This window comes from Podarcis tiliguerta (genome assembly GCF_965153285.1).
Source record: "Podarcis tiliguerta genome assembly, chromosome: 12".
In the NCBI taxonomy this organism is placed as follows: domain Eukaryota; kingdom Metazoa; phylum Chordata; class Lepidosauria; order Squamata; family Lacertidae; genus Podarcis; species Podarcis tiliguerta.
Genome location: NC_139545.1, coordinates 40,327,569 through 40,904,284, shown reverse-complemented (window position 1 = coordinate 40,904,284; position 576,716 = coordinate 40,327,569). Strand labels below are relative to the sequence as shown.

The 576,716-nt window shown below is 44.0% G+C and overlaps 6 protein-coding genes and 4 long non-coding RNA genes across 75 annotated transcripts; 3 read left to right on the top strand and 7 right to left on the bottom strand.

Moving 5' to 3' along the window:
• Positions 1–24,944: 24,944 nt before the first annotated feature.
• LOC310661154 lies at positions 24,945–34,178 on the bottom strand. Of its 2 annotated transcripts, XR_014503787.1 has the most exons (4): positions 33,559–34,178; positions 27,066–27,147; positions 25,995–26,134; positions 24,945–25,176 (listed from the first exon to the last, which is right to left on the bottom strand). It is a non-coding gene; the product is annotated as an uncharacterized lncRNA (long non-coding RNA). The 2 variants fall into 2 exon arrangements; XR_014503788.1 differs by lacking the exon at positions 33,559–34,178 and having other exon boundaries at positions 27,066–27,176.
• Positions 34,179–91,237: 57,059 nt separating this feature from the next.
• Positions 91,238–186,023, top strand: LOC310661061 (uncharacterized protein). Of its 4 annotated transcripts, XM_083406823.1 has the most exons (10): positions 91,238–91,343; positions 147,547–147,706; positions 165,475–165,576; positions 167,591–167,870; positions 170,227–170,338; positions 175,167–175,220; positions 176,465–176,565; positions 180,463–181,040; positions 181,238–181,967; positions 182,994–185,277. In XM_083406823.1, the coding sequence occupies exons 1-4, from the start codon at positions 91,300–91,302 to the stop codon at positions 167,810–167,812; spliced, it is 528 nt and encodes a 175-aa protein (XP_083262949.1). In that variant the 5' UTR covers positions 91,238–91,299; the 3' UTR covers positions 167,813–167,870; positions 170,227–170,338; positions 175,167–175,220; positions 176,465–176,565; positions 180,463–181,040; positions 181,238–181,967; positions 182,994–185,277. The 4 variants fall into 4 exon arrangements, 2 of the variants coding, with proteins under 2 accessions (XP_083262949.1, XP_083262948.1); XR_014503685.1 differs by lacking the exons at positions 170,227–170,338; positions 181,238–181,967; positions 182,994–185,277 and adding exons at positions 122,826–122,903; positions 185,354–185,743 and having other exon boundaries at positions 91,265–91,343; positions 180,991–181,040; XR_014503686.1 differs by lacking the exons at positions 170,227–170,338; positions 181,238–181,967; positions 182,994–185,277 and adding an exon at positions 122,826–122,903 and having other exon boundaries at positions 91,266–91,343; positions 180,880–181,113.
• LOC310661133 lies at positions 165,033–167,632 on the bottom strand. Of its 2 annotated transcripts, none has more exons than XR_014503758.1 (3): positions 166,677–167,632; positions 165,519–165,697; positions 165,033–165,353 (listed from the first exon to the last, which is right to left on the bottom strand). It is a non-coding gene; the product is annotated as an uncharacterized lncRNA (long non-coding RNA). The 2 variants fall into 2 exon arrangements; XR_014503759.1 differs by having other exon boundaries at positions 165,041–165,353; positions 167,091–167,597.
• Positions 176,972–323,196, bottom strand: SVIL (supervillin). 50 transcript variants are annotated; one of them, XM_083405930.1, is made up of 40 exons: positions 322,828–323,196; positions 287,269–287,354; positions 249,200–249,266; positions 245,487–245,578; positions 241,252–241,309; positions 241,004–241,155; positions 238,955–239,612; positions 231,335–232,195; positions 230,741–230,911; positions 230,177–230,211; positions 229,464–229,525; positions 228,669–228,808; positions 227,850–227,945; positions 225,360–225,612; positions 221,902–222,475; positions 219,727–219,922; positions 215,882–216,014; positions 209,710–209,787; positions 207,937–208,002; positions 203,853–204,000; positions 203,168–203,257; positions 202,985–203,071; positions 201,467–201,644; positions 199,444–199,616; positions 198,139–198,294; positions 196,841–196,977; positions 195,925–196,072; positions 195,656–195,801; positions 194,732–194,907; positions 193,903–194,044; positions 192,980–193,256; positions 191,918–192,069; positions 190,923–191,028; positions 189,294–189,501; positions 187,554–187,687; positions 186,818–186,973; positions 185,757–185,900; positions 180,951–181,072; positions 178,863–179,018; positions 176,972–178,013 (listed from the first exon to the last, which is right to left on the bottom strand). In XM_083405930.1, the coding sequence occupies exons 5-40, from the start codon at positions 241,257–241,259 to the stop codon at positions 177,927–177,929; spliced, it is 6,606 nt and encodes a 2,201-aa protein (XP_083262056.1). In that variant the 5' UTR covers positions 241,260–241,309; positions 245,487–245,578; positions 249,200–249,266; positions 287,269–287,354; positions 322,828–323,196; the 3' UTR covers positions 176,972–177,926. The 50 variants fall into 50 exon arrangements, with proteins under 50 accessions (XP_083262056.1, XP_083262070.1, XP_083262059.1 ...); XM_083405944.1 differs by lacking the exons at positions 287,269–287,354; positions 322,828–323,196 and adding exons at positions 234,006–234,089; positions 281,891–282,028; XM_083405933.1 differs by lacking the exons at positions 287,269–287,354; positions 322,828–323,196 and adding exons at positions 234,006–234,086; positions 281,891–282,005.
• Positions 320,020–324,298, bottom strand: LOC310661356 (uncharacterized protein; the record flags this gene model as incomplete). The annotated part of the gene is made up of 3 exons (XM_083407205.1): positions 320,020–320,426; positions 320,776–323,427; positions 324,295–324,298. The coding sequence occupies 2 exons, from the start codon at positions 324,296–324,298 to the stop codon at positions 322,454–322,456; spliced, it is 978 nt and encodes a 325-aa protein (XP_083263331.1). The 3' UTR covers positions 320,020–320,426; positions 320,776–322,453.
• A 67,413-nt stretch (positions 324,299–391,711) lies between these two features.
• On the bottom strand, positions 391,712–407,192 carry LOC310661167. Its single transcript, XR_014503803.1, has 3 exons — positions 407,105–407,192; positions 396,875–396,923; positions 391,712–391,804 (listed from the first exon to the last, which is right to left on the bottom strand). It is a non-coding gene; the product is annotated as an uncharacterized lncRNA (long non-coding RNA).
• Positions 407,193–410,175: 2,983 nt separating this feature from the next.
• On the bottom strand, positions 410,176–477,707 carry JCAD (junctional cadherin 5 associated). Of its 6 annotated transcripts, none has more exons than XM_083406078.1 (6): positions 477,210–477,707; positions 476,952–477,089; positions 468,147–468,301; positions 423,494–423,851; positions 415,959–419,656; positions 410,176–412,290 (listed from the first exon to the last, which is right to left on the bottom strand). In XM_083406078.1, the coding sequence occupies exons 4-6, from the start codon at positions 423,790–423,792 to the stop codon at positions 412,256–412,258; spliced, it is 4,032 nt and encodes a 1,343-aa protein (XP_083262204.1). In that variant the 5' UTR covers positions 423,793–423,851; positions 468,147–468,301; positions 476,952–477,089; positions 477,210–477,707; the 3' UTR covers positions 410,176–412,255. The 6 variants fall into 6 exon arrangements, with proteins under 6 accessions (XP_083262204.1, XP_083262205.1, XP_083262206.1 ...); XM_083406079.1 differs by having other exon boundaries at positions 477,598–477,661; XM_083406080.1 differs by lacking the exons at positions 476,952–477,089; positions 477,210–477,707 and adding an exon at positions 476,609–476,663.
• Positions 477,708–502,444: 24,737 nt separating this feature from the next.
• Positions 502,445–516,869, bottom strand: MTPAP (mitochondrial poly(A) polymerase). Its single transcript, XM_083406494.1, has 9 exons — positions 516,648–516,869; positions 514,882–515,054; positions 514,092–514,325; positions 512,110–512,334; positions 508,139–508,350; positions 505,701–505,927; positions 504,728–504,820; positions 504,563–504,636; positions 502,445–503,410 (listed from the first exon to the last, which is right to left on the bottom strand). Exons 1-9 carry the CDS (start codon positions 516,817–516,819, stop codon positions 503,072–503,074), a joined length of 1,749 nt encoding a protein of 582 aa, XP_083262620.1. The 5' UTR covers positions 516,820–516,869; the 3' UTR covers positions 502,445–503,071.
• An 87-nt stretch (positions 516,870–516,956) lies between these two features.
• LOC310661153 lies at positions 516,957–520,337 on the top strand. The gene is made up of 2 exons (XR_014503786.1): positions 516,957–517,257; positions 519,521–520,337. It is a non-coding gene; the product is annotated as an uncharacterized lncRNA (long non-coding RNA).
• Positions 520,338–524,865: 4,528 nt separating this feature from the next.
• On the top strand, positions 524,866–552,311 carry MAP3K8 (mitogen-activated protein kinase kinase kinase 8). 7 transcript variants are annotated; one of them, XM_083406621.1, is made up of 9 exons: positions 524,866–525,076; positions 535,955–536,043; positions 538,154–538,518; positions 541,262–541,426; positions 542,856–543,117; positions 544,990–545,096; positions 545,940–546,092; positions 548,183–548,429; positions 550,001–552,311. In XM_083406621.1, the coding sequence occupies exons 2-9, from the start codon at positions 536,025–536,027 to the stop codon at positions 550,129–550,131; spliced, it is 1,449 nt and encodes a 482-aa protein (XP_083262747.1). In that variant the 5' UTR covers positions 524,866–525,076; positions 535,955–536,024; the 3' UTR covers positions 550,132–552,311. The 7 variants fall into 7 exon arrangements, with proteins under 7 accessions (XP_083262747.1, XP_083262751.1, XP_083262750.1 ...); XM_083406623.1 differs by lacking the exon at positions 524,866–525,076 and adding an exon at positions 527,882–528,081; XM_083406622.1 differs by lacking the exon at positions 524,866–525,076 and adding an exon at positions 532,310–534,653.
• Positions 552,312–576,716: the final 24,405 nt, after the last annotated feature.

The window sequence follows — 576,716 nt, the reverse complement described above, 5'->3', positions numbered from 1 at the left end:
TACACAACTTAGCAGCCAAATATCCAAAGGAGCGCCTTTCTTTGTACCAACCTGTCAATGACCTTAGATTTTGGGGAGGGCCTTCTCATTGTTCCACCTCTGGGAGTGGTGCATTATGTGATGATGTAGGATAGGGCCTTCTCCGTACCCCGCAGTAGTCAAATGAGCTTATTTGATTCTGTTTTCCAAATCGTGTCCTCTTACATTTCTCAACAGTAATTTTATACATTCTGTGCTCTATTCCTGGCCAATCCTTCAACATTTTGGCACACTGAGTAACAATTAAAATGCCACCCCGGTTTCCTCCTTGGCACATGACTGGCATTGCTGTCACCCACCCTTGTCAAGCTCGACAAGGGTCGTATCCTCTGGGGCACACGCCACCTGCTTCTGCTATGCTGCTTCCCAACTGTTTGTCAGGCAGCCAGCCCTGTGCTGGGGAGCTTCCAGGGTTGCCTCTCCGCACTTGTGACTGTGGCTCAAGTCATGCCTCAGGACAGTGCCGGCCATCGCCAAATAGCTGTGAGGCAGATAATGAATTGCACTGTGGAAAGAGAATGTGCCCAGTCAACTTGAAAGGGGTGTGTATGACAGTGTATGCTTAGCAGTGGGGGGGGGGGGGAGCATAGCTGTCAAGTGTCCCTTATTTGGTGGGACAGTTCCTTATCCCAGCGCCATGTCCCGCTGCTGTCCCTTATTGATGATGTCCCTTAAATAAGCTGCTGAAGGTAATGGGGCCCTTTCTATGTCCAGCTGTCCTTTGTCAATAACAAATTGTTGCTGTTTTTTGTTGTTGAATATATGCTACATGGTAATTTATGGACCTAATAGGTATCTAAAGCCATTTGCACGCAGCAAAATATGTATTTTATCAAAGTAATTGTTGATCCCTTATTTTGGCTGCTGGTCCCTTATTTTCAAATCTGTAAGTTGACAGCTATGGGGGGGGCGGAGAAAGGAAGTGTCCCTACTATAGGCAATTGCCTTGTGTCACCTGTGGAAAAACTGGCTGTACCATGACCTTCCTTAGCTAATTTATTTCCTACAAAACCAGAGCAGCTCCTTTCCTATCAATTAGGAGTGTGTAGCAGCCAGAAGGTTTGGTTCAGATCAGATCCCATTTGGGGGTTTCAGAGAACAGTCAGATTTAATGTAAAGTATTTTGGATGGTGCCCAGTCCAGTTTGGGTCCAAATCACAATCCTAAAAATTTAGCTTTTTACTTGTCCTTCTGCCCCAACAGCTTTCTACTATTAATGTTGTGATTGCACTAATTAAACACCTAGGGATTATTACTGGAATGCCCAGTAATATTATTGTTAGGATGTAGTTAGGATCGAAGCCACTGTTATTCCTGTGCCACCCAGAGTTTTCCTTGGGCAGATAGTGCTTGTATTAGGGTTTTGTTTCCCTAGGCACAGGTGGTTAAAAAAAAGCTGAGGGGGAATGACAATTTTCAGGAATGGAAAGGGTGGGTTGTGTTTTTTTTAAGCTGACGTGATAAAGATCTTGTCAGTTCTATTTCAATTTTCCATCGCCGCACTGAAAATTGCATTGTGTCATCATCATATAGATTATTCCAAGGGGAATTATAGAGAGTCAGAGTGGGCACCATGATGGGAAATTAAAATGGCATTTCTGACAGGAATGAAGAAAAAGGAAGTGAGGACATCCCTTCGGCCTCTGACTGGGCCAAATTCAGAAAGTTTACATTGGTAAACCTGTGGCTCATTCTTAGTTTCTGTCATTTGTCCAATGAGGAAACCTGAATTCTGTGTTTGTGTGTGAGAGTGTGCAGAGTTCATGTGAAAAGAATTGTTCCTTGCAAAAAAAAATAAAAATCCAAAATGTGTTTGGCATTTATAACTACAGTACAAGAGAGAGAGAGAGTTGAGAACTCTTCCCTTTTTTGTTTTCTTCTGCTAGTTTAGGACCTTTTCTCTGTCAATTATAAAAATGACCATATCAGAAGACATGGTTCTTATTCACTACCTGTCTCCAAGTACAAAATCTCTATAAAAGAGAACCAAAGAGGAGGAATGTCTCAATGGGAAGATAGGTGTAAACTCTCCCAGTAAAAATCTGCTGGCCACATTAGGTTTTAGTTAAAAACCTAATGTAACTTGCAGAATCCGCTGCTGAAAGTTCTCAGTATCTTTTCTGAAATAGATTTCTCCTTAAGAAATGGTATGATGGTAGTCCCACCAAATCTTGCAGCCTTGTGGAAGTCGCTGCTTGTTGAGCATAACAAAAACCTAAGGGAAGGATGGAGACCCTTCACAAAAACGGAAACCAAAACGAGGAAGTTGGTGCTAATCAGTGACTGCTGAGAGGCAGGATGCCCAGAGCTAGTGGGCCAGGAAACCTCCGTCCAGAAAAAATACTTTCAGTGGCGGGTCATGAACTCTTTGTAGACTTGATTGCATGAGCAGGATGGTATTTTGTGACCGAACAATTTGCAAAGGTCCTGTTTGTACAGAGAGAACATTTTTAGATGTTCAGTTGCTCCTTAATATATTTATATCCTGCCTCAAAGCTTTTTCACTGTAGCTTTATTTATTTTAAACGTTTATATCCCACTTTAACAAGAAATGTCAATGTAGCTTACAGCAGCACATAGCCATAAAAACATCATAAAAAGTCAAGAATAAAATTATACAAAAGCAGCAGCCTGCAAACCCCAGTATTGGCAGTAGTTTTAAAAAAATCCCAGAGTAGTCAGCCAGCACAAAAACATCCCCCCAAAGTCATGTGCTCACTCAGTGGTGAAATGCAAATAGTGATGGGGCTAGCTGGGCCTTCCTGTGAACATTATTCGAGGGTGTTGGCATCATCAGTGAAAACGCCATGCTCTTTGCGCTCAGTTGTTCATTGGATCAGTACAAGTTCTTCCACTTAAAGCAATGAAAGCAAGTGTAGTATAAAAACTCTGTTCTTTTAATTCCCTTAGGGGAGGAAAATGTTGAAGGGATTTGTGAAATCCTACATACGAACAGTGAACTCAGTTCTCAGCGTGGTTTCTTACATAGCCCAAAGAGTTCAGGAGGTGGGTACTCCAATGTTTACAGAAGTAGAAAACTACTTTTTTGGCCAGGGACGACGACCCCTTAGTGAGGGATGGGGAGAAGCTCTGAAATTGCTCAGTGGGAGCTGAGCATTGCCAGTGAACATGGAATACCAACTAACTATAGTGGGGAATGGAATGTAGTACCCTAGGAAAAGGTTATGGCTGATTGGCTGGAATCCAACCACTTAAAAGTCTCCATTATCCAGAAGGAAATACATACAGCGATATGGAAAGATGACATCTACTCTTACAGATCATGATGCCTTACAAAGGAAGAGTACTATGTTCAGTACATTGACTCTCCCTGCTTTAGAGTCTGTCTGTAAATCCTAAGGGATACTGTGTCTTATTAATGCTGTGTTGAGATTCAATCAACATTGTTAAATAAATGCTACATTACATCTAGCTTTTATTTCCCCCAACATGTGTTGACTCCTACAGTCACCGTGTGCAGGGAATCAAGTTGAGGTAGTTCGTCTCGAGGGATGCAAAGCACTAGGGACCAGTTGCCAACAGATGTTGAATGGATGAAACCAGGATGCAACAAACAAATATATGCTGCTGCTTAGATAACAATAAAAGACAACTGGCTTGATCCAGGATAAGGATCCTTACACCTGGAAATATGCCCCATTAAATTCCACAGGGTTTACTTCTGAGTTGTTGTTTTTTTTTTTTTTTAAAAAAAAAACTTTAAAGCCCTATAAGGACCCTTGTACCTACGGGACCGCCTCTCCTGGTATGCCCCATGGAGGACCTTACGGTCTGCAAATAATAACATCTTGGAGGTCCCGGGCCTCAAGGAGATTAGACTGGCCTTGACCAGAATGCTCTGTCACAAGAGACCAGGGCCCTGTCGGATCTGACATCTTTCTGCAGGGCCTGCAAGACGGAACTGTTCTGCCAGGCCTTTGACCAGAGTCCAGTCTGACTCCCCCTCTCTCCTTATAAGAACTTGCATGAAAGTGGCCCCCCAACTTTTTTCACAGGCTCATATAAGATCAGTATAAAGCATTTAAGGTCTCCATCCCTAATTTGTGGGTTGCCATCTGATTAGATTTCACTTTGATTCTGATTTGATTTAGGATGTATTTTAATTGATTGCTTGATTTTATAGTAGTATGTTGTATATTTGATGTTAGCCACTATGAGCCTGGTTTTGGCCGGGGAGGGCGGGGTATAAATAAAATTTATTATTATTATTAGTAGTAGTAGTAGTAGTAGACATGGCTGGGATTCTGCTGTAAGTTGCACTGAGGTCCCATTTAATCAGTGGGATAATGACTTAAGTGTCATTGATTTCAATGGAAACTAAGAGGGTTGAAAAAAATAGCTTGGGAGAATTAAAAATGGTTTCTATTGATGCAAGGAAGAGAGCAATGTAGGTGCTAATCGAACCTCCTTAGGGAAGGCATTCCAGAGGCAGGGAATGATGAACTTGAAGATTTTCTCTGTTGCCGCTTCCTGTCTGTCTCAGCTCATGGTGGGGCCAAACGGAGGAGAGCCGATTATCTCAGCACACAGGAAAAAGAGTTTCATTAGAGGTTATGCGGCTTCCCGGCCTACTGCAGTATGTGAACACATCTCCTTTAACCCATTCTGCTGTGCTCTGCGGTCAACTGTATCTAAGCACTGCTTTTCACATTACTTTTGAAGGTCAACTCTTGGGAGTTGTGTGCGTCTCTAAAGTTCTGTGGGAAATGAAGGATCAGACTAAAATAATGCATCTAATCTCTGAGAGAAGCAGCATGTAGGGCAAAACTCCAGAATCCAGAGGCAATGCTTTATGTAGATGCAAATATTATAGTCTTAATGTTGCATGGATCTTCCAACACTGAACAGTCTTCTAAAGTAATGGGCAAGTAGCCCTAAACCCTATTAAAATCTAAAAGGACTTATGTCCATTTAATATTTGCAGCATTTCAGGCCATGACATTACTCTAGCGTGGGTTTTTACTGATTCAAAGCTGCAGTGCAATGCAGTGAAAGGAATGGAGTTGTGACTAACTTCCTGGATCATGCCCTAGATCCCTCTTCTTTTTCTTGTTTAAACTATCCCAAGTGTCTAATTCTGACTTGCTCTTCTAGATCCCCACCATGTCTTGGAACAATTTGTCTTTGTGCTACGGCCTGCAACAGAACAATTCATTAAAGCTTTATTTTCTGTGGGGAAAATGTTGGCAGTAGTTACTCATCCACCTGTCTGCCTTAATAAAACGCTAATACATAAACTGAAATATGTTTCTTTTGGAGCTAACTTTTAGATGAGCGAGCACAATGCCTCGCTGAAGAGCCAAGGCCCTGATCTAAAGCCAACTGAAACCAATTATTATTCCCATTAGTTTCAGTGATCTATGGTTTGGGCCTCAAGTACATCTGCTCTCTCCTTTTAAACACACACAAAGGGTAAACCAGTATGTGGTATGGCTATAGTCAAATGGAGAAACAGTTCAAGGCAAGGAAACGCTCAACTACATGGATTTTATTATAACAAATGAATGGGTGGCATATGGAAATATACAGTTTCAGATATTTGCAAAGAACACAGTATGTAGGCATATTGTGAGCTGTTGCCGTGTTCCTTAGGTTTCATTGCAAAGAAAAATGGTGTCTGACGTTTTCTGTGTGGACACACACACAGAAGTAGAGTGCCAAATATCTCCGACATGTGGTTGGCCTGAGATTTTCTCTGTGCAATTGATCCACCACACTTCTCGTGGTATACCAATAAAATTCCCCCCATTTCAAAATCTTAGTGTGGTGGAGGGGCTGAGGTGAACTAGCCAATTTGGGCTCACAGAATTGTGATCAGTTCCATTTGGCTTGGCTGACTTCTTTCTAACTGGGACATAAAACCTGAATCAAGCCATTTTTATTTTACTAGTAAAATTTGCTGTTGCTTTCAAAAAGGCTTTTGATAAAAGCCCCTCACCAAGGACTCCTGCATAAATTTAGAAGGCACGGGTGCTTTTGTGAATCAGTAAATGCCCAGGAAACTGGAGGCAGAGTGTAGGGATAAATTGACAGTTTTCCCAATGGAGGAATGTAGAGAGTGGAAGATTAAGGGCAGGCACAAGAAAATAATTCTTTACACAGCGCATAGTTAAACTATGGAATTCTGTCCCAGAAGTGGCAGTGATAGCCTTCCCCTCTATGAATTTGTCTAATCCTCTTTTTAAAGAAAAAGAAAAAGCTTAGGCCCAAAGGGGAGAGTGGCAATGTTTAATAGAGGCCTCTCAAAGGAGAGACTCAGTTACCTTTTGGAAAATAGTGAACTGGTTTCAGGGCAAACCAGTCAACTTTAGACCAAGGCCTAGAACTCCAACAACTTGCGGAAAAATACACCTCAAGAAAAGGAGAATCTCTCTACATAGCTTTCATAGACTTTAAATCTGCCTTCGATTTAATATCACAAGACGCTTCGGGAAAAACTAAGGGCCTCAAACATAGACGTCTACTGCGTCTCATCTGCAGTTTATATGAAAACACTCGGGTCCAGGTTAGGTGTGACCAACAGAGCCATTTATCCAAGGAAATCCTACCATGGTGTTAAACAAGGCTGCATCCTTGCGCCTACTTTATTCAACTTCTAGATTAACTCCTTAATAGAAAACATGGAGAAAGAAACTGCCCAACCCCCGAAATTGGCTGGTACACCTCTCCCGGTTCTCTTACATGCGGATCGCGCAGTTCTAATTTCCTTCTCCTGTGTAGGCCTAAGGAAACTTCTAAGATCTCTCACAGTCTATTGTAATGCCTAACAATTAACTATAGCAAATCCAAAGTTATGGTGTTCTCTAAAAAAATAATGAGACACAAATGGAGAATTGACAGTTGACCTATTGAACAGGTATTGTCTTTTAAATACCTGGGTATAACTTTCCAGGAAAAGGGCTTGTGGCATTATCAGGTTAAAAATACTATTGCAAATGCCCAAAGATCTACCAAAGCTATTGTAAGGGTTTTCTATGGAAAAGGGGGGCAATATATTCCGGCAGCCTCCCAGGTCTTTGCTGCAAAAATATTAACACAACTGACATATGGCTCTCGGATCTGCAGCTTCTCAAACCTCGCTCCCTTAGAATCATTCCAAACTAAGTTCTATCACTGCCTGCTAGGGATCCCTTCTTGTGTGTCTAACATAGCTGTCTGCCTGGAGATCAGGCAAATTCCTGTTAGTACTCAGATATGGCTTCTGAAGATCCATTATTGGTTAAAACCTATCCTTTTCCCTGTTGGGTTGGCACCCTTAACCCTACTGGATTCCTACCAATCCAAATGGAAAGCTACACTGCATGAAAAGCTAAGATGCTTGGGGTTTTCCCCACAGGCCCTGATAGCTGTAGGTTATGAGAAAGCTAGAGCAATAATCCGCCCACGAATTTGGGATGTGGAACTGCAATGCGACATGAGCGAGATGAATAAATACCCAGCAATGAAAGATAATGGGAGAGGATTTACCCCAGCAAATTATTTGTCAAAATTACAAATACTTAAATACAGATGGTCATTTACCCTTGCTGGATTCAACATGCTGCCATCCGCCTTATTGCAGGGCAGATTCGAGGGTAAACCATATGTGGAACGAGTCTGCCCCTGCGGCTTGATGGAGGTAGAAGCTGTCTCTCATGCCTTGTTACGCTGCTGTCTCTACGGGGATATACGCTTGGTATTTATTACCCCTGCTATGCAAAAATCTGAACTTCACTGTCTAAAATCCCTGGTAGAGGACAAGGATCCAAATTCTGTGCGATTGCCATAAAACCTAGGGAACAAGCTGTGCTATCATAATGATTAAGGCCTTAAATGATAATTTTAGGTTATCTGTTAGTGACTAAGTTTTAATTTATATATTTTTTGTTGCTATATCTGTATTGTCCCTGTTATACCTAATTGCAAATTCAAACGTATCCCTATCATGTTTTATGACTTCCTTGATATTGTATGTGGGCTGGAACTGGTCTGTGACGGAAATAATAAATTCTTATTCTTATTCTTATTCTTATTCTTCTCTTTTAAAGCCATCCAAGTTGGTGGCTATCAGTGGCTGCTGGCCACAATGGCTATTTTCTCCATCCATTGCTGGAGGCAGCAAGCCTTCGAATATCCGTTGCTGGGAATCACAAGAGGGGAGAGTGCTGCTTACTTGGGTCCTATTTATGGCCTGCCCACAAGTACACCGGGGAAAACAGGATGCTGGACAACGATAGGCCTTTGTCCTGATCTTGCAAGACTCTTTAAGTTTACAGGTCTCCTACCAACTCTCAGCACCTTTAACAAACCACAGTTCCCAGGATTCTTTGGGGGGAAACCATGACCATTTAAAGTGCTGTGATACTGTATTGTGCAGGTGGGGCCCTCATCACCTGGGTGATTCCACCAATCCGGGCTCACGCAGTGCAAGGGAAGATACAACCATGTGACTGTTCCCTATGAAAAGTGAAAATAGGAACAGCCTATTGCGAAATGTCCAAGCAGCTTGGCCAGAAATGTTGAAAAGGGAGATGATTTTTGACACTTATGAAAAGGATTGTGAAAAGCTGTGCCGAGTTTTCTTTTCAGCCTTATGTAAGAATACAATAAGCAGGTTTGCCGTGACTTTCCAAAATACAATAGGCACCTAAGCTTTCCAAATATATAACCAGCCAGTGAACGCTGTAAAATATTTGTATAGCTGATTAGCACTAAGTAGAAGAGACACCTACTTTAAAGTATCGCCCTGTAAGTGAACAAAGGAGATTGGGGGCGGACAGAGAGAGAGAGAGAGAGAGTCCTTTTGTATTTTTCCTCCTGCTCTCCAACCCTTGATAGTAAACTTCCAAGGCATTAAAGGTAGACTAAACAAGAGGCAGTAGCAATAGGTTTGCTTCTCCTGGTTTTTAACATGCGAATGCTTAAATTGCAAATCCCTGAACACCATTCTAATTAATAAACAAACTCAATGTGGAATCTATCTTCTTTCATCTGAATCAATAAACAGAGAAGTCATGAGAAAGGGACCTTTTCCCTTCAGGGAGCCTTTTCTTGTTAATGTTGACTCAGATTGTTAGTGCTTACACTTGTCCTTGTCCTTGTGTCATTCTACTTCCTTTTTAACCACCCAACTTCATCTCTGAAGATCTTTGCAAAGTGGCTCTTCATGCATGACTTTCATATTTATTTATACCAGTAATGAATATTAGCTGCCAAAGTAAGCTTTCTAAATTGAAGTAACATTTAATTGCTACACTAGACATTGAAAGATGGATGTCAAATGTCACCTTAATTCATGTCAAAGCATTTGTTGCAATGTGTATTTGAAAGATACGCTTTGAAGAGAAAGCTGAATCTCATCATTTCTGAAAATGTGAGTACAGTACTACCTGCTGTCATGAGCAACGACCAAACTTGGCCATAGATGAGTTTGGCCTTTGGTTCTCAAACAGCAACCCCTTATGCTATGTAGCAAAGCATGAGGGGTGGGGGATTTCAAAAGATGTTTACGATTTAAAAATAAAATAATGTATTTTCTCATTTTTACCTTGCTTTTTACAAAAACAAAAAATCACCAGGCTGCTTATAAGTGCCATATTTTTCTGTCTATAAGATGCCCCCTATTTTTGAGGACTCCAGTTTAAGAAAATGGGGGGAGATCTATCCATGTATAAGACGCTCCCAAATTTTGGACATTATTTTTTAGGAAAAAGCCTAGTCTTATACATGGAAAAATACAGTAATTGCCATAATAAATCTAACGTCAAGAATAAAATAGAAGCAATAAAAAAGCAATAAAACAGTTCAGCTTTAAAGACAACAGACACAGAAATCAATTCTTAAAAGGCTTTTGGGGTAAAATAAACAACATTTTCAAAACACCTTTAAAAGCAGACCAAGGAGGCTTGGCAGGTTTTCCCTGGAAGGGAATTCTACAATCCTGGTTACGTTTAAAAAGGGGGCTTAATTTTGATGCTTACCCAATGAGTCTAGAGTTTAAAAAGAAACCAGAGGCTGAGATGATGAACTTACAACCTGGGTAGATTTTAGGCAACAGGTTCACATAGAATCATAGAATTGTAGAGGTGGAAGGGACAATGAGGGCCATCAAGTCCAATTCCTTGTAATCCAGGAATCAACTAAATCATGTGGTGTGCAAGTATGAGATACAGAGAGAGTAGATAGATAAACACACACACACACACACACACACACACTCAATACCACTGCACATCACAACTAGGCCGTTTAAATCCCTGCACATTGCTAAAATTTTAAAGCAATCAGCCGGCTGTATGTTTGTGTATTTTTGAAAGGAATCTCATGTCTTCTATTTCCCATGCTAATTTTGATTCAACTTGTCTACCAAAACCAAGTATATTCAGTTTCCCCCCAGTTGACAAGGGGGAGAGCCATATAAACATCAATGCAAAACAATTCCAGTTTTAAATGAGATTTGAGTTCATTATACCATGGACAGTAGCTCAGGCAGTAATGGAAACCTGTGGTTTGTTTAAAATAAAAAAGGTAGCTTGACATTTTTGCTTTTAATGAGAGGTCATGCAGATTCTTTTTTCACCTATTTGTGTGTCCCCTAAAACCATTTCCAGTGACAGCATGAATCTAGAAACTCTGGAATTTTGCAGAGGGCCAGAATTATTTTTGCTAAGGAAGTACAATTCCCTTCACACAGTTGATTTTGTAAAAACCCCCTGACATGCCTGCGTTTGCATTGGTGCAAGCAATCCGGGGATCTGCTCTGAATGTTGTAGACAGAGCTGCAGCCTGTATTAAAACACCAATGAGCTAGGTCACCGTTAACTTTCTTCTGCATCTCACCTATGTAGCTATTTGCCCTTAGATTATGTAGAATAATGTGGAGGGAAAGGTTGAGGATTGCACAGCTCTTCCATATTTGTCTTCCAGAAGCTCCCCCTAAATGAAAAAGCGAGACACTATGGTTGGATATTGTGTTTACATATAGCAGAACTCATCAATATCCACAAAATTGTCATCTGGCGCTGTATTCGGCTTAAGGTATCCATTGATATACTGAGGAGAGAATCCACTAGAGGACTGAAAGAAAGCCACAACATACAATGTTCTTCTACAGCGCCAATGCTGTTCTTCTATGCTCCTCAGGAAGGCAGATTCAACATGTCCAAAGAAGGGTTTGCAGGGACAAGGTAATGGGACGGCTAAAGAGAAACATGGTTGAAAGTGCGAATGAAGGTTCATAAACTAGGAAAGCAGCACATGCATGCTGCACATAGGGAGCAGAGATCAAATGTGGAAATGAGCTAAAGGGTGCAGAATATATTGCCTTTTTTGGCACTTGAAAGCTTAGGACTCCAAAGGTCTTCTATATTCCGTGTGTGCCTGCCCAAACCTGATGATATCACCAGATACATTCCTTCAAGTCGTTCCGCTTTGTGAAGTCAGATGGGCAATAACTAGAGGGAGAGGCACAGTGTAGGTGGAACGCCTTCCCCAGGGGAGGTGTGGCTGATGCCAAACCTGATGTCTTCTCAGCACCAGGCAAAGAGCTTTTTATTTGACTGGGCTTTCCATGACGCACCCTGACGCATACTTAAAATGGTGCTTTTTTCTGATTCTATGGAATTTATTTCTCTGCTATGTTTCTGTTATTCAACTGGTTTCTCTTATAGTTGACAGTGTTTTTATTACTTTCATGCCAAGCTCTTATGCTGAGAGTTCTGTAAACTGAAGAGCGGCATGTAAATGTTTAAAATGAATTTAATAAATACTTATTATCGGTGTCCTTACTCTTAAGAAGGGCTGTTTTGCAGCTTACTGGAAAGTCCTGAGCAGTAAAGGCACAAATGAGTCACACATCTCTTGCTTGTGCTTCCAGGTTAATACGGGAAGAAATCGTGCATCGTATTTGCAGGCAGATTCACTGGAGAGTGATCCCGGGCGCCATTTCAGATTTCATTGAGTGACAGGTAAAAGGCTTATTAAAGATTAAAGACCTGCTGTTAGATCTATTCAAATAAAAAATGGGCAGAGCACTCTTACCGGATCGGGGAAGCTGCTGGGGCAGATGAACTACTAAATCCAAAGCCCTTCTAGACTCAAAACTGGAGGGAGCAGTTCCCACCCCCCATTTCCCTGTTTTGGGACATAATATTCCCCTTCCACTTTGGTCACAACAGGATGGAAAATCAACATGCCAGCGCTAGTACTACCCCTGCCCCCAAGTGTGTGGTTGTGTCAGGATCCTGATCTGTACCACCCTGGCATGGCACCCACTTTTTTCATTGGCAGGGGTAACCCAGAAGTGTGTCCCCGCCACCCCGTGCTGGCTGGGAAAGGGATTCCAAGGGCAGATTTCCCTTTTTGAGGCCAGACATTTTCTCCTGCAGCCTCTGAGACAATAGGCTTGTGCCCTAAATTGCAAAAGGAAGAGAATGCCAGTGTGAGGGATCAAATGCTGTGGCTGGTGCCATCATGCCTTACGAGCAACAGTGTACATTTCAATGAAACACAACGAGAAAAAATAAAATAGAATAGAATACAATTTAAGAGAATGGTGGCAGGGGTGTTTTAAAATACCTCCGTAAGAATGATCGCAAACAACCTGTGCCTTTGATAGGAATATCTGGCATGAGGACTACATAACCCAGTGGTTGCCAGTGTGGTGCCTTCTGAACGTTGTTGCCCCAACTCCCATCTTCCCTGACTGGCTGGGGCAGATGGGAGTCAGAGTCCAGTATGTTGCAGAACCAGTGAAATGGCTCGAAACAGAGGAGCTTCCGAAGAATGGAAGGCAGAACATAGGAAGGTGCCTTACACCTAGTGCCTCTCCAGCATTTCAGACAGGGGCCTCTCCCATCCCTACCTGGAGATACTGGCGATTGAACTTAGAAATTTCTGCATGCATTTCAAGGGGACATGAAGGGTTTCAGACAGGGAACATCACCAGTCCTACCCAAAGAGGCTGGATATTGAACCTCGGACTCCCTGCATATATATCAGGAGTTCTGCTCCTACACTTTGGTCCTTCTCCTCTCCTCCAGAGGAGTCCGACAACAGCAGCAGGGACGTGCTGAGGAGGGCAGTGGGAAGCCCCCTTCGCCAGCCTCCCTGGTTAGTGCTGTTCCTAGTGGTCTGGACGACACTGCAGAAATCTGTATGTGCTGACACACAGAGAAGCAAACGTTGGTACTTTCTGTGGTAAATTCCTTCTCTGTGTAACTAGAAATATACAGCAAATTAATTGTCACAAAGAGCATCAGAGAATATTCAAAATCACACCACATAGTTTATCAGCACCCAAATAGCTACCATTAGAGTGTTTTTTCAGGGCATTGATCTGCATGTGATCGAATGTTATATGAAAGCAAAAAACGGGAACACACAGAGCGCATTGTAAAAAAGCAAGCTTTGCTGAAGAAAGGAAGGAGGGGGAAGGAAATGTTATGTAATTCAGGCCTCAAGCTACAAACCATAGCAAAAATCAGGCAAGGAATTGACTTGCGTGCATAATAATACTCTAGCAGCGTACCGACCGGAGAAATTATGATCATTCGTGAAGGAAATGTAGAGCACTGCATCAAGGCATTATATGTGAATACAAAGGATCCATCACTTTTAAAAGCTTATTCCTTTAGGCATGGTGTGCTTCTTATTTAAATGCTGCTGTATAAAGCATTTCTACATATGTGCTTCAAAACTCTATTAGATAAAACCCACCCATCCAGCTGCTGATGGTCTAGCTTTCCAGTAGGTGCACCTAAGGGCTTCCTGGAAAAAGTCCCCTTCTCCCCCACCCCCACCTCAATGGAACACATCTTTTCCTCACTATTGATTGCACTGTTGTTTTGTTTTTAAAGAACGTTGCTCAATTTAATCTCATTTCAGATAACCACATTCAGATTCCTTGACTTGGGAAGCTGTTCTTAGGGATAGCTAGTTCACACTCTAGAAGGTATCTGACATCTTTAGCATTTAGTGGCAGAAACTAAATGCTGGGAAGTCTGAAACAGGGACGTGTTCTTGCAAACATGCAATGGACACACAGCAGAGAACTGTAGCCAAACTGAACTCCCCAGCACATGTGCACCTCATGTCCCTATGAGTTTACCAAAACATACCATATTCACACAATATGATGCTCACAGCTGCAACCACCCCTATGTACAGGGCAAACGCGCCTGCAATATAAAACATGAATTTAAGAGGCAGCATCTATGATTCTGTGATCTGCATTAAGACATAAACTGCTTCAGGAACCCCTGTTAGGATTTCTGCTCAGAGCTTTATCTCTCAGCCTACAAGGCTGTTTTAAGGATGAAAAAGATGGCTATAGACGTTTACTGAAGCTTTATCCTCAGTCCATGCATTTAATTGATAGTTGTGTTTTTACCGTTGAAATTATTAGCAGGGCTGTAAAAATCTGGGCACCCAGTCACTACTGGCACCCCAAAATGAGTCCTGCTGACTGAGCTGCTGAAGAGGGCAGGACATGAGTTGTTCTACCTTCTGTGTGACCTGGTCACTTTTTTCTTTTACTTCCTTAGCTCTTCCCCCAAATTAGCTGCCATTTGCTGGAGGGAGGGCCATGGTTCTAGGTAGGCTTTAACCTCTGGAAGAAAGGAAAGGGAGGGGATGGAGACCAGAACAGGATTTGTCCTCTCGCTGGTGACCTCACTTCTGTTCCTCCATTCTCCCTTCCAAATTCTATTATTATTATTATTATTATTATTATTATTATTATTATTAATCAGTTCCTAGGTTTTGCAGTTGCTATTGTTTCACTCCAACTCCCATCAGCCCCCGTGAGCTTTGTCAATGGGCAGGGACGATGGGCGTTGAAGTGCAGCAACATCTGGAGGGCCACGAGTTCCCTGTCCCTGTTTCAGAGATTTCGGCCAAATATTTTTAGTCACTCAAGAAACATCCCAACCCTCCTAGCAGTCAGTCTGATCGTGTAATGGGAAACTTTGTATAATAAATGCTTTGTGACCTGGCTTATTTTCCCAAGTTCACCGTGATCCCAATGCTAATGCTCCTCTGAGCTCGTTCTAAGGACATTGTACTGTAAATATTTTGAAGCGCGGTGTATTAATTTGATGCTGGCTGTGAGATCTTGGGACTAGCAGGACAGGAATGAATGCTCTTGCTGAAGGAGGGCAGGAATGGCGACTGTTTTGCAGACAGAAATCTCACTGGGTGATTGATCAATTCGTCTTCGCTCAGTCAGGCCGTAATCCTTGCACTGTGCTTGCCTTTCCCAGTATAGTTGAAGTGGCATGGGATGCTGGTTTACAGGAAAAACCTGAGCATTTTGCAAATGTTCCAAGTGACTATTTGCAAAGTCCCTGCTACCTCCTTCCCTTGCCCCAAGCCCTCTCCTAGAAGGCAGCATTCCCCAGCCTGCTGGGGGCTAGAGTGGGACTAGTATTCCCAGCAACCTGAACAGGAAAAATTATGCACTATGTGCAATTTCTGCTGAGCTGGCCCTTGGGGTCCTTCCGTGAGAATCACACAGAGCATCATTTTCCCACCTGAGGTACTAGGATTTGTTAGTCCAGTTCAGTGTTCAGCAAGAAAAATGATCATCTGCTACAGTGGAACACTTGAGTTACCACCACAACCTCCTCTGCCTTCCTTCTGGCACATGGCAAACCTCTGGGATGCCTTGGATTAGGAGGAGGTTGGAACCACAGTGACTTGCAGGGTTGGAGTGAGCACACCCTGATCCTGTTCATAAGTATGGCATTGCTCATAACATCCCTAGTTTTTGTGTGTGTTGGAGGTGTATGTGTTGAAAATTGCATCCCCAACCTGTAATCTGCACAGTTCATATTGCCATTCCAGGATTCTGCCCCTTCATTCCACTGTGTGTGTAGACCAGGCCTATATGGGAATGTAAGCATCTTGCTAGATTAGATCAAAGGCCTTTCTAGTTCAACATCTAGTATAAAATCATGCATGGCGTGCAGATGGGTTCCTTCATCTCTCATAATACTAGAACTCAGGGCCCTCTCCCCATGAAGGTGTATGTTAGAAGATTCAGGACAAAGGAAAGTATTTCACCCAAAATTCTCTGCTACAAGAGACATTGGTGGTCACCAATGTGGACAGCTTTAGAAGACAAATAGACAAATTCACGGAGGATATGCTGGGTGGAGCTAATGGGACTTGTAGTCCAACGTCTGGAGCGCATAATGTTGACTTTCCCTGCAGCGCACAAATATTATGGAAATTCATGTCCTTTTGTGGGGGGCGGGGAATGTGTGTGGGGGGGTTTGGTAATGTGTAAGCAGCCCCCCTACCTGAGGCCCTGTCTTTCTGCGTGCTGATGAAATCAAACACTCAGGAGATTGGCTCGGAACATTTACCTTTGTGCAAAAAAAGACCACCAACCATCTCACTTTACAAATTTCTTTTCAACAAGTGACGTTTTCCAACACAAATGGAGAGGGAGGCATCTGAGAAGAACGAATGCTGTTCCTAGCAAAGTTGACTCAAGTCCAGAAGAAAACAAACATTTCTGCTCCAATATCAGGACTTGGTTTGTGTGTATTTTTAAAAGGATTTAGGATTCGGTCTGCTTCTCACTGAAGGTATTGGGAAAATGCCCAATTGATCTCAATGGAGATGGATTACATCCCTGGACCCCAATCCAACTGCACACATGCAACCAGTGCCAGCTTAGGGCATTTTTCTGCATGAGGCGGAGCCCAAATGGTGCCGCCCTGCTATGATAATAAAGTCTTGCTGCACCATTCAAACACTTAATTCCTGCCTTCATTCATCTCCCCTTCATGGTGCTGTCTAAAGCTGGTCACTTCAGCCTCCTGCATAGCAGTGCCAACCCTGGCTCCTCAACTTTTAAGAGCCCATGGGCACATTCAAAAGCCTATAGAAAAAACTGTTGAGGGCATTTCACAGAAGTAAAACTGGCAATGCTTAGACACCCACCCCCAACAGGCAAAACACATGCACACACCCCAACAACTAAGCGCAAAGATAAGAATAGGAGGCAACCCCACTTATAAAAAAAAGGCAACCCCCCCCCCGGCAAACTCTGCCTTTCAAAACATTAAAAACGGGAACGGGTGCTTTGGATGCCATGGTGTCCTTGAGCACCACATTGGGGATCACAGGCATACACAGTCCCCATGGCTGGATTGGACCTGGCAGTTGTGTGTACAGCATCTGTCTTAATCCAGTTAGGTATACATGCATAGAAGCAAGCAAGAAGCACTCCCTTTCTGGTGCGAGGAAGTATCTTCTAAGGTTGTTCCACTATTTTCAGAATAAATGCAGAAGAATGGGTGACCTCACAGAGTAAATATTCTTTAGTATAAGTTAAGAATGCTGAAGTCCTGGCTGAGCAGCTGGCAGTGACCTCCATCAGCAAGTTCCCCCTTTTTTGGCAGCAGTTCCTTCCTTTTGCTGCAGAAGAGCTTAAATGTTTCCTTGGATTCCTCAGTGACATGCAGGCAAATCCAGCAGCGGAGAACAGCTGCAAAACAGGCAGCAAATTCAGAAGAAGCTGAAAATTGATTTAAGGGGGAGCATTAAGGACAAAGCAAGAGCTTATCATGACTCCCCCCCCCTCCCCAATTCTTTGTTAACACATTGCTTTCTCAAAAGATAAAGCATAAAGCTGTTTTCTTCCTTTGGAGTGACCAAAAATGCAGTTAATTTTAGGACTGCGTGGGGTTTTCATTGCTGATTCTGGACATAACAGAATGGGCAGATAAGTACAATTGGTAAAGAAGTGGATCATTATAATGCTTTCTGTTTTGCATCTCAACTGAAAATGAAGACCGGTTTTCCTATTTGGAGCATCTTGCAAGGTGTTCTGAAGGTGTTCTCCATTTCTTCTTGAGGACAATAGACACTTTTACACAACCGTTTTAATTGTTTAGTACTTTTTCATAGTACCTACAGGTGTGTTTGGTGCTTTTGACAAATGATGCAATATGCCCGTTCCTGTCCACAGTAGCTTGCAAAAAGAGACGGAACAGGGATGTGGGGATAGGACAGGTGGGAGGGAAGGAACAGAGCAAATAATTATAGTTCCAAATTTAAATTTGAAATGGAAGCACAATAGTAAGTTGCAGGATATATTATTGAGTTATATGTTAAACTATAAGAAATCTCTGAGGAGTGGACGAAGAGAGAGAAGATTTAGGTGGAAAAGGGAAGCAAAAAGATGCACGTTTTTTTCTACACTTCTTAAGAGAGGAAGAATGACAAATGTGTCCAGGAAGACCATTCCAGACGTAGGGAAAAGGAAGAGATAACGGACAGCAAATCAAAGGAGAATGGTCAGGAGGAGCCAAACTGTTGAACGCCTCAAAAACTAAAACTAAAACTAAAAGCAGAATATGAAGGGGGAAATTAAAGATCCAGTTAATAAGACAAAAGAGAAAAGTAATATGATCATAATGAATTCCAGAGGGGTAGCTGTGTTAAGCTGTTGGTAGCAAATAAATAAATAAAAGCCTCACAACACTGTTTTTTATAATGTGGCATAAGCTTTTGTGGACTGAAGAGTGGGGCCATGAAATGCACAGGAAATCAGCAAGTCTGTCAGAACCCAAAGTGTGACAGAAGTTTTTCTTGCAAGGCTAATTTAGCACCTAAGGCGAGAAAAAATAGTTTCAAAGTGCTTATGTAGTGTTCTAGTCTTGACTGGAAACAAATTTGTTGATTAAATTTTAGTCCAGTGTGAAATTGCAGCACCACTGTTTGCAATACATTTCCTCTGCCCCCATGCCCCCCCCCAGTGTGTGTATAATATACCTGCCAACAGAGATGTCCACAAAAGCTTATTCCAAAATAAATATGATACAGCATAGTCCTGTGGGTGTTTGCTCAAAAGTAAGTCCCACTGAGTTAAGAGTCCGTAGGATTGTTCCCTTCATGTGTAAGGTAGAGTGTTAGTTTGATCAGAACCATTGGTGAGCTGGACCAAGGTGGCAGAATTCTGGGATGAGAACAAAGGTTTAAGGCAAGCCAACAGCTTGCCTCAAACATTGCAATATGATAAAAATGATTAAAGACTGAGCCAATATCTTTGGACTAGAAGCAGAAAGAAAAAGGTAAATAGTAGGCTTTCTGAAAGCTACGACAACCTTGTGCTGGAAAAGGTAAGAAGAAAGGAGGACGCAGAGTTTGAGAAATACATTATCTATGTTTCCCAGACACCAGGTTGTCCAGTTTCTGCATCTGCAAGTTGCTGCAAATTTGTTAAAGCGATAACGCTGAATGCGGACACACCTCCTGCCTCAACTGACACAGTTACACAGAGCTGTATGTTATCTGCTGTCCATTAAGTACCTTAGATTGCCCCACCCACTGTTGCCGTTGGTGTATTTTGAGCAATAAGGAAAGTCTACAACACCACTTGGTTTTTGGTTTTAGCAATGCAGTTTACAAAGCAGGAGTGGGAAGCTATGGCCCTCCAGATCTTGTTGGAATCCGATTCCTATCATGCCCAAGCCATTGGCCCCACTGCCTGGTGCTGATGGCAATTGCAGTTCAACACCTGGAGAGCCACAGGTTTCTCCCCACCACTGTCAACCTGCTATAAAGTGTCCCGCTGTTTTCAGTTCTTGGCTGCATGGACCAATGGCCCTGGCAGTATTAGCATTATATACTGTCAGACCATGGGTCCATCTTCTGATCTTCTGGGTTGCTGCTTCTGTCCAGCAGCAGCTCTTCCAACATAGACAGGGATCCTTCCAGCCTCTACTACCTTAGAAGGAGATGTGAGGAACTAAACCTGGAACTTGGTGCACGTAAAGCATGTCCTCTAGTGCTAAGCTGCAGGTCCTTCCCCAATAAAACAATCCCGGCCTCTCTGCTCTTCACATCCCGAATTTGCAAGGCTGGTTTCGTGTTTACAGAGCTATATGGACAAGACAAGGGAAAGAACATGAAGCTTATACACATCTCTCTTTGCAGGCTGCCTTTTATCTGCATTTGCCTACCTTAAATATCAACATTGTGACTTTGGAATTTTGTTATGAAGTTAAAAGCTTAAACGAAAAACTTGCTTCCCAGAGCAGCCAGAAATATTTGAACACTTAAAGGCTTTCTGTCTGTGATTCAGAGATTTATTTATAAGACTGCTGATTTTGGGACATCAAACGTATACATTCAAACTGCAGGAATGAGTCACATTTGTAGGAGGTAATTACTACCAGAAAGTACATTCTAACTTTTGTCGGTTCCTCTTTAAAATGTCCACTTAAGAGTGCCATGTTCTAAAAATAGCATTCTTTGTTATGTGCTCAGTAAAATCCAGCCTTACTGTATGGTGTGGTAATCTATGGAGGTTTAGCCCTGTGGTTAAGGGCATGTGGAGGCTTTACGGGAGGGCAAGTCCTGGATCATTTCTGGAGTGGTGGCCTGGTTAAAAATCACAAAAGCTAGTGCACTGATGCTGGTCTTTGTGGGCGCAGCTAACATTTGCAAACATGATACTTCTGCAGCACAAACCCTGGAAATGTTTTGCAATGCTCTTTGGCAGTTAGGGAATCCAAAAATTGTACGTGAGAAGGATTTCACAGTTGAAGGACATTCCAGGCATGCATGGTAACTTATCCTATAGCAAGGGTGGGGAACCTGTGGCCCTCCAGATTTATTATTGGACTCCATCTCTCAGGGAGCATGGCCATCTGCCAGGAACGATGGGAGGTGTGGGCCAGCAACATCTGGTGGGACACAAGTTTCCCATCCCTGACTTATGGTGCATGGCTTTGGGATCACCCTCTATTGAAGGGCTGTGGCCTTCCAGATGCTGTTGGACTCCCATCAGATGTAGCCAGCATTGCCAGTGGTCAGGGATGATGGGGGTTGTGGCCCAGCAACATCTGCTGCAGTTCTTGACACAGTACTTGGAGGATGCATTGGTTCCAGTCCCTGGCTTGAAGCTATTTTTGGCTCTTTTGTCCAGTCGTTTTCCTGCTCCAGAACTTCAGCTGTCTCAAATCCCCACCCTCCCAAGATTTATTCTTCAGCTCCCATGTGTTCAGTTGCCCTTGCAAACGCTGTCCCAAATGCCCAGTAGGACATTGCACTCCCAATGCGCTACTTTGCCCTTATCCTTTCTTAGTTCACTGGTGGCAAACCTGCCCTTCCAGCCTAGTTCTGCAGCATGAAGCCTCTTTGTTCAGTTTGTTGAAGCCCTGGCCAAGGCCCCATCCTCTGTCTGAAGTCTGTCCTGCCCAGACTGGAAAGGGGGCGATCTGTCAGCAATGCAGGATCACAATCTTCCACTGCCTTGGAGTCTTCTGAGTTACTGATGACTTCATTGGATCTTTGAAGTCTTCTTCTGGCAGATCAGGACTACCCTTCTCTCCTAGCAGCAGGAAAGGTGAGAATCGAGGAAGGTGGCTCTGTGCCGTGTCCAAAAGCACAGATCCCTGAAACCTATCATTTCCAGGGGAGAAATGATTGCAGAGAGCTGGTAGGAGAGGCGAACCGGACAGCTAGTTGTGCTAAAAGAAGACACTGGCTGGAAAGGTCCAATGAGTGTGTGCATGTGTTGTGCTCCTGCAGTTATCTGTGTGCATGCCACCTCTCTCTACAATTTCCCAATTAGCTGAGCAGCAGGAAAGAGAACTACCCTCCAAAAACACAACACGTGATGTGTAATAATGCTGATGCAAACTCCTCTTCCTTTAGAGGAGTTTGTATCAGCATTAATACACATGTGTTGTGTTTTGGTCATGTGTGGTCTGCATGTGTGCAAGGGGGAATGTGGGGTGGCCATGCCCATTTTTGCTTAGGCCACACTTGTAAGCACACCTCTGAGGGTTGGCTAACAGGGAATGCAACCCTCTGGCCAAAAAAGAAGAAAAGAAAAAAGAGGTTAGTCCCCAGACACCTGCTTTAGTTGTGCTATTGTTGCAAGAATTTCATTTACAGCACAAGCCTTGGCATCTATACTCAGAAGAATAGGCCTTACTCACTGATAAGTGGATATTGGATTGCAGCCTTAGGTAAAGGTAAAGGTCCAGTCGTTGCTGACTCTGGGGTTGCGGCACTCATCTCGCTTTACTGGCCGAGGGAGCCGGCGTACAGCTTCCGGGTCATGTAGCCAGCATGACTAAGCCGCTTCTGGCGAACCAGAGCAGCGCACGGAAACACCGTTTACCTTCCTGTCGGAGCGGTACCTATTTATCTACTTGCACTTTGATGTGCTTTCGACCTGCTAGGTGGGCAGGAGCAGGGACTGAGCAACGGGAGCTCACCCCGTCGCAAGGATTCGAACTGCTGACCTTCTGATCGGCAAGTCCTAGGCTCTGTAGTTTAACCCACAGTGCCACCCACATCCCTATGGATTGCAGCTTTAGTTTAGCACATATCATTGCTGCCTTACTAGTCAGGAGAATTCTTCCATTTGCTTCTGCGGTTGTTTGTTACAGTTATTTTGCATTTGCAAGAATGATAGCATGGTGCAGTTCTGCATAAATGAATACAGGTTATGAATCAGTGTGCAATTGAGCCCAGTGCTGTCCTCTGCCTGTCACAACCTTATAAATTAATCTCCCCATGCAGGGGATTATGCCTATTCCAAAATGCTGCCATCGTCCTTCCCACAGTAATCTCTTTCAGTATCTTCTGAGGGTGGTTGTTCCTATCGTTTGGTCCACAAACAAACTCACACGCTTCATGGCATTAGGGGCATGTAGTGTGCTGTCATACCACAACGCTATGGTTCAAAACCCCAAAACAAATAGATGCAACTGTGATCAGCAAGACAGACCAGACACGTTTTGAGTGGTTACTGCACTGTGGTTACAAATGGAATGCAGAGACTCTCCATTCAGTTCTGTGGGCTATGGAGCTATTCCAATAAGAAGTCTGATCATGCATCAGAAGATGTGTGTCCACCACATATTTTGAGCCAGTCATTTTTAGGTCACCATCCCTCCTTCAAAGAAGGTTTGATAGAACAATGGCCCATGTAGACAGTTTTCACGGAGGTCCATCAAGCTAGCTAGTAACCATACTATGTGGTATAACTGAGTCCAGGGCCTCCTCGACTGCCTTCCATGCTGCTAATCAGGATTATCATTGCTTGCAGTTTTGCTGGCAGCAGCCCCCCCCCCCCCCCATTGAGAAAGATCAGGAATGGGAAGATCTAATAAAAACCGAGCAAGTCAAACAACAAGCTGGACCCTTGAAACTGGTTCCTTTCCAGGTTTGCTATGTAACAAGCTGCAGGTTCTCATTTCTGCTTTCCCCAATAGAGATCAAAGCCAATATTCCTTCTAGTTCTGTTGCTCCAGTTCCTTCATTTCTCGACTCCCACATTATATCCAGTCAAGTGATCATGCAATATGCATAGCTATATAATGAATGCCAAGAGTTCATCACTGCTTTCACCCAGTTGTTTATAACAATGGGAATGCTGTTTGTTTAGAGATCTAACCTCTTGTCCGTGGAGTGAGAAAACCGTTTTCCATTTCCATTTATTATATTTTTATGCCGCTTTTGACTCACACGAATCACAAAGCGGCTCACAAATAATAAATAAGAAAACAGAACGGAACGTCACAAATATAACACAAATCATATAGAATAGTTAACAAATCACTAAAGCCACCACGTTCTAGAAAACACTATGACTAAAACAACTTAAAAAAAAAATAAGCTAAACAGCACAAACGCAAGCAGCATCATATAACCATTTTCCTCTGTCTGAAATGTCTTACTATATCACCTCTACCGTGGTTCATATATGGTTCCTTTCAACTAAAACTTCTGCTCCTCACATGGTATATTCCCTTGGCTCTTACAGTTTGGACTCTTGAGAATGCCTCTTTCCATGTCGTCTTATTGGAATGTGTTTAGGTGAGAGGTGGGGTTACTGTGGCCCTATTGTTGGACATACCAACTCCCCTCATCCCCAGCCAGCATGACCAACTGTGAAGCATGATGGGAGTTGTGGTCCAGCAACATCTGGAGGACCACAGGCTCCCACCACTCATTTAGATCCTGTGCAATTTTGTTACAGGATCCGAACCTGTCCTATTTCTCACCATACTCTTCTAACCACCCCCCACAGCACAGTTTTGTTGTTTCGTCTTACAAACATCACAGCTATGACTGGTTTATGAGAGTTCTACTTTTGTTCTGGTTCTTAAACCCTGATTCTTCAAAGCCATTTTTGCACAGCAGGCATGAGGTGCCTGCTTGTGGTGCCTGGGCTTGAGGTGCAAGACATCCTTCTCTCTTCCATTCTCTCCATCATCCATTCTTTCCCTCTCTGACACACACGTATGTACTTTTTCTCCCCTTCATCCATCATTCATTCATCCTCTGGTTAGTGTGTGTCAGCATCAGTCATGCACATTTCAGGAAGAATAAAACCTTCATCACACCAGGCCAGCAATGAAATGAAAGATTTAGAGAGTCAGAGGCTCAGACCACTTCCAGGTTTGGGGACACACAGCCATAATAAGAGGAAGAGTAAGAATCTTCAAAATATTGAGGAACATACTGATGGGAAGGACAAGGGTGGGGAAATCTTACTGTTGCACAACCGTGCGTTTTAATTATTGTATTGTTTATGCATGTTATGCCTTAGAATTAGCTGTGTTTGTTGTTAAATAAAATAGCTTTGCGTGTTCTCCCATATGGTTTGGATTTGCTTAGGAGGGTTCAAACCTATTTACAAGCTTAACACTCTTGGAAGTAAGAAGTGAGGTCCTCTTGTGAGAGAAGGGTTACTGGTTTGCTCTGCTTTTGTTTTTGTTCATTATGTCTTTTGTGTCTTCTTTTTGTGTTTTTATGTTGTGAACCGTCCTGTGATCTTCAGATGAAGGGCAATATACAAATCAAATAAAATAAAATGAGTCAAAACTGTGATGTGTTGACTCATTTTATATTTTAGAATAGCTAATGCTCTTCTAGGCTTCATCAACAGAAGTATAGTTTCCTGATCAAGGGAAGTAATCCTACTGCTCTATTCTGCCTTGGTCAGGCCACACCTGGAGTGCTGTGTCCAGTTCTGGGCGCCACAATTTAATAAGGGTATTGAGAAACTGAAAGGTGTGCAAAGGAAAGTGACCAAGTTGATCAGGGGTCTGGAAACCAAGCCTTATGAAGAACAGTTGACAGAAGTGGGGAATGTTTAGCCTGGAAAAGAGGCGAGTGAGAAGAGATATGATAGCCATCTTCAAATATCTAAAAGGCTGTCACATGAAAGATGGCGCAAGCTTGTTTTGTCGTAGCCCTGAATAACTTGTGCTCAGGATACCTTAAGGACTGCCTTACCTTGTCCTTCCCAAGTCAATAACTCAGATAATCTGGCAGGCACTAGTAGGGAGGCCTAAACACTGGAGGCTCAACTTCTCATTGATGTGACTCATGCTTCAGGTCCATGGAGGGCCACTAATCGTGCTCCTCCATGGAGCAGAAGCATGAGTCACGTGAATGAGATGTCAAGCCTTCAGTGTTGTGGGCCCAACTCCCTCCTACTAGATATCAGACAGGCACCATCCCTGCTGCGTTTCAGGTGCCTGGATAAAGCAGTATTATTTCAGGAGGTCTTTGCATCATGAATGCTTCTCCCGTTTTCTTTTCTTTTCTTAAAAAAACCCAATGTTCTTCCATGTCTTTAAATTTCTGCAGTTGAATTTATGTTTTAAATTTTGCATACTGTGTATTTTTATTTGTAAGCCACTTTGAGACTTTGGTGGTGAAAAGTGGGATACAATTTTTAAAAAAAAAAAAACAACCCAAATAAAATTAGATGTGAAATGGGACATATTCAAGAGAGCCACTGTATGCTCTAGCCACACACTTCAGTAAGGTCAAATAAATAAATGAGTAAATAAATAAATAAATAAATAAATAAATATTGAGAGTTTCTCCTACCTAATAAATCCTGTTGAGGCTACAGCTTGGATAGTTAAAACATCTTTTAACACATTATTTGTAGCTCTAGCACTTACATGATGTGTTTGTTGTCAGAAGTGGTCCTCTTCCTCCTCCCAAGCTTGTTCCTTTTCGAGTGAATCACCTTCGCTGTAGGGGTTCTCCCGGGAATTGGGATTGAAAGGGGATTACCAGGAGAAAACTCATCATGGCTTGCCTGTAAAAAGAAACCCTTTATTGAAACAACTTTCAGCCCAACCTTACAGTTTCCTTGCCAGGCTTTAACTCACTGAAGCTCTAAAAAATGCCCAGATATTTAAACATCAGTAATTAGTTTTAATGGAAAATATTTGGGTGTTTTTTTAAAAAACAAAACCAAATCTTGGAGGGAAAACAAACCAAGAACCCAAAGGAATAAATGAAAACTAATGTGGGAAATTCCAGTTGGATCAAAGTAATTGAGCAAACCACAGTTCTGGATGGCTAGACATGAATGTAGGATGCATGAAAGGGATTCTCTCACATCCAGTGTATTACGTGGGGATGTTGGCTGTGGAAGGAGACAATGATAAAGAAGCTTATAAATGCGGACAATTTGTTCAGAACCACTGCTCTATTTAATCATGTCTTGGTGCCAGAACTGGACTGTGCAGCAGGTCTTGCACCACCACCTATCTATGCCCAATGGAGACCAGCCTTACCAGCCAAGGATGGCTTTTGCACCAATAGGCCAGGCCATGACAGCTAAAAGACCCTGCCTGCTAGAAGAAACTCTGGATTGGGCTTGCTCATTGGCCGGAGCAGCAAGGGGAGGGGCCAGAACTCAGTGATAGACAGAGGTGGGGGAGAAAATTTGATTCAGTTCACATTTAAAGGTAAACGTCTCTAATTCACAATTTCTGAAACAATATGTGAGCTGAAAATCATCCACCCGTGGTCCTCCAGCCAAGTAGCATGTACAGAAATGCATGTGCTAGGATAAATTGTGCATAAGAATGCATGTGTTAGTGAGAAAATATACAAGAATGCGTTATAGACTTCTCTGTGCCACAGGCTCGCTGCCCCCGCTCACAAAGCCTGTTACCTATTCAGCTTCCAACATCTCCTCCTCCCAGTCTTCTACCTTTGACCACTCATTGTCATCTCACCACCAATCGCTGGCTCTGAGCCTTCTTCCCCTGGGAGTTCTCCAGCTGGTTCCTCTGATCCTTCCGACTGCATCCAACCTGTCTCTGACATTTTATATAGGTGCTCTAAAATTATATGTAAGGACAATGACATTATTAATACATGGCAATGCGTTGGAGGTTGAGAGATGAAGAGGGCAAGGGGCATTTGGGAATCTCCAGATCTACCACTTTGCAAGAGCAGTTGTAGAAATCTGCTTCCTGGTGCCCACTTTTTAAGAAGTAGCCGCATCCAGTCTTCGTTTGAAATGCTGTGTGAAGTCAGCACTGTGTCTGACTGGTTTGGTTTTCTGCAAGAACTGGTGGAAACCATGAGGGGAATACCAACTGCCAGGCCATGATCAAATTGCAGCACCAGGATAAAAAAAAAATTCCGCACAGCATCATACAAGTGATAAAACACATTTCATAGGAGGCAATGGGTAAAACATATTACTTGAAAAACTCTGGTAGCCTTTGACAATCTGCAGTTTGAATCTGATATCCGAATCGATGCCTGCTCTGTTATGGAGTTATTTGTTTGCCGTTATGGAGACAAGATGTTTTTCTCCGTAGAGACATCCCTAAACCAGCTGGCAGAAGTCAAGGAATGAGAATATAAGTCTCAGCTGACAAAGTGCAAAAAGAATGTTCACAAGCATTCTTGGAAATCTTGCTCTTAAATAAATAAATGGAGTAAAATACCACGACGAAGACAGTGGGATAGGATTAATATTTCATGACCTAGTAAATTTCAGTAGTGAATATTGCACTCGTGCCAAGTTTCTTAGACGCTTTTAGAAACTGAGCATTTTCTATCGGCTCACCCAGCAGCAAAAATGAGGGTGCTCAGACACGATGCCTTGGGATGGATCAGTCTGTCAATTTTGGTTTCTCTCAGTTTCTCATTTTTCCAGCCGTAAATTCTTTTCACCCCTCCCCTCATCAGTTTGTGAAATTTTCTTGTTAAATCTTCATATTAAAAACTGAATACATTTTCATATGCATTTCTCATACTATCCACACGTTGAATGTGATTTTGCCCAGTGCATGCATTTGCCCAAGAAAATTCCCAAAATATAATGTTATTTTGCACATTATTTTCACTAATATATGCACTTTCGTTCTTTCTTTTTGGGTTGGAGACCTGTGTCAGAGGAGGGCTTAGTCTGAAGGATACTGAACTGAACTGTTTCAGTTCGCTTATTGATTTGGGCAGGGAGAATTAAGCAGGTTTGCATGAAAATACTCCCCCATCTGTAACAGTGCCCCTATCTTTGAGGAGCTTTGGGCTTATTGAATGTGGCATAAAAAGAATGTCCAGGTGTCTCACCTCTCCATATAACTGAATATAGAACTAACAATTCCAAGTTTGCGGCAGGGGTGACGAACCTTTTTGAATCCAAGGGCTGTAGCCCCTTTTGAGTGACCTTCCAGAGGTTACATACAAGTGGTGGTGTAATTTAATGAATGTAATTTTTTACCTTTGCACAGTGGGCTAGTCTAGACACACACACTCCCACACCCCTCTCTATCCTCCATTCAGGCCAGCAAGAGCCATTATTAGACTCCAAAGACACATTCCAGGCAGGCAAAAACACTCAAGGAAGGGTGTGAAGCAAGTGAGGTCAGCATGCTGCCACATTCCTGCTCCACACATGGCCACTAGGGATGCTTAGGGAATATGATATTTGTGAATCCGATGCAAATCAACCATCAATATCTCCTGAGCTAATGCTCTGATCAGAATGTCTATTTCCTTCAGATTTCACACATCTGCACCTTTTGCAATGTGCTTTTCATTTCCAAAAATGCATCACCAGGCACTTAGGAATGCATATTTTCAGATATAGTACACTTAGAAATTGTACAGTACTTTCATAAATTCAAATATACATTTTTGTGCATTTAAAAAATGAACAAACAGTTAAATGCAGAGACAGGATGGAATGGATTTATGAAAGGCTACGTGGATTCTTAATAACCACCTATCCAGATTGTAAATGTTGCTGGACATTTTTAAAGGGGTGTTGGAAGTTCTCAGGAGCATCTCTGTTTTTGTCTTTGAAAATGCTAGGAGGATATAAAGGTGCACGAGAAGTCTGGTGAATTAGACACCATCTCCTTGCACCAACTGCACCTTCTGATCTGATGAGAGCAATGCAGGCAATTGTAGCTGGATCACTCTTAGCATTTCACAGGTGATGCCAGACAGCCAAACTGGTACTGCTGGCTCCCAGGTTGGCTGGTGCCTTCTCACAGTCTAGATAACATATCACTTTGGGCCTGACCTAGGCTGGTCACTTACACCTCATGAAAAAAAGAGGAAACACATCACCAAAAAGGATGGCCAAAAAGACACGGATTCACATTACATTTGCATAAGCATGTAGACATGCAAACTTTAAAATAATTACTGTAATTTAAACAGGAACACATCTCAGCAAGGTGAGGAAGGTGGTGGCCAAGTGCCCTGTGTGTCTGCTCAACCTGCTGTCCAGGTACTGACTGAGCCCCTATTCTTCCTTCCTAGAGTTTGCTCACTACCACCTATCTAATTATCTAGCTATCTATCTATCATCTATCTATCTATCTATCTATCTATCTATCTATCTATCATCTATCTAATCTATCTATCATCTATCTATCATCTATCTATCATCTATCTATCTATCTATCTATCATCTATCTATCTATCATCTATCTATATCTATCTATCTATCTATCTATCTATCTATCTATCTATCATCTATCTATCTATCTATCTATCTATCATCTATCTATATCATCTATCTATCTATCATCTATCTATCTATCTATCTATCTATCTATCTATCATCTATCTATCATCTATCATCTTTAAACCACACTTTCATATGGAATATTGCATGGCGGTATATGCAATACTGTATTAAGAACATAAAGAATAAGATATTTACACTGGACATGAGCTGGACCACCATTCATACAGTGGACAGCTTCAAATAGAGGATTGTCTTCTGTAAAGGAAGCCATCCTCAATCTGATAGGTTCCCAAACTGTCTTCTGTGGTCCTCCAGTGGCCCACGAACTTCATCCAAGGGGTCCATGGCATCTGTGGATCTGTGGCTGTGAAATATTCATGTTAACTCTCAATTGTGCTTTTAGTGGTTATGTCTGCAATTTGAATGGTAAGACCATGAAATGTAGTCGACAAGAAATAAAACCCGCAAGAAGAATGCAATTAAAAATAATACAGCACCTAGCACAGCACATTACAATTGCTACAGGTTGTACAATGACAATAAAGGTATTATTGTTATTACAAGAGGGAGGAAAATCAACAAGTGGTTGCAGCAATTTTCAAGCGGTCCATGGGGGGGGGGAGGCTATTTGGGAGCCACTGCTCTGGCTTCTAGGGCTAAATTGAATACATTCTGCCTCACGCAGCATTACTCATTCTGTTTGCCCTCTAACTGGTTGCTCATTTCATCCCCCCGCCTGCCATCTGCCATGGGAGGCCTCGCTCAAAATTCACTAAGATGTCCGGAGTTAATTTCGCCCAGCGTGTCTAGGGCTGATTGAAGAAATCTGCTATTGGCACAAATACAAAGCTTTTCACTATTTCCATATTTAAGTTGGATCAAGCTTGCTGGGAAGGTTGCTCTTCCAAATTAATATAACACAGCTTTATTGAAAATGTGCCGTTGCCAGAAGTGGCTCCCGATGATGAGATAGGTAAGGCACGCAGAAGGGCAGCAGCCTACCCATGTTTGAAGTCATGTAACTTTTGAGACCTCAAAACGCCAAAAGTTCCTCCCGCTTTTGTTCCTGACCTCCAGCAGTAACTCTCCCATTTGCTGAGCGGGGGAAACAGCATTTGAGTCTGTGGTAATTCGAGCCTGTAAAAACATTTTTTCCCTTTTTGAGTACTGTAGATTGCAACTATCCACAAGCTTTGGGGGGAAACAGTAGACTTTACCCTCATGATCCAATCATCCATTACTTGCAAAACCTTCAAAAACCGGGACGAGGAGAGAGAACATAATATAAATATTGCTTCAAGCCTCCTTGTCTGTGTTCTCAGGGTGGTTGTTTTTTTAGTGTCACAAAGACCCTTAATACACATTTAAAACTTTGTCTGTCAAGAGGAACCTTTTTGACGCTGCCCTCATTGTTATTTCAGGGTCTTGCAGATGAAATATAATGTTTATGGGACTCTGAGATTTGCACTTGTTCGTGTGCTATATATACATTGGGTTTATAAGAGGGAATGACCTAAACCACCTTGTTTTCAGGCAGTGATTCCCAAGGGTGGCAAAACAGTCTTAAAAACCAAGCTGGGGGAAAGGAGGCTTATAAATGTGTTAAATTGCTGGGGGTGAAGGGGTGGTTGATTCCCTATGTGAATTTCTTCGACATTTCTCATTTTGGAAAATATGTTTAGGATTAGAAATAAATTTAAAAACCAGCAGACACCTCAACCTTCAGTCACAAGTGTGTTCATATTTCATGCGCAGCTTATTCGTTTCAAGGTTTTTCTCTGTAATAACGTGCCTGTAGAACACACAAGTTCTGCAAATCATCAGCTTCAATGTGCAAATTTCTTCAGTCAAAATAGAGGGGGGATGCTTTTAAATGCCAAGGTTTCAACAAGAACTGGACTTATTTAACCTTGTTCTGTTTATTGGCCATACTAGTAGTGCTGCATCAAAAAATTTCCTTCTGTTTTTGACTACCATCCTCTGCCAAATAATGCCGAAAGAAATTGCATTTGAAAATTACCAAATAAGAGAAAACTTTCAGTTAAATCCTCATGGGCGAGATGTGGGATTTACTTTACTTTCATGGTAGCCAATGTCTGTATTCTTCAGCCATCCTGACTTCCTGCATTTCCTGGAAATCCCACAACATCATTGGCTGGGATTTCGTGGGCCCACTGCATTGGCTCTGCTGAGAGGGGCTCTGTTTCCATACAAGTGGGTCATTAGATGAACTTTGTAAATTTTAAGAACAGGTTCCTGAATTTGCTTTTTCTCCTCCCCCCTTCCCATTCCCCTTTCCTTTTGTGTCATGCCTTTTAGATTGTAAGCTTGCAGGCGCAGAATGGTGTGTACCACCCTGAGATCTACGGATGAAGGGCAGTATACAAATTTAATAAATAATAATAATCATCATTATTATTAGTTACTGGTGATTTTCTGTAAGCCACTCTGAGAACTCTTTTTGGTTCAAGAGCATGGTAAAAGTGCTATAAGTAAACAGACACGAGCCCCTGTGACAGGCAGGCAATAAAAGACCTCTGAATTGGTGAGGCTGATCCTGCCATGGCTTTTTCAACCTGCCTTGCCCCACCCTCCAGCCATAGCTGGCAGCTTTTCCCTTTTCTTGCGAGGAATCCTATTCAGAATAAGGGAATTTTCCTTTAAAAAAGGGGAAAGTTGACAGCTATGCCTCCAGCCCTAGGAACCTTCGTGAGGGAACTGTTAACCAGAGGAAGGGCTGTGAGGGGAGAGAGACTCTTGTTTGCCATCAGGGGGTGCTTGGTTTGACCTTTGCTGCTCCAGCTCAAGTCCAAGGAACCTTTAGAAGGGAGTTGCTGCCACAGGCAATATGTACAGTGGTACCTCGGGTTACATACCCTTCAGGTTACACACTCCGCTAACCCAGAAATAGTGCTTCAGGTTAAGAACTTTGCTTCAGGATGAGAACAGAAATCGTGCTCCGGCGGCAGGGCGGCAGTGGGAGGCCCCATTATCTAAAGTGGTGCTTCAGGTTAAGAACAGTTTCAGGTTAAGAACGGACCTCCGGAACGAATTAAGTACTTAACCCGAGGTACCACTGTATATGTGTATTTGAATGAGCCGACTAGAGTGAAAGATTACGACTCATGGGTTGGTGGAGTGTGTGAACTTAACAGTTCTTCGTTGATCTTTCAGTTGCTGTTTTGTTAAAGTTGTTACTACAGCTTTATAGATGAATGCCGTATTGATTTGTTAATCATATAATATGACTTTTGCTTTAATTGTGATACTTCAGCTGATTTTTTTAGTTGCTGCTTGTTAACAGCGTTTCATAGATGGCAATTGTTTCCCTGATGGCTTGTTAATCATTCTATAAGATTTATGCAGTATTTGTGATGTTCTGCTACGTTCTATCACTGTATTTATTTTTGTAAACTGCTTTGGGATTCATTTGAATGAAAAGCGGCATAGAATCATAGAATCGTGGAGTTGGAAGGGACCACGAGGGTCATCTAGTCCAACCCACCCCCTGTGACACAGGAATCTTTTTGCCCAATGTGGGCTCAAACCCACAACCCTGAGATCCTGAGATAACTAAGCTCTCCCTCTCCACAGAAATGCAATAAATCAAAATCAAGGAGACCTTTTCATTCCTACCCAACAGTTCAGTTATTCTGTGACCCTCAATTTCATGGATGGCTTTCTTCATATTCATCTTTACCACCCCAGTCAGATATTTTTAAAAAAACAACAACAACACAAACCTTTTTCCTAAAGTTGCCAGACTTGTGTGCGAAATTCGGATTAGAAAGCAGCCACTCCCAACGTTCCAAAGGCTTCATAACTTTTACTGATGTAGCAGAAGTGTTTCCTTCTGTCATGCAGTATCCGTGTTCACAACAAAAACGAGCAGGAAGTCGCCTAGGGGCACAGGAGCCAACTCCTAGGGGCCGAGGGGTCTTCACCCCACACATAAAATATTTGTGGGGCCCGCGAGTAAGGGGGTCAAGGTATGAGGTATACAAGATTAAGCACAGAGTGGGGAAAGAGAAGTTCATCTGCCTCTCTCATAATACCAGAATACTTATGAAATTCAGGAAAGACAAAAAGAAGTATTTCTTCACACATGGATTTTTATTTTTTTTTACTACCAGATGTAGGGATGGCTGCCAACCTGTTTTGAAGGGGGATTAGGCAAATGCCTGCTTAACGGACAAGACTATCAGTGGCTAGTAGTCCTAAGGACTGTATTTTACCTCCAGTATCTGTGGAAGTCTGCCTCTGAATGCCGTTTCCTGGGTACCACAAGTAGAAGAGAGCTGTTGCGTTCATGGGCTGCATGAACTTGGGGCTTCCCTCAGGCGCCTGGGCTGGATCTAGACACATCAAAAAAAATTTCAGGAAAACGTGTTGTAAAACTCATAATAGGAAATCATGTTGCTGAAAGACAGGACTCCACAGCACCATCTGTTGTCACAGGTTATAATGCACTTTTTCTTTACTAATGTAGCTGAGTCCCTGGTTGGCCACTGTGAGAACAGAGTGCTAGGCTAAAACGGGCCTTTGATCTGACCCAGTAGGGGTCTCCTTATGGCTGATGATTGGTTTCTGTAATATTTCTCAAAAAATAGGTGTTTCTTTTCCAAACAAGTTCCTTTGCAGCAGAACAGTCTGAGGGGGCAGAGCTTGTTTTCTATACCATAGTCTTACTTTGCTTGGAGGAGCTGCAAAAATGACTTATGTGTTTGTTAAAGGTTTAGTCAGAAGAGGAAAGAGTAACAAGGCACTGGCAGGGCTCGTAGATATTTTCTCCCTCTTTCCTTAAAATGACTTTTCCAGGGAAATCTAGAGCGAAAGAACAACTGTGAGCCATCCCTGATCTCTGGAAATTGATCGGTGTTCTGTTTTTATTAAACGCAGTGCCACCTTCCACCTGCCTTGTAACCAGAGAGCACCACTCCGGCACTTCTTGTTCCCGTAGATTCCTCTCTCCTCCTGGACGTGCCAGGAATTTGGCTTTCGATGGGAGCCAGCATGGGTTAGATGTGGGAAATGGAAGAACTTTTGCAGCTGCTCCTCCTGAGTCAGGGAACAAAGTTTGAAGTGAGTTGAGTCAGTTAGCTGAATTTCATTTCTGAAGAATGAAAACAGAACAAAAAGAAAAGAGGGGAAAGAAGCGGGGGGGGGGGGGATCACAAAGCAGATTTCCAGAGGCTGGTTTGTGGACAAAATTTCAGATCACAAATTGTCACTGAGTTAGATTCTTACAAAGGCCACTATATACTACAGTAAGCGAGAACTAAGCATCCCCCCTGCATTTTTGAGCCTTATTTTGTCTCACAGACAGACAAAATCCAAGGGGGCTGTACTGGAATATATGAGATCAGGCCAGAGCCAGCTTCTAACAATTGCTTGCTTTTAAATCTGAAATAATTTTACAATACTTTCACATGCCATTAGCTTAAATTGATTCCATATCTGATGAACCTGTTTCTGTGTGAGTGTGCCCACTGGGGGGCAAAATAATGATTTGTGGATACAGCATATGTCAGGAAAAACTTACTGGGTGTTTAGCAAGGGACTAAATTAAAGCAAAGTCATTTAATTTGCAGCAAGGGCTGTAATTAAGTGTGTGCCTGCTTGGAAGTTTCAAAGGGGATAGAGGTTTATCCCATGCCACACTGCATCAGGGGTCTGCATCCTTGAACATCTATTGAGATCTGAGCATCCTGGGAGAGTCCGTCAGCAAAACCTGGCATGCAGATGCAGCCATTGCTGCCTGCTCCCTCTCTCCAGGCAATGAGTGTTGTCTCTCCACACAGAAAAACACCGAATCCCTTGGGAAGATTCCTCCCTCTCATGAGACCTTCCCTGGTACCACAGATTTCAGAGGCGGTCTGGTGGGCATTTGGGACCAAATGGGCCTCTGGCCTGATCTTGCAGGGCTCTTCTGACCTCTTACCTCTTCTAATCTCAAGAGTGCTGACATGCAGAGTTCACCCTTTACATCTTCACAACAACCCTGTGAGGTAGGTTAGGCCGGCCCAAGGTTACTCAGTGAGCTTCATGGAAGAAAGGGGGACTTTAACCCAATTCAAGCCCACTTAAAATAAATAAATATTTCGCACGTATACCAATTATGCAAAGTCATATTCATTCATATAAAATAAACAGAGCAGCAACTTACAAGCACTACACTTCAAGCAGATATCCTTATACTTCCCAGTTACTTAGATAACCAGCAATACTAGTCCTTTCTCAGTCTCTCTCCTGCACTACACTGACTCTGAAAGATTGCCAAACAAAATTGTAATGACTTTTTGAGGAAGTGACTTGAGGGTTGCATCCGAAACAGACAATGACAACACAATAATTCTTCCAGGGTACAGGTACTAGGCCAGCAGCTAGATGACAGAGCACAAGAGTGTAACACCCTCCAGATATTGTCTGTATCAGAAGAAAACTATGAGCCCTGGTCTCCTCCCAGTTCCTCATTATGACTCAGCAACTACTCCACTGAGTCATCATAGTTATACTGAACCCCAAGCCAATATCTGAGGAGAAGCAGAACTCTAGGATCCGTTCCAGAATTTCATTATTTTATTATAAAATTTATTATTATCAGTCTCTGTCTCTCTTTCGCTCAGGTGTCTTCATAAGTAATGTGGATTTTCTTGATCTGAAACAAGTCTGAGATTCCCAGTTTAGAACACACACACACACTTTAACTCTTCAACAGTTTTATTCAAGCAAACATGTGAAACACTTTCAAGGCTTTGGGAAACTGGCCCTCACCAATACATTTCAGAACAATGTATTAACTCTTGACTAGTTGTAATTATACCCTTCCTGTCTGTTTACAACATTAGCAGCATACTATTATCCAGGGCAACAAAGCACATAACTAGCTTACAAAGAAATATCTATAGTAGAACTTTATGCTATACTCTAAGAGTCTCACTCTCTTCCAATAAATGCTGAGATTGAAAGACTCAGCAGTGGAGAACCTATTCTACTCTGCATACAGAAGGTCCAAGGTTCTATACACTGGAATCTCTTGGCAGGGTTGGGAAAGACTCAGAGAGAGCCATGGCCAGTCAGTATAGACCAGTGGTGGCCAAACTTGGCCCTCAAGCTGTTTTTGGACTACAACTCCCATCATCCCTAGCTAACAGGACCAGTGGTCAGGGATGATGGGAATTGTAGTCTCAAAACAGCTTGAGGGCCAAGTTTGGCCACCACTGGTATAGACAGTACAGAGATAGGTAGACCAATGGTCTGACTCCTTGTAAGGCAGCTTCCAATGTCCCTAACCTGTGAGTGACACCAGAATTATACCTGAAGTTCATTGTGGACAAGCATCTACTGGGACTATTTTGAGTATCTGCTTTCCAGGCAGAGCATTGGAGTACATAGTTTCAAAGGGCACTTCTGACCCTTAAGAAGTCACTGGGTTGGACCTGGTGGTACTTAGGTCCCCCTGAAATCACTGTGAAAAGATTGTCTAAGTCACATTGATTCAATGGGAACCAAGTGTGACTAACATAAACTAGGTTTGGCAATTACAACTGCCTGATAGCTCAGTTGGTAAAGAATGAGACTCTTCATCACGGGGTAGTGGGTTTGAGCCCCATGTTGGCCAAAGGATTCCTGCAATGCAGGAGGATGGCCCTGGTGGTCCCTTCCAACTCTTTTATTCTACGTGTATAGGATTGAGCTGTCAGAGCCTAGTGCAACAACAAATGGGCTTGACTCTGTGTTGGATTGCAATCTATGACTTCAGGCCTACCATCTTTTTAGAGAGCATTTTGCAAGAAGGTGAAATTAACGTGCATACTATCAGCCTGCGTTCCCAGGAGACTGCCAATGTCTTATTATCAAGAAATGTTTTTGTATAGTTCCTTCCAGCTAGCTCCAGCCTAGACAAAGTACCCCTGTCTTGCCATCGCTTGTGCTGAGTAGTGGCAAAATGTTTCTCCCACAGAGTACTGCAGCATTGTCAATAAAAGTGAATGGTGCTCACTCTTCATAATTTAAGAACCTACAAGCAATTTATCTCTTTTAGGCAGCCAGAGAGGGAGGGGGAATCTTTCTCTTACTCGTATTCTTACATAGAAACACAGGAAGCTGCCTTACACGGAGTCCATCTATCTCAGTATTGTCTCTACTGACTGAAGTAGCTCTCCAGAGCTTCAGGCAAGGAATCTTCCCTAGTCCTCCCTGAAGATGTTGGGAAATGAACCTGGGTCCTTCTGAATGCAAAGCAGGTGCTCTACCACTGAGTTACATTCATTCCATTAAAGAACATCTAATGGAATGAATGCTATCCAAGCGCTTTGCTAATATCTGGGTACCTTTGTGCAGATATTAGCAGTCTAAGAAACAAGTCCTCTTTTTCCACCTTGCTGGAATTTAGAGAATATGCTTCCTGGCCTTTCATCCTGTGCTACAGGAGCAGGCACAGAGAATCATATAATTATAGATTTGGAAGGGGTCCTGAGGATCATTTAGTCCAACCCCCTGCCATGCAGAAATATGCAACTGACCAAACAGGGATCGTACCTGAATCCTTGGTGCTATCAGCACAGTGTTCTAACCAACTGAGCTACCCTGCTCCATCTCACTGCAGCTACCGTGACCTCAAAGTTCCAGCTGACGTGGAACTTTTAGGGGGCCTGGCCCCTTCACTGAATTTTTTGGGGGGACCTACCCCCATTCCCCCTACCTGGCGCCCCTGTGCAGGTGGGGTAGCATGAGGAGAGGAGAGAAAGGGGGTGGAATTGCACAGCATTGGAAACAACCTTTAGTTTCATGTTGGTGTGAAAGGAGAAGTGGACATTACCAAGTCAAACTGGTGTGAATGGAGATCCAATCCCAGTCTCTCAGGCCCATGAAATATTGCTCTGTGCAGCATATTTTAGAGAGCCAACATCATTTCACCCTGTCATAGAATGAGTGGCTATTAATATGCATCGATTGATCACTTAGCAGTAATTGCATCTGCTTCATTACGTGGGGAGGTAAATGTTCCTGTTCGAAACTTTTACTTAGAACTGGCTGTTGGAGGTAAAACCTGCAAGCCAGTAGCTCAGGCAATAAAAATTTGGGTAGCTGCAGAGTCTGTAGTGGCTTTCTCAGTAGGATTCGGGAAACCATTTCTCCCCGTTGATATGGAAGAAAGATGGAAGCCAATTTGCCTCAATAGCTGAATAATAAAATCTACAGTGGTGCCTCGCAAGACGAAAAGAATCCGTTCCGCGAGCCTTTTCGTCTTGCGGTTTTTTCGTCTTGCAAAGCAAGCGCATTGACGGATTAGCGCTATTAGCGCTATTGACAATTTAAGGGCTAAAAACGGCTTTTTAAGGCTTAAGGGATTAGCGGTTTTGCTGCTAAAATGCTTTTAGCAGCTTAGCACTTCAGAAAAAGGGGTTTTGGAGTGGGAAAAAAAATTCAAAATTTTTCGTCAATTTTCGCCTTGCGAAGCAACCCCATAGGGAAATTCGTCTTGCGAAGTGCCTCTGCAAATGGAAAACCCTTTCAACTTGCGGGTTTTCCATCTTGCGAGGCATTCGTCTTGCGGGGCACCACTGTATTTCGCACAGACATTTCACCACACTGCAGTTTGTGTGGGGTGTGAATACCAGAAGCATGGTGGGTGAGGCCAGTTGCCTGGCTGTTTTCCACCTGGGTGCTGACTTCTTTCCCAGCCCAGTGAGGACCAGATGGGTAAAATCCAACCAAATGGCCCCACCACCATTGTCCTGGCACTTGAACACACACCACAGTGTTGTTGGATTTCACAACAGGGAAGAGCTTAGAAACAGGTGTGAACAAGGCTGAACTCATTCCTGCTTTACTTGATGTTCACCTGTGGTTTATTCTGCACCCCAGGGGGGTTCAGAAATGCCTCAGTTTGGTCTAATAGCTTTGGCTGTTTGAGTCAAAGCTATTCAGACCATCGGGGGGGGGGGGGTGTGGATTATGAAATTGCTCACCACGACAGGCAAATTTTTCTCCCCCTAAAGAGAAATAGATCTTGAGCTTTCCCAGAAGAATGGAACAAGGCAGTAATTTTGAAAGTAATACCAGCTTTCTCCACCCCCACCCTGCCCTACTTCCACCCATGCTCATGCCCTGCACAATATAGACTTCTTTGCATTCGTTTTTCTTCTTTCAGACACTGTTATGCTTCAACAGTCTTTGTGCACCTTTTTTTGCATGAATACCAAAAATACCGTTTCTGAAACAGGATGCTGTCTCGTACAAACCTGGACCACTGTCTGCACTGACTGGGATTTCCAGGTTTTCAGACATGTGTCTTTCCCAACACTACCTGGGGAAGCCAGCGATGGGACATGAGTTTGGGTTTGGGGGTTTTGTTTGTTTGCATGCGGTGCATGTGCTCTTCCACTGAGTCCTGATGACCCATCAGCACTTGAAGCTGATAGGGTGCAAAGTGCAAGCCATAGATGTGCAAGTCAGGTGGCTTTTAAGTTTTCACTTCTAGAGATGAACTCAAACGTTGAGCAGAGTTTGCATGAAGAGTACAAATCAGGTGTTATTACTAGAGTAATTCACCACCTCCACTGCACCCTCTCTTTGCTGCCCAGCAGAACTCTTCTGGGTGATATCTTCAGATATCTATTGAGCTAGATATCTAAAGGACTAGCCGCCTGAGAAACAGTTTCTATTCAAATGCGATTTTGGTTTTAAACGCAGTGTAAGGTAGTCTCTATGGGAGTTTATTGTATTACTTATGGGATATCAGAGTTTTTAGGGGGCTAACCAGGCTGGGATAGCTGGGATAGCAGGCTTGTTGGTTTCTGAATGTCTGGTGTAGATTTTCAGTTTCGTTGTTCTGTATGGGACAATGACAGTAAAGATTATCGCATCGTGTCGTAAAGAGCTGTCACATGCAGGATGGAGCAAGCTTGTTTTCTCCTGCTCTGGAGGTTAGGACCTATATCAATAGATTCACGTTACAAGAAAGGAGATTCCGACTAAACATCAGGAAGAACTTACTGAGAGTAAGAGCTGTTCAACAGTGGAACAGACTCTCATAAGAAGTGGTGGACTCTCCTTCCGTGGAGGTTTTTAATCAGAGGTTGGATGGTCCTCTGTTGTGTATGATCGCGTTGAGATTCCTGCAATGCAAAGGGTTGGACTAGATGATTCTAGGGCCCCTTCGAAAGCTCTACGATACTGTGATTCTATGACATAAAGCAGCTTCTGGTTCATGGAAGGCTGGCAAACTAGTTCAGAAAATAAACCCAGTTATTTCTGACTTTTCCAGAAACAGCCTGGTTTATTTCAACTCGAGGCAAGTGGGGGCAAGCTCATCCATCTCTAGCCTGAGTTCCACTGCTGTGGTGCTAATGCCTTTTTCTAAAAGGTTCAACAAGAATCTATAACATTTCTCTGCTTGTGAAATTTAATAAAGAAGGCAATTATATTGTTTGCCATCAGTAGTTGGCCCATTTATGGCCGAACTCAGCAGAAATATATCCAGCTCCCAGTGAGAGCCAAGCACCTTGCAAAGCACATAGGATACTTTTTTTACTTTAAAAGCTGAGTGTAGCTTTATGGAAATTTCTAATTAGGAAAGAGCCATTTATTGGACACACGCTGAAAAATATACTTACTTCTTTTTTTCTTTTTTTTTGAAGGGCTGAAGTGCATGATAAGTTCCCGACCCTGTCCTATACATTTCGTATTTTATCTATAACTTTCAACAAAGGCATATTTCTGTACTTTTGCTTGAGTGTGTAAATGAACACATTGGGATCAGTTTACCTGTGGGATCACCTCAACCCACTCAACCACTTTGGTGTGTGAAACCGGTGCTTTTATAGGCCACAGATAATATTCATTCCACACTTCGGGGGGGGGGGACTGATTTTTTTGGTGTGACAGACCTAAACTTTGGAACTCCCCGCCTCTTGACACCAAGCAGGTGGCCTAACTTTACTCCTTTCACTTGCTTGAAACATTTGTGTTAAGACAAGCTCTCCGGACAAATACCGTATTTTTCGCTCTATAGGACACACTTTTTCCCCTCCAGAAATTAAGGGGAAATGTGTGTGCGTCCTATAGAGTGAATGCAGGCTGCACGGCTAAGCCCAAAGCCAGAACAGGGAGACGGAGCGCTGCCCCTCTTGCCACTGCGCTGCTCCTTGACCTGGTCTTTGAGGCTGGTGGTGGAAGAAAGCAGTGCTTCCCCCCACTGCCAGCCCCACAAGCTCAGGGGGCAGCGGATCTTTGAGGCTGGCTTCCCCCCACTGCCAGCCCCAAAGAGCAGGTCAAAAGGAACCTGAAGCCTCCAGAGCCCAGAGGGAACTACCGCCGAGCTCCAGAAGCTTCGGGCTGCCTTCACTGAAGCCTGGAGAGCGAGAGGGGTCAGTGCGCACCGACCCCTCTCACTCTCCAAGCTTCCAAGGTAGCCGCTTGAAGCCTCCAGAGCACAGCGCTAACTCCTGCTGCACTCCGGAGGCTTTAGGTGAACGCACCTTGAACGCACCTTGTTTTAGAGGGGGAGAACAAGAAAATTTTTTTTTCCTGTTCTCCCCCTCCTATGGTCCGGTGCGTCCTATAGAGTGAAAAATACGGTAGATGTTGATGTGTTTTAATCTCTTTTTAGTTCGCTGTTATTTTTATTACCTTTTAAATGCTTCTAATTACTTGTTTTTAGTGATAATTTTAATATTTCTTATGAGCCATTTAGAAGTTTTAATGCAATATGGATAAATGTTGCAAGTCTATTTTGCCGAGGCTATTCTAGAATAGCACCAAGAGCATGTTTTTCAACAATGTGACGTCTGACAACTTCTTCTTCTAGTCAACTTTTTCTTGGCATTTTTCAGGGACAACAGCTGGCGTCTTAGTCCTCCTGCCTCCTGCAAAGGGATCTGTGGCTGTAATTTCAAAAGCTTCGAAATGTGGAGGTTGGATGGCACCGTCATGACCTTTACCTTCAAAGCAGAAGACTATCCATTCTGTTTATTCTTCCTGATCCCAGAGATTTCCCTGTTCCATATGCTTATCCCTTAATAGGCCATTCATGTATAGAACTGGTCCTTGCCACATTTGTTCTTGGCCTTGATATTTTCGGCATTTTCCTTTTCTAATCCCTCACAAATCTTCTATCCTCTAATCAGTAGGCAAATGGGCATCAACAAAGTTGTACAGTAAATACATCCTTAGGCAATCATAAGCCGTTGGTTATGTAGGATGCAAAAAGAAGATGCTGGCTTGTCGTCCCCCCTTCCCCCCTGTTTTTCCTTTAATGTCTACAAATTCCTTTGAAAAGTCCTGGGCCTGCAGGAATCACAGCAGATTGCACTGTTCCAAAGCAGCCTTGATAATCAGAAGTCTTTCCAATTCTTAGAACAGTTTAGAGTTGTTGGAAGAATTAGCAAAATGTGAAAGAATCTCCGGCCTTAGAATATGTTGAATAAATACCTGCCAGGACTGTTTGAACTATAGTAGACCCGCACAATTTGTGATCTGCAAAGCCTATGAAGGATACGGTAAGTTGATACCTTCCTCATTCGCCTGTATCTTTTCTCAAAAAGTGGGGGAAAGCCCAGGGCTCAGTGGTTATGGTTTTTTTAACCGCCTTTTAACCGCCTTTTTTTTAACCGCCTTTTTCCAATTTGGATATAGATGAGTTTATACTCTTGGCAGTACTGATCCAGAGTTTTCAACTCAGCTTACCAATGGCTGTTATTTAGTGATCCAAATCAAAGTTGATAAAACCCTCACATATATTTCTTTTGAACAGCAGATTTTCTTCAAAGACAGTATTTTAAAGAGATAAGCAGCTACTACATTCCTTTGTCTCTTACAAAGGGGGCTCTTAAAAATACTTCCATACATTTCGTGTCCTTGGGATTCTCCAGATGAATACCTGGATTAACCTGATGATTTTATTATTTTTTAAAAAACTAAAGTGGAATGCTTTGATTACAGATGTTCATGTTGTGGTTTAAAAGGAAATGATTCCTAAAAAAGGAAAGCATTGTATCAGTCTTTGGTTTGCTTTTGATTATGGCATATTTTTGTGACTTCTAGGTAATTTTATTGCCCTGTTTAAGCAACTTCTGCCATTGTCAGGGTTGACCATATATATTGCACTTTCTATTGCCTACAATCATGAACAGTTTATAATTTACCATTATCCCTGAAGATGTTCTTGAAATGAGATGTTTCATCTCAGTGGTCGTACTTGAACTGCATTTTCCAAACAAATAAATTAGCAGGCCTGTGGTATTGTTTTCAGGGTTTGCAGGCCATTTGCATAGAAAGCTTTGTTTCTGGAAGAACCGCTTAAAACTTAATATTCCTGCGAGCTACAGAAATATTGTTTTGGGGTTGATGCTTGGTGGAATGTATTTTGCATTATGGTAGGAAAGAAGCCTGAATAGGTTTCAGCCTATAGCAAAATATTAATGACACCATTGCGTAGAATGACTGCAGTGTAAAATTAATCCCATTTTTACGATAAGTGACATTGTTTAAAAATCATAGGGAAGTCTTTTCTAGGAGAAGAGAGGGAAACTGTCAGGTAAAAAAGGTAAAGGTAAAGGACCTCTGACAGCAGTGGCGAAGCTGCATGCTCTGCTACCAGGGGCGGAGAGCAGGTGGGGGTGTGACAGGTCTCTGTGGGGGCGTCCGGCGTGCGTGGGGGTGTACAGCGCGCGTCGGGGGGGGGCTGCTACGATGGCACCCTACCAGAATGATGGTGCTGGGGATGGTCCGCTCCCTCCACACTCCCGTTCCTCTGCCAGTGCCTGACAGCCGCGAACGACTCTGGGGTTGCGGCGCTCATCTCGCTTTACTGGCCAAGGGAGCCAATGTTTGTCCACAGACAGTTTTTCCGGGTCATGTGGCCAGCATGACTAAGCCGCTTCTGGCGAAATCAGGGCAGCGTACGGAAATGCCATTTACCTTCCCGCCGGAGTGGTACCTATTTATCTACTTGCACTTTGACGTGCTTTCTAACTGCTAGGTTGGCAGGAGCAGGGACTGAACAACAGGAGCTCACCCCGTCATGGGGATTCGAACCACCGACCTTCTGATCAGCAAACCCAAGAGATTCAGTGGTTTACACAACAGCACCACCCAAATAATTTGCAGAAAAGGCAGAAGATCCAAAAGTATGAGGTTCTACCAATGACATTCAATTTCTCTTTAATCCAAAAAGACTCTGATTTTAATCCATACTTTCAAATGGCTTTAACTTTTTTGGGGGCAGAGGACCTTTCACGTGAACGATAACCATGATGATGAGTCAACCAGGAACAATTCTGGGCCTTTTATATATGTTGGTCTCAGTTCTGCATCTGAACTCTTCACTGAAATGTGAGCTTCATGGGAAAGCTCAAGTCAGCCATGAGGCCTTAAGTATTTCTATGCAAATTACCTGAAAACCTTGAAAAACTTGACCTGAAAAGCCAGCCTAGGAATATCCAAGGGGAAAATATGAAAAATGAAAGAACAAGCTAAAGAACCAAATGTTACTGATTAACTTTAACTTACCAACCCTCATGATGGATGCTGAATGTGGATAGCCACCACAGTGATCAGATAACCGTTGATCTGGCTATACATTGAGGAGAACTGCACAATTATTTACTTCCTAGGATTTCTGACTGGATGTAGTTGTGGGGTAGAAATTCAACTGACAACATGGGAACCCTACAAATGACCGCCGGGGTGGGTTGGGGAGCATCTAATGAGGTGGAATGTTGAAGGTTTTAGGATAGAAGAAAGGAAGTACTTTTTACACACACCATTTTGTTAAAATATGGAGTTTATTACTGTGATATGTGGTGATGGCCACCAGCTCTGATGGCCTTAAGAGGGATTGGATAAATTTGTGGAGAATAAGGCTCTCAGCTGTTACCAGTTGCAATGACTAATGCCCACTACCTGCTGTAGTAAATTGGAAACATATTATGATACAGCCATCAGAACATGAGAATAAGCTGTAGCTTTGACCCAAATTACGTGTTACAGGGAAACACATAGGGGCCAATGATCCACATTCTCCTCCATATCTCCCTGGTGACGTATCATTGAAAGAATGTCCCGTGTGATGTCACTTTGCTAGCGTTTTCCTGGCAGGAAGTGAAGAAACATAAGTGTAAATTATTATCCCTAGCTTTTTATGATATCTGCTCTTGTCGTTGGTTTACTGCCAACCAATTCTGTTCCAGTGATTTATTGTTTCACTTGTTTTCTGATTTCAACGTGTTTGTTGCTTTAAAAATCCCGTGAGCTGCCCCTGACAGCCTTTGACTGAAGGACAGGATGGAAAGAGTTTAATTAATTAATTACATTATGCCACAATGTGCCAGGGAGACGCAGAGAGAAACACAGGTTGGTGGTGGCCATACATGTCCCCAGAACGTGGAGTGTTGGCAACAGTGCCAAGTAAAGACTCAGTTGCAAACCCAAGTTTTCTGCTACATCATATAGAGCAGGGGCCCTTTTTCATATTTGGGGTCACATTTGCAAACCAGAGAAGCTGTCTTGGCCACCACACACTCCCAGCAACCAAGCACACATTACAACCTTTTCTATTGGCTATGGCAGAATCGTTCTTTCAACAGAATCTTTCAACTTCAGCAAGGGGAGGGTGTGTTTTGGGTGCTGGAGGAGATCTCTTAGTGTCTCTGAAGGTTTCTAATAATAATTCTGGCTGGGTTTTCCCACTCTAGTAGAGCAGAAGGCTCCTGGTTCAATCTCTGGCATCTCCAGGTAACCCTGTCTGAAATCCTGCAGAACCACTGCCATTCAATGTCACCAGCAATAATAACGATATGTATAATAATAACGATAATGGTGATAATTTTGCATCTCTGCAGCACGGAGCACCTCATAGAAGTTATAATAAAGAAAGAGGAATGTTTCCACCTTTGTTTAGTGCCAAGCACTCTCCAGCTCCCAGCCAGCATGACCAATGGTCAGGGATGACATGACACTAAGGAGGTTAGAGTGTTGTATTAGGGTCTGGGAGACCAGAGTTAGCCATGAAGCTCACTGGGTGACCTTGGGCTGGTTTCTCTCCCCCCCCCATCTCACTGAATTTTTGTTGAGTATAAATGATAAGGGGGAGAACCCATGTACCTTAAGCTCCTGGGATAAAAGGGCAGAGCATAAAAGCAACAAATAAATTGTAGTTCAGCAACAGTTGATATATGAAGTTCTCTCTCTCTCTCTCTCTCTCTGTGTGTGTGTGTGTGTGTGTGTGTGTTTCCCTTGCTGACTCCTTCTTTCCCCTGTCTCTCCACCTTCACGCGCCCTGTCCTTTTGAAGATGCTACATTTGGTGCTCAGCAACCAAATGCTCCATGGTGGGATTTTTGTCCTTTGTACTCTGATGCGTACTCTGGAAAGAGTTACATCTATGGATCTGCCCAGTTTTGCCTCTGGCCCCACCCACCACTGACACACGACCCCCAGAAGGCAGAAAACTGCTCTATGGAGTAGGAGATAACACACACCTGGAACAGATTCATGTCAGAGGCTGGTTTAATTGATGCAGTCCTTCATAAAAAACAGTCGGGAACAGAGATTAGCCTTCTAATCCCATTCTGAATTCTGACTCTCTGGCTCTCTTCTTTCAGAGTCCTGAAATCCCAGGATCTTGGACCATTTATTGTAGATGTCTGCTGGCTTCTGCCCGAGAATGAAAACAATTTGTTCTGACGGAGGATAATCCCTTCGGAGGGTGCACCACCAGCTGGCCGTGTCAAGGGCCAAGGTGCATCGTTCCTAGAAGCAGGATGTGGTCATGTGCCAAAGTCAGCAGAAACAAACAAATAGCCATGTCATACCCTCCATCCAAAGTCTAGTCTTCCCACCATGCCCAAACAGAAATAAAAACAGGATGCGGGAGCCACATCTAAATCAAGCGTTTAGTGCAAACATTTGCACACCTTGGAATGATCTTTGAGTTTTTCAAGGGAAGAACACCCTGGGAAGCATCTCATGGACATCTGGGGACATTTTGTGGCATCTGTTTTGCAAGCCGGGAAGAATAAATCCTACACTTAAAAGCATTGGGATTGTTTGCGCCATACGGCTGAATTTCTCTCTCACTCACTCTCTTTGATATGGTGAATCCACAGTCAAATATCTAGCAGGGTTTGTTTCAGTCGTCTTTAAGATGACCTCCCCACAGTGAGACAATATTCTCTTTCAGTGGAGGTCAGCAGGGCATGGCTTCTTGATCGTCGTACTCCTTCAGCCATTTACAAAAAAAGGAGGCCAAAAAAACAATAATAATAAGGACTTTCTGAACCAGCCTGTTTTACCCCGGTGTAGGCAAGTTAATACAGTCTGAAGGTAATTTTTAGACACCTTTGGCAGGTGTCGGCTTTGAGGAAGTTGATAGCACACTCTCAAGATCAGACGTAAGGGATTGTGTGATTACTGGTGCTTCCAGACCGCTGCTATTTTTTGGTGGGATTCAGTCACCTCACAACATAATCAGGTTGTGCAACGATAGCTGACTGGGAGGTCTTGCACAACAAACCCACTTCCCCCAAAGATTAGACGTTTTTCAATAAAGAAAGTGACAGGAAAATGCAGTGGAAAGTGTAGGATGATGCTTGCTTTGAGGTAATGTCTAAATTCCCCACAAACAAAGTAGAATACGTGCTCATTTAATAGTCGATGTTGTCTAATCTCCCTGAAAACAAATCTGAGTGAATGGTCAAGAATCAGGTCTTGGGCAACTATGTCAATTTTGGTTTCTCTCAGTTTTTCATTTTTAAATCTTAAATTCAGTTCTCCATATTTTACACATCAGTTTTAGCATTTTATTTTTTTTAAAGTCCTCATGAAAATTTATTTATTGCATTTATACCCCACCTTTTCCTCAAGATGTTCAAGGTGTCGTACATCGTTCTCCTCCTCATTTTATCCTCACAATAAGCCTGTTTACACCAACCCCCTCCCTCCAAAGATGGCCGACAGCAATGGATCATTTGGGCAAGAACATTTTTGAATCCTCAAGGTTGCTTGCAAACTTAACACCATTGCAACACATTCTTTTGTCCTTTCCAAGTAGTTGATTAGCTAAAATCAAAGTGGGGGAACCACTGTTTTGCGGCAACTAAAACTGCTTGTTTGATGTATATCTACTGTCTTCAGAAAGGGCTGTGCACAGTGACTCCCCATCCACACGCATTGCAGCATCTTTTAAAGCCTCTTAGCAGCACGGAAGAATTCACCCCTCCCAAGTTGGGAGTGTTTACCTTGAAGCTGACTGAATTCACCTTTAGCCGATCCCAGCAGATGGTTTTGCATTAAACATCTTGCTTGCTTGAGAAACTTCCCTCCCTTGCGTACTGATCCAGCAACACACCACACCTTTTCTGCAATGTGCACAACTCCAGATAAGACTTGTGAGTGGCGATTCATGAATTGCGTAAGTTCAGAGTTCAGCTTGGCCCAGCTCCCTGAGTCAGGCCAGATTTGGGGTTATTAAAGAAAACATGCCAAACCACAGCATTACCTTATTCCCACCTGCAATCATAAATATATCCCATGTTTCTTTAAAGTTTTGAGTTCACCAAAAGGTTTAGGCGGCTCAGTGAACATTTTCACTGGAGAAGTCCCATTAAAACAAATGGAATTGCAGTAAATGTCAGCTAGTCAATGGAATCATTTCTTTGTAAAATTTGGCCAGAGTTCAAAGTCAAATTCTAGTCAACTGGGTTCACGCAGTTCAGAGGTGCAATAAAGCTAAACTTGCAGTGTAGAAGTAGGACCACCCTGAATTCATTTCTGTCCAAAAGGCAGAAGAGCTCCCCAAATCTGTGTGGCTGCCCTGTGTGGTGAATGTGTGAACTGCAGTTTGCGGTCTTCTCCGTGAAGAACCTTCTGGACTGACTCCACCCACCCAACCTGAACCATTGTATCTGGGTAGGAAGGAGGAAAAAGGGCTTCTTTTCCCAGCTGAATGTTGCTTGAGCAACAAGGCCAATGTGAGTGTTGTTGGTTTCTCTCACTTGTGTCTGGGGCCCCTCCCTACTGGTTTGCTCTCTAATCTGGGCTGGTCTTCAGTTCTGACTCCCACTTCCAGTCTCCCAACTCACTCCAGACCAGTCTTTGGAATGAACCAGGCCTTTTTTTCAGTTGGAACATTCCAGAATACATTCCGGCACCTGTCAGGTGGGCGTCATTGCCATTATAAGACGACAAGGGTGGCATTCATGGTGAGTTCTGGCACCTTTTTTAATGTAGAAAAATAGCACTGGAATGAACTGATTCAGTTCAACTAATTCACCAAATTGATTAAAAAATCTCTGAATTACACCTGAAAGTAGTTCTTATAATTTCTGGGAGAACCAAACCTTTTGTGATGGAACTTTGGGAAATTTTAAATTGAATTCCGTTTTAATTTTAATTCAATAATTTATATTTATATTTATACAATAATTAATACTTCTGTGATTGTGGCCTTTGCATCTGCCATTTTCACCTTATTGAAGAACGATGTTTAAGGTTACAGATCATGATTGTTGAGAAAAATAGATTAAAAATGTGAGTGTTGTTGGTTTCTCTCACTTGTGTCTGGGGCCCCTCCCTACTGGTTTGCTCTCTAATCTGGGCTGGTCTTCAGTTCTGACTCCCACTTCCAGTCTCCCAACTCACTCCAGACCAGTCTTTGGAATGAACCAGGCCTTTTTTTCAGTTGGAACATTCCAGAATACATTCCGGCACCTGTCAGGTGGGCGTCATTGCCATTATAAGACGACAAGGGTGGCATTCATGGTGAGTTCTGGCACCTTTTTTAATGTAGAAAAATAGCACTGGAATGAACTGATTCAGTTCAACTAATTCACCAAATTGATTAAAAAATCTCTGAATTACACCTGAAAGTAGTTCTTATAATTTCTGGGAGAACCAAACCTTTTGTGATGGAACTTTGGGAAATTTTAAATTGAATTCCGTTTTAATTTTAATTCAATAATTTATATTTATATTTATACAATAATTAATACTTCTGTGATTGTGGCCTTTGCATCTGCCATTTTCACCTTATTGAAGAACGATGTTTAAGGTTACAGATCATGATTGTTGAGAAAAATAGATTAAAAAATTGTTCACATTACACTGAAGCTTTGATGCTTCCTTAGTCTTCTTAAATATATTTTATACTTTAGCAGAGCAGCTTGTAAACTTAGGAAGGTGGGTGTGTTTGTGTGAAATACCATGTAAATGAGTTGTGAATTGAGCTGGAATGGAATTAGTTCCAATTTGGAAGGGATGAACTGGAATGGATTGCTTTTTAAAATGTACTTTCCCAGCACTGCTCCATAGCCTGCCCTGATCATGCTTTTCTTTGGAAAACCTTGTGCTTGGGGTTATGTGAAGGGCTGGCCTGCAGGTTAAGACCTGTGATGCCTCAGTCCCATGTAACAGCTATCACTTGATGCTGCAGCGATCACTTGGCAAGACTGTGTGTGGGAGCCATCTCAAAGCAGTCCATAGAGATCTTGTGATCAGTTCACACATCAAAAACGAGGTGATATGCAAGGCAAGCCATTGGTATAGAGCTGCTTGTCCTATGGGTTCTGCAGTTTTTAACACACTGACCAAACAGTTCCATTTTGTGGTTTATGGATGTGAGGCAAATATGGTTTTGCCAGATCTGGGCAGCAAGTTGCTATACAGGAAAATCTGCCTTAAATAGCCAGCTCACTGCAATTGCTTTTAAGGCGGCTGCCATATGGCTATGTTTGTTTGTTTGCTTTGGAAGATTAGGCTTAGTAATTTCTTTCAGTAATTTTCTTTATATAAGTGAATTGTTTGTGATCTTATACATCTGCTGAAAATATTTGGCATGTGGCATCCCTTCCGACTCGACTTCCAACAAAAATAGAAATGGGAGCAGAAATTGCCAATGTTTGCTTATTCATCCCATGTCCAGAACAGGAATCAATCCAGTGACTATGATCAGTATTTACTGTTGTTGTTGCTGCTGCTGCTGCTGCTTTCAGTCCACAATTGATATGCAATTGTTTACACACACACACACACACATCTTTGGCATTGTGTTTCCTTTAAGTTGAAATGAATGGGGTGGAATAAAATAATGACAACATAATTTATGTGCGTAAGTGCATTACGTAAGTTACATCATTTCACCACAGTGGACAGCAAGCAGAATAATGTGAGTTTGGGCAGAAGATGAATTGCAGCGGAATGGAAACCACGCTGCATACAATGGAGTGGAAATGATGCCTTCCTACATCCCTACACTCAGGTAGAGCGGACACTTATGGATTGTCAAAGAAACGGGTGATAGATTTGCATAAAACTCATATGTGCCAATTTATATGTATAGTTGCATACTTAGATATAATTACTGCAATTTAAATAGACATATATTTCATCTCAGCATAGTGGGGAACACTGTGGTCTTGCAGACAAATGTGTGAACAGCTGTTTAACCAGGTCCTGTTGATGGGCAACTTCAAAGCCCCTGCTCTCTCTCCTTATGGTTTGCCATCTTTAAATCAGACCTGGACATTTCAAAAAGAAGGCTGCTTCACATACTTGCACTCAGGTGCTGCTTGTGGGCTTCCCACAGGCATCTGGCTGGCCACTGTGAGAACAGGATGCTGGACGAGATGTGCCTAGATGTTTTTCTGTAGAACATGTGGCTATCCTACACTCAAGAGACAATGGATTCAGACACCTGAGGTTTAGTAAATCCCATTCTAAATCTGGACATTCTTCCAAATCATACATGTACATATGGCTGGAGGAAAAATATTTGAATTACAAAATATTGCAAAGAGATGGATAGACATTATTTGAAATGGCACGAGATATAATGTATCCAATGGAGTAAATGGATAAATCTCTCACTTCATATATATATATATATATATATATATATATATATATAATTTGTCTTGGTTTGTATGCGCAATATTTATTGAAGTTAGTTGGGGCGAGAGGGCAAGTTTTACTCACAATAGAAACACTGAAGTAAGGTCCACTAATTTCAATGGGTCTGTTCTGAGTAAAGCTTATTTGAAGACTGCCAATGATTGGAGAAACCCAACAATCACAGCTTTTCCTTCAGCCCTGCTCAAAGGGATGGAACCTGCAAGAAGGAAACTATTAACTAACATGGCAGGGGACCTTGGCTGAATGAGACTGAGCACCGAGTAGATAATTACAGAAGGATCTTGGCCATCAGAAGGGCATTGCTGGATGCAAACTACTATATAAAGTGGTATGGACCACCATTCTTTGAGAGGATGGTGGAAAAGGTATGGCCCTGTAGTTCTGAAGGACCCCTGTATGGAAGCAACCTTGGTCATTAGAGAAATGCAAGAACCCTTCTAGCTGGGTGGCACACTATTATGTGCAGGTGGACAAAGATAGGAGTTATGATTTCCTTTACATTATTCCTCGGCGTTGAGTTGTTGTTGTTGTTTATTAACCACCACCTGAGTGGGACCCAGGTGGCCAGGGCCTCCCCTGCTGTCCCACAGTGTCTGGCGTTGGGGAAATGCACCAATCCTTTTCCTGGTGTGCCATCTGTTCTCCTCACCTCGCCATCCCTGCATGCAAGACATCTGCTTTGTAACCTGATACAGCTCAATAGAAACGGCATTGCTTCTGTTTCATCTTTTCCTTGAGTGCTAACCTAACAAAGGAAAGGCCACATATTTTTTTTATTTTCTGTTGCTTTTTTAAGACGGGAGAATTAAACCTTAAGGTTCATAAAACAGGAGCCCGGGTAACAAAGAAATCTCCGGGCTTCTCTTTCAGTTTTACAATTCAAGCTTAAAGTCATCCTCAGTGTGGACTTTGTGGGTCGTGAAAAGATTTTTGATGGGAGTCTCTGCGTCATGACAATAGCGATGCACTTGTTAGGATTTCACCAGCACAAATCAGGTTATTTATGCTCTGTCGATGTATGTGCTAGATATGCACGTCTACTCAGAGGTAAGCCTCAGAGAGTTCATCTGTTTCTGTATAAAACTGCTTATAGACCACCTTACGAGGGCACAGCTCACCCGAGGGGGCTTGCATCTCATAAAAACACACTGATGTTCAGAAGGCTGCCAATTTAAAAGCAGCAGTTTAACAAGCATTTTTAAAAACATAGGCTGGTTTTAAATAAATAAGCAGCAAAAAAGAAATGCAGCCCATTCAGGAACAGGCCTCTTGAGAAAAGCCAACCCTGCTTAAATATTTGAAAAGTTGGGGCTTCCTTCACCTCTACAGTGGTACCTTGGGTTAAGAACTTAGTTCGTTCCGGAGGTCCCTTCTTAACCTGAAACTGTTCTTAACCTGAAGCACCACTTTAGCTAATGGGGCCTCCCACTGCCGCTGCGTGATTTCTGTTCTCATCCTGAAGCAAAGTTCTTAGCTCAAGGTACTATTTCTGGGTTAGCGAAGTCTGTAACCTGAAGCATCTGTAACCTGAAGCATCTGTAACCAGAGGTTCCACTGTATTTCCATCATTTATATCCTGCAGCTTCAAAATAAACTTATATTTCCAGGGCAGCTAACAAAGGAGTAAGAAACAATAGAAGCGCAATTTTTTAAAATGTAGAAAATAGTGTGTATAACAGGTGTGGGGAACCTTTGGCCCTTCAGATGTTGCTGAATTACAAGTGCTGTCAGCCCCAGCAAGCATAGGCATCCTTGAACATTGTTCAGCAAAATCTGGAGGGCCAAAAAATCCCCATACCTGGTGCATGGGACTGTAGCCTTTTTTACACTTCATCTTTGCTTAGGACTAATTTACCTAAGAGGATGCTTCAGCTTGAATATTCCTGTCCAGCAACTGCACAGCTTTTCAGATAGGGCACTACTGAGAGTACCACTTGTCCCAGAGGTTCACGTTGTTGCTGGTGGTAGTGGTGATGGTGGTGGTTTGAATTCATACCCAACCCTTCTACAAGAAACTGGACTTTTAGTGTTGCAGCTCGAGCCCTCTGGAATCAATTACCAGCTGAAATTAGACATGGAGCCCCTGCAGATTGGTGTTTTATTGCAGCTGTATGAAGCAACATGTTCTAGACACGACAATAGGGCGTCAGTGGTAGGTTCCTTCTACTTCAATTTGATGTGCTATGCTTCCCCAGTACTGTCTAGAGGGGCTATAGAGCAACAAAATTGGGACAAAAATGAACCAGAACATTTGTGCTATAGAAAGTTACGGCATGCTACCAGATACGCACTGATTGGAAACAAAGCAGCGTTTTGCAGCTGCAAACAGTATTGAAATTGTAAACCTGTAAGAATGTATTGTTGTAGAGAAGGTTTTAATCGTTTTTAGAATTTACATCATTTGCATTTTAATTTTATCCTGCTGTACACCGTTTTGATGGCCTCAGGCTGCAACGTGGTTTATACATTGTGAATCATCCCTATTATCCTGGGGTCTCCGCAAGAGCGGATAAAAAGTTTGCTGTATTAATGGGCCGTATACAAAAAGCACCGTTATTCTTTTCTGATCGGCAGCTGCTAAAATAAATTCAGTTCGAGGCTGTCTGCGGTCAAAGTGACATAATTTGTGATATAATTAAATACACACAACTGTGTTTAAATAACATTAAGGGTCCAGCTCAAAGCAAACCCAAGGCCGGAAATCAAAAGTAATATTGAACTTCCACTTTTAGGTCCAGCTGATGTGAATAAAAAGTGTGTTGTGGGTGGTGTGTTGGCTACAGCTCTACAACTGCTAGATTTAAGTAGGCCTGCCAGTCCCGTTCCCCCCTTTGCGGGATTCCTGCGATTTCAGCAGGTAGATGATATTCAACAGGTGAAGCATTCTGCTACACACATCCCTGGGGAATCCTAATAATAAGCTCTTTTAGTTTTATCCTTTGCAATACGTTCATGAGTATATAGTACACAGCGGTGGGGAGCAAAATTGGCAAGAAATGCAGCATTTCTCAGTTGTCTAAGCAGAGTTCTCTCATTCTGGCCAACTAGGGCACACCATTCCATCTCTTGTTCCAGTCTCCAATCCACCATCACCATCCTCAAAAAGTCAGTATTCTGGACTGAGGGAGTAGGCTCAGTCCTTGCTGGGTTATTCTGGGTTTTTGTTTCTAAATATATTTTTGTACTTCTGTAAGCTTTCTGCAAACCCCCCCCCCCCACAAAAAAGTGCTGATGTCCCCTCCTCCCCTTCAGCTTGCATAGTGTCATTTCCACTATAAAAATATCTACATGCAGAAAATGAGCTTGGTATTAGTGTATAGGATCCTTGGTCATAGATTTAATCACCAAACTAAAGAAATTTGGGGTAAACGGTTAAAACCAAGTGTCAGGGAACTGCCATCAGTACTGGAGCGAGAGCGCAAAAGCCAGAGGGATTCCAGAGGGTGTCCAGGGATCGGGAGAAACAGCCCATCTTCTGGAAAAGAGAATCAGCGTAGCACCAGTGGAGAAGGGGGGCAGGTGGGGGAAGTGGTGAGGCGGTCCCATGACTCCTTGCCTGGGACCAGCGGGGAGACTAGGGGTCCTCCGTTGCCCATGCCCTCCCTGCGCAGAAGGCTTCCGCGCAGAGAGGGTAGGCGGAGACTAGGCGTCAAAGAACTTCTTTGCTGGAAGAAGTTTAAGAAACGCCCACTCACGGATTCTGCCAGCGATTGAGACAGCCACGAGTGAGTGGCTGTCCGGACAGAGGAGGTTCACTTTGGCAACCCAGCCAGGTGTTTGCACCCAGCCAGCAAGATAGGCACCTGCTTACGCACAAGCCACCCCCTTAGGAACCATTACACCAAGTAAATCAACTTTTTTGCTCCTAGCAGAGGAGCAATTTTAATTTCTCCAAACTAGGAAGAAGGAAATTCATCAGGTAAACCTCTTCATTCAATTGTTGCACCTAATATTTGTTAGGGAAAGCTTCATCTGCTGAATTTCTGCTTGTCATGTGGTTGTAAAAGGTACAGTAGCCCTTTAACGAAGCAGTCAATCCTGTCTCCGAGACTTAATACTGTATCCAATACCTGCCCTGCCCAGAGTCCTACTGAATCTTGAAATTCCCCAGTATAGTGGTACCTCGGGTTACAGACGCTTCAGGTTACTGACTCCGCTAACCCAGAAATAGTACCTCGGGTTAAGAACCTTGCTTCAGGATGAGAACAGAAATCGTGCGGCGGCAGCACAGCTTCAAGTTAAGAACAGTTTCAGGTTAAGAACGAATTAAGTTCTTAACCCGAGGTACCACTGTACACTAGGAGACAAGGCAGCACCAGCCTGTCCTTTTCATTAATCTCCAGTTATTATCGTTAACATGCTGCTTCTTATTTCAGTGATCTGAACTAAAAAATATGACAAATAACAAAATCAAATACAATAAAAAAAATAATCCACATTTTAGAGCAGCGCAGAACAATTAGATGAAATCTCTTCTTGAACAAGAGCAGGGAAACCATTTCCAGCCTGAGGGCCAAATTCCATCACAAGTGAGTTCCCAGGGGCCGCATGACAACAGTGGGTGGGACAGTGGATGTGACTCCCAGAGGCTGCAGTCCAAACACAAAAGCCAGAGGTTTCTACACTTACATCCAAGCAAGCAAGCAAGAGGCCCTGTTAAGAGTCCAAGGTCATATTCTAGTTAGGCAAAAGTTGTGGAGAGAGGCGTGGAGCAGGGCCAGTGAGGAGGTGGGGCCCGGGAAGGGTCTAGAGGGCTGAATGACTTGCTCTAAGTGCTCTGAGAGCCAGCGTGGTGTAGTGGTTAAGAGCGGTGGACTCGTAATCTGGTGAACTGGGTTGGCTTCCCCGCTCCTCCACATGCAGCTGCTGGGTGACCTTGGGCTAGCCACACTTCTTTGAAGTCTCTCAGCCCCACTCACCTCACAGAGTGTTTGTTGTGGGGGAGGAAGGGAAAGGAGATTGTTAGCCGCTTTCAGACTCCTTCTGGTAGTGATAAAGCGGGATATCAAATCCAAACTCTTCTTCTCTTCTTCTACATTTGGCCCTTGAATCTGAGTTTCCCCACCCTTGCTCTTGAACATTTGGCTCTTTGGTTTGCTACAAACCAAAGCAAATAGCATATGGGAACCCTCCTAAGTACTAGCAGAGCATAGAAATATGGGGGACACCCAGCCCCAAGCACCAACTACTGCAACTATGCGTGTATAGCATGCCCTATATTTCTCTAATGAAAATAGGGACATCCTGATCCATAACAAAAACAACAACAACAACATTATTTATACCCTGCCCATCTGACTGGGTCACCCAAGCCACTCTGGGCAGCTTCCAACATATATAAAAACACAAAAAAACATTAAACATTAAAAAAAAACTTCCCTATACAGGGCTGCCTTCAGAAGCGTTCTAAGGGCTGTACAGTTACTTATCTCCTTGTCTCGGGGATCGCATAACCATACCCTGCTACGTTTCTCCGATGAAGATAGGGACGTCCCAAGGAAAAGCGGGACATTCTGGGATCAAATCAGAAACCGGGATGGCTTCTGTAAATCCAGGACTGACCTTGGAAAATAAGGACAATACTCTCACTTTTGCTGGTGCCTCCCCAGCTTAATCTCACCAACACTGAATGCTCTACTTAAGTTCCTCACTTTCTTCTACCAGGTGTAGGGAAACTTTTCTCAGGCCAGGGGAGACATTCCCTTCTGAGCAACCTTCCAAATGTAAATGTAAATGTTGCCTTTGCACAGTAGGTCAGTCCAAAGCCAACGCCCCTCTCATCCTCCATCCAGGCAAGGAAGAGGCATTTTTGGAGCTCAAGGGCACATTCCAGCCAGGCAAAAACTCAAGGGGTGTGTGAAGCTGGCCTGGTGGCCTGGGGAGAGTTCTGTGGGTGGGACAGAGAGGCATGGGGGACTGCATTCAGCCCCTGGGTCGGAGGATCCTCTCCCCTGCCTCCCCCAATAGCCAGATAGCATCCTTGGGGTTCAGACAGAGAAGAAGGGCAGCGGACCAGACCAGGGAAGGAAAGGCTGAACCGTGACTTTCTTCTACAGGGAGTGCCCTGTATCACCCTCCTTTTGGTTGAAGGTGAACCTGAGTCTTCTGGGGCCTGAGAAGTATGCTGATCCAGGTGGCTAAGGTGGGAGAGGCCATAGAACAGGCTGTACCACTTCCAGTTTCAAGGGAGTGGAGCCACAGCCAAATGGTTCCCCACCTTAAAATGAGCACCACTCAAATAGGGCTGGGCTCAAGCTTTGCTCTCTGGTGTGCTAGTTTTGCACTTACATAACATTTCAGAAATTTTTTATTGCTGCACAGCAAGCTCTGGAAGAGCACTGTATACCAAATCCTTCCGATCCCTTGGAGATCATTACATAACAACCCAGTATTTTATTAGCGTATAATGGCTGCATGGTAAGCCAGCCCACGCCATCTCAAATTCCAGCTCCTTTTGACTCAGATCCTTTTCTAGTGAATCCAGAGACGGCTCGTTGGGGATACTCTGTGTGGCAATACCTCTGATTCCCAGGCCAGATGTTGGTTCTGAAGCAGAAGCAAATACAGGCAAATGAGATGCTCATCCATAGCCCAAGTCTGAATGCATAATAGTTAGGGTGGAGGGCACTCGTGATCTGGTCCCCTCTCCCCCATAGAGGAGGTAAGATTGTCAGGAACAAGCGGGAGATGTTGGCATTCAAGTCAAATTCTTTGAATACATCGCCTGGACTGTTGCCTTCTTTTTCCAGAGTTAGCTGTACTGCTAGGGATTGGGGGCGGGGCAGAGAAAAATGTTTGATTTGCATTTTTATATGAACCTCCCTAATTTGCACTTTATGGACCAATAAATGAGCAAACTCAGCTATCCTTCAGAATTCACGCTTCTCTGAATTTTGCGGCACCTGGTCTCCGGCCGCAAGAAGTCCCCGGAAATTAGTGGAAACATAGTGTGCAAAATGACATTCCATTAGGAAAATGGCTTGCAAAATTGCATATGTTTGGCAACATTTGGCATCCCTAAAATCACAGAATTGTAGAGTTGGAAGGGACCCTGAGGACCATCTAGTCCAACCCCTGCAATGCCGGAATACGCAGCTGTCCCATATGGGGATCAAACCTGTGACCTTGGTGTCGTCAGCATCTTGCTCGAACCAACTGAGCTACCTCGTATACCGATCTCCATGCAAACTTTTAGAATTAAAAATCACATACTGATTATGAAACAGGGCAAGCTGAACTTAAGGTTGGAACAACGTGAAAGGGAGAGAATCTGAAATCCACAGCTTTGTCCATTCTCACAAGCTACCTTTTGCCAGCCTGCCTATGCAGCACAGCTATTTATCAGAATCCCACCCGGACTAGCACTTCCTTCCCCACTTTGATGGACAGATCTAGAGGGCAAAACAGGCACAAAACACCCCCTCCCTGTTTTTAGATTTTGGCAAAAAAAGACAAAGAAGCTAAGAGAGGGAGAGAAACATGTTGATCATTATTCTCTTTCTTCTTTGCCCTCCTCCCTCCCCGTTTTTCACCAAAGAGAAATGTGTGGAGAGAGACCAGGCGTCTTCACTGCTCTCTGCTCACCTGCAATCTCTGTTTGCGTTGTTCTGTGGCAACATTGGTCCCCTGGTTTTCAGCAGCAACAGCATAAAAGCACTAGGAGAGCATAAACAGGAAACTTGTGTTTAGGTGGGAGTTCCCAGGAATTTTGTTCTGCTGACCACAAAGGCCATGGGAGAAAGGAAGTAGGAAAAACACTGTAAATACCTGGGTGACTAATAACTTTGTGCTGCTCAGCTGCCCTTTTTGGGACATGCATCTTTCTGTTCTTTCCATGCAGGACGAGAGGGGAGGGCACCGTCCAAGGACGAGGCACAGAGACTTCACAGGTTTCTTGTCTTGGTGGTACTTACATTCTGCCTCTCTGCAGTGCTTTGTGACTCTCCTACCAGATGCGGTGTTACAAAGTCATTTTACAGTGCCATCCCATCTACTCAAAGCCAAACAAGTCACACTGAGATGAGTGCGACACACTCCCAGTGTGTGTCTAGGATTGCAGCCTCAATCTTGCATAACACTAGCCTTATAAACTCCTGGGAGTTTCTGCACCAACAAATGTTTTAATGTAGGGTCCTTTGTAAGGAATGCTGAACTGGCCCAGCGGGAGCTGACCTAGGATATTGCCAGAGCAATGTAGTGGAAAACCTCAGCCCACTTTAAACATTTGCTAACCCATGCTGCCGATACAGGAAAACTCTTACAGCTGCTGCATGTGGGAGAATGTGATGTTTTTAAAAACCCTAACCTGCTGTGTGCAGGTAACCAGTGCATGCTGTCAGCTGCAGTGCATGTGTTGGCAGCTGTAGCCTGAGCGCATGGGCTGTGCACATGACGGTGCAGTGAATGCGGCAGGGACCGTTGGGGCATCTCTCTCCGAGGACACGTCGCTGGCGCAAGGACTGTGCCTGGGGTAAAGCAGCACTGCTTAAATCTCGGAGAACAGAAATGCATTGAGATCAAGGTAACTCCCACTGCATCTTAAGAGCCTTTCAGCCACCGACAGGCTAAAACTTACTCCTTTATGAAGCTGCTACGGTGGAATCGCTTACGAAAGATCAGTGGAAGAGCAAGATGGGCTTTGAGTTTCGCTCGACATGTGTAGGATGCTTCTGTATTGCCTGCTACAGCAGGGATGGGGGACATTTTTCCAGGGCTGCACTTCCTCATAGATAACCTTCTGGGATTGGTATTCCAGAGGTGGGTGGAGCCAGAGGGGAAAGTGGGCGGAGCAATGGATGTAGGCTACATTTCAGCCACACAAAAGCTGTAGGGTTCTGTGCTGACATCTCTCTTCATGCTGCAAGCAAGGGCCATTATCACAATTTGAGACTTTCCAGCCAAGCCAAAGTCCCCAAGGGGGCTGTGGGTGAGGGATGTTGTCTGGGAGAGTAGAGAGGCCTGGAGGTCCACATTCAGCCCTGCAGGGCCAGCTATCCCCTCCTTCCTGAGCTACAGCATCAGCATGGTCAGCACAGGATTCATTGCCATCTGTGCAAAATGACCATCCCTTTCATCCAGCAGAGGCTGTTGGCTGAGCCATGCTGACGGGGAAAGGGGGGGAAGGAGAACAGGATGTGTGGCAGAGTGGTGCTTAAGCTCTGTAAAGAGAGTTGCCAGCACTCGAGGCTACTTTGAAAGCAAGTTTATAGACCTTAAAACCTAATTGCATCATTGGAGGTGGGGAGCTTTCAAGCTAGAATATATTTAGATCCTGGATGAAATCCTTGCTCCCCTAGTAATGGTCTCTTGCCATCCCTTTGTTTCCCAAAAGGCACTTTGCCTTGGGAGCAACTGGCTGGCTGGCACATGAGACAGGATTCTGGACTAATGGGCCCTTGGCTTGCTTCAACAGGCCTCTCCTTGTCCTCCTGGAACAAGGAGGGCAGGGGAAAATATTCCGACTGCACACACAAGTACTACCTGGAATTCAAGCTACAGTCTTTCCCAGTCAGCATCCCTTTGCAATGCAATCCCCAAAGTGCCCCAAGTTTAAAAAGCACCTTGGCAGCTCGATACAAACTCTGCCAACAAGCAAACTTGCATATGCCCCCGAGAGACTTTTTCTCTCCTATTGGCAGATCTTTGACTGAGTCATCCTATTGTGCTTTACTGTTAGGGATGCTTTCAGAGCAGTTTAAGGATTCAAGGTAGATGGCTGACGATTGCAAAACCCGACACACACAGAGAGAGCATTTTAAGATGACTTAAGGCTGCATAAGAGAAGCATCAGCCTCTCTCACACTCATGGCCCAAACAGATTTCTTTCGTCCTGCTGATCAAACAGTGTCCACAGGTTTTTGGAGCGTTTACCAAAAACCTGCATAATCTTTGAACGACAAGGAGAGTAGGGTGACTGCACATGCCATGGGCAGCGGTGCTGTTGTAACCGTACCATCAAATCTCTGGGAAAAGCTTTCTCTCACCTCACTGGTACTCTGTGTGCTGTTAGACAATAAGAAGACCCTTTGGTAATTTGTTGCCTACAAGCTGCGCTCTGTCTCCCTCGCCCAAGGATGTTACACTGATTCTGAAGCAGAGCATGTTGAACAAAAGGGCGAAAACACCCCGTTGCACTCGCATTGTCTAAGAGGATTTGGATGAAAGTAGCCAAATCTTCACTCCCCTTGTTTTATACTGAAGCAGCAGCTGGAGGTGGGAGTCATGTATCTCTTTGTACGAGGTTTGCCCATTAGATCCCCAAAGGGATTTCCATTGTTACCCAGAGGGGCCCTCTGAAAGGAGAGCTTTTCTTCCTTTCTTCCCCGGCTACGAGCACAGCTTGGAAGATGTTTTGTCTTTTAAACTGACCGGCAGCAGCTTTCGCTGATCTGCATCTTGCATGTGGCAGAGATGGGGAAGGAATGGATTTCGAAGTGGGGCCATCTGTACAGAGCAAAACTGGCAAATCGGGGGTGGTTCGCGGGTCTCAGTGGTTTCCCTGCAAACACCGAGGACTGTCTGGCTAAACTGAAGACATCTGGCCAACTTAATTTAGAATGCAGGGTCTAATTTCACTGGAAGGCTCAGGCCCATTTGCCACCGAGATAAACTCCAGATTGGCAACACTGGGGCAGAAACTGTTACAGGCCTACATTTCAGTAATGAAGAAATTCACCTCCCTTGGGGGAGCAGATTAGTGCTGGAGTCACAGTACAGATCACCTTCAAGGCAGGAAGAAAAAAAAGCCAGTGGAGTCCAACCATTTTAGATACAGAGTGCAGGGGAAATGCTGTATTCCAGCTAACCAGGAAAGGGGGGATATAGGGGAGTGGGAATCCTATGGACTGGTGCTCATAACAGCTTTGACAATGGGTACTTGGTATTGGCAAATGAGTCATCTGTCTGGTTCAGTGTGGGCACAATCGGAAAACTTGCATATTGTATATATCCACACGTTTGCACAGAGATTTGGCTGGGGCTTGCTCTTTGGAGCATGTGGTGCCAATATTCTTCAGACCTTATTGGGTTCTGGTCTGTTTCCAAGCATGATTCAGAAGTGCTGGTGATCACCTGCAAAGCCCTAAGTAGTTTTGGAATAGGATATGGAAAGGGTTGTCTTCTCCTGTAAATTCCTGCCCATCCACTTAGGTCATCTATGGAGGTGCTGGTTTGTAGACGGAAAGATCTGTGTTGTGGAGATTTTGGGTGGTGTGCCAGATACAGATCCCTGCTCATGGCAATGAAAGCAGCTAACAGATCTGCCATGAGCACCAGGTAGTTGCTAGGAATACAGTTGTACCTTGGAAGTCAAACGGAATCCGTTCCGAAAGTCCGTTTGACTTCCAAAACGTTCGGAAACCAAAGCAAGGCTTCTGATTGGCTGCAGGAAGCTCCTGCAGCCAGTTGGAAGCTGCAGAAGCCCTGTCGGACATTTGACTTCCAAAAATAGTTTGCAAACTGGAACAGTCACTTACGGGTTTGCGGCTTTCAGGAGACAAAACGTTCGGGAACTAAGCTGTTCCAAAACCAAGGTATGACTGTACATACACCAAGCAGACCCCAAGATGGCCATATGAAATTGACTAGATCAGATCAGCAGCTTTTGGTTTGGCAAATTTCCCCCTTAGGAGGCACTCCTACGAGGACGGGTTCCAGAGCACTGCTATGAAGTAGACATAGCCTTGTACTGCTTTTTAAAAGGAGCACGTGTTTAGATATGCAAATCTGGGGAAGTCACCATCCTTTTCTATGCTTTTAAAATGCATTAGAAGAAGTTCCAAAGCTGTTTGGGGCTTGAAGAAGGGCACATGATGCGCACGACATTGAAACTGAATGGTACACCACTTCTTGCACTATTGCTGTAAACCACCATTGGCTCATTCATGGTGCTGCTTTGGGGGCTTCAGAATTCATCACAACCGCTTTGACAGGGTAAGATATATGCCACAAATGCAATGCCACAATGACTATTAAATGCTATTATCTGTACAGTGGTACCTCGGGTTACAAACACCTTGGGTTACAGACTCTGCTAACTCAGAAGTAGTACCTCGGCTTAAGAACTTTACCTCAGGATGAGAACAGAAATTGTGTGCCAGCAGCAGCAGGAGGCCCCATTAGCTAAAGTGGTAGCTCAGGTTAAGAATGTTTTCAGGTTAAGAACGGACCTCCGGAACGAATTAAGTACGTAACCAGAGGTATCACTGTACATAGCTTTGGTCTGGTGCCTGATTTGGAGGCCCATGATGATGCAGCAGCCGTGCTGGGTCAGTACTTAAGACACAAGACAGCCTGGGAACCTGAGGTACGATGCTTGAAGTTCCATCATGGATGAAAAGCAGAATGTACACATAATGAAATAAAATAATAGCAGCTGGGTCATTTGATTGCTCTCAGATTTCATTCCTGATATGCCTTGTCCTTTTTACTATGTGCTCTGAACTTTAGCCAAATAAAATAAATATTTAATCAACTGTTTATCCCAGTTAATTTGAACCTTCTGTTCTTAATCTGTAAACACTAATAACCGACCAACTGGGTTAAACCCAATTCCAAAGCCTTTCAGTAAGATGCGAATGGCAAATCGACTATTAATGTTCTCTGCATACTGTGGGGGGGGGGGACTATTTAGCAGCGGCGCAGCTCTGGAAAATGCCTTTGAGCTTAAACCTGAGCAGGTTTGTAAAGCTATTGCGCTGAACAGAACTTACTTCTGAGTAAACATGCACTGATTGGCTCAGGCTGCATGTATATATCTTAGCCTGTATGGGTCAACCGAAAGCATAAGCAAAAATCTCCACTTGAAAAGATAGGCGACTTGACTGCAATGGGATTTGGAACCTTATGTGTATTGAAGGACTGAGGCGTATTCATACCATATGTTTAAAGCACAGTGATACCACTTCAAGCAGTCATGGCTTCCCCCAAAGGATTATGGGAGCTGTAGTTTGTTAAGAGCACTGAGAGTTCTTAGGAGACCTTCTCTGCTCACAGAGCTACAATTCTGTGCCAACGTGGTGTCATGCTTAGAGTTTCAAACCAGGACCTGGGAGACCAGGGTTCGAATTTTCCCACTTAGCCATGAAGTTCACTAGATTACCTTGGTTCAGTCACTGCCTCCCAGCCCAACTTACCTCACAGGGTTCTTGTGGGGATTAAATGAGGAGGGGGGGAACCTTAAGAAAAAAGGTGGATTATAAATGAAGTAAAAATAAATGGATACTTCAGAGGGAACTCTGGGATGGTGTGACCATATCTAGAGGAGATTGCAGACCCCTCTGGAGAACCACCCACTAGCAAGATCTCAGTCACCTCTGGATTAAGCTTCAGTTGATTGACCGTCATTCAGTCTGCTATTGTGACCGGACATGGGGGCAGCAAACCCACGGCATCACCTGTAGAAGAAGAAGAAGAAGAAGAAGAAGAAGAAGAAGAAGAAGAAGAAGAAGAAAGGAAACAGCTGCTTGCCATCAGGCTGCTGATGGCAGCACACTCTAAAACTCTGTACGATCCCTTTCAGCAGATTCATGCAGGTATTAGATAACACAGGGGCTAAATTTACCCTCTTTGAGTGGGGTCTGGGGCTGTTTGTCCAAGTAGGAGTTGAACCATGGCAATGTCAGTTGCCCAAGAAGTAAACCATGGTAAACAGTACTAGAAGCCACTGAGAGATAAAGGAGAATCAACAGGTTCACACTCTTCCTGACTTTCTCCCAACCCAGAGCACCCTATAGGGCAACCAAAGCGGTATCTGTGACCGAACCCCAATTAAAATAGATCTAGAAGATCGGTCCCCAACAAGAGCACCTAGATCTGTCTGGCAAGTTGCTTGTTGCCATGCCTCCCTATCAACCCAGGATATTTTATTTTTCCAGTGAGCCTGTAGTCAAAGGAGGGGTGTGTTGCCTTTTGGGGGCGGGAGAAGTCAAATTCAGGCCGCCCCCTGAGCAGGCAGCCTCCTTCTCTCTGGGCTCCACAGCCTCTGTTTGCTCCCTGCCTCTTTCCCCTTTATTCACTTGCTCATTCATTCACCATCCATCCATCCTCCCTCTAAGTCTCACACATATCCATTCATTCACACACACACACACACACACAGGCACACTACAAACAAATCTCAGTATACATCAAATATAAAGATGCATTTGAACTTCCTGGCCTGCCTATTTACATGACACCCATTATGAATGGCTTTCCAGGGCCATCGCAGTTGTGTGTGTGACACAGCTAACTGTCCCCAGCTGTACAATTTCTAGCTCAGAATTCAATTTATGAGCATGTTTGATGTTAAAACGTACCCATGAGCTTGTAGTTTATATACATTTCTGACAACTGTTGTTAGGCTGTGCTATTGGTATGGCGATAGCCTGTCTGTGGTGGGAGGGGGCAGGGGGAGGGGAGCAGTCCCAACTAGGAGGCTCCATCCAATTATCTCGCTTAACAAAAGCGCTGCTGCAGACATTGAGCTGTGGAGCAGCTGAAGCAGGCCTGACAGGGGAAAGGCTTGCATATGGAAGAGGGTGGATTCCTCAGCTGCACAAACAATCCCAGGAAGACTTTACTGGGGTTACTTTATCCTTAGAGGACAACTTTAAACCTCCATCGCAGTTCAAGGGATGTGCAGAATGAGTTCCATTTCATCGTTACTTTTGTACCCATTCTTCCTTCCTAGAACCTAAATGGTCTCTCATCTAGGTGGCTATGTTCTTTAGAGCCTGGGCTGAATCAAGATTTATTTGTTTAGCTCAGTGGTTCCCAAACTTTTTCGACCACCTCTCCCTTTTTCACCATAAACTCATCCACGGTGTCTCCTACTCTATGAAACATATTGTTCAGAATAGCAATTTGCGTGAACCACGAAGGAAAATAACAACATGCTCAAATTCAAAACAGTAACTTTGCCTGAATTCGTATGTCGCATGACTCTACGACCTAGAATCATAGAATTTGTTGAGTTGGAAGGAACCACGAGGGTCCTGTAGTCCAGCCCCCTGCAATGCAGGCATCTTTTGCCCAACGTGGGGCATGAACCCACAACCCTGAGATTCCGAGTCTCAGGCTCAACTGACTGAGCTATCCAAAGGAAGGAAGAGGAAGCAGGAGGCATTTGAGTTTCCTCTCTTCTTTCCATGTTCCATAATGCTTGAAACCTCTCTCAGGTAAGGACTTTAACAGCATAATAAGAGCTCATCTACCCCAATATGCTGCCCCCTCTCTCAGAGGCCAGTTGACGGAAGCCTGCAAGCTGGATGTGCCAGTGATGCTGCCACCAAACTCAGGGAGGAGGATGAGCCGAGGCTTCTCCCAAGCCTTGATGGCTCTCCATGGCTTCCACTGCTGGCCTCTTCCCTTGGGCAGCTCATAGCGGCTGCTGGAGAGCAGGCGAGGAGGAAGAGAGGCCACCAAAGCCCAACCCTGTGTGATCCACCAGCTATGAGGGTGAGGGCAGGGCCTGCCTGCGTGGAAAGAAAGCAGGAGCAGAGTGGAGCGCAAGGAGACTTGATGGTTTTTTAAAAAATTATTTGTGCATCTACACCTCATCTTGCCCCTTTCTAAAATTTATTCATTGGTGTGTGTTTTTCTTTTTGTAAAGCTTATTGTAAATCTACTGAGGAATGGAGGTGGAGGGTATGTGTGCTGTGCCCCATTGGTGTTGTGGTGGCAACACTCTCCCTTCTTCTGATAGGAATTGTTCTGCGAGGGTGGGGGACAAAAAATGGAGGGTCATCTTTTGGGGGGGAGTGAAAAATGTCCCTATTTTCACCTGAAGAATGTTGGAGGGTATGCACCTGTGTTGTCTTTTAGGTGTCTGTTGCAGACTTTCCTCTTTCATCCATCCTTCTAAGTGGAGATCCATGCCCCTAAGCCATTATCTGCACTGGGTTTCAAATTGTTTTTATATATGTAATTGTTTTATATATGCTCAATTGTATTGTGGAATTGCTTTGAGATGCATCACAGGAAGCTTTGCATAAATAAAACTAAATAATAATAATAATAGATATGTATGGGAAATGTGCAAAAATATAAGCACCAGAAGGTAAGGAATTAAATGCAACAATGTACAACACATTTTTACCCCCTTTTCCGCTGCTTTCTTGTTTGTTTGTTTTTAGACTGCTGTTTTATTGTTGTTGTTTATTAATTAAGGCCATTGGATTGTTTCCCCATCATCTTGTTAGCCACCATAGAGATTTTTATGCAGAAAAGTGGAGTAACAAAGGGTTGGGTGTATCTTTAGAGCTGCCGTGTCACTGTTGAACTGCTGTATAACCACTTTCGTTTGGCGAAGAAGATCATCTGCCTTAAATAATATTGAGAATGCCAGCTGTACCAACCCAGCTCCCCAGAAAACACTCCACCCAGGGAGACCGAAAGAGAGAGAGAGAGTGGAAAAATTGCACATTGGGCAGAATGGTGAAATGAATCACTCACACCAAGATTTCTCAGACATTTTAGCTGACATAGCCCAAGAATTGTAAAAGGGAAAACATTCGTCTTCAGTGACACAAACACTCTGGGATACTATTAATCTTTCCTGTAGCTCTTTCCAGCCGATGCTTTGCTCTACAATCCACACTTGTTTTCACAACAACTCTGTGAGGTAGCTGAGACTGATGCCAGAGATACTTTACTTCCAGGTCCAGGTTGTGACTATTATGACTGACATGCAGGAATTTGAAGCTGGGTCTCCAAAGTTCAGAGCTGATATCTGTAACACCATACCAGCTCTTCAGCATCATGACACCACTGCTGGCTTCCATTAGGCTTTGGTCGAACTCATCAGGACTGGTGTTCCATCTGTGGCAAGAGTCACCACCTGCACATTTGGTGACCCTCTTGGCTGGTCTTTGAAATAAGAGCCCATCATTTGAACAATGAGCCTCAAGATAAACTGGCTCTCCCACCGCCCTGTCATTTTGTGCCTGCTAAGCCTGAGCCCCACTAGTATATATTCCAACAATGTTAGCAATAAGAGAGAACTTCTGGGAGTACATGCTAGGCACATTGACACTCCATGACCTCAACCTAGAAGATAGTGCTGACATCTCTTAGCTTCACTGAATGAAGGCCTTCTCAGCAGCCCATCCTCAGAGCGCTCTCTCTCTCTCTCTCTCTCTCTCTCTCTCTCTGTGTGTGTGTTTATCAGAGCAACTGCTGAGGGTGGAAGTTGTCAGATTGCAGGGGGTTGGTCCTTTCCAACTCTACAATTCTGATTCTAAGAATTTAAAATTTCTGTTTTGTTAATCACTGATATATATATACATGTATGTATACATATATGAAGAAGAAGAAGAAGAGTTTGGATTTGATATCCCATCTTTCACTCCCTTTAAGGAGTCTCAAAGCAGCTAACATTCTCCTTTCCCTTCCTCCCCCACAACAAACACTCTGTGAGGTGAGTGGGGCTGAGAGACTTCAGAGAAGTGTGACTGGCCCAAGGTCACCCAGCAGCTGCATGTGGAGGAGCGGAGACGCGAACCCAGTTCCCCAGATTACGAGTCTACTGCTCTTAACCACTACACCACACTGGCTCACCATGAATATGAATATACAGTGGTACCTCGGGTTACATACGCTTCAGGTTACATACGCTTCAGGTTACAGACTCCGCTAACCCAGAAATAGTGCTTCAGGTTAAGAACTTTGCTTCAGGATGAGAACAGAAATCATGCTCCGGCGGCGCGGCAGCAGCAGGAGACCCCATTAGCTAAAGTGGTGCTTCAGGTTAAGAACAGTTTCAGGTTAAGTACGGACCTCTGGAACAAATTAAGTACTTAACCTGAGGTCCCACTGCACAACTTTCTGACAGTAATAGCTGTTCAGCACTGGAACAGTCTCCCTTGGGAGGTTGTGGACTCTCCTTCCTTGGATGTTTTTAAGCAGAGGTTGGATGGTCATCTGTCATGGATGCTTCAGCTGAGATTCCTGCATTGCAGGGGGTTGGACTAGATGTTCCTTGGAGTCCCTTCCAACTCTACATTTCTATGTTTCGATATGTATATTCATGCCACTATCTCTTTGCCACATTCCGGTGTAACAAAAAAACCAAGAGTGTGACTATGTACAGAAGACACTGGCGTGGTCCTTGCTTGATCACTTGCCCACTAACCTTCCATTATGGAGATGGCAACTTGGATAGAGGATCCTAGGGTGGGGAAAGGAAGGGAAGCCAGCAAACTTCCATGACCCACTCTGCCCCCACCCACCAATTGCTTATCAAGGAACGTTATTCAGTTCCCAGTGGAGGAAGGGGAAAGCCAAGAATGATCACATGAAGAGAGATGGCGTGGGCCTTTGTGCCCTGCTGTAATTGTATTACACTGTATATAATACATACATGAGTGTTGGAGAGCAAGGTGGACCCATAATGGCAGACCAGTGAGGATTTTAATGCAGTGATTCCAAAAGGTACAGATGGACGTCCCAATTAAAAACTGTCAAGATGGTTATATGACCGCTCTTTTTAAACAACCAACCAACTAGATCATAGCAACCACTGAAGCTGCTGCTTTGATCATCACCTGTCAACATTTCCACTATTACTATTTTTTGGTTTATTAAAGGTTTAAAAGTTGGCTGCAGAAATTCCCCATATACTTAGAGCTTTGTGCGAAGCCCTTCCAGCTTCCAGCTGAAAGACCCAGGGCAGTGAAATTAATCACTAAGCTTTGCTGAATAATTTTGGAACGCTTCTGGCGGAGGTTGAAAGTACAAAGCGTGTGGATAGGTGTATGTGCGTGACTTTTGTTCAGCGAAAACTATGAGCTTTTCTCATGCAAGTCAATCCCCTTTTAGTATAATGGCAGAAAACCATGGATTCCTTTTTAAAAAGGAAAAAGTACTGGTGCTGGCACATAGCAGTGTTTGCTGCTCTGAACCGCCAATAAATAGTGTACGTTGATGACTTCTGCTCTTTTGCCAGTGAGGAAAAAAGCACTCTCAACATGCACAGAGGCTCTTATTGCTGTTTTGCTCCTTACAGATATGAGCCCAGCAGTTCTAGAACTGAGCTATAGCTCAGACTGGAGATTGGCAAAGGGTTGAAGCTTTGTGTGGGCATCATTTTTTGGAGGGACAAGACCAGTAGGTCGCCATACAACCTTACAGTCAAACGCTTAGTTTCTCTCTCTTCATATGACGTTATTCTTCACTTTTCTTCTCTCCTAATGGTGGCTATATTTCTATTTGTCTGTAGGAATTGTGCCTGCAGGAAAGTCTAACACTGAAGCATGAAAGCGGACACGGAGCAATGGATCCAAACTACAAGAAAGAAGATTCCACGCAAACATTAGGAAGAACTTCCTGACAGTAAGAGCTCTTCGACAGTGGAATTTGCTGCCAAGGAGTGTGGTGGAGTCTCCTTCTTTGGAGGTCTTTAAGCAGAGGCTTGACAACCATATGTCAGGAGTGCTCTGATGGTGTTTCCTGCTTGGCAGGGGGTTGGACTCGATGGCCCTTGTGGTCTCTTCCAACTATATGATTCTATGAGTTACCATGTAGCTCAGGGGTGGTGAACCATTTTTAGTCTGAGGGCTGTACTTTTCTTCTGGCCAAGGGCCACAAGTCAGAGGTGGGCAAAGGCAAAAGCAGGCAGAGCAATGAATGCCAAATTTGCCTTTTGACAGTCAGCTAGTGTCTACACACACACACACACACAGAACCCTCCAAAGTCAATATATTAAATCTGCTTTTAATGGATAGGGAACCTGTGGTCCTCCTGGTGTTATTTAACCACAACTCCCATCATCCCTGACCATTGGGCACAATGGCCGGGACTGACAGGAGTTAAGAGCCCAGCAACATCTGGATAGCCTAAGTTTCCCATCCCTCTCTGGTGTTTGCTACTTGAGCTTAGAGGGAGAATTTGGATGGGAGGCTTAACTTTTGCCCCTCGATGCTCAAAGGGCTAGTTGCCAACAGAGCCAAGCTGGACCAGCCTACCCCAGCGTATTAAGCTTTATCATACGTGGAAAGCTTTCTGAGGCTATTATAAGCAAAAGAGCATCTGATTTAACAGAACAACTTTCATGTTCAGCCGATACCTAAGGACAAGTTGTTTCCCCTTTCCCCCCTACGCAATCCAGAGAGCCCAGGCTTCTTGTTCCTGCGACCGATGTGATCAGTACCATATGTGAAGTCGGGAGGAACCGGAGCCCACGATCTTTCCAGTCCAATTGGGAGGAGGAGGCAGGCAGGATGCTTTTGATCAAGGGTCTGGCGCTGGCTCAGTTGGCTGAGAGCATCTCTCGCTTTGCAGGCCTGCGTTCCAGCAGGCCTGCCTGTTCTCACACTTTTGAGAAAGGGGATAAGCTGGGAACTAAGTCCCAACATTCATTCCTGCTTGGCAGATAAGCATATATAGCTTAAGCATAAGATTTATTTTTTAAAAACTTTTTTGCTCTTTTGCAAACAGTAACTTGTAGACACGCAGACTGAAGGATGCACCAAAAAATAACAGGAAAAGTAGTCGTACCAGTGAGCGTGCACATGCATCTCAACTTTGGGGTCTCATCATTGGGCAGAGGGTCGTTCTGTGCATAGAATCATAGAACCGTAGAGCTGGAAGGGACCCCAAAGGTCACTTAGTCCAACCCCCTACAATGCAGGGATCTTAACTAAAGCATCCATGACAAATGGCCATGCATTGCTTAAATTATTTTGGCAATGAGAAGCATAGATGTAAGGAGGTTCATATGAGGTTCATATGTAAGGAGGTTCATATGAGGTTCATACGTAAGGAGGTTCATATGAGGTTCATATGTAAGGAGGTTCATATGAGGTTCATATGTAAGGAGGTTCATTTGAACACTCCTGAAGGAGCGTCTCCACCCCAATCGTTCTGCCCAGACACTGAGGTCCAGCTCCGAGGGCCTTCTGGTGATTCCCTCATTGTGAGAAGCGAGATTACAGGAAACCAGGCAGAGGGCCTTCTCAGTAGTGGCACCCATCCTGTGGAACGCTCTCTTGTCAGATGTCAAGGAAATCAACAACTACTTGACGTGTAGAAGACATCTGAAGGCAGCCCTCTTTAGGGAAGTTTTTAATGACTGATGTTTTAATGTATTTTTAATCTTTTGTTGGAAGCCACCCAGAGTGGCTGGGGAAACCTAGCCAGATGGGTGGGGTATAAATAATATATTATTATTATTATTATTATTATTATTATTATTATTATTATTAATTGGTCTTTGGACCTAAAAGTGGCATGTAAATAACACAGTCCCTGTCACTGTATAGCAGGAGTGGGGAATCTCCTGCCCACAGGCCAAATTTGGCCCAGCATGGGTCCCAGTTTGGTCTGCAAGGCCATTTCTTGCAAGCCATGCCTATGTGGCCTACACCTGATACAATATATGACACCAGGTGTAGAGCAGCTAAAAACATGGCTGGGTTGGATCCATGACTGAGTTGCCCCTGGGATGCTCAATCATGCAGCCCCTCGTTGGATGGGCAGTGAGTTCACCCCTGCTGGATCGTCTGTTGTGAAGATTTGGGGACTTTTCTTCTCTTAGATAGCAGGAAGACTCCAAATCTGTACAAATTAGGCTTTTATTTCCTAACATAATAGCACAAGAGCACGCTGGGGCTTCCAAAATTACCTGTCTCCCCTCTGCAGCTCTGTGTGATCGGATGCCACACTGCAGGACTGCCTAAACGTTAAAGGCTGCTTTCCAGGCCTTACAGAGGCCTCCGTGTGGAAAGGGCGGGGGTGGGTGGTTTCAGAACCACCAGTGCATTGACTTAAGTCATTGCCTTTAAAACAGGCACTGTTGATGTCATTGGAACGCATTTCCAAACGAGCGGCTTGGGATTGCAACCGAGCAGCCCGTAGCAGAGGCTGCCATAGCACAAATGGTGATGAATGCAGTCCCAGCCAGCGCCGAGCAGGAAGAGATTAACTACCCCAGGGCTGTTCCGCCTGCTAAGCCAGCTTCTCGCTACTGTAAAAAGGAAGCACGTTCGTACTGATGTGAGGAACGCCAGAGTGCCCTTTCTAGCTCCCTCGCTTTCTAGGCACTGCTAGTGTTGGGCCTGGGACCGTTATCTAAGCATCGAAATGCCTGGGCCATGGGCAGCAGCTGCTTCTGTGCTTGTTCTTTTGGGGCGAACCTTTTGATGTTGGTTTCTCACGCTTGGCAATTCTTTGAAGTTTAAGTCCTCGTGAACATCCCTTAGTGAATTTCTCCTAATATTCACATTTGCATAGAAACGTGGAGTCATAGAATTGTAGCGTTGGAAGTGACCCCATCTAATCCAGCCCCCTGCGATGCAAGAACTGATGTCGTTTTGCCTTATTTTACTTCTTCAAAGCAGCGCATAGTTAAACTATGGGACTCACTCCCACAGGGGATGGCTTTAAAAGAGGATTAGACAACAGAGGGCTATTGAAAGCTGCTAGCCATATGGAAGCAAGAAGAAATACCAACGGAAGAAGAATGGCAGACAAAATTAATGGACTACACAGAATTGGATAAAATGACAGGAAGAATTCGAAACCTGCGGGACCAGAGATTTACAGAAGATTGGAAGAAATATACGAACTATTTGAAGAGCAACTGTACTCCACAAATTACGCTAGTAGGTCTACAAGAAGTTTTGTAAGGAGAAATATATGAAATATTGCAAAGAAGAGAAAGAAGAGAGATATTAGTTATGAGATTTAAATGTAATAGTGAAAGTAAGAAATGTAAATTAAGTGAAAAGATTGGAAAATTTTCAGATGTGATTGATGGAAGTCAAAAAAATTGTATAAGTTATAAAAGTATGTTCAATAATTGTTGAAAATGGTATGTTAAAAAATCTAATAAAATTATACACACACACACACACACACATATATATATATGAAAGCTGCTAGCCATGACGGGAGCTATGCTCTGCCTCCACGGTGGAGGGCAGCAGTGCTTCTGAATACGAGTCTTTGGAAACCGCAGGAGGGGAAAGTGCTCTTGCGCTCAAATCCTGGCATCTGGTTGGCCACTGTGAGAACAAGATGCTGGGCTCGATGGGCTGTTGGCCTGATCCAGCAGGCTTTCCTTAGGTTCTTAGCTTGCTTGCTTTCATCCTCTTTCGCAGGTTATCTTCCTTTTGGGCAGAGCAATCCAAATCCACAGCTAGGAGCAGCAAAGTGATGGGTCCACTGCTGCACCTGAAACCTTGCTGTTGCGCCAGCCAATGATGGAGGGAGCAGTTAGTCAAACATTTGTTTACTTCAGCATGGCTGAAGAGTCTGTGTGAAACCTGAAAGCAGGACTGAGCCCAAGAGCACTCTCCCTTCTGGTGGTTTCCAGCAGTTGGGATTCAGAAGTATCACTGTCTTGGACCTCTGAGAGCATAACCCAAATGGTTAGTAGCCACTGATAGATTTATACTCCAAGTTGGTGGCCATCAATGCCTCCTCTGGGAACATGTTCCATAGTTATGCGTTCTTTCTTTTAGCTAGGCCACATTCCTTGAGCAGGGTGTTCCAGAGGTACAGGAACTGCTACCAACAATGCTCTAGATTGGCGAGAGTGTATCTCCGATTGTGGTGTCACTCACAACGCAGCTGCTCCAATGATTTTGGCAATGAGCAGGGTAGATGTAAGGAGGTTCATATGAACCCAGCTGAAGTTGAATTCCAACCACAGCCTGATGTTACAAAGCATGGATGGTTTAATCATGTCAAAGGACTAATCCTTTTACAACTTGTGTAAGGCACACTTGGGAATGATGCAAGTGGAGTCATAGAAATCTGCTTGTTTCAGTGATACCCACTGGGCAGTAGTTAGGAACAGATGAGCATGCGTTTCATTTTTAATTGTGAAAAAGCTAAATTAGATGCTCTCACTTCACAGCGCCAAGTTCCTGCGCATAGCACATTTTTACAGTCTGGTTATAAAGCCTAGACAAACAACGTTTTATAGGAAATGTTGACACAACCTTCACTGAAGCGGTGCTAGCTGACACTTCTCTATTTCCAATTTGGGGAATTCTACTGGGAAAATATAAACGCCAAGGCAGCAATGGGAGCCAAGAATAATAACAAACCTTTAATCGTCCTGTACACCCCACAAAGATCTATTTCCAAAAGCAACCAGTTCACATGAGCCGAAGTTACTCATGTTCCCATGAGGGGCACTAAAAATTTGCTTCTTAGACGTTGCTTTCGATCATCACGACTTCCTCCAAATTTCTGCTTAATTCCTACTGACTAAGTACCTGTGCGGCTCAAATGAAGGTTCTAGATCATTTAGGTACCTCTGCCTTTAGACTATAATGCAGAAAGAGTGATCTTGAGTTTTCCATTTGAAGTCTAAGAGCACGCCTGGAGGTGATGAAGCTCTAATTGTGGTGAGTGTGACCTTTGGCATACTTATCCTAACCCATTTTGGGCCATGGGGGTATTTACAAACTGTGGGCACCATTGTTGCCGCACCCACTCAAGCACATCCCACACAGAGGCGTAAGAAGGGGGTGCGGTGGGGGCGGACCGCCTCAAGTGTCATCACTGAGGGGGGTGACATTTGGTGCGCCGCCCACCCGCAACTCCCAAGCCTACCCTGAGACGTTAGGGGAAGGAGCGAGCTGTGCCGCTTTGCCAGCAGCCTTCCCCCCTGCCCCCTTCGTTTTGGCAGCTTGGGGGAGGCTTGGGAGTCGTGGGTGCACAGCGTGCCATTGCCCCACACTCCCGGGAGGGGGGAGGGAAGAAGAGAAGCAAAAGCTCTCTCAACTCAGGACCCAAACTCTGGAACACACAGGAGGAGAGATGGGGTATGAGAACAAAATTGGGGGGGGGGGAGTTTTATGCTCACAATGTTAAGTAAATAAACCAGAAAATAACACCTGCAACTGTAAGTATCTTATTTTTCCTTCTTTTAATAATTTCAATGGGGGAGGTGCCTGACAAAAAAAATCCACACTGGGTACCACCTGGCCTTGCTACACCTCTGACCCCACAACCTTTTTTCTTGGCTATAACCGAAAGCTTTTTTTCAAGTCTTAATTTCATCAGAGGGAGGGGCAGATGAAGGGGACGTTGTGGGTGTCAGGGAAGGCCTCTGCGGGCAGATAGAATCAGAGATTTATAGAGTTTGGAAGGGACCACGAGGGTCGCCTAGTCTAGCCCCTTCAATGAAGGAACCATTTGCCCAAAGTGGGGCTCAAGCCCCCAAAACCCTGATATAAAGAGTCTCATGTTCTCCTGACTGAGCCATGTATGAAGGGTGCATAAGAAGTCTAATAGGTAAATAAATATAAATATCCATGGGTGGCTACCATGTAGATGCCCCCTAACCTAACCTGTGAACCTTCCCTTCTCTTTTTGCTAACTTTCACATCACCAATTTCCTATTTTTTTCCAGCAAAGAAGCTTTAGATTACCTTAGGTGCATGTGTGCTTGTACACACACACACACACACACACACACACACAACTCTAGATATATTTATACAACAGATTTAAACTGGCTTAACATTTACACCCCCACCCTAGTGAATGTCCAAGGAATATAGTTTTAAAAGGGGTGGAGGTGGAGGGATCTGTATCAGATAGCACTCATCCTTCATCAAACTAAAGTTGTCAGGACTCTTTGAGGGATGCCAAGACAATTATACTGATAAAAGTTTAATAAAACTTTAATACCATTTTTCTGTATGTATAAGCCCCCCCCCCCGTATAAGACAACCCCTTTTTTTTGAACCCAAAATGATTAAGAAATGAATATTTTTGGAGTTGCCAAAGTTGTTGACCGCCCCACTTAAAAATGTGTATAAGACAACCCCCATGTATAAAACGAACCCCCCATTGTTTACTCAAAAAAGTAAGGAAAAAAACCATTGCATTGAACATGGAAAAATGAGGTAAGTTTCAGTTGCAGATGCTACTTCCGTCAGGTTTTTGTCCTTTGAAGTCAAACCACAGGTCCAGTGTAACTTTTATCTTCCTTTTACAGCTATCATATTTGAAGACTCCCTTGTTTGTGTCAAATATCCAAACTCTTGCTGTATCTTTTTCACTCTTTCTAACATGACAGATACATTTTCACTTAGCAGATGTTCCCCTCCCTAGCAGTAGAAATCACAGCAGTGAATTATTCCATACACCGGGAGCAAATAACTTGTGACCCTCTGGATGTTGCTAGACTATGGCAGCCATCACCCTTGATCATTGGCTATACTGACTGGACTCAATGACAGTGTCTGAAGGGTCACAGGTTAGTTGCCCCCTCCCATACATCTTTGCAAGTAAAGATGCCCAAAATTGGGCCTTCTCTGGATGCTGGAACGTGGAACCAGGGCATATAAAGCAACAGGGGAAGCTAAGCAGGTCTAGGTCTGGTCTGTGCCTGGATGGGAGACCACCTGTGAAGGATCACCATGGGAGAAAGGCTTAACTGCTCTTGAATGATGCCAGCTCAAATGAACTTTCTGCAGCACAGCAGGAGTAAGTGGGTGGGATGGCTATGATGTTAATTGTGTGAATGCAATTAATGTGCCCTTTTTTGTTATGTATTTGGCAGGGGCCATGGGGGGTTGAGAGGGATGGTTTAACTCTTACTCTCCCTGTCATGGTCCCCACAAACGTCACCTCCATTTGCATTTCAAGGACTTCCTCAGCTTAATGGTTGTTAATCTGGGAGCCCAGCAGAGCCCTGACACTCACTCATCCAACCTTTATCTGAGCGTGCAAACCTCAGCACTGTGTAGTAGCATGCTAAACAGCAGAATATTAGAGATGATAACAATAAGCAAAATAAATAAATAAAGAGAGCATGAAGTGAAGGGGAGGGAGGAAAGCTGGGAAGGGAGAGGAGGAATGAAGGGCTGTACAGTGGCACCTCCGGTTGCGCATGGGATCCGTTCTGGAGCTCCGGTCGGATCCTGAGGTGTCCGTATCGGGAGGTGTCGTTTCTGCGAATGCCTGTGGTAAGTAGAAGTACCACTGTACTGTTCGCTTGCAATAATGTAAAACCCCATATAAACTATAGATCAAAGAGAGAGAGAAAGAAATGGAAGTTTCCATTGACCCCTTTGTAAATCGCATCTTTGGCCATTTTAATAATAAATTATTTAATAAATTATTATTATTATTATTATTATTACATCTGAAGGCAGCCCTGTTTAGGGAAGTTTTTAATATTTAATGTTGTATCGTTTTTAACACTCGATTGGGAGCTACCCAGAGTGGCTGGGGAAACTCAGCCAGATGGGCGGGGTATAAATAATAAATTATTATTATATTATTATTTTTGTGTGAAGTGGAGCAGCTGAGGGGTTTGGATCTGGCCCCTCTCAAGAGAGTAGAGCGGCTTAGATTCATGGCTAGCTCCACTCCTGCCTGCCCCCATAATGCCCTGCTTGGTGGGGTGGCATACAGGCTTTCACCAGCAGGTTCCAACTACAGCTGTTTTCATGTCTGCCCTGGGCGGTGTCTCTGTGGTGGTGGCCCCCACTCTGCATTGGTGGAGACCAGCAGGTGGCCAGCCCTGCTGCATCCAACAACATAGATTGGGAGTTTAGATTTGCTGTTAGTGTCATGTCTGAAAATGCCCCAAGGTTTTAGTTGGCTGTCTAGTCTGATGTAAGGCCATAAAGTCCACTTCGTACATTTCCTTCTTCAGCAGAGAAAATGCATTAGCAGTGAAGGAAATTGAAATGTATGAAGAGGTCCTAATGTTCCATTAATTTTGGTTAGATGCCAATTAAGAGAAAAACAGGCCTTCCCTGCTCAGACCTACAACGAATCTTTTAAGTAATTGTATTAAGACCAACGTGTTTTGAATTATTATTTTTTCTAGTTAGGTTCTTTTGGCCTTGCTGCCATCGTTTTCAGGTTGGGCTGAAAAGCATTCACAAGACATTGTAACTTCGGCCAAAAAAGAAGGAAGGGGGGGAAAAGTGGTGTGTTTTGAGGTTAATGCTAAACTTCTGCAAGACATTATTTTAAGGTTTCAAAGAAAGATAGTGAGTTTCAGCATGTACCTGTCAGTGCTAAATGATTGTTCATTTCCTGTGAATTGGCAATAAAGTAATAAAATACATCTGGGAAAGCCAGGGCATGCTGCTTATTTATTTTTTTTAACTATCCATGAGCTGTATCCTTGACCAGCTGTGACACATTACCATGTGAACTCTTGGAATAACTTTTAAGAAAAATTCAATCACAGAAGATCTCAGCAACGGATCTGGTGGTCTGATGGAGGCAAGCAACTTGTCATAGCCAGTGTGTTGTGCTGGGAAGAATAGCGGACTTGGGGTCCTGGGTTCAAATTCCCCTCACCTTGTCAATGTCTCTCAGCTTAGCTTGCCTCAAAAGTCCATTGTGGGAATAAAATGGACCAAATCCATGCAGACTATCATGGTCTCCTTAGATGGAATGGTGGTGTATAAATGTGGAAGATATTTGTGGAGACAAATAGGACAGTGAGAATTTTAACACTATAGATAAGCATTTAACTAGTCTGAACAATTAATGCATAGAACAATCCAATTGTTTAATGCTTTTACTATATCTGCAGTTAAACTTTACAACACCTTTCATGAAGGAAACACAATTATAAAAAGAAGGGGGTTACAGCTATTACCTGCTTTAACAATATCAAACAAGAAATATTTCACCTGGACTGAAACCTTTCTGCCGATGCTTCAGCTGGCATCATGAGGATCAATGACCATTATCATATACCTGACACTACAATAAGCCTTCATATCTCAAAACACTGAAAAGCCAGAATGAGGAACCAGAAGGTTTCTTTAACAATGCTTAATAAAAAGGATTGCCTGTTGTTGCCTTTTTTCTATAATTTTTAAATAATGTATCAGTCTCACCATTAGGACAATTTCCCAAACTTTTCCCATTTATTGATATATTCTTCACAGAAAGCCATGACTGATCATCCACCTTAAACATACTGATCTCCCTGCTAGCATGAGGGAGAATGAAACCATGACCCCTGGCTTAGTGTTACGTTCAAACTGGGAATCATGGTTTCTTTCATGCCAGTCAAACAATAATCTGTAGCCAAGGTTTGTTTTTGGCTTACAGATCATGGGTTTTTTTAAGCTTAAGCATTATGGGGAGGACTGGGGAACTAAGTCAGACCCTGGCCATTCCCAGCCACACCCCAGCAACACTTTTCAGACAAGGCTATGGGAATCTTTGAACCACTGCCCCAGAGGGAAACATATCTGGCCCCTGGGAAATCATTGTTTGACACCCCCCCACACGCACAAAGGCCCATGGCAACCAGCCCCATCCCACACTGTGGTTCACCATGATGTGGAAACATGGCTAATACCACAAATATAGAGGCGACTGATTGCTTAGAAGGGGAGCTTCCACTGCACTCCCTGGCTGCCGCTCCATTTCATCGAAATCTGTTGCTTTATACCTGATGTGGGATCAGACAGCAAAACAGATTTCCCCTGCCTGGTCTTTCACGAAAGTGGCAGGCAGACCTCCAGGTGTGTGAGGAGAGTGATAACTCCTGCAACTGTTGCTGTTTTACAATTGTTCGCAGTTGAAAAGTTGGTGGGCTGCGGAGACAGGAAGGGAAAAGGTCACCAGAGGACAGTGCCCCTTGCCAGCATCAGGTTTCAGACGAAGGGATCATAAGGGGGGAAATCAAGAACATTTGGACTTAATTATAGCTCTAATCTGGCAAATCAGGAACAGTTGTTTGCCAGAGATCTTCAACGATGTGGGGACGTTTCTCCGGCTCATTGAAATATCACTTTGTAGAGTTTTCTGCTACTTAGAAGAAGATAGGAAGACATTGATCCCACTCTGTTATTATGAGCCTCTCTTGAGTACGCAGCACAGCTTTTCTCAAGCAATAGCTGTCGTGTAAAAATGGGGAGAGGTGCCCTGTGACAAGGTGTGGCTTGATACAAATCCCACACATCGGCAGATCTGAGTTTCATGGAATATCTTTCCAATCCATGTGTGTGTTCAGGCATGTTTTGTTAGAATGTAGAGTACCTGAGCTACCCATGTTTCCTGATGAGTGGAACTCAGCGTTTTCATAATCTTGTGGAAGCAGGACATTGTATATATCTAATTAACTTGCATTTTGAATTCTCCTTGAGTTGTTCAAACAAACGAGGTTCTTCTGCTAAAAAACTCATGTCCAATTTAGAATCTTCTTTTGGCCAGGGTGGACAGAAGGGGTTGTAGTAAACCTCAGCAGTGTTGCCAAATGAGAACATGTGCTTTCTGATGCTCTTTGCCAATAGATCAAAAGATCCAGCAGATCTAAGCCACGCACAAGATGAAAGAAAAGGAGGTCAGCGGCTGGAGGATGCTCAGTTCACCAAACCAGGAGTGGGGTGGGGGGAGAGGAAGTGGTGAACAGGGGCATCTTGGGAAAATGAATAGGAAAAGTGGGGGAGGGGACCCACTGGGCAGGAGAAGGACACAGTGAACAAAGGAGTACAATATAAATGATAGGAAAGACAAGTAAATTAGAATTTTACAATTGCCAACTAGTTAAAATACCCAAAATGTACCTCAAATAACTCTGTCTGAAACAGCATGCCCAAATCCACATTCATTTACAGACAAAGCTGTCTTATCTAGAGGAAGTATAAAATATTGCTGGGCAAATCTAGTGGTACCCTTTATTGTCTATATCAGGTATTGCAACAGGATATCGGAAAGGGAAATCATTCCTAAGCAAGATTTAAAGAGAATTCTTTTTCAATTGAATCATAGGTGGTGTCTGATTCCTCACACTCTGAGTAAGATAACTCATATGACCAGTCCAAATTGCTGGGGTGTGTGTGTGGAGGGTTAGGTACATTTTACCATAAGTGGGGGACATGCCCAGTGAGTGATGAGTTTTGGAAGAACCTTTTTCCTGTGCTCCAATTGATTATGAAGCATTTCTTGGCACCACAGAGACAAAAATATACTTTATAAGAGTGTGTCGGCTTCCTTTTTTTGTCTTTATTATGGCCCATATGGTGGTAGCCTGAAATTGGAAATTAATAACAGCTAATTTGATGGAAGAATGGTATTCTCAGATTCGGCTGGTGGCTCAATTTGTCAATTGAGAGAAATTGAAGAGAAAAATACGTTTTGTGTGAAACTGTTTTATTAAATATGTTTCAGTCAAAGAGCATGATTGGCTTCTTCCATCAACTTTATGGAGTGATATTATAGGCTGAGTTAATTTTTCTTCTTCTCTAGTTGATTACTTCCATGATGGTTCCCTGATTGCTTCACTTCTGTGTTATAGATTGTATATTTTAGGAGTTTTTTTGTTGTCTACTTGTTTTGCTTTTATGTTTGCAGTAACCAAATATGTGGGCGTATCTGCTCTAAGTTTTTATTGTTTCTTTACTTGTTTTTCTTTTATATGGAAAGTCATAACAAACTGTTCTTAAAAACCAAAAACAGGAAAGGAAAAGACAGGAATGAAAAAAGAGAAAAGAAATGCACACAACAACTCTGTTTAAAAAGTTAGCAGAGAAATTGACTGCTGCGAGGATCACAAAGAGGAGAAACACCATGGGACACCTGTTGTAGCAAAACTGGACACCTCCATCTGCCCCACCTATTATTATTATTATTATTATTATTATTATATTTTATTTTATTTATACCATGCCCATCTGGCTGGGTTTCCCCAGCCACTCTGGGCAGCTTCCAGCAAAAACATAATAAGATGTCAAACATTAAACAATAAAATATGTATTTCCTGTGGCTCTTCAGCCACAGCAGCTGCTGAAATTCTCCAGTGGTTTGACTTTACCCCTGAAGGCAAACTCTTCCGTTGTCTCCCAAGATAGACGGATGCCCACAACACCTTAAGCACGTTCACACAAAAGGTTAATTTCTACTTAACTTTCTTCTGTTATCAGTAGCAGGGTAGACTATTTTCCTAACCAGCTTCAAATACTGCATGCTTTTATTCTGTGCCTACTGTGTAAAATGGGCAACGTTTCCTTTTCCCAGATTCAGGGCAAATGTCGGGAGATGTGTGCATCAAGGATTCTTACGCCTGAAGATGATTAGCAGAAAACTAATCAAAATTAGTTTTCTATGGTTTTAGCCACATTTTCAAACTGTGGAAACCATTGTCTTCATTTCAGCAAAGGGAGGGGCAGAGGAAGGGGACCTTGTGGGTGCCAGGGAAGGCCTCTGTGGACATATAGAATCATAGAATTGTACAGTTGGAAGGGCCCACAAGTGTCATGTGGTCCACCCCCTGCAATGCAGGAATCTTTTGCCCAAAGTGGGGCTTGAACCCACAAACCTGAGAATAAGAGTCTCATGATGTGCCAACTGAGCTATCCCAGGTCCAGTTATGTTACATTCACATATTATACTTCACGGTCTTAAGAAATGGGTGTAAATCTGCCCCTTGTAGAATTTGTCAATCATTATTATGGTACTAAAAAGAAACAGCTCAATGACTGGCCTTGTTCCTTTCTAAAATGCTGTTATCGAGGGAAGCCATTACATTTATTTACTACTCAAAAACCCTTAATACTGTAGCTAACTCAGAGGCAGTACAAAGGCTATGTTTCTCTTTTTAGTGTGTGTGCTTGTGTGTTTTACTAAGGAGTCAATATAGAAACTTCCCTTGATCAAAGATATTTTTTAAACGTGGGAACAATTCTTGCAACTGCTTTTTGTTTTGTTTTGGTGGATTTCTTTTTCTTTACCACTGTTTTGATCCTTTGTATTTGTGGTAGCTCAACACTTCTTTAAAAAAAGAATGCTATAGCTAAATAGAAATACAACAAAACACTGTCAGCCAGTCATCTGTCTCTTTCCCAAGCCACTCTTAGAATGCTGGTGGACATCAAAGAGACCTCTGATCCTCCAGAACTTGTTGGGCTCCAACTTGCATCAGCCACCCAGCATGGCCAACAGTCATTTGCAATGGAAGCTGAGAATTCAGCAAAATCTGGACAGCTGCAGGTTTTCCCTTGCTTCTTGTATTGTGGTAGTTCAGTTTGATCCCAAATGTGTTTCATGGGAAGTAATTCCGATTGAGAGATGGGTGGCGTCTGTAGTCCCCAAATAAGGGTGTGCTCACATTTGCATCTTAAAATGCGGCAAGGTCATCCCCTCCCCTAGTGCATTTCAGTTTGCATTTGTTCACTTCAGAAAATGGGGGGGGGGGGTGTCTTCACCTGATGCACATGACCCTGACCCTGCAACACACCCCTGCCCAGAACTCCTATTCATGAAGCTGTCATCTGTACATGGTGCAATGGCTGTCTCAAATGCTTACATTACTGCTTACTCCACATCCAGTTTTCTAGTTGGATTGAAGCTGGTTGGTGAGGCAGGGAACCCTCTTCAAATATCAGTGTTGGTCAAGAAGCTGCAGGATGGATGTGGTTAATTGGAGCACACTGATGAAGAGTATGTGGCAATGCCAACATACCCTAAGAATGCACAGGTCTGCAGTTGTGATCTTTTTTAATTTTAAAAAATAGCAAATAGCAAAACTGAATAAGTATTCGGATTTAGACAGCATATGTTGAAGATTACTATTTTTTATCCTAGAAATAGTCCTATGATATGCATTTTATCATTTTCTGCTGTTAGCCACCCTGAGAACAATGCTATTGAACAGCTTTGTATAAATATATTAAATGAATACATCTGAATAAACTTTTTACATTGCTGAGCAATTGAAGTTAGTCATTCCAGTCCTATTTCCTTCAGGATTTCACCCCTGTACAACACAGTAAACCTGACTGGCACGTAATTTTATAAATGCACTTCCTGAAAGCATGCGTATCTCATGGCTTGAGGAGATGAGATGTATTGGATCAGAGTAGTGAAAACTTTTGTATAGATGTGCCCAAAAAGTTTCAGAAAAGAGTGTATTGTTTCTTACATTGAATCTGCTCTTTGGGGATCCACAATGCTTTGCAGTTTGTGGAAGAGACAGAGCAGAGAGAACAAGGGGCATCCATCCATCTCTCTCTCTCTCTCTCTCTCTCTCTCTCTCTCTCTCTCTCTCCCCTCCCCCACCCACGGCTCAATGCAGTGATAGAGACCCTGGCCTGCCTTGCCAAACTCCAGAGTTAGCAGCCGTCTGCACAGATGGCTGAGGTCACTAATGAGATAATCGTTCAAACACAGTGCATGTTCAACCACATATTTGGGTTAGGTTTCATAAAGCTTGCTTTGGTCAAGGCAGAAAATACTGAGGGCAAATGAACTACAGCAATACTGTATTCCTTGCTGGAAAGTATCCAGCAAGAGCTGATATGTTTGTTTATTTCACAGGCTCAGATAACACCCAGTAAACAAAGTACCTAGGTGGTGAGCATAACACATCCATAAAACAGTATGAACAACTTGGAATAAATTATGTTCATAAACAACATCATTTATTAATTTATTTGTTTAAGGCGTTTTAAAACCAACGCTTCAGCTGAAAAGGAGTAGCTAACAGATCCAAAAAGAAAAAGAAAAAGCAAGGTTGTTCTTGCCATCAGGTTCCAATCTAAAAGACATGACATAAAAAGAAAAAGTGATGAGAAGGGGGAGTCGAATTCAGGCTGTTCTTAAAGTTACAGTGTGGAGCCAGCGTGAGAGCCAGTGTGGTGTAGTGGTTAAGAGCGATGGACTCGTAATCTGGGGAACCAGGTTCGATTCCCCGCTCCTCCACATGCAGCTGCTGGGTGACCTTGGGCCAGTCACACATCTCTGAAGTCCCTCAGCCTCACTCACCTCACAGAGTGTTTGTTGTGGGGGAGGAAGGGAAAGGAGAATGTTAGCTGCTGTGAGACTCCTTCGGATAGTGATAAAGCGGGATATCAAATCCAAACTCTTCTTCTTCTTCTTCTACAGTTCTCAAAACAACCAGCTGGGATGGCAGCAGTTCAGATCGCCTTATGCAATGGCTGCCACCAGGTGACGGATGTGAGGGAGCCAAAGGCAGCTGGACTAATGGAGTGGCCTTGCTTCCCTTCTCTCTCTGTGTTCCAGTCTGAAGGAATGGCTGCCCCAGTGTTCCCAGAACGTGCCTTCTTGTTGTCTGTGTCATGCTCTGGGAACAGATTTTCAAAGGGCAACAGTTGCCCTTTCCTCCAAAAAGCTTTACTTTTGAGTGCTAGTCTATCCAACACACAACTCAGGTCCTGGGAATAGGAAATGCAGCAGGAGGAGATGGGCAGATGCTTCCAATTTCTTTCATTCACAATAATGATCTCCGACAAATTCTCAAAATATTCGTATGTGACCTCATGATTCAACTGCAGCCCAGACAGCTTGAGAGATTGTAAGAAGGGCTCTGTTTTTCAGAAGAATGCTGACTACTTATCCCCACCACCACTACCAATAAAGAGCCATTGAAAAGTCATAAGATGCAAGAACAGAACAGAAACACACAAAACAGCTAATCCCATTGGAATAATGCACTTATTATATAGTGTTGCCTTTCCGCTTTTTTGGAAAGCTCTTCAAACTGACTAGGCTGCTTCTCACTTCTGCATCTAAAACATTTGCAGCAAACAGTTTGCCATCTGTTAACTAGGAATAACCATGACCCACAAAATATTCCAGGCAAGTTTTGCTTGTGAGTGTGTCATTTATTGTTCAGGTTGGTGCTGTCCTAGCGTATCTGCAGATGCATCTGACCACAGTGCAATACTAAACTGTGTTGTGAATACATAGGGCATTTTCACAGTAATGTTAAAATGTTTTGGTTCTTTTTGCATTTTCTCAGACTGTAGATAACTAAAACATCAAACCTACACACCGTTTTCAAATTGCCCACTTTTGCTTTCTGCTCTATGTTCACAACATTGTAATGTGGGCACACAAACAGCATGATCAAAGGCAGCATGGGTACAGGCCTAAGTGTGCGCTGGGGGGCTGGTGAAACAATTTCCCATCTATTCCAGATTTGTTCCACTTGTCAATCTAGCTCAGTATTGTATATTCTGATGGGCAGAGCCTCTTCAGGGTCTCAGGCAGAGGAACATCACCTGCTCTCTGATCCCTTTCACCAGGGATGCTCCGGGTTGACTCTGGGACATACATTCTGCACAGAGTGTGTCCTCTACAACTGAGCTATGGCCAAGGTGACTAATCAGCATCCCTTGTAAACTGCATTCGAAGTTTAAATTTGTGCTTGGCTAAGATGGCTTTCCATGCCATGGCACAAAACAGAACATGCAAAAACTTCAGGGAAGTTTTTAATGCGTGGCATTTTAATGTATTTTTAATCTTTGTTGGAAGCCGCCCAGAGTGGCTGGGGAGACCCAGCCAGATGGGAGGGGTACAAATAATAAATTATTATTATTATTATTATTATTATTATTATTATTAGAACATGTGCAAAATTCATTTCTCCATCTATATCTAGATCTATGAAGAGGCTCATGGAGTCTTGCATCCCGCAGTATCTCTTCCTTCCTGTAGCTCCCCAGTACACAGTGATGCACAGCCTTGTTCCCTGCAGCCATCCAGACTATGGGATGCGGGCTAGATTAAAATAGTACGTACCCACTGGGGCATTCATAGCTGCAGAGTCGGGTGAAAAACCAGGGTATAAATTTTATAATGCTTAATTCCCACTTAATTCTGTGGGACTTGCTCCCAGGCAACCCTGCACAGGACTGCAGCCTCACAACAGGTGCGGTTGGTGTGTGAGGCATTAGAGGAAAAAAGAAGAGACACCCAAAATATTTGTTTGTTTGTATGTTTATTTATTACAATGACCCAGCAGGCGAGCTGAAGGAATCCCTTTTCCCGCCGAACGCTGCCTTCCACCTTCCTCTCGCTGCCGCCTTGCCCAGAGAGCCAAAGGGGAGGCGGGAGGGAGGAAAAAGGAGCGTCCTCCGCGAAGTCCTGAGAAAAACGACGCTCTCACGAGCCTGCACGCCAAAAGCCTCAGAACCGCCTGACCTCCGTGACGTCGTCCGGCGCGTGACGCAGCCGCGCAGGGGAAGAGGAGGAGGGAGGGTGAGAAGGAAGGGCTCATAAGTAATCCCCCCTCGTTCTTCGCCTTTCAAAGCCGCATCTACCACAATAAGCAGCCTTCGGCCGGGCGCGCACGCGCGGGAGGCTGACTCAGGACTAACGGTTTTCTCCTCCGAGTTCCTTCAGCCGGACCTCAAAAGCGCGCATTGGTATCTTCTGACGCAGGGCCGTGTGCGCCGCCTCGGCTCCTTCCCCCGTGTGGAGTTTCGTTGCCCTCTAGGGGAGGAGGGAGAGGATGTGGGAGAAAGAGAGCGTGGGGTTTCTTGGGCGGGCACTCTCGCGCTCCTCCCCTTTTGGGAAGGTCTTTTCGGCCGCCTCAGAAATTCGCCGTGACGTGGGAAGCCTGTGGCCTTCCAGATGTTTGGTGGGACTGCAATTCCCCTCAGCTGCGGCCAGCATTGGAGCAATGGGGGTTGTCGTACGACAAAATCCAAAGGGGTCAGAGGCAGTGCCAGGCTATTTTGAGTCCTAGGAAAGGCAAACTACTTGCAAACTCTACCCCCCCCCCCGCAAAACAGTTGCTAACTTCAATTTTCAAAAGCAGATGTAGAAAAATCCCCAACGAAAAACACAGAACTGCTAAATCTATTTTAAGTTGCAAGAATAAGTAATGCAGCAATCTTGGGCTATTTTTCCCAAATACAAAAGGAAACGTTTCAGCACACAAATCTGACCTTGTGAATCGTGATGTTAAATTTTTAAGTCTCTTAAATGTTTCCCTTTTCAGGCACATCAAAATTTCATTTTGCGTGCCTTTTCCCTGACAATTTTTTTGTTACCAATTCCTTCAGTGCTGGTGCTTCGGCACATTCAGTTGATATAGTTGCCAACACAACTGGTCTCTTTTGAAACATTGTGGAGCATGAAACAAACAAACAAACAAAAAATCCTTCCAGTAGCACCTTAGAGACCAACTAAGTTTGTTATTGGTATGAGCTTTCGTGTGCATGCACACTTCTTCAGATACCTGTATCAGATGCACACTTCTTCAGATACCAGTATCTGAAGAAGTTTGCATGCACACGAAAGCTCATACCAATAACAAACTTAGTTGGTCTCTAAGGTGCTACTGGAAGGAATTTTTTTTATTTTATTTTTTGTTTTGACTATGGCACACCAACACGGCTACCTACCTGTAACTAGAATTGTGGAGCATATGTGGGTTTTTATAAGCTTGAACTTTGGGAAACTGAGTTCACCTTTTGTGGCTGACACTGGCATAGACTTCTGAAGCCTTTTGGCTATTGCTGTTAAGTTCACAGCACAGATCTTCAGCATCAATTCCTTTGTTTCCATTGTGCATCAATGCTTTTTCCAAATTCTTCATAGAATTGTAGCGTTCGAAGGGGTCCCAAGGGTCATTTAGTCCAGCCCCCTGCATTGCAGGAATCTCAGTTAAAGCATCCATGACAGATGGCCATTCAACCTCTGCTTAAAAGCCTTCAAAAGCCTCCACCATCTCCCAAGGGATACTGTTCCACTTGCAGGCCTTAGGTACATCATCACACCTGCAGCCCACAAGGTAATTTTTGGTCAATTGCAATTGGCTTGCAGCTGAATTTAAATCAGCTTCCTTAGTTTGTAGCAGGTTGCTTCTCAGATTGACTTCAAAAAGGATGTACCATGTAACAAGGGATACAACAAACTGTGGTCTTCAAAGGTCAGTACTGCGCTCCTCTAAGGTCTGAGCCCGTAATTGACTGCCTAGTTCATGGGTAGGCAAACTACGGGTTATTTGTGGGGCCTGCCTGGTGTTTTTACATGAATAGAACGTGTGCTTTTATTTAAAATGCATCTCTGGATTATTTGTGGGGTGTAGGAATTCGTTCATTGTTTTTCATTGAAGGGGAATGCTGTATTCTGAAGAGACTACCCCCACAGCATCTCCCCTTATGGCTGTTTGCTTAATACATTTGTCTACTGTCTTTCATTCATAGTTTCCAACAAAATCATAATCAAATCATAAAACAGGCAACAGCAGGCACAACTATCCCAGGATAGAGATGCTATGATGTGAACACTGGGTGACAGAATTTCAGACTGACATGTAGGTGTGAGAGACATTGGAACCCTACTTGGAAAAAGTGGTAACCCTGTCCTCTCCAGTTTTCTGAAATTTTATCTAGTATTTGCTCTTTTAAGTCATTAATCAAAAAAGTGAACACATTCTACATCAGGAAAAGTTTCTCCTACCTTCCTTAGTTTTTGTAATACTGGGAGGATATTACGTAATCACAATATTTACCCATGCTAAGTCAAGTGTTACCATACTGCATATTAAACCATTGGCCTACGAAAAGACTTGGACATATTCATATACAGTGGTACCTCGGGTTACAGATGCTTCAGATTACAGACTCCGCTACCCCAGAAATAGTACCTTGGGCTAAGAACTTTGCTTCAGGATGAGAACAGAAATCCATGTGGCGGCTGCAGCAGCCCCATTAGCTAAAGTGGTACCTCAGGTTAAGAACAGTTTCATGTTAAGAACGGACCTCCAGAACGAATTAAGTTCTTAACCCGAGGTACCACTGTACAGTATATCCAACATTATTGTTTTGTAATGCATGTTTTGTTGATACCTAATGTATTTATTTGTGGCATTCCACCATTTATTTACTTTCCCTACATTTTGTAGCTTTTCAATGATAGTGACCATATTTCAGAAGCACTTGTAAGATCCATTTCTTTAGTAGTATGTCTTTGTCACCCAATTTGTTTATTCCTAATTCTATGTGATTTCACTGTGTATGAAAGAACTTGGAACTTCAAATTTACCGTACTTTATTTTTCATTTTACTTCCCAGATCCATTTTCTTTTTGTCTTGTAGTATTGTGACAGCCAGTCTTATACATGTTTACTTGGAACTAAGTCCTGCTGGTTCAGTGGGGCTCACACATAAGTGAATGTTTATAAATTTGCAGACATAATTTTATGGAATTAGAAATGCTGCATTCTGGAGTGTAGTCAATGGCAACGTTTCTTTGTTGGCCTCTCAATATCTTGAAGTTCTTCAGTTATTTACTATGCTGTGTTCAAAAAGATGTAACAGGCGACAGGCTAAGTAATAAATTTTGAAGTGAGGCAGTAGCACTGGATTACAGAAGTCTCTTCCTGTCCAAGACCACTTCCGGACAACCTTTTTATTGAGCATACTTTGTGAACTGTTCATGGGAGATTAGATGGCATTGCCTCGGGCAAGTGGCATGCCACACTTTCCAGGACATTTTTATATCACTTTTCTTATCGCAAAACCTGATATTTTGAAGAAAGGAGGGTTGTTGTGCAAGTCCTTCAACTGCACTTAGATTGCGCAACCTGGATTTTCCGGTATGTGATTGAATCCCACCTAAATATAGTGAAAGTCTGAAAGTGCCCCAAGTCTCTTGATACTGGATTAAATATCTCACCAGCTTGATATACCTTGGTTATTTTACCATATGAAACCATATGATAGGAAAACATATATGTATTATTTACCATCTTCTATACTTGCTTTTTGGACCTCTAATGCAGTGCATGCATCTGTGGATCTTGTAGTTATTTTCTGGAGAGGGACCTGGTTGCCCCTGATTTGCAAGTGAAAGGCCTGGGATTCATTCCTGGTTATCTCCACTTCAAAGGCTCTTGGGCCACAGGTGATGGGGAACACTTTTTTCTGAGAACCTGGAGAGCTGCTGTCAGTCTGAAGATAATCCTTGGTTAGATGGTATAAGGCAGATTTCTGTGTTTCTGTAAATTATAAAAATAATAATTTTGTGCATGGAATTAGAATGGCTGACAAACATACATAGAAAATTAATCTGTCTTTATGACCGAGAGCTGTGTGGCAACCATAAGTCAGAATGAGGTGTTCCATGTGCCTGAGTCTAAAGACTGGCAGCGAGAAAGCAAAATAAAAGAGAGATGTTGTACTATGGTAGCATTATGATTGTTATGTGCTAGGTACTGACATAGGCTGTGACTGTGAGTCCAGTGAATTTCATTATCTTTCAATGTGATAGTCCTGTCTTCTTTTGAAGTACTATTAGACTACTGAAGCCACAAACTAAATAGGCAAATCGAAATAATTTGACTCAAGTAAGTGGTTCCTTTCTTTGAGCCCAGCGGGAAGCAGAATGGTTATTTTCCCGCCATATTTATCCTTGCAAAGCTCAGTCTGTTGTAAATTGGGCTGAGGAAATGAGGCAGTACTATTTATTCTGGTCTTAGAGGGCCATTAGCTAAATTTCTGCCGAATACAGAAAAATTATGAGGGCAGTGGTGATGCTTTGGTTACCAGGTCATTTATGGTGAAATGAAATTTGTCACTGAACTCATCTTTTGTTTTACCTTGTTCCAAAATGATGATTCAATAAGTGCAACTTGTTGCAGCAAATATTGAAAGTAATCAAATATAAGTAGAATAAAAATCAAATCATGTAAACAAAGGTGGGAGCTGCTCTGTAAAATACTGTTATACACATCCCAGCTTATTTAGGTGCAGTGCTCCAGAATTCAGTTTCCGTTGGAGACATATAGCATCATTTGCTTTATTTACAAATAAGTAAGGCAGACGTTTACCTTCCCACTAGAGCAGTACCTATTTATCTACTTGCACTTTTTGGCGTGCTTTCGAACTGCTAGGTTGGCAGGAGCTGGGACCGAGCAATGGGAGCTCAACTGCCGACCTTCTGATCGGCAATCCCAAGAGGCTCAGTGGTTTAGACCACAGTGCTACCTGCGTCCTGTTTCCGTGTGCTGCTCCGGTTTCAGTGTTCCATTGTGCCAGACATGGCTTAGTCATGCTGGCCACATGACCCAGAAAAACTGCCTGTGGACAAACACTGGCTCTCTTGGCCTATAAAGCGGGATGAGCGCCGCAACCCCAGAGTTGTCTGTGACTGGACTTAACTGTCAGGGATCCTTTGCCTTTACCTTTTAAGGCAGTCATATTGGAGGTAATGACTCCTATTGCAGGGAGTACAATTGCAAATCCTGCATGAAGTTCCCCAGGGATTCGCTACTTCAGGCTTCCTCAACCTCGGCTCTCTAAATGTTTTGAGACTACAATTCCCATCATCCCTGACCACTGGTCCTGCTAGCTAGGGATCATGGGAGTTGTAGGCTGAAAAAACATCTGGAGGGCCGAGGTTGAGGAAGCCTGTACTACATCCTCAGTTTTGGTCAACTCCAGCTGAAAACATACAACTACTGTATATCCAAATTAAGATTTGCTACAAACTTTTTCTCAGTCCTTCCCATTAGTTTAGGGGTGTTTCCTCCAAAAAAACTTCAAAAGGTTAGGTACTAGGTAGCCAAAATTTAATCTGTACTGCAGGTTGCATTAGTCCACAAACAATGCATAAAGGGTTATACCATAGAATAGTTAGGTTGTTTACAATTCAGTGCCAAGATTTGCGGTGCTCGAATATATGCTTATGATGGTACTAACAATGTGCCATAAAACTGTAAAGTTCCAGTGATGTGCAGTACAAATTTAAGTCTGAGTGGATACCATTGTAATGTATTATGATATTTGACGAATGATTGTTGCAGAGACCTCAGTGGCTTTTCCCCACTTCTAACATTCTTATGAATAGTGGTTTAGACTGTTAGGCTTTTTGTTACTATTGAACAATGTGAAAAGAGTTAGTGCTCATACACTGTTTCGAATTCTGAACTTTATCCTTATAAATAACCCCTGGATAAGTGTTTTATACTGTATATAACAAATTTCAAGGTTTGTAGCAACTGAGATATAGTTGAGGCTTGTTTTCTATGCTTTAGCAAAGCATTAAGTAATTTCCATTCCAAGAAGTGGAACAGTTTTATAGTAATCTTTTTAATATATGCACTCTGAAAAACGTATCTGTGATCCTCCAATGCTGTAGCACTGAAGAAAGAAATATCCTTCTTTTTCTTCTTCTTTTCTTTTTCTTATTTGTCCCCCACTCAAATAAAATAGGAGAAAGCAGAAGTTCACCAATAGGGGAAAATATTTTCACGTGCTGAGTTCATAACTACAAAAGTACATGAATATTATAAGTGGTTAGTGGTAGAAGACTTTTGCAGAAATATATACTTTTTATACATTTCTTTGTATTTGCATCAGGGAAATCTTCTGGCCCTCATGGAATAGCAAGAGTTAAGTACAACGGTCTTGAATGAAATAATTCTAGAACTTTCTGGATAGTTGCTCATGTCATGTGTTGTCAGGAATACTTAATATGATATGATTCAGTGTCTTTCCACCATGCACAATCTTCTGCATTAAATAGTTGAAGCTAGCACATTTCAGTGCATGATCTCAGTTTATCCCTCTTGTTCCAGTCACATGCTCATGAATAGCACCTGATCATACTAGGATATCAGCTTCCTGTGAAAACCGTGATACATGAGCAATATATTTGGACTAGGAAAACTGAATGGACAAGAAAAGCAATCTGATTGAATCCAAAAGTTGGATTTAAATGATACAGAAATGTATGTCAAAAATCTGCAAATTCATTTTCTGGAAATGTGTATTTCCATGAGGATGCTGCTGGCCATAATTTGTCTTCCTTTTTCACAGCTCTTTTCCGTGTTTCATATACCCGAGTGTTAGATTTGGTGTGATTAAATTGCAAACATGTTAGGCTTGCATACAGGCATGAGGTAGTTGTCTTCAATATTTTGAATAGATGGAAGAATTGCTTAAAAACTGGTATTTACTAGTGATCCCACAACATTTCAATAGTATTGTTTTTGGTTTTCTTGGACCATTAACGTATTTTTAAAAATATATTTTCAAAAGCCCTCTTACAACATTGCCTTGTATTGGATATTATGACATTTTCTTCTTTAGTGTATAATAGAAAGAAAATCTCATAACAGCTTGCTAGATTGCCATCATTTCCAGGAGCTGAAGTGCGTAATGGGTGTAATGAAGAGCATCAACAATATAACATTCCCACCCCTGAGTTGACACTTGACAATTTTGTAACCTGATTCACCTGCACTCTCTAAGCATTCAGATTTCCTTGTAGTTGTCTGCAGAGCTGAAGCTTTTTATAATGTATTACTGGATCTTGGGAGATTCTTTGAAATAAATAAGAATGAAAGCACCATTAAAGTTCAAAAATATCAGGGTAAAAACAATAACCCTCTATTAAGTTCACAGTACAGTGGTACCTCAGGTTACATACACTTCAGGTTACAGACTCCACTAACCCCGAAATACTACCTCAGATTAAGAACTTTGCTTCAGGATGAAAACAGAAATCGTGCGGTGGCAGCAGGAGACCCCATTTGCTAAAGTTGTACCTCAGGTTAAGAACGGACCTCCGGAATGAATTAAGTACTTAACCCGAGGTACCACTATACTTGATTTTTTTGAAAGTGAATTTCCCATGCGCTGATTTTTAAAATCAAGATATTAATGTATGTGCTGGTTTTGCACTGCATGCTTGCCATCCAAAGCTGGTAGCCACTGGTAGGGCGTACCCAGAAGTTGGTTACTTTAACCTTTTGTTCTCGAATGAAGCTGCCCTTGATTTCTTAATTTTACAATATATTTACAGAACAATGCCTCGACTCCTGGACAGGAAGCTGACTCAGAAATGTCCTGTGTCATCTGTGTTTGGCCTAGGGTGCCATGTATCCTACTTTACAGAGGACAGTTCTTTCTTTTAAGGAGTCTTCCAGCTGAAGGGCTGCTCTGTGCAAGTCTACTTAATGATAAAGAAGTACATTCCTGGACTCCACATGTATACGTGAAATCATGTAAACTGGGGAGGCACTGTTGAGAGTGAGGGAAACAGCTCTCTCTTGGCAGATCCCATCCATCCCACCTGCCTTCCCCATGCATGTGCACACCCTGCCTGTTTCTGGTGACATTTTTTACAGAGGAGGTGGCAGATCAGCCCTCCAAAGAGCGTGCTGCAGCTGTTCCTGCCATCACTGTGGCACCAGTGGGCAATGCATTCCTTGGAGGCAGGATCTACTGCCCTGGTGGATCTTGAGGACCGAAGCAGTCATCTCACCTTGCCTCATGTGTGAGCTGGTCTTGCCAGCTGAACAGGAGCAAGAGGTTCAACTGTTTGTTGCTGGCACACAGAACACCCTTATGACTGATTCTTTTACAGAGTTAGGTGTGTCTAAGTCCATTGATTTTAGTTGGCATATACATACCTCAAACTCTGCATAGGATCAAGATGTTAGTTTATTTTTCCATTTCTTTTCATACCACTTCTTTCCTCCCCTTTTTGGGGGCAATTTAATCCTGAGGACCAGTCGTCCAAGCACAAACAAGAAAATGAACTCCAGCAATAAAACCACTACTTTGTTAAGAGACATTTTGATGATGATATTTTTTTTAAAAAAGCTGCAGAAATGCAGCTGACCTCAATGCCATTTTACATAGGATTTGAAATGACACATTTATTTTGCACTCTTAATTATAAAGCCCAAGACAGTGTGCTGGGTAATGTGAAAAAGTGCTGTTCTGCAAACAAAAGTCCATCGTATTATTTGTGTGTTTATAATTCATTGTTTATTTTATTTAGGATGTAAATATAGCCCTCTCTCCAGTTGGCTAGTTAGCTCTGTACTTTGGTAGAATGGTTCAGTGCTAAGGGATGTTTTGGGGGACACTAAAGGGTTACTATTCACATTTCCTGTGTAATTCCTTCTGATCTTGCTGAGCTGTAATTATTTTCTTGAGGTTAAACATTCCCAGGCTCCTATAACCTTCTAGTCTGTTTGCACTGGCCAACTTTGTCCCAGGTGATCATGTGGGCGAACCTCCTGCTTTTAAGGAAAAGAAAATCTCTTTCCTGTGTAAGATACTTTAACTGTGCCGTCCTTTGCTTTACAATCCCAGAAGAAATCCCTTTAAAAACAATAATATGGTAAGGAAATTAGTCTTTTCACGTCAGGTTTAAGAATCAAATATTCGACCGGTCCTCCGTGTGGGTTTAAAATTTGCTCAATCCTAGATAAATGGCTTTCAGTTTCACATTAAAGATGAACTTTTGCTAAACACATTTAGAAAAGAGGCTATGGTTCAAAAGGCACATTCTTGACGGCCTCACTTTTGCCAACATATCTGGCAAACCATCTAAGATTAGCGGTAGATATTATAGCAATCATGGGAATTGCTGCTAAAAACTGCAGCCTTTTGTTGAACTCCCCTCCTTGCTCTGTAACATGTAATTAATGTGTAATTAAGGAAATGCATAATGTGATTTCATCATGTCATATGTTTCGCCGGCCTCATTCCACAGGTGTGCGTGGGAAGAACAGACAGTGTGATATACAGTGGTACCTCGGGTTAAGTACTTAAGTCGTTCCGGAGGTCTGTTCTTAACCTGAAACTGTTCTTAACCTGAAGCACCATTTTAGCTAATGGGGCCTCCTGCTGCCACCGGAGCACAATTTCTGTTCTCATCCTGAAGCAAAGTTCTTAACCCAAGGTACTATTTCTGGGTTAGCAGAGTCTATAAATTGAAGCGTATAACCCGAGGTACCACTGTACTGCTTCTTTCCCTTAACAACACATTTTAGGAGGAGATGGGGAAACCAACAACCTCACCACTTCCTAGTTCTAGAATTCAAAGTAAGGGGCTCCCAAGATTGCAAAACTGTTAGTGGAATTGAACGGAGCTCGGCTTTCATTTCCAGATCTGCATAGGTTACAAAAACAGTATAAAAAGTTACCATCAGTGCCTCTGATTTGTATTTCCATATTCCTGTTCATCTGGAGCATCCTTTCAAAACTAGGTGGCCTCCAGATGTTTTGGACTGTAACTCCCAACATCCCTGATCATTGGCCATGTTGGTTGGAAGCTGTAGCCCAAACTATCTAGAGGGCACCTGATTGGGGAAGGCAGAGCAATAGGCTTGGACTGAAGTTACTGCTTATGGGGTTGACTATGGAAATAAAAAGTGAGGCCTGTTGGTTTTCCCATTAGACTTGATGTAGCTTCTGTTTTATGTAGCACTTAGGTAAAAGTAAAGGTACCCCTGCTCGTACGGGCCAGTCGTGTCCGACTCTAGGGTTGTGTGCCCATCTCACTTAAGAGGCCGGGGGCCAGTGCTGTCCGAGGACACTTCTGCGTCACGTGGCTAGCGTGACAAGCTGCATCTGGCGAGCCAGCGCAGCACACGGAAACGCCGTTTACCTTCCCGCTAGTAAGCGGTCCCTATTTATCTACTTGCACTATGGTGTGCTTTCAAACTGCTAGGTTGGCAGGCGCTGGGACCGAGCAACGGGAGCGCACCCCGCTGTGGGGATTCGAACCGCCGACCTGACAATCGGCAAGTCCTAGGCGCTGAGGTTTTACCCACAGCGCCACCCGGATAAGGTGCAACACACAGGTTGCCTTAGTAATACTGCAATAGCACTGAAATAGTTCTCTTAGAAAGGTGTTTCTTGTGGGATCAGCGTTCCTCACGCATTGCAGCATCCATACAATGCCAGCATCAAAATGCCAGCTTGCTCCCTGCCGCCCTGCCCCCCCCCATTTAATCCTGATTTGCCCTTTCTGGGCGAAACCTGTTGCCGACAACTTGTTTGAGATATTCAAGCCAACCTGTTTGCAAATTGAGCCTCTGTCTGAAAGCACCTATGGCGAGCTTTGTAGGATGCTGTTCCGGTAAAACAGATGGCAGTCAAAAGTTACGAGATAATAGCTTACCTAAGCCATTATGGCAGTTTATGGCTGGGGTGAAATTTGAATTGGGAGGCCAGCTGCATTAAAAATGATGAACTGTTGTACATCTTGGTGGCACATGGGAACAAACTCTGACAAATGGGGTCGGGCAGGTCTGTTCATGAGAATAACCCCTTTGTGATTAAAGAAAAACCCCGTTAAGTGTATGTGTCTGCTATGGTTGAGTTATATGCTTCAACTTTCATTCAAATTCTGTCCAGGGGAGAATTAAATATATTTAATTATTTCTATCCACAAGACATTCAAATGTATTGGTATAGGACAGCTTCCTAAATGAGCTCTTGTGTTAGAGGGCCATAAGCAGGCCTGCAACCTTTGGTCACCTTCTCACCTGGAATCTCCTCTCGAACTCAGTGATGAACAATTCTTCCTGTAGTTGGGGGTTAGCTTGTTTTTTGTACGTTCTTCTCTGGTGGTCTTACTAATGAGATCCTTGCTCTTTACAGTCTGGGGACAATAATCCCTTATTTCTTTTACCTACAGACAGTGGCTGCTTTTGATGAGAAGAAAGTTTCATCTTGCACAGGACTTAGCCATCTCTAATGCCACCCTAGGTTTTAGGTGCAGGAAAATAAATACACTTTAGAGAAAAAATGGGTCCAAACTATTAAAACCCAGGCATAGGCAACATTTTGTAGAATTAATTACCTCTGGACCCAGCAATCCTAAGTGCAGCATTTTTTCTGTATGCCACATCTTTATTTACAGCCTTCACCCATTTGCCAAATTAATACACAAAGAGCACCATCCAAGCCATATAAAAACACTGTGAATAATTAAAATTGGAGAGAGAATAGCTGCATTGAACCTAGAGGAAAGAAGGCACATGCTGAAGTTTTACTGCTAAACTGAAGCCCTATAAGCCGCCTGGAAGGGCAATCAGACACTCTGAGCTCACTGAAGGAAAAGTAGGGTGTAAGCTTGGTAATATTTTGTTAGTAAACTTTCCTTTAAAAAATAATGCAAGTAGTAATAACACACAGTGTTGTCTGCTGGTATGCTGAGCACCAAGCTCAGTCTTTTAAGCTTCTGTGTCAACTGAATGTGTGCTTGTCATGAATTTATCAAGGATTTTATTTAATGTAGTGGTGAGGTACTTGTGCCCCGCCCCCGATGTGGCTGGACTCCCAACTCCCATTGACTATACTGACTGGGGTTAGTGGGAGCTGCAGTCTGGCCACCAGGTGTTCTTTAGTTCTTAGTTCTCTGGTTCTTCTTTGAACCTCAGTCTTAGCGTTGGTATGGTGTTGTTGTTTTTTGTGGTGCAGTTTCTGTCTCTTTGCCAGATCTGAAAGGCCTTCCTTTTTTTGTCAATAATGTGTTCAATCTCACTCTCGTTCTCATCAAACAAGTCCTGGTGTTTCTTGGTTTGGTATCCAATGGTTTGTTCACAGGCTGAAATAATAGATATTTTTAGCTTGGTTCAGTGTTCCTTGATGTTATCAGGGAACTCCAAAAGCAGATGGTTCCCTAAGAGTCATTTGGAAGCAATCCTGCTTAATAGGATCTTGAAGGGCTTGAGTGTTCATTTTGCGCCTTGGTTTCCTTCCTTGAAGCCCGTGTTGAGGTATAATCTTGAGAGCCATCTTGGAACGTATTATTTGGTGATCTGTCCAGATGTCGTTGACACTTGTAATAGCTCAAGTAAGGAGCACATCATGGTGATCTTCAAGCTAGTGTCCTTAAGACATATGGTTTATTTTACACATATTTACAACCTGAGTTTTGATGGAGTGAATGCAAAACATTATACCCCAATAGTGTCTCTCGCTCTTCTCATAGCTTCAGCAACTTTGGGTCCAAAGCAGCAGCCAGTCATGCCCACCCCTTGCCCCCACCCCGTTCTCTCAGTGCAGCCTCTCCCAGCCAGCATGCACGGAGTTCTCACCCCTCTTTTCTCCTTCCTAAAAACCTTTGCTCAAAACCTCAGTTCAAAAGGACACCTTTCCCCCTGCAGTGACATCATGCCCTCTGTTACGCTGGCAGCCTCCCTGTCCATGCCTGCATTGTCTTCTGCCTGGCTAATGGCTCCCATTATCAAACGATCCAAGCCGTCTTCAAGAACCCACTCCCAGCAAGCTACCACCAGGCTGGCCTCATGAGGAAGCTAGTTGGTGTTATTTCCAGCCCTTGCTAAATTCATGAAATTTATGAGTTTGCTCAAATTCTGACCCTTCATTGAATGTAGCAGCATGCTTGTCATGAGTTTATCAGGAAGTTTATGTAGTGGTGGGGAATCCACGGCCCCCTTGGTGAGGAAACAGGGTAGGAGGTACTGTAGGCCTTGGGGTACAAGGAAGTATGACATGGGCGGAGCTGTTTGAGATGGGCCGTTCCTCTCTCAGTTCTGCTCTCAATCACCCAAGTAGGAATGCTTTCGTGTCTAGCACCCTATTCCAAATTCTCACCCCAGTTGCCCTCAGATTTCAATAGGGTTTAGTCTTTCTTTCAGCCATGCATTGACAAGTGAGCTGGGTCACTAACATTCCTGTATTGGCAGAAGGATGGATGGAGAGGAATATGCCATCATGCAATACTAAAACATGGATTTACGTAGATGGGTTAAAATTGATTGTTGAAAGCGATCTCAGATATAAAACCATATACTCTTCAGCTGGGATGTTGGAGGACAGACGTTGCAAGGCTTAACTGAAAGAAAATTGGAGCGAGTCTTCGAAATGTCTTAGAATTGTCAGTAAAATGCTGCTGCTTAACATTAAATACTCAGCACTTGGTTTTGTTGTTGGGGAGCAGGAAGATCAAAGGCATGGCATGCTGATCATCTCTAATTTTGTTTCTGTGTGACAATTTCTTGCATTAATACCTTTTCTGTAATCCATATTCATTTTCTTTGTGCAATCTTTATATGTAGGCTGTAGGCATTAATGATTTGTCAAACCTGGTTCAGTATATGTCCAGGCAGTCAATTAAAATTTTTTTTATACAGCCTGTGCATTACTTTTGATCAATGGTTATAGAAACATCACAAATGCCACTACAATGGCCTGTAGGAAATCCATCACTTCCAGCAGCGTATCCATGTAGTGATAATCTATAAATGTGAAACAAAAGCCCACTGGCCCTTGAACTTCATTGGGTAGCATAGGCCAGTTACTGTCTCTCCAGCACAATCTTAACCAAGTCTACTCAGAAGTAAGTCTTATTGAATGAGGCTTACACCCAGGTAACTGAGGTGACTATTGCAGCTTCAGGATTGTATACGAAGGTAAATAGGGCTACCAGGAAAACATGTTCAGTCTCCATAATTCCTTGGAAGAAAAGCAGGATAAAAACGACACAGAGGCATAAATTTTGTTTTCAAAACTTTATCTTTTTTAAAAAACAACAACAAAACACTGGGAAACTTGGAACCATTTTGGAAATGTTGATTGCTGGATACTGTGACATATAATAATTTATTTTTCATTGGATGCATTTCTAAAAATTCCTTTTTAAAAACCATATTTGCACTGGTATCAATGCAGGCTTCTGGAGACAGACGTTCAACTTCAATTAACCATCTGAATGTATTTCATAGCATCAACTCTCGCTCAGTGGGAACCCCTGCTGCCTTTCTATCATTAACATAAATGCAGGTGCAAATAGCATTTATGTATGTTGATAGGAAGCAGTTGGAGGCATTTCACTGTGGGACACAACACTTTCATATTGCATGCATCTGTTCAAATAATGTATCCATGCTCAGTGACATGAGTGCAAGGATAGAAACATCTGCCCCTGAGACCATTTGCCATACAGCAGATGCTTAGATCTTTATTTATGCAGATGGCTTGTGTGATGAGCTGGGTGATGATAAAAGCAGGAAAGTTTGACAAAGACTTCCTGTATGTTGAGCATACCAAAAAGAAAAAGGGGGAAAAGGTGTCACAAAGATTTTATTTTATTCCCTGCTACGTAACTCAAGTAGGAATGACAATCAATATAGATTTAACAGTTCTTTTAGTGAAACAGATCTATTGTGTTTGGCTTGGCACAGGGAACTACAAACAGTTATAAGACAGTTTTGGTGCGGAATGTCAACTATAGTTTAAGAAGATATTGAAAGGATTCCTGTGAATAACAGTGTTTAACAAGTGTGATTGGCGTTGCCGTGATTATTTGATTATTCACGAAAACAAACAAAGGAAAGCTTTATACCATGTTGGACTATGGCTGCATTCAGACGTCAGGTTTATTGCATTAATTATACTGATTTTAACACTATTGCTTCTGCCCTGATTTCTAACATTTCTTTTATACTGCAGGACCTGTTGTGTTATGGAGCTGTGGCATTTTTAGCAATATACCACCATTCCGTGCTAAATTTTAAATGTATGCTGGGATACCACCGCAAATTTAATCACATGAGTGGAGGTGCGTGATCATGAAAACTGCAGGAATATTACAGTGTAAAACTCCTGCAATTTTCAGAGTTAATGGGCTTGCAAATTGATTTTTTCCCAGGAAACAGTTAACACAGAGATGAGTGCTAAATTTCTACTAGATTCCACTAGATTTCTCAAAGTGACTTTTACACTGTGTGAAAGTTGATATAAAATGTGAACATTAAGAGGAAAGGAGACATTGGAAAGATGGAATAAAGTGACGTCTGAATGCCTGTTTGCCCATCTAGCCCTGTCTTTTCTGCTCTGACTGCAAATGGTTCTCCAGGTTCTCTGGGATTGAACTCAGGATCATAAATGAGCCCAACATTATATCTGTTGCACCATATGATGCCTATTCAGGCATTCACTTTCTTCGTATAAGTCAACCACATGAAGGAGAGCAGGGTGGTGGCGGCGGCAATCCCTGTCTCTTCCAGTATGCCCCATTTCCTGTCCTTAGTCCATTATTAGCCCTTACAGTCCTTTATGAGCTGAGTAGCATTCTTCTGAGACCTCCTCTACTTGGGGGAGGTTAGCTGGGCGATCTAGAATCCTGATTTTTCCAAGATTCTAAATCACACAAGGAGCCTCCATGAGTATGATCAGAAGATCAAAGAACCATGTGGTTACACTGCATGCTAGGGTTGCATCCTGTGCTTGTCATACTCAGAAGAGACCCATTTAAATCAATGGACATGGCTAAGACAACAGTCACACCATTTAAAGCACTATGATAGCACTTTAAACATCCATGGCTTCCCCCAAAGAATTCTGGGAGCTGTCATTGTTAAGGGTGCTGAAAGTTGTTAGAAGAGCCCTGTTTCCCCCACAGAATCGCTTAACAATCAACCCCTCATCACAGGGAACTCTGGGAATTGTGGTTTTGTGAAGGCAATAGGGACCCCCCCCCCCACAGCTCCCAAGGTTGTCATAATTTAAACCAGGACTCCAAAAATATGTGTATTGATTGACTTGGCTAAGATCCAGGACAAAACACCACATTTAGGTAATTCCCGCTGGACGTCAATTCCACCTTTGAAATCCTGGTAATGCCTGGGAAAATCCGGATGTATGGCAGCTCTCATTTAAATGTGTAGTGTGGCTGTGCCCTGACTTAGGTCCATTAATTTCATTCTGTCTATTCTGAGTCTAACAGCTGGATGCAACCCTTCGTGTTGAACTGGGGATACTTGACTTGAATCATCATTATCTGTGAAGATATTTTTGCCTATAATTTGTAAGCAAAGCAAGATGCATACTCCATGACTGATTCATGAGATGTCTCCACTTGACCTTTTTATTTCTGTTCCTGCTTTTTGTATCCCTGCCTTAATAATGCTTCCCTCCCCACCCGAGACCTGGTCAGAATAATTTTCTGCAGCAGCCCAGAGGAAATAGGGCATTAATTACAATTTTATATTGTGTATTATCCGCTCTCTTAATAGAGTTCAAGTTAATGCAATCATATTCATTCAGAAAGGGCATTTACCTTACAAAGGACAACCTATTGTGAAAACAGCAAGAAACACCTCCCTGTACAGAGCAGCGCAGTTTGAACCCATATTGTTTTACAGTTCACTTCATGAAAGGGGGGGGGGGGAGCAAATACTTAAGTGTTCTTGGTGTTATCAGAATGCAGTCTATCCATTTTTTAAAGACCAAGAGGAACATCAACCCCCTGCTTATAATTTCTTCTTCAAAAGAAATTTAAATCGCTGGTGTGGACAGGTGTAACAGGGTCTTCTCAGTGATGGCTCCACCTCTGTTGGATATACACCTAAAGAGTTCTGCCTAAACATGAGGATCCAGACACTCCAAGAAAGCTTTTTTTTGGGATGCTTTTATTATTTTGTTCTGCTTTCTTGAGCCGGTATATTCCAATTTTATCTTAGCCTACATGCATTATGATGAAAAGTAGGGTTATGATGGTACTATATTCTATTTACTGATGATTGTCAGCTACTTTTGGGTTTAGGAAAAATAGGGTAGAATTTATTAAACTGAAAGTAAAACTAAAAGTTCAATGTGACTTGGTCCCAGGTCTAAATGATGTAATTTGCCATGAATGGTAACCAAGTTCTAGCATCCTGGATGTATGTGCTTCAGAAAAGAAAATGATCCGAATTTGAAGAGATCTCAGCTTGGATAAGCATTGTTTCAAACAGCATTTTGATAAATTATTATTTATCTCTTTCTCATAAATCTCCAGACGTGTCACTTTTGAAAATGACTTATGTCAAGTGCTCAAATGAAAGAAAATAAACTGCAGGATGGAAATGGCTTTAAAGATGTAAAGTAGGAATCCTATTTTGAAAAGTTTTAGAGAGGATTGAGGGAAAATGTAAAGATTCTCACTTTGTGTTTGTCCGCAGACAGCTTCTGGGTCATGTGGCCAGCATGACTATGCATGACTAAGCCGCTTCTGGCGAACCAGAGCAGCACACGGAAATGCCATTTACCTTCCCGCCGGAGCGGGACCTATTTATCTACTTGCACTTTGACGTGCTTTCAAACTGCTAGGTTAGCAAGAGCAGGGACCAAGCAACGGAAGCTCACCCCGTCGCGGGGATTCGAACCGCCGACCTTCTGATCGGCAAGCCCTAGGCTCTGTGGTTTAGACCACAGCACCACCTGCATCCTCTTGGTACGAATCTTTACTGTATGGGTTTTGATTCTCAAATAGGAGAAGTATCTGAAGAAGTGTGCATGCACAAAAAAGGTTATACCCAGAACAAACTTAGTTGGTCTCTAAGGTGCTACTGGACAATTTTTTAATTTATTTCATCAGCGCTAGAATATCAGTTATCTAGTTGTGAATATTAAATGCAGAATCACATTGGCTACTGGGTGTCATGGGATTTGGGGAACATCAATATAATTCAGCACTAACATTCGTCAAGCTCAGCTGGGGTTGATCAATTATCTACTCCAGCTTCTAAAACATTAATGTTCAACATAAAATTGACTCTACTGCTGTGCCTCCAGCCTCTTAGTTCTTTTGTTAGCCTTTCCCAATTCCTTCCTAATTTTCTTTTGTCCTCCTGCTCTCCATATTTAGATAGTAAGCTTTCTGGAGCAGAGACCTTGTCGTTCAGCTTCCATTTCATGATGTATGTTAATGCTGCTTTATGGGAAAGAATAATAATATGTAGTATTAATGTTGAGAGTTTATATTATAGATCCAAAATTGAGGATGCAGTCCCATACCTATTGAACACAATGGGACTTGGCTTCTGAATAGACACACCTAGGATTGCACTGTGAATCACCGTTCAGCCTAGTGAGTGAATTGGTTAGAATTAGCCTGGTTTAATATTTTAGCCAGATACGTTTTAGTGTTGAGTCTGTCCATATCTTTCATTGTTGCAGAGCTACTCCATCATGCTTCTCCTCATCCCACTTGCTTTAGAAAAGAGAGCAAGATGGCCTCTAATGTATCTGTTTTCTTTATCTTCCATATTTATTATTACATTGCAGTGATATATCAAAGAAAGGACAAAATCAAAGTATAAATCGTATCTCTGCTGAAAAATGAGTCTCACTGCCTCGATGATTAAGTTTGTTCAGGGTTGTTAAAACTGGAAAGAGATCGCTAACATTCTGTTTTTCTTGGGTTTCATTTCTTCTTGTGAAAGTCAGGCCAAACAAGTACTTAGTTTAATTTTTCTTTTGATTTCTTCTAATTTACTGCTTTTCTGGCATAGTGCTGCAATATATTGATTGCCAACACAGCAGATTTATTTTTTCATTTCCCCCTGGAAAGTTAATATTTTATGGAAGTGTTTCTCTTGGCCTTGGGCTTGATTTATTTTTTTTCAAAAACTAATTTTGGATATATATTTTACCTAACTATATCAGCTTGAGCAAAATCAGCACTGCTGTGTCTCTATTGCAGTGCTAACCATCTGATCTGCCCTTTTTACCGAGGCTGTTTTAAATGGTCATTTTAAATTGTATCAATCTGCATATAATGTAATGGTAAAGATAGCATGCTGTATCTTTTTCATCACTTTTTGGAAGGTAGGTGGTCAGAAGTGTTCATTTATGCACACCATTATGTTCATATATACATTGCATTTAAATTTAATTTGCATTGCGTATCCTTTCTTTTTACACAAGCAGGATTATTCTGAATATTAGTGTCCAGTACTGGATTGAAATGGGACCAATGACCTGATTATACCACAACAACTAGATACAACAAGGACACTTAAAGTAGTATCCAGCTAACTTGCTCCATCAGCCCAAGAATTTAAACTTGTTCAACTGAACTTCCCCCTTCTCCTGCTCTGAAGGGTTGGAGTTAGGATAGATTTGGGGCACACAGATTTAGAAGTATATTTTACAACATGACCCCTAAGGATTTAAGATAAGATAGAATGGTGTGCCAGTTGTCTCTGGGAATCAGCAACAGTCCTCCTGGTGGATATTAAAAGGGCAGTCAAACCAACCATTCATGTTTTGCCAGATAGGCACATGAAAGGCGCTGAAGCTCATAGAGCTTTTCTGTAAGTTTGCTAGAGAGGACTCTATGAGAGACACTCCCACTACGCCCTGACTGAGGGAGGGCGTACACCCGCCCACCCAGTGGCGTAGCGTGGGGGGGTGCAGGGGGGGCCGGCCGCACCGGGCGCAACATCTGGGGGGAGGCGCGCTCACACTCGCAGCTCTCTGCCCCTACCTGGCTCACTCACTCTCTCTCACTGCAGTGCTGGCTGTGTGAATCCGATCCGAGCCGCCGGGTCGCCGCCCACTGTGGAGGGGGGGGGGGGTGCCAGGCGTGCGGTGCGGTGCAGTGCGGAGAGAGAGCGAGGGACTATCTGGGGGAGGGACAGTGCACCAGGGGGGGCGCAAATTACTTGCCTTGCCCCGGGAGCTGACAACCCACGCTACGCCACTGCACCCACCCACCCACCCACCCACTCCTACCTACCTACCTACCTACCTGCCTGGGCATATCCTCTTTTTCGTCACGGCAGCAATGTGAGAACATTTGCTCTGTCTCAGCTGCAATGCTCAGACACCGTTCCAAACCAGACTAAAGCATATCTTTGTAACTGAATTAGCATTTTAAGCCAGCCTGAACAAAGCTGCTGTATCTGTTACTCTTCAACAAGTATTCCGAGTGAGTAAATGTTATTTTTACCTTGTACAAGTCTGTGTTACAAGCACTTCCAGGTTTTTCCAAGTTCTATATAACTTCCTTTCATTAAATGAAACAAAATGGCATTGGGTTTCACTGACACCCTGGAACTCAGTTGCACTTGTCTCCAGGGAGTAAGCTTTTAAGGGGGAGAAAAGGGGGAAATACCAGGAGAATCCACTCTGCCTTAAAGCATCCTGGATTACTTAAATGAAAAGGCTAAAACTAGCCTATCTAAACTTCCTTTTAAGCTGCAAGGGGATGCACTCTGCTGAACTTACAAACCTAAGGAAGGATAATATCTAATAAATATATCATCTCCTAGCATCTATTCACATCCCTATACTATTCTCCTGTTTTTCTCCAGTCTGGTGTCCAGCATTATCAAGAAGCAGGGCTTTTTTTCAGCCAGAACTCACTGGAACTTAGTTCTGGCACCTCACAGGTGGGTTCCGGTACCTTTCATGTGGGCGCCATTGTCATTCTAAGAGGGTGAATTCTGGCACCTCTTTTCCTATAAAAATAGCAGTGTTAAGAAGTATACAGGCTCTATACATGCAGATTTCGGGGCGGTTGGCAGGGGTCAGCATGGCTGGGCCCTTGCCAAGATCCCAACCAGGGTCTGCGTTCCTGGAGCCCTCCAGCCCCTTTCCCCCTTCTTGACACTGTCTGTTCACCTGGCCTTTCTGAGCAAACAAGCAGTGGTAGGAGCCAGGAGAAGGCCTAGCAACTTCCCATCTCCCTTGAGAGAGCTGTGTTTGAAGCCAAAGGGGGAGAGAGAGTGAGAAAATGAGCAAAGCCTCAGTGGTGATGGAAGTGGTGAGACCATATAGGAGGAGGACCTCTGAGGGACCCTCCTCCATCTGCCACCAGCACTTCCAGGTTTTTCCAAGCGCTATACAACTTCATTAAATGAAACAAAATGGCATTGGGTTTTACTGACACGCTGGAACTGAATTGCACTTGTCTCCAGGGAGTAGGCTGCGCCTGGATAGGCAAAACACCTTAAGCTGATCCGAATGGGCACACCCCATTGTCCTGGCACAGTAGCAGCATGCCCAGTGAAGAGTAGGAGTCTATGGAGATCTCTCCATAGGCACAGGATAAGGATTTGTCATATTGTTATTATTAAAAAATTTGGATCCTGCTTTTCTCTAACTGCAGCAGTTTTTAAATGTTGCAACGATCACCAGTATTTGCCTTTTCTTTCTCTCCAACTCTGTCTCTCCATTAATTCTTTTACAGCGTTGCTGTTTACATCAGTTTTCCCGCATGGAAAATGGTTCTTTCTCCTCCCGCCGTAAATAATCTGACTCTGGAAGAGTTCCACCACCCTCTCTTGCCTGCACAGTCTCCTCCTCCTCTTGCTGAAGAGCTGTACTTTCTTATGGCAAATTTAACAGCCTCGCTGGCAACGAGCGCTCCACTTAATTTACGTCTTGAAATCCAGGCCTCTGCTGGTTAGCTCCACCAAAGCTGCCTGTCACATCTCATTAGATACAGATTTTATCTTCCATTCACTTGGCTTTTTGGCAGGTAGTGTCACGATGGGGATGAGCAGGAATTTGGGAGACTGGCCTATATTGCCCCTAACTTAGTCCAATGCCTCAGATGCAGACCCAGCTTATGAAAGCTTAGTAATATCATTTATTGTACTTCCTTCAAAATTCCACCTACATCTGTAGTTACTTTGGAAGGAAAACAGCCTACGTTTAGAGAACTGCATATCATCTGCTCTCAGGCTTCCCATAGGCATCTGCTTGGCCACCGTGAGAAAAGGATGCTGGACTAGATGAGCCACTGGCCTGATCCAGCAGGGCTGTTCTTCTTCTAAAACTCTTCTATAGCACAGACTCGTACTGATCACGTCTCACGTGATGCGGTTAAATGTACAAGGCTTGCATGCTGACTTCCCTTCACCATTCCTGGAGTGTGAAAATGCCTGCTCTGAAAAATGGCACGAGGCTAAAATTCCATCCTTTTGAAGCAAATGGAATGTGATCACTTGAGAAGAGTAGCAAAGGCTGTCTCTTCTCATTTTAATACCATTTTACAGCTGATTTATTCTGTTATGATTTCTTCCCCTGCAGGCAGTAGGTGTGTGTGTGTGTGTGTGTGTGTGTGTGTGTAGAGAGGTCACAATTAGGAGCATTGGAATCTGCTTTATATTGAGTCAGACCATTGATCCATCTACCTCACTGTTGTCCACACTGGCTGGCAACAGCTCTCTATACTTCCATATAGGAGACAAGCCCAGCCTTAATTAGAGATGCCAAACATTTAATTTGGGACTGTCTCCATGCAAGCAGATGCTCGACCACTGAGCTACGGCTCTTCTCCAGGAAGCTAGATACCCACACATGCATGGGAAACCTTATACCTTAAGCATTAAAATTTAAGGAGAGTTTGACGGCTTTCTACAAATTCATGGTGTGACCATGCTATGTATGATTCTGGTTACTGTGTCTCCAAAACCAAACCCAAACAAAAAAACAGCAGAGCTGGGGAAAATGCAGAAAAAGGGCAACCAAAATGATTAGGAGCAAAAGCAACTCCCACTAGGAGGAAAGGTTGCAATTTTAAGGGCTTTTTTTAGTGTAGAAAAATAAGACCAGGGGAGATGACGGAGGTAAATAAAAGTGGGTAGAGAAAACTATTTCTCCCTCTCATAATTCTAATATGTAGAGTCACCCAATGAATCTGAACAGTGGGAGATTTAGGACAAACATAACAAAGCAAATACCTCACATAAACTCTCATAAGCAAATTCCATAATTTGCTTTCACCAGGAATGGCTGCCACTAGATGGCTTTAAAATCAGATTGGACAAATTCATGGAGGGTAAAGGCTATCAGTTGGTACTACTCAAGCTGGGTATGCCACCTCCTGGACCATAGGCAGCTTGCCTCTGAATACCAGTCTCTGAGGGGATGGGACAGCAGGAGATTTGTTGCACTCGTGTCTTGCTTGCGGTCTTCCTGGTTTTCCACTGCAGGGGACAGGATGCTGGGCTAGGTGGGCCTTTGGTCTGATCCAGCAGGCCGCCCGCTTATGATCTTAAGGTCAACTGCAGAGATTTGCCTGCATATCTAAATAGCACACCAGGACACTGGTGCAAGTTTAGAAGCATCATGGAGAGGTGTACAAGGGGAAAGGTTATTACAGCCATGCTGTTCTGTTAGAGAAAAGTGGCCATTTCTCTAGGTATTTTATTGTAGGTGGGCAGTTGGGGGATATGCTTTATCCTCTTCATCCTGCCCAGCAGCCTTGTACTGAAGCTGCTTCTGGCACAATGCAAGACTTCTTGCATTGTGTGATTTCTTATTGTGTCGGTCAAGAGTCTTACTCCAACCTCTCTGCCAATCTTGCATTTGAGGCTCACCATCCACATCTAGCCAAAATCACTCTGCACCGTGGATCTTGGGTACAGACCGCTTCCACACGAGTCATGGGAATGTGTCCCACGAGGTGCCAATCTACCCAGGAATTCATCCGACATGACTTTTCTAAGCCACACTTTTGAAGTTTGGCGTGATCAAGAGATAGGAGCACAAAACTTGCTTCTTAAAAATATTGCAGTGGAAGGCCTTTGCTGCACTTGTTGCATTGCATCAGACAATGACTTGTCATAATACTGTTCAAAGACAGCAAGAATTCTCCAGTATTGGCATAAGTAATAAATCATTGTGGTGCAGAAGTAGAATACATAATCTTGGGTGAATATTTTTGACCTCAAGTCAAGTGCTGTGTCTGCAGCTTCCATGGCAGTCTAGTTCTTTCCCAATTCAGGGGTGTTTCTTTTTTTCCAGACTGAAGTAAATTGGGCTTGCCATAATGTGCTATTCAAATAAATCCTTTTTGTGCTTCTTAGCCAATCAGGCAACAGTTGGTGCCTGAATCCCATCCAACTACTTTTTGCTAACTGCCAGAATGTTACTTGTCGTAAGTGCAAAGCGGACATGGTTGCCAGTAAATCTGCCTTCATGCCCTTAAGTCATCTGGTCACCTGCTATATGTTCTGCCAAGCTAATCAGTGCTTGAGAGAAGATACTTTTGAATACAGACAGACTCCAGAAGTCTGTTGCTGTTAGGCATATTAAAGAAGATAAATGGCACATCTGCAAAACTCTGAGGCAGATAAACTGTAGTCTGTTTTCCCTATGCCGGCATGTATAATGAGGCAAGAATGGAAAAAAAGAATTTCAAGGTAACTTTGGAGAATTTATTTATTTTTTTGCTTATATGCCTATCATGATAATGCAAATGATTTCTCTTGCCTCTCTTCTGAGGGTGTTGAACCCAAGTTGTGTGATATGAATAATACTCCTTCCATTTCATGATCATTTTGTATTTTACCTGGTCCAGCACCTAGCCTTGATGAATGGTTGAATCTTTTTTTCCTATTCCCAAATAGATTAATTGCAGTAATTGAAAACCACTGCATATGGTACAGGCAGGATCCTAAAAATTGTTGTGGTGACATAAGGGGCTTGCTTTAGCCCCATGGAATATTTAAGCTTTCTGATTTAGAACAGCAGATTTCCAGCTGTTGATTGAGATTAATAGAACGTAATATTTTGCACATGCACTTAAGAGTAAGTCCAGTTAAACCCAATGAGACATTTCTGGGTAAACATACATGAAATTGTGCTGTGAATGTTCCTTTGTCACATACAATGGATTGCACAGTTCTTTGGATCCTGGCCTATAACTAGAAGATACCAATCGTAAAGGAACATCCCAGTTCCTTTAATGTTCAAGCCAAATGAATGCAAAAAAAAAAGCATTTAAAGTTAGAGTATTCTCACCTTCCAGCTACTATTTCTTGTTCAATTCGGGTAATATAATGCTACAACAATGAAATATATAATTTATTATCTGGGAATTTGGATGGAGTTTGGACTTTTAACCAAAGATCAATTGATGCTGCCATTTTTGCCTCTAACAGCAGCCAGCCAGACCCCTCTGGGAAACCATCCCCATTGATTCAACCCAAGATCTAGTAATCAAATTTATAATACCACTGAATCCGTAGATTCCATTTTTAACTGTTGTGATTAATAGTTATTGATCAACTGACCTTCCCTGAATTTGCCTTCCATATATCTAATGGCCATTGTAACATTCTGTGGCATTACAGTTCGTAAGTTAATTATAACTGTGGTTGTCCAGAGCCTCATAACCTAGTTTGGAGAGATCCTTTCTCAGCCTGATGATACAATCCAGAATAACTAGATGCCATTTGCAAATCTGGCTGTCTCACAATTCAGTGCTTGCAGCAGATTGATGTGGTTTTGTCATGAGATGGTTTTTTAATGTTTCTGTTTTGGTTTTAATATTTTTCATAAGGCTACTTGCCTGGGGAGCATGGGGTGGGGGGAAATAAGTAAAATTGAAACTAGTTAGGGGTGAGACAGTTTTTGGCAGTCTTGACAACTGTTGCCAGGGCGATCAGATGATTGGGAAAGTGACAGGGCAGTTAGGCTGGAAAGTGGGGAGAGAGGGGGGAAGAGAAGGAACGATGAGCTAGTGAGGAAGACAAAAGCTGGCAAAGTACATCTAGTGAGGAGAGATGTTGATCAAGTTCTGGGAGTAACGCAGAACAAAACAGCAGGGGACAGGACAGCTGTGCGGTGCGGGGGGACCCGGCGGCAGCCGACAGCACCAAGGAGCACCACAAGTTTGTTATTTCACAGGAATACCTGGCCAGCATAAAGGACTTGACTGGGGTGTGTGTGTAAAGCTGCAGTGTTGGTTCAGTTTACCAGAAAGCTTCGCCTGGTGTCTTACAGATAACTTGCCCCCTCCTAGTGGTGCTGCATAAAAAATGCTGGGACATTTGCAAAGCTAAGCAGGGTCCGGTATGGTTTCAGTTGGATGGGGAACCATATGTTGAGATTCTTGCATTGCAGGGGGTTGGGCTAGATGACCCTCGGATCCCTTCCAACTCCACAATTCTATGATTCTGTGATCTATGAATGGAACTGATACAGAGAAATGGAAACCATTTGTTGTTGAAACTCTTTCATGCAAGCCTTTCTTAGCTCTAACTGAAGAGTAGAGAATGCCTTTAGAATATGTCTCTATTTTACCACTTCATTTCAGCCATGGACTTTGCTTCCTGCTTTCATTCTACAAAGGCAGGATAGTGTAAATTCCTTGGCTTATGCTCCTCTGGCTTCTTAGGAAAACTGGTTCTTAAGTGCATCAAATTGTTTGCATCACTGGTACCCTTATGTGGCTTGCCATTGACACTGTAATTACATCTAGGTTTCCATTGTATGAATAGACATGCATTATGATGCACACTTTTCTCCTCTGTGTTTTCCTTTTAGAGCATATTAGGCACAGATATGTGCCCCTGGATGCCCCAGTGAAATGAAAGGGATTTTCATTGTGCTCGGTGGGTTGTGCTTAGTGTATGAAAATTGAATTGTCTAAGCAGAACTTGTTTTATTGGAGGACATGCACACAGGCTGGTTTCCTTTGTGCTTAGCTCATACCTATCACTTGCCCTCTGGAATGAATGTGAATGACATCAGTGTAATTATGCCCATGCACACACAGAGTTTTCATTCTTGACTGCTGTATGGTATAGTGGTTAGAGTGCCTCTCAGCCTAACCCACCTCATAGGGTTGTGCAGGTTAAAGGAGGAGGGGGAAGAACCACTTAGAGCTCCTTAGAGAAAAGGGTATATAAAGGTAAATGTAAAGGGATCCCTGGCCATTAGGTCCAGTCGTGACCAACTCTGGGTTTGCGGCGCTCATCTCGCTTTATTTGCCCAGGGAGCCGGCGTACAGCTTCCGGGTCATGTGGCCAGCATGACTAAGCCGCTTCTGGCGAACTGGAGCAGCGCACGGAAATGCCGTTTACCTTCCCGCTGGAGCGGTACCTATTTATCTACTTGCACTTTGACGTGCTTTTGAACTGCTAGGTTGGCAGGAGCAGGGACCGAGCAACGGGAGCTCACCCGGTTGCAGGGATTCGAACCGCCAACCCTCTGATCGGCAAGCCCTAGGCTCTGCAGTTTAACTCACAGCGCCACCCACATGCAATCAAATCAATCAATCATCAATCAGTCTTTTCTTTAAAAATAGTGGAAGACAGGCAGGCAGGGGGGGGAAAGCCAGTGGTTGGCTGGGGCAGGTGGTCTGGATTGATTGGTGGCCCTTGCAATGAGTTACCTAGACTGAAAGAGAAATGCAGTTTTTTGTGGGGGAATAGATATTGCATCAGGCAGTGGCCTGATTTCCCATTGTGAACTGATTCTCAAGACTTGGGAGGATTCTTGGTTGTGCATCTGCTGTTCATGCAGAAAGCCTTAAGTTAAATCCCAGCATCTCCAGGTAGGACTGGGACAGACCCTTGACTGAATCTCTGGAGAGCTGCTGCCAGCCAGTGTAGACAACATGGCGCTAGATGTGGTGTAGTGGTTAAGAGCGGTAGTCACGTAATCTGGGTAACCGGGTTCGCGTCTCCGCTCCTCCACATGCAGCTGCTGGGTGACCTTGGGCCAGTCACAGTCTCTCAGCCCCACTCACCTCACAGAGTGTTTGTTGTGGGGGAGGAAGGGAAAGGAGAATGTTAGCTGCTTTGAGACTCCTTAAAGGGAGTGAAAGGCGGGATATCAAATCCAAACTCTTCTTCTTCTTCTAGATGGACCCAATGGTCTGACTTGGTAGAAGATAGCTTCTTACATTCTCATGGGAAATGGGCATCCCTATACAAAGAAACAGCCACTGTGATCCCACCACAAGGTACTTTTTAGAAATGAAAAAGCTGCATCTTTAATTTGCAGCATCTCTGATTAAAATGTTCCCTCGTTGATTAAAATGGACTCCCATCAATTTAATCAACTTGAGCTCTAGTCAGTTAATCAGCATGTTAAAGCATGCATTAGCCCTGCTAATAATGTTGGCAACATCTCTGAGTCATTTTGTACAAATAACTAGTCCTGAAAAATATTTCTTATGTTTTAGCACTATACAAATATTCACAGCAGGCTGCATTATATATATATATATATATATATATATATATATAAAATCATAAAATGTTTTTGGAGTTTATTTGATTAAGCTCCATAAACGCTAAGAGCATTTCCTGCAGACTTAAACAACAACAACCCTGAGCTCAAAGTAATGTAGTCAGAAGAACCAATTACTCTCATCTTTGTTCCTTCTGCAGCATTTAGATGGCCTGCCTTTTTCGAGCATTGTTCATGTCAAGTGTTTCATAGAATGCTAGAAATGTGGAGTTGGGACTCTGAGGGTAATCTAGTCCAACCCCCTGCAATGCAGGAATTTCAACTAAAGCGGATGGCCACCCAACCTCTCCAAGAAAGAGCAGTCCACCACTTTCCGAGGGAGTCCCTTCCAATGTTGGGCAACCATCCTTTGAAATTTGAATTTTTCTACAATGCAGTTCTCTAATCAGGTTATGTATGCAAAGATGCATATATTAAAGTGTGCAAAAAATGCATATATTGGTGAGAATAATGTACAGAAATGGATTATATTAGGGAAAATGGATTCCACAAATATGCATATTAGACAAAATAACAAAGGTGTAATTTAGGACAAATTCTTCCTAAAATGCTGATGAATTTTGAAAAAAATTATAATTCACAAGTGGAGAACTGAATTTAAGATTATAAAATTAGAATTTGAGAGAAGCAAAAATGGACAGATTTCCTTGTCTCTATTCACCAGTGGGAATGGTTTTGTCTTACTAAGGGTAGTCCAGTCCAATATTGCACAGTAAACTCCGCCTGCTCACACATTTTAACTCACAAAACTCTTGTTAGCATCAAATTTTTTGGACAGTCCATTTCAGAAGGTTGTAAGGGTTGATTGGCCAGTTCCTCAGTCACTACCCACTCGAATGGTCCGTCTACCCATTCTGTGGCCACGTATCTCACTTTCTCCACATCTCTCAGTTTGCCTCTTGGAAACAGAAGCTACACTAAAGCGGGCACCAGCCAATGTCTCATAATTAAAGGTTATTAATATTAAATGTTTCTGTTCCTGACAGCTTTATTCTAAACATAAAGGGACATTGAATTATTTTTCTTTCAGTGTTGGTACTGGTGGCAAAAGATATTGCTACAGCTTTACAGAGTGGTGGATGCATAAGCAGCACTTCATAACAAACTTTCCTCATGCTTTCAGTAAAGATTTTTTCCCCTGTCCACAGAATGCTCCATCACTTCCTTTTAACTAGACTTCCAGGATTTGACAGCTGGAATGTTGAATGGGTACATCACAAAAACCTAGCCTTAGTCTCCTGTGTATAATTAGTAAACCTCTCCAGTGAGGATGGTCTTCTGAGCTGGCTGTGAAATATTAATCGATAATTTTGTGTGGAGGAGACAAGGGATTATAGAAGTTAAACCACAAATTATTTGGAAAAAGTTTCACACACCCCTCTCAAATGGAGCTAATGAAACACACAAGATTAACATGATCAGTATTTCACCAACACCACTGCAGGATACAATTGATATGTCCTTGAGCTTCAGAGCTTCCCCTGTTTGCGACCAGGATACCTGAAGGATCACTGGTTCATATATGTGCCTGCCCATGCAGTAAGATCCTAAATTACACAGCCTTCTCTGGGTTCTCTAGCTGTCTGTCAAATACCTACTGGGCTATGTTCAAGGTACTGCCAGCCTTCGTCAACAGTACTGAACTAAATGGGCAATAATCTGACTTGGATTAAGACAACAGCCTATGTTCCTGCGCTTATATTCTGTTTACTTCCATGTTTATTTAGAAGTAAGTTCTCTCACTTATGCTGGAAATTATTTTAAGCTAAATACTTTTAGGGTCTTAGCTTTAAGCAGGTTTTATTCTGATTGGTGGAGAATCGAACTTCATGAACTTGAAATTGTAATTTATTCTGAAAATAGAATTTGTTTTTCTGTCTCACTTAAGGAGATTATTGCTTTGTTTTGCAAAGCAGATGCTAGAATTTCATTTCTGTTAAGTCTACACAGCAACAGAATCTCTAGTTTACAGCTGACATGGGATATCACGCATACACACAAATCTTTTAAAGGTGTCTGCTGTTCAGAATATCAAGGTTAGATTTAATACTCCGGTATCTGTTCTTTTCAGCTCTCTGCACTTCCTCTTCTGAATCTTCAATAGGCCAAATAATCACCTTCAAGTCTTAATAAACCTTCAAAGGCCTCCAAGGACTTCCATATATCTTTCAAAAAAGGATAAACAAATGCATTCAGCATGTAAATTATGTGTTGCCCAGTTTATATTTAGGTTTTAAGCTTACAAAAAGGGCACAGTCTGTTTAAATCTAATGGAGTTGGGTTCAACTGTTCGCTTTTAAAAGATCGATAATGACCTACAATATTACATATCCAGGGAACAGGCCATCTAGCCAGCATACAGCTGGTATTGGAACCCTTGATTGTTTTAATGACTGAAGTCTTCAGACTTCTTTCCTTGTAAGGGATCACATTGTGGAATATTCCTTTTTCAGAACTGGATACGTTTGATCTGCAAAATCTAAGCTCCACTACAAAACATTTTCCCTGGCTCTATATGTAGAGAGAAAGAGAGGGAGAGAGAATATATATTCCCACTCTGTCAACACCCCCTGGTGTGGACACAAACAGAAACAAATCTGACACTAATGAATAAGTTGATGTGAACAGTTTGGGGAGAAATAATTGTGAAATGCACCAGGAAAACCCCAACAACTTCACTATATTCTGAGACAGAAATGTGAGCATACCTAAAGTTACTGACTGAATAGGCATTCCTACCCCAGGCACCCCCAGACTCGGCCCTCCAGATATTTTGGAACTACAACTCCCATCATCCCTAGCTAACAGGAACAGTGGTCAGGGATGATGGGAATTGTTGTCCGAAAACATCTGGAGGGCCGAGTTTGGGGATGCCTGGCTTACCCATTCACTTAAATGGAGTCCTGCTCCTCATACACAAGGTCATGTTTCACTTTGTGGAGAATTTTCCCCTCAGTTGGAGCAAATGGGTAGATTCTGACAGGTGCACAGTGGAGTGGAACCATGCATACATTTTTGTGGGACACAAATGCCCCCCAAATGTACGTATGTACATGCTATTCACCCCAGCTTTATGATAAATAGCTCCTAAAACATAATTGGCAGATGCAAAAATTTGAAATAAGATTTGCAAGATCCAGGAGGATGCAATCAATAAATTCAATCAGCTAAGATCTTGCAGCTGTCTGCCACAACATTTTACCAAAAGTGATCAATAGTTTACAAAAGTGGGAGGGAAATAAAAATAATCTGAATTCTGTAACAGAAAACCAGAAGCTTTTCGGCTGCTATCTATATAATGATGAAAAACAATTCACTATAAAATAGTTAGCTTAGAACCCTAGTTTTAACATGCATAAGCAATATAACACCTGGGACCAGATATTTGACATGACAGCACAGTTTCTGCAAGGTGTGTGGCTAAGGCATAAAGCAGTGTTGAAGGCTTATGAGCCCAGCGACACAGCATAAACACATCATGAAGAGTTATGAGGTGAGCTATTCAGGATACCAGGCCTCAGAGAGGTTAGGCTGTCCTCAACTAGAGCCAGAGCTTTCTCGGCTGTGGCACCAATCTGGTGGAACGCTCTGTCACAAGAGACTAGGGCCCTGCGGGACTTGACATCTTTCCGCAGGGCCTGTAAGACAGAGCTGTTCCACCAGGCCTTTGGTCAGGGCGCAGCCTGACCCCCTCCTCTGGCAATCTGCACAGGGTCCTGCTTGCTGGTTGCCATCAATTTGTTTCTGATTGATTTTATGGTGAAAAGTTTTTAGAATGTTGGCTTGTTTTTATTGTTGTTAGCCGCCCTGAGCCCGGCTTTGGCTGGGGAGGGCGGGGTATAAATAAAATTTATTATTATTATTATTATTATACCAACTGTATGCTGTGCTGGATATTTACTGCTAGATCAGACAGGATGGGACATAATGGCTCTAGTTCTAGAACCAGTGGGGACTGATGCATCAGGTCTACTGGAGCTTAGCCCTGCCAAGGAGAATTGCAAATAAAAAGGTAGAAGTTTCCTCTGACAACTCAAAGCCACCCTCTTTCCTGTGCACCATTCATATCCTTCCATTTGAACTTAGAGAGACTCCTGGAGGCCTTTCAGTCAATCTCCTGTCCTCTGGTAAATCAGTTTGTTTGTTTGTTTGTTTGTTTCTTACGGAGTTCAGTCAACCTAATTGTCTAAATCAGTAGTATGTCACCTATGGTAGCTGTCCATGGTACCCGTGTTTCCCCCTTCTCCATTTCCAGTTTAATTCTGTAGTGGCAGTTATACTGGGCAGACACATCATGGAAAAAACAGTCATGCATTTCCTGTCAAAGGTTGTGATCTCAGGGCCGAACTAGATGTGGCCTTAATTGCGTAAAGGCCATTAATTTGCAGATTTTTTTAATGCTATATGAATAGCAGCTGTGGGGAAGCCTAGAGAGGCCTCAGGACCATGGGAAACAGAAATGCAGGTTTAACTTTCTCTCCCTATCACAGTTCCAACAAAAACAACAACACATCTCTCTGAAGCTGCATCAAAGCAAGCTTTGCTTGAAATGCAAATAGCAGCTTTAGAGGGGCAATTTTTGTTAGGGCCATGACAGGAAAAGAGTTAAATTCCCCCACTTCTAAGATTACAAGGCTTCTCTGTAATTACAGTTTACATATCAACCAATTAATTTCCTTCATGCAAATTGATACTGCATTTTGTTTGACCCTCATATAGCCTGCTGTACTATGTTGAGGAAATAGGTTGAGTAGGTGAACATTTAACTGCTTATCAATTCAAATTAATTTGAATTAATTTGAATTTGATATTTTTTTTCAATTTGAACATTTAACAGCTTACTAACACTGTGATATAATTCCCCATTGCAGTTTACTTCATGTATAGCACATAAGTGGCGTGAAACCTACATTATCCTTGGTGCTGTTAAGATAACAAAGGCAATACAGGTAAATGCGTTTTCGACTGAGCGGCCTTATCTGTCCTGATTGTGCTGGGTTTTCTGCTAAGTGTGACTGTGAACGATAATTGCTATCATGTGTTACCTGAGATTACAGGGTTGCTTTCCAACTAATGACACTAGAAGAACCAGGCCGTTGTTAATATTTAATCAAACTCCTGGCTTAACAATTGGATAAATGAGGTGTGTAATTACATAATTATAAAGAGACACATTCCAGATAAGAACTCTGCTGTTCTTAACACTGAAGGTGAAAACTGGACTAGCGGCCCTTTCTCATATCACTAAAAAAACCATCATGTGGTCAGGATTTCTCTTATTGTGGGACCTGGATTTGCATGGTATAAATAATGCTGTTTCCTTAAAAAACAACAACTCTGGAAAGGGTGGGTGGGGGATCAGAGCAGGTGTTTTGTTGATGCAGCATGTTGTGGTCCATTTCAATATCTAGTTGGAAATGTGTTTTTCTCCAATATTCATGTTTTATGTTATCAGTGCAGTTAAAGATCATCTGTACTCCTTTGGTTTTCCAGCTGCAGATACCCAGGCTAATGAAGGACTGCATTTTCCTGCCTGTATGTTTAAATTAAACATATGCCATTATAGATAGATAGATTATAGATAGATTAGATAGATAGATAGATAGATAGATAGATAGACATTGTCAGGAACAGTGTTGGTTGATGGGTTGGGTGAAGGCAATACAGGAGTCAGAGATACTATCTATAATAACATCATTATTTCGTTCTTTAGCCATCTAGGCACTGCGTTCCTTTGCAAATTGCTGGGTCCTGGAAAGACCAGGACATGGCATTGCTTAATGTTCTACCATGCGTGGAGAACATCGCATTAAAGAGAACCAACTTAGCAAGTTGAGCATCAAAATTACTGGCCCTGGGGAATCTCCGTTCAGTGGTGTGAACCTTAAATCATTTGTTTTAATAGAAGTTGAAGTATAGTCTCATAGCTCAGAAGTAAGCGGTGGCCCAATATTAGGGTAAGAAAAAGCAACCTAGGAAATAAGGAGGGCCAGTGGCTTAGTGGTAGAGTGCATGCTTTGGATGAAGGAAGGCCTCCCAGGTTCTCTCACCAGCTTTTCCAGTGAAAGACCCAGTGAATGGGCCTTATTTGATGATTTATTTATTTAATCACTCTTTTTTACAATCAGTTTTTCTAAAGGGGCTGGCAAGGCAGAGGAGAGGGGATTCAGAGTAAGAAGGCAGCATAAAAACAATAGAAACCCACCTGGTGATATAAGTGGGCATAGTTAGCAATAGCAATAGAAACTTTATTCGCCTCAGCCGATGGATATGGGGGCTTTTGGGCCCCACCAGGACTGGGTCAATAATCTTTCTGCTTGAGGGACTAGGCTAGAGGTCCCCAACCTTGTGGGGCCCAGGAACACATCTAAGAAACTGTCACCACAAAATACCCATTGCTCAGAATTTCCCCATCCAAACACAAACAACAGGCAGAACACCTACACACACCCCTCCTAAAAACACAGGCCAAAGGAGAAAAAACAGGCAACAACAACAAAATGGGAGGGCAGATGGCCTTGGCAGACACCAAGCAAGGATTTAAGGACCCCTAAACAAGGATTTAAGCATTATTTTAGTGCTTCTCAGAGATGTGGATGTGATGGTAACATCAGCCATGTGGGTTGGGCGCCCTTTGTGCATTTTGGTGTCTGTTACTCAAATTTTATTTCTTTTGTTCTGAAAACAAAAAAGGAAGGGGGGGGGGCTTGTGTCTGAATTGCACAAGTTGAATCCCTTTCCCCTATCCTTCTTTGGTAGGTGTCTGCTCTGTACTTCTGCCTCACCTGACCACAGAATATTTATGGCACGAGTGCATAAAATATGCTTTTAATTTAAAAGTGCTGTTTCCCCCACTGAAGATGCAACAGTGTGTGTTCCAACAGGTCAGAGTCCACATGCTGCTTCATTAATCCCCATCCAGGGTTGCACATTATTTGTAGCAATTTAGTCAGCGGAGGTCAATTAGAACTTATGCCTTATAGAAAACCTTGCATAATTTATACCACCCGTGAGAAACAGGCTGCTTTCTTGTGGAAAAATGCACAAATGTGGAAGATGCAAAGCTTCCTGCAGTGTTTCAGGCTGAAGCTGAATCCTGACTAAGCAAAGGTGCTTTGGATTAATGGGCCTCTGAATCAGGGAGGCAGCCTGAATGCAGTTGCAGCCCCCCTGAAGAACTAGATCTTAATCTGGGGGGACTCCTAGGTTTTCCCATATCACTGGAGGCTCAAGTTGCTCCAGTAGCACAGAAAGCCCATTTCCAGATCTTGCTAGTTGCGGCTAGGGATAGCTAGGCACAGTGATCCATACTATGGTTTAGACTACTTCATTGGGCTCTAGGTAGGGCCGCCCTTGAAGACAGTTTGGAGATTTCAGCTGGTGGAAAATGGAGTTGCTTTTGCTCGATCTGACAGCGAGAGACCCTATATTACCTGTATGCAAAGATCTGTATCAACTCTGAGCCTGAGTCATGGTTTTGGTTCTGACTTATGAAGCCCTGAACATCTTAAGGCCCCATTACCTGAAGGAGTGCCTCTCCCCATACCATACCATCTTGCTGTGATGTGAGACCTTCCGATGCTTCATCATTGAGTGAAACGCAGAGGCCTGTGACCCACTAAAAGGCCATTTCAGCAATAGCACCCCTATTATGGAATTCACTCCCTCCCCACCAGAGGTCCAGGTGCATAGTCTTGGGCACTAGCTAAATACTTGTCTTTTTCAGCAGGGCTTTGAATCCTGAGCTCTGGCCTGTATAGTAATATGTGCCCAAATAGATGAAGCTTATTTACTGTGTTGAATTGCTTGATTTTGTTTTGTTTTTGTTTTTACTTATTTTTCATTGCTGTAAACTGCCCTTGGGCCTTTTGACAAAGGGGGCAGGATATAAGTTTTAAAAAGAAAACAAAAGAAAAATATAGCACAAAGATGACCCAAAAAAAAAGACAATAAAATAATTTGATTTAGTCCAAAGGAACAGTAAAGGATTTATAGCATGCTAGAACATTGAGAGAGACAGATTAAAATCCCTTTTTACTCTCCCAGCCTGCTGGGTGGTCTATCGCTCAGCCTAACCTTCCTCGTACAGGTGGGGCCAGGCAGGGATCTCAAAGCACTTTGGAATGTACTTTAGAAATTATTCATAATAATTTTAAAATGCATCCTAGCCATCCATGCTTATTATGCTCTTTGCTTGCCATGTTCATTATAAATACAGGTGATTAGAGTGTCTGCTGAGGATAAATAAGTTGTCAGTTTTGCTTAAAGAAAAATAGGTGCTTTCCTGGAGATGTCCTGGCTGAGGTTTGAAATATGAAATTGACCTGAGTGATGAACACAAATGAACTTAGGTGCCCCTCACTCACGAAACCAGGGGTGGGGAACCTCTGGCTCAGGGCTCACATGTGACCCCCAGGCCTTTCTGTTTGCCCCTTAGGTCTTCATCCTGGCTTTTGACACTTGAGATGTATGTTTTTAGGGCATGATTGCAAGTTGTTTTATACTGTTTCTTGCATTGTGTTCTAGTTGTTGAGACTTTAGGATGAAGGACATAATAAATTCTTCCTCCAGTTGCTCCTGTGATGGCCATTGCTGGACTAGACCATGCATCCATTCACTAAGATGGTTGGGCAATTGCTCCTTCAGACATTGCATTTTGAATGCATTCCCATTAAATGTTTAATACGTGCATTCAACTAACACATGTTTCCAGTCACAAAAGGTGTGTGGTCCAGAAAGCTATGATTGGCTATGGCTTCCTGTTTTGTGTAGGAGCATGTAATGTATGCAACGCCCCTAAGTGGTTTAGGATTGCAATCTTCTAATCTCCCTCTCTGTGTTCCTTCCCAAGTGCAGACCTGTGCTTGCCTCACTTGGCAGCACAGAGGCAAATGTTTGCCAGACATCTGTTGCACATTCAACTGCAGTCGGATTTCTAATCTACAAGTTAGTTCTTCCAGGTCCCTTTTGTCATAAATTATATACCTCATCCCCTCTTCAATTTAGTAAGTCCTCAAAGAAGGATCACATCTGAATAAACTTCACTTCAAAGCTAATGATTTAGCCCTGCTTATTAAAATGTAGATCTGTTAAGAGGATGTTCCTAATCAGGTGGAGTAATGAAGGAGTCTTTTATAGGCTTGATGGCATTGAAGTCTGGATTTTTGCAATGTTCCATTTTCTGGTCAACAAAAATGACAGGCAATTAAAGCCAAAGAACTTGTATGCCTGAAGAGTGAGCGAAAATGAGAGATGAACTGGTGTCTGGCCAGAGATTAAAATGAAAAGCAGGACTTTATTTAACTATAAACTGACAGGTGAAACAGCCCAGGAGGAAGCGCTAGGAGTGATTTGGGGACACAGTTCTTGAATTGCAAATTTTAATTTCCCTCCGTGCTAGAATGGGAATGGGAGTTACGCAATAGTCCCTTAATATCCCTCCCAGCTGTGGAGAACAATCATATCTGGCAGAGAACATCGCAGTGGAATTATATTACGGCTGCACGGTTACTAAATGCTAAACTGCAAATATATGTTCAACTAACTTAACTGGAGAAGAGGAATAGATCTAATGTGTCATGTGGAAATGAACTAGCTGGAGAGGAGAATGAGGGAGGAAAAGAGTCAATTACTGAGATAAAAGAGAGAGAACTTTTACAATTTTCTTGCCTTAAGAGCCTCAACTTACTTGAAGCGAACAGAGTTAAAGTTAATATCCATGGATTGCTGCTGCATCATTAGATATGGGGAAGGACTGTAGCTCAATGGCGGAGTGCTTGCTTTGCATGCAGAAGGTACAAACTTCAATCACCCATGCCTCTGCACAGGGCTGGTCAAAGACTCCTTGTCTGAAACCTGGGAGAGCCAGTTGATAAGTGATGCTGTTTCCAACAGTAGTCAACCAAAGCCTCTGCTAAACCAGTAAGCCAGGAGTGAAGATAGCAGCACTCTCCCATTATTTATACCCCACATTTAATATTTATTGAGGTTGAATCCTGACAAGACAGAAGTACTGTTTTGGGGGGACAGGGGCTGGGCGGGTATGGGGGACTCCCTGGTCCTGAATGGGGTAACTGTGCCCCTGAAGGACCAGGTGCGCAGCCTGGGAGTCATTTTGGACTCACACCTGTCCATGGAGGCACAGGTCAATTCTGTGTCCAGGGCAGCTGTCTACCAGCTCCATCTGGTACACAGGCTGAGACCCTACCCGCCTGTGGATTGTCTTGCCAGAGTGGTGCATGCTCTGGTTATCTCCCGCTTGGACTACTGCAATGCGCTCTACGTGGGGCTACCTTTGAAGGTGACCCAGAAACTACAACTAATCCAGAATGTGGCAGCTAGACTGGTGACTGGGAGTGGCCGCCGAGACCACATAACACCGGTCTTGAAAGGCCTACATTGGCTCCCAGTACATTTCCGAGCACAATTCAAAGGGTTGGTGCTGACCTTTAAAGCCCTAAATGGCCTTGGCCCAGTATACCTGAAGGAGCGTCTCCATCCCCATCGTTCAACCCGGACACTGAGGTCCAGCGCCGAGGGCCTTCTGGCGGTTCCCTCACTGCAAGAAGTGAGGTTACAGGGAACCAGGCAGAGGGCCTTCTCAGCAGTGGTGCCCGCCTTGTGGAATGGCCTCCCATCAGATGTCAAAGAATTAAACAACTACCTCATGTTCAGAAGACATCTGAAGGCAGCCCTGTTTAGGGAAGTTTTTAATGACTGATGTTTTAATGTATTTTTTATATTTTGTTGGAAGCTGCCCAGAGTGGCTGGGGATTTATAAATAATAAATTATCATCATTATCATCATTATTTATAAATATACTGCTCTTGAGCATGGGGTTTCATTAAGCTATCATGGCTCACATGAGCCATGAGTGTGGAGAGACAAAGTCTCCATGACTGGCTGTCATCCAGTTTAACAGCCATCTCAGCCAGTGACTTTCACAGCTTGTGGCAGCAAATTTCATGTTAGTAACCTGGGAAGTTTTGGAGGCCCATGGCTTTTTTTCAGAAGACATACTATATGTTTGGAACAAAGCATTAAAGTCAGTAAATGGTTGTGGCATACTGCCCTGGTTTCTTCTCATTTTGAGAGCGAGACCTAGTGTGAGTCAGTTGACAGTAGTGAGTAATAGGCCACAGCTGGGAGATTTCAAGACAGTTGTGCTAGCCAGTTTGAAGGTAACAATTTTTAAAGCTGGAAAATAAGACTCTTGGGGAGCACGCCAAGAGAAGGCTGGTCATGTGAGCTTGGCGAGGCCCTGGGAACACTCACGAGGAACCAGAAGTTGGACAAAACTTTCCTCAGTCGGTCTTCTAGGGATGGATGTTAAGAAATAGGTTGATGAATTGTCTTGAAATGACTGACGTGATCGTTCTAGCTGTGACTTCAGCTTAACAAAAACTCTGCTACCTTCAAACTCTTCCTTAAAATAATAATAATATACTAATGATTATTTGAAAAGTGTCAAAAGAAGGCCACATACAGGATGCATTAAACAACAACAGCTTTAATACAAAATGGTTTATGGAGAGAACACCATGCAGCAGGTTGCTGCTTGCAAAAGAGGCCACATCTGCACTATATATTTAAAGCAGTATTAAATCATGGCTTCCCCCAAAGGATCATGGGAGCTGTAGTTTCTCAAGGGTGCTGAGAGTTATTAGGACACCTTTATTCTCCTCACAGAGCTACAATTTCTAGAGTGGTTTAAGAATCAACCCCTCTTTCCAGGTGAATGGAGAAGAAAGTGTTTGTGGTTTTGTTTAAAAAAGCTCAACAATTTTGGGGTGCCCTGGTTTTTAGTTTTCGATAGATCTCCATTGCCAGTGCCTCCCACATCTATTTTCAAATGCACAAACTGCAGGGTTACACAGAATCAATATACAATGAGTTTTTATTTTTGGAATGAAGCCACTCTCTCAAGAAGTACATCTCAGGGACAAGCAATATGCAGAGATGAAGATTGTGTGTGCACTATGTAGAAAATGCAAGTGGCCAAACTCCATTGGTTCTGGAATAAAATATGTAAAGCGGGTCTGTTACTACTCACTTCCTTGGCACAGACAAAGTTTGTGTACAGAAAGTGAAGAAAGAGGAAAAGGTGTACATTGGCAAGGGACTCATCGGTGTTAAATTCCATTGCCAGTTATGTGATTCAAAAAAGACTGTAAGCAACATATGGACAGTTACATAAAATGCAAAGCCTACTGAGAAAAGAGAGGCTGCAGTTCTGACAATGGCCTTTTCTAAACTGCATATTCTGAAACAAAGCTGCTATTTCATGGTATTTCAGACTGAGGAGTTAATCGTGCCAGAGTTCAGGCAGCCAGAAATCTGTCAGACTCAATCCCAGTGCAACCCAACATTCTTTCCAATCCCCTTACTTTGTATTGTTCCGGAATTTTCCAGCAAAGCACAAGTCAACTAGCTGGGTCTTAAAACGGAGCAGTTCATCTTAACTGCAGCTGACATTTGCATTCTGAAGAGGAATCCTGCTTTCACGCTCTGTTATCCTCCATTTGGTTGAAAGGGCCTGCACTGTGCTCTTCCAAAATAAATTCTAAAAGTTACCGAATCAAGTGCAATAAATGTAAAATGAACATATGGAAACACTTAAGGTATATTGACATGAGGAGAAAAGCGTTGAGTCGTTTCTCTGGGTTCAGCTTCAGATGGCCGCGTGGTGAGAGGAGGATACGTTTTTATCAGCTTTAGACTGGTGGCCCCCTTTAGAACTGTGAACTGTTGTAACATTTCTTATCAATCAATCCAGAAAACATTTCCTTCTGGCTTGGGGGTGGGTGGGGGTGGGGCTTGGTGGGATGGTAGGAAAATCACTTCTGATTCCTTTAAAAACAGCAACAGTGGAGCAATCTCATTTTGACAGAACCTTGTCATTCAGACAACTCAGCAATTTCACTCTGAAAGCAGTTATCTGAGATACCTCGGGTCAGGCATGAGTAACTGGTGGCAAGACAGATCCTGGAGCTCCAATGGGTCTTTTATTGATCGCCAACCCAGCGGAGGTGTGGATAAACAGAATATTAGGGCACTGTTCTGAAATTGCTGGGAACTATGGGCGGAGTGTGCGCTCTTGTGCTTGGGTCCTGCTCGTGGTTTTCCCGCAGGCATCTGGGTGACCGCTGTGAGAACAGGATGCTGGCCTAGATGGGTCACTGGCCTGATCCAGCAGGCTCTTCTTGTGTCCTTATTTAAAGCAGGGCTGGTGACCCTCTGACCCTCCAGAGGTTTTTGGACTACATCACTGACCATACTCACTGGGGCGGATGCGAGTTGAAGTTCAACAACACCTCCAGGCTCACCAGCCCTAATTTAAAAGAAAAATGTACTTCTATTCATAGCATTTAAGCGCTTTCCTGGCTGAGGATCCTGCAAGAATGAATCTTAAGTTCGGAGTCGTTTTATTTCACGCATCTTCTGTATCTCAGCAATTTCAAACTTCCTGCTTTCTTGTAGTACAAAATTGTGAGAAGTGCTTTAAGAAACCCACTTTCTCCCCCCCCCCAGAGGAAATACTTTGGGGAGACTAATGTTGCTTATTTGATTGTTTTACATTATAGCTCCCTCCATGCACCTTAAAAAATGAATTTTGATGTGTTTTCTGTGTTTAGACCTTTGTTACAACAACAACAACCCCCAGAAAAGGTTGCGGGTAATTAAGTTCCAGTCTACAAATTCAACCTCTAGGTGGGACCAGCTCAGTTTGTATCATAATCCACAAATGCTGGATTCCACAAGTGTCCATAGCCTGTGGTTTATAGAATCATAGAGTTGGAAGGTTCAGCACTAAACTGCAATAGTTTGCTCACTGGAGCTCCGAAACACAACATCTAATTGGAACGCATGACTATCTGTGTGACAGCTGTTTCTTAGTGGGGTTCGGAAGGGGCTCCTGGCTGTTGTGTCTTATGATCCTTATCCCAATGGTTTTTCTACTTCAAAACAGTGTAGGAGGGAAACGGAAACCTGGTGGGAAACAGAGCAGGTTGAGCTATGCTGAAAGCTCAGTAAAACCCCTTGTTTGAAGCGATTAATTTGGTGACCTCTGGCCATAAGGCAGACCTCCAATTTGCAAAGCAGAGGACTGAATGAAGGGGGGTGGGGAAAGGATGGAAGCAATCTATTCATGAGAGAATGGTTGAATAGAAAATGTTTTGCTCTCGTCTCTCCACCCATACTGTTTGCTTGTAGAATAAACAGGATTATTACTTGCATTCATAGCTGAAATCAAGCATTTGCTTACGGTCCAATAAAAATAGACATAGGCCTTAGCACTGTCCCATCTCCACCCCTCCTCTGCTGCTACTTTATCTATTAGAAAGGTACTTGACAAAGCATTGTAAAGATAATACTGAAATCAGACAGTGGCATTTCCTTATGGGTACTGGGCTCAGAAGTTGAAATATGCCTGTGATGTGAAATAGATAGAAGGGTGCTCAGGGCTTGCAGCATCCTCTGCTTGAATTGCCCTATAAAAATCTCTTTGCAAATGATAATCTACCATCTATAGTTATAAGCCTTTAAGCTGCTTATTCTGTTTTTGTGGGTTGGTGTTGTTTTCTTTAGCCTAAATATGCAACCAACTGGCAACAAATTCGCACCAAGGAGTCGTGTAATAAAATCTCAAATTAACTCCACAGGAATAAATCTTAAAAGGCCACAGAGGATCCTGACATTTGTTTCAGATAGTAAAACCATAAAGCTTGTTCGCTTGCAAACTAACAGTCTTGTTTTCAGCAAAGCCTTTGGCGTCTTTAAACTGGCAACATAAGAAATGGCTTCAAAACTATGTTTGGCTATTGATGAAAATGATGAGAATGACATTTTCACATTTTGCTTTTCATTGTTGCATTATTATAGTTCATAACTATATGTATTTATATATGGCATTTCTGTGCCACCCCATAACATAAAGTTCTCTGGCTGGCTTACAATAAATAAGTTTTTTTAAAAAAAGAAAAGAAATGCAAACTAAAGCATAAAACCAATTAAGAAAAAAGGGACGTGGGTGGCACTGTGGGTTAGGAGGTTTGAATCCCCGCGATGGGGTGAGCTCCCATTGCTCGGTCCCTGCTCCTGCCAACCTAGCAGTTCAAAAGCACATCAAAGTGCAAGTAGATAAATAGGTACCATTCCTGCGGGAAGGTAAACTGCGTTTCTGTGCGCTGCTCTGGTTCACCAGAAGGTGCTTCGTCATGCTGGCCACATGACCCGGAATCTGTATGCTGGCTCCCTCGGCCAATAAAGCGAGATGAGCACTGCAACCCCAGAGTCGGTCACGACTGGACGTATTGGTCAGGGGTCCCTTTACCTTTAATTAAGAAAAAGGGGGGTGACATGAATGCAACAAGTGGCCCAGATTTCCTAAGTTGTTCACAAGCCTGGGTGAACACAGAAGTCTTCACCTGGCATTGTAAAGCCTACACGGGTGGCACTAGGCGAGATTCCCCCACTTCATAACTTAGGTGCCACTACTGAAAAGGTGAGGGGATCCAGAGCAGGATCTCAAAAGCGGCTCTTAAGGTCGGAGTAATGGGGGGAGTCAGTCTTTCAGGTAATCTGGCCAAAGCTATTTAAGGCTTTAAGGTTTAACCCAGAAATGGACTGGGGTCACTTGATGACCTGTTGACTGAGTGTGCATACTGAATTGTTTGCAGAAGGTTTGTAAGGAGGTTTTATAATGCTGGATAGTTGCTTCTTGCTTGTGTTGGACAGAGAGAGATGTGTGAGCAAATTTGTTCATTCCACATACTTCCTTTTTCTGACACCACCCAGTACTGCTGTGTAGTTTCTGCAGAAGGCAGAGAAAGATTCCCCACCCCTGTTATAAATACATAAGATGCACAAACCAAGGGGTAAGGAGCAGCAATAGATAGTGTCATTTCAACAACATTATAAAAGTAAATCATAATTGGTGAGACATGCCAGTAAATGTACCATTCAGATCTCATACTTGGCAAAGAGAGCATTGGATTTAATGTGTCTTGTTCCCAGTTAAGGGAGCATACCACTGTAACCTTAATATTTTGTAATTTTGTAAACATTAGGAGAGAAATAAGATTTGAACTCATGTAGATATAAACATGTCTACCTTGGGTTATTGATCGTAAAACTTCCTCTTCTAGTTAATCTGAAATTAGTGTGGGATAAACATATAGCTTTATAAATGGGAGGACTGTTTTTATAGGCTTACGTTTATATAGTGGAGCTGAAATTCACCTGGACACAGTTCAGCTAGAGCCAAACCCTTTTTCACGCTCCGTTGAATTCAGCAGGAGGCATTTAGTGCATGCTTAATTTTCCATTAAAATCAAAAAGATTTACTGTGCAACTTTACCCAGAAGTAAGCCCATTTAATGTTCTTGCTCTCAGGTAAATGTGCCTAGGCTTGCAGCTGTTAAGTGTGCTTAGCTTTGCTGGGTCATGCTTATTATTAATTTTAAAAAAACCCATTGCATGATTTGTGAAAGTAGCAAATGGAGACTAAAGAGATGGAGCCCTGGAGTCACATGACACCCCACCATCCACATATGGCAAGTGCAGATTAAAGCTGAGACAGACAGCTCCAAGTGGGAATTAAGTGCAGTGCTAACACAGACTCTGTAACAGGTTCTTAGCAGCAGGAAAGACTTATGTCAAACCTCTAATGTACAAGGATGTTAATGGAAACAAAACACTGTAACAATGTTGATTTATTGGGTCAGGCACATCAAGACTTTAATAAGCGAATCTTTGACACAATCCCGTATAATGGCTATCTGGGCCTCTTCCAATGTATCATGTCACTCTGGTTTGGCCTGCTTTCACAGTTATTGTGGCTGCGATCCAGTGCTTGATGCTTGGTTTTCAAAACAAAGATGTGGGGTGTACGTGTGTGCGTGCGCGCGCCTGCTAGTGTTCATTTCTTCACGTTGAACTCGGTGATCTGGTGGACTGGCTGCTGAATTTTCAATTCAAGTTTTCCAGCAATGTGTGGGGCTTTAGCAGCAGAGTTGTCTTCCAAAATACTCCTATGGGAAAGCAGTGCTTTGAAAGGATTCAGGAGTAGTAGTGGTAGTAATTGTGCCCCACCCATCTGACTGGGTTGCCCCAGCCTCCTACTCTGTAAATACATGCATACAAGTCATAAACGAAAAGTAAAAAAAATGTTGCCTCCGTAGGTGATGTTCTTACATAAACCAAAACACCTTTTAAAGCCCATTGTTTGATATCGTGGTGGGAGGGACATATTGGTGATCACCAGGCCCCTCATAAATAACAGCATAGTTTTCTAGTATCCTATTTAATGAAATTTATTTTTTTAGCTTTCTTGGAAGCAAAGTCCTCAATCAAATCACTGTAATCCAAACCTCTCCCAATTTTATGTTCATCTGAAATCGGTGCTAATCCTACTAAGCGTTCTTGCAACATAGAAGAGGACAGGGTTTTTTTTTGTTTTTTGTTTATCAGGTTCAGCTTTGAAAATGACCTCTCCCCAGATGCAACAGTTATAGGTACAGTGGGAATAATGTCATGTACTACACATAAATTGGGGGGTAAATATCTTGAATTTTACACATGAATAAACTGAAGGGCTGGCAAAGCTCTGCATTGATTATATAAGCTAAACAAGAAACAAAAAAAGATTGATCTCGCTTTTTTTGTTGCAGTTTCATTTTTATGACCCCCCCCCCCCGTTCCTTGTACAGCTAAATTTATCTAAAAATTGCTTTAAAAAAAGAACTGCAACAAGGGTAAAAGTATCATAATACATTCATTATTATCAGTCTGCAAGTGAGGCAGTGGATGTGCTGGACCATTGTCTTGCCTTGGTAATGGATGGGATGAGAGCCAACAAACTGAAGCTCAATCCAGATACGACTGTTAGTGGGCGGTTCCCTAGACCGGATGGATGAGAGGTTGCCTGCTCTTGATGGGGTTATGCTCCCTCTGAAGAAGCAGGTACATAGCTTGGGGGCATTTCTGCATCCTTTGCTGTCACTTGAGGCTCATGTGACCTCAGTGGCACGGAATGCCTTCCATCTGCTTTGGCTGGTGGCCCAGCTGTGCCCCTATCTGGACAGGGATAGTCAAGGCTAGATTACTGCAAGATATTATACATGGGGCTGCCTATGAAGACAGTTCAGAACATTCAGCTGGTACAGAATTTGGTGGCCAGGTTGCTCACCAGACCAAGACGGTTTGAACATATTGCACCAATCCTAGCCTGACTGCACTGGCTGCCAGTTAGCTTCCGGGCCCAATTCAAAGTGCTGGTTTTGACCTATAAAGCCTTAAATGGCTCAGGATTGCAATACCTCAAGGTCCATCTCTTTCCATATGAACCTTCCGAGACTCTGAGATCATCATCTGAGGCCCTTCTTCACATGCCTGTATGAGAGTTCTGGAGGGCAGCAACACACGAATGGGCCTTTTCTGCTGTGACTCCCTGCCTGTGGAATGCTCTCCCCAGGGAGGTTTGACTGGTGCCTTCATTATACATCTTTAGGCACCAGGAGAAAAGTGAGGAGGAATTAAAGAACCTTTTAATGAGGGTGAAAGAGGAGAGCGCGAAACATGGTCTGAAGCTCAACATAAAAAAAAACTAAAATCATGGCCACTGGTCCCATCACCTCCTGGCAAATAGAAAGGGAATAAATTTTTTTCAGAAGCTTCTACTGCTTTTTGAAACCCATGGTCTCAATACTCAGTTCATATAATCATGAATACCTTTCAACAGTGTCAATGCAACATCTTGCTACGTATCTCAATTTTGCATCACCTTGCTTACTCACTTGTGACAGGATGCCATACCAGATAACTGTACTAAGAAGACATGTGAAAGATTGAAGCTCAGACAAAAGACCGTTGGCTTCAGCACAAGTTACCCTGTCAAGGGCAGGGGCTTTCAATAATTTAATAATGGCTTTATAAATTTGAGAAGCCTTGAAGCAAACAACTTCTACACCAGTAATGCAACTCTCCCAATGAGTTTCAGGTGGCATTTTCAAAGCACATCTTAGAAATGATGTCAGTATTTTCCATCTTTTGTTGAGGATGCAAAGAGACGATAAATTCTGTGTAAATTTAAAAAAGAAAAGAGCTGAAGCTATATTGCTTCACATAGAACTAGGTTTGAGCTGTGACATCCACGGGGAATGTAAATAGTGTTAGGGTTGAGACATAACATTCTCCTATGTATTCTAATATATTTTCATTTCATATTGGCACCATTATCATATCCTTGACCTTTGCAGTTACCTAAGCTTCTCAAGAAGTGACTCTGTCAACCCAGCTCCACTAGAGAATTTGCATTTATGTATCCTACGAATCTTCTGATGCAGGTTCACTCTTTCCAACATTAGCAACTCTTAAAAATGTGATTTGTTCCTGATGACATATACCTGGGGTACAATCAAGGATGATAGAATAGTATTTTGATACTTTAAGTTTCAGATGTTCTTCAATATATGATTTGAGATCAGTTCAATTAATTTGCTTTGTATGTTTTTTTTCTTAGAGGGCAGGCATTTCCTTACATTTGGTTCTATCTGGCCATAACACCCACTTGTCCTAAAAAGAATTACTGTTCTGGCATCACCGAGGTCATTTTTAAAAAATGACCGCCAGTTCCTTGTTGAACTAAATTTCTCTCGGCTAAGAACTGGAAGCAGGCAATGAAGTATTTTTTTATCCAGTAGTCAATTTGCAGCTACAACTGACACTGCTGTAATGCATCAATAGGCGTTTTTGAAATCAACCTTCCTTTCAGCTCATACCACTTCTTCATGCAACACATATGACCATCTGAAACCTCATGATTTTTAAGATGATAATTTAAGTGCTTACAGATAAGCAATCCACCAGCAAATAGCTGCCTTATCTTCTGACTAAACAGTTTGTAGTAGAAGGAATAAACAGCATCACTAATCTTTGAATATACAGACAATTTCAATCCTTTGTCCATTCCTTAGAACTTTGAAGAAGTTAGATGGTGTAAACCTCCTGCCGTTGTTCACTGGATACTTGTCATTGTGAAAATAGTTGTCTCTTCATGAACTAGCTTGAATCAAGCAACCTCTGTCCGTGTTGCGGAGTCTGCAGTTTACAAGGTCCTGACAGAATTATTGTCATGTGTGCCACCATGGGACTGTCGGCATGGGGGGCAACAGGCATGATCCCACTTCCCCAGTCTCCATAGTTGTTATGCCTGGTTCCCGCATCTGAACAGGGGTAATGAAGCTCACTGGTTATCCATGGATCAGGTCCTGTCTCTTCATGTAATCTGCCTTCTGTGCTTGCTAGGATCAGTAAATTGGGATAACCTTGTGTACAAGGCTCTGATCTCCTTGGGAGAAGGATGTGATTAAAATGCGACAGAGACAGGTAACCAAAAAACAGAAATGTGATGCCTGAAAGTCATAGAAGGCTCCAGAATTGAAATCCATACTCTCTCAGCTCTATCTCCTGAGCCAGTGTGGTGTAGTGGTTAAGAGCGGTAATCTTGTAGTCTGGTGAACTGAGTTCGCATCTCCGCTCCTCCACATACAGCTGATGGGTGACCTTGGGCTAGTCATACTTATTCCAAGTCTCTCAGCCCCACACACCTCACAGAGTGTTTGTTGTGGGGGAGGAAGGGAAAGGAGAATGTTAGCCACTTTGAGACTCCTTAAAGGTAAAGGGGTAAAGGGACCCCTGACCATTAGGTCTAATCGTGACCGACTCGGGGGTTTTGGTGCTCATCTCACTTTATTGGCCGAGGGAGCCTGCGTACAGCTTCTGAGTCATGTGGCCAGCATGACTAAGCCACTTCTGGCGAACCAGAGCAGCACACGGAAATGCTGTTTATCTTCCCGCCGGAGCAGTACCTATTTATCTACTTGCACTTTGATGTGCTTTTGAACTGCTAGGTTGGCAGGAGCAGAGACCGAACAATGGGAGCTCAACCCGTCACGGGGATTCGAACCACTGACCTTCTGATCGGCAAGTCCTAGGCTCTGTGGTTTAACCCACAGCGCCACCCACGTCCCTTTGAGGCTCCTTAGGGTAGTGATATCAAATCCAAACTCTGCTTCTGCTGTACTAAATATTTCTCACACTCCTATATACTTAGAAATAGAGAGGTTTTTTCCAGTTAACTCGCCAGAAATGCATCCTCTAGAGAATACGTAAGAATCTACGCCAGTGCATCTTAGCAATTGAAGCAAATGGAATTCCTTTTGATCAGTGATGTTTATGGAACACTTTCAGCACAGGGACACACCCTCAGGAACTACTAGCATGCGTAAAGCAGCACACTTCCTAAGCCAATCATTGTGCTATTTCGTTTGTACCGCTACAGGCTGGTTTATTTTTCTTCTTCTTCTGAATCTCTCCGTGTTAACGCAACGAGGAATTTGAGCTAAAATCGCTACCATCTGCATAAAGAGAGTAGCGAAACATAGTTATAACAAATGTCTGATTTGGACAGCAAAGTACAGGGCGGCTAATGGTAACCTTTCTGTCATTAACATGAAAGATTAAAGGCTATAATGTACAAAAAATGTATTAGACAGTTTATCATTATTTTTAATGATGTTTCCAAAGCTACAGTGGGCAAGATCTCTAGAAAGGAGGAAAAATACCTCTAATTTTATTTGCATTCTTGGGAGTCTGCCCAGTCATGATTGTTACCTTTAAAATACCAGCTTTTTCCATACTCTCGGCCTAGTTAACACTCGGCAAAGGCTTTCATATAACCGCTCACTTAAATGCTCTTTTTCAAAGTAGCCTATGTTGACCTTTTACCTATAGAGTTCTGGTTCAAATCTCACTTACGCTTGGTGGAAATTTGAAATAGCGACTATATGTAATGTACTGGCTGTGAGTTATGTAAAATGAACTGGTGGTTTCATTCCAGGTCCCTAAGGATTTTTTAAGAATCCTTCCAGCATCACAAATTGATAATATCTAACACTTCATTTGGAATCATACAGGTGTGAAGGATATCCAGACCAGTTGTTATGGATATGATATATACCTTAAATTTCATAGAATTGTAGAGCTGGAATGGACCCTGAGGGTCATCTAGTCCAACCCCCTGCAATGCAGGAATCTCAACTAAAGCATCCAAGACAGAAGGCCGTCTAATCTCTGCTTAAAAACCTCCAATGAAGGAGAGTCCATCACATCTCATGGCAGTCTGTTCCACTGTTGAACAGCTCTTACTGTCAAGAAGTTATTCCTGGTATTTTGTTGGAATCTCATTTCTTGTGACTTGAAGCCATTTAGGTCCTACCTTCCAGAGCAAGAGAAAACAAGCTTTCTCCGTCTTCCATGCAACAGCCTTTTAAATATTTGAGGATGGCTATCATATCTCCTCCCAGTCTTCTCTTCTCCAGGCTAAACATACCCAATGCCTTCAACTGTTCCTCATAAGACTTGGTTCCCAGACCCTTGATCATCTTGGTTGCCGTCCTCTGCACACATTCTGGCTTGTCAATATCTGTTTTAAATTGTGTTGCCTAGAACTGGACACAGTACTCCAGGTGTGGTCTGACCAAAGCAGAATAGAGCAGGACTTCCATTGATCAGGACACTCTGTTTCTCTTGATGCAGCCTAGAAAAGCATTAGCTTCCCTGCCCCCCTGCTGCATCACACTGTCGACTCATGTGAAGCTTGTGGTCTACTAAGACCCCTAGATCCTTTTCACATGTACTCCCGTCAAGCCAAGGTGTCCCCCATCTTATATTTGTGTAGCTGCTTTTTCCTGCCTAAGGGTAGAACCTTACATTTATCCCTATTGAAATTCATTTTGTTAGTTTTGGTCCAGTTCTCCAATCTGCATGTGTGGTTTTGATGCCAGGCAAAGACATCTTTCAATTTCCCCAGGCTTAAACCTTTTATGATGCATTTATGCTGCTCTGATATCTCCCGTTTTATTCCTGTATTATTTAAGTTTGTCATTTGAACTTTCCGAATTGTATTGTTTTATTGCAGGGGTGGGGGGAGACTGTGTCCTCCAGAAATTGCTGGTTTGCAACTCCCCATTAGCTCCAGCTGGCAACATCTGGAGAGCCACAGGTTCCCCACCACTCTTCTTATGACATTGATTGCATCTTAACTGTTAGCCACCCTGGAAATATTTGTACTGAAGGTGGGAACATAAATTTGCAAAACATATATTCCATGTGTATGTCATACCTTGGAAGTCGATCGGAATCTGTTCCGGAAGTCCATTTGACTTCCAAAACATTCAAAAACTAAGGTGCGGCTTCCGATTGGCAGCAAGAAGCTCCTGCAGCCAGTCGGAAGCTGTGGGATCTGCGTCGGACGTTCGGGTTCCAAAGAATGTTTGCAAACCGGAACCAAAACATTGGGAGCCAAAACATTTGACTTGCAAGGCGTTCAGGAGCCAAGGTCCGACTGTATATATCTAATTCAGGGGCTGCCAGAGATGCCCATCAACAGGTCCTTTGTCCTCCTTTTGGTGATTAGTAAGTGGCCACTCTGATGTCTGTGGACATTTTAACATTATGGGTTGCATCCAACTAACTTCCACTCCAAGGAGAGCCATTGAAATGAATGGGCCCAAGTTAGTCATGCCCACCCATTTTGATGGATCTAACCCTATGTAATGAGAACGTGCCACTGGTGTGCCATTTTTTTATCATCCTGTGGTGTATGTAATGTGTAGCCCCTCAGCACTCCCTCCCTCTCCCTCCCTCCCCTCTCTAGATTGTCATTTCCTTTAGGTTCTTTTTGATTACGCAGACTTTATTATACCAAGCTAAGTACCGAGATCTGCACTATGGATTTTCCCCCATGTAAGTTGTTAGAGCAGGTTCAGTCAGCACATTCAAGTTAGTCCCTTGTGTCCCATAAATGTAATACAACACTCAGCCCACTTTGATTATTTTTAGGATACACTTATGGATATTTGTTGGGGTGGAAGAAGGCCAGAGGGAAAGGAGCAGCAGAAAGCGGGATACAGCTGACCGTGAGTGTGTGAAAGGAGTGTTAAAATGGTGACAGGTTAAGCTCCTGACAAAGACTCTGATCAAAAGCAGAACCCACATTTGAATGCTTATTCTGATTTACTTAGGGGGTGTTAGTTTAAGGGCCAAATAGCATGTTTGATGCAGGAGTTCTGCGATCTGATCTCCTATCATTTTTGTTTTTACTTAAAAACTGGCATGGAAGGTCTGAATTGGATCTGAGCAGCAGTACTGGGGAAGGTAGGCTTTAACCCTCTCCTCCCCATGCCACTGGCTTGCATCCTTCCCAAGTTGCTGATGGCGCTGCGGTCATGAAGAGGGCAGCCACTCCACAGTAGCCTGGAAAGAGCAAGCAAGAACAGCCATTTTTGGTATCTTGAAGTTTCAGAACAGCTGACCTAGAGATATCCTAGAAATGTTGTCCTGGGGATTTTAGAGGCTCTGCCTCGCTGTTCACCAGAATGGAACTTATGCGCAAGTTTGGGGAATAAATAATTTCCACCTTTCTAGCCCAGAAATTGCCCTTCAGTTTATCAATGAAGCAGGATCATCTACTGATTAACACAAATTGTGCTCAGGCAGAAGCACGGTAGCACTCAGTGAGCTGCCAAGAAGAAAAGGGCTTATTTTGTTATTGCTAGAATACCTGTGGCCTTCTTTGGAGCAGTATTTGAAAAATGTTGTGTTGTGCTGCCAAAAACGGCTGTATTCTAGTTTTATTTTAGTCATGAGAGTTGATTTGACTTTTTTTGTCCCTGGCCAAAGGACCAAGACGTGTTGGAACGTTGACTCTCCTTCCCTGCAAAGATTGTAGAATTGTAGCGTTGGAAGGGACCACAAGGGTCATCTACTCCAGCCCCCTGCATTGCAAGAAACTTTTGCCCAACGTAGAGCTTGAACCCACAACCTTGAGAGTAAGAGTCTCATGCTCTACCAACTGAGCTATCTCAGGTGTGCATCAGCACTGGCAACTGATCTGTGGTTGGGGTGAGAATCATGGAACATTTTCCTTCCTAGATTTATAGGCCACTTTTCTACTGAAGCTCTCATGGTACTTTGCAGTTTAAAATATTGACACACTGTCCAAGATGCAGGACAGGAAAGGTTGTGGGGGAGGAAGAAAAAGAGGGAAAATAAGAAAATCCAGGTACCAACTTTTTCTTACCATTCCATTGGCCTGATGACATAATGAGGTTGCATAATGTGGGTGCAACGAATGGTCACTGCAGCAAATCCACTTTTTAAGAAACGCCTTTTTTGCAGTTTGTGAAGTAACAAGAAAATGCATCGAAAAGTTTGGGAGGGATGAGTGAAAACATATACACACCTTGGAAGCAAATCACAATGAATGCTCAAGAAACAGGTGTTTTGGAAGACCCCTTAATGAACATGGCCCCAAGATCAGCACATGAACACCACAGGTTCCCTTGCTCAGCTCAGCCTTAAAGGTGCACCCTGCACTAACAACAGCCATAACCTCTTACAAATGCCCCTGGGAACCCGTGTCTGTATGCTGCTGTCCACAGGTGATTACTTTAATGACTGACAGGTATGCAGGAGACCCTCCAAGAGAATGTAACCAGCCTGAAACCTTGTGGTAAAAATACCTCATCTGGGAATTTATGCTGGAGCTGTCTTTTCCCCCACAATGGGTTTCATTTCCTGTAATTTAGAGCTGGATGTCTTCATGGAATATCACATGGTTTCAGTTTACACAGGAAATCAGCCACAGTTGCAAGAAAATTCTTCATCTCGATCTCCCCCACCCACCCAACGAAAGTTTGCAACATTCTGGTTTCACCTCTGCTTAGAAGTCTGTGTTCTGCAATGTGATCTCTGGCTACGCCCAGAACAGCAGATTTATTTCTGGCCCTTGATAATCCCTTTATATGAATAAAGCAATGGTGTGCCCCACCCCCGGCCACCCGCTTTCCCTTTACAGCAATTATATTAATCCCAGTTGCAAGAGGGAAGGGGTGGGGGGAGGCTGTTTGGCAAGTCGAGGGTGAAAATCACATTCTGAAACAGGAAGCGTGCCCAGTAAAACGGGGTTTTAAAAAGTCTAGGAGATAAAAGAAAATCAAATTAGAATGGGAAGAACCTTTTTCCTTTTTTTTTTAAATGAGAACAGGATTAATCAGCATGGTTAGAAGTGCTGCCCTGTATGGGATAGTTCAAGAGGGTAGGTGCTGGTTATATACGGACTTCAAATGTTTTTGTGAAGCCATGCCAATAAAAGCAAACATAACTCTACTTCCTGCGTTATTTTTATTTTGGTCCCTGTATTTTACAAGGATCCAAATCATACTGCCAGCACTACAAATGCCAGTTGCTGGGAATTGCAGGTGGGGTGAGTGCTGTTGCCTGCAGGTCCAGCTTGCATTCTTTCCCCAGGCAGTGGCGTAGCGTGGGTTGTCAGCACCCGGGGCAAGGCAAGTAATTTGCGCCCCCCCCCCGCTGCACTGTCCCTCCCCCAGATAGTCCCTCGCTTTCTCTCCGCACCGCACCGCACGCCTGGCACCCTCCCCTCCACTGTGGGCGGCGACCCGGCGGCTCGGATCGGATTCGCACAACCAGCACTGCAGTGAGAGAGAGTGAGTGAGCCAGGTAGGGGCAGAGAGCTGCGAGTGCGAGCGCCCCCCCCCAGTTGTTGCGCCCGGTGCGGCCGGCCCCCCCTGCACCCCCCACGCTATGCCACTGTCCCCAGGCATCTGGTGGGCCTCTGTGAAGACAACATCCTGGATTCGGTGGGCCACTGGCCTGATCCAGCAGCAGCTTCTTGTGCTGTTGCAACTTTTATTTTAGATCCTGGAGAGCCATTGCCAGCCAGTGTAGACAGCACTGAGCTATATGGACCAATGGCTGGCTCAGTATAAGCATCAGTGTTTGGTATAACCTCCTCCTCCTATAGATTTTCATTTGTGAGATTTGGATGTAGGAAAGGACCACTTTCATTTGGTGTTTCTCTCTCTCTCTCTCTCTCTCTCTCTCTCTCACACACACACACACACACGACTCCGTTCTAAGACGGTGATGGCTACAGTGCTTACAGGTGTCAGCCAAAAGTAAAGAAAGTGTTCTTTTTTAAAAAAAAACTACTATAGTTTTATGTAATTAATGCAGAATCAATTAATTGATAAACAAATTAAAATTCATATGATTAATCAAGCTTATGGCGATTAAGATAACTTCAGTCTAGTGACAACCTATGAATTACTCACTTGAAGGAGCCTCTTGGTTGTAACCAGCATGACAGCAGAACATCCTTGCCTGTACATATCAGGGTAGCAAGAGGCAAATGGACCAGCACTCCTTCCCCTGAATGTGTATGCAAGAACTCTTAAGGCAGAAAAAGAGCTCCCGGCCTCTTTCTGCTCGCTTCTCTGCTGTTGCTGGTGTCTTCTCCTTCTCCAGTTTGGAAGTGCTCTTCGTTAATGGGCAAGGAGGGGCCTGACCCACTAGCCAGATTATCACAGGGGGGAGCAGAATGGTGAAGAGGTTAGAGTGAAGCTCAGTGAGTGACCTTGGGCCAGGCCTTAGCTCTCAGCCTAACTTCCCTCACAGGGATGGAGGGATGGAGAGCCACGTGTACTCACGGCCCTGGAAGAAATGGCCTTCGAGAAAGGATGGCTTGTGAGTGCTATAGATTCTGATTTACACAACACCTTTCTTTGCTACTCTCTGCCGGAAGCCTTTCAGCATTTAAGTCTGGGCAACTGACTTTCTCATCTCATTGGCATCACCAATGTGGACTAAGGGGGAACTAGGCCAACCTTGCCAATCATTTGACAACAGGAATATTCAGCTTGGAGGAGGCAGGGGGTGCCATGATTCTTCAGGGGCAATGAGAATATGCATGAGGAGGAGCCCTTGCCTTTTCAGTATAGAGGATCTAGGATAGGAGAGGTGGAAATGACCTCTGGTTGCCAACGTGGCCTAGACAGGGACATCAGTCAATGGCACCCAGCGAGCTTTGTGGGTGAGTGGAGGTTTTTGACCGGGGTCGCTGTGCTCCAAGTGCTCTGGAAGACTCACTTATTTTGGCAAACATTCCCCTGAGCTTGGAACTTTTCAATTTAATCATTCCTTTTAACTGTTTCAATGGTTATGTTAGCTGGCTTGTTTTGTGGCATTTTTTAAAACTGTCAATGTTTTTAATGCTTTGATGGAATCAATTTGTTTGTGTATTTTAATAAGGTATGGGTTTTACAATTGATCTTATACTTGTAGACCACCTGGAAGCCATTTTGCCACGTAAGTGGCATACATATATATTGACAGCGATGGTAGTTGTTCTCTGTGTAAGGCAGGCTCATAGGAGCTTCAGTATTGATAAAGGGGTTGTATCCTCTCTCATTTTAGCCTCACAACAATCTTGTGAGGTAGGTCAGTCCAAGAGATGGCAACGACTGGCCTACAGTCACCCTGTGAGCTTTATGGCACCTGGGGCTTCCTGCTCCAAATCCAACAAGTTGACCTCTGTACCACATGGACAAAGGTTTACATTCCCCCCTTCAAGTTCACTCAGGGATGATGCATAGCTCAGTCCTTTGCCTCCAATCTGCAATAAACTGCAAGGTGGATTACAATTGAGGATTACTCCATAATCATCATATGACCTTGTGTGGATCAGATACTGTTGAACACACAGTAATTTTGGACACAGTTAAATCACTGCAAGGTGACCTCCCTCTGTGTTTGTCCCAGGGTAAAGCTTCAGGCAACGAGATTCCTAGGTTTTAAGGAGGCGGAAAGACTGTGATGGTGTGTGTCAGCTACAGAAGGTTTTTAACGTTGTGTTTTAATTGTTGTAACCTGCCCTGGGACCTTAGGGTGAAGGTGGGGAATAATAATGATAATGATAATGATGATAATGATAATGATAATAATAATGAATAATAAATTAATAATAATAGATTTCCATTTTCTTGTCTATAGAGTAGCTCATGCAAATGAAAAGCTCTGTTCACACTCCATTGTTTAAAAGAGTCTTCCTTTTGTATATCTTGCGTGTTTGCCCAGCTGAACAAACTTCCTAGCAGATGTCTGGTGTAGGATAACTAGATTCAGGCAGGGAATGTCTCCTGTCTGGATGTCCTGCAGTGTGAACTTAAGATCCCTTATTATGTCCTTCCTGGCTTAACAAGGAAGTGGTCTTAATGTGTAGGATAAGGATATGAATATATAGATATATATATCGCACTTGAGTTTGCATTTTTATTAAACAGCCAGCATAAGGTGTCCTTCCATTCTTCTCCAGATCCCAGGCAAAGTAAACCAAGCAGCTGAAGAGGAAGCTTGCAAGAGTGACCCATTTCCTTGGGGAGCTTGCCTCTCCCTACTTCATACCTGCCCTTTCTGAGTCAATATATCAAGCATATCGTGCAGTCAGTTTGACCAGTGGAACTATTAGGAGTCATCCATGGGCTGCCCATTTTGGGTTGTTACTGAATGACCTGCAGGAGTTAGGAAGCTTCCCCAAACTCAAGGAGACCATGAACCTGCAGTAATGGAAAATATGGATAGTTGGGAATGACAGAACAGAAATGGACGAGCAGATCTCCTGGCCAATGTTATTTCTGAATATGCTGCCTTGTGCTTGTTTTGTCTAGTATTTGCAAAATTGAAAATAGAAGTCCGGCCCAAAGTTGTAATACTACGCCTCGCAATGTGAGGGCGCGCTTGAAAAAAGAAGGCTCATCTTCAAACTTGACTGTGTCAAAAATGTTGGGAGAATCTGCAGTGGAAGGAGCAGCCTTGAGACAGAAGCCGGTGAGTTTTCTGTGCCGTCAAAGCAGAGGGGTGCTAGCTGATATACAAATGTCAAATGGAAGGGGTGGGATCCAGGATAGCCCCATCTGAGCATCGTAATGGCATCTTGTTGTGAACTGGGTAAGCAAAATCACACAGCATATGTTTTTCAGAATCATAGAATCACAGAATTGTGGGATTTGAAGGGACCCAAGGGCCATCTAGTCCAGCCCGCTGCAATGCAGGAATCTCAACTTAAGCACCTATGACAGATGGCCATCCAACCTCTGCTTAAAACAACCTGCAAGGAAGGAGATTCCACAACCTCCCAACAGAGTCTATTCCAGCGGACTAGATAAGTTGTTGTTGTTGTTGTTTAGTCATGTCCGACTCTTCATGACCCCGTGGACCAGAGCACGCCAGGCACTCCTGTCTTCCATTGCCTCTCGCAGTTTGGTCAAACTCTTGTTAGTAGCTTCGAGAACACTGTCCAACCATCTTGTCCTCTGTCATCCCCTTCTCCTTGTGCCCTCAATCTTTCCCAACATCAGGGTCTTTTCCAGGGCGTCTTCTCTTCTCATGAGGTATTGGAGCCTCAGCTTCAGGATCTGTCCTTCCAGTGAGCACTCAGGGCTGACTTCCTTAAGCATGGATAGGTTTGATCTTCTTGCAGTCCATGGGACTCTCAAGAGTCTCCTCCAGCACCATAATTCAAAAGCATCCATTCTTCAGCGATCAGCCCTCTTTATACCAGATAAATAGCGCTAGATATTTAGCTGGGCTCTCCCTGGTGTTGTTAACACCTTTAGTTCTCAGAATACAACACCCATATTAACATGCTGCTAGATGGAGTGAGATGCTGTCTCTTCCTCCCCCCCCCCCCCGGGAAAAAGACATCTGACACAGTGGAGCCTTTTCCGTTCTGGAATTAGCATGACTTGACAAAGGTTGGCAGTGTAGTGGATACACAGAAACAGTAACTTCCTTGGCAACCCAGCACAAACGCTCCTTGTTAGAGCGAGGAAACCAGCTAAGTACAGCATGACTGCCTTATCTGTTAGATAGCATGGGGATGTTTGTGTATATCCAGTGTCTGAGAATTAACCTCTTTGAAATGGCCAGAGAGACTTCTGGTTCCTTTAATATATATCCTGTCCAAGATGCTGACTATTTTGCTGGGTGGGAAGAGATGCTGCAGGAAACCCAAAAAGAAACAATCTCTAATCTGGACCCAGATGGTAGCAAAGAGCAGGAAACATTAGGTAATACAGCAAATACGATGCACAATTTTTAAAAATTTTTATTTTTGCTGTTAAACTATGACATAATCAGTGAGGTGGAAACCAAAGTCAGCAGGCCCCATGAGATCGTTAAGACTTTGTGTCATTAGAGGAGTCGGGAGTCGTGGCTTGGGTCTGGATCAGACACGACACGTTGTGGCAGTTAAGCGTCCTAGCATCCGCACAGTCTCTGAGACAGTCAAACAAGCCTAAAACCAAGACTAGAGTGTGGATACGCTCAATGGGGGAAACGTCGTTAGACACGTTTTGGGAAGGTTCTTCTTCAGTGGCCTTTGTCATAAACATTCCATGTACACATTTGCAAGGCAAATGCGTAATGATCCCACAATTTGTCATCTTATAACTGATCAATTTCTAAACTAACTCCCAGCAGTCCTTTGGGGGGAAAGTCATGTTCTATAGACATGCTTCAAATGCCTCCCCCACCCTCAATAGATACTGTAGAGTTTGAAAACGGCAACCAAACTGATCATGTGGGTGGAGTAACTCTCATACAGTGGTACCTTGGGTTACAGACGCTTCAGGTTACAGACGCTTCAGGTTACAGACTCCGCTAACCCAGAAATAGTACCTCGGGTTAAGAACTTTGCTTCAGGATGAGAACAGAAATCGTGCTGCGGCGGTTGCGGGAGGCCCCATTAGCTAATGTGGTACCTCAGGTTAAGAACAGTTTCAGGTTAAGAATGGACCTCCGGAACGAATTAAGTTCTTAACCCGAGGGACCACTGTATGTGGAAAAGTTACAGCATTTGGGACTTTTTTAGCTTAGCAAAGAAGTAAGTTGTGACATAGCAGAAATTTATAAAAATTATGCATGGCAGGGAGAAAGAAGACAGAGAAACGTTTTTCTGCCTCTCTCAAAACACTAGAACTTGTGAGTGTCCAATGGACCTGGATGCTGGCAGATTCTGGGCAGATATAAGAAAGCAGCTCTTCACAGAGCGCATAGTTAAACTGGGGAACTCACTGCCACAGGAGGCAGTGATGGCCACCAACTTGGATGGCTTCAAGTCAGAATGAGGCAAATTCACAGGGGGGCAAGGCTCTCCATGGCTATCACCAGCCAGGTTGACTGTGTTCCACTACCATAGTTAGAAGCATTATGCCTCTGAATACCTGTTGTTGGGTATCTTTCACAGGTGGGCAAGAGGGCTGTTGCACTCGTATCCTGCTTGGGGGCTTGGCATTGTCTGTTGTGAGAGGAAGATGCTGGGCCAGATGGCCACTGGCCTGTTTCAGTTCTATGGCGTGCATGCAGCCCCAGTGCCCACAGAGAAAGCATCAGTGCCATGCAGCGCAGGAAGACAGACGGAAGTGTAAACCTGATTCTGTGTCATCTCATCCATGCGTGCAGGGCCCTTCTGTTCTCTCTCCAGGTCTGCTGCGCAGATGCCCACTTCCTGGGCCACCTGTGGCACCGCTCCTGCCGTTCCTCCTGAGGCTGCCCTGGTGCCCATCCTTAAGGACTGCTCTGTGCCAGCATCCCCTTGCTGGAACACTGCAGATCCAGGCAGATGCATTACCACCCCGTGCTAGATCTTTAAATATGCTGACAACATTACTGCTTATTTATTCCGGTCGCATTTTGAACGAGAGAAGCAAAAGCCTGCTGGTATTGTGCCAGAAATGCGATATATATAATGATGTTGTTTAGCAGCAACTGTCTCACTTGGTGCTGTTGACAGCAAAATAAATTAGCATGATAAACATAATTTCTCAAAAACAGCTAAGTCAAAACAGATGGTTTAAAATATTTTGGCAGGGCCCATTAGCCCAGGTTTACATGTATGTGGAGACATTAGTTCTGCTGATGACATATGGTGCCTATTTACTATTTTTGCAGCGAAATGCTCTCGTCTACAGCTTTATCACGGAGAAGGAGGTTGAAGGGTTGTTTAGCTTTAGTTAACAGAGATCTATTACTTGCTAATTTACGGAAGAAGAAATGGGGAGGGATGGGGAGAGGGGGGAGTGTAGCCATAGTAATAATTCAAGGAGCAGCGGAGGAAAGTGGAGGATAATGACACATTTGTACACTGACACAATAGAGTATTATTGAATGCTAATAGCTACTTGTATAACAAAATGATGGGTTGCTTACTTTGCTCACTGTGTAGAAGTTATCTTCCTCCCCATCAGCTCATGCCATCCACAGCATGAGATATTCCCCAATAATAGTGACACTTCCCAGTAGCACCAGCTTTTATTGCGAGTATTCAAAGCCCTTTGAAAAAACACTAGTTTAGTGATCCTCAAAAGTTGTCTAGTAAGGTCACGCAGTCCTAGTATTCCCTGTACAGGAGATGGGTTGTGTATGTGCAGGTGCTGAGAGGCAGTAGCCCCGCTAAGGTTATCAAGATGAAAAGGAGCTAAGGGTCAGGCTAGGCAATCAACTTGGCACTTGGTGGATATGGCTGGAAAGTGACTCTGATGCTGTGCAGTGACTGGGCACAGATCTGTGATTGGTCTGGAATGTCTCTGGGCATGAGGTGAGGGCTGCCACCTTGCAGGTCTGGTCAGTATCTGCATGGGAGACAACCTGGGAACCTCACAAATGCCACCTTTCAAGTGCCACGATGGCATCAGGGCAGGGAATACATGCACAAAATAAATGCACAAATGTGTGAACGAATGGCCGCATGGTTCCTCCAGCATCCAGCTAACCTACAACTTGACAGTTATTCTTGATTTAGAGCTCTTTGCTAGTAGAACAGACAGTGGGCTCTCCTTTATTGAAGGCATTAAAGCATGGTGTCTCCCCTGCCAGGTAAGAAGGAGGACAGCAGCTGTCTGGGATGCTGTAGCTGTAGATCATGGGTAGGCAAACTAAGGCCCCGGGGCCGGATCCAGCCCAATCGCCTTCAAAATCCAGCCCATGGACGGTCCAGGAATCAGTGTGTTTTTACATGAGTAGAATGTGCCCTTTTATTTAAAATGCATCTCTGGGTTACTTGTGGGCCATAGGAAAGCATGGACAGGAAGCTAGCATTGCTCAAACACAGGGAGGGCAAGGCCACTCCATTGGTTTTTGCAATGGGCCTCTTAGCTGCAGGTTTGGGTGTGATTCCCCCCCACCTCTCTCTTTTCAAGGTGCTTCAGTGCTCCCTTGCCTACCATGTCTCTGCCTGACTTCCTATAGGGCAGTTTGGTCTATGCTGTCTTGTCACTCTGTATTTAGTACAGCTTGTCTAAATACAGGTGGGTGGGTGGGCCTCCTTGAAGTTCAGGGGCTGAAAGTTTGGGTGGGTGGACATTTGCTGGAGTGGTCCAAGGGTGCGGTGCCCCATCTTTTAAAAACCATTTCTTAACACAGCCTCACACACCTATAAGCTTTCAGCCACACAACCCTCCCACCTGCTTTCTGAAGGGCCATTCCAGGTACCATTTCTACAGGTGAGTGGTGGCTGAGACCCAGGTGTCAATTTTATTGGTCCTAATTTTTTAAGGGAAGAGCCCCTTAGCAGCTTTCCCTGTGGTTAAGTGAGGTGGAGCCACAGAACACCCTCCTGCAGTTCTCTGCCGTCAGGATTGTTTGTAAGGAACAGCTGTCAGCGATTCTCCTAGGAGAAAAATTTGAGCAGAATCAATACATTTGATAGTGAAAGCAGTAAGAACTTTTACGATGTCTTGACTTAAATAAAGCAGCCAGCAAATCTTTCCCCCTCCTCGCAGTTCAGTTAAAAAGACTGTAATAAAGTATTAGTAAAACATAGTTTAATTGATGTTTAATGACTTCCAATATATTTCAAATGACCATCCACAAGTTATTTTTTGACATTTATTAAGAGCCATTAGATAACAATTTCATTGTGATTTTTATGACATAAATCTGATGGGTAAAATCTGATGGATTGATAGATAAATTAAAATGTAATGGGGTTTTAGGTGTGAGGGAATTAGGCTATCTTGCAGGTCTGTTTTTGATGTCATAAATGAAAGGAATATTGTTTGAAAAGATTTGTTTATACCTCTTGGCTTTCACAATGTGCTGTAAAAATAGGTGTGCGGCAAGCTCTTATCACAGATTAAAAAGTAGGATGTGGGGCAAACAAATGTTAAGGGAATGGTGTCATCCCCTGAGCCTAAGTTGCACATAAATGAACAAGCAAGATTGTGATTTTAACTCACACAGGAAAGTTTTACTCTGCATTTTGTTGACACTTCCATTTATTATCTCCTTAAGGGGTCTTCCAAAACACCTGTTTGTTGAGCATTCATTGTGATTTGCTTCCAAGGTGTGTATATGTTTTTACTCATCCCTCCCAAACTTTTCGATGCATTTTCTTGTCACTTCAGTAACTCCAAAAAAAGACTTTTCTTAAACAGTGGATTTGCTGCAGTGACCATTTATTGCACCCACATTATGCAACCTCATTATGTCATCAGGCCAATGGAATGGTAAGAAAAAGTTGGTACCTGGATTTTCTTATTTTCCCTCTTTTTCTTCTTCCCCCACAACCCTCCAGTTCCCACAATGTTTCCTTTCCTGCATCTTGGACAGTGTGTCCATATTTTAAACTGCAAAGTACCATGAGAGCTTCAGTAGAAAAGTGGCCTATAAATCTAGGAAGGAAAATGTTCCATGATTCTCACCCCAACCACAGATCAGTTGCCAGTGCTGATGCACACCTGAGATAGCTCAGTTGGTAGAGCATGAGACTCTTACTCTCGAGGTTGTGGGTTCAAGCTCTACGTTGGGCAAAAGTTTCTTGCAATGCAGGGGGCTGGACTAGATGACCCTTGTGGTCCCTTCCAACTCTACAATTCTATGATTCTGTGTGAAAGCATGCAAAAAGTCTCGAGTTCAGTCTCCTGGTAGAAGTGGGAGAGACTGCTGCCTGATACTCAGGAGAGATGCTACCAGTCGGGGTTGACAGTATTGGGCGAGGTGGATCTATGGTCTGACATATAAGTCATTTCCCTTTGTATCCCTTCAGAAGCAGTGTGAAGATGTGGCTTTTCCAGAAAGCTTTTGAGATTTGCTGAGGCAGTTTTGAGGGCATTGTTGTACATTTGCATAGCTGTTTTAATGTCTGCTCTGCTGCTATATCCTGTGTGTGTTTGTGATCTGCAATTACCAATATGTTTAATTTGGTTTAGTCACAAAGAAATGCAGGGTATACCATTTTGAAATAGGCAAGCAAACAGCGAATCTACAAAAAGTCACACACAACTTATGCACCTCCCTTCGGAGGCTAGACTGTCTATCACTGGCACTTTTGTCCCAGGGAGTCGGGAACGAAGCATTTGTTGGGGGTACTTGTAGCCACTGAGCATGTTGGCTTCCCTAGGCAGAGAAGTCAAAATAGGCACTGATTTCTATGTTTGAGAGAGAAAAAACTCTGAAGTTCCCTTAACAGAACTCATTACGTTACCCGGCAGCTACGTGTTTCTCCAGTTGAACAAGGCGAAAAAGTTTTGACATTTCCCCCACCCCACCCCCTGGCTGCAGCGCAATCAAAATGGACAATAAAACTTGCCAATTTATGAACAGCTGAAATATAGGTCTATGGGGAGGTGTGTCAACCTCATTCAGATTGATGGCCATGGGGAGTCCCTCTGTTGGAGAAACAAGATAACTTTGAAACGAGGCGAGGAGGAGGCCAAGCGTGCGTAAGACTTGGCCGAGGAGCAAAGCCCAGATTTTTCGTTGGGTAAGTTTTTCCTAAATGCCTTCTATAGAAACTTCAAACATTTTTTCCAAGCAGCGCTCCAGGTAAAGTCCCTTGACTTGCGTATCTAAAGAAAAGCACTTTAGCGGCAAACCTCAGGAGCAGATGTCAGCATTTCTGGGACTCATTTGACGTCACTGAAACCAGCGCAGGTGGCCCTGCTGGCAGGGGCCTGCTGGGCCATGCCAGGCAGTGGTTGCAAAACACTGCAGCATCTTGCCGTAGTTTCCCGGAAAAACCAAACCAAATCAATTCCAGCAGCTAATAAAGAGAGCCAAGGGGAGATAGCTTAGGAGTGTGGAACTCTGCGGTGGGCATTGAAGAGGAGCTGTAAAATCCAGATTCAAAACTTTCTTAAAAGACAAACAAACCCAATTGCATTTAAATAGCAAAAGTCGGTGTTATTTATGATCAGAATCTCCCAAGATTTGTTCATGTTTATCATATTTCTTCACACAATTAATACAATTTGGAAATTAAGTACAGTGGTACCTCAGGTTAAGTACTTAATTCGTTCCAGAGGTCCGTTCTTAACCTGAAACTGTTCTTAACCTGAAGCACCATTTTAGCTAATGGGGCCTCCTGCTGCCGCCGCGCCGCCAGAGCACGATTTCTGTTCTCATCCTGAAGCAAAGTTTTTAACCTGAAGCACTATTTCTGGGTTAGCGGAGTCTGTAACCTGAAGCGTATGTAACCTGAAGCGTATGTAACCTGAAGCGTATGTAACCTGAGGTACCACTGTAGTTGGTGCATGTTTATATTTATTTGATTTATTTCAAACTTTTATATACTGCTTAACATGCTCCTGTACCACTAGTGCAAGTGCAGCCCCCCGCAGCCCCCTCCACTCACTCAAATGGGCAAACCTTTCTGGACGGATATTCTCGCTGTGAGGAGAAGACAGAAGGCTTGAGTCTCTGGAACTTGAAAGACTACCTTCTTCCGCATGAACCTGCCTCAGAACTAGTATCTTCGTTGCCTCAGTGGTGCCCTGTCTTCAGTGGCGAGTAACCGGGGAAAGGGCCTTCTTAGTGGTGGCACCTGACTTATGAAAATGGAGTCTCACTTTTAAGTTTCAGGCACCAGATCAAGCTGACGTCTTCATTTTTATTCATCCAGGCATTTTAGTCAGTTTTCTTGCCAAGAGAATGCCCTGATGATTTAATGCCGAATGATTTTATTCCTATGGTACCGTATTTTTCGCCCTATAGGACGCACCATCCCATAAGGTGCACCTAATTTTTGGGGGGGAGGGGGGAATAAAGGGGAAAAAATTTATTTTCCCCCCAGGCGCAGGGCTGGGGTGGGGGAAGCCCGAGCTTCCCCCGACCACAGAACAGGCAACTCTCCGCAAGCCGTGGGAGCCTGGCGCTGGGCTCCCACAGCTTGCGGAGAGCTGTGCGAAGCTCGAAGCTCAGCGCGCCCAGGCTTCAGCATGCAGGCATCATTCCGCAAGCCGCGGGAGCCCAGCGCCGGGCTCCCGCGCCTTGTGGAGAACTGCGCGAAGCCTGGAGAGCGAGAGGGGTTGGTGCACACCGACCCCTCTCGGTCTCCAGGCTTCAGTGAAAGCCTGCATTCACCCCATAGGACGCACACACATTTCCCCTTCATTTTTGGAGGGGAAAAAGTGCGTCCTATAGGGTGAAAAATACAGTATTTCACCCTGGTTCTGCAATTCATATCTTGCCTCTGTTTTCATCTTGCTGTTTGTAATTATTATTATTATTATTATTATTATTATTATTATTACTGAGCCCTTACTATTATTTATTGTTGTGCATTCTATTTAATTTATTATACATCCTTTTGTATGCTTTATCTTTTAAATCATCCTGACACCTGCTTTGGAAGCTTGCTTTCAAACTGAAAACCAGGCAACTGATAAAACAAAACAAAACCAATAGCTGTTCCAATCAAGGCATTCTCCAGCTCCAGGTACAAAGCCCAGTCGCTGGACTTGGGTGATGAATGCTCACCCTGAGGCTACAGAGAGCAATGGAGGGGAGAGTGGTTAAAAATCTTCTTTGACGTGATGGTGAACCACAATACCCAGGAAGCAGGAAGAGATATTTCAGCCCCCTCCACCTCATTTGCCTGTTGTGCCTTGGGAAAGGAAACAGGCCCCGCTTGCAAGAGAGCAGCCAAGGTGAAGGCCGACACAAACAGAGGCGCTATTTAATTCCTTTTCGCTCCTTGAAGTTCACAGCCGAGCGGGATTGTACTTCACAGTGAAAGAAGAAGTCCTGGGAAAGGGTGCAAAGGATTGTGCCTCGTCCCGTGAGAAACCCTTCCTTTAATTAGGAAAAAAAGAGACCTCTGTGGGGGTTGGGTCTCCTCCCCTCTGTGTTCCTCACAGGCACTTTCGATGTGTTTTACCAGTTTGGCAGCAAATCCCTCTTCTTCACATATTATTGCTGAGGGGGTTGTGGTTTGCAGAGCACAGGCTTTCCTCGTGGACAGTTCTGGGTTCAGTTACTTGCATCTCCAGTTACAAAGAAACAGGAAGTGGCTGATGGAAGAGCCCTTTCTTGACCTGAGAGACCTGGACAGCTGCTGCCAGTCTGAGCAGGAAACACTGGGTTAGATGGCCTGACCCTCTATTTAATTCTTATTCTGTCAGCCAAGCCCACTTCCTGTTGAACTTCCACAGGACCTTTTTAAAAAAGAATTCATAAGGCATGTTTTCTTACTTGCGATTTCTTAATTTTAATCTTGGGTCATTGTGCAAACTGGCATTCCTATCTATTAGCCACACATAGTGAGTGCCTATGGACTGAGCCCAGGGAGGTTAGAAGAGCAATGGCTTAAAGACTAAGGGAGAGGGGCGCGATGGCAGCCTTCCTCCCGAACTGGGAACCATAAGGAACAGGGATGAAGGAAATTAACAGGAATCCCAGGGAAGGAATGAGAGTTTGAAATGTCAGTGCAAGGCCTTGATTCCACAAATCCAGAAAAAGCCTCAAGCCCATTAAAGCTAACAGCCACCACAAGGCAAAATGGGATGATAGAGGAGCATTTGCTGATGCTTTCTCTGACTCATGGCCTAGCTCTGTGTTACTGCAGCAGAGCTGCAACTCGTCAGGTGATCTGGCATAAGGGCCTCGGATTGGCACAAAGGGGTGCCAATCGTGGCACTAGGTGGGTGCCGTCCATCCTTTGGGAGGGTGGCTTCCTTCTCAGCCTCTTCTGCATCAAGATTGGGAGTGGTCACTTTTTTCACCCAAGGGCCACTTTACCTTCTGGGCAATCTTCTGGAGGCCACATGCCAGTGGTGGGAGGGGCTACCAGGAAAAGTTGGTGGAGCAATGTACAATAGCCTGGTTTTCTACACATGCTACTCCCACATCCCTCTCTGTCCTCCATCCAGACAAGCAAGAAGCATTACTGGGGTTCAAGGACATGCAAAATACTCAGGGGGTGAGGGGTGTGTCCTGGGGAGAGTTCTGAGGGCCAGAGAGAGGGGCCTGGAGGGCCACAGAAAGCTGGCTTATACCGTTGGCCCCTCTTAGCTCAGTATTGCTTATACTGACTGGCAGCTGCTCTCCAGGGTTTCAGGCAAAATACTTTCCCAGCCCTATCTGGGATTGAACTCGGGACTTTTTTGCATGTAAAGCAGATGCTCTCCCTCTGAGCTATGGAGAGGTTCCCCACCACTGGCCAAGAACCTCTAGCCACTCTGCTGGAGGTGAGAACAATAATTACTTCTGCTCCAAATATTTTCTTTCCAAAACCAAAGCCAGGAGGAGTAAAAAAAGAATGCACGATAAACTCCCCAATGAAAATTAGAGAAGCACCCACCCCATATTTCTGGACACTACCTAATAAAGTGCAGTTGGGCTCACGGGGGGCACCTGAAACCTGAATGCTAAATAGAGCCTGCCTTTTCATGTGTGCAGATTTCCTTATGGGCCTACCTTGAGAGCAATCCAAAACCAGAATGGCCTTTTGTGCATTACACCGCTGCTCTTGTTGCCAGAAATTATTGCAATGATGTAAGAAAGGGTTTTGCCCTCCATGGGGTTGCTGCTGCAGCTCCTACCTGCCCCAGCCAGTGCATGCCCTCGAGGGCACCACGTTGAGGAAGGCTGCTCCTCTCAAATAGCACCAACCCTTATTGTTGCTGGCGTTATGAGATTCTCAGCAAGGGTACCTGAGGGTCTTCCTTCCTTTTTCATGGTAACAATCCTCCCCCCCTCCCCCAACCAGTATCTTAGAGATCGCTGTTCTCTCTCCTCTCAAATTTGACTTCAACAATTTGGGTCAAAAGCTGGCTCAGGGATGTGAATCCTGGATCTCAGCCAACAAACTTGCCTCTGTCAGCAGAGAAAGAGTGAGGTGGCCACAGAGCGGTATGAGAATTAGGCTTCTGGAAACAAACCTGAAAGCAGAATCCAACATTGCTGTCCAGATTTTGTTTGTTTGTTTTGTTCAGTTTACAAGGTTGTGTTCCATCCTTGCCTGGGTCTTCCACAAATACAACAGGAGATCTGAGAGGCCGTTCCTTCAAAGCGAATTGTTTGTGCAGTTTACCCAGGCAATTAAGAACAAGACTCATCAGTGTGAGTCACACTGAACCTTTATTAAAGACTCCACTCTGGCTCCAGAGTTTATTCTGCGAATCTCTGTCTCAAGGGACTGGCAAACTTGTGTTTGGAACCGGCAAAAAAGAAAGCATCTTATTAGCATCATAGAATGGCGATGCTCAAAGGAAAGGACTCAAAGGTGCTGCTACCGCCGCCCCCTCCTTGCACGAGGGCCTCAGTCACTTGCCTTGAGAGATGGGGAGGAGGCAGACGGTACGTAGGGACAAAGGAAGCTTCCCTGTACTGAATCAGACCACTGGTCCATCTAGCACAGCACTGTCTACACTGATGGGCAGCAACTCTTCAAGCTTCCAAGGAGGGGACAGTCCAAGCCCAGGGTGGAGATGCCAGAAATTGAACCTGGAGCCTCCTGAACGCAAAGCGGGTTCTCTACCACTGAGCTAGGACCTTCCTAGCAGACCTTCCCCCGGCAATGACTCAGCCCCATTTGGGGCAAGCAACAGGATGCTCACCCACCCCTAAATATGCCTTTGACATTTGCAAAGAAAGATGGTCCGTAGCAAAATGCATGGTGGGGAACCTAGTGTGTTGTGGTGGTTAGAGTGTCAGACTAGGACCTGGGAGACCCAGGTTAAAATTCTCATCGTGAGTCCTTGGGCTAGTCACTGTCTCTCAGCCTAACCTACCTCGCAAGGTTGTTGTGAAGATAAAATGGAGAAGGGGGAGATGTTTGTGTACACAGCCTTGAGCTCCTTGGAGGAAAGGGGTATAGAAATGCAATATCAATCAATCAATGCTGTGAGCTACTATTCAGGTCAAAACCTAAGAGAGGTTTGGCTTCAAGACAGCAAAAAGATGCTTTGAAATCATGGTTTGATTGTCACACTCAAGTACATCTGCAGCAACCTAAGCATTAGAAGCCCAGCCTGCAGATCAGGTACAAGTTGGGAAACATGTTTTTTTTTTTTAATTTCTGGATTCTCAGTCCAAGTCTATGGGGAGTGGTAGAAATATCTTTTCTCTCTCTCCCCCCCCCCCCCGACATGCATATCATGAGCGATTAAATGCATGTCTCAGCTCTGATACATTCTTATATAAGCATAAGAAGTAGTGGTTGTCATACAGTCCCTTGTTTGAGAGGATTTTGTCTAGTAACATCTGTGGGGAAGGTATGACGCAAACTGTTCTGTATTTTTCACTTTAATTCTTCTCTTGACCAAAAGTACAGCCAACTTTTTTGTAGCGTCAGGTCTGCTAGAGACAAAGGTTAAGGTTTCAGCAGGCCGGACCTGGCTGCCTTTTGCGCTGTCCACATATGTACTGTGTACGGTTCACATCTATTCCATTCTGCTTGTTTGGCAAACATTGCCTCCAGCAACTACTTACAATCTGTTAATCAACACGGCTTTAGAATCTTTTGATGAAGGGCAGCTCAGAAATATTTTACATAAAATAAACAAACCCTCAGTCAAAAAAACATTCCATTTCTCCTCAGAGAAGAGCCTGAGCTCATGCTTTTAACTGAAGGATGCGCTGTTACCCTGAGTGGTGGGGCGGAGATTTGAACTGCCATTGTCCCAGCTACAGCACATGCTGCCAAGGGGACAGGTAGAGCTTTCAGGGAGATTTATTAAGGACAGCAACATTTTATTTATTGCATTTCTATCCCACCTTTTCTCCAAGGACCTCAAGGTGGCATACATAATTCTCCTCCTCCCCATTTTATCCTCACAACAACCCCGTGAGGGAGTTTAGGTTGAGAGTGAGCGACCAGCCCAAGGTCACCTGATTTGAACCCTGGTGTGGCGTTTGTCCTCCTAGGGGTGTGACATCATACTGGGTTCATAAGGAAAGGGTTAACTAATTGTAAAATGACTAACCAATGGGAACCCAAGGAGTGAAGTTAATTGTGTATAAGGTTTAAGCACAGAGGGTTTTTTTTGAGAGGAGAGTTAGGAGTTAGAGTTGTTGAGAAGACAGTCTGGAGTTAGATAGGAAAAGTCTGTGGGTTGGGCTAGTCTGATGTGAGAGAGTGAGAGAATTTGTTAAGAGGAGTCAGTCAAACAGTTGAGATAATCAGACAGAAGGTATTAGGAAGGTATAGACTGGTAAAGAAACTAAAGTTAAGATACTGATAGGAATATTATCTGAGAAACCATAAACTTGTTAATGTTTGTAAAATAATCTTGGTTTTTTTGGTTCACTTTTAACGACTGTCTGGACTCAGTGTTTTACCTGAGAGTAATGGGTTGGTGGTAGCGGGGAAGCGAGCACAGGGATTGAAAGACTGTTAAACGTGTGATCGCCACACCAGGTCTCTCAGGTCTTAGTGCAACACAACCACCACACTACACCGACTCCGGGAAATCCTTGCCCTTTAGGAAATTCCCTGTCCCACAGTCCTTCTGTGGGCGAGGATGCCCTCCAGTTGTGGAAACCAAAGCCTATGTGGGTGACTCAGGAAAGGGAGGAGGACGTTGGGGAATGTGGCAAGAATATGGTGGCAGCGGTTCTGCTCAGCGTCCGATATGGATGGATGGAGACCTGTCCCACAACATCTGAAGACTCGACAGGAAAGAAGGAGCAGCCACCCCCTCCACGACAGCTGTGAGCCAGAGCTCTGGAGCAGATGCATTCCAGATGATCACCACTGTTGATTCATGTGCAGGGCGTGACCATGGCTTGCATTTCAGAGCAAGGCAGCTGACATGGACTCATCGACGTGAACCACCTAGATGCAGGATGCTGGCTGTTTTCTTTCCTTCTCTCTCTTTCTCTTTGCTCCCCTCCAACCTTCTCCCAGGCACCTCTTAAGGGATCCCTTGCTTCCCTTCTGAGTCATAATCTGAAAGCCTAAATCTGTTTTCTTGGAAGGACATCTTATTGACTCCAGTCCATCATTTCCAAGTAAGTGTGCTAGGACAGAACCCTCGAGGCATTTTATGCCATATCAGGGGGCCCTGTTTTAAAATATTAGGAACATAAGAAGCAGCCTTATACCCAATCAGACCAGAGGTCTATCTAGTACAGTATTGTCTACACTGACTGGCAGCAGTTATCCAGGATTTCAGGCAGCCCCACCTGAAGACTGAACCTGGGACTTTCTGTGGGCTCCCTCCCTGTGCCGTGGGGCCCTTCCCCACATGAAGCCACTTCCCCCACTCTGGAATCTCAGCTTCCCCATTCTGCTTGCAACAGACTGGGCAAAATGGTTGCAACTGGATTCCTTTTCTCTTTTGTACACCGCTGCTCACCAAGGGGTTGGGTGGAAGAGGTTTCTACCTCCCCAGGAACGGCCCACCTCACCTATAGCTTGAAGATTCCTCGGTGTAGCTGTCTCTCGTGCCTTTTACCCATGTGGGGACAGACTGAGATTTAACAGGAAACCTGCCCATGGACGAATTTCTGACTATTGTGCAGCTGTAAAAAGAAGCCCAACAGGAAAAACAACAATATAGGAAGCCAGGATTCAGAAGCTGCCCTAGATAAACTCAGATCCTTCGCTCACCTTGCTCAGAGACAGGTGTTTCCTTTCAATACTGGGCAGTATGTTTCAGGCTCTTTGTAAATAATAAGCAACATAGTTGTTATGATTTTAGGGAAGGAAAAGGGAACAGCAGGGCTCTCCATGCCTTCGCACAGGATAGCCTTGCCCAACCTGGTGCCCTCCAGATGTTGTTGGACTACAAGTCCCATCATCCCTGACTTTTGGCCCTGCTGAGCAGGGCTGATGGGAGTTGGAGTCCAGCCACACCTGGAGGGCCACACACACTTCCCATCCCTAATCTAGCTCAATATTGTCAGCCTTGACCGCCAGTGGCTCTCCACCAGGGACTGAGTGTGGGATCTTCTGCATTGAAAGCAAGTGTTCTTCCACTGAGCTACCCTGAAAACATTGCTGGGGGTCTTTGGAAGATGTTTAAATAATTATACAACCTTCCGTACGCATCTGGAGGCAACTCTGTATCGGGAAACTTTTAATCTGTGATGTTCTGTTGTGTTTTTGTATATTCTGTTGGAAGCTGCCAATAATAATAATAATAATAATAATAATAATAATAATAATACCACCATGTTAAAACACTGGTCCCAGGTATGGGGAACCTATGGCCAACAAGAAGCTGAACTATAACTCCCATAATCCCTGGCCATTGGCCATCCTTGCTGAGGCTGATGGGAGTTGTAGTTCAGCAACATCTGGAGAGCTAAAGGTTCCCCGCACCTGGTCTATGCTGCCGGCCTGTTAGTGGTTCTCCAGGGTTTCAGGCCTGGAGATACTAGGGTTGCATCTTCCAAATGCAAAACAGATACCCTAGCACTGAGCTACAATCCTTCCCCATATATCCAGGATGAGGAACCTGCGGCCCTCCAAATGTTGCTGGATAACAAACCACACCCACCCAAAATAGTAGCAGCAGAAGCAAGAAGATAAAATAGCAAATAGCCAGCTGTGCCAAAATAAAACCGTGCACTCAAAGCAGCTTTGACCAGTCACAAAAGCTTTCTGGGGGAAAAAACAAGGTTTCACATGGCAACCGGAGGTATACATAACAAATTGCCTTGGCAAAATACCCAGTTTATCTGACCTAGTACTGTTGACACTGGCTGGCAACAGCTCAGAGAGGGGTCTCTTCCAGACGTACCTAAGAAATGCATGCAGTCTGCATGCAAAGCCTGTGTTCTGCTGCTGGGGCCAAATCTGTGTACTTTAAAACTGCTGTCCAAGAATAAGGAACACAAGGGAGATGAATGGCAGGAAATTACCTTTTGCTGCAAGCCACACCCGAGGTATCCCTTCTGCAGGAACTCTTCCCTAGGCTGTTGAGACTGGCACCCCAGGCCTCTGAGAAGGGAAATACCTGCTCCCTCCACCCAGTTCCTGTCCAATTGTGTAATGCTGTGACATGAGGAGAAAAGGAAATTCCTACCCAGTGGCGTTGGCTGTGGGCTCTCAAGTATGAGATATACTATACTCAAGTGGTATAGCATCGGGCAACAGCACCTTTCCTGCAGATGACTTTGCATGGCCAATCAGCCCTGGGATAGCTCATTGGGTAGAGCACAAGGCTCTTAATCCCAGGGTTGTGGGTTCGAGTCCCAGGTTGGGCAAAAAGATCCCTGCGTTGCAGGGGGTTGAACTAGATGACACTATGCTACAATTCTGTGATTCTATGCATGCGTTCCTCTACTCTAGTGTAAAGTATATGTGTGATGCTCATCACCACCTAATCAAGCCATTACTGCTTCTGGCTTGCCAGCAAGCAAAGCCTTGCTTTGCCAAGTCCCATCCATTCCCAAATAGTGACCTGCCTTCCAGCCTTGAATTATACATTCGTGAGGGCAAACGCTAATTGTGAGAAAGGCAGGAGAGTCCCAGTTCTAATTTCAATGACAGCAATGAACTCAGAGGGTGGGCTTGCCCTGAATCCAGTCTCTCTCTCTCTCCCCCATCTGCACTATGGGGGCAAGAAGGTGATCCACCTCCCAGGGTTGTTGTAAGGACTGAGATTGTACAAGGGAAGTGCTCTGAACCGTCTAAAGCACTATATAAATAAATGCTAACAATGCAAGCCTATGCATATCTAGGCGGAGGCGAGTCCCGTTTAGTTAAATGAGATTTACCCCCAGCAAAGTGTACATAGTATTGCAGCTGCCGCCTTCTTATTTTCTTTCCTCACAAAAGTGACCTGAAACAACTACCAAAAATAGTATAAACACTGTAACCAATTATGACAAACACAGCCAATAACAGCCTTTTGGAATATTCGTGACTAGTTTGCTCCCAGGTGGGTGGACCATCTATGGACAAGGTGGGATTTTATTTTTTTAAACTGATTATTTTATAATCAGCCAGTATAAGAAGCTTCTGTTCATCCGTAGCCACAGAATGCTTGCCTGGAGATAACAAGGGCTCATCACTTCCAGGAAATACTGGAGATCAGGTTTGATTTGATTTGATTTCTGGAGGGATGAAGTTCCACAGCTGGAGAGTCCTGAATGCAGGTGCCAGGTTAAGATGCTGCTATTTTTGCGGGCATTTTAACAGTAGTGTTGGGAGGCTGCTGCTATATTCTAAACCACAGGAATCCATACTACTGGGAGGGGAGAGTGCTCCTGCTTTTGGGCTTCAATGCAGGCATCTGGTTGACCTCTGCGAAAGAGCAGAATGCCACACTAGATGGGACTTAGGCCTGATGCAGCAGGCTCTTCTTAAATCCTTAATAAATATCATCTCTTCCACCTTCCCCACTGCTTTTTACTCTGTTTCCTAGCTCCTTTCCGGGGTTCCCGTTGCATCCAGGAGATCCAGACCTACCTTCTGCCCACAGTCCCAGCGTGAGCTCCGTGCCCAAGGGATTCACCTTGGTGAGCAGGTAAGCTCTCAGCAGCCCATCTCACTGGGCAGGACTCGGAATGCAAAGCCATTCGTTGAGATGCTTGACAGACGCGAAGCCAGGTGCGGAGGCCGTTTGGGTTGACGTCAGCTGGCTGAGCCTGGCAGTGATTTGGAAAGAGGCATTCGGAGAAAGGATTGGGGCGCTGAATTATTGATGTGCATCAATATCCCGAGTAATAGACTCCCCTCTCTCCCCAGCGCTCAGGTTTCATGGGCACCGCGGGATGCGATTTCCCTAGACTACAGTGCTCTAAAGCTTCAGATCTGGGGTTTTAAGCCACACATGAAAAACCTTTCTCTTAGGGCTCTTTGACTGGCGCAACAGCTAAAAATGCACCAAGGGCAAGCATATCTGCTTGCATGCCATCTATGAACCATGCCACCTTCTCACAGGTGCTTGGAAGGTTGCTATAAGCAGGACTTGGAATCAAATGGTGGGGGGGGGGGGACTGCCCCAGTGAGGCCTGCAGCCCACTCTGCTAGGAGGATGAAGTCAGTGTCAAAGCTGCCAGCATCCTTATGGCTTCCTGAAGTTAATGAGCCCTGCTTCGCTTTCTATTGCTGGTTCCCAAATTCCCTTTAACAACACACAGAGGTGGACGTGGAATCAATTGAGTGCTGGAAAAAGGCCTCTCGTAATGCAGAGTTTCAGTTCAGGGCTAGTTTACAGAAATTTGCACAACAGTTTTGCCAGCCAAGCTTCTCACCCAAATTGCAAGAAAAGAAATTGGGAGGTGGAGAAGGGGGTCTTGAGCTGCAGATTTTGACAGCTGTGAGAGGAAGGCTCCTTCCCCGCCCACCCCCCACTTGCAGCATAGATGGGCGGAGTACAACTAATGAAAATATTACAAAATTATTATTATTATTATTATTATTATTATTATTATTATTATTATTATTATTATTATTGCTGCCTGGAGAGGAGAGAATCTGTCAGTTGTGGTTCCTTTCAGTTTCCCAAGCTTCAGTTGAGCTTCCCATATTTCCGCCTGAGTTTGTGATCTTTTAGATAAAGATCCCATGGCAATCCCATTTCTCTTAATAGGCACATTTTTGTACATTTTTTCTCTCACTCACCAATTTGTTTACAAGTTTCTCCCTCCAATACAATGCATTGTTGTGTGTTCTGCATTTTGGTGCATGCTCTCCCTTAATTTGTACCCAGGGGCAAAAGTGGGTGGAGCAATGAATGTAATTTTTACTTTTGTACCGTGGGCTAGTTTTGTTCACACAACCCTCTCTGTCGGGCAGGCAAGAGGTGTTCGCAGAAGAAGGCGGCATTTGTCTCCCGGACCCTTAGGGACTTCCACTGTTGACACTTCTCTCCACCACACGGTGCCCTGTATCTCCCAGGGATTCTTTAGCTGTGACACGCGTATTAGTAGGGGTTGTACTAGCTGATCCTCAAGATCCCTTCCAACTCTCTGATTCTATGAAGGATCTTGCAGCAATCAGGGTCAGCCTCTGCGGACCCCAGCAGGGCTCTCACACCTTGCAAAATGGCTCGAGCGCCGGCTGCCTTACGAAGCAGCCATTCATTATCTGGCCACCAGGGTCCGCTTTCGCAGTTCTGCTTTAGCTCTTGAAAAGCCTAGCAGGGAACAGCAGGGAGGGCTTGTGGGTTGCAGTGCCAGTTGTGGTGGGTTTGTTCTAGTGTCTCGACTCGTGCGCACCAGGCGCGGTCCCGATCGCGTGCCCCAAGCACTGCAGTCGTGCAAAAACAGCCCGAGGCGCGGAGCCCCTCGCTGCCCCTTGGAGACACTGGCTCGTAGGCGATGAGCCGCGGTGCCAACTGGGTCACAAGCGGCGGGGCCGGCAGCTCCCTGAGCGATGCCCACCAGCGAGCACACGGGCTGGATCCGGCCTGCGTGCTCAGCCTCGGCGTGCTCCACGTGGCTTCCTTCCTGGTTCAACAAGATCCCTTTCATGTTGCTCAATGCGCTGCGAGTTTGACTCCCGCCACGCGCACCGCTTGCGCATTCTTTTCCTAGGGAGGAAACGCCAGGGGTTGCGTGAGATCAGCCTCCTCCTCCTCGCTGGCGTCTCACCAGCGAGCCCGGGCTCTGCTTCCAAAAGGGGCCGGGCTGGCAGTCGCAGATCCGGCCGAGAAGGTCGAGGCCGGGCCCTTAATTGGCCTGAGGCGCCCTCTGCTGGACATCGCTCGGACGCTCAGCCACGCAGCTCATTTCCGCAAGCGGCCGGCCAGCTGGTGACTCTTCCCCAGGCGAGAACCGGGAAAACAACGCGCGTGGCCTGAGGCCTCTTCTGCAGGTACTTTTTATATTTGTATCGCATACAGTTCCACATATGTGTGTGTGAGAGAGAGAGGGGGGGGGGGACAGAACGTGCTTAGGCAAAGAAAAGTGATGGAAAAAACTTGGTCATTAGAAATATATTTCTTGATACATTTCTTTCCCACAGTTTATATACCAATTAACGCCTTAGTTTCTAAGTGGCATGCAGCAGAGTTAGTCAGATACAGTAAAGATAAGAGCTAACCCTAAAAGCAGAAAATTTATTTTAAGTGCATTGCTGGAAATAGTACATGGGTAGGCAAACTAAGGCCTGGGGGCCGAATCCGGCCCAATCGCCTTCTAAATCTGGCCCACTTATGGTCTGGGAATCAGCATGTTTTTACATGAGTAGAATGTGCCCTTTTATTTAAAATGCATCTCTGGGCTATTTGTGGGGCATGGGAATTCGTTCATTCCCCCCCCCCCAAAAAAAATATAGTCCAGCCCCCCACAAGGTCTGAGGGACAGTGGACCGGTCCCCTGGTGAAAAAGTTTGCTGACCCCTGGTAATAGTAAAATATGTAGCCGGGAAGAGGCTGCTGCATATACTTTGTGGTTCTTAATTACCAGGGACAACAGTCCTGTTTTTTTGCGTTCCCATCCTCAAGTAAACCACTTGCTTTATTTTGTCCTGAATTGTGCCTTTAGGGCAATACATCATCAAAATGCCGCGAGTGCAAGTTGTCCGCCATTGCCATTCTCTGGCAGAATTCACCTTCCTCCCCAGGGCCTCCAGAGGGACAATCTCTGGATTCGAAGGATGGATCTTTGGAACATAGGAGGCAAATAGAAAGGCCAAGTCAGGAGAACTTTCTGCGTGAGCAATCTGAGCTGGCCATTTATTCATTCAGTTGCATTCCTATCCCGCCTTTTTCTCCAAGGAACTGAAAGTGGTGAACGTGGTTCCTCCATTCTTCATTTAAACCCCACAAAACCCTGTGAGGTAGTTCAGGCTGAGAGGCAGCGACTGGCCCAAGGTCGCCCAGTGAGCTTCATGGCTGAGTTGGGATTTGAACCCTGGTTTCCCAGGTCCTAGTTTGACACTTGGACCACTACACCACTCTGGTACCACCTTCTTTGCTGGAAAACCTCTGGTAAAACAACTCTTTGCATGTTGCGAATGTATATCAACCCCCTTTGGCCCGAACATGGAAGAAGGAGAAGGTTAAAGTTGTTTCTTCGAATGCCTTCATTGTCCCCCCAAATCAGAAAGGCCAGAATATTACTAAGCCAAATGTGGCATTGCACCAACATGAAGCAAGCCGCTAGGGGAGTCTTCTCCAACATGGTGCCCCTCAGATTACAGTTCTCATCAACCCCAGCCTCATGGCCAATGTGTGCAAACGTGGCATGCAGGAAACCCCAAATTCAATCCTTGCTATCCTCAGGTAGGGCAAGTAATTTCCCCCTTCATTTTATTGTATTATCTTTTGGAAATCTGCTTTGAGGTTTTTGGGTTTTTTTTGCAATTAAGTGGCATGTAAATTTTATGAAACAAATAAAAATAAAATGACCCTAATCCTAAGGAGCCACTGACAATATAGCCACTGATATGTAGACAATATTGAACTAGGCTGCAGGTGCCCTCCTGATATTGCTAGACTCCAACTCTCATCAGCCACAGCCAGCATGGCCAAAAATCAAGGATGATGGGAATTGTAGTCCAGCAACATCTGGAGGGCACCAGGTGGGTGAAGGCAGTGTGAGGACATGGGGAGCCTGCCTTCCATTTTCCCTCTTCCCCCAGCCTTTTTCCTAAGATAACAATGGGGACCCATCAGATGTTGTTGGACTAAAACTCCTATCATCCATGACCATTGGCGTGTCCCTGGAGCTGATGGGCGTCGGATTCCAGCAGGTTTCCCATCCCTGCTGTATAATCATTACCATAAATGTAACGTTTATGGTTTACAAAGAGCCTCAGACATTCTGCGCAGTAATTATATCAGGCTCACAGTCTGAGAAGACAACACTGTGAGGAAAGGAGGAGGAGGAGGACAAGGAGGCAACGGGGAAGAAAAAAGATTATAGCAATTCATCATCTCAACATAAAAAAGGAGAAGGCGAGAAACCAGACTGCTGGCTCTGTCAGCTCTGCTTCTCTTGACTGGATTCCCATTGATGAAGTTGTCTGTACTGGGCAGGAGCAGAAGGGTCAAGCACCTGTGTGCTTCACCCATTTGGGGGTGAGATTGTTCACATTCTGAGCCAGTCAGAAACATTCGTAGCCAGCAGCATCTCTTGGGTTCCAGATTTCACTGGGAGAGGAAGTGTATCACTGAATTTGTTAATATGTGATTGCGACCACATTGCAGTGCTCCACTGACCCACAGGTGTTTAACTGGATTCCTGGTATCCATACTCTCCATTGTAAACAGATCACCACCACCGTCAAATTCTGTTTATTCCAGAATGGGTTTCTGATTGAACACCTGACTAAGCAAGGTGGGTGCACCTGGTGCCATGGCGGTCCTTATCACATCACAAGAGGGTTGGGGGCCTGTGGGTCTCTAAACGCAGCTGGACTCCAACCCCCATGAGTCCCAGCAGCCAGTATGGCCAATGGTCAGGGGTGGTGATCGGAGCTGTTGTCCAGCAACATCTAGCAGGGTCCAGATCTCCCAGCCCTGCACCACAAGGATCATAAACTAACCCTCCAAGAATCATAGAATTGTAGAGTTGGAAGGGGCCACAAGGGTCCCCTGCAATGGATGCAGGTTTAAAGCATCCATGACAGATGGCCATCCAACCTCTGCTTAAAATCCCCCAAGGAATAAGAGTCCACAACCTCCAGAGGGAGTCTGTTCCACTGTCAAACAGCTCTCACTGTCAGAAAGTTCTTCTGGACTCCTTTCTTGTAACTTGAAGCCATTGGTTCAGGTCCCAACCTCTGGAGAAACGAGCTTGTTCCCTCTTCCTTGGGACAGCCCTTTAGATATTTGAAGATGGCTATCTTATCTCCTCTCAGTGTCCTCTTTTCCAGACTAAACATGCCCAGCTCCTTCAACTGCTCCTCAAAGGGCTTGGTTTCCTCTTCCTTCTTAGCGCTTCTGATGACCTTTCGTTACATTTGGTATCCCATGATGCACTTGGGACCCAAGCAGCAGCCTTCTTAGATACTCAAAAGCAGTGAAGGGTTTTCCAGCAGGTGTTTTAAGCTGACCCTTCAATGCCCAGTTTAGCAGCCAGGATCTAGACTGGGCCAGGAAAAGAGTAACGCAGAAAAGGGAGATTTAGTCCAGATATTACTGGAGCAAAACCTCATTTCTTGAATGAATTGCAGAGGGCAGGCCTGACAAAAGACATCTGAGTTAGGAGGTGAAATATCACACAAGCACCCGGTAAATAAAATCAGCCGGATTAATTTCTTCTCTTCTCTTCTCCTGCCCCGGCCCGGCTCTCCCAACATGATGCTCAATTCATCATCAAGCGTACAGCGCACAACGATTTTCCACAGGAATTGAAGCACTTATGATAAAATGTTGCCAGCTCCAGCTACATTATTATAAAAACAACATCTAATTTATGGCATTGGAGTGCCAATGCATTTCTTCACTGTAAGTCACCCCTGCCTAGGATGGGCTATAAAACCGTGAGGCACAATGGCTTTCCTCGCCGCTTGCGATATCGCAGTAATCAACCAGAAATATTTCCCACTGTGGAAATTAGCGCTGATTAAATTCCATAGCCCGATCTAATCACAGCAAAAGGTATTTTGACAAAACAGCACATTTTCGAGGTAGGAATTCAACAGTAGGCTCAACATTTAGGCAACAGAAAAATTTAGGCGGCCTTATATCATCAGTACTTAGGCATTTGCTTTGTCCTGCTGAAACGTGCCAGGAGTTTGAAAATGTATGTGACATTAAATGGCAGCTTTTTACTGTCTGTCAGGGTTCAACCCACTTTTCCAAGTTCCATCACTTAGACTGGAGGGTCTCCCATTCCAGCATACTATTGACACTTTTTATTGAGGCCCAGTAAATTGACGACCCAAAGCCAGACTTTTGCCTCTTAACAGTCATGTTGTCATAGTAGGAGGATGCCGTAATGGTCACTATAATCATGGAGACTAGATTCTCCATATCTACGTAATTTTGATTCCATTAGGAGAAATGTCCCAATGGTAAAAAGGGCCATTTGACACTGGGGCAGGCTGTCTTGCCTTCACAGAGCCTGAATGCCCCCCTATCAGCAGTGCTGTGGATTCCAGCACTGAAGGTTGGGACAGATGACTGCCAAAGACCCTTCCAACTCTAAAATCCAGTGATTCTGTCTCGTGGGTCTGTTTATTTTAATTAGTTTCAATTAAAAATGTTCTTCTGTTACAAAACAGACAAATAAGTGGATAAAAGTGCAGCGGGGGGAGAGATGGGGAGGTGTTGTTGTTTCATTCTGTTGCATAGTGTTAGTGTAGGGTTTGTATCAGCATCGTGTGGATTGGTCCTTTGTTTATGCTGGTTGCAGAAGTATGGCTTCTTTGCATGTGTATTTGAGGGGTTGGGTTGGTTGTTGGGTCAGATTAGCCCATACAGTCATACCTTGGGTTGAAGTAGCTTCAGGATGAATATTTTGGGGTTGCGCTCCACGGTGACCCGGAGTGCAACCCAAAACAATGGGGCGTGTTACTTCCGGGTTTTGTTGCTCGCGCTCAAAATGACGTCACGCGCATGCGCGGAAGCGGTGAAACGCGACCCACGCATGCGCAGACGAGCAGCCGCGTGTTATGTTCGCTTCAGGATGTGAACGGGGCTCCATGCTAATTTGTTTGTTGGTTAACTTTTCTAGTATGGCAAGTTTCCCATACATTTTGGTACCACTGGTCTACCGCATGTTCACTCCTGATATCGCGGGCCTGTTTTGAGGACATTATGGGATAAACCCCCTCCGTACTCCCCTGAGCTTTTTGAGATCATAATGCAATTGATAATAATGAGGGAATCAGATCCTGTGACTTTTCTCTCAGGTGGTCTCAGCCTAGAGAAGGACACCCAAAAGAGCAAGGGCTCGTTAAAGAGACCCAAAAGAAACCAGTCGCAGCACTGATATCTGCATCCCAATTCCACCCGGCTGCATTTTAAGAGGGAAGGAGAGAAAGAAAAATGTTTTGGATCCAATTCCCAGCTCCGTTGGCAGGTTGGGGGTGACACGTCGAGTACTTTTACCATTTTATGGCCAGGTTTTGGCAGGAAAGGAGCAGCTAAATTATACCCTTAGGGAAAACAGACAGATTTAACAGCCCATGGTTTCCTGGCGCCCGGCCCAGAGTGCCTTCCCTTAGCTCAGAGGGCATTGCTCTGTCTGCACCACGGCACCAGGCAAAGTAACAGGAGAGCTGGCAATGTCAGCCTGCAAGGTTTGACAGAAGAGACAATAGCACGTCGCTCATGCAGCAGCTCAGATAAGGCTCTGACAAGCCAGGAATATGGGTGTAATTTAGATCAGTGTTCCTGGAAACTGAGTGGTGCTGAAAAATAGTTTTGACATTTCCAAAGAGAGTTGAGCAGACATAAGCACATCACTTAATAGATGAGAGTGTGAAAGGGCCAGAATAGCAGGTGGGAACGGGATATAGCAAAAGGCAATTTAGCAAGGACCTCTCTCCAATATTCTGGTTTGCTGCAAGCCAGCTTTTAATGTGGGGGAATAGGCAAGAATACAACACCCCTCCCCTCCTCATACACAGCCTGAAGTGGTGCACAGCTCTTGAGTTCACCCACTTCAGTCTATTATTTCATTCTGTGTATGCTGGGAAGTGGAATCTGTGCCCGTCCCATGTGTTTTTGGATTTCAGTGCCCATTATCCCTGACCCTTGGCCATGTTAGCCAGGGCTGATGGGAATTGAGAGTGCAACATCACCTGGAGGAACAGCAGTTCCTCACCCAAAGTGTGAAGTATTGAAATGATTGTAGCAACACCAACATTGCCCTAGCCAACTCTTAGGTTGGTTGACTGGTGTTGCTAAACCAGCTCTAAGAAAAACTAGATGAGATGGTGAGTCTATACCACAGATCTGCCCCTTTCTTCCTCTGCAAAAGAGACTTCCATTTTTCTGCCTCATTTTCAGAACGCTTTAGAATTTGTTTAGACTTTTGATAGCTTACCTTGCAGAAGTGCTAAGAATGGCACCTTTCCCTTTCCTCTCTGCAGCCTCCCTAGCTGCCCACATTTCCTGATCTGAAAAGCAGCCTCAAAGGAGGAGATGCTGCACAATGTCTTTCCTTGACCTTTAATGGAAGCACAAGGCACCCAGGAGGGCTGCAGAGTGCAGAGAGATGATTTGTAGAATGAAAGGGACCCTCACAAATGCTACTCGGACACCTTGAAAGTAACCATGACAAAAACCTTGCAACCCACGATGGGAATTTCACAAGAAAATGATCTACCTTTGACCATTTTCAATTGCAGTTTCTTTTCTCATTCATTGATAAATAATGGTGTGTGGGGGTGTGTGCAGGGGGAGAACAGGAGTAACTTTTTGAACTGCACTAATCCAGACTTCTAACTTCAGGTGGTGGTGGGAGCCTCACATGATTGGATGCCCCACTGTGTGTCCACACACACAAACACTGATGGGATCCTGCAGTCATTTGACTGGATTTTGCATTTGAGTTTTGCAAAATACTGTGCCCCCTCCCTGCTAATTCCTGCATGGCCTTTGTAAAACTAAACTAAAAAATCCAATAGTTTTTCTTTTCTTGGGTCAGAGTATATACTGCATGCCCTATGCACATATGTGATCACTTTTAGTTTATTGGTTTTCAATGAGTCACAACATTCTCTGCCACAGACAAATAGCTCACGTCACAGAAACCTGGACTTCCTGAAATTGAAGATGTGTGAAAAGTGTACCCATTTTGTAGAACATTTTAGAGAATTGCAATGTGTTGTGTTGTAGATCTGCCTTTGAAAACAAACTGCAGCCGGTCCTGAAGGGGGGGGGGGCAAAAACATTAACTGGGACTGGTATAAGACCATCTTTACACCTCTCCTTTGCAGGCTGCACTGGCTCGCTGCATTTGGATCCAATTTAAAGTGCTGGTTTCAGTCTTGAAAGCCTGAAGTGGCTTGTGATCAAGTTACCCAACGGAGCGTCTTCTCCTGTGTGCACCTGCCCAAACCTAAAGATCTTTGGTGGCTCTTTTCTGAGTGGCTCTGCCAAATAAATAGGTTAGGCAGGGCCTTTCTGGTAGTGGCACCCCTGCTAGGGAATGGTTTTTCCAGGGAGGTTTGCTTGCCATCATTTTCACGATCTCTTCTTGTTCTATATAGCACTCCCACGAGAAAAGAACATGAACAAGCCCAAAACTACAGGGGGATGCACAGGTAAGTAATAACAGCATAAATAAGATTCTTTACAAAAAGCACCAGCATGGTGTCCAGATTTAATGCAGTGGTAAAAGGTAGACAGTTCTATGCATTATTTGTAATAGTATATGTAATAAAACAACAATGAATTGCATAAATGTGTTCTGGGTTTTCCAATCCACTGGAGACTTTCAGATTGTGAATCCCCCCCCCCCCCATTGCCGCATTCCCTACATTCTTACTTTATTACCTTTTGGCACCAGGTGGAAGACCATTGAATTCATCCAGGCTTTTTAAAGAACTTAATGTTTCACAGCCTGGCTCTTTGTGTTTTAAATTCGGTTTTGATTATGTTCATTTTTAGAATCAACCCATTACAGTGTCCATTATTTTATACTTTAGTGTTGTTCTTATAATCTGAACAGTTTAGAAACTTCTGCTATGGGTATCAATATAAATGAAATAAATAAAGAAATCATGAGCCAGTCCTCTCATAGCAAGCTATTACCAGTTTTCATCTAGCATAGGCAGGTCCCCACATAAAGCGGGCTTGCATACAGGACTTGGAACTCAAACTGATGCTCACATATGTAATGGAAGTACAGCATATAATTTGCAGTTGCTTCCTTTTTTAAAGCTGTGTTTGTTGACATCTCTGGACACTACTTATGCAGAAGTATTAAGGACCTTTGGTTTTGTGGGCTAAGTCACACTTCAGGTTGCAACAAGGCCACTCAATTCAGTCTGTTCAATGTGCTTGATTGCATTTGATTTGGTCAGGTTAAGAACAGCATCTCAAGAGATCATCATGTCACTTAGCAACAATGGCTTGAAGATTTTCCTCCTGTAAAGGTAATTTTGAACTGTTAAGTCTACTGAAATGCTTTCCCCGGGTTTATAGGCAGGGAAAACATTGTACTGCATCTCTTTGAAAGACACATAAAAGGGAGGAAATCTTTTGAATATGTTGTGGTAATTCAAAGTGAATAGATAGCTACCTAAAACAGTAACCAGATATGGCTTTGCATCCTTTGCTGAAATCAGAATTTAATTCCGTGCCAGGAAAAAAAACACACCACATGATTTCTGAGCAAAAGCCTTGAAACTTACTATATTTTAGCAGGTCTGATATAAACCAGAGATTACGAAGTCAGCTAAATTCTAGAGCAGTGATCCATGAGCCAGATTATTTTATCTGGCCATCATTTGTCTTTCTACAGTTTAATCAAGGTATGATAATTTTTGTTCTGTTTCACTCATAGGGAAAAGAAGCAACGAGGCTGCATTTCTCAGCAATGCTTGCTATTGTAGGCGAATTCAGGAAAGGTGCTGCTGCCAATCTGCATCTTGAAGGTATATTTCAGTAAGTGTATCCATTTCTTCTGTTGCCTCTTTCCTACAAATAGCAACTGTTTATCACCTGGTCCCGTACTGATGGACCCATTAGCATGAGTGGTTGAAGACCTCAGACTTAATGTCTGGTAATACAGAAAAATGACAATCTCTTTATCCTGAGGCTCTGATTATGCAGCACCATTATTTCATGAGCAGGGAACGCAGTGGAGAACCTTGGTTGCTTGTACTCAACATTTTATAGGACATTAGATCACAGGCACCAGTTCTCTCTTTATCATGAAATACTAATTTTCTGAATCAGAAAATTTCTGTTCTTTGTTCACAACACAATGCGAATATTTTCTGTGTGTTTTACTGAAATGAGGTAATTTCCGACAGAATCAGTTACGTGGGAGAAGAAGAACAAGTCTGTGTGCATTGCTAAGAGTTTATTCTGAAGCTTTGCTTTGAGTCTTTGTCATAAAAGACAGTTTATCTTTACAACAAGTTATTACAAACTGAGATGTTTTTTTATTTCTACTATTATAAAAGTAGAGCATAGGAGACTTTTCAGAGCCATCTTCAAAAAGCAGACCGATCTTTTTTGTATATAAACTGTACACAGAAAAAAAACAAGGCACTATACATTTTTGGGATAACAAAGTAATATCAAAGTTGGATTTGGTGAGTTTCTGAAGAAACTCGTGTGATGACGCTTTGTTCAGTTTAGCACCTGAAGCAGCATTGAGACCAATTCGTCGCCTATTAAAAAGAGAAACCATTCAGAGATAGAGGGTGGGAAGACACAGAGAGAGAGTAAAAACATAATTGGTAGTTTAACTAATTCAGACCAAGCAACTGCACCGCCAAGCTACTTTTCTGATAGTCCTTCTTGACTGAAGTCTCGAAACAAGTGAATAATACACATTGCATTGTTAAACACATCCTTGTCCTATGTGTTTTATATAAATATAAATTCTTTTTGAAAATCCACAGCTTTAAACAAAATAACACTTTACAAAGAGAACGCCTTCAAAACCCAAATGGCAAGTAGTGTAACGCAGCTAAAAAGATCCGCCATTGCTGTTGCAGCAGCAGCCTGAGAAACTGCTGCTAAAGTACAAGGGAGAACACAATTCATTCAGCTGTCAAATTGCCTTACCTTCCCAAACAAAAGAGCCTGCAAAAGAGTTCTCTCACACATTTACAATATGACGTGACTTAAGAAGAGGCAGTAATCTACAGCCTTCCGGCAGTATCTTGTTGGCTTGGTGAAGGGGGGGGGGGTGAGCGCAAGTTGGCCACGCTGCTGCTTTGTCCACGAGGTGCTGAAAATGACACAAGATCCCACTCCAGCTTTAGCCCTTAACTGCAACATGGCCAGGTTACTTAGAAGAGTCCTTTTGCCTTTTTGAGGTTCACCTGTTTCCAGGAAGGCAGTGTGTTATATTCCTCTCTTGTCATCTGCAATCCAGCCTGCATTAAAAGGATTGTTGAAGGGTAAGATTAAGAAGTGTAAAAAAGAATAGCAATGCAAAGAGTAATTATAGAGACATCTGTGAGATGTGTATTCCCATTTACCGTATTTTTCGCCCTATAAGACGCACTTTCCCCCCCCCAAAAAATGAAGGGGAAATGTGTGTGCGTCTTATGGGGCGAATGCAGGCTCCTTGGCTTCAGCGATAGCAACGCGAAGCCTCCAAAGCCTGTGCTCTGGAGGCTTTGCGTTGCTTCCGCTGAAGCCAGGAGAATCTGCTCTTTGAGGCTGGCGGTGGGGGAAAGCAGCGCTTCCCCCATCGCCAGCCCCAGAGGATGGGGGGCCGCGGGAAGGCGTCGCGACGCCTTCCCCCTACTCTCCAACCCTCCTGTGGGCTTTTGCCCACAAAAGCAGGCAAAAGCCGTGCGCTCTTTAAAGGGGCTCCGTGGCTTCTGCTGGCTTTTCTAGGAGGTGGGGGAATTCCCCCACCTCGTAGAAAAGCCCGCAGGAGCCGCGCACCCTTTGAAGAGCGCGCCCCTCTTGGGGGCTTTTCCCCGAGGAGGGAGAAGCGACTGACTGGCCTTTCAGTCCCTTTTCCCTCCTGGTCGAAAAGCCCGTAGGAGTCGCGCACGGCTCCTGTGGGCTTTTGCGGGAGGTGGGGGAATTCCGCCACCTCCCGCAAAAGCAGGGAGAAGGTCTTGGAGTAGCGCACAGGCTGTGTGCAGCCTGTCCGCTGCTCCCAGAGCTGCGGGGGGGGGGGGGATCATATTTTTTTCATTGATTCCCCCCCCTGAAAACTAGGTGCGTCCTATGGGCCGATGCGTTCAATAGGGTGAAAAATACGGTACCTCAAAATCTTCATCTGAAAGGTAGATTTCAAGATTTAGTGGATCCACACCCTCTGGGAGGGGCCTTGCTAAAAGTTCGGCCAATGGGTACAGCTTCTTGCATAGTTTGGCCAGCACATCTTCCACAAGGATTATCTGGTTAGAAGCTTCAGCGTCCTAGAGGGGAGGAAAAGTTTTAGAAATTTCAAGTGGTTCAGAAAGAGATAAGCAGCCAAATATTCTCTATGGAGAAGTCAGGTGATAAACAAATTCCCCCCTTCTTCAATCTGAAAGGAATTATGTTTGTATATACTTACAATAACAACCACATTTGCTATGGCTTAGCATTAAATGAAGAAACCAGGGCAAGCTTTGGGCTTGCATACAGTCTCCCTCCCTCCTTGCCTTCCATGATGGCTGGAAGTCAGGTGGCCAAGACACTTTTTGATTCCTTTTTCAATTAACTACTGTATTTACTTGAGCCTAATGCGCCATCAAAACTAATGTGCACCTCAATTTTTCAGAACCTTGAAACAAATAAAAAAAGTATTTGCTGGCAAATGTAAATGTGCCATGGAATCTAATGCACACCTTAAATCCCACAACATAATTTGACCAAAAAAGGTGAGCATTAGATTCGAGTAAATATGGTAGTTTAGCAATATTGTTTATATTTTTCATGCCATGGCCAGTGGATGGGTGGTGCCAGAAGCAGAAGTGGGAAGAGAAACAAGTGTTAGTTTACTCGCACTTTGCAATCACAACAGAGCCACTGTTTCATCTGAAAAAGCAGGTCTGTGAAATGTACCGTATTTTTTGCTCTATAGGACGCACTTTTTCCCCTCCAAAAATGAAGGGGAAATGTGTGTGCGTCCTATGGAGTGAATGCAGGCTCCTTGGCTCCGCGGCGACACGCCGGTCCTGGAAGCCGGAGGAGGAACAGAAGGGTCTCCTTCTGTTCCTTCTCCAGCTTCGCTGAAGGGCGCTTCGCCTTCTCCCTCTCTGTGCAGCGCCTCTCCTGTGAAGGAGAGGCGCTGCGCAGAGAGAGACAAGGCGTAGCGCCCCTTGAGCAACGCGCCTGTCATGCAAAGCGGGAGGAGGAACAGAAGGGACTCCTTCTGTTCCTCCTCCCGCTTCGCAGCAACGCGCCTGTCCAGCAAAGCCCGAGGAGGAACAGAAGGGTCTCCTTCTGTTCCTTCTCCAGCTTCGCTGAAGGGCGCTGCGCCTTCTCTCTCTCTGCGCAGCGTCTCTCCTGTGAAGGAGAGGCGCTGCGCAGAGAGAGAGAAGGCGCAGTCCCCCTTCAGCGATGCGTCTGTCCTGGCTTCTGCTTTAGCCCTGCGCAGCCTCTTTGGGCAGGGGGAGCCTTCATCCCGCTGCCCTGAAGAGGCTTGGCGCGGTTACCCCAGAAGCCAGAACAGCCACACGGTATCCCAGAAGCCAGAACAGCCACACGGTATCCCAGAAGCCAGATCCCTCTTGCTGTTCTGGCTTCTGGGCTTTAGAATAATTTTTTCTTGTTTTCCGCCTCCCAAAACTAGGTGCCCCCTATGGTCCGGTGCGCCCTATGGTGCGAAAAATACGGTACATTTTACCCAAGGAGCTTTGTTTAGTTATTTTACAGATATGGCAGCCGATTTAGAAGGAACCAGCCAAAAGAGGTGGCTCTCTCGAGGGAAGGTTCTTAATTACCAAGAAAGTCCCCACATTGCCACTTCAAGTTTTGTGTGAGGCTTTGCATTTCTGACGAAAATGATGTGCTCTGTTTGGAAAAGGAAGCTCCAACCGTTGCAAGCCTTGGCAGGTTTTCTGAGAGAGATAAGGGATAGCCAGGCCTCTGTTACTCAATCAGCTCAACAAAAACAAATATTTTAGCCAGACCTCTCCGTTCTTTGGACATAAAACATCTCCTTGCATCCTGGAAGCTTTATGAGTAGATGATAAAATCTCAGTCGAAATCCACCCACGCTGGTTATTCTCCCCCCTCAAATGTTTGAAGCTGTCTCTCCATGGTAATCCCCTGGCTTTCGCTGCTTCCCAGAACACCAGCACAGCCACATCGCCAGCAGTGCAGTGGAAAATGGAGAAAGATAATGAGAAAGGTTGCTTTACCATTTCTGTGATCTCTGCAATGTCCTCTCTGTGTTCCCAGCTTGGAAACATATTGGTGAAGGTCAGAGGTTCGAGACCAGCGTGAATTAGGTAAGATTTGGGAGGTTTCTTCACATTTTTTCCTATACATAAAAAGAAATCAAAATAAATATGGAATACCTTGCCACCTTCCTCTAGACTTTTGTGAATTTTTCACTTATCTGAAAAAAAGCTTTCTGTTGTAAACTTTTCAAACAAAGTGTCCAGATTACCCAGGACCATGTTTTAAGGTTCTCCTTGGCTCATAGGAACCTGTCTCAGCCTTAATAGCAGCCTGTCTTTCATGGATATTCCTTTTGTGGGCCTTAGTGATCAATTGCAGAATTCCATCCTTAGGTGTAAAGATGGTGCGGCAGAAAACCTGCGCATTCCAGAAGGTTGTTGGCCTGCAACTCCCATCACAGGATCCCACCCCTACACTTGGGAGATCCTTCTCACTGCTTTTAGATGGGTTCTGAAAACCTTTTTATTGCACAGGGTGGTGTGTTTTTTGGTCTTTGATATATTCTGTTTTAATGAAAAGTGCATTTATTCTGGTCTTAGCAGAGTGTGAATTTCACCTGCTATATTACCACTAATCATTTATATGTGTGTGCAGATGTGTTTATACACACCCACACAATGAATGTTGCAATTTTTTAAAGTTAATTGAATTAAGTTGCTTTGTTGAAAAACAGAACATAAACAAACTGAAATGAATCAATAAAAGCAGTTGCCTTTTATAACAAGACAGAACACTGGTTCTGTATTTCCTACTTGGAATGGTTGAGGCCTTTTCTAACCTTGCTAAGAGAGGCTTAACCATAGTCTGCTTCAGACAACTTGGTCTGAAAGCATATGATGCAGTAGGCTTGCTGGAGCTACACAGGCCTGGGTCTACTTGTGCCCAGAACTGAGACCTCTTGCATTCTACCTTCAGGTGCTTGAGGAAGGAAAATGGATGTTACTGCCAATACAAATGGTTTTTCCCCAACTACCGTATTTTTCGCACCAAAGGAAGCACCGGACAATAGGACGCACCTTGTTTTAGAGGGGGGAGAACAAGAAAAAAAAAATTCTCCCCCTCTCTGCCCAGCGCCCCTTCAGCGAAGCGGCAGGAGGCGCTGCGCAGAGAGAGGGAGAATTTTCCCCCTCTTGTTTTCCCGCTCTAAAACAAGGTGCCGTTTAAGGTACGCTGGAAGCCTGGAGAGCGAGAGGGGTCAGTGCGCACCAACCCCTCTCGCTCTCCAGGCTTCAGGTTCCTTTCAACCTGCTCTTTGGGGCTGGCGGGGGGAAGCCCACCACCAGCCCCAAAGAGCAGGTCAGAGAGAAGAGGAAAGGCGCAGCAGAGAGGCTGCTGCCATAGTCGCACGTCACTTCTTCAGCCGGGAGAGGGTCGCGGGGCTATGGCTTCTTTAGCCCTGTGCGCGCTCTCCCAGCTGAAGAGGTGACGCGCGGCTAAAGAGGTTCCTGCCATAGCTGCGCGTCACCTCTCCAGCCGGGAGAGGGTCGCAGGGGGCTGCTTTAGCCCCGCGCGCGCTCTCCCGGCTGGAGAGGTGACGGGCGGCTATAGAGGTTCCTGCTATAGCCGCCTGTCACCTCTGCAGCCAGGAGAGGGTCGCGGGGGGGCTGTTTTAGCCCGGCGCGCGCTCTCCCGGCTGGAGAGGTGACGGGCGGCTATAGAGGATCCTGCTATAGCCGCCCATCACCTCTGCAGCCGGGAGAGGGTTGCTGGGGGCTGCTTTAGCCCCGCGCGCGCGCTCCCGGCTGGAGAGGTGACGGGCGGCCATAGAGGTTCCTGCTATAGCCGCCCGTCACCTCTCCTCGCGGGGGGCTGCTTTAGCCCCGTGCGCGCTCTCCCGGCTGGAGAGGTGACGGGCGGCTATAGAGGTTCCTGCATGTCACCTCTCCAGCCGGGAGAGGGTTGCGGGGCTATGGCGTCTTCGCTCCATAGGACGCACACACATTTCCCCTTCATTTTTGAAGGGGAAAAAGTGCGTCCTATGGAGCGAAAAATACGGTAAGTTCTGTTAACTAGACCTTTTGAAATTAATGGATCTCACAGTTACCCATACCCATTAATTCTAATGAGTCTAACACTGGGTACAGCCCAATGATTTTTATCCATTGCATATAGCTGCAGATATTAGCTACAAATATTCAGTGTAGATGCCTGACCTCAAGACAGCATAGGAAAAGCTATCTCCAGAAACTAGTGTCAACAATATCACTTAAACTGACTATGGTCCATGTATTATCACAGCCTCTCTTCTACAAATTTCCCAACACAGAAGCATCAGACCCGCATGCTGAAGCTAGAAAATGATTAGTGTAACAGTTCTCCAAGTGCCTTTTTGAAAATATGGCAGTGCTTACCTTTGTGTAAGCAGCAGCTCATATTTACAATGCAGTTTAATCTGCACATGTGCAATTAAAAGTCTTCTGCTCTTCTAACTACAACAGTGGAAGCTGCTTGAATTTGGCAGTTTCATAGCAACTGTTTGACAAAAACCCAGACTCTGCAAATATGCCAGTCTGGATAGAGTGCTTCCCTGTATCTCTCCCTGGCCTAGGCTCTTACAGTCTTCCTTAGGGTGTGTATCAGTCTGCTAAGCGACTGTGCTGCAGAACGACAGTGGCAGTGGTGCCTCTACAAGCCCCTGAGTCAAGCCTGCTGCCATCTGCCTGACTCCATCCCTTCACCTTTTAAATCTGATCTTGGGTGTTGTTTCTTTATGATGGTATATGATGGAAAGTTTTGGAAAAAGTTTAAACAGACAAGTTCAGCCATCACCTAATCTGGTTTAGCTCTCATTATTAATGTATATATTATATGGTTGCCATCTGTCTGTCTCGAGCCAATGGAGTACATATGAAAATCATTCCAAATGGAACAGTACAGTATATATTCAATACATTTCTATTGTGAGATTCACACCAAACTGGAAAGGTAATCATATTGGGGGTTTTTTTTATAGCACTTTGAAGACAAAGCAACTTAATCACAGCATAATATTTTTATAGACAGGAGCCTAACTGCATCAAATACATAAAGCGAACTAGATAGATGGTTAGGTACAGATGCACATGGGCTCAGGAACAGTGGAAGGAAAGCCAACTCAACAAGGCAAGACTTGTTAACAAAAGGGCAATAACACACCCTGGCAGCAATAATACAAGATGTAATCTAGTCTTATATCTGCATCTGCTGAAACAAAGCATGAATTCTCAATGGCAGCTGTTAGCACCAACTGGGTTTCCCCACCCCCCAGGAGAGAATCACCCATAATCCTTATTTAAACCAGGAGAGATATAGTGTCATCTTCGTTAGTGGAATCTAATCCTGCATTTCCTCATTAAGTGTCTATCAAAATACATCAGGCACAGGACATCCAGAGAGATTAAGAAGCAGAACATTTTCATTTCCTTGAACATTCTGATTCTGACTTTATAGGTCACTATATTTAAACAGAAAAGGTTGAGGTGACTCTTAGAAACAGTTAAACACAATTAGGTTCGCTGTAGCTATCGCAAGGTTTGCAGAAAGTCTGCTCGTTAACTGCAGCAAGCTGCTTGTAAAGTAATATTTTATTAATGAATTAAAATAACTGATTTAAATAATGATTACCTAGGCAAGCTTTTTTTTTTAGTGATGGGAATGCATGATCGGGCAGCTCAATTCTCCTTATAACAGATGAGAGCCATGGAAATGTTGGGGAACTTTGCCTTAGAGCAATGATAGGCAGGGGGAGGGAGAAAAACACTCCCCCAGGGGCTAACTGCCCCCACCTTCCACTTTAGGCAAGCCACACATATTCAGCCTCTAGTCGCAAATCCTTGGTGTTCTGCCTTAAAAAGGAGAGTTGTGGGAGTGCAAGAATGATGCAGGGCATGTAGCACCTTCATTCAGGAGCTATAGCTATCAATGTGTACAATGCAGTAGCTACACAGGGCAGACAGCCAACAGCATCTGCTACCAGGCCAGGTAGCACTGAACAACTTGGTTCCCGGATACCTTAAAGGGCCATCTGAGCCCTTTTATCCCAGCTCAGTCACTGAGAGGAGGGCTGCTAGTTGCCCCCTGTGCTGCATAATCCTGGCTACCTTCAACTAGGCATTTAGTGTGGAGTAAATACTCTTCTGGTGAAGATTTAGAAGGCATCTTCACTACCAAGTTCCATATGTCTCTTGAAGAACTTATGCCAGCTGCTTAAATTTTTTCAAGATGAGCCCATCATTTTAATGACTATTTTCGTTTCTCAAACAGTGTTTTATGCTTTATTGTACTAATAAATTTTGTTGTATAGCAGCCTGGTATTCTATCTGAAAGGGAGTGGGGGAGTCTATAAACATTTAACATATAAATAAATGTCATCTTGCCCTAGGATCAAACTTGGTATAGTCAAGCTCCAAGAGACCCAAGTCATACTTGGGCCCAAGCCAACGTCTGGGATACACTAGCTGGAAGTGTGCTGTGAACTCAGTGTTAGAGGAAACATGGTGCTTCAGCCAAAAACAACAAACCTGTGTTTGTCCTCCACCCCCACAACCATAACATGCGTTTCAACCTACCCCGTGCCATTCTGACATGTGTTTTCCTCCTGTCCATGCACCACATCACTGGCTGCTGGAGAAGAGGACAGGGAAAGCCACAGCAGAATGAGGGATGGGGGATCTCAGCACTCCTCTCATCCACACTCTTTCTGGGATGAAACAGGGTCCTCCTCTGCCAGCAAGCCTTGACTTTGTATGAGATGCACATCCCAACACAAACACTCCTGTTATTACCTTTGCAGTACTGGAGGACGGTCTCCATGGCACATTTCCTGTCTGAGGCCCAGCGGATTCGAGCTGATCCGGCTATTTTATTTTCCACAGGCCACCAGCCTTGCCAGAGGTACACTTCATGGTGATTGTCAACAAGGAAGAGGGCTGCACAGGTTAAATAAAAGACAAAGGTTCTAAACGCTACACGCTTGTGTGTGTGGGTGTACCGTATCTTCAGCACACCCATTTCATACATAATAAAGAGTCTGGTGTGGTACTAGAAGCTGACACACTGGATTTGGGTCGAGTTCCTACTTCTGCAGCAAACAAATTATGCCACTCTCTGAGTTTTCCATATAAAAATGGCACTAAAATCAACATCTCACAGTGCTTTTCATGAGACAAACAAGATGAAAATGGCAAAACACTTTGCATTCTTACTGCAGGGAGGCTACTGCTGCTTATATACTACTTCTAATTTGCACCATGTGTTGCTAGAGTGCATTATCTTAGTTTTAGTGATTCAGAGTGCTAGAGTGTATTAATTTATAAGGCTTTCAGCAGCTTGGAACCAGGATGCCTCAGGGGCCATCTGATCCCTTATATCCCTGCTTGAGCATGGTCTCCCGTGGCTTGTATGCACAGCTCATCTCCATCGGGAGTCATATGTTCAGTACTGTGGGCCCAATTTTGTCGAAATCCCAGTTGAGGTCACCTCTAGTGCTTACCAAGGACTTTTTTGTTACAGCAGGTTTACAGCCGAAATCTGGTTTTTATAGTTTTAACTCATTCTTAGTCTTACTGCACTGGGTCTTCTGTACATCACTTAAGAGATGACTGTGATTAAGCATTATATGAATTACTGAAATATAAGAGTCATCATCACCCCTCTTCTGTGTTTTGGGGTTTTTTTTGCAACTTTTGGGAGGAAGAACATAATCAAGTAACTGAAATCTGGCATGTTCAGGGTTAGCAGTATTCCTGAGCAAAGGCATCTTCCTAGAGCCCGAAAACTTCCTTAGACAGCAGACAAGTGAAGCTTCAGACTAGGGTCCATATTGCCCCCTGCCACATTCACTTGCCTGGCTGGGGAGCTGTGTAGAGGTCTTCCTGGAGGAATGGCATAGAATTCACCACAGTGGGGTCTCTTGCAGGATAGATGTATTCAGTGGCTGAGAATTCTCCAGACGAACTACCAAGGATGAACAAGCGGGGCGTGAAGTTGAACTTCCCAGGATCTTTTTTGAAAAAGCAATGAAAAGACATATAATTAATATTTCAGAAGCCATTTTACTCATTTTAGGGTTGTTGTTTTATATGAGTCTTGTGACTTATTAGTTTTATCATCCAATTTATCAGCTACCCCATCAGGCCCCAAGGTGGGTTTCAACAATCTAAAATTTAATATTAAAAACTTTTTTAAATATTACAGCCGTAGGGTGGGTCCTGAAAACACATCTGAGGTGTCAATAACCAGCGTAAAGAAGTATTACTTCAGTATATGATGGAAACTATATAATGAAGGTGCCAGATGGGGAGGGAATTCCGGAACCACAGAGAATCCCCTCTCCCAGGTCATAGCCAGCACCCCTGAACATTTCCTGGCATTGTATTGCCATGGAGTTCATGTTCACCAGAGATGACCCCACAGCTTTACACCAGGGGTGGGGAACCAGCCCCAGTCAGCATGGCCAATGGTAAGGGAGGGCCACAGATTTCTCACTCCTCCTGTTTTAGACAAGCGTTTTTCTCTTGTCTGTATTTGTGAGTCCTGGGGTATCTTATCAAAGCGCCACAGGAAAACCAAGCATTCCATACCTTGCAACATGCAATCATAGGCTTTCCGGTCTCTCCTCCCTAAGGCATCCCAGAATCCCAATGGCTCTGACCCTTCGTCGCATTCGTGTATCGTCACCTTGCTACTGCTGTGCAGCCCTGCTTCCAGAGGGCACCTGAAATGCAATATTAATCCATCAGAACCACTGTTAGTGTTGTGAATTTGTGCTGCAGCATGATTCTTACCAAGTCAGACATGCTCATAGACACTTTGCCAAAAAGAAGAAGAAGCGGAGAACAATGCCAGGTAACAGGCACTTGCCAAGCCTCATCACCTCTTGTTTCCTCTGACTCAACTGTTCTCATAACCCGACATCCTTGGCACTGGCTGACTCAAGCATCCTGAAAGTGTTTTCCCAACTTGAGAAGAGCTCTGCTGAATCAGTCCAAAGGGGCCCCTCATTCAACCTCCTGGTTCTCTCAGAAGCCAATCAGGTGCCTCCAGGAAGCCCAGACAATAGTTCTCCTCTTGCAGCTGCCCTCCAGCAGCTGGAATTAAGCACACTCTGCCTCTGAACGCAGAGGCTCAGCACAGCCATCATGGCTACTTGCCACTGACACCCATTTATCTAAAGCCACCCTAGTCAGTGGCAGCAAATTTTTAAAAAAATTAAATTTATGTGTCATGTTAAGATGTGATGTGCCGTTTTCCATCTCTCTGGAATGTGCTACCGATCCATTTCACTGGATGACCCCGAGTTCTAGTAGAAGAAGAAGAAGAGGAGTTTGGATTTGATATCCCGCCTTTCACTCCCTTTAAGGAGTCTCAAAGCGGCTAACAATCTCCTTTCCCTTCCTCCCCCACAACAAACGCTCTGAGGTGAGTGGGGCTGAGAGACTTCAAAGAAGTGTGACTAGCCCAAGGTCACCCAGCAGCTGCATGTGGAGGAGCGGAGACGCGAACCCAGTTCCCCAGATTACAAGGCTACCGCTCTTAACCACTACACCACACTGGCTCTCACAGTACTGAGGGAAGAGGGCAAAAGCTTCACTTTAGCCACCTTCTCTATACAATGCCCAATGTGCACGTTATAAAGCCCATGTGGCTTAGTCGCTAGAGTGCTGGATTAGGAAGATCCAGGTTCAAATCCTCACTCCCCCATGAAAGTCACCGGGTGAACTTTTTTTTTTTTTTATAAATAATTTTTATTCACTTTCCAATAAACATTTTTTCCAAATTTAACATTTGTTTTGACATAAACATCTTTTTTGACTTCCATCAGCCTATCTGAGAATTCTCCATACTCTCACTACGTCTCACATTTCTTACATTTATATTGCACATTATATCTCTTAATCTTAACCTTTCTTTTTAAACAACATTTCTATCAGTCTTTTTCACAAAGCCTCCTGAAAGCCAACAAGCGTTAGTTGCTCCTCATATTCAGTTTTGATATATTCTGTAAATTTACTCCAGTCCTCGGAAAATCTCTGATCACGTTGGTTCCGAAAGTCACCGGGTGAACTTGGGGTAGTCACCACTGCCCAGCCTAACCTACCTTGCAGAGGTGTTGTGAGATGAAAACGCGAGAACCATGTATGCCACCTTGAGCTACTGGAAGGGTGGGTGGAATATGTGTGCAAAAAAATGAAATAAAAGTAATAAACCTCAATTTTGTCACCCCCCCTTAAGTCATTTCTCGCCCATTTTCAGGGGTCTCCCGCACAAACTTTGTACAGACAATGTGGATATGTATTCAAAAGGATAGTTTGGTTACTTACTGTTCTTTTATTTTATTGGCTGCTGTTCTTCCAACTTCTTTGGTGTGTGGCTGGGCTTTGCAGCCGTGCCACAAGTAAATGAGGGCTTTGTTGATATTTAGAACAAGCATTGACGTCCTGGACCTCAGGCTGCTACAGTGGCAGGCTACTTCAAGCAGGTTTCCTTCGAGGGAAAGCTCCCCTCGTACACAGTACAATCGCCAATCACCTGCAATGGGCATGGATAACACAACTTTATTATACAACTGCTAAGGCTACTTCCAAGTTAAGCTATGCATTGGCACAGGCAACTGAAAAGCCTTGAGGTGCTTGAAGACCAAGGCTTGGGTGAGTGACAGATGTGCTGAGCCAGTGCTGCTCACACCTGCAGTCAACACCTGGAATGTGCCTGTGTTGATCTCCACTGTCAAATCACTCGCAAAGTCTGAACAAACTATCAGGATCAGAAAAGATGGTCACTTAAAACACTTCACTAAAACTCAGTTTTTCGTCCTATTTATGATGGTTTTTACTTCATTTCACTCCCTCTTTATTATGAATGTTGCTGGAGGAAGCAAATACATAATGCTAAGTGATGGTTTGCTGAACCTGACTGTGGTTTGCTGGTATGTGGCAAACCCAGCCCAGCAACGTAGCCGTGATTTGTTTTCTGTCAGCAAGCCATGATGTGAAAAATCATGATTAGTTGTTCTAACTTTGGTTGGAAGACATGCCTGAACCCAGTGGCCTTCTTTAATCATGGTTTATTTGGCCATCCCACCCCAGACCTATGCCAAGACTCAAAAGCATGAGCAGCTGGAAAAACAACAAAAAAAAGCTTTGGAGAAAATAAGGGCTTGTCTGCTCAGCTCTGAGTTGAGAAGCCACTGTTAAAACAAACCATGTCCAAGTGTTATGTGTGAACGTAGCCACTGTTGGCCCACACCGGTGAAACACAGTGCGGCTTGAGTTAGTATAGTGAGAAAAGAATGGATGCCAACTTTTCTATCAGTAGTCTTTCCACTTGACTCTATTTGAGGAAGAGGTGAGACAGCAAGGCCCACTTCATTAGCCTGGATTTGATTCCTTCCTTCCTTCCTTCCTTCCTTCCTTCCTTCCTTCCTTTAACTACCTCAATCAACAGCCATTCCACCTGATCATTTAGAAAGATGGGACCTGATTTATTTTCCTCTCCCTTTCCCCCCCTTCTGTATCATGCCTTTTATACGTGTCTTGCAAACTATAAACTGCTTCAAAAGCTTTGGCAGAAAGACAGTATATCAATGTATTAAATCTATTGTTTTTATCTTCTATGTGTGATGTGGTGCTTCGTTTCCAAAGAGAGGAGACATGGTTTATCCTGCTTGGCAAATGGCTGTCTCAGATCTGGAACCCCCATGCATAATCCCAGTTATGTGGGGCCAGCTGTGATTTCTTGGCTGTAGAGAAAGGAAACTTTGCACATGCTTAAATGTACTTGCCTTCACTTTTACTAGTTTGCTTCCCTGGCATTCAAGACAAATGCTGGTAAAATTAAATGCTACTGTGCTGCCTTAGATGAACAACAGAGTGAACTGAGGTAAAAGCATTCACACAGTTCAATTCTCCCTTCTGTCACAGCAGAAAAATTGGTATCAGGAGGCTATTTACTCTGTGTGTTTTCTTCTTCCTCTTCCCTTCTGCCCGTGTGAACGATCATTCCACCTTGAAAACACTGAAGAAAACATGGCGGCTCTTTTCCTTGAAGAACTTGAACCTGAAAAGGGAACATGATCCTAGCATTACAACAGGTTAAGTTTCATTCAGGGCAATGCGAAATATTATATAATTAATTTGATAAATGGCTGGGGTCAAAAGTTATGCCAGGTGTCCTACGAACCTCCCTATGTCCTTAGGACAAAGGTGGAGAACATATGGCTCTCCACTTATTGTCGGACCACAACTCCTGCTATACATGCTGCCTGAGGCCAACAGAAGTGCAACAACACCTGGAGGGCTTCAGGTTCCCCAGCCATGCTTTTGATCATCTCACAGGACCGGAGGCATGGAAGGAGGTTACAAAAAGCAGAGCCTTTTCAATTGCATTAATTTGGCAGAATCTACTGGGAAACCTTTCTCATCCCAAGCACTGCATTACCCTCTGGGCAGCCTTCCAACCAAGGACCACATGCCAGTGGCGTAGCGTAGGTTGTCAGCACCCGGGGCAAGGCAAGTAATTTGCGCCCCCTAACCCGTGGATTTGCGCCCCCTAACCCGTGGATTTGCGCCCCTTAACCCTAACCCCCAGAGGTTGCGCCCGGTGCGGCCGGCCCCCCCTGCACCCCCCACGCTACACCACTGCCACATGCCTGTGATGGATAGAGGCAGAGGAAAAAGCAGGCAGAGCAACTGATGTAAATTTCACGTCTGTAGAGAAGACCTCTCCATCCAGAAAAGCAACAGGGACTATCAGAATACAAGGTTACACCAGCCAGGCAAAAACACAGTGTGAAGCAGAGCCAGCCAGGGGAGTGGCCTTAGGAGAGATCCAAGGGCCAGACAGAGAGACCTGGAGGGCCGCGTTGGGCCCTGACTCTGAGTTACCCCACCTCTGATCTACATCGTGCTGAAAGCAAAAGAACTTGACAGCCCCATGCTTTGCTTACCTGAGCACCTCTCTCTTCATCCAGCTCCACGGTCATCAATGCAGATGTTCCTTTCTCACTGACGGTGGAGTGCCTCCCTTGCCAGAAGAAGTACACACATTTCTCTTTGCCAACAACCCTGGTTTGTAGGTCCCCCTTCTGTCTGCTCCCAACTGCAAAGCAAAGTCAAAAGAGGCTATAACCTGAGGAGTACGTGCCCAACGCATAACTCAATTTTACGTCTCACAAACATTAGGACGAAAGCATAGCAAAGTGTTCCTGCAAAGAACTGCTGGGGAAAATTGATCTGGCAGACAAAAATACATGCAGGAAAACTGCAGATTGGCCAGCAGTTTTATACTTCTCAAAGCACCATAAGAAAAAGTAAACGGCATTACTGGGCAAAAATGAAGACAACTGCAGTATGTGTGTGATATTCTGCAACCTCATCATGTTACCACCTTAAAATAAGTGTTCTATGCCATTTCCCATACTTTAACAGTCTTTGACAGCTATATATTTCGTGGGGGTGGGGGTGAGCGTTCAGTATTATTGAGCAGCATTGGAATTCTGTGCAGGTAAAATATGCACAGAGTGCAATTCACTTGAGTAAAACTTATTTTTAAAAAGGTAATATTCAAAGGGCTCCTCCCATAGTGCAGAGGTATGTAGAGAAAATTAAATTGTTGATACTGTATATCCTTTTTCATAAATGATATGTGGCTTCTTGTATGAATGAAGAGCTCACTCAGGAGGTGTAGCAAACAACCAATAACTATGTTTTAGCTATTCTGCTGTATAATTAAGCATCATTCAGAAACGGTGTAAAAACTAGTCAAATGTAAAAGGGTGATAGTTACCTCCTGAAATAAAAAATAAAGATCACAAAAAGATACATAAAGGACATTGTTTACATCCTGCCCTCCTCCTCAACAGCAAGATCATTTTTAGCAATTCATATACGGAAAAACAAAACTAGTTGGTTATGTGCTTGAATAGTTAAGTGCCTCACAGGCAACACAGATCAACTTTACCCAATTAAAAAAAAATAATCAATACTTCATTAGAGGCTTTTTCACTAACCTGAAGTGCTCACAAGGTACTTCCATTTGACCACATACGTGTCGCCTTCATGAAACTGCCCGATGCTTTGCTTAGGGAGCCTGCTATAATCAAATTCCAATATATGCCAGACATCCACAGAGACAGTGATGATTTCGAATTGCCTGCCGTCATCTCCCTCAATGAATCCATAGCCGCGGCCGATGTTCATCCCATCCAAGACCGTGCCAACCGTTGTCTCGGGCACAGGGACCATTCGCATGACATCGTATGGTTTAACGTCAGACCTGGTTTCCTCCTGCAACAAGACACAAAGCATATTTCCCCTTAGACAGCAATTTCAGAAAGCCCATTATGACATTATGATAACAAACGAGCCAGATGTCAAGCACTTATCATCATACTAAAGAAGCCTACAGGGGTTCATCAGCAATTCACTTTGGTTGTCAATCACAAAATTAACCTTCAGAAGACATGGAATAAAAGACTACATGAATAGAAATAACGCTTATAATGGTGAAATCTAGCCTCACACCTGACAATCTCAGTTTCTTTTACTTCATAAGGGACCACAAGAAATGTTATAATCATCATGTCATCTTAGTACAGAGGACAAGTGCATCGCAGTAGCTATGGTGAAATCCCCAGGTACAATTATGGGTTTCAGCCCCACATTGGACAAAAGATTCCTTCACTGCAGGGGGTTGGATTAGATGGCCCTTGTGGTCCCTTTCTAGAATTCTATGATTCTATGAATTCATTGGGTAAGCCCCTGGGCAAATCCATCTCTTAGAGCTTAGTATTTCCATTTGTAAAATGGACACAATACAATCTCTCATACAGGTTCGCTTTGTGGAACAATATAAAGTTTGTTTCATGCCCTGATTGGCAATGCATAATTTACACAAATAAAACTACTATAAATAAGTATATAATTCTGACACCTTCTGAGGGGATTCGCCAGAGTTCTTCTCAACTGGTTTCTTCAGTTCGGTCCAATCGAGAAACTTTTCTTTAAATAATATTGTCTCATTGTGTTCTGTGAGCCTGCCGAAAATAGCCCAGTCTGGACGTCCCTGTCCTTTTCTGCATTACAGAAAAGATAGATATAGATATATATAAACACAGAAAACACTCCAACGTCAATCAACGTTTCACACTATAAAATAAAAGCTGCAACAGCTTAAAAATAGTACTAGATGTCTTGCTTAATTCAACTTTGAAAGCTCTATTTTTTTGTTGAGAATTACAAGAACACAAGATTGTGTAGGTAAAAACACTCTTCACAGTTCTGATGCAGGGTTGTTTAAAAATGTGAATGAGGAGCTGTAGAGCAGTGAGATACACACCCTGTTTGGATATACTGAGAAGGAAGTCTGCAATATTTATTTTTCCAAACGTGTTTCCTGTCTGGTACTGGCACAAGCATTGCATGTTCTTTAACAATGGCTGGGGTGAATGCAGAAGCCATCATTTTCTTCCCACAAACGCACAAGAATTAGCAAAAGTTAGAGGAGACCCTCTAAGCCAGGCTGCCTCAACCTTGGCCCTCCAGATGTTTTTGGCCTACAACTCCCATGATCCCTAGGTAGCAGGACCAGTGGTCAGGGATTATGGGAATTGTAGTCTCAAAACATCTGGAGGGCTGAGGTTGAGGAAGCCTGCTCTAAGCTGCAAGCAGTTCAGATCCTTAGCTCATGGCAATGTTTGTTATGGAGGTATCAAAAGAGGGAGCAAATTCAGCATTATGAATCATAGTGTTGGGGTTGATACCTTGGAATAAGGGGGTTGCATTCACCAGGATCCAGAGGATTGATGTCACAGTTTGCATAGTCAAAGGTGCCATTCCACAAGTGTTTGGCCAGCTGGAATGCCACTTTTCTTTGTGCTAGCGTGACCTCCTTCCCATGCCAAACATACACTTCACTACCAAAATCAAACACCAAGACCTGAAGGAGGGGAGAGAAGGGAGGGGGGAGGAGGAGGAGGAGAGAGAACGAACAATGAAGTCATTCATTTAGCCAAAAAAGAAGAAATGCTGAGTAAAAACTGAGCAGTGCAGCTAAACAATGCTGACAATAACACCACAAAAATAATGGTATGCATGTTTACTGGGAAGAAATGGATCAGCAGCACCCACTCATTTCCCCATAATGAGTAGTTCAGGCTTCATTTCTGAGCAATAATTGATTTGCTGCTGGGGTCTGCTACACAAATGGCTTCTTGTCTTGCCTCCCTCCACCCACCCCAATTTACAGTTTTGTATATTTACAGCTGCATAACGAAAAACTACAACATCTGCATCATTCAAGGCAAGCACTAAGGTTTGTACTTATCCCACTTGTAGCTCTGTGAAAAGTGCCTGTTTGTATGCCTTGTAAATATGTTTTATTTCCTTGGCTTAGAAGAGTGAGCCATGAATGCTACTTCCTACAATATCACCTGGTTCTCACAGTTCCTATCTTCTGACATGGGCACTCTTAGATTTAATTTGTGATTTGGGGGTCAAGGGTGCTTGTTCAGTTATCAGGAGAAGGCAGTGTGCAATCACTCAAGGGCTGGTCTGGGCCTACTTCAGAATCAGCAGAGTCCTAAGGGGGAAATATCCTAGGAAATCGTACTAAAAGGCAATGCTTGTTTGCGCCCCAAAAGGAGCGCCAGAGCTGCCACCGAACTTCAAAGCACCACTTACTATACCTCTTTTGAATTCAACAGCGTACACTTTGGCATCTTTCCCCAGTAGTCATCATCAGGAATAAGTTTATCATCCACTAGTCGGTAAATGCAATTTGTTTCTATTATTGCAGCTTCATACATTTCATCTTCTTCCGGGTTTCCAGCAGCTTGAAATGAGCAGGCAAGACAAAACGTCACGTCAGTTTAACTTGGAAGAAGCAATTCTTGGATATTCTTACCAAAAAAAAAGCCAGCACTGAGATGGAGAAAACAAAAAAAAAGAGCCTTACACTGGTAGCTTGTCTGGCCACCGAGCAGTTTCCAGAAGTCTTTGGCCGCATGAGTGTGCGTATTGATTCCTTCCTCTATGGTCTGCACATAAGGAGCCCGGCAGCCAAGTTCTCGCTTTGTCTGAATTAAAGTTGCAAGTTCTGAAGCCTAAGAAATTTGAACACGATTAGCTGAATAGGCTTGTCTCAGCTGGTGGGATAATAGCTCAGTTCAGAGGAGAGAAAGAGGATGGGAGCTTTCTGCTGTTTTTATTAGACAAACGATACTGAACATAAAAACTATGTCAGATGCATATAGGCTCTCTTGTTTGTATTTCAATGAGGACTTCATCCCATTTAACCCAGAAGCCAAAGAGAACATCTTCAAAGCATTCCCTCTCCCATTTGAATACAAGCAGAATTCTTGTATTCCTTCTCCTCCACACATAGAATTATTTCATCTGCTCAGTTGTAAGGTTTAACAAGTTACAAACCATTAACACCAGCTTCGACTCCCACTGTCTCTTCTATCCCCTCAATTTCTTTGTGGTTTTTAAATGTGGTTTTATTGATTTAAATGATGCCTCTGGATTTTTGTAAGTAACATAGGAACTTGATATATTATACTGCTTAAAAACCATTCTGGCATGTAAGCAGTGTATAAATTCATAAATAATAAATAATAGTAATGCTTGCTTTGTTTAAAAAAACAGGAAAACTGCAATGCAATTTTTAATATATATAAAAATCAACCCACACCATCATTTTTTTGGGCAGGGACTGGAGGCACAAAATGACAGCAAGGAGGAGGAAGAGAACTGCCCCATCAGTTACACCCACATTTCACATGTTACAAACAGCTATTCTATATCTTGCCCACAGAAGAAACTCCCCAGGAACTAAGGGCTTTGTTATCTCAATGCTTATAAGCACCAACCTTTGCTTTCTCGATGACATTTGCAAACTCCCCTACCCACAGGAAGCAGAAATGAGGAGTAAGTAACAGGAAACAGTCGCCACTGTTAAGCGATGAAGCCCTTGGCTCGACTAATCTTGTTTGAACATGTCTTCTTCCTACATTGAAAGGGAGAAAAAAACAACCCAGACTAGTTGCATTCCTATAAATAAGTACAGTCATACCTTGGATCCTGAACGCCTTGGTACTCGGACGTTTTGACTCCCGAACGCCACAAACCTGGAAGTGAGTATTCCGGTTTGCGAACGTTCTTTGGAACCCAAATGTCCGGTTGGACTTCCGCAGCCCAGGAACTTCCTGCAGCCAATCAGAAGCCGTGCTTTGGTTTCTGAATGTTTAAGAAGTTGAATGGAATGTTTTGGAAGTCGAAGGTACGACTGTACTAAAGCCATCTTCCGGGCTTGATTACACTGAGGTGGTTGGGGGAGGAACAAATAACTAATACTTCATTTCCACAATGTTGCTTTATGCAAGAGTAGCTTATGGAGTAGAGGATTCCTGTGCATAAAGAAGAACGCAACTTGATCACCAAAATAACCCAGCAGCTGCAATCTGTGAGCCAAGGTTTCAATACCTGGGGTTATATCCAATGATAGCCATACTCAAGAGCAGATCCATTTAAATGAATGGGCATGACTAACTTAATTGCATTCATTTCAATGAGTCTAGTCTGTGTGGAACTTCATTGGATACAACCCTTGGGACCTTTTAGTTTAGGGGAAAAATGTGTCAGAGGCAGTATGCTTCTGAACATCATTTGCTGGATACTGCAAGAGGGAAGGATGCTGTTGAGCTCTGCTGTTTCCCATAGGGATCTGTCTGGCCACTGCAAGAATAGGCCACTGGCCTAATGCAGCTGGCTCTCCTTATGTAAGAGGCAACATGATACGTTTTTTTCAAAAACAAAACAAAAAAAAAAACCAGTACCCCATCTTCACCTGTTGTGAAGGTGGAGGGAAAATTTCTGAATATTGCAACACCTTTGGAACAGGGGGTCCTTACTATTAGGTGAATTTGATGCTGAGCCAAGCTGTTCCAAGAAGAAGCCTGCCTGCCAAGTGCTTTGAACACACAGGCACTACAACAATGATACTTGTTGGGCCAATTCCTAGGGTGGCTTAAGATGACCACTCATTTATCTACATTTGCCGCAGCCCCCAACCACAGTATATGGATGCTGTTCCTCCTCAGTTCCCCATATAACTCCTTAAAGTCTGCATTTCAGATAAACTTTAGAAAATAATAGCTCTTTCACATACCTTTGATTTGCAAGAGCATCAGCTGCTTATATGGCACAGCGCTGTTGTTTGAGTTCTGTTCTGTTAGATTGACACTACGCAGACTAACATTGCTGAAGTTCTCCTTACTCGCTAAGCCAGCAAGTGCTACTTCTGAGAAATTTGAGTTTGCAGACACTTAAAACAGTAGAAGTAAAAAAACAACAGACAAGACAGAAAAAAGCAAGGGGGAAAGAAAAAGAAAGAAAGCCACACACACAAAACAACAAAGAAACCACATTATGTTTCGTTTCCAAATTTTATTTAGGTTTTTTTCATGCATGGCTCATTTCCAGCATTTTTTGTTGTTGCTGCTGAAAGAGACAACAAAAAAACAGGTTGAGCTCAAGTTATTCACTAATCTGAAGAACCTGACATTTCCAGGAGGAAATTTTCTAGATAATGGTGAAAAATGGAAGCATTTAGGTCTTAAAATTCCTATACAGTGGTACCTCGGTCTACAAACAGTCCTGTTAACTAACTATTCGGGCAACAAACTCCGCAAAACCGGAAGTAGGTGTTCTGGCTAGTGAACTTTGCCTCGGAAGCTGAATGGTGGAGGGCACTGGCGGCGGGAGGCCTCAGTAGGGAAAGCGCCCCTCGGTTTAAGAACGCTTTGGTTTAAGAACGGATTTCCAGAATGAATTCAGTTTGTAGACTGAGGTACCACTGTATATTTATATAGGACAAGTCTATAAGGAAAATTGCATCATCATTATTTTTTGCATAATAGTTACTTAGTCAATGAATGGGATTCAGGTGTGTTTGAAGTTCTTTTCCAGGACATATAGGCACACACCCCTGGCAATGACTGACAACCTCTTCTCCCTGCCTGCACTATTCATTTAAAATTATTGAGGCACTGCCTATTTTAAGGTAAAGTAATCTGTAAATACTCAGACCTCTAGTATATTCCCAGGTTGTTATTAGCTGCTTGTTACCCAAAGGTCTCCAAGTAACTTACAAGTATTGTATTGTAGCAGTAGTAGTAGTAGTAGTAGTAGTAGTAGTAGTAGTAGTAGTAATGTAAGGGTCTCATGCCAAAAAACTATGGTTCATCAGCCTGAAAAGTATCTTTATGTCCACATGCTCCCATCTTGTTCCTCCCCTCTTCACATGCATCTGATTTTGGTATGGATATTGTGTATTGTTTAAAAACGTATTTATTGGCCCAAGGTCATAGTGCTCTTTCTACAGCAATACTACTACGCTTCAAAGCCAAACCATAAATTCTGAGAACACTGCATCTGTAGCACACGAAAGGAGCACCTGGGATACCAAACTTACTTTTTTCAACTTTCATCCGCTTTGATTCCATAAAAGCCACATTTAGCCTTTGCTCTGTGTATTCATGAAGAATGTCCTCTCTTGCGGCTAACATCTTTAAAGGGTTCCTGGAAGCCTGGACTCTGCGCACGGGCCTCACTGCACGTTTGTGCTCTGCTACCAAAGAAGTCAACCTGAGAAAACAAAGAGACCCATGCTTAACCCAAACTTTATCCGCCTTCCATGAAACGCTGGGAGCTTCCAAAACACAGCAGTGTATTGTGTACTCAATGCTGCTCATGCATGTCAGTTTTGCACAGTGTGCACAAGAATCTATCCTCATCAAAATGCTACCTCCTATTCCTGTTGGTACTTTTCAGTGGGAGACAGCCCTCTCCCGGCACCGGTCCGGAACGCATAGCACAGTATTCACCCCTCCGGACGTCCAAGCACGACATGCATCCAAAAATGCATGCACGTAGTAAACATCAGAGTCCTAGCAGAAGCTGAGATTGCAGACACGTGGCATCTGAGTTTAGGTATTTATTTACAGGATCAAAATAAAGAGCAATCATGGTGTGTCTCTCTTCTCCAACGAGAGAGAACAAGAGTCAGAACAAAGAACAAAGAGAGTGGAAGTGGTACACAGTGTCTTCCGTTCTCATGCTTTGAAAGTATAGAATGTAAACACACAGAGCATGTGATCTAATAGTCACACACTCAGCAACGGGAGAGAATGAAAATACTGACAATTCCATCCCACCCCCCATTTAATCCAGATTTGCTATTTTTGTATTGTTCTTTTCAATATCTGATTTTCCATAGAAATGCTAAATCCTGATTAAATAAGAAAACAGGAGATGGCATTTTGCTGAGGAGCGTGTGTGGGATGCCGCACAAAATGTGCATGCTTAGTAGCACCAATAAAATGCCATGCGTGCCTGTTGAAAGAAGCAGAGACATCATGCAGCCTTTTCTGAAGGCATGCATTGCAGCCTCTGCATCTAGATGTCTAAACAGCCCTTTGGCCTTTTAAAAGCGGGTGGGGTGTTTCTAATGTTCCCCCCTCCTTTGGATTTAATTTATCCATTTGGACTTTTTGTTTCTTTGAAAATCACTTTGGGTTCCCTTGGGCAATATAAAGCGAGTAACAAATTTAATAAATAATAATAATAATAATAATAATAATAACAACAACAACAATAAGAAAGGACTGTTACCTGCCAGCATTTGCCTTTTCAATTCTATGGCTTCCTTAGCATTAATTACAATGGCAATGTAGAGAATGAGACTCTTAATCTCAGGGACATGGGTTCGAGTGGCGGCAGCGAGGGCCAGGTGAAGAGCAGCCTCCGTGCGCCACCCCCACCCAGTGCATGAGCGCCCACCTGGTGGTGGCGTGGGCTGGGGAGATGCACTCTGCACCTGCCCCGGGCACTGGCAAACAGCGCTACGGCCCTGATACAAAGCTGGATTCAGATCCCTAGAAGCTCAATAGATGTGGTCTTGCTCAATGAACAATCTCTTGATGCACTGCCCCTCCCAAGCTCCTTGAAAGAAAGATGAGATGTAAGTGAAATATACATGCACACAGGCTCTGTCACCACAGTCAAATGCTGCTGGTGCATAAGTCCTAATACACTGGTCATGCAAACCACAATGATCCCAGGAGGACTAAGGTGAAATCAACACCTTCACTGATATTTTAGTCTTTAAACTGAAGAATTTTATATCCTAGCATTCCCTTTTCAAGCAATGATGAACTGGTACTGCCTTCTCTAACACCACCACTCCTAGCTCTACAAAGGAAGAGAGAGGAAGACTAATAATAATAATAATAATAATAATAATAATAATAATAATAGAGTGCCTGGGGCTTTCACTGCAGGTGTGGAAGAGATAGCAGTACAAGAGCTCATAGCAGCCTAACTGTTTCCAGTAGGAGTCGTTTAGCACTGCATAAAGCAAACGGAAGGGGCGAAGGAGAACTCTGGCAGTGGCAGGAGCATCTCTCTCCCCAGGTGTGTGGAAAAAAAGTGCTCACTTTGGTGCATCAGGATCAAATATGGCATCAAAGTCTTCATCCAGGTCCAAAGGCAAAGAGGCAGTGGGGTAATCCATGCAACGGTAAAACTTGGAAAATGTTTCTTCATCATCCAGCTTCATCACTTCCTTCACAGATTTCCCCGTGACTGTCAGCAACGTTTCTTGCATTCCACCGACTACAGAAAAAATGAAACGCAATATCTTTCCATTGCTTTATTTTGTTTTTAAAAACCCACCCTTAGTATTGGTGCAAGATACCAAGGGACACACAACATCCATTCCCTGCGTAAATGCAGACAAAGAAGACAACAAGGAACACTTAAATGGCTAAAGTAGCTTTATAAATGGATGAGAGAAAGTCAGGAAGGATTAGCCTAGCAATGGTACTAGTCATTATAGCTCTATGGAGCCTCCTAGTTCAGAGGGAGAAAGTCAGTGAATTCCAGCTGCTGGAGAGCAACAATGGGAGAGCGCTACTGCCTCTGTGTCCTGCTTGTGGACTTCCTGGAGGCATCTGGTTAACCACTGTGTGAAACAGAACGTTGAATTAGATCAGAGATGGGAACCTGTGTTCCTTCGTATGTTGCTGGACTCCAGTTACCATCATCCCTGGCCAGTGGCCATGCTGACCAGGGTTAATGGAAACTGGAATCCAACATCTGGAGGGCCACAGGTTCCCCCATCTGCAGACTGGATGGATGACTGACTGGCGCCATCCAACAGGAGTTCCCTTATATTCTCAAGACACAGAACAAAATAAGCAACAATAGCTTCCAATTATTGCACTCCTGGCAGTTCCTCTTGGTCATAGTAGCAATGGGAAGTCTGCTTAAGTGTGCAGAGGAACAACATCACTGCCATTTCAAATTTCTTCAAAGAAGGACCTGCCATTTAAGAAGGGGATGAGAATTTTTTGTGGACTTCAACTGGGGTAATACAAGCAATGCTTGAAAACTGAAAAGCTTAGCTAGAATTGAAAGCACAGATTATAGTGAAGTCATGAGTGCAGTGTCAGAACTAATTATAATTGTGCCCAGTGCAAGCCATATATTGTGTGGCCCGACCCCCAAATAGCTATTTGTATAAACAATAAACAATCAAACAAAAATGAAATTTGCAGGACATTTTCTTATGAGTTACAATATTCATGATCTCTTAAAATAAATATATTGCATGGCAAATAATCTTGAATGCAAATGATGCAGCGAGTTTCCTGAAGCCAAGTAGGTATGGTGTCTGGATCACTGCCTGGATGGAAAACTGCCTGGGAACCCGCTGAGTACAGCACAGAAAAAAAAGGCAGAACAACAAACAAAGGTGGTAAGTGTGCTTTTTATACTGGGGAGCCATGGTGTTCCACCAGTGTCCTGAACTAAGCACAGCTTTGCTAGTGGATGTTGTAGACATGTGACTCACAAGCCACTGCTGCAGTGAAGAAAATACTTAGCAGAACTACTAAATCAGCAGAAGTAAGGAAGGTGAGCTAAAACACAAAATGCCTTAAACTGTTACAGACCTTTGTTGTTCAGCCTCCCCAAGAAAGTCTCCAGTTTATCCAACTTCATGTCCGATTCTAACTGCATATCTGGCCTAGCTTCAATTTCTAAGCAAAATAAAAATGGAAACAGTTGCTGAGATTAATGAGAATCAAAACTACTCTCATTAGACATCATACTCTTCATTTTTTTTAATGACCCACCTTCCAGGGGTTTTGAGATGGGTGTTGTTGACTTCAGTCTGTTGCAGAAAGGGGATGCGGCAGGTGTTATGGCAGTAGGAGATGCTAAGCCTGTGGAATAAGCAGATGCTCAGTTTTGCATTACATAACAGATGCTTCAGTTTTTAGCGAATTAGCATGCCTAAACATTTCACCCAGGAAGCTCTCCCCATAATCACTATTATGCAGATATAGGTTATGGTCTCCTTTGGGACCATGCATATCCATATTTTAAGCATTCACAAAAGCCTGGGGTAAGGGCCATTTTTTTGCAGGAAGATGTGGTGATGAGAAAAGATAATGGCAATTCCCAAAAGCAAGTAGGGAACTCCTTGGTTAAGTATCCTAACACGATGTGATCAGATGTTGATTGCTTAGATCTTATTTACAGCATCCTGAGGTCTAGTTACAGGGTGTTCAAGTTGCATATAAAGGGAAACTCAACATACAATCAGCTTCAGAATGCAAATATTTTGCCGTTTCATCATCCTACTGTGCTTTTAATATAATTGAAATGACTCTACAAATAATGTAGGGGGAAATTGAAACGAGCGGCTTCCAGAGATTATGAGGAACTGAATGTTCCTTGGCATATCTGCCTCTGCTTGCTTCTCACTTCTATCACTGAAAACATTCCCAGTTAGAAAGGATGAATAAATTCACTGACCTTTTTTGACCATTCTGCCAGCCACAGTGAACTGTGTCGAGTCATTGGCTGCTCCTTTCCCTCTCGCTTTCCAAGCCTCTTCCTGAACACTTATCAATTGCTTTCTTTCTTCAATTGTCATTTGACTTTCACAGGTATCCGACATCCTCTGGTTTTCAAAGAGAAAGAGGAGATGAATTTTGAGGCACAAGAAAGAAAACAAAACAAAACAAAAAAACCCTGGCCCTTTAAATGTGTTCTATCTTACAATGTCTCCATACATTATTTTTTTTAACGTAATTTCCATGTTATTTTTAGATGGCATTTTCATGCATGAATCTTTGGCCTAAACTTATTTGATTCACTGGCAGAATTCATCTTGTACAATAATTTGTGTATTGTTGTTTTTGTAAGAAATATTGACAAGATGGCACTATGGGTAATTTTGTTGTTGTTCCTAATCTGGTTATTTTTTCAATAAGCATCCAAAATGCACATGTTCACCTCTGATATGCAGAAGGAAGCTAGTTCTTTGGATTGTTATTATTATTATTATTTGCTCAGTTTGACTCTAGACAAACTTTCAGAGCATAGATCACATTCAAGCCATACATTTAAAGCCATAAGATACCACTTTGAACAATCATGGCTTCCCCCAAAGAATTCTGGGAGCTGGTCCCTTCCACCTCAAGCAACCCCAGGACTGCTTGCTCACAGCTCTTGACAGTTTCACCTAACTTAATAAGGCTATAACAGACATCAGCCTTAGTTCAGGTGCATATGTGCAAGAATGAATACACAAGAAAAACAGGTAAAAGCTGGTACGTTAATTTTAGCCCTCTCATGAGATAAACACAACCACGTTGCCATGTGCATTCACAATCTTCTGCTGAGCTGGTTTCTAGTAGTGTTTCCATAATTGTAATGATTTGAGCAACAACTCCCTCCAATGCCTCTCCATTTTACCCTGGTTGCAAGGTGGCATGGCATAATTCTTCTTGTAACACAAGCAAATGCCCCAGATTACCAAGTTCCTGCCAAGAAACCACTCAGTATGACGCTGGTGTTTCTACAAGAGCACCAACCACAGTTTGAAGAAGGCACTACAACAAAATAGATTTGTTCTGCTTTGTTGGCCTTTGAAATCATGTTCTGACCCAACTAAGTTAACCTATGCATTTAGCCAGTACTAACCATTGGATTGCTCTTGGCTGCTCTGGGGATATCAGAAAGTACGGTATTTATCTCTCAAGGTATTTTGAAAGGCTAAATGGATAGATTTTCTGAACTGACTGTGAAGATCTAACCCTTATACAATATGGTGTTGTCAGGGAACTGCCATCAGTGCCGGAGGGAGAGAGCAAGATCCAGAGGGATTCCAGAGAGCGTCCCGGGATTGGGAGAGGCAGCCCATCTTCTGGGGAAGAGAATCAGCATAGGACCAGTGGAGAAGGGGGGCAGATGGGGGAAACGGCGAGGTGGTCCCATGACTCCTTGCCAGGGACCAGCGGGGAGAGTAGGGGTCCTCCGCTGCCTACGCCCTCCTTGCGCAGAAGGCTTTCGGTCAGAGAGAGTAGGTGGAGACTAGGCGTCAAAGAGCTTCTTTGCTGGAAGAAGTTTAAGAAACGCCCACTGACGGATTCTGCCAGCGATTGAGACAGCCACGGGTGAGTGGCTGTCCGGACAGAAAAGGTTCACTCAGGCAACCCAGCCAGGTGTTTGCACCGGCTTATGCACGAGCAACCCCTAGAACCATTACAGGTGTCTTTCTTTATCATGAGGTTAGCTTCTCTAACTGGGGAATCTGTGCACCCCCACCCCAATGTTGAAGAACAACTCTTATCAGCAGAATGGCGAATGGTCAGGGATGATGCAGTCTTGGAACACCTGAAGGGTTGCAGGTTCCCCAGACTTGACCTAAGAGAAGCAAATCAGCTCAGAACAGCTTTGCATTTAAGCAAAACTGTCAATTTTAAGATACCTGGAAAGGGTCTTATGCTTTTACTCCATCCCTTTCTTTGTACATGTATACAACTGCTATGTACTCAGCTCTCCATTTGGATACAAGGCAATGCAAAAAAAGAAGGAAGGAAGACTATAAACTGCACTCTGGACCACTACAAGGAGCTGAAGTGGCTTAATCTGCAAAGTTCTAAAACTCCAATAACTTTTTATTGCCTGGTAAGAATTGATGGGATCCACACAGAAATATTTGTGCAACCATAAAACACTTATGAAACCCAGAGAAAAGGCAGTGCCAAGGGCATACATGGTCGTCGCAGTGACAAAAGGAAGTGTTCAAGAAAAATGCAAAAATATCTAACACACACTGCTTGTAACTAGCTTGTAACTAGGTCTCTTTAAACCTGAAGGAGGGTCTCCACCCCCATTGTTCTGGCTGGACACTGAGGTCCATTGCCAAGGGCCTTCTGGCAGTTCCCTCACTGAGAGAAGCAAAGTTACAGAGAACCAGGCAGAGGGCCTTCTCGGTAGCAGCACCCACTCTGTGGAATGCCCTCCCACCAGATGTCAAATAAAAAACAACAACTGTCTGACTTTTAGAAGACATCTGAAGGCAGCCCTCTTTAGGGAAGCTTTTAATATTGGATGAATCATTGTATTTTAATCTCCTGTTGGAAGCCACCCAGAGTGGCTGGGGAAACCCAGCCAGATGGGCAGGGTATAAATAATAAATTATTATTATTATTATTAGTCTAGACCATTAATTCAGACAAAAATGCCTGAAGTATTTCTGCTAGGATCCCAAAGGACTTCAAAACAGAAAGGGTTCATTTTCTCCGCAACTGAACGCAACACATGCCAAAAATAATCTAAACCAAATTACCCAAACTAAACTTGTTGTGATTCCTGCACTGCAGGAGGTTGGATTAGACGACTCTACAAATGGTTTAGCATGATTCTATGAAAAGCAAGATAATCTGTACAATAAAAAAAACTCAGTGCCAGGAATGGCAACCTGTGGCTGCTCAGGTGTTACTGAACTCCTATCAGCCTCAGACAGCATGACCAATGGGGTCAGGGATGATGGAGGCTACTGTCCAACAACATGGGGGGGGGCACAGGTTTCTCAACCTTGTTTGAACCCATAATATGAATAACATTAGTCATTCTCATCACTAATGAAGCGAAGAGCACTGAGCCCTATTGCTTTGTTTCAAAAGTTGCAATCATACTCAAACATCATTAAAAGAGGCAGCTTTGAAACCCAGTTCTGAGTTAAACCCAAGGGAGGGAAAACCTTTATACATTGCTATGCTCACTGGATCTGACATATCACTTTTTTTGGTGCTTAGCATGACCAACTTAGCTTCTGAACATATGAACACATTGCACAGCAGAACACACGAAGATCAAGAGAGATCTTGTAGATGGTGGCCTAGTGGATGAAACTTAACTGAAAGATACAGGACAGAAGGAGAAAAGAAATGCTTTCATGTGTATATTAAATCTGCTTCCAAGGTTCCTTTCAGAATACATGGATTGTTGCAATGCACTCTATGTGCAAAAACCCTGCAGCTGGACTGTCGATGGAGACATGGTATCACCAGCACATAAGCTGCTAAAAAGCTTGCACTTGAAGTATACATTATTCGGCCAGGTTCAAGGTTTTTGGATTGATTAACAAGGCCCTTAACAATTGGGTCCAGGGTATCTCAAAGACTGCCTATTCCCTTACATCCCTGCCCAATCACCAAGGTCTTCAGGGGAGTTACTGTTAGTGCCCCCCAAGTGGCTAAGATGTATGGTTCATATCCACTAGAGGAGCCAGGCATTCAGAATTGTGTGCTCAGTTCTGTGAAACGCCTTTCCAGGTGAGGTCAAATAGGCACCCTCCTTGTTGGACTTCTGGCACCTACTGAAGAGACTTTAATTCCAGTCCACATACATTACATGTTCACATGCATTTAGAGAGTAACTTTTTTTTTCTTTCAAAAATGACCCCTTATCAGAAATCTAGAATCCATTCAGCCAAATAATACATTCTGTTTGCTGACAATTCTCCCAAAGACTGTCACCACAAAACTGAGTTTCATATTGTTTTGGTTCTAAGCTAAAGAATCAGACAGAACAGGCAATATTTCACCTTCCATCTCCAGGGGTGACGTTCAAAGGCCAGGGGGCTTGGATCTTTCAAACTAGCACTACTGACCTTAAGGAAAAAGAAAATGGAAGTATGAGAAGGAGAGGGAAAGCAAAGAAGCAGAAACAGAACAGAAGCAATAAGCCTCCAACCCCTTTTTCTGAGTTATGGAAGCTCAAACCTAGAACCTCCCAACAATGGCTTGGTTGTGTGCAATAGCTATCCTGGATCACCACTACTTCCCAAACTATAGAAATAATCTGCCTCCAAGGCGGTGCAAAACAAATCCCTGAAATCTAACCACTGACTCAGATGTTTGCTTCAGAATTTGGGCCATCCATATATTAAATCTGTAACCTGCCTTGGCTAGAAGTGTAAGACATCTTGGATTTAGAGAAAGGCAGGCACACAATATATATAAAAAATATGATAATATGCTGATGATGAGTAAGATAATGTTTACATTGGAGCAGCTGATAATTTCACCAGGCTCTGGCAGGAGGAAAGATGAGAGACAGGGCAGATTAATCAGCTCTGCTGAGACCACTGGACTTCACCTTTCCCTGAACTGTTTTCATTAAAATCTGCTGCTATAGGAACTTAGTAACTTTTAGAATGGTGCCTCAGTTTGTTTGTTTTCCTCTTGCATTGTGTATTTTTCTGTCTTGTTTATAATTGTTCTCATGTAAGCCCCTCTGGGTGCCTTTTCAGCTGAGGACCGGGACAAAAATCATTTTTACAAACACACAGGTACACATCACCATTTCTGGTTTCTGTCCTTGCCTCCAGTTTCATAAAGGGGTGGGAAAAAAGAGAATGAAGCCAAACAAACTGGAGCACAACAACCATCCCACAATTTCTCCACCTTCCCCCTTTTCCAAGTAGAGAGGAAAAACCCAGATTGTGCAGCAATGTTACTTTAGTTTTTATTATACATTAGACCTATAGGAGGGAAGGAAACAAGCAAAAAGGCCCTACACCGTGCTCAACAATATGTAAACAATAGAGTGAATTATAAACACTTTAATGACACTAATAGTGCCTTTTTTGACCACCTTCAGAGTAAGAAACAAACATTTGGCTAATGCACCAAGTTACAAGGAATCAGCCATCTGGAAACGGGGTTAGTTAAGTTGAACAAATCCAGTCTTATCCTGCCCCAGTGAATGGGGGTGGAGGTGTCATGATAATTGTGGGTAGCCGACCACCATCTTTGGAATCTGGGTTCCCTCCTGGGAAGAGTGGGGGCCCATGGCTTCACAGACACTAGAGAACAGTGGATGTGTGAATTTCAAAAACAAGGCATTAAACGTCTGAATGCACCGAAGACAGGTTCATATCATTCCAAGGTTCAGAATTTAAGTCGAATGCCACTCTTGAAAGCAACCCAAAAGATTAGATGTTAAAAATGATTAGGTTGTATGCTGCTATGTGTTCTGTTCTATAAGGTGGAGAGTACATAATGGCTGGCCACAATTCAGTACTACGGATTTCCAGACATATATACGTAAGTGTGCGTGTGGAGAGAGAGAGAGAGAGAGAGAGAGAGAGAGAAGGGATGAAAGAGAAAGAGAAAGGAAGGGACAAGGGAACTATGGGTTGTATCTAATGCTAGTCATACTCTGCATAGACCCATTGAAATGAATGAAGATGGCTAACTTGGGTCCATTCATTTCAATGGGTCTGAGTGTAACTTAGACACAATCCTATACCCCCTCCACATGGACAAGCACTTGACAAATCATTGCAATGTCTGAGTCTGCAAGATTTGCTCACCTGATTAATAGGTACAAAGGGATGAAGTTTATGGGCAGCAGCTATAGCAGGAGAATAAGTAGAAGCATAGACAGGTTCCTATGAACAGGGGGCAGAAGCAATATGAGAGAATTAAAAAGGTATGAAGAAGATGTGCAAGACGGTAAGGGTCAAAGGAGTGATTACTTCCTGCTAAACCGTTTGTAGCAGTTTGCATCCTTATCTGTCAGATTTCTCCCACACCAGATAATATTCTGCAATAGTAAATAAAAACCACACACACACACACTTTCCTGAAGCCACTCACATGCAATAATTAATAGATTTAGTGGTATCAGAAAGAAGCATGCCAAAATAGGGCTGCCATATATCTGGAGTTTCCTGGATCTTAAGCAAGTCAATTGCATGAGAAAGCTTATGTACAGCACACCATTAACCACAACAGCAATGCTTTCAGACTGCAATGCATTTAGCTCTTCCTGAAACAAAGAACTGTCCATTATTTTGATGCACCACTTCCAGAAAGGGAACCATTGGCTGAAGGGAATACAGAATTGCACCCAAAGAAGAACCACAGCGAGCCTAGAATAACCCCTATGCATTAGAGTCAGGCTTACCCAAAGCAGCTTAGACATGGCATTATAATCTGTAACTCCTCCTCGTTCCTACAGGTTAAAACAAACAGGAAACATTGCAGAGCAGGAGAGAGGTATAGCTGCAGGAGGAAGCTTGCATTCCTAGTGCCACTGCTCCTAGTCGGATTAAAACTCACAGTGGGTCCGCTGAACATAACGATAGCTGCAGTTCCAAAAGAAAAGCAAGCTGCCGTCTAGTGGCTAGACCCACTACATTTGCCATTGATATTTTGGGAATCAACACTTGATGTAAGAATAGCTCTAAAGCAGGATGTCAGCCTGAAAAGGTCGCTTTTAGGTCTCAGTAGGAGATTAAAAAGCATCATTTTTGCAGGAGCACTTTGTTGGAATGAAATGCATTTCAAACCCCCTTTGCTGATTTAATATTCCACTCACATGACTTGGAGCTCACTGCATAATCTGGAACTCTAAGCCGACTAGGGTGTGCTTTTCAATAAAGAGACAACCTAACAGAGATGATTCGAACGTTTCCCTCGTGCGATTATGAAACCGTGACGGGAAAGGGAACAAGCCAAGAAGGCAAGGTCAGATATGAAAACAGATAAGCTTTAGGAGACTTCAGTATACTGAACCAAATACAATTTTAGCTACTAAAGCTGAATGTTGGAACATTCAGACAGACAAAGCAAAATACTTTTTCAAACAGCACATCCGGAATTTGCTGTCCTAAGATATAATGATGGCATCAAAAACCTGAATGGCTTTAGAAGAGGAACAGACAAATTCATGGAAGATAAGGCTGCCAATGGCCACTGGCCACAATGGCTATGTGCAGCTTCCAATGTTGGAGGCAGCAGGCCTCTAAATACCAGTCGCTGGGCAGCAGAAGTGGGGAGAGAGGTGATGCATTAATGTTCTGCTTATGGGCTTTCCCTAGGCATCTGGTTGGCCACTGTGAGAACAGGATGCTGGACTAGATGGGCTTTGGCCTGATCCAGCAGGGCTCTTCTCATATTATGTACAATACGTGCAATAGATTTGAATGTTAAACACACGGGGTCATTCCAGGAGGCAACATGGAAACAACCTATTGCTATTAAAATATGAAGCATGTTCTAATTCAAAGAAAGGCTGCCACAAATATCATGTCTCTTATAACATCACAGGTTGGCAAAAAATAATAATATGATAAATAAGGTCCAATTATGGCAGCCCATGTAAACAAAAATCTGCTTGCCCAATGAGATTTCTGGTTTCTCTCTTCTCCTCTACACCCCACATGTTCCAAAAATCTGCTCCAGAGTGTTCCCCAACTATGTGGAGCAGATTTTGGGGGTTTCTGGAAGACTGTATGGCAGAGAAAAAAAGAAGCCCTGTTGCACAAATGCTCATACTATATTGGATCTCGCCTAATCTCTGTATGCCTACCAACAGCTATTTCTGGAACCAAGAAAGTTGGCATGTACAATAAAAAGGTATAAAGTTTCACTCCAAAGTATGCAAATGCTTTTATAGTGAAAATGTTTTCCTCTATGCATAAAAAAGCATTACAAACCATCAGCACTCAGGATACCAGTTTGCATAGTAGATCTCAATTATATGTAAAACATGTTAATTTAGAAGAGCACCCCAATATTAAGGCCATCAATTTATTTTGATTCCTCATTCTCTAAATGACTATTGTTTTATGGAACACCGTGGAGTGGGGAGGTAAAAAGGCTTGATATTTTATGTATTCACTTGAAATAGTTTAGTGTGCCTAAACATTTCAGAGGTGCGCTTAATTCCTGGAAAAATAATGGACGTTCTTCTCTAGATGAAAAAGAGCCTTAAGCTCACTTAAGCATTTGATGCCACACTTTTGCCGAAAACCATTACATGTCTATTCCACTTGATGGCTGTGCCATCTTACAAGTGCGGCATTTATGCTTAGAAGAGTTACAGGTTGCTGCTGCAAGCTACATCCAGAAGTATATGCAAGACGTACCAAGCAAAGTCAGCCACAGGCTTCAATACATAACATCATGCACCAGGAGCCAATTAACAGTTTACACAATTTTCAAGAAAGCAAAAAATCATTTCTAGTATCGTTTTTCTAAACAATTCCTACTATAAATGGATGGTATCAGAGATTCAGATTTGATCAGCCAGTGTAACTTTCATCAGCACTAGAAATAATGCAGTCCTTCATAAAATATCAGAAAGATGCCCAACTGCATATACGCAATATATACAAGGGCCTTTGAGGAACTGAATGCTGCTGTCTTAAAATGAAGCCATGACTCTTCCCCATACTGGATATTTGAAAAGTAAGACAGGTTTGGAGTGGTAGTAAAATTGCAGTGAGATGACATTCCATAACTTGCATTTTAAAGGCCATTAAATGCCTTTCTGAAACTTCCAAGCTGCTTCCAGCATTTGACCTTTCGCGCCCTAGTCCTACACTTTGAAATCTTTCCAGCGAACGAGGCTTAAAAGCAAAATATGTGTATCGTCCAGCTTTTCTGAGATTGATGTGTTTAAATGTCTGGACTAGTAAGGATACATTCTGGAGGCATCTTCTTCCAGGATCAGATTTAATAGCGTATTTGGTAACTGTTGGGAGATAAACTGCTAGTATGAATCTGATGATTATTTCCTGCTGGCCATTTGGCTGGCTCTCTTGAAGACAACATTTTATTATACTGTAGAACAGTGGTTTTCACCCTGGAGTGCCTTAAATGATGGTCAGGGGTGCCGGGGGCAACACTGGCCTCCATCCCTCTTTCCTTCCACTGATGCCCTCTCGCGTCTCTGCCTCCCAAACACCTGCACAGCTGTTTGATGCAGTAGCCCTGACTAGAAGCTCCCCAGGTCAATGGGGCTGGCCAAGGGGAGCTGGTTGCCAGGAGCTGAGGCAGCCTCAGAGTAAGCAAGCAAGTGGGCGAGGGAGCCCAGCCAGGCAGTCCATCAACCCTTGCTGTCGGGAATGGACAGACAAATGGGAGGCCACGCAGGTGCTTCACTGGCCTTTCCCATGCTCCCTGTCTAGGAGCTGAGTGCCCAGTGCTGAAGGGGAGCCTTTCCTCCATGCAGGCCCGGCAGTGCCTGCTGCTGCCACTGCTGCCTCCCAAGGTAAGCTGCTGGCCTCACATTCACCATTGACTGGTCTCCATTGGGATACTAAGGCTGGGGACATCCTCTTCCCAGGCCACTGTAGGACAGTATGAGGGGCAGAGGGGCAGCTCAGAGACCAGGGGTGGAGGCAGCAGCTGCCCAGAGGACTTCCAAGGAGAGAGCAGAGGAGTGGAGAGGAGAGGAGGGAATACTCCACAAGGGAGGGTGTTCAAGAAAGGGTGAGAGGCTGCCGGCTCTGCAGGCAAAGGGTGACATAACTGGGCTCCTGACCCCCACATGGGTGTCACAGAAAGAATGTAGTTGGTCAAGGGAGCCGTGGACCCAAGAGAGGTTGAAAACCTCTGTCGTAGAAAGTTCTACCTCACCCCTCCAGTCAGTTTCCAGGGCTGTTCTAATCTGGACATAGTCATCTCTTTGGTCTGATCTGGCAAATGCAATCCATTTGAAATCTTAAATGGAATTATTCAATAAAGGTGGATGGTGAGAAGAGACACTTTGGTTTGCCATAAAAAGATGATGACTGCAATTCTACTCCACTGCACACCGTGGGGCTTACTTCTGAGTAGACATGCCTAGGAATGTTCTGTAAACCACCTGTTCTGGCTGAGGCACTTTGAGTAGCTAGCTCAGTCAGATAAAAGCCATACTTGAAATTGCGTACCTTTTTATCTCCTTCATCTAAGATGAATGAATTCAAAATCAAACAATTAAAATAACAAAAAAGGGAGAATTTATTTCAGCAGCAGAATTTAGAAGAACCTGCTAAGTTGAAGATTATAATTTTTAAAAAGGAGGCTGAGAGGCAGTTGTTTTCATAGCAGATCAAGTGATCAAAGAATTTTAGCTGATTAATCATGTGCCCTTCAACTGTTCCAGTTACTTAATTAAATTTAAAATAACTTCCATATCATCAAAGCTTTGGTATAATATAAATACTCTTTGGAGATATTGAAGGAATTGAATTAAAGCTTCCTTAACAAAAGCTACCATTCTTGGTTTGAAGAAAAAAGACATAATGATAATATTGTTATGCTCTATAATTAGACTGACTAGCCTGAGCCAAAGAATGTTTTTGTTTTTGCTTTAAAACAGTGTCCTTAATGCTGAGCCGAAAATCGATCGGCAAATGCTTTAGTTGATTAATCAATCCTTTCAGTATTACTTTACACCATACAATTATAAAGAGAAGAGATAAAATGGGATGATTCAGGTTAAAAGAGCACTGTAAGTTCCACGAATGAATTGCTGTTAGTGACCTCAATAAAATATAGATTCTTTAAGATTTCACATCTCATACTCCAGGAAATAGAGCTACAGAGCTACACAATACAGAGAGGTGAAATCCTAACAATATTTAGAACAGCAATGAGGAACCTGTGCCTCTCAAGATGTTGGCAAGGATGGTCAAGGATGAAGAGAGTTGTAACTCCAATATCATCTGAAGGACCACAGGCTTCCCTTGCCTGACTTCAAAAAATTCTCTCTTCTACTGCGGTTGTGGAACGCTAGGCATCTATTTGCTATGGACTCACTTCTCACCTATGATTCTTACCAAAGAATAACTTGTTACGCAGAAACCATAAAACACAAGAGAGCTGTGCCACATGTTATTGCAGAATAAGCTTCTGCAAACAAGTCCCCTAAAACTTACATCTCATTTAAACTTTATTTCTTTAAAGTGAGACCAAGAGACTTTCTGCTAAAATGTACCAACATGGCTATCCTTCAGGGTCAAAATACAAATGCACTACTTTAAAATGCAAATGGCTATATGGTACACTTTGAGGAGCTGTTGGGAAAGGACTTTCAAAGAGCCCGGTGCTGTGCTGCAAAGTCCCAAAGCGAAGCATCACAGGACATCACTTTTATGTTAAGAAATTCACAGGTGTGCAGCCCTGTCCACTCATCAAATTTGGCCCACCAAGGTAGGGATATTAATTTCTGTCCCTCGGGGCAGATAAGGGCCCCCCACCCTGCCTTTACATCAGATCTGCCTTCCCCAACCTGGTGCCCTCCAAATGTTTTGGACTACAACTCCCATGATTGCTGGCCAGTATTGCTAATGGATGGTAGGAGTTGTACTCCAAAAGAACTGGAGGACACCAGAATGAGAAAGGTTGCAATAGAGGAATACTGCTTTGACTCTGAGTCAAGATGCTCCTAACATAATTGCATTCCTAAATTATTTTGCAAAGCATATGTTTAACGTTCTTCCATTCAGACATAAACCTCGTGTCAAGACACCGAGGGTGGGGGTGGGGAATCATTTGTTCAGCAAAGAAAGCATCTCAGATAACTGTCCTTGGTGCATAAGAGAGATAGATTGGTTGTGCTGCAAGTTCAAACCCGGCTGATGATGAATTGCCATGCTACAAGCAACAGCTGTTACCTCCAGACAGGCATGCTTGCCTAGCTTGATGCATCTGGAGTGCCGAAGTGCTTTCAAGTGAAATACCTTCCCCATACATGGGCAACTTTACCTTCTTTGCAAACAGCGGCTCCATCTCTGGCAGCTGGGGGCCACGCTCAGTGACAGATAACCGGCCAAACTCCTGCTTTTTGTTCAGCCTGTTTTTCCAGTCTTCTTCACCACTCTTCTTCAGGAGTGCCAGCCTGAAAGTGAGAAAGCCAAAAGACACCGCGCTGAACTATACTGACCATTCCTCACCAGTCTTCTGTATCCCTTTCACAGGGCTGTTGCACACATTACACAGTAACACAACTGGGATTGGGGGTGGGTCACGACTCTGCGGTGGTGCACATGCCTTGCTGGCAAAAGGTTGCCGATTCAACCCCTGCCATCTCTAAGCAGGGCTGGGGGAAACTTTGTATGCGGCTCTGGAAAGCGGCTGCCAGTAGACAGTGGACCAATACAAGGCTCAAAGTAGCTTCCTACATCCTACAGCACATCTATCCTCACATCTTGTTGTCACAAGTGACCACCCAGATACCCCAGTGGGAAACCCACAAGCAAGACCTGAGCCCAAAGGCATTCTCCCCTTCTATGGTTTCCAGCAGCTGGTATTCAGAAGCATTACTGCCTCCAACCATGAAATCAGAGTATTATAGGTTTTGCAAACTTGCCTTAAATGTTTGTGTTTTTAACTGTTTATAAATGTTTTCAACAGCTTTAAACTGTTTTAAAATGTGGTTTTATTTCTAGTTGTATTTTTTTTTAATAACCCCCCCCCCCCGACATGTTTCCTGCCCTAAGCTGCTTTGGGAGGAAGGGAGGGATATAAATTGAACAGCAACAATAATAATAATAATAATAATAACAACAAAAACCATTCAGTTAACAATTCATAAATATATGGGGGGGGGGACAACAAAATAATTATAAAACCACACCCATATTTTAGTCAAAACTATACACAATCCGCCTCTCCAGCAGCCAATATACTGAACAATGTTAAGTTACAAAACCATTTTCTCTCAGAATTTAGATTGCATGCAGCTTGGGGCAGGGATCTGTCTTTTTGTGGAGAGTGTGTTATGTTACTCTGTAAAATGCCATGCACAGATTCAGGGTAGGGTGGGGGCAAGGATGTAGCCAGGCGTGCTGGTGACGGGAGTGTAAAATTGGCTAAAAATATGTCCATAAATATAAATATAAATTATTGCCTCATAATAAATGGTTTTAAATAGAGGGTGAATTGAATATGTGGAAGCAGGGGTTGGGGGGTTGGAGGAGAGGCGGAAAGAGGAACTAATTTGTCCATGGCTATGGGGCACAATCTGGACAGTTCAGGGGCGCAAGTTTACCTAGCTACGGCTCTGGGTGGGGGAGACAGCTACCACTTCTCTACCTCAAAAGAGTGAGCTCTGACCCCTGGCCTTAATTTTCCCTGGGGAAATATCTAAGCGATATGTACCAAGCAGTGTTCGAAACTCCCATTTTTCTTGGCGCATTTTGCGACAATGAATTTCATTAGCGTGAGCAGTTTCTGAGCTCTGGATGCAGTATTGCGCCTAAGATTTCAGATTAAAACTACAGAGTGGAAGGAAAGGAGGACCTTTGTTTGCCTTCCCACTTCCAGCTGCTCTCTGAAGACTGGAGATGAGACCCTCTTAAGAATATCAGGGAGGTGGGCAGGGGAAGGACTAGACCATGTGAAAAATGAACAAAATATTTTAGCTGCAGTTATTTTCAGCTTTGCGTTCTTGTTATTAAAAAAGCAGGCCTAGACATTCTGTTGTTGTGCCCATAACCCAGGTTTAAGGTGCCGTTTAGCTTCTAGCTTTCATATCCCAGTTTCCAACACTGGTACCAAGTAATCCTTCATCCTTGTGCGTAAAGCTGAAAGACAGGAAAAGCCACACCAGAGGAAACCCCACTCCTGCTGCCTCTTGCCCAGGAGGAGTCTGCTTTGTTCTCTTTGATGTGTTTTGATGTGCTTATTCAACACCCTCTGGGGACAACCAGAGGTTCTGTGGCAATTTGACATTGGAGCAGGGGTTGAAAGTTCCCCGTCTTCCTTGCTTCGTCTTTTTCCCCTCTCCCAGATCCTTCCTCAAACAAGTGGGCTGTGTATCACTCCTTAAAGGAGCTTTTGTGTTTAGTACATGCAACATGGCCATTTCTTTTGTACAGTATTTTGAAAATAACTACGCAGCACTTCTCTATCATCAAATGCATGGAAGTGGTAAAAAAGAAAAGAAAAAGTATTGGCGAGTAGTCCTAAACTCAGCACACAAATATCGCCAGCATGTTCACTGCTTTGTTGCTGGACTACAATTCCCATCATCGTTATCACTGACCATGCTAGCTGGAGCTTATGGGCGCTGGAGTCCAGCAGCCTCTGGAGGGCTACTGGTTTACTAACCCTGCTGTAAACTCATGGGCAATGCTGGAACCAGGCCACTGATTTGATGCCAAACTATGACCTGGAATACACTTAATATGCCTTGGAGAGGGGGAAAACAGCTATAGCTGCGTGAGGAGATCATCCAAAAGACCCTACAGGGGCTGTGTACAGTCGTACCTTGGTTTTCAAACAGCTTAGTTCTCGAACGTTTTGGCTCCCGAACGCCGCAAACCCGGAAGTGACTGTTCCGGTTTGCGAACTATTTTTGGAAGCCAAACATCCGACAGGGCTTCCACGGCTTCTGAGTGAGTGCAGGAAGCTCCTGCAGCCAATCAGAAGCCGTGCCTTGGTTTCCAAACGTTTTCGTGAGTTGAACGGATTTCATTCGAGAACCAAGGTATGACTGTATATTGCATGCCAGGGCAACTCAAATTATAAGGTGGGAGAAGCTTAATTGTTACTTATAATGTATGCACATCTGTTTACTATGCATGGCAGGGGGAAAAATGTCTAGCTCAACCAGGAATTATCCACATACTTTCATGTCCGTTTCCAGAGCCATTAAGGACACTTCCATGTTGAAAAAATAGGGTGGAACTCAAAATGCTGAATATTACATTCTGATCATGGACTACCCACAGCCATTCTTGCAAAAAGCCATTGTTTGATTAGCTGGAGTCTAACAATTTGGTTCAGCTATTTAACGGAAGATGGAGAAATTAATTTGAGACTTTCACCTCACTGTATTCAGGAAGGGCCGTAGTAGTAGTAGTAGTAGTAGTAGTAGTAGTAGTAGTAATTTATTTTTTATATGGCGCCCATCTGACTAGGTTGCCCCAGCCACTATGGACGGCTTCCAACAAATTATAAAACCACAGTGAAGTATCAAACATTTAAAAACTTCCCTATACAGGGCTGCCTTCAGAAGTCTTCTAAGAGTCAGGTAGATTATTTCCTTGGCATCTGATGGGAGGGCGTTACACAGGGTGGGGGCCACTACCAAGAAGGCCCTCTGCCTGGTTCCCTGTAGCTTCACTTCTCAAAATGAGGAAACCACCAGAAGGCCCTCGGAGATGGATCTCAGTGTCCAGGCTCAATGATGGGGGTGGAGACGCTCCTTCAGTGGACCATCTCCCTTGCACACAGAAAGTCCCAGGTTAAATCCCTGCCGTCTCCTGGGAATGCCCCCTTCTGAAAACATGGACAGCCTCTGCCAGTCAGTGCATACACTACTGAGCTAGACAGACCATTGGTCTGACTTGGTATAAGGCAGCTTCCTATGTTCCTAAGCTTTACTACTGATTTACCCAGATTTCAAGGATGCTTTCCCTTTATAGTTTCACTTTCAACACTAAACTTTTTTCTTTTTAATTGCCACTTAGGTTTAGACTTTATGATTTTAATACACAGATTAAGAAATTCCCCAGTGGATGTTCTTGCACATCACCACACTAAATACTTCTACTCTAAAAGAAGAGAGAAAACAAGATACTTCAAAAGAAGAAGAGTTTGTTTACCTTTCTTTAATTGACATAGTTTTGTTGGACGCGTCAAGGGTGTCCTCCATAATTTCGGCTTTGCTCTCCCTGGAGTCTAGTTTTCCCTCTAACAGCTCAGAGGTTTCCTGCTGTCTACAGGATCCCACAGCCGCAGACTGAGAATAGCTCTTTGTTGCTGCTGTTCCCACAAGTTCTGAAATTGGCTCATCATGCTCTGGGGGGTGGGGAGCTCAGAATTAGTGCTTAATTGCAAAAAAGCAAAAACCTGCAAAACACATCACTCAAACTGACAGGTAACTTCTTTGTTTCGTATAATGAATTATACAAGCCCAGGTTACAAATTAGGTGCTTTCCACCACAATGATGGATTTTTCTCATGCTTTACAAAATTACAGTGTCACTAGCATTCTGTGGCTAGAAGAACTAACCAAGAGTCAGTGATTCAGAAGAAAGGAATTGTAGAATCACAGAACTGTAGACTTGGAAGTTTGGGGAGTTGGAAGGGCTGAAGGCTTAGCAGAAGAGGACCTGCTTTTCATGCAAAAGGTCCAATATTCAGTCCCCGTCAACTTTGGATAGAGCTGGGACAGATCCATGTCTAAAATCCCGGAGAGGTTCTACCAGACCGTGTAGACAATACTGAGCTTGAGGAACCAATGGTCTGGCTCTTTATAAGGCAGCTTCCTTGAGTCCCTGTGAGTTCTCATAACTCTCCAGTGTAATGAAAATAGATGGTGAGTTTCTTGCATCGTTTGCAAGATGCCAGAAATCTGACATCATACACATGTGCATGTGAGCGCGCATGCACACACAGGCCCAGGTGGCTTGGGGGAAATGGTACTTCTGGCTACTCATACTAAGAGATTTCATTGAGTCCCAATGTAGCATGCTAGTGTATCAGTCCTAAATGATGGAGTATACAATGCTAATGTGTTTCTTCCATTGAATGCCAGCGCTGGGGAAGAGCAAGATGGAGAAAGAGGCAATTCTCAAGTTTCCCAAGGAACACGTTTCCAGAGACTATGCTGTCCTCAGGCTCAGGTAAAGGACTCAAGTGAGAATGCTCAGGCAAAAGCCCCTGCCTTTGTTGCATCTTAAAGACATGTCACACCACAGTTCTGGTCTCTGTCTTGTATAATCCGACAAAAGCCACAACAATGATGTCCAAGTCATCATGGAGATGAGTGATTTTGTACACTCAATTACCATTGCTAATCTGTCAGAACAGGCCTCCAAAGGCTACAATACCCCATGCGTCAAGTCAGACATCCGCTTCCACAAAGAGCATCAGTTGGGTGGTTATTTGAGACTGCAATGAAGGGCAAAAAAGTATGCCTTCACCACCACACAATAGACATGGTCATCTTCACACTTTATGGTTTATGTGTGGGTGCGTTGTTTACAATCAAGTGGTGCAAATATATAATAAATACATATGCTCCAGCCATCATGTGGTCTGTTTCGTTGCCCACAACTGTCCAAGGTACCAATCACCAGCATTAACAATGGCACTCAAGAGGTGGTTGTGGAAAATGGCCTGTTGCATCTCACCGTTCCAAAGTGAAGTTGTGGTCTGAACAGAATTGCCTTTTCTGTACCGCAGAAAATATCCAAAAGCATTCAGGAATCCACTGGATTCAATAAGCCACCAGGGTATACCATTTTAATCAGTCTTTCACCCCAGGAGAGGGGGGCAGTGCAGAGTTCTCTCTCGCTGAAATAAACGACCACTAGGAAGTGGTCCGACTATGACAACAGGGTTACTTCAGTGTCTCTTCCAACCATGACAATATGAGACAGCCCCATCTGTGTCATGGAGGCTATGAAGCTGGCCCAAGAGTGGTCACAATGTGAAAGCTGAAATCTCCTACAACTAACAACCTGTGGTTTTCCACCCCACGGTAATTATTTTTAATACAAGCATTTACAAAAAAAAACCAACCCACAACCCTTAGCGAGCGACAGATGAGGCATTCCCCCCTCCCCCCTCACAGAGGACAGAATGCCTCTTAAGCTAAAGCTTGTTAGGGACACCTGTATAAACAATGGTCCCCGCCCCCTCTTCATAACTGCTTCAATCTTATACAAATTTATGCCATCCAAACCTTTTAATTAATTGCTTTTAAGAACTCAAAACAACAAACAGGCTAAGATTTCTTTAAATGGGGTGGCAGCCCACACTGAGGCATTTACCTCTCTGCAGGGTTGATCTTGCCACAATTCCTTCATACTCCATCGTTTCCTCAGAGGACTGGCCTTTGACTTCCCGTTTATTCTTCAGAGTGTCGCTGGCGAATTCCTTTTGTTCAGCAGGCTGACAAAGAGGCTGTGGGCTAAACAATTCCATGCTGCTTTTTCTTGGGAATGCATATTTCATCTCTTTGTTGTAGTCCTCCGTTTTATCAGGAACAGGAAGCGGTGGCTCTTCCTCAAAAGAGCTTCGCTTTCTCATAGCATTCTCTTCACGTTTTATGAATCCCCTGGGCTCTGTCTCTTCAGGCTCCCTCGACTGCCAGTTGCTCTCTCTCAATTCCACCGAAGGCTGCCACAATTCTGTTTTCAGGATGTTTTTTAATGAAGTATCTGCGTTTTCCGCTGGAGAGTGGTATCTGGAATCAGGTTTCCCAATCTCATTCACTACCTCGTCTTCTGCTGGCTTCACATGCAGATCCTTACTATACACCGGCGACAATGCAGACACCATGGTTGACACTGACGTTACAATAGTAGGGGACAAAGGGGCAATTTTCCCACTGTCACTTTGCACCTGTGGAGCAATATAAAGAGACTTAAAAATTAATAATTCACAGCTCACAGGTTTGGTAGCCTGCAATTTAGCTGCCACACCCCTTCAGATACAGAATGAGGGTTGGCTAACACAAACAAAGGTTCACGTTTCATATGGCCAGCGAAAATGAAACAGAAGTGATCCCTCTTCCCCTAGCTTTCCATATTTTGAAAAGCTGCTTTTCATTTCCACAAACAGCTCTTCCTCATTAACCTACCACAAAATATCAGCTAGTATGTTAAGAGCCCAGTGGTATAGTGGTTAGAGGGCTGGAGTAAGTATCAAGGAAATGCAGACTGAAATCTCCACTCAGCCATGAAGCTCCCTGGGTGTCTTGAGCTAAACTCTCCTCAGTGTAACTACCTTACAGGGTTGTTGTGAGAGAAAACTGGGAGGGTGGGGGAAAACAACCACCATCTATACTGCACTGAAAAATTTGGAAGCAGAGTGCGATAAAAGTGCAATTTGTAACAAAATAGTTTTTGATAACTCATTTTTCCAAAAAATATTTTACAAATGCTTTTGCAGTGTACATATGTATTTTACTCAGGGGGCATTTCCTCCACATTCCAATTCTACAGTTCACCTATGGGCATTACTTATTGCTTTGTTCTCAGCCTCTTAAGATACAATTTATGGAACCTACGCATTCCCCTCCCAATTCTTGCTGAGAGAGTGAACTTGCTTAAAGTAAAACACATTACAGTTACCCTCACAGGTATAAGGAACTTAATCCAACTAAAGTTATGCCGTCATGAAGCAACAGCATATCACCCTCTGGAGAAATATTACGGCATCAAATACAAAAGAAAAATAGACCTGCCACTCATACTGTTTTCAACACTGCAGACTAGTATAATAAAATTGAACACAGGTGGGTGAAAATCTATATACATGCAACTCTTAAATACAAAACAGCACCTCAAACAGTATTAGCATCAAAGCTTTGAACAACATCACAGCTAATATCTCCCCTTACTTGTAATGCTATTTCCCCCCCAGGCAGCAGATGGGATTCGTTGCTTAAACTTGCATTATGGAAAGAATCTGCTGTACACTGGTGCCTAAAACCCAATGGGGAAAGTTCACTAGCCAGTAAACAACTTTGTAATTAAAGAGCAGGTGTGTAGCTTGGGGAGTTCAAGACCCAGTGTTACTCCTGGATAGAGAAGTGGCAGCTGTGGCCACAAGTGTTTTTGGCTAGCTTAGACTACAGTCCTGGAGAAGGCAAATCTTGCCACAGTTACACATACCTTGTTTACATCCATATAATATTACTGTAACGTGCTCTACTTGGGGCTGGCTTCAAAGTGCTTTGGAAACTTCAGCTGGTGGAGAATGAATCAGCTAGGTTGCTGACGGGAGCCCAGTTTTAGGATCAGTGGTGCAACAATAAAACTGCTAGCACATTTCCAAAGCTAAGAAGAGTCTTGTATGGTTGCAAATTGGATGGGGGACCACGTGTTGAGATTCCTGCATTGCGGGGGGTGGACTAGAGGGCCCTGGGCATCCCTTCCAAATCTATAATTCTATGATTCTGTGATGAATGTATCTTTGCTGGCTTATGGCATGTTTCACAAGGCCCAATTCAAAGAGCTGGTTTAAAGCCCTCAATGGTTTGGAAGAAGAACATCAAGAGGACTGCCTTCTTCAAGATTCAGGTAGGTAGCCATGTTGGTCTGACGCAGTCAAAATAAAAAAAATTAAAAAAAAATTGTCCAGTAGCATCTTATAGACCAACTTAGAACAAACTTAGTTGTTATAGAACAAACTTAGTTGGTCTATAAGGTGCTACTGGACAATTTTTTATTTATTTTGCCTTCTTCAAGATAAGACTATCCACATGCTGTGACTGACAGGGGGCCAGGCTCTGCATCCCACACTCCAAAAAGAGGTGACATAGTTGGGCTCATGGGAGAAAGCCTTACCAGTGGTGGCACCTGAGCTCTGAACACACCCTTGCCCTGGGAACCTCTGTCCCTGTTTTCTATAGGAAAATGACAACAGCTCTTTTCCAATGACCCTTTTGGTAAGATGCTGTTTTAAGCATGCTCTTCAATGAATTTTGCAACTGCTGGGTTTTCATATGCTGCATATATTGTTCATTTCACTGCATATAGTATTGCTTTTATTGTTAGTTGTTTTACTGTGATCATTTACTGCCTTGCAGGTCCCATTTCTGGGACAGAAAAAGAGGGAACATATATTCAGTAATTTTCTGAGCTTTTTATTTTATGGTGTAAAAGTGTTGCAGAGTTGAAAATGGTGAAAAATCAAGTTAAGCTAACATAGTCTTCAACAAATGTAGCATTCCAAATTCAGATTAAAGAACTGAACCTAGGATAGCCCAATCACTTGTGCATTTCACAATTTGGGGAGTAGTGGTGTTTACCAGTCACATCCTATCGGCAGTAGGATTTCTATTAAGAGACTACTTATTACCGAAACTGGGGAAAAAACCCTATGTCTTTAAATGATTACTCAAAGCAGAAACCAAAAATCATCACGAGTGCAATGATATAAGGGCTTGGACTTGGCATTCAAATATGAAGAGTAATGGCAACTGCAGTTTAGGTTTTACTCTCAGGTAAACACAAACAGATGCCTTCCAAATTGTGGCATTAGAAAGATGTATCATGTCTGCTTCTTGGCAAGCCATTGCCTGTACATGCTGTGTCAGCAGTCACACGGCTGCATTAATAGCAAGGAACATGGTGCATCATTTGATGACGACTTGCACCAACATCCTATGGAGACTTCGCTTGGGGTGGCTAAGGCTCCTTGAACTCATGACACATAACAACTGCTGAGTAAATATGCCCCAAAATCAGCTGCTAGAAGAAAATATCCTGTATATACCTACCTGCTCAACTTCTCCAAGTGTGACAGGCTGTGTCTGATAACGAGCTTTCGACCTCCTTTGCCTGATATCCCCTCTGCTCCTTGTAGAGACTGCCTTTGTTATGGGTTGAGATAATTTGTTAAATAAGGCCATCTTTTCTGCCAAGCTCAGGGTGGAAGAGTCTGGTTCCCCAGACTGATCTTGCTCAAGGGCTTCTCTGGCTTCTTTGATTTCTTCTTTAGCCGATGTCTTTTGGTTCGCAGATGCCTGCAGCCTTAAAAGTGGAACTGAGAATCAGTACTGAGAGTTGCTAAGCAGTTAGCAGTCTTGTAGTTTTAGATGTAGAGAGCAAAGTATGGGGTGGGGTGGGGTAATCAGGAAAGCTAGCAAACAAAATGTGTTGGCAATTTGACTAAGCTATGAAATCAGCTTCATCAATTCTGACTGAAGAACTGCTAACATAAAATAGCATTTTGCGATTCGTTTATAAACACTCCCCTAATGGCACTGCTTGCAGAGTGACGAACTGCCCTAAAAGAGTCGTCCTAGTGGCAAAAAGATGCAGTTGAACAGATGCAGTGAAATAGACACACAGTTCACACTGCTGGGGTCTTAAGTGTTCTGAACTCTCTTATTCACTGCTTCTGGTCCTCACATAGGCATCTGTGCATAGATTCCATATTAATATGCACAGTGGGTCTTAAAGGAGTCACACTACACATGTGGGAGAAGGACGTCCAAACATCTACATCTACAGTGGGTACCCCTCTTTGTAGGGGTACCCACCTTTTTATCTTATTTTTTCCCCATAAATTTTATATAACTGCTTGATTGTTAAAACAAAACAAAAACCCAAACCTCAAAGTGGTTTACAAAAAGATTAATAAATAAATACATCTTGACTTCCCTTCTCTAGTCCATGGGGATGAAGGTCCTTGAATGTGGAGTGAATTTACCTCCTGCATTAGTATTGCATTGTCTAACTTTCGCTAATCATAAAAGGGAAACGGGGGGGGGGGGGGAATCACCTCAATACAGCAACACCAATCCACACAGCAAGTAGCAGAAGTGGTGAAGCCAACAGTTCCGTAAAGGGTCAACCAAGCCCTGCATGCATTAGCTTGTTCATAGAGAAAGCACACAGCAATGGCACCCTTACACTGTCCTCTCACTCTCTCCTCTTCTACAAGTCTATATTCACTGTGTTAGTTCTAGGCTGAAGGTATGTACATAGGGGCCACACAGGGAAGAATTGATGTGGAGCTGCTCACACACTGAGGAAGGGTCATAACTCATTGGTAGAGCACATGCTGTGCATGGAGAAAGCTCCAGGTTCAGTACAGTCATTGTAGACAATTAATAAGAGAGATGGGACCAATGACAGCTTCCTATAGAACTACATCTCCTATGTTCCATGTGCCCAGATGGCCAAAACCAAGAGCTGGGAGATATTCCTAAAGACATATTCACAGTAACTTTGGCCAAACCCTGTTTAGAAGACAAAAGTTACATTGTAAGGTGCTTGCAAGAGGCGACAGGGAGGATTAGAACGATACCATGGCAATATTGCTCTATCATCAACCTGTGCTCTCTCTTGCTTGGCTTCACACATCTGTTACGTCTTTCCTCTTTGGCTATAATGACATAGACCCTTGTTAGTTCCCAAGAGAGGAAAGAGGCTAGGAAATATACCGAGAGATTGTGGACCAGACTAGAGGAACAGAAAGGAGGAAGACAACTCATCTACATCCTGAAAGCCAGAAAGACATGTGGATGTCCAATAGAAAAAGGCTATATAGCCTGAAAGGTCTGGGGTATTTAAGTGTTCAAGATTTAAAGATCCAGAAGGATAAGCCATGTTGGCCTGTTGTAACAAAAAGCTAACAAAAACAAAGTAGTATAAGTGAGTGTCTTGTGTTAGTATACAAGATCCATATCTGACTTTGGGGCCACAATAAAACAGCTACCCTTTGAGAAATCACAAGTCTTCTATGGTTTTTCTACAGTGTTGTTCCCCAATGCTTTCTTTTGCATCTCTTAACTTTAAAATCACAACATGCAACAGAAACAAGCAAAGAAATTTGTGCTTACACCTATAGGTGGTGCAATTTCTCATCCTTCCATTAATTCAGTAAGTTGTTAGAAGTGGAGAGAAACAGAGGTGGGTGCAAGTTGCGGTATCAGAAAACACCTGGTTTTTTCACTTTTATTTGAGACACAACAAATGTCTTTGCTCAGCTTTTTAACATGCAACGTTCTTCTGCATTGGAGAAATGCACCTTCTAAAACGAGGCAGTGTGCTTAATTGGAAAGCTCCTGAATCAAACACTCAACAGGCAAAGAAGTCTATTGTTCTATCAGTCAAACACAGAAAGAGGACAAGAACAAACGACAGTTCTTAAAAGTTCCACTAAATTGCTTGGAACACTTAAGACACTTGGGTTTTATGGATGCATTTGCTAGCAATGACCCTTGTGCTCCCTGTAACATGCAAGTCGTCTCCCCCAGTACCTGGTAGGATGTACAGTGCTCTTAACTACAGTGGGATTAGGTATTCTTGCCACTATAGAATGGGTATTCACAGTACGTAAGGCAGGGATAGGTTCACTTTAAAAAAATAGCCAAGGGAAGGAAAATGCACAAGAAGAGAGAGAGAAGAGAATAGCATTAAGAAAAAACATACAATTTGAACCACGTAAACAAACCGATAGTAATTCCCCCCATTTAAAAAAATTGGACATTTTAAAAAATAAAACTGCATTGTTGATCCAAAATATATTTGAAAGAAGATGGTCAAGGACATCCTGATTTTCTATAAAACTGAATCATTTTCATATGCATTTTACTTTAAAAAAAATAAAAAATAAAAATCTTGGCTGCAGGGCAGCAACACTGGTGCTCTGAAAGAAAGTTACAAGGTATACAAAAGCACTGGATATTATTAATTAATGTGATGATGCACAGGTCTAGAAGTCTTCTAGATTTCTAGTAAGATTCAGCAGCTTAATTGTGCAGGGCTCAAGGCAAGAAATCTGTTTCACTTGGCTTATAAGCCAGAACTGCAATTAACTCCTCCCTTACCATCTTTCATCTATTGCTTCATAAGCTTATATTGCTCATGCATTTTGCGTTGCTCCATTATCCCTTGCCTCCAAAAGCAGCTAGAAAGACATTCCCTCTGGCATACATTTCTCAAGGAAGCTATTCCTTAGCAACAAGCCTTTTTCCTTATTACCAAGCCATAGGCACTTAATGAATGGGAATTTAGAGCTCCGTTAAAAAACACACAACCCAGTGGAATAGCAGACCTAACACATTTCCAAGACTTACGTAGCTGCAATGACCACTTCTTCGGTGGTAATGGGCTGCGTGCGTGACCTATCCTGCATTCGCCTTAGCCTTCTTTCCACCGCAGAATTCCTTGAATGTGGCTTCGGAAAACTCTTCCCGTCAAACGACTTTTCCATTTCCTAGAACCAGATGCACACCAGAACTAACAGGTTAACAGAAAGGAAGACTCCCAAATCAAGTGGGTGATAGGGTTGTCGCTCAGTTCAGAAGAGGGTTGTACCGTGGAACAAAGGAAGCTGCCGTATATTGAGTCTGCCGTTTGGCCCATCTGCCATTGGGTCCAACTAGCTCAGGATAATCAGTGCTGAATGGCAGCAACTCTCTAAGGTTTCAGACAGAGGTCTCTCCCAGTCCTCCCTGGAGATGCAATGGATTGCATTTGGGACCTTCTGAACACAAAGCAGATGCTCTACCACCTTCTGTGGCACCTATGCGCCAACTCCCAATGGCCACACTGGCTGGGGAATTGATGGGGGTTGAGCAATGCCTGGATGGCCATAGCTTCCCCATCCCAGCCCACTCGCTCATTTGCCTCCTACACACTTGTAGCCCAACTCCTTATAGTGCAACACATGAAGCTGCTTTACACTGCCCTCAAGCCAGTGTGGGCATCTAGCTCCATATTGTCCACATTGACTAGCAGTGGCTGTTCAGGGGTCTCTGCCAGCCCTGCCTGAAGACTGAACCTGGGACACTCTGCACGCAAAGCTCTGACACTGAGGTGTGTCCCTTCTGCAGACTTAACTGGTGAGGGAAGACAAGGAGGACACTTACCCTGAATAGCAACCTCTTTGCCGCAACACTCAGCTTGGCTCGCTCGTCCACTTTCTCCTCATCTACAGATAATAAAGAAGATTACATGACATGACATATCTTTAGATAAATCCAAGAGATTCTCAATTTTTTTTAAAGAAACACACACACATGTAAATAACACAGGAACACAACTGGCAAAAAGGTACATCAAGAAAGTGAAGGCCTGTTTGGTTCTGGGCAAGACAGTAACATCGCTTTTTAATGAGCATCTGAGCTGCAGAATGTTATATAGTTCAATTTTAAGATAGTCAGAGAATTGCTCTTTCCTGGCAGTTGTAAGGTAACACACCAGGGTGAAGAGGGTTGAAGGACATCATATCCACAATTTTCAGTCAAAAGAGGTTATATTCTGGTATTTGTTTGTCATTTATGCTGAAGATCATGTAACTACTTGCTTCCTAGCCAGAAGATCTGAAGACCTCCCTTGTGACCCAGCAAACCTGCTTATTTATCCACTCCCTTGTAACACTGCCTTCATTTATTCTCCCTTCTCATTGCCTCTTTTTGTGCTGTTATCTAGATTGTAAGCCCCTCTGGGCAGGGACTCATTTCACTTCTGAGGCTGAGGGGAAGTCAAATTTGGTCAAGGTGTAACTAGCCTGCCACTAAAGGCTGATAGGTAAAACATGAAAATTTACCCATAAAAGAGCATGGCGAGAAAAAAATCTTACCTTCAGGAGCTGGCATTTCTGGACTGAATACAGACCTATGGGTTTTACAAAAGAAAATATAAGTATGAGTTGGAAATAAAAATTGTAGAAAAAAATCCCTAAGCCTAATCTTGTTCAAGAGGGACAGCAAATAGGTTGCAAATGGGGAAAAAGGGTTTTTCAAGTTACAATAGTGTTTCCTTTACAATGACCCTTAAAAAGCAAGAAGGCAAGCAATGCCAGCCAGGTGTAAGTTGCATGAAGGAGAAAGATGTCAACTAAAATAAAAATAAAAACAGACAGAACTTCAAATATTCTGCCAATTGTTACACACAGCACTGACCCTTTCACCTTAAAACATATAAGTAAATGTATTTCTGCTCAGAGTTGTGTGATAAACAGCCTTTAGAGTAAATATTGAATTTTTATTTCAAAAATTAAAAATAGCCACCTTGAACTACATTGCCACCTTATCTGAATTAATATTTGTGTTGAGTTGCATTTTTTCCAAACACTACTTTTATTACTGCCAGCTGTCATTCTAAATAACGCTGCTCCAGTGCGCTGTGCCATACAAATGCCTACCTATCTGTTTCCTTTCGCTCTGCTGAAGTTATAGGTTGAGTCCTAAATCTCTCGGAAGTCTTTCTACTTTCCCCAGGAGAAAAATAGCGCCTTGGCCTCCGTGACCCTCTTTCGTGTTCAGCACTGGCAGACAAATCAGTACCTGATGTTGGCATCTCAAACTGAGATTCACTTTTTTTTTTAACCACATCAGAAAGTGCAAAGAAAGGAAACAAAGAATTAGGATGGGGAAAGAGGGAAGGGAGAAAGAGAAAGAGAGGTGAAGGACAAATATAAAGCATCCCACCAAATCAGTCCATTATCAATCACTCTGCATGCTCCTGGAAAACCATGCATAGAAAAGTACAAAGTCATTCCATTCCAGCTGCCCCAACATCAGAACTTGCACTAAGCAAGCAGAAGCACAAACGAACAAGAGAAGTCAGGACAACTCCACCTCCAAGACACACTAGATGGGAATTGACTCGTGTGTTTGAAGTGCTGCAGAACGCAACTGATGTTGAGTTTGGGGGTGCCATTTTATGCCAAGGACGTGCAAGTGTCACACCAAGTTAAAAAAATATATACACATATATATTCAGAAACGTCACCTACAGTTCAGGTTTCTTGCAGGCATTGGCAGTTTCCAAAAAGGCATTACGGAGTTGGGCAACAGAGACTTTTGTGTCAACCATGGCAATCTCACCATTGGGGATCTTGGCTTCAGTGCTCTGAAACTCCATTGCATTCTTTGCAACATGCTCCTTACTTTTAAAAACTTCTAATTTAGGCGAACCGCTATAATCAGAAAATGAGCGAGTAAGGAGCTTATGCTTCACTGGAGTCTCTTCCCGAGCCTGAACTTTCCCTTTAGCACTCTGTAGGTACACAACTCTTTCGCTCCTCTCAACGTTCTCCTGAGTCTTCTTCGCCTGAGGTCCAGGCATCCATTGCATACATCGCTCCAGCTCTTTCTCAGGTTCCACGTTCCTTGGCTGGCCAATTGCCAGTTTCTCAAATTCATCTCCTCTGCTCAATCTACGATTCTCTGAAGTCAGAGTTGGCTGCCTTTCCTTCTCTGCCTCCAAACTGGAGTAAGTGAGCTTCGATGACGATCCATGATTCTGAGGCAAGTCACTTCTTTCATCATCCATCTTCGCATCTTCTGGGAATCTGGTTATGAACGCTACATTTGCCGGCCCAGGAAGGTTATGAACGGGGCTGCTTTCTGGTTCTTCGGCTGCCACCTGTTTAGCTATATGAGCGATTCCAGCAGGCTGAACATAGCCATGTGTTGGTTGGCAGGCCAAGCCAAGAGGCTGATTGGCAACCCTATGGAAAGCAGACGTTTCTGACTGAAGAGGCACGAAATTAGCAGGCACTGGGCGAAACTTTCTTTGAGTCATAGTGTCTGCTGGAAGTTCAGGGCTTGAACGGGCACTTTCCTCTTTCACCAGTTTCTCTCTAACTTTTACTCTTTAAGAAAGAAAAATGGATTAAAAAAATGTGGGACAGTTGTAACTAAGCCAGAGAGGAGGGGGGGAAACACATGCACCTAGTTTGGGGAAATCCAGCAACATCAAGTTTTAAGCATCAAATTAAACTAGACTAAACTAGTGTGGGAAATCTGAGAACCTTCCTAACAAGTGCCCTTTGCCCAATCTGATGTCAGAGGGGATCAAGACATGGATTTCAGCAAAGTCATTTTTCTGTCCACTTCTATTTTCGTGCGTTGTGCTGAACAATTTAGTCAGCTGTGTTCAATCTGCTGATGAGGAAATGTAATTAAGTATGCCCAAATGGAGAATAAATAGAATTTGGGTTTTCGTCTAACTACTTATATCACTAAAAAATATTCCAAAAAATAACAACACTGGCACTTGTCCACCTTTACAGGGGAAAAAGAAAAAAAATGGGTGGCTCCCTTAACATGTTTCTTTTGTTAAAAAAAAAAAAAATCAGCTGAGAACACATTATAAGAAAAACATGTAGAAAAAAGAAAAATACTCCATTTGAATTATAACCAGTGAGAAAATGTTCTAAACAGAGATGGAGAGCAGAGGCAACTGAATCTTGGCACGTAACCTGAGAGCCAATACTTTTAGATATTTGTTTTATTTGTGAAAGACTCATGCCTCTACCTTTGCAAAATGCACAAGAAGTGTGAAACAGAAAAAGGGAGGCTCCTGCTTATGTATGTTTTGCTGAAATATGCAGCAATTTGAAAGTGTGCGCACCATGAAGGGGGGAGACTATATTTTATACTCTGCAACCTATACCTTAGAACAAAATATATCCTAAGCAGAGGATCTGAGAAAGAAATTCAAGTGTAAAACAAGCCGTGATCACCTGTCCAGGAACCACACATTTGCTCATTCACAGTAAGTTAAGTTTTGGTTTAGTGTTGTGTGCAAACAAGGTATATATGTTAGAGAAAAAGAAGTGGAGCGTACAACTGATACCAAACTCCTTGTTGGATAGGGCCTCTCAATCATAGCTGAGCCTATTCTATATAACATTTATCACATTACCTTTTTAAAGGAACTGTGACTAATAGCAAGTGTTCATACACCACATTATTAGCAAACCAAGTTCTCGTTTAAAGTATGTTGCACAGCACTAAACAATCAGGATTTTGCTATAGCCTGTTTTTAACCACCGGATTTAGGAATACTTCCTTGTCTGCTCACTTGAGACCCACTTTTTGGAAGGACAACTCATCCCTTTATGAGAACTACTTTATGTGAACATGCAAGCTGCTCACAGCTCCAAAGACAAGCTAATGTATTAACTATACACTTTTTTGTATCTTCACATTCAGGGAAACCACTCAGTAAGGGACAAAAGTTTCTGCATTCAGTGCTTGCAACATTTCACAGGCTAGTATTCTGTTGCACTTCAGATTGCAAGGCAGGAGAAACATGTTAATGACAGGCCAAAAGGCAAGACCTGAGTTTAGCCAGTGCCACCATGTTTACACCTGTGGAGCAAACATTAAGGGCATTTTGAGTGCTTCCTACCAGAACATCAATTAGTTGTAAGTGACAAAAAGGAAGACGCAGAAATTGTCCGGGGGGTGGGGAGGTGGGAGAGAGGGCAGGGGCAGAAGGAAAGTTTCATTAGAGCAGAAATTAAAAACAGAAATTGAATATATATTTTTTAATCCACTGCCATTAAAGGGTGCCAACGACATTTGTTAAAATGATAGTGGGGGAAGGAAAAGGAGAAAGGAAGTTAACAGTCCAAATTATTATTATTTAAGCCACACAGCTGCATGGTAGGATACCTGGAGGGCCAGCTGATAAGTGAAGGTGTATCCCCATCCGAATCTTTCTGAAGAAACCAATCAGGTTTTGTTTTCCCTGCACTACTATAGAAAATAGAGCTTCAGAATTTTTTTCTGGCAATACGTCAATGCATGCACACACAATCCTCCTGTTTCCCCCCAATTCCTTAAACAATTTCTTCATTATTCACTGAAGGTATTTGGCTTATAAATGTAAGAGGCAGGCTTGTAGCTTTAGAATAGCTGCGTGTGAATGCAATTAGGAACATATCCACAATATGCACAGAAAAAGCTAAACCTCTCTTGAGACAAATATGCTCTCAATATAGACTGCTACTACACCCAGATGTGGGTTTTTTTTTTGGGTTTTTGTAGCTACACATTCAAATCATTTTTCTTCTGGTTCGATACTTAATGCAAGAAAATATTCCTAAGAAACGAAAGTGTAACATGGTCAAATTAACAAATGATGCATTGTCATAATAAAATTAGTTTAGACCTGCTTTTTGTTTGTTTAAAGAGAAGTTTGTCCTGAATTTTCATTTTAAATGTAGGGTGAGAAGTTATATTGAGATAAAAGGGAAAGTTATAAAGAGATTAAAAAAGAAGTCAAATAAACCTTTTAAAAAGGAATTTCATTGAAACATCTATTCTGATGCCTCACCCCATCTTATAACGTCTCTCGGTTCAATGTTTTTTATTTGTATTTTTTCAAAATAAATGAACTTGTTCATAGGCTTTGAAGAACCTGGACCTGGTAAGCCAGATTCAGAAGCCACTTACCACAGTTCCTGTTTTAGATGTAACAGGAAGCTATTCTGAACTGGCTTCCTAGTCTGTTTGCTCATGTGAAAGGAAAAAGCAAAGTGACTGCAGGTTCAAGCAGTTTGGGCAAATCCTGGTTTATAAAGCCAGGATTTGATTGCATGAACAATGCCTTAGTCCTTCATCACTTAAATGAAAGCGGTGAGAGAAGTACAATAAATCAATATTTAGTGGTAATGATTGAAAACTGCAAGATTTTATTAAAATGCACACATTAAAACCCTAGCATCACCTTGAAAATTTGCTACTTCAGACCAGGCTCTTGGAATAAATACTCGTTTCTGACACTGGTGAAAGGCAGGTTGAGTCAATATTCAAAGTCAGCCACAAACTGCACCAAAAAACTAGGGGGGGAAAGGGGGGAAGCAATGACATTGGCACCTTTCCCCAAAATCAGCATTCCTAGCCCAAGAAGCTGCCAGGATCTAGATAGGTATGGAAGCTAGAGAGTTTGATGCCAGAGTGAACTAGCTTAATCTTTATCACAGAGGAGCTTTAGCTAGAGTCAGAGTGACCTGACATGTAGCCCAAAATGGAAAGAATGAGGAAGCTGGCAGCATTAATCCCAATGAGAGAGACCTGGTCCAGATCTGCTTAATGTACTCTGCTATTTTGATCTATGCTAAAGCTCCAGAATATAAAAGCATACTTTAACTTGAAATAGTGAGTACAGTTTCTATGTATGCATATGCACACGTGTGGACATGCATATGCATGCACACACATGTACACTTTTTAGAAGAATGTGTGCAAAAGAAGCAGGTGCAATGCAAAGATCTAAAGATAAGGAAATACTGGGAGTGAGTTTAACACACATATTCTCTGGGCCCAAAAGGCAAAAATGAAATGGTATTTCAATAAGACTAAGTAAGTTCCATCTCTAACTACATTTCATTACTCTTATCTGTACCTGGAGTGATAGGATGGCTACCTCTTCCATGGTTTTCCCCTGCATTGTTCCCAACAATATGTTCACCTGTTTTGATTTTCAGGTCAACAGCAGGGAAAAGGGAAACATTGTTTTCCTCAAAGTCCAATTAAAGGTCCAAACATCTGCCTTTCTTTGGAAGGCATTTGCTGCCATTGTTGGCCCTATCTGCTGCTGTGCCCAATTAAAGGCCTTTTATGCTCAGTGATCGCAGTCAATCAGCGATCACATAGTAAAAATGAGGCTCATAATGCTATAGAACCAATCACGTTTGGTTCATGCTGATGTAGCCATGCTTCTTGAATAAGCAATCACTTTCCTCTGTTTTAACATAAGAGCAGCTCTCCAGAATTGGACCAAAGCCCAGTATAATCCAGCACCCCATTTCTCACATTGGCCAGGTGACACCCATGGGAAGGTCACATGCAAGGTACAAGAGCAACCGTTCATTAAAAAAGAAACCTGCAAGAAGAATTTTGGCGTATCCTTAATAAAAATCTCTACCCATATACAGAAGCTTGAACTGTTGGCTGAAATCCCTTGGAAGAACGCCCTTTACCCTGGATACTGATACTTTTAGTGTGGAAAAATAAGAAAGACAAGTTTATCAAAGGAAATACATGTTGGATAGGAAAGATCTTAGTTCTGTCTAAGATGGAGATGCAAAGAGCCATGATTGCTCTTTGAACTTTGCAGGAGAGAAACAAAGGAAAGATGCCTCCTCTCTCAAGGTGAGACTGAGAGGAGGGGGAAGTAGGATTTTAGGTCAGCAACCCTGGAGAATGCCAGTCTAGCGTCTCAACAGTTTAGGTCAAAAAGACAATCTGGGAAGCTTGGAGATTCCTCTATCTACTTTCTCCCCATGCAAATCCCATCAGCTTTAATGCAAGTTGAGTTGCTTCCAAAGGCTTCCAACAATACTTGAGTAGCTACATTACTGCATAATTGCATAAAATGTAAGTGACTCCATGGAAGCAACATTGGAGGAGGTGGTTAGTTAGCCCTGTCACCCCAGATACACACAAAGGGACCCTAAAACCCTGAAAAACCACCACAGACATACCGTATTTTTCGCTCTATAAGACGCACCAGACTACAAGACACACCTAGTTTTTGGAGGAGGAAAACAAGAAAAAAATATTCTGAATCTCAGAAGCCAGAACAGCAAGAGGGATCGCTGCACAGTGAAAGCAGCAATCCCTATTGCTGTTCTGGCTTCTGGGATAGCTGCGCAGCCTGCATTCGCTCTATAAGACGCACACACATTTCCCCTTATTTTTTAGGAGGAAAAAAGTGAGTCTTATAGAGCAAAAAATACGGTAATTACTTTCTCTTGGTACTTCACTGGTACAGAAATTTAGATAAATTGCATTGCAAGCAGAATAGGCAAAACAATGACCAATTAAGAGCCATCACTTTTACCTCATTTCTGAATACACAATAAAAATTAAATTCAAATAGGAAATGAATATTGGGCAACTGCAGAACAAGTTGGGAACTTAAAAGATTGCATTTGCCTGCCGCCAGTTTTAGGTCCCCATTGAACATGATGGGGCAAACACACAGCATTGAACAACTGGGCAAACACACAGCAATTCTTTCGCCGATGGCAAAGGTGGTATTTATAAAGCAACGTTTAAAAAAAAAATCTATAGAATTGGGAAGATTGCAGAACTCAACTATGAAACTATTTTTTATTCATGCAGCCATAATCTTCCCTTGTCTTTAAAAAGCTTCCCAAGGGGGCTTTCATTTAGTGGGCTGAGACAGGTTTCATTTGAATCTAGGACAGGAACATATATTGGAGGTTGGGTTGAGAGACAGACCTTATTATAATCTCTACAATGTAGAATTTGTTACAGCTTCCTTCCAATAAGTCTATGTATTTGAATGTGTGACACTGCGAGCTACTTTGGTCGTTCCCTTCTCAATTTTCAGTTTGGATTGATCTTTTTCTCATTGGTTTACAGTGTAACAAGGGCACCATTTGTGGTAGTTGGTCCTGATCAGCCAAGTTTGTTAATACACATGTAAAGCAATCAGCAGCTGCCTTCAAGCAACCTGTCTCTGCTTCAGCAGCAGCCTTTATCATCCAGTGTGGCTCAGCAGAGAGGCTTTGGCAACTGTGCTCACCTGCTGCCAGTCACAGGCCTTCTCCTTCTCTTTTTCCATCAAAGTCTGTCTTTGGGTTTAAAGTGCTCAGCAATCTTCTTCTCATTCATTCATTCATTCATTCTCTCTCTCTCTCATCACCATCAGTCAACATATTTGCCATGACAGATAGCTGTGGGGTTTTTATTGTGGTCTCTGTCCCATAATCTCTCTGAACGCTTCTTGAATATTGAGAGGGCTCGGACCCCTAAAAAAAGACATTGGGGGGGCGGACTTCTTTGGCTCCTAGGAGTTGTCGTGCCTGCATTCAGACATCCCAAACACCCCCACAAGCAGCCAGTTACGTGGGGCAGAGATACACACACACCTGCAACACCAGAACACAGTTTAGCTGTCCTTGATGTTACTGGGAGTGAGAAGGGAGAAAGGAGGACTTGGCTGCCATTTTTTTGGAGTTGGCCATGTACTTAATAAGGCATCATGTGCTATTGACGGTATATTGTTTGCAGACGGAAAAATGCAACTTGAAATCCTCACATTCACTCACTTCGAATTGATATGCGGATTGTCTGAAATTTACATTGGGTTTTATCTGTGGTAACTGGAGGGTCTGCAGAATATTTGTTCTCTCAAAATGTGTAAGTTCGTTTGTAAAGGTATTTGCCTTTTTAAAGACTCAAATGCTTTTCAGAATTCTTTCACTCAATCTGTCCCCTATTTCTGCACGGACCTCAAAGTTTTTGCAACTCAATCTGTACACCAGTACAACACCACCTGCTTTTCCTGGTTGATTTCAACCATTCTTTCAAAGGCTGTTCCAAACATACAATCTAATGCCATAAATTTTCCCTTCCCAAAATCCTGTATCCAATCTTATTCCTGCAACACTAGAAGTGCACTATATGTGTCACTGTACTAACTCACGCCTCTTGATGGGTAAACCTTGTGCTGCTTGCTTCCTACCCAGTTTTCCCCTTATTGCCAGTGTCACCTTCTAATATTAAGACAATGCGAAGTCCTTGGAGCAGGTACCATATATACCAACAGTTGCTGACACTCTACAAAACAGGAACAGCGCACTTACCCTAATCTGCTGTCGCTGAGGGAATGACTTGGTGAAGCTAGCTGCTTTGGTGAAGAAAGGGAAACCCTGTGAGTTTGCTTTGGCGAACTTGGCACTTCACTTAGGGAGGAGTCATGGCCGATATATGAGAAGGATGTGGAATTCTCTGATGCAGAGGGTAGATCGTGTCTGTTGCAACTAGGCTCTGGGGCTTCTCTCTCATTGTCCTCATTCATATGCAGTTTTTCCCTTTCTGGAGAACTTGCCCTCTCAAGCACATAATTTTCCTTTGACTCCAAAGAAGCATTCCTCATCTCCTTAGTCTCTGTTCTCACTGAGTACAGAGAACTATAATCTTTACTTTCATCCTCATTTTTCTCACTCTTTGGTACTCTCTTCTCAGCCACTTCTTGATCTTTCCTTGCCCTGGTGTATTTGGATAAATATTCCGAGTCCACATCCGAATCTATTGAAAGTCCGTATTTCTCAGCCAGCTGGCGCCGCCTCTCTGCCTTGTACCTAGCTATCCTTTCTGCTTTGGACTCGGGTCCCTGGGAATCCATGACTGAAGGGCTGTAAGAAGGTGGCTTTGTTTTTCCTCCACTGGATTCTGCTTGGTATCTTGATCTAGGCTGATTCTCTACTGATGAATCTGAAGTTTCTTCTTCATTTGATCTTCCTATAACAACACAGAATAATTATAACAGGAAGAAAGTTTCCCAGTTTCTCTCTTTTAAAGAAGTCCTACAAAGTTGTAAGTATTATCCTGACACTCATCCACTTCCCTATGACTTCCTTCCAGATGTCTTAGTATTCAACACAAGTTACAATTTTGAAGCAGACATTAAGGAATCTATGGGCAAGTCTTTGGGCTTTCTATTCCATTTCACTGTTTGCTAAAGAGAAAATGAAAAAATAGGCTAGGGTGATGGCTTGCAGAGCCTGTAAATAGCCTTTGCCTCTGTTCATGGTGTTTTGGGTTAGGGAGCTCCCCACAGTTTGGTTAAAAAATGTCCTGGGTAGGACTGTGCATATTTGTGCCCCTGTCCCAAGGTTCAGAAGCATTCCTAGGCTGGCCCATCAGTCCCTTGAGCCTTAAAAATTCCCCTTAGGGGCATCCCCTGGATGGCTCAGTTGGTTAGAGAATGGTAACACCATTCTGATAACACCAAGGTTGCTTGGGACAGATTCCTGCACTGCAAGAAGTTAGACTAGATCAGGCATCCCCAAACCTGGCCCTCCAGCTGTTCTGGGACTACAATTCCCATCACTCCTGACCACTGGTCCTGTTAGCTAGGGATGATGGGAGTTGTAGTCCTAAAACAGCTGGAGGGCCAAGTTTGGGGTGCCTGGACTAGATGGTCCTCAGGGTCCCTTCCAACTTTCAATATTTTGCTTATCTCTTTGTAAACAGCAGTTGGTGTCCAGGACTTGGGGCTAAAAACAGAGGAAGTTTAAGTCCAGTTCAGTTAAACAACCTTAATAGAGAGCAATGAAAATTAGGAGTAACTTTAAAACTTGCAACTACTGCCTGTTTCTTGAGTGTTTAACACAAATATTTGAAGTTACTCTTCAATTTCCAAACCAAGCTGTGGGGACTTCTCCCATTATTATACATCCTATCAAAATACAGTAGAATTGGTTATAAGCTGTGTCTTTTATTTCAATCATATTACTTTTTAAGTAGACTGCCCTGGGCTGATAAAATCCTAGATACATAGTGCAGCTGAGCATCCTCACTATTCATCGATTCTACAGATCCTTATGGTTAGCTATTTCTAAGCATCAGCTGCATTTAAAAACAAAAACAAAAAACCTAGTACAGAAGAACCTAATAGTCGATTGGGCAAAAATTTGACTAAGCCCCTCTTAAAGCCACCTACTTTTCTATGTGCTAGCACATAGTCCCATAGAATAAAGACCCTAAAAATGTTTAAGGTATTTTATACCAGTTGCCCTTTAAAACATAAAGGAAATACAAGGATTCTATAGCCAGGCAGAGCTCCTACTAGCCCAAATCTGCTACAATACTTGGTTAAGAACAGCACATATTACAAATATGTTTCTTACTGAAGTGAGGACTATATGGATCTGTTGCACGCATATATCTTGGTGTATCTTCTTCTAGCAAACGATGGGTAACCAATCCTGGACAGTTTTGCAAAAGGACGGGCTGAGTGTCATTTTCAATTCCCTCTAAACGCCTAGCTATCCTTTCTTTTCTGGGGAAGATGAAAGCAAGAGGTTATGCCAGAAATACCCCCAAAGAACTGGAAATCTATCCTAAGGAGAAATATAAAGGAAGATCTAGAATTTACCTTTTCATTTCCAAGGTATCCTGCCTGTTCGGTTCAAAGAGTTTTCTTAATTCGGAAACTGAAGCAAAACAAAACCCCATAAAATACTTATTAGAAATCTGAAACTATGCACTTTGTTAATGGAGTGGTTTGCAGTTGTATTCTAGGTTAGTCATAAGCGTAGACCCATTGAAATTAATGCACAAGACTACTTGTAATATTACCCATTAATATTAATGGGCCTACTCTGAGAAGTCAGATACAACCTTTCGATTTTTACAATACGGTTATTAGCAAACAGAGGATTAAGAAAAATATTATGTAAAACTTTGGAAACCAGTAGAATACCAACATTATTCTCATTCCTGTTCAGGATGTTTCTCAACCATGCATAATCATAAAACAACTTTTGGTAGAGGTGAGCCAGCTCATGCTATGCAGCTACTTCCCTGATCTTAAGAGCTTCTCTTTTGAAGTTACTAGAATTCTGTGTTCCTTCAAGCAGCAGACACTCATATGTATTTTTTTGAAATTCATACTTCATGCTCAGTGGAGAAGCCATTATAAAGAAGGAGGCAGGAGCTCTTGCTTCAAAGGTACATTAATTCTACAAGCCACAACGGTTTTGCAGTCTGCTAGCAAGCAGCAGCACTCCACAATCAAGGTGCCACCACTGAAAAGTCAGTGTTTCAGTCACAACCCATCTCACATCTGCAAAAGGGGGGATCAGGAGCAGGGCATATAAGCCAAATGTAGGCAGTGGTGGAGCTTTATGCTCTGGCACTGGGGGTGGAGAGCAGGCAGGGGTGTGGCGCCCACAAGGAAGTAGAGCACATCCTGGGGGTGTGGTGCATCGCCTGTGGGAGCGTGGCGCCCAGCGCGTGGGGGGGGGGGTGCAGCTGCGATTGCACCTCACCAGGATCGGGGGGGGGGGTGATGCGCTCCCCCACCCCCCTCTTCCTCCGCCAGTGAATGTGGGCCAATGAACTTAAGGTAATAGTTGTTGTTGTTGTTATCATCTAGTTTTTAGTCATTTTGCAACAGTGTAAATAAAAACAACAAAATAAAAACACCCCAAGAGGAAATAAAAGTTTGCATACAAAGTGGCAGCTGCTTTTGACATCATGGTTTGCACAGCTATGTTCATTCAGGCTCTATCCAAAATCGGCAGGATCAGAGCAAAATCAGAAGCTGGTAAGTCGGGAGGAACACTGGGTCCAGAGCTTGGGGAGGGGGAATCTTGTGGGTCATGAGTGGCGCAAACTGCATGGCTTTCGCTCGCTTTTCACTCCCCAGCCCTGGTTAATTGACAGAACAATTTTACTGCTTGAACCACTAATGCACTGTATGTTTGGCAACTCTAAAGCTGACTACAGCACAGCTTTTTAAGGGGGCCTTTGGAGAGTTATGCAGTCATTTCCCTTCAGGCCACAATTTTTAGGTACGTGTTTAAGAGCCGAGGACCTAAGCCACATAAATAACACCTACGCATAGCCAACTCTTATTTAGGTGCAGGCCTAAGAGCATAAACTTCTTTTTATTGCCATCAATGGACCGTCACCGTGGTTAACATATGAACTGCAAGTCGCCACTTTGCTGAAGCAAAACCCTGAAGAGTTTATTTGCAAGTGAGACCTGCAGCAAAATGCCTCCACACTCCGTAAGAAATGTTCCTGTTCAGGCCCCCAGGCAGCTTGGAACAGGAGATTTGTACCGTAGTCCCATTTAAGCCTTGCAGGGGAGGGAAGGTGAAGGAAACCAAATAGGATTCTCTCCTTTCCCACAGTGCAGTGCTGGATGGTCCGTATCCCAGGTTAATAGCCAGCTGAGAGGTTAAAACCCTGCAATCTCAACTCTGCAATTGATGCAATGGTCTTCCTCAGGTGTCAGCAGCATCCTGGGTTGTGCTGCTGTTTTGCAGGCCTAAGTGAAAGCTATGGGCTTGTGGAGTATCTCCCCAACACCTTCTCAAGCTAGACCCGAGATAAAAATAGCACAGACCTAGCCTGTGCAGCATCACACTTTTTCCACACTTGAGATTCCAGACAGTTATATCAATTACATAGGTTAACACATGACTGGAGGCTCTCCTGAGGCAACTTCGTCCCCATCCCCCTTTAAAGTGACCTGACAGGTAGCCCTGCTAACATGAAGTTCCTCTAGATCAGGAGTGGGGGAACCTGGGGCCATGCAGATGTTGATGGTCTACCACTCCCTACAATCCCTGACCTTTGACCGGGAAATTGCAGAATGCACAAAAAGTAAACATTTCCTACAAAAGGGACACAAATCTGGGAGGGGCGGGTGCTGAAGTGTCCAACAATATCTGGAGGGCCACAGGTTCGCTTCCACCCCATCCTATATGCTGTATAGAAGTAAAATTCACATTCACCTAGGTTTAAAAGTATTTTTCCCCCACAGATACTAGTAAATCCCTGGGGGCGGGGGGAAATGGTCAGTTAAATTTTGCTTTTCCTATACGTCCTGTAATGCATGTATCATCAGTGCAAGACACCTGCATGCTCACTCTTTTCATGATCCCATTGAGAGGTATACAATTTCACACAGACGTGCTGGGCCAGTCTGAACGTCAGCATAAACTTTTGACCATTGAAGGATACAGCTGGGCTGTTCAAGCTATCTCAGCACAGCTGAGAGGTACAGAACAGGTAGAGAAAGCAGCGTTTTAAAGATGAGTGATCCGACATGCATTTGCAACCAGCTTTGCTTTAAGTCACTTAGTCCCAAGGATTTTATACAGATCATGTAAGTGACAACCCTTCTCCCATAAGAGGAATCACAGACTTTAGAATCTATTTTTAAATGTTGCACAGGGCACTTAAAACTGGGTTATTTTGCAATAGATTGCATTATAAATCTTAATTTTGAAAGCTATATATGGTGGGGGGAGGTGTTTTTACACAAGGCAACAGTTACATTTTAGCAGGTTAAATATGCATCTGCCAAGAGTGTCTTAAGATATACTCCAATGGCAATTTAAAAACAAGCAAAGGAAGAAATATCTTTGTCTCTCCAATTATATTTGTGTGTGTCAAACAGCTTTAAATTTCAGGAAGGAACAGTCTTCCCTATCACACTAACAAATGTCCCACATTATGGCAAAAACTCTCTCAGGCAAGATAAAGGATCCAGTTAGATACTAGCCATGTGACAGTAATGCACAGTCTATTTTAAGAGCAAAATTGAAAGCCTTTTGCAGTTTCTATCACAAGGGGAAGACACAGGCATGTCCAAATCAAGACTTTGAGAATTTTGCATCGCCATTTTAAAAATAAAAAAAAATACCTAATTCCCAGATCAATTTCATGTAAGCAAAGGTACTTATTTCTTTCTGCACCACTCTGGAACTATTTCATGATGCTAGGGCGGTGTTCTTCCAGTTTGGGTCCCCAGAAGTTGTTTGACTACAACTCCCATCATTTCCAGCTATCTTAGCCAATGGTCAGGGATGGTGGGAGTTGTAGACTAACAACATGTGGAGACCCAAGGTTGAAGAACACTGCGCACGGGGATGATATTGGAAATAACATAGGATTGGAAGGGAGTGGGGAAGTTTTGTGATAGAATGGCTGAGCTCGAGGCAAGGACAATGGGGTCAGAAAAGAGACTTAAACAGAAAAGACTTAAACAGAGAGCCTTGGAGAATGGTCTCTGCCTTCTTCTGCAGTATGCAGCTCATTTAGAGTTATCTGGAGTTACTCCTCTGCAAGAGCTCTCCTAGTGCAGCTGCTCTGTGCTTGCCACCCTCTGTTCAGTCTAAAATGAGCAGTTTTTCTTTGGAGATCTAAGTCTTCCATTAGGAAGATTCCATTAGTTGATTCTAGGTAAAGGCAGTTAGGGATGGAGGCCTGAACTAACCATTCACATAATGCTCTGTGTTTTTGAGGGGTCCACAATGGGAGGGAGGCTTGCTAAGGGCATCTTGCCCCAGGACCCTACAAGATCTGGAGATGGCACTGAACTTTATGTTCCCGGTTCCTTTTTGAGGGAAGAGGGAGGTGAATGACCATTGCTGGGAGATTTCGCACACCATGATAAAAGTTGAAGGTTCATTGTTGGCATGTCAGAATTTTGCAAGGAGTAGAACTATTATCCCAGAACAAACCCTCTGCTTTCAGCATGCCTCTTTCAGGAACGGGGGGAAAAGTTGTTTACAAAGAAAGCTTGTCTATGGCAATCTTTCAAAGCAACGTTCTAAAAGGCCACTATACAAGAAAACACAATTCTGTACCTACCTTTTGGCAGCACTGCTAAAAGGTTGGCATCGATATCCTTAGTGCTGTTTGCAAGCTCTTCTTTATCCTCAAATGAAAACTCTTTCTGAAAACTGTAGCATCGACAACGTTACGTTTAACAAAGGTGTGGAAGACTTCGCTATTAATCAAGTTATGCTACGGCATATAGGCAGTTTTCCCCCCTTACTGGAAGCATGAGTGCCTTAGCTAAAGAGTACTTGGACAGCCCATGGCATCGGTCTATCATCCTCGATGATAATACTACATATTATGCCATATCCTCATTGGTTCTTCTGGTCCTTTGTTTATTAGTGTGGGAGTTCATGCCTGTGCTGTGGAAAATATACTAATCTCACAAACTCTCTTTTGTTCTTCTGGCTACAGTTTATTACTATTGTTATTCTCAGTCTAGACCAGCCTTCCCCTGATGTGCACTCCAGATGTTGTTAGTATCCAACAGCCCCATGCTGCATGCCCAGTGTTCAGCAATGGTAAGTGTTGTAACTCAGAAACATCTAGAGGGCACCAGGTTGTGGAAGGTTGGTCTATGTCTTGACTCCTACCCCGACTATTGCCCTCCATAATCCGAAATTCTCTAGTCATTCACTAATCGTAGAGATTACAAATGCAGCATCTATCCATATTTTCTTGGTTTCGATCTACAACTCCTGGGTGCGCTGCAAGCTCATGCCATTTACAGGAATATCTTCATGCTATTTTTGCACAACACACACACACTTCCCTTCGAAGCTACTGATGCCTACAAGAGCTCATATCTGCTCCTGCACACCAGGTGCTTAGAATGTGTGCTGTGATACTCCTCCAATTCTGAAACATCACTGTTTTCTCATTTGTTTTTAGGTGTATTACCTTTAACGATCTACTTATATTTTTTCTGTCAATATATCTTTTTCTGCAACTGAATTTAAGGGAGGAAAGCTTTCTAGTTGTTGTCATTGCCATATAATTGGGAGTCATAAACTCTTGTTGCTCTACTGAAAATCACCCAAAGATCTACCAGTACATCCCAAACAACTTTCTACCCACTCCTATTCTAGCCAATATGACTTGTAAAGCTCACATTGTACTAGTGGTAGGATAGGCTAGATTTCTGACTTAATAATCTATGGCAGGCCTGAAGAGCTACATTTCTTCATTTTTCTTGAATTTCCTCTCTCTCCTGGCACGAATTAGAGAGGTGGCCTTTGCCCACTTTTATCCCCTGTCAATCTGTTGCAAGAGATCCAGATACTTTACAGAAGACAGGCAATATCCATTTCCTGCTTCTTCAACTTCAAAATATCTTGTGAACATAGCTCATTAAAATGATCATGATAATAAAGTACCACAGCTTACAGTTCCTAACTTTTCCTTTAAAAGAAGAAGAAAAAGACTGCAAATGTTTCCATGGTTGTTTGGGATTTGAAAGATACTCATAAAAAGCACAGCTCAAAGAACTAGGCTTTCTAATCTTCCAATTATTTAGAGTTTTAAAACTAGGTAATGTTAAACAAACTGCTAAGCTATCTGACTGAGCTCCTGTTACATGGGCTGAGAATAATTTTGGGCAAAGAGGGCATGTTTTAAGATGAAAAGGATAAGAAGGACTGCTCTCTGCTTCCGTGACATACAGTCTTTGAATATCTGTCCTATTAACCTAATTACCATTCCCAACAATCAGCAACACCATTAACTCAAACCCCAAGGAAAATGGCATTTAGTCATTATGGCTCATTATACTGCACACCCAAAGATGCCATAACCTTGAACTCCTTCATGGAAAAGGCAGCAAAACATAACCATTCCTTTTAAAACACAGACTAGCATACATACGTCAGCTCTCTTAATTTCAGTTCCTCTATTGCTCTTTATATATAGAGGGACCACAGCTCAGTAGGTGGGAGACATAACTCAGCAGCAGAACATGGAGTTTGCAAGGAAAAGGTTTCAGGTTCAGTCCCTGGTATATCCAATTGAAAGGGCTGGGAGATGGGATCACTATCTGAGATTCTTGAGAGCCACACCTGTGGTGTGACTTGGCATAAGGCAGCTAAGTGGGCCTGGGCAGAGCAGAAGCTTTCATAGCAACCAAGGGAGGACCACCCAGTATTTGCATGTACTGTACATACATGTCATGACAGTAGTAACCGCAAAAGATAGGTACTTGGTTTCTTTCCTGCCTCTCCTGCTTTTGGCTGGAGTTCCGTTTATTGCTCAAGAAGGCTCCTTCAAGACCCAAGCCTGCTCTATTCCAAAAAAAAAGCATGATATGGACCTTTTTTTTTTTTTTTTAGGACAAAGACTAAAAGATTGGTTTATACAACCACTTTCTTAATTTCTAGGGTGAATCTGTATGGATGATTAGTGCAGCGCACATAGATTTAAATACGCAGTCACTTCTGATATCTCCAAATGTATGTTCAGAGGGGTGAAAGGTTAAAAAAAAAAAAAGGTAAAGGACCCCTTGATAGTTAAGTTCAGTTAAAGGCGGCTATGGGGTTGTGGCGCTCATCTCATTTTCAAGCCGAGGGAGCCAGTGTTTGTCCACAGACAGCTTTCCGGGTCATGTGGCCAGCATGACTAAACCGCTTCTGGCGCAATGGAACACCGTGACGGAAACCAGAGTGCATAGAAATGCTGTTTACCTTCCCACCACAGCAGCACCTATTTATCCACGTGTACTAGTGTGCTTTCAAACTGCTAGGTTGGCAGGAGTTGGGGCAGAGCAACGGGAGCTCACTCCATCACAGGGATTCGAACTGCCAACCTTCTGATCAGCAAGCCCAAGAGGCTCAGTGGTTTAGACCACAGTGCCACCTGCTTTGTTTGTGGCACCTTAAAGATGAACAGTTTTATTGTGACATATGTTTTCATGGGTTAGCAACCTTCTTTTAGGTGCATGAAATGTTACCTTCAGTTGTGAGGCACACGCTCATGCGTGCGCACACACACACACACAGATATACAGGAGGTGTCAACAGTGGAGTCACAAGACCATGAATTACCAAGTACAGGAGGGCTGTGACATTTCAATTTGAACTTTGAACAGAAACCTCACAGACCTCCTTGTTCCTCTTACATTTCATAGCTTTTGGCTCCACTCTTAGTTTCCCCCCCTGCCAGCTGAGAATAACATTTCAAGCATCTGACAGAGTGGGCCCTGCCCCATAAAATACTATGGGCTGGTTTGCATAGCCAGTAAGCCATGGTTTATGGCTTACCATGAAATAGCAGCATGTTAGTTCTTGCTGCTGAATTGCTCTGCCTGACCTGGAGCCAGGAACAACAAACCACAAACCTTGCCTTGACATTACATCCTTGCCAACACTTGCACTCTGTTTTCTCCAAAGAAACTACAGGCAGAAGCCAAGGTTTGTTCTTGACTTGCTGCTAATGGAAGAGAAACTGATCATGAGTGATGGTTCACACACAACAGTAATCACAGATAGTTTGTTCCTCCTGGCTCCAGGCAGTGTGGAGCAAACAGAGGTGATTCAACAATATCCAGACTAAACTATAAACCAGGGTTAACTAGGCATGAACTAGCCCAAAATACCTGCTAGTGTCCAAGGTGTCAAAGGACTCTTTGTTGTTCTGCTATATAAATACTACAATGATGAAGATTAAGCCAAGTGTTGTTCTTTGCTTTCACCAGAGACTAGTCAGTTACACCTAAGAACTGTTAAGAGAGTTTTATTTGTTTGTTTGTTTACCTTAGTGTCCTCCTCCTTTGGAGTAATCTTGGAGTCTTATACCTGACCAAATTTTCTTTGTCAAAATCTGGAACAAAGAAAGGAAATTATATCACATCAGCAAAAGGTTTAATGGGAGAGGGGAAAAACACCAGTGCTTTAATAGTCTAACCTTCCACTTTGAGCCAAACAAATCAATTATGGTGAAAGCAAACAATGCTGGGGAGAGAGAATAATAACAGAACACTATGACTTAGAACTATGAGCAGAGGACAGGGCCAGTAGCTTTCACGTTAGCACTCTGGGTAAATTTGTTATACTGTAGTTAACATAAGTTCCACAGTGGCCCACATCATGGTGAACCAAACTGCCACTTGACATGAATAAGCATGCTGCTCACATCATTCCCGCCATGTAGTTTCTGCATTAAACATGGAAAACATTACACACAGGGTTTTTAGCTAAATATACATTTTGGTGATCTCTGATCCAGACTTACAAGGCATGTTCACATTAAAAACAGGTTTACCATTCATACTTCACATTTGCAGCATAAAATACAAAATAATGGTGCAATTACAGTAGTTGTTTCTACTGTTTAAAGATTGGATTAGCCTGAGTGGGAAGTGCAGGAACCACCGCACAAAAGTAGGATGCAGGAATTTTGTGGTGAGAACCTGCTCTGGACTCCCCCTCCTCCCATGCAAGAAAATTGCAGAGGGATTTGGCAACAGTACCATCTTTGGAGTCTGCTCCATATCTTGACTCGAAGAAGAAGAAGAAGAAGAAGAAGAAGAAGAGGAGGAGGAGGAGGAGTTGGAATTTGATATCCCGCTTTATCACTACCCAAAGGAGTCTCAAAGCAGCTAACATTCTCCTTTCCCTTCCTCCCCCACAACAAACACTCTGTGAGGTGAGTGGGGCTGAGAGACTTCAGAGAAGTGTGACTAGCCCAAGGTCACCCAGCAGCTGCACGTGGAGGAGCGGAGACGCAAACCTGGGTTACCAGATTACGAGTCCACCACTCTTAACCACTACACCACACTGGCTCCAACATTCTCCCATCATGCCTTGTGGAACAGCTGGAACAAGTGGAGCTGCTGCAGAATGTATTAGATCAGTGAATCTAAGTTCCCCAATGCCATGCAGAGATACACTTGAAAAGTAAGATATAAAGGAAGGTAATGGCAGGGCTGCCATGTTTCAAACAGTGTAAATCTGGACAGAAAAGTATGGCAACCCTAGATGAGGCTACTTTGCAACTACTGCCTGCATCCATGGCCCTCACAGGAAGTAAATCAAATGGCTTTGGGCTGTATCCAACAAACTTCCACTCACACAAAGCCATCTCCGGTTCCTGGGGAGATGACGTTGTGGGCTGGTCACAAGCCTGACCCTTGCGCTCAGGGCGGTATAGCCCCTGTGCCATTGGGAGCCCTCAGCCGTGTCATCCCTTGGGCCGACCAATCCGGTCGGTCAGGGGACATGGCTTGGGCTATTTAAACTGCCCGTGGTAGAGGGCTTGCCCCTTTTCTACTTCCTGCTTGCTCAGTTCTCCCTCCCTCCCTCCCTAAGGTTAGGCTCTTTATCTCTTCACCTTGCTATGGACCTCGCCTGTTGGTTGCCTGTTGAAGGGGCTGGTAGGATTTTTTTTCACTTGGCAAATTGGCACCAGCCATTTGGTTTTTCGCCTGCCTCGTAGCAAATCATCACAACTTTGTAAGGTTAGGCGGTTAGGCATTGGAGTATTCGGTTGAAGGTGAGGGGAGGTAGTGGCCATCACCTACACCTCCTAATTCAAGGGTATTCCATTAAAGGAATCCAATGGGTGTGGTCTCTGTCCGAAGTCCAGACCAGTGGCGTAGCGTGGGTTGTCAGCACCCGGGGCAAGGCAAGTAATTTGCACCCCCTAACCCATGGATTTGCGCCCCCTAACCCGTGGATTTGTGCCCCTAACCCTAACCCCCAGATGTTGTGCCTGGTGCGGCCGCCCCCCCTGCACCCCCCACACTACGCCACTGGTCCAGACGGGAGCTAAGGCTATGGCACGACCCCGAGCAGCGACCCTGGGGGAGTTCCTAGTTGATGCGCAGCAGGAGGGCTCCCCCTATTGGTGATTAACCCTTCCGAGACTTCCTGCAGATGGGCAGGAGTCAGATAAGAGTCAGTTCGTTTCCAATGCCTAAGCCAGGCATAGGCAAACTCGGCCCTCCAGATATTTTGGGACTACAACTCCCATCACCCCTAGCTAACAGGCCCAGTGGTCAGGGATGATGGGAGTTGTGGTCCCAAAACATCTGGAGGGCCAAGTTTGCCTATGCCTGGCCTAAGCCAATACCACTCTCATTCTGTAACCAATAAAGTTGTGGCCTTTTTAGCCCATTAACCTAAAATACTGGTTTCATGTGTCTTTGTTCCAACATCTCGGGAGGGCTTGGGACCTTGCCACACATTTGGACTTCCCCTTCCTCTCCTCCTGTCGGCCCCCAACTCTTTGGATCCCCTAATTTTTTGGAACAGAATTTGAGGTTGCACAGGGAAGAGAAAAGGGTATGGGATGCACACTAAGGAAAGCAAGGCTAAGTTCTGTTGCCTGAGCAAGTAATGTTCCATTCATTGCCAGCCTTGGATACAATCAATTTGTTTGTTCAAATGGAAACATGGTCTAGAATAAGTTTTAAATAAAGCTAAGTAACAGTATGCTCTCCCATCTTCTCTCCCTCCTCCACACTGAAATGACTTGGCTTTTGAAAGAGAAGCGTAGAAAGTTTGGAAAAAATTAAGTAGTCAATAAAATATTGTTTTAAGTTAACTGGAATAGACAGTAACAATTTAGTGTTTCTGAAGCCTTGTCAGCAAACATCGTTTTCAAACTTGGCATCTGCTTTTTCCTATGATGATATCCAGTTTATTTTGTTCCCCAAAGTAACAATATGGATAAAGCTTACCCTAAAAAGCAACTCAAAAACAAAGAATCACACACAATAGTCAAGGCAAGCATTAGCAGTGATTTACCATTATTACCCTGTTTGAAACTCTGCGTCTTAATGAAAAAGAATGACCTTTACGAATAATAGATTTGTATTATTGGAAAGAGCAGCTGTTAATAATTCTCTAACAGTATATGAGTTTGGTTAAATGAAAGCCAGGCATGCGTAAAAATTTATAGCAATTCTAAATGGTGTATAACCCAACACAGCTTTTGGCATGGATACCTCTCTCAACCATGAAAGCCTCCAGAAGGCCACAGAGAAAATTCCTCTCCATCCCCAGCCAAAACAGGAGAAGCTTTCAACTTAAGGGATGTGGAGGAAGAAGGGAAGCTAGCCAAAGAAGAAAAAGCCTGCGTGATATTATGATTTGACTCTCCATTAACCATGAAGCACCAAACCCACATTTTGAATAACTGCAATGCACAGAGCAGCTTAAAATATTGGTACACTGTTTGTGGGAATGTGATGGGGGCAGGGAGGGTACCTTTTCAATCTACAGCAAATTCCAAAATGCTACGATACCTTGCCTCAAAAAGTTCCGTAAATGAAGTTTCTCTTAGTGGACGGTACATGTTTTTGACATTATGTGTTAAAAGTTTCAAGGGGTGGGGGGGAAAGAAACCTATTGCTCAAATAGCATGCATTCAGCCCTTAAATTACATAAAGATGTTTAACAGACGTAAAAGCATTTCTGTTTTCTAGGCTCTCTCAAGAGGGTTGGCTGATATTTTGGTGGTTAGTCTGACAATCATGTCCAGTATTCTCTCCAGAATACTAAGGAGTCACTGCAAACGTATCAATACTTTGTTCCCTGGGCAGTCACAGGATTATGACAATTGTATTCACAAAACTCTTCACTGGAAAGCAATTAATATATGCATGCACTGTTTTATTTGTTTATTTTCTGAAGGCAATAAAATTATTTATTGCTTCAAAGTTTAAATTGATCACTGCACTACCGATAAAAACAATTTTAAAAAGCTGAACAAGCAAGCCTCTTCTTAACATATGCACAATACAGACATCACCTTTAAAAAATAATAATCCTCAAAAGATATTACCATTAATGGTTACTCAGTATATCTACAAGGCCTTAATTCAACTGCTAGCTAAGCTAATTAGAAGATTCATCTAATCGGATTTTTTAAAAGAGCGTCCTTTGGGAAAACAATAAGACTAGATGCCAAACTAAACGCTGATTACCAAAGTGGTAAATATTTTTTTCATGGCGGGAGGGAGGGGAAGGGAAGAAACCTGGAAGAAAACTGTTTGAATTTAGATTACAATAAATTACATTCAGTTGCATTATTTCCGATGGACTTGGCACTCTTACCTTGGTCTTCGGAGTAGCTGACATTTCGCAAATAGCTGGATATCCAAGGATTTCGAAACATGGTTGCAGAAAACAAAGGGACCAGGCAAAAGGAGAAAACTACAATAGCAGCTAATTCTCAGTCAGCCACAGCCCTAGGCCCGTCTTAGCAATATTGTGTAGAGATTTTTTCATAGCTCAGGACTGGAGCTGTCAGGCTATCGCGTCCCAGGGAGTACAGTAAATGCATAGCAATAGGCTGCAAAGTGGAGCAGCTCAAGGCAGTAATCAGATTACAAACAGAAATTAGGCACATGAATGCTAAAACAGATTGGACAATGGTGACTGGGAGATTCATAATATTACCACTTGAAACCGTTAGCTGAATGACTATTTATATTCTAGCAATTAAATAGCCCGCCTTTATTTTGACTAGGGAATAGAAATGAAAAATAAATAAATCCTCATTTGCCATAAAGGAAAGGCAAATATGATACCTGTAATCAGAATATACTGCAGTGATAGTTTAAACAGAAAGCAGAGACAGCCAACCAGTTTGGTTTCTACAGAAGGATCGATGCTGGTAATCATATCCATTATGCTAAACACTTGTCCTAATACTGGCAGACTAATAGCAAAATATTGAAACTGCTGAGAATTCTGAACAGCATATGAGCAAAACAGTGTTTGGTTCACAGTTGAGGGGGAGGAAAGATGGGTAACTAAGTTCTTGGGAACAGACATCAGTCTCAGAAGAACTTCAAAATTTAAAGAAGCAAGGTGTTAAAAGTATGGTTGTAAAAATTGGTAGGACACAATTCACCTAACAACAGCATTCATTTTTAATTCGATGAACTTTCAAATGAAGAGACTTCAAAGTTAAGTAGGGTTAAAATCATATCACCCCCTTTCTTTTTTTTTTAACCAAACCAACCAAAAGGGATGGAAGCATGGTTTCTCCAGTGAGGGGAGAGTAGATTATCCAGGTGTCTCATTTAAAGGAGTAAGTTCTTATTCTAGTCTTCACAGACTCATGAAAAGTAACTGATGCCCTTTGCCCACATAGGCATTCCGCAAACACCCTCACTCCAGTTTGGTAGTTCAGGAGATAATCTCTCAAAACCTCCAGAATACTCCTTAAATTCAAGAGTTCTAAAGGGACTAGGCACAACTGTTCAAAAGGGAAAATGGTGGCAGGAATGCATTGATGGCACTTCCACTGTGAATAGCTTTTCACATCTAGCTTCCAAACGGACTTTGAACATGGGAAGTTTAAATAGTGGTTTGGAGCTGAATGTTTTAACTATGGGTATTTTTTTAAAAAATGCTGCATATATGGAATTTGTGAACTTGTCCCTCTGGCCTATATTTCCACAGTTCACATGTTCAAAAAATACATAGATAACAACATTCCAAAAGCCTTCCATCCCCTTAAAGTTTGCTCCGATGCTAACCTTATTTGACAAAAAACAGGAACACCTGATTTTGCATGCAAAAGGTCCTGTGTTCCATCCCTGGCAGATCCAGGTAGGCTTTGCCAAAGAGAGGAATTTGCAACCCTGGAAAACTGTTGCTGGTCAGTGCAGCTTCCTATGAATTTGTTGTTTTAAAGCTAGCAGCCCTAGGAAAGGCATGTATTTATAATACAAGCCTAACTGTATTTTGATGTGTACCAATAGCTCAAGAGAGGCATTAAAATCGCATGTGAATTAAGCATGTTACTGCCCAATAATCTCATCTCCGGCAATTTGTCCCACTGAATGGTCACAGGAAGATTCTGCAATGGCTGGCCTTTGCCCAGCGCTGATATCAACATAAGGTACTATTCTTTAGAGTGATCTGCTGAGAGTGAAATACACAAGAGGGATATTAAAGGGAAGGGGGCAAAGAGATCATTTTAAGCTTCCTAGCTCATCATGTGCTTAAGACTCAAATCCACTCCCTTCTCAAGTGTCAGGATTAAGTAGCTGAAATGAAGATTTTCCTGCGAATTTTTTGCAAAGAAGCACAACACAGGGATATTCCAGCATACAGCCATCTAGTGATTATCTCATGCAAGTAAAAGATCTCTTGGAAGTTATTGATATTTTGTCTAACGTCAAAAGGTGGCTGAGGTCTATTATGCCACACAACCAGACTTATTTCACGCACACAGATTTTTCTGTCTCAGGGTAGGGGGCTGGGAAATGCTCTTGTCTGGAGAGCTACTACCCATCAGAGAAGATAATGCTGAGCTAGATGGTTGCTTCCTATCTTCCTGAAAGGCTACACTGAAAAAGCAGCAGCAATTCTCATTCTTTCTCTCTCCCTCTCCTGCCACTGTGTGCAGAAATGCTATTCTGGGTAATGGTGGGGGCAGCCTTGGTGAACACACACTGAAATGTCAAGAAACCATATTGCTTTTCTGCCCTCCTTAAGTAGCTTACATTGTTCAGTTCCACTTGGAGTTTTATTATCAAGTCAGAATCTAAGGTCCCTGATTTGTGAGGATTTCTTAGAGGTATCACCAAGTCTTGGATGACCAAAGCACACCAGAGGCCCAACAAATTGTGGCACTTCCTTCCCCTGGAAGGGCACCTAAAAACCCACTTGATTTTGCTTTGCTTTGATTTTAGCAGATATTTAATGTATTTAATTGTTAGCTGACCAAGCTTTTAGACGATGGGGGCAGGCTTCCAAATATTGCAAGGACTTTCCAAACAGCATAAATGTGAATAATTATTTTTATTTTTAAAAAATGTATTCATACAAGTTCCAACCAGCCCCTTGGATGTGAAAGTCAACTCAAGGTCTCTGAACAGCAGCCAATTCCACCAGGGAACACAAGCCTTAATATGGTACAGACAGTGGTGTGGGTTCCTCTCCTCACACAGGTCTGTGAGGTCAAAAATTCAGCAGGGGACAAAGCATCTTTACACAATGACACATGAGCATGAATGCAGATGAAGTTTGACAGATCTAATGCGCCACAAAACATCCACATTAAGACTGTCCTCCCAAGAGGACTCTCAGCCTTCAACAGGGCTCTAAGAAAATGCAACTAATATCGTAGACTTAACTTGATGAGAGGAAGGGCAATGGGACTATGAGAACTAAAGTAAGCAGAGACAACAGACAGAGTCCTATGTGCAAGGGACCCAGAAATTTCAGCTATATGTGCGTCCCCTCCCAAAGGGTGTTGCAGAGCTGGAAATGGTCAAGACAAGGGAAACCAAAATGTTCAAGGAGAAACTTGCTGATCAAGAACAGTTGCAGCATTTTCTCATTTAGAGAAAAAGCAGATCAGAGGAGTACAAATTTATGCATGGAGTGGAGGAAGTGGATAGAGAAATGTTTTCTCTCTCTTTCTATCATAACATTAGAACAATAAAATGGATGTTGGGCAATTCAGGACAGATAATAATAATAATAATAATAATAATAATAATAATAATAATTTATTTATACCAACACCCATCTGGCTGGGCTTCCAACAAAATATTAAAATACAGTAATGCATCAAACATTAAAAACTTCCCTAAACAGGGCTGCTTCGTCACACAGCACATAGTTAAACTATGGAACCTGCCCTACAAGTAGTAGCAACTGCCACCCGCATGGATGGTTTTAGAACAGGAGTTCATATAGGGGTAAAGCTGTCAGTGGCTACAAGCCACAACAGCTATGTCCTTCCTCCACCATCAGAGGCAGTAGACCTCCGAAGACCAGTTGCTGGGAATCACAAGTGAGCAGAGAACTGTAGTGCTCAGCTCCTGCTCTTGGGCTTCCCACTGTGAGAACTGGATGCTGGAGCAGATAGGTCACTGGCCTCATTCAGCAGGGCTCTTCTTAAGTTCCTACATCTGTCATCAGTGGGTGAAGGGGAAAGTAAGCAAGCCCGATTAAAGGAAAGTAAGGCAAGTATGGTCTTGCCCATTTGATGCAAAAAGAGTAGATCAATATAATTATTGCCAAACATTCCAAAAATAAGATCAATGACAAACTAAAAACACTCAGCTGTGGTGTTCATATCTAGGTAGGCTGGTCTAAACAAAGAGGTTTTTAGCAGGTGCAAAAAAAATAAATACTGTGAAATGCACCTGCCTGGTGTCAGCAGGTACGGAGCAGGGGCTAGGCTGGTGCAGATCAGCCCCATCCCTGCTGAGTCTTCTGTAAGTCTCCTCCCCAGATTTGTGCCATAGGCCTGTGCCCCAAGTCCTTTAAGTATGTAGCAATGACATACTGCCATACAAACCCCATACAATTTCTGGTGCCAGGTTGCAACTCAGAATGGGATGCATATTTTCCAGCAACGACTATACACTGAGTGGTGGTGGGTCATGCTTTAATCCGATACACGGAATTACTGGGGAGGTGAAGGTGATACACTGACTTGTAAACATAAAACATGGGTGGATCTCAGAGAGCTTCCCGCTGCTCTTCCCCCTCCCAAGAAGATTTGCAAGTGTTACTCTGTTCGCTTAGTGGATGTTATTTATATGAGCTTCCAACTGGGTATAAAATTTCCTGACATGAGATCATCCCTCTAGCGAGGAAAATGTTTAATCCATTTCACTTTCCTTCAGTCACATCTATTGTTATACAATGATGCAAGACGGTGTTGCAGAGTATGGAAAGTTTGGACACATCCCTGTAGAAGCAGAATTTTGTACTGCACTGCAGAAACAGTTTCAAAGAGGCCATAGGTGAAAGTATTTGTCCAAGAACAGAAACATGTAGCACGTTTACAGAACAATTGCAAATTGTTGATGCCAGATGTGTTGAAAGCACACAGCCTCTCTACTTTGACTTATACATATGCATCTTCCTTTGGAAAAAAACCCCCGATACTCATTCCCCAAATCCTTGTCAGTCTTCAGCAGTATATTTACTTCCAAGGAGCATTCTTCTCTGCCAAACAAAAACAAATTGCCCTCCATCCAGTTCCAAACACAACCCCCCAGTGTAGAGGGGCAGAAATTCATCCTGCAAATATGTGTGCATGAGAGGGACTCCCAAATCTTTCATCTCCAAAATAAAGCCATATCTTGCTGAGTGTTAAGTCACTTCTAAGACTGCAGTTCCTTTTAAAAGGAGAGACAAAGACAGGTACAACACCTGGCAAAGGTAATTCAACTAAGACATTCTGGACATTTTTAGGAGGGGTCTTTTAGATAAGAAAACATCCTGATTACAACTACTCTGGTCATTACACAACATGGAACAACCAACCATGGTGTTGATGTAACATGATCGCTGGCAGTATGACTGGAAAATAATGAATGCATTTCCTCTAGTTGAGTCAACAAGAGTGAATTGAAGACATGGGGTCGGCTTGGATACTCTCCCCGCCAAAGCGCCACATCCTGTGCACAAGCACTGCTATTATGTACTACGCAAGCAATCGACTGGCTTTTTGTGGTTGTTGTTGCTGCCTATAAACAGAGCATAAAGGACACACAGCTCCTCTATGCTTCAGATCTGATTTTGGTTTTGTGTCATTTATTTTCTGAGTATTGATATCCTAATATTCTATCCAAAGACCATTCCAGATCCATTATGAAACTGTAAAATAAATAATAATAATGGTGCTAAACTCTGTTCCGATCAGTCCACAAAACATTGTGGCTAGTCTACTTTATATGCTCAAACCATTTTTAGGGCTAGCTTTTCTTAAAACCAAGGGCAAAAACTGCTGTATGGGCAGTCACCCACATTTTTTAAGTTAATACCAATGGACACTGCTTCACAAATGCAAGGAAATGCATCCAGTTAGAATGAACTGATTGCACTAATTAACACCACCCACCATCTGACTCAGGGTTTGAATGATGCACTTCAATGGTCTTGAACTGTTGCACAAATGCAACTCTTTCAATGTGCTTTACACCTGATCCTATCTGCTTTATCAGACCAAGTTATCAGGTCATTAGTCAACGTTAGCCACACAAAAGCCTGCTTTCCATGCTCTCCTCCCCGAAATTCCCCTGAAGTCTGTGGCAAACTAAAGGGGGAAAAGACGAATATGAATATTTGCAATAGTTTCGTTCTTTCTTATAAATATGTCAATACAACCAAGAATTAACAAAAACCAACAATGGAAAAATGCATACACTGATAGCAATATTACTATACAGTATTGTATAGTATTGACCTTGTTGTTCTATATACAATGGAAGAAGAGCAATATATTTCTAATTTATGAGCTATTAAGATGGATCTGTTAACCCCATGTTCTGGTGCCTGCAAAATGAATTTCCACACTTAATGAAAATGCAAGTGAAGAGTGATTTCAGTCCAGTGAATGTCTATTGGGCCACATCTACTGGGAGGTTGGGCTGTGTATCTCTCTCTCTCTCTCGTTCTCTCTCTCTCTCCCCCAGGCGGATGCTCAGTTTGCCATCCAGCAAATTCTGTCCCCAGACTCCATTTCCAGCTACTTACCTAATAAGGCAATGTGCAAGTTGACTGGCTGGCTTATAGGTCATGTAGTGTTTACCTTTCAAGCAACTGACAGCCTACCTTTTGGCAGACAGAGGGTGCTCAGCTATCCTCTCCCAATTGCTGCAGAAAGTTTTCTATCCAGTCATAGGAAATCTTTAGATCAACAACATACGGTGGGGGTGAGGGAAGAAAAGGATGCACTGTCAAAAAATATCATGGAGCAATATGAACTAGGCAAGACGATGGATCACATTTGTAAACACCAGATCACATTGTATGTCATATTAAAAGATACAATAAAATGCTTTCCTACATGTCAAAGTATTTCCAGTTTTTAAAACTCCATTAAAAGTGAATTAGATGGGTGCATCTATGGACTTTATAAAGTAAATTGTTAATTCAAAGTGCATGAGGTAAAAAGCAATCAGAAGCAACAATTACCGGTACATAGAATAGCAGTGTTAAATCTTTTCTAAAGATTTTATTTCCTTACATTTATATCCTGCCTATCTTCCACCATGGAGCCAATAATGGCATGTATGTGGCTCCCAGGTGGTCTCCCATCTGGCAGACCAGCCCCTGTTTAGCTTCAACAAGGTGGTGGCCTCATGTAGTTTCAGACCATTCCAGTTTTCCCATTTCTGGGGACCTATTCTACATTTCTAGTTTCTATTTAAAGCAGCTCATAGGATATAGGTAGGGAACATGCAAAACACATTCAAAGATGTATGAACATTCTGCAGTCACCAGAAACCCACCAGTAGGACTACTAGACTTTTTGCAGTCCAAGATGGCAAGAGGGGCTTTTGCCCACTTGAGGCAGAAATCGACTGATAGTCATGTATGCTTGGCTCTACTGCTTTACTTAGTCATCAGGGAAGACTGTCCTTTCAGGGCAAACAACATACAATAGGATTACAGCAAGCCCCACATTGAAGTACAATGCTACTGAATTAAGAACTTAACAATATGGGTTGGTGTCACTGTGCCATTTTAATGGTTTAGATTCTCTGTGGCTACAGATTCAGTCCTCAGGTCACCCAGAATCTGACTGCTCCCAAAGTCATTTTAAATTTGCTAGCTGCTGTCATCCCCAGGATTACTAATGAAGCATCTATGCAAGATCAGCAGTGAGAACACTCATTATATTTAGGATAGAGTAATGGCAAAAACAGTTCACCCTCCTCTGCCAGACTTGTGACTGAGGTAGCTTACTATATTGGTCAGGAGCCTGTCCAAGCTCTCGTTGTTAAGAAACAGGCCCACACTTCTTCTTCACCCACCTTCCCCATAATCAGCTTCTCTCCTTTCCTTTAGGGAGCAACTGATCCCCCTCGTGCTGTTGCTACCATGTTTCAGTAGTCCTCAGCACGTCATTTTGTTCTTAATTAAGGTACTAATAGGTATGGGGTAGGAAACACACCCTGGCTCCTTGGCAAGTCACAGGATGACAAACTCTGTCCCTTCTACGGGAGATCAAGCAAAGCTGTTGATTCATATGCCCACAAAATATTCCTAACAGACCTGGCACATCATCTGATGGCCAGGAGAAGCTTTGCCTGGGCCAACAAGAACCTCATGAACTCTTCTTATCTCTCTTGAAGAGGCTAGGCTGCAGCTCAAGAAAAGCGACACAAGAGCAGCAGAATCACATGGACCAGCTCTTGCTAAACTGTTCCACTTCAGAAGGTATGTGGCCAAAACATGTTTACATGCTCACCTTCCATGTACCATATATTCAATGGGTAGGGGAAGATGCAGGCTAACTTCGTTGCACTTTGGTCCCATTGAAGTCAATGCGAATAGGCTAGGCATGTGATCAGCCCCAATGATTTCAATAGGGGGTGAAAGAGAGTAGGATAATGCCAGATGTTCCCTATTTCAAAAGAGCTGCTTCAAATTTCAGTTGCTTTGGCTTAACCAGAGTCTGCAAGTTGGGCAAAAATGTCATCCCGCAATCATAGCCATCGGGTTTACCATTTGACTTTTCCTTGGTAGCAAGTCTTAAATCTCTAAATTAGTCTTGTTTAGACTTAAGCTTTGAAATAATGCCCCTTTTGTAGAGATTTGAAAATGCACTCAGCAAACTGCAACAGAAGCTGCATAATATAACGTGACTGCATGTGCTTTGCTTCTAATGAAGTTCATGCTCATCCAATCACTGTTAGGGCTGGGTGGCTTATGAATAGAATGTGCTGTTGAGAAAAGGGTCTGTAAACCTCCCTCTTATCATTTACTCTCAACATTATTCCAAGAGTTCAGTGCTGATATTTCAAACCTACTAAGAAGGGTTAAGAATGCCCAATCCACTTGCAATTACATGAGCTGTTGCATTCTGCTTAATCGTGTGCTCTTGACTGGTAGCAACTCTCCAGAATGACAGGCAAAGGTCCTTTTCATTTCCACTGACACAGTATCTTTTAAGTTTAACTGAGTAGGTCAGAGGCTGAATGTGGAACCTCATAAATGCAATTCCTTGCATTAAAGGAGAGGGCCTTCTCCATCACCCTCACCCTCAGCCCTCTGACTGTCCCTGGTGTCTCAAATGTGACTAAAATGCAACGTTTTAAATAGCAAGCTCCTAAGAGCAAAGGTCCATCTTTCATTTTTGATGTTAATAGAAGCAACCTAATAACCACATTTAATTGTATTTTTTAATGCTAGTCTTTAGGAGTCTGGTTTTTGAGCAGGACATACAGTCATGGGAAAAAGAAAGTACACCCTCTTTTAATTCTGTGGTTTTACATAATAACAATCTGTTCCTTAGTAGGTTTTAAAATTAGGTAAATACAACCTCTGATGAATAACAACACATGTCATATTATACTCCACCATGATTTATTTAACAAAAATAAAGGCAAAAGGTAATGTGTGAAAAGCTAAGTACACCCTTATGTTTCCATTGGAATTAAGAGGCTAATTAGCAGATAAAGGTAAAGGGTAAGGGGACCCTGACCATTAGGTCCAGTCGTGACCGACTCTGGGGTTGCGGCACTCATCTCGTTTTATTGGCTGAGGGAGCCGGCGTACAGCTTCCGGGTCATGTGGCCAGCATGACTAAGCCGCTTCTGCCGAACCAGAGCAGTGCACGGAAACACCGTTTACCTTCCCTTTTTGTTTTTTGTTTTTCCCAAGTGAATTTTTATTGTTTTATCTGGTGGCACTTTGACATGCTTTTGAACTGCTAGGTTGGCAGGAGCAGGGACCGAGCAATGGGAGCTCACCCCGTCGCGGGGATTCGAACCGCCGACCTTCTAATCAGCAAGTCCTAGGCAAGACCCACAACTGCTAATCAAATACCCTTGCTTAATTGATCATCAGCAATTGTGCCCACCTCTATAAAAGTGAAGTTTTAGCACTTTCCTGGTCTGGGGCATTCAGGTTTTTTTTAATACAAAACCAAGGATGCAAATGAAAAAAAGGAAATTCACAAACATATTAACCAGAAGGTTGGTGGTTTGGTTCCACCCAGAGATGGCTGTGGGTAGGATTCTTGCACTGCAGAATAAACCTCAGGGCCCCTTCCAGCTATACAGTTCTATGATTCTATGTATAAATATCACACACAACTGCAAAATGCACACAGAATGGGAAAATGGGCACCCATTCATCCTCAACCTGGTTTAAGGCATATTTATTCAAATCTGTGTCCCCTTGTACAAGGCTATGAACAAGGCTATGTCCCCACATATATAGCCAGTCTCCAAGGCCCATCCTTTACTTGACTCTACAATGCTTAATTGGGCTTTGTACAATATATTTGGCTTGAACAAAGAAACAAGCTCTTCCCATTAGCTGAAGTAATTTGAAACAGACTTTCCTGTTGTGTAAATGCAAATATTCACACAACGAGACAGTTTGAGCCAATTAATTTAGGAATACAGATCAAAAGGAGATTTGTAAGCATCCTTGCTTTTCAAACATGTTGGTCTTTAGAATCTCTTTTTGGGCCAAAAATAGCAGAACTCTGAGCACAGCACATGACACACAGCCACGAAAACTCATTCATGTCAAGAGTCTACGCTGGCATAGTGCAATCAACTAGCAGCCAGGCATATCCTAAGAAGAGGAACAAAGAAAACAAAGTTGAACAAACAAAGATTTTAGAGGAAAAGGGAAGGGTGAGGAACCATAGAAGTTTTTTTGTTTGTGTTCAGTGATACCAAGGAGGTTTCTAAAGGGTGGGCTGTATAAATTCATAATATATTATCAGGGGACGAACCACAATTCAGTAACAGAACCCATATTTTGCATGAAGAAGAATCCCAGTCCAATCCCTGGCTTCCCTGTCTAAAAAGATTGGGTAGTAGATGATGGGAGCAGATTCCTACCCAAGGACCTCTGACAGCCAGGGCAAGCCAGAGTAGATCATGCTGGGCTACATGGGGAAATGCCCTGACCTACCTGAAGGCAGCTTCCTATGTTATTTAGAAAAAAGCCACTGCCAGGAAACCCATATGCAGGTTATAAAAATCAATGCATATCATAGAATTAAAAAATAGCTGCAAAGCTACAGATCCAAAATTTGGCGTAGCCTCCCTAACAAACAAACACACAAACACCAAATTAACCAAATAAAGTCTAAGAGGAAATGCACATTACACACTTTATTCAGGAGACCTAGGTGAGTTCTATTAATCACACATGACAATGACATCATTCCTAACCGCAGGATATTTTTTGAGTAACTCTTAAAACTGACTGAAGTGTGCCTGAGTTGGGGAAAACCCCATTTAATGTTCTGGGCTCAAGTACCATTAGCAGCATGTGGATTATTATGGAGAACCTATTTCTTCTGCTCTTGAAAGTGACTTTCATGACTGAACTCTTATTGGACGGAGCTTGTGAAAGCTCGTGATGCAGCAACCTTGAAGGATGAAGTATGGTCTCTGTGAGGATTGGAGAATGCCTGGGAACTCCAGTTACATAGCCTTGAGTACCATGGAAGAAGGAGAGGGTGGAAATGAAACTAATGACACCCCCTTGGGGCACTTCTTCATTGCAGCTAAGCTCCTGTCCTGGGATACTGCACTCATTAATCCCTAGATCATATTCTGAAAAGTCAACGGTCCATTACAATTAGGACTGTGCTCCAAAGAACCCAAAGAATTTCTGCGGAAAGGGAGCTTCTGCGTTTTTTATATATATAATTAGATCCAGAAAAACTGAGGTGGATGATTGAAGAGGAATGATCTCACTCAAATAATTTTATTGGACAGATGCTTCCATTTCATTCTCATCTTTGGACAATAAAGCCATATTTAAGTGATTTACCATGTGTGCAAATAATCCCTTTTGGATTTGGCTTTTCTGCCAAGGCCTATTTCAATTAGTTGTAACTTATCAAGAGGAATGCAATAATAAACTCCATGGGACTCTTTGAGTAGGTGACATGCCAAGACTTTCATGTAGCATATGGCTGCCCCAACAGCCTAAAATCCTCATCATTCCAGGGTCAGAAATGGAGCACTAACAGAGTCCCTAAGATCCCGAAGTTCACAGGCTCTAACTTCACTGCACAATGGGGGCGGGGGGGGGGCGGTAAACGTATTCACAGCCCATTTATGTACTTCTTTTGCTCCAGACAATTATTCAAAAAGAAACAGAGCAGTCAAATTTAAGGGTCTCAAATATTTTTGCTTCCAAAGCTCCAATATTAAAGAAGCTTCTTATTCAGCAAGTTGCTCATTTAAGCAAGATATTTACCAATTTACTCCCATGATACATGTACGTACTTAAAGTGTAGTATGACCTGATTTGTAAGCCAAAATTCAAGGGGGCAGATGCTCCTGAACACCAGCATCTTGCTTCTTCCCTCTCAAACTTCCCTTCTTGGACGGCCTCCAAATTCCCCCGACCCCAAACTCCCCTGTGTTCAAATAGCAGTTTGGAGATCTGACAAAAGTCGTTTTAAATAGGGTAATTGTGGGAGGGGAAACAGAGCTATTTTCACCAAAATCTTTGCCAAAATCCCTATGCCGCTTTTTAAACTCTAGAAAGTGTATGTTTACTCATCTGAATGTTAGCCAGAAGTTTATAGTTTTAAATCCCTTGCTTTCTGAGCTCTCTTAATGTTCAATACAATTAGTTATGCTTGTAAACTTTTGAGAGAGAGAGAGGCTGTACTTGTTTACATATCAGAAAATGTCAACAGCAAAGCGTGCTTTTGCACAACTTCTGTTATAAACAGGAGGCAGCATTTTACCCACTTCAAAACCCATTAAAGAAATGAGTGACGGTGTTGCATCACAGTCATTTTAACCCCCCACCACAGTTGAACACATGAATCTGAATTATGCTAAGTCATCTCCTTGATCTACCTAGCCAGCTACGGTCTACAACACCAACCATAAGAAGTTCTCCAAAGTCTCAGACTAATTGCTACACAATTTTTGAAGATTAGGTGCAGAAATGTATTAAGACACCTTATTATAGCCATCTGTACTAGTATAGTTGACACAGTGGCCTCTACAGTTGTTTTTACACAAGTCCAGGTTTGTCCAAAAAACAAACAAGGCTGCTATCAGATCTTTGAATCTACTAGAGTGTAGATGTTCTAGCCTGCTGATGGCTGCAATGGGTCCCCTTCAAATAAATGTTCTGCCCCAGGTATAGTGGTACCTCTGGATGCGAACGGGAGCTGTTCCGGAGCCCCGTTCGCATCCTGAAGCAAACGCAACCCGAGACAGCGCATCACAATTCGCCACTTCCACGCATGATGTCATTTTGAGCGTCTGCGCATGCACGAGCGGCAAAACCTAGGTCACCGTGGAGTGCAACCCAAAAATGCTTAACCTGAAGCTACTTCAATCCGAGGTATGACTGTACTCTGACCAGCACCAGGCAGCTGGACCTAGCCACACTTTTTAATTTCTCACAATTCTAGTGGAATCACTGTCACATTCTGGGAAACAGAAAAGGTGGCTACATTCAGCTACCAGGTCACTTCTCCAGAGCCCACTAGCAGCTGAAGCAATCTATCAAAGGATGCACCCCCCAAAAAAAAATCTTGGAGGCAGCCCTGGGGTTGAGGGTGGGGGGTTAAAAATCTTTTCAGGAAGCATAGTTTATCCTGGCAGATACCCTTGTGGGACTAGGCATGCAGGCAGTGGGCAGACAGGTAGCATAATATAAAGGAGGTTGAATCTCTCTCAGGAAGCTTCTAAGTGCAAAAAACGAAACAGCCTGAAAAAAGCCTGAAAAGACTGAAACAAACAAAACACAAACTTTGTTGCTTGAATCAGGAACTATGGCTTCTCTCTCACACATGCAACAGATGACGTAAATCTCACTTGTACCACTTTAGGCTGCAGAGGTAAACTCATATAACACACTGTGTGTGTACACACTGCACGTACACACCACAAAACACAGTGTCATCTGAGCTTGCATCTGCAACCCAAAGAGGTTCAACTTAGATTTACGTCATTATCTCTTGAATGTGTGAGAACGAAGCTACAGTTCTTTGTGGTTTCAGCAGCAAAGTTTTTGTTTTGTCTGTCTGTTTTAGTCTTTTGAGGTTTCTCAGGCTAAACGACTAAACAACAGCAACAGGCTGTTTTATCTTTGCATTTAGGAGCTTCATGAGAGATATCTGACCTCCATTATATTATGCTAGCCTTCCTACACACACACACCCTGCACCTAGAAAGCTACCATTGGAAAGACGCACTTAGAAAACTAGCACATCAAGGAAAAGTTTGTTTGTGAAAAGGAGCAATATACCATGCTCATGGGGTATCATGTATTTGAATAAACCCCAACATTAAAATTTCCCTGCACATGCAAATCTAGCGCATTGTTCAGTCCTCAGTATAATCTGTACCAAACTTAGGCAGCTTGGACACATCCAAGATAAAAATGAAAATGGGCCTACACATAGGCTGTTCATTCATTTCTTAAAACGAATGCCCTCTGCCAATTTCAGTCAAAGATACAAAAGGCACAATGCATGCCAGCTTTCTTGCTTAGGAGCCAAGCCTTTCTTATCACTAGAGAAGCTCTAGAATGTGAACGTTCTCTTCAACATTCAGCACTTAAAATGCCATTTCAAAGAATTCAATTTCAGTGTTGTAGCAAGGACTACAAAAATGAGCTCTGCAACTATATATAGAAGACTGAAACCTTCAAAATTTCTTGGTTTTGTAAATTACATAACAACCACCACCGAGCTTGCAACCGGAAAATCATCTCCATTCAGCCCACAAATTGAGGTCCTTTCCCTGCGCAACTCCTTGCATTCCAGACGGTTAACGGAACTCTTTTTAGCTGTGCCTTTATTTGGAAACAAGTAAGAGCCATCTGTGCGCCTAGCTGTTTTCATAAATGAGTACTGGCCACATGCAAGCGGGCAATGGCTTGGCAAAATGAATGAAATCTTCAGTTGGCGCCAAGAGCACAGCCATGTGCTTCTGCTTCCCATAATACACAAAACGGACATGTTTTGCTTTAAATATAAGCGCCTTATCCTCCAAGGTTGTAGAAAAGAGAGCAGAGAAAAACAAGTCTCTGCACTTATCATAAAAACGGCTTGATCTGGGAAACATGGCGGCTTGCCCATTGCAATGTTCCAAGCGGCCAAGAAGAAGAAAAATAATCATCCAGTGGTCAGGCTGAATTAAGAGTTTAATTAAGATACGGTTATTCAGCTGGCTGCCCTTGCTTACCCTCTGAAATCCCTCTCAATCAAGGAATTATTTTTTCCCCACCAAGGCTTTTGGGGAGCACCTCAGGGACCTTTCCAGACCAGCCCCACCCCATTTATGTGGCAGTTACTTTGTTGTTGTGTGGGATGCTCATGTCTCGCCTCCTCATGCTAGCATGGGACCAAAGTGCTTTGCACAATTCAGATAGATTTAAAGACGAAAATAACAGAAATACAATATGTTTTAAAACAATGTGTAAGCAACAGAAAATCAGCCTTAAGCCTTAGGGAACTCATTTCTTCATAAATACTTGTTATTCTTTGGAAAATAGGAAGCTGGCTTATTCTCAACACTGGCTGGCTGCTGCTCTCCCAGGCCTCTCCTAGCCCTTCCTGGAGATCCCAGGGATTGAACCTTCAGCACGCAAAGCAGCAGCTCTATCACTGAGCTATGGCACTTCCTCTACATGTCTATGCCTGACGCTGGGGATATGTCTACAATCTCTTTGCAAAGTCAGGCTAAGCTACCCAAATGAAAGACAACGTGGAACAATTTGTCAGAGATGCAGTCCAGGAAATGGAACAGGTAGTAAGATTGGTGCGGTGGACAAATCAGAAAAGGCTTGCAGAGATAAGAAAGTAAATGGGAATAGGCAGAGGCAGCAAAGCAAGGAATGGAACTCATGAGAAGGGAGACAAGGAATAAAACAGTTCCTTTCTGCAATTGTTTTGCAAATCTGACCCCTGCCCTTTTAAACTCCAGTTGGAGATCTAGATTGTAGAGTTTAGGTGACGGGGTTCTGCGCATAAACAATTTCCTTAAAAAACATTAACATTTGTGATCCCCACACACAATTTTGATGTCTCCCTTGATGTGAACAGGAAGTTAGAAAAAGGCTATAGTCCAAAGAAGTTTAGCCAGGAACACAAAACAACTCACCACTGAAAACCTTGGGGGCAAGGAAGGTCTTTAGCAGTGGCTTGCACTTTGCCCTCCAGCAAGCAATTTGCCCTCCAGCAAGCACTTTCATGATGGTGCCTCTTCCATCTCCCCACTCATCTGCACCATTTTACAAACAAAGAAGGCAAACCTATTGCAGACTTAATGTGGATATTGACTAGCATGCTTTTAGACTCATGGATCCTGTGTACAAAAAAAATAAATGCACTATTAAAAGCACCAATTTTTAAATGACATTTCATGCTTTATGCCTTGGTGGTCCTCTTACAAGCTAACATTTGACAAAGGCCAATCCAAACAAAATTTGTCTCAACAATGGATGTTTGAAGACTGTTCTTTATAACAGCAAATGCAGATGTCTGCACAGATGTTTTGTTCAACCAAACGCCATTCTGGCCAACTTTACTTCTGGGATGGTTTTCTTTGTGAGAGGTTCTCTTGGGCAAGTTAGAGTACAGTACATACCCCCACAAGTGTCCCAGAAAAAAACAGGACATCCCTTTTTTCCCACCAGAGCAAGGTGGTCATTTTGGGCACTGTGATTTTGCGCCAAAACCTCACCCTGGAGAAAGCACATCTTTGGGGCTCCGTGATTTTGCACAAGTCACATGACTTCCGTGGAAGCACAGCTGGAAAGACACTGAACCTAGTTTTGGGACTCAACATGTTGGAGGGTAAGAGAGTGTAAAATAAGCAGTAAATCATGTTTGGCTTGGGACTCAGGCCTTGCCTCTTCTCTGACAGACAATCTAACATCTGCTATGTGTCCTAGTCATGCAGAGACACTGATCAGCTGCTCCCAGCTAGATTTTAAATGGATAACAATAGCAGAAACCATTATTTTGTAAGTGTGACAAATGCTGTATTTGCTTAATTAATCAGAGGGAAATTTGAATTTTTGTGTCCATGTCTCAGTGCCCTCTACACACAGCAGTTAAAACTTTAACTACTTGGAATGTTAAAACTAAACACAACCTTAGGATCTCAAGTCTAAAGAAACATTTTGGATTGCTTTAAAAATTTGTATGGCTTACCTCTCCAAACCACAATGTCACTTTTCCCCTACTTTCTCGTTTAACTGCAGAGACTACTCAGGCAACTTAATCTGTGTTTATAATGTGTCTTAAATTACTCACTCTGAAGAAGAAAATGGGACAGTCGGGTGCTCAGATTCCTTCCAATCTCAGAGCCAATGACTGCTTCAGTTTGCTTCAAAAGGTAATTTACGCCACATGTAAAATAAGCTTTCTGAGTATCAGTCAGCATTCAGTTTTGTTCTCTTTTGAATCTCGAACAGAAGCCAACCTTTCCTTTCCCACTAACTGTTTTAATTCACTTAAACCGGGAGATGCAACGAACTTCTACCAAACTTCGTTTTTCAAAGAGAAAAACGACTACCAGACTTTTAGAAGACATCTGAAGGCAGCCCTGTTTAGGGAAGCTTTTAATGTTTAATAGACTATTGTATTTTAATATTCTGTTGGAAGCTGCCCAGAGTGGCTGGGGAAACCCAGCCAGATGGGCGGGGTATAAATAATAAATTATTATTATTATTATTATTATTATTAAACTCAAGCTTGAGTTTCCTCTCAAATGAGAGACAATCACGACAACATTTCATACTGCCAAGAGCTGGAAGTGCAAATGATCAATCACAGTGGAAAAGGTGACTTGCCAGACACAGATCCACCAGCCATGACATGTATGTGGCAATTCTCTCTTTTTTAACATTCCAGGCAGGTGGCAAAACCCAGGGTGTTTACTGAGACCCTAGTACAGTGGTGCCTCGCAAGACGAAATTAATTCATTCTGCGAATTTTTTCGTCTTGTGAATTTTTCGTCTTGCGAAGCACGGTTTCCCATAGGAAATGCATTGACTGTTTCCCATAGGAATGCACTGAAAAAGGCACAAGACGTTTTCGTCTTGCGAAGCAAGCCCATAGGGAAATTCGTCTTGCGAAGCAACTCAAAAAACAAAAAACTCTTTCGTCTTGCGAGTTTTTCGTCTTGCGAGGCATTCGTCTTGGGAGGTACCACTGTACAATAGCCTGCTTTACATGGCTGGAGGACAGAGTTCAACTGGGCTGGTGAGAAGCAGAGCAGCCCTGCTCCAGCATTTATAAAAGGAAAGCTCCTCATGAACACTCCTATCAATATAATGTGATGAATATTATATGAAATGTTCCTTAACAGATCAGCTTTTTACTCCCCCTATATACCCTACCCCCCCAAAAAAAAGGGTGCACACAAGCTGAGCTAGCAGGAAGATAAATCAGATACACTTTTGCTAAAGGTAATAAAACACTGCAAAATTCTCAAGATTTATAGAGTGGTGATCTTCCCATCTCGGTTGGGTTGAAGATCGAAATACAGGAAGTTTTCTTTCCCTGTTGATAACACCATTATGTATTTTGTTTGTCTGCCTGACAATACAGCGCTACATCCTCCTACACTGCAAGATGGTTCATTAATTACATAATGATGCAAACAGGGCAAGTTGCGTTGCTTCCTGCCCACTTCTGCTGTAATACTCTAATGTGCAAAATCTCATGAAACAGATGCTGCAGATGCTACAAACCAGCCCACAACCTGCCAGCTACTGCAACTACCTGCCACTGGACCCAAATACACTCTTGATTGACTTCATGAGTGAACTGGAAGGATAGTCAGTTAATGCCTTATTATTTGAAGTACTGACAGCCTAGATGGGTAGAGATGGATCATTGGATTTCATGCACTTACTACCACTGTACACAAGTTATGTGTGACCCAGCTGTTTGATCTTAGCCATTTGTACTTGTCACCCAATTTCTATCTCCCCACTTCCAAAAGGAATCAAGAAAAATGAGAAACACAGTGGTCACATGCATATTTATACATATAAAAGTCTAGTGCCCATTTTTCTTTGTGCAATTATCAGGCACATTCGTTCCTGAGACTGGTTGCTGCACTCCGTGTAGGCTGTCACTCTGTGGACAAACATCTAACCCAACCTTGAGCTTCCCAGCAACATTAAGATACAACAATAATCATGTTTGACTGTGTAATGTTTTTCCTTGTTCACAACTTCTCTAGTCCCTCAGCATTTAAAATGTTCTATAAGTATCTGGTAACAGTCTGCTGGTACTATAACAATTCCAGAATCTGTTAAATGGCAAACACATTTTTCCCTTCTCATTGATATGGGCAGATCCTCCGATAAATGTACAATGCAGATTTAATCTAACATTATCAATCTTTCACTACTCTGCACCTGATCTTTCCATCTGGGTCACTTGCACAAATTTAACATCAGCAGCTGAAATAAGAGCTCTATATAATGTGCCTCTTAATCCCCCTGCTGGAAGTCAGGATACTTAGCATGCTAATAGGACTAGTGTAACCCCCTCCTCCAAGCACTTTGCTTATCTACTCCTGTTTCACCCTCTTCCACGTTTTCCGGGTTATATCAACAGCAGCATTCTCAAGACTAGTCCTTGGAAGCCTTGGCCTTTTTTCCAATACTTTGCAGTCTTAAGCTTCTCTCTCCATCAATTGTTTTGACATATCCAGGCTGCTCCTCCACATACTCAAAAGCCAGGAGCCAGCACAACTGCAGCGTCTATATAAAGTCTGTGACACGTTATTCTGTGAAGTTCAATATCACAAGCCGTTTTAGTAACACCGTGAATGAGTTTTGCGTTTCCATCTGGAATCAAAAGATACAAACTGAATAATTCATGCAGCAGCCATATCATTTATATTTCCAGAAAACAGCATTAATCCACTGACTGCTCTACTTTCTCAAACAGCAAATAGTATGGAATAATCTGCATTGTGTTATTTTATGCTCCATCGTGGAGGACATCATAGGAGATCTCCCCAACATAGCAAACACTATTGTACAGACCTGGAAACACTTAAGATCCACACTTTTAAGAAAGCAGACTGTTTGAAGCTATAGTATGATCCACAAATGCCGCCTAGCTGTATCAAACTTCCACCAAACTTCTGTATAATGAATATACAACACATATAAAATGCTTTTTCTTTACCCACCTAGCTGAATCCCAAATGTTGATGTCTTCCAACCCTCATCATCCCTGGCCATTAGCCATGCGGGTTAAGGCCAGTCAGAGTAGAACTGCAACACAACAGCTGGAGGGTCACAGGTCCCACACCCCTTGGCCTTACAGGTTGTGAAACCACCAGCTCTCATTTGTAGCTGGTGAGACACAAAACGTTTACAGCAAAATAAAATAAAAAATCTACAGGCTTGCTGCCTGAATCACTCTTGGTTATGGCACAGCTTCCGATGAGCAGTCTCCAGATCTCCAGTAGGAATTGTGATTAGTGGCACCCAGAGCAGCTGATTCATAGCCAAGGTTTGTATCAACATCTTTGCCTCCTGGCCATGAACAGGTAAAGGTTTTTCATTTTGTGGGGCCCTTATCTTTTGTTGAATTCATACTGTTCTATTTGGAATGGTTTTATTTCACAGTTGTGATAATTAATTGCTTTTATAATTTTATATTGTGATGCACTGTGTATTATATTACATTTGTATTGTTTTAATCCTCCCTTGGACTTTATGGTAAAGGATGTGTTAAGAAATCTCATAAATAAAGAATATTTGCACCAAGATTCTATCCTCTTCATTTTAGTCTCAAGCTGCATGACTATTTAACAGAGTAAATACAACATTCAAGTAGGAAAGTGAGCCCTGCAAACTTTTGTTTCAGTAATGATTTAAGATCGCTAATTCTCCATGTTCTATTTTAATTTTTTCTAATATAAAGCTGGGTTGCATTCTTATTTGCTCACAGCAAATTTCAGTTGGAATACATTCTCCGCACTGAAGTTATGAATGAAAACAAAATCTCTCCATCTAACAGCTTTCAAGCACAGCCATGCAATTGTTTCATTTCTTGAAATAGTGTTTTTAAGAAAGCGCTTACCTACTACTTCTGTTAGAGGAAGAAATTATGCCTTTCGGTCTGACAAGAGGGTGGAATCTTTCTCAGGAAGGAAATGTAGAAGCTTAAAGAAAGGTTTCTTCATCAGCAGCAATGCTTCTGGAAGATGAGCAGTCAGAGAGATCCTACTACACTGGCACACTCCCAAAGCTGCATCTCATCAATAATTATAATTAACATCAACTATTAGCAGTTTGTACATATAAGGTTGGCAAATGAGGCAAACAACAATGAAAATCGAATGGAAGAAATTCAATCAGCAAAACGGGATAGCAAATAGCAAAACCAGTAGATTAGAAAGATCACTCTATGCAGGATCTTAAATGTGTTGACTTCTTTTAAAGCTTTGGTCCTCCTTATGACTATGGGAATAACTGCTACACACAAGTTTTCCATGTTTGCAGTCCAAAGGTCTTCACAATCAAGCTGTTTCAATAGTAAAAGGAATTTTGTTGTGCTTTAATGGCCATGCATCCTGCTCAAGGCAGGGGGAGCCAATGAAATGCCCTCCGGAAGCTGGCTGGATCTGATGGGAGTTGGACTCCAGCAACATTGAGAAGGCACTACGTGGGTAGCCCCCCACTCCCACCCATCCCTGTTTAGGATACAATTTACGGAACACATTCTCTAACGCCTATTCTCTATGTAGTCATTCCTCACAGTAGAGTCCCTTCTGGTATTACTCCTATGCACATAAACACAAGGCAGTGCTGAGGTGGGTTATTGCAGGGGGTGGGGCCGTGCTTGACAAATTGCTTTTATTTTTCCATGTTTTATGAAGGCAGATTAAATAACTGCCATTTCCTGCTTTGAATAACTCTTTCGCAGGAGGAAGGATTTCATAACTGCTCTCCGCTACCTAAAATGGGCCGTCCACACCTTTAAGTCCTGGGAGCTCAACACTAACTTAAAGCATTTGGCCTATCGGCACCTATATCTTGAATAAGAGCGCTGGGTTGTGTTTTGGGAGACACAGGAAGGCAGTGATGAACAGAAGGGGTTTAAATCACGTGCAGCCAAATGGTGCCTCCCAGCTCTACAATTCCCATCACCCCTGACCTTAAGGCCATGCTGGTGGGGGCTAAAGGGAGTCCAGTATCATCTGGAAGGCCACAGGCTCCCCAATGCTGCATTAAGGGTCTTCGTGCTCTTATCTGGGACCTTTCACCAGCTGAAATCTAATGGAGAAGTTACCCAGGACAAGGGTCCTTTCAACAATGGAACCCAGACCCTGAACTCCACTCTCAGAGAAATGTTTGTGCTGTCCCTTCTCTGCCAGCATTTTGCCCACTGTTGGTTTTTTTGTAAGTGGTTAGTTTACAGACTGTGTTATTTCTTTTATAGTGATTGCATGTGCATTTGTGTTTTGACTTTTAGCCATATTACCGAGCCTTTGTTGGGGTGGGTGGTGGTGCAGGGATATAAATGTTTCAGTTAAGTAAAAAATAAATCAGCTAAGCAGCAGCACTTTAGCTTTAAGACCAAGACAAAATGAGGGCACATGTTTAAACAGTAGGAGATAAAATCAGGAGTCGGCAACTTGATGCCTTCCAAGTGCAATTCCACTGCATCTCCCATCATCCCTGATCGCTGGCCATGCTGGCTGGGGTTGATAGGAGGTGAAGTCCAACAACACCTGGGAGGACACTCAGTTGGCTACGCTTGCCTGGCACTGGTCAACTTGAGAACAATGGGGCTAAAGAAGAGGGCACAGGTGTTCTCAAAGGTGTCTGGATTTTTGTGAAGCTTCTCCTCTTGCAAATTAAGTATGGGACTGGAAGACAGGATCTCTACAACAAAACAACCAAGATTCTTTGTCATCTCTTCCTCAGTTTTCCCACCTTTTCAATATTGTTTCTGTTCAAGAATGCTCTTTTCTAACTTACAAGGATATGGACAGGCTTTTCAATTAAACAAGGAGAAGCAGCTATATGGGTGACTGCTTTCATTTCCCACACAGGTAATTTTAAAGGCTGACCTTAATTTGTGAGGAATGACAAATTGCACGCAATGAATAATACTTAGCATTAGTATAGCACAGTTTAAAGTGTTTTCGGATACAACAAAAGGTGGGCAAAGTGGCAAGAGCCCCACTGAAGAGGAGATGGTTGCCTAAGGCAATCTGGTGACCTTGTGGCTGAAGTAACCTTTGAACTGAGGACGACCTGGGTCACAGTTTGTTCTTAGCATATGCCAAGAAATACAGCATTTAAGTCAAGGATGGGTGAGATATGGCCCTCCAGAAGTTGTTGGGACCGCAGCTCCCATCAGGCCCAGTAAGACTGGCCAGTGGCCAGGACTCTCAACTCTTTTCAGCTGTAGCAACATTTGGAGGGCCAAAGGCTGTCCACTCCTGAGAAGTGAACACACACACACACACACACACACACACACACACACACTCTAGCCAAAAGGGGCACTTATGCTAGCTTTGTAGAATAATGGTTAGGAAACCATGAAATCATCTAGCCCAACCCTCTCAAAATATTTGTATTTGGCTAGCAAGCTACATTTTATTTGGGATGTTATTCCATAGAAAAATTAATAGGACTTGCTGTCCAAAGTTATTACTCATCTTCCCCACCTCCTCCTCTTTCCCAAAAGATGATTACTGGTTTTGTGAAAACCAGTGCTAGTGCAACCCAGTTGTCAATTCAAGAACAACACACACACACACAGAGAGAGAGAGAGAGAGAGTTCAGCACAGTCAGAGCCTGAGACGTGGCCTAGCATTAAACTAGCTGGCAGTGGGTTAGCGAGGAACATATTTCAGTTTTAACGAAGTATTTCATACTTTTCAATAAAGAGCATATAAAATTTCCATTGTTCAGACTGTGTTATCTATGGTGTTTGCAATCTGCTGTAACACAGAGATATTAAAGGTCAACACATTCTTTTTAATTGTCACACACTTCACGCAAAGAAGGCATTAAGTGTCAAACTTTCCATCCATTGTGAGAATTAAATCACCCCATAGGCAAAAGAAGAAAAGAGAGATGCAAAATGCCTCGAATGACTGACATGCACAGGCTCTGGGGGAAAGAAATCCTCAGTCACAATTCAACCTGACAAAGCAGTCAAACATTTGCAAGCAACTGGCTTCGAAAACTTTTGGCGTCAAGCACTGAAGGAAGAGAGAAGTTACTTACTTCAAAATCCTGTGCGTTTGGGTTTGTATATTTTAAATCCTAGCCTGGGTATTAAAAAGCAAAACAAAAACCCTTGCAGAAAGAAAATTCACAAAAGAAAAATATATATGCCCTAGTAAAATGTCTTTTTATCCAACAGCAAAAACTAGGCTTCATTTCAGAAGTGGCTCCTCGGCTGAGCTACAATTTCTCTCCGAAACAACATACATTCAGGTACTAAGAAAACAGAGTGACACATCACACAAGTCAGTAGCATGCAGGCTTCACAGGCGCAACTGTGGCCAAGATGATTCAGAGCCAGATGAATTTAGAACAGGGCTTTCCAGTGGCGTATGTGCACCAAGCAGAGCACATGTGCAAAAGCTATATTCCAAGGAATGAAAGGCTGGACGAAAATGTTACTGGCAAAAACCTCTCTTTAAATGTCCTCAGACACCTGAAATCCTCAACAGAGCAATCCCGCAGTTCAGCATTTCCATCCATCATTGGGATTCTTACACAGACAACTACAGGCTCTCAAACTTAAGAGGACTAAGCCAAATGCAGTGTGGTAACTTCACACAGGACCAACCTTTTATGGGCTGAACAGTGGAGCTTTGATACCAGCTAATCGACCATAAATAGCTCTTGAAATGCAGAAGGATCATATCAGCTGTTACAACAGGCCTGGCCTGCAGCTACTTCCAAGTCCTTCCCCACTGTCAGAAAGTTTCAGTCCTAGCTTTCATTTCCAGTTTTCAGCACCTCCCCCCCAAAAAAACACCTCCAAAAAAATATGCAAAAGGGAAAAGAAACAAAGAAATCAAGTCATTCAGAAAAGAAAAGCCTGGGAAGGACAGGATGAAAGGAAAGAAGATACTTCCAAGCAAAGAAAAAAGATGTACTGTATGCATTGTTTTACCAAGTAAATTGTCCATTGCCTGAGTCACAATACAGGCTGTACTTGCCACACTTAAAAAATTAAAAGATCTCTTCTAAAAGGTACAGGTGGGGTTTTTTATTTTTAAAAAAGTCACTAGGCTTTCTTAATTACTAAGTGGATGTTATTGGAAGGTGAGAAACAGAACAATAAACAACAATGAACTTGGATTTTTATATGGGGAAACAGTCTAAACATGATCCTGTGCTGCAAAGAATATAGCAAACTACTCAAAAATAAGGAAGATACTAGCATTAAAGCTTTTCATGTGATCAGTGGAACCCAAAACTCCATGGGATTTTATCACACATAAAGCTCTCTGGGCAGGAAGTTCTTACTTCAGTGTTGGGTAACTCTTCATAAGTGTATTAGAACCATACAGGATGTTTCTCAAGTTTCTAACTTCTTTCACATATACCCTTGGAAAAATAAAGCTCTGGTATCTTTAGTCACCCCAGGAAGGGGAAGTGCATTATGCATGGAACTGGGATTCACTGTATTTATTTAAAATAAATTCATTTATTTATTTAAAATATTCATTTATTTATTTAAAATGTTTTTTTTAGCATACGAATACATATCTATAAAGCCAATTAAAGTTCTAAATCCAGGTTGAGAAATTTGGGGCCTTTCAGAAGTTTTTGGACTACAATTCCCAGAATCCTCACGACTGGATCTGTTGACTACAGCTGATGAGAGTTGGATCCCAACAGCATCTGGATGGCAGGAGTTGAAGTCCTAGCAAGATGTGCGGAGCCACAGGTTGCCCATCCCTGTTTTAAAGCAGCTTAGGAACAGCCAAGTCTAGGGGTGCTATGTGCCTAGGGAAAGATCAACAGGCACAGGGGCATTTGCCCACTGATTTTTGGGCTGGCAATTAGCCGAGGGCATAGAAGAGTGAAGCTCTGTATTACTTGCAGAGGGGAATATAAAGGGGCAGGGAAGCCTGGAGCTCTTCGAAGCTTCAAGATTGTATCCCCTTCCAATCTTATGTTATTAGACAGTTACAATGAATGTCTTCATCACAGACATCAAATGACAATAGAGTGAATTCTTGTAAGGTCCAGATACATCATCTGGCAATGTTATCAAGAGGCTTCACCTCTGTTCTCTTTCTACAACAGAAGGCCACAGAGAGCAATATCTAAGTATGCATTTTCTGACACAGCACCCCCACTACCATCTGGTTTGTGCTTCCTCCATCTGACTTAACAGCTTTAATGACATGGGCCAAATGCAACGATCCCTTTGGATAGGAGGTCACATGAACTCTACAAACTAAGCAGCAACAAGCATTCTCTTGGACTGAAACCAACGAATGAACGGCAGGAGAGCAGTAGCAACAATTCACATGTGTGTGGGTTTTTTTTTAAGGCAGCCGTTATCTGTATATATTGAATACTACATACTAGGAATGGATGAAAATCTTGTTTCTAAAATATTGCTTAGGAAAAGCAGAGCACAGCTTCGAGTAATGAGGTCCTACTTCAATTAAGCCTGTGTTTTCACAGTACAAGGGACTTATTTACAGCTAATGGGCACCTTCAAATTCTGCCTAAATGGCAGGGGCGACTAAGAGATTATACAAATGCTAGAGCTGCCCTCTTGCATTGGGTACATATGCTTAGGATGCCGGGATGCCCTTATAACTGCATTGTTTCCAAAAGCACAGTTGTTAGGACCAGTATTGAAAGGGCTGGATGGGCTGGACAACCCTTTGTGGGCAATAGAAAAAGGCACCAAAGTGTCCAGTTCCAATTGTGGCTACAAAGGGAGAACCAGAGGTGTACTCTAAGTGCACTCTCAGTTCAGTTCATGCCTTTGGAATTTGATGTTTTACCAAGTCCATGTCCTGCACCTGACATTACACAACGTAAAGCTGACAGCCAACCTATGTCCTCTTGTCTAACTGGCCTTGTGAGCCAAATGGGGAGCACTGGCAGGCCCAATTAAGCCCATGAGCCAGAGGTTCACCACTGCTGATGTAAGACATATCTCCACTAAGTGCAAATACCTACCTCACAGGGTTGCTGTGGGGATAAAATGGGAAGGGGGAGAACTATGTACACCACACCTTGAGCTCCTCAGGAAGAAAGGTACGGTGCAAACATACAAAATAAACATTTTATGCCTATTTAATAGCAATCGCTCCTCGAAAGAATGGCAAGTTGAGGAGGCTGCTGAGAATTGTGCCAAAGAACACTGCCCCTCCCCCAAAAAAGGCTACGGTTCCCAGGGTTCCTTGTGGGCAGGGAGTAAAATAAGCATGTCCACTCAAAACAAAGTCTCTTGGAGCTGAATGGCTCTTACTTCCTGGTTAGTATACTTAGGATTATAGGCTCAGGTTGCAATTCTATGCCCATTTACCTGGGAGCGACATCCATTGAACATAGTGCAAATTACTTCTGAGCAGAAATGCATAGATTTGTGCTACAAGTATGAAATAAGCATGGAAAAACAAAATATACTGTTAACTGCTCTGCAATGCTCAGATGAAGGGCAGTATAAAAATTTGATACTAAAAAGAATAATGAACATGCACATTAGAACTCAGCAGTGTGCTTAGGCTGAAAGCACCACATTAAAAAAAAATAGCCACTACTGATACAATCACACACACAACAAAATCTATTTGTCCAGAGGCAGAGTGCAGGCGTCACTTGTTAGATGAATGCAACATATCCATTTTAACAAAACAACCTGTACCAGGACTGCACATGGACTTATGCACAGCTTGTATTACTAACGTTCTGCAACCTATCTGCAATGTTTCAGCCAACCCAATTCCAGCGTATAAATTGCCTCCTTTTCTCTTGCTCCTGAAAGTGAGAAATTTACAAAGCACAAAAGAGATTTTGTTTCTTTCCCCTTATGGTAAAATTAGACAGCGAATGACACTGTAAAACAAAACAAAAGCCCAGAAGGCTGCACTTCACATACTGAAGCTTTGCTCATTGGCACAGGGCTCCTCCCTTAATACTTGATACTTCTCAATACTAAGGGCACACTGCTCTCCGCGTTATGGCTTGCCATTAAATGAAAGACTGCCCCCTTCTCATTCCCTAACAACTCCGGTGTTTATCACGCCTCCAGCTTTTGGCACCAACATAACAAATGTATCGCAAGCGTCCCTGAACCCATTCAAGGAGCTCTTATAAAATAACTTATTTTGCCCATAGTGTGCTCTCTGCTCCAGAGGGAATTAGAGCCCATTGAAAAGTTCACACGGCACAAGGCACACATCAAATAAGAACTCAAAAACAAGGAAGGGACTATACTCCTTTAAACAATAGAATAATTTAAAACAGGCACCTAATATTTTATTCTTTCCCCTCTAGGAAATAAAAAACACTTACCAGGTTCCATTGTTAGAATCATGGCTCCAACGTCTCTTTCTCTGGACCAAGCCTCACTTATCCAGTGGATGTGAACAATTCAGGGACACAGCCTGGCTTTGTTTTGAGCTTATATCTTCTGGGCTCACCCACCCCTCCTCCCACTTGTGGGAAAAAGACATTGCCTGTACCCTGCCTGCCTAACCATCTCTATTGGCTCATTCACAAACAATTCTACTTAGCATATTCAAGTTTCCCTGAGAGCTTGAAATGACCCAGAGGGACATTTTTGGCTTCCCTAGTTTGTGACTCTGCTCCAGTAGAAGTTAAAGTTCAAGCTTTCATTGCTGACAGCTAGGCTATCTTTAAAGCCTGTTTCTTCCCAGTGGGCCAAATCCTTTCCTTAACACAAAGTGCCTGAGAAATTGAGCTCCTCCTCACTACAAAGAGGAAATAAAATTCATGTAGATACTCCTTAGTATGCACAGAGGACTGCCGCTGTCTGTTTATACAACCCGTGGTTTAATATTAGGACTAGACCACAGGAAGGGCTTTAAAATGGCACCTAAGGGCACTCACAAGATCTAATTTTGAGTTTGGGCTCAGATCCAGATCAGTTTTCAATGCTAGAACTCAGCCTTGGAACACATGAAGCTGTGTGGTTTACAGACCATTACGAATCGTTTGCATTTGTTTGTTTCTTGCTTTATTTTTGTATTATTAATAACATTTATATATCACCTTTTTCTTTATACACACGTCTCTCCATTTTAGGCTCACAATAACCCTGTGAGGCAGGTTAGGCAGAGAGACAGTTAGTGGTCCCAGGGCACCCAGTGGGCTTCATGGCTGAGTGGCAATTTGAATCCTGGTCTCCCAGATCCAAGTCCAGTACTCTAACCAATAAACCACTCTGGTGCCTCCTGTTAGAATTCCACCCCTGCAGTGCTGGAGGAAGGGGGTGCGGTGGGGGCGGACTGCCCCGGGTGTCATCCCTGAGGGGGTGGTGACATTTGGCACGCTGCCCGCCCATGACTCCCAAGCCTACCCGGAGCCATTGGGGAAAAGAGGGAGCTGTACCACTTTGCCAGTGGCATTCCTCCTCCCCCCTTCATTTTGACAGCTGGGGGAGGCTTGGGAGTCGTGGGCGTGTGGCGCACTGAATGTCTGCCATCGGCAGCTTGCTCCACCCCCGGCTGCAAGGTACGCGTGCTGCTCCGTACACCCAAGAGGCTATCCCGTGCCTGGGAGGGCACCCTCCACATGCTGCCCCCCTCGGGAGCATGTCCCACCCCCCTCAAGAGTGCCCCCACCCTGGGCAGCGTGGTCATATGCTGCGCCACTGCCCCACGCACTCTCTCTCTTATTAATATTAATACTAATGTTATACATTGCCGAGAGGCTTACTGCTTGAGACCACTGATATAAATAGCATGCATGGTGCCAGGCTACAGCCAGGAAGACCCAGGTTAAAATTCCTGCTCATCTATGAAGTGTGTGAATGAACTTGGTCCAGCCACTCTTCCTCTCAGCCTAACATACTTGATGTGGTTGTTAAGCAGAGAAAACTAACAACCATATTCATGTCCATTGGCTTGAGTTCCTTGTAGTATAGATGGGATAAACATAGGAGTAAGAAAAAAATAAAAGGGAACTGTGCAGGCAGACGGGGTCTATTCATAAGGTCCCAGAAGAAGAATTTGTAGGTGTGAGCAGGGGACGGAGGGGGACCTGTGGCCCTCCAGATGTTACTGAATTCCAACTTCCATGAACCATACCCAATACAGCTAATGGTTAGTAATGATTAAAGCAGGAGTCCTGCAATGTCCGGAGAATTTGCAGGTTTCCTATTCCTGGGCAAGACTGTTTCGCATTACCTCTTTTCCAGTGCCATGGAGATCTGAATTTTACCTGTGCTTTTAAAGCATTCTGATCCTTATTCACAAAGAGGAATGACCCACCCACTGGGAAGTGAAACAAGCAAGGTCACTAAAAGATGCTATACATATATTATTTATGTATTTCTTACCAACCACTCCGTAAGGTAGAGCTTTCCAAACTTTTCATGTTGGTGACACACTTTTTAGACATGCATCATTTCGCAACACAGTAATTCAGTTTTACCAGCAAACTGGAGGTTAAACTAACCCATTTCCAACCCTGGGAGGAGGACAGGGAGTGTTCGCATGACACACTAATGTATCACGACACACAGTTTGGAAAGTTTTGTCGTAAGACATTGTATTCATTAGACCCACATTGTGGCTAGGTTTTGAGGCTGAGACACTGTGGCTTGCCAAAGTTTATGGGAGATGAGATATGAAGTGTGGTCTTTCTGAATCATAGCTCAGTCTCTTGACCACTACACTGTACCAGATCTCCAGCAGAGATGGCCCAGTAACTGTACTTATGGTCACACCTGAGGCTATTTCTATGGAAGGAAGAAAGGTATTTTTAAAAGCTCCAGTCAATTCTCCCTCACGTGATATCAAATGATTAGGAAGCATCCCACAGCTTCTTCATTAGGAAGCTTTTGTATAGAGTATTGGAAACTCTTGAATCTCAACACTAGCATTCCTACTCGATAATGAAGTTAGGAAAAGAAAATTCCTTATAATATGCTGAGATTCTACATTCATAATAAGTGAAATGAAAAAGGGTGAGATGGTTTGCAACAGTTCACATGCAACTCAGATTTCTAATTCAAAGTAGAGTGTCTTATTAGCTCAAATAGTTAGCAGTTCATGCCTATTTTTGGAAGTTCTGTAGAGGGGGGAACAAAACACTGCCTTTATCTGTCCTGGTGACAAGACCAACTGCACATCATTCTAAATAGAGTGGAAGAGGGAGAGCTACTGCTCAACACATTTGCTATGATTACTTGCACAGGGAGCCAAGTACTTCTCTGCCAGAAGTCACAAATGGAAGGCAGAAGAGTATTAGTTCCATCTGTCATAGTGAGTAGGATGTCCTTCTCACCAGCTCTCCTGCATAAGCTGATGATCTTTTCTAAATAAAAAAATTATGTATGCATCTATGTATGTATCTATGCATGCAAGTGGAGCTTCACTGAGTAACATAACCAAAACAAACCCCTCAAAACAGATCCCTACCCCATAGTGATTACCATTCAATGATACGGGAGACAACATGAGGGAAGTAAAGATAAGAGCCAGGCTATCAAGAGATGAATTTATAGAAGGTTGTCCAAGACTACTGGAAGCCAGAAAGTTAAGTAGCATTACTAAATTACAATACATTTGTCGTGGATTTATTCAGTTGTTCACTAGTTTAAAAGATGAAACAGCACAGTGGAGTCAGAAGGGACTATGAGGGTCATCTAGTCCAACCCAGCAATGCAGGAATCTTTTCCCCACATAGGGCTTGAACCCATGACCCTGAGATTAAGTGTCTCATGCTCTACCAATTGAGCTATCAAACTGAAGGTTGTCCAATTCTGGCACCCTAGTTTGCAAAACTATAATTTTGTAATTTCAGATGCTGTATACTGCTTTGTTGTTGTTTTTATGAAAACGTGGGCTATAAATATGTCAATAAATAAAAGATGCAACATGTTGCTTTAAGCTTTTGTGGCCGGGTGCTTAGGCCAGCAAACGCTGAACGAACATGGATTCTGTGCCGGGTGGGAGAGAATAGCAGAGCCCCTCTTTCACTTTTTACCACAATGTACAATACCTTCTGTGTTAGATCCCTGGTTGCCCAAGTGGCGGGCAAACTTTCCTAAGAGTTGCTGTAAAACAGGACTCGGGAACTTGTGACCCGTGAAGCTGAATGCAACCCACCAGCCTTATATGCTGGGGATCAGTAAAATTGGCACAGTGGTACAGCTCAGTGGCTGCTCAGCTTGGGATCTTCTTGGCAGCCACTCTGCCTGTTGAGGAAATCCTGTTCTCCAGCTGGTACTAGGGAATACAAACATTGGTCCCATCAAGGCAAAGACTCCAACCACTTTTAGCCTTGCTTATAACAAAGGATGCCTACAACTGGTATGAAATTATGGGAGTTGGCTCCTTTCTTTTGCTTCTCTGAGCTGCTCTTAAGCTAAACAGCAATAATAATTCCTCGAGCTCTCTGAAGCATTCTGGAATCCTGTTCAGCATTACTCTGAACAAGCATTTATAATGCTTCAGAGAGCATGAAACCCCAGGTAAAAATATCAGAGGGAAACAATCTGTGTTAAAAATGCCAATGGGTTTCCTTTCCACCCACCCCTGTCCCAACAGTGGATGAATCGGAAACCTTTGCTTTCTTTCTGCTGCTGCACAGAAGTGACTGACTCTTTTGTGTAAAGCCCCGAAAAGCTCCTGACAGGGATACTAACATGAAGCTGACAACTTAAGTGGTCTGCTAGCCAAATTCAGACTGTTGAATTAGGATCTCTTTCGACATTAGAGAGAGAGAGAGAGAGAGAGAGAGAGGGAGAGAGAGAGGGAGAAAGGAAGCTTGCATAATTTCAGCTCACACCACGCTTTGCATAATCACAGAACCAACACTACGCAAAGCAGGGCAATAATTAATCCTTCCCTAGATTATAGTATTGTGGGGAGCTCTTGCATTCTCTCAGGTCTGGGCTGGGCTGCGTGCCTTTGCAAAGGCTGAGTGGCGATCACAGACTCGGCTGCTGAACAAGGTACATCAGGCTATACTCCAGAGGCAGCAAAAAGCAAAAGGAGCTCCAGGGACATTTAAAAAGGTAGTATATCACCTTGATGTGCACATGCCTCTTCTGAGGACCAGGAACCCCACTTCCTACATTGCTATTACTACAACTACTGTTAACTGTGCTAATAAGAACGTGGGGTGTTGGGGGGTGGGGTTTATGGTAGTAATTAGTAATAGTAAATACTGCCTACAAGGACCCCCCCAAGCTAATATATGATCATTAAAAAACAATAATACAGGTAAAAGCACCAATTAATAAACACACCAAATAAAAATAAAATGAAATAATTAATTTAAAAAGAGCCCAGAATTTAAATCCTATCAAAAGTCAGCTTAAACTTGGTCTAGAACTGGTGTTATACAGACTGTAAAATTTGCAACAGGCAATAGTCTGGCTGCTACATTTTGCCTCCTGTCCTGGTGGTTGTACTGTGTGTGGGGGGGGGGGAATGGCATAGATCCAGAACCTTTGGAACAAAGATGTGAAGCATGAAGTGCATACGGACATGCCCATTTCCTACCCTCAAATGTTTAATGTCTGAGTATCGGAGCACATGTGGCTGGAAACTGTCTCTCTTTAGTAGTCAATCTCTGCTCAAGGGTGCCATTGTGGAAAAAAGCTCGTCGGTTTTTCCGAAATAGATGTACATATAACAACTAAGTTTTAGTTTTCAGTTGTTGTTTTCAAAGGGAATACCGGTAAAAACAATGCTTACCTTAATGGCTGTCCATGATTTCACAGCTAGACAGCCTTCTGAATCCCAATGCTCAACAGAGAACTTCAATCTGAAGGCACTTTTATCTACATAGAAACAAAACAAAACAGGCATTATTTAAATGCGAAGCAGCACCCAACAAGACTGAATGCCACCCCCCCACCCCCCCCCGCCAGTGATGTCAGTTGATTGATGGGTGGACATGGTTTCAGATAAATGACCTTACAGGCCTGCAGGATAGAGCTTCCACACCCCTGCTGCAACAGTTGCATCTGGTGAGAATTCATTTTCAAAACTGAAATTGAATGAACAGGTTTGTCACCAATTCACCATATGTCCTTCCTACCATGATATCAAACAATACGCTTTGAGGGGAATGTTCGGTTTTGCTCTTTCTGTTTATATAAGAGTATCACATATGGAGGGGACCCGTTTGTGACTTGTATTCTTGTACTTACAAGTGTAGTGTTGATATAAGATACTTATATTCTTTGCTCAGGTTGTAATAAACATTAACCACACTGAATGTATTACGATACATTTTTCCACTATAGCTTCATGTGCAGAATTAAACAAACACTTACACCTGACTTGCTTCCATCCCTTTAAGGAGTTCCAAATGACTCTCTTATCCAGACTCCCACCCCTCAAAAGAACCATGGATGAGGCCCACACTTAGGCCTGTCCGCCTCCCTCATCCCTTGATCATTTCTGCCTGCCTGCCAGCCTCGGGGCATTTTAGGGCATCTTCTATGGGGCAGGGTTGTCCCACAAGAGGTGACGGTGGCCCACAGCCATTGGGGAAGATGTGAGGGGTCTCTAGCGGAGGGGAGGGGAGGGGTCACTACAGAGGCATTTGTTCCCTGGGTAGCGATTAATCCTCATTAACCTTCTAGTGCAATGTGCAGGCAAAACCATGGGAGAACCAATAAAGCCCATTCCTTTCTTCCCAGTAGAAGAGGCTACAATGTTTGGGGCTTTTGATTGGGAGAGAGGAGGACACAATTAAATGTGAGTGACTGTCCTGATCAAGGTCCAAACGATTGTGCCTGGTGTGAAGGAAGCTAGCACCTCTTCCTACAACTGACTCCACTCTCTTTTGACTCCAGCACCTGGATGGGTTTCCCCATAGGTCAGCTGGGTGGGAGTGGGGGGAGGCCCTGATCCAACCCATTATACTATATAGCAGGAAATCTGCTGTCATTATACAAAAGGGGACAAATAAAAATCCATTTATTCAAAGCAGTTTACTTTTCAGCCAAAAAAAGGCTTACAAATCATTATTATTATTATTATTATTAATTAAGGCAGTCCCTGCCCTCAGGATTGCAACCCAAAAGACGTGACACAAAAGGAAAAGGGGAGGGGGAGGGAGGAGGAAAAAAGAAAACTCTGTAACCAGTTCGTGAAGTTGCACATCTATTAATGGACAACTGGGCTGGAAAGAGTTCAGGTAGCCTGATGGAATAGCTACTGATAGAAAGGCAACTGTTGAACAACAAAGGCAGCTGGTTTCTCAGCAGAGCTGCCAGAATAACCCTGCTTCCCTTTTCTGCATATGACCAATGTGTTAACAGCTGTTGCCAGCTTACATCATCAAAGTGGAAATTAGGTAAGAAAATACTGAGGGGGACTATTGGCTACTGGGTGCCAATAGTACATGAGTGCAGAGTGAGACGATCCAACATTTCTGTGGTTTATTCTTACTCCAGTGAAAATTCTGTACAGTCAGAAAGACCCTCCAAAAGTAACTTGCAAGGCCTGACTTTCTGCCTTCCCAAACAACTGGTATAGTTGACCCACAAACCCAGGCTCGCTCTCGTGCAGGCAAGAAGGACCCTCGTTTAGTGGATCTCAGCTTAATTGCGGGTGGGAAGAGAGTAGAACATTGACATGTGGGTGGAAAACTTAGCATGAAATTGCAGATTCCCAGAAAGGACTGAAGCTGCTGTGCTCCTCCTCCGACCCTGCTGGTGGTAATTAATTAATTAATTAATTAATTATACCCTGCCCATCTGGCTGGGTTTCCCCAGCGACTCTGGGCGGCTTCCAACAAAAGATTAAAAATACACACAACCCTAAGCTAAGCCATCATCTGCCTTAGCGCATTCTCCAAACCTGGGTTCATGGTTTGTCTCACTCCAGATAAACTTTAAGCTCCAACTAAGGTTCATTCTTCATTTACAGTTTGTGGTTTGTCTAGAGTTAGTCAAACTAAGAAAACATGCTAGGCTAGTTGTGCCGAAGCTTTTGGCCCTCCATATGTTTTTGAACTACAACTCCCATCATCCCTGTCCATTGACCATGCTTGCTGGAGCAGAAGGGAGTCGTAGTTCAGCAACATAGGGAGGGCCAAAGGTTCCCAACACCTATGCTAACCCAAGCCACCGGTTAGCTCATAGCAGCATGGCAGAAGGAGGACTGGGCGAGAAGCAAGGCAACCACCATCTCCTTTCTGAGAACTTGCATGCTAAAGTTTGGCTTGGCGTTACATGCAAACTGAGCCAGAATTACTGAAGCACTTGGGAGAGACATATTCTGCATTCATTCTCCATCTCTGTGAGCAGACCTCATGGTTATAGCATCAAATCCAACATTTGTACATTAAAAACAACAACAACAACCCTGGCTTTGTGTTAACATTGATGGCAACCAGCCACAATGACTGTGTTCTACTTCTACAGTCAGAGGCATTATGCCTCTAAATACCAGATGATGGGAACCGCAGGAGAGGCGAGCTGCTGTTGTGCTCACGTCTCACTTGCAGGCTTCCCACTGACATCTGGTCAGCCACTGTGAGAAAGAAGATGCTGTCCTAGATGTTCCATTGCCTCACCATGTGTTCTTCTCTTGCCTAATGAAGAGTTCTGGAGAACTCAAAAACTTGCCACACTTCTGCTGGTTCTAATAAAGATGTTGCCCAACTGCAGGTTTCCACATTTTCTATTATGGACCAACACGGGTATCTGCTTAGTATAAACAAACAATGTTCATAATGCCATTACTAACATTTGCGCAATGCCTTAGTCTGCTACCTGTTTTTAGATGCAGCCTCAAATTCTTCTTAATGCTGCGGCTTTGTTGTATATTTTAGTGTTATGTCGTTCACTGCCCTGGCCAGTAATTAGACTTTTGGATAGAAGGTGGTATGCAAAAGTTTTAAACAAGCCAAATATAAAACCAGTTGGTTCTTCACAGAATATCCACCAGTATCCATTACTTCACATAATGCTTCCTTTTCTTTTCTTTTAAGTTTGACTTCCTTTCCCTTTCATGATTCATTAAAGGGAGCCCTGCTGTATCAAATGTCCAACTAGTTCAGCTTTGAGGCCAGCCCTACCATTGGACAAAAGCAGACACCTCAAGTAGCAGGTGCTGGGAGCCATTCCCCTAGGCTAGCCTGATGCCGTCAGTGGTCAAGTCAGAGCCATCAGCCTGTCAGGTCATGTTATGTACATAGAAGAGAGGGGACCATATTGTCCTCAGGCAGCAAAGTCTTTTGAGCTAGCCCTGCATCCCAGAGTGGCCAGCCAGTTGTCTCCAAGCAGCCCACAAGCATGATTTGAAGACAATAGCCCCCCACCATTGCTGCCCTGCTCAGCAACAGGTTTTCAGCATATTCAGATTTTGAACATGGGAGATCCACAGAGCTATCATGTTTAACAGCTACTGATACACTATCCTCCATTAACTTGTCAAATCTCCTTTTAAAGCTATCTCAGGTAGCGGCCATCCAACATCCTGTGGCAATGAATTCAACCGATATTTTTCCAGTATAAAAACCCTCTCCCCAAAAAAAGAACCAAGTGTCTCCGATAGCACCTTACAGACACTTCAGGTTACATACGCTTCAGGTTACCGACTCCGCTAACCCATAAATAGTACCTCAGGTTAAGAACTTTGCTTCAGGATGAGAACAGAAATTGCACGGTGGCAGCGGCATGGCGGCAGTGGGAGGCCCCATTAGGTAAAGTGGTACCTCAGGTTAAGAACAGTTTCAGGTTAAGAACGGACCTCCAGAACAAATTAAGTACTTAACCCAAGGTACCACTGTACCTGAACAAAGAATGCACGGCACTGCTGTCCTCATAGCTCAGGGGTGAAGTCTGATCTTAAAAGGTTAGCAGTATGATGCTGGGAGAATTATTTGGGGTCCGTGCTAATAATAGTGACATGAATGTGCAACCCTTTCCAAATTATCCAGGGTTATAGAGCACAAACACAGAGGATGACTCCTGTAAATAGCACTGAGCATATTCATGTATTGGGTCACGTAACATGAAAGTTTGGCAAACATGCTGCAGAATTTACTATGCTTCTCATGCGGAGCGGCTAGTAGCAGAACAGGCCTGCCCACATTCCCAGTAAGTAGAGGATTCAACTGCAGGAAGTTTTAAGATCTTTTGCTGGGAGATATATTAAGGGACACAAGGGGGGGGGGGATAGGATAGCGAGTATCTGCTGCAGAGCAAGAGTACTTATATGACTGCTGTTTGAGATTTGCTTCAAGTGGGAAATCTGCAACGAAACTCTACACTATCTTTACAGGAGTTCCCATCATCACACACTGACCTCTAGTGTACTAAGAAAGAATCAAGCTTACCAGGGAGCTTGGGAAAACATTTAGGGAGAAGAGGGGCAAGGAGACTGAGGCTGCATTCAGACACCACTTTATTCCTTACCTATTAATTTTCACATTTTGTGTGATCTTTCACATGACTTAAAAGCCACTTTTGAAAACCTGGTGAAATCTAGTAGACATTCAACTCTCATTTCCATGCTAGTTGTTTCCAGGGAAAGTAAAAAAACCCACTATTTGCAGTCCCATTAACTCAGAAAATCATGGGAGTTTTGAATTTTTATTTTCCTGCAGTTTTCAGGATCATGCCGCTGCTGCTAACATGATGAAATATAGGGTGTTATCATGGCATACAGTTCTTTTCTGCCTTTTTAAAATTTAATGCAATACAGAGGTATATCCATTAGAAAGCCAGAGTTCTATAATAATAATAATAATAATAATAATAATAATAATAATAATTTATTTATACCCCGCCCATCTGTTTGGGTTTCCCCAGTCACTCTGGGCGACTTCCAACAGGAGATTAAAATACAACGATTCATCCAATATTAAAAGCTTCCCTAAACAGGACTGCCTTCAGATGTCTTCTAAAAGTCTGATAGTTGTTTATTTCTTTGACATCTGATGGGAGGGCATTCCACAGGGTGGGCGCCACTACTGAGAAGGCCCTGCTTGGTTCCCTGTAACATCACTTCTTGCGGTGAGGGAACCACCAGAAGGCCCTCGGAGCTGGAACTCAGTGTCCGGGTTGAACAATGGGGGTGGAGATGCTCCTTCAAGTATACTGGGCTGAGACCATTTCGGATTTTAAAGGTCAGCACCAACACTTTGAATTGTGCTCAGAAACGTACTGGGAGCCAATGTAGGTCTTTCAAGACCGGTGTTACGTGGTCTCGGCGGCCACTCCCAGTCACCAGTCTAGCTGCCGCATTCTGGATTAGTTGTAGTTTCTGGGTCACCTTCAAAAGTAGCCCCACATAGAGCGCATAGTCCAAGCGGGAGATAGCCAGAGCATACACCACGCTGACAAGACAGACCACGGGCAGGTACGGTCTCAGCCTGCGTACCAGATGGAGCTGGTAGACAGCTGCCCTGGACACAGAACTGACCTGGGCCTCCATGGACAGCTGCACACCTGCTCCTTCAGAGGCACAGTTGCCCCATTCAGGACCAGGGAGTCCCCCAACCCATCCACCCCGTCCCCCAAAAGCAGTATTTCTGTCTTGTCAGGATTCAGCCTGAATCTGTTAGCCACCATCCATCCTCCAACCACCTCCAGACACTCACACAGGACCTTCACCGCCTTCACTGGTTCCGATTTAAAAGAGAGGTAGAGCAACAGGTACTGCAGTGTAAAAGGAATGTTGGAAACTGGGACAGAAGCACTAGTACTATAAGCACTATAAAACTTGCACAATAAACCCAATGTCTAACTGCAACCTTAGTGTCTCTTTACAGTGGTCTAGCTCTCCTGGCCCCTGTTAGCACTACAGTGGTACCTCTGGATGCGAACGGGATCTGTTCCAGAGCCCCGTTCGCATCCCGAAGCTAACGCGACCCGTGTGCGCAGGTCACGATTAGCCGCTTCCGCACATGACATCATTTTGAGCGTCTATGCATGTGCGAGCGGCGAAAACGGCGCTGCACAGTGCAACCCGAAAAGGCTTAACCCGAGGTATGACTGTACAGTGGTACCTCGGGTTAAGTACTTAATTCGTTCTGGAGGTCCGTTCTTAACCTGAAACTGTTCTTAACCTGAAGCACCACTTTAGCTAATGGGGCCTCCTACTTCCGCCGTGCCGCGCTGCATGATTTCTGTTCTCATCCTGAAGCAAAATTCTTAACCTGAGGTAATATTTCTGGGTTAGCGGAGTCTGTAACCTGAAGCGTATGTAACCTGAAGTGTATGCAACCCGAGGTACCACTGTACAGTTATTGAAGGGATCACTGAATTGGCTCCCTAATATATTACTTTTGCACTTACACTACAAAACATATTTAAGGGGGTAGGAGACCAAAATGAAACTACTCGTAAAAGGGTGCTAATATCTATCGAGACAAATGGTATTGGGGGGAAAGAGAAACAATTACAGAGAAATTTAAATACTCTAGTATTTATAGAAATGCATTAATACTTCAACATTTGCACACTAATCATTTCCCTACACCCCAGCCTGTGGTGGTGCGTGCAGAAACTGCCTTCTTGAGTGTGGGACTCCACTATGCATTTTGTCGGCTCAATCCGCCAAAACATGTGTTCACATGCAGGGAAGTCCCTAACTCACTCCTACCGCCACAAGAAATTGCGGCAGCAGCATAACTTTCCAGCTTGCTTCAAGGCAAATGGGTCTTGGACAGGGTAAAAACAACAACAACAGGCCAAGCTTCCATCTACTTCCACCCCCAAATTAAGGCTGTGTTTCTCAGCTGAGCCAACATAAAGATAGCTGCAAAGTAGCCTCACTGACCCTGTTACTTAATTTAAAGGGGTGGCAGCAAGAGCAGCTCCTCTCTAGTCCCATTATCTTGGGGGCAGGGAATAGAAGGAGGAAAACTCTGGTCCTAAACTTCCACTGCCTTGCAGGATATCTTTGGGAGAAGAAAAGGCTAAGGAGTAAGCCCTACACAAAACAGCTGGATTGCACCTTGACAGCTGGATTGCACCTTGTACACCTCCTTCAGGCAACTTGTGCAGCAAGCTAGTTTGCATTGCTCTGCTTTCCTTCGGACCACACCAGTGAGGCTGAGAAGGGGGGGCTCAGCCCAGGACCTCCATATGCACTGCCCGGACTTGTTTTGCCCCAGGGTCCTTTGGTCCTGCTAAGTCTGACATCATCCCTGGAGTCATACTCCATTGTCTCTCAAAACAGACAGGTGCCAACAAAAACATTGTGGTGGTGTGGTAAGGATTACACATAATTACTGCAGAGTTTTCAACCTAGAAGGCTTCTCATAACACTGGGAAACAATGGTTTGTTATTGTCTAAATCTATACATATTGTTCGCACAACAGAACAACTATTGCAATTGTATACGGATTGCTCAGCAGATTGAAACCAATGTTTGGGTTAGGGCTGGTTCATACATCACATGAGGACACATGTGCGGAATGGGCCAACGAAAATAAAACTATTGCAGCTAACACTTTGAAGCTGCCTCAAATGCAAATGTTTTCAATGGAGGCGATTCACAAACTACTCACACGTAGACAAACGTGCACCCTGCATCTCAAAGAATTGGCATGGTGTTTTAGTGAGGACACTTGCACATGCTACATCCAGTTTTACGGCTGACTTTTAGCTCCTATTAAGACTTCAGCAATACCAGACAACATTGGACAACCTAGCAGAGTTAACCCGAGGGAGCATAGACGCAGGCAAAGAAGAAAATGTGAATTATGAACCTGAACTGACAAGGCATCAAGTCAAATGCAACAAGAAGCTGCTTAAAAATGCAAATTGAAATGTTAAAACCCTTTTATCAGCTCCATTAGAAAGTTACTTCAAGGGAACTGGATCCCTTTTCTCCCCACTCTGACCCCAATTAGAAGTTAAAAATGTCTCCCTAAGCAGTATAATGTAGAATTTGATTGTGTCAGAGAAATATTTAAAACGGGGAAGGAGAAGAGATCTAGATGGACAGCCTGTAATTGAAGCACCAAGTCCAATTAAACCATTTCTCCTCATTGCCCCACAGAACAGGACTTATTCATTATTTCTTTAAGTACAAGGATCAGACCCACACATGGGCTTCCTTAGCATTCAATTTGTGTTTCTGAGCCTCAAAAATGAACGGGAAACAATGCACCTTCCAGTCTGCACCAGCATATGAACAAACTGGAACATTTACATTAATTAAACCAGGACAAGGTTTAATAGTCCAGACATTGTGGACTATTGCTCAGATAATTATGGCTGCTGGACCTTCTTGGGAGTTGCAGTCCACATCCTATACCTACTCTTGAAGGTTTAATAGTCCAGACATTGTGGACTATTGCTCAGATAAGTATGGCTGCTGGACCTTCTTGGGAGTTGTAGTCCACATCCTATCACCTACTCTTGAAGGATTGTGAATAGCCTCACATACTGATGGTGGGAGATCTGCCCAGTGATGGGCAGATGTGCACCATGGGATGCTCAGGTGGCTTACTTAAAACTGGGGCGGGGGGTGGGGAATCCAAGCTTCAGGCAGAGTAAAACATGCATATACCATTTCCAAAGTTATAGAAATTTTTCATGCATAATTGGAAGAGCAGAATTTACGGCAGAGCCAACTCATAAAAGGATTACAAAACCGAGTGCAAAAAAAATCTATTCACCCTTCCTCGGTAGAGCAAAGATTGCCTGTTCTTCCATAAAAAGTTGTACAAGGACACATTCTATTTTGCTCTGTGTACAGTTCTGGTTGTTGCACTTCAAATCTGTGGAGGACAAGGCTATTAAAAGCTACTGGCCATGGTGGCTTTCCAGTGTTGGACGGAATACGGCTCTGAATATCAGTTGCGAAGAATCGCAAGCAGGGAGAGAGTACTGTTGAGCTCAGGTCCTGGATGTGGTCTTCCATAGTCAGCCATGCTGAGAAAAAGGAGTAAGACTAGACTGGCCTTTGGTCTGAACAAACAGGGCTCATCTCATGTCCTTCTTATGTCGATGAAATAAAATAAAAGAATGCTTTACCATTTGTAACAGCTCAGATCTGCAAAATTCAATGAATGCCTTCCTTGAACCATGCTGGTCCAGTCCATAAGCCAGTTCCTTTAGAAGCCTTTGTAGATGCTACTGTGCTATTAGCTGCATCCATTAAAGATGACAAGCCTGGCAAGTGCAGGCTTCTTAAGCAAAGTGCCACATGCCCATTGCATATTTCTGATTGCAAAGCAGCTATTTGGCAACCATATGGATCTCTTTAAACATATCCATCTGGGTACATCTTGAACATACTAATAGTAGCAATGCTTCAAAGAGAAGTCTGAAATATAACCAGGGAAACCTAAGCTGACCAAATCAGATGTCAAAAGAGAATGACTTGCAGGAAATGCTCCTGCAAACTTTGCAATCTATCTCCCCCCCCCCCGCGTGTTTTTTTTTAATTGATCCACAATTTACTATTTTATTCATCCTTTTCTACATAATTATACAGAAGTTTGTGCAATTCTCTAAACCAGCCTTCCTCAACCTGGTGCCATCCAAATGCTTTGAACTACCATTCCCCTCGGACACGGGTGGCGCTGTGGGTTAAAGCCTCAGCACCTAGGGCTTGCCGATCGAAAGGTCGGCAGTTCGAATCCCCGTGGCGGGGTGCGCTCCCGTTGTTCGGTCCCAGCGCCTGCCAACCTAGCAGTTCGAAAGCACTCTCGGGTGCAAGTAGATAAATAGGGACCGCTTACTAGCGGGAAGGTAAACGGCGTTTCCGTGTGCGGCTCTGGCTCGCCAGAGCAGCGATGTCACGCTGGCCACGTGACCCGGAAGTGTCTCCGGACAGCGCTGGCTCCCGGCCTCTAGAGTGAGATGGGCGCACAACCCTAGAGTCTGTCAAGACTGGCCCGTACGGGCAGGGGTACCTTTACCTTTACCATTCCCCTCATCCCTGACTATTGGCCTTGCTAGCTGGAGAGCACCAAGCTGGGGAAAGCTGATGGCAAGAATAGGAGCCCAGACAATACCTGCAAGTCTACTGAGGTCTTCAGACAGGTAGAAGGCTTTCTGCAGGAAGAACAGGCCTAGACCATGTATTTTTATAAACTCAAATGATGTAGAAATTGTTGGCCATCAAAACATACACTCATCTCCAGTAGATAATTGTGAATATGTGGCAGCAAGAACTTGGGAACATTTGTTTAGACTCAGATGCAGAAATCTGTATACGTGCAAGTTAACCAGAAACATTCAGGAACAACACTACGGTGACATAAATATATTTTTTGTTGCTGCGTTGTGACAAAAATGGAATGAGGCTTTCTGCATCATTATGAATCGGGGGCTTCACTTCTGAATAAACATGTGCAGAACTGTGCTTCATGGCTTGTAATATCCTGCGCAATGAGAGGAGAGGGAGGGCGGTTTGGAGAGGAGGAAGAACTGGAGAGGGCACAAGTGGAAGTTCCTGGTGGTAAAGGGAATAATTGCAATGCTGCAGAGGAACTAGAGGGGGCACTGGGAGGAATTAGAGAGGGAGGAAAGTTCTGGAGTGGGGTCATACTGTGGTAAATGGTTGAGGGAGGTTTAAAAACAGGTCCAAGGAAGAGAAGCTCTGTGTGGGAAGTTAATTATTATAACTGTTTTACTTTATTATACTGGGCTCCTTGAAGAAGAGGAGAAGACATGGAGTTGGGGGCAAATGTGGAAATGGTAGCTGCAGAATAGGATGGTGTATCTTCTCAATTTGGAGAAAGGTGTGGGAGGAAGAAGACCTAGGTTACCATGAGGGGTGGAGGTGAAAATAAGGGGACTTTGTAGTTGCACTGGGTGGGAAGGGAAAGTTCTAGGGGGTTACCATGGGGGAGTGATGGTGGGGCATCAGTGAGCAGAGTTTCCCCTAGGGATAAACAACAACATTCAGATTCCTGCATTGCAGGGGGTTGGACTAGATGACCCTTCGGTTCCTTCCAACTCTAAGATTCTATGAAAACAAAAGAACTCTGCCAGCAGAGCATTATAGCACAAGTTCTGTCGATAACCAGTTAGACAAGTCCTGCAGCTGCATGGTACGGCACACTGTAACAAATGCTTAGCTGAAAAGGTTCATGCAAATCACCAGCTATGCAAAGATAGGAAACCAACCCAGAGTCAACTGAAAGTGATTTTCTGTTGTTTCAAAGGCAACTGAATAGCACCTATAAAATAAAAATGGCAACCAGACATTTAAACACAAAGGGAGAGGATTCAGTTTGCAAAAATAAATAATAAAAATCAGTTATCTTCCCTTTTCACCTCTTAAGATTTTAATGCATGCTTGCAACACACCTGGCAAATTAGGGGCCGCGCATTCTCCTGTAGCAGCAGGCTATTTCCTACACATGACATTGAATTTTCCCTCTTCCTGAACCAAGTAATCTGTCATTCACAGTAGAGGAACATGATAACCCTTCCTTCCAAGGGTGCGTCTGAGCTATTAAGATTTTTTTAACTCTCTAAATTCTGGTGAATTGACGGGCCAACCAAAAGCAATTTGGAAGCATGGAAAAGAAGAAGAAATGGCATGTAGGCTGTTAAGGAGGATTTTGGAGCAGCTCAGCTCCTTTGCCTGTAGCTGCTGATCATGAAGAGATAGTAGGAATCTACACAGTGCATGAATCTGAACTTCATACCCATGGATGCACCAGATAAGTGCAATGTATTTGATTACTTCCTTTCATAATGAAGTCTCACAGTTCTCTCCATGACCGCAGACAGAAAGAGAAAGTAGTGTCAATTTCATCCTAGTTCTGGCTGAATCAGAGATCAGTTTGAAGCAGCAGGCAGTCTGACTCAGCACTTGGGTGTTGGGTGTTAGGAGTGTACCATTGAAAGGCTACTCATTGATCCCGCTTTGCACCACAACTGGCCGGACAGTGCTTCTTGCTTGTCTTGATGGAAGACTGTAATGGTTGTGGGCGTGCACATAGAAAGTAGCCTACTGCACAGGAGTAAAATTTGCATTCACTGCTTTGCCTGCTTTTGCCTCTAGCCTTGCCCAGTGCTGCCATGTGGCCCCCAGAATGTTGCCCAAAAGGAAATGTGGATCTCTCTCTCTCTCTCTCTCTCTCTCTCTCCATACAGTAGTACCTCAGGTTACATACGCTTCAGGTTACATACGCTTCAGGTTACAGACTCCGCTAACCCAGAAATAGTGCTTCAGGTTAAGAACTTTGCTTCAGGATGAGAACAGACATCATGCTCCGGCGGTGCGGCGGCAGCAGGAGGCCCCATTAGCTAAAGTGGTGCTTCAGGTTAAAAACAGTTTCAGGTTAAGAACGGACCTCCGGAACGAATTAAGTACTTAACCTGAGGTACCACTATATTTACGCAGAGGTAGTCAAATCTTTAAAAAGCTACTAATGCCTCAAGTGACAGGACATATATGGTAGATGACATTTACTACTTTCATATCCCACCTTTCTTGCCTGATGGGATTCAACACAGTGTGCATAGGGTTCCCATTTAGGGCACAGACCAAGCACAGATCTGCTTAGCTTCACCAAGGTTGTTGCACAGCATCGTATACCTGCAAGAGGCAGGCACATCTGCAAGGATTACTGTTTAACAGTTAGGCAATATTACAGTCGTAAGGCAACAAAAGATCAAATGTCTGTTCTGAAAGCTTGCCTACCCGATAAGCTCAATTGGGAGCAAAGCTGGAGTCCTAAGAGTCCCATCACGGAATGGGCAGTGGTAGTCTAAGCCTTTGCCCTCCCCTTCCAACAATATGAGAGCTTCTGAAAGACATTAGAACTCATTGTCCGCAGCAGCCAATGCCTCAATTGCCTGAACACAGCAAGAGCTGAAGAGTTTTTTCCCGTTTTTGTTTCCATATTTATTCCCCAAGTCTGTATTACTGTAGCAATCAGAACCAGATTTTCTTTTATGAACATCAGTCTAACTTCCAGATGTGTACGATTCTGATTTATAGCCATTAGCAGTCCAAGTTCTTTGTGCATGTGCTGTCTTGTTTGCCGGAGGCTTAATCCTCCTCAACCACGCATTCAACTTTAAGAACCGTGCGCACGCACACACACAAATATTTTTTACAAAGCTGAACTCCAGGGCACAATTATAGCTTGCTACATCTGTGCTAAATGCAAAGGCCTCAAGAAAAACACTGCCTTTTAAAACGGAACTGTCAAAATGAAGTGCCAAGGTGTCTCTGTCTTGCAGCCAAGCTCCAGGGCATCAGAGGAGGAAGCAAGAGATTTTTGCTTTTACACACAAATACTGCAAAGGGTATTAAATCACATCAGAATTACTCCTTATATTGAGAGGATTAGGACATGGGGCAGGGTAAATTACATGGTGGCGGGGCGGGGTGTGTGTGTGTGGCAACTCTCCTCTAGCAATCTCAATTAAGTAATTGCATGTAACACGTGAACTGAAATAATTGCACATTATTTACTTGCTCCCACTTCCTTTGTTGTCCGCCATGTAGAGGATGGTCGCCAACAGTTTAAAGGTCAACCCAAAAGTAACAATTTCTGATAGCCCTGGTTAGATATAGACCTACCAGCTTTTGCTGCAAAGGTTTGTCTGCGCACACAAAAGCCAACAGAGGAGTGTCAGGGAAAGGAATATCACTGAAACCCAGCATTCAAGGTTCAGTAAATTGTAGTCCTTTAGGCATGCAAATAGGAGTCTTTGTGTACAGATTTCATATTCCGCTGCTGAAAGGATGTCACGGTGTACTTAAATTACACTACAATCAACTTGTTAGAGCAGCTCAGAAAATCAGCTACACCTAGATGCAATTTATCCAATTTCATTTGCGATCTTGTAATTCAGTAACTCAGCTGACCTGCACAAAAGAACATTTTAAAGAAGCTGACAGTGAGCCGTGATGAGAGCGTGAATGGCAGTTATCCCAGAAAATGCACTATTATAAACCTTAGGTAGCATCAGTTAACTCAAAACATAACTGCTATAGGAGTAAAAGCTTGTTTACTATGCATATGGAACTCTGGGCTAAAGCATACCGTAGAAAGCATTACTGGATTTTAGAGTTACAGTGGATATAAATGATAGCATTTTGCAGGGGGGTGGTAGCCAACCAGACACCCCCAGGCACTGTGGTGCCTTCCAAGCCCCCCTGTGAGGCAACTGGGGGGGGGAGAGGGGGGATTATGTATGCATGTGTAGTTAACCATAATTTGTCCAACGGACAATCACACAAATTATGTCTTGTCTCTCCAAAGCTTTCTTTCCCTTTCCAGCTAATCTTGCTTCATGCCTTCGTAGCTTGGTGACGGTGGAATGGTTAAAAAAAAAAAAAAAGATTAATGAAAGCTTCCATGTTCAAGCACAGTACTGAGCCATAGGTTAGAACAAACCAAGGTTCATTAGCCAACAACAAACCATGGCTTCATAACATGTTTTATTGACAGTAAACAAACTCTGATTAAGCTCTTGAGCAGAGCTGAACAAACCATAATTTAATAATCCACTGCTTCACATTAGCGGTACATATGAACCAGTAGACATTTCTCTCTACTACACAGAGAGCAGAACAAATATGATGTGTCTCTTTCCCTTGTGTCCTTTACCATGCAGAGTGTGTGTGTTTACAAGCATAATACCACTTCTCTTATGCTAGCGATTATATGAACAAGGGATGCATGTTCAGAGCTATGCTAGCTCCAGGCAAGTGTCCAAACAAACTCATGCCAAGTATCTAATGGAGGTTGAACTTCAGGCTAAAGAGGCAAGTCAAGGTGATTTAAGTTTAGATGCTGAAGACAGGAGCAACTCTTTTTAAAAACACATTTTTTCCCTGGTTCTTTTGGCCTATGTTCAAACACACAACAAATTCATCCTTCGCATCAATACAGTTTACAAGGTAGGAATTAACTCAAACAACATAACCAGAAAGCATACAGGATGAAAATTCACACAGTTGCTCTTGGAAAACTTTCCTTACAACTGCTGCTCTCCACTGGAAACCCTTCCTGCAAAATCTGATGGCACAAATGTATTACACATGCTGATAAACAGTGCTGTGCATTTAAAAATATATCCTCTATTCCTACTGTGGCTGCATACAAAAAAAGGGGGGGGCATGTTAACTGTTTGCCCAAGAAGCAGGCATTAAGGGCAACATCTTCCACATAATTTCTGCATGCATTTTGCAATGCCTACAGTACAGCCTCTCTTCAAGGGTGTACTATAAAGAAAATTCTGCCACTGACAGACATGAGATTCAGCTACAATTCTGCACACATTTTGTCTGGTTAGCAGAAGCCACAGGTGACGGGCACATTAAAAGCTGCTGTATGATTACTGTGTATCACATCTCTATATGTTAAAAGGCGGCAGCGGGAGGAGTTCACTTACTCATGCGATATCTACAAAGAGCCCCCTGTGCAAGGCCATCTAAGTTGGTACAGATATAATAGACATTCTGGAAATTATAAACAGCAAAAAGTGGCTGAGAAGGATTTGGGGCAAAACACTGCTTCACTTAGCACGGAACATACTCATTAGGTTGGGAAAGATAGCCAACATGCTGGAAAGAGAGCATTTCAGTTCTTTGATATTACAAACAGCCTGTCAGCTGACCACAAAGTTTCTGGCAAGACTGAAGTACACTGGATTAAAAGTATTGGTTTTCAGCATACGGCATCAAGAGCATGCAAACATGTCTGTTGCAGAGACAGCAACGTTTAGTCATACAGCTGGCCTGCAAATGGACATTTGGAGGATTTGGAACCAGCAAAATAATTCTCCATTTTTTATCACAAGGAATAATTGTAGTCTGGTACACCACGTAAGTCGTCTTAATATGGGATTAATGAGCAATGGCATACAAAAACTGGTTGAAACATCCTAGTAACCTGGACCAAATGAGGGCCCAGTTATGCAAAAACAAGTTGTGAGGATTGCCTCTAAAGTGACATCCTTGCCAAAAAAACAAACAAACAAAAAAAGGAACGAAAAGAAAAGAAAAGAAATCAAAATGGCTCACTAAAATGTGTCTTGGAGAAGTTTGGTGCAGTTTTCAAAAGAACTTGTTTCAAACCTTCAGCCTGTTACTTCAGTACACTGGGCTGGCTCGGACACAAGACTAAGACTATGGTTTAGCATTACATGAATAAACCTGCACAAGAATTTGCCTACCAAAGCCTTGAGTTCACACACTTCCCCCTTCCCTTTTGGTGCATCTGCTTTTGCTATATAACTAACCATAGCTCATTGTTATATATGAACTCCGAAAAGCTATAGGCATTGAACAAGACATGGTCATAAACCTAGGAATAAGATTATTCTGACCTCAACATTTCAGTTGACACTGGTTTTGTTTACCCTGTGTTTTAAGCAGAGGCAAGCGCAAATCCAGGACCAGTATGCCTACGCCTTCAGCAAGATGAAATATATACCTGAATGTTTAGAATCAAGGGGATATAAAAGCGAAGTGGGGGGCAGGGAGCAGAAGAGAAGCAGTACTGTTGAAGGCCTGGAACAAATGGCCGGAAGATTCTGCAGAGGTTCCAAGAGGATGAATAAGCAGAGGAAATAGGAGAAGCCTTAGTCTTTGCCCCATTGGAAAGGTGATATCTCTGTAAGGTTATATCAGGTTCTTTCATTCTAGCTAAAATTAAGACCACTGCGTATGTTAAAAAGGGGGAAGGAAATATTGGTGGGGGTGGAAAAAATACATTCAAAAGCCTTTACATTTCTCAAAAACATTAACAAAAGACTTCCCTGTTAGGATAGCCTTTTCCTAAATCTTTATTCCTCCTGTTTTGCAAAACAGGTTCTTCTCCTGTTTCATCCATTTGCTCAAGGTCATGTACATAAGTGAATTTTGTAATGCATTTGCCACTATTAGAGGTACCCAACAGATGTTTTAGACTATGACTCCTATCAGTCACAGCCAGTGGTGTTCTTCAAATGTTTTGAACAACTGTGCTGGCTGGGACTGAAGTGATCTATAATCCAAAACATCTGGAGGTACCACTGTACTGATTTTTAATTGTATTGTTATTAGTTTACTTTCTTATTCTGCATTTTATTGTATCACAATTTGAATTCTATGGAATTATAATGGCTACAACAGCCAGAAAAATGAAGTGATCAGTCAAAACCCTCAGCAATTTTCAAGTGGTCATAGAGGGGGAAAGCTTGGGAACTACTGGACTAAACACACGAGCACATTTTGCATGTTGAAGATATTTATTTATAGCAAGGACATGCGTTAGCTCAGAAATGTTAATTTATTACTGCAATGCCACCAGAACCCTGTTCCTAGAAGGCATGCCATGTTAAAACGATTGCAAAAACCAGTAATCAAATTTGTCCCGGCCCCAAAAGAACACAGCTGAAAGACACCATAGACATAATTAAGGGGAAGGGAAAAGGAGAGGACTAAGAATTTTCCTACCAAAACCTTAGGTCATATATCTATCTAACTTTAAAACTAATTGAGTCTTTGCTCTTAAAAGTTAACATCTTGCCAAGAATTACCATGACTGGAAGACCAAAGCAGGGATTTTTTTTTTAAAAGAAAAAGAAAAGAAAGAACCTGGGTGGGTTTTCTTAAATTTGTTTACTCAGCTGTCAAACATTCTCTGTAGAGAGTCAGTTTTCTTTTGTATTGTGGGAAATCTTTCTCCTGAACTTTATCCAACCGCTTAAATCTTCATTACTGCTGAACCTAAACCTTGCATGTGTTCCTTCAGCTCTAGACTGTATCCTATCAAGCTTAACCAGTTAAGAAGGATCTGAAAACTGTTTCTAAGAAGCGATAGGTGTTTTTCAAAATCTATCAAGTAGATGAACCCCTTTCCCCAAAGAAGCTTTGCACTGAGGTTTCTTTCACAAGTCAGAAGAAGGAGTAATTATGAACAGACAGGGGCCAGAAATTATCAGCCTTCAAAGCCTTTCAGAGTTGCGCATAATATAACAAGGAGAAGAGGGGGCCGGAAGTGAGGGAACAGATTCAGAAACGTATTCAAAGGGTTTGCTGCAATATGATTGCAACTAAGAAATAATAATAATAATAATAGTGTGTGTGGTCAGCAATGAAAAACTGTTGAGAGACTAAACTAGCTTTTGAAGTGCAGAAAATTGTTCCAATGTTAGACAGGGCCATCCTAAGGCACTCTACTGTCTGAGAAGAAAGGTAAGATGGCGTTCCTCTCCTTACCAGGTACAGAAGCAGGCAGCTGAATTTTACTTTAACACTGGTAATGGCACAGCATCTTCCACTGCACCAGAGGGATGGAAAATGGCTTACAAGGATCAGGGCAGGTCATGTGGAATATAGAGCTCTGTCGTTTGACGGAGGGGGTTGGCCAAAGGGGATTCATGAGGAATGGCTGGTGGGATGCCCCTAAAGCCCCCATCATAAGCCTCCCAAGGCAACCAACTCTGGTCTTCCAGATGTTGCTGAACAACAACTCCCACCAACCCCAGCAATGGCCAGCAATGATGGGAGTTGTAGTTCAAAGGTTCCCCATACCTGCCTTAAATGTACTGTAAACATAGATAATGGCCTTTGGTGGCAGAGATATACACTAGCTCCGGTAGGAATGTTTATAAATGAGTCTCCTTAAGAAAGGGCTGCACCACCTTGATTTCACAGGGAGGGGCAGCTTCTTCTGGAATTTCCATCAAAATATTACACCATAGGCAATACTTTAAAAGACAGCATTTTCTAGCAAACACCTTGGCATGTTAAACTAAACTGATACAACATCTGCATGAGGGCTCTACTCACAACAGGAATAAACATACTGCAGTGAGTTCTAGACCATCTAGCTTTAACGACTGCATTATGAAGACAGTATGATTAGACTTCCCTGCCTTGAAACTGGCATCAGAATCTAAGGAGTTGCTCCAGTACATTCAATGCAGCCTTCTACCCCCTTGGGTCCTTAAATCACACATTCCTTCATCCCTGACCAGTGGACAAGCTGGCTGGAAATGATGGGAGTTGGACTCCAAGAACAAAGTTGGGGAAAGCTGATGTAGTGAGTACTGCTAGACGATGCAGAAGAGTCTGTGCAGAACTCACCTCTGCAAACCAATGCTCAAGATACTACAACATGCAGTCTGGCTCTCAACACTAAATCCTCAGGCTAAGTAAAGTCCAATATTATGCAAGATAACTTTAGAAGCCAGGCAGCTTAGATTTCACGAGCTTTAGTCCCAATTTAACACATACTGAACAGTAGGACACATTTTCCATATTAAGAATTATGTGATTTCCATAAAGACAATATGCCTGGCCTGCTAGAAGCGAACCAAATTCTTGGGGTGCATTCAGATGTGGGGTTTGTTGCATTTGTTTTCCTGGTTATAATGCTAGCACTTCTGTCTTGGCTTCTAATATTCTTTTTATACTGCATTACCTTTTAGATTCTGGAATTGTGGCTTTTTGATCAATATACTGCACACCCAAAAGGTGAGGTTTGAAATTGGATACAAAATAGTCTGCCATAAATGGTTGTTCTTATATAAAAATTGTAACAAAATGAACATCTCATTCAAACTACATTTGTCTATTTTATGGAGCTTTATTAGCACTAAGGTAAAAGGCAAACGACCCCTGGACAGTTAAGTCCAGTCAAAGGTGACTCTGGGGTTGTGGCGCTCATCTGGGTTTCAGGCAGAGGGAGTTTGTCCGCAGACAGCTTTCCAGGTCTTGTGGCATAGCATGACTAAACTGCTTCTGGTGCAACGGAACACTGTGACGGAAGACACTGAGCTGGGGACAGAGCAACGGGAGCTCACACTGTTGTGCTGATTCAAACCGCCGACCTTCCGATAAGCAAGCCCAAGAGGCTCAAACCCAGATTCTCTCTGAATCAGGTTGCACTTCACCACTTGCACTTTATAATAGGATTATTATTATTATTATTATTATTTGCATACATCATGTAACCTGCAACGACTTCTTCCAGGTCTAAACAGTTACCATTCAAAGCACAATCAATACCTAGCGGCAACAAAAATGTTGAATATAGCAGCAAGTCCAGAGAAGTTATTTTTGCTTGTTGAAGCACATCGCAAGCTCAGCTCATGGGTGTAACTCAACACTTGATACCTCTGAACTAATTTGTTTGTGCTTAATGTTTTGTTTTGCTCTGATCAGTACATGTATTGTATTGATAAATTGTGTGGCTGGGACCCACACACATGCTTGGTAGGATGGGATGTTTGACTAATAGCAGGTCTTTGGTCAAAGAAAATTTGGGAACTGGGGTTGGAGAGGGTAGAGAGAGAACAGAGAGAATAAAAACTGAAAAACTGCAAGCATGTTTTCAAATACCTGCCAACAAAATCTCTAATTGCAACTGGTGGCATTACAGGTTGAAAGGGTGGTTTCCCAAGACCTTAATTTACCACAAGGTCACTTTGGTCAGACACTGTCACGATCCTTTACACAGTGTTTTCTTATGTCATTATTGATCAGGCCATAGCTCAGTAGTAAGATAACATGGTTTGCATCCTGAGTTCAATCTCTGGTACCTCCTGGTGTGGCAGAGAAAGACTCCAGTCTGAAATCCCACAGAGCTGTTCCCAGTTAGTGTAAACCAAGATAAATAACTTGTGGACATCCAGGTGTTGTTGGCTACTTTCTATCATCTCTGACTATGGGCCATGCTGGCTAGGGCTGATGGCAGCTGGACTCCCAACAACATCTGATGGTCACTTAGATGTTTTCATACACCTAACTACAGTATATTAAGACTGCAGTAACATGGCAATAAGGACCGGTGGCAATGGGATCTTTCTACAGTCTATAAAATGGCAGCAACTTATTTCTTAGCATAGTCTCCAAACAAGTATAAGCAAACAGCAGGGAAACATTAATAACAGGGATGGAAAGTTTTACATATGACCATGTTTTTTTCTAACAACAACAACAGCCATAATCAAGCAACAAGATCAGATACACTCACCCTCTTTTCACAGCCATTGCTTAATCTACATAGCAGATATTTGATCTCAAATTCTGAGGCCAAAGTGGTTGCGAAATCAGAAACATTAAACCCCCTTTAAGGAAGGCTTTGTGAAAAACTGCAGGTCACCCTGTGTTCATTTGAGTTAGTTTTAAAAAGGCAAAGAAGTGCAGAAAGATAGACTCACTCAAGACGCAGGTAAATACACTAGCAAAGACAGGTCAAGAACAAGAAAAGGCAAGCACCAGAAAAGAGTGAAGAAAGCTGTTGTAAACAGCTCAAAGCACAGAATTAACAAAGCACACCTTTATGTTACAAGAAAGAATAGACACGGCAGCAAGATGAAGTGGTAGATGCATAATGGTGAAGATGAAGTGGGAAAGAGTGGGTGGGGGGAATCCTCAGAAAGGAAGATTGCTGCTGGAGGCAAGTTCAGATGCATTCATTTTGTGCAAACACATGAAGCTGCTTTATCTCCAGTCATATCAGAACACTGGTCCATTTTGCTCAGTACTGTCTACTCTGACTGGCAGCAGTTCTCCAAAGTCTCAGGCAAAGGCCTCCTCCAAGTCCACCTGGAACCCTCTTAAACTGGAGGCCCTGGGGATTGACTGTGGGACCTTCTGCATGCAAAACAGATGAGCAGGGGCAGAAGTGGCATTCATCATTCATTAAGTAAATGCAATCCCTTCTCTCCAAGGACGACGATGAAGCATCTACCTCTGCTAGTAAAAAGGAATGCTCAGTTATTCCTTAAGCTGTGTTTGCAATGTTCAGGACACAGTTGGAAGGAGGTTTGTTGACATATTTGTTCCTTGTAGCTATGGTGCTGTTGTACCATCTGACAGAAGGTGTCATGAACTGTCACTGAAACATCTTTGAGTGTTGCCCACACATGCCAAATATGAGAGCCACGTTCAGGGTCTACATCAGTCACACAAAAAACAAGGCATCCAAAGACAGATAATATGAAAGCGGCTGGCGCTTTTCACTCTCACGCCCTTAAAACAACCATGTTTTCAAGCTTGTGCACACACAAATGTCTGCTCCACCTGCTATCACCCTTGCATCCCCCCCTTTAACATAGCACTCTTATTGTTTCTCCCCTCCATTAATAAGGAATGACAAATTGTCCTTTTCCAGGAAATATGAACACCATTGGGGCAAGGGTGAATTTAATATAAAAACACACACCACTGAATCAGATATTAGGGCAAGGTTTTTATATCACACAAAGCACACACAAAAGCACAAACTGCAGCAAATTCAAGACAACTGGATGTTCTGAGGCAAAAGCTGGGATATTTTCTTTCTATATCTATTGTTACTTCGAGTCCACACACACGATCATCTTCAGCACAGCAGCCAACTCCTAGGGCCGTGGGGGCTTTAGCCCCCACAATAAAATATCTGCCCCCTCCCAAGTTGATGGGCATTGCCATTCAAATGGTGTGCATGCACCATTTGATTATGTGGGGCTGGGCTTACCGGGGCCCCCACAATATTTTATTCAAGTTAGCACCCCTTATCTTTAAGAGGCAGGTAGGAAAGTGACCAAATGAAGGTACACCAGTCACTTCCTGCCAATCATTTTTTAGAAAATTGGGAGCCACCCTTAATCATGGTTTAAAGTTATATCTGCAAAGATGTTAACCATAGTTCATGCTGCCCATGGTTCATCTCTTAACTAGAGGCTGAAAGTGAAGCCTGTGCACGGTTTGCAAAGAGATGTTGTTTTGGTAGAACAGCCATCATCTTGTTGCTGCTGCAGAAGGCAGTCATCAACCAAAACATTTTGGACAAGTGATTGTTTCACAAGGACTAGTACAATGGATAAAGATTTATATTTCAGGATTGTTTTGAGGATTTGCCTCTTCTTTTGTTTCCTCAGTCACACCTTTCCCCAATAAACCATCAAGAAAAGCTTGACACTGCAGGTTTCAAAGCTCACCAATATTGCCGTGAATTTTTTACTTCCAAAGTATTTAGATGACCACTTAACATCCACAGTTTTTGAGAATGAGGTTAATGGTTAAAAAAGAAAGGGGAAATAGAAAAAGAAACAAAACCCATCCATGCCCCCCTCAGTTTTTTACTGCTACAATTTAATTGTGGTGAGCAACATTTACAGAAGATATTCCGTAACTATTAGTTCAACCTATTATTTTAGAAAACATCAGAAGGTACATTACAAATGAATGAATAAACTTTATTTGCATAGCCAACAGGCCATAGCATCAAAGGACAAACAACAGAAGTACATTACAAATATAATTAAAATCTTGTGACCGATTAAAACCCTAGGTAAATTAATAATCTCAGTACTTAAAACTTGGCAGAAGTAATAAAATAATAGTAATAAAACATAATGATAATAATCATAAAAACCCAGGCGAGGAATCCGGGTGACCACGCTGATATCATTCAGATACCAGCTCTCAATCTCATTGCTCTCTCGATAAAATTGGCAACCTTCTCTGTTGCCAAGGTTTGAACATTAAATGTCAGAAACAGATAAAGTTAGGAGTGAGTTGGCCCAGAAACAAAACCCTTTCATTGGATCAACATTATTGGGGGGCAAGGGTAGAAGCTTTTGGGTTATACAGAACTGTCTTGCAACCTGATGCTGAGCTTTCCCCCAGCAATTTGAGACTAACCATATAAGGAAAGGATAAGATTTCCAGCCAGATTGTCACCCAGTTCCAGACACAGGATTGAATTTCTGCTGGGCGGGTCAAGCCAAAACTGATAGGAATCTACCAGGGTCAAGGAAATGGTCAATGGGTTTGTCACTTGACAGTGCTATGGTTGCCATCTTGATCTCAGCAGTCAGCACAAATTGCTATAGGAACCATTGCTACTCTTCCCTCCGTACACCAGCTATGCTGCAGTCCAAGAGAGAGAGATTAGTATGTTCTGCTCAATGTCTCTTTCCTGGTGTTTGGCAACTTCCTGTTGATGAATCTGCAAGAGCCACTGTGCCAAGAAGTTATCATGTTGCTTCACTAACACAACCATATGAGACACATACATCCAAATGTACTAGTAGTAGCAGCTGGTCAGTTTCTAAATAGTTCTATATACTTAATTCAATCCTTTCTGCACTCAATATTTTCATCTAAATAGGGCATTGCTTTTGTTTTATATTGTGCAGTTAAAAAAAACCACCCCTCATGAAGTGTTGGAGCAAATTAATCACTATTAATATTTTATCGTTTATGACCACTGAATTGACGTGTCAAATGCCCTCCATTTTGAATGCACATATTCAAAGGGCTGGCCAGCAGGTCATACGTACATATATTGTACATATATACATATATAGGTAAGGGTAAAGGACCCCTGGACGACTAAGTCCAGTCAAAGGCAACTATGTGGTGTAGGGCTCATCTTGCTTCAGGCCGATGAAGCCAGTGTTTGTCCACAGACAGCTTTCCAGGTCATGTGGCCAGCATGACTAAACTGCTTCTGGCACAAGAGAACACTGTGACAGAAATGCTGTTTACCTTCCTGCCTCAGTGGTACCTATTTATTTACTTGCACTGAAATGCTTTCAAACTGCTATGTGGGCAGGAGCTGGGATAGAGCAACAGGAGCTCACCCTGTTGCGGGGATTCAAACCACCAACCTTCTGACTGGCAAGTCCAAGAGGCTCTGCGGTTTAGACCACAGCGCCACCTGCATCTCTATACATATGTATATACATACACAAAAGCCTGGCCACCAGAACTAGTAAACACAGAAAATCAGAAGATCCAACATATTATCTACACTCGCCTGGGCAAAAGCAGCTGGCAGGGCCAGGCAGAGAAAAATTGTGAAACAGCTGGGAAATGCAAGGCACTTTTGAGCACGCTGCAATGTAATCCAGAATAATGCTACACGCTTGCAGGCACACACACCATGAAGCAGGAGCTGGAAGCAGCCAAACACAAGCCTGGCGCATGGACTGCAGCTGCCCTTTATTTCAGACCTAAACACAAGTGGATACAAGTGGGGCTTGCAAAACTAAGTTGACTTCATCTGAATTCCTTATGAATTCCGTCTTCCTGAATACCAGTAAATTTTTATTTACCTAGAATAACTAGAAGTATCTGAGAGGTGGCAGAGCTTAGGGTGTGTGGGTGTGAAAGGCATGCTTCGCATTGTTTTAAGGTTCCAAATGAAAAGACTGGTATGTCCAGTTGAAACTGTCAGCTATATACCAATAACCACGATGACTTGAGACAGACAAACCCAAGTTCAACTCTTCAATTTCTATCTCTTAGCCCATGAGCTGCCGAAGGAAGGTGGGATAAGATGCAATCAATCAAATAAACAGTGCAAGGTATCGGCACTAGGGAAGCCTTGGAAATGGTCAGCATGTGTTGCATAAGAACATAGGGAGCTGTTTTATACCAAATCGCACAACGGGTCCACCAACACTGACTGGCAGCTGCTCTCCAGGTATATAGACAAGGAGAATCCCCAGGCCTACATGGAGATGGTGGGGATTAAACCAAGGACCACCTGTGTGCAAGGCTCTGCCACTGAACTACTGAGCTGCAGCCCTTCCCTTTGTAAACTACGGGTACTATAGATGAATCCTGAACTGAAGAAGGCCATCTCCGATAGATTTAGGGCTTGTCCAAGCCAAGCAGGACATCTCTGAAGTGCCCCCAGCTGAAGAAGGGACTTCCAAAGCACTTTGAGGTTTGTTTGTTTTTCAAGAATAAAAATAAACAATCCTGGTGTTTGCAAAACTTGAAAAAATAATAATAATCCCCATGCTTGCCACATTAGGAAAACATTAGGTTGGTGGGGAAAGGAGGTGACTGACAAAATCTAGTTTCTAACCAGTGGGATTGATTTTACCAGGGGTCTCAAATCTTCGTGCTTTGGGGAAGGGATGTTGAACTAATGCATCACCCTGGTCTGATCTGGTCTGTGCTCTTTGCTAGGTCTGTTAGCAGTGCTTGCTTGGAAAATACTGGGCATTCAAGCTCTCCTGCATCTCTGTCACATGTCCACATATCCACTCCTGCCAAATGAGCTTTGCACCTAGTTTCTGTAAGTCTGGTGTCTTTTACTGTGTCAACTGAGTAGGAACACTGAAGCTGTTTTTTCATACAGCATAACTCCATAGTTCAGGCATCCATCCTTCTGAAAATGTGAAGATAAATTCCCAAGGGGCAACTTTGCAAGGTATTTTTCTTTTTCTTTCTTTTCTTTTTTGCCAGAAAACCACAAGGAGAGAAGTGAAGGCCTTTTTCATTCCCACCCTCAAATATCAATTTAAGAATGATCAGTACAAAAACCCCTAGATCCATTTGTCTGCAATTTGGCAGGTTTCTTACTCAGTCTTACCTCTACAATGTAGCCATTCTTATACCATTTGCCCATGAAACAATAGGGATTAAATGAATCATTTTTAACTGTCCCCCAACTCTAAATGCTACCCTTTTGAAAAACAATTAAAGCTACCCTTCTGAAGTTTTTCAGGATTCATCTCCTCAGAAGGGGCTGCTACATCTTAAAATTTAATCTAATTATGGGAAGAAAGAAAGAAAGAAAGAAAGTTTTAAAAAACAAAAAAAACCCACTACAATTATGAATGGGGAATGCAAAAAGCTTATTCTTACCAATTAGGATTCAGCTTTGACCCAAAGTGAAATTAGACACCCACCAAATCAGTTCAGCACAAATGTGGTGTTTTCTAAAGTACCAAATCAGGCTCAAAACCAAATCTTGCTGTCGCTGCACATCCCTAGTTGTAACATGTAAGGAGGGTTACTGAAAAATGGCATTAATATCAAAATAGCTGATGGTTAATAAGATAAACCCCACAGTTGGGCAATAACGTTTTGCGGGGTCAACCAAGGCATCACAAATGTGATCCAGATACAAATAAAAAAATGACACTCATCCACATTTATATTTGAATTTGAAATGTACATGTTTCACTTGATTCCTTGTAGTTTCTGGACAACAATGAAAATTAATTCACCTTTCCTTGGTGCAATTAATTGTACAGCATCTTTGTAGTCCTTCTTCCCTCCCTAAGGATGAGGTCTCAACTTTCATTCCATTCCCCTCTTATCAAGGCCTTTTCTAATTTAGAAGCAGATATGATTTTACTGCACTAATATACTGTACTACATTTCAGCTTAAATCCACACAGAGGTGCTATAGCTGATATGGCACTCTTAAGAAATGCAGAGGAACAATCCACAATATCTAAGAACTTATCCTATCCCAGCACACCAAAAGCCAAACAATTTACAATGTTGCCTTTGTGCCTTAAAGGCTTGGGGAGAAAGAGATAACTGCTACCCCTTTTAAAACAAACAAAAAAGAACAGCGTGTACATACTTTTAAAAATTAAATTCTTATGAAATGCGCTTTCCTGCTAAATAATATAAAAACAATCAGACAGACCCCTCTCAATCCACATCACATGTGAACGATAATGTTTTCTTATTAAGATTTGGAAGGTTTAAAAACAGCTTCCAGCGAAACATCTGTTGCACAATAATTGCGATAAGAGGGAGCAGAAATATCCAGGGAGATTAGGACGAAGGCCACCTTTTCGTTTGGAAAAACGTGTTCAGTTTGAGTTGCAACCCTGCTGGAGTAACACCACCTTCTACACAAAAGATTTCAGCAGAGTGTTTTGTGCTGCTTATTCTATCACAGCTGCCCCCCAGCAAAATAATAATAATAATAATAATAATAATAATAATAATAATAAATATATTAGCATGATCTAGAAGGGGGGCACCTTTCCCTCTAATGATATTACTCCGGGAGCAGACACTCACATGGTTCAGAAGGAAGAGGATTTGCATTACAAAAGCTACATTAAGCACTAGGAAGCCCTTGAAATACTGGTTGCCACACCTCTAGAAATGATAATATGCAGCCAGAAAATGTACAGAAAATGGACTAGAGGAACTCCCCTATGTGAAAATCTTATCATGTTTGGGCTCTTTAGTTTTTAGGGGGGAAGGTGAGTAGGAAGGTACATGATATAGGTTTACAAGATTACGCATAGCATGGATAAAGAGAAGTTTTCTCCCCTTTCTTATAATACTGGGTTCAAGGAGTTGGGTAGTAAGAGATTCAGGAAATACTTCTTTTCACAGTACATAGTTAAACTATGGAATTTGTCACCCCAAGGTGTAGTGATGGATGGCTGTAACAATGGGATGAGACAAATTCATATGTGGCTTCTAGTCATGATGGATACACGTTGCCACCAGAATGCAAGTGGGAGAGAATTACAGTGGTACCTCAGGTTACATACACTTCAGGTTACATACGCTTCAGGTTACAGACTCCGCTAACCCAGAAATAGTGCTTCAGGTTAAGAGCTGTGCTTCAGGATGAGAACAGAAAACGTGCTGCGGTGGTGCGGCGCCAGCAGGAGGCCCCATTAGCTAAAGTGGTGCTTCAGGTTAAGAACAGTTTCAGGTTAAGAATGGACCTCTGGAACGAATTAAGTACTTAACCCGAGGTACCACTGTATTGCAGTCAAGTCCTGCTTGTGGGCCTCCCATAGGATTCTGGTTGGCCACCATGCAAACAGAAAACTAGACAAAATGTGCCCTTGGTCTGATGCAGCAGACACAGCCCTCCTTTAAGGCCACTTTTTAAAAATAAAAAAAAAGTAAAACGTCATCTTACAGATCGCTTGAAAGATGAAATCGTTTCTGCATCCCTTTTGAATTGCTTCACCGGATCGTACCATTGCAGCTATCTAACTTAGTATCCTGTTTCCAACATTGGCTTGTCAGTTTCTAGAAGCCCAGAAGCACAACGTGAAACCAATGGCCTTCCCTTATTTGTCTCCAACCTTTATTCCTCAACATTGTACTGCCTCTGAACATGTCACATCTGAGATTACCTCTCAGGTGCCAGCTCAGAAAAAGTTGTATTTTAAGTCCTGGAGGCATGGTTTACCAACTGTAATTAAACAAATGTAATTAAAAGTATATTTCCGTATATAGACTCCTGGATCATTAAGGAAACCTTCAGCACAAGCAAGTTGTAATAACTCCAGGGTAAAGAAATTATGAATATTTTAAAGCGGGAGGAAAACTAGGGTGGGGATAGAGAAAAAGGGAACAGTTTAAGAAAAATAACGACACCTGCATTTGCATGGAAAGATGTTGCTTGTTAAGTTAGGAACAAAAAGCCTGTGACACTCCAGATGTTGTTGAACTCTAACCTTCATCAGCTACAGCCAGCATGGGTCAAGGATGATGAGAGCCAAAGTCCAACAACATCTGGAGGGTCAAAGCTTGATGCTCAGTTTCTAAAAGTCTGCAATCCTATGTACAGTACACTTACTTTGGAGTAAGTCCCACTGAAGTCAGTGTGACTCACTTCTAACTAGATATTCATAGGTTTGAGCTGTAAATGATTTTGAACAATTCAATCTTCACCTGGGTCTAAACTTAGCACTACAGAATTGTAAAAGTTCGAACTTCCTATTGCAAAGAGAACTGAGGAATTAAAAACAAACAGGATGTTAACAAGGGAGAGAACAGTAACCCAACGCCCAGTTCAGCTCCATCCCCAGCTAAATTCTAGCACCAATGTGCGAAATGAAGTAATCAGGAAGTGTCCACACAGCCTCCAGAGACGAAATATGAAACAACTGAAATTTGCACAAGATGCAAATCAATTTCACAAGTTGTAGCAATGAGTACAAAAGGTATTTAGAAAGGCTCCTGTGTTCCTGAATTTCATTTTCCATCATCCTGCTTTCAGGCAACTGATTATACCCTTGTTACTATCAAAACAGTAATCAACATTAACAAAATGTCAAGTTACAAACAACTTATAGAGGAGCACACAAATGTGCCTATCTAGCCAAGTGTCTTATTTTAGGAAATGTTTGCTAGCACTGCAAGCCTTAATTGATTAATCGGTGCAACCAATTTTCATAAAAGTTGTAACCTGAGACCACACTGTAGGTTTCTCCCAATCACAGCCTTCCCTCCAGTTTCCAGGAAGGAGGTGCTGGCATGGGAAGGAGCTGTAAGGTGAACTGTTTCCCATAAAGCCATGGGCTCTCAGTGATGACCAGAGAAATGACAAGGAGCCAAACTGCAGTTGCTCTTATACCACTGAAAGCAAGGTGAGGGGAAAGCTGCAACTGCAACCCAACCTCTGACAGGTCCCCACTGAAGTCGCCAAGATCTCGCAAGGGTTTATTCCTGATTGTACCATCCATGTGCCAGATTCAAACAACTGGGGCATGCAGAAGAAGAGGAGGAGGAGTTTGGATTTGATATCCCGCTTTATCACTACCCTAAGGAGTCTCAAAGCGGCTAACAATCTCCTTTTTCCCTTCCTCCCCCACAAAAAAACACTCTGTGAGGTGAGTGAGGCTGAGAGACTTCAGAGAAGTGTGACTAGCCCAAGGTCACCCAGCAGCTGCATGTGGAGGAGCGGGGAATTGAACCCGGTTCACCAGATTACGAGTCCACCGCTCTTAACCACTACACCAAGCTGGCTCTCAGGAAGCCAATGCAGAGTATGAGTGGGGAACACCTGTGGCCCTCATCTTAATTTCACACAGGTGAGAGGAGGCCCAAAAGAAAAAGAGAAGAGGGAGGGAGAAATGGAAACAGGAGCCAAAACAAATATTGTCAATGGTGGCAGAAAGCCCTCTGCATGCAATGAGCTCAGACCTTAGGGAAGAACTCTCTTGTCCTTCCCTTGGTACCCAGCTGGGCAGGAAGGAAGGAGGAAAGAGCTCTGACCCCACAAGCATGCAGTGCCCCAAATTAGGCCCAAGGGAATGCTACCCAGAAAACATTCCCCAGCCCTGATATAGAGTAAGCATTATAAGATAAGAGGTGTCATCTGCATCCTGCAAAGAGCAGACCCTGGCAGGGATGCAACAGATGGTTGTCTTAGTGGCTGCACCCAGGTTCTGGAAGTCTCTGCCAAGGGAAGCCATCTTGCCTTCTTCCTGCTGGCCTTTCAGCAGCAGATGAAAACATTGTTTAGACAGGTATTTGACCTGGTGAAGTGGTTACAGTGGTACCTCGGGTTAAGAACTGAATTCGTTCTGAAGGCCCGTTCTTAACCTGAAACTGTTCTTAACCTGAAGCAGCACTTTAGCTAATGGGGCCTCCCACTGCCACCACTGAGCGATTTCTGTTCTCATCCTGAAGCAAAGTTCTTAACCTGAGGTACTATTTCTGGGATAGCGGAGACTGTAACCTGAAGCGTCTGTAACCTAAGGTACCACTGTATTATTAAACTGCCCGATGATCCGATCAGATGAAATTTAATTAATAATAATAAATTGTTTTATTCTCTTCTGCAATATATAATAAACAATTATTGTTTAAAACGTATTGACTATCTTTGCATTTTTCACCCATAAGAGCCTAGTGAGGTTATGATGAACTCCTAGTGTTTGTTCAACTAGCTGCTGTTTTTATATATGTTGATAGTTTTGTTATTATTGAATTTTGTTTGGAATTGGATGCTGTATTGCTGCTAGCCACTTTGGAAAAGCAAGGCATGAAATGTAAACAGAATACATACAGATGGCTTTGCTTTGGGGAGTAAGGGTTTGCCTGCAGAACTTGGGGGGAGGGGCTTTCAATGAAATCTGTACACATTTTATGTAATTTCCTGCTCTGAGCTGTTCAGGTTTAGGCAGGCCACATATCAACAAAACAAACAAGTGGGCAAGCAGGGTCTCTGGGCCTTGGATCTCTTGAAGAACCTGCTGCAAGTCAAGTTGTACATATCGGTCACCTCCCTACAAACACCAGTAGTGATGAAAAGATTCCAAAGAAGTGAGCCTTCTCTTTTATCAAAAGTTATTTCATTTTCTTCCGGAGTGAAGTGACAGACCTTCCAGATGTTACTGGACTCCAATTCCCGTAAACACGAACCTACATGATGGATGGCAGGAAGAGATCATGGGATGAGGTGAAGAGATACATCTCTTTCATCTTCCAGAGGAATATGAATTATATTCCAGAATAAAACATTTGGTTGTCAATACTGCTGTTCTGTTGTTATGCTGTTTTATTTGATTGCTGTATTTCAGAGTTGTATTGTGTTTTCAGCTATTTGTTTGCAGTTTTGTTAGTATGAGCCACCTTGATTATTAGGAAAGCAGGTTGAAAAATAAACATTTAAAATAAAGTTTTGGTCAAGGGAATGAACTCCAGGTCAGTAGGAGCAACACTGGGAAAGTTTTCATCATCCTTTGACTGGTGTAGAAGTTCCTCACCAGGGCAAGACGGTTTGAGCATACAATACCAACCCTTGCTGCCAGTTAGTTTCCGGACCCAATTCAAAGTGCTGGTTTTGACCTATAAAGCCTTAAATGGCTTGGGTACACAATACCTCAAGGACTGCCTCTCCCCATATGAACCAACCGGACCCTGTGACCATCATCTGAAGCCATTTCATGCGCCTCCTCCATGAGAGGCCTGGAGAGTGGCAACGCAAGAATACACTTTTTCTGTGGTGGCTCCCCACTTGTGGAATTCTATTCCCATGGAGGCTCTCCTGGCACCTTCATTGCATTTTTATGTGCCAGGCAACAACATTCTTCTTTTCCTGGGACTTTGCCTAATTAATCTACGGCATTTCGAACTGTTATGAGTTTTTGTGGTTTTGTATTGTAAACCACCCTGTGACCCTCAGATGAAGGGTGGTATAGAAATTTAATAAAAATAAAAAATAAGTAAAACAGGGATGGGAAATCTGTGGCCTTGCAAAGGACATTGGACTACAACTCCCATCAGCTCCAGCCAGCATGGGTGATAGTCAGAGATGATGACTGCTGAAATACAACAACTTCTGGAGAGTATCAGATCCCCACCCCCGCTTCACATAAAGTGGGGGCTGCCATGTTTTGGGGGGCCTGTGGGCACAACTACAAACCACAGACTCCGTCATGGGCACCGCACACCCTCTGTAGCTGAACACACACCAAAACCTGTTCTATTGGCTACAAGAGAAATGCTTAAAGGTAAAGGTAAAGGGAGCCCTGACCATTAGGTCCAGTCGTGACCAACTCTGGGGTTGTGGCACTCATCTCACTTTACTGGCCGAGGGAGCCGGCGTACAGCTTCCGGGTCAAGTGGCCAGCATGACTAAGCCGCTTCTGGCAAACCAGAGCAGCGCACGGAAACACCGTTTACCTTCCCGCCGGAGAGGTACCTATTTATCTACTTGCACTGGTGTGCTTTCAAACTGCTAGATTGGCAGGAGTAGGGACTGAGCAACGGGAGCTCACCCCGTCGCGGGGATTCGAACCGCCGACCTTCTGAATGGCAAGTCCTAGGCTCTGTGGTTTAGACCACAGCGCCACCCGTGTCCCTTATTTCAAACCTAATTTCAGTGAGGGAAGGACAGTGGAGTGGACCCTACAAGCACCAGGGAAGGCCCCTGTGGGAACATATACTTTATATTATAAGGCATTTGCCATGAATTTTATTGAGTACCCCAACATTCTGCACAATAATCATGTGGAGCCCAGTTTACAAATTATGCAAAATGAGAAGCAAGTGTTTTTCATGGTCTGCCCTCTTCCCAAGAGCTACCTGGGTATTTTCAAATCCTGCTATTTTAAAATACCCATCTCCAGCCACACAAGGCTAGAAGATCATGAAAAATTTCAACCTAGTCTTCTTCCAAAGTTATTTTTTATAATCTGCAGAGAGGGTTGGTTTTTTTCCTTCCCTCCCTGGTTTCAGCTATGCAATCCCAGTACCGGCAGCCTGAAAGGATACAGTCCAAAAAAAGCTTTACTGCTTGGTTCATTCTAAATGTATATAAATTAGCCAATTAGAGTGAAGCTCATGTTCCAATAGGAGATGCCTCGCCATATTTGAGTGCCCTTTAACCATTATAGAAGCGGAGGGAGAAAAATACCAAACTGAGGGATGAACTTTGTGGTTAGGGGGTGAAGACATCAATCAGGAAAGTTGGCTTGAAGCAAGACTGAAATCTAGGAGACAGTGCAAGCCTACACATGTTCAGAAGCAAGTCTCACTGACCTCAATAGGGCTGATTCCCAGGTAAGTCGATCAGGGATTGCAGCCTAAATGAGCAGAACTCCCTATCCTTTGCCCTGCCAATAGTGAAGGAAAACTAATGCAAAACTAAGCAAAGGATTGTTTACCACAGAAAAACTAGTTCCATCAATTGAAGTAGTCTTCCCAAGTTCCCCCTCCCTCTACTGCTCAATTCTCTGCATGAAAGTAAAAAAAAAATCGCCAGCTAGAGGCGAACTCTAGAAAACAGTAACTTTGACAAGCACTGTGACAAATTGGCTTCAGAAAAGAAACATTTCAGATCTAGAACCCACCCACCTTTCACAATCGGCCACAACTCCTTTCACAGCTGCTACGGCCTGCAGAAGGTCTTGAGAGAAGCAATTAGTCCTGAACTAAGACAAGATATTCAAAGACAGCCGGAAAGTAATTGAGCAATTCAACAGAGTCATGCAGGAGGTGACTCTGGACCTGCTCTGCAGATCCCCTTCCAGAAAGGGGAGACTTACTCAGCTTAGAGATTCGCGGAAGCAAGAAAAGCCTTTGTAACCCTCGCGAAGCCCCAAGTGGAAATATAAGCAGATCCTTTAAATGCCTTTCTGAGCCACACTCGCCAGGTAGCGGAAGGACTCTGCTCACTTGCAGCGAAAAGCTCTGAAGCTCTCCTATCCAGAACAGAAGTGGGCGTCGGGAGTTTCCCTCGAAGCAACTCGGCGTCCAGAAGAAAGACTTTGTTTGCACACCCAGCTGTCAGCTATAAGGAGGCGCTGCTGTTACTCGGGTTTACGGGGGCGGGGGGAGCCCGCCGCGAAAGCAATTACGCAGCTGCTTCATGAGGACTAGCGTCTTAGGAAGCCACGTTTACTCCAGAGCTGTTTCTCTCGCAGGGCTCCCGCCGCCTCGGAAGCCGAGCCGGCTGCTTGGGAGAGAGCAGCTTCTCCTCCAGCCCAGGGTCTCCCCCAGCCCGAGGGCTCTCGGCGGCAGCTGGCGAGGTTACACAACGAGGCACAGCCTGAAGCCTCCGCCGCCGCCCCCACCCCCGGCCCCGCTTCGGCGCTGCCTTCTCAATGGACGTTTGTAGCCGAGCAGCTTCTGAGGCGAGCCGCTCCTCGTCCTCGCCGAGAGCGCCTGCCGGCTGGTTGGCTGTGTTGTTGCGAAGGGAAAGGCCAAGAGTCGTGACCTTTCGCTCCTCTTTCCCCCCACCCAACCCTCCCTCGCTCCCTCTTGTCCCCTCAGAAGGGCTCGTCCCCAACCTGCCCCCCCCACTTGTCTCTCCCCCCGCCTCCACAGAGTCCCCGTTTCGCTCCTGGCGTCGCCGGTGGCAGCCAAACGCGCGTCGGGGGTCGCTCGCAGCCCGCCTTTCTTACCTCGGGGCTTGCGGGGCGCCGCCGCCGAGGCGCCCGCCACCTGCCTCTCCTCAGCTCCCGGGAGCGCCTGGCCGAGGGGAAGGCAAGAGCGCAGAAGTTCCCAACAAAGGAGAGAAAGTTCGCCGCCTTCTGCTGCTGCTGCTGCTGCTGCCGCTAAGCGGGCGAGGAGAGCGAGCAGCTGGCGGGGGGCGGGGAGGGCGCGCGGGCGCCCAATGAGAAAGTTCGGCTCGTGCGAGAGCCGCCGCCGCCGCCGCTGCTGCCGGCCGGGCCTGGCTTGGCTCGAGGGGGAGGTTGCTGCTGCTGCTGCTGCTGCTGCTTCGGCGTCCGCCAGCGAGAGCAAACCCCACGTCTGTCTGAGGGCGCCTGCACGGGAAGGCGCGCGCTGGAATGGCTCCTGGCTGGGACGGAAGGGGAGGGCTGTGGGTGGGGGAGCCGCCCTCCGCGCCGCCGGCGACACAAGTCGGGGTGTGGGGGGCGAGCGCCCAGGCCGAATCTCTCCCTCGCGGCGGGGGCGAGCTGCGCGGCTCGCCCGGCGGAGGCGGAAGGGGGAAGCTCCCAGGTGTGGCCAGGCTTCGGGCTGATTATTCGGCTTAGGCAGAGCTCAGCCCCTTGGCCGAGTTTTGGTTCTAAACAGTGACGAGAGCGCGTTAGAGCATACACGGAGTGCCTTTCCCTCAGGCACCATGCGCGCAATTGCCAGGGCTGGGCATTGTTTGGTTTCGATTTAATTTCCATGCTGGCTTCAGAACTCTGCAGCGGTTTGCCTTTCGTCATTTAGGGAGAGCCCCAGTTCCTGCCGCCTCAGGGCCTGGGGAGAGGAAGCTTTCCTGCAGAAACCTCGTTGCTGTTCAGCTCAGAAAGGCCAACGAGGAAAAGACTATGCCATGCAAACCACGATTTCTGTCTTCCTTTTATTTTGGTTCAGAATGCAGCTGCTTGGGTACTGGCAGGAGTGAAGCAGAAGATGCTTGTGACACTCCTTTCACATCAGTCCAGTTGGTTGTAGCAGTTTGTTTCCAGGCTCAGCTGAACATTGCTGGTACTGACCTTTAAAAGCTCAGTATGGGACCAGCTTGTCTACAGGACGTCCTGTACCACCCACACAAACCCAGCAGGAGGCTTCAAGATGGCACTGGAGGCCCTGCTCTCAGGCGGCTATTCTTGGATTGGCAACAGGGCCTTCTCTGTGGTAGCCAGATGGATGTGGAACAGGGGGTCAGCAAACTTTTTCAGCAGGGGTACACTACAAAGGTACACTGTCCCTTTACCTTTGGGGGGGGCAGACTATATTTTGGAAAGAAGAAAAAAAAGAACGAATTCCTGTGCCCCACAAATAACCCAGAGATGCATTTTAAATAAAAGCACACATTCTACTCATGTAAAAACACACTGATTCCTGAACTGTCCATAGGCTGGATTTAGAAGACAATTGGGCTAGATCCAGCCCCGGGGCCTTAGTTTGCCTACCCATGATGTGGAACTTCGTTCCCCAGGGAGACCTGACAAGTTCATTCCTGGCTTTAGGTGTGTCCGGAAGACTTTCTCGTGCAGAAGGATATTTGAAAAAAAAAATTACTTTTGTTTTTAATAGACTCCTGTCTTGGGTTGCTGTGTTCTATTCAATCTTTATTGTTTTAAACTGTGCTGGTAGCTGCTTTCTGAAGTGTTTGCCCTGAAAGTAAATATTTTACATGACATCTAAATATTCTATAGAGGTGAAGTGCAATATATTTATTGAGAGCTAGTTTCACATAGTGGCTAAGAGAGTGAGGGTGAGCCCTCAGTGTCCCAACTTGCCCCCCAAATGGGTCTGAAACCGGCATAGTATCTTCCGTGAAGTCAATCTTCAATGGGATGAAGAAACAGTTTAAGTGTCCTCCACACCTTCTCCCTAACTGGAGCGAGCCAGCAGGGCTTAGGGACTTTTTTCCTCTGCGCCAGAATCTCTCATCACTAGGGATTGCTGAACTTCACACACTATTTCTGACTAAACGTGCACAGTTACAGGTAGGTCTGCCGTAGTCGAAACAAAATAAAAAAAATGCTTCCAGTAGCACCTTAGAGACAAACTAAGTTTGTTATTCGTATGAGCTTTTGTGTGCATGCACACTTCTTCAGATACCTTCAAACGTGCACAGGTTTGTGCTGCTAGCAGAACGGAAGGCAAATGGTGTATCGAATTCTGGCTTCTTAAAGGATGCAGCTGAAATCTGAAAGACCAAAGTCTGCCCCTGCTACTGAATATGTTTATTACCAGGAGGATTTCAAAATAATAATATAAATAGAGTACTTGGAAGGTTGTCTGCTGCCATACAAGTATTTAGTGTGATTCAGTCATTAGTAAGCTGGGCTCTGACCACCAAGATCCAGCTTCAGATCCCTGATCAGTCAGAAAACACTATGGACCTGGTGGTCCTCTCACAGCCTAAGCTACCTCATATTGTGGTACTTAATAAAGTGGGATCTTATGGTTTGGCTTGGCTCATTGGATTCATGCTGCTGTGCATCTGTTTATGTTGCTTCACTGTTGGCTCTTATAATTGTATTGTATTTTAATCACGGGAGATTGTGCTAAAGGGCAGCTTATCAATTCTATAAATAAACCCAGGCCACTTTCACTCTCGCTGTTTCACGGGTATGATTGAACCGTATACCAGCAAATTAAGGCAGCACAATTAAAGTGGATTTGGTGCTGTTGCACAAAAAACAAACCCTGCATCTCTCCTTACCCAATCTCCCCACAAAATCCCCACCCCATACTTTTTGCCATTGAAAAGTGATGGGAAAGTGGAATAATGATGGCATTGGGTTATATAACCCTTATACCCTCCATGCAAACAAATAAGGAAGAATGTTCCGTAAAGGTCATCTGGGAGATCTTTCAGCCATGTATGCAACCCTGAATTCAATGCGGGAGGGATGGGATACAAATATAAGCAAAAGAATCATAAATGCTTAGAGACAATGCTTGGAGTTTTGTGGTTCTAAAAAGTAAGGTATTGATCCTATGGTTTCTAGTGGTAATATCACAGCAGGTCTTGGAAGTCTTTGTGTAGAGAAATATAATAATATGTAGATTTGGTTTTTATATTATTTTAATGTGCAAAGGACCTTACACTGATTTAAGTTTAAATATTATTCCATTTATTCTATTTACACCCACCCACTTTCTGCCATCTTGGAACTGAAGGAAGCACACATGAGGTTCTGGGCATGTGTGTCTCCCATTCCAGAAATGACCCACCCTTTTTAATTTTGGGGAGGCAACTGCATTGTGTATCCTCGCATCGTGTGCTGCAAATACATGTAGCAGATGGCCCCAATAATATTTCTTCAGGTGTTAGTGAAGACTGCAGTCTTACTTGGAAATAAAGTTTAATTGGAATCAATGAAACTTGGGATTTTCAAGTAAATGGATGCAGTGGAATATATGGCCTAAAGTGGCAGTCCCACATTGTCAGCTGAATTGCGATTCCTGAGCTGAAGGTGCTGATAGCTTCACAGGTTTCCTAATTGGGTGTCATGGAGATCTCTGGCTGGGCTTTTAATACAAGTCTGCATCAGGGTTTGACCTCCTAGGCCAAAGGACAAGAGGAATGGGGGAGTGTTGAGGCTAGGTTGTACTTAAGGGGAATTAGGGTTGCCAGATGTCCTCTTTTTCCAGGACATGTCCTCTCTTTCATGCGTTTGTAAAATGAGAGTCGTCACAGCAATCCATAGTTAAAAGTAGAAGTTGGCAAATGTGTCTTCTTTTTTGCTCTTCAAAATATGGCAACCCTAAATTAGCTCTGCCACGATACAACACTTCATGCATTCACTTGGGTGTAAGACCTAATGAGCATGCGTTCTGAAACATGCTGCACAGGTTGTAATTGAGTTTCTTCAGAATTGTCAAGCCACACTTCAGGATCTGATAGGAGGAGCGGTGCTGAGTTGCTGGAACTGAAAAGCCCTTGGAGAACAGAGTTTCTACTGTAACAATTCTATGACTCAGCTTCCTCTGGATTTAAAGAGCTGGAGGAAACAGGCTTGCCTAATTATCATTATTTGTATTAACATGCCATAGATTTTCTTCGAAAAAGTTGCTGTGCAATCAGATTGCCATTAATGAGAGGAGAATTATGAGCACTGCTGTGCCTTCCTTTATTAACTGGACCAGCAGATAAATATGCCAACATGGTGAAGAAGAAGCAGATCTTCAAGATAACAACAACAACAACAACAACATCAACAACAACAACTGCGGGAGGCAGTGGAAGACAGGAGTGCCTGGCGTGCTCTGGTCCATGGGGTCACGAAGAGTCGGACACGACTAAATGACTAAACTACAACAACAACAACAAAATAAAAAACAACCATATGAGTCCCACATATTATTTCTGATTGGTCACAGGCCTGCAGCCCAAATCTCCCCTCTTCCCTTCCTTAAAATATATATGCCACTATTAGCTCTGGAATGAATTACATGCATAAAGTTTAATGAAATCCAAATCTTATGGGGATGATCATCTTACCAGGTGGGTACCACTTGTGGCTGCAATCTGTATTCCAGCCAACAAAAACATTTCAAAGGCATTGAGTATCAAAAAGCCAAGCTGCAAACATAGCATCAAATAAGGGCCAATTTAAATGCAACAGCAACCGTTATGGAGGCTGCCAAAAGGCATTTGCCCATGTAGGCACCACCCATAGCCAGTGCAACATTTTAAAGGCTCTTAAACTATTCACCAGACTGTATGTGCCATATGTTTCTATGCCAGCACTGTATGGACCAGGCAGAGGCTGCACTGGAACGAGGCACAGCATATAGGTCAGCATGTGGACTAACCTTTCCTGACCACCATATGGGACACTGACATACATTAAGTACTGATACTACTTGCTCATTTCTCTCCTAAGCCCTGAGCAGTTAAACAATTAAAAAGGGTTTTGTTTTTGTTTTTTGTTTCCTCTGGATGAGAGGACACTGGGACATTCTTTGTGATATTTGCTTTGTTTATAAAGAAATACAAGCATGTCAGCGGAACCAAATGCACACATATATAAGCAGTCCTCACAGATGCATCTCTGCATTGCAGCCTCAGAGGGTTGCTTTATTTATTTATTGTGTTTAATTATATCTTGACTTTCCTCCAAGGATCTGGAAAGCTGTGCATATGGTTCCCCTCTCTCCCATTTTTATCCTCGGAAAAAGTCTGTGGCATAGGCGAGGCTGAGAGACGGCGGCTGCCCCAAGGTCACCCAGTAAACCTCATGCCTGAAGGAGAATTCGAACACAGATCCACCCCAAGTGCCAACCCCACATTCTAACACACTACCTCAAAGGATTGTTGATCTCTCTGGCCAGAGTTATGCTTGTAGCTCGCCCACCTAAACACCATTTGCACCAATCACCCTTTCGGTACCATCTCACTAGGGGATGCTGCTTGTAATTTGTGTACTGCTGCTGGAGATTTCCGACATTAGTCTAGATAGATAACCAGTTATGCTATACTTGCCTCATGTCCACTTGCCTGCCTCCTCAAAATTATTATTAATAATAATAATAATAATAATAATAATAATTTATTATTTGTACCCCAGCCACTCTGGGCGGCTTCCAACAAAGATTAAAAATACATTAAAATGTCACACATTAAAAACTTCCCTGAACAGGGCTGCCTTCAGATGTCTTCTGAATGTAAGGTAGTTGTTTATCTCTTTGACATCTGATGGGAGAGCGTTCCACAGGGTGGGCGCCACTACCAAGAAGGCCCTCTGTCTGGTTCCCTGTAGCTTTGCTTCTGACAATGAGGGAACCGCCAGAAGGTCCTCGGTGCTGGACCTCAGCGTCTGGGCAGAACGATGGGGTGGATGCGCTCTTTCAGGTATACTGGGCCGAGGCAGTTTAGGGCTTTAAAGGTCAACTTTGAATTGTACTCGAATCATATAAGAATGATGACTATTCCCTGTGTAGTTTGGTGCTTTGACTCCTTGTGATGCAATGGGTCAGGGGCCAGGTCATCTGGTGTTAACCAGAAGGTCAGTGGTTCAAGTCCACCCAGGGATGTCTGTGGGCAGGATTCCTGCACTGAGGGGTTGAACAAGATTACCCTTGGGGGTTCATTCCAACTCTACAATTCTATGATCACCCCCCCCAATCTTTTCCTCCCCACCCATCGCATATCCCAATCTGAATGAACCAGGGCAATGATAAGCAGCACCCACAGCAACAGGGGAAGACGGAAAGGACTTTGTGTGCTGCAAAGATGCTTTTGGCTCAAGAAGACTAGAAAGCACAGTGACCTCCTCCACTTGTATGCATTCAAATTATTTAATCATATTTCTCCCTATCCACCACCCCCTCCCTCAGCACAAAAAGTCAGAGAATCTAGGACTGCTATGGGATTTCAGAAAACGGCTGGAGATGCCATTCACCATCGGAGTAGTGGAAATGGAAGGAGAGCTAAAATTCTAAGCAACCGCTAATTAATTTATGAGTACCTGGAGTCGTTCCAGGTATGGAACCAAACACCAGAGTCACATGACATGGGGGGGGGGGAGAGAAGCCTAAAGGAAAACTATATTAAAAAAAGCTGGCAGTCAGCATCAGTTTTGCTAATGGAAAAAAGAGAAGATTGGTTAGGAGCAACTCCCCATTGGTTATGGGCTGAAGAGGATTCTGGTTGTTTCTATTGCCTTATTTATTGTTTATTGTTTGTTTGTTTGTTTTAAAAACCAATGTATATAATTCACATAGTTTTATTTCATTTTGAAGTGAACAAAAGAGAACTCAAAACCACCTAGCCTTGTGCTGAACAGTTAGATCATTTAGATCAGCTGGGGAAATTCTACTCAGGCATTGCACCCAACAGAATATCATAGGGTGGTGACCCGGAAAGGGGCCTTGTCTGCTGTTGCCCCTGCACCGTATCATGCTCTTCCTTCTGCCATATGTGAAGCAGCAACCAATAGTTACTTTAGATGTCTTACAAAGACATATCACTTTGCCCAGGCTTTTCCTGACTCATAAGACTGGACCTTGTTCTACATGTTGAAATCCTCTGAGTTTCTGTTTTATTCAGTTTATATGCTTATATGTTGCTGTGTTAGATTGTGATTTCGTTTTCATGGTATTTTGTTTGTTTACCGTTTCTAATCTGCTTGCAGTGGCTACGGCCCCAAACAGGGACACAAACAGGAAGTCCCTGCAAGTAGCCATGTAGACTCTCCGTCCTACTCCAACAAGTGGGGTAGGCAACCTAAGGTCCATGGGTCACAAGCGTCCCATGGGGGTCATTTTACTGGTCCACGAGCTGCCCCCAAACCAAGCTGTCCGCTCAGTGAGTCCCCACGCGCTGCGCTAAACTGGCACAGCGCGGCATGGGGACTTGCTTCCATGGTGCCGGAAATTGCGTCTGCACATGCACAGATGCCGAAAATCACATCTGTGCAGACACAGATGCTGGAAATTGTGGGTGTGCATGCTCATGTGCGCCCGTGATCCACCCCACAGAGGGGGCTCCGTGGCAGTGAACTGGCCCAGGCAAGGTAAGCCTTGCCAACCCCTGAAAGCAGTACAGCCAGCAAAATGGGGAGGGAGGGACTGAACAGAAGAAAAGGAACACAGCAAAGCTAGTGGAAGAGCCACCATTCTGCATAGATCCAGTCTGGAAATAACACCAAACTATGATCCATTGAACTCAGTGGGACTTCCTTTTGAGTTGACGTGTATAGCATTGCACTGTAAACCTTCAACTGAGATTGGGGACTCAGCTATACAGCTGCAAATAAAGTGAATGTGTGGTAAAGCTGACACTAGATGGTGACTGTGCGCTACGGCAAATTCAATGTATTTTTCAAAACTTTTTTTTCTCTAAATGCATTTTCAGGTTTTTTTATATGTGTGTAGATTCCACCTTGAATACAGTTTACTGGAATTTGTTGGTTGTTTTTAGTTCCTGGCAGAACCTCCAACATGCCATAGATGAAAACAGGGACACACGAGTAACAGCAATATTCTCCTACCTCACACCACTGCCCACACATAATAATGCTTAAACTCTAGTAGCCTATCCACTGATTTAAAAGTCAGAAAGTGGTTTGCTCTTTAGGTTAAGCACAATAATCAACTGGGAATATGAAATAATCTTACAATGTATTACCAACAGCTCAAAATAAGCCTCACCAGCTGCAGTATTTAAAATGGCAAGCAACACACTGGACAGAACTCTAGAGTTGGAAGGGATCTCAAAGGTTCTCTAGTCTAACCCAGTGCTGATGCAGGAAGCTCACTATTACAGCATCCCTGATACGTCGCCATCCAGTCCCTACTTAAAACCCTTAAAGAAAGAAAGCCTACCACTTTGTTTCACTGTTTCGCTGTTCAATAACTCATACCGTCAGGAAGCTCTTCCTAACAGTGAGTCAAAATCCAAGTCGCTAGTTTGGGTGCTACCTTCAGAAGAACAAATTTGCTCCATCATCAATGTCAGAGCCCTTCAAACTATATCACCTCTCAATAGTCTGTTCTTGAGATGAAACATACCAAACTCTTTCAACCTTTCCTCATAGGACTTGCTCTCCACTCTCCACCGGACACAGTCCTTCTTTCACGATGCTGCACTGAATGTGCTTCTTCAATGTTCATTTGCAAACTAATGCCATGCATTTGCTCTAGGGACAAGATGCATCTACACCCTGCTCTGAGTTTTAATTTCTAGAGAGCTTGGAGAGGGAGTGGAACTCTGAAGAATGGCAACTCAAGCAACTCACTGGCAACATTTTAATAAGGCATCTCCAAAGGACAAAAATAGAGACAAACTGATTTACCAGGTCACTGAAAATAGGCCCTGTCCCTGGTAAATAGAGACAGTTGGAGCATATATTATTCTTTCCAAAGATCTGACATGTGGAAACGAAATATGAAAATTTCCAATATCAAATAACAGAAGCTCAGAATTGTTTTTATTACATTACAGTTGAGCTATGAAGATACTATAAATGTGATACAAGTTACCCAAGAACAAGGCTGTAAACACTGTGCTGCCTCTACTCCTGCCTGGTATTTTTGGCACCTCTGGGCGTACACACTGTACTCCTAGATTCACAGAAGACTTGATCCCCTTCTGCTCCGTACAAGGCCTGCGTTACAGGAAATCCTACACAATGATAGGAATGGGAAGTGTAGTCTTTCTGGAAAGAAGTGGGGGGGGCAGTGAGGTGGAGCAATGACCTATGACACAGGAAAGGGCATCAAAAATATTGGATCACATCCCTTACAAAGGAAATTCCTAAAGTGTTTGTTAATTTCATACATTATATGCTGCTTAATACCAAACTAGTCTTTAGCTTTGAGAAGGGACGAGCAATATTTTCTATGCCTCGTTCAAAATTTATACTTGGTCACTCTGCAGGCTCAATCCTATGCATTCATTTATTTCCCCGCAATGCATTCTCTGCATGGCTCTGCCCGGCTCACAGAAACAAAGATTAAGATAAATGACTTAAATGCAACAACATAAACAGTGACATGCAACACAAAAACTTTCCACAAACAAACAAACAAAACCAATTGGCAACACAGGTATGCAATAAGTCACAGATCAATAATTGAGAACCCAGTTCATCCTTCCCCGAAAACACATAATTTAAAGGAACTGGATGAAAGAAAAGGTCATTTATAGCTGAAAATGCTGCAAAGTGGGGGTGTCACCACTCTCCTCAGCATATTGCTCTGGGCACTTAGCAGTACAGAGTAAGTATGATTCATGAAAGTGGTAGCAGAGGATTTGCTGGCAAGGCACCCCCTCCCCCAAAGTTCAGACATGGGGGAAGAGTATTGGCAAGGCACGAGCGTCTCACAAGCTGTGGGGTTTCCCTTGCAAGTCTATCTGTGTGTTGTACTGAGGCATAGGGTGTCATGGCCCCAGCATCAAGTGATAACCAGGGGTCAGAGATGGAGGAGGAGGAGCTGGTTTTGAGTTTTGAGCTGCTGTACAGCTGGATGAGAAGCAGAAGCAGGTTCCTGTTTCCGAGGCTGGTGGTTGTGAGCCTGCAGACCCTGAACTAGGCGCCTCAAAGACGCCTTTCACCAAGAAGAAGCCAAACGCCTCCCACTCCACAATGCCTGCTCAACAGTGCACCAGGTGACAACCCACACAGAAGAATAAAAGCAGTCACCTTCAGGCCAGGGTGAGGTCCACACCCCAGGTTGAGAGAGAGGCAATCTGGACAAAAAGACTTGTAAGTCTTCAGTCAACCTCTAGTGCTGTTGTGGTCCAGGGTCATGGGGTGGAGATGGTTGTCGAAGACCACTTATTCATCCGGGTCCCTGTCTCCAGTGTCCTACAACTGCCCAATCAGGGGAGATTCTTAGCCCCATTATTCTTCAATGCTAGGCATTTAGGAAAATGAAAAGCACAAGGTGCTTCAGTTATGAGAATGGTGTGCAAATTCTGTTATGTACAATGGAACATCATGAAAAACACAACTTGCCTGAAAGCAGATATTGGCTCACTTGGAAGCATTTGCCAATGCATGTGCACATAAAATAGTAGATCTAGCTGAAAGGCAATACATGGAGACCTGCATTCATTGTTGCAATACATCTCTTAATTATTTTTAAACTGTATAACTATAAGATTACTGTATAACCTTAGAACAGACCTTTCCAAACTGTGTGTTGCGGCATGTTAATGTGTTGGCTGTAGTGTGTAGGTGTGTCACATGAATACTCCCCGCACTCCTCCTGGAAAGGGAATGGGCAGCTCACCAATTTGCTAGTAAAACTGAATTAAAAAGGTAAAGGGACCCCTGACCATTAGGTCCAGTCGCGGACAACTCTGGGGTTGTGGCGCTCATCTTGCTTTATTGGCCGAGGGAGCCGGCGTACAGCTTCCAGGTCATGTGGCCAGCATGACCAAGCCGCTTCTGCATGTCTAAAAAGTGTGTCACCGACAAGAAAAGCTTGGAAAGCTCTGCTTTGGAAGGTTGTATAATCTTAGGAAGGGTGTGGCTGTGAGCATCATGAAGGCAGCCTGCACTTCTGAATTCGCCACTACACTAAGCAAGCAGTGCACTTGGAGCTATCCGAGGTGCTGAGATGCCTGCTGGGGATGGGCCGAACATACTGGTTGTGTTCACACAACCAGATCTCAGCTTAATAAACTGGAACATGCACAAGCTTCATTCAGTTCTATGCAGTCCCTTTGCTCCTGCTTCAATCCTCCCTTAACTCAAGCCAAGAAGCAAAGCAGGAAGCAGCCTGTCACAGCTTCCCGTTGCTTCCAAACCAGGACATTGTAGCTAGTGGTTTCCTAGTGAGTCAGAATACAAAGCCATGGTTGAAAGTTGGCTTTCAGATCTTGACATGTTTGAAAGCCATTATTCATAGTTCCCAGTTTGACTGCAGTAGGAAGCTCTGGTGAAACGAGAGCTAGAGTGGTGTAGTGGTTAGAGTTTTGGAGTAGGACCTGGGAGACCAGGGTTCACGGCAATGAAGCTCACTGGGTCACCTTGGGCCAGAAACTCCAGGCTTATGAAGTAGAGTGATTTGGGGGCATTCTTGGAGCATGAAAATGCTACCCAGCATCCTGGCGAGAAAGGAGGAATGCCATTGAATTTTGAGCTCCCTTGCCTTGGACATTCACCCCATGTGCCTCCTTAATAGTCAGAATCCCCCACTTTTGCAGCCTTTGAGTGTGGCTGAGGAAAAGCAGGCATTGTCACTCAGCTCTGTTAGGGAGCTGAATATAATAACCCTGTTCAATAAAACTTTTGAATTACTTGCACTTTCACAGTCTGAACGAGTAATCAAGGTTTGACCCACAGCACATGCACCCTTCATCTGCAGGTTGGAAACACAAAGTTCTCATCCCAGGGGTAGGGAACCTATGGCCCTCCAAATGTTGCTGGACTACAACTCCCATCATCCCTGAGCATTGGCCATGCTGTCTGGGGCTGACGGGAGTTGGAGTCTTACAACATCTGGAGGGCCGTAGCTCCCTCACCTATGAGCTAAGTGAACCCTAAACTAGTTGACAGACGCTTGTGGGAGGCCTGAACTGAAGAGGAAAGCAAGAACCATTGCTGTAATTATATTTGGCCATCCCAAGTTTAACTCCCCTGCTAGGTTTCCCAAGACGAGGGTCAAGAAACACACAATTCAACAAACAATTTCAGAGAATATGTACAGATTTCCAAACTAGCATCTTGGCTTAAAAACACCAGTAATCCCTCAAAACTGGAGCAGCCAGATTGTAAAGTAGCGATAGAATTAATTGTCCTAATACCAAAGCAAATGTGTGGGCTTTAAGCTGACCTCAAACAACAAAACAGCACAGTCGGATCATACGCAATCAAAATAAAAGCACTACTGTGTCCTACTGTGAGACAAAAAGGAGTTCCCTCCCCATGGCAGAAACTATTTGGAGTTTGTCACAATATGGAGGGAAACAGGATACACCCACATACACACTCGAAGGGTATCTCCTGCTACAGCCCTCTTTTTGTCTGGAGAAGGAAAACCATCTGGTTCACAGAGATGTCCCTCCAGCCAAAGCTGCAATGGGAGAGCTCTCTGCCCAGCTGCTTTAAAAGTATCTCCACGGAAGGGGAGATGGCAGGAAGTGCACTCTGGAAAGGCTCCAGGGGTCTCAAAGCAGTTCCTCGCCCTTGAAGAGATAATAATCCATCTCCCAAGGAGTTTCCTCCGAAGGATCTATGCAGCTAAGGCAGCATACACACGATACACGTAAAGCATCATTTAAGTCCATCGCCATCACTAAGAATCCTGGGAACTGCAGTTTGCTAAGGGTGCTGGGAATGGTAGCTCTGTTTGGGGCAAACTACAATTCCCAGAATGATTTGGGGATGGGTGGGATGTACTTTAAATGTATGGTGTGTACGTAGCTTAAGGCATTATTGATCTAAGGAAGGGTGTACCACTTAATTTTACATTTGTTCATTCATAAGCATACAGTCAAACCTTGGTTGTTGAACGTAATCCATTCCGGAAGACCGTTCAACCTCCAAAACGTTTGACAACCAGAAACTGAAAGCAGAAGCCTCAGTACAATAGGGAAACTCAAAACGGAAGCTGCGTAGCATGTTCGGCTTCCAAAAACCATTCGAAAACCGGAGCAGTTACTTCCGGGTTTTCAGCATTCAGGAGCCAAAGTGTTCCAAAATGGAGGTGTTTGGGAACTGATTTTAGAGTGTATTAAGGCCTGCTTCTGCATTCAGTATGTCTGTCTGTCTGTCTGCTTGAAAATCTGAAAATAAGTGCATCTTTAGATATGCATTTGTAAAATGCATTTGGGTGTGTTTATGAGCCAAGAGCTGTATTGCAAAATTCAGAGACGTACAAAATCTGAAGCAAAGGCACTTTCCAATCCACGCATCATTCCTGGAGGTGCAGATCAGGTCAGAATGCATCAGAATTCAAAAAGTTAGAATTCCTCAAGCATGAAGCATCCTGATTCTATTCAACTCCATCAGCTCAGATCACTGATTTGGGGGCAATCAGCTAGAGCCAGGAAATGCCAATCCCCTTCCTGATCCAAGTGCCTGTAATTTATTCTCCCATCTGAGTGCAACCCCCCCCCCCATTTCAAGTAAACCCAATTCAAATGCTTTCCCATCTGATTCAAATCCTCTTTCAGAAGATTAAAAGACGGGACATCCAAAGAGGATACAATGCCCTCCACCTTAATGAGATTGATCTTCTCCAAGGAACCCCTGGGTAATTCATGCCATCCGACCAAATCACTTTTAATTTCAGAGAGCGCCTTCACCACCTTCCAAGCATTTCTGCCTTGCGAAATGAAGGGGGGGGGGTGGAACTGTAGCCAATGCAATTGCTTAATTTTGAATAAGTTCAAGCCATGGATTATCTTTCCTGAGCCTGAATGCAAGAAGGGACCAATTAATTTTAAAATTAATTTTCAAAATTAAACAAGCTACAGTATACATTCCGATTGTTCCTATTTGCTGGAGATAGTCCCTATTTCCCAGTACTTGTTCGTGGTAAATCACTGCTCCCCCTATTTTACCCCTCCCCGCCTTTTGGCAGCAGGGTTGGTGGGTATGCACTTTGTTAATATGTTGTTTGTGTGAGTTACTAATGTTATCCAGCTTTCTCTGGCTGCTGTTGAATGCTGACAGGGTGGTGTAGTGGTTAAGAGCGGTGGACGTGTAATCTGGTGAACCGGGTTCGCTTCCCCACTCCTCCACATGCAGCTGCTGGGTGACCTTGGGCTAGTCACACTTCTCTGAAGTCTCTCAGTCTCACTCACCTCACAGAGTGTTTGTTGTGGGGGAGGAAGGGAAAGGAGATTGTTAGCCGCTTTGAGACTCCTTAGGGTAGTGATGAAGCAGGATATCAAATCTAAACTCCTCTTCTTCTTCTTATAGGGGTCACAGAAGAAGAAGAAGAAGAAGAAGAGGAGGAGGAGGAGGAGTTTGGATTTGATATCCCGCCTTTCACTCCCTTTAAGGAGTCTCAAAGCGGCTAACATTCTCCTTTCCCTTCCTCCCCCACAACAAACACTCTGTGAGGTGAGTGGGGCTGAGAGACTTCAAAGAAGTGTGACTGGCCCAAGGTCACCCAGCAGCTGCATGTGGAGGAGTGGAGACTCGAACCCGGCTCCCCAGATTACGAGACTACTGCTCTTAACCACTACACCACACTGGCTCTCACCACAGGTGGGAGCTGCATACAGGGTGGGGACCGAAGGTGGACAAACTATCCCTGAAGGAGCATAATACATCCCCCACCAGAATTACTACCCTACCTTAAAACCCCATACAGTTTCCACAAGCTTTTATACTGTTACCTGAATGGGTAAAATCACAGCACGAGGGCCTCCTTGAAATCATTCTCATGCAGTAGGTTCTGATTCACTAAATAGAAACCCTAATAGGAGGAACTCTGCTGAATTGGGAGTTTGGTATGCATGTTTTCCAGTACCATGAAGTGTTACGAAAGACAGGACACAAACAGCAACAAAATATGTTATACAGTGCATGGGCTTCATTGGGCAGCTGATGGTAGCCTTGAAAGGTCAAGAAGGTAGTTAATCTTTAGGCTATCCTCTAACAGCTTTCTGAATCAATGAGGGATAAACTTCTGCAATCTCTGTCCTAACAACCACTTTTCATTTGCTCTTTGCCTTCGTGTTAATATTTCAGAGTTCCATCTCTTTCAAGTGTTCAGGCTCCGAGACTGGGCAGTGATTAAAATCTGTAAAATCGACACTCCATTTTTCCATAACTTGATCAACCCAAGAAAAAAAAAAGCATCTTTAGTGGCTTCAAAAATACAACCAGCTTTTCATCAGGATGGTGGAATGGCAGATTGCTCCATGAAAGGGGCCAAGTTTAAGATGGAAATGAACCAAAATTTAGCAGTGGTATCAAAAGCAGGCATGATTGCTTCAACTCATACTCTATTCAAATGCAAGCCAGGGGGGATATCAAAACCAAAGTTAAAAAGACACAATGCGAATGAACAAAAATTGCTTGCCCTAAATGTTTTTCAGAACCCTTCACTAGGGGAAGTCCCCCCCCCCCCCCGGCTAATATTTGAATCTTATGTCTTTCCACTTTGTTTCACTAGACCTAGTTATACAAGTGAAAATAACAGTGAAAAATATGAACACCCCTAAAATATTTTTTGTTGGTATTAATACATGGGTGAGAGAAGGAAGAGCCATGGCAAGTTAAACATAAATAATTGGTTGATCGTCACATTTTCAAAACCAGAAATAGTTATTTTATTTTGAACACTGTTGATATTGTTTTCAAAGTGTTCAAGAAAATTAGCTTTACGTGAGGATGAAGATCCATTGCTACAAACTTTATAGTAAGAGACTTTCAAAAGCCCCTTGAAATGAAAGCTTCCTGCATATCATTGCCCCTCATGCGCATAAAAAGAAAACACCTCACCCGAAAAGAGAGCAAAAGAAGGCACAGATTTGCATAAGATCATATGCCAACTTATATGTATCAATGCAAATTATCAATGCAAATTATAACACATCTCACAAATACAGTACATCTGACCATTGTGAAGCCTGTGTCACCCTGAGAGATTAGAGATTATATTTGTTAAAATGAGGGTGAATTTGAATTTATTAATTTCGGTCACAGCTCACATACAATATCAGGGAAATCATAAAACATGACAGGGATACGTTTGAATTTGCAATTGGCTATAACAGGGACAATACAGGTATAGCAGCAGTTATATAAGTTAAATCTTAATCACTAAAATATAACCTAAAATAGTGATTTAAGGCCTTAGTCATTATGGTAGCACAGCTTGTTCCCTAAGTTTTCAAATGAGCATGCTTAAATCAGGTTTTTGAAACATGTGTAACCACTGCCCTACCTCTTTTCCTTGTCAACAACAACAAAAATAAGCAACTAAAGCAGTCTCCCAAATGCTTAGAACAGACTGGTTCCTAAATTTCAGAAGTGAACACAGAGAACAATGCATTAGGAAACAAGGCTTTGCTAAGGCCTACTGCTGTGGAGCTGATGCAAGATCAGCTACAGCCAATTCCCTTGTACAGAAAAGGATGCCTTGGGTGCAAGTTGAATTGAGTGCTGATGCATATAAGTGCCGTAACCTTCACAAAAAAGCATAAGGGTGCCACGATGCAGCACAGAAGCATGCTGGTTTGGAGAAGGGCAAAATCCATAGCTACAGCTTGTCCACTTCTGAAATATTTGCGGTTGGAAATCCTGCAAACTGGACACTGATGCTGTAACCCCGTAGCACAACTTATCGCATACTTATCTCTCTTGCAATCCTCTTATTCATGCCCCTGGGCTCAAGAGATAACATTAAGTCAGACATAATTTTAAAAGGCTTACTAATACTTTTGTGCAATTGCACAGCCTTGGGGGTTTAGTCTCACCATAGAAACTGCAAACAATCCTTAATGACATGCAGGCATAAAGTAACTGCCATGCAGGAAGGTTCCTCTGTGCAATTCATGAGGAAGCAAGAGAAAGGAAAGATTCAGGAGGATGACAACAGGCCCTCACCTCAGAAACCCATTCTGGCCCTGAGGAGCAAGGACAGCAGCTGAAGAATATGCCAAGATGGCTGTGGACAGTACGGTGTAGAGAACAATTTGTGCCACTCCCCAGAGGAGGAAGAGATGTGTGGTTGTTGTCGTCGGTGTCTTCCTACTGAGTGTGGGGAGGTAACAGAACCTCTGACCACAACCCCTTCCTTCTGATTCATGTGGGTACAAATGCCGGACACAGCCTTCAACATATAGCAAGGGACTATGAGACCCTTTGTGGGAAGCTGAAGGGCCTTGGGGCACAGGTGGCTTTTTCATCACTCCTTCCTGTTGAACCTCATGGACCAGACAGAGAGAGGAAAATACTGGAGGTAAACCACTGGCCGCACAGGTAGTGTCGTCAGGAAAGGTGTGGCTTCTTGGAGCATGGGCTTCACTTCCTTGAGGAAACACTTCTGATGAAGTGGAAGTACTGGAAATCTTGGAAGGAAGTAATCATGTCCTCTTGTGTTTCATGATACAGAGTCAAGAGAAAGCTGAGTGTAGTTGGAAATGCTCTGATTTCAAAGGAGCTACTGGGTGAGATCCCGGAGTAGTGGTGTAGTGGTTAAGAGTGGTAGTCTCGTAATCTGGGGAACCGGGTTCGCGTCTCCGCTCCTCCACATGCAGCTGCTGGGTGACCTTGGGCCAGTCACACTTCTCTGAAGTCTCTCAGCCCCACTCACCTCACAGAGTGTTTGTTGTGGGGGAGGAAGCGAAAGGAGAATGTGAGCCGCTTTGAGACTCCTTAAGGGGAGTGAAAGGTGGGGTATCAAGTCCAAACTCCTCTTCTTCTTCTTCTTCAAAGAGAAGGAGGCCCAAAGGATGGGAGTTTCTTAAAGGTGAAATATTGAAGGCACAAAGGCAGACAATTCCCAACAAGAAAGGAAAGTGGGAGGCATCTAAAGATGGACAAACATTCAAATATGCCCAATGGGTGGGACGGGAGACTGAAGCTTATGTAATACTCCTTTATTTAGCAGATATCTCAGGTTGAAGATGTGTCTCCCCAGAGGGGTGTGTGTGTGTGTGTGTGTGTGTGTGTGTGTAAAATCTCTCCGGTGTAAGATCTCATCTTTTTGTCTGACTCAACTTCCAGTTTACTGGAAAAGTCCTTCCCTGGAAGCCACTGAAAGGATATTCTCCTTGGCTTACGTGTCCTTGGTCAAGTAGCACTTTGAAATGACAATGGCCGCAGCGTTCCTGTCCAAAAGAGGTTTCCTGTATGTGCTCTAGGCTGAGGGCCAGGCAAGATGTGACTTGTTAAACGTATCTTTTGCACTTAACAAGCAAGGATTATTGTTGTTCCTGCTGCTGCTGCTACTATTAATGAAAATCACATGGTAGATTTCATCCCATTGCCAGAGGACACCTTCAGAGGGAGGGATTCCTGCAACAGGGGAGGAAAGACTACGTCTCCCCTTCTACGTCTGTGGAGATCCTGGTAGTTTTCAGCCGCATCCCCAATTAAAACTATTTGCATTTAAAAACAACAACAGCCCTGCATGTTCAATGCAAAAGACACATTTCCCTTACATCTAAGATGAAGTCACCAAAATTACATGTGGTTAAGCATAACCTCACTTCCTACTGTGGCATTGGCACATAACACCTGCTACGGATTTGTAAGAACTTGATTGTTTAGTGTGGCAGAGCCTACACTCTGGAACCCCCTGCCTATTGAGATCAAGCAGGTGCCTTCACTGTACTCCTTTTGGCGCCAGCTAAAAACATTTCTGTTTAGACAAGCCTACCCGGAGGCTCAGAAAGTGGAGGCAATCTGTTTCAGTGTTTTAATTTTTGTATAGATTAAAGTATCATTCTGAATTCTTCTTGTTTTTGCTATTTTATCTTTTGTAAAGCGCTTTGAGTGTTATTGTTGTTTTTTTAAAAAAATCTAGCGGTGTATAATTTTTATGAAATATATAAATAGGCACAAGGCAAAAATAAAAATGCATTTAACAGCTTAGCACTTGTTCCCCTCTATCACACTTTCCCACAGACCTCTAACTGTGGCCACAAGGTTCTGCTCCCCTTCCTTCATACACAGGGGAAAGGAGACAGGAGGCCGTGTGCTCCCAAAGTCTGCATACACAATTCTAAAGCAGGGGTGGGTGGTTACATCCTGTCCCCCCCCCCCAAGGGCCACATTACCTTGGGAGCAATCTGTTGGGAGCAGGGCCGGATTTAGGTTTGATGAGGCCCTAAGCTACTAAAGGTAATGGGGCCCTTTGTATGTCCGGCTGTCCTTTGTCAACAACAAATTGTCACTGTTTTTTGTGTTAAATATATGCTATATACTAATTTATGGACCTAATAGGTATCTGAAGCCATTTGCACATAACAAAATATGTACATCACAGGAGCCTACACAACACAAAATGCTGTTGTTGTATGTAGGTTTTATTTTACTTTTTTTTATCTTATACAGTGATAGCTTGGTTTACAACCATAATCCGTTCCGGAGGTCCGGTTGTAAACCAAATCAGGTTGTAAACCAAGGCACGCTTTCGCCAATGGGGCCTCCAAAAATAAAAATTAAAAAAAATTGGTTGTAATCCCCCCCAAAATGGGTTGTACAGTAATCCAAAAAAAGGGACACACACTTCAGGATTTGATGTGGTTGTAATCCAAAATGGTTGCAAACCAAGGTATCACTGTATTTTGGAAATGTACATCCAGTTTTTCTCTCTTTAATTTTTTTGGGGGGCCCCAAGAGAGTGGGGCCCTAAGCTATAGCGTATTTAGCTTATACATAAATGGTTGGGAGCTGTATCCTGGTGGCAAGAACATATGAAGAGCCCCACTGGATGTAAAAGGCCCATTTAGTCATTATCGTGTTCTCACAGTGGCCAACCAGATGCCAATAGGACCTGAATGTAACACTACTCCTGCAGTCTATTGGACAGAACTAGAACCAAAAGGGTATGGTGCCAGCCATTCCCTCTCTCTCTCTCTCTCTCTCTCTCTCTCTCTCTCTCTCAACTTCTTTTCTGTTTCTCTATTTTTGACACACTATTCTTTCTCCCCACCTGCTCCCGCCTAGCAGTCTGCTAGTATGAGCAGCAGAAGAGATTGTTTCTGCCAGATGTTTGAACTTCCAAAGGGCTGTTGAAATCAGGCCAGCGTCCACAGGTTGCCCTCAACCCCTGCTCCAAAGCATGGCTTAGCAACATGTCCAGACTCCTCCAGCGTGTTGATAAAATGTCTTGTTTCCCATGGTATAATCTATATGATTTAATATACACAGGATCTCCTTTTTTAAAAAAAGAACATCTTATTAGCATGTTTGGATTCTCTTATTCAGACAAACACCACTTTCCCTGCTTCTGCTACTACGATGTCTTCCCCTTCCTGTTAACACACAGCTGATTTTTCTCCAGCTGCTGCTGCTTCCAGAAACAAAGTCTCGCTTCTTCCAGTAATTCTGGGGCCTTTTGCTCTGCTATCTGTTATCTTAAGCCTGCACACCTTCTGCCTTTGAAGTATTGCCAGCATTGACTTTTGTCTGGTGCACTTTTTGCTCACACATTTGTCAAAGGCTGAGAACAGAGTGACAGAGCGGAGTCAAACAGGCAGCCGCGCGAGAGACCCAGCGGAAGTGGGGGGGAAGCCGTTCTGTTTCAAGCCTGCTATGTGGCTAAAATGCAACGAAACCTCAAAGCAGAGAGCATGTGGCAGGGAGAGATGAGAAGAGGATCAAATGAACCAAAGCAGTAGCATCTTTCAATCATGTATGCCATGGAATAAGTGGAGGCACGCTTTGACTTCCAAAATAAAAATATTTATATCTAGAATCTCAGCCTGCGGTAGCCTCCGTCAGTCATACAAGAGGGAGGGCAATGCTCTGTAGAACAGTCATGCGCCACCTTTTAAGGCTTCCAGCAATTTTACTTCTGGACTTGGCTGTGGAAAATGGTCAAAGCAACTTTCCTTCAGTTGTTTTTTCAGATCTCGGAGCCAAGAGGAAACTGTAGGTGGAAACTGTACCACAGCATATCCTGCCCTCAACTTACTGCTTCTGGGATCACTGCAAGTATTAGTGTGTTGCCTAGCATTATTATAGCTAGATTTTCTATCAAAACAGATCAGTCAGCCCCCCTATTTTTCCCTCCTCCCACTGCCAGCATGAAATAAGACCAAAGGGCCACAGGTTGCTCACACTTGCCCCAACACATGACTTCAGCCTAGAACTGGATCATATCATAGTGCTTTAAAAGTGTGAATATGGCCTGACACTACTCAGCTGTGGAAATAAGGGAGGAGAGCTCTAAGACCATAGAACTACATGCAGGGCTGTCCCAAGACATTTTGCTGCCTGAGGCAAAGGATAAGATGGTGCCCTCCCACGCCACCCCCCAAAAAATATTGCATGCACCAGAAGCCAACTGGACTGGCATTTGACCCTTACTGGCTATAAGACAGTGCCTCCCCCCATTGTACCAAACTTGCCTAGGGGGTGCAGGGCAGTTCACATGACACAAAAAGCTCTGCCCACTCCATGCCACCCATGGTGGGCATCTCACTCAGCTTATGGTAGGACCAGCCCTGAGTACATCTATTCACTTTATGCTGAGAGCAAGACAGAAGAGAGATAACAATTCTTGTTTCAGTTTTTATGGTCTGACTTGTACTCCTCCGCTGACAGAATAAAAGGATCTCTCATTCCAGGGCACTCATGTTACAAAGATGTCTGCGAGCGAGACATGAAGGCTGGCAATGTCAACTCCTCCATGTGGGAATCCCTTGCAGACTACTGCAGTGCCTGGAAACAGTCTGGTCATGTATCCACAGCAGTGACCACAGGAGAAGAAGAAGAAGAAGAATTTGGATTTGATATCCCGCTTTACCACTACCCGAAGGAGTCTCAAAGCAGCTAACATTCTCCTTTCCCTTCCTCCTCCACAACAAGCACTCTGTGAGGTGAGTGGGGCTGAGAGACTTCAAAGAAGTGTGACTAGCCCAAGGTCACCCATCAGCTGCATGTGGAGGAGCGGAGATGTGAACCCGGTTCACCAGATTACGAGTCTACCGCTCTTAACCACTATACCACACGGGAATGACTGCTGGGAAGAGCGCAGAGAGAAGGAACGCCATCGTGTATCTGCAGCAGCACAACCAAAGACGCTTTCATCTGCCCCAGCTGCAGCAAAACATGTCTCTCCTGCATCGGTCTCTACAACCACAGCAGGCACTGCAAGCTTCCAATCCCCAAAGGTGTACTCCTCCATTGTCTCCCGAGACAGACAGATGCCAACTACTTGTCGAAATCTGCATTCAAAATCACCTTGGAATCCGTTCCTTTCCCACAATGACAGTGGAGCCCACAACCACTGATGTTGTGCCCTGGGATTGCCGGCTGCACTGGGTGTAAGGGCTTGAAGTTATTTCTGCAGTCAACTTCCTTTCATCTGGGGGTGGGGGGACTGGTGATTGAAAAGGCTTCTGAGAAAAGCTAATAAAAAATAATGACAGCAAATAGAACTTCTTCACCCTTTGGGGAAGGATCTTTATGTGATAACGCATCTGCTTTGCATACCGAAGTTCCTAGGTTCAATTCCCAAACTCTCTGGGTGGGGCTGGGAACAGACACGGCCTGAACCCTGGAGAACAGTCAGTATAGATATTTCTGAGCTTGATGGGCCAATGGTCTGATTCAGTATCAGGCAGCTTCCTATGTTTCTATTTCCTCATCAATCCACAGAAAAACTCTACGAGGTAGGTCCAGTCATTATTAGTCCCTGTCAACAGGTGGGGGTGGATGTCTAGGGGAGCTCAAGCCAATGAATATCAACTTACTCAAGGCCACCCATCCAGGCCTAACCTGAGCCAAGACTTGAGTAAGCTCATTCTCCTCTTCCTCTATCCAAAGCACACTCCACAGGAGGAGACCACACAGACTGTCAACCCACCAAAGACCGGTCTGAAATTTCTTTGCTGCCAACGTCTCTTATGATTGCTAAATTTTTCAGCGGCGTAACCATTTTAGACTGCGGCAGGAAAACCAACAACAAGTCTTGGAGCACCTTACATGCGAAAAGATTTATTGCGGCATAAGCTTTTGTGGACTAAGGTCCACTTCATCAAACACATGAAGTGCTGTTCCCAGGTACTAGTCTGAACCCAGGAATTATCTGCTGCAGGAGAAACCTAAAGGACAGAATGATACCCAAGAGAAGACAAAAGACTTTTCATGTATGCAACAATGGCAGTGAGGATGCTACTAGCCCAGAGATGGAAGGAAGGAGAAGTACCAACAAAGAAGAATGGCAGATGAAACTGATGGGGTATGTGGAGATGGCGAAACTGACGGGGAAGAGCCGAAACCAGGAAGATCAAGTATTTTCTAAAAACTGGAGTAAATTTGTAATTTATTAAAAAGACCACTGTAAACAGTTAAAATCTTTGGAAGGGATGTAATGACATTGTAATGTGGAATTATTTATGATAATTATGGTTATATAATGGATAATGGTAAAAGATGCAGTAAATTTAATCTTAAACATGGAATCCATGGAGGGACGGAAGGGGGTCCAAAGGTTCAAAAGAACCTTGTATTTTAATGTTTGAAATGGTTATGTTAAATATGTATAAAATTATTTAAAAACCAATAAAAAATTATATATATATAAAAGACAGAATGATACAACACCACTTGTCACTTATTGCTCCCCGCTAAAACTCCTACATCCTATCTTAAACAATGGCAGTTCCCTCTCATAGGCCTTGAAGGGTAGCAGATCTGTATTTACTTACAGACAAAGGGCTTCAAGCAGAGGCTGGACAACCACTTATTTAGGGTATTTTAGCTCTGCATTTCCAACATTGAGCAGATGGGCTGACTGCAAGGCTCCCCTCCAGATTCATGATCCTAAGAACTGGCAGGTTAATTCACCTCAAGCTCCATCCAGTCCAGCATTCTGTTTCTAGTACTTCACAGACAAATGTATTAGGAAAGCTCACAAACAGGACATGATGCAGTCACCTCTTTGAGGTAACTCTGAGGTGCAAGATTCTGGCTTTGGTATAAGACATAGATTGGAACATAGAAAACTGCTTTATACTAAGTTAGACTCTTGGTCTGCCTAGCTCAGTGTTGTCTGCACCTTTGGTCTTCAGCTAGCGGGTCACAGCCTGATTCAAGGTGGGTCACAACGGGAAAACTACCACTATACAAATATATGGTAAAATATTTTTTAAAAATGGGTCCTTAAGTGCATGTTTGAGTAAAAAGTGGGTCCTGGGTCCTAAAAGTTTGAAGATACCTGGTTTGCACTAAGTGGCAGAGGTTCTCCAGGATTTCAGACACAAGTCTCTCCCAACCCTACCTGGAGACGACAGGAATCTTCTCCACCACCTAGACATTCTGCAAGATTCAGTCATTCTCATTTGGGTGTTATGTCATTGGAGGCTGTTATTCTGAAGTACAGATCTTAGCCATGGCCACTGGGAAGCTGGTCTGGAAAGCTGACAAGTCTATCTTCCTTTCCCCACATCTCCCCCTGACAAATATTTTTAAGTCCGAAGCATCTGAGAGACCTTCAGAGATGTATCAGATGAAGGTGGATTCCAAGACTACTAGAATAAGCTAGCTAGATCCTAGCCCCACAGAAGTTTGCTACTCATTATTAATAAAATCATCGCGGGCCCAAAATGTTCTTTCAAGATTCTGTTGTTCCAATTGTTTTTGCTTCTTGAAATCATTATTCTCTGAAATCCTACTTTAGGAGTATGACACAATTTATTTTTCTAAAGGCCTGCTTTCCAGACAAACAACTCTTAAGTGCTGATGAAATCCTGAGCACATGGCAGCTCCAGCCTTCCTTCCTTCCCTAATAAGGCTGTCCACACGAGTCAAAGCTGCATAACTGAAGTCATGGCTTCGGTGGACGGAATGCAGCACAAGAAGATACACATCTATATTTATAAATTTCAGAGATAACTGTGTTTACCCAACACTTAATCATTTGCACCAGATCTTACTAATAAACAAAGCTATTGGCTATTATCCTGATCTGTGTGGTTTCAGTCAAGACCAAGAGCAATAAACCCACAAACAAAATAAATCTTGTGCAAGTCAGAAGGTATGTGTGTGCATGTACTTAAATGGATCTCTGCTTACCTTTGACAATGAACCTGGCTTTTTGGCATTCCTCATCCTTGGTTTACTGCTCCAGAACTCAACCTCTGCCTGGACCAAAATACTTCTGGCCCACTTGGAGGGACAACCAGCTCCCCAACTCCTTGAAACTGGTGGCCTGGAGACTGGCCTTGGCTCTCCAGCTCCCATAACAGAATCCTCATTGACTTCCAGTATTTTCTGCCTTCCATTTCTAGATGTTTTAGAATAAGAGTGTAAAATGAATGAGGCAGGGAACTCTGGAAGTAAGCAACACGAAGAAAGAGCTTCTAACTTCTCAGCCTTCAGAGCAGCCAAGTACATCCTGTCAGCATCTCATCCAAAGAGCCTGTCTTCCAGCCTGGACTGGAGAACTTGCTTCTTAGACCTCCAAAATAAGAGATCTTCCAGGCAAGTTGCATCCTCTCCCCTGCCAAACTAGAGGTTCACGACTAGAATGCTTAGCATCTGTTCCACCAAGAAGCAACTATGGAGGTTCCTGATTAAGATCAAGGCCATGCATCAGGGGAGGGCTAATGCTTCCCCCCCCCCCCACATGCCACAGTCCTGATCTGATTGCCTCCCTGCAGCTGCCAATAGGAGGGGAAATTATATGGGCACCATTTTTGTGATTGCCTTCCCAGCTTTGAGCTGACCACCTTGACCAATCTGGCCTTTCCCAGATGGTTTGGGTTACAGCTCCAGCCAGCCCCAGCCAGCCTAGCCAAACATGTGGGGCCAATGGGAGTTGTAGTCCAAAACATTTGGAGGGTACCAGGTTGGCGAAAGCTAAGTTAAGACCAGTTGACACGGACAACAGAATGGGCTACCTTGAATTCCACTTAGATTTTCATGCTCTCAAAAAGCAGACGTGCATGTGTGAAAAGCTGGCTGATTTTTTTTTTACAGATCAAGTATTTATATTCATTCAAGTCTCTCAGATAGTTCTTAAAATGCACATTGGCTCTTTCTTTCTGGCCCTTTCCTACAACTGAGCAACCAGAAGAGATGTGGCTGTTTTAGTATATTTTCCTTTTTGGTTGAAGCGCAAATTATATTCCTGCAGCTGTGTCCTGGCCTGGTTTCAATTATTATATTTTCCATAATGTTCTCAACTCCTTCCCTGCTCATTTGAAGGAATCATAGGCTCCTCATAGGGTTGCCATATTTCAAAAAGTGAAAATCAGGACTGAAAACTTGTTGAGCTTTTTTCAGTTTTGGCCAAAGCTGTTGAACTTTTTTTGAAGAATCACAAAGAAATTGGATGTTTTGGAGCTATTTCTGAGGAAAACTGGCAAATACAACAAAATATAACACGGCTGACATACACCTGAATTCTCTCAGACATTTAGCCGATTTCCGCCTGTACACTGCTTGTGGCTGCAGCATTCCGTATATGTCCGTGAAATTCCGGACATATGGCAACCCTAGCGTATTAAATCACTCCAATGTTACAGTACAGTAACTAGATGCACTTAATATTACTCTACATTTTGTGATTTGCCTACTGCCATAGCCACAGTCCCAGCATTTTTACTGCATATGCCCCTTCTGCAGACCCAAACCATTTACCAAGAAAAATCACCCCACTGGTTGTTTAAGGCCTCTTTCACATGGGTCCTGGTGATCAAAGCAAAGTCCGGAAGGAGCAAGCCTATGTCATTCTATTTGCAGACATTATGTTTTCCACATGGTAAAGCAAGCTTCCAAAAACAAAGAACGCTGGTCTCAAATACATTGTCACTGCAATCATGTGACTGCGGCTGAAACACTGCTCTAGCCCCATGTGGTTGGGGCTAGAGTGGTAACATGTGCAAATGCTACCCATGTGGGTGGGCTTGGCTGTGTGGTTACTTCCTCAACTGGTGCTTCGTCTCCACTGTATAAAATGCATATGATCTCAAATAGTCAAGTAGCTGGTGGGGAAAGTTCTTACCTCGGGTTAAGAACTTAATTCATTCTGGAGGTCCATTCTTAACCTGCAACTGTTCTTAACCTGAGGTACCACTTTAGCTAATGGGCCTCCTGCTGCCACCTGGCTGTCAGAGCACAATTTCTGTTCTCATCCTGAAGCAAAGTTCTTAACCTGAGGTACTGTTTTTGGGTTAGCGGAATCTGTAACTTGAAGCGTCTGTAACCTGAAGCATCTGTAACCAGAGGTACCACTGTACCATGTAGCCACAAAGAGCTGGTATGCAAGAGGACATAAGGAGAGCCCTGCTGGACTAGGGCAGGGGCCCATCTAGTCCAGCCTCCTGTTCTCACAGGGGCCAACCAGATGCCCCCAAAAAGAAGCCTTCAAGCAGGCCTGAGCACAAGAGCACTCTCCCCTCCTGTGGAATCCAGCAAGTGTTATTCAGAAGCATTACTGCATCTGACCGTGGAGGCAGAACATAGCCATCATCACCAGTAGCCATGTATAGTGTTGTCCTCTTTGCTTTTGTTTTCCAATCTTCTTTTAAAACCATCTGAGTTTGGGTTTGGTCATCACTGTCTCCCATGGGAGCAGTTCCCATACCTTAACTGTGTGCTATGTGAAGAGGTTATATTGTTGAAAACACACATTTGTACATCTTGTTTTCTTTCTCTTTTTTTGGTAAGAAAACCCCAGTCTACCTGCCTGCCTGCCTGCCTGCCTGCTTCCTGAGGTATAAGCCAAATGGGATGTGCTGGATAGATGCTGAACCCTGTATCATAGCAAGTAAGATCATCTAGCTCTGCATCCTCCACACTGATTAGCATCAGTGGTGTGTCCATGCATGAGGAATCTGGCTGCCTGCCTGCACAGGCATACTCCTTTCCTGACGGTCTACTTGCTTGACAGTGCCATATAATATGCTCTAGAGGTCTGGACCACGAGTTGCTCATCCTGAGATGGAGCTGCAGCAGACTCCGCTAACCCAGAAATAGTACCTCGGGTTAAGAACTTTGCTTCAGGATGAGAACAGAAATTGTGCAGTGGCAGTGTGGTGGCAGCAGGAGGCCCCATTAGCTAAAGTGGTGCTTCAAGTTAAGAACAGCTTCAGGTTAAGAACGGACCTCCGGAATGAATTAAGTTCTTAACCCAAGGTACCACTGTATGCAGGTGGATTTACCTGGGAGATCTTCACCAGTCTTGTTCATTAACAAGGCACCACCCAAAAGCTGGAAGCATCTTTAATTCTTCTAACAATACTGCTCTCGTTTAAGATTTACTGCTCGGGATATCCTTTATACGTTTTTATTGTTTTTATTGCATTTATGTGTTAGTTCTTTGTGTGCCCTTCTAGTAATTTGTTTGAAGGGTGGGGCTGAAATCCCATAGATATATACATGTTAAAAATGCATTACTTTGAGACCAGATTCCTGTACACCCTTCTCATTCCCACTGCACACAGCAGACATGTCTAGGATTGAACTATAAATGCTAAGTAATTGCATTATTCACTGCAATGACAGAGTGTTGTTACTTCCATGATTAGAACGCAGCATCTCCCTGCTTGCTTTTTTTATCCTCCTCCCACTCAAGGGAATGCCCTTAAGACAAGAAAATACTTGTATCTTTGCATGGAAACATCTGTTAGAGTTCCAAATGTGGCCAAGTTTTTCCTTTGTCCAATCCAGCTCCAAAAGCTATCCAGTATGCTTGCAACGCATGTTTTAAGCTGTGGAAATATTATTCAAACAGAACTCATAAGGGAGGAAATCGCTTCCATGGAGCTTGAAATACAGTGTCAGCAAAAAGAAAACATCCTCTGTCCACCAGCAGCACACAATGGTAAACATATACGATACATTTAAGCTATTTTATGATGTGGGCATGTTTGTAATATTTCACATTTGTATTGCTTGGCCGTAAAAAGATAAAACTATGCAAACAGACACACACACATGTTTTTATTTATAGAAAAGAACTGGATGCTGTGCTCCGTGAATGTGCATTAAAGCACACAACTTGAACAGTCCCCAAAAAATTAAACACCATGTGACCCTCCAGATGATATTGGGCTCCATCAGCTCTAGCTAGCAGTGCCAGATGTCAGGGAAAATGGGTGTTGTAGGCCCAGCAACATCTGAAAGGCCACAGGCTCCTCATCTCTGCTTTAATACCAGTTCATACAGTCCCCGTGTGCCTGACTAACCTCTTTCTTATTGCTAACTAGCAGCCACATGCCCACTGTTGTTGAGGGATTAAAAGAAAGCAAAAAAATCCGTGTAGCTTTGAAATCAGTAGTTAAAATCAGTGCAGTCTTGATAGGCTTACTCCACCATCTTGATTCAAAATGGTGTCCAATTGTATTCAAACACAGACAAAAGTCTGCTTTTTAACCTCAGGGACCATCATGCAAAATTTAGATTGAATCAGTGCAGTTGCTCGGTCCCAGCTCCTGCCAACCTAGCAGTTTCAAAGCACATCAAAGTGCAAGTAGATAAATAGGTACCACTCCGGTGGGAAGGTTTCTGTGTGCTGCTCTGGTTTGCCAGAAGCGGCTTAGTCATGCTGGCCACATGACCCAGAAGCTGTACACCGACTCCCTTTGCCAATAAAGTGAGATGAGCACCGCAACCCCAGAGTCGGTCATGACTGGACCTAATGGTCAGGGGTCCCTTTACCTTTACCTTTTTAGTGCAGTTTGAAAGGTTTGATCAACTATTTCACTTAAAAGTAGTTTTTTTTTAAGTTTTCCTTTATTACTCACAAGTATATCTTTACACCACAACTTTACATCTTGCAATTATGCATATTCTTGCTTTCAAAGTAAGTTCATGATTGTAATTATCATTGTTTGGCAAACATTGCTGTACACAAAGAAGAAGAAAAAAAGAAAAAAGGGGAGAAAAGGGATAATTATACTGATAATATTCTTCATAAATAAGTGACTTCCCATCTCTTCCATTTTGTACCAATAAACATACTGCCTATATTCATCAATTGTCTTTTTATTTATAATATTTTCTTATATATCAATTTTCCTTTTGCAATTGTTATCCACAGAAACTACTCAAAAGCCGTCATTGTTTTTAGATTGCAGCAGTTACTCTTCACTGGCAGATTACAATTACATGACTGGCAGAGGTTTATTGTGACCATTTCAAAATAAAAGTAGAATCGAATTGTATCTAAATCTAGATAAAGACGGGGAATGCCCCCTACCTGAAACCCTGGAGGGCCACTATCTATCAGCACACAGGGATCAGCAAACTTTTCAGCAGGGGGCCGGTCCACTGTCCCTTGGACCTTGTGGGAGGCCGGACTATATATTTTTTTTTTTGGGGGGGGGGGGGAATGAACGAATTCCTATGCCCCACAAATAACCCAGAGATGCATTTTAAATAAAAGCACACATTCTGCTCATGTAAAAACACCAGGCAGGCCCCACAAATAACCCAGAGATGGATTTTAAGACATATACAACTCATGTAAAAACACGCTGATTCCCGGACCATCCGCGGGCTGGATTTAGAAGGCAATTGGGCCTGATCTGGCCCCCAGGCCTTAGTTTGCCTACCCACGGCATAGACAATACTGAGCTAGATGGACCTAGGGTGTGATGTTGTATCAGGCAGCTTATGTTGCAATAAGGAAAGGCTGTAGTTCAGTGACAGAACACCTGCTTGGCATGCAGAAGGTCCTGGGTTCAATCCCTAGCATCTCCAGGTACGTCTAGGAAAGACTGAAACCCTGGATAGCCGCTGCTGGTCAGTGTAGACAATAATGAGCTAGATCGCCCTTTCTCAGCCTTGGGACTACAACTCCCATCATCCCTAGCTAGCAGGACCAATGGTCAGGGATGATGGGAGTTGTAGTCCAACAACATCTGGGAACCTGAGGTTGAGAAAGGCTGAGCTAGATGGACCAGTGATCTGACTCTCTAGAGAAGGCAGTCCCCTACATACATTCCCTCGGTCTTGCTTTCACCCCCTTTCTTCCTGCTCCCCTCTCCTTGCCACCCACATGAAATTAGGCCAGGGAGACTTCAGGCGGCTCATGCCTCTGTTATGACATATGCTTCTGTGAGCTCACTAGCCCACTTCAATAGCTATCCAACTAATGAGCAAGAAAATGATTCCACTGACACATGGCAGATCTCAGAGATCATTATTTTGTTATTAAAACGTATTTCACAGTTTGGCATTCCTGTGCCCTACCTTCTCCAGAGAGCTTTGCCGCAAAATGATTTGGCTCTCAGCAGGCAGTTTCCCCAAGAGGAATAATATGCTGCTATGTGAAAAGTATGATAAACTTGCTGGCTAGAATACTGTTTTCGGGGAAATGGGATGTGGTTGGTGAGGTCTGAGCTCCTTTACAGTACTTCACAACACTGAGCCTTAATGTACCTGCATGCTCAGCCTTATGCTCTCTACAAAGAGCAATGGCAAGGCTGAGAAGCCTGCATTTCTGGCTGTCACACACTCTCAACCACCTCAAACAATCCTGATTCCTGCGCTCTTCCAAATCCCAGTGTGATGGTCTGGGATTCAGACTCAGAGGCTGAACCTGAGGGATCCCAGCCTGCACAGGAGTCCCCGCCTCCAGAACCAGCTGAGCCGGGGCTGGGGCCTGAGCCTGAAGGGTCCTCATCTGCGCTGGATCCTCAGGTGCAGGCACCAGCTGAGTCTTCTCTGGCTCCTGAGGTGATGGAGGACCCATTGCCTGCAGGTGCTCCACTCTCAGCCCCGTCAGGGGAAGAGGAGGTTGCCTCTGGGTCCCATAACCCTCCAGCCTCTCCTGAGCTGCAGAGGCTCAGGGCAGAGAGGCGGAGGGAACTAAGTTCCTGCAGGAGGAGTGCTTGCCTCCAGGCCAGGAGAGGCGAGTCACCAGTGGACCGGGGCTGCCCTATGCCTCGGGGCAGATATAAGCCAGTCAGCCCCAGTCCCAGGTTGCGGGAGTAATGTTGCTGCTAGCATGTTCCTGCCTGCATCCTCTCCTGCTCTTCTGTCAGAGTTCCTGACTCCTCCCAACTCCCCGCCTTGGACCCAGCTACAGCTTTGACGGCCAGCCGCCTCCACACCGCACCATCAACCTCGGACTGGACTCAGACCTCACCTCTCGGTTAGCCCCCGGGATCAGCACACCCAGCCAAGAGGTTTAATAATAAGGCCTCCCGGAGAGATTGGCAAGGGCTCCAGGAGCCCAACCCTGCAAGGACTTGTGGGGAAGATGCTCCTACCAGGCCAGGATCAGACTGTACATCCAGACCCAAAGAAAAGCCCCACAGAAACGCACCCCAAATGAGAGGGTATCACTATCGCAGAGAAGTCAAAGTACATTCCCATTGGAGATAGCATTGGCCCTGAGTCACTGTATTCTGCAGTTTAATACTTTGCTCTAGATAACAACACACAATGGCTAACCTGCTGCAATCAGATCTGACTGTGTGCTTCAGCTCAGGGTTGGCTCCTCTTTTGTAAACAGTATGGTGTGCTGTGTAGCTTGAGTCACTGCCATTGGAATAACAGGGGTGGCTATTTTTACATGGGTGCTCCTCATTCTGGGTTTGGTCAGTGGTTTCCACAGCTGCGGAACCATAAATGGTTCGCATTTATGAACACTTACTTTCCAGCGTTGTTTAGTTTAGCTCAGCAAGATTTGTGTGTGCACGCAACAAAACATAACCCAGACTTGTTTTATCCCATGCAGCTGGGAGGGAAATAGGAAGCAATGGGGGGAAGATTTTAAGACTTGAGAAGGAATGACATTAAGATTCCCACCCCCTCTTCCCATAAGCATTCTTTTGAATGGATACATTTTTAACAGCATATTTCTTTCAAACGATGTGTTTGGGCATGTTGTAAAAAAAAAAAAGACATATAATTGGCATTTGTAGGGGCTGCATGAGTTACTGCCTTGTTGCTGTAATTTTACACCTGTCCTGGGCTATAAATTTGGAAAGAGTGAAATGAGCAGATCTGAAATTTGTTTCCCCCCTCCAGTCCACTTACTCTGTTCAGGGAGGACTCATCCAGTTTAGAACAAAACCCTTCTGCTGGGCGATACCTAGAGAGGCATAAAAAGGAAGTCCAGACATTACAGTATCCATATGGCTTTGATTTCAGAACATGTGGGTGTTGCACTGTGGAAAAAGTCCCTCCGCACAGATGGATACTTAAATCACAAGGAGTTGCCCCCAAGGTCACTTGATTTACAAGGCTCCTTCCTCACACCATGTGTTCCTTTGCCGTTGTTGCCTGAGAGCAATGTTCCGCCTGCATTTTGTGCCTCCCATCGTGAGCGCCTTGGCTCAAAAGGTTACATTTTATCTGGAGAGGTTGGGTAGCTGACCTGCGTCTCTCCAGAGGCCATTGGCTTACAGTTCCCATCATTCTTTACCATTTGCTGAGAATGATGGAAGCTGGAGTCCAACAAAATCCAAAGGGCCACAGGTTTACCATTCCTAAAACAGAATTTCAGAAGCTGCCCATCTAGCCTGGCACTGTCCACTCTCATTGGCAGAAGCCCTCCTGGCCCCCAGGGAAAGGCCATTCAGATCACCTGCTACTTCAGATTCCTTTTTAGAGATACCGTAGTTTGGACTAGAGACTTTTTGCATGCAAAGCATGTGCTCTGTAACTGAGTTTCTGTGCCGAAATGTATTTATTGTTCCCTACTTAGTAAAAGTGGGAAGTGGGAAACCTGCTTTCCCCATTTATGTCCAGCAGTAGTGAAGAGAATGCTCCCTTCCTTAATGGATAGTGGAGAATTCTCCATCATAGAATCATAAAATTGTAGAGCTGGTCATCGATTCCAACCCCTTGCAATGCAGGAATCTTTTGTCCAACGTGGGGCTCAAACCTGCAGCCCTGAGATTACGAGTCTACTGACTCTGTTCTGATGAAACAGAAAAAGAAGTGGGAGTTGTAGTCCACAAGCCTGCTTGTGGTCAGCAGTGGAAATCAGTCGAATGAATACGATCAGTACAGTGATATCTCGGGTTACATACGCTTCAGGTTACAGACACTTCAGGTTACAGACTCTGCTAACCCAGAAATAGTGCTTCAGGTTAAGAACTTTGCTTCAGGATGAGAACAGAAATCGTGTTCCGGCTGTGCAGCAGCAGCAGGAGGCCCCATTAGCTAAAGTGGTGCTTCAGGTTAAGAACAGTTTCAGGTTAAGTAAGGACTTCCAGAACGAATTAAGTACGTAACCCGAGGTACCACTGTATTCGTTCATATCATTGTCTACAAACAACAGATAATTAACAACCTTTTTAAAACATCAGCCCTGCAGGGCACCAGGCTGAGAAAGGCTGGCATATACAAATACAGATCTACATCTCAGAGTGGACAGGAGTCCTGATCAAAGACAATCAATTGTTACTCATATTTTACAAGAGAGGCTGAGAGAGAAGCAATTAGCACCAGGCCAGTCACCAGGCAGAAACTTTCAGCATTGTGGTTGATAAAATTTTGTAGTCAACAGTCCTCACCAACCTCCTGAACTCATCCAGATCTACTGGTAGATTCTGATCTACCTACTACTGCCTGCTCCTGGTACAAAGCAGGTGGCAGGGCAGCTCCCTCTGCAGGGCAAATGGGGCAGGGACCAGCAGATGGGCCTATCCAAAGAGATTTGTAGATATGTCACAGCATGGATAGGCAAAGTAAGACCCGGGGGCTGGATCCGGCCCAATCGCCTTCTAAATCCAGCCCGCAGGTGGTCCAGGAATCAGTGTGTTTTTACACGAGTAGAATGTGTGCTTTTATTTAAAATGCATTTCTGGGTTATTTGTGGGGCATAGGAATTTGTTCATTTTTTCCTCCAAAATATAGTCCGCCGCCCCCCCCCCAACAAGGTCTGAGGGACAGTGGACCGGCCCCCTGCTCAAAAAGTTTGCTGACTGCTGTATTACAGCATCATATGTGGCATTATTGCAAAGAACACAGATATGCAAATGACTCCCATGCCTGCAAAACCTGGTAAGGGGGATTTTGAACCTGAAAGAACCAGTTTCCGTTTGGGAGACAAGCATAATATGTAAGAATCAATGGTTAGTAAGTTAGTTTAATGCAAATATGAGCTTGCCTCATGTGGAAAACATGGCTGAACCTGTTTTAGGCTGAGGGCTGCATTCCTTCTGGGGGGCCAAATGCAAGTGATGGGCACGACAGAGAGGTCACTTTGGTGCTGCTAACGTAGCAAAAACAATGTGAGAGGCAGCAGTTACGAGTTACCGGTCTCTGCAGCCACAGCAGGCGCTGCGATTCTCCAGTGGTTTGACTCCCCCCCCCCCGAGGCACACACCATTGTCTCTCAAGACAGGTGGACGCCAACAGCAGTAAGCTAGCTTCTACAAACACAAAAAGAGCGCTCTTCTATTCTCAGTCCAGACAAGAATCATTATCAGAGTTCAAGGACATATTCCAGACAGGCAAATACAGTCAAGGCAGGGCTGGTAAGTGGCCAAGGAAGAGGATGTTTCACAGGGGAGGATCCCAAGGGCCAGACAGAGACACCTGGAGGGCCACATTTGGCCCTCAGGCTTGAGGTGCCCCAATCCCTGTATACTAGTTCTAATGACTGGCACCTGCAAGGGAGGAAGACGTATACATTTATTTATTATACACTTTTGTATACTATTTAATCCTAAAGCATCTAAGCAGTGAACATCATAAAACTCTCATAAAACAGCATAAATTAATAAAACTGTTCCATCAATAATATACAAATCGCACGAGGTGAGGTCACACTAGAGAAAATCTGCTATATAGACCTCTCTTAGGCTGAAGCAGAGATACTGAAAGAGAAAGTCGTTTTACAAGGGAGGAATGTAGAAGCTAAGAGAAAAGCTGGAAGAGGTTCTGAGCAAAAGCATCCAAGCAGGAGTTCAGCAGGAAGCAATTATTATCCCAGCAGGCTGATTTCTCCATGGCCAGCCCCATCCCCTTTCACATCACTTGCTTGGTGGATTCACTCACCATTGGATTTACTCTGACGTCTCCCTCCTTTCGAGCGGAGCCATTCTCCCAAGCAGACCCCTGGCAAGAAAGCTTCCTGGCAGCCAAATGGCTGCTCTTACACTGACCTTGGGCTTCCAACTGGGTCCACCTGCCCCATACCTGGCATGGTATGTAAGCTCCCAATCGTTCATTTATAAGCAAGACTCACTGTCAGTGCCAATCAGCTGTTTTGTTACAGACAGTGAGCCCCACCAGAATTGGCTGCCCTGAGTTCCCATCAGAGTCAGAGACAATACATCTGTCAGACCAAGTACTATAGACCACCTTAGGACTATAACAGGTTCTTGCTGGTCCCCAGTTGTACTAGGGCTCTCAGTGGGGTCCCACCTTCTTTCTCCTAGGAGGTCTCCCCTGGCTGAGCAGGATCTTGACATAAGACATATCTTATAGAAGCCAGCTAGAGCTTACCTCTTTTAGCTTATTCGAGAGCTAAGGTGGCTCAGTTTCATCTATGGCCAAGAAAAGATCCCCCCTCCCCACGGTCCAGTGATAAGATCTGACCCTAAAAGCCAATCACAGCAATATATTGTAAGCAAAGCTGCTTTGCTTGCAAACTCTGTTAAACTTTATACCCTGTGATCTAAATGGAGTCATCCTACTACGGCAGAGAAATTCCACTAACGGTTGGTGGCCATTGATGTTGGCATGACTCAAGAGCTAAGCCTTTAGCAGCCCCAAGAGAAGTCAAAGAAGATTAGAGTTTGCGTGTCTCTTTCCTAATGATTTCCTGTAATTTATGGCACTATTTGTAAGTATCCCTGCAGAATTATTATTTTCTTAGCCCCCCTGTCCTCGTTCTGCAAAGGGCAGGACACCCTGCAGAGTGAGGCAAGAGGCCCAGTGGGGGAAATGATAGCATTTTGGCATAAAGGCCAAGTATGTAAGTACAGAAAGAAAGAAAGAAAGAAAGAAAGAAAGAAAGAAAGAAAGAAAGAAAGCACTGATTTGCAACGGGCAATCTGAACCTCACCAGCACCCTCTCCCCACCCCTAGGCAATTGGGTTTGTTGGTCTTCTATACACTCGGAGCACAAGGTCAAAAAATGAGCTAAGAGATGACAGCCGCTCCCCAACCCTTTAATAAAGGCTGCAATTGCTGTAATGCAAATCTGCAAGAAATTTTACATCAGATGCATGCATAGCAGGGGCAACTGGCCTATGCAATTGACAAGTTGTGCTTTGCATATGCATGGAATTGGAAATCTGTCCCAAATTTGCCTCACTTCATCCTGCATGCCTGGTCTGTCTCCTTAAGGGATTGCTTTGTGTAGACCCTGTTTTGCTTTCAGAATCAAGGGCCATCAGGATGGGCATGGCGCCACCTGCCTTTGGAAGTGCTACAACAGAGATCATTCAGTTTGCAACTTGAGGGTTAATTCTGGTCTCAGTGTTAGCCAGCTTCCTAAGAGCGGGTTGGAGGTGTTGCATAGTGACCACGGAAGGTGGCATGATCTTTACTGAAGTAGCACATGCTAATAGGCTGTCAAGAAGGCAAACCCTCCCTTCACCTTTCTGCTTAGCAACGCACACGCCCCTCACCTCCACCACTTTGTTCACTCAACATTTACCAGGATGTTTCTCTCCAGACTCCATCTGCTTTGCCCAAGTGCCTCTACTAATACATGCCACATCTTGACTTGCACACAAGCCGTGGGTAACTCTCAGAAGACGGTTGGAAGGGGAACCAGATCCTTGCCGTGATTATTTCACTAATAGTTTAGGCTTGGCCATTGCATAGAGGGAAGTTTTATGAACTTCTATAACTTTATATTGTCAATTATTTCTTCTTTTCCTTCAAAGCCATAGATCTTTCCCCTAAAAGGTGCACACATCTGGTATCAGCCCAAGCATGCCATAAATGGGCTATATATACAACCTTGCCTCCCCATTTGTTTACTTTATACATGACTTCACCATTCCTAAGTATCGCCTTTATCCAGCATTTCCAACTTTTATTGCATTCACAATCCAATTTGTGAGCAGAGAGCATACAAGACCGTGAGCAACAAGATACACTTAAGCTTCTCATGCACTCCTTAAGCTGGCCCAGAATTCTTTTGATTTGCAGGGTGTAATCACAGCTGAAGAAAACTATAATAATATGATCGCAAGTTGCACATTTGCTTAGAATCACAGATTTTCCAGCTACCCCAGGTGTGCCTGCCGTTTCCCCCTTCTCCCCATTAATGAATTCTGACACTTCGGCAGATGTTATCTTGCAGATTTTCCTCCTATTCTTTTCCATTCCCCAGCAATGCTCGCTGCTGATTTTGATTCCTTTGGCCAGAGAGGTGGGGAGTCTCAGAAACGCTGACACTTCTGTCATCTCTTTCATCTTCATTCCTCTCTTGGAGTTTGCCAAGTCAACACAAAATCTGTTTTGCATCAAGAAAATGATTTAGGAACAACAGCTTTCACCGTCTCCTTTGAAAGCAATTGGAAAGCCCTTGTTTCAGCAAAGAATTTCCATTGGCACCAATACTGCGGGGAGCTACAGTAACAATGTTATGAAAATGGAACCTGGTCCATTAGAGCCCCGGGGAATAGGAAATCTCTCTTAAGTTTAGGCACACAGGAAGCTGCCTTATGCTGAATCAGACCAGTTAGTCCAGCGGTTCTCAAACTCCTTTCTCTGGGCCACACGTTCAGAATAAAAATCTGCACCGAATTTTGTATTGACAAGAAATACACCAGAGAACAAAAAGAAAACAACTCCTAGCAGTGCTTGATTTATAACATAGAAGAACACAACTACTTTATAATATGATCATATTATGAGGCACCCAGAAAGTACAAAGCCATGCAGCTACGAAAGAACATGAATCATTCCTAAAATATAATACAGGTGACTACCATTTTGTGTGGGAGTTCTTTTCCCTGCACATCCTGCCATGTTATGTCCTGTTCTGCCCCCATTTCACCCTGCCTCTGTTCCACACACATCCCATTCTGCCCCTGATCTAAAAGGACCTGTGCATTGGTGATCACATGTCAATTGGAAGCGCCCAAAATGGTTGCCTCTGATTGTCCTTGAATCTTCTGACCATGCTTGCCATCCTCTCCTGCCACACCAGGGTGGCACACCACCACTAAGAACCCCTGAGTTAGTCAATCCAGCTCAGTATTATCTACATTGACTGGCAGAGGGGGTTTTTTTTCTGACAGGGGTCTCTGCTAATCCACTCTGGAGATTCCAGGGCTTGAACTTGGGACCATATCCATGCAAAGCAGATGCCCTACCACTGAGCTACTGAGATACTAGGTGCTCACTGACCTCAAGAAAGGATGTTGTAGAGTTGGCAAAGGTTCAGAAAGTGACAACTAAAATGATCAAAGGAATAGAGTAACTCTTCAACAGGTTGCAGCATTTGGGAAATTTTTGTTTAGAAAAAAAAAGATGAGTAAGAGTTGACTTGATAGAACCTTATCAAATCATGCATAGCATAGAAAAAGTGGATAGAGAAAAGTTTTTTCTCCCTCTGTCATAATGGAAAAACTCATGGACATCCAAAGAAGGTGAACGTTGAAAGATTCAGGACATATCAAAGAAAGTATATCTTCACGCGGTGCTTAGTTGAACTATGGAAATCATTCCCACAGGAGGCAGTGATGGCCACCAACCTAAAGGTAAAGGTAAAGGGACCCCTGACCGTTAGGTCCAGTCGCAGACGACTCAGGGCTTGTGGTGCTCATCTCGCTTAATTGGCCGAGGGAGCTGGTGTACAGCTTCCGGGTCATGTGGCCAGCATGACTAAGCCGCTTCTGACGAACCAGAGCAGCGCACGGAAATGCCATTTACCTTCCCGCCGGAGCGGTACCTATTTATCTACTTGCACTTTGACGTGCTTTCGAACTGCTAGGTTGGCAGGAGCAGGGACCAAACAACGGGAGCTCACCCCGTCACAGGGATTCAAACCGCCAACCTTCTGATCGGCAAGCCCTAGGCTCTGTGGTTTAACCCACAGCGCCGCCCGCATTCCATGGCCACCGACCTAGATGGCTTTAAAAGAGGTTTCAACCATTTCATGGAGGAAGTTTTATCAATGGCCAATATGACTATGGTTGGAGGCAGTAATGCTTCTAAATACCAATTGCTGGAAACCACAGGAGGGGAGAGTGCTCTTGTGCTCGGGTCTTGCATGTCAGTTTCCCATAGGCATCTGGATGGCCACTGTGAGAACAGGATGCTGGACTAGATGGGCCATTGCTCTGATCCAGCTGCCTATTCTTAATCTCATTGTTTCGGTGCCAGACAAATACATTTTTGTTTTTCCAGGCATATGTGCAGTACCAATGACTTAATGTTTATGTATTTTTATTACTGTATTTTAGTTTGCTGTAAATGGAATGGGGGTTTCCGATTGTGAGAAACAGTCATAAATGCCATTAACCTAACATAGTGTAGATTCTAATGCATTGGCCTATCAAGGTCCCGAGCTCCTTCCCAGTTTTCAGATTACCTGGAATTTTGCCTGCCTTGGACTGAATGGCCCTGAGCCAGAATATCTGATGGGCGCTTCCTCTCCCTCTGCATTTTCTTTCTGCACCAACAAGTACTGGAAAAGCTGCCCTTTTGTTAACTGTCTTGGTACAGCCACTGGCTTGGCTACCCTTTGCAGCTGCAGATTAAATCTGACTGAGCTTGAGTGCACATCACATTGAATTTGATGTCACACGGTCGTTTGCCAGAGTAGGTATAATTAGCAGACTGGAAAGAAAAACAATAGATGCAAGTAGCCTAAAGGAAAACAGAGGACAGAGTGTGGTGACCAATAATGATTCCAAGTCTGTTCAATACATGAGAGCCCAAAGTGGGAGTTTTCAGGGAGATGATCATTTTCACCTGCCTAAAGAAAGTTAAGCAGTGCTTTGAAACTAAACTCTGCACAAAGTTATTGCTGTTTTTTCTGGTTACTGTCACACATATCTTTCTGTCTCCATTTTCTGAAGTGAGGAACTCCCATACTGAATATTGGGAATGATGTGGGCAATTGTCTCAAGAAGGGTGCAAATCCATAACCAAGATCTGCCTCTGGGCAAATTAAGATGACAGGGGCAGGGTTCCTCGTTGCCTGCAGAACCTTTGGGCCTCCAGATGTGGCTGAGCGACAACTCCCACCATCCCTAGCCATTGGCCATGCTTGGTGGGACTGATGAGAGCTATAGGTCAGCCACATCTGAAGGACCAAAGGTTGAAGAGGAAAAGTGAAGAGGGAGAGACACCGAGGAGAAAGCACAAGGATCAAAGACTGGCAGTGGTGTCTGCCACTGGGCTGCTGCCCTCAGCTGGTGCCCAGTGATGCCAGTTTTGATTATCCATGAATTCTGAGCACCTGAAAAAGGATTTACACCAATGTTTCATGGACAGAACAAACTCAAGTGGTCAGTTTGGTGGATTAACAGATGGAAGTTTGTTTCAACTGGCATCAAAGCGGCACCACTGTGTATGCGTATGAATCCAACAAGCTGCATCTATGAGAGCTGAGAAATGTTTCAAGACAACGCAGATGACAACGAGGGAGGCAAGTGGAACATGTTAGTCATCTGCAGTGATTGGATTAGACCATAAGGAAGTCTTCCTAGCCAACAACCTGAGATTCCGATGAGAATAGCCTTTGCCAACAATGTATCTTTTGCTTATGATTATGATTACTCTCTGCTGTACATGTCTGGGTGAAGAAGCTCCAAACCTAATCCACAGGCAGTGTAAATCATCCATCTGCCTCCACTCAAGTCAGTTTGATAACACACATGAGGAATAAACTTCAGGAACAAAGAAAATGCTTTAAATAGGACACAGGCCTAGGACACATTGTATATATGGCTTTATGTGGTGGCACAGCTGACCACTTAAACATTCCAAAGTACTCAGATATCAAGGGGGTTTAAAATGGTGATATGGATTCAGGGTAAGCGTATGAACAAAGTACAGAATACAGTCTGCATTAATAATGATGTATATGGAACTACGGGGTGATAGTTCTGGTTTAATTAGCAAATAATACAAGGCCAAGGAAATGGAGTCATCAGATGTTTCACACAAGACTCACTTCTTCAGGACAAGACACACATACTTTTGTGCTGTAGGGAAACAAATGGAGGAAGAGAGTCCCTGAAGACTGATTTACACCAATGTGATTGATACAGTAGCACCCACATAGGGTGGGGGAGAAATCAACTTTCCCTTAGTGCCTTCAGGGGTGTTGAACTGGCCTTGTGAATGATCTGATGTATTCCAAGAAGCACCACATGAAACATTCTCCAGATTATGACGACTCTGGAATTCATAAGTCCTGTTCAATGCAACAAAACTCATCAGCAGTGAAAAGCAAACTCACGTTTATCTCATTGAGTCAAATAAGGTCATATGATTTGGTTTCAGTATTAGAAAGTATAAATATCTGGGATTTAAAAATTTTGTATTGTTGTTATGAATCCCTCCTCGACGCTATAATTTTGTGAACCAGAATTATTTCTTTCAGCCGCAGAAAGACAGAGCAAGTTGTTCTGTTTCGAGCAGTGATGGCCTTAGGTTAGATATGGTTTCAGTGGCACCCTGGACAGCTCCTTGCAGGACTCAGGCTGGAGGTTCCAAAGGAGCAAAGTGCAAATGTTGTTTCAGCAGCAGTCATCGTCAGACTGAACCTTAAAGAGGAGTTGCAGCTCTATCTGAGAATCTCAGTAGTTTTCCACAAAAGCAGCCTCTTCATTTGAAGGGTCCCAGCCTCCTTTAGCCGTTGTCGACTCCAGCAGAGGAAGACTAAGGTTTCTGAGCTGGATACCTAGGAATCCGAGCAGGGCAACATAGCCTCCTCAGGCCAGAGGCACTGGCACAACCAACTCCCCATGTCTAATATGACATCAGGTATAGGATAGGTGGCATTTCTTGGCCAAAAGGCCCAGTGGGCCAAATGGGATGACTCAGCAGGCTTAATTAGGTTCTTCTGCACTGCCCTGTGACCCAAGACAGCAAATCACTGCACAACACTATATGCTAAGAAGAAAACTGGTCCACTAATTTTCTGGACAGTTTTGCTTGAGGTTATTGACAACACAGATTCCTTCATATGCACTTAAAAGAGCCCTACAGCTTATAATATTTTCTGATGAAAGATGCATAACAATGATATTTTGCTGTTCTCGGCTATGGAAGACAATAATTTATTTACTGACCCATAAATCTGGTATGTGACACCATAGAACCCAACAACCATTGAGATTATTCATTTTTCCCATCAGTGGAAGGCCACAGGTTCTACACTTTCCCCAAGGAACCCAACAGAAGCCCAGAAATGAATTAGGATCCAAGTGAATTGCTGAGCTCCCCAGCATCTTGGGGCCCAGTGCTTTCCTTTCCCCTTCTCCTTTCTGCTCTGATCATGCGGGCTGCGATCAGGCCGAGTCAGCACTTTGACTGTGAATGATTAAATGAGGGCTGCAGAGCATTTGAGAAGGCTGCCAGAGCAACTCATGATTAATCAAAAAAACTTTCAAAAATGCAGGGAATCCATGCACTGTAGAATCTCACTCTGCTTTTGATCTCGCAGGGAGCTGAACAAATGACCGGACTTTGACATCAGGATTTATGAAGCTGAAAGACAAGCTCCAACTTTGGGAACAGCCTAGCCATTTCTAAAACTTGCACCCCTTTAGGCTGGTAGGTTTTTGTTGTTTTATTGGTGGGTATAATCTGTGGCATACATGCGTGCACGTGCGCGCGCGCACACACACACACACATTGTTGTTGTTGTTTAGTCGTTTAGTCGTGTCCGACTCTTCGTGACCCCATGGACCAGAGCACACCAGGCACTCCTGTCTTCCACTGCCTCCCGCAGTTTGGTCAGTCTCATGCTGGTAGCTTTGAGCACACTATCCAACCATCTCGTCCTCTGTCGTCCCCTTCTCCTTGTGCCCTCCATCTTTCCCAACATTAGGGTCTTTTCCAGGGAGTCTTCTCTTCTCATGAGGTGGCCAAAGTATTAGAGTCTCAGCTTCAGGATCTGTCCTTCCAGTGAGCAGTCAGGGCTGATTTCCTTAAGAATGGAGTCCATGGGACTCTCAAGAGTCTCCCTCCAGCACCATAATTCAAAAGCATCAATTCTTTGGCGATCAGCATTCTTTACTCACACATACATACATACATACATACATATGTTTATAGCACACTTGTTTCTCTAAGGAGCTCAAGAGGGTTTATATGGTTTTCTCGTCTCCTAATTTAATCCCCATACAACCCTGTGAGGTAGGTTAGGCTGACTGGCTCAAGATCACATATCACTGACACAGTGCATTAGTGGTGGATTTATACTATATGGGTCCACATTTAGTTCTTCTGTTATGCTTCCACAATGTTACCATGTTACTGTCACCTAGAGGAGCATACTTACGTTACACCGCAACAAAGTGGAGTATCTTGTGGACTAAGTACAAACAAACACAGGAATATAGGAAGCTGCGTTAAAACCAGTCAGACCATTGGTCCATCTGGTTCAGCATTGTTTATACTCTGTGGACTCCCACTTAGTGGCTCTGCGAGTATCGGGCAAGTGTCTTTCGTAGCTCTACCTGGAGATGCTGGGGGCTGAACCTAGGACCTTCAGCCTGCAAAAGAGATGTTGTACCACTAAGCCCAGTGACATGACTAGATGTGATGGAGGCTAGATGGGCATTCCGTGTTTTCAATGGCGGATGCACAGTTAGCATCACACCTAGTTTTTGTGGCACAATGAGTTTCCATTTACTGTGCTTCTAGGTTTGATGGTAGCATAACTCTCCATTTTACCTATTAGCTCAGAATTCAGAAGGTGTTAAAAATAAAGTAGAACTAGCAGAACCAACATGGTGTGTATCAAGGATATTGGAACCTCTTGGTTATCTGAATTCCCTCACACCTAGAGCTCTGTATGCATATTAGAGCAATGGCAGTTTTGCATGTAAACAACGTTCCCACCCTATTTTGGATAGCCCCAGGACAATTCAGTTAAATGAAGCTATAGTTTTTATTTTCTCACAAAATCTCATCCTTTCTTGTGGCCTGAACGAGGATTTCTGAACATCTGGAACTGGAGATATTAGGAGTCCTCGAAGCAGCTGGGAAAACAGTCCAAATTCCAGCTGTCAGTGAGGGCAAAGGATGTTCCTGAAGCTCAAAGGTCCTTCGCAGCCCATTCCTGCTCGCGGCTTAACTCAGTATCCTCTGATGGGCCAAGGACCTCTAAGGCATGCTGCCTATTCCCCCTGCCTAGCCAGATCTGTTAAGCCATCCCCAGGGGAAAAGCCCATTCTTTCCTTGTCCTGTAAAATGATGGATGGGTGTGTGTTGCTCTTGCCACTTAAATTCAACTTTGAAGAAGTATCACTTTCCGGGAAAGATGGCTATGCTTAGAGTTTGCTCACCAATATTAAGATTCCATTCCTCATTTACTTTGCACGAATGGTGGTATAAGGCAGCAGTTCCCAAACTTTTTGGTATGGCAACCTATAAGTCCACATTTATTTGGTATTGTAGCCCATCAGTTTACATGAATTTTGGATGTTGTGCCTTCTCAGTCACTAGAAGCCAGAGAGTGGTTCCTAAGTGTTAAAATTCTGTTACAAGTGTTAACACATGGCAGCAAAACAAAAAAGTTGTAAGCGGTGTTCATCACATCAGTTAAGGATTGCAAGCATTGATTATCTGGGGTTTACTTATAAAGCCAGAGACACATTTGCAGAGGCTTTGTGCAAGGCCACTTCCAGGTCACAACCCAAACAGTAGTGGTAGGGTGTGGTGTGTCCTGGCAGGAGCCAGAGATTGGCTCTGCAGCAGTGCGCCCCGTGGCACCAAGCTCCCTGCACTTCACTGCTCCCTCTTGGTAAGTGCCAGCCACTGTCTGTGCTGGGAAGCCAGGAGAACAATGGTGCCCCACCCACGCTGGCTCATGGGCCACCACTGAAACCACAGGTTGGGAAACCCGTGTCTAAGAGATGGTCTTCAGCATTAGCTGAGAAACCAAAAGTGTATAACCTAGTTCTTCAGGGATCAAGGGCAAAGGATACCTGGAACCCCCTCACTGTATATGTTTCAAGGTAAAAAGGGTTCGTACTGCTGGATAACCAGCCACAGAAAAGATTGAAAGTTTCTGTTTCAGTCTTTAGGCTAATTGATGATTCATCCTGGAAACCTGAGCTCCACAATGATGAACAAGCAAGTTGCTAGGGATCTCTCTCTCTCTCTCTCTCTCTCTCTCTCTGGGAGCAGAGAGAGAAAAGTTTGTTGAGCTGTATTAAGGACTAAAAAGAAAATGGGACCACATTGCTAGTTTGTTAAAGAGCAATGTGTTACTTTGTGTTGTTGTTTTTTTGCCAACATTTGTTTTGTAACTAGTTTAAGTCTGTTTGCAGTAAAGCACTGAAACTCATTCTTGTGGTGGACAGCACTCGTGTCTGCGCAAGGTCCAGATAAGGGATTTTGTTGCAACAACTCTTAACATCCAGCTCAAGTGACTGTTTCCCTTAATGTAGTGGTGGCAGCATCGGTGAGCCTGAACCAGGATGATTAGGAACAATGATGTGGGAGAGAGGGGAGGGAAAGGAAGCCTGGCATGGCAACTGAGCACATGCAGCAGTGGTGCAGGAGGTGCCCAGCAAGTGAGCACTCCAGTTGGCTTGCAAGGGTCTACTTTGCCAGACCCTCATAAGGTACACACTGGTGAAGCAGCACCCAGCAGGACTGAACCCTCCTGCTCTCAGCATTATGGTTGGGAGGGGAGTAAGGAGACGCAGTGTCTCTTTTCCCTGCTCCACTACTGACTGTACAGGCCTGAAGAGAAACCTAATTAAACAGAGTGTGGATCCCTGCATTGTACCAACTCTACAATTCTATGATTAGCCCTGACACCTGAATTGATTAAGGGCTGGATCCAGATTGGCTGTTTCCTGGGTCAGCCCTAGGGATCAATTCAGAGTAGGGAAGGGATGCACAGTCCTGGAAAATCTTAATTTTTTGTTTGGGGGGGAGGTTCTTAATTCCCAAGCAACACTTTAGTAAATAAATATTTCCAAAAAGAGAAAGTAATAGCAAAAAAAGGAAATAAGCTCCGGGTAAATTATTTCCGAAAAAATGTACCCCCAAGCAACATGATAGCTTGACTTGGTCTCAACTTAAAAAGTGCTGTATGGATCAGGGAGGAACTGGGGGTTGGGCTGATTTGGTTCTTACTGGCATTGTTAAGATTCTTTGTGGGGAGGGGACGGGGGGAGCTTTCTAGCACACTGTTTCAATTATTGCTTCTCTCACCAGGCTGCATTTCCTTTTCAAAGCCATGCAGAGAACTAGAAAAATTAAATGGTGCTAAATGAAATCTGTTCAACCTTTTGCCGAAGCCTTTCTAATATTCAGGGGGAGCTCGGCAGGAAATGTGAGCACTGGTGCTAACTGACATCTCAAAGAATGTAAACGCTTATTTCCTCCACAGCTGGTCAGAAGCTCAGTCTTCATGACAACCACCATGGGAAATCTGGCATTGTTGAAGAGTTGGGCGCTACATCTGCGGCCATTTGATGCAACCTTTAAGGGCACAACTTCTTGCTCACTTTGCACACTCATGAAGGAAGCCTCGTAAGCGGGATGCTCTTATCTAGGGAAGGCCAATCTCTGGCACAGCATCAGGAATTGCATGGGAAGCAAGCAATGTGGTGCACCTAGGCAGGAGCCAGAGGACTTGGCTAAAGCTAGAATATTCTGTCAGTTTTGGTTCTTCCAGGCTACATTCACACCTTATATTTAAAGCACCATGATACCCACTTTAAACAGTCATGGGTTCCTCCTAAGAAAGATGCTAAACATAGTTAGGAGACCCCCACCCCCAAGAGCTACAATTCTCATAGTGGTTTAACAAACAAACCCTCTTTCCAGAGAACAGACAGTGTAGACAATCTGGAGCTAGATGAATGTCACGGACTGGCTGGACACAGAGGAGGTACCAGCTGAGCTACCCCCAAGGGACAAAGGCTGGGGACTGGTGGGGAGAAGATGGTGACTGGTCATGGGAAAGAAGAGGGAGAAACCTGGGAGGAGGTTGTGTTGGAAGCTGATGAGATAACAGGGGATAGTGAGCAGGAAGATGCTGTGGCAGAGGGAAGTCCAGGATCAGAGGTAGAAGCTGATGCAGGAGAGTGGGATGAGAGAGGCTCAGAGGTGGGAGTGAGTCTGGTGGGTGAAGAAGCCAAAGCTCCTCTCCCCTCTGGTCTCCCAGGACCAGGAGAAGCATGAAGCGGGAGGAGCAAAGACAGGCATGCCATTGTAATCTCAGATTTCTTGAGAAAGACCCAGGAGAGAAGACCTAGGCAGCTGTGGGAAGGCAGGGACCTTCAGTCTTCACAACTGCCTCCTTGGGGCAAGAGGCAAAATCTGGGGCTTCCGATAGATGCACTTTTATGTGTTGCTCACCAGAGCTGTTTGATAGACTTAAGCTTTGCATTCAGAAAGCCACAGGTTCAGGCATCTCCCTTGGGGGGGGGGGGAGGCATCAAGTTGTAAGGACAGGAAAGACCTCTGAGACCTGGGGCAGATGCTGCCATTGGAACAGCCTAAAAAGAGGGTGACAGAGGGCACAGATTTGCATCACATTTACATTTGGTAATTTACAGGTGATGCAAACATCCATATCGTTACTACAAGTTGAATAGAAACACCGTGCATTGCACCATATTGGGGAAGACCCTGACCAGGTGACCTGTCTGCCTCTGCTCAGATGCTAACTGTGGATGGACAACTTCAAGGCCCCTCCTTTTCTGTTGGCTCTTTCTCTTTATACTGGGTTTGAAACATAGCCCTTCAAACAGAGAACTCCATAAACTTGAGTATATGACCACCCAAGCTAATAGAATACTGACTCAGTATATGGACACTTCTCCAGTCAGTTCAGTGTATACTGGATCCCAGGGGAAAGTGTTTGAAAACTCCAGCCTATGCAAGATTGCTGCATGCATCCACTGCCATGCCATAGATTCAGCATCTGGCATGCCACTGCAAATGCTCAAAAAGTATCAGGCTAAATGCTAAATCCTGCATACAGCACACCCTGATTTTCTAGCGTGGTATAAAGCCTGGCCTGGATTAGCAATTCCGCAGGATAATCTGGCGAATTGGTGAGGCTCATGGAATGGATCCATTCCTAAGCGCTGCAGCCTTAGTAAGTCCTGCTTGGCATACAAGCAGGTCAAACACAATGGCATTCTGCTAACCAGTGCATTGCATTGGGTGTGCCCATCTGCAAAATGCCAAACACAAAGGTTTATGTAAACTGTTCATTGCACAAGTGGTATTATATCTTCATTCAAATATGTTGGCTCTCTGAACTTCCTTTTCATTATAGAGCCACAGCTGAAAACTCATACAATGTTCTGAACAGAATCCAAAAAGACCTCTGCTCCAATGGCAAATATGCCCAAGATAGCTTCCTCATCACAATCTCACATTGTTGAATCCAAACTGTAATGGAAAGATCACATGCTGGAAAACTCTGAATCTGTTTCCAAAGATGCAGAAGACCATCCAGCTAAAGCTAGGCACTTTCTAAGTCCCACTAAAGCAACTGCAGAACGATCCAGTCAAAACCATTGTGGAAAGTATGGTACCCCCCTACTACGGATTAGCTAGGGTGAGATAGATTTGATTCAAGTATTTTTAATATAATAATACTTAACATTTCAAGTGGTTTGCATGTATTACCTAGCTGTAATCCTTACAAATGTTAAGTTAATAACCCTGTAAGGTAAATGAGTATTGTTATACAGATGGGGTAACAGAGGCAGAGAGAGAGAGAGCAACTTGCCTAAAGCCACCTAGTAGTTTCAAGGTGCCATCCAGCCACCTTAGGGACTCCACTCTGGATTTGTGTAAGGTTTACTCCTTCACCTTTTCTTCTCCCAAAGATGTCCCACAAGCCAGCGGGTATGTATTTTTCCTTGGGGCTTACAGTGGTACCTTGGGTTACAAACACCTCGGGTTACAAACACTTTGGGTTACAGACTCCACTAACCCAGAAGTAGTACCTTCAGGATAAGAACAGAAATCATGCGCTGGCAGCGTGGTGGCAGCAGGAGGCCCCATTAGCTAAAGTGGTACCTCAGGTTAGGAATGGTTTCAGGTTAAGAATGGACCTCCAGAACGAATTAAGTTTCTAACCAGAGGTACCACTGTATTGGTCTTGCCTGCTCAATCTGCCGCAGCCTGTCTTCATATGCAGAGTAGCTAACTCATGAGGGTTTGAGACCCATTGGCTACCCTCACCTGGTTTGCTGGCCAGTCAAAGCTGTTCCCAGGCTGTGGCCACAATCACATGCTGACAGCTTCTTGGAGCCACAGTTGAGAGCTGAGTGCAGGTTGAGGACCAAAGATGAGCAAACTAACTCAGTAGGAGCATGATGTGTACCTCACCAGAGGTACTACCTCTCCCCTAACACCCCATACCCTGCAAATCCCATTAAAACAACACAGCAATTAAAACTGGGAGCGATCAAAGTAATGCCTTTGTCTTCAAGAATCCCAGAACAGTATCCCAACCCAGATGTGTCACCTGAAGCTGTAACTATCATAGAACGGAGGCAGGAGCATTTGATCAAACAATACACATCCAATTCTTCAGCAACTGAAAAAGGCTGCCTATTTGTTTCCGAGGACCATCAAACACCTATCTCTAAAGCTGTAAAACACAGCCTGGGCAATGGGGGGGGGGCATTTTTGACGCTCAAAGAGCAAATTCCCACCCCACACTGAACTGAAGCAGTGTAGCAGGTTGCTTAGATTGCTAAAGGTGCTTGAAACTCAGCACAGTTCTCCCTCCCACCCCTCTGGCTGAATATAGCTCCCAGTGTTGACTGCTGTAACCAATAACAAATATCCCTTGTTGTTTTCCAGGCCCAGGTTTTTTAAAGTCAGGCATTTGAGCAGGGCCAGCTAAGCAGCTAGCAACACCAAGTGCCTACAAGCACATTGGCTAATGCCTCGACCTCTGTCCCCCCCCCCCCATCCCGAGGGAGGCCTGTCACTCAGTCTGCGGCAGGTGCTCCAAGGCACCAGAATCTAGGCCAAGGCTGGCCAGAGAACAAAGTAAACCTGTCAGGAGCCATGATATAAATTGCCCCCCTGGGAAGTTTTAATACTAGATTCTAGCATAGATGGCCTACGCTGAGCTTAATCGCAGAGGAAAATATTTTTATATAAAAGGAATGGTGTTGGCAGCTGGTACAAGTCCTTTCTCACTTGGGCAGAGAGAGATTGACCAGTCCACTAGTCTCATGGGGTGAAATTTGCAGTTGCACAGGGAAGGGACAAGGCCCACGCTGCTTATGGAGCAAAAGGAAGGCCATGTTGACTTCTGGGTCTAATATCAAATAGGCTTTGCTGTTTGGCATCAATCAGTTATCCAGGGTGAAAATCCAAGGTGCAACTAGTTGGAAAATATGTATTGCCTGAGTGGAGAAACCCTCTTTATCTCGACAGCCGCATTGCCTTCTAGGACGACCTTCCAGAAAACATATGGCAGTGGTGGGCAGAGCACCTTCAAGTGTCTTGATTTCCCCAGGACAGCCCGGAATTACAGAAGACTTCCTGATTTGATCCTAAAATGTCCTGTTTCCTCCCTCCAGCACCACCACCAAACCCTTGCAGTGGTGCTGCGCTCTTGCACGAGTCAGCTAGCTCCTGCGAGAGCACAGCACCAAACATGTGTACCTTGATTTTCATCAGATAAATGCTGGAGGGTATGCAAATGAAAATTTTGCCTTCATACAGTCTTGCTGGACCAGGCCAATGGCCCATCCAGTCCAGCGCCCTGTACTCACACAGGGTGACCAGATGTCTTTGGGAAGCCTGCAGGCTGCCACTTGCTTCCATGTCTCTGCCTAGCTTCCAAGCAGGCAAGCAAGGACAAACGAAGGATGCCTGTCCAGGCAAAAGAAGGATGAAAAGGCAATGAGGGGGTGTCAGCGGGAGAGAAAAGGTGTGGCTGAGGATGATGTGTAGCCGGAGGAGAATTGTGAGGGTGAAACTGAGAGGCCTGGAGGCCTACTTTTGGCACCAGGGGCCTGAGGTTCCCAACCCTGCTCTCCATGAAGGGCTGTCCAGGCCAAGCCTGGCTGAAAGATGAACAGCCATCACAAGGGAGAGCAGGAGCTTGAACACTGCCTAGCTCACAGCTTTCCCCACTATGGATCCTGAAAACTACAGGCCAGATAGCTTAATCTCTGTTCAGGGTAAATCGGCAGAAAGCATCGTCAAATATAAAATTGCCAAGGATATAGAAGAACAAGTCTTGCTGCAGTGGAACCAGCATGGCTTCTGCAAGGGCAAGTCCTGTCTCACCAACCTATTCTTGAGAAGGTCAAGAAGCATATTCTCGGTACCATAGTTTAGCTATGCACTGTGTGAAGAAGTCGTTTCTTTGATCTGTACTGCATCATTCAACATTCAGCTTCATTGTTCATAAGTTCTGGTGTTATGAGAGGAGAGAGACTCTCCTCCACCTGATTTCTCCATGCCAAGCATACTTTTATGAACTTCTACTATGTCACCTCTTCCTCATCTTTTCTCTAAACTAAGAAAGTCCCCAAAGCTGCGACCATTCTTCATAGGGGAGTTGCTCCATGTCGTTCATGCCGTTGATCATTTGGGTTGTCCTTTTCTGAACCTTGGCTTAGCTGCTGCCCCTCTCTGAGCTAAGAGCAAAGCAGGGAAGTCATGTGGTGCCATTAAGGCATACTTTGGCTTATTGGGCCACGTGAATGAGACCGAGTGAAACAGAAACCAATTGATGGCAGCACACTGCTCAGACTGAAGAGAAAATAGACTACCACCTGGACCTTAACAAAAGCAGCTTCCCCTTTCTCCTGGAGCAATGCAGTCTCTTTAAAGTGCAGCGCAAATACAAAGGCAAAAGGAGAATGGGAGGACAGGCTGAGGAAAACTTTGCAGGAGAGAGTCGCCACCAAGAAATCGAGCAGATTCCGCAATGTCTGAACAGAAGCAAATGGATTGGCCCGAGAGCCAGAGTGTAGCTCATGACAACACCTTCGCAAACATCTCAAACATTTGTTTCTCTCGTTGTAGCCTCACATGGCCCCAGCTAAGCACCAACACACACACAAGGTCTCTATTATTTAAGCAGAGCCATATGAGGGAATATTGGAACAACTGTGGGCTGGAGCCCAACCCTGGAATGAGAATGAAAAATGGCTTTGGAGCAGAGACGGAGACAGTGAGGAACGCAGGGCAGACTGGCAGGACTATCGGGCTGAGTTTTCAGGAGCTTTAAAATAAAATTTAAAAGATAGTGTGACCTCTGGGAGATGATTTTCTGCCAGAGCTAGTGGGAAAATTGTGAAAGCACATAGGCATGGGCATAGCTGGGGGGTTGGGACAGGAAGGGCCAGCTAAATGAAGAAAAATCAATAAAAATACATAGCTAACTGAGGTTCTGCCCCCCCACTGAAAAAAGGCCTGCTCTTCCAACAAAAATCCTGGCTTTGCCCATGCACCCATGTAGGATGGGATCACAGTTACCTGTAGTTTAAAATCTATTTTTTCAACAACAAAAAGACAATTGTGTACCCTCTATTACTTCACAGATGCTTGTAACCTGCCCAGCCCCTCATAGAAGCAATACTGTGGCCACATTTGCACCATACATTGAAAGCACTATGCTGTCACTTTAACCAGTCCCCCAAAGAATCCTGGGAGCTGTAGTTTGTTAAGGGTGCTGAAAGCTAATAGGAGACTCCCTATTCCCCTCAGAGAGTTACCATTCCCAGAGTTCCCTGGGAAGAGGGATTGATTGTTGTACTACTCAGGATAATTGTAGCTCTGTGTGGAGAAGAGGGGATCTCCGAACTATTCTCAGCATCCTTAACAAACTACAGTTCCCAGAGTTCTTTATGCTGATTTCCCTCTATGTCTTTGATGTTTAGAATGGTAACTCTTAGGTTGCATCCAGTTTACAATCCACTTCACATTCTTTCTCTGGGTGTCAAGGCAAGAGGTCATCTTGGATCTCTCTTTTGCAAACAAAGGGGCAAGCATAGCCTCTTTGTTTCACCAATTAGATAACTGGCTAGGACTATATAGACAGAAGACCTGGGATAGCACAGTCGGTAGAGTATGAGACCCTTAATCTCAGGGTCGTGGGTTCAAACCTCACGTTGGGGGGGGGGATTCTTGCATTGCAGGGGGTTGTACTTTGATTACCCTTCTGGTCCCTTCCAACTCTATGATACTAAGAATGGACTTCCTGTAATAAACACAAGCTTTCTCATTTTACACCAAGTCTCTGTCTGAATACCTTTCAGCTAAAGGTGTCCTCCAAGCAAGGATTCACCTCACTAAAGGTAACTTCTTCTGGTGCACATAATAATCTTTATATGCTAACATACTCACCACCCTCTTGCAATGAGTGAGTGCCTGACATATACTGGCTTTTGTGGATGGTTGAAGCACATTGCATACTTAGGGGAATCAGACAAGATCTGGCTTTTTCAAAAACTCAACAGTATGGAATGCATTTGTATTAATTTTTTTGTTCTCTGTTAACATGTGCTTCCAATTTTCATTTCCAAGTGCACTTATGGAATATTTTGTTGTTCACAAATAACCATGTGACCTATTACTTTCTGCACGTTATGTCCAAACACATGTTCAACAAAGAGAGGAACAATGATTGGTAATGTTCCCCCCCCCCCAACTTCCAGATAAATAACAGCAAACAGCAACAAGCCATTATGCTGCCATTTGGTCTATATTCAAGCGGATGGAAACAATAAACTAGATCATTGAACCGGATTCATTTTTGCCAATGAGAGCTTCTTGGGATCAAGCCAGACTGGGAGTCATGCTTTCTCCTTGGGACTAATCCCAGGCTAGGACTAGGCTAGTGAAGAGATGCTTTCTTTGGTGTCCATGCATTGGGCAGGACCACACATGGCTGACCTCCCTCTGCCCTCTAGACCACCTCATTCCCATTCCCAATCTTATCCCATCCTTCTTTAAACTGTTCTTTCTCTCTCCCCATCCTCTTTTTAAAATTTCCAATGAGCTAAATGTTTACTTGCCTTATCAGCATTGGCTTTTAGCAGCTCAGGGGATTGGGGAGGCCTGAGTGAGAAAAAATTCATACTTCTCAGTCCATTTTAAAATAGATGTCCAAAAAAGGACCACTGGGCTCTTTGAAGCATCCAGTGTCACTGATAGGTTGCCCCTTGAACATTTTGAATAGAAAACTCCCAGCCTGGGTGGGAAACAATCTATGCAACCCCAAGCCTCATTTTGCATGGCCCTTGGTGGCATCTGAAACTGCCCTGTTCCTTCATTCCATGAGAATTCTCTCTTTCTCCTTCATTTTCTCCTTCATTTTTACTGGCTTTTAAAAGTGTTTTCCCCATTTTTGGAAGGGAACGCATTTTATTTTATAAAAATAAGTGTTTTTTTAACAACCCCCCCCCCCCGGTTTTATGGCTTGAAGTTGGTAAGCTTTTGTCCTATCTATCCATCATCTATCTATCTATCATCTATCTATCTATCTATCTATCTATCTATCTATCTATCTATCTATCATCTATCATCTATCTCTTTCTCTTGACTCTATTTTGATTCTATTACTATATGTACCAATTAATTCCCCCTGAGTCCAATAGCTTTCTTGTCCTTCTGTGGCTATGCCTTGTGGAAATCCAATCTTTCCCACTGAACTGAAACTTGGTTAAGCAAAAACTCTCATTAAGCAAAATCTCTTCCACACATCTGATAAGATCCAATTTGGCGGGTAAGAACGGATTTTTGCAAGGCACAGCCACAAAACCAAAGGAAAAGCTTTTGGATCTGGGGGAATTAATAAGTACACAATATGATCAAGGAAACAGGAAGAATTTTATCAGTTCATACCAGTGCTATTTTTCTAGAAAAAGAGGAGCCAGAACTCACCACGAACGCCTCTCTTGTTCTTTTATAATGGCAATGGCCCCCACCTGAGAGGTGCCAGAACTGAGTCCCGAAAAGTTTTGCTGTTTGGGTAGACGAGGCGTGAGGTAGGCCTCCTTAAGGAGCTGGGATGAAGTGCTAGAATTACCATACTGCTAGGCTTCCATTCCTTTGGGTTTTCTATACCACTTTGCTTCTATGTATTCTCATCAATATCTGTTACTTATCTTGTACCTCTAAGTATGTTATATACTAAGTTGCAGTCTTGTGTATGGTACTCATAAACCACTACAGTCAAATTATAATAGGCTGGTTTTGCAGATATTCTTTCAGCTGATAAGAGGTGGGGAGGAGGGACACCCTGGTTTGAGGGTGAATACATGTGTGCGGTTCGTACCAATCTGGTGGGGCTATTAGCTCCGGCAAACATCGGCAGAGAGAAGAAAATGTAAATCTCTTTAAGTAATTTTTAATGAAAAAAAATATTGAGTTACTCCGAGTGCTATCATTTCTGGGTGGCTGGTTTTTAACTTTGGCAACCAGTACTTAAAGGAAAATTTTACAGCCTTAATGCTCTCCAGATGTGCACCTAGTCCTAGATGAAAGTTTTAGCATTGGTTACTGGGCATATATGTCAGCGATGGACTTTGCAATACCCCATTGGATACACAATTGTTGTAAGTCACAGGAGAGATCTTTCAGGGGGCAGAAACAACAAGCCCTTAAAGCAAAGGTCATTCATTGGGTATTCTGTCTCATGTCATTTATCTAATAATCATTACAGGGCATGAGCATATTTTTTTTTTAGCATGCACGGATTGACTTCAAGATACATGGGCAACAACAACAAGAAGAGTTTGGATTTGATATCCCGCCTTTCACTCCCCTTCAGGAGTCTCAAAGTGGCTAACATTCTCCTTTCCCTTCCTCCCCCACAACAAACACTCTGTGAGGTGAGTGGGGCTGAGAGACTTCACAGAAGTGTGACTGGCCCAAGGTCACCCAGCAGCTGCATGTGGAGGAGCGGAGGCGCGAACCCGGTTCCCCAGACTTACGAGACTGACCCCAATGGGCATCCACCTCTACTGAGTTTAACACCAACAAATTGATGGTTAAGCCTAACCCCTGATAGCACAGAGAGGCAGCCAGCAGATGCTCTACCTGTAAATGGGAGGGAAGCTGCCAGTGTGAATCCTTTGATCTGGATACTTTTGTAAAGTCTTAAAATGCTCTTGGGGGCATATCAAAGAATCAGAGTTGGAAGAGACCCTGAGAGTCATCTAGTCCAAACCCCTGCAATACAGGAATCCTGCAAACAGCCATCCCTGGATGGGCTCGAACCACCAACCTTCTGGTTGAGAGCTAGACGCATTGACCCATTGTGCCACTGGGGGATCCTTGGTACCTCTTCTTTTTTCCAGCATCTTGATGGTAAAGCACTTCCAAAGATTTATAGCCTAGCAATAAAAATTGGCTTGCGTTGAAGTAAGCAGTGAGTAGGACAGTTTTTAAAGTGTTAAGTGAGAAGCCAACAGCACAATAACGTTGCTTACCTCTAAAACCCTGTGTCGCTGTACTTAGTAAAAACAACCCTGCTGCAGTATTAAGGAAATGAAACATCGCTGTCCACAAGCTGCCTTCATTCAACTAAGTACTTCAGTCATTTCCCTCCCTGCTCTTTTAAAAATTACAATTTATATTGGCATCTGATATGTTTTCTTAAGTTATTTCCATCCAAACCTTGGACTGAATTATACATGATGGTAAATGTTTAGATTTGGGGTGGAGTGAAATGAGGTTTAACTTATTGGGTCTTCCATTTATAAGCCTGTTGGCAATGCATTGATTCGACTGAACACAGAATGTAATTTGACCTAAACACTCAATTCTTATGTTTCTGATTCAGATGCCAACTCAACCCCTACAGCTATTTTCAAACCAGAGAGCAAAATGAATGATTTAACAAAACGCAGCATCTCCCCTGGAGACTGAAACACCAGAATGAAAATTGGTACACACATTCACAGCACAATTCTATGTTCTGAGTATGAATTTAGATGCTGCGCGGGAAGCTGCCTTCAGTCCATAACATCCAGTGCAGTGGTACCTCAGGTTACATATGCTTCAGGCTACAGACGCTTCAGGTTACAGACTCTGCTAACCCAGAAATAGTACCTCGGGTTAAGAACTTTGCTTTAGGATGAGAACAGAAATTGCACACGGCAGCAGGAGGCCCCATTAGCCAAAGTGGTACCTCAGGTTAAGAACAGTTTCAGGTTAAGAACGGACCTCCAGAACGAACTAAGTTCTTAACCCGAGGTACCACTGTATTGAACATCTACTTCAGCTGGAAGCAGCTCTGTGACTGAGCTCATTCACATCATCTGCTACTAACCTAACCCTTTTAACTGAAGAGATGAGGGACTGAATCCTGTGTGGGGTGGATGTATGTATGGAGGAACAACAGCAAGACCACACATTCTGGTCACACCTTGACTTCCATGTGCCCATGTGGCCCTTTGCATGGAACCCACATGTACAAGGTATCCATGAGTAGATTCTATGGGAAAGAGGAGCCAGGGCCAAGAAGCTACACATCCACAGGTACCACCAGGGCAGCAGACACTGAGTTAGCAGACAGATCTCCTGCCCTGGTCTTCTACATTGTCAGTTTCAGTTACAGGAATTATGTAAATACGTGAATCTATAATTAAAATTAGCATATGCAAATGTCATGCAAACCCATGTCTTCTGTTTTTTGCTGGTGTATAAAAAGGACCCCATCCCTTCATCTCTGCTTGGGTTGGGGACTCTGGGATACCGTAATATAATTGGAGAAGGAACTAAGCAATCTCCAGTGCAAGACTAATTTCCTCTGAAACTGAGTAATAAGGTGGGATAGGGACTTTCATGTGACTGCTTTCGTACATAATTACAGTACTAAAAAGATATGCCTCGGTCAAGTTCCACAACTGTTTTTCTGAGTTGTGCGCTCATTTTACTAAGACGCCGTATTAACTCTCGATACTTATGGTCTTATGTTTTCATCTATTCCTGATCCTTTTTGGATCCTCATAAGCTCATATGTTGATTAGTTTTCCTAGAAATTCCTTTCCTTTCCTTAAACAGAACAATAAACTCTACCTCCCTTAGTTTTAAATGCTTGCTAAACAGAAAACCATGTGAGGGTGTTTTTGAAAGATTTCCTGCTTTCCTAGCATTTTTAAAAAATGCCTCATCACAAGCAAAAATATTTGGCTCTGAAGTGAGACCTGAGGTCTAAGCACATACACTGTTTGGAAGTTCATGTATTGAGGGATCTTGGCTTTGAACGTCATTGTCTGATGGTGGGATCTAACCTAGAGGGCTATCCAGAATTATGTGTGTCCAGGTCCCCAGAGCTTCTTTGAGCAGAGGAAGGAAAATATGACACTGATTTATGTGATTGGACCTTGGCATCCTGCAATTGCAACAGAGCCAACATTCTTTCTCCTGTGCTGCAGGTCTTGTTCTTCACATACATGCCCATCTATGGCCTAGGCCTTGACATGAGGTCAAGTCCCACCTCCCTTCTTAACTGAGAATAATAATAATAATAATAATAATAATAATTTCTTATTTATGCCCCACCCATCTGGCTGGACTTCCCCAGCCACTCTGGGCGGCTTCCAACAAAATATTAAAATACCGTAATACATCAAACATTAAAAGCTTCCCTAAACAGAACTGCCTTCAGAGGTCTTCTAAAAGTCAGGTAGTTGTTGTTCTCTTTGACATCTGGTGGGAGGGAGTTCCACAGGGCAGGCACCACTACCGAGAAGGCCCTGTGCCTGGTTCCCTGTAACTTCACTTCTTGAAGTAAGGGAACCGCCAGAAGGCCCTTGGCACTGGACCTCAGTGTCCAGGTAGAATGATGGGGGTGGAGACGCTCCTTCAGGTATACTGGACTGAGCTGTTTAGGGCTTTAAAGGTCAGCACCAACACATGATGAGAAGAGCTTGGATCCAGGCACTGTGCTTAGGGTATTGCTTCGGCTGTGCATGATTCAGCTATCAATTTCCCTGGACAAACTACATTTTCTAGTATCTCTTCCTAATAAAAATGCCTTTGGCAGAAGTAGAGTTGCAAGTTCACCTGAGAGCCAGGACAAACAGGCCAGTGGGGAGGACTAGCAGGTTCATCCTCCCTTGCATGCCACTGCATCAGATGAGGGGCAGGGGAAATATTGTCCAAACTGACCGCAATTAAATCTCAAGAGAACACTGCATGCAAATACATCCACACATGTGGACACAAAACGTTATCGCAGTGCTTCCCTTCCATAGTAAAGGATGCCAAGCGCATCTGAGGTGCAGCTAAGTACATCCAAATCCATTCAATGTCCTTTGAAACATGTTAAGTGGTTTGCTGCTGCTATTTAGTTAAGGAAATTGGTTATGGTAGACTTAACATACACCAGGCCTTTGAGCAATCACGAGGGGTTCCTCGATGTCAGAATCGGTCTGTTATAAGAACTCTGTTTTCATTTGTGAATTGTTGGAGGGTATGTTGCTGACTTAGCCAAGAGCTCTGCTTTGGTCGGAGGAGTTGAAACTTGCAGGTTTAGGATGAGATCTCCTGAGACCCTCTCTGCAAATTGCTGGAGCAGACCAGCCCATTTCTACATAGATGCAAGTGTCAGAAGTCCATTACTTTTAACAGCTTGTGTTACAATATAAAAGCTGATTTATTGTCAGAGCAGTTTCCCAACGTCTTAAAGGGAATCATCAGGGATTGCTTGTTTTTTTTGGTTACCGCTACATAAATAACCTCATGGGCGGATGGATATTTGTGTTCATTTACTTAAACATTACTATTTGTTATATTAAACTGTCTTAACATGCAGTCACGCAAAGAAGAGGGTGACTCGGTGTGCTGAGCAGCGCCTGCCCTGAAGGCACTGAACAATCTATAACGTAACCAAAACACCAAAGAACAATCGAACCCCCAGTGCGATTATAGAGTTACTATCAAAATAGAACCAGCTTGAACACAGAAAGGGAGGAGTACCGGTATTTATAACAGTTTACATTTGCCCAGAATGGGATAGTAGTCTCTCCTGGATTCCATGTTTATGCAGAAAGGGAGGCCTTTGGACATCTTGTTCCTGGTGGGTGATTCCAAAGCTTATATCCTAATTAAAATTAATCAAAGCATTGTGACTTTATGGAAGCCCCTCAATAAGTAGATATACAGAGCACTTCAGGGCATCACTTGCCTCAGTACAAATTTTGAATCCAGCCAAAAAAATGCTGGACTGGCTCAGTAGAGACGTATGAGATGAAGGTCTTGTAAAACTCTTTAAACCTTCCCTGCATCTTTCTAGTTGATGAAAAGTTACATTGATTAATCTTAACAATTCATCAATTAAAACACTGTAGTCATACTGAAAGAAAAGCAATGACAAACCTAGACAGCATCTTAAAAAGTAGAGCCATCACCTTGCCAACAAAGGTCTGTATAGTTAAAGCTATGGTTTTCCCAGTAGTGATGTATGGAAGTGAGAGCTGGACCCTAAAGAAGGCTGATCGCCAAAGAATTGATGCTTTTGAATTATGGTGCTGGAGGAGACTCTTGAGAGTCCCATGGGCTGCAAGAAGATCAAACCTCTCCATTCTGAAGGAAATCTGCCCTGAGTGCTCACAGGAAGGGCAGATCCTGAAGCTGAGGCTCCAATACTTTGGCCACCTCATGAAAAGAGAAGACTCCCTGGAAAAGACCCTGATGTTGGGAAGGATTGAGGGCACAAGGAGAAGGGGACGACAGAGGATGAGATGGTTAGACAGTGTTCTCGAAGCTACAAACATGAATCTGACCAAACTGCGGGAGGCAGTGGAAGACAGGAGTGCCTGGCGTGCTCTGGTCCAAAGGGTCACGAAGAGTCAGACACGACATAATGACTAAACAACAAGTCATACTGCAAAGCCCATGATGCTGTAAGCTACCAAGCAAATCACATGTCCAAGAAGACTTAACGTATATGGAAACTTGAATTAGAGTGAATATTTCAAAGGAGAGCATCCCACAAGTTACTAGCCGAACCTTGATTTGGCCAACAGATTTTCTTTGGAAATCTGGTGCCAGCATGGAAATGGAGTGCCTCCAGGAGAAATTAACATATCCTTAGTCTGGAACTTTTAATCACTCCCAATGAATCCAATCTTTCGCTGATGGTAACAGGGCACAATCTGGGTGCTGACATTTAATGTTTGTCAACATCTCATTTTGTTGTCGTTGGCTGCCTAAGGCAGAAACCAGAGGACATTTGGAAACAAGTGATGTGGAATTGCATTGCTGGTGACCTTTTGGATCCTCTGCTGGGCCGTGAGATAGAGAAACTATTAGCAGCACACTCTGAGCAGAATGTCCACCTCAGCCATGAAAGGTCTGCAGTGTATTAGTCTGACCTTCTCATCTGATGATGGAAAGGGCTCCGGTCAAGTTCTCAAGAAATAAAGGACTAGATCAAACATAGTCAGCTTCATTGAAGTCATGCTACTGGCAACACACTCCTGCTTACTCAGAATACTTTTCTAATTAAGGCCATAAAATGTGACAAGGGATACTGGAAGTCATCCAGTCAGTCAGTTTGTTGTTTGTAGCCAAAGGCTATTGCATTGAAAGGGCTGTTAAAGACAGCCTTCATACATTTCAGATTGACATACTAATTCAAGGGTCTACCTGGGCTAAATTTCCTTTGCTAAGTGGTGTATGTTGTTTTATGTAAGAAGAGCAAACATCTCAAGCAAGGTAGCGAGCCAGCCATTTCTACAGGCTCTGATAAAGGCTATCTTGCAGGTATATTTAATAAATCCCATTGGTTCCATGCTGAAATCAATGGGCAGTATCCAATTAAGTCACATTCATAGGAGGCCCATTGAAATGGATGGACTTAGCCATGACTAGGGAATTAGGGGAGGGGTTGTATCTCTGGTGGTTGGAGCATGCGGGTGGTGCTGTGGTCTAAACCACTGAGCCTCTTGGGCTTGCTGATCAGAAGGTTGGTGGTTCAAATCCCTACAACAGGGTGAGCTCCCGTTGCTCTGTCCCAGCTCCTGCCTACCTAGCAGTAAGCACACCAGTGCAAGTAGATAAATAGGTACTGCTGCAGCGGGAAGGTAAATGGCATTTCCATGCACTCTGATTTCTGTCACGGTGTTCTGTTGTGCCAGAAGCAGTTTAGTCATGTTGGCCACATGACCTGAAAAGCTGTCTGCGGACAAATGCCAGCTCCCTCAGCCTGAAAGCGAAATAAGCACCACACCTCATAGTTGCCTTTGACTGGACTTAACCATCCAGGGATCCTTTACCTTTTTAGTATCTCCGATGGGGTACATGTTTTGCTCCTACTGGGGTAGTTTGTCCATGTTTGGTCCCCATCCTTCATTCAGCTCTCACCTGTGGCTCTTAGAAGCTGTCAACATGTGGTAGCAGACACACACCCTGGGAAATGGCTTCAACTGGCCAGCTAAAACAAGTGAGGATAACTGATGAGTCTCAAACCTTTGGTGAGTTAGGGACTCCGGAGAAGTCTGGAGGATTGAGCAGACAAGACCAAGAATGGGTCCCACAGTCAAGAAGGTGGTTTCTGCACATGCTGTAGAGAAAAGTGAGGCTCAAAAGCTGGGGCTCATTGACCTGGGAAGGTAGCCCATCTGGCAAAAGGAAAACTCTGATCCCAAACCTCTGCTGCCTTGCAGGATATCTTTGGGAGAAGAAAAGGTTAAGGACTAAACCCTATGCAAATCAGGAGTGGAGTCCCCAAGACGGCTGGAAGGTGTCTTGCACACCACCTTCTGGAAACTCCTGCAGCCAAGCTGGTGCCAAACATATTGCTCTGTTTTCCTTTGGACCACATCAGCATGGCTGAGAGGAGGCTCTTGTCATCTGGGCAGCCCAGGACCTCCAACACACTGCCCAAGCTTGTGCCCCACGGAGGTCACGTCAGAGCTGCTAATGCAGCAGCTTGCTTCCAAACCCCAGAGGCACACTCCATTGTCTCATGAGACAGACGGATGCCAACAACAGTCATGACTAACTTCCTTGCTTTCAACTGGTCTAATGCAAATAGGATTTAATCAGGTGCTTCCAATGGTGCTAAGTTAAAAGTATTTAACTTTGGTTAGATTATACTAATTACCTTGCCCTAGCCAAAAAACTACAGCTGGCAGGTAAACGCTAGCACAAGGTACGGATTTGCTACGCAGCAGCAGCAGCAAGGTGAATCTTGACACAAGCGAGCCAAATCTTTTTGGGAAGAGCTGGCAGCTCATAGGTTTGCATTCAAAGGGTCACAGTTTTTACCACAGGCATCTCTGAACAGGGCTGGAAAAGGTACTGGCTGCATCTGAAAGCCTGGAGAACTTATCAGGCAGTCTAAGCCAGGGGTAGTCAATATGGTGTCCTTGATGCTGTGGAATCCAACTTCCACCACAGTCACCCTGGTGTAAACAGTGCTGAGCCAGATGGACACATGGCATGATTTGGGTCAGGGATTGGTAATTTTTTTTTAGCCACGGGCTAGTCTACTGTCTCTCAGACCTTGTGGCAGGCTGGAGAAGCAGCACTGGGGCGGGGGGGGGGGGACTGGAAGAAGAGGAGAGTAATCCTCCTTCCCAGCCCCCAGCCCCAGTGCTTACCTTCCCAGGGGCTGCTGCTTCTTGTGGGTAGGCAGAGGGAGCTCGTTCGCTCCGCTCTCTGGCCCACAGGAACACCAGGGCAGTGGCGGGGGTGGAGGGAAGATGAGGGGCACAAAAGGGCTGGCTCTAGAGAGGGACTGCTTAAAATGGTGCTTAGCCAGCTCAGCCCAGCCCCCTTCCTCCTCTAGGCAGGGCGGGGAGAAGCCAGGAGGAGGGAGGGAGGAGGTGCCGCCATGGTGGGAGGGGGAATGGAATGGTGCAGCAAAAAAAAAAATGGCACAGCCCAAATAAACAGAATCTCCACACCAATCCACGGACAGTCCGCGGGCCAGATCCTGAAGGCAATTAGGCCTGATCCAGCCCCCGGGCCTTAGTTTGCCGACCCCTGATTTGGTTCAAGGCAACTTCCTATGTATGCAGACAGGCAGAGTGGTTTTGGAGTCAGTCATACTGCAAAGGAAAAGTTTCAGTCCCCGCTCCCCCTCTGGGATTCACATGATAAAAGAAGGGTACGTGCATTCATTTCTACATCTGTTCAGCTTCACATCAGGTGCTTTGGGGTTTTCTTCATCTTTAAAGAAGCCAAGATTAAGCCTCAGGGCAAAGCAAAGTTTAGTTCCGAATTTGCTAAAATAAGAAAAAAAGGAAAAGAAAGCAGAGAAGTGCAAATGGGCCAAGACTCGGGGGAGACTTATGTTAATTGAACCACACACAACTGTGGCTCTGCATTCTTTTATATTTTCTCACACAGCCCTGCAAAACCAGCGAGGAAATCCTGACCAAACCAGCAGGGTGTTGCAAGTGCACTGCTGTTTTCAGTGGTCTGTGACTTATCATCAGCCTCACCAGGGGTGCAAATTCCGTATTTGCAGCAAAACCCAGCACCAAAAGTATACATGACTTTGAATGTGTCTTTGCACTGAACCTGGAGTGACAGGTCCTAGAATGGCTAATTAAACAGTCCTTCTGTGAGCACTTAGCCCTAGTTATGGTATTTCCACCAGTCCCTTTGACATATTCATCCGGTGTGAAATGACCGGCAAAATCTTTTTATTTCTGTTTCATCGTACCCTCTGAAATTTAATTTCACCCAATCTACCGAAGGAAGCACTAAATACACAGCAAGCTGCCCTTTCTCCTTTCCCATCTCTGCTTCTGCCCACCTGCTGCAAAATCTCATGGCCCTCCTCCTGAGCCAGATAAAAACAAGGCAAGGGGAAGAGAGAAAGTGACAGGCTGAGACAGAGGGGCCACTTAAATGGAGATTAACAAGAATAACAGACAATCACGAACATCTGCTTCTGCCATTATCCCATTATGGGAATAATTACAACATGGGGCTTCTACTGCAGGAAGAACAATTCAAGGTAATACACTTTCCACTAACATTTGCTAAAGAAAAGACAAGGGTTTTCAGGGCCTGAACTCATTCTGTGCAGACTGTTTCAAATCTGCCTGGTCTCTAAGCGTGTTGATCGGATCTTTTACAATAACCACTTGCAACATCCGAGGCTGGCACGATGCTGCAATTCTGTGCAAACTTGCTTTCAGCCCTTATGCACAAACCTGATCATTTCCCCCATTCCGTACCAATCTCTGTGATTTGGAGGAAGGAGCAGGTGTCCCTCAGGTGTCAAAGTTAAGATGTTAAAGAGGGCAATCCGCAAGGAAGTCTCTTGACAATCATTGCTGAAAACAGAGGTGGAACACAGAGATAAAGAGGCGAAGGCAAGACCTTGCATCTGCGTTCATCAATGAGCTTAGAAGTTCTGGGTTTCGTATTATTTTATGAAAGGGGTGTCAGAAAATCTACTTTCATCATGTCTGACTCAGAACTTTTGAACAGATTGTTATGACGCCATGCGTTTTCCGGATAGGCAGCAGCTCCATGTTCAAGGGTGCCAACTTGAATAAAACATTTGAAGGGCAAGGTAAGCCCTGCCCCAGATTATCTATCACGAGACACGGTGCACACACGCTATTTGAATGGAAATGCCCATCAACTTTGGGGGCCCAGCCCCTCAAACATTTTATGGGGAGGGACAAAGGGACCTTGGCCTCTAGGAGTTGGCTCCTATGTCCACGTTAATAAGGGTAGAGACCCAGGTGACCTGCACCCCAGCACAGGCTGCGGATGTTGTTGTTGATGTTTAGTCGTTTAGTCGTGTCCGACTCTTCGTGACCCCATGGACCAGAGCACGCCAGGCACTCCTGTCTTCCACTGCCTCCCGCAGTTTAGTCAGGCTCATGCTGGTAGCTTCGAGAACTGCGAGACTGCAGTTCTCGAACTTCGAGGCTGTGGATGCTGCCTAAGTCAACTCCCAAGTGGAACTTAAAAGAAATGTGTGCCGGGTGCTGTGCTTCAATTTCCCTGCTGCCATGCTTACAAAAATCAGTATACAGGGTATCAGTACCATGAATGTCCACACAATATTTGTTCTTCACTCTAACTTCTCAACAAGAACACAAAAAGAAACCGGGGGGTGGGAGTGGGGAGTCCACCCCAGTACGTGTAATACTGCCTTCCTCCTACTCCTGTATCTGGAAAATTTCTCTGCCCCTCTTTGGCAGCTGTACAGACCTTGCATCCTAAACATGTCCATTGTTAACCACTTACTAAACCCTGAAGCAGAGCAATCACACACAGTACTGCACATCAAAACAGATTCCAGATATCTCTGGGTGCTACAGTAAATTATGTCACAAGGTTTATATCCTGCTTAATTTAAAATGTCACACCCACACTAACACCCACAATGGTTTACATAAAACACTATAAAACATTCATAAGAAAATACTGAAAATCCAGCAAATTATTCTGAGCATGATCCCATAGTCATGTGGTATAGTGGCAAAAGTGTTGAACTACCACCCTGGGAGACCGGGGCTCGAATCCCCACTTCGCCATGAAACTCATGGGGTGACCTTGGGGCAGTCGCTGCCTCTCAGCCTAATCTAGGCTTGTTGCAGGGATTAAAAGCAACAAATAAGCTTGCACATATAAATCCCCCCTACTTTTCCGTTGCATGTGCAGGAAATAACCGCTACACAGTTCATTCTATACCATCACACCCCTGTCAGCTGCCAGCTCTGCTAAAGCACACCTGGGCTGCCTTCTCCTCCCCTGCACTGAGCACACATTAAGCAGAAGAGGGAGAGAGAGATCATGGATGGAGTCTGGGTGCCTTCTAGCAGCTGATCCATGCCACCAGGAAGCCAGCTGGCTGTTTTCCCTTCCTGGGATGACTAACATCATGATCATGAAGATGTCAAACAGACTTTGGAAACAGTCCAGTTGGGTTCAGAGAACAACCATTAGCACATACCTCTCTAGTTTCAAACAACAACCTTCCCTACTGAGAGAAGGTTCTGCAAAAGTTCCCTTTCTCTTAAATTTTAAAAGAAACAGCATCAATACCTGTTTCCAGTTCCCCCAGTCCTACTCCCAACAGCAATAAGCCACTGTGCTGCAGAAAGCTTTCCAACTGTGTAACCCCACAGGCAGGATGGCAGGCCCAGCCATGGATAGGTTTCGGCTGCTGGCATGCAGGTTGATGTGCGTCCATAGGAGTCCCTTTAGTGCAACGCCATAATTCAATATCTAACTCTGGAAATATGTCAGCGCAAATGAATTCAGTATGCCGGCACTGCCTCATGAGGTCTCTTCTAAAATAAACATATGCCAAAATAAATGAGGTAGTCCCTGAAGATAGCACAAGAACCCCCTTTTTTTTGTTTTAAACAGACTGGCTCATTTTGTCAGAATGACTTGGGGATGAGTCAGCATCAGCGCTATAGCAAAAAACGCAGAACAGACAGGAGCATCTCTGGCTGAAGGAATCTGGACAGGACATCTCACCATCTGATCTTAATAGAATTGAAGGTTCGTAAAGGAAACAATCCCTGAACTACACCAGTTCCAACAACACATCCACTGCCATCGTTCTTCCAACTGCTTTCTGGACCCTTTAAGTATTAGGATCCTTCTACCTGCCATCATCTTCTTTTGTAGGACACTTTGGCATTAATCTAGGACAGAGGCAGTCAACAATATCACTTCCAGATGTTGTGGACCACAAATTCTTTTAGGTGATGGGGTGCAATCTGCCCGAGTCTTTGTTTTGCCACAAGAGATGCAATTCTTACCTGGTGGTAACTGAAATCTGTTGTATCCAAACAGGACTGAGATGAGTGTGGACTCTCATTCGCTTCTGCAGGAGAAACTGGTTCCTCACCTAGCAAGGATTTTGAAAAAAGGATGAGACATTGCCCTCTCCATGCTGACACGTTTCCTCAATTTATGGAGTAAACGAGCAGGGAGACTTCTTACTACACTAGGATAGTTTGAAAATGGCAGAGTTTCTACATAGGGATTCACAAGATAAGCAGGGAAATCATGTGAGGCCCTGTGATTCAGGCCTGTGGTACAAGGGCCACCAGCGTGTGGAAGCTCCAATGAAGATGGTTGTTTGACTCTTTGAGCATATGGTTACCGTAGTATGACAGATTCAGGATTTCAAGGGACACCACTCTTCTTTGTGCAGAGGTTGTTGAAAAAACAGATGGCCGCTTGCCCTGCAGTTGTATGAAAACCTTCTGTAGCCACAGAGGCAGCTGGTTGTCACAGTGGTTCCCAATTAGCTAAGTATCACGAATCCTCGATTTTTCAAAAGCCAAGCCATGGACCTCCTACTTTTGAAAATTTTGTTATCTCTTTGGTAGTTTTTGTTATGTGAATGGTGCCACAGACCCCCCTGGGTGGGTTATGCAAACCCCCTGGGGTCTGCAGACCACAATTGGGAACCACTGGTCTATAACATTCTGACAGGTAACAAGCCAAGGGTTAGCCTGGTCGCACAAACATAGTGAAACTTCATAAATGAGGAGTGAGGAACTTTTTCAGCCTGAGGGTCACATTGTTTCATGGGCAACTTTCTGGAGGACATGTACCAATGGTGGGTGGGACAGAAATGGGCGTGGCACACTCTCCAACCTCTGTCCAGTCCAGCAAGTGGTATTAGCACAGTTCACAGAACACATACCAGCCAAGTAAAATAACCAGTGCAGAATACAGCCACTGAGCAGTGCAGTCTAGGAGGACATATGTTGAGCAGGGTCCTGAGGACCACATTCAGACCTGCCATAGATAGGGCACATATACCTATCTTCTTATGTAGTTTGAGCAACCAACTAGAGCATTTTCAGCTTATAATTTTATGAGCCTAAGAAGAACTCTGCTAGATCCGACCAACAGCTTATTTAGCCACCATCCAAGTTTGCACAATGGGCAAGCCGACACTTCCAGGAAGCCCACAAACAAAGCATGAAGGCCATAGCCTTCTCTATTCAGCCCCAGCAGAACACTGCCTCTGAACCTGCCTGTTACACCTGTCAGTAGTCTTAGCGTCCATGCATTGATCTAATCCACTTTTAAAGCCCTATAAACTAAATGCGATCAGCACTTCTTGTGACAGCAAATTTCATACGTAAATGAAATATGTGTTGCGTGAAGAAAGTAGTAAATGGCTTTCTGCAAAGTTTGTGGCCTGTGAACAGTGCAGATGGAGGCTGGAATTCCTTGCTAATTCGCTCGTGCAAGTATGTGTACATGAGCAAAACCAGGATTTTTTTTGTTGTTGACAGTCTTCTGAACTTTATGACCTTAAATTGCTGAACTCCATCCTCCACTATCAGTCTCCATCCTGATAAACTACTGCATACGGTTCACACAACAATGGCTCCTTTCATTTTAAGCTGCCGACCCATGAATGGATTGTCAGTAGCTTGCCAGATAAACAAGAGGATTCACCATCCCTTCAGAATGTGTGTGGAGAGGGAGAGAGAACAACAGAATAAGATATTAATAAGCCTTTGAGGAAGTTTCGTGTTTGTCAGATACAGAATCACAAGACTGAGCGTTTGATAAAGAAAGCATCTTTCTTCAGTAAAAGTTGAACAGTTCATTATCAGCATTTTCTCACATGACGACTCTTTTTAGACAAGTAGAGGTCAGCCAATATGGAAGACAAATGGTATTTTTTCAAGTGATCCTAAACTGATGTTTTAAAAAAGAAAAGAAACCCACTTGCTTTAAAAAAATGATAAAATCAAATTCCCAGAATAATATTTCTGTTTCAAAATGTTGTAATATCAGTCAAATTAACAGATGTGGCTACAAATGTTTAATTCCTTTCTGCAGAATATGGGAGGGGGGCAGGATTTCCTTATATCATATCATATTGCTACACAATTTAAAATCCCGACTCAATGGTTGAATACAGAAGATTCAATTCTAATTTTAATTCAAAGTTATAGTAAAATGCTTATTGGAAGCTTTTGTCCATGTACCCAAGTGATTCCTCCCCCAAGCTTTACCTGGGCATTCAGAATTTTATACTTCAAGTTGGCAATGCAGATAAAGAAACAGGGTTTTCTAATGGAAGCAGCTTCCACACTCAGCTGTCTACGGTCAACAACTAACTTAATAAGGCAAATGCAGCTTGTTTGTGGCACCTGTGCAGGTCACTTGGCTCTGCTTCTCCCTGTTGCACCGTTTTGTCTCCTCCTGCCTCTTTCTGAGGGGAGCAGCAATGTTACAGCAAGGTGACAACAGCACCTGGAAAATTTGAAACAGCTACTGCTGTTTGATTCCTCAGTAGTCAGGAGTAGACTAAGGAAAAATGATGGGGAGCTGCACCACTTTGCCGGCAGCATTCCCTCCTTCTCCCTTTGTTTTGATAGCTTGGTATGGGAATCGCTGGCGGGCGGCACGTCAAATGTCCGCCATGGATAACTCGCTCTGCCCCCGGCTGCAGGGTGTGCGTGCCGCTCCGGGCACCCAAGCAGCTATCCCACCCCTGGGAGGGCAACCCCCGTGCCACGCCACGCTCGGGTGCGCACCCGCCCTGGGCTGCGCGGGCATATGTTCTGCTGCTGACTCCAAGGGTGCTTCCATTCTTAATTGCTCCTCTGGGAGGATTGTTTAGGTCTTCCTGACTGGTAGGGATGTTGGAAAATTCCAACAAAAATAGAAACAGGAGCAGAAATTGTTGGTGCTTGCTCATTTGGCCCATGTCCAGAACATAAATCAACCCAATGAATACAAGTGGAATTTGCTGCCGTTGAGCCTACAAATGATATGCAATTAATTACATTTCCTCTCCATTTGCGTTATGCTTCCTTTGTGCTGTAGTGAATGGAGTGAAATGGCGTAATGGCAAAGTAATTTCTGTAATTAACTACATAAGCCACACAGTGGACAGCGAGATGAATAACATGCTTTGGGGTGGAAGATGAAATGCAGCGGAACAGAAACACAGCTGCAGGTAGCATCTACAAGGTAGAATGGAAAAGAATGCCTTCTTACATCCCTACGGACAGTGCCCAAGGCCTCAAACAATAACTGCCTTCAACGCAGGCTACAGCAAAGCAAACTCAACTTTCATTGGATGAAGAGGAAGAGACATCCTGGAGTTTGGATGCAGGCCATCAGGATCCAAGTTCAACTCGCCCTCCGTGGGAACGTTTGGGCTCTTTAAATAAAAGCCAAGCCTTGCAGCCATTGGGCATCCTCTAACAAAGCCCAAATTCCAAAACACTGAGGAACAAAAACCAAACGGTCTCCCAAAGTCCAACATAAACAAAACATCTCACAGTTTTGGCTCAGGGTACACAATGCGCATGGCATTGCTCTCTGCTGCCGGAGGACAAGGAAGGAAGGAAGAAGCTGCCAGCAGAGAGGAGAGAGAATGTGAGCTGTGTCTCCATTATAAACAGCAGCCTGTTTGAGTGCAGGCAGATTTCCCAGGAAGAGGACTCCGCTTTTCTGGGAATGAGGAGGATTGAATTGTGAGAACATGAAGGAACTGAATGCTGAAAGTAATCAAATCAGCTGTTGAGATGCAGGGCAAGCTTCTCATCTTTGCCTTCCTTTTCTGAATGTGAGGATTGATCAGAGGTGGGGAACATCAGCCTGAGGGCCACATTGCTTCTGGGCAACCTTCCTAGGGCCACATCATGGCAGTGGTCAACTGGGCCAGAGGCAGAAGTGAGCAAAGCAACAAGCTTTTATAGAGTAAACTTGCTTATACACACACTCATGCCTCTTGCTTGTCTGGATGGAGGGCTGCATTATCAGAGATCAAGGAAGAAGAGGAGTTTGGATTTGCTATCCCGCTTTATCACTACCCGAAGGAGTCTCAAAGTGGCTAACATTCTCCTTTCCCTTCTTCCCCCACAACAAACACTCTGTGAGGTGAGTGGGGCTGAGAAACTTCAGAAAAGTGTGACTGGCCCAAGGTCACCCAGCAGCTGCATGTGGAGGAGCGGAGACGCGAACCCGGTTCCCCAGATTATGAGTCTACCGCTCTTAACCACACACCACACCACACTGGCTCTCACACTGGGAACACAAAACAGGGCCGGGGTGTGTGTGTCCTGGGAGAGCAGGGCCACACAGTGAGGCCTAGAAAGCCATATTTGCCCCCCACTCCACACCCTGGCTCCCCATCCCTGCAGCAGAAGCTGTTTGCTCTTCGTTTTTTTCATATGTGCATAGGAAGATATTACCGTCTTTCCACCATTAAAACACCAAACACAAATACCAGTTGCTAAAGAGAGGCTAAAACACACCCTATTTAACTGGGGGATGCATGACAAAGCCAGAGAAACATAGATGCTGAATTTTAAAAATGTTGAATTGCTTTTTAAACACACACACAGAAACACTCTCATTTTCTATCCACTTTGCAGAAGAGGAAGCACATTTCCCATCAAGTGTTTGGTTACTTATATGCTTGAGTGACAGAAGGTAAAGAGAGTTTTGATATACATATGAGAAATTTGTTTCCCATCCAGACACCGTCCCAATCTGTCACCTAGATATGAATTTAATTTGCTACACAGATGTGCTATCATCATCTCTCATATGGTAAATCAGGCAGCAAGGAGCAAAGAATTATCAACCAACGCCCAAGGATGCTTGCTAGAGTCCGTTTAGGTTGTAAATGAAGTGAAGAGTTTTTAGTTGCCTAATCATCTGCCTCTTAATCATTGACAGATAGATGTGCCTTTTAGTTCGGGCAGCAATTCATTTAAAGCTTTTTTTTTGGCTGTTATCATAAATGAAATGACAGGTATATATAGCTTATCATTGGAGGTATGATTGCAAAAGTTTGCTATTCACCATACATATATTTGTTTAAAAACTTTTTAATATATAAACTGAACACATCTGTTTAAAATAATGCACTGTATAGCACTTATATCCTTATCCCAAAAAATATAAAAATATTAGACACACTTACCAATGTAAAATTCCTGGACCCACTGGTCATGAGCTGTTCCTATGAACTCCTGTAAAAGGATGTGCTGTTAGATTACTAACCAATATATATTGCTCATGTGATCTTACAATGTTAATTAGGCACCTCACTCCATTTCACAGAAATCCCATGCATTCTGCAAAGACTTACAGTGGCAGCAATAAGTAATAATCCATACATATATATACATTAATACAGTGTAATAACCACAATGAGAAATGTGGCATAATTTCCTGTAAGTCTATACCTTCATATTCTTACATAACAAATATTTATTCCATGTCCTCATTAAGTCCATTAGGTGCTCCTGTATTTAATCTATACATCCACTTTCATTTTTTATTTCCTGGTGCCACATACTTTCTCAATGCACCATTAAAAAAAGCAGCAACTCCTATTACAACTTTTGTCTGTCTTGATCTTAATCTTTCTTGTTTTGACTATTTTTGGAATGCTTTAAAAAAAACATTTTAGTACTGATGTGTTTGTTGCCCTGGGCTTCTTCAGGAGGAAGGGTGAAAAATAATGATGATGATGATGATGAGTGTGTGTGTGTGTGTGGCATATCATATACTGGTACATACTGCAGAGGGAAGTAGACAAAGGTTGCTTGTCTTTTGCTCAGTAAATTCAAGATGAGATTTGAACCCATGACTTTCTTGTTCAGACTCATCGGCATAATATTGCCCAATGCTGATACTGTACAGTAAATAGAGCCTTAATAGGCTTACTGATCCCACAGAATATAAAATGTAGAGCAAATGAGGCTCCAACTAAGGCTGAAAATGCTTAAAACAAGCTTTCAAGTTACACTGGCTTTTTCAGGTTTAGGATTAAAAAAAATCAAAACAAATTATACAAGTTCAATGTATGCACAGGCTGATATTGTTAATTCAACAAGGGAAAGTCTAAGCAGGAACTATGTTAATCAGGTGATTACTTGGCAATGACATTATGGGTACTATCCAATAGATGCTTCATGCCTGTACAAATACATATGCAGTTGTCATGCTTGCTGGAGCAGGAATAATGGATTCCCAGCAGCTTCGGTGAGCAGAGTTCCAGGAGGCGGTGATTTCACTACAGTGGCAGCGCTTACTGAGAAAAGGCCTGTGTCTGGAATAACATGGAGTCACCAAGGGCAAAGAAGCAAAGGGCTCCTGTATTTTTAAGATGCCCTTCTCAGGCAGGGGTAAGAAAAAACATGCCAGCTGAAATCTCCTCTTCGAGAAATATTAGTACCAGGGAACCCAATGTGAAGAGGTAACTATTGTCAAATGTGATGATTTCATTACCCTCCCTGTTTTTGCTTTTAAGAATATGAAAGCTGTTATCCGCTAACATTTCCCCTCGGCTTAAAATATCCAGTTTCTCTGCCCTTACTGCATCTAATGTACTTCGGAGACCCATCAATATCATCTTAGTTCTCCACTGCATCCTTCCTACATCCCATTGTTGGCAAACCTACTAAAATGTGGTGCTCAGAACCAGACACATTATCAGTATCCAAGAATGCTCCGAGAGGCAGGAACTTTCACCTCATTCAGGTTCTCCAAAATGCTTTTCCCTTAAGAAAGTTAAGGAGATCAGTTTCCTGCTTGGGGGTCTACAAGTTATGTAACAAATTGAAATAGCATTTGCTTCACATGTTCCCAGGTTGAATTCATTCTGACTTAGAAATGGATGCCTCTCTACATCAAAGTGGCCCATATATGAAGTTGAACCTTACACCTATACCACCACCTGCTAGTCTTCCTCGTATGAATTCATCGGGGTCTCTACAATTTCCACAGTATTTTCCAGCCTTGCTCCTAAGCATTTTAGCAGCAATATCTCCGCAAATTTCTCAAAAGTCTCTCTGCAATGAAGTGGGTCATTTTTCTTTCTTTCTTTCTTCTTCTACTACTTAATATACTCTGCAGCTGCAGTCAAAAGTAATAAAGGGTTATTTCCTTCTCTGCTAAATATTGAAAAAGTAGACATTAAGGATTGGCCTTCACTGTGCAATGGTCCCCTCCTCCTCCTAATAATACACCAGTTATTGGATCTCTGTTTCTGAAACTCTTCCTGTGACTCACCAGCCTGCACTCTTAACTTAGTCCTGCACTGGTCCTTCATCCATCCCCACTGACCACTCCAGTGGTGGAGTAGTGGTGGAGACTACAAGGTCAACAGAGCAGTTTGCATGATGGCAGCTGTGTGGAAAACATCCTCTCTGCCCCTGCACTACATAAACAACAGCATGTGCTTTCCCATTTCATTTGCTTTCTTCACCTTCACCTCCTGGGCTGGGCTAGGGGCTGGAGAGACCCAGTTTCAAATCCCCACTCAGCCATGCAATGGCTGCCCCCTGCCCCCTTCCTATGCCCCTGCAGCAATGAACCTTCCTGGGGTCAGTCGCTGTTTCTCAGCCTCCCCTACCTCACAGGGTTGTTGTGACAATAAGTTAGGGAGAGAGGAGAACCATGCGTTTGCTGGAGGAAAGGCAGGATATGAATGTAATCAAGAAATAAGATCTCTGGGATAAAATAGGCAGGTAGTCCTTTTTTACATGCTTATGTATTATGGGGTTTTGATTTAAGATTTCAACCCTAAAGTGATGGACTACAGAAAAGCAGCATTTGGAGAAGGAAATAGCTCAGTGGCAGAAAACAGAAGGTCTTGGGTTTAAATCCCACCCAATGAAGTACTTTAGACTGAACATATGCTCTCCTCCGTAGACGGTAGTGTAAACAAATTACCGTATTTTTCGCCCTATAGGACGCACCGTCCCATAAGGCGCACCTAGTTTTTTGGGGGGGAAATAAAGGAAAAAAATTATTTCCCCCCCAGGCGCGGGGCTGGGGAAGCCCGAGCTTCCCCCGACCCCAGCCCCCAAACAGGCAGCTCTCTGCAAGCCGTGGGAGCCCAGTGCTGGCTCCCGCTGCTAGCGGAGAGGTCCGCGAAGCCTGGACGCGCTGAGCTCAGCGCGCGCAGGCTCCAGCATGCAGGCACCCCTCCGCCAGCAGCGGGAGCGCTCCCGCTGCTGGCGGAGAGGTCCGCGAAGCCTGGACGCGCTGAGCTCAGCGCGCGCAGGCTCCAGCATGCAGGCACCCCTCCGCCAGCAGCGGGAGCGCTCCCGCTGCTAGCGGAGAGGTCCGCGAAGCCTGGACGCGCTGAGCTCAGCGCGCGCAGGCTCCAGCATGCAGGCACCCCTCCGCCAGCAGCGGGAGCGCTCCCGCTGCTAGCGGAGAGGTCCGCGAAGCCTGGACGCGCTGAGCTCAGCGCGCGCAGGCTCCAGCATGCAGGCACCCCTCCGCCAGCAGCGGGAGCGCTCCCGCTGCTAGCGGAGAGGTCCGCGAAGCCTGGACGCGCTGAGCTCAGCGCGCGCAGGCTCCAGCATGCAGGCACCCCTCCGCCAGCAGCGGGAGCGCTCCCGCTGCTGGCGGAGAGGTCCGCGAAGCCTGGACGCGCTGAGCTCAGCGCGCGCAGGCTCCAGCATGCAGGCACCCCTCCGCCAGCAGCGGGAGCGCTCCCGCTGCTAGCGGAGAGGTCCGCGAAGCCTGGACGCGCTGAGCTCAGCGCGCGCAGGCTCCAGCATGCAGGCACCCCTCCGCCAGCAGCGGGAGCGCTCCCGCTGCTGGCGGAGAGGTCCGCGAAGCCTGGACGCGCTGAGCTCAGCGCGCGCAGGCTTCAGCATGCAGGCACCCCTCCGCCAGCAGCGGGAGCGCTCCCGCTGCTGGCGGAGAGGTCCGCGATGCCTGCATTCGCCCCATAGGACGCACCCAGATTTCCCCTTCATTTTTGGAGGGGAAAAAGTGCGTCTTATAAGGCGAAAAATACGGTAACTCATCACCCCTGCCATATGAGAATCCCTTGCATTTTTTTGCAGACCCTGGAGATAGACAGTCAGGTTGTGTATCCACAGGAGTGACGAGAGGAAGAATGATCTCTGGAAGGAGCGCAGAGAGAAGAAATGCCATGGTGCATCTGCAGCAGCACCACCAGATGCCTTCATCTGCCCCACCTGCAATACAGCATGTCTCCTTCGTATTGGTCTCTACAGCCGCTGTAACTCTTCAGCATGTCAGGAACAAGCCAGCAGTAAATCACACTGTGCAAGCTGGAGTTAACTCTTTCTTGGCAAAAACATGATTGATACAAGAGTGTCAGGCCTAATGAGCACAGCAATTCATCTTCGGTAGGTCTTGCTCAGCAGTTGCTGAGACTGAAAGTCCCCACCCTCCTCTCCAGGGTTTTGCCCAAGCAATCAGAGACTGCATCTGGGCACAACCAACCTCCTCCCTTTTCATGTCTCTTCTGGTTCTGGGAGACCATTCCTCTGCAACCAACCAGTGTATAATGCAACGGTTTGACTTTACCCTCAAAGGTGCACTCTTCGATTGTCTCCCGAGACAAGACGGATGCCAACAACTCACTTCAAAATGTGGTGTCTGGGGATCTTTCGCTTCGTTCTGCTGGGAAGGGCCCTGGACTTCTGCCACAAGGTCCAGTCCTGGTGGCCCCACTGTCCCTGCCATCTCCAGTGAAAGGATCTCAGGTGGTAGAGGCGGGAAAGGCATGATGGAGACATGACTGTACGAGACTCGATGGACCCAATGCCAGTGGGGTGATGGACTCAGTTGAAGGCAGTGTCATAGATTCATATTCCTGCGGGTGTCAAGAGACGTTCAAGGAAAACAGGAAAGTGAACTCATCCATTAAAAGAGGTCAACTTTGATATGCATTGCAAAAACTAAAAATCCAGCTGAAGCAGAGGGGGGAAAACCCTAAAAAGTGACGGGCGGGGGTAAATAACACAAGGCGTTTCACACAGGGGATCTCAATCAATTTATACCAAAGACTGAGCAAATAAATTAGCAGTTCCTTGTCTGATAAAGTAAATATGCCCCGAGAACACTGCTGATTGTAGCAAAATCATCTGGATGGGCTGGTAATCCAATGCAGATGTGAAATTGTGCGAGAGGAACCCCAGCCTTTCCAAAAACTCCCCCGGTATTCTCATGACAATGATTAGCTGGAGTATTGTTGTTGGCCGGGACCAGACAGCAGACAGCCCAGCTCAGCTTCAGATTGGAAAAGCAAAATACAGGCCTGTTTCATTAAAAGAAGATTTATTGGTGTTAGCGGGTTTTTCTTACAGAGCTCGTTTTCGTGAGATGTGCTGCGTACAGTGCTGGTTCCTGCGTGCACAGTGGGAAGCAAAAATAAGAGGCAGAAGCTGAAGACAGCAAGGAAGGATCGCACTATAATGTTGCCCAGGCCCTACAGAGCAGTGGAAAGCTTCTAGCACCACCCTCCGTGCCGTGGAGCACGTGGTACAGTCACCCATCAAAATGTCTCGTGCCACCTTTGAGACTAACAGGTCGATTTCCCCATATGGTTTCATGGATGACAGCCACGAAAAGCACCGTATCATTTTATGTCAGAATGTCCCTTTTTGGTTTTGCTACAGCAGCCTAACATGGCTGCCCTTCGGGAATTTGCCACCATCAAACTGTGTGTCCCACTTCAGCCTCCTCTAGCCAACCACTTTGTTCGGCACTCATCCTGATTTGCTTATGCAAAGCTTATACAGTGCTTAAATTACACCTGGTCTTTATTGAGCCTTTCTTCTAATTGGTTTATGTGGTGGTTTTAGGACAATGAGCATGCTGACAAGTAATTTAGGGGTCTTCCTGTAAATCGCTTGTCTGCCCCGAACTGCGAAAAGTCAGGTGGTGTTCTCATTTTTTAAGTGGATTTGTTGCACTAGGGTAACAGGGAACTTTAATCCACTCTAAACATGAAAATGTAAAGTTCTGCTCTGTGCATGAATCTCTCCCACAGAATACTGACAATCTGGAGGCGTTCTTCACTCTAACTTCTCAACGAGAACACAAAAAGAAACTGGGGGGTGGGAGTGGGGAATCCACCCCAGTACGTGTAATACTACCTCCCTCCTACTTCTGTATCTGGAAAATTTCTCTGCCCCTCTTTGGCAGCTGTACAGACCTTGCATCCTGAACATGTCCATTGTTAACCATTTACTAAACCCTGAAGCAGAGCAATCACACACAGTACTGCACATCAAAACAGATTCCAGATATCTCTGGGTGCTACAGTAAATTCTGGACATGCTTCATACCTTGCAAAGATTAGATTTATTCTGGGGAGCGGGGTGCTCTTTGGAGGGAGGGGGAATTGCCTAGGGCTGACATATTTCAAACTGAAAATCCAGAGAAAAAAGTTGTTGAGGTTCTTTTTCGTTTTGCAAAATCGCTCCCGGGCGTATGGCAACCCTTGCCCAACCTAGCATTTTCCTGGATTTTAACAATTGGATGCATATTGTAACTAAGTCAGGGCACTCCAGGTGCTTTTAATTGCTACTTTGGCAGCATCTTTAAAATATCCCTCCATGGGGCAAGAAACAAAGGTGCCTTGTTTGTTCACCGCAACATCTGTAGGTTGTGGGATTACCCCAGCTCCTGTTAGTCATGCTAGTTTATTGGCAAAAAGTCTCTCCTAGAATAAATGAAAGGTGTTGAATAACGACAGGTGGGATAAGGTTTTGAAACCCTGTGCATTTTTTCCATCACACCCCGGATTCCGTCTTTTTATCCCTCTTTGAAATGGTTTGTCTGCAACTCAATTACAGAACAGAACAAACACAGTTCCTACAGGATTTGCAGTGAAAACGTTTAGGAGATAGCTACACCGTTAAAGGCACCGGGAGCATATGCTTGAACGTTTCTATCAACCATCCAGTAGGTGGTGCTACTGCAAAACCTTTACTCCACCGGAAGAATTCCCCACATTTAAAAGGAACCAACCGAGACAGAATGGAATAGGATGTAAGCTCCAACTTTTGCTCATCAAGGGTTATCTGAGAGAGAGACACTATCCTTGTTTGCACATAACGCTAAGCCACATTTTAGTGGCTTAGGGGTGCATGTGTATTGAAGGTTTGCTGATGCTTGTGCACATAGCATTAAGCGACAAGTTTAGTGTTCTGTGCAATCTCAGCCGCCGGAGGTGGCAGCTCTCCATGTTTTTGTAAAATCTCGAGTCTTTTTTGCATGACCAGTGGGATACTGGATCAATGGAAGGGGGAGGGGATGAGATTGCATTGGCAGGCTCCACCTCCAACAACCACATGCCAATTGGCTACACAGCATGGCGCCTACACAAACGCAGCCTAAATAATCAATGAATGTGGCAGGGGCTGACATCCTGCTCCTACCCAGAAAGGTATACAGTGAGGGACCTGCAGAATCTTAGCTGCTGATTCAAGAATGCCACAGACACTGCCAATGTGTTTATTAAACAGGGTTACACACAGCTCACTGGCAGGGCTCTACACACAGGCTTGCAGCGGAGTTTCTCCTAGTTCAGAGAAGGAGGGTGAGGGAGGAGTCTGGCCTGTATTTGAGGGCAAAATACAGTGGTACCTTGGGTTACATACGCTTCAGGTTACAAACTCCACTAAGCCAGAAATAGTGCCTCAGGTTAAGAACTTTGCTTCAGGATAAGAACAGAAATCGGACTCTGGCGGCGCGGCGGCAGCAGGAGGCCCCATTAGCTAAAGTGGTGCTTTAGGTTAAGAACAGTTTCAGGTTAAGAACGGACCTCCGGAACGAATTAAGTATTTAACCCGAGGTACCACTGTACGCAGTTAATACAACCCCTGAATTGACATCCTGTTTGGTCACATGAACAGGATTCTTGCTCTTCCTCAGCTCTGAAGCTCACAGGGCCCTGGCAAGTTTCTGTCCCTCACTCTTATCTACCTCACAGGGGTTTTGCAAGTCTAAAATGTTATCATAAACTCATAGAATCATAGGTCATCTAGTTCAACCCCCTGCAATGCAGGAATCTCAGCTAAAGCAGCCAACCTCTGCTTAAAAACCTCCAAGGAAGGAGAGTGTACCACCCTCTGAGGGAATCTATTCCCTTGTCAAACAGCTCTTACTGTCATAAAGTTTTTCCGCATGTTTAGTCAGAATCTCCTTTCTTATCATTCCACCCATGGCACCCTAGGCTCCCTGGAAAACAGGCAGGGTATGATAAATAATCCATGAATCTTTTAAGTCCCTTTATCTCTTTTTTCTACCACTCACCACCATGCCTGACCATAGCATGTCATTCTAAAAATGCTCAGTCTCAGCAAAACACACACAGAGAGAATTGCTTGTGTTGTCTCTTCCACTGAATGGCGCATCAACTATAATATTTTAATTGGCATTTCGGAACTTGCAAAGGCCCTTTAAAAGTCCAGTTGGTGTTTACTTGCTTGCCTTATCTATGCTCGTCTTGCATATTTTGTAAAGCTAAATGTTAATATACCATTATATATAGTCCATCTTCTCTAAACAGTTATAAAGCTGAGCTATGCTATTTATGTTCTCCTTAATCGTAGTTTAGAGAAAGTTCATATAAACATGACTCCCTGACCTAGAGTGAAGAAAAAGACAAATATCTAAGTGAATAATCATGAGGTTACACCCAGTGTTAGTTCTATGCAGAATAAATCCTCTGAACAAAACCTAAATTAGCCATACCCATTAATTCCAATGGGTCTGCTCTAAATAGTACCAGCTACCATGTTAGCACACAAAATAGGGCACAATTCAAGCTGTAACTTGAGCTCAGAATCATCTGACATCATATGATGCCAGGTGATTGACAGATGGGTGCCAGTGGGTGGTCCAGTTCCCCATCCCATGTCATGCTTGAATGGGTGAGACAAGAACAAGTATCTTCACTGAATAGCTCATGGCCTTTCCGGATAACAGGAAAATTATTCTTTGTTATCAATAGCTCTATCTATGCTGGCCTCAGTCCAAGCCTAGTCAATCTGATATGCCACTCCCATGAACTGTATGGGTGGGTGTCTGCTTTGCTGCAAGGGAAGCATGAATGAAATTGGAATGAAAAGGGGGAAGAAATTAGTTTCTGTACTGAAGAGGGGGAAGCACACAGTGGCCAAAAGATGCCCGGCAGCTCTCTTGTAATGCTGTAAGTGGCTTTGTGGTGGTGCTGGTAAAAATCTTGGAAGCGATGGTTGCAGTGATCCTAATTTACAGAGGACAGGTCCAGCAGTAAAGCAATAGGAATGGGCCAGGTTTTTATGAGATTTCAGGAAAGGTAAAGGGACCCCTGACCATTAGGTCCAGTTGCGGACAACTCTGGGGTTGCGGCACTCATCTCACTATATTGACCAAGGGAGCCGGCGTACAGCTTCCGGGTCATGTGCCCAGCATGACTAAGCTGCTTCTGGTGAACCAGAGCAGCGCACAGAAACGCCATTTACCTTCCCGCTGGAGCGGTACCTATTTATCTACTTGCACTTTGACGTGCTTTCGAACTGCTAGGTTGGCAGGAGCTGGGACCGAGCAACGGGAGCTCACCCCTCCTCAGGGATTCAAACCGCCGACCTTCTGATCGGCAAGTCCTAGGCTCTGTGGTTTAACCCACAGCGCCACCCACGCCCCTTTTATGAGATTTCAGAGAACTCTATAAAAAGAAGAAGCCTGGCTTGAAAACTAGCGCTGTTGCATTGCTACTTATGATACAGAGCTGCATGTCCACTGCTGCATCAAGGTCATAGAATCACAGAATTGTAGAGCTGGAAGGGAATCAAAGGATCATCTAGTCCTGCAATGCAGGAATCTGTGACAGATGGCCACTCAACATCTGTTTAAAAACCACCAATGAAGGAGAGCCTGCCACTTTCCAAGGGAGCCTGTTCCACTGACTAACACCTCCCACCATCAGATAAACCATAAATGCATACAAAAAAGAAAGAAAAAGAAAACCATATTGGAATGCTGAAACTTGCTTGTGAGTAAGGATGGGTGACTCTGTTTCTCATTTTTGACAATCTGAAGTTCTGTTCTCCACATTTCTACATCAGTTTGCAATATTTTAAAAAGTCTTTGTGAAAATTCATCAACATTTTAGCACGGATTTATCCTAATGTACAAATCTTTGTATGCATTTTGGCCTGATATAATGTTATGTTCACAAACATATGCATTTTGTCGCCTGCTATACCCTAGTAAATGCATTTTTTTGCAGACATTACCTGGCTAGAGAACTGTATCACAAAATTCAGAGAGGTGTGAATGGCGAAGGATGGCCGTGTTTCGGATTGCAGATTATTTGGGGAAATGCACATCAGTTCACCTTTACTGTACATGCAAACTGAATATGTTTCTCCTGCATCCCTACCTGCAGGTCTTCTGTCTCCAGCAGATGTGAGCAGTATTCTCTCCATGGTCAATAGGAGGCAGAAGGTCTCCATGACTGAATGTTGTGCTTGGGGGGTCACCCTGTTTTCACAGACAAGCCATGCTGCCTTCAGCGAATGAGTCTGGCTTTATCAGAGCAGAGACCAAAAGATCCATTCTCTTGACAAATGGATCTCTTCTCTCTCACCCCTTTTGTGAGTTGTAGTTGGGGACTATTTGCTACTGTGCCACTACTTGCCACATCGACTTGGACTTGGGGCTTTGTCATGAGCCTGCAGTTTCCCCAGCTAGACAGTCAGTGTGGTGTAATGGTTATATAGTCTGTCAGACTAAGACCTGGAAGACCAGGGTTCAAATCCCCACATGGCCATGAAGCTTATTGGGTGACCTTGGGCCAGTCACTGTCTCTTAGCCCAAGCTACCTCACAGGGTTGCTGTGAGAATGAAGTGGGGAAGAGAAAACCTATGGATGCCACCTTGAGCTCCTTGGAAATCAAGTAAATAAATCAAATGCATCTTTCATGACAATATCCCCACCACGCCTCACCAGTACTTATTTTCTGATGGAGTTTTTAGACTTCTCTCCTAGCCTTTCCTGCTTGCAGGAATTGCAGCTGGACCTCAAACCTCAACTCTGCCAAGCCAGCCTCCATAGTGCAGGACCTAGTCTACCAGGAGTTGCAGAGCCACTAAGCTGTCCTCACCCTCCAGAGCAGAGAAGCGAACAACAACAACAATCTTCAGCTTTTAACTCTGGCATTGGAAGGAGCTGGTTCACTGAGAAGGGGCAGGGATGAAGTGTCAGCTTGGAAGGAAGGGAAACAGAGCTCTTGCCACTTCTAACATTACCCAGCAAAGATAGTCCTTTTCAGATATTGCCTGACCATAAAAGGAAGCATGCAAAGAATCAATTTTATGGTATTATCCATAGGCCTGTGTTTAGCCTTTCTTCCTTTCCCTTCTAGCTCTGAAACCTCCTTGGGTTGGTCTGCCTTGAATAAAACCTTTTATTTCTGGCAGTAGAAATCAGTCACAGGGTCTCTCTAGAAAAATCACCTGCTTTGCTTAACTATATCATCTTGGGGACTCGTCAAGATGCTACCTAGTGTTTCCATGCTCTTGTCTTCTCTGAGCTCAGCTGTTCCTCCTGGGATGGGTCTGGTTATTCTCACCAACAGGCTTCCAGCATGAAGGCAGAGTTTTCTGCTGTCTAGGATGGAAATTTCTTCGTTTGTTTCATAAGCAGCATGTTATTGTGGTTTCCTTGGCTGGAGGATTTCATTTTTATTTCTAATCTCCGCCATGTGTTGGTCAATACGAGTGTGGAATTTGCCTAATCTCTTCCTCCTTCGCCCATGTGCTCACATGTAATTCTCCAATCTGCGTTGCCAACGCATTGCTCAAACTGGGTGGGAGACGGGACTCTCCTAGCAATCTGAAAATGAACAATTGTGGTATGCGGCATTTGTTCCACTCCCCTACAGAGAGACTTAGCGGGCAATCGCATGAATAACAGCAATTAGCAATAAGTGTCTGCTTTTCCTCAACTGCTCCATAAGTTTAGCCAATATCTGCGGACTAAACAGGCATTAACTTGTCATTCTCTCTCCCACTGACATATGGTCTATGCTATCACTCATGAATCTATGGCTATGTAAACACTATACATTAAAAACACACACACCTAAGACTGTTGGGAACTGTAGTTTACCCCTAGGGTTAAAATTCTCAGCAAGTTTAGCAAACTAGTTTCCAGGATGTGTGCTACTGTGAATGTCATAAAGCCCAAAATTTGTGAACGTCTGAAAATTCAAAGATATGCCAGTAAATGTTGGTAAGTCGCCTCAATGTGGTAGATGACATTTGCTAGTACAGTGCTACCTCGGGTTATAGACACTTCAGGTTACAGACGCTTCAGATTACAGACTCCGCTAACCCAGAAATAGTACCTCAGGTTAAGAACTTTGCTTCAGGATGAGAATAGAAATCATGCTCCAGGGGCGCGGTGGCAGCGGGAGGCCCCATTAGCTAAAGTGGTGCTTCAGGTTAAGAACAGTTTCAGGTTAAGAATGGACCTCCAGAACGAATTAAGTACTTAACCCGAGGTACCACTGTATATGTTGCCAAAATGATTAAATATATATCATACCCAACTGTACCGGAAAAAATGGGACACCCCCCCCCCCCGTGAGAGCACGGCAACCATTTGGGGTAACTTGCTCTCACACAATATCAGGCTGAGTTTTTGCCTTGAAAGAGTGTTTAATTCGGGTCTGCAATATTGCACCATGCCCGAAAAAGTGGTTTTTTCAAGTCCACAATCTCATGCAGGTGACATGACTAGCATGGGATTTCAGAACTGGAAGATGGTGTCTCAGATTTGGGCTGAATCACGTTTCAAGTCATAATGTATGCACTTTTGAATGACCTTAATTTTCCATAAGGACCGCTTTCACGCATATGAACCCAACTGAGGCATATAACTGGCTTTAGAAGGTCTGTTCCACCACCATGGGAAATACAGCTGGGGGACTTAGTGTCACAGTTGTGGACTGTTCTGTTCTTCCTGGCAAGATCTGACAGGTTCCCTGTCTTCCTGTGCCTCGTTTTACTGTTCTATAACAGTTTATACAGTCTACTGCAGTTGCTTTTTTTACAGAGGCTAGACTCCTACATGCACTTACCTGTAAGTAAGTCCTATTGACTTATTTCTGAATAGATATGTGGAAAATTCTATTTTTTTAAAAAAAGATGTTGTTGCTGAGCTTTTATTACTTATTTTGCAAACCGTTCTTGCACAATATTTTACAACGAAGAGCAGCTTCTAAAGAATATGAAATTTGTAAATTAAATTGGCTACCTGACAATATTTATCCATTTGTTTCAGGAACCACTAACTTGCTGCTGCTGAACAGATTGTTCTTTTTTCCTAAGGAACTATTATATTGAAGTTTTTGAAGGACCCAAAGGGTGAAGAGCCGCAGGCCACCCAAAACTGTAGAAGAAAGAAAATCCACATGTTCCAATAAAGGAAACCGTACAACCATCTTATTTAGATGTATAACAAACTTTAAATATTTAATAAAGATTCTATGTAATAGAATCAGGCATTACAGATAAGCAATTGTGATTGCCAAAGCACAAGAGGTGGGTTATTTGTATATTTGGTCAAATAGGACCGTTCTCCCAAAAATAAGATACTAGGAATTTGAAATGCTTAACAGATAACATGGCTTTAGGAGGTGGGGGAGGGGCAAAAGCATATAAAACGCCCAATACAAACAGAAAGAGGGGAAAACTGAGAAGTGTGTTAGCAAACAAAAACAGATAAGGTCGTATTTAAAAGTATATCTATATATAAATACATGTTGTACAGGTTAAATCAGAATGTACAATGTTCTCTTAAAATACACTTGGAATATTTTGATAAGGGAATGTTTTCAAAGATTGGCAACAATAGGTCTATGTGTGGCCACAAGAACTATCATTTTAAAAAAACAGAATGAGTGGGAAATATAAAAATCCAGATGCATAGAGTGTGACAGCCCAGTGCTATGAGTTGCTTATAAGATCTGGTCTAAGAGCCCCAGCGTGGACTTGACCCTGGACACACGGGCTGGTGCTCTCTTAACCCCTTTGCAGCACATCAGTACCAGCCAAAGACCAAATGGGTAAAGTTGCATCTTCTTGTGAGACTTCCTATGTGCCATGGGCAACTTGAAGACAGTTGTGAAGCAGCACCCTCCATATCCTGAAGTTAAAGGATGAGACAGGACCCCCTCCCCAAGAACGAAGGAAGACACAACAGACTCTGACTCACTCCGTTCATAAATGTGCACTTCTTCAAGTCTGCAATATTGGTGCCCCTGTTGGGTCCTTAGAAGCAGTGATCTAACCAATAAGAAAATAAAAACTTTGGCCTTTCTAAAAACATACATATTTGCTTTATAGGAGATATATATATACACATATGCACATACACACATACCTCTTTTTTTTTTACAACAGAGAGAGTTGCAGCTGTGAACAGGATGGTGTGGAATGTGCACTAGATATAAAAAGTAAACGCTTCCTTGCTAGCTCCTCTGAACAGCCTGTCAGCTTAAGGGGGGGCGGACACCCCATATCTTAACTTGCTCGCCAATGGTTAGCAAATTGCTTAATACTGTAGAAAAATAGAGATCACATTCTGTTAAAAAGTTGCCTTGTTACAAGGATCTGCTCTATCAAACCAGCAATTGGGTCATACGAAGAGTTTCTAGTCCATCTACAAAAACATAACCACGGGAGGAGGGGGAAAAAAGAACTAACTTCATAATAGTGAGTGCAAAACAGTAGCCAGGGTGGTTATAGTGTTGGTTTGAAACAGTAAATTGGGGGCAGAGGCTGCACAGGTTGTAATTACATGTAAAACAATGCCTTGACTTTGTTTTGTTTTAGATTTGTGTGAGTGAGGGGAGGGGGCATTTTTTGTGTTTGTTTGTTTGCAGATGCCAGGTAAGGAACTTGAAAAGCAAAGCCCCTTCAAACGGGTAGAAGTCCAAGCTGATTTCACAGCCAGCCAATCAGTCTTCATCCCCTTCGGCCCTCACCCCCCTCAGCTGGAAATGCGGTCTCTTCGCCGGCTGCCTGCTTTACGAAGACCAAAGTTAAACAAAGCTGAGGGTGCAGAGGTTCGGAGGTTTAAGCTCAGAAAATTCACATTCTTTCAAAAATCATTTTGCTAATCTCCCCTGTTTACATTTTACACAGAGCAAAAGCCAGCTTCCCCTCACACCCCTCCCATCTTCATCCTGTTTACCATCCTGCCTGAACAGGGCTCAGCAGAGTTTTAAAAATGACCAACCCATGCCAAGTAGAGGCATTAAGGCCTAATGCTACAAAAAACAGATGGTTCCAAAGTGAGAGGTTTTTGTGCACTCTCTCTCTCTCTCTCACACTCACTTTCATGCAAGCTCCGTAAAGCTGTGGGATATGAACTACTTATTTCCCCCACTGGCAGAGACGAGGGCTTTGTCAGTACACTCTGAAGTCACTGCTTGTAGGAAGCTTAAAGCTATTTCCCTGTGTTGGAAACCAGCAAAACATTTGCGGAAGGCAGACATCTCCTGAGACTCATGTCTTTTCCACATCACACCCTTTCAACTCTGGTGGGATCGTAGGCATCTGTAAAATAGGAAAGGCAGCCATGATTATTACCAGCAATTTATAATAGTCCACTTTTTCTGTTAATGCAGGTCTCTCAGGCTTCAACTGGAATGCCGCATGGTCAACTCATTTAAAACACCAAAGCCCACCGCAGTTGGGTAAAGTGGTCCTAATGTGGCAAGCTTTTGAGTTCTTCAGGACTCTACAGCAGGCAAAGAGGTCACAGAGGTTCGGGAAGGTATGGGGAACATTTGGTCCTCCAGATGTTGCTGAACTACAGCTCCCATCAGCCCCAGCAAGCGTGGCCAGCTATGACTGCAGTTGTAATTCAGAACCATCTGGAGAGCTAAAGATTCCCTGCACCTGAGTTCAGGGGTGGTGGGATGAGGAGAAACAACAAACAAAAATGGGGAGGAAAATTAGGCTGCATGTTAGAGCCATGAGCTCCACTTACAGCTTGAGCCTAAGATGGAGACTGCAGGCTAATTCCTTCCCAGCTGGTGACAAAACAGGTTACACACACAGGATTCCAGGAAGAAAAAGAAGAAGAATGGCTCCTCCTCCTCCTCTTTTAAAATAGACTATCTGACAATTTTTACACTGCTTGTTCTATCAGCAATCCCATATGGTGGCCATCACATTTTACAGGCTAAGTCGCAAAGACCACATATTGTCCAGGGATACCCATTAAGTTAAATAGTACAGTAGGACTTGAAACTCCAACCACTGGACCACATCAGCTCTCAGTATTATTAAATATGGGCTGTGGTGCTCTGTTCACTGGGTCTTGTGAAAGAACAGAATATGTTTGCCATGTGGTTCCTAAGGCTTCAAAATTGTTTCAAGAGATAGCTTTTGTTGACAGCATATCACTTATTGGCTATAACATAGGCAAAATGATGTGTAAATGGAAAACACAGAAATAATAATAAACATAGGAAGCTTTCAAAGTTGCACAGAACTCTCCATGAAGCAGGGAGTCAGTTGTGTGATCCTGGCTTAAGGATGGATGAATCAGTCAGTCAGTTTTGATTTTCTCCATCTCTCATTTTCCCATTCTTAATTTCAGGGTTTTTTTGTGTGTTTTTTAATGTCCTGAGAATTCATCAGATATACATACCGTTGTATGCCAAAAATGTACACATTTGCAAGCAATTTTTCTTCACCAAAGATGAATTTTATTTACTTTCCCCTATGAATTTTTTGTAGACATTACTTGGGAGAAAAACTGAACTATGAAATTCAGAGCAGTGTGAATCTAAAAGGAAAACTGTGTTTTGGTTCATGTATTGTTGGGGGATTGAGAATTAGTTTCTTCTGTATTAAAATGAGAACTGAAATGAGCTTCTCCTCCATTTCTAGTTTGGCTTTAATCTATGCACCTGCCTATTTTAATACTATGAGATGGGGTTGTTTTTTTTAAAAAAAATGAACAGAAAGCTAACATTTTTTTTCATTCAAATCAGAATTCACTACTCCCTATCCACACAGCTGCCATCAAAATGTAACTCAAGAAATATAAACAGATAAATGAGACTATACAGAATACTTTATGTTTTGGAGGATAATGACTTCCATATCCTTGTAGATAGAGAAAGCCTTACAAGGAATAATTTACCTAAGTAAAGATTTCCAGACCCACTCGTTATTTGGATATTGAGCTTTGACAGAGGGCAAGCAGCAGCTTTCATAAGCCGCTCGGATATATTTTTTCTCTGTTTCTCACTACCATGAAATAATTTTGTCCTCAGCTCCAACCACTACAAAGAAAGGAACTTCACAAATTCATCATGTTTTAGAAATGTTGGGGGGGACGGACGACGACAGCCTACCTCCCATGATGTTGATATTTTTAGCATTTTCTACATACTGATGCAGAATGCCAACAGTCACATAAATGAAGACAGCTAATACAGTCGTACCTTGGAAGTAGAATGGAATCCGTTCCAGAAGTCCATTCGACTTCCAAAATGTTTGGAAACCAAAGCACAGCTTCCGATTGGCTGCAGGAAGCTCCTGCAGCCAATTGGAAGTGGCAGAAGCCCCGTTGGATGTTTGGCTTCCAAAAATAGTTCACAAACCAGAACAGTCACTTCCAGGTTTGCGGCGCTCAGGAGCCAAAATGCTCAAGAACTAAGCTGTTCGAAAACCATGGTACGACTGCAGACAGAAAAGCAACTGTGTGTGCCCTGCAGATTGATTGTAGCAGGGCATTCCAGCCAAACTGGAGGCCTGCCACTGCAAAAGGAGTGCTCTCTTATGGCACAGCCAGGTTGACTTCAGGATTCCAAGCATGGAAAAGGGAAATGAGGGAAACTGAGATAACCGGTCCATGTTATTGGTCCAACACAAATTGGTAATGGTGCAGGATACAGAACTTTGGAGGAGGAAAGAGGACGACTTCTCCTGGGGACAGAATAGGAAGAACTTTACTGGATCAGGCTAAAGGCCCATGTAGCCTCATATTCTCAGAGTGTACTCATGAACTTTTCAGCTGCACACCCTACCTAAAATTCAAGAGGGGGAATAAAGTGTTTTGCTGAATCAATATGTACATCATGTGAGCCTTCCTAAGGGAGCTGTTTCCACAGGAAGAACTGTAAGGGGAATGGGACTCTCTGTTGACCAGACAAGGGATTTTCCCACCTGCCTTGCCCCACCTTCCAGCTCTTGGAGCTTTCAGAAAGCAGTTGCTGCCATGGCCATTATGCTTGTGTTTCTTTTGATGAACTAAGTGAACTTTACTTGTGGTTGTGCTGTTTAGCCTATTTTTAAAGTTGTTTTCTTAAGAGTGTTTTTATAGAAGGTGGTTGTTTTACTGATGATTTGTGCATTATTTTATATGATTTGTGTTGTAACTGTGATGGTCTATTATGTTTTTGTTATTTATTGTTTGCGAGCCACTTTGTGACTCGTGCAAGTGAAAAGCGGCATAGAAATATAAGAAATGAAATTAATAACAAGAGATTTGGGCCGCTTAGAAAAATGGGTAAAAACCAGCTTGCCTGTTGATAAGGGTGGCAGAACGGAAGGGTGTTCTGACAATTTGGAGAATTCTTTAGAGCACAGATATTGGTGGCTTTTTCATAACGTATAATCATAAAATTGTAGAGTTGGAAGGGACCCCAAGGGTCATCAAGTCCAACCCCCTGCAATGCAGGAATTTCAAAGCATACAGGACAGATGGCTGTCCAATGTCTGCTTAAAAACCTCCAAGGAAAGAGAGTCTTTCATTTTAAAAATTATAGGTGCTATGTATAGTCACCTTAGAAGTTATGATTAACTTATGATTAAGTGTCTTCTGAAGTGAGGAGACCACTTGGAGAGGGAGGAGACCCAGCCCATATTTCAGATCACATGCAATTATTCCTCTGCAGTACCTACATAGCTGGTTATCCATTCACTTAAAATATACAACTTTTATTTATTTATTTATTTATTTTGCAGATCTTCGAAGTTCACTTCCCTCCCTTTGGGCAGCATCAAAAGTGTCGTATTTTTCCCAACAGTGCATATCAAACAACATACCAGGCATGGGTTTTACTAGGCACTGACTGGCAGCTTTTTCTGCTTGTACACTTGCTTGCAATTAAATGGCAGCTGCAACGGCTTCAGAGGAAGTGCATAGGCATCATCACCCAGCAAAAGTGCTGACCACAAAAACCCTGGAGGAATTTTGGTCTTACCTAAAGAAACTAAATCCCTTCCAGTTTTCTTCTCACTCACGTTGTCCCAGAGCCCATTTTCAGCCAATGAGATGATGCGCTTGGAAACGGAACTCCCGTGGGACAGTTTGCGGGGCAATTCATTGCGGCCAAAGGAAATGTCGCTTCCTCTTTCCTCTGGGCCTTTTAGCTGCTTATCCTCATCTCCATCCTCCACTGAATCTGCATTTTTTATGCTTAGACGTCTCATACGAGAGACCGAGTCAACTTCTTTCATCCTCACCAAACGGTCCATGGCAGCTCGGCTAGGGGCTGATGCAAGTTTGCCTTGCAAGGTCTCAATCACCTTTGAAGTGCATCTAGCTCTCTTTTCCACACCAGGTGGAACCATATTTCTTTCAGCAAATGGAAGCACAACAGACTCGGGAGAGGGAGTCTGGTCAGCTTTGGGTCTACCAAGACCTCCATGGTGCTCTAAACATTGTTCAGCTATCAAAACTGCTTGACCGGAAGGCTGATCTTCAATAGACCCCAATGAGATGTTTCTGTCTCCAACGAAGAGGGAGCTTTCTGTCCAGCCACACTTTCGTCTTCCTTCGTAAGAAGATACTTTTGCTTCCACCTTGCCCTCTGACACGCTTTCTTCTGGCAATTCAAGGCTCTGGGGGACATTGTCAGAGTGAGAGTTTTCACCCTGAGGAGTGCTGTTGTCAGGAATGAGGGACTCCACAGCTACCTCTATACCCAATATCCGAGCTGCTCTTGCCTGAAGCGATTCATTTGGGGGGATCTCACTGGTGATAGGTTTCCCATGACTATCTAGTTCAGTTCCTTGACCGTCATCAAACCCCACAGATCTCAGATCTGGCTCAGAGAGACCTTGGTTCCTATTTGTTAAAGACAATCGCCCTACAGACCCTCTGTCCAAAGCCAAGTTATTCCACGGCACTGCGTTTTTTGTCAGCCTACCAAAGTTGATGTTGTCTCTGTGATTCTTAACTTGTATTTCCTCACTGAAGTTAATGCTGTTGAATGGATTGTAGTGATCCTCATCGTCATAGTTGCCCGGCAGAACTTTTTCGATTGGGTGTGGACTCACAACCTGTTTTATTGTCCTTTTCCCAGCTTCCTGATTCCTTGATTCTGCAACCACATATTCATTTGTGGCCTTAACTGAACCACCCACCTCTTTTGCCTGCAAGCAGCTTTGGGACCTGGCACAAGATATGACCCTTGCACTTGAGCTTTCAGATGCACTTAAACTTTCAGGTTTGGCTTTATCCCTCTCCTGTCTAAATACAGGAGTGACTGATATAAGAGTTTCTGACTGCATGCCAGGTCTATGGTCCTGGGTTGGCCCATCAATCCTAGAGGTCCCACTGCTCTCTGTCCTCTCTCCTTTCTCCCTTTCTGACTCCTGGCTGTCCTCATTCTCCACACTCTCATTCTCTACCCCATCTTCACTTTGTTCTTCCTGCTCTTCCTGCTCTTGAAGCTCCTTGTTAAAACTTTCCAGCTCACTTATTATATCCCAAGGACGGCGGCTAACAGGTTTCAAGAGGAACTGCCCAAACAGCTCCTTACTACTGCAAGGGGAGCCTCCTTCCTCCCTGATGAGACAACTAGCTTCTCTTTCCTGCCCAGGGAGAGGGGTGCATGAAGCACAAGGCAGGTTCTGGCTTGCCTTTGGGCTAAGGACTACAGTCCGAGAACACACATTATTGCTAGCTTTGTCAAGATACCCCGGAGCTTTTGCACTGAGTGCAACCTGCCTACATTTTCTGTCATCGGCAGGTAACACAGATAGATGTTCCGCTTCCGCAGCGGACGCCCCACATCTTGACAACTGCAAAGCTGTCGCTGTATTTGAGCCGCTGGGTTCTAAGCGTTGGAGACGATGACACAAGATTTTGGGTTCTTCTGTGAAGCTGGTCTGCGTTTGCTGGTCTTTGTACTGATCACCTGGCCATGAGCCAGAGTACTGGAGCTCCTTGTGCTTTGCAGGCTGCAGGAGTCTGAGGTCATTCGTTTGTTTGAACTCTGGTCTCCACCACAACTCCTGTTTTTGTAGCTCATTCTTATTGGCCATGCTTCCTGTAAGGGCTTGGAGCTCCAAGTCAGTGGAAGAGGTACTGAGGAGGCTTTGTTCCTGCAGACCCCCGCTATCGTCAAACCCATTCTTCTCCTCGGCTCCCTGGGTTAAGTTGTTGTTCCTATCGGTATCAGGCAGGTTCAGTTCAGATTTAACTGGGACGGAGACCAAACAAAATATTGTCTCATTGGTTTTTTTCTTTGAACTCCTCTTGCTCTGAATCTCAGTCCCAGGTTCAAACGTTTTCACTTTCGTGACGGTCTCGCAGGGGGTTTCCATCTGCGAGCTTTGGACGGACAGCCTGCCTTTTGGGTATCTGTGATCCAAGCCATTACCTGCGTCATAACCGTCTCTTTGGATAGGCAAGGCACAACTGTCTTGATCGACGCTGGACTCAGCTAGCCACTTGCTGCCGTGTGCAGAACTGCCAGGGACCTGGTCACATTTCACAGCAGTATTTAGCGAGTCAAAAAAGGCACTGTTGTATTCTCGTTCCAGAGAGCTCTCTTGGAAGGCATGGGCGCCTGCCCTATTTGTATCCACAGCATATTTCTCATCGTCCTGAAGACTGTCTTGGTGCGCTACTTTAATATGGCGGATTCGAGGGTCATCAAAAGGAATATACTGGACGGAAGACAGGTAGCCCTCCCCATGCCTCGGGTGGCTTTTCTTGTCACGAGGAACCTGCTCACCTTTGCAGTAGGTACTAGCAGAGGGATGGTAACCAAGCATGGCTCTCGTTCTCTCCACTGGACTCTGCATACCATTACTAAAGCACATATCATAGTCAGGCACTTCAACAGGCAAATGCCGGCTCATACTTTGCTGAGCTGGAGATTTGTAACAGGGAGGGGGTATGTACAAAGGGGGCTCCAGACCAGCATCTTGGCTGCAAGCATCCTGGATCTGATCATTTGCTTTGGTCAAAGAGGAGATGGCTTCATCTTTCCGCTGGTCATCCTGGAGCGAGCCGGCTTCTAGGTTTCCCCTGGTTTGCTGATGCAGCTCGTATGACGGGGGCTTCAGGGGTCTGCCATACTTAGGCTTGGGCAAGGGATGGAAGTGGGCCACTGGCTCGGGGTGTTTGGAGGTCTCCAAGCCGAACCCAGTTGGGGGGCAAGATGTCGCTTTAGTTCCACGGAGCGAATGCTTGCTGTTGACCAAGGAAGGCATTTCAACACACCGCAGGCTCTCTGGTGAAAGAACTCTTGGCAAAGATTGCGATTTCCCCTTCGCATGGGAGGCAATGACAGTACCTCCTCGTCTCACCGAATACATCTCTTGAAGCAGCCTTTCTCTGTCACCATCTGTCATGAGTCCTCCAAAGTTGGTTGGTTGGTTCCAACCTTCTGTCCTTAGACTTTGCCACCTGTAGTCCCCAGGGGCATTCCAGGTCTCCTGCATGCCAGTTCTCCTCACATTCTCCATTCCACCTCCTACCTCCCACTGACTTTCCTTATCAAGCCCATACAAGGCACAGGGCACTGCCATGCCTTTCATTTCAGAGTCTCCTCTGTCAGTATAACCCAACAATACACTAAAATCTTGGCCCCTTCTTCTCCAGTAGGCAAGATCTTTATCCGTCTTGGGACGTGAAGGCCAGGCTAACTGCGATCGGTCATAAAACCTGCAAAACAAAATGAAATCTTACTAAAGAGGCCCATACAAAAACAAACAAGCTTTCTTTTCCTCCATAATTAAAAATAGAATCTCTGCCACCCAGAATCATGAGCTTGTTTCTAATCCCAACATCCCCACAGATATGATGCACGTGATCTTTCTATGAGATCTTTCTATGAACTACAAAAGAGTTTTTTACTTACAAGATTTTTTATTTTACTGCAGTGCATACATGTTGTAAAACTGCATGCATAACATTCCTTTGCATAATCACATTTCCTAAACTTCATGGTATTTCTTAACATGGAAGTGATTTCTGCATTGAAAGTCTGCAACTTATGAGTTGTCTCTTAGTGAGAAATCCATATAAATTCCTAAAACTGTCAACTCTCTATAGCACATCAAGATGCAATGTTAGTATTCCTGCAAACTGGAGGATCAGACATGTAACTGCCATTGAGTATAAGCCAAAAGAAACATCAAACTTCACTGACAGGGTAAGAATATAGCTCAGATAGGATCGTTTTCTTCCATTCCTGTCAATCCAAATGTGTGGAGGTTGTTCGTGAGTGAGAGGAAGAATTGTCCATGGATGGGGAACCCAAGGACTCCTTTCCTCTTAAAAACAGAAATATTCAAAAATGAAAATGTAATGCACCCCCCAAAAAAGATTATTATTTTTTAAAAAATGAAATGCACACATACACATCTGGCTGCCAATAATCCTCATTCTAAGCACTGTTCAATCACTTTTGTTACGTGCATAGATTCATCCTATCAAGCAAAACTGTTCATAGACCAAACTGAGATAATATATATTTTCATCAGAAAGATTAAATGAAATCATCTGGGCAAAATGTTCAGGATGGAAAATTACATCCTTCCAGGGGCCAGAAATGAGAGCACGATCATGTCAACAACGTACAAGATTAGTCCAAGCTATATAAATAAAATCACACCATGAACAAGAATGCTTAGTATGGTTTGGATTAGAGCCAGGATCTCTCACTTCAATGAAGTGTGCAATTGACCACCATCAGCATTTTGAAATTATCACATTTGTGTCAATTTCATTAAAGGTCAGAGGATGTTCTAATACAGTCCATCAAAAGGTGTAGAAAGTGTGTTTTTATGACCTGCTAAATAATACTCTAAGACTGGAGAGCTCTATCCATGGAAGCAAGAAGGTCAAACAAAGAGAGGAATGATTAATACAAGATGCATTTGTTACATTAGTTATTCTGCCTTTCCTCAGTTGAGCTCAAGGTGGCACACAGAGAATTCTCAGGTGTTCTAGTCCAACTGCTGACTGGATCCTCATGTGCCTTCAGGTCATTCTGTATCTTAAGGTTTTGTATAAATTAAAAAAATGTCCAGCAGCACCTTAGAGATCAACTAAGTTTGTTCTGGGTATAAGCTTTCGTGTGCATGCACACTTCTTCAGATACCAGACGGACTTCCATTTCATGCAACTCAATGTGGTGCCTTCCATGATTCTAGATTCAGGTAGGTAGTCGTGTTGGTCTAACGCAATTGAAATATAATAAAAAATTAAAAATTGTCCAGTACCACCTTAGAGACCAGCGAAGTTTGTTCAGGGTATAAGTATCTGAAGAAGTGTGCATGCACACAAAAGCTTATACCCAGAACAAACTTAGTTGATCTCTAAGGTGGAACTGGACAATTTTTTTATTTATTTTGACTGCGTCAGACCAACACAGGTACCTACCTGAATCTTAAGGTTTTGTATACAACGTGGGAAGCTAAGTCAGAACACTGGTCCATCCATCTAGCTCAGCACTGTCTACAACGAGTGGCAATGGCTCTCTCCCAGGCCCACATGGACTTGCCAGGATTGAACTCAGGACCTTCTGTGTGCAAGGCAGATGCTCTACTAGTGAGCTAAGAATAAAAAAAGAGCCTGCTGGATCAAGTCCATCTAGTCCAGCATCCTTTTCAACCAGATGCCTATGGGAAACCCACAAGCAGGAATTGAGCACTCTCTTCTCCTGTGGTTTCCATGATCTGGTAATCGGAGGCATTACTGCCTCTAGTGATGAAGGTGAAGCACAGCCATCACGACTAGCAGCAATCAAGAGCCATCTCCTCCAATTTGTCCAATCCCCTTTTTTAAAGCCATCGCTGCCTCCGGTGGAAGTGAGTGCCATAGTTTAACTACGCACTGCAGCCTTTCCCCAGAATGACAACAGAGACGGAAGACTTGAAAACGAGCTCTACCTATCTTGAGCTGTCATTCTTTTTGCATCGAGATCATTTTGCACAAACTGCTTTCCACATTAAAAGAAAGAAAGAAAAAAAGGATGGAAAACACTGCACTGAAACCTAGAGATGGGTTCCATTTACTTAACCAGGATCGAAACACTTTTAAAGTCCTGCATTAGCAGAAGGAGTGACAGTGGGGTGGGGGAGAGAGAAAGCATTTGTTCCGGAGTGCTCGTTTCCATTTTTGTCTGAGCACAACCTGTATTTTCAGCATTTGTCCCTTAAAATAATCTCTGCCTTTCCTTTTGTTCAAAATTTTGTCGCTGGCAGACGGCTGCCAAAGCGGAGTTGCTATGTGTCCACCGCCAAACACAAACACACACACACACCCCGCTTCCAGGACGATTTGTCCCAGTTCAAAAGTGCATGGACAGTCGGCTGCAAGGAAGCGCAACTGCAGTGGCACCATTTTCTGAAGTGGTGACAAAGTTATCCACAGGGTGCAGTTAAGTTTCACGAGACCTTCTGCAAATGCTCCTGAGAAAAGACGACCCTCTTTGGACAGAACACACACAGCTGACTTCACTGGTATGAAACTAATTTAAAAGGAACATCTGCATCCTAAAAGGGGGCAACATATAAAGGCTGAGTTTGGGTTGAATCTACCTGTACACCTGTACTAAGGTAAAATATGTACTGAGAAAAAGATACCCAGAGTGGCTGGGACAACCCAGTCAGATGGGTGGGGCACAAATATTATTATTATTATTAGTAGTAGTAGTAGTAGTAGTAGTAATAATAATAATAATAAGGGTTTCTTTCTTTACTTCAATATGGGTCCCCAAGCAATTTTTCTCTCTCTTATCTACCCATTATACTCCTGTCACATTTTTTTAAAGCTCACTATGCAAAATGCACTAACTGATTAATGGCATTGATCAAGTATTAATTTAAAAGAGGAACCTCTGAAGATGATTCAGATACTTCAGCTGGCGCAGAATTCAGCGGCCAGGTTGCTCATGGTAGAAAGACGGTCTGAGCACACAACACCAATCCTGGCCTGACCGCACTGGTTGCTTTGCATACAGAAGATCCCAGGATTCAACCCCCTGCATTACAGGTAAGGATGGGGGTGTCTTCTGCCTGCAACCCATGGAGAGCATCTGCCAATCAGTTTAGACGATACTGAGCTTGATGGACCAATGGAATAAGACAGCTGTTCATACCATCCTACATTCCTCAGTTCTTATTTCCCCCTGTCCTCCAAGCTTTTGACAAGCCAACTCAAGAAAATCCAATCTCCGACTGGACATCCACTGCATCACAATCTTACTGAGATACTCACTTAGAACCACCAACCGCATAATAAGCAAAGAAACTCACTTATTTAGAGATGCTTTGGATCTTTCCAAAGTCTCTCTGTGTCCTGTTCTGATTAAGGGCTAGACACAAAGAGGGTATTATTAGCAAAAACAACCACTGGTTGTCAAGGCTGGAGGTGGTCACAAGCAGAACAAATTAATAGTTGCTCTTAACATAATCAAGGCTGTTGAAAAGCTAAACTGAGACTTTGGCTTGGATTTGCACATGTCTAAGAAAATCTTGGAAGTGGGGATCTTACCGTCCTTCTGAAGCATGAGTATTAGCCAAACTTGAGAAGTCTTTATGGTAACTGGGACCCAGTTGCCTCCCTTGGATGTCATGCCTAGCTTCATTGTCATTCAGGTAGCTTTTAGCTACTGTCTTCTTGCTGCCAACACTGGCTCCAGAGTTTGTCGGGAACCCATTCACAGTTCTATGACCAACTCTCCTATCTGTGCTCTCTTGCGGGAATCCATCAGTTCTGTTCTCAAATGAATTGGTGGGGGCTTTAGATAATTTGTATCCATGAGAAATCAGGAGATCTTCTACGCTGAACATGTTGCACTGGCTTCATTCACCTTGGTACCCCTGGAAGTTCTCTCGAACTGGGCCCATCACTAAAAAAAAGAGAACGCAAAGGACTTGTGTGAGTATAGAAAGGCATATTGGTCCAACTCCAAAGCAGACAACCAGCCCCAGTTTATATATACAGTGGTGCCCCGCAAGACGAATGCCTCGCAAGATGGAAAACCCGCTAGACGAAAGGGTTTTCCGTTTTTCAATGCGCTTCGCAGGACGAATTTCTCTATGGGCATGCTTCGCAAGACGAAAATGTCTTGCGATTCTTGCTATTTTTTTTCGCTCCCCACCCCCTTTTTCTAAGGCACTAAGCTGCTAATAGCCTTTTAGCAGCTAATCCGCTAATCCCTTAAGCCTTTAATAGCCGCTAATAGCCGCTAATCCGCTAATAGGGTTGCTTCACAAGACGAAAAAAACGCAAGACGAAGAGACTTGCGGAATGGATTCTTTTCGTCTTGCGAGGCACCACTGTACATATATAAAAGATCTAACTGCATGCAGAGAGATTTCATTAAATCGCCATAAAATCTATAATAATTTATAGAATTCTGTTAACATAAAGTGTGCTTTACCATCTTTATTTGGTTACTTCTTGCAATCTCCATGCAAGGTACGCTGCTACTGTTACATACTTAGGGAATTGAGGCTGAGTGCCAGTGAATTGTGATCCCTGAATTTCTATTACTTGTCGACCAAGTCTATGACTGAGGTGGGATTTTAACCCAGAGCATCTGGAAAGGTCTTTCATGGCAAAGAGATAAAAGTTGTCTTGAATGGTCTTGGACTAGTATAAAAGGCTGAGATTTAATACATTTTGTAGCTCTTCCTCATGCATAATGTAAGAACACTGGTAGCACATTTCAAAGGCAAAAGTCCAGCAATGATACACTTGAATAACTCAAGAGTCGACCACATCAAATGCCTCTGCTAGCATGACCAACTTGAAGGTCCATGCATAAGTCATGTGTCTTTCCTGGCTGCATGTGGATGGGTCTACCCACTTGTTTTGCTGTACTGTTTCCTGAATCTTCTGCAGCTCTGGGGAGAAAATTACTAAATGCCTAGATGCCCACCCAAACTTCATAGACACCCAGATGCATAGCATTTCTCGGCCCTGGTAAAAGCCAACCATACAAAAAGAAAAAGGAAAGACAGGACTTTGGAAATTCAAAGACCACAAAGCCAACTCCAATGTTACTTTCCCCACAGCTGCTTTCTAAAAGGAGATTTACGTGTGCATGGGCATCCCTTAGCTCCTGCACGTAGAAATGAAACGTCCTTTGCAAAAAGTTGCCATTGCGGCAATGCCAGACACCTGGTAAGCTTTGCCGAGAGCAGGGGTAGCCAACCTAAGGCCCATGGGCCGGATGCGGCCCAATTGCCTTCTCAATCCAGCCCTTGGATGGTCCGGGAATCAGTGTGTTTTTACATGAGTAGAATGTGTGCTTTTATTTAAATGCATCTCTGGGTTATTTGTGGGGCCTGTCTGGTGTTTTGACATGAGTAGAATGTGTGCCTTTATTTAAAATGCATCTCTGGGTTATATGTGGGGCATAGGAATTCGTTCATTTCCCCCAAAAAATATAGTCTGGCCCCCCACATGGTCTGAGGGACGGTGGACTGGCCCATGGCTGAAAAAGGTTGCTAACCCCTGGCCTAGAGAGTCTGATCTATGATGGCCATTTCACCATGCTGGACATCACAGACATTTGGTGATAGATATGCATCCTAAAGGGAAAAACGTATGTGGGGAATGAGGACAAAACTGCAAAGATTAACATCTCCTTCATGTCTGAATTCACAGGTGTTTTACACAGCCTTTGCTGGCTAAAGCTGTTGGGAATTGCAGTCCATAACATCTGGAGGGAACCAGGTTGGCAAAGACTGGTCTAACACTTACTTTCATCACACAAGGTTTATTGTACAGTGGATTTAAACACACACAAATGCAGAATCAACTTTTGTGGTTTAATGGCATGAACATCTTTACTTTGAAAAGGATCATTCCCACCATCGAGTCGAGTGTTTCCAAAACCTGGGTCTCCAGCTGCTTTTGGACTGCAATTCCCATCATCCCTGACCACTGGTCTTGCTAGCTAGGGATGATGGGAATTGTAGTCCAAAAACAGCTGGAGACCCAAGTTTGGGAAGTACTAATCTAATCCAGAGGCAGGAAGCCATCTTCATTCCAAGGGCCACATTCCTTTCTGGGCAACCTTTGTGGGGCCATATGTCAGAACAGCGTGGGGCCAGAGACAGAAGTACGTGGAGAAACAAATGGAAAACTCCACTCTTTTCACATTAGGGTACTTTCGACACTCCCTTCTCTGTACTCCATCCAGGCAAAGAAGATGCGTTATTTGAATTCAAGAATATGTGCCAGCCAAGCAAAAATATCCGAGGAGGCTGTAAAACAGGGACTGTCCAGCAGGCAGCCTGGAGAGAGGGGCTATGGCTAAGGAGAGGCCTGAGGACCAGCTAGAGAGACCTGGAGGGATAAGCTGAACTAGTCTAAGTAGTCCTCGGAGGCACAGCTGAAGTTTGAAAGCAGCCAAATCCACACAGGAGCGAGTCATTGTCAGTTGTGGCAGACACTGCAAATGCAAGGAGTCCCATTCCTGAAGGGAGGTGGCAAAGAGAAGGAAGAACTGCCAATTCTGGAGCAGTCTTCTAACAGATGGGGAGGTTGGTTCAGGGCAACTTGCAATTATTTCTCCATCCCTAATTGTTTTTTCAAGCATAAACACCTGGGACTGTGCAAGGAACTCATAAGTACAGAACATGGACGAACAGCTGGCTGCTAGAACAATTCGCCCTCCAAGAGGGAGATCCACTTTGAGCACCGTGAAACAACAGCATGGTGTTGACAGGTCACAGGTGCAAGGAAGAAATGTGCTTTTCCTGGTGGTATATAAATTAACAGGAATGGTTGTGTGTGCAGTGTCCATTTTCCGGCCATTGACACACTGTTGCCTGGGCAGAAAATAGGATCTAAGAAGCTCTTGAGAGACCCCAAGAATTGGCAGTGGAAGTAAATCATTAGCGGCAAAATTGCAAGGTGATGAAAACCATCCCAGGATAACTATGCAGACTTTCAAGAAACCTGGCTAGCTAGCTGTGAAGGGTGATAAACAAATACTGTTTGAAAGACACAAACTACTCCAAGATAGTCTCTTTGGGAGCAGGATTCTCATCTTGGAAGTTGGAAATGGTACCTTGGGTTTCATATTGCCAAGGGGAAAGAGGTTACCCCAGTGTGAAGAACAGACCCAAACTTGAGCTGTAAATCTAAACTTAAGAACTGATGTAGTAAAGCAGGTAAATCTCACTTCTGCCCCTAATTCAGTAGATGACCTTAGGCAAACCATTCTCTCTCAGCCTCCCCACCTGCAGCATAGGGACCCACTTTATAGGGATACTGTGAGGATAATTACGCAAAGCACCATGATTAGTGCTGTATAAATAAGTATAGCATCACCATCATTTTTGCAGCTCACCACAAGAAACCATTGGGAACTGCAGTTCAGTGGGAATGCAGAGATTTCTCTGTTAGATACCTTAAACTCCCTGAATTATGATCCCCAGGATTCTTAGGGAAGGGATGGAACCAAGGATATGTGAAGGTTTATGTTGGAAATAGAGAACTGAAATATGTGCTGAAATGGAATTCAATGAGAAGGGCTACAGAAGTTCCCAACTTAATCATGGGCAAATCTGGGTACAGCTAGGAAAGACTCACTGCCTAAACCCCTGGAGAGCTGCTGCCAGTCAGTGCAGACAATATGGAGATAGATGGACTAATGGGCTGCGTCAGCATAACTCTGAACTTACATTTGCACACAAGAAAAACAGAGACAGCAGAAAAGGAAGTAAGAACTTTATTTTTAAAATGCCATTCTTTGTGTTAGGTTCTGAAATAACAAAAATACAACGAGGACAATTATGATGATTACATTTGTTAGTCATTTATCTTGCTCAAGGCTACCCAAAATGACTTACAACCAATAAGATCACTTGCAGTCTTATAATCTGCTATGTGTTTTGTAATTAAGCTTGGCAGGCATGTTATTTGCTTTCATTGTCCTCTCTCTCTCCACCCCACTCTGTCTCTTTTTCCATAGAGTAGAACTATATGGAAACTAAATATTATACAATGTCCCTGTACACCCCCCCCCCTTCCCTAAGCCATAGTTTGTATGAGCACTACAAGTAAACTGTGGCCATTGTATCAGATATTCCACCTTTTATTCCCTCCCTACTCCCCCAGATTGGTTATATTGATCCCAAATCTAGCTACATCATTTACAAATAAATATAATTGCATCATGGATCTCTATATTATACAGCAAGCTGGTTCTGGCTCATACTGCTATGTAGCCATTCTCTAAACATGGAAGGTACATGGGAAAGATCCCTCAGTGAAGGTGTTGCCTCACTCAACACACATTCACAAACCCAATAGCAGGGACAGTATGAGTGTGTGCTAATACCTGGCTGAATTCCTACTCTGGTCTGAAATGCCAAAGCCGCAGGGGGGTGATTACAGTATCAGTACTTTTAGATGTGTATTGCTGGCTTTGGAAGTTCATGAAATGAAAAAACAAGCCCTGTCAAAAATGTCTTTCTCCCCCAGCCTGCCCCAGTGGAGCTCTGTAGTTCTAAACACTGTGGAATTAAGCCTGAACATGAGATGAGAAACACACAAATACACAGGATAAGAAACAATGAAACAAGTAACAGGCAACCCAGACTCATGCATTTCTGATCTGATTCCCAAGTCCATCTGGCTAGACTTCAATCTCTTAAATATTTGCAGAACTCTGTATTGGCACAAGAACTCTTGTCTTGCACATGCCCAACAGGTCCTTTGTGCTCCAGAAAATGATATTCAAAGTGTTAAACAGGAAACTTGTTCATCGCTTCCCAAATGACACGGAAAGGCAACTCGTTTGCAGCTCTCCAAATGATGGTGAAACAAAAGGACTGTTTGGACTGTGTCAAAGCTACGAGAGAAGATAATCTTTTTGAACAGTGGACTGTTTGCTAATGGTCAGTGGACTTTTCTAGAGCCAGCTGCAGATGTTCTGCTCAATCGCTTTTGCTAGCCAGAAAGCGTTGCTCGAGTAAGTATTTATGGCAGGAGGTAATTTTTGTGGCACACCACATACATACGGGTGGAGGCTAGAAGAGTTGGAATGTTTCTCTGGCAAGGGAGATATGAGCTAGCGGGAAGGAACCATACACATTATGCTTTGCTTCTGGAGAACTGAACTGATGCTGCATTCAAGATTAGTACCATCAGTCTGCTTGCCTGCCTGCTCTCCTACTCAACCTGTATTTTTGAAAACAAGCAGCTATCACAAAAATGTCCACAATCACCGCCACTGTCTCTTCAAACAGAAATAAATCTGATGTCCCTAAAACTTCCTACAGTTTACAGAAGCAGGGAGCAGCACATGGAAACAATGTTGTCCTCCTGATCTCATTTGCCCCCTTTATACCATTTGACATAGATTCCCTACCCTCAAATGGTGTGATTTTGTTTATTTTTTTGAAAGTGTTTTCTGCAGCATCTCTTCATAACCATGATGGATTTATCTTGGCCCATGTGCACGTCATTCTGCTGTATTCATTGTTCTGCAATGCTTCCCCAGTGTATAACACAGCAAAAGTGGGGCAAAAATAAACAAAACCCCTAATTTTTGTGGTATGAAAAATTACAGGATTTCAACATGAAGCTATGGGACATGCAATGTTTAGGAATAAGCCGTATGCCTGCCCCAAAATCTTTATAAACACAAACTGTATTGAAAGCAGGATTGCCTTGATACCATCCTGTGAGAAATTGGGCTTTTTAATTAATTTTTAATTTGCAAATTTAACAAAGAAAAAGAAGACCATATAAAAAGGATGCAGTAACTGTCAGTACATCCATTAAATATATCAATTAATGTAAGGCCTCCAAATGTCCACATAGATATCCACATGAAATTGATGTCTATAGGAAATAACGTTCACATGTAGCCGGGGCTATGAGATCCTCAGATCATTGTATGACAGGAGATATTTATCCTTCCAGGCTCAAAATCTCCTAGCAACTTTAAGGGCTTTTGGTGTCCTGCTGCTAATCCCCATTTTATAGGAATGACATTTCAAAGTACATGAACATCTGTAAACCTTTAGGATTTCGCCAATACACAATTGATACGGATGAGTTCAGACCAAAAAGAATATGTCACTGGACAAGCCCACATCATATGCCTCAAAGAGGCATTTTCAGTTTTACACCTCCCAATATACCCAAAACATTTAATTTTGCTGGACCAATCTCAAATCTAAAGGGACACTCCATACAAATTATAAAGCCGCTTTCCATTGTTTAAGCTGTACTAAACATTCTAACTCCCTATTCTGCACCTCTCTTAAGGTCTTGAAATTCTACCTTACAAAGATCCTTTAAGCCTTTATTGACAGCAGTTATGGGGTTAGCTTTCTGTAACACATATAACTGCCCCCAAACCTCATGGGTGCAAATCATCATGAATGCACATTAAAAAGGACATATGGAGGGGCTGATAATTATAATCTCAAGCAGGCAACGTAGTGCGCATTAAAAGCAAATGCCCACTGAGCAGCAAACAAAGCAAGAAAACGAACAGTGTGGACCCCCGGTCTTTCCCATCAGAAACTGGCTGAGATTGAACGTGCAGCCTTTCTAATCTGATGCAAGAGTTAAAAAGGCTGGGAAAACATTGTACCTTCCTGGGGCTCCTTTGTTTTGTTTGCCAATGACATCACAGATTTCGGAGCCGATTTCGCTTCCTCAGGATGCTGGCTATCTCCCCAGAGTTTCCGACTTGTCAAACTTTAAGCCAGAGCAGTTTTGTGGAAACATGAGCCAGACCCTCTTTAGCTATCTCCAAGCTACACTGGACATGCTTATATTTTAAAAAGGACTTCCTCATCCAGCCGTTGCAGAAAAGAGAGGAAGCAATGAGATCACCCTCATCCTACTGATTTTTCCTCCTTCTCCTGCAACTCACTAAGATGACTTGTTTCAAAGAGGAGGAATCACTCTCATGCCTTCCCCCGGATTAAGGCCATAATGAGGGCTAACAGGAATGTCACTTGATGCAGAAGTGCTACAGGCAGGCACTCGGCTCAGGCCATTCTCCTAAGTTCCCATCTCTCTAATAAGTGAGCAAAAAGGAAAAAAAAAGATGCCTGGAGGGGAATGTCAAAGAAAACAACAGTGCCAAATTTCCTTGCCTGCCTGTTCTTCTCAACACATTGCTGTTTCTCTCAAGGCGGTTTTTGCACAACAAAAAATGTCTGAACATTTATTATCTGAATCAAGCCTGGTGGGGAACCTGTAGCCCAGGCATAGGCAAACTCGGCCCTCCAGATGTTTTGGGACTACAACTCCCATCATCCCTAGGTAACAGGACCAGTGGTCAGGGATGATGGAAATTGTAGTCTCAAAACATCTGGAGGGTCGAGTTTGCCTATGTCTGCTGTTAGCCCACCAGACAGTGATGGACTCCAGGTTCCACTACCCCCGACCACTGGCTATGCTGGCTGGGCTGATGGGAGCTGGGAGTTCAGCAATGTCTGTAAAGCCAAACATTCACACAATCTAAATGGAAGTCACTAATCCACAGAAGAGATTTCAGGGGGAAGGGGACAATGTGTAACACATATCTATACAAAAATATTTAGTACAGTGGTACCTCAGGTTACATACGCTTCAGGTTACAGATGTTTCAGGTTACAGACTCCGCTAACCCAGAAATAGTACCTCGGGTTAAGAACTTTGCTTCAGGATGAGAACAGAAATTGCACAGTGGCGCAGCGACAGCAGCAGGAGGCCCCATTAGCTAAAGTGGTACCTCAGGTTAAGAACAGTTTCAGGCTAAGAATGGACCTCCAGAACGAATTAAGTTCTTAACCCGAGGTATCACTGTATTGTGTACACATACAGAAGCAACAACAGACATCAGTATGTTGTCAGGGACAAGAGCAGAGATGTTAGGGTAGATGGTGGGTGCTCCTGGGTGGTGTTCTTCCGACCCACAATGCTAAGAAGAATGGAATTGCCTATATTTTGAGAACTGAAAGAGCACAGCCTTTATAATTTGGCATTTTGAGACCCTCAGCTTTTACTTTAGAAAAAAAAATGGCCCAAATCCAGGTAAAAGTTAGTCATATTTGTCTCAATATGACAAGTTAGCAGTGACTAATTGCAGTCTCATCATCAATGAAACTTCAGCATGACTTTTTTATTATTATTTAATGGATTTTGTCTACCTGGACATGGTGCCTCATCTTTTACTTTCCTCCATGCATACACACACTTCCCCCATTGTGTGTAAAGCGACACACAAGAGAGTATGAAGATGACAACCTGTATAATGCCCCTTGGCAGAAGACGTAGGAGGTGGTAATCTATTTAACATAAGTTTTGGTTTAAAGGAAACTTCAAAAGAATGCTTTAAAGAGTCATATATGCCACCCTGGACTCCTTTGGAAGGGCTGTATATAAATTTAATAAATAAATAAAATTACATATTGTTTATGGACTTAATTTTTTTTTTCTGAGAAAAGACAAACAAAACAAATGTGCTTCTACTTTCCAGAATGATAGAACAACACTTTTAATTTATTAGGCACCACCCGCGGATGTTCCTTGCTGATGTGCCCCTGGAGTTGCATAAATAACTGAAAATATAATAAAAACAATGCAACATCTATCCCCCAAGCCCCGCCCTCTCGTTTTTCACGGATAACAAAAATATTATTTAAAGGATGGGGGTGGAGGAGAAGACGTGGGAGAAAAACAAAACACACATTCAATTGTGGCCAGAAGTACAATTTAACAACAAAAGGAACACAGTTTGAGGTGGGGGGGGGGGTCCTCCTTAAAGAAAAAGCCAAAAAGCCATGGCCTATGGTTGTTACAATGATGAATGATGTGCTACACACACTCACACACACACACACAGAGAGAGAGAGAGAGAGTGTAACTAACTAGCACAGTCAGATGAAGTCAACCTGAGGTGAACAGTGGATTCTTGAGTAGATGGGTGGTGCTGAATCACAGATAGCCATCAGGACACAGCCCTGGCAGAGACCAGCTCGCAGCTGCCAAGATAACTACTGAAGCTCCTTTGATGGCGATAAAGAAAGCACATCAGTCTCCAACATTACAGAACATGGTGTGTGTTGGGGGCGGGGCGGGGTCCCTCCATCTTTCTTTCTTTTATGCCTGGATTCCATGCTCTTTAAAACAAAAACAAAAAAACCCCACCTTCTGTACAACAGTCAATATTCAAGAACTCTCTCTTCCCAAGCACCAAATGTCTATTTAATTACATTTAACTTTTAAGTCATTTCAGCTTTTAAAGCAAAGTTTCGTTCCACAAGTTGCCCTGTGTTCCCAGAGGACTTTAACCAGTGCTTTTTTCTGGGGAGATGCAGGGGGACACATACCCCTAAACATTTTGTGAATCTAAGTTTGGCCTCATTGAGGGGCAGTATTTCAATGAGAGTAGGAAAATGAGAGTACCCCTAGGCATTTTTTAAAGAAAAAAAAGCACTGCCTATAACCATGTGTTCTATGCATGTTGAATACTAAGTAAAACTATGCCAGGTTGATTCAAAAGTAGACTTTATTGTCTGTTCGGCTCTCTTGGACATGGGCTGTCAGTTTCTCCCTTAATGTTAATTCCCAGCATCTCAAATCTCAAACATTTCTCTCTGCATTTAGAGTCTTGCAATAGTAAGCCATGCAACAGTCAAGATCCATCAGGAAGAGAGAGGAAAAACCAAGGGCTTTATCATTGGTGTGATGTAGTGGTTAGAGAGTCAGAATAGGAGCTTGGAGACCAGGATTCAAATCTCCACTCAGCCACAGAGCTCACTGGATGACTTTGAGCAAGTCTCGGTCTCTCAACCCAAGCTACCTCACAGGGTTGTTGCGAGGGTGCAATGGAGGGGGAGAAGTATGGTTGCCACCTTGAGATCCTTGGAGAAAAGATAAAGAGGAGATTTTAAAAGAAATCAAGAGTTCCTGAACTCTTTTGGAAATCCTGCAGCAGTTCTACCCAACACTGTTACTCCTCCTCTCCTTGAAATATTTCAATTCCAGCTAGCCATTGCAAGAATTCAGTAACTAAGAAACATTGCTCATTTCCTCCTCCCTCCTGATCCCTTCTCCTCTTATGCCATGTATTTTATATTGTAAGCATGAGAACAGGACTGTCATATTATTCACATTTGTAAGCCAAGCATTCCAGACACTGCAGAGATGGCACAGTTCACACAAGGAAAGTAGCGCCAACTCTTTGGCTCTGCCTCCTTGCAAAGCTGGACCTTTTCCCAGTTGTTGCATATCCAGTTCAGACATTGGCTTTATTTCATTATCTTCATAATAATCCCTGCCTTGAGTAAATGCCTGTTAAGAAAAGTAAGGCTGGTGACAGGGTTGTGTACATGTGGGTTTTTAAGAGTTTCACAAGAGTGTTGTGAACTTCACAACAGAAAGATGAGGCTTGTGTGGTGTGAACACTCATTTTGTTTTTCCTGCTGGTAAAACAGGTTTTCAAATTGCTTTTAAAACCTGCAAAAAACAGTTTGGCCATTGCTCTGCCCATTTTGGTCTCTGACATTTAGACCCCACCTTTTCCCCCAAGGAGCTCAAGGTGGCATACAGGGTTCTCTCCCTCCACATTTAATCCCCACAACAGCCTGTAAAGTAGGCTGAGAGGCAGTGACTGGCCCAAGGTCACCCCAAGAGCTTCAGGGCCAAGTGGGGATTTGAACCCTGGTCTCCCAGCTCCTAGTCTGTCACTCTAACCACTGCACCACACTGCCTCCCACCAGAATTTGTTCTTGCACAACAGAATGATCTCCCCCTCTCTATCCCCTGTGCATCCCCCTAAATCACCTTTCCCTGCACCCCTGAGGCTCATCTTTCTCGACAGCCTTCTCCTTCCTTGCCCATCCCTCCATATCATCTCATGAATTTAACCTATCAAAGTACAGGGAATGGAGCTCTTTCCCCACTCGAAGAATCAACTCAGGAAAAAACTTCAGACAGAAACGTTTTATTTCTTCTGATCCACCTCTACCAGTTCTGAAAACAAAAGAACAACAGCATCAAAATAAATTCTGCTGGTTTTTAATGACACCTAGCAGTGGACAAAGTCCTCCAAAGGACTTTGTCAAGTTTGTTCTTGGTGGTGGGGGGGGGGAGGGAGAAAAAGAGCAGGGAGGCTTAAGCAGTGCTCACTGGCATTCCAGAGAGATGTCACAGCCTCCTTTAGTTATTTGACACGGCAGAGTGTACATTTCCTCCAGGCACAACTCTTATTTCGCAGTCTTCAATGAACACGTTTGAGGTGTATGTTGGTGTGGAAATATAGTGTCAATACCTCCCATCCACCCCAAGAAAATCCACTAATCCAAATAGGCTATTCTTTCATATTGATTACAGTTGCCACCTAACTTGTAAGATCTTGGGAATTACAAGGAAGACTATATCAAACCATCCCTCTCCCCCGCCCCCCAAAAATAATCCTTCGCATGAACTGCTACAAGGTCCTAATACCTGAATTGGTCACTGAGTGAGAAGAAACGTTTTAATGAAGAATCCATCAAGGTATGACAAGCAACACGGGTTATAAAGCTTGGGCTCCACGATTAAAAGGAACACACACATCTACAACGCAAAATAGTACATTCAGTGTGGGAGTTAAGTGGGAGGGCATAAGTGAAGACACCTCTCAAGCTGTTTTTGGACTACTACTCCCATCATCCCTAGCTAGCAAGATCAGTAGTCAGGGGTGATGGGAATTGTAGTCCAAAAACAGCTAGAGACCAAAGGTTGGGAAGCAATTGTTTTAAAGAGGTTTGTTGATTGGGATACAGACAGAGACTACCCATTGAGCCAAGAGATAAAGACCCAAATGCTCTGCCTGCTTCCTTGCCCTGTCTTCTGGGACAATTTACAAGATCTTTGGGATGGCTTGGGGGAATTTTTTGTCAAGATGACTGAAATTAATGCCACAAAGCTATTGAAATGAATTTGTTTGTGACACATTTGTATCAGCAACAGAAATGATCACAGGTTTATGGTTAGAAAGTTACCAAAATACTTACTTGATGTACAGTGGTACCTCAGTTTACAAACTTAACCCGTTCCGGAAGTCTGTTCTTAAACCGAGGCGCGCTTTCCCTAATGAGCCCTCCCGCCACCGGTGCCCTTCCACCGTTCGGATTCTGTTCTTAAACCGAGGTAAAGTTCTCAAACCAAGACACTATTTCCGGTTTTGCAAAGTTTGTATACCAAATTGTTCTTAAACCGAGGTACCACTGTACTTATTTGGATGCTTACTTATGGCACACTTCAGAATGCCTTGACTAAATATACAAAACATCAACCTGGCTCTAGGCAAAGGTTGATGGACAATTTCACCATTCATTCGATTCCACCCCCCAAATGTTGGTTTCACGGCTGCCCAGCTGCTGTTGACCCATGAAAGGGCCTACTCGTTCTCGGTGGAAATGCCCTCATTAACAACATTCAGGAAGAATTTTAACAATTCTGCTCACTTGATGGCTTAAAGATAGACACTGTTCCCAGCAACCGTGAAATTATTAGCTATGAGGGTATATGACCTTTAAAAAAATATTAGATGCTCTTAATATTTTTAGATGTCCTAAATAAGTTTTCATTTTATTTTTAGCAGTATTGTTTTGCTACTTCGTTGTCTGCCGCCCTTTGGAGAGGAAGGGTGGGTCAGAAATTTAAGAAATAATAATGATGCAATATTCATCTTTTCACCTCTGTAGTGAATTCCACATGTCCCTCCAGCTGTTTATCTTGTTATTGCAGAGAGATAGCCCTGTTAAGTTGTATTTGAGGTGCGTGGATGGGGAACAGGACTGAACATGCTGACCCCCACTCCACTCCAAACCTTCATGCATTTTGCTTAACATCTGCATGTAACCTGTGTGCGTACACAACAAAAGCTGGAAAGAGCGATGTGCACACACAGATGCATGCAGATGAGCTCATTTTGCTCTGAAAGGCCGCCTATGAATATTTCAAATAAATAAAAATACATGGTCAGCTGAATGTGTGAATGTGGATAATCCTTCCACCCCAGTCACCTCTTTGTTCATCACAATGTGTGAATAGGACTATTGTTGTTTCAGGGTAACTCCATCATTCAGAGAAATTTCAGTTTACCCACAATGAAGGCCTGGCTATTTTCAGGGTCCTAGCCAAACTCTTCTCATGGGGCTCATGCCATGCCTCTATGACCAAGGGAGCAGGAACTTCAACTCATGAACTTTCAGATGTTGTTGAACCACAACTCCCATCATCCTTGTCCATTGGCTGTGCTGACTGGGGATGATGGGAATTGAAGTCAAGCAACACCTGAAGGGCCACCAGTTCCCCACCCTGATCAACTGAGAGGCGAGGCCAACTATCAGAAGCTAGGGATGATGGGAGCTGTAGTCCAACAACAGCTGGAGACTCAAGTTTGGGAAACCCTGCATTTGAATTTATACCTTGTTTTTCAGTGTAGTGAAAGGGCAGAGAATTGCTGGTTATTTAATTTGCTAGCACCAGATTTAGGACAGTGCAGGCGGTTCCTCTGCCCAGGGTACCAATGCAAGGGGGCACAAAATAATGGCATCATGTACTTGGGGGCATGCACAGAACAGAAAGTGAGAGAGGAAAGGGTGCCAAAGTTTGTCCTCGCTCAGGGCTCAGTATTACCCAAGCGCACCTCGATGTTACTTTTTGTAGCAGCTATAGTATTTTTCAGGTGTGGGAGAAGCACTTTGCCTTAGATGCTAGAATCACTTGGCTGGCCTTTGATACAAGGCAACTTGACTTAGACCAGCCCTACCATCATTGTGACAGGTGAAGAATGTGCAAGCTTGCCTTTTGAATCTTGGCTCATTCTGTACATAGAGACAAATTGCAGTAACCTATGGGATCCCCATCAGTAGGAATGAGCTGCCCCCCCCCTACACACCTTCCCAGTAACAAGAGTGGAGAGTGGTTTCTGCTCTGATCATCACAGTGCCCCAAAAGAGCAGTACCATAATGCCCCTTCCCAGCTGGAATGAAAACAAAACAAAGAGCTGCAACTACTGAAATTATGGTTGGAGTTAAACCTGATTCTCATCCCTGACAGTTCTGGTGGGAGGTGACCCCAACAAATCGCAGTCATCAAGAACAAACCCTGGATAGCGAAAACCTCAGAAAAGGGGTACAAGGTTTGCTCCATTATACAATCAAAGTGATCAACCTGTTCTGACAAGCTTCAAGCATTAACAGCTCTTTTCCGACAGCTCAAGTCACCTAGGATTTAGCTTTGTCTCCTTTCCTTTCTTTTTTATTTTTTTATTAAAAAAAAGAGCATTGGGAGAAAAAGAGGATGACCACAAGTAAAGAAAGATAAGGACTCCTGTACGAGGCTGGTCTAGTTGGGATAATTGAAATCCATGTTACTTTCCTTTCACCTGAATGGTTCAAGTTTGCATACCTTTAAGGCATGAATTTCAGGCCGTACTTTTTGCATTTCATTGTAAGCTAACGGGGCTGCATGCCATTTCTTTTCCTCTGCACCCATGAAGATATATGCTTGCCTACCGAGGACAGCACTCCATGCATCTAATAAAATGGAAACTATACCACATGCAAAAATTGTTAGGCTTGGATCAAGTTCAATTAAGCAAAGTATGCCACCCTAGTCCTCCTCCCTTCAGCTATCTGTGCTCCCTGAAAAGATCAGCCGCAACTTTTGGAAAGCCACTATGATAGAAATCAAGGTGCCAAGCCATTAGCGAGAGACTGACCTGTAAGTGTATGCTAGGCACGTGTGGATGCTGTGAACCACCAGTTGCTCCAGAAGTCAAAAACCTATGTACTTTATGCAGCCATCTTTCAGCATCTGTTATTATAATGATTACTGTTCCATTGAATTTTCTACGACGGTGCTCTCGAGACAAACTTGGCCAGGCCTCCCATGCATGTTAATAGATCCCATCAGCCTGCACAGTCATCTACAGTTAGATCCTACAGAGTTCACTGAGGCCGCTGAAGACTAGCACTTTCCTTTGTAGCTGGAAGCGAGCAAGCTTCCCCCAGCATTCCACTGCCAGGCCATGGGCCCTTGGAACAATGCACAATAGCCAGCAAGATAACCTTTTCCACGAAAGGAGTGGAAAACAACATCTGTTAAAACCCAAATACATGGCTTTGCTAAAAGGCCCAAAGGACTTTGGAGGTGCAGCTCTCGGTGAGTTGAGAGAGTTCAGAAAAGGAAAAGTTTAAACACAGCCATGATTGCATGCTGTGCTGTATTCTCCTCCATCAAACACACATGCACTCCAGCTCAAAGTTAATTAGGGTGGACTCCAGCCAAATCTGTTAACATGGAAGACTCAGGCCACATTTCACAATGAGCAGGTCACCTCTCCCAAGAACTTCAGAAACCATCACCCCGAAGATAAATATACTCTGGCCAAAATGAGGTTTGCATTTGTGCAGGTGGCTGCTTTGACACAGTCCAAAAAAAGTATTTGTTCAACGATCTCACCATAATTAAGCACAGTTTTGCAAAGATTATTTGCTTTCCTCTTCATAAAACAAGAAGTCCTTTGTTTACTCCCCCCATTGTGTTCCTTAGATCATGAGAGACAAGTCTAATTGTGTACAATACAATATACCACTGTAATCTGTCAAAAATGGAGAGAGGATAAAGTGGTGATCCTCAAATTGCTTTCGTCTCGTTGGCTACTCCGAAATAAGCAAGCAATTACGGAAGAGTGGTCTAAGGGATCAAGGCACTCTTTGCACAGTTATTTCTGGAATGTGGAGTTATTTCCTCCTCACCCACTACTGTCACTAGTAGCATGTCACATGGTATGCAAATCTAGGGGTTGATTGGCACATTGGGTGGCATGCAAATTGCATCCACTCTTGGATCAGTTTATCACAGACCACCTTGGGAGCAAATTAAGCACAGCACAACTTGTCAAAGACTAGAAGAGCTTCAGGTCCCAAGCAAGGGCCTGTGCCCTCCGGATACTGTTATATACAACTTCCACCAACCTTGACCATTGCCTTTTTTGCCTGGGTCTGATGTCCAGTTGGAGTCCAACAGCTGATGATGTGGTGTTGGGGCAGGGCTCACCTAACCGCCTGACAGCCAAGTCACTAGGGAAAAAAGGGGGCGGGTGGGCGGGCATGCTGCCCATCAGATGCTCTTACTCGTCTGTTTGCACTGCACTAACCTCCCCCTGCCCCACCACTCCATCCACTATCTGCAAATCTGCACAGTTAGCAACTGCAGGAACAGCTTTTAAGCAACAAACTAAAGGCACAGGGAGGCAAGCAAGATTGGGATCTATACCTGTGGGGCAGGGGGCTTGAACCCTTTTGCCCCCCACATTGTGGGCCTGCTCTGGATTAGTGCCCCATCTGCTTAGAATCTGCATCGTGAAGAACCTCCCACTCATTCCCATCACCAAGTCTTGGGGTGGAATGAGGTGTATCTTTCTGCACCAATTTGTCCAAGACTGACCCAGAAATGAACACAATCTTAAAAGGGGTTATTAAATGATGATGAAACAACACCCCCTACAGTCCACCCCAAACCAACTTACAGCATTTACCGAAGGAACCATACTTTTCATTAAACTCTTTCCGTAGGCTGTGAAGTTTTAAAACTCTACCTATACTTGTTCAAAGCTGCATTTTTTCCCCAGCTAAAGCTGACTGTGTCAACATTGCTGACTATTATAAACTAAATGCGCCTAAAATAGCAGACAAGTGTGTGGCATTTTATGGCTGAAATTGATTACATCTTGGAAGAGCGGTGCAGAGAATAGGAGACCTGGAGTTCACTGCAGTCTTCAACAAGCATTTAATTCAATATATTTATAGTGTATAGCTATGGACACAGCTTCAGCTGGGGAACAATAAACACCCCAGGGATGCAAAGGCAGCAGGATCCTGGCAGAGAATTTTGCATGCTTTAATTTAAGTGTTAGATCCCTAAGACTTAATGCCTATCACTCTGTGAGCACCAGAAGTATCACATGTCCCAGTTCAAGAGGATTTTAAGAGCACACGAACTAATCCAAAACTTTGAGAAAGGGGGCTGGGAATATTACATGGCGTCTATAAACTATATTAGTGATGGGAAAGAGGCTTAACTCAGCAGAAGGTCCCAGGTTCAATCCCTAGTTTCTCCAGGTAGGGCTGGGAATTTCCCCTCTCTGAAACCTGGGAGAGCTGCTGCCAGACAATACAGACAGCAAGATGGGCCAATGGTCTGAAGGCACATGCAGACCCCATGGCCAGGTGGATGGGGTACGTCATACGTTTATGTAATTTGCTAAAGGAAAGCAAACTGCATCTCACTTTTTTCTCCTTTTTCCTTTTATTTCTTTACACTTAAAACAGTGTACAGAAAATGGTGTCAGCATTCATCCAGATAAAAAGCTTTGCCCTCTTTTACCTGCTGCTTATGAGCTGGCTACACTCACTTGTAGATAAAAGTCCAGGAGAGGCCACTCTGCATATGGTCAGAGGCACTCTCCTTCATTCTGACTTTGCACTTTTCAACCTAAGCCCTTAATTAGGATCTAGAGGAGCCCTTGCAAATTCTGACTCAAGTCCTCAGTTGTTCAGTATAACAAATATCTTAACCATTCAGATACAAACATTGAGAAACAAAACATTTTCACTGATATAAAAGCTCCCCTTTTTGCCATAGGTGAAAACATTTTGTTTCTGAATTGTACCAAGAATGACATTTGCTAGGTACTTGTTATTTGGGAGAATGGACTGCATTCTTTCAGCACACCTGATCTCCATGGAAGATTCAACTTACACATAAAACAAACAGGAGCAGGGAATCTCAGAGTGGTGCTCAGAAACTGACATTTAATATGCGTTTAGAAAACAATCTTCAGAGTCCAACGATTCTCTATTTGCCCAATTTTTTGGACTACAACTGCAGCCTGCAGGCTGGAGGGCATCAAGTTCAAGCCTGGAATACCTTTTTACATTATTGCACCGATAGCCCATTTCATCACACAATTTGCAGGCATGATTTTCCTCTTGTCCTGTAAGACAAGGAATGTCCATGCTCAGATCTGCAAATCTGCATTTCTTCAGACCATATAGAAATGCTATTGTTTCTGTACTGAGTTACTACAGCCAAGCAGCTAGTCCATGGCACCCATTGCCTTCCAAGCAGGGCACCACAGGCGCCACTCAGTTAAGCTGTCTAACCCTAAATCCAGCGCTGTGTAAAACGGAAACTCACCCAAACTTCTCAGGGATTTCCTTTCATTCCACTGGTGTGGCTTAATGTTAAGTGTGGGGTGCGCAGTGGGGAACCACTGTTCAAATCTCCACTCAGGCAAGAAGCTCCCTGGGTGACACACATTGTCTACCTCACAGGGTTGTTGTGAGGATGAAATGGAGGGGGGGGGGAATGAAGGGCAGCCCTGATTCCTGGAAGGGTGTGGGAGGTAAACTTAAAATCATCTAAGATTTCTATGTGCTTCTCCCACAAACTGAAGGAGAGGGAGCAGGTAGATAAGATGCAGAAGTACATTTTGTGTCCCCCAGCCCCGAGAGAGAGAGAGAGAGAGAGAGAGAGAGGCAAAAGAACGGCACTTTGCACATGCTCAAACCAAGCCTCGTTACTTATCAGCTGGATAGTGGAAACCTGCTCCATGGCTAAGACCTTCTCAGGTGCAAAGCCACCGCTTTAATTCTACCCTCCTTCCCCCAAAAGTGGGGGGAGTGAAATGGGGCAACAATTAGATAATCGCCTTGCCCAAACACACACAAATAAAACTCAGAGTGAGACACTTTGCAGAGCGTGAGAAGAGAGTATCTGGCCTCCAGATTTGGAGCGGAGTTGTTATTCCTATCCCCCTACTCCGCACCCTTCCAGCCCAGCCCGGGCAGCGCCGCGCCGAGATCTGCCGGGCTACCACCGTCCTGGCTGCCAGCACGTGCAGTCGGCGACCGCACCCTCCGTCCATCTCCATAGAGGGAGGGGGCTGAGAGATGGCGAGAAGGGAAAGGCAGGCGGAAACGACACCCCCCCCCCACGCACAAACAACAAAAATCTGCTGGGGAACGACGGCCGAAACTTTTGAGGCGCCCCAGTCTAGAATCGCACGGCTACGTGACAGCCAGGCCGGCTTGGAAAAGGAGGGCGGAGGTGGGGGGGGGAGAGGTCTCTTCTCTTCCCCCGAGGCAGATTTCCAGCACAAGGCACCGCAATAGTCCAGAGGAGGTGATGGACGGGAGAGAGAGAGAGAAAAGCAGCCGCTCGGCCGGCCGGCGACTTACCCTGGGGCTCATCCGCCCCCATGGTGGCCTCGGTGCGCTCTGCGCTCGGGACGGAGCCCCGCAAGGAGGGAGCGGTGCGGAGGGAGCAGGCCGGGTGGAGAGAGAGAGAGATGCCTCGCCCCCCCTTTCCCTTCCCTTCCCTTCCTCTCCTCTCCAGCGCTCGGCTGGCTTTGAAGGGAGCGAGCAGCTCTCCCTGCAAGTTCTGCAAGCCGCCTCCGCCTCCGCCTCCTCCTTCCTGAACACCTTGTGGGCTTCCTTAAGTTCGCTTCGGCTTGAAAAAGGAAAGCAGCCTCTTTTGGCAAACCTACAGAGCCGGGCGGTAGCATTCTCTCAGCGCACTGTTTGTCAACACACACACAGAGAGCCACAAAGACATCACCGTGGCTTTTAAACAAAAAACAAAACACACCATGAAATCGTTGGAAAGTTGCATCCTTGTTGTTTTGCAGGGATAAGACACATAAACTTTCGGTGACAGCCTGGTCAGGTTTTTAGTGGTCCAGCTAGAGGTGAGGAACGGGTTTCAATTCGAGAGCAGCACTGTTTTCTTCTGGGTAACTTTCCTGCGGGCCACAAGCTGGCGGTGGGCGGGGCCAGAGGCACACTTGTACATTTACACGTGTAAATTTTACCTCTGTACAGCAGTCTAGTTTCTATACACGCTCACACACCCCTCTCAACCCTCCATACCCACGAGCATCCTCAGAAAGGAAACACAATATTCTTAGGACTACACTTAGAGCTCACCTTTCCTCCAAAGAGCTGCTCTAGGCGGCTTGCATAGTTCTCTTCCTCCCCATTTTATCCTCACAACAACCCTGTGGGGTAGGCTAGGCTGAAAGTCAGTGACTGCTCTCCAAGGTCCCCAACATGGCTGGGATGTGAACCCTGGTCTGCCAGGTCCTGATCTAGTCCAACACTCTAAGCTGTACACCACACTGGCTCTAAACGTAAAGCAAAATTAAGGCAAATTTGGAAGTACCTGTTGAGATGGAACAACTGTAATCCCAGGCCTATGCAGGTTAGCATTGCCAGTAGGAGGCAAGTTCTATAGAACACAGTGGGAATTACTTCTGAGCAAGAAGCCAAAGGGGGGGGGGCATGACTCTGTGGTGCAGGCTACAGTGCATTATGTTCAATCCCTTACATCTCTGGGGAGGACTGGGAGAGAGACCCCCAACTGAAACCCTGGAGAGCCACTGCTAGGGTACTAAACTGGAAGGACCAACAATCTCACTCAATCTCAGGCAGCTTCCAATGCCACCAAGCAAAGGAGTGTGCAGCAAAAGAACTTTTGATAATATCAGTAAACTTCCTCAGGGACTTCTCCCACTTCTCTAGAACAGAGATTCTCAGGCCATGTGCCGTAACAGCCTCCCTCCCACACCTCTTACGGGACACAGCTTGAGAATCCTTGTTCCAAAATGTATGCCATGAAAAATTAAGGTAACCCCCCGCCCCGGCCCACTTGAAATATTCACACTCTGCACAGCGCTGATGCTGCTTTTGCCACTATATGGGCAACAATATCATCCCAAAAGAGGCAGGACTCTGGATGATGAGTCACAAACAAACTTGAAGTCTCACTATCATCTACTTGTCACAGCAAGGGGAGCCTGTTGATTACCCAGGTACTTCAGTAGATGAAGTCGCTCTTGCTCAGGGAGGGAAATCCTGGGGCTGTTCCTCTCCCCCCCCCCCCCCGGTTTTAATGCTATATGAAGACACCATGACTATGTAACCATTGACATGGTAAACCTGTGCCCAGGTTGTACCACTTCAGACTAAGGGGGGGGGATGTTGCTTCAGACCATGATTCACAGCTCCCTTAAAGCATCTGCATGGCCACTGTTGGAAAGAGAAGTGCACCGCTCCATCCCTTCCTACTGTGGTCGCATGTTTCCCTTATCTTTTAATATCCTGCTTATTATGGATTCATTTCCAATGAATGGAGTCTCTACCTTCCACCTTGCGCTTGTCTTATCTATGCAGAGCAAGAACCATGTTCTTCGGGGTCCCTGTCAGCTCAGGCACACTGACTTTGCTTCATTCAAAATGCATAGAAGAGTTATTTGTTCAAGAAGAAAGCATAATACTTGTACCAGGAGAGGAATACAGGCACCCACAGGAATTATTGTCACTGTGGGGCAGGAGGCAAAGAAAAACACTGAAAGGAGGGAGCAAGCTTGCTTTTTTTTTTTTTGCAAAGAATAACACCTGTACATTTTGTTGCATATCTCAGGTTCTACAAATGCAATAAACTTACTCATTCTGAAAAATGAAAGCTGGGAATCTGGGGATTAGGGTTCATCTGGAAGGTCAAACATGTTCGGCGTTAATAGAAAGCATTACATTTTTTAGACTGATTCATTTTTTTGTCATTTAACAGGAGTGTGACACAGAAAATTATTAGGTGAAACTTTCCCCACCGTGCCAGGTGATGTTTGGGCCTCCTAACAACTCTCAGCACCCTTTAAAAGCAACAGTTTCCTGCATTCTTCGGGGGAAGTGATGACTGTTTCACTAGTATAAGAGGGTTTTAAATGTCATGTGTGAATGTGATAATAACAAAGAAGGGTAGCAAACCTTCCCGGCAAGCAGAAGAACGGGAGAAGGGGCAAAGCTGTCTGTGGAAAAATGGGATGGACGGCCATTATTTACTCTTACAAGGGGAGCTAAAATCTAAGATTATTCCCTAATAAAGGAATGCTCTGGAGAATGGCAGCAGTGGCCTATTGGGGAAAAAACACACCACTTTGCTTATGCATGGGAGCTTCAGTCTGTGCTTTTTATGGTGTGAGATGATGAGAGATTAAACTATATCTCCCCTTCACATTGTGTCCCCTTATCACATATTACTATTGATGAGTCATGTTATGGTAAGTGAAGTGGTGTGTCTGTTGAAAACCAAGATGGGTGATACTGTTGTCTTCAGTGGGATCAAGGCCTGGCTGCAAGTGATTATTCCCCAAAGCACAGGCACCTAGATTGGCAGATGTTGCCCCATCCTCAGCTTTGCTTGACCAGGGTCGGTGATTTTCCTCTGCCTTTAGAAGACAGAACCCACTCCCTATTTCTTCCCCTGTCCTTTACATCTCATGTGTGTTTTAGATTATGATACCGTAGGTCACATGCATCCCATACATTTGCAGCAACATTATACTGCTTTAACAGCCATGCTTTCCCCCAAAGAAATCTGGGTACCACAGTTTGCTGAGGGTGCAATCCTACACGTGTCTACTTGTAAGTAAGTCTCACTGAGCTCAATGAGGCTTACTCCCAAGGAAGTAGGTGTGGGATTGCAGCCTCAATGACACAAGCAGACTTTAGCAGCTGCCAGCTGGTTTCACTTTGCAGAAGTTAATATGTGTGTTAATTTTTCATTCAAAACTCTCTCTCTTTTTTACACAGTTTTCTCTAAAGCCCTTGAGGCCTGGTTTGCATTTCAGAGCATATCTCGAAACTGCCAAATACCTGAAGGCGACCATAACTAACTCATCACATATGCAGATTAAATGTGCAGCTCTATTTCTCCTCTTATCCTACACAGAAGATCTTAGAGCTGCAATATATTACATGTTCAACAGGCGCTATTCAAAAACAAAGTCACAGTTAGCCTTCCCAGGGAAAAATGCCCCAGGATGGCTAGCCACCTGTTTAGAAAAAATATGCACCCCTGTATTTTATCTAAAGCAGAGGAGCACCCAGTGCTTTACCACAACAATCTGGAAAGAGGGGGAGTTGCCTCTTCTTCTTTTTTTACTAGCTCTTTGCTTCCTTTTTCACAGCATTTTTGACCTTGGTCATGTGGTGATTAAATTTCTTAACAGTTTTAACAGCTTCCTAAACATTCTTTCACATGAAGAACTGGAGGGCTTGTGGGAGGCAAGGAAGGAAGCCAAGCAAGGAATCCTTTTTGCCAATGTGCTCCTTGACATATCCCACAGGCTTATTCACTGTACCTCACACATGATGCTAGCAGGTGAAGTCCTCAGGTCATCTACTCCAGAGCAGCCTATGAATCTCTTTCGTAATCCTAGAAGGAATACTGGTTTGGCCTAGGACAAAGGCTGTAATTCTATGCATAAAACAGTGAGATAAACATAGGAAGTGTTTGGATGCAGCACTAAACCACAATTGTGCAATGTGAACAAGTCTAGCCTTCTCCTGGTCACACATGACCAAGAAGAGGAGTTGGGAAGCTTTTGTTAAAACACACACACACACAATTTGTATTCTTTTTTAAACAAATGTAAGAGCCATGAAACACTTATCCAGCAGTACATCTAATGGTGTTTGTTCTATCCAAGGCCTTTAGACATAAACTCACACTTTCGCTTCAACTTTTAGCTAACAACATCCTTTCCTTCACCTCACGGCTCCCCACACCCGATCGAACATCGTATAGGAGGGTCTCCTGAGCTTCCAGATTTTTTGGGGGGAGGGGATATGCGGCTGTAGCATGGAAGACAGGGCAGGAAACTCCTTCTAAAACAGGCATCCTACTTTCCACGCAAATTAGAAGATAATCTGTAGCTATAGAAGGGCAGCAAACACATAGACAAACACATCCCTTAACTGATAGGGCATCAGACTTCAATTCAAATCCCATAGAGAGATAAAGCAGAACTGGTGCTGTTGTTACTTCTCTTCACCTCTCTGCTAATCCAAAGAAAGCATGACATCTGAGATAATACAGAGGCAAAGAGCATACTTATTTACTCTATACATTTGGCTGCCAGATAAATGGATGATCTATCTCTCTGCCCTTTATGAATCTTATCAAATGGTCATTAATTTGTTCTTGCTTCATCTCAGCTGCTCCCTAAGCTTCTTTGGGGAGTCTTTCTTGAGACTACCTAAACAAGGGGATGGGTAATTAAGATAAGCTTTGCAAATGCTGACCTGCTAGATCAAAGAGGGGTTCAGGGAAAGTACTCAGGCCCACCATACATCAGTAAAGATGGAACAGATAACTTTAAGAAGAGGTCAATTGCAAGTCAATTACATATGCTTAGGATTGTTTTCTGAATTAAACAAAATATATGAGTTGTCCTCTTTTTGCAGTCAGGAAGTAGAGAATTCCTAAGAAGGGATGAGCCAAAAAAGATCCTTGCTAATAAGTCAACAAAAGTTACAAGGCTACAAAATTGTTCCTGACCTGCCTGCCCATAATAAATTCGTACCTCTGTTAGGGAGCAATCCTAAATACAGGCAACTCCCCATTTACACGGGGGTTACATTTCGAGGTATCACACATTTAAGTGAAGTCATGTATATTGGGAGCACCATTGAAAAAGTCTGCAAGCACACAATCGCTCCCTCCAAACCTTGTTGCTCAAACTCGAACTCTCCACAGGCCTCAAAGGTCAGTGCAAGGGCTCCTGGGATTTCACTTGCAAAGGCCTGTGGAATTGCTAGATGCTGTTTGTGTGCAATTTTTCCAATTTTCACACACTTTTACAGGCATTTTTACCCCTTTTTGTTTGCGGTGATGCGCTGTCACCCATGTCTTGTATGTACATAAATGGGTAGTTGCCTGTATGGGAAGCCAGCATAAGTTATGCTTCCTTATGTTTAGCCAGCATAAAGTAACCCAGATACAAACCCCATTCAGGATTGAGGCTACTACCAGCTGAGCCAGCCTAAGCTTTGCAAAGGGGAAATAACCCTTTGAAATAGAGTTGAATTACACCACCTGCCAACCTAGCAGTTCGAAAGCATGTCAAAGTGCAAGTAGATAAATAGGTACCGCTCCGGCGGGAAGGTAAACGGCATTTCCGTGTGCTGCTCTGGTTTGCCAGAAGCAGCTTAGTCATGCTGGCCACATGACTCGGAAGCTGTACGCCAGGTCCCTCAGCCAATAAAGCGAGATGAGCGCTGCAACCCCAGAGTCATCCGTGACTGGACCTAACGGTCAGGGGTCCCTTTGCCTTTACCTTTTCACGGGCACAAGTTCTGCCAGGTTGCCAGGTCACATGAATAAGCTCAAGAAAGTTAAGATCCAGCATATGCCCGTCCCCACCTGTTCCCCCTTCAACCACCCATTTTCCAGGCTTATGCTAGGGTAAGGTCCAGCAGCTGGAAGGCCACAGGTTCCCCCACCCTGCCCTAGATCAATAAATTCTAGCATGGTTGAAGTACAGGCAAAGGACTGTGTATGATTACTATAGACAACTCAACTGCTTTTGCGCTTGATGCTCAGTTAGTAGTTTGAGCTTGGATAATGTTATGTGGCATTCAAGAGGGCTGCCAGTTTTACTGAACTCTGCCTAAGTCAGAGACTTTCTCAGTACATTGAATAGGGGAGAAACAAATAATTTCCCTTTATGTGAGCCTCACAAAGGAATGAATGGTTGAGAAATTCATGCAGGGAATTCGTTTGTTCTACTGGCCATGCCTCTCAGCTAGAACTTGACTATCTGTTTGGGTGATCTGACAGAAATCTTTCAAATGAGTTCATATGCTGCCATATGAGAACTGCCAGGTTTCTCCGACCATATGATAAAGCAGTTAGAGGTCCACAAAACAGTGACTCTTGCACTTTTCAAAGTTTTGCCTCTGGTGAGACCCTCTGTGAACAATGTGCTTTATTCATTAAGTCATGCAGTCTGGGGATCTTTCAGTGCAGCCTCCATAAATGCACTCCAGACTCGAGAAAAAGCCTGGGTCATTACGCAGCTCAGGGCTCATTCGCACATGCAGTTCTTTCATTAGATCTGCCATCACTAGATTACTCAACACTCAAGCCTGGGTCCTACGTGCAGATAGCACAAGTGAATTCTCTACATTTGTGGCGAATGTGTGAGCTGACTGTGAGAAGATGTGAGGAGATTAAAAAGCAACTAACAGAACCTTTGTTAGAACCTCAATACACATGGAAGGAAGAGCAAGATTGTTTTCTGCTACTCCAGAGTGTAGGACCCAAAGTGATGGATTCAAATTGCAAGAAAGTAGATTCTGACTAAACATCAGGAATAAGAGCAGGTTGACAGTGGAACAGTCTACCCCAGAAGGTGGTGGACTCTCCTTCATTGGAGAGACTGGATAGCCATTGGACAGGCATTCTTTAGTTGTGATTCTTGCATTGCCGGGGGGTTGGATTAGATGCCCCTTGGGGTCCCTTCAATGGTATGATTCTATGAAATGGTGGGTGGGCACAGTTCAGAAACCACATCATTTCCATTTATAATCAATCTGTTCTTAGGACAATGCAGTTGCAGCTTAATGAACAATGTGAGCATGAGCTTGGGAGGGAAGGAAATTCTCCCCTATCTCGTGTAGTCATGCTCAGACCCATCGCCTTCTTTTGCAGCCAGCATATAAATGTATGTCCTTGCTTTAAAATATGCACATGCATGCAAACAACAGGGAAACAGAATAATGAGTAGCATGACAAAGAGCAGTGTTGAAGATTAAAGAGCCTTGTGGTCCTCTGTACTTGTTATGCAGTTTATTTCCTGCAGCCGGCTGCTGTACTACTGTGGTATTACCATCCCTGTTTCTAAGGGACCATCATTCCTCCTAAAATTACCAGGAGCTGTGGAGCCAGCAGACTCGCTCTGGAGAGCAAATGCATCTTAGTGTCCAAGTGAACAAAGTCCAAGTAGCAATTTTCTTAGAGATCTAAGGACATAAATCTGGCACCAGTTGGAAGCAAGAAAGTGAGGCACATTGTAAAAAGAATAATAATTACAGTACATTTTTAAAATTCTGTTTTTTGTTTGCAATAATTACAGCAGTGATCTGCTACTTTCCCCTGTTTTGTTGAGTTCAAAGCCTTTGAGTTTGGAACAGTTGCCTGGGTAGATAAATAATACAGAGCCTGCGTTCAACAAGGAGGGGCACCCTAACCAGCAGCTGGCTGGCAATGGCCTACTTTTGCAAATCTAGAGGGAGATGTGGGAACAGTGCACCCCAGGATATGTCTGGTTAAAATGGCTCTGCAGAAACCCACGAGCAGCCAAACAGATGAAAGAAGCAACTGAGTAATAAGGCTGCAGTCCTAACTCTGCTTGCCTGGGAGTAAGACACGTTGAATTCAATAGGACTTACTTCTGAGTAGACATGGACAGGATTGCACTGTAAGCCAGTAGCACTGAAAATATTTACCTCAGTGGAGAGAAGACAGCTGTACATTTGGGCTAAACTGAAAGTTTTTAGCTGGGAATTTAAGTTGATTGCAAGCAGCATCTTTTTGCAGTGTATCTAGAACCAGGCACCATTGTTTTTGTTTTTATTATGCAGTATATCCTGCCTTTCATCTGTCACCATGAAACTCAAGGCAATGTCCATGTCTTCTCATTTCAAAGAGTATATTGCAAAGGATTATTATTTGTTCTGCAGGTCAAATGTTCATTGCAGCACACTGGTTGAGAGGCAGAGCAAGAAAGTGCCCAGTTAAAAATCTCACCTATGACTTATTTTCCATGCTCATTAGAAGGATTTGGCAAGCCTCAGTTGCCTATGGGGAGAATAGTGCTGACTTCTTTGGCACCTGAGCTGCCAACAAGGCCACTGGGAGTGGAGTCCCCACTTTGACTTGGGGCACCTTGTACAGATCCTGCTTCACCTCGGACAAGCCCAATATTCCTTCTGAGGCTCCCTACTTCAACTTGGCATTTGGGACCCTTCCAAAGCTGCTGCACACCCCTAGGATTTTGGCATGTGTATATGTCAAACGAGGATAACACTGTGCATCTGATGAAGTGGGGACTAGCCCACCAAAACTTATTACAGGGCTGTCCCTTACATAGATGATGCTGGACAGTGGTGGCAACATTCTCTCTCTCTCTCTCTCTCTCTCTCTCTCTCTCTCTCTCTCTCTCTCTCTTTCACACACACACACATACACACACACACACACACACACACACTATTCTTTGTCCCCTGCTGAACCCCTCAGCCATTTGCAGTGCTCTGATGGTACCTGTCCATCCAGCTTATGTAGGAATAGTGAGCTCACCCTTCATTTCAGGAATCAAAAGATTTTGGGACCAGCTCTAACAACTGTTTGTCGTTTTTTTTTTACACCTTTGAGCCACAGGGCTATCCCTCTGAAAGTTGTAACCAGGGCTTGTTTTTCAAGTTCAATTTTGTCTCTTTATTTCCAGGCATATACTTCAAGCAGCAGGTCATCCTAGCTAATGTTAACCAACACCTTGCTTATTGGAGATGCAGTAGACTTCTGACTTACAGGGTAAACTATTTTGCAGTTCACCAGTATTACGTAATGAGGCATTATTCTAGCAAAATATACTTTGGGGCCCCTATGGTAGGTACGCAGGGAGTGAAACTCATTTTCAATCTATATTCAAGAGGTGATTGCTGAAAAGCCTAGCAGCTTTTCTTCAACTTTCTCTTAGATCTTTCTCAGCAGGAAACAATTACATGTAATACCAATTTCCTGCAGAATCTCACAAATCCTTCCCTGCAGGGATTTCACCTTCCAGTGGTCTCTAGAACGCACTACACAGCATCTAATTGGAATAGTACTAAGTCAGAGCTGCTAGGTAAGAGGAGGTTTTTTTCCCCTATGTTATTACTATTACTCTGTTCCCTGGAGGCTGGATACTTTCAGATTATCTCAACTTTTCCAATAGGCTCATCTTTTTCAAGATCATCTCTGTAAATCAATGCAGCTTATGATGGAAGGTTTACTACAGCATGGTGAGAAGGATGAATATGATGCTGTGCTGCACAGATAGAGAATTTGGACACAGAATAGGACTTACTGCCTCCAACGGTTGGTTCACACAAGCCTGCACATCACTTAATGACTTGCATCTGAACATGTGAACTTAAAATGCATTTGTTTCCTTTGAAATGCATTTGTTTCATCCATCTCCATTACTGGAACCAAACTGCAGGCTTCCCTGCCAACGGAAAGAGCAGCTTCAGGGAGACTCCCCCCCCCCCCAGTATTAAGAGACCTGTTACAGGTCTGACTTGTTCAAGATCTGTATTCCAACTAATGTAACTCCAAAACAAAGCCTCCCCTTTCTGATGACATCATCTAGCTGGATATAACTCTTTTTACCACAGTTTACATCAGGGGTCGACAACCTAAGCCCATGGGCCACAAGCAGCCCACGGGGATCGTTTAACCAGCCCATGAGCTGCCCCCAAACTGAGCCACCTGCTCAGCAAGTCCCCGCGCGCTGCGCTAAACCAGCACAGCATGGCGACTTGCTTCCGTGGCACCGGAAATCGCGCGTGTGCTCACACACACACACAATCCGGCCCACAGAGGGATCTCCGCTGGGGTGAACCGGCCCAGGCAAGGTAAACCTTGCTGACCCCTGGTTTACATCATGACCAAGGCAGAGGGGAAAAGAGGGGTAAACTTTCCCTATCAGCCCCCTGTGACCCCACAACTGCTATTCATGTTTTCTAAAACAAACTGCACATTAACTGCATCTACAGAACACCATACAGTATCTAGTTTAGGACACAATGGGATTCTGCTGAGTGAGTGGTAAGCTTGGAAAATTCTACCCATCAATGAGGTTTATTTTATTTTTTTCATTTATATCCCACTCTTTTTCCAAGCGGCTCAGGAAGGCTTACATGTCACACTTTCTAAGAAAGAAGGGCCAACGGGCCTCTTCTTGCTCAGTAATGATCTCCAGACATTCAGCTAGGTCTGCATTTTGTAAAACCCTATCCATCCTTTATACAGTTGCAACTGTTTATTAGCCAAGCTCACACTGAGGTGGCATTTACAAGCCATTTGAACCAGCTCCCAGTCTTTTAGCCAAAAGAGAACAGCATTTCCACATGGAAAGCACATAATCACCTACAGCTTAATCTTGAAGGTTAATAAGGAAAGGCACTAAGGAATGTGCTGCTGGCAAAATGAAAATAAAATAAGAAAAACGTAGCAATTAACCTTCTCTTGAAAATGGACTGTTGCATAATGAGAGACTAGAACAGCCCAATTGAAGGCATATCTTGAGGATAAAGGACATCTGTGAAACTCTGCATGAAGGAATAAGAATATATTTATTGTGGAATAAGTGCTTGTGGACCAGTGGTGTAGTAAAACAGGGATACAGAAGGGTGCTGCCTGTTATTTCACAGCTGGGATGATAATGTCACCTCCTGAGGTGCTATTTGCCAGACCCCTGTATGCCAAATAAAGAAACTGTTATCAGATACAAACTCACTCAAATAAGTTAACCAGAGGAAGAGGTAGGTTAACATGCATGATGAGGGTTAAACTGCCACTTTTAGTTTGCAAACTTTCCAAAATGGAACAACCAAAATATGACAAAAAAATAATGAGCAACCTTTTGAAGAATTAGGGTTTAGTAAATCAGATCACATAGGCAGGGTCGGATTAAGACCTTTAGAGGCCCCATGCACTTCAAAGATTTAGGTGCCCCCATATATAGATCTAATTCAAAATATAAACAATAACAAACTATCAAATAAAATTGTGTTTTTCGAAATGAAATGAAACCTACAAGAAGATGGAAAATAATGTTGTTCTTTTTTGTATACTTCCACTATTTTTTATTTGATTTCCCCCCCCTCCTCCTTTTACTTTTCCTAACCGCAAAGCCTTTGCAGTGGCCCTCCAGGGATTCAGCCCTACTTAGAGATGTTGAGGATTTAACCTGGGCTCCTTTGCATGTAGAGCATGGGCTCTACCATAGAGTCACAGTGCTTCCCCAAACACCCCCACACCAGTGCACTTCTTTGGCCTTTAAATCATCCTCCCTCCCCTGACTTAGACACAGAACGATTAGAGTTGCATTTCAGAGATGTCCATCTGCTCCAGGAGAGCCCAAGTCCTATGTAATGACAGCAGCCGGCTAGCAAAAGCCTCTAGAAAAGACTTCTGGAGGCCCAAGGAACTGGTGAGAGAAAGGGCGAGGAGATAACATGGCACTAAGTTGCAATCCCTTCTCTTGTCTCCTTCTAGTAAGCCTTCTCCGTGGTTATGCACTGGCTAGAGGGTTTGGTTGACTGTTGCTCACTTCCTTCCACCTCCAGCTGACCTTTTCAGATTATGCCAACATGGAAGAGGCAGGACTTCCCCACTTTATGTCAGCATGCAGGTGGAATGGAAGATTCACCAGTCCCTCCTGCCATATCCCTGACCAGGGTGGGCCGGCAGCTGACGAAGGGAGGAACACACAGTTACACCCCTTTGCAACGATAAAGCATATGATCCACATATCAGTAGGAATTTAAGCAGACTCAGAGGAGCTGGTGCATCTGCATGGGGATCCATTACATAAGTGGCATGCCAGATGAGTGGGCTCTAACTAGGTTTCTACCTGGAGCGTTTGTTCTTCTCATTCCCTCCCACAGCTTGATATGGGAGATGGTTGGGTAGGTTATTACTCATGTCAGCACAAACTGGTGGTACCAGTCATGCCTCTTCAGTTGAGAAGGAAGATTCTAGCTCAAACATCCCCCCCCCCCCTTTACAGCATATGTATGTGATGAGATAATACACATCTGGTGCTGAACAGTCACTGAACTCTGCAAATCTTCCTTACATAGTGTGTGGGCAGAGCAACTGTATATGGGAGATTTAGCAGCACCCAATCATTGATGTTCTGCTTTAAGCTCGGAGTAGAATAGCAGCCTTCAAGCACTCTGTAGACAAATGAGCAGTCCCGTTCCCCCAAGCCCTAACTATTGGAAGGGGACAATTTTCATTGTGGCCATTAAGTGTGGGTGAACTTCGTTTCATGCACTTCCAATCATGATTCCCCCTGCCCTCCACCACAGCTGAACTTTGGGAGTGGGGACGAGAGAACAGGCATAATGGCAGTTCATGTGGAAAAGGAAGTTTCCTAGAGAGAAGAGGCAGTCCACAGAGAAGCAAATGGCAAGAGCAATCTATCCTGGGTAGAAAAGCAGGGCAATAGGCCTGGGGAAATTGCACTACTATTCCACATCGTTAAAAAAGGAAAAAGTAAGCTTTTCTTAGCTCTAGAATGAAACAGCAGCTGAACAGAGAAAACATGTTCAGGATATTGTGCAGATGCCCCATAAAAATGGATGAATAAAGCATACCAATTTCACAGTAAATGCCCAGTGTGGACACAGCCAATACCACCTATACAAGTGAGATAATCCTAAATTATTCTAGACTTTGAAGAAAATGCTTAAGGCATTTGAAACCTATTGATAAGGACCACTTCACACTTTAAATGTAAAGTATATGCATAAGATGTACTGAGTACACACACAATGTGTGTACGTTGTATGTATAGATGTACACACCTAGTATGACCAAAATATATTGGGGATCTCCAGTTGGCTGCAGCTCCTTGTTAAGTGTACACTCAATGGCAACTCCAGGTTTGCTCTGCAGAATATGCCCAATGCTGTCAAAGGCTTTACAAATGTGTCCCCTTGACCCATTCAGTTCATACCTGTCAGAGTCACATTAGACAAGATGTTCAAAAGCTATGAACAGTCTTTCCCCCCAAGTCCTAACCTTCACCTGCTATTTGCCTCTTTAGGAAATTTCCTTTTTTTAAAAAAGAGAGAGGTTGGAGAACTGACCATGAATCTCCAACCTTTTACTTTGGCCCTCAGTCCAAAGGGTCATCACTGTCTTTGGTCTGACCTGCTTGCTTAAGCTTCAAATTTGGATCACACATTATCTCAAGTGCATTTTTTCATCCACAGGAGTTGCCAATGCATGAGCAAAGTAACATCCAATCCATCATGTGTTGGAAACTTGGGACTCATGGACAATTATGCACCCGACATCAGAGAGTCATTGGCCCAGTTTGCACACAATGCTAAGCCAAACCATGGCTGAGTGTGAACAAGCAAGCATGGGAGTGCATGGCGTGAAGACCATAGCCTCTGTTTCATTGGCCACATAATTTTTTGTACATTTGTTTTGCATTGTTACAAACATTGATTTGTTTTTGTTTCCTATTCGCTGCTTTGGATGATCAAAATACAGTGAAGAAGTCTATACAGAATACAAGAGTCTTGGTGGTCTTCCATTTATTTCGCCACTTCCAATTCAGTTTTAAAATGAGCAGCAGTTGGAAAAGCTCAGTTAAGTTTACTTTAGCTTTCCTTGCTGTAATGTGATTCCCTTCTTTCCAGGGAAGTGAACTTTGAAGGTGAACAAAACAAAATAATTGTTGGAGGTATCAAAGATTGTTCAACAGAAATAACACAGAAAGTGATACTACGGACTAAAATGTGCTGATATAAGAAGCCAGCTAAGGCGGGAATTCTTCCCCCGGGGAGTCCTTGCACAACACAAAAACACAGGCCTATCAAAGCAAGAAGGATAAGGAAGCTCCGTGTAGGGTTCCTTTTGCTCTTTGCAACCTTTGACTAATCTTCTTCCATGGACAAGTGATGCCAAGCAGTGACAGAACTAAGGTCCTGCTGTGCAGGCCAATCAACAGTTCATCCACAGTCCAGACCGCCTTGTTTTATCACTCTCTTAACTGCACTTCTAAATGAGCACAGGGGGCCCATTTCCTAAGAAAGGGTAGTGGGAACGAGAATCATTGTCTGCAACTAGAAAGAAGATTTGATTCCAAGCAAAAATACTGGATTGAGATGGATGGAATGTAGTTTCAATTGTGCTCATTTTAAATTTGCTTCATTTTTAATGCCACAGTCTGCTGAAGGCTGTAGGTTAAATATGATTCTCACATATGACTAATTCTTTCTATGCAATCTGTTTCTGTTTTGACTGCTTGTTGCTCTTATGAGTTTTTGACAGCTTAGTATGCATGTTTTTAGGATGTCAGTTATGGTGAGCTGAACGGAGCTTTTTTTGGGAGAGGTAGGGTAACAAATGGGTGGGGGGAAAATATAAATATTCATAATATGTGGGTGATCCTGCAGCAGCAGGTAAATTAATCTGCGAAGGGTCAATAGGTCCATCTGCTACACCCCTCTCCAGCCAACTTTCATATGGTGGAAATTAACCTCAGGGTTTTGTGGGGGTTTTTGCTTTGGTGCTGGTTAACTGATTGGGGTCATTTGGGTCTGAGAAAGGTCAGTTGACCCCAGATTATTTAAAGCCCAAACTGATAAATGTAAGCATAGCACATGACAGACTGCTCCTTGGAAAATAAGTTCTGGTGAAGTGGCTCAGTTGCAAAGTAGAGTGGAGATGAGAAGAGAAATTGCAGGGTTCAAGCTACTAAACAGTAGGTAGATTCAAAGGCATATGCGGACACAGGTGTTTCCATCTTTGTATAGGTGGGTACATATGTGAATTGGCAATTCCGTGTTGACCCACTAGGCAACTACTGAAATAGTGAACTCAGAAAGCTACGTGGAATAATCACACATCTCTGTTGGCTGGGGAGCAAACAATCTTGTTACCAGTTATCAGTACAGTCCATTGTCCAGGTATACAGATATGGGAGTATGTTTTATTTAATCTTAGTAAAAGTAATGCCTGTTAGCCCAAGGGTCGTCAACCTTTCTGGGCTGGTGAGCACTTTTGCAAACTGGAGAAATACTTCCTCAACATCTTCTGTTGGCTGCAACAGAGTGCTTCTCTAGAGCTTATTATCAGCAGCGGGAGGGCCCTTCCCTTTTACGCACTATGGAGGGCCTATGTAGGTGTATTTGCATCTGTGGGTGCTATTTTGGTAACACACACACACCAGATTAGCCCTTGTTTTGAAAGCATTTTTAACTATGAAAAAAACTTTGTCCCTCTAAGGAACTTTTAACAAATTGTGTCTTTGGCATCTGACCAAATAACTGGTGCACTTTCAAAAAGCCATTAAAAAAACCCCCACAATCCTCTTCAACTTGTTATCACTCTGCATAGCAACATGCTTTCTTTCCATGGGTTCCAAATATTCATTTAAGTAACTTTCCAAAGTTAGTTCTGTGTTAAGTTATGCAGCTAAAGTAACAGCAGTTTTGTGGGTAGATGTTATCCTGACTAATTCTTTGCTCCGTGTGGGGGAGGAGAATCCTCCCTCCCTCCCTCCCTCCCTCCCTCTCTCTCTCTCTCTCTCACACACACACTTATTAACCAAGTTTTCATTTTTGCAGGACTCAATCACTCTTTTAGTGACTAATTCATTATTACAAGCGTAAATTTCAAAGGATTCGAGAATATACAGCTTGACAATTTCAACAGCTTTTTTTAAAAAACGAAATGAAATGAAAAACAAGCCACCAAAGCACAGAATCTCATTTTGGTGGGACTTGCTCAGCATCATAATCTAGAGGCTTTGGCTTAAGAATTAGGCATCTCAAATCTCTGACAAAATATTCTCTGTCAGGAACTAAGGTCCAAGTACTGATAAAAAAACCTAGAGCAGGTGAGGAAGCAGGCAGGTAATGTGGAAACAAGGGTGCAAGGGTGGGGGACCTCTGGTCCTGGGAGAGTCCCTCTCAAGCACCACTTGATAGCCAGGAGGATTCTGATCCGTATTATTATTATTATTACTACTGGTGATTATGAAGATATTGCTTTCGATGCAAACATCTCAACTGTTGTCCTATCTCTAGCCAGCTGCAAGTTCCTTTCCCAGCCAGCAGCCTGGCAGTATAGAGAGTAGAAAACCAGTGCCGGGCATACTGGGGTCCCTGTTTAAGACTTCTGGTGCCTCGTCACGCCCTAGTATTGAATGATTCCTGAGTATAAGTGAATCACAAGTGCAAATGAATCCTGAGTATTCTCACCAGCTTCTTTTGCACATGTCCAGTGGAGAATGCACAGCCACAGCTGTATAAAGCCTGAAGCTCTTTGCGCAGGACATCCCCTTTGTTTAGCTAGATTATTCTGAGCTCACAGATCTTCCAGTAGACGCTGCAAGTGCAGAGACGAAAAGCTGGAATAATCGGCACTGACATAATCACAAGATGCTTGGCTGAACATGAGGGATGACTAGGCCAGTGGCTAGAAGCATCCCTATGAGGCTAATGTGCCTGTATTGTCGATTCCGGTGAAGAACCCTTTCTCCATCAGAAATTAAACGGAGGGAAAATGTGTCTAACTGCCCAGCCTGTAACTCCCTGACTGTCAAGGTATTTATATTGAACCTGATGGGTGTCCCACTGATTCCAGTTGGCTTGGATCTAACTGCCAATTTCAATTAACTCTTTCCTTTAGAGGAAAATACATTAAAAAGCTGCATCAGAAAATGGCATTTTAATGCTAGAATCATGGAATCATGGAATCGTAGACCCCAAGGTTCGCCCTCCCAGCATAAGCCTTTCTCTTCATCACCACTATTACCTGCTGTCCTGCTCCTTTTCCGCATCCTTGTAGCACCCATTTGCCTGCTACATAGGGAGCCAAAGAAGGAGCTGTCAGTGGCATCTCCTGGTCCTTTTTTGGCTAATACTCCATAGTTTGGGGCAGAGCAAGAGATGCGTGAACAAGGAGGTTGCAGTGGTGATGTGAAAGAGCAGGTGCAGGAGATTCATGTCAGTGGCTGCCTGGCTGGGGTAAAGGCACTTGGCAAATACCCAGCCATGCTGATTCTATTTCTGCATAGGACTCACTCTGGTTATCTGTGTGTATTCTGGACAAGAGACCTGACCTGCTTCTAGCCCTTTCATCATCATCTCAGAGGACCTGAGAGAGTTCTTTCAGTTTGTTTGCAACACACATCACCCCTGCAGAGCAGAAAACATTTTAATCCACCATGGGAGGCAGAAATGCTTCTACATACAGTGGTACCTCGGAATGTGAACGGGATCCATTCTGGAGCCCCGTTCGCATCCTGAACAGAACGTAAGATGCGACAGCGCGTCTGCGCGGGTTGCGTTTCGCTGTTTCTGTGCATGCGTGTGACGTCATTTTGACCACCTGTGAATGCGCGAACGGTGAAACCCGGAAGTAATGCGCTCCGTTACTTCTGGGTCGCCGCAGAGCACAACCCGAAGGCGCTCAACCTGAAGCGTATTTATCCCGAGGTAAGACTGTACCAGTTGCTGGAAGCTACAGGAAGGGAGAGTTCTCTTGTGCTCAAATTCTGCTTGCAGGTTACACACAGGTATCTGGTTTGCCCCTGTGAGAACAGGATGCTAAACTAGATGGGCCATTGGCCTGATCCAGCAGGCTGTTATGTTACAGAAATAAAATTTGCAAGGGCTAACAAATCTGCCACTTGCTTTTCCAGAGTGACCATGGTAAGCTGCTTCTTGGTGGTGGTGGTGGTTTTTTAAAAAAGAGCTATGGCTCTGTGAGTGGAGTGCTCCCATTCCCTGATACTCTCAGCTAACACTTTGAGCTAAGCCCAAAGCCACCCAAGCTCATCCCCATCCTATTCCAGTGGTGACACTATCCTTCCTTTGGTCTAAACCCAGGAAGCTCCATTTTCTAAAGGAGGACCCAGTTATGAAGAATGACCCCACAGTTCCAGAAGAATGAATGCACACAACATGTGCCACTTTCGTTTTTTTAAAAAAAGAAATGCAAATTAAGGCTGTAAGATACTTGAAAAACCAAGGTTTTGCAAACAATCTGGAAAGCAAGATCACATAAGTGCCTTGTTTTTCTATATATGTAATTCAAGTCCATTTTAAAAGGGCTAACATACTTCTCTGGCAGGTTCCCATAAATATTTTCCACAAAAGTTCATTTTTCCACATGAGCAAACGCTTTCAGTGTGTGTGTGTTTTAAACTAAGTCTTGATATGGAACTTAGAAAATTCTTGGCACTATTGTGTGGAGTTAAAATGACATCAGCTGGACTTTCTATATTGAAACGCAACCACATTTCTTTGTTCTGAACACATCAGCTTTGCATCTTTCATGCAGCTCTTACCAAAAATAGAGTGTGATTACAAAGTGGCCGTCTGTATTCAGAGCAACCCTGACTTACATGCCACAAAAGTGGGAAACCCTAGGGCAGCATCTCTCTCAATGCAACAAAAAGAAGTACCATCATCATGAAGCAGGGGGTGGCACGTCCCATTTTGCTACCTGGGGCAAAACGGAAGGTGCTGCCCTGCCACTTGGCCACTGCAGCCTCCTTTATATGGGTAGTGTGGCGGCACCTGTGAAACACTGCAATGATGGCAGCTTCCATCATTGTAAGGAAGGGTATACTCATTGATGGAAGTGTGTGCTCAATTCTGACCAAACTAAGCCTCCTATGCTCTACGATTGGTCAGAATCAAGTATACATTTTCCAGAGTTAATGCTAAATACATTACTTCTGCTACAGAGCCAACATAGCCAATTTTGTGTCCTGGGCTTTTTAGACCCATATACTATCTGAAACCATTGGTTGCCAGACGTTAAATATATTGGCATTATTTTCAGCTCTCCTAGCCCACTATAATGCTCTGCACTGAGTGTGATTGAACCAGTTGCACTCCCCTAAATCCATCTGTGGCTGTCAGCCAGCCCACACCTGCCTGCCGTCTCACTTAAATCTAGTCCAGGGGGTGGCCCTGGCTGTCAACTTCTTCCTCCTTTTTAGACTCTTTACGTGGGGACCAAGCTAGAATTAGTTGCCTCTGCCACTGGCTCTGGCTCCAGCTACTGCTGTTGGCTCTCTGCCTTCTGCCCCACTAGCCTCAATGAGCACCAACCACCACTGGGGATGTGCATACCTCTGCCAGAACTACTGGCTTGCTTCACAGCCATGCTACCCATTCTCAGGCAAACAGGAGCCTTGCATCCTTCATCAACCACAAGTCTCATAAAAACAGTGACATTGAAGACAGGCACCTAATATTTTTAAATACATTGTGTATTTTAAAGGGAGGGAGATATATGTTTGTACCACAGAGGTAGGGAACCTTTTTCAATCTGATGGGCCACATTACCTTGTGGTCAACCAGCCAGGAGCCACATGCCAATGGTGGGGAGGGGAAGAGGCAAAAGTGGGCAGAGCAATGAATGTGCATTGTACAGTAGGCTATATTCTAGCAGTGCAAGCTTTAGAGGTTTACACACACATATACACACAGGTATCTCCAAGCCAGAGGCATCACAGTTCAAGGACACATTCCAGCCAGGCAGAAGCACTCAATGAGTGTCTGCAGCAAGCCATGGAGGCGTTTGGCCCAGGAAGGGCCTGGCTATAATCCCGAGGGCCAACATGTGCAAACACATGATCTTTTTCAGCATGCAGGAAAATGATGTGCATCACATATGTGCATTGCCTGCATTGCATCTCCACACATATTAAGACTCAATGTGGTGTAGTGGTTAGAGTACTGGACCAGGACCGGGGAGACTAGGGTTTAAATCTCCAAACAGTCATGGCCTTGGGCCAGTCTCATTTGTATAAATGAGACAGTGCATTTGTATAAATGAGACTATTGTATTTTAATGTTCTGTTGGAAGCCGTCCAGAGTGGCTGGGGAAACCCAGCCAGATGGGTGGGGTATAAATAATAAATTATTATTATTATTATTATTATTATTATTATTATTATTAGCCCCCCATGCAGGTGTCTAAGCATATGGCACCTATGAGGGAGCCCACAAAGCAATTCCCTTTCTTTCAGTTTTGGTTGTTGTTGTTTTTAATGGTGATCACTGATTGCCAATCTTGAACCAGAATGTGGTTTCAGATTCCCCTCTGATTATCTTCACAGCACCGAGAGGAGGAAGGAGCAGGTACTGTTTGCATAACAGAGTACTATGTGGAGAGTTCTCTTAATCCAGCATTTTGCAGAGCTGCTTTGTTATTTGCATTTCGGCATAAAAGAGGTTTTCACCAGAAGCAAACCCTCACTGTGCCTTTGAAAGGAACCCAGCAGACAGAGAGGTGCTTAATTATCTGGCAAGGCTGCATTAAAGAAATACTCTGGAACACAGGGCAGTCTTGTGGTTACTATAACAGCATTAAGACATACACTGTAAACACAGCTAGTGTGATCCAAGTCAGGCACGGCTTTAGACTTTGGCATAGGGATTACACCGAGAGACCTGGAGAGAGGCTGTGCTGAATATTCAACCAAACAAAACCAGCCCAGGAGAGGAGCGTTACTACATCAGATCAACTCCACAGCAGCAACATCCAGTTATGTCATTGAGGTCCCAAGACCCACAAACAGTTTTCTAAACACATTGCCCTCTTATCCAAGTGACACAGGAGTGCTGGTTTGCTACTATCTGCTCAGGGCACTGGGATAATTTCACTCAGGTTGCATGTACAGAAATAGCCACAAGACCAGCTGTGAACAGTTCAAAGCCTTTGCCACTAAATGCTTCTCATAATAGCAACAGCAGTTTTGTGGCCATATTCACACACACATACACAGCAACACACTCTCTCTCACACACAGCCCAGAAAATCATTACCTTGAATGCAAAGAGGAGACACCTTGCTTTCCTCTCATGGATCGGAAGAAGCAGGATTTTTAAAAAGCCACCCTAACGCAGACCCGCCTGCTAAGAGTTCTTTCAATCCCACTTTGGCTAGCGACTCTAAGTTTGTGCTCTGAATAGAGGCTGTGTTATTTTAACCACAGGATTTCTAGTCATGGGGGAGGAGAGATGGATTAGGTACGTTTGCAATCTAATGCTCAGTATTCAATGCTGGAGAAATGAACCAGCCCTAAAGCTTGATGGAAAGGAGAACTTTGTGTCGAGAGATACATTTCAAGAGACCCTGCAAGCCAATTATGGCTAAACTAACATGCTAAGGAACTGTAAAATTCCAGAGGAGTAAGATAACATACGCTTGTGTTCTTTCCTAAATAAAAGGCATGTGTGGAATTTCATGCCAGAGACTGACATGAGGGAGGCTGAGCAGATGTGCTCAGTGCGGGTCAACCTCTGTCTCGATACCTGAGCATACCTGACCAAGAAGCATGCCCAACACCTGCTAAAGTGGGTTTCAGCAGCCAAATCATCCATTTGTGTGGGACTAGGGGAGAAATTTGATTCAGTCCACACTTAAATTCACACTTTCTGAAACAATATACTGACAGAAATGCAGCCACCTTGTGAAATTTACGCATCTCCGAAGTTTGCAATGCAGTTCTCTAGATAAATAATGCTTATAAAGGTGCGTATGCTACAGTTAAGTGTGTATAAAATGTACATGTTAGTGAAAAAGAACAACAGAAATGCATTATATTGGAGAAATGCTTTGCAAAATATGCACATTAAGCAAAATTCCACACAAAGATATATATTAGGAGAAATCTGCGCTAAAATGTTGGTGAAGTTTCTTAATGACTAATATATATATATATTTATGAATGGATACAGAAATATGGAGAACTGAGCTGAAGACTGGGAAAATGAGAAACAGAAAGAAACTAAAGTGGATTCACCTATCCTTACACTTGGGGCATGTCCACGTGTTCTTGCCCTCTCAACTCAGCGCATGTCAGGGACTGGCAGGATGCTGACGAGTGTGCACTGCGGAAAGAGGGGCAGAGTCTGACTTGGGAGAGGGGGGCAGTGATGGGGGGGGATTGTACCGGCCAGAAGAGAAGAGTTGGAGGCTGGGGAAGCTTCAGAGCTAGAGGCTGGAGCACAGGGTGGGTCAGAAGAAGAGGTGGAAAAGGCAGGTCAGGCAAGTGAAGCGGCTGGTGCTTCCCCACCCTCTCCTGCACTGCTGTCTCCCTGAACCAGGAGGGGATTGAAAAGGAATGAGCGGGGGAAGCTTCCATGCAGGCACAGCCTCTGGCTGCGTGCGTACAACCTGCCAGGGGAAAATACATAAACGGGTGGAGGGGGGGATGGTCCTCTGTTGCTGCAACTGCTCCATAGAGCACAGACCTGGAAATAGCTGATAGATGTGCATAGGAACCCAGAGCTGCAGAAATGGCTGCAAATATTTTCTTTGATGTGCCATGTGCATTCCTTTGGCTGGGGAGATCCCTTGACCGTGCAGAAATGCACAACAGGGTGTTTTGTATGTCACCAATTGAATATTTCCTTCGTGGCTTGCTCATAATTTGGGAGATTTGTCCATAATTGTAAAGGCTGAGTTGCAGGCAGGTGGGTGATGGGGGGGGGGGACTCAAGAGTGTCATTGCTCCCATAGGCACAATGTGACTAGGGCAAAGGGCTTTGGGCCAAGCGGTTGTGTGGACAGGCCCTAAAAGGGCACATTGCTACAAATGCACCTATTAGGCTTCTGCATTTGAATGCTAGAATGTAGGCAAGATCTCTGACTTGCAAGAGGAAGGAAGCAGCTAACATGTCTTAACACAGACATGTGTACCAGAAATAATTACAGACCTAATTAAATGCAAGGATGAAATTGTTCCTGCAAAACTAGTTTGGAACATCTGGATTAGATCCCAGGCTTAAGATAATACATGCCTGATGTCACGCTATTTCATGGCAATACAGCTTTGGGCTTCTGTACACACCTCAGAAGCAATTGTTAAAAATCATGGCCATTAATAGCACCCTGTCTTCCTAAGATGAATGCTTTAAAAAAATAAACAAATAAAAAAACACACACACATACATGAATTTGAGGGAGCAGTGTGAGGAACACACACAACGAAAGCGAGGATCAACTTTAATCCGTCCTTTGAAACAAAAACAGTCGGGTTTAGTTCCATTGAGAGCAAAATCCAGATCTATAAATAAATAAGCAAGTCCTATGAAAAACCGCTCATGGTGGGGCATTGTTTTGCCCGCCCCTAAAATGCAAGCATCTCTTTAGTCACAGGCAGAGCACAGATGCCAGAATGCTCTGCTACCAGTGTAAGAAGGAAAGGACAGCAAATCCCATTGAAACCACAAGGGGGATTTAAAAAGGCTGAATAGGCTGCAATTACCTACCCTGGAATCAGGCCAGCATGTCAAGACTAATACCCTTTACTCTTGTGAAAACGACATGGTGGAGAAGAGCCAGTCCTTTGCTAGTATTTAAGCCTAACACACATAGAGCTCCTTTGAGATTTCAAAGAGCGTGCTCCAATTAAGTGAAGGGCTCAAATCTATTTAATTATCATCGCAAAACTGTTAAAGAAATTTCAGCGCAAAGCCTCAGCTGCCCTTTTACTCCACCTAGTGGCCAGAGGAATTTGTTGCTCAGTTTCTTAGAGGGCAAAGGGGAAACTCCAGCAGGGAGCTGTTTAACGGGGTCCCCTGCCTTTCCCTTTCTCATTTGAAAGCAGCATCTTAGTTGGAACAGTGTCACAGTGCAAGGGAACAGGGAGTTAGCCCTTAACCCCTATATTGCTTTCCAATACTAAACAGCCCTCTGAAGCTGTTTTATTCCATTAAGTATAATGATACTTGTCTGTTGTCCAAGTCAAGGCAAGTAGCAGCGGGGAGCAAGGGTGTGTAGACTGAGGAAATGGCTAAAGGAGGAAAGCATTACAGAAACAGACACACGTCCCTGGCTCCTGCAGGATTAGGCTATCTATGAATACTAGCCAGGATGGCTATGCTCTATTTTCACCATTGGATGCTGTATGCTCCTGAATGCCATTACAGTGGTACCTCAGGTTACAGATGCTTCAGGTTACAGACTATGCTAACCCAGAAATAGTACCTCAGGTTTAGAACTTTGCTTCAGGATGAGAACAGAAATCGCGCGGCGGCAGCGGGAGGCCCCATTAGCTAAAGTGGTACCTCAGGTTAAAAACAGTTTCAGGTTAAGAACGGACCTCCAGAATGAATTAAGTTCTTAACCCGAGGTACCACTGTATTATTATTATTATTATTATTATTATTATTATTATTTGCTGGGAATCCCAGGAAGGCATAGTGCTATTGTGCTCCTATCCTGTTTTGGGACTTACTTGAGGAAACAGGAATTCTACCCCAACACGCAAGGTAATTATGAAACAAGTTGGGATAAAACCTGAAATCCTATGCATGTTAACAAGTATCTGCTAAGAAGAATTTAGTATAACAAATTAGGTAGTCATAAATAATAAGGATGTGATTAGTAAACTTGATAAAATAAACCCAACATATGGAACATATAAAAACTGTACTGAACATATACAATACTATATATACTATAACTAATACTGTTATATACTATAACAAAATGCTTTCTCACCAGATGGGCTTTTGGATGGATCTAGCAGGCTCTTCTAATGTTCTTAAATAAAAGGTCAGAAGGTCCAATCGTGGATCTCTAGTGCCTCTTCTGGCTTGGCCCTCACTCAGATAAATTTGAACGCTTTTCCAACCAGAGTAGACCCATAGAGGCACCTGCGCAAAAAGAAGCTTGGACATATTAATCTTTATATTTGTGTTTCAGCTTTTCACAATGATTTCTTTACAGCGTGGAATTATTAGACATGTTTTCAAAATGGGTCGGTGAAAACTCAGGTGTCAGGTAGGAAATACCAGCTAAGGTGGAGAGAAAGTGGCATAGAGTTTTTCTAGACATGCCTTCCATTGACTTTAGTTCCCTCGCCTGGAATGAGGAACAGAATGGAACTTGAAACCAAATATAGAATTTCTCTAGTTTATGGGCTAGCAAGATTAATCACCAGAACAAGATGATAGGTGCCTCACACCCACATTCTGACATATTGTTTCACAGCTATGTGGGATGCTAGCAGAGATGGGATAAGTCTTGTTTTCCAAGCAATCAAAGACCAGGCACACCCACTGATTTGCAGCACAACGTCAGTTTTAATTAAGAATAGGAATATTATATTTGGCAGGCATAGATAGATAAAGGCCTCAATTGGACACCATGGTAAACCAGAGGTGAGGAACCTTCCAGAGACCACAGAACAGTAGTGTGGAGTTGGGGACAAAAGTAAGCAGAGCAACTAATGTAAATTTTACCCTTGCGCTATAGGCTATTTTCTACACACAAGCATCTCTCTAACCTCCACCTAGGCAAGTGAGAGGCATTATCAGAGTTCAAGGATGAATTCCAGCCAGGCAGGATGTAAAGCAGGGCCAGTGAGGGGTGTGGCCTGAGAATAGGGGGTGTGGCCTTTGGAGAGCTCCAAGGATCAGATGGAGAGACCTGGAGGGCCACAGTGGGTTCCTGGGCCTGAGATACCCCATCCCTGTGATAAACGAGAGATAACATTCTACCACGATCATATTTGCACTGGAAGGAAAAGAACTGATATCAGGCTGAGTGTTACATCTGAACCCGGGATCCTGGTTCCTTTTGCTACAACAAACCCTGATCAGCAAACCTTGGCTACAGATCATGGCATATTGAAAGCATTATCTAGCACTCTTCAAAGGAGGAGGCTGACCAGGAGCAGGGGAGGCAGTTAAACAGATTGAAGGATGAAGAGAATGGGAGGAAAGTCACACTGGGTGGGGAGCATTTCCTTGTCACAGAAAGCCCTGCTTCCAAATATTTAACGGGGAAACCACCCACACTTTTTACATTTTCCTCCAAAGTCATGTTAAACTGGAAGTTCTGACTCTTCAAATTCCACAGCAGGTATCATTTGGCACCAGAGTTATGTGTTCATTAGCACAATTCCAGCCATGTTATTTTCCAGAGCCCTCTGCTCAAATGGTTTGAAGTTTCACGAGCACCAATGAATTTGTCAACATCATATCCATGTCAATATCTCAGTTTTGTAGGATAATGTATTAAGCCACTGAATAATTTGCTTAGGGGTAGTCATTATCTCAAAGAGTTTCATTCTCCTCCATCAGTGGCAGCTTATTTTTATGCTTGCTTCCTTCCTTCCTGCTTTTGTCCCAGTAGATTATTTGATACATCGGCATTTTAAATAAGCCAAAAAACTGGGGTAACCCAGACACTATCATCTAGCCACCATTTGCCTCTTTAAATAGCACTAATGACATCAGAACTTTCCAAAATAAAGTTCTTTCTTTGCTGAACTAGCAGACACTGCCTTCATGGATAATGAACTGGAGGTAAAATACAACCTGGCTGGTTGCTATAACTCTTGAAGACTTAGGACCTGCATAGAAGTTATTATCATTATTTATTTATAAAAATATTTCTAGACCACTAAATGATTAAAAATATATCAAAGTGGTTTACAACATTAAATGATTTTTTTTTTCAAAAACAAAAACCATGCAATAAAAGCATAAAAGGCTAAAATAATTTTAATGCAAAAAGGTTTAAAATGTGCATCAATAAAATTAAGAGGGTAAACTCTTAATCCCTGCATAGGCCTAGTGAAATAGAAAAGAGGCACATGAGGAGGTGACCAGCCTGCACCTCCATGTTATCTCCCCAGCATGTCGTGTAAAATATGTGATGTTGTGTTGCCTTATATTAAGAATTTCCTGGCCACCAGCAAATTGGATTGGATGTCATGGCATGTGTCTGTTTCATTGAGCTTAGTGGAAACAGATATGGGGAGGGATGCAAGGCAATGTCAGCCACACATATCCCCATATTACCATGTGAGGCCCTGAAAGCCTGTGTGTGTGTGTATGTGAGTGTGTGTGTGTGCGCGTGTGGCTGGCTCCTACAGGCCAAGTAGAGAGGCCTGGAAGGCTGCATTTGACCCTGCACCTGAAGTTCACCATTCGTGCTTTCCACAATCCCCATGCTGATTTGTTACCTGGTTCAGCATAAAAGGTAAGGTTCCTCAAATTATTTATATTCATTTATTTAGGGGGGGGGGATTATACACCGCTGTATCAGAAACATGTTTCACAGCAGTTTGCAACAATAGGAAAACATAAAACCAGACAGTGAAACCACAAAAAGTTAAAAACAAGTTTAAAGCATAAGAAACAAACAAATAAATTCTATTATGCCTCCTTCTTTCACACATGCACACAGCCCCTGGACAATGGCTTCCCGTTTATGTCTCGGCAGTGGTTGCAGTTGGTGCATGTGGATTTATTAGAGGAACGGAAAGTCATTGGTTTGTGGTCTTGTAATTCCCCTGACCAGTTAGGCAGCCTTAGGGGTGACATTGTGGGTCTCTGTGTGTTTGGCATTTGACAGGATGAAGCTGCCTGAGTGTTAGTACTGTGTGGCTGTGGTACATTCCTGGGGGTTCTGGTGCCAGGGGACTGGGGAAGTTGCATGAGCAGACTGGTATCTGTGGATCGTGGCCCACTCTTCTAAACTTGTAATGTAAGCTTCTCCCCCTTTTCAGAAATTGATTCATCCTGCTTCTCTAAGGCAAAACGCTGGCACTGCAATACTGTAGTCCCTTCCCATGAGATATAATATAGCTTCCAATATTTAACTAGGAACTGAAAAAAGCGTGGTGAGAAATGAATACCAAACAAAAACAGTCTTCCTTCTGTTCTTCTCAACGCAGAATTTCAGAAAAAGAAACCACCCAGTGTGTTTTGCTTAATTAAGAGCTGAAGGCTCAGGTATCAATCTATTTTGATAAGTACACTATTAAGTATCTACTTTCTGCCGAAGGAAAATATTTTTGTTTTAAGTGAGACTTTTAGAAAAGAATGTTGGTCCTAACCATATGGTGTTTAAAATTCATCACAAGGAAATTGTGGGGGATATCACAAAACTGCTCTGAAGTAGGTTGCAGTTTTCTATGTAAGCAGGCGAATTTGCTTTAAATATGTATTTGACTCAGAAATACAAAACTAACCAACCAACCAACTAACCAACAAACCAAAACACTCCTTTCAAAGCTGATGTTTCAAAGCTGATGTTTTGCTCATTAAAAAGTACAGACACTTTTTAATAAATGAAATCAGTAAATAAACTGCTTTTATTTTGATGTACTGTAGAAATGGTTTGTGTTTTCGTGCACTCTAGAATTCTTGATTCTGGGATACCTATGCAGAATATCTGTCAGGAATGAACACTGGAATTATGTAATGAAAGCGGAGTGATAAGGGAGTGGAGTGATAAGGATCAAACATCTTCTCAGAGAAATGAGCATCAAAAGGGATTGCTTATTTAGCAATATAAAAAAGAGGAGAGCAAAAACATCCCATCACCACAAAATATTTCCACATTTAGAAACATGGCAAGAAATTATTGAATTACCGTAATTGACTTCTGCTATACTCCTATAAGGGACACAGGTGGCGCTGTGGTCTAAACCACAGAGCCTAGGGCTTGCTGATCAGAAGGTCGGCGGTTCAAATCCCACAATGGGGTAAACTCCCGTTGTTCGGTCCCAGCTCCTGCCTATCTAGCAGTTCAAAAGCACGTCAAAGTGCAAGTAGATAAATAGGTTCCGCTCTGGCGGGAAGGTAAACGGATTTCCATGCGCTGCTCTGGTTCGCCAGAAGCGGCTTAGTCATGCTGGCCACATGACCCAGAAACTGTCTGCGGACAAATGCCGGCTCCCTCGGCCTATAGAGTGATATGAGCGCCGCACCCCAGAGTCGTCCGTGACTGGACCTAATAGTCAGGGGTACCTTTACCTATGTACCTATACAAAAATATACATTAAGAAATGAAATAAATGAATCTTCTCTCCAAAGGAGAGAGACAGTGGGATTTGTTTCTTTCTCGCAGGTCTCATTTCACCAGGTGATACTAGCTAGGCTTATTTCTGGGGACGCTTTTGTACTACATGCAACAAAACAGATCATAAGACGCACTCTTGCAGTGCTTCCAAACTGTCACTATTGGGGGGGGGGGGCGGTGATTCAATCACATACTGGCAAAATTTGCGCAATTTTGTCCTCTTGCACAACAAACCCACTTACTCCAAAATAGAACTGTTTGCAATGAGAAATGTGACAGGAAAGTGTGGGATGTATGATCGTCAGAATAAATGTTCATCAAAAAGCCAGTGTCATCTGGTCTCCCTGCAAACAAATCAGGATGAATTCTCAATAAACAGGTTATCTAGAAGTGTCATGCTTCTTCTTTTTTGTGCTTCCTGTGTGGGAGATACACAAGTTTCCACTTCACACATTGCAACAAAAGCACAAAAGTCAATTGTGCTTCCACTGAGGGGGCAGGCACTTCCCTCAATATGTGGAAGAGACCTCTGTTTCATTTCTGTTAGTCAGAGACTAGTGACAACTTGCCATTTTCATATAGTTGTAGAGCAACACTTCAAACACTGCCCCAGGAGAACTCTCTTCCTTAGAAGACTCTGGGCTGTTTCAAATGCTCCGCATTTCCAGACCTGAAAGCACTTCCCCGTATGAAATGGGGGAAACCAGATAGGAAAGGTCACCATTCACATATATTTCATCTACTTTACTACATATAAAAGCTGCTTTGTAGGAAATGCATAACATTTGGAGGAGTACCCAGCCAAAGGTAAACCTCAACCTTTTTTCAGAAGCAACGTAAACCTTTTCTATTGGCTTTTGGTGAGCAGGATTAAGCTGTTAGCAAAAAATTTGTTTGGTGTTTCGGAAGGGGGTCTGATTTTTATCTGGTGCTGTTATTTTAAAACTATGACCCACTCGAAGTCCTAGGGATGGGGCAGGCTAGAAATGGAACTACATGAAATATATAAATTATTCCATGCATAACTAAATGAGAATATTTATGGAACTCTGTGAACCATAACCTAATTCCACCAAAGACACAAAGTGAAAACATACCGTACTTTGCAAGCCAGCGTACTTTGTTATTCTCCATGGGAAAGCCGCCACATTTTTAGTCACTGCAGAACTAACAAGTTTATTAGTATAGAAGAGCTTGCTAGAGTTCATGCCTTGTCCATCCCAGGATTAATTCAGGAAAAGACTATTTCTTTGCTCAGAATATTTATACCTGCCACTGATAAAGGAGCTTCCAAACATGAGTGTATTTTGGAATTGATGTTGCTCAGGTCCATAACTTCCTTTTGTAGCATCCACGTGATGCCACTGTCATCAAAACACCAGATTTTACTTTTTTATATATATTTAATTTAGATACAGTGGAACCTCAGTTTTCGAACGTAATCCGTTCTGGAAGTCTGTTTGAATCCCGAAACATTTGAAAAGCAAGGATCAAAGGGCTGCCAGCAAGTTCAATGGGGAAATTTAAGAAACACACCTCAGAAGCCGTTCAACTTCTGAGGCGCATTTGAAAATGGAAGCATTCACTTCTGGGTTTTCGGCATTCGGAAACGTTTGGCAGCCGAGGCATTCGAAAACCGAGGTTTGACTGTAATTACTTACCATGGAAAATCCAGTAAGTAAAGATAAGATATTAAACATCCACAGTCATTGTTGGTTTGGAAGTTCATTAGCACATTTGTAAGCGGGCGTTTTGTCATGTGCATTTCGTAGGTGGTCTCTTTCAACACTTCCCTACTTCCGTTTCCTTTGATTATCACTGAAACACAACTTACCCATTTCGTTTCCAGCAGCCCCCGATACCAAACATAATGCCAGTTGTTGTATGCCAAAGTAATACCCAGAACACAGTAGATATTGTCCATATGAAAAACGTGGGGTTTACCTGGAATACATTAACTGCAGCACACATACATTGGACTGATAAAAATAATAATACAGGGGTCTTGTTCAAGATTTCTTTATCACCTTTGCACGAGACCTCACTGTTAAAAAGCCAAATGGAAATAGATATTATCCCTCTCCCAGAAAGCACAAGCCTTCATTTTGCCCACTATGATAACTGCCCACTATGTATTTTCACATTGCCAGGTTACAGATAAGGAAACAAATCGCAAGGCGTACACACAGGTTGTACAGTATAGCACACAATTCAGAACAGTAAAGAAGCAAAGCAGAGTGAAACCAGGACTCTTCTCATCAAGGGTAAAATGAGCTACAGCTATTTAACAGCAAAGAATTAAATAGCACAAAACTCACATAGACCTCAGTGTCAGTTCAGCATTAAAAGCTCTGGGTGAATTCATAACAAGAGAAAGAGACTAAACTACAAGAAGTACTAAACTACTTGACTTGCACCGATTGACTAACAGAAATCCTAACAATCCTACTGGGAAGTAAACCCTATTGAATTCAGTGGGGCTTACCCCCAAGCAAGTGGGGTTAGGATCGCAGCCTATGTTTTTGCATGGCATTTCAACCTAAGTGGGGAACATGCTGAATTTCAAGGAGAACTCTGTAAAATGCTGCATAGTTGGCAAGAATGGTAACTACATAGAAATGCAGAGCATGTTTGAGTCCATCAAAGTTACCACAGGCCCCAAAGAAATATAGTTGTGGTACTATAAAACAACACTGCCCTGTTTCCACCCTCCAAAAATCTTGTGGAATGTTAGAAGAAATAATATACATCTCTAATATCCTCAACATTATGATACAGTGGTCTATTTAACTGCACCAAGAGAAGGCCCACAGCTGTAATTTCAGCCATCAAATTTCCTGGGTTTGCAAGCTTAAGCCAGATGCTCAGGTTTGTTTTTGTGAGGGAGTAATATATAACATCACTGATGCATGCATGATTTTATAAGGGAAAGGTATGTTCGTTGTATATGAAATGGTGCCTCATTATGATGTTGCCATTTGAGAGCATAAGGTACCGAGCAGAAAAGATTCTTCAAAGTACAGTGGTACCCCGGGTTACATACGCTTCAGGTTACAGACTCCGCTAACCCAGAAATAGTACCTCGAGTTAATAACTTTGCTTCAGGATGAGAACAGAAATCGGGCTCCAGTGGCGCAGCAGCAGCGGGAGGCCCCATTAGCTAAAGTGGTGCTTCAGGTTAAGAACAGTTTCAGGTTAAGTACGGACCTCCGGAACGAATTAAGTACTTAACCTGAGGTACCACTGTACAGTCTTCTAGAGGTTGAAGAAACTTGTGAAGCATATAAGCACCAATGTTTTCATGGTGGTGTGTTACAGTGGCTGCGGTGGGGGGAGGACGGCAGTCACAAAACTCACAGGTGACCTCAGTCTAGTGGCTACCTTGCAGGAGGGATGTGAGGATAATAGGAGGGATATGTACGCTGCCCTGAGATTATTGGAATGTGGCATAAAAATGCAATGTTTAAACCTGCTTGATTGCCCCCTCTTTTTTGTTTACAGGTTTCTCTATATTTTGTGAGGTAGGGCAATAGTGAAATGCAGACTTCTGTTTTGAAAGGAATTGTACTCTCCATTTGTTATTGGAGATGAGTTTGAGTAAGGAATCATCAGTGCTTAGTACTAGAAAATGCTTTCAGTATTAGGCCTCAGACCAGAGAGGTGATAAAGCGTGAAGTGATTTGAGGATGTGCAGACTGTGTCTTCCTTGCAGTGCCCAACAAGCACAGTGAACAATTCCTAGATCACATCCGCCCCATGCCTATGGCTTCCCCCCAAAGAAGCCCGGAAACTGTATGTGTTAAGGGCGCTGGGAATTGTAGCTCTGTGGGGTATAAACTACAGTTCCCAGGATTATTTAGGGGAAGCCATGGTGTGTGGGTGTCACCAACGTGCCTGAAGGCCACAGGATGTGATTCACCCTACCATTTTCACACAGTGTTTTGCTTTCTAGGATGTGGTAGCTTGTGATGCCACCATACAGAGCTTTCCAATCCCAACTTCTTTACCGCACAAAAAAATTGAGAGGGTCAAAACTCAAAAATGGGTCACGCAAATCAGTTCTTCTCTTGTCGAATCCCCACCGATCGCTCCCTCCAATAACCTCAAACAAACATCCCCAAAACGGATGCCGCTTTGCTCTGTACCTGGCGGTGACTTGCCAAGTCCCAACTCCCTGAACTTCTGAACTCATCTTAATTCTGTGTACCTGGTTAAAATCACTTGGCGCTGTGTGGGGACGGGATCCAGGCCTACTGACAGCAGCATTTAATGAGCCCTGGCCCCGTTCTCAGCTTGAGGGAGTGAGAGAGACAGAAGGGATTCTGGTGGCCTTCCTGGGGCCTTTTAGCATTTCTGAATGATGAAAATCCAAGAGAGCGGGACGTACACATTTTTGAGTGAAGTGCTACATGTGTTTAGCCCCTTCATCTGGCAGTACATCTTAAGTTTGGAATTTTTTTTAAAAAAGACAAGGCAGTAAGATTTTACCTGAGTAGGCCCATCCATTAGGAGTTGCCCTGGGCAACCAGGACACAGAAGGTGATTTATCTTCCTGTTTTCTTGTGCAGCATGACAGTAATATTTCAATGGCCATCTTTCCCTTTCGTGCCTCGACAGCTCAGTAAACTGAGGAGGAAAGTTAAGCAGCATTCGGTCAAACTGTGCCACAAAAGCGTCTTTCTAAAAAGGAGTCTGTGTGGGTGTTTGTGTGGGTGTGTTTACAAATACAAATTGAGCACCCATTACCTCAGAACAAAGATCTTGAAGAACATGAGCCAGTGCTTTTGTTAGGTCCCCATCTAGATCTCTAAAACAGACATTTCTTGAGGCAGACATTCTTCCCCTGCCCACTGCATACTTTCCAATGCTTTGAAGCCAAAATCTGGGGCGCCGTCTTCCCAAACGTAGCCTTCTCATTTTTTTATTGTGAAAGCACAGTGGCCATTTTGTTTGATGTGATCTTGCGCAATTTTGTATCACAGTTCCCCCACCCAAAAAAGCCCTGAGATTGCGGCCCCCAAAAGTGCTTTTCGGGGGTTGCTTGGTGAATTTGCTTGGGATCACGGCAACCAAAATGGCCACCATTCTCTCATGATGGAAAACAGGATGTCCCTTTAAATACAGCTCAGCCTACAGATTCCTGCTCTCTTCCTTTTCACGAGGGCTGGGCCAGGGATAATCAACTTGGTGCCCTCCAGATGTTGTTGGATTACAGCTCTCATCATCTCTGGCTAATGACCATGCCAGCTGGGGATGATGGGAGCTGTAGTCCAATATTATATGGGTTAGTATGTGCTTTTGGTAGCAGGGCACTACTCTGTAAAGTTTGTTCCTTCTAATCCAGTCTGTGGATGATTTATAAACTTGCAAACACTACAGTGGGTGGGTCTCTTTACAACATGATTAAACCAGACAAGATCCCTTTTTCTGCTTTTATTTTCCTCTGACTGGCTTCTTTTCTATTTTTCTGTGTAGCCAAGCTTTATACAATCATGCTGTCTTCAGAAAGGCAACAGATAAGTCTTGCAAACACATATGAACTCTATTTCACTCTAGTTTTCTGAAGAGTCCTTTTACCATCTGCTTTCTTTGAAATCTAGACTCTTGCATGTAGATTGTTGATACTAACAATAAACATTAGTGTCTGCTTAGAAGAAATGGTAATTACCCTTTACAAATAGGTGATGATTTTAGTGTCTTCTTCCCAGACGGAGAATTCATTGTTTATTGAAGATAAATTCTAGGCAGCAGCAGGCTCCGAATTAGCTCCTCCAGTAGAAACAGAAGATAATCTGAATGCATTTTCTCTGTGTAAATCATCCCAGGCAAATAGCTGGACCTAATTTAGTGAGGGAGGGTGCTCTGTGATGAATAAACATATACCGTAATCAAGGACCAAATCAGTGCTGGATTTACACACAAGATTGTAAGCAACAGCATAGGACCTCAGAATATGTGGGACCACTAAATTAAAATATATAGACAGGCTAAATTTAAATTACTAAAAAATTACATAACTGGTTAAATAATAAAGGAAGTAGAAAACACTCTAAGCAGACACTACAAGTTTTTATATATGGAACATAGGAAGTCATAAGGTATTTTCGTTTAAAGGCATTTCGTATGCAAATAGACTTATTGCAAGGTTAAGTTATATTGTTAGTCTACCATTGAGCTAGGGGACGCGGGTGGCACTGTGGTCTAAACCACTGAGCCTAGGGCTTGCCGATTGGAAGATTGGAGGTTCAGATCCCTGCAACGGGGTGTGCTCCCGTTGCTCGGTCCCAGCTCCTGCCAACCTAGCAGTTCGAAAGCACGTCAAAGTGCAAGTAGATAAATAGGTACCGCTCCAGCAGGAAGGTAAATGGTGTTTCCATGTGCTGCTCTGGTTTCACCAGAGACGGCTTAGTCATGCTGGCCACATGACCCGGAAAAACTGTCTGCAGACAAACGTCAGCTCCCTCAGCCAGTAAAGTGAGATGAGCACTGCAACCCCAGAGTCATCTGCAACTGGACTTAACTGTCAGGGGTCCTTTACCTTTTTACCATTGAGCTATTGTGTTTCCAAAACCAGGAAAAATCTGGTGGGTAAGAAAAGGAGCCAGTACAGAGTTCTGGTGAAGTCCTGGGGAAAAACGGCATTTGCTGACTTTTCACCCCAACCTCCCCTCCCAAAAAAGGGTCACCATTTTGGGGCCAGTAAATGTGACACCAAAACACAGGATGAGCTCATGTATGAATGTCAGCCTCAGCTTCTCAGAGGAACAGTGGGATATACGTATGAGAGAAAACCTAAGCCAGGGGTCTTTCAGCAGGGGGCTGGTCCACTGTCCCTCAGACCTTGGGGGGACGGGACTATATTTTGAAGGGGGGGAATGAACGAATTCCTATGCCCCACAAATAACCCAGAGATGCATTTCAAATAAAAGCACACATTCTACTCATGTAAAAACACGCTGGTTCCCGGACCGTCCGCAAGCCGGATTTAGAAGGCAATTGGACCAGATCTGGCCCCCGGGCCTTAGTTTGCCTACCCATGACCTAGGCCCTAGTCAAGAGTTCAAAATGTGTACAATGAGCACATGGATGTGTGTGACAAGTTATACATGTGGAGGCACCCTGCAGATGCTCTGTTAAGGCACAGGTTGAGGGCCAGAGTCTCCCCCTCCCAGTATTCACTGCTTGCACTTTTGAGTGTCTGAACAGAGTTTAGGTCTACCTGGTCTCAACAATAAGAAACAGGTGTTTAGTTTGGTTTGAAAAGAAATACAAAATGCACACTTCACTCCATGATCATATTTCTTCCTTGTATCAGGTTCAAAAAATGCATTCCACAAGTATATGAAATAGAACTGCTAGGTGTATTTTTAGGTACGCTTATTGCTCATACATTGCATAGCAGCTCATCAGAACTAGAGCTTCCTAACATGTTCGAAACATATGGGCCAGGTGACATATGCCACACAGATGCACTTTAGCATTCAGTGCATGAACTACAAAGGAAAGAAGGCAACTCATCTCAGCTGCAGGTGATCCATTGATTTGCTCTTAGTATCCACTTTCTTTATTCTTCTTTCTCCAAGATGGAAGGGGGGGACCCAGGCGGTTAAACTTCTACCTACCACCCCCCCATGTGTCATTTTTCCTATGAATCTGAGCATTGATGTTTCTAATTTTCAGCATATGCAAGCTCTTAGGAGAGATGAGGTGTGATTTCAAACACAAGCTTTCGTTGTCATATGGGTGAACCATCTAACAATCTGGCAATTTAGTGTAATGCTTCAGCTGAGGTTTCTCCACATGAAGTACACATAATTGGTTTGCATTTCTTTCAGCCATCTGCAAAAGATTGTATCAGATCCATGACAACAAACGGCTAAAGTATATATGCAATTCTGCTCATCGTGGCTCTAAAGAGCTCTGATGGTCATGGGCAAAATATCCCTGGATATCCCTGGTTATTCCCAAAACAGTAATGTAAAGCTAATGCTACACCTGGCTCCAGGTAACAGAGCGAGGCACCTTCCATAGCCCCTGCCACCCCCCCCAAAAAAGATCACCACTTTTCTCACCAGCTGCTGCTTTTCCTCTTCCTGCCTGCCTGACCCCTTCCTATTTTTTTTGTAATCGTTTTATGAAATTGTTAATGCTTTATGTTGCAAGCTGGCCTGAGAGGTGTTTTTACACTAGAAGGGCAGGATATGAATGCATTAATAAAATGGAATAAAATAGAAGCCCTGCAACATTGGAAGAATGCCAGATACACTGCCTCTGGGACAGATACGCTGGCAGAACACCCCTGTGTCACGAACTGGCAGGACACCACCGGGACAAGCTGAACATGGGGAAGGGGAGGTTGGGGACTTACAGTCATACCTCGGGTTGAATATGCTTCAGGTTGAGCGTTTTCAGGTTACGCTCCGCAGCGACCTGGAAGTAATGGAGTGCGTTACTTCCAGGTTTCGCTGCTCACGCATGCGCAGATGCTCAAAATGACGTCATGCGCATGCACAGAAGCGGTGAATCACAACCCGCGCATGCACAGACGTGGGTTGCGTTCGCTTCAGGATGTGAACGGGGCTCCGGAATGGATCCCATTTGCATCCAGAGGTACCACTATACTCACAGGCAGTGCCTGATTTACGTATAAGCTAAACAAGCTATAGCTTAGGGCCCCACTCTCTTGGGGGCCCCAAAAAAATGTAAAGGGAAAAAACCCGGATGTACATTTCCAAAATATAAGATAAAAAACAAGTAAAATAAAACTCACATATAGCAACAGCATTTTGTGTTGTATAGGCTCCTATGATGTAAGTAATAGGCCCCTCCTGCTCCCTAAAATATCACTGGTTTGCTCATTTCTATATATAGGGTGCCTGATAGGTTCATAAATTGCCATATAGCATATATTCAGCACAAAAAACAGAGACAATTTGTTGTTGACAAAGGACAGCTAGACATATAAAGGGCCCCATTACCTCCAGTAGCTTAGGGTCTCATCAAACCTAAATCCGGCCCTGCTCACAGGACATTGGAGGACATTGCAGGGCCAGCTGACAGTTCAGGGGAGCCAGAGGAGGGGGACCTATCACCAGGGAAACGGTGGGCTCTGGGGCATCAGGAAGAGTGAGAAGCGCACTCCAAGAGACTGAGGCAGGCAAGTGAACACAGCCCAGGCTACTAGTGGACTAGGTGGAGATCATGGGGCTTCTTAGGTCGAGGAGAAGGTTGGTGGTCACTCAGGTGGATTAAGATCAGGGCAGGTGAGGATCACAAGCTTCATCAAGCAGCGAGGTACAGCTTCTCAGCTTGAGCAAGCTCAGATGCAGCAATCCAGGTTGGGAAGGATAAATGGGGAGCAAGGCAGAGATGGAGTGCAATGGGCAGCAAACGATGGCTGCTCTCTTAAGTCATTCCCACAGAATGTTCTGAGGTCCATTGTAAATCTAGCTTTCAAAAAGGATTAACTATACAGAGGGTCTGCTTAATCAGCATTATTCATGCTGAAATACTATATACATGTAATCAATGTAGGAGATGAATAGGGCAAACACTGCAAATTCCCCTGGGACATCTAGCCAACCAGGGTTGGGATAATTCACTATACCAGGGTTTCTTTGTGTGTGTGTTTTTGTTTTAGTCTGAGGTCTGCATCACCTCATGGGCAGCGTTCTGGGGTTACACACATGCACCGGCTGCAATGGACATGGCCAGAGTGGGCAGAACAACTGATGTGCCTTTTACCTTTGTGTAGTTGGCTACATTCCAACCATGCAAAAGTCAGATTTCTCTGACAAATCTCCCTCTCTCTCTCTCTCTCTCTGCCCAGGCAAGCAAGAGGCATTATTACAGTTCATTGGCACGTTCCAGGCAAGGAGAGAGCAAGGCAGGGCTACTGAGGGAAGAGTGGTCTAGGGGGAATCTTGAGAGCTGGATAGAGAGGCCTAGAGGAGTCCCCTGGGGTTCCTTGCTCCTGCACTCTGCACACATTGCAATGAGCAGATCATTGGTCTGGGTCAGCATGACAATCCTTATCAGCCCTGATCAGATTTCCAGAAAGAAATCAGTCCATAAGCTCAATGATTACTTGGCCTCTTCGAAATGGTAGTCTCAGTTGTGGGGATGTCTGACTTCCCTGCATTACAAACTTTTGCAAAGGTCTTGGTGACCAGGAAAGATTTCTGCGTGGTCATTTTTCATAGTGTGTGTATAATATATCTATATGTATTTATTCTATATATATGTAAGACCTTAGAATTCCTATAACAGTGAGCATAGTCTGAGCTGCTTCAGGATGCTTTAGCAAACAAAGAGAAAGCAGAAGGCCATTTTCCCAGCTGCAAGCGAGCACTACAGGAAGTGTGGCTCAGTGACTTGGTGACTCACACAGTGCTAGCCAACAATTGGAGGAACTCTCTAGAGGAAGTGACCAAAATAGCTGTGCAGGATCCTGCTTGTGGCTGTTTAAATAAATATGGGATAAATAAAAGGCCAGGCTGTAGGGCACAAAGTATGGACGCCAGGTTTAATGCCAGTTCCGTGTCAGGCACACACACATGCCCCAAACACAACATGTGCGCTTCCCTCAAGAAACAGCAGTGATCTTATGCCTATGTCTTAAGGTGTGTGTCCTTAGGATATTTCATCCCCTGTGCCAGGAGAATAGATGGAATCTTCTGTTGCGGCTTCTTAAGCTGCGCAGATGCTTCGACAGCTGCAGGGGAAAAGAAGAAACAGGTGGTGCTGCCTCCAGCTCCATAGGAAATGGATGGAGGATGGGAGGCATAGATGACTGTGCAGCAGGCCAAATGTTTGGGACCAGATGGGTGTGACTGGTGGGCCCCACGCCCAGGAACTACCTAGGACATTTGTTTGGAAGCTGTGGCTGGAGGAAGGCTTGCCAGCGTTGATGTAAACATCTGTGGAAGCTGCCAGGGATGTCTGAGAAACAAGGCAATAGCTTCATCATCAGTTTCTCACTGACAGAAGATAGCATGGGATAGCAAGGCATGCAGAGGGTTTGGTTCACACTCACCTCATAAATTTCTCCCCCAGCTAAGCTTACATTAGGAGCTGCCGAGATCCACAGACAGCTGCCCCATGTGGTGATCCCTGGAACTGCAGGTAGCGGTTTCTCAGTGCGGTACCCTGACTGATTCCATCCACTCAGATCGGTCATTGGTTCCCCATAGGCAGGAAAGAGTACAATATGACTTCCTAGCTTAGCACTGCTTGAACTGCAATGACTTCCTGAACTCTGGCATAGTCCTTATTGATTTTTCCTTAGTTCTGGATTGCTCACTGATTTTGTCTCCTGGTTTGTCCTCACTTCTGATTTACTCTCTGATCCCGCTGGATGGCTTTTCCACCACAGTTCAGGGTTCCTGGCTCACCTCAGTCTGCTAACCCCTGGTTGGCCTTGACATCCTCACAATGCATTGTGCTCATGGACTATATTATGTGTTTCAGAATGGAGTACATGATTCAGGCTCAGTATTTGCTTATATGTTGCTCTTCAGACATGCATATTAATTATTCTATGTATTAAGTATTATACTAAAACAATATGGAATTCAAATTTTCATGCAGTACAGTAAGAAATAAAAGAAGCAATAAAAATGCAAGCACTGGACTAGGACCTGGGAGACCAGGGTTCAGATTCCTACTTGACCTTGAAGCTCACTGGGTGACCTTGGGCCAGTCACGATCTTTCAGTATAAGCTACCTCACAGGGTCCTTGTGGGGGTATAATGCGGGGGGAGGGGCGGAGAGAAAACAATGTAACCAAACTTTGGATCTCCTCGGAGGAAAGGTGAGATGTAAATGTAATGGATGGATGGATAATGCAATGGGTGTGCATGTTGTATTAAAGTTCTTCAATGTTTGGTGTGATATATCTCAGGTTGAAACCTTGACTACTTTCATTCTAAATTGATACTCTGAGTTACTCTCTCTCTCTCTTAGCTTCTTCCTTCATTCCGCTGTAGTGAGTTTCCACTCCTTTCTATGTCTTGCAAACCTGCCCCTGCCCCACCCCATTATTTCTGGCCCATCCCACTCACCTTCCAGGTGAACTGCCAAGTTCTAAGAATGACAGAGTATGCTCTCTCTCTCTCTCTCTCTCTCTCTCTCTCTGTGTGTGTGTGTGTGTGTCCAGTGAATAGCTCAGTTGGTTACAGTATAGCTCAATTGGTTAGAGTATGGTGTTGATGATGCAAAGGTTGCAGGTTTGATCCCCATACAGGATAGCTGCATAATCCTGCATTGTAGGGGGTGGAACTCTTCTAACTCAACAAGTATATACCGTAATTCTCTCTCTCTCTCTCTCTCTCTCTCTCTCACACACACACACACACACACACACACTGTTCTTCATACATACTAAGCCACTCCACCATAGACCACCTGAATGAAGCTCATGGACCACTGGTGGCCTGTGGACCAGACCCTTTGAACCACTGCATAGTCTACTGAGTTCACTAGAGACTTAACTCTTGTGGAAGCTTAAAGACTAACACATTTAGAATGGCATAAGCTTCCACAGGCAAGAGTCCACTTCATCAAAAGTAAGCAATGAGATCAGAGAAAAAGGAAATGCAAAAAGTACAAGCAGTGGTGATTCAATTACGGTGGAAATAAGCAATTACCCTTTACAACGGCAGTGACTTGTAATAATACAATCAACATAGTAACACTGAATTAAATAATGCGTAATAGGGCAGGAAACCATTTTTTTCATTCAGACACGGATGAATAGAGTTGAGCTTCTTGATGAATTATAATACAGCATTTTCCTCTTTTGGGAGTCTTCCTCTGAAATTGTGGCTACCACAATATCAGTATCAGAGTGTCCAGACTGCAATGTTTTCCCGCATGTATGAAAAAGGGAAATTCAATAATAAATAAATAATACAGGTTACCAGCATAGCCCACATGTTAACTCAGTCAGTTTGCTAGGTGTTAACAGCAACAACAAAATGTAGCAGCAGAGGTAACATTAAGCCTGGTGTCTGCTAACAGAAAAACAACCTTGGTGGTAAGATTCAAACTGAGAGAGAAGCACTTCACATCTGCCATTGGGATGGGAAGTGCATTGGAAGAAAACACAAATCAGAGTTTCCACTTCCTCAGGCAATCTGCAGAAGGAATTCCTGTCATATGACCTGTCCATAGAGCAAACCATCAGGCATTAAACCTAGAAATGGCAAGAGCTCACCTAAACCTTGCACCATCTTCAGTAAACAGGGTGCTGGGAATGATGAAGGTAAAAGAACAGGGCAGGTAAAGACAGGAGAGCCACACTTCCTGGCAGAGGCCCCAGTATGTCAGTGATAATTTATAGAGAAATGTCTTTGCCCCACATTTTGGATTTACAACACAGTACTCTGAAGAAGGGCTGGGGGACCTGTGGGCCTCTAGATGTTGCAGGACTCCAACTCCCATAAGCCCCAGTGAGCATGTTTGGTGGCTGGAGATGATGGGAGTTGTGGGTTGCAACATCTGCAGGGCCACAGGCTCCTCACCCCTCTGCTAAAGTAGCCATTAATTCCTTGGAAAGGACAATAGTAACCAACTCAAGTTGCTGGTTCTTCAAGAGACAACACACATATGAGTCAGCAATGGTAATAATCCCAGTGGTTGCAGGCAAATAAATGTTTAGAGTGGTTATCCATGCTGAAGTCTCAGCAGATGATAAGCCAACTTCCACATACTGTATTGGCTAGCACTTTGGCTTCTCAAATATCTATTCTGGATTCTCTTTAAATAGTAGTTTTATTGTTGAGCCAAACTGGAATCCCAAACAATAACTGAGACACAGACTGTGCTCTGCAAAATTTACCTGCTGGAAGAATTGAACAACTTCCTTTTGTCCAATAAAAACGAGCAACCCCAGCTGTGCTGTTATTAGCTCTGGGCCTAAATGCTTTTATCATAAGCCATCCAGGATCCTGAAAAACAAAGCCTCAATTCTTGAAGGTTTTAACTTGCTTGTCCAAAAGTCATTTAGAAACTCAATTCCTTATGAAGAAGACCAGTATTTTAGTTTTTTGATAAATTGAACCTGGGTTCCTTTGGAAGAGAATTAGGATGCAAATATAATCAATTAATGTGGGTGCTGTTTAGCCTGCAACAACCCAAAGCTTTTTGACAAGCGCATACTTTAAAATCTTTATTTTATTTTACTTCCACAGTCATTTGGCAGCATGGAAGCCTCGAAGGCTGCTATGAACTTCCATAAAAGGCTTCACTCAACATGTATTAATAATATTTGTGAAAGCAGTTGGCCAGTGTTTAAACAGGACAGAGAACGGAACTAAGTCCTGCCAGCTCTCCTCTCCCACTATGAGTGATGTGACCAAAGTCATTTGTGGCATAACCCCACAGCAATCAGGGTGTCCTTCTCGAGGTGGAAAGCACAGACCACTCCCTGTAGCTTTTGAGGCTTCCGCATTTGGTTAAGAAAGCAATAAATTTGCGTAGCATAATGTCTCTTATCATATCCTTTTTATCCTTTGCTTCAAAGAAGCCAAATATATTTACACAAAGAGCACAAAACTTTGTGGAGTTTATCTGAACGTATGTGCCATAATAAACAGGACTTCCAGTAAAAACAGAATCATAGCTCTACTTCTTCCTTTGTTTTACAAGGGGTTCATAATATAGTTCTTCCCTCCAGCTAGGCTTTAAACATATTCATTGCCCTTTTCCTTTCCTTTTTCTTTTGCAAGGTTTCCTCTATATAAAGCATAAATATATGTTGCTTGCTTTGATCTGCTCACTGGCAGCACTTGAATTTGGTCCAGACCTCTGTGTAGTTAAACGTTATCATATGCCATACAGCATTTCCTGCGGACTGTATTTAAAAAGAATGTGAAATCTATGCATGTCTTGCTGCAAAGGATGGGGCATGACCTGTGTTCTGTTTTTCGAAAACTTTGATTCAGCTTTGCCTTGCTCATGCTTAGGCTACAAGTTGGCTGGCTCTAATCCATAGCCTAGTTAAGCCACGCTACTTCATTTTAACGTGATGTATTCCTCCTGATTCCAACAGGAGCAAATCTGTTTAAGTCTAAGTCCTTCAAGTTTAAATAGGATGTGAATGGGGCTCCACCGATTCCCATTATTGTTACCTAAAGTAACTCTGTAGCCTTTCAGCAGCAAAGGGAAAAAGCTGAATAAATACATCAACTCCAATCAGCAGCACTATTAAAGTCTTTCTGATCCTTTGTAATCCCTCCACAGTTTGGTTATGTTTAGCCTGTATAAACTAGGGAGACTTTGCGGAGGGGGGGTATTGAAAAAAGGACTGCATTGTGTGGAAAAGAAAAAAGCTTCTTCCCTCCCTCCTAGTTCGGTCACAATACCCAAACCACATTCAGAATCTGATCCTAGTCATGGGCAACAAGTCAGTGGTGTAGCGTGGGGGGTGCAGGGGGGGCCGGCGGCACCGGGCGCAACATCTGGGGGGTAGGGTTAGGGGGCGCAAATCCACGGGTTAGGGGGCACAAATTACTTGCCTTGCCCCGGGTGCTGACAACCCACGCTACGCCACTGCAACAAGTAGTTCTCTTTGAGCAGGGGTCGGCAACCTAAGGCCCATGGGCCACAAGCGGCCCACGGGGGTTGTTTAACCAGCCCATGAGCCGCCCCCAAACCGAGCAGCCCGCTTGGTGAGTCCCTGTGCGCTGCACTAAACCAGTGCAGCGTGGGGACTGGCTTTCATGGCGCTGGAAATTGCATCTGCGCATGTGCTCATGCATGCATGTGCGATCTGGCCCACAGAGGGATCTCCGCTGGAGTGAACCGGCCCAGGCAAGGTAAACCTTGCTGACCCCTGTCTTTGAGGAAGGGCTGTGGTTCAGAGAGCATGCAGAATCCTTGGCATCTCCAGGTTGATTCAAAGACAGTGCAAGAAGAAAAAGAATAACCCAAAGAATAACCGTAACATATCAGATGAATATCATCAGAATTATTGGGTTGTGTACTTACTCTAACTTCATCAAATAAACCAACAAGACACCTTCATCATAGTTTGCAAACTCTCTTTGATTAGGGAGAGTCTGTAGTGAGCAGAATGGAGAGAGAGAGAGGGAGAGAGAGAGAGGGAGATGTTTGCTTTCCATTTCAGAAATACAGAAAATCACTAGCTCCACATTCTGGCTCTCATTGAGAAAGAATGTCCCTCAATATCTCTGGCTCTCAAGAAGGAATTATGAAGGCTGCAGTTGTAATACCGGCTTACCTAGAAGCCCATCAAATTCGATGGAACTTTAGTTCTAAGTAGACAAATATAGGTAAAGGTAAAGGTACCCCTGACCATTAGCTCCGGTCATGGACGACTCTGGGGTTGCGCACTCATCTCACTCTATAGGCCGAGGGAGCCAGGATTTGTCTGCAGACAGTTTCTGGGTCATGCGGCCAGCATGACTAAGCCGCTTTCTGGCGAACCAGCGCAGCACACGGAAACGCTGTTTGCCTTCCCGCTATTTGCCTTCCCTATTTATCTACTTGCACTTTGACATGCTTTCGGACTGCTAGGTGGGCAGGAGCTGGGACTGAACAACGGGAGCTCACCCCGTTGCATGGATTTGAACCGCCAACCTTCTGATCGGCAAGCCCAAGGCTCAGTGGTTTAGAGCACAGCACCACCCGCATTATAGGGTTGCACTATTCCTGAGATAAGCAAGCTTACAGTGCAATCTTTTACACGTCTCTCCCAAGAATCATAGAACTGTAGAGTTGGACTCCCAAGGGGTCTCCAACCCCCTGCTTTCAGGAAACCTTCCCTTGTGCCATTCATGTGTTTAGCAGCTGTACTGGTTCTAAGTTTAAATGGTTCCACTTAAAAGGCATAATAGTCATCCAAAGTGGCTTCTCCTTGCCACTCGCTAGGAACCATCCTTGTCTTTTGTTGCCTTGCTCTGACTTTGAATTTCTGATGTGTTTTGAATGCACACACTAATGGCTCAGAAGGGAGTGACGTTGTGGGAGAGAAGTTAAAGATTCCGGAATTGGTGTTTGAAATCTAAATCAGCTTTGAAGTGCCCAAGACTCTCTGCTCTCATTAGAGAAAGTTGACATTTTCAATAAGGAAGGTCAATTTGTGGTTATTACTACAAATGTATTGCTTTTCCTGCTGTCAAAAGCTGAAACTCAAGCCACCTAACTGTGCTGGAGACACGCAAGAGGCAACATTTGAAGAGCAGTTTATTAAAGGAAGAAGCTCAGATGTCACAAAATAAAGGCAGATTTGTTTTTAATACCCTCCATATAACTTTAAGATTATTGTGTTATGATCCACTTGTTACGAGACTCGGTGATCTTCAGTAAAGCAGAGCAAAGATAGTGGTTAGAAAACACAGTGCCTCAGATTGTTAAGTACAGACACAGTTTAGGGATATATACATTGTGTGGGCAAAGATGTCATAGGGGTACCGGACTACCTGTTTATCGAGCATTTATCCTGTTTCATTTGCAGGAAGACTAGACATTGGCTGTTCAATAAGCAATCACTCTGATTTGTTTGAGGAGAGGTTATATGACATTGCGTCAAAGCAAGTGGTATCTGACTTTCTCTCTCTTTTTCCTTATTGAAAAAAAAGTCTGTATGAGCCTTTTCCTTACACCAGGATTATATTAAAAAGATGCTGATTGCACAACTCTTGTCTTCAGTCACCACTGCTATCGTGTGGCTGTCAGTGTGTATCAGCATCCATCACAACAGTGCGCCAGGAGACCACTCATGCTTTTGTTTTTTAATCTAGCATCTTCCTCCATCATTGCAGTCATCTCACTCCTGCTCAAAAACACAACTGAGTTGCTGCGATCAACTTCCTGTCAGACAAGGGGGGGGGGAGAGGTGTTGGGGGGCAAGTGTCCCTTTTCTTTGCACACACGGGTGTGTGTGTGTGTGCTTTGTCATCCAGCAACTTGATGTGCCAGGATGTGGCCTTCCTGGTGGCCCTTGGTTTTAACACTCTGCAAAACTGCTTGCCGGTTCCATTTCTTTTCTGCTGGGAATGCAAAGAAACAGTTCACAATTTCCTGCACTTTATTCCCCCAGGGTGTCATCATTATGGGAAACACTGCCGAAAGAGGGAGGAAATGTGTATGCGAAAATAGCAACAGAAATCAAAGGGAGGCATATTCCGTATAAACTGCAGCACAACTGCAGCAAAAGCTGTCGGCTGTGACATGTTAGCAGGGCCGTTCTTCTGCTTTGGGTGACTGCATTTAAAACATGTACAAATTCTAGAAATTCTGGAAGTGGGGGTGGAATAGGGGTTTTCCCCTAATGGGTGGGTTTTTTTTTTTTAAGGTAGAAAAAGTTGGAGGGAAATTATAAAGATCTCCAACATTTACTTAACTATTCACAATACAAAATGCACACACAACCCTGTGCTAAGTTGGGACTAAATATTAGGAAGAAGCTTCTGATGGTGAGAGCTGTTTGACAGTGGAACAGACTACCTTGAATGCGGTGGACTCTTCACAGAGGTTGGATGGCCAACTGTCAAGGATTCTTTAACTGTGATTCCTGCATTGCAGGGGGTTGGACTAGATGACCCCCAGAACCCCTTCCAACTCCACAATTCTATGATTCTAAAACCAAACGGGTTATTAACTGCACCAGACTAGGAAAAAATCACACTTAAGTTCCACTGAATTCAATGTTGTGAGCTAAGTTCAGGATGTAACCGTAAGCAAGGCTTTGTTCTCTAGAGTTAGCCTTAAGGTTTCCGAGGAATGAAAGGGTTCTTACGTCGTGCCTTTGCACTGACCATGAGGAGCTTCTTTCTGTCCAGCGAAGGGCTGGCTATTCTGCTGATCTGCTGGTTGGCACCAGTCCCTAGTTCAGATTGCAGAAAATAGATTGATCTCAGGGCAAAACCATTGTGTGTCTCCTTCCTCTGCTTTAGCTACCTAAGATTCCCCATTAACTCCTTCCTGTGGGGTGTTCGCAAGCACAGGGATTTGGGAGTCTCAAACAGCGGTGCAGTGCAGGAGCTCATCATCCCCAGACCTAACCCTAAACCCCAAGGAAAATCAAGAAATGCATGATTGGGGCAAAGGGTGGTGTTAAGTTGTGGGTGAACATATCAGACGGCACAGAGATTCTTCAAACAGCTCTTGTTCATTCACAGGCCAGAACTGAACTGAACTGAAGGGTTCAGTCAGCCTGCTTATATAGAGCTCCAGTACAACGTAACTGTAACAATTTTCTAAAACTATCCAATCACTGAACGTCACTTTCAATCCCTTATTTGCATAACTATCTACAGTATCCCACTGCTGGCCCAGGATGAGAACTTCAGTACATAAAAGGTGGTACAGGGGTTCACCTGTGAAACTTTGACTGGGCAGACCTGGGTTTTCATGCCTCATCAGTCACAAAGTTCACTGGATATTCCTGGATCTGGGCTAAGCCTGCCTAAAAAAGGGCCCATATGCCAGGCCATCCCATGGGCAGATCTATTATGAAACTAATGAAGCTTAAGATTCAGGGCCCTGAACCCTGGAGTGACCCCTGAAGCAACATTGCTTAAAGAAAAGAGAAAAGTCTACATTGCTTAAAGAAAAGAGAGGGTCCAGAAAATCCAGTTTGAGTCACACAGCTCAAATAGGTTAATTTTTGGTGGTACCTATGTTGACAATCCCAAAGTTTGAGAGTCAGTAGTGCAGGTGCTTCAAAGGTAAGTTGGTAAGTTGGCTGTTCTGCTGAACAGTGCTTAGATTCTTTTTGCTCTTTGTCTCCAGAAAATGACATTGCAAGAAGGCTCTCCGCTGATGAAACTGGGTGTAAGTTGCTAGAAGAACCAGAAATGATAGAGGTGGAAGGGACACTGAGCATCATCTCATCCGGCTCCCTTCAACGCAGGAGTCTTTTGCTCAACATGGGGCTCAAAAACTAATAGGCATAGGGAATTCTTATTCATCCCAATGACTTTGACAGGTGAGATAATCCAGGACTGCCATTTTAATCAAAATCTGAGATGTAGTAGTTAATTAAATGTGGTGAACTGTCATGGAACAACTCCATTGAAGAAAGTAACAGGGGTGACGCAAACCTCATTGCAGGTTGTGAAGGGGCCGCCATAACAGTTTGAGCTTCAGGGTCCCCAAAATGTAGGTCATTCCCAAACATACAACACTGGCAAATACTTCAACAAGTGATGCCAGCCCTCCTGCTGTGGAAAAAGTACCAGAGCTGCATCCCACGCATTAATGCTCCACAGCCCCACACTGGTCTCAAGTCCACACTGATGGCATTCATAAGCTTGTGCCTGATTTTACTAAGAGTTGGTCCAATTATTGGTGCACCTTTTCCTACTCTCTTCCCCATCACCCAGTCGTATGCAACAGCTGTTTCCAGCAGTCATTCTTCGTATTCAGCAAACCTTCCTCTCCCAACAGCTGGAAATCGATCTTTTCTGTGTTAAGACCGTTTGCTGAGAAGGTTACTAATATCCCTCTTGGGTCTGCCTTGATTTCGCCTGGCTACATCATTAAGCAGGTCAGGACTTTGATCTTTTGTGCTTTGTACTTTGGTTTCACAGGGCTTAGATGCTTGTGAAAGGAGAGGCCTAACATGGTCAAAATATCTGCTCCCAGTTAGCAGCTCTTTAAATTCTCCTGTGTTAATGAGCCTGCTAGGAAATTTAAGGAGGGTCAATCCAATAGCAAAACACTCAGATCGGCAAACTAGGAGTTCCTATGTAGTTCATACTAGGAGTTCATGTAGGAGCTCCAATTACTGTATGCTTCATGCATATTGTCCCAGTATTCCTTTTAGGAGGCATGGGGGACCTATGAACCTGTGGCCAGGTCATTAAAAGATTCGGGGTGTCACCCTGTAGACATACATTGGCATAAAGTTATATGTGTGAATTTGAAGGTCACAGAAGGCAAGCCAACTAGTTTTTTGTCCAAATGAGTAGAGAAGCTCAAGAGGAGCTCATGTCGTGGGGCAGAGATGCAGCAACAGCCTCCCAGCCACTCCCTCGCTGCCACTTACCAGGAAGTGAGCTTAACCTCTGTTCCAGGAAAGCTGGTATAAAACATTGTCAAAGAAAAAACCGCCACGCATATAGAACAAGGCTTGCTGAAGCAGAACCAGCATGGTTTCTGTAAGGGTAAGCCTTGTCTCACCAGCCTGTTAAAGTTCTTTGAGAGGGTCAACAAGCACCTAGATCAGGGGTCAGCAAACTTTTTCAGCAGGGGGCCGGACCACTGTCCCTCAGACCTTGTGGGGGGGCTGGACTATATATATATATATTTGGGGGGGGGGGGAATGAATGAATTCCTATGCCCCACAAATAACCCAGAAATGCATTTTAAATAAAAGGACACATTCTACTCATGTAAAAACACCCTGATTCACGGACCATCCATGGGCCGGATTTAGAAGGCGATTGGGTCGGATCCGGCCCCCGTGCCTTAGTTTGCCTACCCATGATCTAGATAGAGGTTATCCACTTGACATTGCTGAGGGAATTTGTCAAAAGTATGCAAAGACTCCTCAGATCACTTAGCAGTGATGGAATAAGAGGAGAGGTCTTATTTTAGATCAATAACTGGTTTAGAAACAGGAAGCAGTGAGTAGGAATAATAGACAGTTTTCCCTATGGAGAGACGTAGAAAGATTATTGGGAGTCCCCCAAGACAGGGGCAGGGATACATTCACCAGATGGTTTCTTTCCCTGCACTGAGTGAAGCTTTGATCTGCTCACCTGCACATGTGTAAGAGCAGCCTCAAGTATCCATTGCATGGCGGAATTCTGGAGGGTAGGACTCGAACCAATGGCTTTAAGTTACAACAAGGGATTTTCCAACTAAACATCTGGAAGAACTTTCTGACAGTAAGAGCTGTTCAGCAGTGGAACACTCTCCTTTGGGAGGCTGTGGACTCTCCTTCCTTGGAGGTTTTTAAGCAGAGGTTAGATGGCCTTATGTCATGGATGCTTTAGTTGAGATTTCTGCATTTCAGGGGGTTGGGCTAAATGAGCTCACCTGGAGTACTGTGTCCAGTTCTGGGCACCACAGTTCAAGAAGGACACTGACAAACTGGAACGTGTCCAGAGGAGGGCAACCAAAATGGTCAAAGTCCTGGAAACGATGCCGTATGAGGAACGGCTAAGGGAGCTGGGCATGTTTAGCCTGGAGAAGAGGAGGTTAAGGGGTGATATGATAGCCATGTTCAAATATATAAAAGGATGTCACATAGAGGAGAGAGAAAGGTTGTTTTCTGCTGCTCCAGAGAAGCGGACACGGAGCAATGGATCCAAACTACAAGAAAGAAGATTCCACCTAAACATTAGGAAGAACTTCCTGACAGTAAGAGCTGTTCGACAGTGGAATTTGCTGCCAAGGAGTGTGGTGGAGTCTCCTTCTTTGGAGGTCTTTAAGCAGAGGCTTGACAACCATATGTCAGGAGTGCTCTGATGGTGTTTCCTGCTTGGCAGGGGGTTGGACTCGATGGCCCTTGTGGTCTCTTCCAACTCTATGATTCTATGACCCTTGTCATCCCTTCCAATGCTACAATTCTGTGATTCTAGCATTAAAATGTCCTTCCTAGTATTTTCTGATGCAGCTTTCAAATGTAATTCTATGGTTTCTGCTTTCAAATCAGATGGGAGCTTGTTTCAAGAAAAACACATTGAGGAGGAGTGTTTCCCTTAGGGCCATGGGACACAGATGGATTGTGGCTAACGTCGTCATGTGAACCCGGCTTAAAAATATCGGGGGTGGGAGCATGCTGGACTCACAGTAAACAGTAACATGAACACAACCGATTCTTGCTTCTAACAAGGTGAACCCCACCCCACCCACCCAAAGCTTGGTCTCAGAGATTTCATTCCTGCTAAGATAATTTGTGTCCTGGTTCTCAGGAATAGAACTCCCTTTCTCTACATGGCCTTCACTCCGGGGATCCGGGTTAACAGCCAAGAACTGGCTATAAATTGTAAGATGCATCTGAAGGAAAAAAAATCTCTGAGTAACAATGATATTTGTCAAAGACTTGCTGGAGGGGCGTCAGCAAGGTAAGTCCTGGCTGACAAGACAAGGTTTGAACTTCCAGTTTCATACCTCAGTATATTAACTGCTTCCCTACGTTGAATATGAACTCCTTAACTTCTTTGTAACATTCAAAAAGATGGTTGAGAAAGGAGATTCCACGTGAAGCTGCGGAAAGGGTTCGTCTCCCAATGAAAACAAATGCATGCCCCAATGAAGAGCGTGCAATGAAATAGATTTTTCGAATCCCTGGGGCTCTTTGGCTTCAGATGAGATACTGCTCGATTTGTTTGGGTTTGTGGGTGTGCAGGAGGCTGTTCTGTTGGCCCCGGCTCTGTTTTGCCTCAGAGAGCAGCAGGATCCGTGCCAAGTGCAACCCTGCCTGCTCATAAACATGTCCAAAAGGGTTGGGGCATAGGGAGGACAAACATGCCAGCGGCTGCACATAAATAAATAAAACCCAGTTCTCCGGCCTCTGTTGGCATAGGGACTCCAGGGAGATCCCTTTCCCATTAATGCTTCTGAACTTTCAGATTCTCCTTGTTGGTTTTTTACTCTCTCTTTCAAGAGGGGTTTTTTATTATTTCGGGAGGCGAGGCTCTCTGCAGCACACTGTGGGACGTTCTGAAATGGAGTCCATGTGACTCAGTAGAAGGCTCATCATTACCTTGCTGGGTGGCCGGGTCAAGGTCTGTCCAGTCCAGCAGTCTTCATCCTTCCCATACCTGGACCCACCACCTTTAACCAAAACATGCATTTGGGCACCCATTGCTTTCGTATCTTTGTAGGGTGGTAGTAGTCTTTGTAGGGTGGTAGTAGTGCTATTCAGATCGTGAAGCTGAGGCTCCAATACTTCGGCCACCTCATGAGAAGAGAAGACTCCCTGGAAAAGACCCTGATGTTGGGAAAGATGGAGGGCACAAGGAGAAGAGGACGACAGAGGACGAGATGGTTGGACAGTGTTATAGAAGCTAAGAACATGAGTTTGACCAAACTGTGGGGGGCAGTGGAAGACAGGAGTGCCTGGCGTGCTCTGGTCCATGGGGTCACGAAGAGTCGGACACGACTAAACGACTAAACAACAAGTAGTGCTATTGCGGCCCACCTTGGATGAGGTGTCAATCACCTGGTAGCGGGTCCCAGTCTCCTCAGTTGAAGACCACTGGGCTAGTGGACACTCTTGAGTCCATGCAGGTGATGCCACAGATGATATTTCTTAAGTCCAAATGCATTTGTCAGGTTACTCAAAATATATATTTTGCAACCATGTGCCACCTACTGAATATGAAGGTTTTGGGCTAATATACCTTTTATTGTTTTGAAATTAATATTTGGCAGATGTTTCTAGTCATCCCTGTACCCCGCCCACACCTATTTTCAGCGTGATTTGAATTGGCCATTGTGTCTCTTATAAAAAGTGAAGTGAAGCCGCTCACAGAGAGGAATCTATAAACCAAAATATTGTTCAAAGGAGTCCAAGTGGTTGCTTTCCACAAACTCTTTGGCTAGCGTAAAATCAACACAGAAAGACAACCTGTTCCCAGGCATTGCCCAGGCTGATGTCTTTACTGATAACGGAAGAATTCCAATTCAGGAAGCAGGTGAATTAAGATCTGTTTATTATTTGTACTCCGAAGCTCTTGATGCTTTTCTAGTCATCCCCCCCCCTCCAATTCCTTAAGCCATATCTTGTAGCACAAGTGTGCCTCAGAGCAAAGTCTCTCTCATCGTATAATGTTTAATTAAAAGTGCCAAGAAAAGCAGGCTGGCTACACAACCGCATAGCCCAACCGCAAGGATTTCTATTTACTCCACCCAAGAGAAAAACACGCCTGTAACTTGAAGACTTGCCTGCTCGTTTTCATGTCTTAAATCAAGAGCTTGTGAGAAGAAGAAAAAAGGGATACGCAAATGGGGTTGACATTTCTTTTGCCTCCCAAATTTATCCCTGAGGCCACCCAGGGAAACTGAGGGTCAAAAAGAACACAATACAGTCATACCTTGTGTTACGTTTGCTTCACATTGCGGCTTTTCAGGTTACGAATGCAACAAACCTGGAAGTGTTTACTTCTGGGATCGCCGTGCGCGCACACGCACAGAAGCAATCTGCGCATTTTGGGAATGCGCAGAAGCGCTCTATCATGCTTCGTGCACACACAGTTGTAGCGCTCTACTTACGAACAGATCGTGTTCGTAAGTAGAGGTACCACTGTACTTGTGTAGCTTGCAAGTGTAAGGTAAAGGTAAAAGGACCCCTGACCATTAGGTCCAGTCATGGCCGATTCTGGGGTTGCGGCGCTCATCTCGCTTTACTGGCCGAGGGAGCCGGTGTACAGCTTCCAGGTCATGTGGCCAGCATGACTAAGCTGCTTCTGGCGAACCAGAGCAGCGCACGGAAACACTGTTTACCTTCCCGCCGGAGCAGTACCTATTTATCTACTTGAACTTTGACGTGCTTTTGAACTGCTAGGTTGGCAGGAGCAGGGACTGAGCAACAGGCGCTCACCCCGTTGCGGGGATTCGAACCGCTGACCTGATCGGCAAGTCCTAGGCTCTGTGGTTTAACCCACAGCGCCACCTTGCTTGCAAGTGTATCAATGGTTAAAACAAAAACAAAGCATGGGGCCAATTTTAATCAGGGATGCAGCACATGCAGATGGATTTAACATTTCACTCCCTGTGATCCTGACAAAAATGCCACCCCATTCTACCTACAGTAGGCCTGGTCCTTCGTGGTGCCAAGGGGTCCTCACAGCTAGCCATCCATGCTGCTTTCTGTGACCATCTCATACGGAGGGCATAGATCTCTGCTTTTCACGCTGGCTTTGCTTCTACATTATGCCAAGCTCCTTCAGTAAACTAGTGGCCTGCTTATTTCCCTTTATGGGTGCCTGTTTCTTTCTTCCTCTCATGACCAGACTACCTTCCTGGTCTTCTGTGGCAAGATTTCAGTGCCTCCAGGCCTGCAGAGCAATAAACTGGGTTGGGTTTGGGTCTTGACAGAACCTAGTGCTGGCTGGAGGTTTCCTCTCATTGTGACACGCCCTGATCTGCACATTTAGAGGCCTTTCAAGATGTGGTTTGAGCAGATGCCCTTGACTCCTTAGCCACAAAACTCCACACACGCAACAGCAACAACAAAAAGCAGAGAAAGCACATTTTATTCCCCTGGGAGTTAGCAACTGCTAATCCAGACAGCTCACTAGAGCAATCCAAAACCTGCCTGGCATTAAAAGCAAACAAAAACAAAGCCTTCTCCTTTCCACCAAAAAGAGTCGTACCAATTTTAATGGTGGGTACGAAACCAGAGAGAGAAAACCTGGACACTTTGACAGCTGGCACTGGTTAATATTTATGGGCTTTTTCTGTGATAAGCGGAAGAGCCTTTAAAAAATAATAATAATCCAGGAGATTCGGAGTGATGAGGTGTCTCTGAATCAAGTCAGCTTTGGTCTATGTGATCTGAAGTATTTCTCTTACCGGTATTTGGAGCATAAAATCCTATCACTTCTGCCCAACTGTCATGTCCAAGTAACCCTGCTCAAGACAGCTTGGGAGCAAGAAGCAACCGGCACTTGGCTTCCTTCCCCCTACAAGTCAGCACGACAATGCAATGCCTATTGCTCATTCAATTCTGGCAAAGGAGGATGGGTTGATGGGATGATAAGAGGCAGGGAACCAGAAACAGACAATGCTGCCATTACTACTTCGTAGAAGAAATGCGTTCCAGAAAGAACAAATTAAATCTACTCACAATTGTTCCTTATGACCCATAGAGGCTGGCCTCTTACAGTGAACAGGGCACTGCCCCAGCAACCTAAGCCTGCCCTCAGCCAGCCCTCACCTGCCTGTCTTCTTACAACCAGCCCAAAGGATGGTCCTGGCTTTCAGCTTCCTCCTCCTCCATTGGGATGCCCTTGTGTAACTCAGAAGGAATATGGTGAGAAAACCAGTTATTTGGCTCCGCCTGCCTGTGGCTTTGGGTCCTCCTCCTGTTTGGGCTCCCTGTCTTCTGCTCTGCCAATCCCAATAGGCACCAGCCAACACTATCCACAGGACAACCCAGATCGCTTTCACTGAAAGCTTTCACTTTCACCTAACGCTTGCTCTGATTAATGCTTTATTTCACATATTTTTGACTTGCCATGTTCCAAATACCTCAAACTTTCAAGCCTAAAGCTCCTGATTTGTTAAAAGTGCAGAGTGTAATCTAGATTTGCTTAGATAAAAATTGCCTTGTTTCTCTATACTCTCTACCTAACAAGGAACCTTTATGTTCTGGCTAATGTTAGAGATAAATTTGGGTAACTGCTGGATGTTTTTATGGGGGGGGGGAGCGGAACAAGCAAGGGATGAGGCATGAGGCTTGTTTCAGAAACCTGCACAGCAAAGCCAAATTATGTCACTGACATGCCAGAAGCATGCACTACCTAATTCAATGGGGCTTTCACCCAGGTAAGCATGTGTATAGGATTGAGGCCTCTATCTTAAGGCTTCATTATCCATTGTTATGAACTTGGAGGACATGACAACTTGCTCACTCTTTTGTGACATTTTGAATTTCTTAGGGTTTCGTTAATATAAGTTGCACAAATGTTCATTGAGTATGCCATGTTTAAACCAATTATGGCCTTCATATTAGTGACATCTAATAAAAATAGCAATGAACACCATTTGATACCACATTGTGCAGAAAATGCTCAGGTGCACAAGAGCTGGCGGGAAGCTCACGAAACCTGGAAGCCAGCAGCTGTCATCCACATCCCACTTTACTCTTACGGAAGTGTGCTGAATGTGTCATTGGCAAGTGCTTAAAAGCTGGAGAAATACTTAGCACTGTAAGTGACCCGTCAAGCTGGGTGTCCCAAAGTGCTTTTAGATCTGCTTCCTGCTTCGTGAACTGGGAGGGTTTTGATTCCCTGAAGTTTTCAAAACAAGACGTGGCAGCCCCTTTTTGCAAGTCAGGAGGTGACACCTCCCCCCGTAAATCTTTAGAAGAGATATTTGTGCCGCCTCCTCCTACCCCCTTCAAACTCTACAGGGTCAAACCCACATAATATGAGCCTTAAAAGTTTTAAGTGCGGGTTCCAGTCCTGTTGTTGTTGCTTTTCTATACAGCCCTTCATCAAAAGATCTCAGGGGGTTCACAAGATAAAAATACAAGATAAAACCACAGATAAGTAGTTAAAACAAAAACAATACAATAGGATTGAAACACCACAATACAATAATGTGTGTATATAAAAACCAGGTTGCCAGTTGCATTTGGAATGCTGTGCACAGTTCAGATTGCCCCCGACCCAATGAGGACATTGTAGGGAAGACGGAAGTACAGAAAAAGACAACTAAATTAAGATTGGAGCACCTACAGAGAAAGGCCACTCAGTTTTAATTTATTATCATTATTTTCTTAAAAATGGACAGAGTACATGACCACAGAATTGCAGAGTTGGAAAGGACCCCTAGGGCCCATCTAGCCTAACCCGCTGCAATGCAGGGATCACACGATAAAGGATTATACAATTATACCTGGCGTGAGTGTATTCTTCTTCTCCTGAACTCAAGGTTGTCCAGTGAAACAGATTGGCAGCAGGAAAGGCTGCAGCTCAAGTGGCAGAGTGTCTGCTTTGCATGCTGAAGATCCCAGGTTTAACCCCCAGGCATCTTCAGGTAGGGCTGGGAGAGAAGCCTACGTGAAACCGCTGCCAGTCAGTGTAGACAATCCTGAGCTGGATGGAACCATGGTCTGGCTCAATGTAAGGCAGGTAGGTCCCTATGCTCCTAGATTCAGGGGAGGCCAAAGAAATCACAGCTCCACATAGAATGGAAGGTTACTTGCCCACAGGCTTGTAGATTGCTTTAAAATGGAATTGGACCCCATACTCCATAAATTTGCACTGCTGCTGCTTGGAAGCAGGGGGAGACTGCAGCCTTTGTGCCCTCCTGTGAGATACCCAGAAGAATTTGGCTGTCCACTGTCAGAAACAGGATGCTGGTCTCCAGCCAGCCAGGCTCCTCTCCTACTCAGTGACAAGCAGTGGACTGGCCCAACCTCATTCTTCCCCCTTGATTTCAGGCGCTTCAGATGCATTGGGGGGGAGACCACCATATGGCACTTTGATAGCAAGGCAAAGATTTGGAAAACAAGCAGGATACCTAACACAGAAACGAAGAGGATGAAGACACTAGGCTAAACATTTCACTCTTGATTCATTTTTATCATGTGCCGTTTAGTTTCACACTGCAGCCTTAGAAGCCTGTTAAATAGTCAAAGGAAAAAATGGCCTTTTTTAAAATAGAAAAAAGGGGTAATATTATTTTATATTAATGGTTCCCCATTACTCATTAGAGAAGCTGCCTACCAGAGTCTGGAAGGGCAGTCGCCATCCATTTATTTCAGGCTGACAAGAATGCCATTCCAGCAGGAAGCAGAGCAGTCAAAGTGACAGGTCTCCAAAGTGAAAGGAACGGAGTGATTTTGAGAGGGAGAAAGTCAGAAATAAGGACAACGCTGAAACAGAGGGGAGATGGAGTGAGTTGTTAAGCACAGCAGCCACCTACAAAAATATTAAGCAACACCCCTCAGCAAAAAAAAAAAGGAAGAGGTTTGTGCCCGTAATCACACATGTACGCAAAAGGCACAGCACAAATTAATTCAGGGATGTGTACTTGGATCTGGGCCAGCCTGCAACATGGAGCTCAATGGGAAAGCTGTTCAATTTGCAGGAGCTGTGTGTGCTGTGCTTTGGGCTCTTGCACATGTAATGAGTCCTTAGATCACACCAACAAAAAAGAACTGCAAATTCACAGGAAGGTCCGTGACAGCTCGATTCAGAGCTTTCAATGGAGGTTAATACAAGTTCCAGGCAGTATCAACAACACAGGCTGCAGTCCTCCTGGATTTCAACTTCCCAAACCTTTCAAGTATTAAAATTAAATGAAGATTTCAAATACAGAGACAACACGACAGTAAGGTAATGGTAATATTGTGTTTAAAAACTTAAAGCGTTGTTTTTTGTTTTGGATGCACAAAGGCAGCTTCTACAAAGGCATCATCTGCAGTATTTGTTCTCATACTGAAACTCACAAAGACATTTCTTGTTCAGCACTGAAGACTTCCACGACAGCAGTACTACATGCAACCACTCTGCCTTGCTCACTTTATTTCACCTTGCATCGTTTATGGGTGCGGTTACAAAAACGGATATAGGTCCTTTGGCTACAATGGTTTGCTGTGCATCAGTGTGCTTGGTAGGTGCAAGCTGTTCCCAGAAGGAAGAGGTTTACTGTACATTTCCCCCCCCCCTCTTATTTAACCAATAATATTTCCAAGGCCCAGGTTCTCAGATCCTTTGTTCGTGCCTTTCCGATCGCTACTGAGTATAAACTTAATTCATAAAAAATTGGATATTTCTCAACCAAAAGAGCAGCACAAACAGTCAAGTAGAGCAAGAGGAGATTCAGCATATCAACCTCCCCAGTTGCAGAAGACCTGAAGGCTGCGCTGCTACAACTACCTTTTCATTCCATGCAGAAACCAGGATGCTCAAGAGATACGGAGCCATCAATCATCGTTGATGCTGCAGAAACTACTATGCCCGAGTACTAAAAGGCCTCTTCCCGTTCTCAGCGCTAAGCTTCAAGGATTCCAACAAGCCCTTGATCCGTTCGCTGGCTGGTCCCCTCTTCCTTCTCGTACCCTTGCTGGCATTATTTCCTGCTGATGTTAGGAGAAGGGCTGCCAGTCCCCAGCGCTGGTTGCTGCTGGACGGACCCTTCCCCGTCTGCTGCAAAAGCCAGGCGCTCTCTCTGGCCAAACTGACAAATCTTTCAAGCTGCGTTGCATTTACGTTCTTGCTGATATTAAGGTTTTGTTCAAAGGGGTTCTGTATGTGAAGAGCAGATGCTTCTGGCTTGTTTTGCTCTTTCCCCTGTATATTTGGGAAAAAAGGAGGTGGTGGTGAAACAAAAATCATTTAACACGTGCACCGTAGATTACTGACTGCCCCGAGGCAAACGTAAATAAGCAAAAACCCATGCAAAGTCCAAAACTGCTACCACCACCCATTTACTGGGCCTTTCAAAAGAAAGCCAGGTGTTTATATGCAAGGGTATGCAGAAGGGAGATCGGGATCTACTGGTGGATCTCTGGCAAGTTGCAGTAGATGAGCAAGAGTTTCCAACTCCCAGAAATGTAATGGCTTTTCTTGCTTATTGCAGACTGCTGAAATGAAGTAAGCTAACCAGAAATGGATTCGTGTGTGAAAGGTCTGAGTGCTCAGTTCAGTTCTAGTACTGGGGGTGGGGGGTGGGATATCTAGGCATAGAATATACTCAGAGGCACCCTGTTCTACAATATTAGCAGAATATCTTTTCTGCCAGGCTCTGGTTTGCAGATCTAGCAAAAGACACCAACAATCCTTACTTTGCCTACCCCTGTAGTACAGAACGCAGGCAATATGCTGTGTCCTTAGAGAAGCATTTCGATGGGCAAGCCAGGATTGCGGTGGCAGAGACAATGAACTGGGTTCAGAGGGAAAGTTCAAGAGTGGAAAGGCAGCAATTTCCACATACTCAAACACAGCAAAATTCATATTTGCATATTTCTTTCACTCACAATAACTGACAAGAGGAGAAAGGATTCAAGTTTTTGCCCCCACCTGTGAATAAGCCCAAGGGGGCTCTTAGCTGGAGTCTGTGCATCAAACAAAAAACCCCCAAGGGGTGGCCTTAGATGCTTTGTCCTAAGGCTATAGCCAGCAAGGCCCATTTAGATCCAACATAGCAGGGACCGAGCAATGTATTAAAATGTTCTCCCAATATGGCCACTCAAAAAATGCCACAAGCCACCCACATCCATTCAGCAAACAGCCCCTCTCTCACCCAAATAATACATTTGGAGGTTTCTGAATTGAATGCCAACCCATACTGGCTGCATAATACAGTCCTAGCACCACAGCAAAGCAGGAAGAATTACTAATATCAGTTTTGCTCCCCCCGTCTCCAATATTCAGACATTTTTATACAGTAACATAAAGACTGGCAATAAACCCTGAAAAGGTGTGAAAGTTAAATACTTTTACCTTCCAGATATTTAGTGAACATTTGTTAAAAGGAAAATTTCCAAAGTATTCAAAGAAGTCACTCAGTAGTACATCTAGAAAAAAAAGGGGGGAAACACAGTAAGGAAAGAAGAGACCCAATTTCAGATGTGACTGGTAAAAAGATTTACAAGGGGGGCTTCTTACCTAGAGTTTCTGTGTTTTCTGTGGGCTTAATTTTGTTCAAGTCACTAACGAAGGTACAGTCGTGACCTTCAATCACGTGCTTATCTTCTGCATCTAAAACAAAAAAGAAACACTTTTGAACTATCACATACAGACACTATAGAATCTGATAAGGGATGAAGTGAATCACATAGAAATTAGTGTGTGACAAATTACAAAAAATAACCGTTCAAGCACTTCAGCATTAAAACAATTCAGGCTCAGACAAAAGACAATTATTATTTACATCTCTTACTCACCCTTCACTGGAAGGTCCCAGGGTGGGATACAGCATATGAAAAGGCAATACAACTGAAACAGCAACAAATACACACACTACCCCTTGAATGCCTGAATGAGTAAGCAGGGTCCTCATTGCTCCTAACAGTGGCCTCTCCTTTTGGAAAGGCAGAGGTAGAAAGTGGTGCAAAATCCAAGCAACTGCTCCAATTTGCAATGATTAACGTTTACCCTCCTTCCATTGCTTTTATCAACTAAAAAACAAATTGCAACCACTGTGAAGTTCTGGGTAGGGTTAGACTCTCCCTGAAGGAACAGGTGTATAGTCTGGAAGTAGTCCCTCAATTTAAATCTGTAACTGGACTGCCAAGCAGCTTTTGTGGCTACAAGTGCTTATGCCTAGCTCTGGTCATTTATGGACTGGGATAACATGGCCTCAGTCAATCATGCCAATGACCCCCCCCCCCTTTTGGACTACTGCAATGTGCTTCATCTGGGGCTGCCCTTGAAGACTGTCTGGGAACTGCAGCTAGTGCTGGGAACTGTGAAACTTAGCTGTGAGGATATCTGCTTTTGCATTTTGTTTTGTTTTTTAAAGTGCATTGTCTTTTCTGCTTTGTTGTCTCTGCTCTGGGTCCCTTCCGGAGGAAGGGCAGGAGAAATATCTTATAATTATTATTCCACCTGCACATGTTTGTCAAATCCTCCCTCTTACCAGCTAGCTCCTTCAGCTGATCCAAAGTTGGAATGATGGGGGGCTTTCTTCTTTGCAGAAAAAACAAGACCATCATCGTGAGCGAGAAATTAGTAATCCAGGGGCCAGGAATGCTGCTGGTTATGGCTTGGACCCGTGCCCAGCACCGCACACTGAACACCAGAGCTCTCACACGCGGGTCGAGGCTGCCGTAGATATATAGGAGCTCAGAGCTTTTTAGGGCAATCCTGTCGGAAAAGGAATGGAAGAGGGTCAAAGGGACAATATAGAATGTCAACAACTTATAAGTGCAACACATGAGGGTGTGAGGAGAGCCCGTGCCAACATGAAAACTGGAAGCATGCATCCTTTTTAAAGAAATGGCAACAGACTGTTTCACAGGAGACAAAGGATCTACAACTGTAAGGCTTGCATAAACCTTTGCTGGTTTATTGCTGAAGAGTCAAATCAACACAGAATCACAATTCTCAATGTATGATGTTCTCTGAGATGCAAACTTTAGAAAGTTAGAGGGCATTGTGCTTATTAGTATATCTGCTCCGCAACCCAGAAGTGGACCCATTAAGAGATACAGTGGTGCCTCGCAAGACGAAAAGAATCCGTTCCGTGAGTCTCTTCGTCTAGCGGTTTTTTCGTCTTGCGAAGCAACCCTATTAGCAGATTAGCGCTATTAGCGGTTTAGCGGCTATTAGCAGCTAATAAAGGCTTAAGGGATTAGCTGCTAAAAGGCTATTAGCAGCTTAGTGCCTTAGAAAAAGGGGGTGGGGAGCGGAAAAAAATCGCAAGAATCGCAAGACATTTTCGTCTTGCGAAGCAAGCCCATAGAGAAATTCGTCCTGCGAAGCGCATTGAAAAACGGAAAACCCTTTTGTCTAGCGGGTTTTCCGTCTTGCGAGGCATTCGTCTTGCGGGGCACCACTGTACTAGGTTGTATCCAATGCTAGACATACTCAGAGAAATTAATGTTCATGGCTAATGCAGGGTTATTAATTTCAACTTAATTAGAACTTAATTAGATTTCACCCACTATTTCTCCTCATAAGAACAGGGCTGTCACTCAGAAGGGTAAAGAGGGAAGCAACTAAGGCCATCTGAAATGGTATCAGGAGGCTTCAGGGAGGACTGGCAGACAGGGTCAGACACGAGTGGTAACACAGAAGCACCGCGATCTTTCTTTGCAGAGGGCAAAACAATAGCTTTTTTCTGGCACAGAGAACTCAACATGGCAAAGTTCACAAATGCTAATCTGGTCAATAAAACATCAACACAGGTGTCTCCTGTGGTTTATTATAAAAGCAACTGTAAAGTATTCATACGATAGGTATTTCCCCTATACACGGAATTAAGAAAGGAAAGGAAAAACGCTCAAAGGGGAAAAAAAGAAACTGTGCCAGAAATGTTATTAATAAGAAGCCTGCTTCCCCCTACTGGTCATCAAGTGAAAAAACAAAGTTTTCTTTAATACAGTGGTACCTCAGGTTACATATGCTTCAGGTTACAGACTCCGCTAACCCAGAAATAGTGCTTCAGGTTAAGAACTTTGCTTCAGGATGAGAACAGAAATCGGGCTCCGGCGGCGTGGCAGGAGCAGGAGGCCCCATTAGCTAAAATGGTGCTTCAGGTTAAGAACAGTTTCAGGTTAAGTACGGACCTCCGGAATGAATTAAGTACTTAACCAGAGGTACCACTGTATCTCAACACTAATGCCCATCTGTATATTTTTATCCAGCGGTTCTCAAGTGGTTTCCCTCAGCAGACCACTTGAAAACTGCTGTTAGTCTTGGTGGACCACTTAACAGACCTTCCCCACACCCTTTAGTGCTGTCATCATTGTCAAAACCGGCACCTAATTATGAACACCACAGGCCCTGTTGAGAAGGGCCCCTTTTCCTGTAATTTTTAGGGAGAAATTTGCAGGCTGCACCAATGCCACATGGACAGAGGCCCTAGGCCAGGGCTTTGCTGGCCTGTCTGATAATCCAGCTTTGCTTGGTCAAAACAATCTCAGTCTCCATTGCTGGAGTGGGGTGAGGAATAAAGTGGGGGCGGGAGAGAGATTATATTGATGCTAGCAGATCCCAATCTGCAGTTTGCCTGCTCCCGCTTTAGAATGCTGATATACATTGCCACTCTATAGCCACTTATGCACCCATATCTAAACCGAATATGGTGTGGTATACTGTATAGTGTATGGGTGGGGAACCTGCAGCCTTCCAGCTGTTGATAAACTACAACTCCCATGATCCCTGACCATTAGCTGCACTGGCTGGGGTTGATGGGAGTTAAGAGCCCACCAGCTGGAGATTACCTGGTTCCCTTTCTCTGGTGCAATGGATGCAATACCAGGCTGGAAAGACATTACTAAGCTTACAGGGTATTTCTGGCTACCCTTGCCCTGAGTTTCCTGGACAGTAGGATGTACGTTTGAAAATGCTTACCTATTATTAGCTGTCAAGTCACACTGAAATCCTGAAGGCTGATGAGAAAATCGTACCAACGGACAGCGAGCATTAAGTATTTTTTGGACACCGACACACCCAGGGCCAAAGTTATCAATAAATTCACCAATCACATAAAGAGTCCTCTGCGTTGCTATTCGTTCAGAAGGTACTCTCTTCATTAGATAATCTATGTTGAAGGGACCTGTTTTCTAACACAAAAGAGACAGAATAAATCAAACGTTCAAAACAAAGGCAAGCCCCCTGACACAGCGTCCTCTTCAGAAATTTGTGTAAGATGACGAGCACTTGAAAATTAGGATTGTCACCTGCATCTTCTACTGACTTGCCTCTTTTTAGTCTTTGCCTCCCACCCCTGAATGAGCAAAATATTACTGTTACACAGCTAGAACTCAAATATGTGGTTTATTTATTTAACATAATTTTTATACTGCTTGATTGTAAAAAAACAACTTCAAACTGGTTTACAAAAAAGGAATAAACAATACAGTCACACCTTGGTTCTCGAATGCCTTGCGACTCGAACGTTTTGGCTCACGAATGCCGCAAACCCGGAAGTGAGTGTTCCAGTTTGCGAATGTTTTTGGGAAGCCGAATGTCCAATGACGCTTCAATGGCTTCCGATTGAGTGCAGCCGATCGAAAGCCGCGCCTTGGTTTTCGAACGTTTTCTGAAGTCAAACGGACTTCCGGAATGGATTCCATTTGAGAACCAAGATATGACTGTAAAATTATTAGTAAAAACAATTAAAACATTAAAAAACTTTTAAAAAGCAATAATCTAAAAACACACTGGCATTCTAGATATCTCGGTAGGCCTGTCTAAACAACATGTTTTTAGCAAAGACAGGACGCGGGTGGCGCTGTGGGTTAAACCACAGAGCCTAGGACTTGCTGATCAGAAGGTCGGCGGTTTGAATCCCCGTGACAGGGTGAGCTCCCATTGCTCGGTCCCTGCTCCTGCCAACCTAGCAGTTTGAAAGCACGTCAAAGTGAAAATAGATAAAAAGGTACTGCTCCGGCGGGAAGCTAAACGGCGTTTCCGTGCACTCTGGTTTCCATCACGGTGTTCCATTGCACCAGAAGCAGTTTAGTCATGCTGGCCACATGACCAGAAAGCTGTTTGCGGACAAACGCCGGCTCCCTCGGTTTGCCAGAAGCGGCTTAGTCATGCTGGCCACATGACCCAGAAGCTGTACGCCGGCTCCCTCGGCCAATAAAGCGAGATGAGCGCTGCAACCCCAGGGTCGGTCACGACTGGACCTAATGGTCAGGGGTCCCTTTACCTTTACCTTACAGTGAAGGTGCCTGGCTGATATTAATAGGCAGTGAGTTCCGAAGTATAGGAGCCACCACACTAAAAGATCAAGTCCTTACAAATGTGGAATGGGTATTACATGGCATCTGTAACAGTGCCAGTTCTGCCAATCAAAGCTGAGTGGGCATATCTTGCAGGCAAATTGTCCCCAAGTTGTTAAGGGCTTTGTATACTAATAGTAACACCTGGAAGAGCAGTTATATCCCTAAAATTAAATGTCCAGGATCCAAAGAGCCCCACTTATACCTGGTTTCCACTAACTTGTCCTGGCGTGCCCTAGATGCTGCTTCAGCTTGGGAGGGAGAGGGGCATATGGAGGCTGCAGCAGGAGAAAGGACAGATATGCTGCATGCAACCGCTTGGAGCCCAGCCAGTCTGAATCATGTCCAGCTCTAATGGACCCTTCAGAGGAACAGATTCAACTTTTTTTATATAAAAGCAATGCTATTAAAGAAATGCTCTGATATTAGAAACACATGCACCATCCATATCCATGACAAGAAAAGCTGCCTCAAGGCAAAGACTGAAACTGAGCCAGTTCTCTCAGTAGAGAGAAAAACCAACCTGGAGAAAGTCAGGGGTTTCCCACATGTGACGGGGAAATGGTTTTTAAGCACACAGCCTCTGTTTACATGAGCAAAACAAGGCAGCGTTGGCCAATACACTCTGGCAAAATTACGCAAAAGGAGGAAGTGGTATATGTGGGACTCCTTTGTGCTGATGGGCAGCATTTTATTATACTGTCATGAGAAAAATGTAACCGTGAACCGCATTACTACAGTTTGCATATGCTGCTGTTTGAGATAAGATTGGCTAATTGCATAGAGGAAATGTACACAGCTTTGCAGCTGCCTGGAACAAACCTGCTTAGTTTGTTTATCCCTGTGTGGACATTGTGTTTAACCCTTCCTGTGCCTGCATATTCATTGTCCAGGAGCATGTTAACGTGGCCACCGGCTGCAATGCAGCACATGGAACAGGCACCCAAGTCCCGATTTCATTGCAGAAAGCAGAGATGCATGAGAGCAGACTGTTTTGTGGGTGACGCTGATAAAAGCACTAAACGCTGCCAAAGGTTTAGGGCAGGGTGGGGAAGCTGTAGCCCTCCACATGTTGCTGGACTCCCTGAATCCATCATCCCTGACCTTTGACCCCATTGGTTGCTAGTGATGTTAAATTCTCGAAAACAATCTTTTGGAGAATATTCTTGATTAACGAGAATATTAGAGAATTTTCATTTAAAATAGGAGAATATTCATTTTAATGCATTGAAAATGATATAATTAGTTAATATATACGTTTATTCATGGGTAAACTTGTTCAGATGGCAACCAAAAACTGTACAGATACGTTTATTCAATGTGACAATGCAGGGGGTTCACATTCTTTCGATTTTTTGCACGAAACTTGAAATTGAAAATTCAACGGGAATGACTCACGTTAATCACTAAGCCTGCCACTAACCGTATATTTACCATCAACATTGAATTCTAATTATGTTGTGTATGTATGAAATGTAGCTTTTAAAGTAAAAGGAATAATTAAAATATCAGGTTCACTTATTATTTACTAGGTTTTTAAAATGTGGGTTGTAAAACTGGTTCTTACATTAGAATTTACAGTTTGTGAAGAATATTCTCCGGAGTATTTTCTATCAGAGAATATTCTCCACAAAATATTCTCACCCCACATCACTACTGGTTGGTGATAATGAGCACTGGGCCCCATAAACATCCAGGGAGCCACTGGTTTCCCACCCTTGACTTTAGGGTCTGGAATTCAGTGCCTTCTTTACAGCATAAGCAGGACTCTTCCATTTGTCCACAATGACTGGACAAGGTCTGGATTGGACAGCTCTAATGGCTGCTGGGAGGTCCATGCACTTGGAGATGGTGGTAATTAGTCTTTATAGTACCATCTATGTACACAGCACTCTTGAATATGAGTAATTTGTAGGACCCCCAAATTTCAGTGTCAGGGAATTCCAGGAAGTAGGGTTTAGCAGGGAGGGGACACACACGGTAACCAGACAATGCAATGATATTGTTTCGTACTTGAAGAAAAAGCCTTTAGTTACAGGCTGGAAATTTGGGTTGAAGCTGTAACATTAATTCACACATCAACTGCAATGCAATTCTTCTGGTGGCTGAATTGAAGATAATATCACAAGATGCTCTCCGAGGAGCTATGTATAAATTATAAGCTCATGTTTGAGAAAGGATTAGGCCTACAAATATTTGATCCTCTGATAATTTGATTGGAGTCTGGCAAATGAAGCCGTAACGGACACACGCAAGGGTAGGCTTTTTCCAGCTTAGAACTAGCCTGTTGCTCAGTCGTATGAATAAACTAGTAAGTATATACACTTAAAGACTGAAAGACTGGGAGAAGTGGATGCACAAAAAGCAGCTTAAGACGAATGCACGGCATTCAGGAAGCTCAGTAACAGCTGTGCAAAATGACAAAAACAAACCCAAAAAACTGCAGATGTAGCCAACTTTGATTTGCATCACGGCAATTAAAACAAATTTTATAATTAAAATTAATAAAAATGGTCATGGTTGCAAAACAGTCAATCCACACTCTAATCAAAAGACAAATCAATGGAGGACACTGTTAGAGAAAGACCTTACCCTTTGGGTAGCATTTTTTCGGATCGCATCCAGATCCAAAAACATGTCTAAGTCACATCCCAGTTTACCAAAGCTGTTCACAGAAGAGCCAAAGGGCTTCACAATGCAGTCTGGAAAATAAGCACTTGCAATGTCTTGAATTAAAGAGCAGGTAAAAAATCGGAGCTTAGTGTTTTCTTCTGTGAGCTGATACTTCTCTACGAGCATGTACAACTGGTCGCTCACCTGCAGAGACAAAAAAAAGGAGAGAGGGAACCCAATCTCAGGTTATGTGAGGCACTTGAATGACCTTTGAGAGTTGAGAAACAGCTGCATTGTCTGCAAGGTACAACTTTACAACATAAAGCAAGCAGAGGCTAAACTCAGCATTCTTTCTTTCCAAATCCATCCTTAAAGATTATTTAAATACAAGTCCTTTAACCGTCATTTCTCTCTGCACTGAACACAATAGATACTGGTTCAATGGAAGATCAACAGATTCAGAAAAGACACACGTAACTTCTATAACGTACAGCAATTCTTACATACTTGGCTGAAAACATCCCCTTTTGGTAGTCCTACTGGCTTAATTGTTCCTGCTATTTGGTGCTTGCTAAATTACTGTGCACTACTGAAGATTAAAAGGGATGGAATTTGTAAGCCACCACAATCCACTGACATTTTCATCCTAATATTAATCATCAGAATGTCTCAAGTTCTAACATCTACTGTTATCCGAGTGTACCAAGTGATACATTTAGCAAATATGTAAAGTCACCCTGTTCACATGTCATTAAATTATAATTGGTGGTTTACTGTGAATGTGCTAACTATTCCTGCTTTGTTCCTCTCAACTAGTGAGTTGGAGCAACAAGTCACGATCCTTGGCTTAGCATTACATCCAAACCAGGGGTCGTGGTTTGTTTCACTTCCAACAAACCATGTCTGGAAAGCTAAACTATTGGGGAGGAGTGAAGCAGAAGCAATCTGCTTGGTCACAGTAAGTCAGTAACTATGGCTTACTACAAAGTGCAAACACAACCACTGTAACAGACATAAGTTAACGCTATATAGCTTTGCACCCAGCATAAATGCACAACATCGACTTTGAAGACAAAGGATGAACTTTGTCACTAAATGTACTGAGAACATACATGAGTGCAAGTTATTGGGTTCCGGAGGCATGGAAGTTCATCAGAATTCTATCAGGAATTTGCAACTTGATGATCTGTAATGGCGCACAAGGTTCTATTCAAACGACAAAATTACTCAATGCTACAAGGCTTCTCCTGCAATGTTTAACCACAAAGAATGGTGGGTGGGTCCTAGGATGTACTGTCAGTTTATGTGAGCCAATGGTGAGGCTCAGTTAACTGACTGTGTTCTTTAAAAATCTCTGTACTGTGCTGGTGATTTCATGCCAGGCAACTTGATGCAAAGAGAGTTCACTAATGATTCCTATTCCTGGAATCAAGATTTCTGAAAAAGTTAAGTTTCTTTACATGAAAATTCATTTTGATATTATACGATTCATTATTGCTGCCTCTCTCAGAAGCATGAATGGAAGCACTGTTTATAAATTTAGTTTTTCATGATCCAGATTAATTAGTAGCTACTACCAACATGAACTGTCTAATCCTTCATAGAAGTTCTTTATTTTGCTTTCAGCTTCTTAGTATTGAAAATGCAAGAGCTACTTCATTATCAGTAAGCATGACCATTCTCTGTCCTATTTAAAAGATCTGGAGAAAAATCACAAATTGATATTTATTCCATTGGTAACAGTTCTATTGTATTAACAAGTATTGCACAGATTTTTCCAAAAATATTAACGGAACTATTTACTGCATGCATTAAAGACCACTGACCCTCTTTCGTCATTCTTCTGATCAGCGTTTCTGATTCAGCAACTTAAATATTTACATCACCTTTTCAGTTACATATTCAACACAATAATAAAGCTGCTTTATTTCTTATAAGAGAAATTGCAAACATGAACTTACACTGTCAGCATTACATAGGTTCGTCAGCAGCTCTCCAACTTGAATAGTTGCCTGTTTATGACGGTAAACTGGAGTCTGATTGGAAGCTTGGCTTGGTGGGTTTTTCAATGTTATTGTAAAAATTCTGGATTTAAATGGAACAGGACACTCATCCACCAACTGTACAGAACCAGTAGCATCCTGCAGTGAAGCTATACTGTCGGTCTCAGAAAATTCTACCACTGCATACAGCCCCTGAAGTAATAGAAAAGAAGAAATAGTAACATTTATGTAGTATGATACATAACAGATTTTATCTGTAAGCATAGGCTGGACATTAGAATGATTTTTCATTTTTTTAAACATGTTAAGACTACAGTGGTACCTTGGTTCTCAAACTTAATTCGTTCTGGAAGTCTGTTTGACTTCCGAAACATTCGAAAACCAAGGCATGGCTTCCGATTGGCTGAAGGAGCTTCCTGCCCTCAGCTTCTGAAAAATGTTCAAAAACCGGAACACTTTACTTCTGGGTTTTTGGCGTTCAGGAGCTGATGTGTTCGTCAACTAAGCCATTTGAGAACCTAGTTTCCACTGTAAAGCTAAATGCTCCTGCTATGTATATGAAACTAACTGTATTTTGTAAGTTGCCTTGGGAGACCTTTGTGTGCAAGTATTTTAAAATCTGCCAAACACTAATTTCCATGCTATCCACTTCTGTAAAGGATACAGATGAGTTATCGCAAGTCCATCTGCTCTTGGGTCTTTCTATTTGAATCACACAAATTCAGTTGCTAATGCTGAAAATACTTACGTAACTTTCATAGAAGAAGTGATTCTTAATGTTTCCATGAGATGACAAGTATTTGAGTAGTTTTTTCTCATTGATTTTGGATGGGCAGTTAATTAACACGGTTCTTTGTGCCTGCTCTCGTCTTTCTGCTAAGATCTTACTGAATGTCTTCTTTCTGGTGCTAATTTCAGTATCTGGATGGAAAGGGAGGGGGAAACAGATTATATGAGCAGAGTTTTACAGCCTGATATTAGTACATGTACTTCATTTTTAAAAGCAAAAAGGTATGTACTACATGACAACCCCCCCCCCAAAAAACCCTACATAAAAGTTTGTGTGCATTTTTGTTTTGCTACATAAAAGTTTGTGTGTGTGAAAGCACACTATGCTCAACTGAAAACAGCCCCAGGCACCAGGTATAAGAACATAAGAGGAATCCTGCTATATCAGACCAAAGGCCCGCACCCTGCTTTCCATAGTGGTGAACCAGATGCCTACATGACTGCAGTAACATTAGTATTCACAGGTGTTTGTGTAATTTGGGAATATGCGCAAAATTGCACCAACAGCTCGGTCTGTTTCTCAAGGTGCCCTTCCTCAACACCTGAAATCTATTCATGGTTAGGATGCCAGCTGTGGTGGGCATCTTGAAACAGCTCAAGGCCATAGGCCTTTGGCATGACTCATCCATACCCACTTTCTCCAAAGAATCTGTGCAGGCACACTGACAGGTCTAACGCCATGGCTGCATTCAGCAGCAATGTGGGTGGTGGTGGTGAATTGCTATTTGTGGTGGTGGTGGATCTCTCTTCAAACTTGAATCTTTCTGTGTATTTGAATTTCTTCACTTTAACCTCTAAGACCAAGTTCCTGTAAGCAGTACAGTTTATGATGCATTAATACAACTTATGAAACATGTGTGCGTGTATAGTGTATTTGAATTGTCTTCAGTCAATAAAACACTTTATACTGAACCGTGTGGGCAATGTGTTTTCTTCACTGTCAATTCTAGAAAGGCCTACGACAGGAAAAGACGAAGATTGTGAAGCTCTGCTGGACTACTCTGCTGGTGCTGCACAACTCGGCTGGCCACACCAGTATAGGTTCAACTGAAGCGGACCCGAAAAGGGCAACTCCATCCCTACCAGGGAAGAACAGGCAAGGGAAAATCTACATCAGGAACAAGGCAGTGGTGGTGGTGGGACAGAGAAAGCTTGACATTGGGATCTGCTGCCCCGGTTGGATCCTACGGCCTGAGGCAGTTGCCTCATGGGTGGGTCGGCCCTGTATGGATGCAATATTAAAACACTATCAACAGGTGCCCTGGAGGTGATACAGTGGTACCTCGGGTTACATAAGCTTTCGGTTACAGACTCTGCTAACCCATAAATAGTGCTTCAGGTTAAGAACTTTGCTTCAGGATTAGAACAGAAATCGGGCTCTGGCAGTGCGGCAGCAGCAGGAGGCCCCATTAATAAAAGTGGTGCTTCAGGTTAAGAACAGTTTCAGGTTAAGAACGGACCTCCGCAACGAATTAAGTACTTAACCCGAGGTACCACTGTACTGCTTTCAAGATTATAGCCACTGGTAGCTTTATCACTCGTCCCTTTTCAAAGCCATCTTAAGTCGGGGGCCACCAGCGCATCCCTTCGCCTCGCTGCTCACCCACTCGAGGGTCCCTCAGCCTCTCCCCTCAAGTTGCTAAGCAGCAGGCAGACAGCAAGAGAGAGGGAGCGACGCGAGGCCGGGCGGGAAGGGGCCTCCCGGGAAATCGAAACCACTTTTACCTGCCGCCGCTTCCTCGCTGCCGGGCCCCTGCGGCTCCCTCCGCGCAGCTGCCGCAGCTTCCGTGGAGCTGAACCGGTTCCCGGCGACCCTCAGCCTGGCCTCGGCGCGGCGGAGGAAGCACAGACCCCGGCACTGGAGCCAAAGAGGCACTCGCCCCATGGGGGCCGCCATTCCTGAAAGAAGCGCGGGAAGGGCCCGCACTGCGCACGCGCACGCACGACGCAGGCGGCACCTGACGGGGCGACGCGAGGGTCAATATTCCTCGGCTTGCCTGCGCGTGCGCGCTGCGAACGTTCTTTTCGACGGGAGCGCGGAGCGGGCAAATCTCCGGGGTAGCGATAGATTCTCGGATAGAGTGCTTCTGAATGGGGAGGCTCCGTCTTTACCTGTCGTGGCGAATGGCCCATCGGGACTCCTGTCGATGAATTTGTTTGGCTGTCCTAACAACAGTTCTAAGACCTGAACTGAATGCTGGTCTCAGCCACCATCAGGGCTCCCAACGCCAGAATTTTTAGTAATCCTGGCTTTATTTAAGGATGGGTCCCCAAAGCTGCTGCTGATAGAGCGTTTGAACTGTGCTACAGTGAACCCAATGTATTTAGGATTATGGTAAGTCCTGTTAAACTAAGCAGAATTTATGTCCAAGTAAACATCAGGAGCTTAAATTTTTGCATATGAATAATAAAAAAGGCACCTGGAAATATCAGCAATAGCAACGTACCCTCAATTCTGAGCCCACTTAGCACCATTTGTAGTGACACGTGCAGCCAAACTGAGAAATGAGATTGAATTTTGTAGGAATGGACTTTATAAAGTAACAATATGATAAAAACAAAAGCAATGTGCTAAAAATAAAAAAACACTATAACACGCTGCCTGATAATGATGTATCGCCGGAATGTCCAACAGGTTGATCGTGATCTACTGGTAGATCCCCGTGAGGTTTTGGTAGATCGCGGTCGATCCCTGGCTCTCTTTCCTTAGCGTTGTTAAAACTGACTCCTAACCCCCCCCCCTCACCCCGCCCTCCATTGTTGTCTTATCTCTGCAAGGGAAAGATGGAGCTTTCTCTGTGTTGCTGTTTTCCCCTATAGCGATCTTTTTGTGAATGACTTTACCCCTTTGTCCCTTGCCTTTAAGCCCCCCCAAACCGGAAGTACCCCCCAAAGCTTTTCCTTTAACCCCCGCCCCATGGGGCTTTTGTCCTCCCTAAAAAAAGCTCAAGAACTTTGAGCTAAACCCCTAAAAAACGGGGATAAATCACTGCCAGTTTTTAATTCTGAAAGTAGATCGCAGTCTCTTGAGAGTTTGCCACCCCTGATGTATCAGACCACTGGTCCTTTTGGCATCAGCACATTTCAGACAGGGGGCCTTCCCCAGCTTTGCTTAGAGATGCCTGGAATTGCATTTGAGGACCCTTGCCTGCAGGGGATGTGTTCCACTACCAAGCTGCAGTCCTGTCCCCATCCTTAGTAGGTCATTGACTAGGTGTGTTTCTATAATGTTCAACTTCAAAGGGCAACTGGATGCCACAGAAGAAAACAGTTGCAGGGAACAGGGGTGCCTTTCCAGACTCCTACACTTTGATGGCATGCTGCACCTGCTTAAATTTCCCCTTCTGACTTTGGGCCAGTGTTAGATTTTTTTGCTGTCTGAGGTGAAGAGATGAAGCTGCTACCATTGCTATTCGTCCATTTATTTGTCCCTTAACTGTGGTCCCCTTATGGCTCATTCACCTGCCCCTGGTCATAGAATCATAGAGTTGGAAGAGACCACAAGGGCCATCGAGTCCAACCCCCTGCCAAGCAGGAAACACCATCAGAGCACTCCTGACATATGGTTGTCAAGCCTCTGCTTAAAGACCTCCAAAGAAGGAGACTCCACCACACTCCTTGGCAGCAAATTCCACTGTCGAACAGCTCTTACTGTCAGGAAGTTCTTCCTAATGTTTAGGTGGTCAATTTCCTAGTCCTCAAGAATAAGGGGTAAAGTGTGTGCTCTTAAACAATATTATTATTAATCCAACAAGATGAACACATTATTTGTGAAATATACAAATGAAAAGAATAAAACATGAAATCTGTGCAATAATTTTGCCCACAGTTGCATCAATAATATTTATGTCAATCCCATTTTTATATTCGGCACTATGTGGAGAGAGAGAGAATGGGGACAGGACATCTTATTAAATGAAAAGGTAACATATACACTTAGATATATTCCTTATGAGGAACATACTTTTTCCAGCGGTATCAGCTGCTGGAAACCAAGAATGTTATTGCACTCAGGTCATGCTCTTGGCTTTCCACAGGCCAGGATGAGAATGGAGTGCTGTGCCAGCAGGACTCTTCTTCTGTGCTTTTCTTCAGAGCAACTGGTGTATTGTGCACAGGTTTCCTCGAGCAGCCTCTGCCAATGCACTGCCCTAGAAATGTTTTGGACTATAACTTCCATCAGCCCCAGCTAGATTTGAGCCAAAGGACAGGTGAACTGGAGCAACATTTATTCATCCTTAAATTATGGCCCATATTCGTCACCTGCGGGGAAGCTTTAGACAGAATGGGCAGGACTGAGGACCCTGCATAGCTGCTGTTGGACTCCATCTCCCATCAGCCCCAGGCAGCATGGCCAAGAGTGATGGATGATGGAAGCTGGAGTACAGCAACACCCAGAGGGCCACAGGTCTCCCTTCCCCATCACTCTATTGCTTGGGAAATGACAGTCTGCCTCTACTTCCATCTATTCTCTAATTTCCCCAACTGAAATAAAACACTAGCTAGTGATTTGTGCCCAGTGCACAATTTGACTGAAGTAAATTAAGGTGTTCTAAGTGTGTATAAGCGATCATGTTACCTGCTGCCTGTTTTCTCAGGCTTTTATTTTACCTCATCAAAGCGATGGTTATCCCAAAGATAACTGGATCTTGACTAGTCTCACGAATGATCCCTGAGGGATTTTGCTGTCCATCCCAAGCTTCCTTTGCTGTGTGTATTATCTGGATGCTTCCAGGAGGAGTCTTCTGCGCATGGGTCCCATTGAGCAGGCAGGAGTCATCACAGCAGGACTGTCTGGGCGGCCAATTATGACGCCTGTGCACGTGAGCCTAGAGGACTGCTTTCAGTTTCCACACCCAGAAATCTAGGTGACCACCCTTCCTGTTTTTCAGGGGACATTCCTTGTTCTTGAAGGCTGGCTGAAGGAATCATTAGAAGTGCTTTCGTGAAATAATCATGAAAGGCCTAAAGACTGCGGTAGACACTATTAACTTTATTACAGGGTTCCTAAACTGTGCTCTGCAGATCACCAGTGGTCCAGAGATGCTTTCTAAATCCCTTGTTTGTCCAGGAAAGCAGTCTCTCCTGGGCACTGAGGGTTCAATGCCTGCTGAGCAACTCTCATGCCTCAGTCACTTATAATTTGGTCCTCTTTGCGCTGGCAGCAATAAAAGATCAGGAAGAAGGAACTGGATAAAATTGCAGTAAATTGTAAGGGAGATTCAGATGTCTAAATAGAAATATGTTGTATGAAGTTGTAGAGGCGGCCCATTTACAGTCTCGCTTGCAATATACAGTTCTGATGGCTTCTGCAGAGCCTTTATGTTTTTATATATGTATATATTTCCCTTTGATATGTGTCTGTATGGTTTTGTCATGGTCTTTGGCTAGTACAATAAAATACTAGTTTTGCCACCCTTTTTGCCAGTGGTTCCTGGTGTGCCTGTAAAAATACAACTAAAAATCATACTGCATATAGATTAGCCAATTGCAGTTGCTGCAACAGGCAGGGAAATCATTAAGTGGTCCACCAAGACACTCTGCAATTTTCAAGTGGTCAATGGCAGGAGGGGCGAAGTTTTATCTGTCTTCTCAACATGCCATCTCAAATTCTCCCACCAACAATACATGCAACATGTTTAATTCATCCAGTTTGAAAACCATTTCCAGAGTTACCGTAAAGAAGTATAATACAACTCGAATGATGCGTTGTGCTCTTGTGGGCTCCCCTTGTCTGGCCATTGTGGGAACAGAACGCCAGACTAGATGGACCTTTGATCCAGCAGAGCTTTCATTATGTTCTGAAAGCCCATCAGCTTAAACTATTTTGGCTCTTCCTTGTTGTCCCTGTTGTTCCCTGATGAAGACGCTGCACCACTTGTGGCCCCTTCTAACGAGTCAAGACAGTGAGGTTGCTAGATCAAATTTTTTTATTATTTTTTTTGGCTGCTCAGCTAATTCTGACATGCTTCATCCACACCCATTTGCTGTCTTGGGTCATTTGCTGGCTGCAGTGTGTCTCAATGGAACAGTGAACCCCACCCATCTGAGATAACACAGTTGCAGCCCTGATGATTAAGGAACCCATGATCACACCAGTGGGGTTACTGATTCTCAGCTCATTTCAATATTTGATTCACCCCTTACATCTACTGTCAGGTGCTGTTGCGGTTGCTCGAGAGTAACCAGGCAGGACCTGTGTATTACATGCTTTATTTGGGTGCAACCTCTTTACAGTGAAGAGCCCCAAAGCTCATGTCTGGCTCAATGGCTAGCAGAATCCGGGAGTGGTCTTTTTTTGGTACCTCCCCCAGCTTTTGTTTGTTACCCCCAACCGTCTCTGCCCCTCTCTGTGCCACAGACTACTGCGCAGGATGGGTGATGGCAGGGGCGTGCTTCCCTCCTCTCCGGCTTGCTCAGGAGCTGCGTTAAGGCCCTCACTAGCATCCTCTGGTCCTTGCACCTCTTCCCCACTGGAGGTGGGGCTTTCCTCCTCCCCGGAAGAGGAACTGCTTCGCAAGATTTTTGGAGGCTCCCTGTAACACAACTGCCTTTCTGTTTCTTGCCTCTGTGCCGATGGCAGTTCCCTGACATCTACAAACCAGTTAGAGGTTGGGATGGGAGTTACAGAGAGTTTTGGCATTGCTTTGTCAAGATAAATCACGTAATTTGAGGGCAGGGGGGTGGGTGGGATCTTTTTCAGACTGGGGGCCACAATGCCTCCTGGGCAACATGCCAGTGTTGGGCAGAGCCAGAGACAAAAGTGGGCTGAGCGGAAATAAATAATTTTCACATTTGTTGAGAAGGCTAGTTTTTCACACACTCACACCTTATCTTCCATTCAGGCAAGCAAGAGGCATTGTAAGACCAAAGACACAGTCCGCCCAGGCAGAACCATTTGAGGAATGCCATAAATGTAATATTTCTCTAAAACATACATCCTACATTACATTCCTTGTTCTCATTCCTTTGCTTATATTTCAAGTCCTCCCTGCGATTTCTATTTGACCGTAATATTTTCTCAGATAATCCAAAAAGGGTCTCCATTCTTCTGCAAGCGTTTCTTCTTTGGGGTCTCTTATTTTTGCTGTCAGTTTTGCCATCTCCGTCATAGTCCATAGGCTGCAGTGTGGCCAGGGGAGAGGCGGAGGCATGGCCTGGAGAGAGGGCCAAGGGCCAGATACAGAGACCAGGAGTCCCCGAGGCCTGAGATTCCCCACCCCTGTTGTAAACAGGCCATGAATAGTCAAATGCTGCACAGCCCGTGCACTCCCAAACCTTCCAGTGAAACACAAAGGCATGAGGTATTCCACTTATTTATTTATTCCTTGTATTTGTAGTCTGCTTTTCTTTCAAATCTATCCCAGGGTGTTAAGGAAGTCCAATGAAGTGCAATTACACAACTCATATTCTACCAACTATTCCACCCACCGCCACTTGTAACAGTTTGCAGGGTTACCCCAGAGCCGTTCCTTTTGCAGGATTAGCCGTCAGCTTGGTGCTTGTCTTTATGATGGGTAATTCAACCCCACCCACAGAGTCCAGCCGCTGGTATTTAGGTAAGCAATCAAGTGACAGATGCGTCACCTGATTATCACACAGGAATTAAAACCAATGTCTCCCACACTTTTAACTGTATACAGTGTGTGTGTCTAATGCTGAAGCATCTGTCTTTTAGGTAATACTGTATTTTTCCGTCTATAAGACGCCCCCATGTATAAGACGTTCCCTATTTTGGGGGACTCGGATTTAAGAAAATGGGGGAGATGTATCTGTTTATAAGACACTCCTTAATTTTTGATATTATTTTTTAGGGGAGAAAACCTAGGCTTATACACGAAAAAATACGGTACTTTACATGCATTGGCAAACCTGGAGTAGCTCAGTCAGTAGAGCATGAGAATCTCAGGGTCGTGGGTTTGAGCCCCACATTGGGCAAAAGATTCCTACATTCCAGGGGGGTGGACTAGAGGATCCTTGTGGTCTCTTTCCAACTCTACAATTCTGTCATTCTACGATGATGGAGTCCATCTCAAAATCCCACCGTGAAGTGAAAAAACCCGAGAGATTCCAGACAAAAGTCACAGATGCTCTAGAACAGAGAACCGCTAGTCTGATCTCCAGTGCCCTCTGCCAGCCCTGCAGCCCAATTTTTTCTGGTGGCAATTAAGTACGTAGAGCAAAAGAAACAGAGGTGGAGTTAATTTCATCCTCATCATGGTTTAAATCCTTTCATCACACCAAGATGCAAATTGCCCCCTCCCTGCTCATCTGTTTGGACGCCTGAAGAGAAGCATAAGAAGCTGCCTTTTACAAAGTAAGACCATTGGTCTACCCAGTTCAGCATTGCTTGCACTGACTGGCAAAGACTCTCTGGGATTTCGGGGGGGCGTTTCTAGCCAACCTTACCTGGAGATGATGGGAATTGAGCCAGAGACCTTCTGCATGCAAACCAAATACTCTACCACCTGAGCTATGGCCCTTCCCTGGTAGAGCATGAGCGGGGAGCGTGCAAAAGGCTTGTGTGTGTTGCGTGCGGATGCTCCATGCATGGTGTGTGTGTGTACGGAGGCCATTGGCCACATCCACTGCCAGCTTGTGGACTCAGGAGGGCTGGTCGAGGGCGAGTGCAGCTCTCAGACCAATCAAGGGTCGCCATCCCTGTGCGGCAATGGTGCCAATGATATGGTGCTTGTATACAGTACTTCTAAAAGGCTGCCAAGTGGCTGCCAATTAGCTACAGCCACAAGGTTCGAGGTGCTGGTCCTGGTGAACAAAGCCCTATACAGCTTGGGACCAGGAGACCCCAAGGATTGCCCCATCCCCTAGATTGCCAACCAGTCACTGGGCTCTGCAGGAGAGGGCATGCTGCAGACCTCTTCCTACCAGGAAGCCTGTTCTGCATGATGTCATGATCCGGCCTTTAGCGTAGTAGCACCTTCTCTTTGGAACTCTCCCTCCCATTGTATATCAGATAAGTTCCTTCTCTGCTGCCTCTTTAAGGAGCAACTAAAGACCTTCCGCTTTTAACAAGCCTTCTTAAGTAATCTTTATCCTAGTTCAGGCATAGGCAAACTCGGCCCTCTAGATGTTTTGGGACTACAATTCCCATCATCCCTAGCTAACAGGACCAGTGGTCAAGGATGATGGGAATTGTAGTCCAAAACATCTGGAGGGCCGGAGTATATACGTGTGTGTGTGTGTGTGTGTGTTTGTATGCTTTCTTCACACACACACAGTAAGCCCGCAATCTATGTGCATTTAAATTGTGCACATTCAGCTTTTTTTTGGTGACAAAAAAATTTAAAAATTAAAAAGGGGGTGGAAAGAGGGCAGGAGTCTGGGGGGAAAGACTTTGGTAATCCCTCCCACCATTGCACCCGTTGTCTTTTAACTATACACAATTTTGGCGTTAGGTGCTATCCCTGGCTTAATGTTCACACCATTAAAAAAAAAAATCTGTCTATGTATATTTTAAAGAATGTTTTATTTTTGTAATTTTTAGAAGCAGTTTTCATATATGTAACTGTACCATATATGTTTTTATTTAGCTGCAATTCACTTTGGGGTTTCCCCCGCGGGAGTGATTCATAAATGAAAACTATTACTACCACTATGAATAATAGTAATATTAGCTACTACAACTTACCCATCTCCACCCTGCTCTCGAGATGAGCCAAGGGCCACATGGCCGGGTGCTAAGCTCCTTGATAGCTTGATCCCTCCTCCATGTGCTGTGTGATAAAGCTTTTCCATGGACCTCGCCTCTGGAGTCACGGCACATGCTTGGGCTATGGAATCTCGTGTGGCACACCCTCAAAAATGCACCTTGGCAACTTGAGAAAGAGACGCCTCTTCATCCTGTGAGGTTGGCCCTGTTGGGAACCAAGGGTGTCATTAAAATTAATTGTGAGTTTCAGAATGCTAATGACCCCGGCAGGTTTTTTAAAATAGTGACACCTGAAGGTCCGGCTGCACATTAGGTGCTCAGAAGGACGTACTGCTCCTCGGCTCCACTTGTCTGTTCCTCGCCCTGTATTCCTCCCATCGCTCCACACCTGATATACTTCCTTTGCACGGATTTCTTGAGGGATTAGCAGGCTGAGAGAGGATCTCGGTGGAAGATGAATCACATGGACTCCATCTTCAAGAAGGTGAGCCCAGGAAAAGCAAGGCTGGAATGGATGAGAGATAAGAGAAACCCCTAACATGTTATCTGCCTGCTCACGTGTCTCTGGTGTGGATTAAAGGGGAAGACATAGACATGTATTTTTTTTAATCTGTTCCCCTTTGAATGGTAAAGTTCCCTTCCACCCCAGGCGCTTAAAATCTTGACCTGAAAAGATGACTTCGGTGGAGCTTCTACGCAAAAATGATCTGTGGAGAGTTTTGCGAAATAATTTGCGGAAGGTGAACTTTAGTTGGTGTTGGACTGAGGCTAAAGAGACTTTGGGTTCAAATCCAAGTGGCAATCTGGCACACACTTACTCGGGAGTAATTCCCATTGAACTCGGTGGGGCTTGCTTCTGAGCAAGACGCTTATAGGATTGCAATGTTAAGTCACAAAGCCCACTGGCGGTGCAATCCTAAGCACGTCTACTCAGAAGTAGGGCTCCAAGGATTTCATTGGGAGAGACTGTGGCCCAAACACTTTTAGACCGATCACAATCTGCCTCCCAGGGTTGTTCTGGACTTCTGGGTGAAAATGTGGGCAAAAATGTTACATATGCTAGGCATCGTTGAAATTGGATGAGATATAAAATAAATAAAGAGTGAAGTGATAACTTTGGAGAAAGTGGGGCAGCATCTGATGAAATGAGAATGTGAACGTAAGGCTTAGGCCAGAGCTGTTCATCGAAACTGTATCTCAAATCTTCCCAAGAACAGTATGCTTGTACTAAGAGTGGTGCAGTCGATCCAGGACTTAATTTGGATGATCTTGCAGAATCTGGGTGGCGCCAATGATTGTTTTCATGTTCCTCTGAGGTTGGCTGGGGTGGTTATGGTGTGGGTGAACCCTTTTATAGTCTCATATCCTGACTTCATGTTTCTAACACTCGCTGGAGTGTGTGTGCTTTTATTGTTCTGTTATTGCTCTGGTTGTAAATCACTTTGGGACTTTTTGTAGTGAGAAGCTATATACAAATTTAATAAACTCAAACCTGCTTCAAAATGTGATAAGCCCTCTGTGATGCATGGGGGAGGGACCCTGATACACGTTTTGCTACATTTTGCCCCAAAGTCCTGCCTTGATGACGGCACCTGCATACCCAGGGAAGCTGGGCCAGTAAGAGGAATGGCTTATCATTGATCTTCAATGGGTGTGTTGTGACCTACAACTGAACTGTAGTCTACTCTAGAGGCGACATGCCAGCGATACCTTTTTAAGAGAAGGGAAAAGATGGAGATTAGGAGAAAGGGGAGGTGAAGAGAAAACTCAGCCATGAAGCTCATAGGGTGACAAATTAATGTTTTTGCTTAATTTTACTTTAGACTCCCTTTCTCTACAAGACGAAGAGGGGATTGCTCCGTTCTATTAACATGGAATTAATAGAAAATAAATCTTTTTTTAAAACTTGCTTTAAATGTGCAGATGGGGGCCTTAGAAACTTCCTCATCCTAATATGAGCCCCTATAATCCAAGAAAATATGGAGGGCACCAAGATGGCAAAGGCTGCTCTACAATATCTGTGTTATTTTAACCAGGTTCTGATTTGTCTTCCAACAGCAGAGAGAGGAGAGAGCTGTTAAGTGCTGGAAGCAGAGCCTTTACAGTGGCTGTGGAAATCCCCCTGAAATGAGAATTTCCGCTTCTTTAGTCACCTGCAGAAATGCCTGCAGGGTGCGGCCTTCCCCTCTGGCTTTTGGAGAGGCAGTTTAAGTATAGCTAGAACAATTCAGAAGGCCGTTAATCCCTATCCCCCACTGCAAACAAGCCTAAGGATGGGTAAATGAAATAAACATATGTTATTCCCCACTTAACTCCTTCCTGCTGTTTCCTGAGTGCCACACTTTTGTTTGTAATGTCCCCGGGGGCAGAGACCTGCCCTCTTATGCTTTGCAAAACACCATGAATGTGCCAAAGTGTTGTAGGGGTTTGCATGTGGGACTAGAGCCCTGCAGAGACCAGGGTTCAAATCTTTCACTCAGCCACGAAGCTGGGCAAGTGGTTTTGGGCCAAGTCATCCACCCAACTCTCACCCTGACCTACCTCCCAGGGTTGTTGCGACAAAAGCCAAGGGAAGAGAGACATCTTACACCCAGCCTGAGCTCCTGAAGAAATAACCGCCATATTAGTTTAGCTTTGTTTTTATGATTTTGTTCCTCAAAAAAAAAAAAATTACTGTATTTTTGCTTGCCTCTTTTGAGGGAAAGGAGCAGAAAGCTATGACGTACACAAAAAATGTCAGGGTTTCCAAGGTTTCGTGGGCTTAAAAAAAAAGAAAAAAGGCTATACTTCGAAAATTCCTGCAGCTCCCCCGCAAAAAAAAGAGGAATTTGGAAGGCAAGGCAGGTGCTTGAACTCCCTGGAGCAAATGCAGGACTCAGTGTGGTGCAGTGGTTCAAGTGTCGGACTAGGACCTGTGTTCAAATCCTGACGCGACCCTCCCTCACAGGGTTGTTGTGGGGATCAATTGAGGAGCGGGAGAGCCATGCGCGCCACCTTGGAGAAAAAGGCGGAGTGTGAATGCAACCAATCAATAAAGATCACAAAGAGTTGAAGGGTCCGATCCCGCGGCTGCAAAGCGCCAGCCAGTTCCCGCTTCGGTCGGGTTAAGGGAACAAGCGAAATCGAAACCGGAGGTGGAAGCGGCGGCGGCCGGACAGTCTCTGCGCGTCGAGGAGCCGTGAGTCAGTCCGTCGGCCGCCCGGCTGGTCTCGGGATTGCAGACGGAGCTCCGCCTCCTTCTCCTCCGCCGGGCTTTCCCCCGTCGCGGCGGGGACTGCTCCGCCAGTGGCTCCGGGTGCGAGTTCGGAGAGAGGTGGCCGTCCTGCCCGGCTCCGGCTGCTTGCTGCCTTCCTTGCTCCCGGGGCGCCAACTCCGCAAAGGCGCTGGAGGCGAAGCTGGCTGCGCGGGACGCGACGCCGGGAAGCGGGGCAGAGATCGACGCCCGCCCGGTCGGAGAGCCCCCTCGGAGAGCCGAGGGAGAGAAAGCAAGTAAGCATCGGGGCCACCCACCCAAAGAACGACGGCTGCTGCTGCTGCCCACTTTTGCTGAAAGGTTCCCCCGAGTTCCGCTTTCCGAATTTTCCATATTGAAATTAAATTAACCTGTTGCCCGCCCTGAGCTTCTGATACATAGCGAGATATATAGTGCTTTATAGACATCTCCCATTCAGTTTTAATATGAAAAGGGACCTGCGTTTTAAACTTCCGCAGCAGCTGCGTGGTGATAGGAAGAAGGGGCACTTTCTCTTCCTATTTTACAGCTGGGAAACTGAGGCTGAGAGTGACTTGTCCGCGGGATATCATGCCGAATAGCATTGGGGTGATCCCTCTTCATTAAGAGGGCGTATTTATTAAGGAGATGAACCTATGATGACAACATCCCATTCCCAAGTGCTGTGATGCTTTAAAAAGCTTATATAGACTTGGGCTGCAATCCTGTACACACTTAACCTGGGAGCAAGCCCTATTGAACTCAATGGGCTCACTTCTGTGTAAGGCCAGTTCCTTTTACCCAGAGTGCAACAGCCCCATTCCAGCAACATGATATTCAGATATTTTCCTTTGGAGATAATGGGGTTTCCGACCTTAAATTAACCAAGCTGTAATTCTGTGCACCTTATATCTGGGTGTAAGTTCCTGTTGAGCTCAGTGGGGCTTGCTTCTGAGCAGACGTGCATGGGATTGCAGCTTCAAGTGGTTTTTTTATTGGTAATGTGAATCTGGAAACTGTCTTGGCCAGAAGGCAAACTTGCATTACAAATGCCTCTTCAGTCTTTTGCATTGACAGCCCATCAGATAATTCACAGTGTTAGTGCGAGGGGATCTCAGCTGTGATTTCATCCATCCCTGCAGAGGAAATGAATGCGAGTGTGTTTGGGAAGTCCCCATTCAAAGCTCCCCTCTGGCGGTAAGCCTCTGGCGAGCGGCCTCAGACCCTCCCATGACAGCTATGGGAATAATAAGGCTGGTCTGCCTTATAGCACTGTTGCAAGGAATGGTATGCCTGAAGTGTTTTGGATACTCTAGAGAGCTGCTAAGTGCTGTTAAATTTGTTTAGGGTTGGAGTGTTCAAAGCTTTTATATAAACCCTGCACAAATAGCCCCTAGTAAATCAGTTTGTACCTGTAAAATGGAGTGTGTTTGTCTATATAAAATAGTTTTTTTTTAAAAAAATTGATCAGTTATTGCATTTTTAAATGCAAAAAAGAAAAGAAAAGGTATTTGGCAGCTGAATGAGTCCCCATCCCACAGCAAAAAAGGAAACACTTTCAATATATCTGAGGCTAGTGAAGAAACTGAACATAGAAAGTATTTGTGATTTTTTAAGTAGCAGCTGCTCAGGTTAAGTGCGATTGAGATAGAAGGTCTTTATCCATGCAGGTTATTGTGTCAGGACATATTCCTGCAGCTCCTGTACCCAAATCCCTTTGTCTTAAAGCCTTAAACCATTGAAACTTATCTTAAGAGTGCAATGCCTTGGGTGCCATTCAGTGCTAGTCCTACTCAGAGTAGATCCACTGAAATGATGAAGCCTAAGTTAGCAATGTCCATAGACATCAGTGGGTCAACCTGGAGTAGGAGTTGTGTTTCCCTATTGCCCACTGTTACATCAAACATGCCAGTGGATCATTATTTAAAATAAGTCAGCTTGGTACCATTTGCCGAATGGTTGGAGCCAGGTTAGATGAGTTTAGCTTGAAATCCGTGGGACAAGTTAGTTATGGCTTAACTTAGCTCCCACTGAAATCAACGGGCCTCAAAGTACATGCAGCTAACTTAAGTCTGGATCTGACCCTATGAGCTTGGTGATGATGTCATTGATGTACTCTAATAATGTAAGCAAAAAGGAATGTTTTCCTGCCCTGAGGAGGCTGCAGTATTTCATTAGTGGGAGAGATGACAGGTGAGAACTAAGGGGTTAAGCCAGAGGTTTTGTGGGAAAGAAAGGAAGATCTGGAGGAAGAAAGAGAATGTTTTGGACTAAAACTCCCATCAGCCCCAGCAAACATGGTCACCCATTGTCAGGAATATTGGGAGCTGCGGTTCATAACAGTGTGGTGTAGTGGTTAGTGTGTTTGACCTTTGGCCAGTCACTGCCTCTCAGCCTAACCTACCTCAGAGGGCTGTTGTGAAGATAAAATAGAGAGCGGGCGAAACCATGTATACCACCGTGAGCTCCTTTGGAGGTGGGATATAAATGTGACGATTATAATAGCAACAGTAACATATTTTGGCTATTCCTGACTTTGGTGTTTTGAAAGAAGGAGATGCCAATATTGGGTTAAATTCAAACGTGGTTATACTTAGAGAAGACCCCTTGAAGTCAGTGGGGTTTCAGTTAGCCATCACTAAAATCAACCCATTGTTTGTATGTTAACACTATGGATGGAGAATAGCAAGCAAAAGAAATGTGATTAGCGCTTGTCGTGTCACTTTGGCAGTTGTGGAGCACGTAAAAAAGTAGTATGCAGAAGTTGCCATAGTTCCTTTTTCTACTTTTCATTGTTGCGTCATCTCGTGCGAAGGGGCAGCCGTGAGCAGAAGCAGCGGTTCTCCTGAGTGAACACGAAAGTGAAAGGGAGCCTTCTTGATTTCATTGGGTCACCCCCTGAGGAAATTTCACCGGGGATTTCTCTGCTCTTTCTCTTAAGACTTACAGGAGGGTGGCAAATGGTGTCTAGGCTTGGTGCTTCTACCCTTTGAGGAGATCTCAGTGGTAGGACACATGGTTTGTGTGCAGAAGGTCCCTGGGGTCTCCTCTTAAAAGGAGCTGGGAGCTGGGGAAGAGGCAGCCAAAGCTTCGCCCTTTAGATGCTACTGGATGACAACTCCCTGAGCATTGGGACTGATAGGTGTTGTAGTCCATCAACACTATATTGGCTCTCCCTGGCACCAGTTTGGGGGTTTTGAGAGCTGCTTAACCGTCGAGAGCGGAGGGGCAGTGCTAGCGAGATGGGCCAACATCTTCCGCCTTCGTTCACATGCCCAGCTTGGAAACACGACTGGCATCCCTTGAAAGCCACTGCCTTCCCCTTTGGGGTGGAGAGGGTGAAAATATGCTGCCAACCGCAGTTCCCAATGTCATGTCTGTCTGGATGCTCCCGGCCTGACTCACCTGCAGTCTGTTTTGTTTACCTGATAGCAGCACGTTGCGTGAATCAGATTTGTGGAGAGAAGTGTAGTAAGCAGGGGAAAGGAAACAGGCCCGCCTCAGAATTAGGTCATGTTTCTGCCCAATGGGGACACGGGCAGGTGTCCTTGTCCCAGATAAAGGAATGCTTGCTTACGCCTCCTCTTAATAGCTTTGCTGGTCAGCTACTCCAGAGTTATCTGGAATGCCACCTTAATGGGAACCTGCAACGTTTCTAACCCATCACGTGGGGAGCATTCCCTGTGTGGCACTTGGGCAAGGTCTTCTTGGCCAATCCCAATGTGACAACAAGTGGCTTCCCCAAGCTAGCGTCCCTCCAGGGGACTTAGCACTTGGTCGGTACTTTGTTGTGCAAGAGGTTCCAAGGGTCAGCTGTGCTGCAGGTTGCCTGGAATAATCTCTCCGGCCTCCTCCCTATGTCCTGGCAAAGCTCCTTTCCTGGAAAATGTGCCACGCACATACTCGGAAAGATTGCCTTGTGAATTTCTTTAGTGGTGTTGCTTCAGAGTCTGCGTGGGACCATCATCACTGACAGGAATGGGAAACAACAGCCACAGGCCTTTCCCCACCAAGAAAATTAAAATCCGGTCCTGATACAACCTAGATACAGAGCAAAAGTGCCTTGAAGGGGTATGTACACTGGAATCAGGGGCTCTCCAGATGTTGCTAGACTACAATTCCCATCATCCCTGACCATTTGCTGTGCTAGCCGGGGCTGATGGGAGTTGGAGTCCAACAACACCTGGAGGGTCACATGTTCCTTACCCTTGTGTGACTCTGCTGATTTAAACTGCTTTACTTAGTCATTCCCTTTCCTCAGGGAATTCTGGGAGTTGTAGTTTTGTGCATTCAGGTAGGTAGTTGTGTTGGTTTGACGCAGTCAAAAAAAATAGTCCAGCAGCACCTTAGAGACCAACTAAGTTTGATCTAGGTATAAGCTTTCGTGTGCATCTGAAGAAGTGTGCATGCACACGGAAGCTTATACCTAGAACAAACTTAGTTGCTCTCTAAGGTGCTACTGGACTATTTTTTTTTATTATTAGTTTTGTGCAGTGAGGCTAAGGAGCTCAGGAACCGCAGTTCCGAATATTTACAAGGCGTGCATGTGTGTGTTCAAAGAGTCCATTAATTATCACCCTATGAAGACAAAGGGAAAGGGTGTTTGGGATATTTAGGGGTTCTTGAAGCCAGGGTGGAGTATCTAATTCACTCAAAGGTGATGGCTGTTTTAGGTCACCTTTTGATGAGAGGGGCGTGGTCCACCATGCCAGGTTTCACTGCCTGTCTCACCACAAGGTTGTTGATCTGAAATTGCTGAATCTACAATGCAGAGTATTCCAGATCTTCCAGAGCTGGTTTAATGTGTGAATAGAACGAAGGGGCAGATTCATGCAACTTTTGTATCCACTGTTGGATGATTCATTGTATTGTTATTTTAGGCTATCCATGCATAATAGTATATGCTCTAGAATTCGATATAAATTTGGCAAGCCCCAAAACTCACGTTTCCCAGGGTTGTGTGGGCATGCGATTCTGATAAAGGTTGAATTCTTCTTGTGATATTGTTCTACCTGAAACTCCTGTGCTCTGCAAAATCAGCTGGGGTTTTTTGGGAAAAAATCATTTGGGTGGCTCCATCCTAAGCGCTGTTTGCAGTGCTAGAATATTGTCTATCGCTGGAGATGTGTAGGGACCCTTTATGCGAACACTGATTGTGGGAACCTGTGTCAGGAGTGTATGTTAGTCAAGCGCTTGAGTTGCTGTTTTGTTCTGTAGATCAGGGGTATGCAGTGTGGTGCCCTCCAGATATTGTGGACTACAACTCCCGTCATTGCTGATGGTTGGCTATGTTGGTTGGGGCTGATGGAAGTTGTAGTCCAGTTGCTACACAAACTCTGCAGCAATTGTAGATCTCTTGGCTGTAAGGAAGTGTGTCAAATGATAAGTTGTATCATTTTGTGAGAGTTTCTTTCGGAATTCAGGAATTTACGAGCTTTTCCTGCCTGTTAGGAATACATATTTTTCTTTTTCAGAGGACAGGGCATATATGCCCTAAATACTATAGTGCTGAAGGTTTTGTATTAGAAAGGCCTACTTAATGAATGCACTTGAAGTCAAATATGGTGTCAAGTGTGGGGCAGGTAAAAACTTGGCTCTGCTGGAAGGGGGTTTGCAAGCCGCACCAACCTGGTGACCAGCAAAGTGTTGCCTAAGATACCGCTTTGAAAGAAAGTCATGAAGATCAGCTGACTGTCGGGTCCTCAGAAGCCCCTTTCAGTGCCCTGTCTTGCACAGTGCTTTGGAAGGGCAAAAAAGGACAGCTGATGTCATTGTGATGTCAGGTGATTGGCAGGTGGATGGCTGCTTGCTTATCTGTTAAACCTTGACGGATGGGGGAGATAACAATCTGGCCTGCTGGCCAGATGCTTTTCCCCTTCCATGTTGTGCTAGACATTTAGTCTGCCAGTGTGAAACTTCGCTTCCGGGACCAGTGATCCAAACTGTAAAAGGAGAAAAATACAGTAAATAAAATGAAACCCATGTGAAAAACCCAGGGCTTTCCATCCTTGGAATACTGGGTGGAAGCAACTACTGGGGACGGGGATAAAGGGAGGTATCTATTTACTGAATTGGAAAGCATTGTTGTGGAAGAATCCCCTTTGCAAGAGCTCAATCTGCTTTCCTATACCATCATGGAAACAATTAGATCCTTTCAAAAGAACACTGATAAGCCTCACAATGCAGCCATTTGAGTGTAGGCAGCAGGAAACCTAGGAGATGTTGGCCCTGGAAATCTAAAAAGAACAACAACATTAAGATGGGGACACTTCTGGCTGTTTCTGGTAAAAGGACGAAAGTATCCTATCTCTTGGTCTGTTTCAAAATAATATAAGATGGATCAAATCACACTTTTCAGCTAGTGAGTGGCTCTCCCTTTCCCCAGTTCATATTGTGGCTGTGGACCAGCATGTTCAGCCCTGCCTCTTCTCCTTTCTTGTAACTTCATACTGGAGGATTGCAATCTGCAGATGGCCCTGATCCTTTTTGCAAAGTTGCTGCAAGGTCCGCAGCCTCCTGACGTGGTCCTTTAACATAGATCCCGATGGGTGTGTTTTCCACGTACCTTGTTTGAAAACATTTGCCAGAAGGCTTCCACAGCTATGTTCTGAGAAGGATGAAGATAAGGATCTCGGCCAAGGATGATAACTAAGCATGCCACTCCGACAAGGCACGCAGGGCTGCCTGACGGCTGCAGCAGATCAGGTGTCACCCGTCCAACCTTGGGAGGAGTTAATTGATCTCTCTGTGTCACTGTCCGGTTCTTCCTTCTTGTCATATGTAGACACTAGCGGCTTGTGTTCAGCAAGCCAGGTGAGTCAAGAGGCACTTGTCTTCATCTAGAAGAAAGGTAGGCATACTTTTTGCATTGTATTTGAAAGTGATGGGTAGACAGGGTGAAATGTAGACCGCTTTCAAAGGACGGTCCATCTCTAGTCCTGTCTGAGATGGTCCGATCATCTTAAAAGAATGAGAAAATATAGCAAGATCAGGTCATTGAGTCCAGCATCCTGTTCTTACAATTGCTACTAGGTGGTCAGAGGAAACAAGGCTTCTGAATCCCATTTGCTGGAAACCACAGGAGGAGAGAGTTCTCTTGTGTTCATGTTCTGCTCCTTGGTTTCCCACAGGCATCTGGTTGGTCATGGTGAGAACAGGATGCTGGACTAGATGGGTGACTGGCCTGCTCCAGCAGACTCATCTTACATTCTTATGTGGGAATGCCTGTGAGCTGGACATGGGTGCAACTGTACTCTGCTCACCTGTGATTTCCAGCAGCTGGTATTCAGAGCCACGGTGCATCTTACAGAGGAGGTAGAACATAGTCATTGGGTCCAGCGCTGGGCAATATATTGATATATGGTCCAAAACCGGTTTGAAGTCCATATCGTGATATCGGTTTCATCGGTTTCGACTTGGCAATATATCGCAAATCACGATATGTGTTAGGGCTGTGCGATCTATCGTCCAAAACTGGTTGAAACTCCATATCATGATATTGGTTTCATAATTTTTGGCTTGGCGGTGTATTGTGAATCATGACATGTGTGTGTGTGTGTGTGTTTGTGTGTGTGTGCACGCTATGCAAAAATCACAATGTGGGAAAAACCATGAAGCCAGACAATGCCTCTACATAGCTCCATCCTTATGGTGATATATCAGTATATCGCAATGTTTGGCTGGTGATATATCACGAAGTTGCAAATCAGGTATCACTCAGCCCTCATCGTGGCTAGTAGCTGTTAACAGGCTATTCTTCCACGAAACTTAGCATGTGTCATCTTTCAGACAGGAAACACCCCCCGCCCTTTTCTCAGGACTTCTCTGTTTCTTCCTATGAGTTCAGGGCCAAATCGTCTCATGAGAATGAGGCTCTTCTCCAGTGGTGTGTGCTATTCCTTAGAAGTTCTGTGTTGCATAAACAAAAACAAAGGGGATATGTTCCTCTTTACCTCTGTGCAAAAGGTGCTAAAAGGTAGTCTGGCTTGACTTGTGCTTTTTAATAAAACACCAGAGGATAAATATGCTCTGAAGCCAAAAAATTGCTCAAGCCCCAGTTTCCTTCTTACCAATGTCTATGGCGATATGTTATGTGTTGGGGAATTTCCAGTCACCTGATGGTCTAAAATAATGCAATCCTTGTTTTTCCAGGTTTTTAAGGAGTGTGTTGTGAATAGGAAGGTTCCTTCTGATTGTGGACTGGAAAGTGCTTTTAGTTGGCATGTCAGTTTTGGATTCCTGTAAGTTCCCCTCCCCAATCCTCTTACTGAAACTATGTCAAGAATCACGTAGAAAACAAAACAGCAACAAGCTGGAAGCAAAACAATGGGAGGGGTGCCATTTTAAGTGATCACTGTATAGTTGCAGAATGTTTTTGGTAGCTTCCTGTAATGTGGAGTCTTGCAGGGTTTTTTTTTTCTTTTTAATGTTGCACCACATATTGCTGGAATGCAAAAAAAAAATTAGAAAGACAAATTGCATAATGATTATCCTGTTACAGCCATTGCAGCACATTCTTTGATTGTCCTGGTGGGGAACGTGACTTTGGTCACAGCTAAGGACACAATCCAGAGTGAGGTCCAGCCTGGGTTTCCTTGTAATGCATAGGAAGGATTGTGATACCTCTCAGATTCCAGATCTTTACTCCAAATGGTAGCACTTCTGCTGATGGGATATTGCATCTTCTCAGCCCAAAGCAGAATCTCTCACTCTCTGTTTTCTTTTAAACTGGGAAATCGTTATGCTTCCACCAGATATCAGAGACATAGCTAATATGGCTATAGTGCATGGATTGCAGCAGCTGGTATGTGATGGCATGGACACTCATTGGCTAGGTCCTGTGACGTGATGAACCATACCTGCCACACAGCCTATATAATTCTTATGCATTGCCCACATCAGTTTCTTTGCTGGATGAGTGCTCCTCTCATCAAATGCATTTAAATAGGGGGAAAGGGGGGCATGGGATCTAGGCAGGTTTCAACCAATGAGTGAAGGAGGTGGCCTGGGGCTTCCCCAGACTGCAGCATTTCCCTGGTAGATTCCCCACCCCCCACTGCTAAACTTGAGCAGCCACTGTCACAGGCAGCCCATACACTCTTCTCTAGTATATATAGGGCCAAAATCACCTTTTCGAGGCCTGCTGGAAGGCGCAGGGGTGGGGAAAAGGGCAGGGCAGAGTCTCCTCCAGCAGGCGGCTGCAGCAGAAGGTATGACTTCTCTTTCAGAAGGAGGAGGGCAGCTGAAGGGAAAGCCCCACAGCAGGGGCCATCTGTGCTGTCCAGAATTACACCAGAGATGGGGAACTCCCACCACCTCTCACCATTGGCCAGACTTGCTGAGGCTGATGGGAGTTGAAGTCCAGCAACCTCTGGCAGCCTACAGGTCCACCAGCCTTGAAGCATATAGCGATATCCCTTCTCCCCTGTACTTGTAAGCCTAGTCAGCAAAATGTGCACCTCAGCTCCACTGACCCGAGCCCATTGCAGTCGCTGCTGCAGGCTTGGATCCTTCGCTCTCTTCTAATCTGTTGTGTCGGAGAGCACTGCCTTCCCATCACGTTAGTCCAGAAGGGCCCTGTGGCCTTCAGATGTTGTTGGAGTCCAAACCCCAGCAGCATAGCCAAGGGTCAGGGATGATGGGCATTGGTCAGGCAACCTCTGGAGGGCCACAGATTCCCCATCCTTACAGCAGTATCAGTACAAATCTCCTTTTGACCGTCCTCTGAAAAAGACCATGTTAAGTCCCATTGATTTCAGGGGTGCTTAATGCACAGTTAACATGCAAGTCCGGTGGGACTTAAAAACATGTGTAACCTTGGCCCACTGTAAGAATCCCTTATGGCCATCTGCCATCTTGCCCAGTTGCTTTAACTGGGGCTTGCAATCTCATCCTATACATGTTTCTTTGAAAGTAGGCCTTGCTGAGTTCAATGAACTTGCTTCCTAGTAAGGTCACAGCCGCTCCATACACTCTAAACACACATAAAACATGTGGCTTTCTGCAGAGAATCCTGGGAGCGGTAATTTGCTAAGGTCATTGGGTGATGTAGCTCTGTGAGGAATAAACTACAGTTCCCATGATTCATTGGGAGAAACCATGTGCTTTAAATGTGTGTTACGTGTGTAGCATGGATGTGACCTAAATATATATAGGATCCCTGCCTTATGCCTGTTTAAATTTGCAAGGTTGTGGCCTAAAGTATGCAGACTCCATACTCTCCCTTCAGTGTTAAGATATGCGTGTTTTAACTGCAGATGCCCAATAACTTCCTAAGTTGAAATCGTTTCGCTTTCATCTTTAACTAACTGTGAAATCTTATTCTGCTCTTTCTTTGTGTGTGGTTTGCAGGTAGGATAAGGGGAAGAGGGAAAACCGCGATGGAGTATATGAGCACCGACAGTGACCATAAGCAGGAGATTGACTTATTGCTAACAGACTTAAATATGTCTGAAGTGATCGACATCATGGAGAACCTTTACCCAAATGGAGACCTTGCCGTTTACGAAGACAGCCTGCTTGCCCTGTGTCCGGAGACGAACAAGAACGAGGAGCGTGCTGAATCCTTACTGTTCAGCGGAAGGGAAGTTTCGGTGTTGTCGTCCGTCAAGTATGGGACCGTGGAAGACTTGCTGGCTTTTGCAAACCAAGTGTCCAACACTGCCAAGCAGTTTTGCCGGCCCAGAAGGCAAGAGTCTGGAATCATATTAAACATGGTACGTTCTTTTATTTGAAATGCCCGTCTCCCGTTGTGGACGCACTTGGCCTGCGCTTGATTCAGAGGCAGTAAGCCTCTGGCTAGCAGTTGCTGGGAGTCACAAATGGGGAGGATGCTGTTGCTTATGGGAAGCCCCAGAGAAGAAAATGAGTGCGTCTGGTTGGCCACTGTGGGAACAGGATCCTGGACTAGCTGGGCCTGATCCAGCAGACTCCTCTTGTCCTCCAGTTGCTGTTGAAGGCCGTGGGATATGCTGGTAAAAAAATGGGCTTAAAGTTAGGGTCTCCAAGATAGACACCGGCTTGTGGATTGGATGACCTAGATGCACAAAATGCAACACGCATAGACTAAAATCATAGGAAGCTCCTTGATACAGAGTCAGATCACTAGTCCATCTCGCAGCAGGTTTCAGACAGGACTCAGAGCTTTTGTCTGCAAAGCATGTTCAGAAGCTACAGCTCTTCCCCAAACCTTGTCAGTTATTGGATTTTACTGAGGAAATGGACCATGCAGTTTTGATTTTTTACATGTGTAAGCTGCATAAAAACATTACAGCCCTTCCTAGGGATAGAGCCTGTGTGCCAAGTGTGTGGTAGGGAGAACAGGTGTGATCGCACTCCCCTCCATGAGATGAACTGGATCGGGGGACAAGTATCAGGATGAAACAGATCGGGGGATACTTGTCCCCCGATCCAGTTCATCTCATGGGGGGGGGGTAGTGCAATTGCACCTGTTCTCCCCACTACACACTTTCAGTTGTTTAATAAGGCTTCCTCTCTATTGACAATATTTTCCAATTGCATACCCAGATCTTAATCCTGTAATAGAGAGGAAGCCTTATTAAACAACTGAAAGAACATTGCTGTGAGCTTGGGCAGTCAGATAGAACTGGATGGGTCTTCCCAGCTGTTTTGGAATATTTTTTTATTGCGATATGGACGGTGTGACTTTATGTCAACAGCTCTGACTCTCGTGAACCAAGCCTGCCCACCCAAGGGGATGGGAGGGTATCCTGACGCAACAACAGTTTCATGGCTCTTGAAGTTGCATAGTGTGGAGGAGCTGGGAGACATAAATGTTGTGCAGAAGGCAGCTGCTGCAGCAGAGCTAAGGTGCTAAGGCCCCTGTGTTAGAGCCTGCAAGCAGCTTAGATTTAAAATGCATATTGCGGTTTGAATATGATGTCATCACTTGATTAATTAATATGTCTTGGTTGCCTGGATAGAGGATGGTGATGTTTGCATTTGTGCAGAAACTAGCCCACTGCAAATGGGTAAAATTTTAATAATAATAATAATAATAATAATAATAATAATAATAAAATAATAATAATAATAATAATAATAATAAAAAAAAAATAATAATAATAATAATAATAATAATAATAATAATATACATTTATTATTTTTACCCCGCCCATGTGGCTGGGTTTCCCCAGCCACTCTGGGCAGCTTTCAACAGAACATTAAAAAAAGAATAAATCATCAAACATTAAAAACTTCCCTAAACAGGGCAGATAGATGTCTTCTAAATATCAGATAGTTGTTTGTTTCTTTGACATCTGATGGGAGGGTGTTCCACAGGGCGGGCGCCACTACCGAGAAGGCCCTCTGCCTGGTTCCCTGTAACCTCACTTCTCTCAGTGAGGGAACCGCCAGAAGGCCCTCAGAGCTGGACCTCAGTGTCCCGGCTGAATGATGGCGGTGGAGACACTCCTTCAGGTATATCCGTTGCTTTGCCCTCTTGGCCTTGCCCCCACCCCACCCAGCAAGGCCCCCTAAGAAAGGAATGTGGCCCCAGGCTCAAAAAGCTTCCCCACCTCTGATCTAAACAAACAGCTGACTAAACATCGGGGCCCTACTTTTAATTGTGAGTAGCTTAAACTCTTGCCTTGCGCTGTTTGAGAACCTTGCAAACGTAGCGCTTTTGCCAGCCAGCTGTGCTTGTGGTTTCAAAGTACCATTCAAACCCGCATGACGCAATGAGGCTTTATATCTCTCTGCTTATCTTCTCTGAATATTTCAGAAAAGTGCTTCTTTCCCCCTCCCCTGTACCGCCTTTGAGGGTAGGAAGTGTCAAAAACTGTTTGCTTACCTTCTCTAACCAAACCCACAGCTTTGTGGAGCAAGAGGCGGGCAGGTTCCAGGAATGAACAAACAAACCAGCAGATGGACTCATTACGCAAATCCCTCAGCCAGGTTGCTGTTGCCAGAGAGTAAGGTGCAACTGAGTCTTTATGGGAGGCTAATCGCTCACTGGAATTATAAATATTTCCAGAGCGAACTGAATACTTCACGTGCCGTTCCCATTTGATTGGTCTACATAAAGGCTGCTCCTTCCTTTGTGCCACAAGGCTTCTTTGTACTGTGAAGAAGAAATCAGGCAAAGTTAGGTTCCCAGAATGTGAAGGCTTCTCACTCGTGGGGTTGGACTAGATGACCCTTGGAGATCCCTTCCAACTCTTCTATAATTCTATGCTTGGCACACAGAAGGTCCCAAGCTCAACCCCAGGCAATTTCCATTTAAAAGATCTCATGAAGTGTTGTGTGTGCAGGGACAGCGAGGCTGGAGAACCATGGCGAGAACAGATAGCGCTGGACAAGGTGGGATCAGTCAGTCTGATTCTGGGAGGGCAATACATATCTCCAAAAACCAGATATATCTTTCTCTGGTCGAGTTTCTCATGGGGAAAAAAAATAGCCTCCTTTAATTTCCCCTCATCTTATTATTTTTTTCTATAGATCAGTCCGAAAAATGGGCGCTATCAAATTGACTCTGATGTGCTCCTGTTTCCATGGAAGCTAACCTATAGAAATATCGGGACTGACTTTATTCCACGGGGAGCTTTTGGGAAAGTCTACTTGGCACAAGATACAGAAACCAAAAAGCGCATGGCTTGCAAACTGGTATGTTCCTACGGTTCCCTTTCCCAGGGTTTGTTATGTGTTGGCTCCATACCGCTATTAGATGGACTATCTGCCTTTCATTTAATGTAGTGATAAGTGGGAGGAGGGGGGTATTTTATGATGGAGGAAATATCTGTCCAGGTGTTATGGGTTGTAGCCTGTGCTGATTCTAGACCCACTGAACTGAATGAGTGTGGCTGACTTGGGGCCTATTAATTTCAGTGGGTCTTCTCTGAGTAGATAGCACCCAATATCTCCAGGGTGCTCATGGTGCACTCTGAGATGTGAATGGAGCTCAATGCAAGCAAGGTCTTTGCCCTGTTGTCTGACACTTTGGGATATGTGCATTAAGGGGAGGCATTAATTGGTGACAAATGCTGAAGATAATTATTTAGATGCATGATGATTATGGGAACCCAGGGTGGGTCTGGTCTGTGCCCACCTTCAAAGGCCTTGTATAAATTCCATGTTTTTACAGTAGCCCTATCCCGATGGATTTCTATTTTAAGTGCTTTCCTCAGGGCTTGCTGGGCTTGCTCATATGTCATCACAAAACAATTGCTCAAACCATCAGTCTCCAGTTCTGCTTGCCACCCTCGCCCTCAAGCCAAGCATTCCATCAACCAGTGGGGAGGCTGATGAGCGAAGTCCCATCTGCCTCTTCCAACTCACAGCTGGGACAGGGTGGTAGTAGTGGTCATCGTCCCTGCACTTGCATTGAGATTTGGGGATTCTGTGTGGTGAAAATTTCCAATCCCTCTCCTGCTGAGGAAGGCTGCAGTGTTCTTTTGGGTAACAAAGGTACTCAAAGCAGCTGCCCAAGTGTTTCAGCCCAGACTGAGGTCCAGTGCCGAGGGCCTTCTGGCGGTTCCCTCACTGCGAGAAGTGAGGTTACAGGGAACCAGGCAGAGGGCCTTCTTGGTAGTGGTGCCTGCCCTGTGGAACGCCCTCCCATCAGATGTCAAGGAAATAAACAACTATCTGACTTTTAGAAGACATCTGAAGGCAGCCCTGTTTAGGGAAGCTTTTAATGTTTGATGTTTTATTATGCTTTGAATTTTGTTGGGAGCTGCCCAGAGTGGCTGGGGAAACCCAGCCAGAAGGGTGGGGTATAAATTGTTGTTGTTGTTGTTATTTATTTCCAAAGCAAGCCCCATTCTGGCTCTAGGATGTGGGTGCTGGACATTAGGCGTGCTCAACACACCTCGTCCACACAGCAGCAAAGCAACCCTCCATTCAACTCCCTTGCCCTTCCTCAATTAGTTCACTGTTTCCTGAGCCTTTTGTATTCCCTACCACCTTCCTTCCTTCCCTTTGTAATAGTAAGCTCAGAGCACTGACACAATGATCTCCAGAGCATTATCTGTGTCAGTTCATGAACTGTGGATCTTCCTGCTTTACTTAATCTGCCTCCATTTTGGCCCCTTAGGTCCCAGTGGAACAGTTCAAGCCATCGGACGTTGAGATCCAGGCCTGCTTTCGCCATGAGAATATTGCCGAACTTTACGGAGCCATCTTGTGGGACGAGACAATCCACCTCTTCATGGAGGCAGGAGAAGGAGGCTCTGTCCTGGAGAAGGTGGAAAGCTGTGGGCCTCTAAGAGAATTCGAGATCATTTGGGTGACAAAGCATATCCTCAAGGGACTTGAGTTTCTTCACTCGAAGGGAGTTATACATCAAGATATAAAACGTAGGTTATAATTCACAGCCGTGCCCTCCCCTTATACCAGCTGAACTGTGTAGTGTTTGAAACCTTCAATTTAGAAGCTGTGGCCCTCAGAATGTGGTTGGACTCCAGCTCCCATCAGCCTCTGCGAGTTTGGCCAATGGTCAGGGATGATGGGAGTTGTAGTCTAGCAACAGGATTATAGCTTATCCTTACGTGCAACACCCATGATTTATAATTTGGGCTCAAGATAATCCTGGAAGTTCCTTGGAAGACCTATCTGGAGGTTGTCAGTGAGATTTGTATGTTTATCTTAAGTAAATGTTTATGCCTATGATTTCTGTTCATTCGGATCTGGGAGAGTCCTTTGACAGAATGTTAGAAATATAAAGAAATAAAAGCTGCAGCTGTAAAAAGCATGCCAAAGCCAAACAGGCATAAGGATGACTTCCTACAGTCTGTTCGCAAGCCTTCTAAAATAACCACCATAAATGAAGCCCAGTGATCCTTCTGAGGAAGGCAGGTTTTACGTCTGTTAATAAGCAGAATAATAAATAGTTCTCCAATGAACCTCAGTAAGTAGGATATACAGAATGAGGCAGATGGTCAGTAATGGCATTTTAGGAGCAATTTCCCCTGTGTAAACAGAGTATCTAGAATATGCCTCAAAGGTCACCTACTGTGGTTCTTGGAGCACCTTTGGCAGTCAAGCCAAGATTGGAAGTGGTCCTTACTGCACAGTCCTGGGCATGTCTGTTCAGAAATATGTCCCATGAAATCCATGTACAGGATTGCTGCCTTAATATGTGGGAAACCGTACTTTTCCGCTTTAGAAGATGTGCATCCTTATTACTTAACAGGAAAAACATGTTCCAGATTCCTTGATAGTATTTGCATGCAGCCTGCTAGCAACAACAACAATTTACAATAACAATTCACAACATTAAATTCACTTTGAAACTATAAAACCATTGAACACAGCATCAGGCTCCAGCAGCAGAGAAATAAAATTGATCAAGCCCCAGGGTAGTGGAGCCAAAAATTCCCCAGAAGTTTTTGGGATAATTGTTTAGCCTTATTTATTTATTTTGCTTGCCATAGCCAAACAGGTTATGCGGGGGAAGCTCCCTTGAGTTTGTGATTGCTGTGTTACAAAGGCCAGGATGCCCAAGGAGGGGAAAAGCCTTTCTTATTCTCCTCCACATCTATAGCTTTAGGCCAGGATTTGTACAAAGAGCCTCATTAAGAGAGGTGTGTCCTGCTGAAATGCCATGAAGTCTGGTGTCTTTGGGGACTCCTGTCTCCAATCTTGCTCAGTTTATTGCTGCCAAAGGCTTCAGCTTCCAGACTTCCTCAACCTTAGCCTGCCAGATGCTTTGAGACTACAGTTCCCATCATCCCTGACCACTGGTCCTGCTGGGATCATGGGAGTTGTAGGCCAAAAACATCTGGAGGGCTGAGGTTAAGGAAGCCTGAACTAAACCAAAAGGATTTCCCCCTTCCCCCAGCCTCCTGTACATTTACACATAGGCTCTTGCAAAATTATTATTATTAATAATATAGGTAGTAGTAGTAATAAGAATAGTAAATAAAAGTGTAGCATTCTTAGCTATTAAAGATACCTAGGGGATAATGATATTTTGTATTTAATTTTAGTATTCAAAGCCCCTTGCGTACATTTCCTTAGTAAACCCAACCCTGTAAGGTAGGCCAGTATTTACTATTGCTGTATTGCAGGGGATGACGAGGAAAACCACCTTCAAGTTGTTTAGTTCTGCTGGGGAGAAAAATACAGTGCATGTTGTCCTCCGTTTTGCTCCCTGCACTTCAAGCAGATGTTGAGGCTTCCTCTCCAGGTCCCTAACAATCCCTCGTTTGTTCTCCTTTTGTTTCTAGCCAGCAACATTGTTTTCATGTCAACCAAAGCAGTCCTGGTGGACTTTGGTCTGAGCGTTCAAATGACGGAAGATGTTTTCTATCCCAAAGACCTCCGAGGAACAGAGGTAAGAACCATGTGCAAGAAGGGAGCCTTGCTGCTGTTACTCTCATGTCATTGTAATGAGAGCTGAATGGGAAAGAGCTGCCACAAGGGCGGCCGCAGCAGGGTCATAGTCCCATTGGAAGATCTATTGGGAGCTCGTGCAGGAGAACACTCAACCGTATCTCCTTTTTGATGTGCTCATGAAAACGAGCAAATACTTGATTTGCACCGTCTAAGTTTAAAAATAGACAAAAGTAATGGTAAAAAAAAAGCTTGGAATGATTTAGTGGTAACTGATAGTTTTTGGGGGGGCAGGGAAACTGGACTTTGGTTTAGTTGCATCCCATCATTCCATGGGAAGGTTTCAATCCTAATCTGCAGGCTGCAACGCTGGCCTGCAAATGTGTGTGTGCTGAAGTTTCAGTTGCCTGGCTTACGGCATTTCTTCTCTATATGTCTCAGTTCAGATGTAACACCAAACCGTGGTTTGGCGCTACATGAATGAGTTCAGATGTAACACCAAACTGTGGTTTGGCGCTACATGAATGAGCCCTCCTCACTTTGCTCTTTCCTGGGCGCCCGCTGTCTTTTTTTGTTAGCAGGCCATAGTTTGACAAATGGTTTTGCCTCCAACGCGAAATGGGAAACCCACTTCAAACCCATCAGCCCTTCCAAGTGTGGCCAGGGATGATGGGAACTGTAGTTCAGCATCATCTGGAAGACCAAAATATTTTCCCCACACCTATGCTAGAAGGGGTGGGGGTGGGGGAAATAAAACCACTTCCCTGTTGCCCAATCTTTCTAGCTGTTAAGACTGTCAAGATTCAAGACTGGAGCTAATTTTCCCTCTGGCTTCCATTTGCAGATTTACATGAGCCCAGAAGTGATCCTTTGCCGAGGCCACACTACAAAAGCCGACATCTATAGCCTGGGAGCAACAATCATCCACATGCAGACTGGCATCCCACCATGGGTGAATCGCTATCCCCGAGCGGCGTACCCCTCCTACCTCTACATAGTAAGCATGGACTTTGGCCGCGTGGGCACACCCCCCTTTCTGATAGCACCTGCCTTATTTTTTAGGCTTGTTGACTTCCTATAGGCACCTGGCTGGCCACTGCAGGAAATGGGGTACTCCCTTAATTAGCATAGGGAGCTGCCTTAGACCATGTCTGAGTTATTGGTCCATCTAGCTCAGAACTGTCCGCTCAGCCTGGCAGCAGCTTTCCAGGGTGTCGGGCAGGGGAAGGTCCCCCCCATCTCCTGCTACCTGGCTCTTTTGACTGGAGATGCGAAGGGTTGATCTTGGGACTTTCTGCATACGCTCCATGCGCCCCACCGCTGAGCCTGATCCAGAAATGCTCGTTTTGCAATGCTCTCGAGGGCAAAACTACAGGCTGAGTCACCCTGAGCAGTTGCCAGGCCCAGAGTGGCAACACAATGAGCACCACAGATAGGTATTTTCCAACCCCACTCGGAAATGGCACTCAGAATGAATTCTCACTGGGACACAAAGCAGGCATGTGGTGTTTGAGATCTGAAACCAGATTTCCAAGTTTCACTTAAAAGAAGCTACAAGAGACTCGGATTAGAGCAGCAGCTGTTGTGTGTGTTTGTGTGTTCACACCATTTCCCCAAGCTATATACCGTATTTTTCGCTCTATAGAACACACCCGACCATAGGACACACCTTGTTTTAGACGGGGAGAACAAGAAAAAAAAAAATCTCCCCCTCTCTGCTCAGTGCCCCTTCAGCAAAGCGGCAGGAGAAACAGAGCCCCTTCCATTTCTCCTCCTGCTTGGCTGAAGGGGCGCTGCGCAGCTCTCCCTCTCTGCTAAAGCCAAGAGAGTCTTGCTCTCCCGGCTTTAGCAAAAGGAACCTGAAGCCTGCGGAGCACAGCGGGAACTTGCGCTGCACTCTGAAGGCTTTAGGCAGCTATCCCTGAAGCCTGAAAAGCGAGAGGGGTCGGTGCACACTAACCCCTCTCGCTCTCCAGGCTTCAGCGAAAGCAACGTCTGTCGGCAGGGGATCCTGCACACAGAAAAATCGAAAGTTAGCGGAGCATTTGGGTTATGAGCTCTGTCATCTGAAGTGGTACAGCCACAGCAGAGGTTTAGTGCCTCAACAGAAACGAAGCCCGGAACGGAAACGAAACCCGAGATGTGCATTTCCACAGTTGCATCGCTTACTCCCAAGTCTATTTTTTCCTTTTCGTTTTGACCTTCTTGCTGTTTGAACTCGGTAAACTTCCATGGGATTGTGGAAGTATGAACAACAAGGGGAATGATTCCGTTTGTTTCTCTCTGATCTGAGTGGGAGGGAGGTGGAAACTGCAAGCTGTGAAGTTCACAGGCAGAATGTGAACTTGGCAGAGGAACTCTAGGGCGATGATCTCAGGCCCCCGTGACTGTCCCAAGGTTTTAGGCCTCGCAAACTGGAGCCATTGTGTGCAGACGTGCTTTTTTAAGCAGATTTTCTTCAAGCCAGTAGCTCAGTGGTAGATCATCTGCCTTGGGTGCAGAAGTTCCCAGGTTCAGTCCCTAACATATCAAGGTGTATGGGGGAGAGAAAGTTCTTGCTTGGAAACCTGGAGAGCTGCTGGCAGTCACTATAAGCAGTGCTGAGCTGGCAGGTCCCCATGACCCAATTCAGTATAAAGCAGCTCCCTACACTCCTGTGTTTGCATGGTGACCTTGAGGTGCCAAGCCTCCTCACAGTGCCAACCAGTGTGTCACGTTGCCAGCACACAAACCGATGTTTGCTGAAACCGAATTGATGCTCCATTTTGGCCTGCAAGCTGGATCATCCCCTAGTTGCTCTGTGTTCGTTGGCCCAGATTGCGGAGCGAGGATCTCCGACCTTTGGGTGAACTGTAAGCCGGTTTGTTAGGGTTTGCTGTTCCGCTGTGAAACTGGCTCCGTTTCCAGCTTTGCCGTGGTTCTCCACGGCGGCGGCAGAGTGGCAGTTTTCCAAAGCATGAGTCAGGGCGAGGAAATTCCGAGGGCCGTAACCTTATGATAGAAAGGAGCCTCTCCGAAGCTGTTTTTCTCTCTCCCTCTCGGTGAGCATCGTACTAAAAGCCGCCGTTTTTTCTTCCCTCCCGATAGATCCACAAGCAAGCGCCGCCTCTGGAAGACATTGCTGAGGACTGCAGTGCCTGCATGAGAAGGTTGCTGGAGGCTTCTCTGGAAAGGAACCCAAACCAAAGACCCTCTGCCACAGAGCTGCTTAAGCATGAGGCCTTGCACCCGCCTCCGGAGGACCAGCCTCGGTGTCAGAGCCTGGACTCGGCACTCTTCGAAAGGAAAAGGCTGATGACCAGGGAGGACCTGGAGCTGCCAGAAAACATTGCTGGTACAAAACCAATCCTACATCTGCCCTCTGGGTGTGGCTGGATTCCAGCACCCATCAGCCAGTGGCCAAGGATGATGGGTATCATAGTCCAATAACCTCTGGAGGGCCACAGGTCCCCCATTCCTGCTCTAACAGAAGGGACAGGGTATGGGACTGAGCCTGTGCCAGGCAGGAGCGCTTTGTCAGGTCACAGGTCAAGGTGGAAGCGGCAGGTGAAGGGAGTGAGATGAACATGGGAGACTGACATAGACCCTTGTCAGAGTATTTGTCTGGAGGAGGGAGTGCACAGCTGCTCCTATCCCAAAGGCTCTACATGGAACTATCCCTGCTCTAGTCTTTTCCAGGTGGAGGCTGTGCTTACGGCAAGGTTGAAGTTTAAGGGCTTGTGGTCAAAGTCTTAGGATAAGGTCAGGCTAAGGTTCCCGTTCATTTCAGAAATCTCATTAGCTTCCCAGTGGAACGAGGCTTTAGCTTCAGTGCAGCAGATTCCTGGAAAATCAGTTCAATGACAAGCTCACACAAGTCACCCAGGAAGCTCTTGGGGGGGGAAAAAAAAAGTATTTTGGAGCTCCCAGAATTGTGAAATACTTTTCTCCAGTATTTTGAGTACAGTATTAGGTTTGGTTTTTTGTATTTCTTTTGAGAAACAGGACGTGTTGAGGGAAAACAACAGCAATGCAAATCAGAGTTAAAACAACATACAATTTTTTAAAATGCGATTTCTCAAATTTTGTGTTGTTTTTTTAAAAACACATGAGTATGGGATTACCTGCATCCAACCTTTTCAAACAGCAATAGGCAAAATTATGTCTGACTGTCCAGAGGTGTCCCACCCACATCCTGCTACTAGACCCTTTCTAAGATGATTGCTAAAACGTACCTTGTGTGGTTGGGGACAATATGCTAGCCCTTTAACAGTGCAGTCCCGTGCATGTTTACTCAGAACTAAGCCCTGCTTTGCTCCATGGGGCTTGCAACTGTGTACATGTGTTTAGAATTGAAGCAGTAACCTTTTATATGCCAGCTGTCCCATCAGTGGAGCACCACTACCTTTTGAGCTTGCAGCAATAGGTAACTAAGCTGCAGCAAAGGCAGAGCAAGGGTTTGTCAGACATTTGCATTAATGATGCCTGATTTTCCTGTGCTGGTTCCCTCTCTGGCATACCGGAGGTAAACTGCACCAAGAAATGGGAGGCACAGATAGATGGAGAGAGAGAGATTAGTGCACACAAGAACAGTTTCATGCTTTGCACTTCACTTGCTAAGAAAGCTGTCCCCTACGAATAGGTTTGTAAAAAGGAAACATCCCTTCTACTCATTGTAAACTTTATTGATGCTGCAGAAGAATTAAACAGAGGACTGGATGAATGGCTGTAACCTATTACGGTTCATCTCCCTAGAGTCTGTGTTTCTTTTTCTTCTGCAAAGGCTGCTGATTTTAGTTTTCTCGAAAAGAAGCATATTTAGTGAGCTGAAGCAGATTTGAAAAATCACCACCAATTACTCTAAAACATGTCTTGCAGTATAATATCATATGGTGATCTCTCTCTTTAAAATTTCTTCCTTGTCAGATTCTTCAAGTCTTGGGATTACCGAGGAATCAGAACTGCTAAAGAGGCAGCGATCGTTGTACATAGACATTGGAGCATTAGCTGGCTACTTTAACATTGTCCGGGGAACAACAACGCTAGACTACGAATAAATCTGAGGATCTCTTGTGCTGGACAGAAGGAGATAATGCCTCTTGGAGAACTAACTGCTTTTGAAGAAGAGTGCAATTGGTTTTATCACTTGAAGGTTTTTCTAAAGCTAACCCTTTTGGGAATTCTGACCAACATATAATGATCACCACTGTCTTTACATTCTGGATGAAAGAAAACGCCAACAGATTACTTGTTTCGTTGGCATATGGTGTGTGTCTTGCGTGCACACATCATTTGTGATTTGAATAATCTTCAGTGTGTGAAAGTATTTGTGTGTGTATGTGTGTATATATATCTGTATATGTATACCGTAGAATTCTATCACACACACACACACACACACACACACACACACACACAAAAACACGTAATGTGCATTAAGAAAAAAGAAAGGCAGACCTGACTGGGTCTGAATAGTTAAGCTAAGCTTCATTCGGACCCCTATTAAGACTCCTTGAACGCTTCCACCTAAGAACCATCAAAGTGCACATTGGATCGGATCTCCGGCTGTTTCTAAACAGTGCTTGCTTCCAGCAGTGGCTTTTTGTGGCGTTGCCTTGGCTGGGATGCCTCCACTTTGCAAATCCTTGGCTTATAGCATGGGGCTGGCTTCCCCAAGAAGGCCTGGAGCATTGCTAGTTGGGGTGTCTGCCCTTTTCTGTCCTCTCTCCCCTTGCTGATTTTTGCTTGCATCCAGCAGCAGCTCAGTTGACCCACAAACCAGCATGGCATGAGCATCTTTGCCCATCTCCACCCAACCACCCACTTGTTTTGCTGATGGCATGTTTTGGATGCCAAGGAAGGGAACTCCCTGACTTCCACTCCCTGCCCTTCTTTTGCCTCCCTTGGGTTCTTTGACACATTTCCCAAGCTCGCTCTGTGGCGCTTATTTGATCTCCCCGCTTTTCAGAGAATTTGCCAACTTGGGCAAATCAGTGGTTTTGTTGCCCCAGGTCTATGCAGGGTGTAAGTCAAGTGCTTCCCCTCCACCCCCAAGCTAAGTTGAAACACTGACATCAGAGTTTTGAGAACCCTGGTATATAGGCCAAGGGTGTTGTGGCAGATCCGGAATAAGCTTGTAGAAATTATTGGCGAGCTGTAAACATAAGTAATGACTAAATTGTCCCATTGATTTCAACAGGGACTGAAGCTGCAATCCTTACTCCGCTTGCCTGGGAGCAAATGCCAAACTGTACTTATTTTGAATAGACATGATTAGCAATATGCTGTAAATTCAGCTAACTTAACAGTGCAGCACTGCCCATTCTTACTCAGAAGTAAATCCCATTGAATTCGATATGCTCTCAGGAAACTGGAGTTAGGATTGCGGCATGATTCAGGATCTAGCCCATTGTCAAGAAATAGTTGGACTCCTGCGGCTTGAAGACAGACTCTTAGAACTGAAAACCAGCAAATAAAGCAAATTGTAGCGACAGGCATGTCTCCTGCTTGCACATAGTAGGGTGGTTCTTCAGAAAGCACTAACACCCTTGCCTTTTGACTGACAGTGCAATGCTGGGACAGTGCAATTGAGGCTTGCTCTGCATCATATAGCAGCCTGAGGTAGCCAGATCAGGTGCAGTTTCCCAGAAAGTTCTTTTGCATGAATGGGAGCTGTGCAAAAGCACGGAATGAATTCCGGCTTGCAAACTTCTGCAAAGAAAAGAGCAGCTGTACACACGAGCCATTTGATGTATAATGTTGGTGAACAATATTGCACTGTGTTTGGGAATCTTTGCCAGTTCTGGTGGTGGTTCAGTTTGTGGCTGCAAGACTTCATGTTTGTTAAAATAAACATGTGTTTGGATGCCATGAATGATACATTATTTTATGTTCCTATGGAAAAATACTTCCTTTTCTCTTGAAGATGTTGAATACATTTAAATGTGATGTTTTAGAGGGCAGTAAAGCTGTTTCAAGAACATAGTTTGGTACATCCCATGGGATGATTGTGTAAACTTTTATAAAACAGTTGTGTACTAAGGATTAGTGTCGCTTTTAACCACCTGTTTCCCTTTTTTTAATGGCATACTGTGTATGTTGTAAATAGAACTAGTTATAAAACAACGTATCTGTTTCAACGTTTATATTTAAGGCTCTTTGTATACAAAATATATTTGTATTAATTTCTTCCACTCCTGATTCCAATAGGACTGGATTAAAGATTTGAAGGTATAAATTCATGTGTTCTTATGTGCATTTATTCTGTCACTTCTTAGTGTGTGTACCCATTTCTTAGCCTGTGTAAAAACAGTTGCATTCCTGTAGATATTTTGCTCTATCACCCTTTTTGTGGTCAGTTACTCTTGTCAATTTCAAAGCAACTGGGAGGACCATCAATAAAGGAAATCTGCTCACCTTTTCCGGTGGGCAGTGTTGTGGCCAGGCACCGGCCCCCTGCAGTGATCCGGTGGGGGGCAGAGATTGACACCCCCTTATGCTATTTGTCTGCTGCATCCCTGGTGCTGGGCGTGGCCACGCCCAGCAGTGGCCACGCTGTCCAATCAGTGCTGGTAGGGGCGTGGCCACGGAAAATGTAACTGTGGCGCAGCCAGTGGGCCCTCCTCTCTTGCCCTTTGCCGGATCTCCCAACCCACCCGCCCTCTCTTTATGCTTTGCTATGACACAACCTTGCTATGCACAAATGTTTGCCACCATATTGTTGGGGCCGGGTAGGAATTTTTTCCTCTTGGCAAACTGGCACCAGCCATTTGGTTTTCGCCTACCTTGTAGCAATCGTCACAACTTGTTGAGGTTAAGCATTGGGTCGGCCTCTGGATGGAGGAGAGGTTGTAGCCTCCACTGGCGGGTCCTCATTAAGGGTATCCTGTTAAAGGGATCTGGGGGTTCTGCTTGATGCCCGGACGTGGGCTAGAGCCATGCCACAGGGTGCCCCTATTTGATGTAACTTACAGAGCTCCCCCTGTTGGTGGTTTATTCTTAGTTGGACTCCCTTTAGATGGGCGGGAATCGAGATATAGCCTGGCTTCACCCAGTGCCCTAAGCCAAACAGCCAAACCAATAAAGCTGTGGCCTATTTGAACTCATAAACCTAAATACTCACAACCATGTCTTTATTACCCAGCAGGGAATTGCAGGTCACAGGGCCTTGGCACGCAATTAATTCTTAGAGTTTCTTATATTGAGAGAGACTCAGCTGAGAACCTGACCTCTGCTGGTTAACCTCAATAGGTCCTCCTAAGTCAGAGATGGGGAACCCATTGCTCTCCAAGTGTTGCTGGTCTCCAGCTATCATCATCCCTGACCAGCGGATAGATAAATGCAAGGTGTGCCAGACTCCCAACTGTGCTCTGTATACAATTTCTTAGGGAATTCTGAATGCCAGCCACTTTCGCTTTCTGGTGTCAGGGCCCAAGTCACAAAGTAGCACTTCAACTCTGTTTTTCCCTTTAGAAACTGGAGCTGGGCCAGTCTGCTTCTGTGCAGATCAAAGCAGTGGAAAGGGACACCAAAACTGTGGCAAAGGAAGGACCAGGTTTTGATTAAATTGGCCAAATGTGGGGAAGGGGAGACCTGCAAAAGATAAACATTCTGTATGTGTAGACCCTGAGTATCTTCTAGAACAAGGAAGGGAGAATGGGAGCAGGGTGTTCATGATGTCATGCAAAGGCCCTTAAAAAGTGAATGAACATATTCCACAGCCCATGCTCATTGCAGAAGCAGCCCTGACTGAAGCTCAGCTGCGTGTATGTGTGTGTAAGAAAGCCTGGTGCTTATGATTCAAGAGGCAGCCAGATCTCTCCCACCTCTCTCTGTGATGATCAGCTGCTTCTGACAATACCAAGGTTGGCACAGTCTGCACTGCACTCAGTGACCTGGTGTTCTCTGTTTCCCTGGAGCACTTGGCCTCCAGATTTTTCTCATGGAAAAACTGCTTCTTCACTAAAGAGCACAGGCTTTTCCATAATGGGTCATTGAGGTTTGTGAGAATTTTGTGCAATGGCACCCAAATTCTCCTAGATAATTTATGCAAAAGCTAAACGCAATCACTTCACGACCACATCTTTGAGAATAACTAGTTTTGGGACATAGTATGCATAGTTAAGCTTAATACACATATAGCGAGAACCAGAGAGGACAGGCAACAGGTAAGGATAATGTCTTCATTCAGGAATGGAATCTTTCTATAACGTACTGGAGCAATAATGTTCAAGATGATGTAAACACATTTGTGTTACTTGGAACCTTGTGATATTAATTTATTAAGTTTGATTTTGGAATGGAAACTTGTTCTCATATGTTTAGTTCTTCTACTTTTATTTTATTTGGCATCCGTTAGTATACTTTATTATGTTTTATTATAAATAAATATATTTTATTATTTATTATAACTAAAGATATGTAAATAAAAACATAGAAAACATAGATAAAAGTGTTTTCTATGTTTTTTATTCAAGAAACCCCTCAAATCTGCTGGCCCCCAAATCTGCAGGTGAGGTTGATTAAATTTTAGACCAAAGGTAGAAGCAGCAAGAGGGCACTCCCACGGCATCTCTCTTTAGTGGGCCAATGAGAAACTGAGGCATGTTCTTATGGTAGATTGGTTGGTGCTCATTGGCTGAGCAGAGCGTTTATCTGAACTGAGCCAAATCTATAAAAAGAGCAGCTTGGAAAGGTTTTGTAACGATGGCTGTCAGGAAAGCAGTGGACTGCATCCAGAATGAGGCCACCTGTTCAATCTGCCTATAAATTTTTAAGAAGCCTGTAATTTTAGACTGTGGGTGTAATTTTTAAAATGCCTGCATCATCCCATGCTGGCAAGGCTCTGATAGGGATGTGTCCTACCTTCAATGCAGGAAGACCATTCCTAATATGAATACCAGGCTGTTCTGAACTGCAGGCCCCAAAAAGGGCTACAGCAAGTGGTTTGATGCAATGTGAGGTTGCCTTGACTTGTTCACACCCCAGCACATGTTCACGCATCCTTTATACACAAAGCAACATACATCAGTTTGTCCAGAACTTCCCATCACACCTGTTCGCTGAGGCCATAGGCGGCAGCTACCCAAACCTTCTTCCCTCTCTGGGCCCATCCCAAGGCTCACAGATAAGCACAGCATCAAGCAAGCCAATTAGCAAACATCAAAGCAAGGAAACATAAGTATATATGAGCTCATTCTTGCCACAACTACTCATTAGTTTCGGGGTTATCTTGACTACCAAGATGACATTTGCAGGCTTTCAGGAACATTTTGATTTGCTCCAACACACACAGCCAAACAGCCAGTTTGGAAACACCCTGGGGCTTCTGAAGCAACGCCAGTTGTGGCATGTCATGGTTGTCATGCGTGGGCTCCACCAGAAGTCCCTGAACCTCTTCTGCAAGGATGACCAAGTACTCCTGCTACAAGTGTACTGAATGGAGTGCTCACCTAAGTCACATTTTTGGTCCTTTGGAACCAGCAGATGATGGATACAAGGATGAAATCTAAATACTTCTAAATCCAAAAGGAAGCAGCAGGAAGTGGTTCTGAGAAGTTTCCCTGAAGGGGTCTGAGGCAAAATCTAGCGAAACCTTTGGAAGATCACACTGGAAGATCACAAGCAATTCTGTCAAGTGATGAAGGACCTGCAGGCTGACATAACACATCATCAATGAAGAGAGACTTATGACGACCAACTTATCAAGTTATCTGTGCAGAAATCACCAGTGCTGAAAAGCAAATAACTGAGATGGAGAGATAGTCTGTAAACAGCCAACTTCTGAATTTCTAGAGGAAATCAAACAGACCTTAAGCAAGTATGGAATCTTTTCTCTCTGGCCCCACATTCCCTTTAGACTGTGCCATTTTCTCACACAATAAGATGAAACACAATACTGAGAAAACAACAAGTCTTTTTTGTCCTGGACCAATCATATAAATATGCAGGCTGTAACTCCCCCGCCCTTGTCTCAAGACGTGAAACATTTCAAGGGCTTGATTGTGGTTCACCGCAACTGAAAGTGAAGCTGCGTGATCTCTCTTTCAGGAGGCTTTTTGCACAAGACACACTTAGGAAATGTGCAAAGGCCCTGTCATTGCGAGCACAGGCCTAAAAAGCAAACACGAGTCTGGATCCAACTAATGTGCATCTAGTGCTGTCTGGGAATCCAAAGTGCACAAAGCACAGTTCTTTACTCAGATACACATTAGTTCTGTTGCCTGTGCGCTGGGCTATGAGAAGCTTGCTTAGAGAGGCGTTACTGGGAGGTAGAGGTAACTGTTTGAGGTGGACACTGGGCTGTGGGTGTTGCTAAAGAATCTGTTGAAATGAAAGGTGAAATTGCAGTGGAAATGGATGAGGGGATCTGGGCCCTGAATTTGTCTGCCCTGGCCAGTGGCAGGGGGTGGGGAGTTCAACAGAATCTGTGTTGATCTGGACTTCAAAAACTGGTGTTTTTGTGTGTGCCAGTTCCAGTAACTTGATTGCCAGTTTCATAATTGTTGCTTTTGCTGGGGACAGAGTCTTTCTAATCTTGTTGCTGTTGAAATATCGAGCCCAGATGAAATTACAGTGGTACCTTGGGTTACATACGCTTCAGGTTACATACGCTTCAGGTTACAGACTCCGCTAACCCAGAAATAGTGCTTCAGGTTAAGAACTTTGCTTCAGGATGAGAACAGAAATCGTGCTCCGGCGGCATGGCAGCAGCAGGAAGCCCCATTAGCTAAAGTGGTGCTTCAGGTTAAGAACAGTTTCAGGTTAAGAACGGACCTCCGGAACGAATTAAGTTCTTAACCCAAGGTACCACTGTATGTACTTGAAGACTTTGGATTTGTGCCTGCTTGCTAGACAGCCCAGCTAGTGTAGTTGTAGCTCACCCAACCATATTGCAGAGTATAGCTCAAGTTGTAAAGCTAAGTTGTTTCTTGGGTAACGTTTTAATAGGCTGCTATGCAGATTGTATGGTTTGTCCCCAAGTCCAGACTTCGGCTTGCTGTTTCCAGTCATTGGGTTATTCTGGGAGGAGGAAGCATGTGTAAACGAAATAGGTGAATTACATTGCAGGACAACAAAATAATGAAATAAAAGACAGCAAGGAGGTGGATCCTTTATTTGCCTGAAAATCACGGAATCCCAAATGTGCAAGTGTGCATCCAAAGATGAAAGGATCTGTCCATTTTTTTCATTCACGGTTTCTCATTTTCCAATCTTAAATTTGGTTCTCCACTTTTGTGATTTATTATTTTAAATCCTCATGAAAATTCACCAGCATTTTAGTGCAGATTGCTCCTAATAAACATATTTTTAATGTTATTTTGACTAATTTACAACCCCTCGTACATGTTATTTTCACTAACATGTAGCACTTCCAAGGTGAACTCTGAAATTTCTTATCTAATCATGACCACACCAATTAACTGCCACACAACCCTAACAACAAGAGTACATTTAAGGCCTGATCCGATGTATCCATGTTTAATTAGAAGTAAGTCCCACTGTGTTCAGAAAGGCTTATTCTCAGGTTAGTGTGCCGAGGAGCACAGCCGAAGTCTGCAAACATTGCGTAGAGTTTCAATATTGTTTTCCCCAGTTGTTTATTGGTGAAACCCCCTCAGCCCGCCAAAACTCAACCCTTTTCTAACAACCACAGAAGTTGTAGTTTGTCATGAGTTTGAGGAAAGATCAGAAAAAGTAATGCCAATAAAGAGGAAGCAATGCTTTCCTTCCTCTTCTGCTTTTACGCACAGAAACAAGCAAATAAAAAAAATGGTTTCAGAACAAGTTGCAAAAGGTCGTCGAAGTGAATAAGTTTATGTCCCCGCCCTTAATTTTTGGGGAAAGGACTTTCCTTCATCCCACCAATGGCTTCTCTCTGTCCTGCCCCTCTGCTTCCCACAACGTGTGTTGACATGTGCTATACAGTGGTACCTTGGTTTGCAACTGGTTTGGATTACAACCATGTCAAACTCTTTTTTTGGATTACAACCCATTTTTTTTATTACAACCAATTTTGGGGGGGAGGCCCCATTGGCGAAAGTGTGCCTTGGGTTACAACCTGTTTTGGTTTACAACCGGACCTCCGGAACGGATTATGGTTGTAAACCAAGGTACCACTGTATTGTCATTGATGTGTTAAAGAAGAAAGTTGTAACCACCAGTTATTGGAGCACAGAAAGCAGCTGTGTGCTGCAGCATTCCATAAGCACTTAGGAGTTTGCTTTGGTTTCAGTGGGCAGGTGAACAGTCAGAGGTAGATGGTGATAAAACACATCTCCCTTGAGGGAATCAGCACACAGCCCTACACTAAAAAAAGCACTTTGTGTAAATGTCTTTGGATCTGTGCTTGGCCTGTCTGGGTAAAGAAAGGGACTTGTGAACTAAAAGCAGTGCTCACCCACAATAGTAATAATGGTTTATAATAGTTTATAGTGTATATATATATATAGAGAGAGAGAGTTTATAATGAGAAGAACCTGAATGTTTAAATAGTTAGAGAGAAAAAAAAATATGTAGCAGGAGTGGGAAACTTTAGGGAGCCATAGAAGAATCGAATAAAATTAGGGATTGATGTAATGTATCATTTTTTCTTTCTTCCCCCTTTTTGTTTTATTCTTCAGTTCTGTATTTTTGTACTTTTATAAATTCATAAATAATTTTAAAAAGTATAATAATAATGGTACATGTGACCACAGCAGCTCACAAATAAAAAACTGCATTTACTGCAGTTGAAAAAATGGACCACATAATTCCTGGCCAATGCAACCTCCTCTTTCTTCCCATTCAATTCCTTTTTATTTCCCCAGCTATAGACATACATTGGCCCATCTAGTCCAGCATTCTACTGTTCCTCAGCTGGTGGCCCAGAGTTTACGATGAGGTCGCAACAGCAGGGCTACCACTATATATGATTGAAAATTAAGAATTGGGTCCCATGTGTGGGAGAAAGATGGATCCTGGGTGAGAACGGCTAAATATTTATTTGCCTGGTTGCAGCTGCCCTTAGTCTTCAGTAGAGATCTGTTCCATCACCTCCTACCTGATATTTTTTACCTCTAAATGATTGCAGGATTGAACCAGCCTTCTGCTGCATGCTCAACACCAATTTATTGTCCTTCTCTGAGGTGCCAGGAGCTCCTTGGGGTAAGCCACAGTGTGGTGTAGTGGTTAGGAGGTTGGACTGGGACCTGAGAGACCAGGATTCAGCCATGAAGTCACATTCTCTCAGAATGTTACACAGAATTTCCTGCAAAAGTCACAAGATGTAACCAGATGGTAGCTTCATCAGGAAAGCTGTCCTTACCCCCCAAAGGGCAGCTGCGTGCATCAAAAAATTTTGGAGCATCCAGCTCCAACCTGGTATGTTCTAGGCATTGCCACATTCCAACTCTCATCAACAAGCACACTTGAACTTCCTCCTTGAAAAAGCAGGCAAACATCAGCTGGAAAAATTTTCTTTGGAGGAGCTAGCTGCACAATGAAACTGTTCTCAACATTACTAATTAAGACACGGGAAGACTCTGGGGGAATAACATTTCTTGTTGGTAGTAATTCTTTCCGTGTTGAAAAATGTCGGAGTTTAGGAGAGTCCCTTTTCCAATCTGACTCACTAAGCACCCTCATTGGTTGCTATTTATGTATCAGGTGATGATAACTAGGTGAATCTTTTCTCTTTCTTTCTTCTCGCTACACACTTAGTTCAACACAAAATATTTAAGTAGCAGCATCCCTAAGGGCCTGATTTTGCAACTACCTAGGTGAGTAATTGCTCACATGAGTAATCACATTGGTTTAAATTGTAACACCCACAATGCTTATTGACACTCTCTTATACAATTAAGGGACATCGTAGAGGTTTATGCAATAAAGTGAGTGAAGAGAATGAATAGGTGTGGCTCTGACTTAAAATTCTAGTGATCTGGGACTTCCAAGCAGCTTTTGGTGGGTTGGTCTTTGTGATGTAAGACTGGATTCAGGGGGGAAAACATGAGTTGCACTTAAATCACATTGACTTTGATGAGACAAGTTAATCATGACATGGTTACCTATGATTTCAATGGGAACAAAATGTGTCATTGATATCAATGGGTTCTAGGTACAATTAACTTATGCTTACCTGAAAATAAACCCCACTGAACACAGAGAGACTTATTTTTTTACAGGGTTGGATTCTGACTCTCAAAAGCCCCAGCCAGCATGGCCAAAGGTCAGGGGTGATGGGCAGGGGTCTACTTCAACATCATGTCCCCATCCCCCTAGATTAGCAAGTGGCTGATTAGAATCATAATAAGACTATTTCACTACCTAGCGCATAACGGTCGGTCTCATATGCCGAGATCCTTCGCTTCACCTGTTAACACTGGACCTGAGACTATCAAGTGTGGTCTGTCTGCTACTGAGCCGCAGCCGTCCCTCCCAAAAAGTTGTCTCTCTTTAAAGACGATCTGGCTCTGCTCTTGTGCAACTGACACAAAGAGAGAATGCAAATAAGGCACTCACCATTTTTTTATGTCCACGCTGGCGAACATTTAACCCATTTAATTTCTGAATCTCTGTTGCTAAAGGCACAGAAACTGTTAGGTTTCTGTTATGCCACTGTGCAGTTCTTGGAGTCACAAGACTCTGTTGACATTCCAGACTGTTGGAAGTCTCATGGGAGTCGGGAGACGGATGTTGAAGTTACTGGTTTCCTGTTTCTTCGACCTGTTGTTTTCTGTCTCTCACAGAGAGCAGAAACATATTCTTTTCTGTCCTGCGTAGTCAGAAATAAAGTAGCAATGTAGCACATATTTCATGGCTCCTTCTGCTGCTGTCTGAGTACTCAGCACAATGGAGACTGTGCCTGAAGTCTCATTCAAAGGCTCAGGTTGTTAATCACTGTCGAGGAGAGCCGGAGGAGTAGCCGTTGCAGCTCAGTCATACAGAAACTCTGACAGAAACAAGGCCAGATGCCACATTAGGAATGGGGATGGGAAATGGACCAAACAGGCTCCTTTTTGTTGTTTTTGCAGCACCTCCTGCAGTGCCCTCTTGGCTCAACGCCCAGGGCGGGTGAACCAGTTGCCTCCACACCAGGGGCATCTGGAGCGGCAGGGGCAGAGTGATCCAAGCATGGGGGTGAGGCGGTGATCCACCCAGGGGGGCGGCACAGTGAGTTGCCCACAGAGTCCGCCTGGCGTACGCAAGCCCCACACTGCCATTTCCCAGGAGGGATGCGTGGCTCAGGTGCACTGCAGGACAGGCCCCACGGTAAGTGCCGCCTACCGCGGTGTGCCATTTTGTCAGCCCCTCAGGGATGACACCCACGATGGACAGGACCCCCTGCACCCCCCTTCCTATGCCCCTGCTCCTTTATCACATTGGAAGAGTTTGATCCATCGACCGTTATTGGCTTAGGAATGGTTCTACAATAGTGACAGTGTAGAAATTGCACCAGCTGTCAGGCTAAAATAGCAAGAGTGTCTGGAATGAAGGGGTATGGCCTCCAAGCCATGTTAAAGGCACAGGAGCAGAGTTAGTTAAAAAAACAACACCACACATAATAATAATAATAATAATTTATTATTTGTACCCCGCCCATCTGGCTGGGTTTCCCCAGCCACTCTGGGCGGCTTCCATAGAAACAAAAAATACAGTAAAATATCACAGATTAAAAACTTCCCTGAACAGGGCTGCCTTAAGATGTCTTCTGAATGTCAGGTAGTTATTTATCGCTTTGACATCTGCTGGGAGGGCGTTCCACAGGGCGGGCGCCACTACCGAGAAGGCCCTCTGCCTGGTTCCCTGTAGCTTTGCTTCTCGCAATGAGGGAACCGCCAGGAGGCCCTCGGAGCTGGACCTCAGTGTCCGGGCAGAACGATGGGGGTGGAGACGCTCCTTCAGGTATACTGGGCCGAGGCCGTTTAGGGCTTTAAAGGTCAACACCAACACTTTGAATTGTGCTCGGAAACGTACTGGGAGCCAGTGTAGGTCTTTCAAGACCGGTGTTATGTGGTCTCGGCGGCCGCCCCCAGTCACCAGTCTAGCTGCCGCATTCTGGATTAGTTGTAGTTTCTGAGTCACCTTCAAAGGTAGCCCCACGTAGAGCGCATTGCAGTAGTCCAAGCGGGAGATAACCAGAGCATGCACCACTCTGGCGAGACAGTCCGCGGGCAGGTAGGGTCTCAGCCTGCGTACCAGGTGGAGTTGGTAGACAGCTGCCCTGGATACAGAATTGACCTGTGCCTCCATGGACAGCTGTGAGTCCAAAATGACTCCCAGGCTGCGCACCTGGTCCTTCAGGGGCACAGTTACCCTATTCAGGACCAGGGAGTCCTCCACACCAGCCCGCCTCCTGTCCCTCAAAAACAGTACTTCTGTCTTGTCAGGATTCAACTTCAATCCATTAGCCGCCATCCATCCTCCAACCGCCTCCAGGCACTCACACAGGACCTTCACCGCCTTCACTGGTTCTGATTTGAAAGAGAGGTAGAGCTGGGTATCATCTGCATATTGATGGACACCCAGTCCAAACCCCCTGATGATCTCTCCCAGCGGCTTCATATAGATGTTAAAAAGCATGGGGGAGAGGACGGAACCCTGAGGCACCCCACAAGTGAGGGCCCAGGGGTCTGAACACTCATCCCCCACCACCACTTTCTGAACACGGCCCAGGAGGAAGGAGCGAAACCACTGTATAACAGTGCCCCCAGCTCCCAGCCCCTCTAGACGGTCCAGAAGGATGTTATGGTCGATTGTATCAAAGGCCGCTGAGAGATCCAGCAGAACCAGGAAACAACTCTCACCTTTGTCCCTAGCTCGCCGGAGATCATCAACCAGCGCGACCAAGGCAGTTTCAGTCCCATGGTGAGGCCTGAATCCCGATTGGAAGGGATCCAAATGGTCCGCATCCTCCAGGCGTGCCTGGAGTTGCTCAGCAACCACGCGCTCAATCACCTTGCCCAAGAATGGAAGATTTGAGACTGGGCGATAGTTGGCCATACTGGCCGGGTCTAAAGATGGTTTTTTAAGAAGCGGTTTAATGACCGCCTCTTTCAGCGGATCTGGGAATGTTCCCTCACAGAGGGAAGCATTCACCACCCCGCAGAGCCCATCGCCCAGCCCTTCCCGGCTTGCTTTTATTAGCCAGGATGGGCAAGGATCAAGGAGACAGGTGGTTGGTTTCACGCGTCCAAGCAGCCTGTCCACATCCTCGGGGGTAACGGATTGAAATTGATTCCATGCAACTTGACCAGACAGAGCTCTAGCACTCTCCCGCCCCGGCCCTGCTCCCACGGTGGTGTCTAGCTCCTTCCGAATATGAGTGATTTTATCTGCAAAAAACTTTGCAAAATCGTTGCAGGAGATCTTGGGGTCTTTACAAGGCCCCGGTGGTAAAGGTGGTTCCGTTAAATTGCGAACCACCTGAAAGAGTCTCCTGCTACTATTTTCTGCAGATGCAATAGAGGCGGTGAAGAAAGTCTTCTTCGCCGTCGCTATCGCCACTTGGTAGGCTCGACGTTGAGCTCTAACCTGTGTCCGGTCAGATTCGGAGTGAGTTTTCTGCCACCGACGCTCTAACCGTCTCAACGATTGTTTCATCGCCCTCAGCTCCGAAGAAAACCACGGGGCTGTTCGGGCTCCATGCAATCGGAGAGGGCGCTTCGGAGCCAGACAGTCGATGGCCCTGGTTAACTCCGCATTCCAGCGGGCCACCAGGGAATCAGCTGAAAGGCCATCAACATGGGCTAAAGCATCCCCTACCACTCTCTGGAAACCATTTGGATCCATTAAGTGGCGGGGGCGGACCATCCGAATTGGTCCCACCTCCCTGCAGAGGGGAAGGGTCGCGGAGAAGTCCAGTTGCACCAGGAAGTGATCTGACCATGGCACTTCTTTTGTTTCACTTTTACTTAGTGTCAGATCACCCACGTCACTAGAGGTGAACACCAGGTCTAAGGCATGTCCATGACTATGAGTTGGGCCAAACTTATTCAGGGACAGCCCCATGGAGGCCATGCTTTCCACGAAGTCCCGAGCAGCCCCTTGTAAGGTCGTGTCGGCATGGATGTTAAAATCCCCTAGGACAACCAAACTAGGTGTCTCCAGGAGAAAATCCGCCACGACCTGAAGCAGCTCGGACAGGGAATCCTTGGTGCAGCGGGGAGGTCGGTACACCAAAAGGAATCCTGTACTGCCCCTATTGCCCAACTTCCAGAACATGCACTCAGAGAGCTGGATCTTCCCAGTAGGACGCCTGGTGCAAGCTAGTGACTTCCTAAAAATCACTGCAACCCCCCCTCCCCGCCCACATGACCTGGGTTGCTGTGCGTAAGAGAAACCTGGTGGGCAAGCAGCGGCAAGGACAGGCCCATCTGCTTCCTCCAACCAGGTCTCTGTCACACATGCCAGGTCAAATCCTCCATCCACAATCAAGTCGTGGATGGCAGTGGTTTTATTCATCATTGACCTGGCATTGCACAGCAACACTTTCAGGTCCTGTGGGTTTCCCCTGTTGATTCCAGTATCCATCCGGTCAAGGCCAGACCCGGAGGCACAACTTGATTGTCATAGCCAGGCAGTGGCACTGGCAAAAACAAACAATAGTTCCTGCTGGAAAACAGTTTGCTTTTTTTTTTTTAAGTCTTATTCTAAAGAGATACATTTTTAAAAGGGTACAGTATAATTATTCGTAATATGTCATGAATCTACAAGGAGCATGTGGCACAATGGGTCAATGGGTCTGGCTGTGAACCAGAAGGAAGGTGGTTCGAGCCCCCCCCCCTCCCCAGGGATGGCTGCGTTGCGGGATTTTGGATTAGATGTCCCTCTAGGTCCCTCACAAATCTACAGTTCTACGGTTCTGCATGTGACTTGTGAGACTTTGTGTATATTAACAAATTATTTGGCTTGCAAACTTACTTTGAGATTGCTGCATCCACAGCTTATCCAAATGCAGATGCTTTATCCGGAGGAGCCCAGGTGGAATGATATAGTAACAAGAAAGGAATACTTTTTATTACTGATGTTTGCAAGCGCACGCCAGACTGGAGTAGGATGACCATGTGCCCCAGATAGTTTTCTGTCTGATGGTGGCCTATGTCTAAAGCACTCTCCTGCCCAGTTTAAAAATTAAAGAGCCATCAGAAAGAAGAACGGGAGAGGTCATCCAGCTGTCCATCAGCAGGTAACACCTGGGCAGCAGACTGAGCCAGGACACCTGATCACAGTTTCCCCTACCCTGGTGAAAGGGATATGCTATTTCTATTTAAATGATAATAATTATGTCTAGATTTGCATTTATATATATATAATTTAGCACATGCAAACACCCTCTTTGGGTCTTGTTCATGTGTGTGAGGCATTTCCTTTTTCCTTTTGGCAATGTCTATGTGGCCACCTGAGACTGGTCTCATCTTTGAGCGAGAGAAAAACCCAACCTGCAAAACCTGTTCCTCACCTGAGCTTTCAGATGGCTTGAAGACAAGCTTCTGTTGCAAAAGTCCTGATGACTGCCGCTTGGCCGATAGTGACGCACTGATGATGCGTCTGATCTAAAGAGGTGCACGAGCAGCAGCGGTGACCGTCAAATGTGGGCCTAATTACGTATCTGATGTACAAGGCTGGTGGCTTTGAGTAGCTCACTGTTTAGGAAGAAGACCTCTGATTGGCATCAACTGGCCTTACATCCAAGGAATGTGTTGAAGTGCTAGGAGGCAACCTTCATGGGTTGCCTGCAACCAAGGCCTACTCAGAGCAGATCCATTGACATGAATGGACCTGAGTTCATCACACCCATTAATTTCAGTGGGCCCATGCTGAGTGGGACTAGTCTTGAACGCACCCCATTATCTCTATATAATGGCCAGCCAAGATGTATTCCTATTAATAGAAACTGGGTTAGATTTGCTCATTTCTTGTTGTGCAAGCTGCCTTTGAAACACCTTCACTGTAGGACAGCACAGACTCAAGGTGCCCCTGGGCTGTCTCTCTTTTGTGGGAGGAAATCAAGCGTGTATCAGAAACTTAGAAATTTGTGCAAGCAAATCAAGATGAATGCTCAATAGACAGATCATCTGGAGAAGGCCTTAAAAAACCAAAACTCAAATCCAAAGGGCAAATAATTGTATTCAGAAAGTACCCTGAATTAAGGAAGTTACAGTCTGAAGTAAAGGGTTTATTGACTCGCTGAGCCTCTTGTCAGGTTGGTTTTTGGGTTTCCTTGTGCCTGTAATTTGAGTATCAAGTTTTCCTTGGGTAGAGAATACACCATGATTTTTTGACACTCATCTGTCTTGCAACATTCACGTGTGCACAGAGCGAAAGCCGCATGACATGGGTGTTGTTCACACTTTTAAAAAGTGTGGTTTTCTTTTCTTTTTTGCTGTTGAAGAATCTGCTGCTGTGGTTCACAGATTTGCAACGCACCCAATTTGGATTAGGACAGCTGCTTTTTTGGGGGTGGGTGGGTGTCAAAATCAAAGTGTTCAGTTTTACCCCACTTCACTTTTTGTTTATTGTTTTATTGCAGTGTATTATACTATTGTTTAAGATTGCATGGCATTTTAGTAAACCAGGCATAGGCAAACTCAGCCCTCTAGGTGTTTTTGGGACTACAACTCCCATCATCCCTAGCTAACAGGACCAGTGGTCAGGGATGATGGGAACAGTAGTCTTAAAACATCTGGAGGGCCGAGTTTACCTATGCCTGTCGTAAACCCTTTAGAGGCTGCCTTAAATATTAAGTGATGCAGATGTTTAATTTTGGACAGAACCATGGATGCCGCTCGTAACATTCCAGGTTTCTAAGAACACCAACATCTCTCCATCCAGGCAACTGAGAGGCATGCTCAATTCAAAGACCTGTACAGACATGCAAAAGCTCTTGAGGATGTTGAGCCAGGCTGGAGAAGGAATTGGCCTGGGGAGAATCTCAAGGGCCACACAGAAAGGCCTAGAGGGCCGTATTAAGGCCTTGGATCTAAGGTACCCCATTCCTGGTTTAAGGTGTGGGATATTTGTAGCATGTGGAAGGGATTTTGTTATCCTGCATTCTCCCTCTTGGTTCTGAGCCTCAGCTGGCCTCATGGCCACAACTTCCAGGACTTCTTTTGTTTTGTTTTCCTTTGCTCCTTGCTGTACGTCAACCTCTTCCCTGATGCAGAGTTTTGGAGAAGTCAAAAGCACGCCACATTTCTGTGACATTTTGGCCGCTCTCTGTACAAGGTTTGTGGCTTCCACAGAGCTCTGGGAAAATGCCTGGGTCTTAACACGGCTTCCTTCCTTGCCTCTGCTTCCCTCACAAGGTGGTAAACTGTGGTTTCATCTGGGGCTTCAAGATTTTCCTGCCAGCTCCGATATGTGTGGGAACACCTTGGGATCGGAGAGGACGACTGCTAGCCATCGTGGGCTTGTTCCAGTTTGTTGAATGAAGGAGTGCAGTTTAACTAAGTTCACGGAATCAGTACAAAAATCTCTGAACTACACCTGAAAGTAGTGTTCATAATTGCTGAGCATCATGAACATGAATTAAGTTCCTTTTGAGGTAGAACTTTGAATGGTTTCTGGTTCATTTTCAAGTTTATTTTCCTATATGTGATTTTTTTTTAATTGCTGTTTTACTGTTTAGATTCCTTATACCTCTAAGCTTAAAAATCATAATTGTTGGGGGAAATAAATTAAGTACCTTTATGTTTTCTTAGTCATCTCTGGTATATTTTATACTTCAGCACAGAAGCTTGTAACATTCCGACTGCTGAATCCCCCTCCCCCATGGATCATTTGGATGAACTTGAATTGAACTGTGAACTGAACATGAACCAAACTAGTTAATGTGGTAAAGGGACAAATGTGAACAGAAATTCATTTGTTTTGGGACATGTTGTACTTGAACTAGTTACTTTTAAAAATGAACTTCAAAGCTCTGGTATATTCTGCTTCTACTGTTGGAGGCAGTACAGTGGTTTAAGAACAGCTTAGTTTATGAACACCTTGGATTAAGAAGGCTGCAAACCCAGAAGTAGTTGTTTTTGTTTGTGAACTTTTCCTTGGAAGCAGAACATGTTCCACTTCCTGTTGAGTGTAAATTGAGTCCCCTGCTGCTATTGGGAAAGCACGCCTTGGTTTAAGAATGCTTTGGTTTAAGAACGGACTTCCGAAACAGATTTAATTCGTAAACCAAGGTACCACTATAATGCTTCTGAATACTAGCTGCTGTGAATCACAGAGGGTAAATCAATGTTGTCCTCATGTCCAGCTTGCAGGAGTCCCATACAGGGATTTGCAACTTGCAACCTTATCAGCACCCCGCTCTAACCAGCTCAGCTATCCAGGCTGATTTAGTGTTCTCTGCTCAGCAGTTCCTCTCAATGGCAGCCGTTGGAAGGAGCATCACCCTGAGATGCAAATGCTAACTGCCTTCAACCTCAAAACAAAAACATATAAGCTCAACAGCAGCTCAGGAACAGGCACTGATCACCACAAAGCCACAATGCTCCAACCATCCTCTCAAACGAAGAGTGACCTCTATTTTGTATTTTAAGGGCAGGAAATTTGTGTTTCATTCTAGTAACTATGACTCGTATTTGTTGATGGTTGCGGTTGGCAGTCACACTGATCTGAAATGACAAGCAGATATATTCTGTGTGTGCCCCCTTTTGAAAAATGTTTCTGTTTCTGCTGTTGAAGATTTCCAAGTTGAGCTTAGGGTTAGTATGTTGGTGGACTCTGGGACTCTTGTCAACAATGAGTGTTTTCCCCATGGGGGGGGGGGGACATTTGTGTATAATGTGGGTGATTGTAGCGGCAGTCTCTGCCACTTATTTTTCCACTAGTGGGAGGGTAGCAGTGCTGGAAACTCCCATTGTTCCAAGTGTGTTTTGTGACAGGGAATTTCATTAGTGCAAGCAGTTTCTGAGCTTGGGGCACAGTCCTGCGCCTAAGATTTCAGATTAAAACTGCGGAGTAGAAGGAAAGGAGGGCCTTTTTCTGCTTCCCCACTCTCTGAAGACTGGAGAAGAGACCCTATTAAGAATATTAGGGGGGTGGGCAGGGGAAGGACGGGACCATGTGAAAAATGAACATAATATTTTAGCTGCAGTTCATTCATTTTCAGCTTTGTATTCTTGTTATAAAAAAACGTGCCTAGACATTCTGTTGTTGCACGCATAACCTAGGTTTAAGGTGCCATTCAGCTCCTAGCTTTCATATCTCGGTTTCTAACACTGGCGGGTAGCAAATCCCCCTGTCAAACCTTCTACAGTGGTACCTCAGGTTACATACGCTTCAGGTTACAGACTCCGCTAACCCAGAAATAGTGCTTCAGGTTAAGAACTTTGCTTCAGGATGAGAACAGAAATCATGCTCTGGCGGCGCGGCAGCAGCAGGAGGCCCCATTAGCTAAAGTGGTGCTTCAGGTTAAGAACAGTTCCAGGTTAAGAACGGACCTCCGGAACGAATTAAGTACTTAACCCAAGTACCACTGTTTCTCGCTTTCCCACTCCTCAAGTATTGCCTGAAATTACTTGGGAACTGGGATGGCAGGAATGGACAGTTGTTGTAATTAAATGTAGTCAGAGACACAGGAAGCTGCCGCATACTGAGTCAGACCATTGATTAGTGGTAGCTCTCTTGGGTTACAGACAGGAGTTGTTCCCAGCTGTACTTTGAGACATCAGGGATTGAACCTGAAACTTTCTGCATGCAGAGGAGGTGCTCTGTTGCAGAGCTCCTTGTCACCAGAGTTTGGCCAGGTTCCCATATAAGTATGAACTATGATTCGCTGAAAATGGAACTGAATGCTACTGACCTTCTTGCAGCCATACTGGAGGTGCAGAAGGGAGAGGGAAGCACATGAGGCCAAGGACAATTCACAGAACGCTAAACTAAGGCTGAGTGTTACATCTGAACACAGCTGTTCTGTTACACGTATATTGAAAGAATGAGCCAAGACAGGGTTAGGAAATATGTGAGTTCTTTTTGGTGGTGTTCACAGTTTGGAACACCCTCCAAAAGAAGTCCACCTTTTACCTTCAGTGCAAATCTTTTCAGAAGGCATCACAGACTTTTTTTTCATGAACACTTCTCTGGATAGAAAGCTTTTAAGTTATCTATGTTGTCTACTGTGTTTGACTTTTGACTGCTTTAAAGAAAAAAGTTTAGCCATTTTGTTTTTGATTGTGTTTTGATTGATCTCAGTTACTTTGATTTCTTTTTTAAATTCCCAAAAAGGCATATTTTGATGCCAGTCACAAATAATGTAGAGGGCTACATTAAATAATCCATTAGAGGGCAGAAATAAGTTGCAGCTCCCTCCTGCAGGGGTGCCAATTGGCAAACCTGCTTAAATCCTTGCTGTGTAATGTGCTAAAACAACTCTCTCTTGTCCCAAGATAAGCTAGAATGGACATGCAGAAGATTATGTAGCACAGGCAGACATCAGGGGCCTGTATTATGAGGCTTTCTATACAGCCATCTTCATGGATGCCTTCAATGAAGTGAAGTGGTCCAGTCCAGGGTGAGCTCAAGACATGTTGTTCCTGCATAGGAAGGACGTCTTTGACTAAGTCAGTCCATGGGTTCATCTAGTTTAGTACTGTCTACTTTGACTGGCAGTGACTCTCCAGTCTCCAGACAAGGTTCTCTCCCAGGCCTGGTGTTCCACGATCCTTGCCAAGGATGCTGATTTGCAGTGTTGGAAATGTAAAGAGAAAGAAGGTTCTTTTTATCATATGTGGTGGTCTTGTAATAAGGTTAAAGCTTACTGGGAAATGATATATAATGAATTGAAAAGGACGTTTCAATTCATTATATAGGGGGAATGAAGACAAGTTTTGAAATGTTAAAATGATTATAAAATTAGTGAAATGTATAAACCTAAAAAGCATATATATATATATATATATATATATATTTGCTTTCGTAGATTTTCACGGGTACAGGAATGCAGGTTTTGGTGTCCTCGGGTGTCTTCCCGTGTAAAAGTTGGGGTGTCTAGGCGACGTTTCGACGAGGTCTCACTCGTCATCTTCAGGCTGGTGCTTTCGGCTTCTTGTTACTGGAACAGAGCAGGATCTCAGTGTTTGAGTTCCTATAAATACTGTTGAGGAGGTGTGGTGTATAGCCTCCAATGTTCTGGGCAGAGAGGAGGTTCCCAGGCTAGTGTGCCTTTTCTTCTTTTGTTCCTTAATTACTTGAGGGATATCTTGAGTGATTTCTTGAGTGATTTCCTGAATCCCACTTAGGTGGGTCATTAGGTGTGGATTAGTTGCTAAAGCCTTCGTGTCTTGAACTCTTGAACTTTGTGAAGAGTTTTTCTGAGAAGATGGCTGTACTGCACTTGGTTGTGCTCTGGCTTGGCTTCGTGTATAGGGGCGAGCTGTGGTTTTGTGGCCTGTGCCAGCCAGATCTGTGTAGGGATTGCAGGGGGGTGCAGCATCCGGAGGTGCCACCCTGGTTTGGCTACTGGATGGTGTCTGTAATTTATCTGTGGAGAGGGTCTGGGTTTGGGTCTGGTGTGGTTGATTGGTGATGGCGTTCTGTGTGCCTCTGGATCTGGTGTCAGATTTTGTGGGGAGGGCTAATTTCCAGATGTCTGGCAAGCGGGATGTGTCGTCACGCTTGTTCATGTTGTGAGGGTGTTTCTCTATCTCGATGGCTTCCATGATTATTCTCTTGTGGTGATGTTCCATGTTAAAGAGCAATTTGGAATCTGCAAAATTAATTTCGTGTCCTGTTTCTTTCATGTGTTGGAAAAGAGAGGAAGTTTTTTCTTCTTTTTTGACGGCATTCTTGTGTTCTGCGATACGTGCATTTATTCGTCTGTTTGTTTGTCCAATGTACGTGGCTGGGCAGACTTTGCAGGGTATTTCATAGACCCCTTGGTTTTCCAACTGAATTTTATCCTTGGGGTTTCTGAGGATATTGGCTATTTTTTGGTTGGTGCAAAAGGCTGTTTTGATATTGTGTTTATGGAGGATTTTGCTAATTTTATCTGTAGTGCCCTTGATATAAGGAAGGAGGGCTATGCCATTGTTTTCTTCTGTGTCTTGGTTTTTGGGGGGTGTTTCTTTTTGGATTAGCTTCGTAACCCTGTTTTGCTGGTATCCATTGGCAATTAACACATTTGAGAGATTCTGTAACTCAGTTGTCAAGTGGTCTTCGTCAGCCAGGCGTTTGGTTCTGGAGATGAGAGTCTTGGCTACGGAGTTTATTTGTGCAGGGTGGTGGTGTGATTGTGCATGTAAGTAGCGGTTGGTGTGTGTTTTTTTCCGGTAGATAGTGTGTCCTAGGGAGCCATCAGGTTTTTTGTAGATTAGGACGTCAAGGAAGGGAAGTTGGTTGTTGGTTTCTATTTCCATAGTGAATTGTATTTTGGGGTGTAGGCTGTTGAGATGTGTGAGGAAGCTATCCAGTTTTTCCTTCCCGTGTGGCCAAATTACAAAGGTGTCGTCAACATATCTGAGCCAAAGTTTGGGTTTGTGTTCTGACTTGTCTAAAGCATTGGTTTCAAAGTGTTCCATGTACAGGTTAGCGATGACCGGTGAGAGGGGTGATCCCATAGGTGCTCCTTCTATCTGTTTGTATCTTTGTCCATTGTGGATGAAGTACGTGTTGGTTAGGCAGTGGTTGGTCAGGTCCAAGATGTATTCGGGGGGATTGTATTTGTTTTGAATGGCTGTCAAGGCTTCATTAATGGGCACTTGTGTGAAGAGAGATACAACATCGAAGCTCACAAGTAGGTCATTGGGTTGTAGGTTTTGCTTCTTTATTGTTTCTATGAACTGGAAGGAGTTTGGAACGTGTGAAGAGATGGATTCTGCATAGGGCTGAAGTTGCTTGGCGAGAAATTTAGCGAGATTTTGTAGAGGTGAGCCTATGGAGCTGACTATTGGTCTGAGTGGTGTTCCTTCTTTGTGTATCTTGGGGAGGCCGTAGAGTTTGGGGCATCTGGATGATTTTTCTCTGGGGATGATTCTTAGCTGGATTTCTTCACTGATAGGAGAGGCTTTTATTTTGGATTTGGTGGTTTTTTCCAGATAGGTGGTGGGATCTGTTTTTATAGGTTGGTAGGTAGGGTCTTGGAGTAGATATGATAGTTTTGCTTGGTAGTCCGATGTGTTCATCACAACAGTGGCATTACCTTTGTCTGCTGGGAGAATGATTATGTTGTTGTCTTTCCTCAGGTTGGTGAGTGCTTTCTGTTCTTCTTTGTGTAAATTGCTTCTGGGTGGTTTGCTGGAGCAGAGGATGTTGGTGACTTCAAGTCTGATTTTATTGGCTTCATCTGGATTGATTTTGGTTAGGCTAGCTTCGACTCCGCATATGATGTTTTCCGTAGCCAAGACTCTCATCTCCAGAACCAAACGCCTGGCTGACGAAGACCACTTGACAACTGAGTTACAGAATCTCTCAAATGTGTTAATTGCCAATGGATACCAGCAAAACAGGGTTACGAAGCTAATCCAAAAAGAAACACCCCCCAAAAACCAAGACACAGAAGAAAACAATGGCATAGCCCTCCTTCCTTATATCAAGGGCACTACAGATAAAATTAGCAAAATCCTCCATAAACACAATATCAAAACAGCCTTTTGCACCAACCAAAAAATAGCCAATATCCTCAGAAACCCCAAGGATAAAATTCAGTTGGAAAACCAAGGGGTCTATGAAATACCCTGCAAAGTCTGCCCAGCCACGTACATTGGACAAACAAACAGACGAATAAATGCACGTATCGCAGAACACAAGAATGCCGTCAAAAAAGAAGAAAAAACTTCCTCTCTTTTCCAACACATGAAAGAAACAGGACACGAAATTAATTTTGCAGATTCCAAATTGCTCTTTAACATGGAACATCACCACAAGAGAATAATCATGGAAGCCATCGAGATAGAGAAACACCCTCACAACATGAACAAGCGTGACGACACATCCCGCTTGCCAGACATCTGGAAATTAGCCCTCCCCACAAAATCTGACACCAGATCCAGAGGCACACAGAACGCCATCACCAATCAACCACACCAGACCCAAACCCAGACCCTCTCCACAGATAAATTACAGACACCATCCAGTAGCCAAACCAGGGTGGCACCTCCGGATGCTGCACCCCCCTGCAATCCCTACACAGATCTGGCTGGCACAGGCCACAAAACCACAGCTCGCCCCTATACACGAAGCCAAGCCAGAGCACAACCAAGTGCAGTACAGCCATCTTCTCAGAAAAACTCTTCACAAAGTTCAAGAGTTCAAGACACGAAGGCTTTAGCAACTAATCCACACCTAATGACCCACCTAAGTGGGATTCAGGAAATCACTCAAGAAATCACTCAAGATATCCCTCAAGTAATTAAGGAACAAAAGAAGAAAAGGCACACTAGCCTGGGAACCTCCTCTCTGCCCAGAACATTGGAGGCTATACACCACACCTCCTCAACAGTATTTATAGGAACTCAAACACTGAGATCCTGCTCTGTTCCAGTAACAAGAAGCCGAAAGCACCAGCCTGAAGATGACGAGTGAGACCTCGTCGAAACGTCGCCTAGACACCCCAACTTTTACACGGGAAGACACCCGAGGACACCAAAACCTGCATATATATATATATATATATATGAATAATGCTGATCTGCAGCGCTCTCCTTCTGCTTCATGGGCAATGCTACTAATTTCACTGCCCCACATGAGACTGCTTGGGTTGCTTGTGCCATCAGGCTGGCCCTGCTGCAACCTGTGTTGTACTGCAGTACGCATTTTCTTGTTTGTACAGTGGAGCTTTCGTCTGCGACTGGCACTCCTAAACATGACCTCATCTGTGCGGTACTAAGATTAACCCTGATTCTTTAGCACTTGAGTTTCAAGTCTGGGATCTGACTCATAACTTCCTCCACCAGTTTGTTGAAGTTTCCTCCACCATATCCTTGGCCAGCTCGCAGTAGTTGCAAGAGCTTTTCCCAGAGCACAGTTACAGCTGTATCAAAGGCACCCTAGAGGCAGGTGGCCTGGCCAGCCTTTCCGTTTCCTTGTGGACAGGAAAACAGAAGCTTCTTGTTGGGGTTAAAGCTCAGAAATGGTCACAAGAAATTGTCACGGCAAGGAAGAAGTAAGCTGATCTCAGGTTACAAAGCTGGGAATGTTTCAACCCTTTAAAACCAAATTAAATCCCATGATGGCTGGTTCACCAAAACATAGCTTTTGCACATGCAGTGGAAAGATAGGAGACAGGGACAAACTAGTCAGGCATTCAAAAACTTTAGGTTTGATGGATCCTAACAATCCCCAGGGACGGATGCATCTGAAGAACTCAAATGGAAGCCCTGGTATAGTTCTTGATGTTGAAAGGCCACCCCAAAAGGAGGGCCATTTGACAGAGACTCCCGTGTTTTTTCAAGCAGTCCACACTCTCAACAGTATCCCAAAAACAACACGTCACAATAACCAACAGCAGCAGCAACGTTATAACCAACAGTAACATTCCACAGCCATCTAGTAATTCAAACTAAATCTTCTGAAGAAAGGATGGTCTATAATTATAGCTTGCAGGCCCTTCATGGGCTGAATGTGGGTTGAAAAGGAGAAGATGAGCACAGATAAGATGGAGCTGTCAACAACTGAGGGTTGGTGCAGTCTAGAAAAAATTAGCTTCCCTGGTTTGGAAGGGATCGTACTGTCCTTGAAGGATTAGGTTAATTGCAGGTGTCATTTGAACAGTCCTTGATACTGGATGCCCAGACCCTAGCTGTGGCCCAGAGTTCATCCCCTTGGGAGGATGTGACCCATGCCTTGAGGATCTTGGTTAGTGTATCCCTACTTTGGGGGAACTACCTTTGAAGAAGATTCTGCCTGATAGGTGCTGAGTAGAAAGGAAGCCTTTTCACCTTTGGGGAGCTTCTGGGAGAAATTTTGGCCTTTCAAATGGCCCAGTTCCTTTGCCCTGATAACATCTCTTTCCCCAGCTTCATGTTTTTGAGAGGAGGCCTTGTCCCTGTTGCTTGTGAGCTGACAGCTGTGGGTGTTCTATAACTGCAATGCCACCAGTAATAATGCCTTCATGGAATCCCCTCATTGTTTTTATTTATTTATGTAAGCGTGCCTTAATACAGTGGTACCTCGGGTTACATACGCTTCAGGTTACATATGCTTCAGGTTGCAGACTCCGCTGACCCAGAAATAGTGCTTCAGGTTAAGAACTTTGCTTCAGGATGAGAACAGAAATCGGGCTCCGGCGGTGCAGCGGCAGCGGGAGGCCCCATTAGCTAAAGTGGTGCTTCAGGTTAAGAACAGTTTCAGGTTAAGAACGGACCTCCAGAACGAATTAAGTACTTAACCCAAGGTACCACTGTATCTTGCTTTTCCATGCAATGAGTCTCAGAGCAATTCACAATACAAATTTAAATCCAAAGCAAATGCAAACATTTCTACAAAATGCAGCGGCAGCAGCGTGACCAGATAGTTTTGAGTTCAAATGGCAGATCTAAAAAGTCTGCTACGTTTGCATCTTTTGGTGGAAATGGGTTTTCTGTTTTGTGAACTGTCCTCTTGGGCTAGAGAGGTGGAGTTAGAACTATAAATAGAATAGAGCGATAGAAGGTATGTGACTCATTTCTTGGGAATAACAAACATTATGGTGAGTAATGTAGAAGGTTTATCTGTCACAATCGCT

What these genes read in the sequence shown, in the direction of transcription:
- LOC310661061 (XM_083406822.1), top strand. Translation starts at nt 91,300, where the DNA reads ATGTACCATGTAACAAGGGATACAACAAACTGTGGTCTTCAAAG. An exon ending in ACAAACTGTGGTCTTCAAAG is followed by an intron (nt 91,344 to 147,546) that starts GTCAGTACTGCG and finishes TGTTTTGTCTAG; the next exon opens with TATTTGCAAAATTGAAAATA. An exon ending in GGATTCACCTTGGTGAGCAG is followed by an intron (nt 165,577 to 167,590) that starts GTAAGCTCTCAG and finishes TTCTTTTCCTAG; the next exon opens with GGAGGAAACGCCAGGGGTTG.
- SVIL (XM_083405911.1), bottom strand. Translation starts at nt 273,601, where the DNA reads ATGGCCAGGGATGATGAGGGTTGGAAGACATCAACATTTGGGATTCAG. An exon ending in CAAAGGAGGAGGACACTAAG is followed by an intron (nt 245,579 to 249,199) that starts GTAAACAAACAA and finishes TCGATGCTACAG; the next exon opens with TTTTCAGAAAGAGTTTTCAT. An exon ending in TTGCAGAGATCACAGAAATG is followed by an intron (nt 179,019 to 180,950) that starts GTAAAGCAACCT and finishes CCTCCCCTCTAG; the next exon opens with GACGCTGAAGCTTCTAACCA.
- JCAD (XM_083406078.1), bottom strand. Translation starts at nt 423,792, where the DNA reads ATGTTCAGCGTAGAAGATCTCCTGATTTCTCATGGATACAAATTATCT. An exon ending in ACTCATGCTTCAGAAGGACG is followed by an intron (nt 419,657 to 423,493) that starts GTAAGATCCCCA and finishes TTTGTTTTGCAG; the next exon opens with GTTTTATGACCGATCGCAGT. An exon ending in AAGGGATTTAGTTTCTTTAG is followed by an intron (nt 412,291 to 415,958) that starts GTAAGACCAAAA and finishes CCTATTTTACAG; the next exon opens with ATGCCTACGATCCCACCAGA.
- MTPAP (XM_083406494.1), bottom strand. Translation starts at nt 516,819, where the DNA reads ATGGCGGCCCCCATGGGGCGAGTGCCTCTTTGGCTCCAGTGCCGGGGT. An exon ending in ACCTATGTAATGCTGACAGT is followed by an intron (nt 512,335 to 514,091) that starts GTAAGTTCATGT and finishes TTGTCTCTGCAG; the next exon opens with GTGAGCGACCAGTTGTACAT. An exon ending in GAAAAAATGCTACCCAAAGG is followed by an intron (nt 508,351 to 512,109) that starts GTAAGGTCTTTC and finishes CTTTTGTGTTAG; the next exon opens with AAAACAGGTCCCTTCAACAT.
- MAP3K8 (XM_083406621.1), top strand. An exon ending in AGCGCATGGCTTGCAAACTG is followed by an intron (nt 541,427 to 542,855) that starts GTATGTTCCTAC and finishes TTGGCCCCTTAG; the next exon opens with GTCCCAGTGGAACAGTTCAA. An exon ending in GCTGCCAGAAAACATTGCTG is followed by an intron (nt 548,430 to 550,000) that starts GTACAAAACCAA and finishes CTTCCTTGTCAG; the next exon opens with ATTCTTCAAGTCTTGGGATT.